The 474663-nt window shown below is 39.7% G+C and overlaps 9 protein-coding genes across 18 annotated transcripts; 4 read left to right on the top strand and 5 right to left on the bottom strand.

The window, feature by feature from the left end:
• Positions 1-15071: 15071 nt before the first annotated feature.
• On the bottom strand, positions 15072-38060 carry LOC124870358 (histamine H3 receptor-like). The gene is made up of 3 exons (XM_047369003.1): positions 37508-38060; positions 36870-37036; positions 15072-16155 (listed from the first exon to the last, which is right to left on the bottom strand). Exons 1-3 carry the CDS (start codon positions 37998-38000, stop codon positions 15397-15399), a joined length of 1419 nt encoding a protein of 472 aa, XP_047224959.1. The 5' UTR covers positions 38001-38060; the 3' UTR covers positions 15072-15396.
• Positions 38061-59870: 21810 nt separating this feature from the next.
• Positions 59871-98133, top strand: LOC124870118 (oxysterol-binding protein-related protein 1-like). 3 transcript variants are annotated; one of them, XM_047368636.1, is made up of 28 exons: positions 59871-60207; positions 60301-60386; positions 60468-60542; positions 60641-60752; positions 60863-60948; positions 61325-61469; positions 61590-61657; positions 64256-64300; positions 68076-68149; positions 68262-68325; positions 68463-68564; positions 68668-68793; positions 70762-70840; positions 71927-72033; positions 83271-83439; positions 85338-85527; positions 88445-88520; positions 91638-91772; positions 91896-91993; positions 92070-92252; positions 92333-92440; positions 92718-92807; positions 92974-93100; positions 95684-95806; positions 95884-96007; positions 96103-96193; positions 97337-97441; positions 97764-98133. In XM_047368636.1, exons 1-27 carry the CDS (start codon positions 60084-60086, stop codon positions 97437-97439), a joined length of 2910 nt encoding a protein of 969 aa, XP_047224592.1. In that variant the 5' UTR covers positions 59871-60083; the 3' UTR covers positions 97440-97441; positions 97764-98133. The 3 variants fall into 3 exon arrangements, with proteins under 3 accessions (XP_047224592.1, XP_047224591.1, XP_047224593.1); XM_047368635.1 differs by having other exon boundaries at positions 59872-60207; positions 97337-98133; XM_047368637.1 differs by having other exon boundaries at positions 60191-60207; positions 60305-60386; positions 97337-98133.
• Positions 98134-99114: 981 nt separating this feature from the next.
• Positions 99115-111168, bottom strand: LOC124870653 (tetratricopeptide repeat protein 39C-like). Of its 2 annotated transcripts, none has more exons than XM_047369475.1 (14): positions 110690-111168; positions 109697-109745; positions 107474-107602; positions 107254-107371; positions 106781-107180; positions 103646-103814; positions 103441-103534; positions 103245-103352; positions 102094-102203; positions 101869-101992; positions 101662-101759; positions 101373-101477; positions 101235-101273; positions 99115-99835 (listed from the first exon to the last, which is right to left on the bottom strand). In XM_047369475.1, exons 1-14 carry the CDS (start codon positions 110833-110835, stop codon positions 99746-99748), a joined length of 1779 nt encoding a protein of 592 aa, XP_047225431.1. In that variant the 5' UTR covers positions 110836-111168; the 3' UTR covers positions 99115-99745. The 2 variants fall into 2 exon arrangements, with proteins under 2 accessions (XP_047225431.1, XP_047225432.1); XM_047369476.1 differs by having other exon boundaries at positions 107254-107368.
• A 1366-nt stretch (positions 111169-112534) lies between these two features.
• LOC124869873 (laminin subunit alpha-3-like) lies at positions 112535-211028 on the bottom strand. The gene is made up of 77 exons (XM_047368073.1): positions 210503-211028; positions 209974-210126; positions 189789-189906; positions 186227-186345; positions 185976-186146; positions 185276-185376; positions 181867-181982; positions 178810-178928; positions 177448-177538; positions 173685-173816; positions 172190-172240; positions 172056-172103; positions 170985-171119; positions 170662-170796; positions 166805-166939; positions 166542-166594; positions 165981-166080; positions 163734-163786; positions 163508-163613; positions 161653-161752; positions 160372-160528; positions 159715-159853; positions 159385-159527; positions 158028-158131; positions 157781-157940; positions 157422-157585; positions 156283-156391; positions 156077-156174; positions 152238-152436; positions 152014-152140; positions 151632-151780; positions 151093-151208; positions 149822-150033; positions 149515-149719; positions 148619-148763; positions 148377-148517; positions 147843-148004; positions 146486-146587; positions 146296-146379; positions 145746-145976; positions 141401-141514; positions 140509-140627; positions 140339-140419; positions 140155-140255; positions 140007-140060; positions 139769-139920; positions 138868-138978; positions 138672-138783; positions 138395-138559; positions 138076-138272; positions 137777-137893; positions 137226-137380; positions 136917-137058; positions 136685-136784; positions 136491-136607; positions 135748-135918; positions 135453-135604; positions 134534-134722; positions 134311-134459; positions 133778-133940; positions 133551-133678; positions 133297-133435; positions 133097-133192; positions 132833-132987; positions 132622-132739; positions 130617-130757; positions 130406-130536; positions 130048-130182; positions 129809-129929; positions 125482-125615; positions 125188-125368; positions 123614-123772; positions 123344-123509; positions 122917-123071; positions 122479-122572; positions 115411-115530; positions 112535-113717 (listed from the first exon to the last, which is right to left on the bottom strand). The coding sequence occupies exons 1-77, from the start codon at positions 210776-210778 to the stop codon at positions 113575-113577; spliced, it is 10236 nt and encodes a 3411-aa protein (XP_047224029.1). The 5' UTR covers positions 210779-211028; the 3' UTR covers positions 112535-113574.
• A 2469-nt stretch (positions 211029-213497) lies between these two features.
• vps4b (vacuolar protein sorting 4 homolog B) lies at positions 213498-230132 on the top strand. Of its 3 annotated transcripts, none has more exons than XM_047369318.1 (13): positions 213498-213869; positions 216142-216253; positions 218181-218278; positions 220444-220555; positions 221665-221815; positions 221936-221994; positions 222061-222180; positions 222281-222437; positions 222589-222737; positions 225550-225631; positions 225712-225931; positions 226030-226170; positions 228685-230132. In XM_047369318.1, exons 1-13 carry the CDS (start codon positions 213849-213851, stop codon positions 228784-228786), a joined length of 1524 nt encoding a protein of 507 aa, XP_047225274.1. In that variant the 5' UTR covers positions 213498-213848; the 3' UTR covers positions 228787-230132. The 3 variants fall into 3 exon arrangements, with proteins under 3 accessions (XP_047225274.1, XP_047225273.1, XP_047225276.1); XM_047369317.1 differs by having other exon boundaries at positions 218178-218278; XM_047369320.1 differs by lacking the exons at positions 213498-213869; positions 216142-216253; positions 218181-218278 and adding an exon at positions 219389-219636.
• A 3024-nt stretch (positions 230133-233156) lies between these two features.
• Positions 233157-250054, top strand: kdsr (3-ketodihydrosphingosine reductase). The gene is made up of 10 exons (XM_047368725.1): positions 233157-233633; positions 237628-237717; positions 237988-238044; positions 238151-238216; positions 241276-241371; positions 244055-244246; positions 244426-244509; positions 244659-244742; positions 244837-244938; positions 247774-250054. Exons 1-10 carry the CDS (start codon positions 233445-233447, stop codon positions 247891-247893), a joined length of 1080 nt encoding a protein of 359 aa, XP_047224681.1. The 5' UTR covers positions 233157-233444; the 3' UTR covers positions 247894-250054.
• A 1417-nt stretch (positions 250055-251471) lies between these two features.
• On the top strand, positions 251472-294033 carry bcl2b (BCL2 apoptosis regulator b). Its single transcript, XM_047368726.1, has 2 exons — positions 251472-252847; positions 290155-294033. The coding sequence occupies exons 1-2, from the start codon at positions 252302-252304 to the stop codon at positions 290290-290292; spliced, it is 684 nt and encodes a 227-aa protein (XP_047224682.1). The 5' UTR covers positions 251472-252301; the 3' UTR covers positions 290293-294033.
• Positions 294034-299682: 5649 nt separating this feature from the next.
• LOC124869932 (5'-AMP-activated protein kinase subunit gamma-2-like) lies at positions 299683-334732 on the bottom strand. Of its 5 annotated transcripts, XM_047368182.1 has the most exons (17): positions 334590-334732; positions 334398-334488; positions 332563-332628; positions 327678-327927; positions 311469-311698; positions 308681-308732; positions 306878-306984; positions 305526-305607; positions 304797-304855; positions 304662-304707; positions 304510-304564; positions 304274-304400; positions 303160-303325; positions 303040-303077; positions 302803-302949; positions 302622-302715; positions 299683-300782 (listed from the first exon to the last, which is right to left on the bottom strand). In XM_047368182.1, the coding sequence occupies exons 2-17, from the start codon at positions 334479-334481 to the stop codon at positions 300751-300753; spliced, it is 1635 nt and encodes a 544-aa protein (XP_047224138.1). In that variant the 5' UTR covers positions 334482-334488; positions 334590-334732; the 3' UTR covers positions 299683-300750. The 5 variants fall into 5 exon arrangements, 4 of the variants coding, with proteins under 4 accessions (XP_047224138.1, XP_047224137.1, XP_047224139.1 ...); XR_007038689.1 differs by having other exon boundaries at positions 302527-302715; positions 334398-334732; XM_047368181.1 differs by having other exon boundaries at positions 334398-334728.
• Positions 334733-339488: 4756 nt separating this feature from the next.
• kmt2cb (lysine (K)-specific methyltransferase 2Cb) lies at positions 339489-437976 on the bottom strand. The gene is made up of 61 exons (XM_047367750.1): positions 437250-437976; positions 428090-428281; positions 416391-416479; positions 414157-414304; positions 413487-413690; positions 407589-407698; positions 407351-407460; positions 406666-406828; positions 406407-406578; positions 404929-405043; positions 402991-403166; positions 402539-402891; positions 396865-396945; positions 395690-396411; positions 394300-394419; positions 390583-390699; positions 390231-390335; positions 389873-389977; positions 389127-389308; positions 388713-388877; positions 388514-388620; positions 388303-388395; positions 387999-388211; positions 386897-387016; positions 386511-386624; positions 386292-386422; positions 383307-383496; positions 380989-381081; positions 380680-380727; positions 379813-379953; positions 378648-378680; positions 378285-378431; positions 378045-378186; positions 377723-377952; positions 377468-377541; positions 375761-375958; positions 373536-375524; positions 371664-371977; positions 370000-371567; positions 369795-369906; positions 368771-368837; positions 368631-368691; positions 368269-368501; positions 364906-366546; positions 364551-364742; positions 363750-363914; positions 363525-363654; positions 362374-362521; positions 362101-362279; positions 361807-361943; positions 361313-361586; positions 357636-357775; positions 356887-357000; positions 355683-356802; positions 355467-355603; positions 355228-355370; positions 350245-350419; positions 343073-343189; positions 342917-342990; positions 341341-341449; positions 339489-341254 (listed from the first exon to the last, which is right to left on the bottom strand). The coding sequence occupies exons 2-61, from the start codon at positions 428278-428280 to the stop codon at positions 341162-341164; spliced, it is 14934 nt and encodes a 4977-aa protein (XP_047223706.1). The 5' UTR covers position 428281; positions 437250-437976; the 3' UTR covers positions 339489-341161.
• Between the last annotated feature and the right edge of the window lie 36687 nt (positions 437977-474663).

Below are 474663 nucleotides of genomic sequence, written 5' to 3'. Positions count from 1 at the left end.
CATCAGAAAGCAGTAGAATGGATGGCTTGTTCAGAGATAACTCAGCTGAGCTGATCCTCTACAGTGCAGTCGCACTGCACATAACCTTAATGCAAGTGGCACTTAATGTTGCTAAGAGCTTGGCCAATCCTTAATGAAACTGGCCAGTGGGGCCAAATGTTTGCGAGTAACTGAAATGGTGTTGTTTTTATCTAAGATGTGTTCAAAATAGCATTTTTTGGTTTGTTTTTCATGGGGGTTTTTTTTAGACTTAAGAGCCATATACCTACAGTCCTCTGGAGGAAAAGCAGCCGTCTGTGTTAAGACTTTATTAAAGAAATATGAGCTCCTACTGAAACGTTGCAGCATGCTGCTGTCCAGAAAGGTAAAAATGTGGCCTTTCATCCCGTTTGAACAAATATACATTCAGTGCTTTTCCCTTGTGTTCCACTGTCCTTGCTATTGCTCTTCTTTGGTGCAAAATTTAGTTTGGTGAAAACTCCACATTGTTAGGCTGTGCATTCCTCTGGCTGAAGGAGACCTCAGAGATCTCTTATGGCATTCAATATGTGCGCCCAAGCATGAGATCCAGCTCCATTTGGCTGGGAGATCCGCTGGGACCGTCTGAGGTAACCTAATCTCTCACACCGGCACTTCACATCCGCAGAGCCATCTTTTCACTTCAGAACTATGTCAGCAAAATGGACGCCACAGCCCGACTACGTAGCCCCACTAGGATGTTGTTGATTTTTGCTGTTGCCCTGTGGGTTTTCCACATGTAATTTTGGGCTTTGTATCTTTAAAATGTGACAATGGCAATAGGTTTTACACAATCGAAAATGGGCCCTTCTTTTTCAAGTGAATGAAGGTACAAACATTTAATGATCATAGCAGCTGGAGATGCTTTACTAGATCATGCCTCAGATTTCATGCTTTTAGGTAAAAAAACAAAAAATCTGTCATTTTGAAAAGAATTGGACCATATATAAAGTATTTAGAATACATTTGTTTTACAGGGCAATCTGAATAAAATCAAAACAGACTGTGTCAGCTGTGTTACCCTAAAAGCTGACTGAACAAACAACCCTTCATCAATCAGTAAGCTTACTATTCAACACATTGTGAAATCAAGTTGTAACAAAAAGGTAACAAATATATAAGTTAAAAAATAACAAATACACAAGTTAAATGAAAACTTTATCAAAAATATGAAAAAAAAGTTAAAAAAAATATAGCTAAAGAACAGCTGGGAATGGAGCTTTATTTGACATTGTGAAATGAAGTTAGAGCAAAAAGATGGGAAAAAATTAGTCAAAGAAAAAAAACCAGACATAAAAAGAAAGAAGAAACAAAACTAAATGAATTAAAATAATGCCTGAAAAAAGCTAAAGAGCAGCTGGAGATCCAATTTCTCTCACATCTCATATTTCCACAACGACACCATACAAAAATGGTAGTTCACTTCCAGTCCTATTGGTCCGAAACCAGTTAACAAAATAAAATTCATTTGTGCAAAAACAAGCCTCTAAATAATCTATTTCAGTTAAACAAGTCTTTTCACGTTGGTAACCAGTAAAGCTTCACAACATGTGGTGGACATTGTTCCTGTTGGAGGAAATTTGAACCAGTTGTCATAGCAACATACAAAATATAAACAGAAACATTTTTTAAAGGGTTTTCTTTTTCTTTTAAATTGACATAATATGATTCTTCTTTTATATCAGCAAGCTGTGACAAAGTTTTTTTTTCTTCATTGCATCTGAGCTGAATGGGATATAAAGTATTAATATATAGGCTCTGATTTTCAATTTCTCAACTAAAAAATGTATATCTTTGTATCGATTATTTTGTCTCCTTAGAAAATTTGCTTCTTTCTTTTTTTTTTACTTTCATCCATCAGTGCTTCAGATGCAGCAGGGGGTCCCCTAAACAGTTTTTGTTTCTTAAACCCAACCAAGTAGTTGTGACAAATAAACATAACAAAGTATCTTTCAAAGCCAAAACACCAAATAATAAATCAGAGAGGTAAAATCAAAGTAAAGCCTCCAAGCAAAGAAAAAGAAAAGCAAGATAGGAACTAAACCCACATTTTCTGTATGGAAAGTCATCGCTCCAGCCTGTTTCTGTGTTGATTCTTAAAACTGGAAACACTGCAGCAGCACCCTCCATGTTTGTTACTGTTTGTTGCACCTGCATAATCGCACACTGAACATTTGCTTCAGTTCTGTGAGATTTGGGGACTTTTTCACATCCCTTTGCATCCTCCTCACTGTGCTGCACACTTTCACGGGTGACAACATAAAATTGGGTACTTGTCCTGCTATGTTTGTGTACAGTTCCAGTTGTTCTAAACTTTTTAATTATTTAGGTTAGAGTAGGAATATTTGGATATCTAATGACTATATAAATACAAGTAAAATTTTGTAAAGAAGAATAACTGTAAAATTAGTTTTTCTTAGAATATTCAAAATGATTTTTAATGTAAATAAATGCAAAGTCTGCATTTACATTTATTACATTAGTTGTCTAAACTTTGCACAAAATTGAAGGAAATTCATGTTTGAGACATTATTTCTTTGATGCACAATGTGTCTTAGCAATGAATTTTATACAGCTGAAAAGCCAGTTTATTTCCCTTTAAATGCTGCCACTTGTAAGGAAAATGCATTGGTTGGAGAGTTGCCTCCTTTTTGCCAATCAGAAACAGGTTATTCTGTTTTTGACTCTTGTTTGGTGTTTACTGAATTGGATAATTTAAGTTTGATTAGATATTTGCTATTTAACTACAGTATCTACTTATTTACTAAAGTAGCAGTAGCAGCAACAACCACAACAGCCTGGCACCTCATGCTGGTCATTATCTTGGTTATGTTGGTCACTGTGTCACAGAAAGCACACCCAAGCTGATTCTGCAGGTGTTTAATATAGTTAACGTCAGGACTGCAGGCAGGCCATTCCATCGTCTTTGATGATCCCCACTTTTTGGAGTTCAGCATTGTCATCTTGGAGACTGGAGATATGAGATCCCCACAAGTTGAGCAATTTCATATCTATACAGGTCCTTCTCAAAATATTAGCATATTGTGATAAAGTTCATTATTTTCGATAATGTCATGATGAAAATTTTACATTCATATATTTTAGATTCATTGCACACTAACTGAAATATTTCAGGTCTTTCATTGTCTTAATATGGATGATTTTGGCATACAGCTCATGAAAACCCAAAATTCCTATCTCACAAAATTAGCATATCATTAAAAGGGTCTCTAAACGAGCTATGAACCTAATCATCTGAATCAAGGAGTTAACTCTAAACACCTGCAAAAGATTCCTGGGTCCTTTAAAACTCCCAGCCTGGTTCATCACTCAAAACCCCAATCATGGGTAAGACTGCCGACCTGACTGCTGTCCAGAAGGCCACTACTGACACCCTCAAGCAAGAGGGTAAGACACAGAAAGAAATTTCTGAATGAATAGGCTGTTCCCAGAGTGCTGTATCAAGGCACCTCAGTGGGAAGTCTGCGGGAAGGAAAAAGTGTGGCAGAAAACGCTGCACAACGAGAAGAGGTGACCGGACCCTGAGGAAGATTGTGGAGAAGGGCCGATTCCAGACCTTGGGGGACCTGCGGAAGCAGTGGACTGAGTCTGGAGTAGAAACATCCAGAGCCACCGTGCACAGGCGTGTGCAGGAAATGGGCTACAGGTGCTGCATTCCCCAGGTCAAGCCACTTTTGAACCAGAAACAGCGGCAGAAGCGCCTGACCTGGGCTACAGAGAAGCAGCACTGGACTGTTGCTCAGTGGTCCAAAGTACTTTTTTCGGATGAAAGCAAATTCTGCATGTCATTCGGAAAAGAGGTGCCAGAGTCTGGAGGAAGACTGGGGAGAAGGAAATGCCTAAATGCCAGAAGTCCAGTGTCAAGTACCCACAGTCAGTGATGGTCTGGGGTGCCGTGTCAGCTGCTGGTGTTGGTCCACTGTGTTTTATCAAGGGCAGGGTCAATGCAGCTAGCTATCAGGAGATTTTGGAGCACTTCATGCTTCCATCTGCTGAAAAGCTTTATGGAGATGAAGATTTCATTTTTCAGCACGACCTGGCACCTGCTTGCAGTGCCAAAACCACTGGTAAATGGTTTACTGACCATGGTATCACTGTGCTCAATTGGCCTGCCAACTCTCCTGACCTGAACCCCATAGAGAATCTGTGGGATATTGTGAAGAGAACGTTGAGAGACTCAAGACCCAACACTCTGGATGAGCTAAAGGCCGCTATCGAAGCATCCTGGGCCTCCATAAGACCTCAGCAGTGCCACAGGCTGATTGCCTCCATGCCACGCCGCATGGAAGCAATCATTTCTGCCAAAGGATTCCCGACCAAGTATTGAGTGCATAACTGTACATGATTATTTGAAGGTTGACGTTTTTTGTATTAAAAACACTTTTCTTTTATTGGTCGGATGAAATATGCTAATTTTGTGAGATAGGAATTTTGGGTTTTCATGAGCTGTATGCCAAAATCATCCGTATTAAGACAATAAAAGACCTGAAATATTTCAGTTAGTGTGCAATGAATCTAAAATATATGAATGTTAAATTTTCATTATGACATTATGGAAAATAATGAACTTTATCACAATATGCTAATATTTTGAGAAGGACCTGTATGTCTCTGCATTATAATTGCCTTCAGTAATGCCAAGTCTTTTTTGCAGTGAGAGGTATTATGCCCCACACCATCACATTTCCTCCACTTAAAGCTGGTAGGCATTGGTAGAGAGGATTTGGGAAGTTTTCCATGAGTACAATCTATATATTTAACTCTGCTACTCAACACACAATTGCATTTTCCTTAGCCCCTCATTCACACTGACTGTCATCTGTGGGTTTTGCTCTCCATCGCAAATAGAAGCCATCCTTGTCAATGCAATAATCCACAGGAGCTCTGTGGCGCTGGGGCACAATGGAGAGCCCTCCTCCATCGTCCACCAGAGATACGGATCAAGTCTATTTTTAACGGATGAAGGAACAGAAATGCATATTTAATATGTGTAAAATTCACAGATGATGGAGCTGTTGTCGGATGCGTGAACAGATGCTAGAATGCATTTAGTTTGAATTACCGCATGGCACAATTTTGCGACGGATGACGGTAATAGACACAGAGCGTTGTCAGTGTAAATGAAAAAAGAAAATGAAAAAACTAATGTAAATAAAAGATGTATAAAAGTATTTTTTTGCATTTCATCGACTACGCTTTTTTGGAGGCTGTTCCGTTTTTGGAACTGTTGCTTTTAAGAGCTTATTTTTGGCAATGTCCTTTTGGTGTCCACAGTCCTATACTGTTATTGTCTGTTAACCCAATCTTATTCTTCAGGAAAGACTCTTAAATTATCAGATTTTAAACTTGCAACTGAATGGTAATGATTAACAATATAACAACAATTACTTTCTTATACACATTCTAATTATTGTGAATCTAATCTAATCTAATCATGTGATATCATTCACATCTAATCTGGGTTGTAACCCATAACAACTCAGTCCTCTTCGCAGACAAACAAAAACTCTCTCCTCCACTCTACCTGCCTTTAATGATCCCCATGTCTCCTGCACTGGGAGAACTGAAGGTGAGTACCCCCCTCCAGTCATCTCCCTCTGCCTCACTAAGACAGACACCTGAAATAGACAAGCCACTATCTTTTTTTCCATTTTATTTCCAGCATGTGAGTGTGACTGGATGGGGAGGATTTTCAAAAATGTATTAAACTCCAAGCAATGAAAAATAGACCAGGTGGGGTCAAATTCACAGCAACTCTCTTGGCTTCATGTAGCCAGCTCAGTTTGGTGTGAGTGAGGAGGACAAGGGAAGAGTCTAACAAGAGGAGAGAAAAGTGAAAGCTACTATCAATAATGCAGAGTATGCTTTACAGAGCTGAAGGTAAAAATGGAAAACACACCGACTGATAGAGAGTAGGGCTCACTGAATTCTAGGCTTTATTTAAAAGTTTTTAACCATGGTAGAAGTTTGTATAGGATGAACATGTTAATGCATATTTACCTTTATACATGAGTCAACAGTTATTAACTATATATATTATTTTGTTTCAGTTTCACTTGTTCCATCCTAGCATGATAACTACCTTAATGGTAAAATCCAGTAATCACCAAAATAGGACCTGCGTAGCAGCTTGAAGTAAGCTGAAAGATCATAAAAATAGATTAGAAAAGAGATAGAATATAAATATATATATATATATATATATATATATTTAAGAAACTGCACAGTAAGGGCAAATTTACAACATAAGGAAAAAATACCGTATATTTATTAAAAATAATATACTCATGTTCAAAGAAATGTACAACTGGGTAGGATGATGGCATAAATGCCCCCAGTCTAAAGAGGTTTAAGAACAAATGAGTAACAAAGTCACTGACATCTATCAGTCTGGAAAATGAACCTAGGACAGCAGCTGAAGGACTACAGGACACATTTTCATCAGTTTCCCTTAATAGATTAAATCATAATTTGAAAATGCTTTGTGAAAAGGTCTGAAGCGTTTAAGTGTGACAAAAAAGCAAAAAGAATAAGGTGTCCTGCAAGTCCTCCTCATGTTGTTGTAGCTCATATTATGCAGGTTTCTTCAAAGAGCCGTTGTAGATGCGGATGGCTGTGGGCAGGAAGGGTCTCCTGTAGTGGTCTGTCATACAGCAGATTTGAGGAAGCCTCTAACTGAAGACAGTCTGTTGTTGTACAACAGTCTCATGAAACATTCTTCTTTTCACTATGATCTCCAGAGGTAATAGAGGAGTCCCTGAACAGAACCAGCCTTGTTTATCAGCTTGTTGAGCTTTTTTAAGTCAGTGGGTCCGATGACGCTACCCCAGCAGATGATGGCAGGACACATTACACTCTCAGCATCTTGCTGCAAGCACAGAAGGACTTAAGCTTCCTTAAGAAGATCAGTCTGCACTGTCTTTTCTTGCAGATGGCTTTACAGTTGCATCGCTACCCCAATCTGTTGCCCAGGTGAACACAAAGGTAATAATTTAATTATGTCATTCAGGTGTTTTGACAAACATTTAAGAGTTGTAGGACACTGGTTCCCAGGGACTGTGGTTTGACACCTGTGTCTGAACCATTTATTTGTAAGATTTTCTTGTGCTGTAATTTGTCCCATCCATCTTGCCATCAACTCCAAGCAAGGGTCCTGGCTAAGCTTAGGAAAAGCATGCATGCATTATGTTGCTACCGCCATGTTTTATATAGTGGAATATAGTGTTCAGGGCAATGTGCAGTTCAGTTTTTTTGTTTTTTATTCCTTTTATTCCATTTAGACTGAAACATTCAACGTTGGTCTCATCTGAGCAGAGCACCTTCATTCACGTAGTTGTAGTGTCCCCTACATGGCTTTTTAAAAATGTAGACAGAATGTCTCCTGGTTTTCTTCTTGTCACTCTTCCATAAATGCCAGGTTTACGCAGTACACTGCTATTCCTGTTTACTCTTTTCACATCATTCTCACCCCTTCACCCATGCCAGTCTCCTTTCCCACAGTTCCTCCATGTCTCCTCCTCTCTCTTTGCATCTTTTGTATCGTAAACAGCTCACAAAAGCATGACAAGGTCTCGGCAAAATGTTCCCCTCTGCCTCCCTTTCTGCTCTCCCAACTATTTGTTATTGTCTTCTTGCAATCGCGCATGAGTTTGTCTCCATCGCATGTTCTTTCTTCTGTTTTTTCTCTGCGTCAGAAAAGCAAAAGTTAATTAAATATGGAACGAGATGAAGCAGCATCTCTTTAAACCATCATGTCATTAAAATGGCATCCCTGGGAGATCAGCTTAAAAGGAGCTGGAGAACAATGTCTGCTCAGTCGGATATTTATGGGTCTGGTTATGTAAACATGCTCCCTTTATTCGCTATGTATATTTCATGTAATTATCACTTTTTGTAGCTCTCCCCCCTTGAGATTCGTGGAGGCAAGAAGTTACTCGGGGAATGTCATTAGAAGAGACTATTATTACAGAGCTGCTGCGATGCCGCACAAGGAAAAAAAGCAACGTCTTCATCCTGGTAAAATCTTTTATCTATATTTGACTTCATCATATAAAAATCATCAATGTCTTCTTACAATGCATCTGCAGCAAAAAAAAAAAAAAACACCAGGCCTTCCATTGCATTCTTTGCAGTTGCCCATCTTTAATAAAAAGTACAGCACACTACAGTATTTTGTCCTCCTCCCAGCATGCATTTGATCTAGACACCAGGAAATTCACTGATGATTTATCAGTTTGCCAAGAAAATGATGATGCCTCTTTCTCAGCCTGCCCGTGCATCCGTCTATTAGAGGCTCTGAAAACATGGAGTGAACTACATTCCTTCTGCAGCAAAAGCCAGCCACTGGTGCTCAAAGGCCTGGGTGCCAGCTGATGGGAAGCCACTAATTAAGAGGGCTGGAGAGCCAGTGGGGCGCCTTACGAAACACGGGCACCTGGGTTTCGCATGAGGGGGGCTGGGTGTCCATCACACTTTGCCTGTGTTGCACAGAGAACTCTGAAGTCAGCTCCGTGCTGTGCCATGTAGCTCTGTTGTCAGGCATGCATTTTCAAAGCTCACAGCTCACATAAGTGCCCCACTCTTCTTCTTGTGCTTCCTCAGTCTGCTAGGTTCATCAAAGAGGGAGATGTCATTGTGTTGCATGATGAAAATAAACATGTCAAGGTGCATTTCCTTCGAGTCAAATGCTCTTAAATACATTTACAGCAAAGTGAATACGTACAATAAACCTATTTGCCCACAGGATTCAGACTCCCACATGCTCCTCCTTTCCTCCTTTCGCTTTTGTTCACAGAGTCTTCTTTGCTGTAGGGTCAAAATGTCTTTAACTAATCTAAGTGGCTCCGACTTAGGGGACGGTATGAGGTCTGCCATGAGTTCTGTCATTACACTTTCGCGCACCAGAGGCAGATACAGCTCCCGACCACCACTGAACCTACCCGTATTGCCATCCAATCCGACACCACAGACGCAATAAACCTAAGTGAACCGCAGTTTCGAAAGTCGACAGCAATAACCACTGCAGAATTGCTTTTAATCAACGTCTGAAATGAGGGTGACTTGAAGCGTCGCCCCATGCTGATTAAATGTAATTGTTTAATTGCCAAGTGCTGGGAACCCATCCTAAGAGGATTCCAATGGAATTATTTAATCTCTAGTCAGGAGGTGCACTGCAGGAAAAAAAGAGTAGGAAAAACGAAAGAAGTGAAAAGGCCAAAATCAAGCAGAAATTGTATCTTTTTTCTTTTTAAGTGTGTCCCTGCTGAAATATTAACTGTGGTTTACATTTAGTTTGCTAAAAGACTGAACAGCCTGTGCAGTTCTTCCAGCACAGGGGCTAACTTTTAAAGGGTTCAGGGTTCTGACCTCTTTCTGTTTTTCTGTTTGATCTTGTCTGCAGGTTCTTTGCTATGTTTCAGCATTATTCTGAAGTAGTGCAAGTGTAGAATATTGTTCAGTTCTTAGTGGAAGAGAGTCCAAGCAATGCCTCTAAAGTTTAGCAGTAAAACACATTGGCTTCATACTACATCTGATACCTTTTATTGCATATAAGGTACTATCCAGGGGCTGCATGGTGGTGCAGTTGGTAGCACAGTTGCCTTGCAGCAAGAAGGTCCTGGGTTTGGTTCCCGGCCTGGGGTCTTTCTGCATGGAGTTTGCATGTTCTCACCGGGTACTCCGGCTTCCTCCCACAGTCCAAAGACTAACCTGTTAGGTTAATTGGAAGCTCTAAATTGCCCTTAGGTCTGTGTGTGGTTGTTTTTGTGTTGCCCTGCGATGGACTGGCGACCTGTCCAGGGTGTACCCTGCCTTTCGCCCATAGACTGCTGGAGATAGGCACCAGCTCCCCTGTGACCCACTATGGAATAAGCTGTAGAAAATGACTGACTGACTGACTAAGGTACTATCCAATTAGAAGTCAGCTGATTTCTAGATTAAATGGATAGTCTGAGGTTTTTGAACTCTTAAACAGCTACTGTTAATATCTTACCTGCAGTAGATAACTCCTTTTGCATTTTCATTTAGTATTAATCCAGTTTAGTTGGTTGTGGAGGCTGAAACTAACAGCTAGTCCGAGAGGGGCTGAGACCAAAGCAGAAGTTTACCATCATAAAACAACTTAAATCTCAAAAACATCACTGCAGTTATGCTAATGCTTATTATGCTAATGCTGAATTGATTTTTGAATTTAATTTATTTTGGTGATGGTACAGATGGGAACAATAGCAGTTCATGACAACAGTCAAGTATCATGACTGAAGATAAAAACACAAGAAAGCCAGGAGCCTATTTTCATTCTGGTCCTATATCATGAACCTTTAAACCAACATCATGTTTGCATTAGATGGTCGTTTACACAGCTGGTGAATATCTATATGGAAATGGAGGCAGGAACCGGTGATCTTCCTGTGAGAAAAATTTTCAAAGAAGAGAACAATTAGAGTGTTTCCATTTAAAGGTGTCAAAAACATTCCTTCAAATCATGTACAGTATCGCCTATCTTTGAACGTCAGTAAGTTGTATTCACCATGTCTACATGCCTCAATGCAACCAGTTGCTGCCGTGTGATTGGCTGTTTTAGCAATTAAAAAAGAGTATCTAATCAAAATATTTGGTTGTTGTATATCACAGCATTATTCTGTCTGGGAACTCGTTCCATGTACCGCCCTCAAAACATGTTTCATACAGGAGGATCACTTGAGGTGAACTGCCTTCTTTCTCCAATCCCTCAATGTGAATAACTGCCCCGTGCAAATGTGACAACAGTATAAAACCTCATAACATAGCAAGTGTGTGTTCTGCTGTGACATTTTTGTTTGTTAGAGAGTTATCTACTACTTATAAGATATTAACTCCAACAAAGAGCCAAGGAAACAAATGCAGATTCATGCAGAGGCTTCAAAGTCCTTCTGTCCAATCATGAACCCTGTCTTTGTTTACTGGGCTCTTTAAACTTGACTTTAGCAGTTGTCTTCTGTTTGAGGTCTCTGACCTTAGAATCATTACTTTTAGTCACAAGCTTCTGCCAACAGGAGCAAGATGAAGAAACAGCCAAAAACACTTCTTCACAAGTGTTAATTATTATCTTCCATTGGTATTTCTCTTGCTTAGACCAATTTAAGCTGGCATGATCCTCGACACTCCCTCAGTCAGTGGCCAACAAGATTGGCACACATGCCATGACATTTCAATCTATCACCAAAATCAATAACAGTATCCCCCACTAATATCACTACACACAGTGCACAGAGAAAGTGCTCTTGGTGTCACATTTGAGAGTAAACCTAGGCTTGCCATTCTGCTGATGACTGCAGTATTGTCAACCGCAGGGAAATCGGCCTGCATCCCTCTGGTCAGAGCTGCACTGCTGTCCCCCCTAACCAGTGGGCAGAGAGAGAGCGGGTGAGGGGGGGAGCAGAGGCCTTGTTCTCTGCAGCTGTGCCCTTATTCCCAGCACCTGACCAGGGGGCCAGATGTGCACACAGACAACAGCAACAATTTGAACAATGTTAGTCCCCTGTGGGACCCAGGCACCTGCAAATGCAGCCTCAGTATGTGACACAATGGCGTAATTACAGGTCTAACAAGTACGCATCTGGAGAGAAGAATGTTGAATCTTACCAAATCAAGCTCACATAGACAGAGGTATTGGAAAACAGTTCTGCACTCTTAGGCTTTCATGCACACATCAAACAAAAGTAGTCTGCATTTGGCACAGACCCAGAAACTGTAGGGCACAATGTGGTCATTCACAGTGGAGCACAGAAATCTATTTTATTTCTTTCATTCCAGGCTTTCCACAAAAACTACCAGCTACTGTTAATAATAAATATATTTGTAAAAATCTTCACTAGCATTCCCTTTAAACAAAATATACAGATAGATGTTTTTCAATTGAAGATCCTTCTTTAGCCAAATAGACAACTAATACTGTGTATTGAAACTGAAGGACAAATACCAAGCAGTCAGTTGCAAAATAGCTATCTCAGGCAGTTTATAACATTAGCTGACAGCTAAGGACATGCCACAACAATATATTTGTTGCTAAAGACCATAAGGGCTAATGTTGCAGGAAGACAGCCAGATTTTATATACAGGTACATCTAAAAAATTACAATATCATGAAAAAGTTAAGTAATTTTTGTCACTCATTTCAGAAAGTCAGTCAGTCAGTCATTTTCTACCGCTTATTCCATAGTGGGTCACGGGGGAGCTGGTGCCTATCTCCAGCAGTCTAGGGGCGAGAGGCGGGGTACACCCTGGACAGGTCGCCAGTCCATCGCAGGGCAACACACAAACAACCATGTACACACCTTAGGGTAATTTAGAGTGACCAATTAACCTAACAGGCATGTTTTTGGACTGTGGGAGGAAGCCGGAGTACCCACGCATGCATGGGGAGAACATGCAAACTCCATGCAGAAAGACCCCCGGCCAGGAATCAAACCCAGGACCTTCTTGCTGCAAGGCAACAGTGCTACCAACTGCGCCACCGTGCAGCCCCATTTCAGAAAGTGAAAATCAAAAATGAATTCCAAAGGGAAATTAAATGCTGTTGTAGTTATTATACAGCTGATTATAGAATCATATATTATATACAATAAAATTATTACAAATATGTCAAGCCTTTCATTTCTAGTAATTTTGATGATTATAGCTCATAGATAGGGAAAACCTACAATTCTGTCTCAGAAATTAGAATATTGTATAAGATCAATTAAAAAGGATATTTCAAACAAACATGTCAGCCTTCTGGAAAATGTGTTAATTTCTATGCACTTGATTGGGACTCCTTTTGCATAAATTACTGCATCAACGCAGCGTGGCATTGAGGTGATTAGCCTGTGGCACCGCTAAGTGTAATTGAAAACCAGGTTGTTTCGATGGTGGCCTTCAGATCATCTGTATTGTTTAGTCTGGTGTTCAGGTTAGGCCACTTTGCTGACCGATCAATTACAGAAACACAATTGTCATTGAAGCAGCTTTTGGGACATTTTTCAGTGTGGACATTGTGCCAAAGAATGCTGAAGATGAAATCAGCATCTTCATAAAGCTTGTCTGCAGAAAGAAGCATGAAGTGCTCAAAAATGACCAGGTAGATGACTGCGTTGACTGTTTTCCACAGTCAGCGCAGAAGGAATTTGTGTCTGCGTAGCAGCTCTTGATGCGCTGATTCCAAACTCAGTCCATTCATTGTGTAGATCCCCCAAATTCTTTAATGGACTTTGCTTGACAATCCTCTGAAGGCTGGAGTTATGCCTGTTGATGGTGTACTTTTTCCCATCACACTTTGGAGGCTCAGGAAACCTTTGCAGGTGATTTGAGTTAATTCGCGGATTAGGGTGTGACGCCATGGGTTTGCCAAAATAACCTTTTCACAATATTTCAATTTTCTGAGACACTGGGTCTTCCTTACCTGTAAGCCATAATCAAAATTGCAAGAGATATAGGAATTAGATATTACAATTTATATGTAATGAATTTGAATACTAAATGTTTTCCTTCCTGAAATAAGTAACAAAAAATATTGAACTTTTTGTATTTATACACTACCGGTCAAAAGTTTTAGATACACTTTCTCACTTAATAGGTCTCTTTATTTTTATAATTATTTAAATTGTAGATTCTCACCAAAGGCTACAAAACTGTTTTTTGAGAAGTACCTGTATAGTTGATTATTACATTAAACTCTATTATAAACTGAGTTCATATTGGGAAAAATAAAGCTTTTTAAACAACAAATTTACACAATAACTTCAAAGTAGCACCAATAAAGTTGATGACAACCATTAACATTTTAGGAGCTTACTTCAATACATGCAATATTGGACAGTAAAGGTTAATGATGACATCTAGTGGTACAAGAGGATACACACACTTTTTTCCATACTGTAAACTGTGTTGTATTGTTTGCTAACAGAGCACTTTCCGTGTTTTCAAAGCAAATTTCGCCCGCAGTTAAAGATTTTTGATGAATTTTAGAAAAACAAAAAATATATTAATGCTTAACATAAAACTTTATGGGGTTCATAAACGTTTAAGGTTAATGGTTATGAGCAAACTGTTCTAAAAGTATACAGAAACATAACAGCAGGAAAAAAGAAGACTGGTTTGACCGCACATCTCTTTCTAAACTTAGATATAGCCTTGGTTGTAGGTTATAGTGATAGGATTGCTAAAGCTTTTTCATATTTTTTTTCATGTTACAACCACAAACGTCTTCATACTTCGATGGGAAATAATGAGGCCAACAGAAAGGAGCACATAATTGTGAAGTAGGAAAAAAAAATTAGACATGATACTGTCTGTCTACAGGACAACTAAAATGTTGTCCACTCATTACATTCATCTTTTATGGAAGAATGGCAGGAATTTTAAAAAGCAAGGCATAAGAAGTACAATTACATACATTCAAAATACTATTTTAGGGGGTAAACTGACAGTGTACATCCTCCTGAACACACCATCCCTATGGTGAAACATGATAGCAACGTGGTAGTACGAGGATACTTTTCTTCAGCAGGGACAAAGAATCTATTCAGGGTTGATGAGAAGATGGATAAATACCCTGGCAACCCTGAAAGAAAACTTGTTATTTGCTGTGAAGGATTTGAGACCACTTTTCAGAGGGACATAAACCCTAAACATACAGCAAGAGCTTCAGTGGAATGTTTTAGATGAAAGCATATTTTTGTGTTTGAATGGCCCAGTCAAAGTTCCTTTAAAAAGACATTATGATGTGCTTCCTTGTGTTGGTCTATCACATTAAATCTCAATAAAATACACTGAAGCTTGTAGATGCAGATGGACAAATGTGAAAAAATGGACAATATTGTTTCCATCATTCTTTGACAGTAGAGGGTGATATTGGCCTGCTATCATCCAGTTTAGGCCAAGATTTAATGGAAAGGGAAAATATTTGAACATATTTTTTGAAGGAAATATAGAGCACATTCTAGTGATACAGACACTGACACAAAAAGCTAATAAATTAACATGTCTTATAACTCCATTATACTTTCCCCAGCATATCTAAGGAAAGTTCCATCTTTTACTATTAAGATGTCCTTTATTTTATACAACTGACAAAGAGCTACCTAAAATGTCCACTTCCTTATGGTAAATAAACAATGATATTACTTTTGTGAATATCCACATGACAAATTATTTCATTCCTGTTGTATACATAAAACTGACAGGCAAGATATCACATGCTGTGGTACAGAATTCAACCATACACTAAAAATGCAATTGGAGACTATCCATTACGAACCTTATGACAAACTGTTGGACACAGATTAGTTTAATCTGCTTTTAATCAACTGTTTTAGCACATTGTTCATTGGTGTCTTCCTATCACTGGCCAGGGCGCAGGACAGACGAAGGCGGAGTTGTGTATCGCTTTGGGCAGAGAATCTTGCTGAAGGCCCTGCGGAAGCTACTGTGGCACAAAGGGTACAGGAATGGGTTAATAGCCGAGTTAAGCCACAGGAGCCAGAAGGTGACCTCATACCAGTGATGCTGGATGCATCGTCCTCTGCAGGCAGCACGGATGATCATCAGTAGGGTGTATGGTGCCCAGCAGATGGCAAACACACATACAATGATGGCCAAGGACTTAGCAATTTTCTTATCCCTGGACAGACGGCTCGGCTGAGCAGCCCTGCTGGTTGAGGGATCCAGTTTACCCAAACAGGGGGAGGAGGTCTGAGAGTGGATGGAGCCTCTACCAGGCAGTTTTATCCCAAATCCCCAGTTGTGGGACAGAGGGATGCCTTCCCCTTGGGCAGAGGCAGGTTCACTTGCCTGAAGCTGATGCTGAAGCTGGGCTTCCCTGTGGTGGTTCCTCCTCCTGCGTATACTGAGGTAAATGCTGAGGTTGAAGAAAGCCACCGAGATGAAAGGAGAGAAAAACTCCAACATAGAGGCACTTAGCAGAAAGTACCAAGAGTAATAGAACTCTGCAAAGCACTCATCTTTTGGCACGCGGCTTCTGCCGACCACCAGCTCCCAGAATATGATAGCTGGCCCATACAGGACAAAGGCCAGCACCCAGACGGCAATCATCTTGATTATAGCTTGATGAGTCATGCTCTGTCTGGCTCGATAACTTACCTGCAGGAAAAATAAGCATAAATCAGAAAAACTTGGATGAAACTGCAATTAGTGCCACTGTCTCCTGAAAATGCAAAAATATTCAGATATTCAGTTCTTGTTCAGATAACGTAGAGACAAGAGGTTATCTTTTATTGCGGACAAAAATAGTTTACATAGTTTAAATGGTTTAAAAATAAATTTTTAAACCTTTTTTCAAATTCAGATGTTTACCTTCACCATGATCACTATCTTTGAGTCACTGGTGTCATTATCTAAAGTAAAAGTCCTGTGCCAATGTAACCTAAAAGGTCATTTAGAAGGAAGACGCAATTACTCCATAAGCATCATAAAAAGCCAGATTACAGTTTGGGACAAATATCTTAATTTTTGGAAAAATATCCTGTGGGTTAATGAAACTAAAACTGAGTGGCTGGACCATAATGACCACTGACATATTTGGGAGAAAAAGGTGGATGCTTACAAGCCTGAGAACATCATTCCAACAGTGAAGTATGGAGGTGGTAGCATCATGTTGTTCAAGTGTTTTACTGCAGGAGGGACTGGCTCGCTTCAAACAATTTATGACATTTTGATGGGGAAATATTGATCCAACATCTAAATGGTAAATGGCCTGCATTTGTATAATGCTTTATCAAGTCCATGGACCCAAAGCGCGTTGCACTACAATCAGTCATCCACCCAGTTATACACACATTCACACATTGACAGTGGTAAGCTACATTGTAGCCACAGCTGCCCTGGGTCAGACTGACAGAAGTGAGGCTGCCATACAATTGGTGCCAACGAGCCCTCTGACCACCATCAGCAGGCAAGGCAGGTGAAGTGCCTTGCCCAATGACACAACAACTAAGATATAGAGAGCAGGGGTTTGAACCAGCAACCCACCAGTCTACAAAGTTGTTTTAGTTACACCAGTCCTCTTAGGACGAATGGGCCAAAATTCCAGCAAACTGTTGTGAGAAGCTTCTAGGAGGACAATAAAAATGTTCGACCCAAGTCATGCAGTTTAAAAGGTAATCCTATCAAATACCTTTTGAGCTTTTACTGTGACTAACTCTATGTGCTTTCTTTCAGACTCTAACCTTGAAAACTGGCTCAGAGTTTATCTGTTTTTTCTTTCTAGGTGAAACGACTAAAGGAGCTACATCCATTAACATTTACTTTTCCTTCCCATAGAAAGGACTCCAGGATCAGTGCTTCTTTGTTCTCTTTGTGTCTCTGTTCTGTTCTCTCAAACCACCAGTTGGTCGTGGCAGATGGCCTCTCACACTGAGCCTGGTTCTGCTGGAGGTTTCTTCCTGTTAAAAGGGAGTTTTTCTTCTCCACTGTCGCTACATGCATGCTCAGTATGAGGGATTGCTGCAAAGTCAACGCCAGTGACTGTCCACTGTCTCTACATGCTCATCCAGGAGGAGTGAATGCTGCAAGTCACTGACTGGATGCAATCTGCTGGGTTTCCTTAGATAGAAAAACTTTTTATCCAATTTGAATAAATAACTGAATCTGCCTGCACTGTTCGATAGTTAGGATTAATTGGAATGTATGTACCTGACTGTTGTGAAGTGCCTTGAGACGACATTTGTTGTGAATTGGCGCTATATAAATAAACTGAATTGAATTGAATAGAATAGAATAGAATAGAATAGAATAGAATTACTAAACAAATGTTAACTACTGTATTTAATAGGTGTAACAGAAAATGATCAAGAGCTTTTCTCAATAAATCTGGCATTTAGTAAACGAATAATTTTGGTAACTTTGGAATTCTCTGACTTATGGACTGACAGAAAAAAGGGTTCTGTGTTTTTTATACAGTGTTTGAAAATATCCAGTTCATTTGATTGCATTCATTCAGTGGTGAAAAAAAAATCACCAGTGCCACAGTTGTTGCAACCAAAATCCTTTTAAAATACATGCGGCTGATTTTTATTTTTTCTTTATTATTATACTTTACTAGTAAAGTTGATCAGAGTTTCTTGAAACTTTTGGTTAGTAATCTGTGACTTATAGTTTCTCTGGGGTAGAGATATGATATGACACAGATGCCTATGTTTCTAGCTGCAAAGAGGATAAAGGAAGGTAAAAAAAATCTCGAAAGCTCACTGTTAAAGAACTGCAGCAAACAGGGGTACCTTGGGGTCACTAAATATCAATTACAGATGCTATCTGTATGCTCACTGAATGTTTGGGAGCATTTCCAGGATAAGCCTTTTTCTGTCCTACCATCAGAGGCAAGTTTGGAAAGTTCTACAGGAACCTTAACTGGAAGCTTAAATTTTTGGTCTTTTAAGACCAAGATTAAGCATTTTGGCAACAAAGCTGAATTTGGCATGAAACAAAGGATTTGGAAAAATGCCCAAATGGCCACAGTTAAAAATGGTTTAGGATCTGTGATGTTTAGGGCTTGTTTATGACACAAAGGGCCTTGGAACGTTGTTAGAGTGTAAGGCATCATAAACTCTTTGAAATTGGAAGACATTTTAAAAGAAGTTTGAAGAACTCATGTTCAATAATGCAGAATATTATTGAAAATATCTTTTATTTCAGTAACTCAATTCACTAAGCAAAACACTGCAGTCTTGTAAAATGCTGCAGAAAAACACCAAATGCTGCCCTGTTGACAAAGGGGAATGTATTAACTATTAACAACAGTGGTGCCAACAATGATTTTCTGTAAGGAAATAATTTCTTAACATAGAAGATTTATTCAGTCATAATTAATAAATTATAATATGTGTTCTAGGGAGGCTTGTTGGTCAAATTAAAAGTACCTTTAAGCAGATAATAAACATAGTTTTCATTAAACCCATTTTTCTGTATTAATTTTTACCTTTTATTGCTCTGATTTAATATTCTAATCATACACAGCATGTTTTCATTAGCATTAAGTGGAAGATCATCATAATTAACAAAAATAAAGCTTTAAAAAATAGTCTATTTGTAATTAATCTATATAAATGTGTTTCATATAGTGATTTACTAAATAAATGGATTTTGCAGTGATATTCTACTTTATATATCCTACTGAATATGACTGAATATGCCTGTACATCTACATTAAAACACTCTTATTTTAAATATAACATTGAAATAACTGCAGAACAGTGGCATACAATCATGAATGTTGTAACATCAAAAACAGATAAGAGAAAATAAAAGTAAAAGTCAGACCTTTAAGCCAGTTAGTTCATAAATTATGCAGGTAAACTGTGGGATCATTTTACAGAACGTATGAGCTAAAGAGATCTCCATCCACCCATTTTCTATACCTGCTTCTTCTGTACAGGGTCTCAGGGAGCTGGTGCCTATCTCCAACAGTCTACGGGCTAGAGGCGGGGTACACCCTGGACAGGTCGCTAGTCCATTGCAGGGCAACACAGAGACACACAACCATGCACACACCCATTCACACCTAAGGGCAATTTATAGAGACCAATTAACCTAACAGTCATGTTTCTGGGAGGAAGCCAGAGTACCCGCAGAGAACCCATGTATGCAAGAGGAGGGCATGCAAACTCCATCCATAAAGACCCCTGCTGAGAGTCGAACCCAGGACCTTCTTGCTGCAAGGCAATGGTGCCACCAACTGCACCACAGTGCACCCTGAAGAGATCTCAATAATGAAAAAATAAAAGACATTAAAAACCTAATGTTAGGATTTGCGTAACTACTATTGGCTAAACTATAATAGTTTTTATCAGGACTCCTCAGGACATCTCTGTCTGTCTATGCTCCCAGTTTATTTGACCCTGACATTTATAACACACTGACACAAATAGTTTTCAATATGGGAGATTCAGGTTGTCCTAGGAGTTTAATTTAATGCATACTGGGACAATGACAAAGACCGGACTGGGGGTTCGGAACCAAGGGACCAACATTTGGCATCTCCGTCACTGTGGCTGTGGGCTAGGGATACAGGCATGGTCAATATTTGGAGAACCGTGCATCCTTCTTTTAAGGAGTATTAGTTTTTCTTAGGTACCTGGACACAAATAATTTTTGAGAGTGGATTATATGTTTGCATCCACTTAGCTAGTCTCTGGAGTTTAAGATGCGGTTTATATATTGGTTACATGGCCTCATCTCAAACACAAATTTTCATGATGAATGTTCAGTGTCTGATCCAGGATATTGTAAGAGGCAGTGAAGTGTTTAATTATTTCTAATGCCACCCTTTATTCATCTTCTAGGAATACAGAGCGTGCAATTAAGTTAACTGTGTTAGAACAACAACATGCTTCTCATGATGCATCTGTACAGAAGTACAATAACAAACAACAAAGCCAAAAGGAACTAGTTAAGAAAGAAATCAATGCAATTTCGAGGCATCGTTCAGAATTTAGTATGCATAAGACCAGACAAACACATTGTTTTCATTGACCAGCCACCTGTTGGCTTTAAGACTGAAATCTGATTAACACTTTGCTGATATTTTTTGTGTTAGAAGATGGTACCATTCAGGCTGATCTTAAGGCAGTGCACTCCACTTTTGCTTCCTTTTATCAATCTCTATATAGCTCAGAACAAGTTTTTTTCCCTCAGCTGATTTAGAACAGGCTATTACCTTGCAGGAACGTGAACTGGCCCTAAAAAAGATAAAAAGGGGCGTATTGCCTGATCCAATGTCACGCCAAGAATTTATTATGCCTTTTGGGCCCCTTCTTAACGAATATGATTACTTTTGACAGTTTTAGAATATTTCTTTAGAGACGTAAACTCTGCATTAATATCCCTACTTCGTAAAAAGGCAAGGACCTTTTGGAATGTTCCAGCTACAGGCCCATTTCATCGCTGAATGTGGATGTTAATATTTATGCGAAAGTATTGGCCAAAAGATTGCAGGGATATATCACGCCAGTTTCCATTAATAATACCCATCCTTGGGTTTTGTTGTATGCAGATGAGATTCTACTTTATACTAACATTATTAGCGGTATGCCAGGTATATTGACTTTCTTTGATGAATATGGGAAAATTTCAAGTTTTAGAATAAATTAGCAAAAATCATAATTGTTGCCGTTAAGCCAACTGATAACTGATGCTCAGATCCCTCTAGTCCCGGAGGGTAAACATTTTACATATTTGGGGGTAGACATCTACCCAACAATTCAAAATATAATTAAGCATAACGTTGACAAAACCTTAGCTAGACTTGGAGAGACCACAATAGGCTGTTACTAGATATGTGTGGAATGGCAAATGATCATGGGTCAAATTACGTACAATGCAGCATGAAAGAAAGGACAGTGGTCATAATTCACAGGTATTTTGTTAACAGCAGGTTACAGATAATACGTAAACTAACACTAAAGCTCACTGTTTCAGAGTACAGGGGTGTCTTGGTTCAAAGGGGTATTTTGGGTGGTGGTGGCTTGTTATCCTTCATGGAGTCATGCATAAAATACAATTTGCCTCACATAACTTTTTTTATTTTTCTTTAAAACTACAATCTGTTCATAAGGCACTTGGGGCCCCTTTACAGGAACCATTGTCTCCTCTCCCTATTAATAAGGTACTCTTAGCACCGTCTAGATTTGGTAGTTATGTTTCCTATAAAATGTTACTGCATTGTTCTTACAGACCCGTGGTATTGGACTCTTTATGGAAGGCGGAGTTTGGCAACCTTGGTCCTGATCTGGACTGAAGTAGTTCAATTCAATTCAATTCAATTCAGTTTTATTTATATAGCGCCAATTCACAACACATGTCGTCTCAAGGCACTTCACAACAGTCAGGCACATACATTCCTATTAATCCTAACAATTGAACAGTGCAGTCGGAGTTAGCTTTTTATTCAAATTGGATAAAAAGTTTTTCTATCTAAGGAAACCCAGCAGATTGCATCCAGTCAGTGACTTGCAGCATTCACTCCTCCCGGATGAACATGTAGAGACAGTGGACAGTCACTGGCATTGACTTTGCAGCAATCCCTCATACTGAGCATGCATGTAGTGACAGCGGAGAAGAAAAACTCCCTTTTAACAGGAAGAAACCTCCAGCAGAACCAGGCTCAGTGTGAGCGGCCATCTGCCACGACCGACTGGGGTTTTGAGAGAACAGAGCAGAGACACAAAAAGAACACAGAAGCACTGATCCAGGAGTCCTTTCTATGGGAAGGAAAAGTAAATGTTAATGGATGTAGCTCCTTTAGTCGTTTCACCTAGAAAGAAAGAACAGATAAACTCTGAGTAGTGTATGGGAAGGTACCAACATGTCCTCCAGAAACCTGGACCTTCAGCAAATACATTACAGTTTTATTCACAGGAACTACATAACCCCTAAAAAGTTGCATGCAATGAAAATAATTGCTGATTAAATACAATCGGCACATTTAAACACATGTTCTGTTTAAACCGTTCATGGATTTCTGGAGACAGGTTGCAGGCAAGTTGTCTATGTTCTTGGATGTTCATGTACCTCCTTGGGCATTGCTATTTTGAACAAGTTTTCACAAGTTAAAGTAAAGGTGGTCAAAAGAAGGACCTTATTAGGTAGACTTACAGCAAAAAAGAAACTGGTGGTCACTCGCTGGGAGCCACAGCATCTTCTTTTTATGCTTGGACTTTATTGTTTTCAGACATTGGATTTTGGTACCTAATATGTATGGGGGACCAAAAATGACAAAATGAAAAATAAATATGTAAATAAATAAATACACATATAAATAAATACACATATAAATGTATAAATAAATAAATATAAGAAGAAATAAGTACACATATAAATATATAAATGCATAAATGAATAAATATAAAAATAAATAAATACACATATAAATGTATTTATTTATCTATTTATTCATTTATTTTCTCCTTTTTGTGCATTTATACATTTATGTATTTATTCATTCATTTATTTATACATTTTTTCATTTATACATGTATTTATTCATAAATTCATTTATTTATACTTTTATTTATTTATTCCTACATTTATTTTTGTATTTCTACATTTCCACATTTATTTATTTCTGCTTTTCTATCTCCGTATGTTAATGAGGTGGGTGGTTCTAACATTTGTCTTCAGCACCATTGGTTAGAATTGTGTGTATAATCCTGCTGCTACTGCCTAGACTCCGGTACCGAAGTTCTTTTGGTAGGCACGATGGAGGGTTCATGGAGGATTTCAATCAGCTCCAAGCTGAGATGGATGTGGAGGTTGACTCCACTATATTGGACAGTCTGGAGGAAGTTGGCCGCCAACTTACTCGGTAAAGTTAGAAAGATATTCACAGATTCGTCTTTTCCGGATCAATAACTCATCAGCGGAACATTGCCTCTAGAAAACCAACACCTCTCTGCAACCACAGCAAGGCACACAGTGAGCTACAATCGTATTTTCCTCAAAACGAGCCTAACACCAACCACGCTGGGAGACTTACATTGGCCTCTATGCAGAGCTCGCTGCTCCTCAAATGCGCAGGGACCATCTGCAAATTGCAACACCAGAAAAATATGATGGAGAAATATTCAATAAAGTCGCCAAGGAGAGGAGGTGTATTGTCATTAAAATTATTGTATGTGTATGTGATGTCACGTTTTTCATACTACATTTCTTGGATTGGAAATTAATACTTAAAAAAAATTGGAATTTCCCAAAGACTATAGCCTAAATAGCTAAATATTCTGTACAATTTGCATAAAATGGTCAATAACTTCACTATAGCATGTTGTAGTGCAAACAAACTCATAGCACACATAGATCACCTCATCTTGATCATACTACAACTCTTACTTTAAGAAAATGTCCTTAAATAGTTTTGTTTGTCATTTTTGTACCATTAAAATAAGTATAAAATGGTCAATAACTTCACTATAGCATGTTGTAGTGCCATCAAACTCATAGCACACATAGATCACCTCATCTTGATCATACTACAACTCTTACTTTAAGAAAATGTACTTAAATAGTTTTGTTTGTCATTTTATTACCATTAAAATAAGTATAAAATGGTCAATAACTTCACTATAGCATGTTGTAGTGCCATCAAACTCATAGCACACATATAGCACCTCACCTTGAATCTTTTGAATAAACATAACATTGCCTTTATTGATGCAGACTTGCTTATACTGATAATAACTCTGTATTACAACCAAATAATATAAAACTTTTCCTTTACTGTTTGCAGTGTGTCACAACCTGAGATTGGACACCATTACATGAGCACACAAAAAAGTCTTACATGCAATATGACATAAAATAAAATCACAATGAATAATAAAAATCCCAATATTAAAGAAACCCTTACAGCTGCACACAAAATCCTGTTCACCTGAATACCATTTTCTGTCTTGTTTCTTGCATTATGAGGGAGACTGCAGTGGGAATTGCCTGTGGTTTTCAGTTTTTTATTTGTTAAAAAAGTTTGACACATCCAATAAATTTCATTCCACTTCACGATTGTGTCCCACTTGTTGTTGATTCTTCCATTACATCCATCTCAGCTTGGAGCTGATTGAAATCCTCCATGACCCGTGCAAAACGAAAATGTAGGTAGTCATTTTGGTCAGTATCATTTGCCAATGACCTTAAATCATTGGCAATGGCTGTAAGAGAACCCTCCATTGTGCCTACCAAAAGAACTTCGGTACCAGAGTCTAGGCAGAACTGCAGGATCCATACACACAATTCTAACCAATGGTGCTGAAGACAAATGTTAGAACCACCCACCTCATTAACATACAGACAGAAAAGCAGAAATAAATGTGGAAATGTAGAAATACAGAAATAAATGTAGGAATGAATAAATAAATGAATGAATAAATGTATAAATGCACAAAAAGGAGACAATAAATAAATAAATAAATACATTTATATGTGTATTTATTTCTTCTTATATTTATTTTTTTATACATTTGTATGTGTATTTATATATGGATTTATTTATTTATACATTTATATGTGTATTTATTTATTTATATGTGTATTTATTTATTTACATATTTATTTTTCATTTTGTCATTTGTGGTCCCTCATAAATATGTGCCCCCATTCAAATTAATTGCTTACACGTTTCGAGATGTGTTCTTATGGTAAAAGTCTACTGTAAGTCGTTCATATTTTTTCACTTGTAGGTAAGAAATTAATAAAAAGTTGATCCAAAAAAAACAAAAAACCATGTCCAATACTCTATTACCACTTAGTACATAAAAGTGTGAATGAGTATTAAGTCAATGAAGCACCTCTCATGGCCACTCGTCTCAATTAATGTCACATTCTGCGTCACTGTCTGAATGCCTGCTCAGTGGACATCGTACTTTAGAGCCTCTTCAGCTCCTCTGACAATATGTTACTGTGCTTCTTTCTAATTAAGTTTATTTCAGAGAAGATTAAACCTGGATCCACTTGAGTTTGTACAAATTAGTTTGTACCTGACTTGGAGCCCTGTTGCATGTCAATCATCTGTTCAAAGCAGGAATCTGAATGTCTAGTGACTTGCAAACATATTCACACCATTTGAGTTTTTTCACATTTTTCCCCATTACAACCAGAGATTTCAATGTATTCTATATGGATTATATGGGATAGGCCACCATAAAGTAGTGCAGAGGATAGAAATATTGTTTTTCTGGGGGCTTTTTTTTCTTAAAAAAGAAAATCAAAATCTGAAAAGGTTTCAATAGATCCACCTGCTGAAAGACGTTTGGGGTATGTCTCTACCTGCTTTCAATTTCTAGAGATGTCAGTGTCAAGTTTTGACAGAAATCTTTAATTGGATTTAGTTCTGGACTTTTACTGGGCCATTCTTACATATTAGTATGGCTTTGGTGTCCTGCAAATTTTTAAGATGTGATGCTTTTCCTGTGCACCTGAATGGAATGACTGAATTACCTCCTCAACATGCCACAAAGTCCTGCAAATTAGCACATTTTTAATGCAGAGGAAGATTTTAGGGTGAGGCTTACTGTCCCCCCAAATCATGTGCTAAAAGACATATTTTTATAACTTTTTACTTCAGTCTGTTCACAATGTTTATTTAAGAATGTAGCTTCTGTCTATTGATCTTGTTGTGGAGAATTAATATACGCTTTAATTTATTATTCTAACACAGTTAACACAATGTCCTTACTTTTTTATTCATCTTAAACCCAAAACTATTTACTGAATTAAACATTAGAGTTTAATTGTTCCTTTTGATCACCTTAATGTTCTATTATTTAAATATGTACAAAACATGTTGACAGTCTCTTCGGTGTTAAAAGTTGTCCTTTCAACTGACTTTCTATATGACCTGTGAATGTTTGCAGCCTCAGAGTTACCATGGGCTGCCATCCTCTCTCCATTTTCAATTGATGCTTTGAATAGATGTCCATGAAATGTTCAAAACTTTGAATTGTACAACCTAACCCTGCTTTAAACTTCCCCAGAACTGTATCCCTGACCTGTCTGCTGTGTTCCTTGGTTTTCATGATGCCAATAGTTCACAAATTGTCTCTATAAACATCTGAGGCCTTCACAGAATAGCTGTACTTATATTGAAATTAATGTTCACACATTTGGACTATTTTTACAAATTAGGTGACTTCTGAAGGTAATTTCTTGCATCAGATTTCATTTTGGGGTGTAAAGGAGGTTAAAATGCACAACACCCTCATTAGATTTTTTCATGAATAACAAAACATTTAATCTAGCCCTTCCTCTTGACAATTACACTTGACTTTGTATTGGACCTATCATGAAATCCCCTGAAAATACATCTATGTTTGTGGTTGAAACATTGGAAAATGTGGAAAAGTTAAAGCCGCATACATCCTTTTGGAAAGCCCTATATCTTATAACCCCAATTGCAATGATGTTGGGACGTTTAGTAAAATCGTGTAAAAAGGGATGCATTAATTTGCAAATCCTGTTCTACCTATATGCAATTGAATACTCTATAAAGTAAAGATATCTAATGTTCAAACTGATAAACCTTATTGCTTCTTTGTGCAAATAATGACAAATTTAGAATTTGATGCTTGTAGCACGATCCAAAAAAGCTGGGACAGGGGCATGTTTACTACCTTTCCTTTTAACACTCACTAAGCATTTGGGAACTGAGGACACTAATTGTTGAAGCTTTGTAGGTGAAATTTTGTCCCATTCTTGCCTGCTCAACAGTCCAGGGTCTCCGTTGTTGTATTTTGTAATTGTACTCGTCGTCTTCCGCTTCATCTGGGACCGGGTCGCGGGGTAGCAGACTCAGTAGAGATACCCAGTCCCTCTCCCCAGACACCTCCTCCAGCCCAAGGCGTTCCCAGGCCAGCTGAGAAACACAGTCCCTCAGCTCTCTCTTCACCACAACGGACTGGCACAGTGCCCCCATTCCTGCAGCAGCCACACCAATCCATCTGTCGATCTCCCGCTCCATTCTCCCCTCACTCGTGAACAAGACCCCAAGATACTTGAACTCCTCCACTTGAGGCAGGAACCCCCCTCCAACCTGAAGAGGACAAGCCAACCTTTTCCGATTGAGAACCATGGTCTCCGACTTGTTGGAGCCGATCATCATCCCAGCTGCTTCACACTCGGCTGCAAACTGCACTCTTGCATGCTGTAGGTCTTGGCTAGAAGGGGCCAGCAGGACCACGTCATCTGTCCCCCAAACAAGACCCCCTCTGGCCCTTGGCTGTGCCTGGAAATACTGTCCAGAAAAATTATGAACAGGACCGTTGACAAAGGGCAGCCCTGCCGGAGTCCAACATGCACTGGGAACAGGTCCGACTTAGTGCCAGCAATGTGGACCAAACTCCTGCTCCGCTTGTATAGAAATCAAATGGCCCTTATTAAAGGGCCCCCACACTGTAAACAGTGTTGGCGAAGCACTGCTTCTCCCTCCTGACGTGCCGGAGGGTTTGCCAGAATCGCTTCGAGCCCAACCGGTAGTCCTTCTCCATGGCCTCACCAAACTCCTCCCAGGCCCGAGTTTTTGCCTCTACCACAGCCCAGACCCCAGCACACTTGGCCTCACGGTACCCGTCAGCCGCCTCAGGAGTCCCACAAGCCAACCACAGCCAATAGGACCCCTTCTTCAGTTGGACAGCATCCCTTACCACCGGTGTCCGCCACCGGGTTTGGGGATGGCCGTCGCAATAGCCACAACAGACCTTACGGCCACAGCTACGGGCAGCAGCAATCGACAATAGATGCAAAAAAGATGGTCCACAAACCCATCCTCGCAGGTCAACGACTGAGCTTTTTGAGGATGCTCCTTTAATACCCAATAATGACATTTACCTGTTTCCAATTAACCTGTTTACCTGTGGAATGTTCCAAACAAGTGTTTTTGGAGCATTCCTCAACTTTCCCAATCTTTTGTTGTGCCTGTTCCAGCTTTTTGGAATGTGTTGCAAGCATTAAATTCAAAATGAGTGAATGAGTGTTTGCAAAAAAACTGTTTATCAGTTTGAACATTAAATATCTTGTCTTTATGGTATATTCAACTGTATACAAGTTGAACAGAATTTTCAAACGAGTGTTCTCTGTTTTTATTTTCATTTCACACAACGTCCCAACTCTGTCAGTGACAGATGCTTCTAAACGTCCTCTCAAATTAAATTTAACCCACTCTGATGACTAAATCTAACAACCAAACGATGTTTTCTCTATAAAGCTGTGAGGTTTTGACAGCTCTCTCTCATGCCAGCTGTGTGTCATCTGACTAGACCTTTTTTGTTTCAAAGACAAACTATGTGTCTGACTGTTGACAATCCTTTGTCTCCTGATGTTCAGAGAGAAATGCTTTTAGGAAAATGTTCCTCGGTTGCAGGCAGCCTGTGCCTGCAGCGATTGATCTCTCCAGGTTGGAGGGACCACGACACGGAGGAGGACCTCTATGATCAAAGCTGTCTAATTAAAGAAGACGCTCACTCCCTTTCTGTTGTTATTTTGTATTCATTGCTCTGATGTTAAGTGTTTGCCTCTGAAAGGAGACAGAGCACTCTCTTTGTCTTCTGTGCCAAGCATCATCCCACCTTTTGAGTTATCACAGAGGTATATAGGATACAGTCAGCTAGGTTATGCATTTTCAAGGTGGAGCAAAAAAGCTAAATGAAATGAACAGCTTGTAAATGCATGCAAGTTTTACTATATATGTGGTAGAACAAAACAACAACAAACTGATAAAACATGGGTATAAATGCAAATGTCAAAATCAAAATAATCAAATAATAGAGGCCATTGGCAATGATTTGTTGTGTTGTAATGTTTGTTTGTGAAGGCCAGTCTTTCCTAAAGTCGTAATCTGACTTTTTTCTATTTTCATCACGATGGAATAACTATAATTAGGGCTGGCACCAGGCCTGAAAGGGTCAGAAGTTATTAACCTCCACAGATGGGCACGTTTGGGAGGATGTGGTGGCCGTGCCCCAACTACTGGCCTTTGAGTCTCATCAGAAATGAAACCCCAGAGCACAAGGAATGAATATTCTGATCATAAGATTTAAATTGGGTCTGAACAGGTAATCTGAGTGGACCTCTTTAAGAGGATGGTTAGTTTAAGTGAAGGGAAAGAAAAGTTTTGGTTTGACTTAATCTCTCTGGTAATTTTCTTCCCTATAATACAGTTTATAGAAGTATACACAGCCCAATGAAAATAGCAGGTTTTTGTGATGTAAAAATGAGGCCATAATGAAAATTATTTCAAAGCCTTATCTGAAGTGACCGCTATCCTGTATAATTCAACTGAAAAAAAAAAGTTCTGAGAAAACACGAGACATTCTTGAGAAGCAGAGGGACTGGTCATCCATCCTGTATAGCTAAAAATGTAAATTTGTATTTCCTTAAACTTCTATTGGTTATTCTATTACCAGTTTAAAGAATACAACTGTTAAATTAAACAAACACTCACTTCTTGGTTTGTCTCTTCAGCGAGGCAGGGCAGCAAAAAGAGATAGACATGCTAATGGAGCAAACCAATGAGATTAGGTGGGTAGTGCTTAGAAGAGGTATGCTAAATTTTATTTGTTCTTTTGATTGAACATAGAAATGTTTAGCTATAGAAATTTGTATTTATGTACTTATTTATTGGGGATCATTTATTGTTTTTGGTGTTAGAATGGGGTAAATATTATTTATTTCCTGTTTTCTGATTAGCCCTTTCTATGGTTTCTTCCTGTAAAATACCCATGGTAGACTGGGTATAAAAGGCAGCTAGTTGCGTTCAGCGTGTGGTAGTGATGGTGCTGGTGTTGCCGTTGGTTTTGGTTGTTGGGACCCCAGCCATGGAAAGAACATGAAAGATGTGGTACAAACTTTTCTGGAACTTTCAAAATAAATTGCATTTAACCTACTTCCGACATTTGGAAAAGGGGGGGGGGGGGGGGGGGGGGGGGGGGGGGGGTAGCAGCGCACTTCCCATGATGCCACCCGGACTCCGTGCGAGGCATAAACTCTTCAAACTGGATCCAAGAGTGTCATAAGATCACGCGATCATATGCACAAGTTAAGTATGAAGGAATCACTGTTTGTGTACCCTGTATTCATTCATAAAAAGGGGAAATTAAGGTATAAGCATTGCTTGACTTTCTCTCTCAGGCCTGCAAAAGCAAACTGTGTTCCAGAAAATTCCCTGCAGAGACACGGTCTCTACGAAGCCGAGTGGAACGGTTTTCCCAGTCTGAAAGTAGGACCAGTGGCGCAAAAAGTGGGTATGCACTGTATGCAACGCATAGGGGCGCTGCACTAGAAGGGGCGTCAAAACCCTCAATAGAAAAAAAAAATTTCTAGTTGGCATTTTCTATATTTAACAGCATGAAATGATCAATAACAGAGTAACGGCACTGATTAGGCGCCCCTCTGCTCCTTCACCTCCCCTCCTATCGCTCTCCCTTCCCACACAGGTGGCTTGGGCACACGCCCCTAGGAGAACCTCTCAGGCACGTTTTTTTTTTGTTTTAAATCTTAGACTACCACTCGTAGTGCACTTGACAACAAGATGGAGGGGCAGAAAACAAAGTTATCCGGGGCGCAAAACAAAAAAAGGAAAAGGGAGAAGGATAAAGATGTTGGCGGGATGAAAAGAAGCCTTTCAATGTGGTTGAAAGGTAGTAGGTAAGTACCGTCAGTGTATCGACAACAAGACAAGAGGGTTGTAAATATTCAGGTTAGCTAAAGCTAGCCTAATACGGAATCGTCCCATATTTGGCTGTTAAATGTTGCCTCCCCTATTGAACCAATAAGGGACGTGATTTGTTCGGTATTTCTATGAATATCTGATACATACGCCTGTCACACACACATATCCACACACTAAGTGTAAGAATGACTGAAATAAAACCCAGGAAATATTAGCACAGGAAAGCTAAATTGTCTTGGCGCCAGTGCCCAGCTATAGTCCAACGCTTAGCCCTCTAGGCTGCAATTTATTCACTCATATGTATATTCATTATTATTGATTCTTTAATTAAAGATGAGTTGTACAAGTTTATGTGTGTATCAGACAAATTCGTCCAGTGTCACTATAGCCTTTAGACTCAAAAAGGTTGGTGACCCATGTTACCAACCTTTTTGGCAGGGGGACACTTGAGTTTAAATGTCTTATTCAATATCACTACAGTGGTGTTGTGATGTATCTGATAAGTCAGATCAGATGCAATGTCCAGTCAGTAACTGTTATCCAACAAGGAGATCATTTAAATTTAAAGATTCGTTTCATTGTGTTTTGACTGCTGTATTTTTTAAACCTACTTAACACAAAATTAATGTCATTCAGCAGTGAGGATGGAGAGAAAGAAGAGAAGATGACAGAGGAAGAATCAGGACAGACAGGGGAAGGCAACAGGTTGATCTAATATTAGGTGGAAGTGAAGGAACAGCTACTTAATCCCAAGCAAACATTTTTAAACACTATTTAAAAAAAACTGTAAGATCTGTAATTTTTACAACTAATATAGAATGCTTTTTTGACCATATGACTTAGTGGAGAATGCCACAGACAAGGGGTGAAAGAGGCAGACATGAGGTCAGTGATAGAAGAGACAAGTGATAGCCATCGAAAATGGATGCTTCTCCTGAATTCAAAGAGAAACGACTTAGGAAGTAAAATAAGTTCCCAGATGACAATTCATGCACTGGTCATCATGAAAAGGAACCCACAAGGCACTTCAAGTGCATGGTTTTCAATGTTATTGTTGACACACTCCTGCAAGAGCTGTCTGAGAAGTTTTCCAATTTTCAACTTGTGTCTGAGAAATTTAAATTCATCTCTAAAATGGAGCACATAACTAAAGCTGAGCTGGAGGAATCAGTGACCACATATGCCCTGACCACCTGTGATGTGTCAAAAGATATCATTCAAGAAATATACCCAGCAAGCCGTCTACTGAAGGGTTACAAGGCTCTAGAAAAGTTAGATTTTCTCATTCAAGAGAACCTTGATTTGGTATTTCCAAATTTGACAGTAGCCCTTAGAGTATTTTTTAACTATGCATCTTACAGTTGCATCTGCAGAAAGATCATTTAGCAAGCTCAAGCTCATCAAAACATACCTTCGTTCAAATATGAGCAATGATCGCTTGTCCCAGTTAGCAGTGATCTCTATTGAAAACAGTGTGGCACGGTCTATTTCGTTTGATGCTATATTTGACAAATGGGCAAGTGCAAAGTCACGGAATGTAACAGTTTAAATGTCATAAATGTTAAAACTCTGACATTGGAGTCCAGGCTGTTAAGATTTCATATGTCCGCTACAGAAAATGTTGAGCACTGAGTGCCACTACTATTATATATTTGTACTTTATTAAACTTCTTAGTTGCTTATGATTGAATTGATCACCTGATATAATGTGTAACATAAAACAAATTCCATAATATGACTACTGTATTTTCTTAGTGCATGACTAAGGGAGGCTCTTTGGCTCACTTGTACTTGTACAATTTCCTTAATAATATTTCTTTAAATATTATTTTAATAAATAAAGGCAGCTAATGAGACACCTTTGAGAATTGGTCATCCATAAGGTTGGTTTTATTCAGCAGATCATTCTTTAAAACATTATTTTATTAAAATAACATTTTCTTTGATCTTGCATTGTGAATGGTTGTTTAAAGGTATACCAATTATTGCCTAGTTAGTTCCAAGACTAACTTAACTTCATTTCCAGATTCTTCAAGATAATCCTTGGTTCTCAAACATAAACATTGCATGGTAATGTTGCATCACTCTTTCGGTCATAGTTTTCAACCATCTTTAATCCACTTGTTTATATTGTACATAGCCCATTAGTCTTCCTTATTCTTTAATTCTGCTTGGTAGTTAGTTGGATTGTTTTAGCATAGTAAAGAGTTTGTTGATTGAAATATGTTTGACTTTGAGTTGACTTATTTTTGTTAATAAATTCTTGTATTTTAAGAAATTGTGTGAATTCATTCCATGTGTGTGCAGAGTTTTGCTGTTCAATAATGTCAGAGCTTGGCTCACCCTTTTGATTTTGTCCTATTACCACCGCCTTACTAGGCTGGTATTCACAGGACAACCCTTAACAGGCCGAAATATTATTTGATGAAATATTACATTATTAATATTAAATATTAAATAATATTTTCAGATTCATAGTCACAACATGGTATAGGTGTATACATGATCTGCAGTTCAAAAGTTTTATTTTATTGTCATGCCTTTCCATTAAACATCAAGCACCCGCTGGTAAAAGCTAACATAAACTTCACAAAATTTCTGAAAATGCCTAAAATAGTGAGGACATCTCTTTAGGTGACCCCATCTAGACGTTGGGTAGGCCATGCCGATGGTTTACATTTTATTTACTTGGATGTATACTTAGACACACAGTAAAGTGGAAAAATTTAATCTTTCTTGACCAGCTTTTTATTCACTGACTGATACTTACACATTTTCATAATTTTATTCACCTTGACCAAAAACTGTGTTCTATCTGAAAAAAGGTAACCCAGCAGTATGATGTATGGTAAGTGTTTTTTTTTTTTTTGTTTTTGTGCCAAATATATCTTTTGGAATTGTGGACAAAAGTTTAATTTTGGTTTCACCAGACCATAAAAAAATGTTTTGCAAGGTTTTAAATTTCTGGCAAGCATGGATGTATTCTTTGGAAGAAAAGGCTTCAGTCCCATATCCCCTCTCCATATTCCTGTAGCCCCTTCAATGATGCTGTCTTCCTTGTGGCAGCCTCCCAAAGAATTTTCCATTCAGTCTTTTAAACTTGTCCAATAGTTTTCTGCAGATATTGAGGATTATCTTTACAGTGTCTTAGTATACATATACAGGTCCTTCTCAAAATATTAGCATATTGTGATAAAGTTCATTATTTTCCATAATGTCATGATGAAAATTTAACATTCATATATTTTAGATTCATTGCACACTAACTGAAATATTTCAGGTCTTTTATTGTCTTAATACGGATGATTTTGGCATACAACTCATGAAAACCCAAAATTCCTATCTCACAAAATTAGCATATCATTAAAAGGGTCTCTAAACGAGCTATGAACCTAATCATCTGAATCAACGAGTTAACTCTAAACACCTGCAAAAGATTCCTGAGGCCTTTAAAACTCCCAGCCTGGTTCATCACTCAAAACCCCAATCATGGGTAAGACTGCCGACCTGACTGCTGTCCAGAAGGCCACTATTGACACCCTCAAGCAAGAGGGTAAGACACAGAAAGAAATTTCTGAACAAATAGGCTGTTCCCAAAGTACTGTATCAAGGCACCTCAGTGGGAAGTCTGTGGGAAGGAAAAAGTGTGGCAGAAAACGCTGCACAACGAGAAGAGGTGACCGGACCCTGAGGAAGATTGTGGAGAAGGGCCGATTCCAGACCTTGGGGGACCTGCGGAAGCAGTGGACTGAGTCTGGAGTAGAAACATCCAGAGCCACCGTGCACAGGCGTGTGCAGGAAATGGGCTACAGCTGCCGCATTCCCCAGGTCAAGCCACTTTTGAACCAGAAACAGCGGCAGAAGCGCCTGACCTGGGCTACAGAGAAGCAGCACTGGACTGTTGCTCAGTGGTCCAAAGTACTATTTTCGGATGAAAGCAAATTCTGCATGTCATTCGGAAATCAAGGTGCCAGAGTCTGGAGGAAGACTGGGGAGAAGGAAATGCCAAAATGCCAGAAGTCCAGTGTCAAGTACCCACAGTCAGTGATGGTCTGGGGTGCCGTGTCAGCTGCTGGTGTTGGTCCACTGTGTTTTATCAAGGGCAGGGTCAATGCAGCTAGCTATCAGGGGATTTTGGAGCACTTCATGCTTCCATCTGCTGAAAAGCTTTATGGAGATGAAGATTTCATTTTTCGGCACGACCTGGCACCTGCTCACAGTGCCAAAACCACTGGTAAATGGTTTACTGACCATGGTATCACTGTGCTCAATTGGCCTGCCAACTCTCCTGACCTGAACCCCATAGAGAATCTGTGGGATATTGTGAAGAGAACGTTGAGAGACTCAAGACCCAACACTCTGGATGAGCTAAAGGCCGCTATCGAAGCATCCTGGGCCTCCATAAGACCTCAGCAGTGCCACAGGCTGATTGCCTCCATGCCACGCCGCATTGAAGCAGTCATTTCTGCAAAAGGATTCCCGACCAAGTATTGAGTGCATAACTGTACATGATTATTTGAAGGTTGACGTTTTTTGTATTAAAAACACTTTTCTTTTATTGGTCAGATGAAATATGCTAATTTTGTGAGATAGGAATTTTGGGTTTTCATGAGCTGTATGCCAAAATCATCCATATTAAGACAATAAAAGACCTGAAATATTTCAGTTAGTGTGCAATGAATCTAAAATATATGAATGTTAAATTTTCATCATGACATTATGGAAAATAATTAACTTTATCACAATATGCTAATATTTTGAGAAGGACTTGTATATTGTTATTTTTTTCACTACCTGACAATCATCTAGATCCTATGGGAGCTTTCAGCTAAGTTAAAGAATGCAAACAACCAAATGGCAGAGAACTCCAGTAGGACACCTGAACTTTGTTTCAGGTTAATCAGCTTCACTATAACTGAATCAAAATCAGAACCAACTTTACTGGCCAAGTTTGTGTGCACAAACAAGAAATGTAACTTTAGTTTCCATCACTCACATCAACATCAGTCCAAATAACATCCACACTGTGTGAAAACGACAAGGAGAAGTTTGTACAAGTGTGTTTTTTATGTAAATAAGAAGAGAGAAGGCAGGTTCTGATGAGCAATATGCTAATTTGTTTCCAGCAGAGAAGCGGACCTCTCTGGCTGTAAGGTGTTCATTGTGGTCGACAGAGAGACAGACCAGCAAAAGAAACTGTCTCTGTAGTGGCTCATTTTTGTCATTAGTGCTCTGTAATGCACACCTGAAGGTAAAAGTCTAAAAAACCTATGACCAGGATGTGTGGGTTCAACAGAGATGTTAGCTGTCTTTTTTGACCCTAGATGCCAGGTGTATACACAAAAAGATTCAACGCTAAAACTGAATCTAAAGGAATCTTAAGTGTGCACACTAATGTTCCAGGTGGCTTTAATTGAAATGTTATTTACAAATTCTCCAAATGGATTTCTTTGTTTTGCAGTTTAATTATACAGCACATAAGCCATTATTAAAGGTAAAAAAAAAGTTTGGAAATAACTTCTCAAATAACGTCTCATTTTCTAAGTCAGAAAAAAACCTGGATTGTATAGACATTTTAGATCCACTTTTAGCCATGCTGATGGCCTGCCAGATGCTGAAATTCACCTGGCTGACAGCATGTTCAACTCACCGCTCTGGTGACAGAGAGGAAACGGTCATAGCTGATGAGCACAATGCTGAAGACAGATGCCGAGCACAGTAGATAGTCTGTAACCAGCCACAGCTTGCACAGTCCTCGACCCAACGTCCACCTGCCTGTCAGGATGTAGGGGATATAGACGGGGATGCAGAACGCCCCTACACAAAATTGGTGAGGAAGGGGATCAGAAAACAAGGCCAGCAATTATAATACACTCTTCTTTTATAGCACTTTTTTGCAAATGTCGATACAATTGCATGTGTAATGCACTTTTTAAAATAGATATTGACACATTTATAAAAATATTCACTGAATAAATGTGTCCACACAAAATGTATAAGGCATTGCAGCGGCTCAAATAGTCTTAGTCACCAATTAGTATCCAGGCACATATTTTTTTTATTTCATCCCTTCAATCGATACAGCACTAGACAATGACTGAATAAAACTGGGGCACACAGATTTGACCTATTTAACAATTTGAAAGGATTCCAGAACTTCACCTATAGTTGGTAGGCTAAGTAAAAACAAAAAATACATAAATGTAACCTTCATGCAGAAAAGCATTTTAACGTAAAAGTTTACTATTTCCTTTTTACAGCATTTGTTTTGGAAGATTAGAAACTCACCTACAAGAAAATCTGAGATTGCCAAATTCAGGAAGTAGTAATTGCATTGTCTCCTCAAACTCTTGTCTACCTTAAAAGCCCAAATGACCAGCGCGTTGCCCAAAACTATCACCACGACCAAAGTCACCATCATCACTATCAGAATGACAAAAATGGGTCCTGAGAACACGAAGCTGCTCTGGATCCGTGTTGAGGGATTGTCAAAATTGTAGCCGCTGGAGTTGGAATCAGTGTGTTCCTCCGACATGGTGGAGATGTGTGTCGTTAAAATCTTCAACAGGCAGGTGCCAAAAATACTAATAAACCAGCAACAGGTGCCAAGCGGACGGAAACTGCGCTCCCCATATGTGCCTCGACAGCTCCGGGCTTCCCGATGAAACTCAACACAGTGCTCGGAAAAATCCACAAGAGAGCGCAAGACGAGCTTCCATAACGCATGCCTGGACACCTGATGGATTTTACGCATGTTCGGCACCAATGCCTCTGCACGCATTTTCAGTGACAGGATTGCTCTAATTTGCCACACATGCGGGAATTTGGTTGCATTTTAGCGGAAGCAACAAAAATACAGTTCTGCAGTTCACCGAAAAGTTATTGTTACTATTAAGGACAAATAATCTCTTCTTAAAAATAAGACATTAAAAATTGTGATGTTAAGCATATTTGAATCATACCAAAACAGAGTTTTGTAATCCGTTCAAACTGACATTTGAGCGCAGTGAACACCCCAAAGTGCCTACTCGGTTTTATTCAAATGCCAACCTTATGACGTGAATCAACACAGCGGGATATTCCACTCTGTTTAACAATCCTCAGACATATTTCCCTAGCTGAAAATCTTCATATTATATTTCCAAATACACATCTCCGCTCTACGGCAGACACAAGTGGTATGAGATCGTTGCCACTGTAAAAGAAAGTCCTCATTTTCGATATGGTTTGAAATGAATCAGATTCTCTTTGAGCACAAAGAATGAAAAACTAAACCTCATTAAGGGAAGGAATAGGTTATGAATATATTATATTAAAACGCTGCAGTGATTATTCGTTGCAAGTCATTAAAATATATATTACATATTATATATATATATATATATATATATTATTTATTTATTTATTTATTTATTTTCATGACTATGAATATTGTAGCTTCACACTGAAGGCATCAAAACTATGAATTAACACATGTGGAATTATATACTGAACAAAAAAGTGTGAAACAACTGAAAATATGTCTTATATTCTAGGTTCTTCAAAGTAGCCACCTTTTGCTTTGATTACTGCTCCGCACACTCTTGGCATTCTGTTGATGAGCTTCAAGAGGTAGTCACCTGAAATGGTTTTCACTTCACAGGTGTGCCCTGTCAGGTTTAATAAGTGGGATTTCAAGCCTTATAAATGTTGTTGGGACCATCAGTTGTGTTCTGCAGGAGGTGGATACAGTACACAGCTGATAGTCCTACTGAATAGACTGTTAGAATTTGAATTATGACAAGAAAAAAGCAGCTAAGTAAAGAAAGACGGGTGGCCATCATTACTTTAAGAAATGAAGGTCAGTCCGTCCGAACAATTGGGAAAACTTTGAAAGTGTCCCCAAAAAACCATCAAGCGCTACAAAGAAACAGGCTCACATGAGCACCGCCCCAGGAAAGGAAGACCAAGAGTCACCTCTGCTGCGGACGATAAGTTCATCCGAGTCACCAGCCTCAGAAATCGCAGGTTAACAGCAGCTCAGATTAGAGAACAGGTCAATGCCACACAGAGTTCTAGCAGCAGACACATCTCTAGAACAACTGTTAAGAGGAGACTGTGTGAATCAGGCCTTCATGGTAAAATAGTTGCTAGGAAACCACTGCTGAGGACAGGCAACAAGCAGAAGAGACTTGTTTGGGCTAAAGAGCCCAAGGAATGGACATTAGACCAGTAGAAATCTATGCTTTGGTCTGATGAGTCCAAGTTTGAGATCTTTGGTTCCAACCACCGTGTCTTTGTGCGGCGCAGAAGAGGTGAACGGATGGACTCTACATGCCTGGTTCCCACCGTGAAGCATGGAGGAGGAGGTGTGATGGTGTGGGGGTGCTTTGTCGGTGACACTGTTGGGGATTTATTCAAAACTGAAGGCATACTGAACCAGCATGGCTACCACAGCATCTTGCTGCAGCATGCTATTCCATCCAGTTTGCGTTTAGTTGGACCATCATTTATTTTTCAACAGGACAATGACCCCAAACACACCTCCAGGCTGTGTAAGGGCTATTTGACCAAGAAGGAGAGTGATGGGGTGCTGCGCCAGATGACCTGGCCTCCACAGTCACCGGACCTGAACCCAATCGAGATGGTTTGGGGTGAGCTGGACCGCAGAGTGAAGGCAAAAGTTCCAGCAAGTGCTGAGCATCTCTGGGAACTCCTTCAAGACTGTTGGAAAACCATTTCAGGTGACTACCTCTTGAAGCTCATCAACAGAATACCAAGAGTGTGCGGAGCAATAATCAAAGCAAAAGGTGGCTACTTTGAAGAACCTAGAATATAAGACATATTTTCAGTTGTTTCACACTTTTTTGTTCAGTGTGTAATTCCACATGTGTTAATTCATAGTTTTGATGCCTTCAGTGTGAAGCTACAATATTCATAGTCATGAATATAAAGACAACTCTTTGAATGAGAAAGTGTGTCCAAACGTTTATATATAAGTCATGTAAATCTACCAGCAAGGCGTTAAAGAAAACAGCCGGACTGTCTAGAGGAGAACATTTCAAATGACTGTTATTTTCTCACAATGACAATGACCTACCGCCATCTCTCAGAGTTGCTCCCCTCACTGATGGAACTCAGACCAATGTATTTATGTAACTAGCTGTCTGCAGAATATTTACTTGTTTCACCTTTGGGGAAGCATAAGACATTCAAAAATAAAATATATACAGATAACTTGACAGAATTACGGGGCATTCTTTGCAGTGCAATTTCATCCACACTGGGGCTATCTGTCATTTTTCCTCACTGAAAACATATAAATAATTACCAAAGAGATTACACACAGAGTGGTATAATTTAAGCCTTTACTAGGTACATCTCCATATATTTGAATATTATTGAAAAGCTTATTCCAGTATAATAATTCAAAAAGTAAAACTCATACATTAATTTGATCTACTAGATATAATGATATACATTAAAGTTAAGTGTTAATTTGGCTAATTATAGTTACACCTAATAAAAGCCCCCAAATCAATTTGTCAACAGTCACTGAAATAGTCCACAAGGAGAGAATGCTGGCTATTCATAGGTTGCAGTATCAAAGCATGTTAATGGAAAGTTGGGTGGAAGGAAAAAGTGTAGAAGAAAAATGTGCACACACAACATGGATAACTGCAGACTTGAGAATGGTTAATGGAGCTGGGGAATGGACTGCAGCTAGAGTCAGTCTTTAAAGTGTTACTAAACATAAGCATACCCAGGATATACAACGGTGGCATTTCTTGTGTTAAGTCACTGCTGAACAAGAGACATCAGAAGTGGCGGGCTGTTGCTTAGTGGTCTAAAGTCCTCCTTTCTAATAATAACAATTTACCAAAATAAAATAAAGTAAATACAAAATAAATAAACAAAAAATATTTATTTCATTTGGTAATCAAGTTTCCAGAGTCTGGAGAAAGACTGGATAGGCACATAATCCAAGTGCAATTTAAGGTTTCGACAGTCACTTGTGATTTATTGAGCCATGCTATTGGTGTTGGTCCAACTTGTCTTATCAGGTCTAAACTCAGTGCACCCATCTACCAGTTCGATCACCTCTTACGTCCTGCTGCTGCCAAGCTATATGCAGCTGATGATGAGACTTTGCACCTGCTTACAATACAAAAGGAACTAATTCCTGGCTTAGGGTCCTGGTATCACTGTGCTTGATTGGCTTGCAAACTTACCTGGCCCAAGCTCCATATAGGAATTATGGAGTATTATCAAGAGAAAGCAAAGAAAAGCTTGAGTAAACAATGCAGGCAAGCTGAAGGCCACTATTAGAGCAACTTGGACAACCTGCACTGATGCAGTAATTCAAGCAAAAGGAGCCCCAAACAAATATCAAGAAAATATACTGTGGATTAGATGAAGATGTTTTTCAGCAGGCCACCATTTCTGTTCTAAAAGTCCTTTTTGTTGGTCTTTTTTTCTATTCTAAGAAACTGAATTTTGGGCTTTCATTAGCTAGGAGCCATAATCATCACAATGAACAGAAACAAGCACTAAAAATATATATATATCTATTTGTAAAGACTGTATATAGATGAGTTTTAACTTTTTTATCCTTTCTAAAAATAAATGTATGTTTTATGATATTTCAATTAACTGAGATGCAAAAATAATGCATACTCAGTTAAGTAGTCTGCATATCATCATTATTTGCTTTTTTTTAAATGACTGTAAAGTCAGCCCAAAGGGGTTTTGTTAATTTTGAGCTCAGAATAACATGCGCAAATCTAACAATCATTATGTTAATAATTATGTTTTCAAATGGGAGTGATCATTCTGGCCTTCCTTTGCTGCTGGTTGAATAAAACCTGGGTGGATTGCGACAAAATTAAATCTTTGGAATCTGTGAGCGTTCTGCTTGTGTGTAGTGTGTAGAAGACGTGTGATGAACAGCTGAGACCGAGTTTTGCGGTTACGTCATTTTGTGGAGTTTGTTTATTTTCAGATTCTACTGCCTTTAATTTTAACAGTTTTTTTGGTGTTTGTAGAAATTGTTTATATCAGCTTTTAGACAAGATTCTACTATTTCTGTGGATACCACATATCTTTATTTTTAACTAATGTAACTTACAGTATAGAAAGTAGAAGAAAGCAAAAGCTAAATTCTTCCCCAGTGCTGGGGCTTGGGTTCAAGAGGTACAGAAAAAAAAACGCCAACGCTAAAAGATAAAAATGCTTTTGGGGTCTGTAAAAACTCTTGCTTTCTCTGAACAAATATTTAAAATAGGATTATCAATGTTTAAGACAGAAAGTTAACAAATTAAAAACAAATTGAAAAGTTATTTTTATAGAAAAAAACATGGTTTAGCTGTTCTGCACAACGTCAATCCATCATCTATATTATCCTTGCAGGGTTGCTGGAGGGCTGGTGCCTACCTCCAGTGGTCATTGGGCGAGGGCCGGGGTACACTCTGGACACACTCACGATTAACCTAATGGTCATGTTTTGGTACTGTGGGAGGATGCTGAATACCTGGTGAGAACTAAGGCATTTATGGGGAGAACATGCAAACTCTATGCAGAAAGACCCAAGGCCGGGATTCAAACCCAGCACCTTCTTGCTGTAAGGCAACAGTGCAAACCAACGGCACCACCATGCAGTGAGTTCTGTACAACATTTCACTGTGAAATGTGAATCAAATCGGACTTCGATCCTTTTGCAGATGAATGGTTACTTTTTTTGTAATAAATAAATCTACATCACTGTGTTAAATTAAATCTTCACTTGCTAAATTAAATTGTGACGTCTTTCACTTAGTGGAAATTTTATGTTATTTTCAAAGTTTCTTGAAAGTTGATTCTCTGACAGCTCAGTTTTTTGCCCAAAAGAAGCATATGGAGCTATTTATTTTTGTTGCTACACCTCACAGTGACATTACCTGCAGACCACCTTGAGTTTGTAGGAAGTCCTGTAAATCCACCAGCAAGGGGTCAAAGAGAACAGCAGGACTGTCTGCAGGAGAACATTTCAAATTACTGTTATTTTCCCACAATGACCTATCGCCTTCTCTCAGAGTTACTGCTCTCACTGATGTAACTCAGACTAATGCATTCATGTAACTTAGCTGTTGCAGAATATTTACTTGTTTCACGTTTATGGAATCATAGAACATTCAAAAATATGACCGTTTTAATTTGTGGAATCATGGGGCGTTCTCTTGTTTGCCAATGACATATGACTTTGCAATGCAGTTTGACCTACACTAGGCCAGTGAAAACATGGAAGTTAACAACTAAACTGATAACTTTTTCCAGTCAAACTAAGTGACATTTAAATTCAAAAGTTCCTCTTTTTTAACACAATCTGTTGTTTCAATTGTCAGTTTCTAACTGGCTTTAAAACAGGCTTATATGGGTTAAATCTCCACTGGATTTATATTCAGATACATAATTTGTGTCTGGCGATGTCATGGAAATCAACTGAGCTGTCATGATAACAAATGCAAATTAAGATTTACAAAGTGCTTATCAGGACATTTTTTAGACGTTTCCTTCCCTGTGATGTGCAAACTAAAAATGCAACAGATTCTTAAATGCCATAAATAATAGTTAGGTCATTCCAGCCAAATGTCTATGTCAGATCAAAGGTCATGCAATAAAGTCTAGCTACTGTGCTTTAATAAATAATATTTTTCTGTTGAAATCCATCTTCAGTGGAGAATTTTTATTCATTTTTACAGGATTTATTTCTTGTGTGAAATAGGATAAAGCAGCACATACATATTAAACAGAATTGTTTTTCAGGGAAAAAAACAGTTGAACAGGTGCAACCACTGGATCTCAAAATCCAAAAGCAGAGACTTCGTTAAATGTCGAGGGCACTCAGAAACAAAGCAGTGTCACGGAGGATCCACAAAGGCTCTAGTGGTGCCAATTATACTGAGCCCTGCTGTGGCTCTCTCCCACTCCGCTACTCGAGTGTTTGTGTTTGCTTGCTGGCTTAGAGCACAGATGATATCATACTGCAAGCATGGCTGCCCGTCTACAGTAATCACAGTTAAAATTCACCGATAACACATCCGGCACACGTCTTAAGTTGCCAAGTCAAATAGGCTTTGAAGTGGTTTCTCAAAAAAGATCACATACGTGTTTTGGCAGCTTCTGGGACATGGTTTAAGTCCAGTCCAATTGTAAAAGAAATGTCCAGTGTAGATGTGCTCCTAGAAAATGTTTGGTCCACTTACACTTATTGTAAAAAACAAAACAAGCATCTTCAAATGTTTCTCTAGACTTGCATTAATGTAAAGTAAATGACAAAGATCAGTCAAGCTTATTTTTTAGTTGACCCTGAGAGGTTCTACTTTGAAGTCGAGACATGATATGAATAATTCCTTTGAAAATATATATTTTAAAAAAGGGAACAGTTGTGACAGAAAAATCTGATTTTAGCTTCTCTTCATTCCAATCGTCACTATTTTCCCGCATCCCATTTTCGCCATCCATACATCATTTGAATGGTTTCTTCTAAATAAACTATATAGAATAAATAAATAAATATTGAATGAACACTGTTTTGGAATCCTGTAATGATAAGTCCATTTCACTTTGGGCAGGCTTCATCTGACTTGATTCAGTCACATGGTGAGAAATGCTGAATTAATAACCACCCAGACAACCAATCCCTCTTGAAAACAGAATACACTGTCCTGACTTTTTATGATAGTATTTGTGTTAAGATTTGTTTTACAAAAACAAATTGTCAAGGCTGTTAAGGTTTAGGACAATTATAACAGGCTATAACACACATTAGGCCATTTAATGGGAATTAAAAAGCAATCATAAGACCCATACAGAGGTTACAGTGTCAGAACTTTAAAGGTATGCAACTGAATAGACTATGAACAATTTGATTTACCCCTAATCATGTAAAGTTATATATTTCACAGACTAAGGTAAAACACATGTTCAAAACAGCTAAATACATGAACCCAGATTCACAACCTGGTACATTTGTCTTTCAGAGGAGAGATAAGAAGAGAAACAGGGTGAGAGAGGAGAAATGACTGTCAAACTAAAAGTTATTAAAGGACTTGTTATTATAAGGTAGTAGTTAAGATACCACTTAACTACTATAGCTAACTAACTACTATAAGATACCACTGACAAATCCATAGGATGTTACTGCTGGAAGTTGTACTGTCAGGTGAGTCTCACAGGTGAGTATTCTGGGGAGCAACAAATCTCCATTAACCAGCAGAAGGTTTCTCTGAGGAACTCCAGACTGACAGTAATACTGGAGACACCAAAGGAAAAATTCAGGAGAGGTTCAGAGGACAGTGCTTCACCAAAGTATTTATATCTCTTGATTTTTATTTTATTTTTTTATTGCAGCACAAGTGGCCTTTTATTTTTCCAGTATTTTTTTAAAGTAGTTAGACAGGAAATGGGGTCAGAGTGAGAGGGGAAGACATGCAGCAAATGTTGCCGAAATCATTCAGAAATAGGTTTGGCCAAGTTTCATAAACTATTGACTGACAATCTAGTCTTAAGGGTTTGGTCTACTAGTCCTTTTATGTGTGGAAGGTGACGCGAGTTCATGAACTACAGGTGTTCACAGCAGCAAGAAAGAGCAAACTCCACCCACACAACAGTAGAATCAAATGAGTGAAACAAGGCAGAAACAAAATCTTTAGAGTTGATGACAGGCAGTTCAGAAAACAATACCAAGTCACTGAAAGTAATTCAAACTGCTGCAGTTTTTGCCAGATAAAGCAATGTAAACTTTAGCTTTCTTCCCAATATACAGAAAAATGGATGCTCACACTTATTTTATTTAAACATTTTTTGTGAAAATGTTCAGCTTGTTGAAATAACTGGAGAAGAAAAGTGTGTATGTAAAAAAACACAATTAAACTCATGAAATAGCCAGGAAAAGCCTGCATCAATATGCTAAACCTGGGCTCGTTGACATTTGAGCAAACAAGAGTTCTCGCCCTAGTCTTCACAACACATCAGAACCATCACAGTTAACATAATAAATGCAGATCAATAGCAAGTGTGTGGAACCCATCGTTGGACAGCTCCGCAACCTGTCTGGCAAAGCTGTTTGTGAGAGGAAGAGTGCTGGCATTTACTTCATGTTTCAGATCCACAGAAGCTCATTGACATGCTATGGGTGTGCCTCATCCTCACAGTATTTTTTTAACTTGTTAAATTTTTCATCTCACCCTCAGAAGCTTCTCGCTGGTTAATTACCCCTACAGATGTTGCCCCTCGCACAAATGTTTTCTTTTTTTTCATTTAGTTTCTTTGTTTTGAAAATCGAATCAATTCACGCATCACTTTCCACTACTTATTCACACTGCAACCACAAAATATCCTCATCAAAATCAAACCAAATACGGTATTAACACATTTTTAGCTGTAAATGTACTTTGAAGCTTTCAACTAATTTTAGCATATTGTGATGTAAATATGATGACTGAAGTTACAGTGTTCAGGTTTTACGACAAATGTTAAGAAATAATTGTCCAGTCCTAAAATATTATCTCATCAGTTCTCCATGATTAAAATTGTATTAGAGCTCTTGTTTTTGATTTTTCTTCCTCATACAAATGGAAATGCTAAACAGTCTTTTGACAGCTTTCTTGGCTATTCATATAAAAAAGCATTGAAAACAAAATGAAGTCCCCCAAGATTTTATTTTAAAAAAAAGAGGAAAAAAATGAGAGCATTAATACAATAGATATTTTATGATTCATACTTAAAGTGAAAACTACTTAACTTCACGTTGTAAAGCTGACAAACATTGCTCCATGGGCTGAGAGCTTCATTTTGATATTTCTGACCTGGTGCACTTAATCTAGAAGATAATAAAAAGAAGGTCCTGCCAAAATTTGGCATGAAATTTAGAGAGGTCATTTAGGAAAACTGAATTCATGTCGAGGAGTATCAAATAAGACAACATGACACCTGTACTCTCTTTAAAGCGTATAAAAGCTCACTCGTGATTTTTTTTATCTTGGGTCATGAGTGTGTTAGTCAGCTGCTAGTGGGCTGGCATACATCTCTTCTTTTTCCCTTCTTTTCAGACCTTAACATCAACAAAGCTGGAATTTCATGTTTCATTATTTACTAAAATTTCTGCCACAACATATACAACATATTTCCCTTTGTGACTGTGTTTGTGACTAGTCTGAAACAACTTGGAATCTGGTAAAATGGTCTCTGAAATCAGTGGCAAACAAATTTTACTTTTTCACGACATTCCAATTTTTTTAGATGTACCTGTATATTGGCTCAATGAAATAAAAAAAATCTCTGGTGCAAACATTTGTCTTAGAAAACTACCAAATCTAAAAACCTAGATAGGACAGTTTGTAGGGAGTAAGGTAATTAATGAGGAAAGGCTTCTTTAAACTGAGCAATATATGTTTTTTGTTTTTGTTTTATTGGTCTCAATCTGAAGAGTCAAGACTGTTCATAGAGTTAAGAGATAAGGAGGTGAAGAGATCCATTTGCTTATTTGAACATCTGCACATTAAATGAGACAATGTGGTGGTGTTTTACCTGCATTTAGAAAAAAAAGAGAGCATAAAAAGCCTACAGAACTTTTAATGCTTATGATAAAGAAAACGTTAAATAACTATAAAGGGATAAATGCTTGGAATAAATAAATCTGTGCATCTTCAGCTTACTACAGCAAACGTAATCAGCTTGCTTAAATAATCATCAAAGATGTGGGAGCATACAAACAATCTTGCCTAACCCTCCAGTAATTATTGTCACAACTGTTTTGTCAGTCAGTATCTTTTTTGTCAGTTCAATTTATTACTGCTCCTTCTATCACTGCCATGAAACTAATCTAGATGCTGCTCATGTTTGCAACTGACTGCAATCTAATGTGGTTTGGCTGAGTCGTTCGCTACCTGATCACAAATGTATCTGTCTTCTTGACGGTCATTTAATATCAGGCATTTGTCCACAGTTAGATTGAGATGCAGATCCCCTGTTGATGCAGAGAGGAAACGAGGTCAAGAGTTGCTATACTGGCAGCAAAATTAAACAAAAAGGTCCGCAGAAAGTGTTTCCCTAATGCTTTTGTTGCAATTATCTTTTTATGTGTCTTGACAAGACATCAGCTTCTAATGACTTTGCGATCTGTTCATTTAGTCTGGTGAATTTTAATTAGAAAGGGCTTGCTGTGTATTTGACAGTACAGGTGATAAGGCAGGGCTCTTGGTGAAAAGCTGAAACATCACAGCATACCAGAAATTACAAGCAGTGGCAATTTTCACATGAATGCTGCCTTTGGAGAGGCCCTCTCTCTGCACCAGATGTACAATTCACAATATTATCGACAAAACTGAGACAAGATGACGCAAGATAAGAAGGGATAATAGGATAAGACACTTCATTTGCCATTGCAAAAAGACAAATCCAAATATCTTTGGTAAATATCTATCAACAAAAATGGATAAAATTGCTTTGCAAACAGAAATAGTAAAAATACAACAATAGTAGCAATGAAATTTCAGAGGCCATGTGTTATTTTGGTTATTGATCTTAGAAGGATTTTAATGCTGTGCATTTTTCCTCTGTTGTGCTGCGATAGAAATTCAACATGTGCAGAGTATGTGTTCCCTCTTCAATATCCTCAGGAAGAACAGTTTCTCTCCGGTGCTTTCTTTAACAGATGTGATAGATTCAGGGTCCATGTGAGATCACTGGTAAATTCACACAATCTTTGCTTTTTTACAGTTTATATGAATTGGGGATTTTGTGTTTTTACCTCATATTTCAAAATTCACAAATATCTACTTGGTTTTAATGATATCTAACCCTGGGTTTTTGTTTCCCCAGACACCAGCCTGTGAAATTATGAACATCCTCCTTGAGTCCAATCAGTTTATTTATAGTGGTGTCCTCTCCCAGCTCTACGAATGCACAGACATTATCGGCCGGTGGAAGGAGTACTTCGAGGATCTCCTCAATCCTGCCATCACGCATTCCCTGGTGGAAACAGAGGCTGGGGACTCGGGGTTGGACTCTTTCATCACCCGGGCTGAAGTCACCGAGGTGGTCAAAAAGCTCCGCGGTGGCAAGGCTTCGGGGTTGGATGAGATCCGCCCTGAGTACCTCAAGTCTTTGGATGTTGTGGGGCTGTCATGGTTGACACGCCTCTTCAACATTGTGTGGCGGACGGGGACAGTGCCTTTGGATTGGCAGACTGGGGTGGTGGTCACCCTTCTTATGAGGGTGTGTTCCAACTACAGGGGGATCACACTCCTCAGCCTCCCTGGTAAGGCCTACGCCAGGGTATTGGAGAGGAGAGTCCGGCCGATAGTCGAACCCGGCTTCAGGAGGAGCAGTGTGGTTTTCGTCCCGGCCGTGGGACACTGGACCAGCTCTATACCCTCTATAGGGTACTCGAGGGTTCATGGGAGTTTGCCCAACCGGTCCACATGTGTTTTGTGGACCTGGAGAAAGCATTCAACTGTGTCCCTCGTGATGCCCTGTGGGGGGTGCTCCAGGAGTATGGAATCGGGGGCTCTTTACTAGGGGGCCATCCGGTCTCTGTACAAGCGGAGCAGAAGTTTGGTCCGCATTGCCGGCACTAAGTCTGACCTGTTCCCGGTGCATGTTGGACTCCGGCAAGGCTGTCCTTTGTCACCGGTCCTGTTCATAACTTTTATGGACAGGATTTCTAGGCGCAGCCAAGGGGCGGAGGGGGTCTGGTTTGGGGACCAGAGGATTTCGTCTCTTCTTTTTGCAGATGACGTGGTCCTGCTGGCCCCCTCTAGCCAAGACCTACAGCATGCACTGGGGCGGTTCGCAGCCGAGTGTGAAGCGGCTGGGATGAAGATCAGCTCCTCCAAGTCCGAGGTCATGGTTCTCGACCGGAAAAGGGTGGCTTGCGACCCGGTCCCGGATGAAGCGGAAGACGACGAGTACGAGTACGAGTGCATAAAAACACATAACCATTTTCTATCTCACATATAGGAATTGAAATAATTTCTATTTCAGCTAAATACCAAGATATTTTTTATGTATTTATTTATGTTTGCTTTTTTTCAAATTCGTTAATATACACTTATAAGATTAGTATGTACATAAATTATTTGGGGTAGTATAGATGGTGTCATGGCTTTCTTGGCTTCTGGCCATCTTTTCAAATTCAACTTTTAAACAAACTCAAAAAAAAAAGGTTCTACCATATATTAAGGCACTATATGTGAACTTCTGTGGTTGATCAAAGTGAAAAAAAGAATCTCAAATATTCTCTCCGACAATTGCTCTTCCACCTTCACCAAAACATTATTTTGGTAATCTGAACAGATGCAAAACAGGAAACATCTAGTCTGACTTAATGTCACACTGACAGAAAAATAAAGTTGTGTTTCTTTTTATAATCTATTAAACACTTGTTTTCACATTTGTTTACGTTTAAGGTTGCCATAATGCCAAAACAACATCAAAATTTTCTTTTTGTGGGGGATTTTACAGACATAATGAAAGTTTCATTAACCCTAAAGTGGGTTTTAAAGAATCTTCTTTCACCATTGAATTATTCAATTCTGGTTTAAACAATCACTTGATTTTATTTTAGATTTTGAGGTAGACCTAAACACATATACCTTAAGAATGATTAAATTACTTTTTATTTTAGTTCTGAATAGAAATCTTGAACCAAATGCCTAAACTGCATGACCCAAAAGCAGTGTATGACCATATTTTCTCATAATCTGCAAAACAAGGGGCACCCTCTCCATATTTGATGGAAATCACAATATGCAATAGAAAACTTGTTTGACGTGCAACCGACAGTTACCTTTATTAGGTGTTTCTGCTGCCCTTTGACATAATGGCCCCCTGGGTGCTGAGCCATTATGTCCATATCAAAAACTGATATTAACCACAAGAAACTTGGGATGTTGTTTACCAAAGGAATAATAAACATACACTTTGAGCAAAAGAAGATCTCTTGTAACATAAGTTCTATAGAGCAAATTACTTATCCAGACCAAAGAAAAAAACCTTCCTCACTTTTTCAGACACGCTCAATAAGAAGAGACCACACTCTGACCCTTTTCTCCCACCTTTTTTCCTATTTATTGTAGTTCTGTGTCTGTCTCTAAAACGTCCCTGCTGGGGATTCTATCTCCTGTTTCCCTTTGAAGCATAGGCCTCTCATTGCCTCCATTATCTTGTAATTTGTTGGGGATTATGCTTCGGAGCACACGCAGTCCACCCCTTGCTTAAAAACTGTGACAGCTTACGATAATTGCCATGCTAATTAGGAGAGACTAGCTCAATGTGCTTCCATCCCTCACCAGACCTGATTTCATGACTATGCTTTGATTAATGTCTGTATGTATGATGTAATGTTTCCATTACCAGCTTTGTATATATATATATATATATATATATATATATATATATATATATATATATATATATATATATTTATATATATATTTTGTATAACCTTCAATTTAAGGTGTTTTTTTTTTTTTGGTTTGAGGTTGTTTTTGAACATGAATGTAAATCCAAAAATTATTTGGATTTAAATCCCCCCCACCCCTCCCCCTCCCATCCACCCTTCATAAGAAGGGGGATCGGAGGGTGTGTTCCAACAACAGGGGGATCACACTCCTCAGCCTACCTGGTAAGGCCTACGCCAGGGTATTGGAGAGGTGAGATGTCCCTCGTGATGCCCTGTGGGGGGTGCTCCAGGAGTATGGAATCGGGGGCCTTTTATTAGGGGCCATCCGGTCCCTGTATGAGCGGAGCAGGAGTTTGGTCCGCATTGCCGGCACTAAGTCTGACCTGTTCCCGGTGCATGTTGGACTCCAGCAGGGCTGCCCTTTGTCACCGGTCCTGTTCATAACTTTTATGGACAGGATTTCTAGACACAGCCAAGGGCCAGAGGGGGTCAGGTTTGGGGACCAGTGGATTTCGTCTCTTCTTTTTGCAGTGACATGGTCCTGCTGGCCCCCTCTAGCAAAGACCTTCAGCATGCGCTGTGGTGGTTCACAGCCGAGTGTGAAGCGGCTGGGATAAAGATCCGCTCCTCCAAGTCAGAGGCAATGGTACTCGACCAGAAAAGGGCGGCTTGTCCTCTTCAGGTTGGAGGGGAGTTCCTGCCTCAAGTGGAGGAGTTTAAGTATCTCGGGGTCTTGTTCACGAGTGAGGGAAGAATGGAGCGGGAGATCGACAGACGGATCGGTGCGGCTGCCGCAGTAATGGGGACACTGTGCCGGTCCATTGTGGTGAAGAGAGAGCTGAGCCGAAAAGCGAAGCTCTCGATTTACCGATCGGTCTACGTTCCTACCCTCACCTAAGGCCATGAACTTTGGGTCATGACTGAAAGAACGAGATCGCGGATACAAGCGGCTAAAATGAGCTTCCTCCGTAGGGTGGCCGGGCACTCCCTTAGAGATAGGGTGAGGAGCTCGGCCATCCGGGAGGGGCTCGGAGTAGAGCCACTGCTCCTCCACATCGAGAGGAGCCAGTTGAGGTGGCTTCGGCATCTGTACCGGATGCCTCCTGGACGCCTTCCTCGGGAGGTGTTCCAGGACTATGTCTCTCAGCTGGCCTGGGAACGCCTTGGGCTCCACCCGGAGCTGGAAGAGGTGTCTAGGGAGAGGGACGTCTGGGTGTCTCTGCTGAATCTGCTGCCCCCGCGACCCGGTCCCGGATAAGCGGAAGACGACGAGTACAAGTACGAGTACGAGTAAATCCAAAAATTATTGTGAAAAAAAAAACCTACTGAATTCAGCCTGTCCATTATTCCAACAGAAAAACAAGCTCAAACTAGCTCTTATCAGAATGTTAATAATTATACTTAATTTGTCTGCAATTCAGTTATACACATGATTGATGAAGATACATTTGTCACATATTGTCACAAATTATGCACTGAGAACTGATCAAGGCTATTATTAAAGCACTGCCATCCAGGCACACATGCTTCAGTATTGGGACGTAATTGCACATTATAGTTTTTCATTCAGATATCAGCATTTATTTAATAATTCAGTGACTAATACATAAAATGTAAATAATCACTTATATGTGGAAATTGAATTATGCTTAGATTTGTGGTGCAAACATAAACAAAAAGAACAATGGAACATTTACACAGTAATATGTATTATTTTGTGCACGGAACATGATACAAATATAAGTAGAAAACGTAGGGCAAAGCAAGGTGAATTGAATCTGAGCTGCCGATATTGCAAAAACCTCCAGCACTGTAAACAAACCATATCTTGTGCTTGCACAATACCTCTATATGTACAAAGGTGGCCTCCTTTTTCCCGTTTTCTCTCTATCTGTGGTAATACACATGTACATGCATATTCAGTATAAAAGAGAAATGCTGATGAGCTGCAGGGGCAGATGTGGAAGAGCCCTAACATTAGTTTCTTGTTGATCTCGAGCCAACTAGCAGGTAAAAGTAAAAAACAAATTTATAAAAACTGAAAATAAAGTACATTTTATGTCAACTAAGTAACTTGACCCACTACTAGCCTTTAATTTAATTTAAGTAATTTAAATAATCGCTAAAACTGAAGAAAAGATAATTTGGTATTTCTAATGAGGTGTTGGGATTATGAATCTGAGAATATTATTTAATATTTAATATTAATATTTTAATATTTTATCAAATAATATTTTGGTCTGTTAAGGGTTGTCCTGTGAATACCAGCCTAGTAAGGTGGTGGTATTAGGACAAAATAGAAAGGTGTGAGACGAGCTCTGACATTATTGAACAGCAAAACTCTGCACATATATGGAATGAATTCACACAATTTCTTAAAATACAAGAATTTATTAACAAAAATAAGTCAACTCAAAGTCAAACATATTTCAATCAACAAACTCTTTACTATGCTAAAACAATCCAAGTAAACTACCAAGCAGAATTAAGGAATAACGAAGACTAATGGGCTATGTACAATATAAACAAGTTGATTAAAGATGATTGAAAACCATGACCAAAAAAGTGATGCAACATTACCATGCAATGTAATTTATGTTTGAGAACCAAGGATTATCTTGAAGAATCTGGAAATGAAGTTAAGTTAGTCTTGGAACTAACTTAGGCAGTCATCAGCAAACATTTAGACAACCATTCACAATGCAAGATCAGATAAAATATTATTTTAATAAAATAATGTTTTAAATATTGATCTGCTGAATAAAACCAACCTTCTGGATGACCATTTCTCAACGGTGTCTCATTAGCTGCCTTTATTTATTAAAATAATATTTGAAGAAATATCATTAAGGGAATATTTTGGAAAGAGCCAAATCTTTCTGGAGGAATGGGGTTTAATGGTGTTTACTTAGTTATCAAATTTAGCAAAATGATGTTAGGGACACATTATTTACTGGATTGAAAACTAAACCTTTCTGGGTAAATATTATTTAGCAACAAGCACATGTCCTTAGCTGTTAGCAGTTAAGCTAATAAAGAAGCTGCTAGCTTAGGACCAGATTCAAACACACACCTTTAAAAATACCGTTAATAAAAGGATTAAAATGCAAAAGCGCGGACGGCGCGTTATGATCAATCTTCTGTTTAAAATCACCCTTTAATAAAGTTTGTCTTAACTTTAAAAACACACAAAGAACACAACCTGAACACGTGTGCTGCAGATATTCTACTAGCACCAAGATAGCTGAGTTCAACACAAAAACCAAACTTTATAAAATGAAAAATGTTTAGATCATTTCGATCTAAATCACTTCTATATTATTCTGCTCTGCCCAAACCTAACCTCTGACCATGCTGTGGTGAGGAACGTTGTCCAAGCGACGATGAAGTTTGAAGAGAGCTCTGTGAACAAAGGGTTAGCTTCCAGCTAACCTCCATAGCTCTAAATGAAAGATGGCCCGTTCTGTCCGCTAACCACACTGCACGTTACCGTTACCACGGTGATGGGGTCTCTGCAGTCTTCCTTCCAGACTGGGAGACCGTTCTGCTCGGCTGCGTAGAGACCGCTTCTCTGTAGGGAACTTCTCTGGGACAGTTTGCTTCTGCAGGCCTCAGAGAGAAAGTAAGCAATTCTTACACCTTAATTTCCCCATTCCTGAATGAAAATATCGGATACACAGACAGTATTTCATTCGTACTTAACTTTGCATATAATCGATGATCATATGACATCCTTGGATCCAGTTGAAGAGTTTATGTCTCTTTGCCAGCAAACAGACATCAGCGCGCTTGTCTCCCCTATCTGGTCCCTTTCGAAGGCCGTGTGGAAAAGGTCGGCTTGTTGGAGAGGGGGTGCTCTTATTCAGACAGTGGCATCATGGGAAGTCTGCTGCTACCCCCCTTTCCTCAGTTGCTGGAAGTCATTTAAATGCAATTTATTTTAAAATTTCCAGAAAAGTGTGTACCGGAGTTTTAATGTTGAAATCCATGGCTGGGTCCCAACAGAGGAAATAATTAGGACACCCTAGAATCTATTACCACTTAAATCATACATAAGTAAATCACATCAGGTGAACATAATTCTAATATTGTTACTCAGCAATTTGAAGGGGGTCTGTTTCCTCAGACATTTAGTTTGGTGTGCTTCTGACACTTGAAATGTGTGAATGAACACCATTGCAAGACAGAAATAGCTGTCTGAGGCCTTCAGAAAGATGACTTCTCTCAGATTCCCTCTTTGTTCTCTCCAGGTGGAAGTTTTCTCCCTGCTCCCGGATTGTTTCTGTTACTCCCTGTATGACAGTTTGCCCCTGGAAACCCCTTCATCTACAGCCGTCCACTGCAGCTCCTTAACTCTGCTTCAGCCTTTGCCTGCCCACTCTCTAACTCTCAAGATTCACCAGCCCAGACTTCCATCCATAAATTTGTTACCAGACTCACCATCAGAATCTCCACCCCACCTCACAGCATGCCTTTCGACCCGGAACAGTAAGTCGTGTATTTATCTCAAATCTTTCTATTTAAATCATGCCTCATCCAATCCCCCACTAACTGTCCCTCTCCCTTCCAGAAGCCGCAAGCCTCCCGAGACCTGAACCCAGTCCGTTCCAGTATCAGGTGCTTCTTTGGTGTTGCAATAAATAAATCTTTAACCTTTTCATCTGCCTCCAGCTTGTGTAGTTCTGCATGTGGTTCAGGAAGTTACTTCAGAATATGACGGCGTCCTAATTTTCCACAACTGTAAGAAACTGAATATGTTGCAGTGATTTATTCCAAGCTACTAAAGAACCCTTTAAAATGTTGCAAACTTCTAAGACTTTGGTGTTTCAAAATTATTCAAATATCTGAGAAAAGATTTGCATACCAATATAGAAACCAACTGAGGTTGCACAGTGGGACTTCAATTATGAGGTATAGACAGTGATAGTAAAGTGCTTTGAAAGATAAATATACAGTGGCAGCAGAGATGTGGAGTTTGCATGCATATTTTTCCAGGGTAGGTGAATGCTCCAGTTAGTGACACTCCTGAGGGGGCTTCGGGATCCTGGCTCATCTTCTTAGTTTGTCCATTGGTCTGAAGATGGAGACTGATGGAAGCATAACCTTAGTACTAAGAGATGAAAAGAACTTCCGACGCCTGTGAAATCTCCTAAGGGACGCAGTGAAGCAGGAAGACATGATGGATAAGGTTTGAGGTTTCTGTGGCAGAAAGAACTTCTACATGGGATGCAGATGAAAGATTTGACGACAAACACAATTGTTTAAGGAGGGCCATCACAAATAATGTAGGAGGGTTTGGCTCACCCATAGGTTCCAGGAGAAACTGGTTGTATACCTAATGAATTTCACTGGAGCAAACTGATCCAGAATGGATCTGCTTCTGTATGTAGTGCTTATTAAATTATATCCTGAATCTTCTGGGGGTGAGTTTTCCAGTGGTACATGAAGCAGCGTTTGGATGTTCCTTGTCAGAAGAGACCAAATGAGAAAGGGAATCAGGTGTGGCGATCTGGGAAAGCAAGTTATGTTGTTGCTGAATCTGGAGAAAACTATCACCAAAGAGACCTACATGGATTGAGGTGCTTAGCTGACTTCAGGTAAGAAAGGTTTTAATGATCAACCCCCTGAAACCACTGCCTTAATTTTACTATGAGCAACCAGACAAACAGTAACTAGCTTTCTAAAACATCATAATTTCACTTAGCAGAGGCAAGATGACAAGAGAAGAACCAGCAAGGTGCTTTTCCTCTGGACCTGTCATTTGGGACAAGATGGCACAAAGAATTGCATGCATCAATTTACAACAGAAAGTGAAACAGGGAACAGGTTGCACAAAAAATAAAGGTGTAGAAAGTGTTTCCAGTATGTTTCGGGTGTTTGAAAGTAGCTTCAGCCTTCCCATTACAGATGAATATTTTCTTATAGCCTTGAGACGTTCATAGAACAGCCCTCTGACTGTAATTAATTACTAATGGATCTTCAGTAGAAATTGGCAAAACCCATGAAGGGTTGTAACTGTCACATATGGGCCATTCAGTGGCTGCTGTGATCCTCTCTGGATCTGTCCTAGAGTCTGCCATCAAAAACGTAGTCAAGAAATGTTATAAATGTTTCTTTAAGCACATTCCAATCGTTAAGTACATTTATGGATTCATTGAAACTAGACAATTTGGATGGAGCCAGAGACACCTCAATAATGAACTGGAAGATATAGTCAAAAAAGGCATACCCGAATAATCAAACTTTTAAATCTTTTTATGCAAAATAATAGGCTAAAGGTGAAGGTTTAGGCTGGCAGAAAAGAATCACTTGATATGCTGAAGGTAGGTAAGAAATTTTCAACTCATCCAAATGTAGGTTTCACATAAAACAACACGAGACACAAGGTGAGTCCTAAACAGCATAACTCAAGAAAGCTTGATTACCAACATATAGTTGACCATCAAGCCTAGAGAGTGTGTTCCATGAGTGTTTTTAATGCAAGCAAGCTTGATGAGGATAATTGGTCTCAGGTGAGACTGATGCTCAGCAGGAGCAGCTCCACCCTCGCAGCAAGAGAGCGCAACGGGAACGGAAGAGAACGAAGAGACCAAGAGAAAAAACAAAACACACAACAACCCCAGGATCGTAACAATGTTTTCTTCTCAAATAAATATAAAAATAAGGATGAACTAATATTCACCACAGTGTTGCATATTTCATATAAAGTCAAATTCAATTAGTTTGAATATTATTGAAAAGTTCATTTATTTCCGTAACTTAATTCACTAAGTAAAACAGGTTTCCCAGCCTTTATTTCTGTTAATTATAATGATTATCCACTGACAGCTAATGAAAACATGAAAACTAAGATTAAAATATTACATAAGGTCAAGAAAAAAACTTTTTAAATACAGAAATGTGGGCTTAATGAATAACATGATTAATACCTGCATAAAGTTTATTTTCAAAAAGTACGTTTAATCTGAAAACTATACCCAGCAGACTGCATATTTAAATTTATTAAAAATTACTCTAAAATGATGCAATGCACTAGTTGCAAACATATAAAGGTGGAAGAGAATGTGACTATTTTTCATTTTAAGAATCTTCTACTGCCTTTCTCCTCTTTTTCACAGTACGTTGTGTCTAAAATCAACATTTATGATTATAACCTCTATTTACAGTAAACAGTGGATAAAATACTGCCAAAGAAAACTGTTATATTTTTCGAATAGAAATCTATATTTTGGCAGACTTACTACAAGAGCAAAGCAAATAAAAGTATATACACCAAAGAAAAATTTAGCTCACTGGTTGTAACTCACCAGTCCAACAAATGAAGTTTTATAAGGTGTTTTTATTTTATTTTTTATAAATGACAGCTCGTCTAATCTATTTATGTCTTGTTCATTTCCATTATTTGTCACTTTCTGTAACATGATCAACAGACAGCATTTCAACATGGAGGCTACAACTAGACCTCATTAAAATGTCACTCAACATTAAGTCTACATTTCTCCCTAATGCTTATGTGCCAAAAAGTAACAGAACATATTTTGTTTTTAGGGTGTTTTCAAAAACAGTGGGGGTTTTTTTGGAGATGGTTAGTGTAAAAATATTATTTCAGTTCTAAGCTGACTGTGACACAGAGATGATCAGGAGTCCAGATTCACTTAAAAACTGTGAAATACGACTCTTCACTTCAGATGCCAAATTTAGCAATTTTAGCCTCCAGTGGTGTATGACCTTGTTTTTTTTTTTTTTTTTTACAGTGCTCACAACATATCCAAATAAGTAAGAGAAAACTGATTACAGACAGCTGACAACAAATATGCTTTGTTTTCCCCACAGAGTGCATATTTTACACTGTAGGTTTTTTGAACATAAATTGTCCTCTGACATCATACTCTCTGTTTTCAAACAGTATTTAAAAAGGGAAAATAAACAACTTAATGATAAGTTAATAAATTATGTTTTACCTTATACATAATGATTGAACATATATCTATCTATCTAAAATCTATCAAGTCCTGAATTTTTCATAAATTTCAGAAAAAAAGTGTGTTAGATAAATAAGTCAAAATAACCGAAAAAATTAAGAAGTACTGAAATATTTGCTGCTTTGCGTAGCTGTGCTGTGCTTTGGGGGGGTCCGAGGTGGCCGACCATCATACTTGCCCGTGGTATCAGCTACTGTAGCAGCGCCCCAGTTTAGCAGCTGCGCGGTCACGTGACGGCGGTTTGTCAGCTGATGGAAGCGATCTAATTTCGCCTCGAAAGTTTTGTGCCTCCCAAGAAAGCTTCTTGCTGTAAAAGTCGATTGAGTTAGGTGTTCTTGCGTAAGTTTAAATAACAAGCTGGTAAAAATAATGGCTGAGTGAAACAGCGCCTAGTTTGTTTCGAGTCTCGGCAGTGCGTCAGTGATTAAGTTTGAGTTAACTCTCGCTGTGAAGTCCAGTAATGCAGGAAAACGCGCAAGAAGATCAATTTCTTCTTTATGTTAAAGAGGGGGATTGTCCTCTCATCCAGAAGATGCTTCATTCGAGGATAGAGAAAAACAACTCGTTTGACATTAATTACAGATGTAAGTGGGGGGGGGGGTGTTTTATTACAGCCATGACGTCAGATGTGCCTTGGAAAACCTCAAAGAAAACCTCAATTGTCCTGTTTCCTGCAGCCAGGTCTAACAGCACCTTAGGATGGACAGCCCTTCATCTGGCCTGTAGCTCTGGCCACAGGGATGTTGTGGAAGAGTTACTCAAGGTGATGTTAATGTAGAGTAGTCTGTATGCTGTATGGAGCACACTCAGCCATAGAAATGTACTACAATGGATGCATTTGCAGGCAGGGGTGGATGTGAATTTGCAAGACAACATGGGTGACACCCCTCTGCACAAAGCTGCACATGCAGGAAGGAAGGTATGAATACATTTATTAATCTTCCAATGAGAATACACACTGTTAAAAAGTGATAATCAGACTTTTTTTATTATTTTATTGCTCTCTTCACTCTGAAGGAGATTGTTCTGTTGCTGCTTCGGTATGATGCCCGTGCCAGTATGATCAATGGAACAGCTAGAATCCCCAAAGATGTCACAGAAGATGATGAAATCATTACCATGCTAGAGGGTATGAAATTGTAGTTTTATATATATATATATATATATATATATATGACTTTTCATTACAGAAGCTCAGCTGTTTTTGTTCTCAAGTGCTTCAGTGTTTGGTCTGTGCAGCTGCAGAGAGGAGGGAGACAAGACGTCGAGAGGAGAGGCTTCTGGAGGCTGCTAGGGAGGGGGATCTCTACACTCTGTCTAAATTGGTTAGCATCTGAACTATCTTAGAATTTTAGAAGAATAAATTGCTCATTAATTTGATCTTTCTTGCTTAAAACATTGTTATTTTTCAAACAGGTGTTGTTTTTTCTGATGTGAATTTCTGTTGATTTTATGCTGTTTTCTGGCACATAGTTTTATCTGATTTTGTGTCCATTGGCCGGTGTGCCTAAACCAAGATTATGTCTTCCAGTTAACCTTGCTTGGCTGAGTTATACTTTATCACCTTTATTTCTCCCTTCAGAATTTGTTTAAGACAATTATCCCAGTTCTGAATAGGTTTCCTTTGAAGATGAAATTGTAAAGACATGTCAGTTTTTGTTTTGAATTTTTCACTTTCTTCTTTTATCTTCTAATTTTAAGCTTAGTGCCAAGGAGGCTCCTGATATCCACTGCAGGGATTCAGTTGGAAATACGCCTTTACACTGTTCAGCCTACAGAGGGCAGAAGCACTGCATTGTAAAGCTGCTAAAGTTCGGAGCCAACCCAAATGTCAGGAACAGTAACGGTACTGGGCTAATCTTGTTTTCAGGATTATTGGTGGGAGTAGTTAAGTCTTCTTAAACATTATTTAGTAATTTTTGAAGAAGCTGTTCATAATTTCTTTATATTGCTGGTGATGTTGCAGATCAGACTGCACTGGACTTGGTTCAAACTGATGAACTCAAACAGATGATGGAAACCTATCAGGAAAAGGTGGGATCAAACAGTTTTTGACCTCACGTCAACGCAACTGATCAAAGTTGCTTCTCCAAAATGAATTTCATTTAATTTTATATCCACCCTGGACCATGACCATGAAGTCATGTTTGTAGTACACCACAAGTCATGTACGGAACATGCCAAACATTTGATGGATGTTCTGGTCAGATGAGAGCAAAATTTGAACTTTCTGGCCTATTTGTAAAATGCTTGGCAAAAAAACTAAAAGTGCACATCACCCTGAACACATCATTCCCACAGTAAAACATGGTGAGCCGTTGTTTCTAGAAGATTAGGGCACACCACATTCTTCAGATTTTCTGTTTAAAAAAAACAAATATCCCTTGAGGACCACGGACTGTTTTTCTCCGTTTTGAGACTTATGCACTGTTTTGTGTTGGTCTGTCACAATGATTTGCATGGAAGTTTGTGGTTGCAATGTAGCAAAATGTGCAACAATTCAAGACATCTGAATAATTTTGCATGGCACACTATGCCAGTCTGTTCAACTACAGTTGTATATATGCTGTTTAGTAAAGATTAGTTGACCAATTAATATGTACATTGGTGCTTTTATTATATTGAGTATCCTATTACCTCTCATGTTGCACCATAAGTTGTGTTTCTGGTTGTAACAACTGAAATGTTTTGCGTGCAACTATTTTTCTCTTTTAAAAGCCTAGTTTGTAGCCTTTGTTCTGTTTTCCAAAGAATTCATTTTTTGCCCTGTGATATTTCTTCCCCACATGAGTGCGGATGCACGTTATCTACAGGTCCTTAGCATATTGTGATAAAGTTCATTATTTTCCATAATGTCATGATGAAAATTTAACATTCATATATTTTAGATTCATTGCACACTAACTGAAATATTTCAGGTCTTTTATTGTCTTAATACAAATGATTTTGGCATACAGCTCATGAAAACCCAAAATTCCTATCTCACAAAATTAGCATATTTCATCCGACCAATAAAAGAAAAGTGTTTTTAATACAAAAAACGTCAACCTTCAAATAATCATGTACAGTTATACACTCAATACTTGGTCAGGAATCCTTTTGCAGAAATGACTGCTTCAATGCGGCGTGGCATGGAGGCAATCAGCCTGTGGCACTGAGGTCTTATGGAGGCCCAGGATGCTTCGATAGCGGCCTTTAGCTCATCCAGAGTGTTGGGTCTTGAGTCTCTCAACGTTCTCTTCACAATATCCCACAGATTCTCTATGGGGTTCAGGTCAGGAGAGTTGGCAGGCCAATTGAGCACAGTGATACCATGGTCAGTAAACCATTTACCAGTGGTTTTGGCACTGTGAGCAGGTGCCAGGTCGTGCTGAAAAATGAAATCTTCATCCCCATAAAGCTTTTCAGCAGATGGAAGCATGAAGTGCTCCAAAATCTCCTGATAGCTAGCTGCATTGACCCTGCCCTTGATAAAACACAGTGGACCAACACCAGCAGCTGACACGGCACCCCAGACCATCACTGACTGTGGGTACTTGACACTGGACTTCTGGCATTTTGGCATTTCCTTCTCCTCAGTCTTCCTCCAGACTCTGGCACCTTGATTTCCGAATGACATGCAGAATTTGCTTTCATCCGAAAATAGTACTTTGGACCACTGAGCAACAGTCCAGTGCTGCTTCTCTGTAGCCCAGGTCAGGCACTTCTGCCGCTGTTTCTGGTTCAAAAGTGGCTTGACCTGGGGAATGCTGGCACCTGTAGCCCATTTCCTGCACACGCCTGTGCACGGTGGCTCTGGATGTTTCTACTCCAGACTCAGTCCACTGCTTCCGCAGGTCCCCCAAGGTCTGGAATCGGCCCTTCTCCACAATCTTCCTCAGGGTCCGGTCACCTCTTCTCGTTGTGCAGCGTTTTCTGCCACACGTTTTCCTTCCCACAGACTTCCCACTGAGGTGCCTTGATACAGCACTCTGGGAACAGCCTATTCGTTCAGAAATTTCTTTCTGTGTCTTACCCTCTTGCTTGAGGGTGTCAATAGTGGCCTTCTGGACAGCAGTCAGGTCAGCAGTCTTACCCATGATTGGGGTTTTGAGTGATGAACCAGGCTGGGAGTTTTAAGTGCCTCAGGAAACGTTTGCAGGTGTTTAGAGTTAACTCGTTGATTCAGATGATTAGGTTCATAGCTCGTTTAGAGACCCTTTTAATGATATGCTAATTTTGTGAGATAGGAATTTTGGGTTTTCATGAGCTGTATGCCAAAATCATCCGTATTAAGACAATAAAAGACCTGAAATATTTCAGTTAGTGTGCAATGAATCTAAAATATATGAATGTTAAATTTTCATCATTACATTATGGAAAATAATGAACTTTATCACAATATGCTAATATTTTGAGAAGGACCTGTATTTTTGTTGGTTCTCTTGGGCTCTGACTATGCAGAAAAGTCTTACAACTTGGCAGTCTCTGCTCTGGGCTGGATGTCTGATAAACCTGGCACAGCTTCAGTAATAAGGTTTTGTATAGTAACAGTGCTAAAAGAACAATGCTACACACAGAGCTGTTGAGTTATATAAAAATATGTCAATAATAGCTCCATCTGTTACCCATTTAGAGTATTTTGTTTTTCAGGATGTGGCCAGTGGGGTGCAGAAGGTTGAGGGCCCTCTTTGGAAGGTACACAGATGTCAAAGGGAATTCTCATATGCTCTCCTCATTTAGTCTGTGATGTGCACATATTTGGTGGTATACACTGATCAGCCACAACAAATACATGTAAAAACAGCTGCCTGATATTGTGGTGGTACACCTGAAGTTGTCAAAACAGCCCTTAACCTAGTTGACACTAGGTTAAGGGCTTACAGCTAAGAAAATGTCACATTTAATGGGTTAAATCTAATTTTATCACAAAAACTGTTTTCTTTCATTTATATCTGTTTACTTTTCACAATTTATGTATAAATGTAGGATTAGAATTTAGTATAGCCGTTTGGGTTTTAAATGTAGTATATGTTTGTATTTACATTTGAACCCAGATGTTTACAAACACTGTGCAACAATTTTCTTCTCACAGTCTGACAAATCAGAAAAAAGTTATAGTGTTTTCAGTCATTTAGCATTCCCATGATGTTTTTTACTTTCTTCGAACTGGGAAGTTCACAAACACTAAATTATTGTTCATTTGAACAGTTTGGGAAAATCCAGAGGATGACAATGTCACTTAATAAGCTGTTGGTATTTTAATCCACGACATCTAAGGTAATTACAGGTACAGTGGGGAGAACAAGTATTTGATACACTGCAGATTTTGCAGGTTTTCCCACTTGCAAGGCATGTAGAAGTCTTTCATTTTTATAATTTTTATCATTCTTCATCTGTGAGTGACGAAATCTCAAACAAAAGTCCAGAAAATCACATTGTGTGATTTTTAAGTAATTAATTAGCATTTCATTGCATCACATAAGTATTTGATCACATAACAACCAGTAAGAATCACGGCTCTCACAGGCCTGTTAGTTCTTCTTTAAGAAGCCCTCCTATTCTCCACTCATTACCTGTATTAACTGCACCTGTTTGAAGTCGTTATCTGTATAAAAGACACCTGTTCACACACTCATTCAAACAAACTCCAACCTCTCCACAACTGCCAAGACCAGAGAGCTGTGTAAGAACATCAGGGATAAAATAGTAGACCTGCACAAGCCTGGGATGAGCTACAGGAAAATAGCCAAGCAGCTTGGTGAGAAGGCAACAACTGTTGGCGCAATTATAGGAAAATGAAAGAAGTTCAAGATGACGGTCAATCTCCCTCGGTCTGGGGCTCCATGCAAGATCTCACCTCGTGGAGCATCAATGATCACGAGGAAGGTGAGGGATCAGCCCAGAACTACATGGCAGGACCTAGTCAATGACCTGAAGAGAGCCGGGACCACAGTCTAAAAGAAGACCATTAGTAACACACTACGCCGCCATGGATTAAAATCCTGCAGCGCTCGCAATGTCACCCTGCTCAAGTCAGCGCATGTCCAGGTTTGTCTGAAGTTTGCCAATATTCATAAAAACGATTCAGAGGAGGAATGGGAGAAGTTCCTTTGGTCTGATGAGACGAAAATAAAGCTTTTTGGTCTAAACTCCACTCGATGAGTTTGGAGGAAGAAGAAGGATGAGTACAACCCAAAGAACACCATCTCTTCTGTGAAGCATGGAGGTGGAAACATCATTCTTTGAGGATGGTTTTCTGCAAAGGGGACTGGACGACTGCACTGTATTGAGGGGAGGATGGATGGGGCCACGTATCGGGATATATTGGCCAACAACCTCCTTCCCTCAGTAAGGGCATTGAAGATGGGTCGTGGCTGGGTCCTCCAGCATGACAACGACCTGAAACACACAGCCAGGGCAACTAAGGAGTGGCTCCGTAGGAAGCATCTCAAGGTTCTGGAGTGGCCTAGCCAGTCTCCAGACCTGGACCCAATCGCAAATCTTTGGACGGAGCTGAAAGTCCGTATTGCCCAGCGACAGCCCCGAAACCTGAAGGATCTGGAGAAGGAAGTTCTGTATGGAGGAGTGGTCCAAAATCCCTGCTGCAGTGTGTGCAGACCTCGTCGAGAACTACAGAAAGCATTTGATATCTGTAAGGGCAAACAAATGTTTCTGTACCAAATTTTGAGTTTTGTTTTTCTGATGTATCAAATACTTATGTCATGCAATAACCTGCAAATTCATTACTTAAAAATCACACAATGATTTTTCTGGATTTCTGTTTTAGATTCCGTCACTCACAGTTGAAGATCACCTATGATAAAAATGAAAGACTTCTACATGCTTTGCTAATGGGAAAACCTGCAAAACTGACAGTGTATCCAATACTTGCTCTCCCCACTGCATACTGCTTCCTTGTGTATCACAATGTTAAATTCAAAAGAGATCAGACAAGTTATTAGGAAGGGGTTTTGGACTTCAACAAGGCTCAAAAAGTTAAAATTATTAAATTCAAGTATAAACAGCACAGGAGTGTTCAGCCATCTCACAGTTCATTAAGGAACCGGTTCTATATCCAAAAGATTAATGACTTTTGGTGCAAAAATGTGCACATCAACCCCAGAACAGAATCAGACGACATTGTGACAACGCTGGCTCAGAGAGGTAGAAGTCAATACTCCAAAAGCAATATTGATTACAGTTTGCAAATGCGCTCGGGAACAAAGACCCTAATTTTTGGAAACATGTTCTGTGGTCTGAAAACTAAAAGCAAAGTTTTTGGCCGAAATGACCAACGTTGCATTTAGAGGAAAAAAGGGTGAAACTTTCAAGCCTGAGAACACTGTGCCAACTGTGAGGTGCATCAGTGAAAGCATCAAGCTATGTGGATGTTTTGCTGCAGGAGGACTGGTGCCCACAAACAAAAGGTGTCATCAAGAGGAAAGAACAATATGTGGAAATATTGAATCAACATTTCAAGACATCAGTTAGGAAGTTAAAATTTTGGCACAAATAGGTCTTCTGAATGGACAACTAGTTGGAGCATACCAACAAATTTGTTGTAAAGTGGCTTAAGTTTTGGAGTGGCTATCTGAAAGACCTAATGTCAGTCCTGTTGAATTTGTTGACAGAGCTGAAAAGGTGTGTGTAAGCGAGCAAACCATAGTGAGAAGCTTGTGGAAGGAAACCAAGAAGTTTGACCCAAGCTATACAGTTCAATAGGCAATTCTACCAAATACTAATTCAATGTTTGTAAACTTTGCTTCTCCAAAGTTTTTTTTTTTGTAAATTTAAATAAATGTAAAAAAACAATCAATCCTCCTGTCATTTATTATATAAAAAAAACAAGAGGAAAAACAAAATCATGGTCTTTCTGTACAATGTAAAGATACCGTGTATGTTTCTACAGGAAATGCTCTTTTAACTGGTTCTTAAGTAAGAGGTAGTAAAAAAAATTACATCAATATTTCAGCATAAATAGTTTTATATGAATCATAACAGGAATATTTGACAAAGTTCCCTTTAGAAATTAGGATGGTAGGACCTCAACCTGGACAATGTGTTGAATTGTTAGCCCCCATGACATCCCCTTCCCAAAAATGGGTATTTATATTAGTGCTTTCTGGGCTGTTGATGGCAAACTGACATCTAAATGGATTCAGCTTGTTCATCTCAATGAGACTTCATCAGGTTGAAATTTAGGGATTTCAGACATTTGTTGCCTTCTGCTGGTCATACGTTCTGATGAGTATTTGGATTGTGGTTTGGTGGTCTAAGTCCTTGTCTTTCTAGGTTCTTGTCAGGACTTTCTTTGTCTATGAGGACGAATACAGTTTTATTGAATTGAACTGAAAAAGAACTTTAAATCAGTTAAATTCAATAAACTTTATTTGTCCCTAAGGGGCCATTTAATTAAATTTATGTGCTTGCAATTGAACGCTGGACTTATCTGTTGTTTTGTCTTTTACAGAGTTCATGTTTTCTTGGGTGGCGATCTCACTGGGTGGTAATTGAGAATGGAACAATCTCCTGGTATCCCAGGCAGTAAGGTTGCTTACTTTGAAGCCTATATCTTAAACTGATGAATTAAAGTAATATTTATCTGTAAATCTATAAAGAATGATATAAATCGGTCTTGTATTTCTTCTGATTTTAGAGCTGATGCAAGTGCTGGAGTTAGAAAACAGGGATGTAAATCTCTTTCCCAAGCCTATTACATGGTGAGTAGCAGAGGTTAGATGCTTGTTGTCCTCGTTCATGACCATACAAGCATGCCCATGTAATACATGCTTCACTTGTAATCACACTCTGCCTGCAACATTATGATATTTGACTTTTATGTGTTTTGTTATTCAAGGTAAAACCCTGGGATCACTGCTTCTTCATGCTCAAGTGCTTTGATGACACTGTGCATAATTTCAAGGTGCCTCCAAAGATGGACTCCATGGCAACAAGGAAGGCAAGATAAAACATTGTCTTTATTGCTGCAGTGCTACTGCTTCTGCAAACATAGCTGCATGAACAGACTAATGGTTTAATATTAATGGGATTTGCTTGCGCAGAGATGGCTGGATGCTTTGGAGGAGCACGCGTCCTACAGCACTCGTCACTTCAGCCAAGGCCAGATTACTTCAGATGCAGGTAGTAATGGTGATGTGGAATTGGGGAACCTAACGCAAGCAGTTCAGGTAAGTTAAATGTTTAGCTACAGGTCTGTTTGTCATTTAGGATGCTAAATGTTTTGTATTAAATTTGTTTCATTGTAAATTTGATTATTAGGTATTATTTTTGCACTTTTGAGCATACAGGTCCTTCTCAAAATATTAGCATATTGTGATAAAGTTCATTATTTTCCATAATATCATGATGAAAATTGAACATTCATATATTTTAGATTCATTGCACACTAACTGAAATATTTCAGGTCTTTTATTGTCTTAATACGGATGATTTCGGCATACAGCTCATGAAAACCCAAAATTCCTATCTCACAAAATTAGCATATCATTAAAAGGGTCTCTAAACGAGCTATGAACCTAATCATCTGAATCAACGAGTTAACTCTAAACACCTGCAAAAGATTCCTGAGGCCTTTAAAACTCCCAGCCTGGTTCATCACTCAAAACCCCAATCATGGGTAAGACTGCCGACCTGACTGCTGTCCAGAAGGCCACTATTGACACCCTCAAGCAAGAGGGTAAGACACAGAAAGAAATTTCTGAACGAATAGGCTGTTCCCAGAGTGCTGTATCAAGGCACCTCAGTTGGAAGTCTGTGGGAAGGAAAAAGTGTGGCAGAAAATGCTGCACAACGAGAAGAGGTGACCGGACCCTGAGGAAGATTGTGGAGAAGGGCCGATTCCAGACCTTGGGGGACCTGCGGAAGCAGTGGACTGAGTCTGGAGTAGAAACATCCAGAGCCACCGTGCACGGGCGTGTGCAGGAAATGGGCTACAGGTGCCGCATTCCCCAGGTCAAGCCAGTTTTGAACCAGAAACAGCGGCAGAAGCGCCTGACCTGAGCTACAGAGAAGCAGCACTGGACTGTTGCTCAGTGGTCCAAAGTACTTTTTTCGGATGAAAGCAAATTCTGCATGTCATTCGGAAATCAAGGTGCCAGAGTCTGGAGGGAGACTGGGGAGAAGGAAATGCCAAAATGCCAGAAGTCCAGTGTCAAGTACCCACAGTCAGTGATGGTCTGGGGTGCCGTGTCAGCTGCTGGTGTTGGTCCACTGTGTTTTTATCAAGGGAAGGGTCAATGCAGCTAGCTATCAGGAGATTTTGGAGCACTTCATGCTTCCATCTGCTGAAATGTTTTATGGAGATGAAGATTTCATTTTTCAGCACGACCTGGCACCTGCTCACAGTGCCAAAACCACTGGTAAATGGTTTACTGACCATTGTATCACTGTGCTCAATTGGCCTGCCAACTCTCCTGACCTGAACCCCATAGAGAATCTGTGGGATATTGTGAAGAGAACGTTGAGAGACTCAAGACCCAACACTCTGGATGAGCTAAAGGCCGCTATCGAAGCATCCTGGGCCTCCATAAGACCTCAGCAGTGCCACAGGCTGATTGCCTCCATGCCACGCCGCATTGAAGCAGTCATTTCTGCAAAAGGATTCCCGACCAAGTATTGAGTGCATAACTGTACATGATTATTTGAAGGTTGACGTTTTTTGTATTAAAAACACTTTTCTTTTATTGGTCGGATGAAATATGCTAATTTTGTGAGATAGGAATTTTGAGTTTTCATGAGCTGTATGCCAAAATCATCCATATTAAGACAATAAAAGACCTGAAATATTTCAGTTAGTGTGCAATGAATCTAAAATATATGAATGTTCAATTTTCATCATGATATTATGGAAAATAATGAACTTTATCACAATATGCTAATATTTTGAGAAGGACCTGTATTTTACACTACAATTAACCTTCCTTTAAAGATTCTACGAGCTTTCTGAATCTGAGTTATAGATGTATGACTCAATTTGAACATACAACTGTTATTTCATCGTATTGATTGAACTTTAATGATAAGGTCTTCATAGATTGTTAGTTTTTCTAACTCAAGATTTTACAACATATCTGTTTAGTTGAGAGCTGCAAGTTGTTCAACTGCTCAATTTCATTTCTTGTCCTGTTTTTTCACAGTCAGCCAAGGCCTGCCAGCAGAAACTGGAGAGTGAAGTGTCAATATTTGAATCCATGATAAAGAATGAAGAGCATTTTGGTAGGCAGACAAATCTTTCTAATACATGTAGAGTCTTCCGCAAAAAGGGAAAGAAATGGAAATTAGTTACAGGGTTGTGAAAAAGCATGTGCCTCCTAACGGATATCTTATGTTTTTCCTATTTTGGCACTTCTAATCTTTTTAGATTTTTAAAAACAAAATGATAACAGACAAATATTACACGAGTAAATAAATAATTTATTCAATAGGGAAAAATATGTCTACAAGCAAAACTTTATGCCCTAATCTATAGTAATTCAAGAACGGATGAGAATCAGTTATGGCATTCATCGATCTGGAAATTGTTACAAAGCCATTTGTAAAGCTTTGGGACTTCAGCGAGCTATCAAAAATATTCCAAGAGTGCATCGTCAATTGATCCAGGTGGAGACAAAATCTCAAGCACTGCAGGTCTCGCCTGCCTCAGTTAAGGTCCGCAATTCAGATTCATCAAGAGTTTAAAGTCTCGCTTGGGTTATGCAGCGGGACAAAGATCTAACGCAAACTAGCAATTCCAACTGTAAATGGTTCAAATAAAAAAACATAACATTTTGGACTGGCCTAGTCAAAGTGTGGACTCAGACGTAATGTGAATACTGTGGCATGAAGTTAAACAGGCCATTCATGCGTCAAACCTCCAAAGTGGCTGAACTAAAACAATTCTGCAAAGAAAAGTAGGCCAAAATTCCTCCTCAGCATAAACATGTAAATAATGTTTTAAATTAAACGCTATAAAATATAAGATACATTTATGTTCATATTGCTTTGCCCTACGTCAAACCAGATCATGTTATGTAAATGTTAATTGGGAGATTTAAACATGTATTTTAGATTTTAGGTAACAAAATTTATTTCCTTATCCTTATTACCATCCACCATTAATTATTATATTAACAGCTAAATATCATAAATGATAGATTTTCATTAGGTTTTACTAAAATAATTGACACCAACTAAATGGCCTCTTGGTGCACTCTGTTTCCTCTGGGGACTGGCTTGAAAACAATGGGAAGAATAGCATCTTTATTTCAGATAATTCTCATCATACATTCATAGGTTCTTGAGTTTTAATATCATTTTTTTCAGGCTTGGCTGCACGTCTTCTACTTAAAGCCAAAGAGACCAGCGAGCTTTCAAGTAAAATGTGCAATGCTCTCCAACTTTGGCTTGAGCTGCTGTCAAAACAAGAAGAGGTAAGGATAACAACTTCATTATCTTACAGATTTCTTCTGAAACCAATCCTTGGTTGACTTGGAAAATAGTTTGGGATTATGGTCCTATTTAAAGGTCAAATGATGCAGGGACTTCAGCTTCTATCTTGGTCTGAACATGCTGTAGGTTTAAAATGTAAATGGAAGCAAAGTAGCCCAGTGCATCCCTAAACTGCATGTTTCACTGTAGGCATTGTGTACTTTTCATCATAACTGCTGATCCAAAGGCCCAAAAAAGTTTCAGTTTTGATTTATTGTCCCAAAGAACAGAATCACAAATCCTCATTAACTTATTTATATAGTTATGAGAAAGTTGAAGCTCACTTTTCTGGTGCATTTGGGTCTATAATGGTGTACGTCTTGGAGTTCAGGCATGGAGCCCTTCTGTATTAAGTATGTGCTTTAGAGTGGAAGTTAAAACCTCAGTGCCACCGAGTATTGCTGCAGGACCTTTGCAGTCTGCCGAGGGTTTTCAACCAGATGCCTCCTCAGGAGTCTTGTGGCAGCCATTGATGACTTCCTCTTTCTGCCAGATTTACCTGATGCGGCCAGTCCTTTAAAAATTTGAATCATCTCTAGAAACATTTAAGGTCTTTGCTATCTTTATGTACCTCTTTACTTGTTTGTTCAAGGCAATGGTCTGAATTTTTTGGACCATTCTCTTGACCTTGCCATATTTTAACAAGCAATTTGACCTTACCATCAACAGTCCAGAATTTGAGGTGTTTTATCTCAAGTACATCTGATTAGGGCTGAAACAATTCATCAGATTTATCGTGATCAATCCATTATTGAAATAATTGTCAACTAATTTGTTAATTGAATAATCGTTAACTGGAGTAGACTCTTAAACAAACCATCTGCTAGAAGAACAACCCACTGAAGAGCAGTAAATAAGCCAAAACTGTACAAGAAATATATACATTTAGCATTTAAGATGAAAAACCTTTGTCTGTAAATATGCTCTATCCAGAACTCCTTAAGTGGCATAGTTTTAACTTCACCTGGTTAAAGTTCTGTAAAAAAAAAAAAAAAAAAGCATCTCCTATTAAGGACCTTTTGCTATCCAATTATTAATCAGGTAATTGAAAATAGTCAACAGATTAATCAAGTAGCAAAAATAATCCTTAGTAGCGGTCCAACATCTGATGCAACTCAAAAGGTTTTGTCTGGTTGCACCAGGTGTGCCGGACCACGCCTGATTATACAGGTCCTTCTCAAAAAATTAGCATATTGTGATAAAGTTCATTATTTTCCATAATGTCATGATGAAAATTTAACATTCATATATTTTAGATTCATTGCACACTAACTGAAATATTTCAGGTCTTTTATTGTCTTAATACAGATGATTTTGGCATACAGCTCATGAAAACCCAAAATTCCTATCTCACAAAATTAGCATATCATTAAAAGGGTCTCTAAACGAGCTATGAACCTAATCATCTGAATCAACGAGTTAACTCTAAACACCTGCAAAAGATTCCTGAGGCCTTTAAAACTCCCAGCCTGGTTCATCACTCAAAACCCCAATCATGGGTAAGACTGCTGACCTGACTGCTGTCCAGAAGGCCACTATTGACACCCTCAAGCAAGAGGGTAAGACACAGAAAGAAATTTCTGAACGAATAGGCTGTTCCCAGAGTGCTGTATCAAGGCACCTCAGTGGGAAGTCTGTGGGAAGGAAAAAGTGTGGCAGAAAACGCTGCACAATGAGAAGAGGTGACCGGACCCTGAGGAAGATTGTGGAGAAGGGCCGATTCCAGACCTTGGGGGACCTGCGGAACCAGTGGACTGAGTCTGGAGTAGAAACATCCAGAGCCACCGTGCACAGGCGTGTGCAGGAAATGGGCTACAGGTGCCGTATTCCCCAGTCCTGGGCTACAGAGAAGCAGCACTGGACTGTTGCTCAGTGGTCCAAAGTACTTTTTTCGGATGAAAGCAAATTCTGCATGTCATTCGGAAATCAAGGTGCCAGAGTCTGGAGGAAGACTGGGGAGAAGGAAATGCCAAAATGCCAGAAGTCCAGTGTCAAGTACCCACAGTCAGTGATGGTCTGGGGTGCCGTGTCAGCTGCTGGTGTTGGTCCACTGTGTTTTATCAAGGCCAAGGTCAATGCAGCTAGCTATAAGCAGATTTTGGAGCACTTCATGCTTCCATCTGCTGAAAAGCTTTATGGAGATGAAGATTTCATTTTTCAGCACGACCTGGCACCTGCTCACAGTGCCAAAACCACTGGTAAATGGTTTACTGACCATGGTATCACTGTCCTCAATTGGCCTGCCAACTCCCCTGACCTGAACCCCGTAGAGAATCTGTGGGATATTGTGAAGAGAACGTTGAGAGACTCAAGACCCAACACTCTGGATGAGCTAAAGGCCGCTATCGAAGCATCCTGGGCCTCCATAAGACCTCAGCAGTGCCACAGGCTGATTGCCTCCATGCCACGCCACATTGAAGGAGTCATTTCTGCAAAAGGATTCCCGACCAAGTATTGAGTGCATAACTGTACATGATTATTTGAAGGTTGACGTTTTTTGTATTAAAAACACTTTTCTTTTATTGGTCGGATGAAATATGCTAATTTTGTGAGATAGGAATTTTGGGTTTTCATGAGCTGTATGCCAAAATCATCCGTATTAAGACAATAAAAGACCTGAAATATTTCAGTTAGTGTGCAATGAATCTAAAATATATGAATGTAAAATTTTCATCATGACATTATGGAAAATAATGAACTTTATCACAATATGCTAATTTTTTGAGAAGGACCTGTATGTCCTATTAGATATTCTGTTGAGTGGATATAATCATTTTGACAAAGGAGTGGTCATTGAATGTAGGGTTTAATGTTGAATTTGGATAAAGTCTTTGTAATATTACCTCTTTTAACTAGTTGAGCTCTTCTTGTGTAATATGATTATTGGAAACACCTAAACAATTTTTGATTTTGTCACTAAACCTAATTTGCAGTCAGGGTTTACTCTGATCGGTGTAGGAATACATCCGTGTATTCAATACATTCCGACATCCAAATTGAATCACTGCTGCAGCTGAACCTTTTATGACTCTTCATTTCATTGACTCACCCTCACACCCTGTGTGCTGTTCTCTTATTGGCTGATGATATTAAATGGATTACTTACAAAATCCTCAGACCCCTCCCCTTCCCCCTCTTACTTTAGCTCCCTCGTGCCAATCACATTGGAAATTTGTGTGCTCGCTTCCACCTCACTGTCCACCTGTCTCGTTGTCGCTCTCTGTCCTTGAGGGAGTGGGGGGAGGGAGTGTTGGAACGGTGTGGTAATCACTGGCATGCCTATAGAAAGGATATGAAAGAGATCCTCATTTCTGCTTAGGTCTGCATTTGGCTTACTGATCAGCGCAGCCGTGCTCATAAACACTCTTGCTCCAAGGAAGTGTTATTCTTGTACTGAGGGGAGGAACTCAAGAGGCGTGTTTTCTGTCTCACCCTTTGAAAACAAACACTCGTAGACACGCATGCACATGCTGAAGCATCTAAGCACAAGAGAAAGAAGAGGCGGTGACGGCACTCTCATCCATCGTCTGCACAGGTACAGGACTCGGCTGTTTTTGTATAACGTTCTCAGCTTTGCTCTCAATTGTCATTTTGAAAGCTGCGTTTACTGTGAGGCTGGTCCCTGTAGACCTGGTGTGAGGCGTTTGAAGTTTAGAGTGCATTTCTTATCTATTTTGTGTAGTCTTGAGATTTGGTCTGAAGTGTTGGTACAGCCGAGGGGTATTCATCAGTAAGTAAAGGTCATTTTGGTGGATTTATTCATCCATATTCAATGTGATAAATTGCGTGGTTTAGACGTGATGCTTTGTGATTCTCTGCTCATTTCTTCGTTTTTAATGAGATCACGTCATTAAGTAATTCATTCAGTCCAAGTAAGAGTGCAGGCAGGCATGGATTAAAATTGCATTGAGGACTTCTTAGGTACAGTTCTGCTTATAGATATGCTTTTATCATAAAGATTTTAATTGTTTGAATAAAGAAAGCTTTGCTTTTTAAGTTTTTTAATTCTTCAGTCACACCTTAAAATGATCCCTGCATTAATCCTAGAGCTGATGTAAACGCTTTAATAAGACGGCATCTCTTGGGAAACGCATCTAAAAGCCTTCAGTAGGTGCAATAAATCCAAAAATGGAGCAAAACATACATTAAGAATCACATCAGAATAAAAGCTGATAAAGCTGGCTGCCTACACTGTTCTATCACAAGAAATAATCGGTTATCATCAATAAATGGAAAATCAGCAGTGAAAATCATTGATTAAGATGTTCTAAAAGGACAAGAAAGAACATGTCTTAATAAGCAACATCCTTTCCTCTACTGCAGGCACTAACTGGATTAGATTAAACATGACAATATAACCGGCTTATATTTCCTCCACTGCTGAGATTGCTGGTATTAAGCAGCATTAGGACTAATCCTGAATTTTTATTGTGGCACCACTGACGGGTTTTATTGGTCACACTTACACCTGTTTTTGAGCACAGTGCAGAAAGGGATGCAACACTGGCCATGTGGTGATGCACTTTGACTTCTGGGAATGGATGGGCAGTGGAGAGACACAAATTCATAGTTCAAAGAGTTTCACAACAGTTCCAGTAGTGCCCCTCAGCATTGTGGATGTGACCTATTTCAACAGCTGCTGCAGTGAGCTTCTCTGCACAAGTATATGCAGTGTTTAGGTTTGCCTGTTGGATAATATGTGATATTTAAAGTAGAGATGATCAGCAATCAGTGCCATCAATGAGCCAGAGATTGCCAATACTTCCTCGATTGGTTGAAATCATTGATCTTATGGGTCAAATACTAAAAAAATCAGATTTAAAAAAAACAAAACAATTAAGTCTATTAAAATAACACCACCATTTCTGTTCTATAAACACCTCAACTGACAGCATGTACTTTGATGCATTTTTTTAAAGCCCACTGGACACCAAAAAATTAATTTCCTCTACAGTCTTTTACAAACTGACCTGCAAATTTAAAAGCCCCAGCTAGAAACCTTCCTGTGTGTTTTAATCGTTCTCACTGATTTATAGGGCCGAGTTTTCTGAGTGCTCATGTGGCAGTAGGCCTTTGTAGCTGTCAGGGAAAGGAAATCATTGAGGTTTATAGCTTGACGTCATATAATGGTCTCATGCAAATAAGCAGGCTTGTCAGTATATATTGCTCTAAAGGGACAAGAATGGTAGCAGTGTATCTTTTAGACTTTTAGGATTTTAAATTGTTACTGTAATCGTCGAGAAAGTTGAATGCAGATCAGAGGCCCTGGTTCTGTAATAACACACAGTTTAGTCTTTACTAGAGATGCACTAATGAGGTTTTTTCTGGGTGATGCTAATTTTTAGTATTCTTTAAAGTCTGACCTGCCTATTTTGATTTCAACCATACTGATATTTTTGTTTTTCCTTTTGGTGAAATCTTTGTTCTCACTCAAGTTGGAATTCCGACTGGGAATGTCGGGGTCGCTGAGCAGCCTCAACTTCAGTATCCTGTAGGAATGCAGTGCAAAAAAAAAAAACTTAAGTCAAATTTGTTAATATAAAGTATAAGGTGTTATTTCCAGATTTCAGCTCCAACTTCTCAAACATATCCAATGCAGTACATGATGCATAAAAAGGAAAAGGTGCTGCAAGTTTCGTTAGAGGTAGGAATTTTAAATCCAACAGAAAATGAAGGAAATACAAGATTATCCCTATTTATGCATCATAACATATGTCTCAGTCTCAAAAAAGTGCATCAAAGTACACATTATTTGATCTGTTCTATAGAAGGAACTATTATTGTTTTTAGTTTCCATTAAATAGGAAAAAATGAAATTCCAAATTTTCATCGTTTGACCTTCTGACCAAAGATTCGGATCTTAAGGTGACTAATAAGAGCGTCTCTAGATGTTACAATAATCATTGGCAGGGGTGTAACTAACCCACTTGACTCCATTACTAACCAAGCAGTCTCTAATCCTGAGTAAGGAGCATCTATGCAGAGTTTGTGGGTCACTCAATAGTCATGCATTTATTGTAAAATCTGATCCTTTTGGATTGGGATCCCTTTTCAAACTTATATACTCATAAAGAGCTACTAAATTTGTCTTCTGAGGTACATAATGGACTCAAATGTATTGGCTTCCAGACACCACAGATTTATGATCAGTGGGATGTACTGTTAGTAATACATAGCACCACAGTTGAGTTGTAGCAATGTTACTTTAGAGATTTGCTTTCCCTTCAGAAAAGAGCAAAACAAAATATCTCTCTCTCAGGGTGTTGCCCAGAGAGAAGCATCCCTGTCAGACTCCAGCGACAGCACAGAGCCTCAGCCGGGCTTAAAATAGAACAGTCTGTGCCCAGGCGAGGGGATGGAGTGAGAATAAAGGAGCTGGCTGAAATGGTTGCACAACAATGGATGGGTTCTTGTGTCAAGTGCCTTGGACAAGGAGTGTTAACACAGGCTCCTACACTGAGAGATGATTTGATCCATCCATCAAACTGCACTTCTGTCCACACATTCTTTCATTCTTTGATCAGTTCTTTAAACTGTTCCATCCATCCATCCGTATATTCTGTAATCCGTCCACCTATTCTTTCATCAATTTGTTCTTCTTTCCATCCTTCAGTTTTTTGATTTGTCATTTCTTACATCACTGCATTTTTTGAGTAGTCCATCTGTCCATCCACCTCACCTGTTCAAATGTCCATCCATCTGTCCTTCCATCCAGCCATACATGTATTCTTCAATCAGCCCGTTTTTTTTCAATCCATCCTTTCAGTCATGTTTTGATCCATCTACTCGTACTCGTCGTCTTCCGCTTAGCTGGGACCGGGTCGCAGGGGCAGCAGATTCAGCAGAGACACCCAGACGTCCCTCTCCTCAGACACCTCTTCCAGCTCCTCCGGGGGGGAGCCCAAGGCATTCCCAGGCCAGCCGAGAGACATAGTCCCTCCAGCGTGTCCTGGGCCGTCCCCTGGGCCTCCTCCCGGTGGGACGTGCCTGGAACACCTCCCGAGGAAGGCGTCCAGGAGGCATCCGGTATAGATGCCCGAGCCACCTCAACTGGCTCATCTCGATGTGGAGGAGCAGTGGCTCTACTCCGAGCCCCTCCTGGATGGCCAAGCTCCTCACCCTATCTCTAAGGGAGTGCCCGGTCACCCTACGGAGGAAGCTCATTGCAGCCGCTTGTATCCGGGATCTCGTTCTTTCGGTCATGACCCAAAGTTCATGGCCATAGGTGAGGGTAGGACCGTAGACCGACCGGTAAATTGAGAGCTTTGTTTTTCGGCTCAGCTCTCTCTTCACCACAACGGACCGGCACAGCGCCCCCATTACTGTGGCAGCCGCACCGATCCGTCTGTCGATCTCCCGCTCCATTCTTCCCTCACTCGTGAACAAGACCCCGAGATACTTAAACTCCTCCACTTGAGGAACTCCCCTCCAACCTGAAGAGGACAAGCCACCCTTTTCCGGTCGAGTACCATGGCCTCTGACTTGGAAGAGCTGATCTTCATCCCAGCCGCTTCACACTCGGCTGCAAACCACCACAGCGCATGCTGTAGGTCTTGGCTAGAGGGGGCCAGCAAGGACCACGTCATCTGCAAAAAGAAGAGACGAAATCCACTGGTCCCCAAACCCGACCCCCTCCGGCCCTTGGCTGCGTCTAGAAATCCTTTCCATAAAAGTTATGAACAGGACCGGTGACAAAGGGCAGCCCTGCCGGAGTCCAACATGCACCGGGAACAGATCAGACTTAGTGTCGGCAATGCGGACCAAACTCCTGCTTGTACAGAGACCAGATGGCCCCTAATAAAAGGCCCCCGATTCCATACTCCTGGAGTACCCCCCACAGGGCATCACGAGGGACACAGTCGAATGCTTTCTCCAGGTCCACAAAACACATGTGAACCGGTTGGGCAAACTCCCACGAACCCTCGAGTACCCTGTAGAAGGTATAGAGCTGGTCCAGTGTTCCACGGCCGGGACGAAAACCACACTGCTCCTCCTGAAGCCGAGGTTCGACTATCGGCCGGACTCTCCTCTCCAATACCCTGGCGTAGGCCTTACCAGGGAGGTTGAGGAGTGTGAACCCCCTGTAGTTGGAACACACCCTCCGATCCCCCTTCTTATCAAGGGAGACCACCACCCCAGTCTGTCAGTCCAGAGGCACTGTCCCCGACTGCCACGCAATGTTGAAGAGACGTGTCAACCATGACAGCCCCACAACATCAAGAGACTTGAGGTACTCAGGGCGGAAATCTTCTGACAGTCTGAGTACTGTGAAAATATCTACTGTAAATTCAAACTAACATTTTGTGTTTATACAGGTCCTTCTCAAAAAATTAGCATATTGTGATAAAGTTCATTATTTTCCATAATGTCATGATGAAAATTTAACCATCATATATTTTAGATTCATTGCACACTAACTGAAATATTTAACCATCATATATTTTAGATTCATTGCACACTAACTGAAATATTTCAGGTCTTTTATTGTCTTAATACGGATGATTTTGGCATACAGCTCATGAAAACCCAAAATTCCTATCTCACAAAATTAGCATATCATTAAAAGGGTCTCTAAACGAGCTATGAACCTAATCATCTGAATCCACGAGTTAACTCTAAACACCTGCAAAAGATTCCTGAGGCCTTTAAAACTCCCAGCCTGGTTCATCACTCAAAACCCCAATCATGGGTAAGACTGCCGACCTGACTGCTGTCCAGAAGGCCACTATTGACACCCTCAAGCAAGAGGGTAAGACACAGAAAGAAATTTCTGAACGAATAGGCTGTTCCCAGAGTGCTGTATCAAGGCACCTCAGTGGGAAGTCTGTGGGAAGGAAAAAGTGTGGCAGAAAACGCTGCACAACGAGAAGAGGTGACTGGACCCTGAGGAAGATTGTGGAGAAGGGCCGATTCCAGACCTTGGGGGACCTGCGGAAGCAGTGGACTGAGTCTGGAGTAGAAACATCCAGAGCCACCGTGCACAGGCGTGTGCAGGAAATGGGCTACAGGTGCCGCATTCCCCAGTCCTGGACTACAGAGAAGCAGCACTGGACTGTTGCTCAGTGGTCCAAAGTACTTTTTTCGGATGAAAGCAAATTCTGCATGTCATTCGGAAATCAAGGTGCCAGAGTCTGGAGGAAGACTGGGGAGAAGGAAATGCCAAAATGCCAGAAGTCCAGTGTCAAGTACCCACAGTCATTGATGGTCTGGGGTGCCGTGTCAGCTGCTGGTGTTGGTCCACTGTGTTTTATCAAGGGCAGGGTCAATGCAGCTAGCTATCAGGACATTTTGGAGCACTTCATGCTTCCATCTGCTGAAAAGCTTTATGGAGATGAAGATTTCATTTTTCAGCACGACCTGGCACCTGCTCACAGTGCCAAAACCACTGGTAAATGGTTTACTGACCATGGTATCACTGTGCTCAATTGGCCTGCCAACTCTCCTGACCTGAACCCCATAGAGAATCTGTGGGATATTGTGAAGAGAATGTTGAGAGACTCAAGACCCAACACTCTGGATGAGCTAAAGGCTGCTATCGAAGCATCCTGGGCCTCCATAAGACCTCAGCAGTGCCACAGGCTGATTGCCTCCATGCCACGCCGCATTGAAGCAGTCACTTCTGCAAAAGGATTCCCGATCAAGTATTGAGTGCATAACTGTACATGATTATTTGAAGGTTGACGTTTTTTGTATTAAAAACACTTTTCTTTTATTGGTCGGATGAAATATGCTAATTTTGTGAGATAGGAATTTTGAGTTTTCATGAGCTGTATGCCACAATCATCCGTATTAAGACAATAAAAGACTTGAAATATTTCAGTTAGTGTGCAATGAATCTAAAATATATGAATGTTAAATTTTCATCATTACATTATAGAAAATAATGAACTTTATCACAATATGCTAATTTTTTGAGAAGGACCTGTAGTTTAAAAATAGCTTGAAAACATTAACAAAACAAAGCAAAACAATTCTTATTATTGTTTTCATCACCATGAATGAAATCTTGTTGGAGTGCAAGGCACAGACAATTTTAGTGTGTTGCTCAAACATGAATTTCTATGCTGGTAATAAACTAAACGTCCATTGTCATGCTTCTGCTGCAGCCTAAATGGGCTGAACATTGAGTGTAAAAGAAGGTGCTGGTTGTAGGTGTTGGTGTTAAACCTACAGCATTTGCACCACACAGCTGTTGAAAGCTTGTGTGAATCAGCTTCATCCGCAGCCTAAAAGACAAAGAATCAGCATCGAAAATGCTGCTTGTTTATAGCACAATGCAAAACATTTGATTATTACTGAGTAATTATTGATCATCTGAGTCTTGCATTTTCTAAGACTAGTTTACAAAAATAACATCTAAAATTGCTCTGACTCACCATTTATTGGCTGTGGTCGCTCAATATTCGAGAAATGGCTGGATTAATGGCCTTTAAGATGCAGCTGTATTTAGAGAGGCTAATCAATAGTCCCAGTTGTATAAGTGATGAGGGTGAACTTTTTTTTATTTCAATCAAATGCTCTAGCCTTGGTCTGCAGTTGTTGATTTGCAGTTTGATTTTCAAGCTCCTCTTTCTCTGACTCATTTGTTTTACTGAAGGTTATTTAGGAAGGATTTCTAACTATGGAGATTGCTCCAGTCTTCTTTATACGTGCATTAGCTAAATTAAGACTATAAAAATGTTTGTAAATTTCTAGTGAAAAGAAATATCTTTGATGTTAATTGTATATTTGTTTGTTTTCTTGCTTGGTTTGTTTCTTTGGTTTGAGTAGTACACAGTGCATATCAGCAGCAGACAACAGGAAACACTGATCTCGTGTCCCACTGTTACTCAGCTCAGGTGGCTCTGAAAGGACACTCGATCCTGGATGAAAAAGCTTCCTGAAACTGGGGTGTTTTATTCCTAATAGGAACAAACCAGATCTGTTTGCAGGTTTGAAACGATAACCTACCCTACCTACCCTAAGCATTAGTGAGATGCACAAATGATGCAAAAGACTGATGCAAAAAGACAAATATTGCCTTGTTGATCAAATGGCGGTTAGACATTTGCATTCAGCATTATGTGTACTATCAAATGAATCTACACTTAAAGGGTGGAATAATGTCGGTGAGCAGATTCTTTTTGTTCTCCATGCTGGTTGCCTGCCTTTGATCTCACCGGTGGTCCTTTGTTTACAGGTGTGGAGCCTGAAGGTAGAGCAGGAAGAGGAGAAGAACAAAGCTCTGACAGAAGCCCTCCAGACTTTGGCAACTGAGCACTATGAACTCAAGCAGTCCTTAAGTAGGAGCAGGAGGTCATCCACACGTTGTGTCCTCACTGAAGATGACTTCTGTGATGCTGTGTCAGGTCAGCAACCTCTACACAGGTCTATTAATCAAACAAACCATGACTTTGCTATAATTACATTCTCAACGGGTCATATATTGATCATAACATTGTTACCTGGGAAATTTTATTTCTGCCTCGCTTAAAGTTGATGCATACACAGGCAGATTTAGTCTTTTTTTTACATTTTTCAGTTTATTTAAAATAGACTAACTTCCAGTTTTGTCATCAGCCTACATTGCCAGCTCTTTCTTGTCTTATTTATTTCTCTCAAAGTAATCTTCAAAAAGTCTTTCTCAGTTTAAACTCAATGTGCACAGCATATCAAGTCGCAGTTGGCATTGCAACATAAATGTGTAGAATATTAGGCTGTATTTCAGAGTTATTTTTTTAATTTTCATCTTTAGATATCCTCTCCTGAATTTTGATAATTTCTGCCAGTTTTCCCTAAACTTCTTCACAGGCGCCATGAGACTGGACATAAACTTCACCCCCATAGCATAATGCTACCACAGCCATGCTTTTCTGCATAGAAGACAGTTAAAATTTAATCAGTGGTTTTCTATGTGATCTCATAAGTGGGCTCTTCTTCTCACATCAGTGCTTCCGTTGAGTGTTTTTGAGATAGTTCTCACAGCATTTCATTTCTTCCATTGACCACCTGTGTGTTTGTTGTCATAGCCATTGGGTTCTCCAGAACCCAGCCAAAAGCTAACATGGTGGTTCAAACACTTTAGCTTAACTTTGTTTAACAGTGTCAACTTCAGGAATTGTATTATCCTTTTACTCTGTTTGCATTTTACTGTTTTTTTAGAGGCTTAGAGCAATGTGGTTTGTCTGCAAATATGTGATGCAAACAGATATGCAGATGTGCATCTTTCTAAACATACAGGCTTTCAGAAAAACAGCAGTCCAAGATTACTAACACAAGGTTATTATACTGCCAGAATGTAATTCTGACCCAAGCCTAGTGCGTATGAAATCTTTTCATAGCATATACATTACTGGTCAAATGTTTTAGATACACTTTCTCACTTAACAGGTCTCTTTATTTTCATGACTGCTTACATTGTAGAATCTCACCAAAAAACTATAAATGAACACACATGGAATTATGTAGTAAACAAAAAGTGTAGCCACCCTTTGCTTTGATTACTGCTTTGATCTCTTGTCATTCTCTCCATGAGCTTCATGAGGCGGTCACCTGAAATGGTTTTCCAAAGAGTCTTGAAGGAACTTCCTAGAGGTTCGTTGAGAGACGGCCAAAGCCTAATATTTCAGTCATTACAGCAAAGGGCGGCTACTTTAAGGATTCTAAAATATTAAACATATTTCAAGTTCTTTTACAATTTTTTGTTTGCTGCATAATTCCACATGTGTTCATTCACAGTTTGATTCCTTCAGTGAGACTCTACATGCAATGTAAATAGTCATAAACATAAAGAAAACTATTAAACGAGAAAGGCTGCTAAAACCTTTGACCTGTAGTGTGTCTATTTCTTCTTTTGAATCTGTGTAATAAGCACATTATAAATATAAGTACTCTATCTTAGATTAGCATATTACTCCTGTATAAATACTTGATTGTTCTCCTGACAGTGCTATGTAAGGGAGGAGAAGCATCCAATAGTTGGAGAGCAAACAAAATAAGAGGAAATGAACACTCTCTGTGTCCTCCTATTGAAACATAATCTTCAGGTGGGGTTTGGCTGGTGGCTGGAAGGGAGGAGGGTGGAGAGCAGGTCGGGGATCAGCCCTTTTTATTTTTGGAGCATATACTGTTTAATCAGCCCAAAGCGGGAGCATGTCTAAACCAACTAATAGAACCCGTGTTTGCAAATGTTTGGTTTGAGCTGCCGTTGGCTTCCCACCCTTCTCCCTACTCTTTACCATCATCATCATCATCCTCATCCCCACAGAGTCTGAGTCTGAGCTTTCTGTGAGCGACTTCCTGTCTGTGGCCAGTTACTCCTGGGAAGAGGACGAGGGCAGAGACGCCCCTCTTCAAAACAGCCTCCATCAGCCCAGCGCACACACGGGGGCTGCCGGTATGTCAGGGGAGTGTAACGATGGCAACAAAGCTGCCCAGCACAGTGGAGTAAAGCACAGGTAGGTCATGTTCCAGTTTGGATGTCATGCCCATTTATTGGTTTAAATGTTCTGTAAATTGTTGAGCGACAGAGTTCTGTTTGTACATAGAGTTGATGTCAGTACATTATACGCAGTATATTGCCATCAGTCATAAAATTGCTGACCTGACTCAGCAAGAGTGCAATACAGTCGTCACAGTTGGCATAATGAGATGCCGCCTTTCCACTAGCTCTGTTTATCCAGTCACATGTTTTTTTGCTTCAGGTGATCCACAGAGGATAGTCTGTTTTTTGTTTTTCCTGAGCACTAGCTTTCCATGTGAACAATTGTTTTAACATTGTTTGTCAGAATTTATAATTCCCTTCAGATTCTGGTTTTGTTTTGGTCTGTTTCCTCATTTAACAGAGGATTCCTAAATAATTCAGCTTGTGATGGTTAACAGACTTGAGGAACAAAGGGTCAGGTGGTGTCCTTTCTGAATGTCTGCTTAGCTGTGTGTGTACTAAAGATATATTTGTTTATTTTAAACTACTCATTCAAAGAGAACTGTACTGCTTGTCTATTTGCTTTTTGTTGTTTGTTATTGTACCAGCAGCAAAGTGAAAGGCAAGTGAAAGCATGCAGAGATACACAAAGGTAAAACATATAAAAAAGAAAAGAAAAAGACTGTACAGTTATTGAAATAGTATTCTCATGTTCAAGGAAAAGTGCAACTGAGTACGATAGTTTAAAAAAATGTACAACATGTGCATATATATTTGTGCATAAAAAAAAACAAAGTATTTACTAGAAATGGGAAAAACTGGATATAACAGCAGGGATGTAAACATTTATGGAGTTTGTTGGGATCAGTAATGGTTATAAAGTTTAACAGCTGCTGGGAGGAAGGACCTGAAATAATGCTCCTTTATGCTCCTAGGATGCAGCAGTCTGTCACTAAATGAGCTTTCCATTTCTGCAACAGCTTCATGCACAGGGACATTGTCCAAGAGTGATGCTACTTGTGTCTACTACTACCTTCACTGTGCACAGGAGCCACACTCATCCACCACTGGCCTTCCTGATTAGCTTTTCTAGCCGCTTCCTCTCAGCTGTAGATAAGCTGCTGTATCAACATACCACACCACAGAAGATAGCTGATGCTGATCTGGTCTGACCCATCTTGTAATCGGTGTTGTGGCTACTGTCCAGTTTACTGTTCAAGTTAGCACCCGGTACTTATAAGAGTGCACTATCTCAATGTCAGTTCCATGGATCTCTAAAGGTGTTGGTGTGTCTGTGGAAATCCACTGAACAGCACTGGGAGAGGTGGTGGTCCACTCCTGACCGCTCCAACCTGTCTATCAGAAGTCCCGGCTGGATGCTATTAAAAGCGCTGGAGAAATCAAAGAACATGATCCTCACAGTGCAGCTTTTCCAGGTGGGCCAGAGCTCGGTGCAGGAGGTAAATGATGACCTCATCCACCCCAATGCCAGGCTGTTAGACGAACTGCAGCCTTTTGCAACTTGTTCTTTAGCAGCTCGATCCTCACCTGAAGTGTTGAAAGTGACAGGATGGTGGTGGAGGAGGTAGGGGAGGGGGTGAGGGATGGAGTCTTCTGAAGCGGAGGGGGTGGGTGATGTCTGAGAGGTGGGAAGTTCGGGGAAGAAAAGCAGGCAGTTGTCAAAGATAAGGGAGGCTACATCAGGGGAGACCTGGCTGGGGGGAGGAGGTGTAGCAGTAGGTGACAATGATCAATTGAAAATAAATAAACTCACCCTAACCTTATATTTCAAAGATTATTGGGTAAGTTATTTTTATTCTAAACCAACAATTAATCCCACACACATATAGAAGTACAGATTAGTAAGCAGAAAAGTCCTAATTAATTAAATTAATGACTGAAATCTACTATGCTTAAATGCTTCTTGGAGCCGAAGGAACTGGGAAAAAAGACTGTGCCAGAAGTATATCTACTATGCCTCACTGCCCCTTTTATCGTGCAGATGAAGCGAAGCCCCTCCTCGATTCCTGCATCTCTGTTTATTTAGCTGAAGTAAAGGCTTTGTGTGTGCTTAGCTGCTCCAGTGCACATTTCTAAACGAGGACACCATCTGCCTCCAGCCAGCCTACCTGTAAAACAGTTGATGCTACAGACAGCAGCAAAACGTCAAAAAAAGCAGTAAAGTATAAGATTTTGAATAATGGTAATAAGGGGCTTTGCATTCAGGAAGATTAATGAAAAGGGTTCAGAGCCAGTATTGAAAACTCAGCATACACCCGCTCACAGCTGCACATCCATGCAGGGGCTCTGCCTGAGGCATGGACTGTTCAGCTGCAAGAGCCTTACCTTGCAGGTTTCACATAACCCATTTCCCCAAAATGGCAGCTCAATATATAGTGCAGTGGACTGCTGGTTTCTAACCAGAACAATTACATATGTACAGCTGTCAAAATGTTGGTGCCTTTAACTCTGATAATGCTGCATGGAGAAGTAAACTATACAGATTGATATATTTAAAAGTTTTTGAAGCTGTTTGCTGTCTAGATATTTTACTCCTGAATCACCTGACTGCACATATTTTGTAGTTGGATTTATTTATATTCTCATATGAGTACCTACAGTCATATTCAATAAATTAGAATATGTGTCCCAGTGAGGATCGTTTGTCATTTTAAGAGTATTTGTTGAAAATAACCTTTAAGCATTTATAAAACATATCTTTCAAAAAGTCAACAAGTGTTTTTTTTATTGGTCTGATGTAATATTCTAATCTTAAAGCAGAACATTGTAATTAACACAAATAAAACCTTGAAAACATCAGTTTGTGTATATAATGTGTTTTCCTTAGTGAGCTAAGTTACTGAAATAAATGAACTTTTCAACAATATGTTAATTTATTGAATGCGTCTGTATACTTTCTTATTGTTTTGTTTTCCACCTGCTTTTTACAGAACTTTTCTGCCGGCTCCAATGTTCTCCAGGAATGACGTGAGCGTCTGGAGTATCCTGAAAAAATGCATCGGCATGGTGAGAGAGCGAAAAAACAGCTTTAGTCACTTTATGTACTTTACCTACTTAGAGAAAATTAACGTAGCTTTATGTTGGTTGGAAGTAGCTGTTGAAAAGTGACAGTTTTACGAATGCAGTAATTCAAATGTACAACATGGTTTTAGAGAACATGGGGAAAACATAACAAGCCTGTAGTTCATCGGTCTATTTAACACAGGCGTTTGGTTTAAAGCCTGGTTTAGTTGAAACACTCAACCTTATTATTTTTTTACTGTCATGTTCTTCCCAGGAATCATTAACATGGAGGCTTAGAAGGGCTCCTTTGAGCCTGTGAGCCTTTTGGTTAACAGCACTGAGGCTTTGTTCACATGTATCTGAAATTCATCTTGTAACTACCTTTATTTCTTTGATTTCTCTATCAAATAACATATTAGACAAATTTCTATTTATAAAATGTTAATTGTGTAACTTTGGTTATGTATCTAATTCTGATTTTAGTAACCCCTGGATTGTCTAAAACTTTGGTGACTGAGTCATTTATAGCTTAAAGACCCCAAAATTAAGTTGTCATTTTACTGGGGATTCTGATGATGAATAGAAGTGCTCCCAGCCATTTCTTTATTAAATTATTTGCAACTATAACTTGTGATTCTAAACTTTGCTTTGCTGACAGATGAATTTATAGCACAGACTAGAAGTTGTCTGATTAGGTCAGGGGTGTCCAAAGTGCAGCCCGTGAGCCACAGCTGCGATTCATTAATGGTACAAATTTTGCCCCACCAACGCAGGGCGTTCTCGATGCAGATGGTCACTTATGTATATTGTTAGGGCGAGATTTTCCCTGACAAACTAAAATGTTTTTCAAATGGAAAACAGTAAGTATATCGCAAAGTGTTAATAACAAAATTTTTGGCTTTCATTTTAATTTCATAAATAAATCAGTAAATACAGGTCCTTCTCAAAATATTAGCATATTGAGATAAAGTTCATTATTTTCCATAATGTCATGATGAAAATTTAACATTCATATATTTTAGATTCATTGCACAATAACTGAAATATTTCAGGTCTTTTATTGTCTTAATACGGATGATTTTGGCATACAGCTCATAAAAACCCAAAATTCCTATCTCACAAAATTAGCATATCATTAAAAGGGTCTCTAAACGAGCTATAAACCTAATCATCTGAATCAAGGAGTTAACTCTAAACACCTGCAAAAGATTCCTGAGGCCTTTAAAACTCCCAGCCTGGTTCATCACTCAAAACCCCAATCATGGGTAAGACTGCCGACCTGACTGCTGTCCAGAAGGCCACTATTGACACCCTCAAGCAAGAGGGTAAGACACAGAAAGAAATTTCTGAACGAATAGGCTGTTCCCAGAGTGCTGTATCAAGGCACCTCAGTGGGAAGTCTGTCGGAAGGAAAAAGTGTGGCAGAAAACGCTGCACAACGAGAAGAGGTGACCGGACCCTGAGGAAGATTGTGGAGAAGGGCTGATTCCAGACCTTGGAGGACCTGCGGAAGCAGTGGACTGAGTCTGGAGTAGAAACATCCAGAGCCACCGTGCACAGACGTGTGCAGGAAATGGGCTACAGGTGTCGCATTCCCCAGACCTGGGCTACAGAGAAGCAGTACTGGACTGTTGCTCAGTGGTCCAAAGTACTTTTTTCGGATGAAAGCAAATTCTGCATGTCATTCGGAAATCAAGGTGCCAGAGTCTGGAGGAAGACTGGGGAGAAGGAAATGCCAAAATGCCAGAAGTCCAGTGTCAAGTACCCACAGTCAGTGATGGTCTGGGGTGCCGTGTCAGCTGCTGGTGTTGGTCCACTGTGTTTTATCAAGGGCAGGGTCAATGCAGCTAGCTATCAGGAGATTTTGGAGCACTTCATGCTTCCATCTGCTGAAAAGCTTTATGGAGATGAAGATTTCATTTTTCAGCACGACCTGGCACCTGCTCACAGTGCCAAAACCACTGGTAAATGGTTTACTGACCATGGTATCACTGTGCTCAATTGGCCTGCCAACTCTCCTGACCTGAACCCCATAGAGAATCTGTGGGATATTGTGAAGAGAACGTTGAGAGACTCAAGACCCAACACTCTGGATGAGCTAAAGGCCGCTATCGAAGCATCCTGGGCCTCCATAAGACCTCAGCAGTGCCACAGGCTGATTGCCCCATGCCACGCCGCATTGAAGCAGTCATTTCTGCAAAAGGATTCCCGACCAAGTATTGAGTGCATAACTGTACATGATTATTTGAAGGTTGACGTTTTTTGTATTAAAAACACTTTTCTTTTATTGGTCGGATGAAATATGCTAATTTTGTGAGATAGGAATTTTGGGTTTTCATGAGCTGTATGCCAAAATCATCCGTATTAAGACAATAAAAGACCTGAAATATTTCAGTTAGTGTGCAATGAATCTAAAATATATGAATGTTAAATTTTCATCATTAAATTATGGAAAATAATGAACTTCATCACAATATGCTAATATTTTGAGAAGGACCTGTAGGACCACAAACATACAGTGACTTTTACTTAAAAGCAGACATTGGATCACCTGTTCATTGAATTTCCAGCCCACTTGGCAAAATGTTGAGATATGACTTATGAGAAATCAGTCCAGTTCATTCTGATTCATTTAACTACATTGTTTATTTTCAGTCGCCACTAAATATGTGTTTATTGTTTATACCCATTACAGCTTCTAGATTTTGAATAGAAAGGCAGTAACCCTTAAACTGATTTATCTCTAGGATACGGTTTAATTTCTAACATTGTTATGGGTTGTTGAAAGTTTTCTTAAGCATAAAGTCATCTAATCTTTGTCTGCTTTCAACCACTATGGCTGTGCATGAATAGTGCATTTACAACAGCAACTTGCCCGAAATGCAACGTCAGTGTTTTTTAACCACAGCTGCCACTGTTCTAAATGTCAGGTGGCCATTTTGGATTTTAAAGTTGGGTTTGATGAGACCCTCCATCCCTCACAGGGCCCTCCTGTTTGTTTTTCCAACTTGGAATTTGAGTAATTTTACCCACATTTCTGTGTTGGTACTTGGGAAAACTTGTATGTAGGGAGATGGTAATGTTTAAGAACCACTGCCTTTTCTCAAACTCTTTTGGTAGGAGTTGTCAAAGATTGCCATGCCCGTGATCTTTAATGAGCCGTTGAGCTTCCTCCAGCGGATAACAGAATACATGGAGCACACATACCTCATCCACCAAGCTAATGCTGCAACAGACTCAATTGAGAGGATGAAGGTAATGAAATCACTTTATTTATTCATATAAACATAAAATTCTATACATTTAATTTAATGTGCATCTTACTGTCCCCTTCAAATTGTTAGCTGGGTTCAGTTCTCAGGAAGAAATGTTCTGTAGTGTGTTGCAGCATTTGCCGTGTCAGCTGTAGCATCACAGTGGGAGAGGACAGGAAAGCCCTTCAACCCACTACTGGGGGAGACGTATGAGCTGATCAGGTATAACTGATGAGTAAACATTTTTTGTTGTTGGTAGACGTTTTGTTTTTATGATAATTTCCCTGTCCTCCACTAGAGAGGATCTGGGCTTCAGGTGGGTCTCCGAGCAAGTGAGCCATCATCCTCCAATCAGTGCGTTTCACGCCGAGGGCCTCAGGGAGGATTTTGTCTTTCATGGTTCCATATATCCCAAACTGAAGTTCTGGGGGAAGAGCATAGAAGCCGAACCCAAAGGAACCATCACTCTGGAGCTGCCCAAGTGAGTTCAGTCTGCTTCCCTAAGGAGTTGATATCACTGTGTTAACATTGTGCTCACTGCCTGATGCTTAACCTCTGCAGATACAATGAATCCTACACCTGGACAAACCCCACCTGTTGTGTCCACAACATCATTGTCGGTCAGCTTTGGATTGAGCAATATGGGAACGTGGAAGTGATCAATCACAAGTAAAGCAATCCCTCTGTCTGTGCAGTGTTTTCCATGTGTCTCTGTGCAAAGAGTCTTCCCTGATTCATTTGTATGCAGGATTCTTTTCTCCATTTTCTTCTGTGCTCCTCAGTAGAATGTCAGCCTACTTTTAACTGTCTGATTGATCTTGGGAGCACAACTGGGACAGCGGCCGTTAGAATAGAGCAGTGTAGGCAAGACGATGAATGTTGGAGGAACAGTTGCAGATGAGAAAAGTGAAAGAGAATCCGTAAACAGGCCGTTGGTATGTTTCAGAACTGGAGAGAGATGCAACATGACATTCAAACCCTGTGGCCTCTTTGGAAAAGAGCTTCATAAAGTCGAAGGATACATTCAAGACAAAAGGTGGTAATATTGTCATTAAATACAAATAAATAGTTTGTCATATTGTAAGACGACATGACCGTTTATGTATATGTTGTCAAAACAGTTCTTGTTCAGCACCTCTGTTCTTAGATGACAGATGGTCACAGAATCCGAGGTTTAATAACATCAGTTGTTGTGTTTGCAGCAAAAAGAAACTCTGTGCAATATATGGCAAGTGGACTGAGTGTCTTTACACAGTTGACCCCGCAAATTTTGATGCCCACAAAAAGACAGATAAAAAAACCGCAGAGGAAAAAAAGAGCAACAAAGAGGTAAGAAATGTTTTATATCTGAAACGTATCCTCTAATCGGTTTTAGGTATATGTGAGGTGTTGCATGAGATGGTGACTTTTTACTGTCTGTTCATGTATTTCTTTTGTAAGCAGAAGAGGTGTTTGTATAATCTATTTGGGCTAAATACAATCTAGTTTATCTAATTTGACAGCAAGGTGAATCCAATGTGGTTACAGAGTTAAGAACTCCGTAATGCAGAAAATCCGACTTTGTTTCTCAGTTGTCTCTTTATGCCTTTTTATCGGTCTTTGACCCTCACTGACATCCTAGAGGTAGTTTAAAGTGAGGTTCTGAGAAATTTTGCGTTATAGTTTATTTACCTGTAGCAGTCAAAGGATGCAGTCACTGTTTTTGTTGATTTTAGAATATTAAAACAACTCAAGCGGAAAATGTTTAACAGCTAAAACATTATATTTGCATAAATTAATCATCAACACTTTCACATGAGACTGTCGATAAGTTTTTACCTGTTTTGTCAACCAAGTAACATCGGTATTACCCCCGTGAGGTTTCACTTCATAAAGCTGCAGGCTATGGCAGAGTATGTTACGATAATATTCCAACAAGTGCGAAATTCCCCAAAAAAAAAAAAAAATTGCAACAAACCTAAATTGCCATGGGTGCATTTATTTTCAGCAACTGAATTCAACTCTGACACAAGGTGTATTCCAGTTGCATGTAGTTCAGCCTTGCAAGGGGGTTGCCGAGACTTAAACAAGCGGTTTATGATCCTCTTCAGAACTTCAGCCCTAGATCCATTTGCCACATGTAAATGATGTTTCCTGCTGCTTATGCCTCAATTATGTGACATGTCAACACAGCAGATGATATACATTAAACACCCTACAAAGTCTATAAACTGAAAAGAGGACTTAATTTTGGGGCTTAATAATCCTTACTAACACCTACTCTGACATCTCTGATTCTAGTTCACAGAATGCAGAATTTGGTTTGTAGAAGAGGGAAATGTTATATAATGAAATCTCAATTTACAGTGAAATGGCAAAACAAACTGAAAAAATGACATTTTGTATTATAGTAGGTGAATTTTGTGTTATATGGTTTTAATTCTCAATCTTTTTCTAGCCTGGGTTTTTTTCTTAACAGCAGTCTCTTTTGAAAATATAGAAAATGTATATCTGCTAATGTAGAGTTGCATCCCACATAAATTAGAGTTTTCACTCTGAACTGATTTAAATAACCCTTTTGAATTACTGTCATGACATCTGTCTAATTACAGCTGAGTGAACTGTAAATGATAATATCAGAGATAAATATCCGAAGGAACTTTTCTTTTAAAAGGAGATCCTTGCTCTGCTATGAGTTAGACATCTGATGAATCACTTTTTATTTTATTGAAGACAGTTTCTCCTAATTCTTGCTGAATGTTTTCCTGTAAAATAATGTGGATATTCTCACAATCTCTGACAAAAATCTCCGTTTGATGTTTAAAGTGGCAGAATCTACTTTGACTTCTCTACCATGAGACCTTGCTCTGTTTGCAGGAACATAAGCAGCAAGGAATGGTCTACGTTCTCTGCTCTCTGTCCTTCAGGTGTTAAGGTGTCAGCTTTGTTCTGCTTCTACTAAATTACTTGTAGAAAACATCTGGGAGTGACAGTTCTGCTGCAGCTTGGCGACCTTGTGTCTAGTCGCTAGGCACATTGTTGATACAAGATGTTGAGATCAAACTGTCTGTTCTTTAGCAACCTGCCATTTAAAGTAATGCACACTGCCACCAAGATTTATTGCCTCTACTTAGCTATCACCCTTCAGGGGATGATTTAGGTTTAGTCTTCAAATGGGGTAAATAACTGTTAATCAGATTAAGTGATCTACTATTTTGACTGTTTTAAGTCTACAGCTGAATTCCTTTTGGGGGCGCCCCTACTGTGAGCCCCACCAGTCAATACAGTCAATTTAATTTTCTTGGTGCCTGACCATTGTTAAATTCTCCATTCAGCACAATTTGTTTTACAGTTAATAATTGAACCAACAATTGGTTAAAACCACTATATCGCAGAATATAATTTGCCGGACAATCACATTGGTTATTTCACATTATTTAATAAATTAATAGCACTTTTTATTTTTCAGTATTTAATTTTCATGGTTGGGCTATGAAGCTTTCTATAAAACCCAGAATAACACAGGGTGAAAATGATCAGACAGGATGGTCCACCATTTCTTTCTTTTTATGTAACTGTTTTGGTTCTGGTAATATTTCTTTAAGTTGCTGACACTTCTTTGTAGCTGTTCTTAAATTTTAAACACTTTAGAGGAAAAGGGCTATTACTTGCTGATTTATTTAAAACCAGTTATTGTGAGCAAGAAAGGTATTCCCAGCTCAGATACCGTAGCAGGAAAGTAAATTTGGACACCATTAATTTTTAGACTTTTGGGGTCTTCATCAGTATTTGTACAACTTGTGCATTTGTCAGCCTGTCGTGTGTGAATTCAGGCTCTCTCGGGCGGGGGTAAGTCTATCAAAGGAGGCTCTAAGCAGTCGCATACATCACTTATATCTCAGGCCGATTCTGACGGCATGTCCGCTTCCACAGCCTCAGAGCAATGTTGATGAGGAGTCAGAAGAAAAGCCTCCACCTGATGCCGAGACGGTCCAGGTGATCCCAGGAAGCGAGCTCATCTGGAAGATAGCTCCTCGACCTGAAAACTCGGCCAAGGTGCAGTATAGTCTGAAGTAAATATAATACTGAGATGTTTGAGCTGAACGTTCGGTATTATATACTCTCTGTTGCAGTTCTATGCATTCTCGACCTTCGCCATGCAGCTGAATGAGCTGGACAAGAGCATGAAGGGGGTCCTTCCTCCCACTGACAGCCGCTTAAGGCCTGACATCCATGCCATGGAGAATGGAGAAATAGGTACTGCGTTGTGCCCTGACCTCATTTTCTGTGCTGCTGCAACGGTTTAATTGCATCTCTGGAGGTGCTGAGTTTTCTGCCTTTATGTGTTCTAGATCTGGCGAGCACAGAGAAGAAGAGACTTGAAGAGAAACAGCGGACAGCCCGTAAAAATCGCTCCAAATCCACAGAAGAATGGAAAATTAGGTTGGTTAGAAATATGATCGACACTTTGGTTTTTTGCTCATTTGCCATTTTGTAGTTGGTTTAGCTCACCATCTCTCCCATGTTGTCATAAACTATCCATTTCCATTTGCAATGAGAAGGAGCTCTGCACTTGGCCCAAGGTTTGGTTCAAAGCTTTGCTGTTGTTTCTTGCCATGGTTTGCTCTGGTGTGAAGTGTAACTCTGCACCACCCTCTTCAGGGTAAAATGTAGACTGCGTCTGGTGTTTGTGGATACCTGTTTTCAAACAGGAACATTAAATATTCTCGGCTGCATCTTAAACTAAAATAGTAATTTATTTCAGTAACTCAATTAAAAAAGTAAAGCTTATAGATTGATTACACACAAAGTGATATGTTCTAAGTGCTTTTTGACTGCTTTTACAGCTAATGGATACCCACTGTTTCCAAAAATTGAATAAGACCTACAGCATATTAAATGTATTTTTACTACAAAAATGTGCTGTGAGGGTCATGTTATGGCATATACAATCATGGGGAAAACTGACTTGCTCCACAATTCTCATAGCTATGTAAGCTGGCTGTTCAGAGTTCTCTATCCATGCATATTAATAGAAAGTTAAGTGGAAGGAAAAAATGTGGTAGAAAAAGGATGGATAAAGCTAAGCCCCAGTGACAGTCTATGATGCATCTTCATTAATGCTGTAATTGATGCAAAAGGAGCAACAATCAAGTATGAAGTGCATAAAATGTACAGTACATGGTCAGGTTTTGCAATAGTATTGAAATTTCTATATGAAACCTTTTTTTATTGTCTTATGTAATATTCTAGTTATTTAAAAAACAATTTGGGGCTTTTATTATTAATTAATAGAAATAAACATTTGAGCTACATCAGTCTCCATGTAATGAATCTGTAATAAATGAGTTTCACTATTTAGTGAAAGTGAATTAACTTTTCACTGATATTCTAGTTTATTTATATAGACCTATATTTTTTGCTGTTAAATGAATTTCTTAGCATATTCTATCTTTCTGTGTGTGTGCAGAGGGGAGAAAGTGTTCTTTCCTTGATTTCTGTTTCATCATCAACCAGTTATCCTACAGCGCATTGCTCATTTGAATATCATATATCATTTTTTTTATTATTGTCATCACCCTGTAGGTGGTTTCAGCAAGGATCCAACCCTCACAACAAAGCTCAGGACTGGCTCTGCACAAAAGGCTACTGGGACAGGAATTACACCCACCTGCCCGACATTTACTAAATGTAAAACATGCTCAGATATATTTATGGATTTCCATTTTACTACCTTTGGACATCTGCTGCTGCTCTGGTGATGCATTACCAATGGAGGTAATGCATCACCAGCAATGGAGTCTCTGTAGAAAAGGAGATAATGTTTGTGGCTCAGTTTGGGAGGAAAGTAGATCTGTGTGAACAAAAAAAAGCACACAAAACTCTCTCTTTCACTGATGTAAATGTATTAGCATGTAGTGGAAAGACTAGAACGTATTTTAAAACTATTGTGTGTTAATGGAGTGTTTAATCAGCAACCTTAGTATAACTCAAGCATGTTCATTATTTCTAGGCAGCCGGGACTCGTCAGTGGAGTGACCTGAGAGCAGCTCTTCAAGCAGTTTAGCCTGAGCTAATTTCCCCTGAACAAAGTTTTGGCACCGATTGACACTTGTTTATGCATATTATTATGCTGTGCAGAGCTTTAAGGTAGATAACTGGGATAGATTGCCGTTTTCCCACTTGATGCAGTAAGTGGTGCAGATTTTTGGTGTTAACATGAATGTGTTCCAATTTTTTGCCCCCTACTTATATTAAAAAGTTGCTTTATATAATTGTAATGTTTCTACATATACCCTGATAAACATGTCTGCTTGCAAAATATTGGATTCTAAACAAGATTGATAGTTTGGTTTGAAAATAAAATGATAAAACATCCTAAATGTGTTGTAACCATATGTCATAAGGTTAAAGGACTACCTGACCCAGTGGCAATCCACTCCATTCCAATGACAGAAGGAACCTCCTCTCCAGTCAAGTCTGCTGCAGGTTTTCACCTGGCATTGTCTTGTATTTACCTCCATCCGATTCCAAGTCAAATACATACATCCCCATTGATCCTGGTTATCAAACATTGCAGTCAAATTCAGTTTTATATTTAAATCAGTTAAAACGTTTTAGCATCCCCGCAGTGAGGATGGTGTTTATTCAAATCAGTTTTGTTCTCGTCTTGCTGATTTTTTTATTTAACCAGGTAAGTTATTAAGACCAGATTCTTATTTACATTAACAACCTGGATGCGGATGAATGCTCGACTTGGCCGGCCTGTCAGGTTTAGGTGAGTGTCCATTTCTGGCTGGGTTTGCAGCTGTTCTACTTACCGTTTTCAGATGATGGATCGGACTGTGTTCCATGAGATGTTTACCTCTCCTTGAAATCTCTCCTTGACCTGTCTGATTCGTTCCTTGGTCTTCATGAGGCTGTCCGTTCACCAACCTTCTCTCACAAAGCACTGAGGCCTTCACAGAACAGCTGGATTTATATTCAGATTCAATTAAATACAAGTGGACTGTTTAATATTACGTTATCCACTGGATTCATGTTTAGGAGGCTTATTCAAATGCCCACCACACTTTTGAGATTTCCGTTTACACTTTGAAAACCATCCACCAGTTTCCTTCCACTTCAAAATGTGCTACTAGGTCTGTCAGAAAAAATACTATATATGTTGCAGTCAAGAACTGAATATTTCTCGTAATATTTATGGGTGCTTCATATGCACAGAGCATTTTCTAAAAAAATGTTTTATGATACTGCCATTTCATCTATGGCTTAACACATTAATGGTAAAGTTTATCTTAATTACTCAAGTTTAAAAAATGACTGTTACTAAAAAACCAAAGTGCAATTGCTCTAAAGAGATATTCCATTTACAGTGTTTTTATTAATCTTATAACAAATGTAAAGTAAAACCTGTTCACAATATAGAGCATTATTGTGCATTTACACCACTTAGAAGTGGACCAATCTCTGCACATTTACTAAACGTATTTAAAACATTTACACCCAAAAAAAAAAAAAAAAGAACTCTGCTCCAAGTAGGACAAAAAAGTCACTTATCTTTCAAGTCGATGGATTAGCAAACTCTTTACAACACAGATGACAAGAAACCAAGACTAAGGTCATATCAGCTTGAAGCACAAGAGTTAATCTGTTGATGTGCTAATAATATTTTATATGTGCAGTCTCTCTACCTGACATGACTTGCTATGTGAGGACAAATTTTACAAATCTGCCTGATATGTTAAAGGTGCAGACGTTTTTATTTAACCACCATCTACCTTTTAAAACAAACCACCCGTAACATAAAAAAAACGATATGTGCTAATTTATTGTGCAGTACAGCAACTGGTATGTAAAACTTGGAAGGTTCCTCCCATAAAAAGCTTTTGTATGGCGATGTTTTTACCTCATAACATTGAAATAAAAACACAATAAAACAATAGGGTACTTTGATTTTCTGGGAGCCATTTTGATTAAGGTGCTGATCAAACATCAAGGCTGGTCTTCTCCTCTCATACAGGCGAGCGCTGAGTGGATACGTACATGGAGTCTGTTCTCAAAATCATAGCCAGCGTAGTCCTCCTGCAAGAAGAGATCCAGAAAGAGTGAATTAGAAAATTCTTCCTCCTTTGAAAAAAAAAAACCTCTTTTAGCAAATAAACATCCAGTAGATGTACAGACTTGGCAGGCAGGCTAGGAGAGAACACAGTAGTTTTAGCCCTCTGTCTTTTCTTCAAGGTATTATTAAAAAATGTTCTGAATATATTTACAGTTCTACTTCTACTTGGAACAAACTACAACAGGCCCTGAAGCTGTGCAGCTTAGCTGAACTGAAGGTTTTTCAACATACTTTAAGGACACTGAAGAAAGCATCTCTGGATGGCTGTTTCTGTTCTAAATGTTTAAATGCTACTTTCTTATTTTATTTTGAGTTAATTGTTGTATGAATTGCACTAACGTTTGTCCATTTTAACATATTCTTGTTAATTAAAACAAGTCGCTCTTCAAAATGAGAGCCGAATTAAGACAATTTTACTCTGCAGTGATGACAGGTTTAGTTGACAACGGCACTCTTGGCGCCAAAAGTTTTCACTAAGAGAAAAAGATTCACTTACCTTTTTTTTTATTGTTTTGAGTATGACTGTTACACTAAGGGTCTACTAATCATGCTATATGCTAATACAGAATGCTAAAGGCAATTTAAAATGAAAACTCTAATAATTGTGTCCTCGTTTCAAAATAGTGTGGAATCCTGTCCGTCTGCAGAGCTGTGCAACACCGACTGCTTTCTCACACACAAGATGTGAAGTCACCTTTGATCCTAATGTAAATAATTACTGACCAGTATTACAGTTGGTAAGCTCCTGTAGAAGTGCCAGTTTTGCTCGCTGCTTCATCTGTCTGCTATTTATTAGAAATCTTTATTATATTAGGTCTACAGAAATGTATTCATAAGTGTAATTTTGCGGTCCCATGATTCTGCAATCTGGCCCTGACCTTTCCAGTTTCAGGGACACAATGACTTCAAAGAGCATCAGGTTTAATACACGACCAGACCACTAAACCATACACCAACTTCAGCTTGAGTGGAGCAAAAGCTTTCCTGTTAACAGGGTCATCTGCTCTAGAGAACTGAGTGTCTTTATGTCTCTTATTTCTGAACAGCAAAAAAAAAAAAAGAAAATTAAAGGTCTTTCAAGTCTCTGTCTGTCTGTCATTTTCTACCGCTTATTCCATAGTGGGTCGCGGGGGAGCTGGTGCCTATCTCCAGCAGTCTATGGGCGAGAGGCGGGGTACACCCTGGACAGGTCGCCAGTCCATCGCAGCTTTCAAGTCTCTTTTAAACTAAAATATTTTCATTACAGATTTTTCAAACAGCTTCAGTTATTGGACAATAAGAGTGTGATTGAGGAGTTAACTAGATTACGAATCTTAGAATTCATGTAGCAAAGGAGAAAAAGTAAATGAATCCTTGAAGTACCTTAGCTTGAAGCATTAGCATTCGGCCCTTTGCTGCAGTCTGGGGGGAAAAAAACACAAAATGAAATATTGATATCATGTGACTGTGGGATGAGATGAGAAAGAAGACCTCACTCCACAACATAGACAGAAACTGTACCTCTGGAGAATTTAGCAGGACACAGCCCAGTTCGTAGCAGGAGTAGGGCTGCACGTAAGAATTGCACTGACGTCCAACCTCGTCCCTCGCAGCCAGATGAAAATACTGTTGGGAAAGATTTGTAATTACACGCTGGAAAGAAAACAGGGTTAGCTAATCACCATAGCATCCATTTATAGTGGGCGCTAATAAATGCATAGATTAATGACAACTCGGTAAGAGCAGCTAATAAGTGAAGTGAAGCATGCTGTGAGTCAGGAAAACATTGCATTATTTACTACACGTGTACCTGCACAGCATCTTTAGTATTAAGGAGACATCTGCTTATGGCACCAAGAAGCAGGTTTTTCAGGCCAGTCCATGATGCATCTTCCATCTCCTGCAAAACTGAAACAAAAACAACCACTGTGCTTATGTTCCAAAACGGAACAGCAATCGGGAGATAATTCGAGAGATAGTGGTCTTTTAACCAGATGCCATATTTTACAGTGTTTACCATGAGTCATCGTCTGCAGCTTGGCAGAGGAGCAGTTGGGCAGGGCTTTCCACAGATACAGAATCTCAATCACAGACAAAATGCAGAGCTCTCTGGATAGGCCTTGGCTCCGGAGCTTCTCAGCCTGAGGGAAAATGTTAATAAGTACAAGTCAGTGATTCTTGTTGCATTTTACGATGCAAAAAAAAAAAAAAAAAACAGAAAACAAGCCAGATAATTGCTCACCCTCTGCAAGGAAAACACCTCTATCTGATTATTCTTGCGTTTGAAAAGTGTTTGAACATCTTTGAAGGTTGCAACAGCACCCTCCAGGTCACCTGTGCCCCCCTGGCACACTACAAAAGATGGCAGATACTACAAGTTAAAGACTTCAGACAGAACAAATCACCGTGCCTTAGAAAAATATTCAGATTCCTTCAATGTTTTCCCAGTTGGTCACATTACAAACATATTTTAGCAAGATTTTTTGTGATGGACTAAGAAAGGTACACATAATTGTCAAGTGGAGGGAATATAATACAGTGTGACGTGCATCTGTATTTTGCCCCTCTTTACCTTGGGACCCTTAAATGAAGCACAACCTATTGCGTTCCAAGTTACATAAACATTAAATAGAGTCCACCTATGCAGACATTTTCCTCAGTAATAATACGCCTGCACATCACCCTGACCACAGCATCCAGACAGTGAGTCATGGTGGTGGCAGCATCATGCTGGGGGACTGCTTTTCTTTAAGAAGGACAGAGAATCTGGTCGGAGTTGTTCAGAAGATGGATGGAGCTAAATAAAAGATAATCCTGTGAGAAAATTGAGAATGGTACCGAGCAAGACAACAAGCTAAAACATACAGCCAAGCTACAATGGAATGGTTTACGTCAGAGAATAATAAATTAAAATAGTCCAGACATGAATCGAGTTGAGAATCTGTGTTAAGACTTGAACACTGATTTTCACAGATGTTCTCTATTCCATCTAATTGAGCTGTTTTTCAAAGAAGAAAGGACAATTTCAGTCTCAAGATATGCAAAAGCTGAGGGAAAATGGTTATTGTTAGCCTCATAGCATAATGGTATAAGTCATATTTTGGCAAACATAAGGCTAAAGATATGCCAAAAGACCTAAAGGTTTAACTGCAGCAAAATGTGGTTGTATAAGGTTTTGACCCAAGGGAGGGGTCTGAATGTATGCCACACTTTTCAGATTTTTATTAGGAAAAAATTTTGAAAACCATGCCTCACGTTTATTCCACATCCCAATATTGCCTTACTAAATGTTGGTCTATTAGATGAGATTCCAAGTTTATGACAGTAGTAAAAATCCAGGAGTATAAATAGTTTTGCAAGGCACAATAAGCCTTATTTTAGGCTCAGTATTACCTCCTGTTAAATAGGCGTAGTAGCACTGGGACCAGCGAGACTCTGCCTTCAGTCGCTCAAACGCTCTGAAGGCCTCACCATAGTTCAGTTCGATCATGCTGCACCAACCTGAAACAGCCAAAAATAAAAACTTAAGAATTTACGGCCGACGATCGCCGAGCATTGAGGTTAGAAACCTGTGGAGGAAAAATATTACCTATTTCATATAAACACACATGTTGAATCTCCCTCTGGTCAGAGGCCAGATCTAAGGCTTCATTGAAGGATGTCAGGGCACTACTGATCTGGCACTAGAAAAAAAAAAAGTAATTTCATAGTTTTAGCTACCATGTGCTATCTCAAATCAGGAGACATTGACAAGTAGAAAGCAATATTTTGGTTTTCTTTTTGGATGTCTTTACCTCAAGGCGTTGTACTCTGCCTTTGAAAAAGATGAAGAGAGAGGATTTTGGGTAGGTGGCCTCCCTCTGTTTAAGTATGCATTTAGCTTCCATTAATCCAGCTTGTGTGTCTGAGCCATCCAGAGCAAAGAAAGGCTGCACCACTGTGTGGTACCACAGCAGGGCCAGGCTGTAATGAACATAAGGAAAGATAACTCCTGATTTTAATTAAAAAACCTAAATTAAGAAATGATTCAATAATAATAATAATAAGACATGACTTGGAAAGCGATACAGCAAAGCTCCAGTCCCTTCCCTTGGCAACACATTTAGCTTTTATTTCTTTGTTTAGGAGTTTCTATCAAAATGTACCACTTCAGCTTTTCTGTTACAGCGCCTTCCAAAATATTTTTACCCATCTCTCTTCCCCCCCCAAAATAATATTGGTATAAATATAGTTGTTCTGTGAAGGCCCTGTAACTGACAGGCTAAAGGATAAAGAATGCATTATTCAGAGAAGCATTTAAGAGGCCTGTGGTAACTCTGGAGGAGCTGCAAAGTTCCAAAGCTCAAGTGGGAGAATTTGTTTACAGGAAAACATGTTGTCTATGTGCTCCACAAGAAACATACTGCATAAAGGAAAGAGGTGGAAAACTAACATTCATACACATCACCATGAACATACCATAAACAGGACCCCTTTCAGATCAATGCTTCTTGATCTACACGTGTTCCTCCCAACCCGAGACATGGAACAGGGGCTTAAGTCCACCAATGTTACGCCCCTGATTCATGTTGGGAGTTACTCACAGACCCATAACTACTCTGAACTGTAGCGGGTAATACGGGGAGAACATGTTTGACATTTAAAGCACCGAATGCATTTGAAAACCCTGGAGGAGCATTGCAACATAAACTCACCACTTTGGGGGTTTTCCCCTCAGGAAATCTTCCATACATCTTTTGCATTGCCCAGGTGAATGCTGCCAGTTGTAAACCACACCCCTTGGGTTTTGTAATCCCAGACAACGCTGTGTAAGCACACAAGGCCCATGATCTGGACAGATCAACTGGTATGATGTGAAAGGACAGGACAAAGTTATCCTTAAAGGGATGGTTGTGCTCTTTTTACAGAACTGTGATCTGAAAGAGGCTATTGTGGTGGTGGCAGCATCATGCTGTGGGGTGGATTTTTCATTTGCAGGGGACAGGGATGCTACACATACCAGGTAGTCTGCAAAAGGCTTATATATATATATATATATATATATATATATATATACACGGTGTATATATATATATATATATATATATATATATACACACGGTGTATATATATATATATACACTGCTCAAAAAAATAAAGGGAAAACTCAAATAATACATCCTAGATCTGAATGAATGAAATATTCTCATTGAATACTTTGTTCTGTACAAAGTTGAATCTGCTGACAACAAAATCACACAAAAATCATCACTGGAAATCAAATTTATTAACCAATGGAGGCCTGGATTTGGAGACACACACAAAATTAAAGTGGAAAAACACACTACAGGCTGATCCAACTTTGATGTAATGTCCTTAAAACAAGTCAAAATGAGGCTCAGTATTGTGTGTGGCCTCCACGTGTCTGTATGACCTCCCTACAACGCCTGGAGATGCTCCTGATGAGACGGTGGATGGTCTCCTGAGAGATCTCGTCCCAGACCTGGACTAAAGCATCCGCCAACTCCTGGACAGTCTGTGGTGCAACGTGACGTTGGTGGATGGAGCGAAACATGATGTCCCAGATGTGCTCAATCAGATTCAGGTCTGGGGAACGGGCGGGCCAGTCCATAGCTTAAATATCTTCATCTTGCAGGAACTGCTGACACACTCCAGCCACATGAGGTCTAGCCCTTCTCTGGAGGGCCATGTGCCCCTCCAAAGAAATGCCACCCCACACCATTACTTACCCACTGCCAAACCAGTCATGCTGAAGGCAGCAGGTCGCTCTCCACGGTGTCTCCAGACTCTGTCACGTCTGTCACATGTGCTCAGTGTGAACCTGCTTTCATCTGTGAAGAGCACAGGGCGCCAGTGGACAATTTGCCAATCCTGGTGTTCTCTGGCAAATGTCAAGCGTCCTGTCAACCCCCATTTGTGAATGTTGGACCCTCATACCATCCTCATGGAGTCGGTTTCTAACCGTTTGTGCAGACACATGCACATTTGTGGCCTGCTGGAGGTCATTTTGCATTGCTCTGGCAGTGCTCCTCCTGTTCCTCCTTGCATAAAGGCGGAAGTAGTGGTCCTGCTGCTGGGTTGTTGCCCTCCTGCGGCCTCCTCCACGTCTCCTGGTGTACTGGCCGGTCTCCTGGTATCGCCTCCAGGCTCTGGACACTACGCTGACAGACACAGCAAACCTTCTTGCCACAGCTCGCATTGATGTGCCATCCTGGATGAGTTGCACTACCTGAGCCACTTGTGTGGGTTGTAGAGTCCGTCTCATGCTACCACGAGTGTGAAAGCACCACCAACGTTCAAAAGTGACCAAAACATCAGCCAGAAAGCAAAGGTACTGAGAAGTGGTCTGTGGTCCCCACCTGCAGAACCACTCCTTTATTGAGTGTTTTGCTAATCGCCAAAGATTTCCCCCTGTTGTCTATTCTATTTGGACAACATCATGTGAAATTGATTGTTAATCAGTGTTGCTTCCTAAGTGGACAGTTTGATTTCACAGAAGTTTGATTTACTTGGAGTTATATTGAGTTGTTTAAGTGTTCCCTTTATTTCTTTGAGCAGTGTATATTCCCGTTCCACCAGAACAACGAGCCCATTGAGCCACAGCTACGAAGTGATGGTTTGGATTAGAGGTAGCCAACTCAGAGCCGTTAACCTGGATGTTTTAGATGTGCCTGTGCAACAACAAAACTGAATTAATTAATGGCTGAATTATCTCCTAGTTAATGAGTATTGACTCAGGGGGTTTCACAGGTCTTAACAACAATAGAATTTTTTACTTCCATATCACATCTATGCATTGACCCGTGATGGCGTATCAAATAAAATTCCAATACATACACTGACGTTTGGGCTTGTAACATGACAATATGTTGCAAAGTTAACTGGGTAAGAACACTTCTGCCAGGCGCTGTATTCACAAACATACTCACGTAGCTAATGGAGCCTTCATGTCTTTACTTTCACTGGCATACGTGAGCGCTGAGAGGCCTTGATGGCGATCTCCGGGAAAGCCCAGCAGGTTAACGATCTTCAGCAGGTGGGGCGGCACCATGGAGATACACAGGTGGAAAAGGCCATAACCAAAGCTCACAGATCCTTTCAGCCGGTCAAGAACCTCTGGGCTGATGCCATCCAGTCTCTGAGACTGACTTGGTCTAGTTGAAGAGGATCGGCTGCTATAGGAAAGATCTGAGGTAGATGGCAGTGAGGACACTGCTTGCTGTTCAGACGCCCTCCTGCTGTTGCCTTCTTGTAGATGCGTGATGTCAACGTAACATTTGTTATACATCTTCCAGGCTTTGCGGAGGATCCAGCCTCCTTTGATATATGCTGAAAGGGAGTGAAGGCTGAGCTCAGTGAAACTCACTTTGGTATTTTACTGAATTATTTTACTACTCAATACCTGACAGCTCTTGTTTTATGAAAGACAGAACTGCAAGGTAAACCTGGCAGTCTGCGATGATGATCTGCCGCTGCAGTCGGTCCACAGCAGCCATCCTCGACCTCTGGGAGTCCACCTGCTACAGCACACAACACTTATCTACTCCAACTTTCAGGCAAACTGCAATAATTCTTCAGACATTTATCTACAATTAAACATATAGATTAAGTAGGATACTCACACTCCGCTTTATCTTGTTTTTAATGGTTTCTATAACACTGGCATTTTGGCTCTCACACAACCTCTCTGTGGATTTGAGGTCCTCAAAAGCCATCTGCATTTTCTCCTCTTCAAATGTCAATACAGCATTCTATAAACAAAACACAGCCAGATGATTATTTCTTAAATGTAACTTAAAGCAAAAACATTTGATTCTTACATCTTTGGATGAGCAGCAGAGCCCAGAAAGCAGGAAATAAAACTGAAATCCTATAAGTGCTTTAGACTTTAAATGGTATAAAATATCTTGTATATTCTTTCAGAAAACATCTGCTGACCTTTATGGAGGGCTTCATTACATTAAACAATCGCTCTCTCCAAAATAGATTTGTCCACAATATTTAGCTGGAGCAGCAATTCAGTTTCTTTTTTTAGTGTCGGAGCCAAATGAGTGACAGATTGTTTGTCAGCCTTGTGTAACTTCTCTTCTAACCAACTGTAGGTTTTTCTAGGGCAAGACAACATGTTGTTGTAAGAAAACTAACTTTAAATGGGCTGACAGAGTTTGAGTGATTTTACAGATTGCATATTTAGAATAAAGTTAACACAGCAACTTCATTGTAAACGCAGTTAAACCCTCCAGAGTGAATTCAGCCTGGTTATGTGTAAAACTTTCAGCTCCTTCCAATCACTGTAACTCTTTCACACAACCATGGCATAGTTTGCTAATATAAAGTAGACTATACTGGTGACACAGTTGTTGGAAGGAATAGGACTGACGCCACACCTTTTGTCTTTTGCATTACAATTCACCTCTGTGGTGTATTACAGACAGACTGGGCTTGATACAGAGCGACTTTAAATCCCCCGGGTAGGGTACTGGTCTGTTAGGTCTCTAATAGTGAATAGTTATAACATAGTGCCAGGTTTTAGAAAGACTTTTAGTTTCTATGTGATACTTTACTCCAGTTGATTGATTGGTGATTAGGCTACTGTGTGTGCCATTCTCTTAAAAACAGCTTTTTATTGACATTGTGGGTAACGGTTTTAAAAATGAAACAAGTAATATAACCAGGGTTAATTGCTTAAGTTTTGCTCTAAAAAATTGATTCACCTAAAGAGTTTGTAACTTTTTTTTATTGTTAATGTTTTAAAGTGTATATACACTAAAATGAACTGGTTTGATGAATGGTAACACACTTGATTGGCTCCTGCAAGGTCCAGATTCCAGTTGAAATGGGAAATAATTTAAATCCCTTTTTTTTCCTTGTTAGTGGTTTACTGGTTGGGTATAATGCACCTTGGGTGGAGTTGAGCTTGAAAGGCGCTTTAGAAATGAAAAGTTATTAACACGGCAACTGTGTTATTTTTTTCACCTACATACAGACCCATTCAAAAAATTAGAATATTGTTGAAGAGTTCTTTTATTTCATTAAGTGAAACACATTATATACACAAATGGATGTTTTCAAGCCTTCATTTCTGTTAATTATGAGGATTTTCTCTTTACAGCTACTGAAAATACATTTAAGATTACAATATTACATCAGACCAATAAAAAAACGTTTTTTTTTATTACAGAAATGTGGGCTTTTTGAAAGGTATCTTTTATTTATTTATTATATACAAACCATGGGCTGTAGCCATTTAACTATAACTCCACGGATGCAGCAGGCGCTGCTAAGCTAGCGGCGCTGTACGTCCTAGCCAACACCGATGTTCGGTTGACTATATAACGCGGCGGGTAGAGCTGGCTGAGTTGCTTCGTCAAAGGACCACTCCCCTCGGGGACATCGTCAGCTGAACATCGGAATTGTGAAATGATTCTTTGCTTGCTTCAAGCCCAGCCAATGGCCCGCCCCTGGAAGCCATACACCGTACTGTAATTGGTAGGTTCGTTCAGCTCTGGCTTACACAATAAAAGGGACCTTCCACACGCAATGCGGTAAAGGGCCATTCATAAAATCTTACGCGCCCCACGAACATTAAACTTTCATATCAAGGTGGGACCACAAAATATCTTGCCACGAGCCCCAATTGGCCCACGTGCCGCGAGTTTGACACTCCTGCTGTACATGATCTCTGTATCCTTTGAACCTTCTTTTAATGCTCTTTCACATTAAATTGTCTTGATGCAACTTCTTGGGTACAATTTTTTTTTATTTTAAGATTAAAATGAAAATGTAAAAAAGGAACAGGATGTCAAACTAAACATGCTGACATGACAGTTTGCTTCTCTACTTACCAGAAAACTTACAAAACTTGCCCCAAAACTCATCAAAGGACTGTGGTTCCTAAAAAAAGAAGAAATAAAACATAAGCAGGGGGCTTTGTAAAAATACACTAGATTTAAGCCATTATTGCAACAAGTATGTTTCACAGCCCAAACAAACACTGCTACCAAGGCATAAATGCATCATAATGTTTTTAAAAACAGGCTAACCATATCTGTAAAATGGCTTACTCTGGCATGCATTTGAGTCTTTCACTTCCCTTCATGTTTTTTCTTGCTGATGCTGCCAAAGCAGGATGACACTAGGTGCTCAGAGCAATTAGTGGGAGTTGTGACATTTTGCTTTTCACCAGGGGTCAGGACACATAGGGGCTGCCTTCTGTGGCATCAACATGTAGGCTTAAAGCATACCCTTTGCTTTAAATAATAATAAGCTCTTATCATAACAACACAACATGGCAGCACAATGAATACCAAGTCTGAAACCAATAAAATGGACTATACTTCAGAATGTTGAGTTAGATTGGAGTTTTTATTAGCCTTCTAACTCTGATATAGTTTTATTTATATTAACATCTAACAAAGTGTTTTAGATCAAGTTCAAGTTAGCCAAAAGGAGTGTATGTAAATGTATACGAGCTCATAGAAAAACTTGAGTTGGGACAAGCATTTCAGGAACGACAGCTTGTTAAACAAGCACTTAGAGTAAAGATTGTTGAAACAACTACAACGCCCTGCCATCAAACACAAATAAGCTATTTTATTAACGTGTCATGTACTATTTGACCACAAACAAGTCAGTCTGGCTGCGAGTCTTTTCTGAGGGCATTAAACAACACTAATCCAGCTTGTGACCCAATCATAAGGAGAAACCCACCAAGTAGGACTATGATGCTGGCGCCTATACAAACCAAAAGCAAACATGACAACACAGACTATGCCAGTTAATTTTATGATTTGCAGGCAGTGGTTGATCATGAAAGCTGCCTGGAGACCCACACAGACCTGTGCGTCCTGAAGAGCTCATCACTTTCCTTAAATCCGTTGTTGAGCAGCATATTGATTCCTTTCAGAGCCAGCTCTGCGTCGTTTATAACCTCCGTCTTCTCCTCCTCGGAGCCCCTGGGAGCTGGCTGCGTGGGGTCCGCCATTAGGACACCAGATGCCGCCGCCGCCGCCGCCGCCGCCCCCGCCGGTGATAGGTACCCGAGAGGTTGTGTAAGGACGGTACGGTGATTCTGGATAGTTTACTTACAGTCAAAACAGTCTCAACCCGTGGCGCAGTTCTGGACGGTCACCGTCATGTCTGTGCTGTTTATATTAGCGGGCTAATGACCCAAAGAGACGACATAACTAGCGGCAAACAACTGTGAACGTGTGGGCTGAGCGTCGCTTCTGTCTGAAGGGTTGTGCCGCTGTGTTCCGTATTCTGCCGCCTGCCTGACCGTCGGTTTGTGTTCCTGTGGAGACAGGAAATGTGCTGCCTTCAAGTGCATCCGGAATTATTCAAGTCTTGGTTAGGAAAATAGAAACCCAGCAGAACACTGCTCTGTAAAATTTAACACATTGTTTCAACTTAAAAAACAATAAGTATTTTTATATAGTATTATTATTATTATTATTATTAATGTTATTTCATCTGTGCATGTTTTCTCATCAGGATCCAAAAACTGACTAGCATATGTAAAAATTCGGTTTTCTTTTCAAATTAAAATAGTAAAAACATGAAATCGCCACCAAACGGGCCAATTTCTCCTATATTGATACTACTTATACCTTAGCTTGCACTTTGCAAAGGGTTGATGCTTGCTTCAAGCCGTCATGGTACTGCCCATATATGGTTGGCATACCTGTTTTTTCAAGCTCACAATTCAATAGAAATGGGACATTTTGTTTAAATGAAGTACTTATACCCGTCCTAACTCATCAGAGTTTTAATATGTGTTCCCTTTCTGGATTTGATCATCAATATTTGTTTTGTGGTGAAAAAGTATGTGGGGTGGGAAACCTTTAATTACAGGATAAACAGTGTCTTCTATAAGATAAGTATTACTGTGTAGAGTATGAAAACAATGGGACAATTTATTAACTAACTATTTTTTGGTTATTTTGTTTTGTTATTTTAAATATGAAAAGAAAATCAAACAGAATGTATGTCTACACATAATGTCTTAACACAAAAGACAACTTTGTTTTAATTTAATATTTTTGTATTTTAAAACAAAAATGAAATGACAACTTGTTTTTCTGTCTTTCTGATAACGTACCTGCTGTCAAGTCAAGTTGAGATGTATCACTAATTCAGCTTGTGATGCAGATTGTTTTCTTATGTTTATTTTGTTATATTTTACCTGTTTTAACTTGTAAGTCAATGTTATTTCAACAATACTTTGTCAAACGGACAGAATATTTTGTTAAAATTACAAACTGGCAAAACTCAGTTTTAGAATGTAGAAATATCTATCTATCTATCTATCTATCTATCTATCTATCTATCTATCTATCTATCTATTTATCTATCCATCTCAGTTTTTATTTTATCTTTTATCATCTGAGTCTTCACAGGAAGTTTTATGTTTGTGTTTAAGAAGTTTGATTATTTCATGCTAGTTTTGCCACAGAAACAAAACCAAGACTTAATATCCTTGTCAACAGCATTGTTATTTTAATCATGGGGGGTCAGGGCTTGCTTTGGATCATTTATTTAGATAGTAGTAGTATACAATTTCCTGTTTCACTGTATGACCCAATTCACTACTTTAGCCACATAAACTGTATATGTGTAAAATTTGCATATAGAGGTATAATGTTCTGATTACTATGTTGAAAGAAAAATAATCCAGTGCCACCTTAAGCACAAATCAAATCATCTTTTATTGCCACATCAATTATAAAAACAATGATGGAACGGGTTTAAAAATCGGTCATAAGGCAGGAATGCATGTCCAAATATGTCCAATTATACTGCATTTTATAACACGTTTCTTAATAATTGTGGTATGAATGTAAGAAAACAGAGAAGTAAACACCTGCTGGGAAATTTAAGCAATTATAATACATTTAGTTCTCAGCTGAATTGCTCTCAGCTCTTTATTAATGGTCCCAATTCATGATTAACCACAACTGTGAAACCTATGCTAACTGCATACGTTCAGGCTACTTAACAGAAAAAAAGAATAAATAGAAATTAAAATGAATGCTTTTTTACGGTTTGAACAGAAGGCACAGAAAACATCATTATTTTCATGCAAAAGGAATGCAAAATGGGAAGGTAAATCAGACCAAACGTGAGGATCACATGTGTTTTAAACCAGTTACAAAGCAGAACTCTACATGCAGGGAGGTGGAAATAAATAGATCATAGCTTGAAGGCCCCTGAAACAGCAATGACTTAAGCACCGTAGGTGTAAACACAATCATTCTAGAGTAAAATTTGGAGTCCAACAGAAAAAAAACTGCAATCGAACAACAAAGCAAGTAATCTTCATCGCATATGCTGCGCCATCTTAGAAGGCAACACTTGTTTTCTTAAAGTGCTGGGTTGTTCATAAAGAATTCCCCTGATTAATCAGTCACAAGTCTATTCAGTAGCATTTGGTTGTTGACAATCAATGGAGACACACATCTGGTTGTGTTACAGTTAGAAAATGTGTCCATGAATTGGTGCCATGATATCTGATTTTATCACAAAATAAATACCGAAATGTTATAGAGCAGGGCTAAAATTATAAACCTGTAAGCTGCTGCTTACACCCCTCCATACGCACATTTGTTCAGACACATCCCACACATTCTGACACACAGGCACATTCTTTTAGCAGATTGCACATAGTTGGTGAAGGACATGGTCCCAAGATTTGCTCAGTCATAACGCGCTGAGGTGTAACTGCTCAGCCCGGACACTCCTTGAGGTTGACAGGGCCAAAAACTCCTGACGATCTGTGAAAGGAGACCGATACGTCGTTGATCTTCATGTCCTGGATACATCCCACAAAGGAGGATTTGACAGGAAGCATCTGTTGCATCAATGACTCTGTAAAAACAAATGTGCAAGTAGTAAACAAATCTGTGCGGACATTGCTGACTGTTTTTATACAATACTTTGTTAAAGTGTTTTTTATATAAAATATATAATTTGTGGCATGCTTTAATGTCGTGCATTTATGGAAACAAAATCTTGTTTTGAAACTTTATATTTAAGTACACGTATTCAGTGTAGAAAAAAATGCAGAAAAAGCATAACTTATTTCTTCCTTCCTTTCTTTGTGCAGTTTGCTGATCAAAAAATATGTATAGTGGAAGACAGAGTCGTCCTATTCATTCATTCAAGAATTTGTACTATGCACCACTCTCTACATAATTACGGCTGTAAGAAGGTATATAAAAATGATTTGTTGGACAAGATGTTTATCTATAATGCTGTTAATTTCCTTAGATATGTAATTTCCTAATTTTATGTATGGATAGATACATTTAAATTATTGATTGCAAGGTGCATTTGCTGGGTAGATCACTTTGTGAAATGTGGGAGAATTCAGGAAGAAAACAGTAGTCATATGACCTACATGTGTTATTATATTTACTGGAAATATGTTTGTTACGTTATTGGCTTAAAACCCTATTACATTGCTAAGGTATTACCTTATTGATTTCAATAGATTTAAAACTGCAAACATTAATTAGATTATTGGCAGATTTTACATTATTGTCCATTATTACAATATAGTATGCCGCAACACATAACAGTGGGCTTACAGCACTTTTGCACATATTTATCCTTTGTTCTTAACGGCAGACCAACCTGGTGCTCCTTCACAGCTGGTTGGCTTGTAGATAGCATGTAATGGTTATCATGGAGATTTGGTGACTTCAAGATGTCACTCTTGACTGCAATTTTCTAACAGTGAGTTTCGGAGATTATTTTTTTTACCTCCTTACCATCCTCCTCACTGTGCACGGTGATAAGATAACCCTAGCTTAGTAGTTCTATTTCTTTAATCAGTTTCTGACTGATAAAGATCAGCACAAGCCTGCATAACTTGAATCTCTTTTCTTTCCCATTTTGAGGAGTAATTCGCCCCAATATCACATTAAACATATACTCCAGGGAGGCACGGCGGGTGGCATAGTGGTAGAGTGCGCGACCCGTATGCGGAGGCCTCAGTTCTCGACGCAGCTGTCCTGGGTTTGAGTCCCGACCCTGGAGGCCTGTGCTTCGTGTCCCCCCCACCCACTCTACATTCTACTTCCTGTCTGCCTACTTTTGAAAAGTAACAAAAAATAAAGGCCACTAGTGCCGCAAAAAAAAACGATTTATACCCTATGGAAACAGTAAGTTATTCATAACTAAATGTTCCTAGGCACCATGATTGACTAAAAATAGTAATGCATAAATAACAATAATGCCTTGGAAACGTTTTTATTCATAGGTATTTTAAGGGTGCCAACAATTGTGGCACTTTTTATTTTGTGGTAAGATCACATAAATACATGGAAAAGTTCTTTATATGAAACATTTTTCCCCACTGTATAAATTTTCTCCCCTGTATTTTCAGAAATTTTGCAAATGTAACAGAGGATAACTATTCTAACACTTTTTAAACATCTGTACCTGAGACGTCATATTTCTTTTTTTCTTCATTCATAATTTATTTTGACATTTAATTGTAATATCTGGGAAAGCACAGCTTTAACAAATTAAGAACATTATAAAAACAAATACTCACCAGGAATGCCACCAACATAAAGAGCGTCTTTGGTCGTATGGAAGGTGGAAGATGGTGGCCCTATCTTGTAGTTGTCTATTGTGTCCACCGATAGTTGTACAACATTTTTTCTCTTGATTACTAGGAGAAAAAATGGCAGAGATTTGATACTAAAACTTACATGGAATGAATAAATAGCAAATACTTTTTGACTGGAGTATTTATATTATATATTTACCAATGTAGCAGCAGTTATAATAACTTTTAGCTGAAGACGTTATTAACCCTTTGCAGTAAAACAATGACTCCTCCGTTTTAGAGGACTCAACTTTACTGGCCTTAATTAACCAATCAAATTGAACAAGGAAACTGCTGAAGCTACAAAAATTTCAACACAAAGAGAAAAGCATCAACCCCTGGATGAGCAGACTTTATCTGTGACAATTTATCTTGAGGAAAGAGACTGATTCTGAAAAAACGTTCTAGATTATTCAATGGTTGGTATAAACGTTTGGTGAAACTAGGGTGTGGGACTCACAACCTGATGTCAGAGGAGCAATCTCTCCTCGAACAAAGACAAAACCAAGGTGATGGTTATTGATCGAAGACAGAGTTAGCACAATCCCATCGGATAGGGTAAAAACTTTTCACTATCTGGTGTTTATATCAGCAAGGATCTGAGTTAGTCTTCAAGAGGGGTCTCAAACTCATTTTGTGGCCCCACCTTGATATGAAAGTTTATTGTTAATGCAGCCTGCGAGATTTTATGGATGGCACTTTACTGCATTGTGTGTGGAAGCATCCTTCATTGCGCAAGCTAGAGCTGAATGAACCTACAAATGCCATGATGTCCACATCATCATTATAGCCAAAAACACAGAGTGCAAAAAGAAAGGCAACTGCTGTCACACTGCTCTTTTTCCGCCATACTGTTGTTACAGAAAGAAGCCGAAGAAATGATGCACATTGCTGAAATGATGTTTTCCGTGCGTTGCTGAAGGCTAAACACTTCAAACTTTATTTCGAGAGTGACACTAAGTGACATGAATATATATCTTGTCAAACACGCTAATCATGTCTTTTTCAAAGCCTGAAGGGAAGAGAAAGGTTGGTGATGAGCACAGACAATTTCAGGAAAAGTGGGAGACGCCTCTGTGTACATTGTTGGGGACGGCGCCCCGACGTGTCTGTCCTGTTTTTTGTGGAATACCTGATGCGGCGCAGCTTCACCCAGAGTCTGCCTTCAGTGGCCCCCAGGTAAATGGTGATTGAGACCCCTGGTCTACAACTCATTGTGAGAGCACAAAAAGACTGTAAAATGCAGAAAAAATCTGGCATGTCAACAGAAATCCTAACCCACTTTGTTTAAAACATTCTCGTACTCGTACTAGTCGTCCTCCGCTTTATCCGGGACTGGGTCGCGGGGGCCGCAGACTCAGCAGAGACGCCCAGACGTCCCTCTCCTCAGACACCTCCTCCAGCTCCTCCGGGGTAGCCCAAGGCATTCCCAGGCCAGCCGAGAGACATAGTCCCTCCAGCGTGTCGTGGGTCGTCCCCTGGGCCTCCTCCCGGTAGGACGTGCCTGGAAAACCTCCCGAGGAAGGCGTCCAGGAGGCATCCGGTATAGATGCCGAAGCCACCTCAACTGGCTCCTCTCGATGTGGAGGAGCAGCGGCTCTGCTCCGAACCCCTCCCGGATGGCTGAGCTCCTCACTCTATCTCTAAGGGAGTGCCCGCCCACCCTATGGAGGAAGCTCATTTCAGCCGCTTGTATCCGGGATCTCGTTCTTTCGGTCATGACCCAAAGTTCATGGCCTTAGGTGAGGGTAGGAACGTAGACCGATCGGTAAATCGAGAGCTTCGCTTTTCGGCTCAGCTCTCTCTTCACCACAACGGACCGGCACAGCGCCCCCATTACTGTGGCAGCCGCACCGATCTCCTGCTCCATTCTTCCCTCACTGGTGAACAAGACCCCGAGATACTTAAACTCCTCCACTTGAGGCAGGAACTCCCCTCCAACCTGAAGAGGACAAGCCACCCTTTTCCGGTCGAGAACAACGGCCTCGGACTTGGAGGAGCTGATTTTCATCCCAGCCGCTTCACACTCGGCTGCGAACCGCCCCAGCGCATGCTGTAGGTCTTGGCTAGAGGGGGCCAGCAGGACCATGTCATCTGCAAAAAGAAGAGACGAAATCCTCTGGTCCCCAAACCAGACCCGCTCCGGCCCTTGGCTGCGCCTAGAAATCCTGTCCATAAAAGTTATGAACAGGACCGGTGACAAAGGGCAGCCCTGCCGGAGTCCTACATGTACCGGGAACAGGTCCGACTTAGTGCCGGCAATGCGAACCAAACTCCTGCTCCGCTTGTACAGAGACCGGATGGCCCCTAGTAAAGGGCCACCGATTCCATACTCCTGGAGCACCCCCCACAGGGCATCACGAGGGACACAGTCGAATGCTTTCTCCAGGTCCACAAAACACGTGGACCGGTTGGGCAAACTCCCATGAACCCTCGAGTACCCTGTAGAGGGTATAGAGCTGGTCCAGTATTCCACGGCCAGGACGAAAACCACACTGCTCCTTCTGAAGCCGGGGTTCGACTATCGGCCGGACTCTCCTCTCCAATACCCTGGCGTAGGCCTTACCAGGGAGGCTGAGGAGTGTGATCCCCCTGTAGTTGGAACACACCCTCCGGTCACCCTTCTTATGTAGGGGGACCACCACCCCAGTCTGCCAATCCAAAGACTTGAAGTAGTCAGGGCAGATCTCATCCAACTCCTAAGCCCTGCCACCGCGGAGCTTTTTAACCACCTTGGTGACTTCAGCCCGGGTGATGAAAGAGTCCAACCCCGACTCCCCAGCCTCTGTTTCCACCAGGGAATGCGTGATGGCAGGATTGAGGAGATTCTCAAAGTATTCCTTCCACCGCCCGATAATGTCCTCAGTCCAGGTCAGCAGCTCCCCAGCCCCATTGTAAACAGTGTTGGCGAAGCACTGCTTCCCCCTCCTGAGGCGCCGGACGGTTTGCCAGAATCGCTTCGGGGCCAACCGGTAGTCCTTCTCCATAGCCTCACCGAACTCCTCCCAGGTCCGAGTTTTTGCCTCTGCCACCGGCCTGGCCGCGGCACGCTTGGCCCCACGGTACTCGTCAACCGCCTCAGGAGTCCCACAAGCCAACCACAGCCGATAGGACTTCTTCTTCAGCTTGACAGCGTTCCTTACTGCCGGTGTCCACCACCTGGTTCGGGGATTGCCACCGCGACAGGCACCGCAGACCTTACGGCCGCAGCTACGGGCGGCAGCATTGACAATAGATGCGGAGAACATGGTCCACTCGGACTCTATGTCTCCAACATCCCTCGGAATCTGGTCAAAGCTCTCCCAGAGGTGAGAGTTGAATACATCCCTGGCCAAGGGGTCCGCCAGGCGTTCCCAGCAGACCTTCACTATGCCCTTGGGCCTGCCAAGTCTGTCCGGTTTTCTCCTCCCCCAGCAGATCCAACTCACCACCAGGTGGTGATCAGTGGACAGCTCAGCCCCTCTCTTCACCCGAGGTTCCAAAACATGCGGCCGAAGGTCTGATGATACGACAACAAAGTTGATCATTGACCTCCTGCCAAGGGTATCCTGGTGCCAAGTGCACTGATGGATACCCTTATGTTTGAACATGGTGTTAATTATGGACAATCCGTGACTAGCACAGATGTCCAATAACAAAACACCGCTCGGATTCAGATCAGGGAGGCCATTCCTCCCGATCATGCCTCTCCAGGTGTCACTGTCATTTCCCACGTGGGCGATGAAGTCCCCATGCAGAATAATGGAGTAATATGCCTAATAAATACATTGTACCTGGACTCTGACTCTATGAAGGCACAGTGAAGACTGCAAAGACAGCCAAAAAGTAAGGGAAAATTTAAAAATACTTTACACAGGGCAGTTTACAAATGCAGATGTATGCATTCTAAGGAAAACCTTTATAATTCAATAGTTACATAAACAAAGACAATTTTAATTATTTTTATATTCTGCTGCTTGAGTCTGAGCTGGTTTCTGTAATTGAGTGAAGTTAAACAAATGGGTAATTGTCTTTTTTTACCTGGTTGCTTGTGAACAGGCTGGCATCAGATTCTCGCTGTGTAACCTTAAAAGCCTTCTCCCACCACTATGCACCACTTTTTAATGTTTTGTGTTTTAATGATATAAGAATACAATTTTGACACTAGTTTAGCAGTTAGTCCACTGGTTTTGAAAAAAATGAACAAGAATTTGAGATGGAACTGGAAGTAGCTGAACAATCACCCAGTTGTGAAACACAGAACCTGACCAGCAGCCATCAAAAGGATGCTACTCTTGTTGTCTGAATACCTGAGGGGCTGCAGCAGTGCATGGATGAGCCCACAAAACCTGGAAGACTGAGCTGACCGAGCAGCTGATTCAATAGTCTATGCCTGGGCGACCCAGATTGGTATGTTGTGTTATTTGTAGTAATTTTGTTGAATATGTAAGATGAGATGACTGTTTTGAAGATGTTAAGCAGAAACATTCATTTTATGGAATATCATGTTTTGAGACTTAATCATTATTTTAATTGATAAGTTTTACCATGCTAATGTAAACAAACATCCATTCCCTTAGCTCTCAGTAGTCATGACTTTATGGGATTCTTCTTAATAGAATTGATTCTATTAAAAATAAAATCTTTGACATACTCCCGAAGATGATTACTTCATCCTCTGCAAGTGAGGCAACATTGGAAGTAACTGTAGAACCTGATCTGTGTTTGGACTGTTTTGATCCTGTGGAGCTGGACTATTGTAATTCTTTACTATCAGGATGTCCACGAAATGCAGTTAAAAGCCTTCAGCTGATTCAAAATGCTGCAGCAAGAGTTCTGATGAAAATTAAAAAGAGATCATATTTCTCCTACTTTAGCTTTCCTTAATTGGCTCCCTGTTAAATCCAGAATAGAATTTAAAATTCTCCTCCTCACATATAAAGCCCTTAATGATCTAGCTCCATCATACATCAGAGATTTGATTGTTCCATATGTTCCTAACAGAGCACTTTGTTCTCAGACTGCAGGTTTACTGGTGGTTCCTAGAGTATCTAGAAGTAGAATGGGAGGCAGATCCTTTAGTTATTAGGCTCCTCTCCTGTGGAACCAGCTCCCGGTTTTGGTCTGTGAGGCAGACACCCTGTCTACTTTTAAGGCTAGGCTTAAAACTTTCCTTTTTGATAAAGTTTATAGTTAGAGTGGCTTAGGTTATCCTGAGCTATCTCTGTAGTTATGCTGCTATAGGCTTAGGCTGCTGGGGGCCATAATGACCACTTTCACCCTCTTCGCTACATTCTCACACTACTCTCCAATTTTGCATTATTTACTGTTATTTCAGCTTTTAACTTTGTTCTCTCTCTTTTCTCTTCCTAGAAGCTACACCTGGCCTGACTCTGTGTCTACCTGTGACACCTTTCTGGAGGGGGACATCGTCCAAGCTTCTGCTGGCAACAACTTAATGCTCACCCTCTACCGATGATCCACATGGCCCTGTCTTTCAGTGTTTAACCCTTTCTCTCTCCTAAACCTAGCTACTGACTGAGCTTTTACTGTGACTAACTCTATGTGCTCTCTTTCAGACTCTAACCTTGAAAACTGGCTCAGAGTTTGTCTGTTCTTTCTTTCTAGATGAAACGACTAAAGGAGCTACATCCATTAACATTTACTTTTCCTTCCTATAGAAAGTACTCCTGGATCAGTGCTTCTGTGTTCTTTTTGTGTCTCTGCTCTGTTCTCTCAAACCCCCAGTTGGTCGTGGCAGATGGCCGCTCACACTGAGCCTGGTTCTGCAGGAGGTTTCTTCCTGTTAAAAGGGAGTTTTTCCTCTCCACTGTCGCTACATGCATGCTCTGTATGAAGGATTGCTGCAAAGTCAACGCCAGTGACTGTCCACTGTCGCTACATGCTCATCCATGAGGAGTGAATGCTGCAAGTCACTGACTGGATGCAATCTGCTGGGTTTCCTTAGATAGAAAAACTTTTTATCCAATTTGAATAAATAACTGTATCTGGCTGCACTGTTCAACGGTTAGGATTAATTGGAATGTATGTACCTGACTTGTGAAGTGCCTTGAGACGACATGTGTTGTGAATTGGCGCTATATAAATAAACTGAATTGAAGATTGAATTGAAACAGCAAATGGTGTTCTGGAGCAGCAGTGGTATTTACAACATGCTTTATCCTTTATGATTACAAATCTAACACATATGGGCTGACAATGATTATTGCCCTTCCTCATTTATTATAATGAGAATAAATGAAACGATTGTAATCAATTTTAAAGCATACCATAGCCATTAGCCAAGACAGTTAAGAGCACAAGAAGCACTTTTTCCTGCTAATGCAACTCATCTAGTTGTACCTAATGTAACCGGACTGACTATTAACTTCTGAAGGTTTTGTGGTAGCTTGTTTGTCTGTGTAACATGGATTTATGTTGCATTTCTGAGCTAGAACCAGAATTGACAGTTGAAGTTGAGGGGTCCTGCTTTGGTCAGGAGGCCGGACAGATGCTGATGGGTTTATGTATATTCAAACAAGTTTTTTCCCCAGAAGACTCAGCAACACAACAGTTTGGGGTATTTCCAACAACACAAAGAGGCAAGTCAAAAAATATATTATTTTGCGAATGCTAATAAAAAAAAAATCTTTAATTCATTTCACTGTGCAAGAAATGCAAGCTTTGCTCTCCTGTTACATGATTTTCCATATATGGTTGAGTGTTTTCAAATAAAACTTGTTTCGATTGGATCTCAGGATGTTTTCAGCGTGTGCAGTGGTCCAACACTGTATTCATGTTTACACAGACGTGATAAAAAAATATGGTACCAGGGAAATAAATGTCATATCCCTGCATATTTTGGCAAACATTTTGCTCCATAATTAATCAAATCTGTGTTTTTCTTTGTCTTTTTTTTTTGGCCAGGGGCGTTTGTAATTGATATAAAAAATATAAAACATGTGACTGCATTATTTCACCTTTGGTTGATATGTGTATCAGGCACAAGTACAATCTTATGCTGTGTTTTACCTGAAATTTTATGAAACATTCCATCGCATAAAGACGTTTTTGGCTTCACTGATGTCATGTACTCTCCTCTTCCATTGTTCACCTGTGCCACCACCTGCGAATGAGAACATTCACTGATTCACTCTTGCATCCTATATGGCTCTACATTTACTCTCACTCACTTAAAACTGTGCACATTTATTTATATTATATTGTAGATATGTTTATACTGTTTCATTTGTATTGTATTGCACCGACTACGCCAAAACAAATTCCTTGTATGTCCAAAAACGTACTTGGCAATAAAGCTTTTCTGATTCTGATTCTGATAATGTAGTAGATTCTGTTACAGTGCACTATTTCAAAACTGAACCAACCAACAACATCTGCTGTGAGACATAACATGCCCAAACATTTAAAACAATTCTATGGCAACAGGAAGCACGAATGTGCTCTCACCTCTCCTCTGAGCATATAGATGCTAAGAAAGTGGCCCATTGTGTTTCCATAACTGGTTCTGGTGGAATCACTGACATGAAGCAGGAGTCCGGTCAGACTGCGGGGACGTATGTTAAAAAGCAGCTCCAGGTCGGAACCAAAAATAAAGGAGTCATCTGAAATATAGAAAATAAATGCAGATGGTATGATTTAGATAATAAGTATGGGCAGAGTTTCATGGTTTCTGGAGATGAAATAACAAAAATCCTTATATACTTGAACACGTCCCTTAAAAGAATAAATCATACGTCCAATGAAAAAAAAATCTCTATTATCATCAAATTCACAGATTGCTATAGAACAATACATTTTTGCACCAAGGTTGTTTTGTTTACTACAAATTTAAAAAAAGTGTGGTATTAAAAGATCATAAAAGTGAAGCACTCACTGATAATGACATGTGCTCCATTTCCTGCAAAATACACCCCTCTTTGTGTGTGTCCCTCAAAGCAGGGGCCTGCACCATTGTTAGCAGATGGGTTTGACATCGGTGCTCCATTCATCTTAAAATTACGCACGCAGCCAGAAACACTTTGCTTTGGAAGAGCCTTTGACTGAAAGTAAAAGTAGAATTTATTTTACTACATGAAAGGCATTTATTCAAGCAATGTTATCTTCCAGAAATGTTAACAGCTGTCTTTTTGTTTTGTCTTGCTACCTTTAACTCTTTCTGAAGGGATTCTGGTGGACTGCCCAGGTACACAGGTAGAAGGAAGTGCTGCATAGACTTCAACTCAGTGCTTGTCAGCTGACCGTCCTGAGCTCTGATCCCATCTACAACCAACCGGAATTTCTTCTTTTCCAAACTGAATACGACCTATTGACAAATGCATTCAACCCATAGTTTATTTTGTAAGATGAAATGAGTGAGCAAGGTTAACTGCCATCATACAGTTAAAACCAGATATCTACATACACTACAACTGTAAAAAAAAAAAAAGACACATTACTTGTTTCTCACTGTCTAACATTTAATCAGATAAAACTTTTGCTGTTAGTCAGCTATGATTATGAGTCAAGATAATGATGATATCATGGTTTTTCAAGCTTCTAGTTAATTCTCAACATTTGAGTTAAATGAAGACACATCTCTGAAAGTACTTTGAAGCAGCACCTCAAACACATTGCTTCCTTTTTTGAATTTATGGAAAAATCAAAAAACTAAGCCAAGATATCAGGAAGGAAAAAAGTCAATTTCCTTATCCCTGAAGGTACCACCATTTAAAAAAAAAAAAACTATTTACACAAGAATAAACTCAATGGGAATGTTCAGCAATCCTACCATTCAGGAAGGAGACGTTCTGTGTCCCGGAGATGAACGTGTTTGTTTCCAAAATGAGCATCTCATTATCCACAGTAAAATCAGTCTATTACCTACAAGGGCTGCAAAGCCACTCAGAGATGAAGAAGTCATTTTAATAAATTCTACATAAAAAGACCGATTACAGTATTAAAAGCTTTAGGGGACAAAGATCTTATTTTCTCAAAACATGTCCTGTGGTCTGATGAAACTAAAATTGAATTGTTTGGTCATAATGACCATAATTACATTTGAAGAAAAACAGGGGAAGGTCGCAAACCTGAGAACACCATCCCAACTGCGAAGTACAGGGGTGGAAGCATCATGCTATGGTAGTAACAGGCAAATGATAATCGTAGGAGCAGTGGTGCTGGTGTTGCTGTTGGCGGGGGAAGTTCCAAATAAAGAGGACCCCTTGGAGTAATACATTGGGCTCATGTGTCTCTGTGTTATCCCTCCAGTTATACACACAAATGTTAGTAACGGAACAGCTATGTTGGCTTTTTGATGCAGGAGTTATTGTTGTACTTCACAAATTAGATGGTATCATAGGAAAGAACATTACTTGGAAATATTAAAGCAACATCTAAAAACATCAGCCAGGAAGTTTGGGCAAAAATTAGTCTTCCAAATGGACAATGACCCTAAGCACATCACTAAATAAGTTAGAGTGTAGATAAGGACAACAAAGTCAACGTTTTGGAGTGAGTACCACAACGCCCTGATCTCAGTCTCATAAAAAATGTGTGAGCCGAGCTAAAAAGGTGTGTGTGTGAGCAAGGTGGACCCAAAACAGAATAGGTTGAGTCTGATTGTATTTCAAACAGGTAGCAAAAATAGTTAAGTGTCTTTTTATACAGTGCATGTAAACATCAAGTTTGAGCTGTAAATATGTGGAGGCTTGTATAGGGACATGCATATTTACTACTAACCGAGTGCCACTTTCCATCATTGTACTTCTCTCTGTTGAAGATCTCCTTCTGTTTGCCCACAGACAGTCTGACCCTTCCCTTAGACATGTACAACGCCAGATGAGATTGCCCTCCTCTGGTCGCTGCAAAGAACAGCAGACCTTCAGGAGACCGTGTCCTGACATCCAGAGAGAAGTGGGGCCTGGAATGCATAAAAGAAAAAACACCAATCTTCTTAATTATTGCTCTGGTCTTTGTATGCACATTTTGTATTTACAGATACATAGTATGGTCATAAGGAAACTGGCCTCTCACCTGGGCTGCAAGACCTGTAATGGTAGGCTATAGCTCAGGCTGCTTACAGGCCCTCCCATGCGATAAGCATGTTGAAGCTCGGCTGGGAATTCACAAGTTGAGCCACTTTCATTTGTCATTTGCTTCACACTATCCTGTAAAGCAGCACAAACGCAAAGAGAAGTACAAGCCCCTTAATACAAGTTGGTACTTGAATCCCTCTCAACTCAGGGCTGCTGCAGGTCTCTGGATGGCCCCCACTCTGCTGGAAAATAAGGCGGTACGTTTTATAGTTGCAAAAATAACTATGGGAATGTGTTCTACTAAATATGAAGGTTTTAGGGACTTTTGATTGTTTTATTTTCATAAAAGCCCGATTTGACTGTATTATGTGTATTTTCTTTTTTTTAAATCAAAAATTTTAGAGGAAATTTTTCCAAAACTATATTAACTAACTTTAATTTAAAATTTATATATATATATATATATATATATATATATATATACTTTTTCATGTGTTTTCATGTGTCATATTTCATTTCATATGTGATTTTTAAAACGGAATTGAATCATGAGAGTAGACAAAAATTGTGGCAGATTAAATTAATTTCATTTAAAAAATCCACTCAACTGAATATCTGCATGTGCTTTTATAATTCTTGTAGATCGCTGATACCTGCTATCTATAAAGTTTAATAGAGATGCAACAATCAGGGTTTTCCAAGCAGATTCTTATTTCGGTTTTTCTTTTAAGTCTGACCTGCCAATTCCAGTTTGTTTTATTCCGAGGACAACACCACATACAGGAGCAAAAAAGTGCTGCATATTCTTTGATAGTGGTAGAAATTTTGAATCTGATAAAAAATAAAGGAAGTACAAGAATATCCGTTTTCGCATCAAAGAACAGTTCCTTAATCTTTATCTGATTTTTGCTCAAATCAAAAAATTGCATCGAAGGACCAAATCCAGTTGAACTTCTTTGTTTTTATGCATTTAATGAATATAAAAAGATTTTTATTTTTGTGTATGACCTGCCTATCACCAATCAAGCAAAACATTGTCTGACTGATGACTGCATGTCTATCCAAAATAACTTAAATTTAGATTTGATTATTTATCAATTCACCAAGTAAAGTCATAACTACAGACAGTTGCACATTGGATATCCCAGAATGCATTAGGAATCTTATAGAACTGTGATTGTTTTCATTCATAGTTTAGAATTGGTCATGCACTCAGCACCTTAATTAGCAAGACACTGGTATTGATTGTAAAGTACTTTACCAAAATGGCTCATAATGTTTGGATAAAATAAAGGTTCCACTCCCCCTTATATATTGTTATACCCATTTCTTCACACTTCTAGCTAAAGCATTATATGTCTAAACCTGTTTTCACTTGTTAACTTCCTATTGCCCCACTTCTTATTTTTTCACCATGTGCAGCATGTAGCAGCAGCTCATTGTTAAACTTCAGTGAACCCATGCAGTAGCTGATACTGTATTATTCATGTTATTCATTTACTGTGAATCAAGGTTGCTGGAGAACCAAACCAAAATATCATATTGTTTACAGTGAGGATCAGCATGCAAGGACAAGGGTGATAAGAAGGAATCAGTGCATGTGGATTTGAAGAAAAAAATTATAACAGAAAAGAAAAATCCACACATTTTACCTCAAGGTGAAGCTTATGTGAGAAATCCCCACTTCATCTGAAGGTCTCTTTTTATGTCCTTCAGTGGATAAATAATGTATTCTCGTGTAGTTCAGTCTTTCCAATTATTCATTTATAGGACTATAATGTGAAAGCTGTTGCAATCCTCTCAGTCTTTACACTTCTTCTGTCAGTTTTTTTACATCTAAAAAGATCAGAATTTTTTGTGCTGTTTCAACCATTATAATGTAAGAAGATTTGGGACATGTCATGCTTGACTGCTGCTATCTGCAACTTCTATTTTTCAAATTTCTTTAAACAATTATATCCCACAAAAATGATCAGGACAAGCTTTCAAATCATCCAGACATTAGTGTCTTAAGAAATTAAAACTACATGCTTTAAGAGCAGGAAAATCCCTTATGACTCTCCAATGAACTTAATGCACACAGGTTTTCCAAGAATTACAAAATGAATAGTTGCTTTTAACTCACTGCTGTCTTATTTCTGTCACAGGGTCAATGAAATCTACATGTACTCCTAAAACCCTTATGGAAACAACTGTCTTGAAATCTTTGTGATGGGCACAGTTGAAAAAATAAGCCAAAATCTGAGGTTCTATCTGGTTTTACTGAAAACTAGAGGCCTACTACAAAGGCAAAAATGCTTTTAGAGGCATTTTAAACTCATTTTATTTTGACTATACACAACGTACTCACATTTAACTTCAACCCTAACTGCTACTGCTGTTCAATGCTTTTACCTGATTACTTCAATACATTTAAGAATTTCTTTTCTTCTGACATTTCTGTGATTTTGTTTTTTGCTGGAAATGCATTTTCTGGTTATTATTTACATGATATAGATCCAAGTGTGTTAGAATAATATGTGATTAAAAGGTGGTGGAAAAGGCTGCTAAAAACTGCTGTGGTTAGAAAATAATTTTAGGATTTCATAATCAGGCTTGATTTCATATGTATTAGTGAATTAAAAGCAGGGTGATTGTGAATTACTGTTAAAACGGTTACATGGAAGAAAGAGAAGAGACATGATCCTTTCAAGGTTGTTATTCACAAGATTGTAGATGGTGAATTTAAATAGAATGGACAAAATAGGATGAAATACAATACAATTTGTTATTCGACATGGGTACTGAAGCATTCATACAAGTTTGTTTTTATTGGAGTACACTGTAAATAAATGAGCTTGAGCATAAGCTAGAGATAATCACAAGGTTGCGTCAGTCAGTGTTAGATTCTTGTCGTCATCTGCAGGTTTTGGGCTTCTTCTTCATCTCTGGAAAACGAGGCAGCAAAATTTAATGCAAACAAGATTAAGTCAATAAAGGTGACAATAAAAGGAAAATTAAGTTAGATATGACTTACTTCTTGAGAGAAGAAGCAATTTTACTAGGTTACAAATTAAGAATTAACAACATGAAGTCCTCAAAGGCTTCAATACTGATTTAAGAAAAGAAACATATAGTATGCTTGAGAAAATCTCAAATAATTTTAAGTGTATATTTCAAAATTTGTCCCAGAAAAACGTAAAACACTGAACTCATGAAACATAAATAAATCACATCGGCCATTCTATCAGTTTTCAAAGCAAATAATCCTTTTAAAACATGCTTTTCTGAAATAAAGAGCCTCTTGAGTCATGCCCACTAAAACAGCACAGGCACGACCATATATGGATGATGACTTTACATCGGTAACATCACCATCTTGAAAGCTTTCACTCTGTATGGCTGTAGACATATAATGGATTGTTTTATTAACAAAAAACCCTTTTTAGCTGGAATATGTTAAATGAATGTGTGGCTGTTTCTCATCACCCACCAAAACAGACTCGGTCAGAAACTCTTCTTCTCCAGGATTATGAAACAGTTGGAAACTTGGGTTTAAAAGAATACAACAACCCAAAACCTATGCCCATGTGCTTCAGAGTAACAATGCTGATCAGAACCGAAGAACATACTGCAAGCTCTTACTTGAATACTGATAATTCTAGTGTATTGAATTAACTTTTTGTTGCAAGTGGTCATTTATCACTGTGGTTATTTATAGGCAGACTGGGCTTAGCTACTATTGAGAGCTTTTAAATCCCTCTGAACATTGCCTTTTTACAAGATCTCCAACCTACAGCACTGAGACATTTATCCTGACTTCTTCACCGAGTAAATCATCGTATAAATCTTTTCAAATCAAATTCAAGCTTCAGTAATAGCTCTCACTACTCTTTTCTTGGGTAGCCATTGTGTCATACAATGATGCCCGGGTGCACCATTTTGGGCATAATGTCATCCTTCTGTGGTAAGTTTTGGATACTTTTCCAGCTGCCTTATACTTTGTTTTTATTTTTATTTTATTTTTACATATTTCTCAATTTCAGACATTAAAATGAATATAAATGGTAAATGGCTTGTAATTGTATAGCCCTCTATCAAGTCCCCAGAGACCCCAAAGCGCTTCACACTACATTCAGTCATCCACCCATTCATACACACATTCACACACAATACACACACTATAACTATTGTGACTTACAAGCGTGAATACAGTCAGATAAAGAAAAGTTGTAAAAAACAATTATACTGTATACACCCTTTAGTTTTTATACTAAGAGTTGGGAACATTAGCAAAAACGACTTTCTGATCTGGATATTAGTTGCGCATACATGTGAAACCTCACCTTTTTAGTATAGTGGTCCTTTATCAGTTGAACGGGATTGCTGGCAGTGCACACATCCATCAGGACGTCTCCAGAGGCCTGGAAGTAGGTTAGGTCCTCAGGGTTGTACAGGTTGTCTGGCCTGCAATCACAACCCAATCAAATACAGAACACTGCTAAGACAAAAACACTGTACAGCAACAACCTGAACCACAAAAATCTTTAACTTTTAAAAAGCACAGAAAGTAAAGAAAAATTACCGTCTATTGTAAAAGTTGGAAATGCAGCCTTTGAAATTGTCATTTCCAAGCAACACAGAGCCATCTGTGTTAGGTATGGCTGTGGTGCCACTCTGTTCCTGACCATAGTCTTCATCATCGACCTGCAGCGCAATTCTTAAAAAACATATAAAATGTTACAAAATGCATGTAGCAGAAACTATTTTAAATGTCTATTTTAGTTTCTGATTTGGACTATACTTGATTTTATTTTATACTTTCCATCTATTTCCAGTGATTTCATGAGCTGATGCCAAATTAGAGAGTAAAACTAAATAGTTTCAATAAAATTAGACACATAGCATGATTGGCTGCTGATTAACAAATTTAGATTTTATACCTTCCTTCTCTTTTGGTGACGGTCACATAGTGCCAATTCCCATCGTTGTACTGCTTGTCTGATTTCCACATCTTGTTGTTGAAGTGCAGAATCAAATGGCCATTTTCCATTGCAATTTTCACCTGGTTTGCCTGGAGGATAAAACCATGATAATGATTTTTTTTCTTTGAAAAATATACATGTAAGAAGAGAAATGAGGTGGTAAATTTACCAGTTTTTTGCCCTGCAAGATAATCCCCTGACCCTCTGTGCTCTTGAATCCGAGGGACACAGTTACATCGTTGTCCAGACTGAAGTCATTAAGGTCTGCTTTGAGGGAGCTCCCTAAGCTGAACTGCGCTTGGAACGAACCCTAAACAGAAGGTACACACACACATTAGCTGAAAACGTGTAAAAAGCTTTAAAATAAATGATTCTGTGATTACAATAGCATAATCGCATTATGAAAAGAATAAAACCAGAATTTTAATTTGATTACATACTGTATATTTAAAAGGTAAGAAAAATCCCAACAGAAATAATGGAGTCATCCTTATTCTACCCTCCTTTCTCTCTCTTAGCAACATGCAAAGAGAACTGACACCAGCTATTTTAATGCCATATTTTTCATGCTGTGGTTTTACGTAAATATTTTATTCTAAATGTGCATCGGATGTTAGAGGAAACTGAGAATTAAACTGACTTACTTAATCCTTTTTCATGGCAATAATTTTCCTTTTGAAGCTAATTAGAATGTCTACTTGGTAATTTCTAACTCGCCATTCAGATAAAGTGGGCTTGTGTTATTTATCAGAAGTCAGGGAATTGAAAATGACTCCCCAAATAGCTGCTTGGCTAAACTTGCCCATATCTACAGTGGGAACAATAATTAAAAAGTTGAAAATAATAGACTTAATGAGAACTTAGGTTCATCTTGCCACATCGCACAATGAGCAGGATGGTAAACAAATCTCCAAAGCTCCCTGTTAGAGAATTGTAACAAAGAGTAGCATTAAGTTACCAAGTATCCATGACAGAAATTAAGTGCCATCTTCATGCAAACTGAAAATGTTGCAGCAAGATAATTAGTCAAAACAAAAGGCCAAATTAACACAGAAAAGATTCCCTGGACTCAAAATCAACCTTCCTCTTTAGCCATCTTAGTCCACAGATCTAAATTCAATACAATAATGTGGGGTGACCTGGCGAGACCCCAGGACTCTGAACGACCTAGAGCAGGGTTTTCCAAAATGTGGCGCTTTGAAATGTTTTAGTGAGGCCCCAAACTGCCATTTAAGAATGGTACAAATCTGGCAATCAGCACAGGCAACTGATGCAGATGGACGATTTTTAGAATTTTTTATGAACAAGAGTCACACTGAAAATTGAAAGGCTTCCTAAAATGGAAAGCGTCAGGTACAACAAAAAGTATTTGTTTCTCATCACCCAGCCTTTTACTTTCATTTGTATAGTTTAGTAAATAGAGCCATAAACATCCAGCCACTTTTACTCAATAGGAAACCTGAACACATCCGTTCATTAAACCTGTCTGAAATTAGACTAAACATCTTTTCTTGAAATATAATATAATCAACTTCAAAAACACTTCAAAAACATTAGTAATTATATTCCATTCTTTTAATAAGGTAAGCATGTGAAGCCATTTTGTGATCAAAACATTTAAATGTAAATCTACAATACTTAACAGATCCATTTTCTACAAAAGTCATTACTATTTTTTTATCCCAGTAAAATACTGCATGTTTAGTGTATTGTTAAGCAGGTAAAAATAAAACTTTACACTATAAAATACGTTAGGCCTTTTTAGTTCAAAGCTAACTTGTGAATTTTGGCCCACGTGTTGAAAAGTTTGGACACTATTGATCTAGACAGATGTAGAGAGCTCCAAACGCGTCTTCCTTGTGAAATATTACAGGAGAAGATGAAATGCTGTCCTATCGATAAAAGGAGATTACACAAAGTATTAACAGCAGGGATGTCATTATTTGTCGCACCTTGGAGTTTACTAAACAATTATTTCTTAAAATGGATTGTTTTTCACAGAATTTCTCTCAAAACAAGCGTTTTTTTTTCTCCAAAATTACAAAGCGTGAGATTAAGTTAGTTTCAGGCTTTTTATGCTTCTTTACCACAAGCTCCAATACTAGTAAAAGCAATCTACCTCACTTTAATATGAATATTCCAGCTAGTCTGTGTTGATGAGGTAAAAGTTATACCAGTAAATCCTCTGAGCAGCGTTTGCTGATTCCCACTGGTTCATCAGGTATTTTAAATATGTTGTTTAGCTTAAAATCTTTCAAACATCCCTTGAATGGCGGTGTTGTGATGCCCCATCTTTAATTTGAGAAAAACAACAGATTATTAACAGTTCTTATTGAAACAGGCTGCCAATACACATCAATCATAGAAATGCAATTAAGGACGTACCGTTCCCTCAGCTCTTGTGTTACACCGCCAATATAGAAATCTGTATAGCTGTTCAAATTGTATCCGGTAATGTCGACACGAAGTGTTTCGGAGCTCATAGGTACAACTATTTCATTGTTTCTTAAAAATATGCTAAATCTGAGCCAACTGTCCGTCTGGAAAGAAAAGTGAAGCAACATATAAATAAATGGTTAATTCTGATGGACATAAAACTCAAAGGAAGACCATCGTAGAAGACAAAAACACGAAGAAAAACCTCCTTACTGGGAACACTTTTCTTTTCCCCTTCTCCGGGACTGAGATGAGGTTACCTTGTATAACTATGAAACCCTTCTCTATTGTCACCATTAGGTAATTGTTCTGTGTCAGAGAGAAAAAAAGAAGTGGTGGTAAATATTAATATAATAATTCCATTAGAAATTCAATTAAATGCTAGATTTATCAACAAAAAAACAGTCATTCACCTCATCTCCTGTGTAGAAGAGCAGAGCATTTTCTGAGCGAGCTGAGACAAGCATTTGAACATTGCTCAGTGTCTGGCTTAGCAACACCCTGCCATATCCGGTGCCTTCATAATAGTCTGAGTCTACTGAACTTACATATCTAGAAGGGACCAGGCAGAAGACAGAAAATTATTTTAATCAAATTCTGGAAACAACATGTAAACTCACTGGCGACATATTTGATACCACTGCCTTCAAATTCTTAGTCTCCACACCTCTTGCAGGGAGTGTTGACATTGATCTTTTCTGCCTTTTGGAAATTGTAGAGACTCACAGCCTTGCTGTTAAAGGAGGAGAACTCGATGCAGCCTGTGTATTTTGGTAATGCCATTGAGGCAGGTGGCTGCAGAGAAACAGAGCACAGAGAAGTATTAATCATGATTATTCAGGACACACCACTTTCTGTGAATTGAACGCTAGTATTTCTGCTAAAGCTCCTTACGGTGAAGTTAGAGGGGTAGCCTCCAACATAGAAAACAACGTCATCAGGACTGAGGTCCAGGAGGTCCTTCTTCTCCTTTCCTTGATTGCTGGTCAGAATAGACTCAGCAGGTGTTCCAGAAGTTATGTCTTTGGTCAGCTTCAACTCTGCATCTTGGTAAATTCTATCATAAGAAAGAAGAAAAGGTCCTTTTTTTCATTACAGTTTCACTGCTCCTATAGTGTTGATATGGATACAGCGCCTTAAAATGTTACTAATTCAGTAACTTCTGAAGGTCATTGGTTGCACTGGGTTTTAATTAGGGGTATTAGAGTAAAAGGCAGTGAATACAAATGAACCCCACACTTTTCCTGTTTAAATTTGTAAAACCTTTTGGAAACCATTAATTCCTTGCCCCCCACTTCACAACTATGCACTTTGTTGTGGTCTATTATGTACATTTCCAGTGAAATAAATAAAAATTTGTGGCACAATACCATATAATGTTAAAAAGACACTTTAAGAGCAGAACCGAAATAATACAGTCTGCATACCTGCGCAGGTCCACTTTATCAAATATGGCCGGCTCAGGATCAGAAGTGGAAATGAAACCAGACTTCATCTCATACTCCTGTCCATTCAGCTTGTACAGACCATACAAGCGGTTGTCCCTCAACACCATACCTATGTAATTCTTAGAGGACTGCAGAACATAGTTTTGTTAGACTTGTGAGCAAAATGACAAGCTAAATTCACCTAGGATTTTGATTCACTCACATCTTTGTGGCCAAGGTACAACACAAACATGTTGTCTGCAGCTTGTCTGCGCCTGCGTCTTCCGTCTCCTCTGGTCTTGGGTCTCTGTAGCGACAGAGACAGGGTTGTGTAGGCTTTCAGGTCATCTAGATTCTTTGGTGGGCGCAGCTCTATATGACCCTCCCCGGCAAAATTCATAGGGATCACAATCTGCAGGGGAGACAAGGCAAGATGTTACGCAGATATGTAAAACCTTACCCTTGCAGCTGTAAAGGCATAGATGATACAGCGCTGTGAAAAAGGCCCTTACAGATTTCTTCTGTTTTTGCTTATATTTACACAAAATGATTCAGATTAATTTTAATATCATAGAAAGCTAACTTGAATAAAGACTAAAAGCAGCTCTTTGGAAGGTTCCCCACTGTTCCTTGTTTTCTCCATTTATGGATGATGGCTCTCACCATGGTTCGCTGGAGTCCAAAAGCCTTAGAAAGGGCTTTTCATAGTCAGAGTAAACGATTTCAATAACTTGGGTTCTTGTCTTTCTGAATTCATTTAGGTTAGTGTTTCATGTGTTGTGTTTTAAGATATTTTAGCCTACTTCAAGCTGTTTTGCTTAAGTGATTTCTTTATTCTAATGATCTGGAAGTAATCCGGTGTGGTCAGTGAACTTGACCTCAGCTTTCCAACAAATTTGTTAATCACAGTTATTGATTTAAAAAGGGAGATACATTTTCATTAAGCTCAAGATAGTTTTCAGATGATGATTTAATGTTTTTAAGAGGACAGATCTGTCTAAATCTGTTTTATATTAATTAATTAATTTGATATTAAAATTTAAACGTGATAGTAGAAAACAGAAAGAATCAGGGTGCAAATATTTTTTCATGGCACTCTGTCCGCTTGCAGGAGTGCATTTAGAGAGCTTGGCTGCACCTACCTTGTTAGCTGCATCTCTGGCTTGTTCAATTAGGTCTTTGATCTTCTTTATGTTTTCAGATATGTTATTGACGCTTGAGAACTGCGAGGTCAGGTTTTCAACCTCTGAGATCTTATCATCCAGAGATGGGATTGTTTTCAGCAAATCCTTTACTGGGTTTAAAAGTTGAGAGACAATGTGTAAAAATGTGTTATTTTAATTATTTTGTTTAAGCACACATGTATATCTAATACAATAATTACCAAAGGAAAAGAAAAGCACTGATAAGTATCTTTAAAGGAATTAGAAATCTCACCAGACTGGTCCACATCTTGGAGGACGTTGCTTAGACTGCCATTAACAGGAGTCACACTGATCTTATCAATGTCATTCCTAAGTTTATTGAGTTTATCCATAGTGTTGGCTGCTGAGTTATTGGCCGAAGCTGCTTTCATCTTGGCCTCCTGAATCGTATTCCCAATGTCATCTGGTTGCCAAACAGAATGCAAAGCAGTTAAAGCAGACACAAATGTCTTCCTCAAAACAAATTCGTATGAAACTTAGAGGCATTACGGTATCTCATGACATTAAAAAGCTGCAATATTTCTTGTCAATGTAAGGTCTGTTTCTGGAAGTGCTATACTAGTAGTATGAGCAGACCCTTACTTTGAAGTAAGAAAACTAAAGGGCTATTTCACAGATTGTAATCCTTCGGGAGTGTATTTCATCTTTAGCCAAAAGTCTTACAATCCTTAAGCTGATCAAACGGGAACAGGATCATTCCACACTGGATAGAGGTTCTTTAAAATCCTGGACTGGATTATTCTACATGGATTTAAGGTTCTATAACACTGAGGCTTTCCTCTATCCTTTACTCTATTAGTAAACATAAACAAAAAAAATAATCAAGAGTTATTTATTTATTTAATTATTAGTAAATCTTGTCTAGTCTTTGTGAACCCAATATCTTTTATCAACTTATGATCTGAATGTATTGTTACACCCAATTAAAACTTATACTCTTCTTCTAAATAACTGCTTGAATATTCTCTACTCCACCTCTTTTAGTGTCGTTTAATTTTCTCTGAAAATCAAGGAGGTTTTTCTCAAGATCAGTTTTCTTTTTGTTTGCTTTGGCCAGACGATCCTTCAGGTCACTAAGGTCACCGGCAGTTTCTGTAACGAAAAGAGACATGGCAAATATGTTTTTAGGTTATTTCACAAATTGTGTAAAAGAAGGTTTCTCTAAATACCCTGAAGGTCTTTATCTGAATCCTTGGTCCTCTTCAATAGGTCATTGCTCTTCTTCTTTAGGTCTTTGGCTTTATCTGTGAGTTTCTCTTTGTTTACGTTCTAAAGAGGGAAAAAAATAAAATAAAATTCAAAACTGTAAGCTCTTTTGTTAAACATTTCATTATTATATTGTAATTATTCTTATTTATGATGTCATGTTTGTATATTTATGTACTGAATTTAAAAACTTACATTTAGGGCACTGTCTGCAGCCTCTTTTGCCTCATTAGCTGCTGCTTCTGCAGCACTGATGGCATCTGTAATGTTCTTATAGGCCTCAATAGCATCTTTTGCGTCACGCACCTCAGGACGTCCACTAACATTCTTCACTGCACTATTAAGATAACGTGGTAAGAGCTTTTTACAGAAATTATTTCAAAGATTAGGAATACACTTTTTTGTCTGCGCTATAAAATAATCTATGCCAGAGATGTAGCAGAACCTATGGGTCTGATTACTTTCTCTAATAGGCCTCTATTTTGCAAATAATAAAAAACCTACTCCTCAAGTTCTTTTGCTAGATTGATTAGGTATTTCGCATGCTCCTTTGCAGCCTCCACAGTGTCCTTCTTTGCTGCAGCCTTAGTGATGTCATTCACCTTCTTGGTCAAATCAGTCTTGGCACCGTCCAGATTTGCAGCCAGCATCTCATAGTCCTGCAGAACAAAAATAAGGCAGAGGATTAGGTACATTTAAATGTATAAACACATGGAATTGCCACTGACTTAGGTCCAAGTTGGACCTAAAGTTTGAATAGTTTGTCTGTTAAATGAAATGATGGTTGGAAAACTGCAATTTTTATCTGCTCATCGTACATCTGTCTGACATTACAATTCGTTAGATGATCTGAAACATGTAAGTGTAACAAAATAAATGCAAAAACAGAAGATATCTGTGAAGGGCAAACACTTTTTAATGCAGCTGCCTGTGAGTAGTTGGTATGTTAAGACTCTAAAACTACATGCATGAATGTTAAAGTCTCCAATCACACGTGTTGCATGTTTCTGTTTATGGCTTGATTTATGGATAATAATTCTGAAAAATTATCTTACCGTCTTACTGTCTGAGAGCATTTTCACCAAATCCTCAGTCTTCTTCAGTTCATCCTCAGCCATAGCTATCTGGTTCCTCACAGTTTTCTGGTCCTCTTTTAGGCCCTCAATACGTTTCTGCAGGCAACATATAAATCAACTGAATTTGTGTGCTGACAACTGTGTTCATTGCACAATTTCAGATACCCTCATACGAAATGACGTTACAAATGACAGACTTACTGGTTATGATGGTTTTTATTTACTAACAATTAACCAGCATATATGTCTTGATGTAAGGTGAATTGCTCTTTGATTACCTCCAGGTTTTTCAGTGTCTGAGCATTCAGACCATTTTGGGTATTGGCTTTGTTCACCAGGTTTCTTGCTTCTTCCAAAGCTTTCTCCAGTTCCTTCAGCTTGGCATTGTAATCCTTCAGTTGGTTCCGGATCTCCTCCGCTGCTGCCTCGTTCTGGTCGCACTGCTTACTAACGTTATTCTTGATGTAGTCGAGCACTAGAAGTTAAAGATGGAGTACAGTTTATCATTGGGAATTTAGTTCTAGTGCCTGACTTTTTTCGCCAAACCACAACTGCTCTGATGATGCTCTTTAGGATACTCTGCATTATGTAACTTACATTTAATCGCCTCATCTCTCTCTTTCTCAGCGGCAGTCTGCTGAGATGTGAAGTTTCTGTTCTTCATCTCTGTCACCATTCCCTGTGCCATCTCCAGCATTTTGGTCAAACTATCGGCAGGCCGTGAATCACCTCTACCATCATTTTTCAGCTGATTTAGCAAATCTTCAAAACAAAACAGAGGACACATAATGTGAGCTGGAGGCCATAACACAGGTAATTAAAAAAACTATTTAACACAAGAGTAAGAGAAAAGAAGCTTGGTGTTTCCTTCTACCTTTAATTTTGTTCAGCATTTTCTGAATCTCTGTTTCCAGGTCTTTTGCCCTTTTGTAGCTTTTTTCAACATTGTCCACTGCTTTGTCAGCTTCCCCGGCACTCTTATCAGCCTAAAGGTTACAAACCCACACATTTACAGACCTACTACTTCAATTAGATGCTGAATGATAAAACATCAGGCATTATTTTGAAACCTTGTCCTTCATGGATTTAATGTCATCTGGAAGGCTGTCAATGTCTTCCTCCAGCTGGTCCACCTTGGACTTTTGCACGCTAATGGCAGAGTTGAATTTGTTGACGAGCGTCTGCAAAATCGACACAAGCAAACTTTAAAGTAGGCTGATTAAAGTCAGATTTAATGTGGAAGGGTGATGTGATGTGCTGCTCTGTGAAGTACTATTCTGTGAAGGCCTCAGAAGTTTGTTAGAGAATATTTATAAGGACAGATCATCATGAACATCTCACAGAGCACTGTAGAGTCTATTATAAATGTAAATATAAAAATCTCTTCACAGGATAGCTATTAGTTTTGCACTTCACAAATCTGACCTTTATGGAAGGGTGGGAAGAAGAAAGCTGTGTTGAACAAAAGTCATAAGAAGTAAGAAAACTAAATGCATTGACTTGGAAACCCCAAGCCCACCATGGACCATGGTGGTGGCAGCATCAAGCTGTGGGGCTGAATTGATTGTAAAATGGGTATACAGGGTATAACTGGAAGAAAACCTGTAAGAGGCTGTAAAAGACTTGAGCTTTCATGCCAAGAAAGATGGGCAGAAACTTCAGTCTGCAGATGAGTTGACTCATGGGGCTGAACAGAAATATACAGCACAGTTTTCAGACTTTTCTTTGTTAAAAAAAATTGAAAATGTATCATTTTTTTCCACGTTACAACTGGGTACAATGCTGTTTTGGTCTGTCAAGAAACTTTAAAGTTTGTGGTTGTAATGTGATCAAATTTGAAAAAGATCAAGGGGAGAGAAAATATTTTCAAGGCCTTAAATGTAGTTATTGTGAAACTATAAACATCTTCTGTATATATCTGATACCCCTAAAGCATTGTAGGTGCAGCTTTGTACCACATGAACATGTTACCTTGGTGTCGGACACAGCCTTTTCAAGCTTGTCCAGCCTTTCCTTTAAGGCTCCACTGATGGAAGCATTGTCTAGTTGAGCCTTCAACCTTGCCAGCTCAATGTCGAGCTTTTCCAAGTCATGGAGTAAAGTCTGGGCACAACTATCACATTCTGAAAGATAAAAACACAACCATGCTTGGGTTATTATGAATGGCACAAGATACTATCTAAACTCTGATGTGTTTCTTTTTATTCACCTTTACAGCTATCATCTGTGTTTGTGTCTCCTGGCTCCAGAGAGTTCTTGCACACTACAAGGCAGTGAAAAAAGAGCACAATGTGTTTCAATGGCAAACTGATTAGAAAATATAGTACATTTTAAAGAGAAAGAATGCGGAATATAACCTCCAGTCCTAGGATCACAGCTGTTTCCATTTCCGTTGCATTTACATGGCTGGCAATTTTTTCCTGGTATCAGCGGGTCACCATAATAACCAGGAGCACAACTGAATAAGGGTAAGTGTTAATGAATCAGCAATTGGAAAAAAACAACAGCAGCATTCCAGTCTGCACGTTCTGGGTTACTCACTTCTCACACCTGACTCCGGTGTAGCCTGGTTTGCAAACACACTGGATGTCTCCAGACACGTCTCTGCAGCTCACTGCAAAACTGACCATGAAACAGAGGGATTACGTTGTTATTCCTGAAACAGTTGCATAAGACAACAGCGAAGCAGTAAAGATTTATTTCTCACCCACCTGTTTGAGGAAACAGTAAATGGGCAGGGGCACAGGCTGCATGTCCTCTGTGCCGCGATGCCAAAATAACCTGCTTTGCAGCGCTCACATCGGTCTCCAGCTGTGTTGTACTTGCAGCTCTGAAAATGTGATAATACTTTCATCAATCCACCTCCAGAGTAGATGAATGATCAAATCGGAATAACATTCATAGCACTATTTGATGTCAATCTCTCCTAAATTCACCAAAGAATGCTGTTAATGAACTCTGAGGAGAGTTCAGTCAGCTTTGCCTGTTTGGTTTTGAGCTGTAAATATGCGGCTCAATGTATGCACTGCATGCACAGGCACAGACCTGTACTCAAATGGGACTCTGAAGAGCATAAAAGCTCCATCCAATCTCTCAAGAGAAGAAGAAAGAGACGGCAAGAGAGGAAATTGTTGTGAAAATTTAACACATTGTTTTTAAATGAGGATTAAAAAAATGCTGTGGGGACAACATACTATAGCTGTGTGCACTAAAGTTGAGATGTCCTGACTATGACTTAGCTTTAGAAGAATCATCTAGGATTGAGTAATCAATCAATTTCTGATAACATTTTGTTAACCTTTAACCTTACAGAACAGATTTTAGCTGCTATTATGTTTTAAATATTTCTTTCCAGCCTTTCTGCCAGTGGTGGTGGTTAATTACTTAAAGAGGAAGCAGTAAAACTGGGTTTTAATATTGCTTTAAAACAAAGAAAAACTGACTTTAGTTTTTTATATTAACAATTAGCATGATTGGTTAGATTAGGTGCTGAATGTTTTGTACTTTAACAAATGACAGACGGGTTAAGCTAAAATTGGCCAATTCAGGTCACAAGCCGCTCTCTTGGTGCATCTCTAGTCAAGAGTTCATGAGAGTTCTTACCAGACACCTCCCTGTCCCATCCTCACACTCATCAGCCAAACCGTTGCACTCACAGGGCACACAATTGCCCAAGTACAGCCCGCTGGCCTCTCTGTAGAACCCAGGAGCACATTTCTGAAACAAAATAACAAACAAACACCATAATAAAGACGTTATTACACACCCTGAAAGTATTGTACATTACTAGTTTTACAGCCTCCACTCAGATATACCCCTGGAGTACTGCATTCAATGGGGAGGAAAAATGCATTTTTGGATAAAAACGGCAGCAAAAATCATGAAAGATCAGAGCTGAACATCACAGCTCAGGTAATTTATTTGCATTTTTCTGTGATTGAAATTATCAACAGTAAAACTGTGAAATGATCTCCATACTAGGTCTGATATTTAATTACACACAGAGGCTTTTCACTGCCCATTACAATGAGCTCAGGCTGAATTTAGCTTCAAAAAATATTAACAGAGAAACTTCCCCTTTGCTTTGAGAGATAACAGTCATTTAATAATTAAGGACAAAGCACAGAGCAAGCAACTTCTGAAGTGAAATAAAAATGTTTTACAACAAAATGCAGCATAGATTTTTACCTTTACCTGAAAACCAACATGAAAAACTGAGGGATACTGAATGACCTGTCCTTGGTTATTTAAAGATGGATACACTATCTGCTGAGCTGCCTGGTCGTCAGTCCTGTGAGACAAAATGCCATGATGCCAAGGGTGGAGGAGTCGCTCTGGTCTGCTGTGGGGTCTGTGCCCAGCACAGCACAGTCCAATCAAAGTCCAACATATTAGGATCCACAAAAGAACCCCTTGACACCAGCGCCTATCCATGCACCTATCTGACATTCCCAGTGTTTGTTCTGTTTGAAATAACTCTCTGCTTCCCCTCGTCTCAGACTCTTAAACATCTACCCACTGGGACAGAATGAGGACACACCCCATTTACCTTAGTCAGATCAGCATGAGTCTGTTCGGTGCATTCAAGCACTCACATGCAGGTGTTTACATGCTCTCTCTCTTTCTTGTGCTTGCTGCTCAAAAATTCACTTACACAATAGCATAATCTTCATGGCTGGAGACGCATTTAGACAGTCAAAGAAGAATGAGTCCAATGGTATCCATTGACAGGAAATCAAACTTTCTAAAAGTAAAAACATGAAAGTCACTGAAATGGTGAACTGCTGTCGGGCTATAGTTATAGCTAAAAAGACTGTGGCAACAATGTATTAAGCTCCATGATTATCAAAGTGTGGTATGTGTACCACTGGTCGTACCTCAGCTACCTTTAGTGGTATTCACAATAAATGTATTATATTATTTGCATAATAAACATACGTACTGTGATATAGTAGACAAAAGTGAACAAGTGCTGTTGGCTGCCTTCCAGGCAACATTTCTATATACCTATATAGAGCTATACTCAGGCTGAATGAGCACTAATGGACCTTTTGCATGAGTACCAAATGTACTTGACTCGGCTTGGGTAGGGTCAGCCCTATACGTTTTGGTTCGTTTTCCATTACAATTGAGTACCATCTGCCATCTTATCAGCATGGGTAGCCGACCTATGATTGGAACCGCAAGCAACAAGGTACTCAAAATAGTAATGGTTCCACGTAACTGTACTAATGGAAAAATCTAAAAAGCAAATCCTACCGAATCGAGCTGGAAAGGGGGCATAAGTAGGCCTACGCTCACAATAGGCTTCTTGTATGGAACCCATTTGATGTGACAAAATACAACCCAGATGGGTTGGTCTTAGCTGAGTGTCCAATGAGTAATAAGAAAATAAACTGAATGTGTGCAACCATTTTAGAACTCATGGGTCCCTCTTTTTATCCAGAACTGACCTGCATCAATCCTATATAAGGAATTAACATGGGGCAATTATGTAACCTACAAACAACCACATGTAAGACCCATTTTCCAGCCCATTTCCTCCCTACATGGGCCCTACATGCAACTGGTAGCTGAGTTTGTTAACCTCCAAAGTTTTAACTTAGTAAATGCATTTGCTAATGATATTAAAACTAAATAAATGTGCTACAGTTCCAAGTTTGAAAACAAGTGCAGTTTGCTAAGTGATATGGTCTGAGATGAAGCTAACTGCTAATAAAAATGTATTTCTCAGCAACGTCTTCACTTTAGGAGGTTGTATTATACTGATTGTGGATAGTACTGAGGTAGAATTGGTCAGAAGGTCAAATAAACAGATTTTTCCAACTTTTGTTTTGTCTTGTTTTATTCTTCTTTTATGACGCAACAGTTCCAGACCTATTGTAAGAGTGCGTTTAAAAGTCAGTAAAGCTCCTGCTACCTTAAAAACTTTGTATTTACTTGGGTGGTAATTGTTATACAAAATCAGAACCACTGCTCAACCAAAAATACATGTTTCAGAAATGTAGTGTTATTTAAAAGTTTGTACAAAAATATTTGACTGAAGGCGAAGTCAAACCTCCTCAGACGACACAATCCAAACACTCACTCGTGAATCACTCCCCACAAACACGCAACAGACACAACTGGGTGTGTCAGCTGTACTTACAGACAAAATCCTGGAGGAACACTCAGGTGAGCACACTCAGGTTTATGAGTAATGTTATGTTGCCTAGAGACACACCCTGGATTTCAAGGCAAGGCGACCTGTCATAGCACCTCTGGGCACATATAATCGACTGCCTTTAAACATGCCTGATCTTACAGGTTCAGATACAGACACACACACACACACACACACACACACACACACACACACACACAAACACACACATAAAAGTAGATTTATTGCAAAATACTTAAAAGAAAGAACATAACATTTTTATGTTCCCTTATAATAAAGTCTCTTATAAATCTACAGGAATAGCTCCTCTTTAATTAGTTGTTGCTTAAATTTCTTCTTTAATTTGGTTTTGTGGGCAAAACAGCGGAAATGTTATGAATGCAAACTAGTTTTGAGGAGCTCTTGGAGGAGCTCTCTGAACCAAGTTAGTTCCATATCTAAGATCAATAGAAAAACAAATTAAGCTTTTTTCCATAGCAACTACATCAAACTAATACTCAGGTACCACAATACTGCAAGCCTTCCCTATGCTGGTGATTATAGCTGTAGGATCCCTAATATTATGCCTGCATGATTGTGACACATATCATTGCCCGGAGTGGCACAAACTTGCTGCAGAGTTCTCAGAATGGGTATTTTCCAGCAAATTCCTCGGCTAATAAGTTTTTCCTCCAGAAAAAGGTGTGATACTTTGTGCAGACATGTTAGGGCACTCCAAAAACTATGAGGATGAGATCCAACTCCTTAACAAGACAAGATGCCCTTTCAGCTCCACCCGGTTTCCGACCCTTTCACTTCCAGAAGACAATTTCTTTTCATAACAGCTGAAAAGCTTTTTGTGTGAATTGTATCAAAGGTGACAGTTCAGTGAGGGAACAGGCCAAGACTCTAAAGGAGCTGAATTTGCAACTTTACTGGTTGTGTTCAACAAGCAACAGTAATCGCTTGTGTTCTTCATGATTTTAACATGATATTTTTTACTTCTAAAGAAAAGAACCAGATCGGGTTAACTATGTAACGATCTGATAAAAACAAATATTTGCACCGTTACTAAAAGAGGTGCATTTTCAACATCACTGAAAGAACTCCAAACCCACAGTGGGTTTAGTTTTATAGGATACAACTGATTTTTTTGATAAATTGGATGAAGTTATAAATAGTTCCAAGTGCAAGTTTAGTCTTGGCCCAAAGGCCTCAGTTGTCTGATAGAATACTGAAGATGAAGAGGGATTTTATTGTTCAGCATTATATTGAGTCCAAGTATACATTGAAAACCACAAATAAATGAATTCATTAAATTAAAATTAAAGTTTTGGAATTTAGTCCAGAACTAAATCTGACAGAACATTTGTGGTGTCATCTTTGTTCTCACAATCTGAGAGATTTGGAAAATGTTTGCAAGATACACTCTGCAAACCTAGATGGCATGCTGAAAGTCTCCCACCAAAGAAATGCTGAAAGTCTGATCCAAACGGTGCTTTAACAAAGTATAGGTTTAAGTGTGTGTACACTCATGCAACCAGGATATATGTCACATTATGTGTGAAAAAAGGCATCAAGGACTTTCCTACTTTTGTTTCATTACAAACATCTGCCATTTTAAAATGATGTGTACACTTTGAGAGCCACTATATATACATCAATAGAAATTACTTGAATTAATAAGATATAACTATACTTTTAACCAATCTAACAGCAATAACCTGTATGTATGCAAATTACACACATTCCTATAATTATTTAGTTTCAATATGAAATGCCAGCTGTCTCAGCCTAAATTCTCACCTCACAGGAGTCTCCGGTGTACTCAGGGGGGCAGGAGCAGACTTCCACAGTGTTTGCTGGACCTCCAGTCCCTGAGTCTGTTGCCTCCTCTAGGCCCACCTCCCCCAAGCTGAGTCGTTGGCTCTGAGTAAAATACAGCGCTCGGATCCTCAAGCCCACCAGACCTGCTAAGACCATCATGAACTCCTGTCTGGACACAGGCCTGTTGGTGCCACCATGGCGCCAGTTTCCCTGCAAACAATAAGAATACTGGAAGTAATCCTGAAAAAAACAACACTGTGGAGGCTAGTACATTCAAGAAAAACATTGCAGGTGACATATGAGGGTAGGAAAGCCTACTGCTTTGTATCAAATTGTGGATCTAATTCTTAAGATATCTTTATCATTTTTTGTTAGATTTCCACCACTTTCAGTTCAAAATTCAACCTTTAACATATTCTGTCATTTATGATCCATCTAAGTAACATCAGAGTGCTTAAACATCAGATTGTACTCGAAATCATTCCAACTACTAACATGCATCACATAACAATAATACCATTTATTTTACCTCCAACAGTTGGACTCTGCCCTGGTGTAGTCTGTCAGGAAGGGGAGCCTGTGAAGCCACGTGGATCAGGCTCATACCCTGACCCTAAAGGGGGTAAAATAATGAAGAGGAAAATATGGTTGTTGTTTTTTTTCATAATGGAGAGCAAAAAGCAGCTCAGTAAGGTTGAAATACTTGGTCCTCTACATACAGTCAGGACAACGTCTGGTTGCCTGTCAATAAGAGTCATGCCCTCACTCGGGATCCCAAATGATTTGGACTGGTAGGTGAGAAAACCACCATAGGATGAAACCTGAGAATCAGTCAGGAAGAGTAAAGACCTGTTAGGTTATTTGAATGTGGTTTACTAAAATACAGGCTAAAAGTAAAAAAAAAAAAAATCAAAGCAATGTGCATGAAACAATGTATAACAACATTTGCATGTGAAGTTTAATTTTACCAATTAGTTAAGAAGGGAGAGAACATAGAGATCAATTTATAATATTAATTGTAACAGATATTTACCCCTTTTGATATTTTAAATACAAATATTTTCTATTATGTATTGACTAAACACATATGAGTATTGTTTATATGAGTATAGAGTACTTGAGTATTGTTTACTGTTTTATATATCACCCTCAATTATATAATTATTAGATTTGTGCAAAAGCCTAAAAATAAACAGTTATGGAGAAGTAAATGCCACTTTTAGCTGCAGCGCTCCAACATTGAGCTTTGAGATTTAGAATAACAATCCAGGTTTGTTTGTCTCAGTTCCAGTTGACTGACTGCAAACATGGGCAAGTTAAGCCAAGTAGCTATTTTCTTGCAGCTATTTTCTGATTTATGAAGATAAACACTCATCTGCCTTATTTAAAATTGTAACGCTGGAGACTGTCAGAAATCTGACTTTTGCCTATCTTCAGCAGCTGTTGGGCGAGAAGAAGTGTACACACTGGACAGACACCCTGTCCATCAAAAGGCAACACAGAGACCCCTCTGTACAAAAGATCATGCATGCTCACACTGATTTACCAAGGGGCAATTTAGAGAGACCAATTAACCTAACAGTCAGTTTTTGGACTGTGGGTGGAACAAAGGAACGCAAACTCGATGACCCCAGGCTAGGATTCAAAGGTTCTTTTTGCTGCAAGGCAGAAGAAATGATTTTTTTTAGGAAATGTAAGGGGTACAAAAAACTTAGACACAAGTAATTCTGAATAAATGTAATCATATTAAAGATTAGAGTTTAAAAAATATTTCATTGTAATATTATCCTACTGCAATAACAGCTGAATTTATTTAAAGGTTATAAAAATCATTTATTAGGGTGCAAATAATTGTGGAGGGCAGTGTATATTAGAATGGATGAGTGTGAGACTAATGTCAAATCCCTTTGCTTTACTATATCTGCAAACGTTGTGTTGTATTGTATTGGACAACTTAACAGTTCACTATGTACAATGCATCTTGGACTAAAATACCATCCAGTATCAACTTCTGGTGACAAATATAGAGAGGTCCAGCTTTTCACAGGCATGGTGTTTCAGGCTGAGCCCACTCACCCTGTCTCCCAGGTAGGACTGTGGCGCCACCCAGTGTAGAGTTTGAACCATAGGAGGAAGCTCCTGAATGTCTGCCACTGCTGTGTTACTGGCTGTGTTCAGCACTGAAGAAACCTCTTCTCTGTCGGGGGTTTCCAAACGCCAGCCTCGCATCTCAACAAACTAATGACAGGAAATTTTAAGAGTAGACCTACAGGAGTTATGCGGTAAATATTATGTTCCCAACTGGATTACTGTACTTTGATGTTACAGACAAAAGCTTCTTTGGAGATCAGAGAACCAACCCGGGTTACAATATCAAGAAGAAAGAGAGACTGTGCTTGTGCAGTATCTTCACTTTTGAAAAAGTTAAATAAAAAAGTTAAAGAAAAATACCATGGCAACGATTTGTTTTTATGTTGTTCTGCTTTTTCTACAACAATATTAGGTCTAATTAAACTACTAGTATTTTTTTCACAGTCTTACATTCAAAGAAGTTCTGCAAAGGATGTATTTTATAACAGTAAGACATGCAGCCTCTAAAGGTAATCCCACCTTTCCGCGCCGTTTGTCGGAGCTCTGACACCGATCAGTGGCTCCGAAGCAGAAGCAGCTGGAGCAGCCAAGGAGGTTGAAGGGGTCAAAGTAGAAGGAACCTTCCTGACAAGTATCACACCTGACACCTACGACGTTTCTCTGGAAACACAACAGCATTCATAATGCAGGAGTCAGAACGAGGAAGCACCAAAACAAATCAACAGAGTCTCTAAATCAGCAGTTTGTTGAACCAAACTCACCTTGCAGAGACACCTGCCTGTGTCGGGGTGGCACACATCAGCTGTAACTCCTCCCTGGTTGCAGTCACAGGGCAGACAGTCGGGAAAGCGATAATAGCCCGGAGCGCAGCGATCACACTGCCTGCCTCCGATACGAGGTTTGCAGCTGCCAAAAAATGTATTGTTGTATCATCTATTATATATTGTCTCACACTACTATTTGCTCTTCAAATCCACTGACTAAGATTCAGACCGTAAACCTACAGTATGTGTTTTTGCACTACAAAATCAGGTGTGTATTACCATAAAAAAGGACATTTTAAGTGCCTGCAACTTCCAGTTTTTGACAAGGACATCCCTTTCTACACAGGGCAGTACCTGCTTCTGGCAACCCTCCAATTAAAATGCAGAAAAACATCTGAACTCTGGGGTGGGATAAAATGCAGGACTGTCATGAACAAAGCACATAATATAGCATCCTTATTCTCAGCAGCAAGAAGACGCTGCCAACTCCCTACTGTCACATGCCTTGAAGCAATAAAAAAAACTTGCTCAAGGTGCCACACATATTATGTTTTCTTTATCTAGTGCTTGTTTGCACCCCCTTTCTAATCCCGCTCTGAGCAAATGCCTATATGGCCCATATTAAAAACCAGAACTGGATCAAGGTAGATTAGGAAAGTTCTTGGCAACACACACAAAAGGCTAATCTTTGAGTTTCATAGAAAAAATTGAGAAATCTTATTAGAAACAAAACATACACGGTTGACGTTTTATTAAAAAAGTTCTGTCTAGCATTATTTTACAGTGTTTTATTTATATTCCTATATTTAGAATATAGGAATGCAGATTTTATGAAGTAAAACAGAAATCTTCTTAATACAAATAATTACTCATATAAACCATTTACTGGTTACCTGCACTGTCCAGTAAAAGCGTCACACTGAAGTCCTGCATTTACATTCACCCCGCTTGGAGAGCAACCACAGTTCTCACAGCCCAGCAAAGGGTGGTAGCTGAAAGTCTGATGCTGGCACACATCACAGGTTGGCTTTACTGTCTGAGGAGGACAGATGCAGCGTCCAGTCACTTCATCACACAGTCGCCGTCCGCATTCACATGCTGCAAAATAAAAACAGATTTCTTTAAAGTGTGTATTTGCTATGGTTCATTAAATATTTTGTAGGGTCTCATGCTGTGAGGCAAAAGCTATTAATCATTCACGTTTGCAGTAGGGAAATCCATAGTATCCTGTGGCACATCTGTTGCACTGCCGTCCAATAATGTGCTGCCTACAAGGACACTGTCCTCCAACCGGATCACACACAGTCCCTGTAGAGCCGGACTTATCACAGTCACAAGGCGCTGCTCCGTCGTTGTAAGCTGCTACGAGAGCGCGGGCTGAGGCTCTGCAAAACTGGGATGAGGTTCTGGGTCTGCCAACAGATGACAATATATAGGTTAATAAAACACCCCAGCAGCAGTTAGGGGGCATCATTTTTAGGGCATCATTCCTAAAAATATTTGCAGTTCTAAAGGTTGTTTCTAAAGACATTTCAGCATATAAACATATTTATAACCACAAAACAAGTGGTCATTATACAGTGTTGTTATTATTGGACTGGGTTCAGGTTACAGATACCAGATATATGCATACATTGTATAAAAAGTCATTACATTTTTCTCACTGTCTGATATTAAATCAGGCTAAATGTTTCCCGTTTGACAGTACCAACATTTCTCTATTTGTTACATGCCAGAATACTGAGAGATATGTTTTATAGATTCTTTTTTTACTTTCTTAAAATACAGATTTTTACATATTATAAGATTGCTGTGCCTCAATATGGGAAAGACCAGGCTACTGATATCAAGACCTTGTGACCTTCTGATTATTTAATGAGTTCAAAAAATTAAGTTAAATGGAGACACACCTGTGGATGTATTTTAAGGCAACAGCTCAAACACACTCTTTTTTGTGTGACATCATGGGAAAATCAAAAAAAATCAGGCAGAGAATTGCGGACCCACACAAGTCTTGGACCAAACCTTTGCATACAATTTCCAGATGCCTCCACATTAACCTGTTCAAACAATTATATGCAAATATAAACAGCATGGAAAGGTTCAGCCATCATATATTCAGGAAAGAGACTGGTTCTGTGTCCCAAAGATGAATGTGTGAAAATCAACCCCAGGGCAAAATCAAAAGACCTTGTAAAATAAATAAATAAATAAATGGATAATAAAAACATAAACAAAAGACAAATGTATTATTGTATATGCAAGAATGTCATATTTTTTAAAGCATAAAATAATCCACCGGGGGAACTATCTGGAACGTAGCCACAACCTATAAAATAAGGCTCAGGGGTTTTAATGTGTTGCTCTTTCATTTAGCAAATAGATGGCATAAAACAGGAAACATTTAGCCTGATTAATGACAGTGAGAAAAATGTCTGGTTTCTACTGTACATTCTGCACGGGATACCTACTCTATATAGAAGCCTTTTTTTGTGCATTGTCTTATGAAATCTGCAGCCTTATCAAGTGGCCTTGCTTGCAAGAGCTCTGGAGTGTAACTGCTGTCAGGAACCAGCAAAATGTAATCCTAAAAAAGGCAGAAAGAACATCAAAATGTAAAAGATAGTCAACACGCAATAGGGCAATGAATTTAGGTTTTTTTAGAGTTTGACATATTTTTCATTTCTGAGAATGCAAACAAAGCTTAACCTGTCCCTTGTCTTAAACAGCTAAGAGGTTTAGCTTTTATATAAAGCTTTGTGTGCCTGCCAGGTAGACAACAGTTCCCTCATTGTGGTTGTTGAAGATATGACATAACACTGAGGAGAGAGGACTTGGCATGGAGTAGTCCTCTCTCCTCACTGTTATGCCATATGCCAAACAAAACGACATTATACTCTGAAAACATGCACCCTTTACAAGAGCATGTCTTACAAACTTCTTTGATATGATATATTTTTATTGCATTTACAGGTTGCTTGAGTTACTGTACAAAAAAATATACACTGACCAAAATGAGGGTCTTTCCACGTGGCACAATGACAGAGATGGTGGGTAGCTGCACAGAATTCCTGTAAAAGTCGAGAGAAATGCGGTCGTCGGCAACAACAACCTCCCTGCAACCTGACACTGCCGGGCAAAAGGTGGCATTTATCTCACCTGGAGAGGAAGGTAGTTTCTCAGTTAGACAATATGCTGTTCAGTAATCTATTTCTCTATTTAAGTAAAAAAAGGAAACGTTTCTAAAGCCTTGGATGACCTCATCATGAAGTCAGGTATCTTATCTGATCTTAAGAAGGAATCTGCATCTCACTGCCAGAATAAACTCAAATTTCAAATCCAAACTCCTAAATTTAGGTTAATCAGACTCAAACATCCTCCAAAACACTCACCCTTCCAAATGTGCCCTGCATTTACTTGCACTTCCACTGGGAAGGAGATGTGTTCAGGCTGATGATAATGCACCACAACAACATACCGACCTGGGAGAGGCACCACTGGAGAAAAACTGATCTCAGTCTAGGGAAAAACAAGAATTCTGTGTTTTTATTGTTCAGACAGGATAATATTGTTAAATAAGATGATAAACGACAGACCAAATATATAATACAGATACCTGAGGGAATTTAAGGACTACCCCATCACTCTGAGGCTCATGGACAGAGAACAGGCTGGACTGTCTTCTCTGCCTCCAATCCAGATTCTTGTCCTGTTGGAGAGCAGCCGCAAGTATGGATGACAGCTGTCCATCACGGGCAGCGTACAGAACCCATGCTGAGGATGGCTTGTCAAACTGCCGTAGAACACAGTGCCGACTGTGAACATTAAAACAGCAACAAATGATTGTTAAGGGAAATTCCCAATTGCCAAACAATAATGCAGGTGAATCAGGGCTACAGGATTCCAACTTATATGAAGCAGGGTTTGGTCATCGAGCAAAGGCTGTGATGTAGAGCTCAAATACGTTCTACTTTTGGATTTAAAAAAAAAAATGTTATTTTGTCTCTGCTGTTTTGTGCAGCAGTCAAGTATTTACCTGATAACCCCCTTTTTAATTAGGACTTTTAAACTCACAACGTTAAAAGAATATGTCTTTTTATCAGTGCCGCATGTATTAACAAAAAATAACATTTACCAAGCCTCATACAGTGCCTTGCAAAAGTATTTATTCCCTTAAACATGTGTACATTTGGTCGGATTACCACCCCAAACTCCAATTTATCTTATTGGGATTTTATGTGATAGACCAATATAAAGTAGTGGACAACTGTGAAGGGAAGAAAAGCATACATGCGTTTGAGTTTTTTACAGAGTGTGGCATGACTTTGTAGCTAACCTTTGAATCCCGAATATCCTACTTAAAATACAGTGCAACTAATTGCCCTCAAAATCACTTCATTAACACAAATAGAGTCTAAGTATAACTTAACCCCAGTATTAAACTAAATATTGAATTTCTGTGAAGATCTCAGAGGTTTCTTAGAACACTTAAAGTATTCACACCAGAGCAGTCGTGATAAAGTTGTTGAGATGTTTAAAGCGAGGTTTGGGTTTAAACTGATATCCCAAGATTTGAGCATCTCACAGAATACTGATTAATTTATCATCTGAAAATGAAAAGAGTATGGCACCGCAGCACAGTTACCAAAACATGGCCCTCCCCTTTAACTGACAGGTTAGAAAAATTGCAGAGATCCAAAATACATTTGTGGTTTTTTGTAGACAGAAAAACTAATATTGCACATTACCATGAATACACTATCCCTAAGGTGAAACATGGTGGCACCATTATGCTGTGGGAATGATTCTCAGTAGGACACTGAAGCTGATCAGAGCTGATGGGAAGGTGGATGGAGCTAAATATAGATAAATGCTGGAAGAAAACCTGTTAGAGGCCGCAAAAGACTTCAGAACTTGTGTTAAAGTTCATTTGATAAACACACAGTCAGAGCTATGGTGGAATGGGTTAGATGAACAAATCTTTTGTGTTGCAACAACCTATTCAAAGTCCAGACCTAAAGCTTATTAACAATATGTGGCAAAACGTGAATAATGATGTTTACAGACGCTCTCCATCCAGTCTTTTTGAGCTTGTGCTGTTGCATTCAAATGGCAAAAATGTCATTCTGTTAATATACAAAGCTGATAGGCACATACGCCCAACGACCTGCAGCTGCAACTGCAAGTAGTTTGACTTGGGATGGCTGAATACTGTTGAAATCTTTCAAATACAAATAAAATGAAAACTAGGTATATTTTCCTTAAGCTTCACTAATATAGGCCACCTTGTCTTGGCCTATCTCGTAAAATCCAAATTAAATACAGGTCCTTCTCAAAAAATTAGCATATTGTGATAAAGTTCATTATTTTCCATAATGTCATGATGAAAATTTAACATTCATATATTTTAGATTCATTGCACACTAACTGAAATATTTCAGGTCTTTTATTGTCTTAATACGGATGATTTTGGCATACAGCTCATGAAAACCCAAAATTCCTATCTCACAAAATTAGCATATCATTAAAAGGGTCTCTAAACGAGCTATGAACCTAATCATCTGAATCAACGAGTTAACTCTAAACACCTGCAAAAGATTCCTGAGGCCTTTAAAACTCCCAGCCTGGTTCATCACTCAAAACCCCAATCATGGGTAAGACTGCTGACCTGACTGCTGTCCAGAAGGCCACTATTGACACCCTCAAGCAAGAGGGTAAGACACAGAAAGAAATTTCTGAACGAATAGGCTGTTCCCAGAGTGCTGTATCAAGGCACCTCAGTGGGAAGTCTGTGGGAAGGAAAAAGTGTGGCAGAAAACGCTGCACAATGAGAAGAGGTGACCGGACCCTGAGGAAGATTGTGGAGAAGGGCCGATTCCAGACCTTGGGGGACCTGCGGAACCAGTGGACTGAGTCTGGAGTAGAAACATCCAGAGCCACCGTGCACAGGCGTGTGCAGGAAATGGGCTACAGGTGCCGTATTCCCCAGTCCTGGGCTACAGAGAAGCAGCACTGGACTGTTGCTCAGTGGTCCAAAGTACTTTTTTCGGATGAAAGCAAATTCTGCATGTCATTCGGAAATCAAGGTGCCAGAGTCTGGAGGAAGACTGGGGAGAAGGAAATGCCAAAATGCCAGAAGTCCAGTGTCAAGTACCCACAGTCAGTGATGGTCTGGGGTGCCGTGTCAGCTGCTGGTGTTGGTCCACTGTGTTTTATCAAGGCCAAGGTCAATGCAGCTAGCTATAAGCAGATTTTGGAGCACTTCATGCTTCCATCTGCTGAAAAGCTTTATGGAGATGAAGATTTCATTTTTCAGCACGACCTGGCACCTGCTCACAGTGCCAAAACCACTGGTAAATGGTTTACTGACCATGGTATCACTGTCCTCAATTGGCCTGCCAACTCCCCTGACCTGAACCCCGTAGAGAATCTGTGGGATATTGTGAAGAGAACGTTGAGAGACTCAAGACCCAACACTCTGGATGAGCTAAAGGCCGCTATCGAAGCATCCTGGGCCTCCATAAGACCTCAGCAGTGCCACAGGCTGATTGCCTCCATGCCACGCCACATTGAAGGAGTCATTTCTGCAAAAGGATTCCCGACCAAGTATTGAGTGCATAACTGTACATGATTATTTGAAGGTTGACGTTTTTTGTATTAAAAACACTTTTCTTTTATTGGTCGGATGAAATATGCTAATTTTGTGAGATAGGAATTTTGGGTTTTCATGAGCTGTATGCCAAAATCATTTGTATTAAGACAATAAAAGACCTGAAATATTTCAGTTAGTGTGCAATGAATCTAAAATATATGAATGTAAAATTTTCATCATGACATTATGGAAAATAATGAACTTTATCACAATATGCTAATTTTTTGAGAAGGACCTGTATGTTGAATTTTATGACTGTAATGTGTTGAAATGGGAAAGAGATCAACTGGTGTGAATAATTTGCAAAACACTGGAGTGGTATACTTTATGCTTTCTGGTGAATTCCATCATTTCCATTTGTTTACGTTGTTTTCTACTCTGCCCATTCATGTTGAGTTTTATGACAGCTGCACACTGACAGCTGGAAGATCTGTGACATCCAAGCTGCTTATTAGTTTAAGAGTAAGCAAAAGTTAGATTGACAGATGTTCCAAAGTTCATCTTCAAGTAGGGAACCTTGGCCAGCTTGGAGGCATGCTTGTATTCACAACTGGAAAACAGATGTGCATCTCTGCTGTTAGGGTCTAATGTAGCATCCAGCGTGGTCCAAATTACAATTTACAGTCTTGGATGTGATTTCAAAAGTTTGAATCAGGTTTTTCAGCAACATGCGTGAGGCATTTAATGAAAATTAAATGAAATGCAGGTTTTATGATTGGGTTTAAAAAACATGTCAGTCAAAATTTGGGGGTAATAACTGATAAAAGACAAAAAGCATGTGCAGCATGATCCAAAGTACTTGCCTGTCCTGAGTGAAGCGACCATGAGTGGAGACACACAAGACTTTGGGCTCCACATACTCCAGAGAGAACTCTTCTGCAGGCACTGCATACAACTTGTACTACACAGGAACATGGTAATATTAAAATACCATGCTACTTCTTTAAAAAAAAAAAACAAATGTAGATCGGACGTTTTTCTACATGTTTATGTGAAACACTGTCCTCACCAGAAGGAATGACGTTGTGGAAGTTTGCAGAAGAATCTCCGTCCTGTGAGACAACTCCAGCATGGCCACTTGATTTCTGCTGTCCACCGCCACACTCCGGCACAAAGTGCTGCATGGATTTAGGACAACATTAGCTGCAAACATTGAACTTTTACAGTGCCTTAAAGAAGTATCCATATTCCTCAAACGTTCTTACTTTTTATCACATTGCAACCACAGATTTTTATTTATTTTACTGGGATGCTGTGTCAGACCAACACAAAGTCGAGCATAAATGTGAAGTTGAAGGAAAAGGATACAAGGTGTTTCGATTTGTTTTACAAATGAAAATTTCAAAAAATGGGGCCTCCAACAGATTTTTCGTCCAGGATTGGTCTGCATTTAGCTTTTTCTATATCACCATCACTCTGACCAGTTTACCTTTTCCTTACTGAAGAAAAGCATCCACAATGCATAATACAACCACCGCCATGGTTTACAACCAACTTGGATCGTACGGGAGTAACTTTTTTGCTAAAATAATAATGTTTTGCATGCAGGCCAGAAAATCACATTTCTGTTTCATCAGACATTCATTGTTCACCATCATTCCTGTGTCCCTATTTGGCATGTAGCAAACTGCAAACAGCAGGCTTGTGGTAGAGCCATATTGATTCCTTTTTTGGATGATGAATTAAGAAGTGCTCCATAACCTTGCCCTGATTTTAAACGTCTCCACAACTTTATCCTTGAGCTGCCTGCTGCGTTCCTTGGTCTTCATGATGCTGTTTATGTTCTCTAACAAACCTCTGAGGCCTTCACAGAAAATCTGGATTTATACTGAGTTTTGATTGCATACAAATACAATTTATATACTAATTAGATTACTTCTAAAAGCAATTGGTGGCATTAGATTTCATTTAGTATAAGGGACTGTATGCTACCCTTTTCAGACTTATATTATGCACTACTTTGTGTTGGTTTATCACATAAAATCCCCCCCAAAAATATTGAAGTTTGTTGTTGATGATAAAATGTGGAAAATTACGAGTACATTTGCAAAGCACTTTATTTTAAGCAACAATAATCCGAAATCAATTAATAAACTACCACAATGCTGGTATTAGGGACGCTCTGAAAGAAACAAACACATGACTCACCTGAAAAGACAACTATAAATATTGGCTCGAGCCAAAATCTGTCTCCCTGGCTGATCGCTGAGGAGTATGTTGACATTCTGGACAGTGTCCATCTCACTGGCGTACTCCAGAATGAGGGTATACAGGCCTGAATGAGGTACACGAAGACTGAGCTCCAGGCGAGACTAAAAGACACAGAATATGTACATTATTAAGAGATATTATAAGATTTTAATTCCTCCAAATGTCATTTTATAAACTCACTTTCAACATATGATTTCCAGATTTGTTTTTTAAGAACCTTAGAGAAACTATTGTGACTCTGCTCTATAACTACTTCTTTATTCGCAAACAATTCACAGGTCTATCCAACACTAAACCTGTCTCCCGTTGAGAGCTGCCATGTCCGGGTGATCTGGAGTGGGACGCCGCACACGAGCCTGCCTCCTCTTCCTCCGCCCACTCCGGGTGGACAGCCTGCCCTGTGTTGCGAGCACAAAGCTGAAACCATCCATGGCGATGTGCTTGTACAACAGACAGCTTCAAGAAACAGAAAAAGAGAAGAGAGATTTCATTATGCTGTCGAAGAAAGTGTGAAACAAAGTAAGAAGGAAGGAAGAGGATTACTTTGCATCCTTGCTTGCAGTGTGTAAGTACGTGCATGGCTGGGTGACCTCTTCCTTCAGCAGAGGGGCCTCATAGTAATCTCGAGGCACCAGCACTAAATAATCCTGGGGTGGGAAGATAGTAATGTTTTATGTATTTCATTTGGGTCACATTTAAAGAGCCTTTCAAAAGTATTCCTACCCTTTTTACACACTTTCTCACATTACAACCACAATGTCAATGTAATTAAATTGAGTTTTATGTGATGGACCAACCATAATAGTACATAACTGTGAAGTGGAAGGCAAAGGAGACATGGTTTTAGAAACGTTTTTTTACTAATAAAATTCTAACGAGTGTGGCATACATTTTTATTTAGTCTCCATGAGATAATGCCTTATATAATCTCCTACAAATTACAGCTGCACGTATTTTGGGGTATGTTTCTACCCAATTTGCACATCTAGAGGTTGAGATTTGTTACTGTTCTTTTTCACAAAATGCCTCCAGTTCAGTCCAATTTGCTAGAGAGCGTCTGTGAACAGCAGCCTTAAAGTTTTTCAAAGAATTTCAATTGGATTTTGGTCTGAACTTTAACTAGGTCATTCTGATACATGGGTATACTTTGATCTTAAAGATTCCATTGGAGCTGGGACTATATGTTTAGGATCCTTGTCCTCCATCTTCCAGAAGAGCATCTTCACAGCACCATGCTGTGCTACCACCATGTTTCACAGAAGGAAGTGAGTGCTCCAGGTGACGTGCAATATTCTGCCACAGTTTTGCCTGGCCAAAAATGTAAACCAGAGAACCTTCCACATGTTTGCTGTATCCGCTACATGGCTTGAAGCAAACTACAAACAGGACTTCTTTTCTTCTTGTAACTCTTACATAAAGACCAAATTTGTGAAGTGCACAACTAATAAAACTTATTTCGTGGAAGGTTTGAAGCCATTACCCTTGCTCATTCCATTTTTTGAAGATGAATTAAATGGTGTAAACTTCTGCTTTGGGCTTCTTACTGTAACAACTTTGTCCCTGTGGTGTTCTTTGTCGTACTGTTTGGTAACTATTGTTCTCTAACAAACCTCTGAGGCTAATGAAGTGACATCTGAACAGAAGTAGTTGCACTGGATTTTATGTAGGAATATTGCAGTAAAAGGGTGCTGAACACAATTGCATGTAGCTCATTTCAGCTGTTTATTGATTAAAAAAATTTTTTAAAACCATGTGTCATTTTCTTTTTACTTCACAAGAATCCACTTATTTGTGTTGGTCTATCATATAAACCTCCCACAAAACAGATGTTTTTGGTTGTAAAGCAAGCATAAGGCAAATCCTAGTTGCTTGCCAGGTAAAACTTTACACAGAAACTTACCAGGAGAACCCCCTCAGCCCTTATATGAATGATCCATTTTCCAGGATTTAATGCAAAAGGCTCAGTAAAGCCCTCTCCTGGGATGGTGACAAAGGATGGGGATGAACTCGTAGGAAATATCACTTCCTTACTCTGACTTTCCCCTGCAGAACACCAAGCACAGATGTCATAAACTCCTACAGAGACCACGTCAATACTAAGACAACTCATCCACATATTTGCTCACATAAATGACAGGAAAGACAGGATTTCACTTCTTTAATGATGGGTTAGATTTCACAGTTTGATGGTAAAATGAGGAAACAGATACTATGTCAGAGGCAGTCTTACCTGCAGTGCCTCTGCTATTTGTAGCTTTGATGCTACCAGTCACAAAGACGCTGTTGGGGTTAATGAACCGTAGAACCACGTGGAAAAAATTCTGCTGCCCCTCTTTCAGATCAACATGCACTGTTACCCTGGCTTCACTCTGCAGGGACGACAGTCACACACTGATTCCAACAGCACAGGTTTGAGTAAACGATGAGCAAGTGGTGTTAGAGGGACAGATGAAAGGAAGGCGGGAAGGTTAAGCAAACAGAACGGGTTAATTAACAGAGAGCAAGAGCGGCAAAGAAAGCAAGATGGCCCCCCTTCACTTACAGTCACAGCAATACTCAGATTCAGCTTCTTCCACCACCAAGATCCAGGCTTTCACTCGGACTCTCCACTTTTTTCGGGGAGTGGAGTAGCGCAATATAATGTGGAAGGGCCCAGGAAAGCCAAGGCTAAGCGTTACAATCACCTCCGGCTGAGGACAGAGAGTGTTAGTTCTAAGAGCTGGTGCTCATATTCCCACATCAGCAGTGGAAAACAGGACGCTAAGTGATTATTTGTGCAGAGGCAAAAGCAGAAGATTTATTGTGAGCCCGAAAACCACTATAGTCTACTATAATTCTCACATTTAAATATCCACCAAATCCAAAGTACCGATGAGAATAGGCAAACCTGTGCAGGTGACATTATAGCATAACCTCTCCAGCTGAATTCTGGGAACTCTTGGGAGTTAAAACCAAAGCGGACTGGTCGAGCATTTGGTGTTGTGCCATCCTCCACCTCAAACTTTAGCTGGTGCAGAGATGGGAAGTAGTAACCAGGTACAGGCCTAGTGAGAGAAAAAATACATTTATATGGCTTTGCAAAAGTATTTTCACCCTTGGAACATTTTCACAGTTCATGACTTTACAACCATAAATTTCACTGTAGCTTAGTAAGACATTATCTTGATGACCAAAACAATGTAGCACATAACTGTAAAGTGCAGGGAAAATGATAATTTTTTTATCCTTTACAAATAAAAATTCTTTACAAATAAAAAGTGTGAGCTGTATTTCCATTGAGTTCCGTTTAAAGTGGAGTTATCTTATAAAACAGCTCAATATTTCACCAGGCACTGTATAATCCATCATCTAAAACTGAAAAGAGACCTAGATTGATAGGCCAAGCAAGAAGACTATTAATCAAAGGAGTATCAAAGAGGGCTCACATTAAAGAAAGAGGAACAATAACGGCTTGGATGTTCTCCAGAGTCGCACACTTATCTAGTTGTTTATACTTTGTAGTTGGGTGCACCGACCATTTTCTCTGTGCATCCAAGAGGCCCACTGCATAGTTATTATTGGAAGAAACCCATAGTAAGTCCTATCTGCAGTTTGGCACAAAGAATGTAGGAGAAATAGCAAATATAAATAAGAACACGCTCTGGTCAAATTAGATCAAATACAATGTTTTGAGCTACATGTGATGGAAAACTAATACTGCATATAAGCCTTAAAACACTATGGTAGCGGCAGCCTCATGCTGTGGGGAGGCTTTTCTTCAGCAGGAACATGGAATCTAGTCAAAGTTGATGGTAAGATAGATGACAGGAAAATCCTGGAAGAAAACCTGTCAGAAATTATAAATGACTTGGGACTGGAGTGGAGGTTCACCTTCCAGCAAGGCTACAATCCTAAACATAGTCCACATCTTAATACAAGTGAGAATATTAGGCAATCCAATCTGACAGAGCTTAAGCTTTATTGCAAAGAAGAATCCCCAAAGATATCTCTCCCTAGATGTGCAAATCACATAAAATCCCAATAAAATACACAGAAGTCTGTGGTTTTACCATGACAAAATTTGAACTTGAATTAATATTTTCTCAATGTTAGGTTTTCCAGAATGTAACAAATGCAGTATTTGATTAAAAAAAAAATAATAATGATAATAAATGAAACCATAGCTTACTCTGCGCACGTACGGCCAGTTACATTCTTCCGACACTGACACTGTCCAGACGTCTCGTCACATGCCATGCCGACAGCACCTCCTAAATCACACTGACAAGCTGAATGAGAGTGAAGAAAGAATGAAACTGGTTACTGAGGAAGAGTACTTCAACAACAGACTAAAAAAAAAAAAAAAAAACAGCAACTGGCTGAAATATTGCATTTTCCACCTAAAATACCTTTTTCATTTATTTACCAAGTTCGAATTGAATAATCATATATGAACTAAAACAAAATTCAATTCAATTATTTTTGTTTCCTTTATTTTTACTTTATGCTGTAATGTATATGAAGCTCACTATATTTATATGGATATTAATCCTGCTTTTTTATGTACGATAAACTTCAGATCTCTATTGACTTTGTCTCTGCATGCATCAGAAAAGCTTGTAAGAGATGCAAGTCTAGAGTCACCTGAAAAAAGGACTATGCAAATTATCTTTACATTAAAAATAGCTCACCTTCTTGTCCTTCTCTTTATAGTGTTTGAAGGTTTCACAGTGGTAACATTTCTGAACATAATTTTTAGAGCTGCTGCAAAGAACAATGGAACATTATTGTCCCCTTTTCCTATCAAAAAGTATAGTCCAGTGCATTATTTGGTAAAAGTAGTAAGGAAGTTAGCAATTTCCATATATGTAATTTGATCCACTTTTTTCCAACTACCACTCAGATAATTCGACACCATTTCAGAAAGTGAACTTTATGACAGAGATACAACAATATAGCTGTTTAGACTGGAATCGAACAATTTTCAGCTTGACTGAACCACATGTAAGCGCTACAGTGTTGCGCTGACAACACTCTTCAGTGTGGATATGGGTACTGAGTGAAGAAGACTTGAGACTTTAAAATGAAATGAAAGGAAACACAAAGATGTATAAAGCTATTCAAAAGGAGAGTGTAGTTTCTACGACACGTTTAAACATTTGATGTTGATGCACACTGAGAGAGTGAGAGATTTTCAGCAGATAACAGGAAGGCTGAAAGAAGTACAACAAAATTGCTTTGTTTTTTCATTTTAAGCTTTCATCCTCTGTCTGGTATGGAACACACTGAATTTGGAAATGTTGGCAGGCTTTAGGAAGTCTCAGAGTTAAGGACCTGTATTAGGGTTAGGAAAAAAAAAACTCACATCTTACTAATACTAACTGAGCTAATATAAGATGTTATAGACTGTCTAAAATGCCGACGCTGTAATCATTTCGTCTATGTTTTAAAATGATAAACCCTGGTGTACAGCAATTTCTCTCCTCCACGCAAAAAAACAGTTTTAATTATGTTAATTATAGCTCTGAAGGAGAAATCAGGATGGCCAGGTTGAACCTTTAAGAGATCAAACAATTGAAAATCGATCACAGAACTCTGACTGATGCATCTGTAGAATTTACATTAGTCTTCAACCTACGCTATTTGAAAACAAATGAGCCTCATACTGTTGCAACAAACTGTGGTGAAACAGTGTTCACCACGTTTTATCCTCTTTGGTCCATTGCATCCTTTGATAAAAGTATAAAAACTGTTTTTGTCAAGCCGTTTTACTCACTAAAGTACCTCTATGAGAACAGAAAGGCGAACCTGTTGTACATGTTGTAACTGACCCTTAATATCTCTGCTACCTTGATTCTTAACTCGTCCCTTCTTTATTCAGCTTACCTGACATAGTGTTGTCTTTTGAGATCATCTAGATCTGACATCATCTTTTCCAAAAACATAATTTGTTACTTACGAGTTACAAGTATTTTTCTCACGTCAACATGTGCAACATGTCGGTTAGTGACATCTTATTTTAAATGTCTGACAAAGGATCTTACCTTGACAGCCAAAATAGGTCTTCTTTTGTAGAAGGAAGTATCCCTCTTTGCAGGAGTCGCATGCATGGCCGCACACATCTGGCTTACAGTGACACTGTCCACTTCTCTGTAGAAACACATCAAGGAGAAAGGGTTATTTTTATTAACATAGAAGCAAATGCAATAGAGACAGTGATGAGTCCAAGAAGAGGTGGGGGTGTGTGTGTGTACCTTTGAATGTACCCACCTGCTCACATTCTCCAACACCACTCAGCGTCCCTTTCAGATCACACTGACATTCTGGAATGGAAAAAAATTAGACAAGAGAGGGGAGGGGTTGAGAAAATGTAACAGGGGAAAACCTGTGAATAGACTCTGATTACAGGATTTTGTAACACTCACAGGTGTAACACAACAACCCCAAAACCATTTAAGCTTAAAAGAAATAGAGGTCAAAAGTTCTAAGAGCTTTTTTGCTTTTTTTGTCCACAGATTGCTGCACATAAAAAAAAAAAAAAATCTTTCTCTGAAAGCCTGGCTACTTTCAGCCAGAGGCATTCTTGAGATATTAAAAGTGTGTTTTTCTTGTGTTTTCAAGTAGAGTGGCAGAGATATCAGTCTGGCAAGAGAGCAAAGCTGTAACATGAGAGCAATTTCTGGAGAACGCTTGGAGCCATTTTCAACATAAAGGGAGCAACTTTATTTTCCCCATGTGAGCTACATTTAGCTGATTAATGCACACGTTATAATATGGACAAATCTTGGTAATTATAACAGTGTATAAATCTAAGAATGTTCACAGGAATTCACTTGTGTTATTCTTTCGTTTCCCCCTGAGGAACAGGAATGGCAGTCTGGCCTTGTTGACAGGTGTATGTTGAAATATTGTGAGTAAAAAGGGCTAAGGCTCTGATCACTACCTTGTCAGACTGCTCTGGTTAAAAACTTTGGTTAAAAATGGGGTCAGTTGACAGGAATAATCCTGCTGGAAACATATGTATAACTCGGAAGCTTTTTTTTGCAAACCGTACACAAGATAAGCCCTTGCTCTAGATTTAACTCCAGAAGACCAGCAGAGACCCACAGCTTTGCTGGGAGAATCTGTTGTTAGCTTCATGAAAGGCTGCTAATAAGAAAGCCATTGTTGAAAGAAAGCCAAGTCCTTTTGCCATTTTAGGAGACAGTGCAAACATGTGGAAAAAGTTGCTCTGGGCAGAAAAGACCGATATAAAACATTTTCACCATACAAAATGCTAAGCGTGGAAAAAACCGCTCTACATCACTCTGAACAGACCATTGCCACAGTGACACATAGTGGTGGCAGCACCACGGTGTGGGGATGATTATCTTCAGGAGGGACAGGACAACCGCTCAGAGTTGATAAGAAAGTGGCTGGAACTAAATGCAGGGTAATACTGGAAGAAAATGTGAAATAATTGAATGCATGTTAAATTCTCAGCTCATTATTATGAAATATATTTCATTTTCCATTAAAAATCAGCTGTATACTATAAAAGAATTTTCATATAAAATTTTTACCTAGTGAGCCACGTTTGGTCGTAACGTAATGCACCTTGTATGCGCGAAGCTAATCTTTAACAGAAAGCTAACGTCGACTGGTGTGACTGTCGGTTGACTGGACCGCAGTGAACTGTGCTGGGTGACACAGAAAACATAACAGCAATAACCCCGATGGTTATGCCAGACAGCACTGAAGTCTTGAGTGCTGTGCTCTGCATTTTCCATGCGGACACGGTGCTCAATGGCTCTTAGGGTATCCACAATGGCGTCGTCTATCCTAACATTCTGGAGAGCAATTATCATCCTGATCATTTGAAAGATGTTTGTTTTTTGAGATTCTTTACTGGATTTCTGCAACAGTTTCTGGAAAATCACAACCGTTCTCTGGGACACGTGGTGAGTAGAATATTTAAGTTGAACTCTCCGGTTTCATTTGCAAAAAAACAGTATTGTTCTAGCTTATTTAGTCGCAACTCTACAGGCGTTTAAAAATAGATATGCAAATGGAAGCTATTATTTATTGATGTAAATACTTATTTCATAATGTTTCATTTATTTATTTATTTTTTGAACACTTTGGAGTCCCATACAAAAGACTTAAGACTTAGTTTAAGGAAAACTTGCATTATCTTTATGTTAGAATGGTCCAGTCAAAGTCCAGACCCAGGTTCAATTGATAATCCGCAGCCAAACCCTAAATTTTCATAACAATTTCAGTCTCTAATCTTGTATAGCTTGGAGAGACAAACTGCAGAGACAAGAACAGCAGCTGTCATTGCAGTGTAAGGTGGTTCTACAAAGTATTGATTAAGGAGGACTGAATATAAATGAACTTGAGTTGATCATTGATTGCTGATATTATCAAAATTAAATTTTATACAGTTATATTTGTGGTTGTAATTTGAAAAAATGTTTGAATACCGTTGCAATTTATTGAATAACAATCGTATTATTCAGGTTTCTGGTTACCTACCTGTGCATCCACGAGGGTTGTCTGCAGCTATATTCCAGTACAGAGGTTTACACCTGTCGCACAGCGTTCCTTCTACATTTGTTCGGCAGTGGCAGATACCCTGAAACAGCAGATAAGGAATCTAAAAGTTGTTTGGACTGGTTGCCGTTGCTGAAAGCCAGGTTACATTTGTTCACCATCATGTAGATAAAAACAGTCAGGAGGGCCTGCATATTGTGTTACAAAGCAAGTATTCTGAAATGAAAATTGGCATCTTTCTCCTGAAGGTGGGGTGTGTGTTGCCAACTTTAAAAGCAGAACTACTTGAGTAGCTGAGAGCTGTTTCGTGTGATTGTTGTTTCTTCCGTTTCAAGATGGAAGGAAGTCTCTTTTTCCTTCTCTGATTACATGCACATTTCATGGGAATAGCCTTTCTTTGTTGTGCAGTTTAATATTTGGGCCAAAGTTCAGCTATGTTATCAGGTGTGGGATAGTAAATCCATTTAAATTCACCACCCTGGGTTGGGCAGCAACCATTGGAAACTCTTTAAATACAAATTGAGTTCATAGCAAGAGGCTTACTGTTTGATGATTGGACACTTCTGTTCCATCTGGGTTACAAACACTGATGGAGTCTGAAAAATACAACAGGATTATTAGAAAATGTGTCATAAAATAAGGAAGGCAGACCTTACATGAATACATAAAAAGGATATGTTGAAATTTAGTAGAAATTTGCTATAGCCTACCAAAAATCCCTACAACTTCTGTGCTGATTCAAATTGCACCTGATTCTGCTCAATTGGTAAATGTTCAGTGTGTACAGTGTGCTCAATGGTGTTTACCTGAGCACTGAGGAAAACTGAGTCCAGATGCACAGCGGTCACACTGCTGGCCCACCATGCCTGGCAAACAGAGGCATTGACCTGATAATGGATTACATCCAGTTCCATAGGAACCTTCTGGCGAACACCGACAGGCTGGGGATAGTAAACAAGCAGAGTTTACAACTTATTTTATGCTGTAAATACTTTTAGGATTCTTTTAAAGATGCTTATTTTAATAATTATATTTCCTTAAGTGATTCCCATTTGTTTAATTCTTAAGAAGACCAAATGCAGCAATCCACACATAATTCTGATTAGAAGTTTACATACACTCCTCATCGGCATGATACTAAAATTAATGTGAGGCTTTTAATATATATGTTTTAGGTCAATGATTTTTTTTAAACCAGAATTTGATGCACAAATGATGCACATTTATTTGAGGTTATCTCAAATATATATAACCCCCTTACTAAAATTTGATTAAATGATCCCTTACCTTAACATACTGAGAAACCACACACTTTCAGCCGCCATCAACAAGGTCCTGGCACCATTCAGAATGGATATTTGACAGATAATCTTGGAAAAATTGATAGAGCTAATTTTAACTGGCTGATTTCCTGCCACGAACACAGTCTTTCATATTAGTCCACAGATTTTCAACAGTATAGTGGTGTGGGCCATTTCAGATGCCTAAAATAATCCAGCTTCATTCATTACAAAAAATGGTATGATGAGTAATTTGGGTCATCCTCCTGTTGGAGCATCCAGTTATGTTCACCTTTCAAGCCTCTTTAAGAATAATCTAAAGAACCACACCACCACCATGCTTGACAGTTAGAACGGTGCTCTTATATCGTGCTTGGGGGTTGTTGCGGACCCAAATTGCACCTTGAACAAGGTAGACGCATGATGAAGATATATATATAATATCAGAGATGTGTGGACAGGGATGAAGAAGATCACAGGCTTCAAGCAGAAGGATGATCAGACCGATGGAGGTCTGGACAGAGCCAATGAATTGAACACATTCTTCAATAGGTTCAGTTCAGAAACAAGCTTCGCATTCTCCTCTCCTGCTCACAGCCAAACAGACATTCCACCTTCCTTTGACCCACAGCTGTCCAGTAACACCTCACATTTTTTATCTTCCACCTCAGCCCTAGACCCTTCTGCTTCTACATGTTTGCCTTCAACCATATCAGAAGATGCTGATACTTCCTTTGCTTCCCCCTTCCACCTGTGTGTCTCAAGAAGTCAGGTGAAGAGACAACTGGAGAGACTGAATAGGAATAAGGCTGCAGGTACAGATCATGTCAGCCCTAGAGTCTTGAAGGGCTGTGCAGAGCAGCTCTGTGGGATTCTGCAGCACCTCTTCAACCTTAGCCTGGCCCAGAAGAAGGTTCCGGTGTTGTGGAAGACCTCCTGTCTTGTTCCGGTACCAAAGAAAACTCACCCATCAGTCCTCAATGACTATAGACCTGTTGCCCTGACATCTCACATCATGAAGGTCCTAGAGAGACTCCTGTTGGCCCACCTGAGTAAGCAAACAGTAAACCATCAGGACCCCCTTCAGTTTGCTTATCGCTGTGGAGTTGGAGTTGAAGATGCCATCATACACCTGCTTCAACAAACCCACTGTCATCTGGACAAAGCCAGCAGCACTGTGAGGATCATGTTCTTTGATTTCTCCAGTGCATTTAAGACAATCCAACCTGATTTGCTTTGTCAGAAACTCCAGAAGACTCAGGTGGAGGCCTCAACAATCTCCTGGATCAAAGACTACCTGACATACAGACCACAGTTTGTGAGACTGAAGGGTTGTGAGTCTAACCAGATAGTCAGCAGCACAGGAGCACCACAGGGGACTGTACTCTCACCATTCCTTTTCACTCTGTACACCTCAGACTTCCAGGACAAGACAGACTCCTGTCATCTGCAGAAATACTCGGATGATTCTGCAGTTGTGGGGTGGATCAGAGATGGACAAGAAGCTGAGTACAGGAAGGTGGTGGACCGCTTTGTGGCATGGTGTGGAAACAATCATCTCATTTTGAACGTGACTAAAACAAAGGAGATGATTGTAGATTTTAAGAGAAACAGGAATAAGTCAAAAACTATTTCCATCATGGGAGAAGAGTTGGAGGTGGTGGAGGAGTATAAATACCTCGGTGTTCACCTGGACAACAGACTAGTGGAGATGCAACTGTGAAGCCATCTACAAGAAGGGACAGAGCAGACTGTACATCTTGAGGAAGCTTAGGTCCTTTGGTGTTTGCAGCAAGATGCTGCATATCTTCTATAAGTCTGTTGTGGAGAGAGTGATCTCTTCTGCCATCATCTGCTGGGGAAGCAGCATCAGAGCCAGGGACTCAAAAAAGCTCAACAAGCTGATAAAAAAGGCTGGTTCTGTTCTGGGGACTCCTCTGGAACCTCTGGAGATCATTGTGGAAAGACGGATTCTTCATAAAATGAAGAACATTATTGAGAACCCTGAGCATCCTCTTCATGAGACTGTCCTACAACAACAGAGTGTCTTCAGTCAGAGGCTTCTTCAGATCTGCTGTAAGACGGAGCGCTACAGGAGATTCTTCCTGCCCACAGCCATCAGCATCTACAACGGCTCTTTGAAGAAACCTTCATAATATGAGCTATAACAACATTTAATTTCCCTTTGGGATTAATAAAGTATTTTTGAATTGAATTGAATTGAATATTTTAATGATCAAACTGAAGACTTACAAGACTGGAGGAAACACAGGAACCAGAGAGACAGCAACAGACGAATCCCGTGGAGCGCAAACAGAAACCAGGAACTTAAATACAGCGGAGGTGTAATGAGCTACATGAAAACCAGGTGAGCACAATCAACAGAATGCAGTGCAGCCGAGGGAAAGGTAGACTCGTGGGCACAGAATGGATTTAAACACAAACAGTGAGAACAAAAACACAATCCGCTGCTGAGCATTACATCTTAGGTTTGAATGCCTCAAACTGAGTCCTCCAAACATACAAATAGTGTGTCATTGTGGTAAAATAGTTTAGTCTTTGTCTTGTCTGACAACAAATCCTTCTCCAGAAGACATTAGGCTTGCTCGTGTGAGCAGCTGCGAATTTCACTGTTGCTTAAAGGTATTGCTTTTAGGACAGGGGCTTTTACTTGGCTAAGTTAAACTGGGTCCACCGGGGTCAGTGAGACTGGTGTTCCAGCATCTTCCATTTCATGATAGAGTTTATTCTTGTACGTCCCTGGGTTGTTCTTCCTAAAATCCTAAGAATTTTCCTTTCACTTGAGAGTGACTGTTTGGGTAAGATAGTTGAAACTTTGAAACATTTGGGAGTTCCAACAGGACAATGACCTCAAAAATGCGTGAACATTATTTTTGGAATGGATAAAGCAGGCCGTAAAGCTTTTACAATGACCCTCCAAAAGGGCCGATGTCCGACATGTTAAAAAATAAAAGCTGGGTTACTCGCAGGAAACCATCCAATTTGAATGAGATCTACTATGTCAGACAGGAAAAGCGGTCAAAGGGCCAGCCAGAATAGCACCAGGACTTTATTAATGGCTATAAAATATGTGGTTTGTTAACAACTCACTATGGGACATTAAGTGAAATATAAAGGGTGTGTATTAATTTTTTTGAGCATGTATGTATAATTTTGATCCTGTTTAGATTCCAGTTTCTGACTAGAACTGCATTTCACTTCTTTGAGTGTCATTTATAATTCCCTAAGAAATGACAGATATCAAACAGGATTAGGTAGGTTTTTACAGGATCCTTTGGAAAACTGCAGATTTTATGCTCCTGTTCTGCACTAAAACAAAAAGCTCCATGTTTTCTTTGCACGATCAAACCAGCAGAACTCACCAGCACAGTCTGGATATCCATAGAAACCTGGTGCACACTGGTCACACTCACTGCCCTGGTAGTTAGGGAGGCAGTTACACTGACCATTCGGACTGCACACGTTTTCAGCCACCCCAGCCCCATCACAACGGCATGCTGAAGACAGATATACATCATCATAGACTAAATGGAGATGTATTCAAAATATCTCTACTAATCACATCGCTGGAACAGATCCAGACTTCCTTTTATGGTTTAATATATTTCATAACATCCTTTGGCCATCTCTTTAAAAATAAAAAGTATCACTATCAATATTTTCTTTGGGTTGAGGGTTCTCTCACCCTGACAGCGTGGGAAGGAGTGGTATCCAGGTTCACAACGGTCGCATCGCTCCCCCTCCACTCCCCGACGGCAAAGGCAGCGCCCATAAACATCACATACGACGTGCATTGTCCCTCTGTAGTCACAAATGCACGCTGCAGACAAACACAGAGGAGGTATTTTTTTTCACAATAAGAACAACTCCCTATGCAACTTAGTGGCCCAGCTAAACAATGTTTGCTATTAAATAGTAGTTACACTTCTGTATGACTTGCGGAGCCTTGCTTGGTGTTGTTTGTGCTTAAACCTGGCACTACTGCTGACCCCGCCAGAGACTGCCACTGTTTTACATCCTTAAGAAACTGTGAAATCCAGTTTATAAAAATCTGCTGAGCACAATTTATCTCAGTCGGCTCACAGTGAGAAAGAATATTTATTGAACTGACAGGTTAAAGGATTATTTATTGTTTGTTTATGTTCTTCAAAGAATAAAATAACTGAAATTGATAGGGGTTAGAGGTTTTTCTTAAGATTTTGGTTCCCAGCTCAAACAAAATAAAAAAAGGGAATTTAGAACAGGGGCCGTGACTAATATTAGCCTGGTGAGTTCTCACTAAAGAGTCCCAGAGGACTGCTGCTATAATGAGAGGGCATAGAGCACTTTAACTTAAATCCTCACTGATAGACCAGATCTTTTTGAACCATCCAACTGTTACGCTTTTATTATCTGTTGTTCATTTCTATCTAACATGTCAGTATTCTTACCCTTATTTTTAAATCCAAACAGAAGAGACAGTTTTGAATCAATTCAAGCATGATTGACCTCAAGCCCTTCTTATTAAAGTTTAATTCAAGCGCATACTAAGTCAGACTAAGTGGTACCTAACATTGTCGTCTTCGGTCTTTCTTTAACTATTTTATCTCCGTGTAAGTAAAACATGACTGAGATGACTGAGAAAGTTGTCCAATAAAAAGCTTTTTCAACTGGCATATACTAGCAGAGGTCCTATAAATACAGAAAATGTCCCTGAGAACAAGCAATAAAAGCATGCAACATAGCCCAGCTTCATTTTAGGTCTAACCACACTTACGCTGACATCTAGGAGAGTTGAAATAGCCTGGGGGGCAGGCAGTGGGTCCTACACAGGGAGAGAAAACAAGAATAACAGTTTTAAAGTGCCTGTCAGACTCAGTTGTGTTGTGACAAGCTACAAAATTAACTTACCCACTATTGGGCCTGCAGGCGATTTGGTGGTCGTCAAGTATACAGGGTAAGCTATTTCCAAAAAAGGCATTAAATGAAGACATAATGATAACAATGAAATAATACCATCTTTGTTGACTTTAAGTGTGTGAAAATTAAATTTCCTTAATAAAAGCATAAAACTGCACTTAGAGGAGTTTGATTTTAAAGAAAATTACAAATAGATATACTCAAAACAATACTGATGAGTTGCCTCATTCCTTCTGTAATGTCACTAGAGGCCTGTGTGCATGGAAGCTTGTTTTAGGAATGGTAGATTTTAACTGGATTGACAAATCATAATTAAACCAAATTTGGCTGATTTTACAGAAAAGCCTGGTTAGTAGCTTTAAACTAATCTTCTAAAGAAAATAGATTTTGAATTATGTTAGCTGAGAGATGAACGTGATGACAGGAACAGTGCAGAGATTAGGGCACCATTCAACCAAGCACCAAAACTGTTTGACAAAGAACTTTGCTGTTATTTTGACTGATATCCTGGTGACCATGAAAGGAGAAAAACGTTTATTAAAACCAATGTAACTAAATGGAGTGGGACAGGGCTTTAACCATTGCTGATTAATATATATAATTTTACTTGAAAGAAACATTTTTCAATGTATACACTGGGACTACTTTAAATCTCTGCTTTAAATGTGTGGTAATTATCATGTAATTTCAGAATAAAAATTGCACAACCTTCCCTTCAAATGGTAACACACAGTATGTGTAAATATTGATGCACGCAGAAACAAAAAACAACAAACATCTCAGGGAGCCAAGAGCGCCTGTCAATATGTGGAGCCTGGTTTTGTCAGGGCGAAGAGATTGCGGATAAGAAAACCGCTTAATAAAACTAAAAGAATAAATCTTTCACATATAAACAACAATTAAAAGTGAAGTTAATGATTCAAAGGACCCCGGGCAAACCTGAAGACGGCATGTGCCAGCGACAGAGTAAACAGTCGATGAAACATCAAAAATTACTAAGAGATGAAAGACTGAGTGTCTTATCTCTACAGCTTTGCAGACAGCTGAGTCTTTGCCAGAGAAGACCCACTTGATAATATGGGGAAATTCTCTTTCAGGGTTCAGTATTTTTTGGTGGAATGTGTTATAACATGAGTCCAATCTGCAGTGGGTGAATTTATCTCTCTTTGTTTTCCAACAGGAATAAACTTTTCTCTTGTAGGGAAACTCCAGGAAAATGCTAAAAAAAGACTGCTAGACATAATTTCAGCCGTAAAATAAAGATCTCATTTTCATTTGTTTTGGTTTGAGTCAACATTAAATCCTTATCCAGTTACTGAAGGAAAAGTAAATGTCAGTGCTATTGTTTGGACTACATTTATTTCCATATATAGCCCAAACATTGCAGATTAATGTATATACATTTGTCTTAAAGTCTAATGTATTATTCAACTGACAAATAAAATTAATATCAAAATGTTGAAGGTATATGGAAAGCTAAACTTACGAATGCACTCAGGATAGTAATAACGTCCATCAGAGCAGCGATCGCAGTTTTCTCCTGCAAATTGTGGCTTGCAGATACACCTTCCAGACCCCATCTCACAGCCAGCTGTAATCCTTTCATCACAACTACAAGCTAAAGAGTGTCAGAGATTTTCATTAGAATAGGCAAACATTTCAATAACCACACAAGTAGTGATGTCCCTGGTAAAGATGTGATGATACCACTTGGGCATAATTTCACACAATTAACTCAAACAGCACCACAAACACAATTATTGACACCCCACAAAATCTCTGTAGAGTAAGTCTAAGATTTATTTATGTATATTTTACTTTTGAAATAATTTGAGTATGTTGGAACGTCTATTTAGTAATTCATGACATCTTATTACAATGGGGAATGAATATTATGTGACATAGATATCAATTCCTCTTAGCCACTTTTCAAAATGGGAAAGAGAGTCAACGAAAGCAGATGTGTGTTGAGTTTAAGCTGGGGAATGGCTTGAAAAGAATAACTACTCACCTAAATTTGCCTGTATCTCTGGTCGGCCTAATCTGTCTTACTATAACAATCATACACATAAGGAGTTTATTAAACTCTATTGGGACTTTAACTGGAAATATGTGCTTTGGTTAGATGAGACTAAGATTGAGCTTTTCACAGATGATTTGGACAGGGATGAAGAAGATCACAGGCTTCAAGCAGAAGGATGATCAGACCGATGGAGGTCTGGACAGAGCCAATGAATTGAACACATTCTTCAATAGGTTCAGTTCAGAAACAAGCTTCGCATTCTCCTCTCCTGCTCACAGCCAAACAGACATTCCACCTTCCTTTGACCCACAGCTGTCCAGTAACACCTCAAATGTTTTATCTTCCACCTCAGCCCTAGACCCTTCTGCTTCTACATGTTTGCCTTCAACCATATCAGAAGATGCTGATACTTCCTTTGCTTCCCCCTTCCACCTGTGTGTCTCAAGAAGTCAGGTGAAGAGACAACTGGAGAGACTGAATAGGAATAAGGCTGCAGGTACAGATCATGTCAGCCCTAGAGTCTTGAAGGGCTGTGCAGAGCAGCTCTGTGGGATTCTGCAGCACCTCTTCAACCTTAGCCTGGCCCAGAAGAAGGTTCCGGTGTTGTGGAAGACCTCCTGTCTTGTTCCGGTACCAAAGAAAACTCACCCATCAGTCCTCAATGACTATAGACCTGTTGCCCTGACATCTCACATCATGAAGGTCCTAGAGAGACTCCTGTTGGCCCACCTGAGTAAGAAAACAGTAAACCATCAGGACCCCCTTCAGTTTGCTTATCGCTGTGGAGTTGGAGTTGAAGATGCCATCATACACCTGCTTCAACAAACCCACTGTCATCTGGACAAAACCAGCAGCACTGTGAGGATCATGTTCTTTGTTTTCTCCAGTGCATTTAATACAATCCAACCTGATTTGCTTTGTCAGAAACTCCAGAAGACTCAGGTGGAGGCCTCAACAATCTCCTGGATCAAAGACTACCTGACAAACAGACCACAGTTTGTGAGACTGAAGGGTTGTGGGTCTAACCAGGTGGTCAGCAGCACAGGAGCACCACAGGGGACTGTACTCTCACCATTCCTTTTCACTCTGTACACCTCAGACTTCCAGTACAAGACCGACTCCCGTCATCTGCAGAAATACTCGGATGATTCTGCAGTTGTGGGGTGGATCAGAGATGGACAAGAAGCTGAGTACAGGAAGGTGGTGGACCGCTTTGTGGCATGGTGTGGAAACAATCATCTCATTTTGAACGTGACTAAAACAAAGGAGATGATTGTAGATTTTAAGAGAAACAGGAATAAGTCAAAAACTATTTTCATCATGGGAGAAAAAGTGGAGGTGGTGGAGGAGTATAAATACCTCGGTGTTCACCTGGACAACAGACTAGAGTGGAGATGCAACTGTGAAGCCATCTACAAGAAGGGACAGAGCAGACTGTACTTCTTGAGGAAGCTTAGGTCCTTTGATGTTTGCAGCAAGATGCTGCATATCTTCTATAAGTCTGTTGTGGAGAGTTTGATCTCTTCTGCCATCATCTGCTGGGGAAGCAGCATCAGAACCAGGGACTTAAAAAAGCTCAACAAGCTGATAAAAAAGGCTGGCTCTGTTCTGGGGACTCCTCTGGAACCTCTGGAGATCATTGTGGAAAGAAGGATTCTTCATAAAATGAAGAACATTATGGAGAACCCTGAGCATCCTCTTCATGAGACTGTCCTACAACAACAGTGTCTTCAGTCAGAGGCTTCTTCAGATCTGCTGTAAGACAGAGCGCTACAGGAGATCCTTCCTGCCCACAGCCATCAGCATCTACAACGACTCTTTGAGGAAACCTTCATAATATGAGCTATAACAACATTTAATTTCCCTTTGGGATTAATAAAGTATTTTTGAATTGAATTGAATTTGAATTCACCAACAAACACAGGAGGCTCACCCATATGCCTGCTGTTAAACACGGTGGAGGAGTTGTGATACTCTGGGCTTATTTACATTTATCTGTGAAAGGTCCCGGGAACTGTATCAGAGTTTATGGCCTTGTGACCTCTTTGAAATACCAGGATATTTTAAATGAAAACCAGATAAATATTCAAAACATATAGTCAAATTCCACAGCAGCTAAATAACAATAAAAATGTTTGTAGTTATATAAAAGATTCTTACTAACCCTTCATATGTTCCCCTCATAAACAGACCTGAGCTTGTGGTTGCTCCCCACTTTTTTTAAAGTGTTCAGACCAACCACTTTACATCCCCCACTTGGCAACGTCCAAACAAAATTGTCAGCTGTTCTTACCACAAAGAACAGCTACAAAGCATTCCAGTAAGGTAAACAATTGTAAAGCTCAGTTTAGAGATAGTACAACCAGTGATGCCAGTGTCGCCGCTGCACTGGTGCCATTTGTCTGCAACAACACCCTTAAGCCTTTCGCTCACTAAAACTCTATTTAGGCTTTCCTGGTTACACTGTAGATCAAATGCTATCATGTGTGGATGGTATTTAGATTCGACCAGCAGTAAATTGTAGAAAACCCTACAAAACATGTGCTCATTGTATCGCTTGGAGCTACAGCAAAGAGCTGATGTGAGGAGTTACCTACGGGATCTTATGGAGGCCTCGAGATGTAAGATATGACGGGGTTTGATAAAACACAACAAAAACACCAAACAGAAAGAAAGTGTTGTAGAAAATATATAAGCTTCACCCTACTTCTGTATTAACTTTTTTTATCTTGTATATTGCATGTTGAGAATTGTTGAACAGATTTTCAGTTCATTTTTTTAGTTCACTTTTTTATTCACGTTTCAGTTTTTGATACAGCTGAAGTAAACGTTCCAGCAGGGGAGAAAAAGACCTTACATCTTAGAGCCACTGTAAGATATGGTGCATTGGATGACAAAAATGTATATAGGCAGTAAGTTTTAGACAACAAAAACACCCGTATTAGCATCGCATTTATGCAATTTCTATCTATTAGTTTGTTTGTGAGGATCAAATGTCAGGACACAGGGCTGAATATACTTGGTGGCACATTAGACATTTTCATGTCAAAGTTGAATAGATTAATAGACAAATGAGTCAGCAAACATTGAGTCAACATTTCTTTCCAGCAGTTCCTCAGCAGTGTCACAACACTTTTTAAATGTTATGAAGCAATTTGGCAAAAAGTAAACAAATTGAAAGTTGCCTTACAGTAAGTCAAAAGGATGAAGAGAAAGTTTTATTTACGTATACATCCAGTGGGAGACTCAGGAGGCACTCCGTCAGGTCTGTAGAAACCTTCAATGCATCTGTCACAGTTTATTCCTGCAGTGTTGTGCTAAAGAACAACAGAAACAAGTAATTTGCAAAACACACAACTACACAAGTTTTTGGACAAATGCATACTTCATCAAAATTTTATATTTCTGTAGGTTGTAAAATTTATTTTGAAGACTGGGCCAATTTGTCAATATGAGACATTGATCCGAGCTTTCCTCGGCTGTTGAGGGGAACTTGGTGTCATGTTCCTTAGGACTTTGGTTGTGTATTTTATGTTAATTTTGTGACTATGCTCTGTTAGTCTTTGATGTACTGCTTTGGTTCTATGTAGAGTTTCAGTCTTTAATTACTGTTTCTCTTTGTATAACCCAGTTCATGTTTTATTTTGTCAATCAGTTTTCTCTTGTGCACTGTGTTCTATTTACTTTCTGGGTTCCATTTAACACCTGTTCTTAGGTTGCTTTTCACTTTGGATTACGATTTTGATTAACTCTTTTGTTTGGACAACTCTGTTGAGTCATTGTTTAGCTTTATCCCAGTGTTTCTCTGTATATCCCTAGATTCACGCTTCCCTGCAGCTCTTTCACATTCAGTCAATCAGTATTACCTGCTTCACATTTCATTAATCACTCTCTCAACACTCTAAGTTTGCTTTCTTCCTTTTTTCTTTTTTCCTGGTTATTTTCCCTGGCTCCATGCTGGTTGGTTCCCTGTGCTACCCCTTGTAGTTTCCTTAAAGCTTGAACTTTGGTGTGTAAGTTTTCACTTTCTTTAAAAAGAAGACATTTCTTTGCATCTCTACTTGTCTATCTGCCTTTATGTCCTGTATCACACCAGGACATAATTTGGGCAGCATCAGTTCACGCAATCCACAAAAAATGCTATTAAACATAAGCTGCTGAAATACCGAATGACTGTCAAACGTCTGTGCAAAAAGTGCCAATTGACATGAACTAATAGTCTGCTGTACTGAAAAGAACAGGAAGCTTCAATAGCAAACCTTTAAAGTAAAGCAAAGTGTGAATTTTGCAAAAAATAAAACGGTAAAATACCTTTAGGACAAAAATATTAATTGCTGTGTTCTTGACCTGATATCTACATTAACAGCAGCTATGTGCTCTGGATTGAAACATATGATTTTAGCAAGAAATCTATGTTTATAGACAGAAAACAAGAAAGGTTTCCTAGATTCTGTCTAGAACATCTCTTCTTTGCACAACATATTACGGTCCTTTGCAAATAGTTTTATTTTAGCCTCACAAATTTATTTTACATGATTGAACATTGATTTATAAACAAGAATCAGTTTGAACAAGACACATTTCATACCTGGCAGCCGATGCACACTCCTCCTCCACTGTACCTGCCGAAGGTGTCCAAACTTGCTTCCCTCTTTTCAACCTCTGGGTCGTAATAACAGTCAGAGGCATGGGAGAAGCACTGGCAGGCTTAGGTGGAAAGCCCCGACACAGACATGCAGACAAACACAAAATCAGAACATTTGCATTTGCCTGAATTCCTTCATCTAAATGTCTTCCCACGTGTGTTTAAACAGCTAAAGCTTCTTGTTAAGTTAAAAGAGAAATAGTTAAAATGCTAATTTAACAAGAAAGCATAACCTCGTCTCGTATATCATATCTGGGGTTCTGTAATGTTTATGCATTTTTAGTGAATGACTGCTTCTATTGTTATAAGTCCTGTCAATCCTTGCCTTTTAATTTGTGTCTCCACATTGGTAATACAGTGCCTTGCAAAAGTATTTGTACCCCTTGAACTTTTTGACACTTTGTCCTAAGTATAGGAAAGGGAAAATAAAACAAAATTTAAAAAACAAAATTTTACAGCGTAAAATCTGAACAATGTGGCATTTGTATTTAGTCTCCATGAAGCATTGCTAATAGAATAGAAGTCACAATTTCAATATGTGCCATATCCTCATCACAAAGGACAGTTTGCTTTCCGATATTACATTTGGTCACCTGGATGGACTTTTGCATCCATTACTCACAACTGATTATCACAATATTTACTAGTGGTATCACAGTTTCCTCTTTTCCTAATGAAGTGCATATAAATTCTAGTTGCCCACTGATGTCCCTTAGTTGGTAAATTGACACATATGTTTTTTTGTCTCAGCATAAACACAGTTGTTCTGTGAGAGAATATTAGTGAACAAACGGTAATATGAAAACCAAGTAAGACACCAGACAAGTCAGACAAAAAGTTGTGGATTATTTTAAACCTGTTGTGGAGGAGTGGCAAGAAGAAAGCCATTTTGAAAGAAAACAATAAAACATGTAAAGAGTGGTAGTCTGGACATATAAAAAAAGCAAACACTGCATTTCCTGCTAAACACACTTTTCCCATAGTGAAAAATGGCACTGGCAGGATCATGCTGTGGGAATATTGTTTGGTTTTTTTTTTATGTAGGGGCACGGAAGCTGGTCAGATTTGATGGGAAGACAGATGCAGCAAATTACAGGCATTCATGGAAAAAAATCTGTTTGAGGCCACAAAAGACCTAAGAGCAGGAAACTTAATCCTTAAACCTAAAGCCAAAGATACAGTGGTTTAGATTAAAACATATTCATGCCCAGTCAAAGTCCAGACCTAAATGCAACTGAGAATCTGTGGCAAGACTTGAAAATGTATGTTTGCAGATGCTCTCCATTGTTGGGGCCATCCATTTTGGTCGCATATTTTGACCTGCGCAGCTCAACAGACGTCGCAGCTCTGACGTCACTGGGAGCATAAACCGGCTGACATGGAGAGTTTCGTGGCCATTTCCAGCATGTCTCACAGGACAGCGCATCGGAGGCGCATATCTGGAGAGACAAAAGCTTGCAGGCGAACTTTTGCTCCACAAGGCCATTCCTGGAAGAGCTTAAAAGCTGGAAATCTGTTTGATACGAGAAGATCAGAGGATTTATTCACCGATCGAAGACCACGCCGACACCCGGCGCAGGTGGAGACCTACAGAGGTTCTAATTCCAAGGAGATTCATTTTTCTTCCTTGTGTTTGCAGTCGACTAATCGTTCATCTTTTCCCCTCCTGGACGGATAGGAAATTACCGTTTTTTTTCTTTAATTTGATCACGGATGCGAGGTCCCCCTCCCTTCCTTTTTCTTCAGACCTGATCCATCCTCATCCGGTGAAGAGCAGAAATCAACGTCAAAGTAATTTTGTTCTTTTCATATTAAACCGGATAGGTGCATTTAGAGGTCTGGGCAGGATGAGGTATAGTGAAGGTGATTTAGAATCACCAGTAGTTAGTCGAAGGTATTAACTTGTTGCATGCAATACTGATTGAAGTGTTTTATGCTGAGCTGTGTTTTGATTTGGTGCACAAGCGCTGCTGAATTGTTCGTGGTTAATGTTTTGTCTGGCTGATCTCAAATCAGCCAGGAGTTAGAAGTTGGACTTTTAAAAGTTTTTCATTCAAGGCGAGTCTGGGTCTCGCCTGACCAATTCATTGTTCCAGTTTTATTACTGGAGTTTTTCCACTGAGTTCCCGCCTCTTAGTTTATGACCCTTTGTCAAGATTTGGGGCGATCAGCTGGTTGTGGCTAAAGGGGCGTGGCCCCACCGTTTTATCAGCTGATCGCTGCAATCGAGACATCAGAACACCAGGAGGACTTCTCTGATTTCTATTCGTAAGTAATGATTTTGGTTAAGAAATTATTATTTATTTTTTTATTATGATTTTAAATTATAATTCTTGATAAATATTAATTAATCAATAATCATAATCCTTACACCATCCTAACTGATTGAGGTTGAAAGGTTTTACAAAGTATTGACCTAGGGTGGCAGAATAAATATGCAAACCACCCCTGTCCAATTTTTTGTGAAAAAAATTAAAATTAAAAACCACGTTTTATTTGTATTGCACTTCTAAATTATGTAGTGCTTTCTGCTCATCTGTCTCATAAAACCCCAAAAGTTTTGTTGTCGTGAAAATGATAAATATAAATGGGTATAAATATTTTACAAGGCACTGTATTTGCTGGTGGACAATATCTCGACAATCCACTTCAAATAGATTCCGGTAGATCCAGGCTCTGATGCCTCCCCGGATGGATCACTTCAGGAATTTCACTATCTAGGCTGGTGGAAGCCTGCACGACTGGCAAGCCAGCAAGGTAAGCAGACAAAAAGCAGCTATCCTGAGGTTAGTTGCTCAAACCATAAGTGGAATGTCCTGTCGAATCTTCACCAACACTCACTACATACAATACCATATCAGGGCATCAGCAACTGGGATTTAATATGAGAGACAAGAGGACACTTCAGCCCTCTCTTAGGGCTGTAATTCAAGAGCCAGCAGCATGAGGAGGAGCAGAGTGAGATTTGCTCTGTATGCCGGATTGCACAGGAACACTCACGCTGACATTCGTTGGGGCTGTCAACAGTTGCAGCACGCCACGGCTTCTGCTTAAAGCCTGGGCAGCAGCGGTCACATGACTCGCCGCAGGTGTTGTGTTGGCACTCGCATTGAAGTCTAAAGAAAGAGGACGAGACAGTGGGACATAGTGAGTCTGTGATGTTTGGCACCTTTGAGACAATAGTTTTAGCAGCACATCATTGACACATTATCACTATGAAGTTATGACAAACGTGGTGCCATTCAATAGAGTACAAAACAACAGCATACAGATGTTGCAAATGCACCTTTTTATTATATATGTGTATATTGTACATTGTAAATATGTATATTCTGTAATGCAAAAACAAAACCAAAGAGCAAAGTGTACCGGAGTCAAATTCCTTGTTTGTATGTACGAACTTGGCAATAAAGCTGATTCTGATTCTGATTTAACACAGAGCGACATTTGATTTAATTTTGGTTTGAAATGTTTCACATGATCAGACATCTACATTGTTTTGGCTTTATGGCCGGTTTTGGCACCAGAGTGCTAAAGTATCAGTAATATGGGGAGAGTTAAGATTTCCTAAAGGCGATGAAATATAATACTGCCTTCCACAACAACAGATAAGGATGGCTAAATAATTTTATCGATAAAAAAGTACTTTTTTAATGGGAATATGTTGAATTAATGTATGGCTGCGTACTGGTAAAAGAATAGAGCAGCATTTTAGCTACAAAGAAAATCTCGTACTTGTACTCATACTTGTCGTCTTCCGCTTTATCCGGGACTGGGTTGCGGGGGCAGCAGACTCAGCAGAGACACCCAGACATCCCTCTTCCTAGACACCTCCTCCAGCTCTTCCGGGGGGAGCCCAAGACGTTCCCAGGCCAGCTGAGAGACATAGTCCCTCTAGCGTGTCCTGGGCCGTGTCCTGGGCCTCCTCCCGGTGGGACGTGCCTGGAACACCTGCCGAGGGAGGCGTCCAGGAGGCATCCGGTGTAGATGCCCGAGCCACCTCAACTGGCTCCTCTCAATCTGGAGGAGCAGTGGCTCTACTCCGAGCCCCTCCCGGATGGCCGAGCTCCTCACCCTATCTCTAAGGGAGTGCCTGGCCACCCTACGGAGGAAGCTCATTTCAGCCGCTTATATCTGGGATCTCGTTCTTTCGGTCATGACCCAAAGTTCATGGCCATAGGTGATGGTAGGAATGTAGACCGACCGGTTAATTGAGAGCTTCGCTTTTAGGCTCAGCTCTCTCTTCACCACAACGGACCGGCACAGCGCCTCCATTACTGTGGCAGCCGCACCAATCCGTCTGTTGATCTCCCGCTCCATTCTTCCCTCACTCGTGAACAAGACCCCAAGATACTTAATCTCCTCCACTTGAGGCAAGAACTCACCTCCAACCTGAAGAGAGAGCTGAGCCAAAAAGCGAAGTTCTTGATTTACCGGTTAGTCTACATTCCTACCCTCACCTATGGCCACAAAGAAAATCTATGTAAGTTAATTGGATGAGTTCCATGGAGGTAAAGCCCAAAAACAGTGTTTTTGTTGGAAACCCATTTGCTCCTGGATTGTAAAACCATTAGCATAAATGTTTGGGCCAAAAACATGTTGGAGCGATAAGAGTAACTTTAGATGGACTAATAAAAATTTGAGTGGCATGATAGATGGTGTCCTCAAAGTAGCTGTTCAAAGCTACATTACTGTAGTTCAAGTAAACGCTAATGAGTAAACCTTGAATTAGTTATGTGGATAAAAGTGAGACTTGCACAATACCTGAATTACTCATTCTGCATAATTAATATAATATTCCCTGGTTAGTTGTTTGGGGAAGATAAGTACTGATGCTGACGTACCTCAGATTAACAATGCTGGTGAGAACTGAAGTAGAAATTGGAATATCTTACCTGAATACCACCAGAATTTTAGCGTTTCAAATAACAGTTTTTGTCACATACAAACATTTGCCACCGCGGTGATTTACAGCCACACTGGGCTCACCACAGTACACTTTTTAAAGCCTCTATAGGGTGCCAGTTTGCTAGGTCTCCAAGATACTACATTGAAACAAAATGTCTCAACTTCCTCCTCACTGGATAAATCATCATTTAAATCTTTGCATTATGTACTCCAAAGAAAGCTGCAGATATTGATATAACTACTTTTGTCTTGGGTGGTTGTGGTGTTAGGCATTAATCCCAGACTCCCAAGCATCCCAAATGTAACATCATCTCAAGGTCAGTATGTTCTGGTCATGTGTTGGACTTTGTTTATAATATTTGGGTAGTTAAGTTTCCTACATTTAGAGTTGCATTTGGTTTCTTATTAGGAGCTTCCTGTTTTATTTTGGTTTCTGCTCTGTGTTCTCTTTACTTCCTGTTTTCTTCCTGTTTCTACATTTCCCAGTTTCCTGATGGTTTTGAGTCTTTCTTAAAATTTGTTGTCTTCAAATGTGTATTGCTTTTTATTTTCTATACTGTGTTCAGTTCATGTTCTGCCATTCATTCTCTTTGATTCCCTCTGTCTTTCAGCTGCTTCTACCCAGCTCATTGGGCTCAGCTGTTTCATTTTCCACTCATCAATTCACCTTGGTATATATTCCCCTTTGGTTTCTAAGTCACTGCTTGTTCATCTGCTAAATCTGCTCAATCCTGCTCTAGTCTGCCCCGTGTAATTCAGCGCTCCATCTTCTTCTCTCCATGTTCTTAGTTTGTTTCTGGAGTTATTTAGTTTCATGATTTTCAGTTCACATTTTTTGATTTTTTTAACCTTGAATTTTGATTATGTAAGTTTCTTATTTGAATGATTAAACTGCGCCACCTCCTTTTTGTCTACATTTGGAACCCAATAATATGTATTATCTGATAAGCTGTATGTATCGTTACACCCTATTTATCATATATGTATGTCAAGCATTTCTTTGTAACTTGCCATGTCTTAATACTTTTGCATCAGTCTTTCTTTCTTTTACTCAGTATATTTTGATGGTTGGATCTCTGCATTCCTAGACTCTCTGATTGTGCAACATTTTCTTTTTGAATATTTTGCATCAATAAACATTCCTTCCTAATTATCTCACAGATTCATGTGTTCTGCATGTAGGATCTCCTCCCACACTACTTTATGAAATCAAAAAGCCTCAACACAGAACTTTACTTTAAGAGGAAGAAAATTCCATTTTATTTCTTCAGCAGTTATTCATCTTTCTCGATTGCATCATATATAAATACCTAAAAGATACGGTTTGCCTATATTCCTGTGGTCTTTGCTTCCTTGTTTTCAGCATAAATCTGTTTAACTAGATTGGTTCAAAACCATTGTCCACATATACAACTCAGCTCTGTTAATGATTTAACACAATGTGTGTAATAAGTGGTGATAAAAATTAACAACAAGGCTGAAGTTTCAGAATGTTACTGACCTGTTTGGGTTGTCCGGATTTCGACCTGCACCACAAATTTGGGCATGCCCATGGCAAACACAGCGTCCACCGATGCTGATGTCTTTGATACTATAAAAATACTATCAGCAAACAAAAATGTCACCACCAGCAGAAACTGATAGATGTGTCATCAGAAACATCTACCACACCTTGAGTAAATTGTCTCTGCTTGGCTACAAAGGATTTCACATTTAACAGACTTAAACAGTGACCCATGAGTTTAGAAATGTATGGGATAAATCTGAGAGTTACATAAGATTAATTAGGATTGCATTGAACTATTCTCAATGTATGAAATTGATTAAAAATATTTCCTAAAGATGACATGTCCTTAAAAGAGTGTTCTGTACAAGCCACTTAAAAGTTGTGCACTGCTTCTTTTAATAGCATGTTACCCTGAGCTTTCAGCATAAGTGCTATATCTCACACTTACAGGTTAACAGAGCTTTCCAAATCTGTCCCTATCAAAAAAAAATTCCAATGATGGCTTGTCAGACAGATCAAGCCTTAGTTCTCCACAATCCCCTAATGGCTGAAAATGTATCAGCAGAGCAGTGTGACTGTGTCAGCAAATCAAAAGCTGGCAGGCTGGAGGTATAAAACTAAGCTTAGTCCAAATGGGAAACTAAAGGATGCCAACCTGACACCTTAGTGTCAGGTTGTACAGTTTGGGTCTTACCCTGCGTGTCACAGTGGGGTCTCTCTGAGCCTTGGAGATCAAGTGGCCCAGAAGAGTGTTGGTGCGAAGGAAGCGTAGACGAATGCTTGTGGCCTTCGTAAAGTCACGGAGCACTGGTGAGTAGGTGAAGTTTTTGGAGCCCGGCCGGCCATTAATTAGAGAAATAACAATCTAGAAGGTACAAAGTTTACTTTAAGTGGATTCTTGATCAGACTCCCTGGCATTTGTTACCTGAATACTTCTTATTTCACCTCGCCATTCTCCAAAGGAATGATCCGGGAATACTCTGTGGTGCAGATCTGGTCATCATCATTCAAAATACGACCATTGGGCTGCTTTCCGAAGGTTTCAATACACTCCCGTTTTGAATCTAGCAAAGTAAAAAAAATATATCAAAATGTTGTGGTTGAGTGTTTTCAATATTTCCTAAATCACTATGTTAGCACAATACTAAATATATCACTGGTGTATGGATTTTCAGAAATGGACCCAGTCTGACATGAGCTAAATATTTGATGTTCTCTTTGATGTCCATGAAATCGACATATCTGAAACCAGAATGTCAGAAAGGTGTAGTCCAAAAGACTTTACTGTGTCAACATGTACAAGAATAATATGTGTTTACTACATTTATTGGTGTCACCAAAATGTATGAGGTACAGTTACCACAATGCATTGAGAAAACTGTCTGGATCCTGCTGTCTAAGTCTCTTTGTTTAGCAAGCTTTTTCAAACATTTCAATAAATCCTGCTGTTGTCATCTTATAACTTGTGTCTGGTGTTTTGTGGTGCTATCTACTGTTGTTTACCCTCACAACATGGGCTATCCGATCCTTGTATACGGGTGACAAGAGCTGTGTTCACATTCTCGGTATAATGTCAAGCTCTTTTCCAGTGTGGGTCGGACTCTGCTTGGGCTGCTGCTTGTCACAATCCTGCTTGTGGTGTTCATCTACAAGATCTCAAGGCACGGTTTTGAAGACAAACTTGACCAGAGTCTGACCTTTGCTTTTGCATATAATATGGTTCTGTTGACCTGTTGGCCATGACCTTAAGGATGCACTAGAGCAGTTTGCAGCTGAGTGTAACGCAACCAGGAGAGTCTATTCCTGCAAGTCTAAGGTAATAGTTCTCAGTGGTTGAAGTACAGCTGGTCCTCTTTATCAGAAGGAATCAATTGAGGGGGTTCAGGCATCTCATTAGGATACCTGCTGAATGCATCCATTTTGAGGTTTTCTGGGCACATCTAACTGGGAGGAGACCCTTGGGGAGACTTAAACTCTCCCCATATTACTGAGACTTATATTTTTTCTGGCTAATGAATGCCTTAGTATCCCTCAGGATGAGCTGAGAACATTGCTGTGGAGAGGGATTTAGATCTATGGGTTTCATTCCTGGAAATGATACCCCTGCCACCAGCCCTCTTGAACAGTGAGAAGACAACAGATCACAAGTCTACACTTGTGGCATTCCAAGTGGATTAATTTTAGTAACTATTACCTAAATTAGCCTTAATCTGACATTTTGCCTAGATGTAAGCAACTTTCTAATTCTGCGTGAGAGTAAACTAACAATTGCTTGTGCAAATAAACCACATAATAAGCAAAGGGTAGAGCACAGTTTTCAATTTAATGGGAATTTATTTTTCATTTAAACCTTATATTCTGTCAAACAGTTTGTATTGGCATACATATTTTAACTACTGCTAACTGTGCAAATACAGAAAGTTACGAGAAAGGGATCAGTTCTATCATTTTGCATCATAGGGAAAAATCATTTGAAGTAAATATTTTGCTGAGCTCAGAATAGGTCATAAATCTACCAAAACTTGGATCAAGTGCACTCAAAGTGAATGAAAAACTGTCTTTCTAATTGCTCCAACGCTGAGTTGCAAACTAAGCAGAGCTGTGTGCAACATTTTTGTTAGACTTAAATATACAAATATAAAAGATTATTGCCCATCTCAGTTTTTTATTTCCCTCACTTTATTTTTCCCTTTACAATGACATTAAAGCTTCAAAGTGGAACAGCCTCTAGATCTGTTGCCATGCAGCAAGAATGTCAGAATCTGGGCCAGGTGCTTTCTGTATGTATTCTCTTCCATGCATGTTCTTCCATGTTCTTTGCATATTCATAGGTACTCTGGCTTCATCCAACTATTCAAAAATATGACTGTTAGGATTATTGGTCATTCTAATATTGCCGTTAGGTGTGAAGGTGTACTATGTGTGTGTGTGTGTGTGGGGGGGTACTGAAGATTAACAATTGTTTTTAGACAGTTTATTACCAGCATTTACATTAAAGCCCAACTTGCTAGCTGCGCAGTTACCCTTCTCTATGGTGCTACCATATGATGGTGAGGAAATTACATTTCTTCACAAAATTATTACTTTTTTTTGGTTTGGCCAACATGTGTCCTGGAGGTGTTCTGAAATTTCACAAAATTTGAAATTAAACTTGCTGTATGCTTAAAACAAATCACTGAAGTTACTTTCATAGTTTTTTTCTGAGTTCTTGTGTGAATAAACATGAGTTGTATAACCGGAGATGAAACACCTTCAAAAGAACAAACAGCTAAAGTAGTATTTTTGTTTCATTCAACTTTCAAGAATGTCTTCAAAACTGTGAAAACTGTTGCCACAAGTCAGGATCAATAGTTCTCTCCTTGTTGGGAATCTCATAGGTATACAACTGGTTTAAAAGCCTCATGGCGTCATGGTAACAGGCAGAAGCCTCTCCCATGATAGATACAATTGTTCATCTTGTTTTTGCCTATTTCTTTGCTCTCCCTTTCTGTCATTGTGTCTCTAACTCTGACCACTGCCTTTGCAATTCTTCATAGCGGAGCTGACAGGTAGCGACTACAATCCCAGAATGCATTGCAGTGTGATCTCTATTGACATTCGGCCTATGTTGGGTGATTTGCTCTGCCCACTGTTTTGTCTATGCATGAGTATTTGGAACCACACTAAAATATGTTGAGTCAGGTTAAAACAGAGATGAAACATGCTAGCGTCAGCCTAGTATTTTAGCAACCTGATTCACATGAAAATCTAAAGTTCTTTAAGGCAGTCGCTTAAATAATGCACTAACCAAGGTTCCACATTGGAAACAGGCTTAGGTCCTGAATACTGGTCCTACCAGGGTCAGTAGTCATAGCAGAAAAGGTCTTAGTAAAGGAACAAAAAAACACAAACACAATTGTGTTTGTAGGATTTCTTTTCCTACTTGTTACTTCAACCAAAACTGAACATTTATAACGCTAAAACATAACTGCAGCTTAATATAATTTGATTTATGTTTTATGGACGGGCTTTTTGACACACAACAAAAGGCTCTAAAACTAGACCACACACACACAGAAAGAGAGAGAGACAATGACAAACACTTCCTGTCTTAAATCATATTAAGCAGGTAATCAGTGTGCACAGATTAAGCCTACACCCCTAAATACACATATATCCACCTTCACAATATTTTTTTTCACGGCAGACATTTTAACTTGTCACAGCATGAAAAATCCGGCAGTTATTAAGAATAAAAGCATTCTTATTGTCTTTCACATTTGGATGATTTGAATATCACTTTATAGCTTTACAACACTTGCAACACCTCTGCTTTTGCAGTTGTAACATTTAAGGATAACAGCAGTTAAAACGTTTATTCTACACAAAATCAGTATCTTTAAGGCAAACTTATGATCCGTTTTTCTTTCGTTGATTCAAATAGAAAATCTGTTACAGAAAAGAAGAGAAAATTTATAGATTATTTAGGTTAGTTTTTTTTTTTTTAAACAGAGCAAATAAAACTTACGAGCAAAATACTGCCAGGGGATGAATGTTCTCCCATTGTCCACAGAGCGCTCCAGCACCCACAGATTAGGACGAGGTGAATTAGCAAACTTGATTAGGACATACGCCACATGGAATAGCTGAAAATCAGAACACAAAGAGCCAGCTAAACAAAAGGTACATACTGCTCAGAGCTGATTTTGGCAAAAGTCTCCAGTTTCCTGAGCTCTACTGACTGTACAGCGGAAAGGCTTGGCTTTGGACTCTAACAGTATTCTTGTTTCCTTTCTTGGAATACTCCAGGCGCAAATTCATCAAGGTTCTTGTAACTTCTAAAATAACAAGTGCACAAATAATGGCTTGATCTGAAACAGTTTCCTGTCTTGACAGGGTTGTTTACCTTCAGCCTTCAACCAGAGCTGGGCTTTCACAAAAAGGTGCGCTTGTTAGCATGGAGTGACTGCAACTTCTGCAGGTGCAGCCATGCCAGTGAAAAGACATCAGCTAAGCCCACCTGATTCCTGTTTGTTCTCTGCACTTTTTATCTCAACCCCCATCAGAATACAGAGTCCATACAAGGGCAGAAAATGCAGTCAATGATTGTTTCAATCCGACTCCTGATGCTCACTGGAGTGCATTTCCTTGGCATTTCATCAGTTTCATTATCAAGCATTGAAAGGGATTGGCTTAAGCTTGATTGGCCATTGTAGAGCAGCTCGCTTTGTTTGATCTTCAGGGATTTGGCGTTACTTGAAGTTAAACCCCGCATGTGACACCTGCAGTGTCAACAAAAGCCCTTACCTTGACCTGACCACACCCCTGTTATGTTCTGTAACGCTGAGATGCAGTATGTCGAAATTAGTGCATAGCATAGTCTAGAAACAGGGTGCTGTGAGAATGCATACTCAGTCTTCAGTTAATGAATGGAACGGCAAAAGCTAAAATATGGTGCTCTATCTTAGTAAAAGACATTTCTACAGGCTGTCTCTTTTGAGAGGGATGAAGGCAGGCCCACACTCGTCTAGAATCTCTCAGCGCCAGGATGTAAAGCCCAGCAGGCATTTGAAATATTCAGGTATCTGTCTCTCTTTGAATGAGGTAAGGGGTTTGGTAAAGACATCAAAGAAAAAGGAAAGGAAGGAAAAGCCTTGGCTGAGGAGTCATTTACTGTTTCAAAATTACCCACAATTCTGCATGAATTCCTCTCCCAATCCTGGGAAGTGAAGCCCTCAGACTTAAGCTGCTGTTTCGTTGTGGCATTGTGAGCAGGATCAGGGATAAACGCATAAATCATCCGGTTGCAAATCAGCAGCAGACCTTCATCTTACCATCTTTAATCGGTGCTGATGCCCTCTCCGAATCAAACTTCTGAATGGCATGTGTTTTGAAATTAATCAGGAAACATTTTCAACCACATGAACAGGATGTGCAAATGACTAAAATAAGACAAGACAAGAAGTTGTCTAACAATAGAAGCAAATGACCTACTATTAGTTTGTTCATTTCGTTGTGGACGGAGGGGAAGTTTAGTTCACACGAGCTGTGATGACATGAAGGGAGGGCTTGGTGGTGGTAGGATGGACGGGGTGAAAAGGGGGTAGGGGTGCCAAGAGACATGCTGGCTGGTATGATGACCCATCTCAAAATTCCAAACATAGCAACACATTCCCTCACTAGTCTAATGACCTCAAAACAAAGCTTGGCACTGCTTTCAGAAGCCCATCACTGATAGCAACACAGAGGATTAAAAAACTTCCCCAACACATGTTGCTATACAGGAGATAACAAAAACAGATCCCTTAAGACACTTAAAAATGTACACAGCTTTCGTGAGTTAGGTAGCTGAATCTGTTTACTTCTTTTTGTGTCAGTAACTAAGCTGGGACAGTCATTTCACAACACCTTTTTCTGCACTTTTTAAAAAATAGCTTGTGGAGATCATTCTAGAAAGGCTTTGACAAGCACATTAAACAAGTTATAAAATTTGCAGCAATCCCTCATACTCAGTAGCATGGAGCAACAACAGAAAAAAAAAAAACTACCGCATCATCATAGTTAAGAACCAGAAAAAGTAGAAATTGAAAGTATGAATAAACTAAATTCCATTCAGCCTTCCAATTGTTCTTTAAAAAGGACAAGGAGTTTAAAACTGCACCTATCTGATGTTTTGAGTCAGGCCCTCTAAAACAGGAAGCATATGGATGATGATGATGATACAGTACCTGTTCTGGCACTGTTGTACAGACAGGATAAAATACAATCAAAATAACCGCAATCAAATAAAATATAAAATACAGTAATAAAAACAAAAAACTTAAAACATGGTGAGTTATATTAACTCTGTTTAGTTCACATTCTCCACTTGAAGTAAAAAACAAGAAAAAAAGGTCCTAAAAGAAGATGTAAATGTTTTCACAGTATGTAAAGTCTATTTAAAGGAGGTAAGTTAGCTGCCCCACATTTTGGGGCAGCTACTGCAAAACCTGATCATCTTCTTTTCGTTTTTAATTTCAATCATGGAACTTCCATGACAAACCCGACTGGGTGCTCTTACATGTGTGCGGATGTTCAGATCAGTTAAATATTATGGTGATATATCATTTATAGTTTTAAAAGTTCTAAAAGGTTTGGGATTTTGTTTTATCAATCCGAACTTAATAGCAGAAGCTACACACGTGGACAGAATTGTTGGTATCCCTCGGTTAATGAAAGAAAAACCCACAATGGTCACAGAAATAACTAGAATCTAACAAAGGTAATAATGAATACAAATTCTATGAAAATGAACATATGAAAGTCAGACATTGCTTTTCAAACATGCTTCAACAGAATTATTTAAAAAAATAAACTCATGAAACAGGCCTGGACAGAAATGATGGTACCCCGGAAAATGTGACCAAAGGGACAAGTTAAATCAAGGTGTGTCCATTAATTAGCATCACAGGTGTCTACATTCTTGTAATCAGTCAGTGGGCCTATATATAGGGCTACAGGTAGTCACTGTGCTGTCTGGTGACATGGTGTGTACCACACTCAACATGGACCAGAGGAAGTGAAGGAAAGAGTTGTCTCAGGAGATTAGAAAGACAATTATAGACAAGCATGTTAAAGGTAAAGGTTATAAGACCATCTACAAGCAGCTTCATGTTCCTGTGACTACAGTTGCACATATTCAGAAATTTAAGATCCATGAGACTGTAGCCAACCTCCCTGAATGTAGCCCCAGGAGGAAAATTGATGACAAAACAAAGAGACAGATTATATGAACGGTAATAAAAGAGCCCAGAAAAACATCTAAAGAGATTAAAGATTAACTTCAAGCTCAAGGAACATCAGTGTCAGATTGCAACATCTGATGTTGTTTGAGGCAAAGTGGATTTAATGGGAGATGACCAAAGAGAACACCATTGTTGAAAACAAATCATAAAAAAACCAGACTGGAATTTGCCAAACTACATGTTGACGAGCCACAAAGCTTCTGGGAGAATATCCTATGGACAGATGAGGCAAAAATGTAACTTTTTAGCATATGAAGAAAAGAACACTGTCCCTACTGGGAAACATGGAGGAGGCTCTGTTATGTTCTGGGACTGTTTTGCTGCATCTGGCACAGGGTGTCTTCAATCTGTACAGGGTATAATGAAATCTCAAGACTATCAAGGGATTCTAGAGAGTAATGTGCTGCCCAGTGTCAGAAAGCTTTGTCTCAGGATAATGACCCAAAACACACAGCTAACAACACCCAAGAACGGCTAAGAGGAAAACATTGGACTATTCTGAAGTGGCCTGACCTAAATCCTATTGAGCATCTTTGGAAGGAGCTGAAACATGTTGTCTGGAAAAGGTATCCTTTAAACCTAAGACAACTGGAGCAGTTTGCTCATGAGGAGTGGGCCAGAATACCTGCTGAGTCGTGCAGAAGTCTCATTGACAGTTATAGGAATTGTTTGATTGCAGTGATTGCCACAAAATGTTGTGCAACAAAATATTAAGGGTACCATCATATTTGTCCAGGCCTGTTTCATGAGTTTATTTTTTTTTTATAATTCTGTTGAAGCATGTTTGAAAAGCAATGTCTGACTTTCATTTGTTCATTTTCATAGAATCTTTATTCATTATTACCTTTGTCAGATTCAAGTTATTTCTGTGACCATTGTGGGTTTTCTTTCATTAATCGAGGGATACCAACAATTTTGTCCACATGTGTATATGTATAAGCTATAAGTATATGTATAAGCTAGACAATACATAAAAACATGCATTACTAGTAGATATAACATGATTAAATATAAGAAAAGTTCAAGTGCTATGAATGCTTTTGCAAGACATTGTACAGTTTTATATTAAATTCCTTTTGTGTGTTCCTTTTTATCCCAAAAGTAGAAAATGTATATACTACATAAATGTCATGTCTAATGGTCCAATGTATGGATAGATATATAGTAGGAAGAGTCTTTCTATAATCTTGGAAGAACGATCCCTGGAGCCTGTCCTGGCAAGGCTTTGTTTTCTCTCCAACTGTATCCTGCCAATCTAAACACACACTCCTGAACTATGTCCAACACATTTGTACTGTTTGGAGGGGGGCATGAAATATTGTGATGACATGCCGTGCACCATGAATGGAGGATTCCAGTGTCATACAAGACTTTAAACACACTGACAAGTTTGTAGCTAATAGACTTGGAATAACACTTGAGCTGAACCCCTGTCTGCCCAACAGCCACAGCAGCTTAGATATGAGTACCGCACAAAGAGGGTTGACATGAAAAGGTCAGGGGGTTCCCTTCCTTGCCTTTCTTTACGCTTCTTAAATTCCTGACCTTGACGCGCCTTGTTACTTTATACAAGATATAAAGTGACCGAATCATCTCCAACTTTCATATTAACACATAAGAACAAGAGAGACAATGGTGTCCCACAAGACCAAACACCATTTTTCACAAGTGCACATTAACATTTTTCCTTACTCACTTCATTCATTGCAATATGAAAGTGAATTTTGTTAAACACACCAACACTTTCATTGCTAACTCTGTTGACCCTTAACATAAAGGGGCCCAGAATTTTCCTGAATCATCAATCATCAAATCTAAAGCAGATTACTGACTTCTGGCAGATATTCAGTCAGTCTGACATCTCAAATGTGATACGTCATATGACCTCCAGCTTCACACGTGCTTGCCCCCTCACTTATTAGAGGGTCACAGGAAAACCTTGGACCCAAAGAGAAAACAATGATCTAAAAAAAGAGACCTTGTGTTACCTTTATCTCATTTCTTTGGCCCAGCCATTCCTGCTATGTTAATATGCTTATTAAGAGTGCCTTGCAAAAGTTTTAGAAATGCCATGTATTTGTATTTAGCCCCTTTTACACTGACACCACTAAACTGAATCCAGTGAAATGCAGTGAAACCAGCTGCCCACAGAAGATAGATGGATTTATCTGTGTGTAATTTAATCTCAGTATAAATAACGCTGTGCAACATTAGTGAACAAACAGCATCATGACGACCAAGGAATACACCAAACAGTTTAGGAACACAGTTGTGGGGAAGTTAAAAGGGTCAGGTTATAAAACAATATCTCAAGCTTGGAATATCTCACAGAGCGCTTTTCAATCCGTCGTCCGAAAAGAGTGCGGTAGAACTGCAAAGCTACCAAGACAAGGCAATCCACTAAACTTACAGGCCGGAAAGGGAGAGCATTAATCAGAGAAGCAGCCAACAGGTCCATGGTAACTCTGGAGGACCTGTACTGATCCACAACCCAGGTGGATGACCGGTTAATTGTACACTCCACAAATCTGGCTCTAATTAGAGGAGTGGTGATAGGAATGCCTTGGTTGAAAGAAAGCCATTTCCATTAAATGTTTAACACATGCTATTAAGAGGACATAGCAACATCACTCTGAACACAACATCCTCATGGTAAAAAATGGAGGAGAGAGCATCATGCTACGGGAATGTTTATTGAGCTGGTCAGCTAGAAGCTGATCAGAGTTGTTAAGAAGATGGCTGGAGCTAACAAAAGGGTGGTCCTGGAAGAAAAATAGTTTGAGGCAGCAAAAGACTTGACACTAAGAGGAGATTCACATTTCTGGAGGACGACAACTGGAAACAAACAGCCAGAGCTACACAGAACGGTGTAGATCATAACATATTCACATATTCATCTGTTAGAATGGCCCAGTCAAAGTCCAGAGCTAAATCCAACTGAGAATCAATGACAGGACCTGAAAATGTCTGTTAACAGACTCTTTTTATCAAATCTGAGTGAGCTTAAACTATTTTGCATTGAAGAATGAAAAGCAGTTTCAGCTTCTAAGCACACAAGCTGGTAGAGACATACCCTGAAGATTTGCAGCTGTAATTAGAGCAGCTACGCTTAAAGACTTAGGAGGCTGAATATGTTGACCAGTCACAAAGAAATCACATCAAAATATAGTAAAGTTTGTGGATGTGACATGATAAAATGTAAGAAAAGTGCAAAGGTATGAATGATTTGCAATATCTTCATTTCTAACAAAAAGGTCACCTACAATATAATTTAGTTAGACATTTTTAAAAAGCTTCTTAGTTTTTAAGACAACAGTTTTTGCAGCCACAACTAGTCTTTACTTTAATATGAAAAGGCAGGTATTCAGAAACCATTGCACTAATCTAATAACATGCTTCTATGCTCACAAGTAAAAAATAGAAGTAAAGACACACAATCACCACACAAAGATTTCAGAAAAGTTGGGACATAAAATCTTTAACACAATGATTTGCTCATTATTTAAGCAAAGTGAAGATCTAAAAAATATCAACTGTCATTTAACTTATTTTCTTCTTTTTATTTCAAGAAGAGATCAAACCGGTCTAAATGTGTTGTTTCGAGGTCCTTCTCTTCTATCAGTTTTTAATAATACGTGAAACAACAGGAGCAATAGTTGCAAACTCAAGTTGCCCTTTTCCTTGGTTACAGGTCTAGACTATACGTTACAGCCGTATAACTTTAGCCTGTTTATTCTAGCATGTCCGTTCGCAAAGCCCCAGAGGCGAAATCAACACAAACTGTTTTTAGTGCAGATATGGTTTGTGACAAACATTGTCAGGGTCATAGATAACAAAATAGTCATAACAATTACTGCAGAGTCATCAGTCACTGCCAGGAAGACTGTGACCTAACCTTTGATTGCACTTTGTGAAATATGTACATAAAACAACACATCCATTCATATACTTTCTGTAACTGCTTTGTCTCATTCAGGGTCACTGGGGTGGGGTGGGGGACCTTAATAATGGACAGGTCGCTGGTTGATTATAAAGCCAACACAAAAACACATGAGACAAACAACCCTACACACTCACATTTGATCCCAGGTTAAATTTAGAGTTACCATTTAGCCTAACATATGTGTTGTTGGAGTGTGGGAGGAAACAAGAAAACAGCAGACATGAATCCACACAGAGAGAGGCCTGCACAGGCAAGAGCTTCATGTTCTGAGACACCATGGCATAGCCATTAAACCACTGGGCAGACTTACAAAGCAACATAAGCTGCTTTTTTATTCATCCTCAAAAGGTAAAAAAGTCTGCACCAAATATGCCACTTTATTAGGTATACCTTGCTGTTACCAGGTTAGACCATCGTTGACCCGCTGAACTGCATTAATTCTCTGTGTCATAGATTCAACATTGTGTTAAAATAATTCCCAAGGGATTATGGTTCATACTGGCAAAAAAGTACCAAAACTGATGCAAATATCCTGCTCCAGTACTCCCCAAAGGTGTTTTGCTGGTTTAAGATCTGGTGACTGATTGTTTTTCATATAACTTCAGTGCATTCTAAATAATCTTGGGCCACGACAGGCGAAAAGAATTTCGTTTGAATTTAGTTTGTTTTTGCTGCACAACATTGTTTAAGACTATTGCCTCACAGCAGGAATGTCTCTTTCAAATCTCAGCTGAGGATTTGCAATTCTTCAGTGTCTATGTGAAGTTTTTCAGGGTGTGCTGGGTTCCTTTTACGGACCAAAGTTATTGGAATTACCTTGATTGATGATTCTAAGTGAGTGCGTGAGTGCATGCCTGTTTCTGTTGTGTGTCCGTATGTTGATCCTGTGATGGATGGGTGACCTGTCCAGGGTGCACCACATGTCATGAACCATGACCTTCAGGATAGTCTCCAAGCCCCTTTTAACCCTGAACAGAGTAAAGCTAGTATGGAAAAAATTACTAAGTCACAGAGTTTTCAGACTGTTCATGGGAATGCACCAAGGAATTGTGCCCACTTTCAATGCAGTGGCATCTAAGGAAACAAAGATCATTTTTCTGATTGTCTGGTGATATTGTGAGAAGGAAAAATGATTTTTGGCAACATTCACATTTTTTTCATTTGAACACAATGTAATTTTTTTCATTAAACAATTTAAACATGTTTCAAACATTTTGAACAATATCAGCAATTATCATAACTTACAACTTTTTCTTTTCTTCTTTGTTCAGGCTTGTAGATTACAGGTTATTTTCGATTCCATGACTGAAGTTTAAAAATATGTAAAGAAGTGTGCATGTAAACAAGTAAGCACAAGGCACCTGAGAACCGAAAACTGCTGAAAAGTGATAATCTTCAATTTGGAAAGCCAAACTCTGGTATCAGTGCAAAACAGCAATGACAGCAAAGTCTTGAGTTCAAATTTGAGTTCATAAAGGGAAGATTTATATGGTGATTTAACACCCGGAGAAATGTTGCCGAAAAAGCTGGGCGACCCAACAAACAGGCAACTTAGTTATGTAGTCCAACTTGCCTGTAAATCACCACAATGAAAAAATTACTGCCTGCGAAAAAGCTATAATTCGAAACATTAAAATTGAGACAGCATTAGGATAGATGTTGTAAATCCAGCTCTGGTTCTGGCCAGCAATGTTACTCTGATGCACACAGGCATGCGTCTGCATGTTTTTTTATAACAACTCACTAAAGTAGTCTACTTTATATTAGTGAGCCATGCAGCGGTTCTGCAAGACTCACTTTTCTCCACATAATCAGTCCGTATTGTGCTATGAGGGTTTAATGGAGCTACCAATTGTATCTGTCAAAATATTTTTCAAAGGACACTGTCTCTCACATCACTCAAACAAAGTTTTCTATGTGTGGCCCTAAAAAAACGTCACTTCAAGCTAATGCTACAGGTGTTGGAAGTTAAAATTCTGATATAAAATCAGACAGGAGCTGCAGTCAGACCTCAGTCATTCAACATTAAGTCAACACTAAGAAAAAAACAGTCGCAGATGCTAAAGCTAATCCTCGTGGCTAAACATGCAGGGTCAGTGTTTAGAAAGTTATTTATAACTTTTTATAACCCTTAGGCAAAAAATGTTTCCAATGTGGTTGACTTACTTACTTCACCCATATCTTGATTGCAAAAGTGGTCAATACACCTTTTTCTATGTTGCCAATAAGCGACCACACATCCTTTCGACATATTCTGGGTAAAAAGTAAACAATCCGTTATGTGATTACTGTAAGAGATCTCTATACGTCGCCATTACAGACACTGTCATTATCCATATATAGTTATACCCTTCTTACCTTTCAGCCATGTTTCAAAATACTTCTTTGTTTCAGAAAAGTGGATTTTAAAATTAATAATCCACTTTGAAAAACAATAAAAAGGTTGGGTTTTCTGGCTCTACACTATGTTAATATATGTCATTTAGAGAAGCGTGAGACGTTAGCCTGCAATTCAAAATATACCGGTTTGAATACTGCCTAAAAGAGATGTAGATGCAATTCCCTTAATCATAAACTTCAATTGAACCAAAGAGCCCTACAGATCCAAGAGCTTAAATTACAGTTTGGTAAAAAATCTGAAAACTGGAAAGCATGTGAGAAAGCTCCTGCTAGCTCGATGAGAGATCAGAGAAGGCATTTCAAAGAAGGGGCATCATTTCTGTTGGAGTGGATCAGATGTGCAGACAGAACATTCTGCTGTGGGGTAGAAGTGGTCGCCACCAGCCACCCAATAAACTCCCACCCCGTGCCCCCTGCCCCCAAGTCTGTAACAATACAATGTACAACTGTTTGTCGCTCTACAACAGGTGGGGCAAAGTAGGGGGAAGGGGGTTGTCTGGTGTATTTTTCTCTGTCTCCATGACAGAATTCATGTGGTAAGAACAGAACAGTTGGCTAAAAGTTAAATAAGAATTGCATGTAGGTGTTACAGAGAAATAATGAGCAGGCATGTTTCTACGTGTTAGCACTTTTCTTTTAAAAGCTTGAGGCTACAGCTGCTCTAGAACTTACACTCAGCTGTTTCTCTGGGTTAAATGCTTTGTTTGCAAATTATGTGATGGATCAAAAGCCATGCAAATTTAAAAATAGGATTAGAGTCAGTAACTACATGTCTTATTTGTTTCTTGGTTCGCAAGATTCTCTTTAATTTACTCAAAGTGTGAAATACATTTTTGTTAAGCGACATACATTTACAGCATGAATATGGGTGTGCTATTTCTGATATACCTTTGTCAAATAGGTCTAGGAAAACTGCTGTTCTCCCAACATTTCCCATTGCATCAATGCCTGCGTCAGTAAACCTGTGACCAGTGATTAGCATTACCATGTACCAATTGATGGCAATGGCCTTGAAAAGGTGAAAAGATCCCACAAGCTTTTCCACACCGCAGCTCCAAATTTAGGTGGAGCCACAGCCCAACAGACAAACGTGAAGCGCTCTACACTCCAGGCTGCAAAATGATAACTTGCATACGGTGGTTGTTAAGGGGGAGCAGTAAATATCTATGGGGTTAGCTAGGCCCCCCCTTCAGGCTGCCACACTAAACACAGTCACTTACATCACCTCAATCGTCACTGCAACAATGTTCCTAACAGCCAATTTGGTCTCTGGACTGAGCCAGCTGTACTGTACCTGCAAATACTTCTGACAAAGCACACATCTATGGCAGGACTGACTGGATTTTCAGCAGCAAATCACAAATTTTTTGGCTTATACACACATACATACACAACTGGTCAAACGTTTTAGAACGCCATTCTCATTTAATGGTTTTCTTTATGTTTATGACTATTTACATTGTACGTAGATTCTCAATCAAGGCATCAAATCAGTAAATGAACTCATATCCAATTATGTAGCAAACAAAAAATTGTAAAATAACTTTAAATATGTTATATTTTAGAATCCTTAAAGTAGCCGCACTTTGCTGTAATGACTGAAATATTAACCTTTAGCCATCTCTCAATGAACCTCTGGGAAGTTCTTTCTCTTTGGAAAACCATTTCAGGTGACCACCTCATGAAAACCTTATAGAGAATGCCGAGAGATCAAAGCAGTCATCAAAGAAAGGGTGGCTATTTTGTAAAAATATAAAATATAAAAATGTTTAGATTTATTTTACACTTTTTGTTTACCACATGGGCTGCATGGTGTCGCAGTTGGTAGCACTGTTGCCTTGCAGCAAGAAGGTCCTGGGTTCAATTCCCAGCCTGGGGTCTTTCGGAATGGAGTTAGCATGTTCTCCCTGTGCATGCGTGGGTTCTCACCGGGTACTCTGGCTTCCTCCCACAGTCCAAAGACATAAATGTTAGGTTAATTGGTCAGTCTAAATTGCCCTTAGGTGTATGAATGAGTGTGTGCATGGTTGTTTGTGTGTTGCCCTGCGATGGACTGGCGACCTGTCCAGGGTGTACCCTGCCTCTCGCCCATAGACTGCTGGAGAAAGGCACCAGCTCCCCCATGACCCACTATGGAATAAGCAGGAGAAAATGACTGACTGTTTACCACATTATTCCATGTGTGTTCATTCACAGGTTTGTTGTCTCTGGTGAGAATCTACAATTTAAATAGTCATGAAAATAAAGAGATTGATTATCCATGCGTATACTGCACATTAGCACAGTAAGTAGGCTTTAAGAGGGCGAGAACAAAAACACTCTTTTCAGCCATGACTCACTTTCAAAAGGAAAATAAAAATAGCGAAGTTTCAAAATATTCAAACATTATTAAGGTACCTGGTCTTGAAATTGAACAATTACATGTACATCTTAAACCAGACCTGAACATTTTTGCTTTGTTTGGTAGCTCTATTAGCACCCTGTAGAGTTTTGAACAAAACAAACACACAAGTGAGGGCTGCACAATATCTTACTATCATAATCCCAGTGTGCACATTTATAATATTGCAAAGAGCTGTTGGGACTTCATCTGCACAAGTTCTTTTCAGGATACATCTATGGTAGGTTATATGGCCCCTCTAAATTGCCTTAAGTGTCAGTGTGTCCATGCATGATAGTCTTTCCTGAGTGTCTTTGTGTTGCCATATAGACTAGCAACATGTCCATAGTTTACCGTGCCTGTTGCCAATTGACCACCGGCCGCCTGGAACGCTTTAAGGTTCAGGAAGATGTAGAAAATGGATTGACAAATGTTAAATTCAGCATTGTTTGGTTATTATTTCCACTTGTCCTGAATTTACACATTGATGCCAATAAAATATTGACCCTGTTGGATGGAGCCTCATTGCAATAAACACTCAGACCTGACACAGATCAGAGTGGCCAACATGCTAAAGGTCACAGAGAGTTGGAAGCAATAATATCAAAGTCTAATTTCCTAATTTGATGCAGTCCAGCTTTTAAATTTGTATTTACTGAAGCCAAAAGTAAAGTGGCTCTTTCTGTGGTGAGCAGCTTGTTTTATGCACTGTTTTATGTTTCTGCTAATACTGTTTTGTTTTTTTCTAAATCATAGTTGTTTTCAGTAAGATGACATAAAGTTTCAGTTGTCAGTATGTCATGTTTTATTGTTGGCTGGTCAAAATTATTTTTGGAATAATTGAGACCCGTCAACAATCTGATCCTCAACAACAAACATAGTTACTCATGTAGCCCATTGAAAAAACAAGTTTCAGCATCACAAAATTTTATATTACATGTTGGGGCCATCCATTTTGGTCGCACATTTTGACACACGCAGCTCAACAGACGTCGCAGCTTTGATGTCACCAAGAGTGTAAAACCCAGAGGAGATGAAAGTTTCGGGGCCATTTCCAGCGTGTCTCACAGGACAGCAACGGAGGCGCATATGTGGAGAGACAAAAGCTCGCAGGCGAACCTTTGCTCCACAAGGCCATTCCCGGAAGAGCTTGAAAGCTGAAAATCTGTCTGATACAAGAAGATCAGAGGATTTATTTGCTGATTGAAGACCACGCCACACTCGGCGCAGGTGAAACCCACCGAGGTTCTACGTCCAAGGAGATGAGTTTCCCTCCTTGTTGATTCAGTCGACTAAACGGTAGGTCATCTTTTCACCTCCTGGAAGGATGAGAAATTAAGTTTTTTTTCCCCCTCCTTAATTCGATCACGGACGCGTGATCTCCCTCCCCTCCTTTTCTTCAGACCTGATCCATACTCAACCGGTGGAGAGAAGAAATCAAGCTCAAAGTAATTTCATTCTTTTTATATTAAACCGGATAGGTGCATTAAGATGTCTGGGCAGGATGAGGCAGTAAAGGTTTATAATCACCACTAGTTAATCTAAGGTATTAACTTGTTGCATGCAATACTGATTGAAGTGTTTTATGCTGAGCTGTGTTTTGATTTGCTGCGCAAGCGCTGCTGAATTGTGCGCGGTTAATGTTTTGTCCAGCTGATCCCAAATCAGCCAGGAGTTTGTTGAGAATGAAAATCATGTACTTTCATGCTATTAGTTTATTTTGCATGTGGGAACATTAAACTGAGATTTAACATGAGTGAGCCTTGAGGAGGAATCACAGATCACAGCAGGAGTCAGGATGGAACAAGGGTGAAACAGAGGTTAGGAAGTTCTCAACAGCTGCAAGCAGTAAATGCTGGTTGTATGGACAATAAGCAATAAATGTCGACTTTTGGGCATGGTATAGATACCACAAGGGAACTTGGCTGATTTACAGCACCAGACTGCATAAGGGGGAGGCACAATCAGTGAGCTTTGAAGTTGAGGGTATAAGATGGGCTGGCATTTGTAATGAGGTAGAAGTCTGGGTAGAGACAGTCATGCTTTGCTGAAACCTGCGATCTCTCCGTAAGGCCTCACGTAATTATCTTTCTTTGTGTTATTCTGTATGTATTCATTTTGCACTGGAAATCATTGGATTTATTATCTTCCAAATTAAACTTGTGTTAATCTTAATTTCCTGCTCTTCATCTGTTCTTTCTCACGACATCCGGACTGGGTGAGGTTGAGGCCGCAAGGATATCAGTGATAGCATTATTTTACCTCAACAAGTTAGAAGTTGGACTTTTAAAAGTTTTTCATTCAAGGCAACTGCGGTCTGGGTCTCGCCCGACCACTCTGTTCCAGTTTTATTGCTGGAGATCTTCCACTGAGTTCCCGCCTCAGAGTTTTATGACCCTTTGTCGAGATTTGGGGCGATCAGCTGGTTGTGGCTAAAGGGGCGTGGCCTCACCGTTTTATCAACTGATCGCTGCAATCGAGACATCAACACAACAGGAGGACTTCTCTTTCCATTTAACCCAAATTACACATTTTGTCCATAAAACTACTGGTTTGATCTTCATAGACACTAAATGCGCATATATTTTTCTTTTATTATAATTGTTAGGTAGTCAATTTTATCCCCTTTGTGTAGAATGGTGCTGTTAGTTAGGTGAAGGTTTTTGGACCAGAATAATGGTATATCAGGATTATTTGGCTTCAATAAGTCTTCATATATATATATAATTAAGAGAAGCGTTTGTGATAATTTCGTGCAAGAGTGATTTATCTGTCAAAACAAGGTCGAAGTTCCCCCACCTTCGGTGAAGTGGTTGAATAAACAGTGACAGTTGATGGTTCTGGTTAATGCTTCGTCTCCTTGCTTATTAGCATGAAATTACGTAGAAGACATCTTCAAACAAAATCCCAAAGTCACAGACATATCCGAGAATAAAAAAAAAACAGTGAGCAGAAACTCAAACTACTGAGATCACAGTTAGCACACTGGATGCTCTGAATAATGACAGTATGAATAATACCTCTAAAAACATGCCTGCATACGTATCAGTATAAGCCCCTCATCTGTGAAACACAGAGGTGGAAAGATTTTGGTATGGGCTTCTTTTGTAAAAGCCCCAATGGGGCACTTTGCAAACTTTGATGAAACCGAATAAATCTTTGTGGTAAATCTAGTGTCCAATTATTCAAATAAGTCAAATATGAGCCCATCTCTGAGACACTTAAAACTTGTCTCAAACTAGAATACAGGAGTACAACAGAAATGTTTGGGGGGTGAATAGTATTCAAGGGCCACCTCAAGCCCAAACATCTTTTGTTTAATCGAGACCTTAAGAGAGCAAAGCAGAAGAACGTCATACAAGTGAGAATTACTTCCACAAACTGGTGAGGGGTTAAAAATGTTTTCCATTTTGTTTAAAATATTATTGTTTTCTGATAGAGCTTTGGAAGAGAGGGGGGAAAATGTGTCGCCTTTTTACCCTGCTTATATGTTTTCTGTTCTGCCGCTTTATCCCTACAAAATTACACCACTTCTCTATTTCTCCACATTTATCCAGTGAAAAGAGAGGGTCATGTCATTTTCAATGAGGCTTTAGGAGAACCAAACCTTTGTGAGAGCATGAGAGCACAGAAAGGATGTCAAACAAAACCTGCCTTGGAGGATTCTAAGCACAAAAGGGGGCGACGGCCGCATATCAAAACATTCAAACCAAATTTGGTGGGAGGTGGACCCCTGAGAGAGAGGATTAGGTTCCTAGAGAATGTCTCAAAAATTGAGTTCTTGAAAGCTTTGTAGTTTGGAGATGGTAGAGTTGTGAGAAGAGCCAAGGTTATTTGACTAACCTGGAAGTCAAAGTTCCCCTCAAAGTTTTTACAAAATCAAAGATTTTATAATCATTTACATCCTCTAAAGTTAAACCAGTGTCCTATAACCTTACTATTAAAGTTTTCAATGCAAATAACAAATAAATAAAATGTTTTTAAAAACACATTTTGCAATCTAGCAACAATTTAACATCCCTCAACAGTCCCACTGAACTCTACAAAGATGTTAATCTCTCACAATAAAGCACCAGTACAATCTATTGAGTATCAAGTATCAATACCATATTTTTAATGAGCGTTCTGCATTCATCAAGTGAAAGCAATCAGACTCAGTTTAAACTCATTTGAAATGAGGCATACAGCAGTCAGCCCTGAAATGTTTGCCTCACATGGTATACTCTGGGTTCACTCAGGCAGATAAGCACGTGTGGTCATGGCTCCTAAAATACATTCCCAAGAATAAAAAAAAAATAACTAAGTGAGGGACTGGCAGTCAGGGTGTAAATGTTTAGCAGAACAATGGCGCTCCTACTGTGTCCTGTAAATAGTTTAACAACTGCTAAATTTTCCAGGAAAAGTAGCAGGAAGTTTGATGGTTGTGCAATAGATTTATTAAAGGCTCCACAAAAATTATTTAACCGGTTTTGAATGTGTAACTGGATGTGTAATCAGTCTAACTTCTTTTTCCCAATAGCAAGGGGCTTTTTAAATAAAGATTTTAAAAACTAAACCTTGGATTTCTTTTTAGACCAAATAAAGAAGACATATGATTCTACTCTTTATGTCAGTGCTAGATAAAACACAAAGTCATTTCTAATATCATGTTTTTTTCTATAGACTCAGTAGTAGTAGTAAGAAAAGTAGAAATTTCAGCATTTCAGATGATGCCCACCATACGTCCTTATGAACATTCTTCAAAGAAGTTTGAAAGGTTACTGCAATTTCTTCTACAATATGCAGACTGAGGACCACAGAGGTCATTTCCAGATTGAAGAAGGGATTTGTCATGGGTCATTGGTGAAAGGGCAAGAAGGCACAAACAGGGAGCAGCTTGCATGCTCACATTAGCCTGTCTGAGTCACAGAGTTTATCAAGAACTGTTCAAGCTGAAGGAAGTTTATAGATAGATCCTGTCCATCTCATTGCAGGTGCTCTCTCCTTCAAGGAATGCATTCTGCTGGTGGGGATGAGGGTCTGTGGGAGGGGGTGGGGCGCCATCAACATGGGTGTCTAATGTCTTATGTGTTCTGGGAGTTAGTTCAAATATTGGGATAGATTTTCTTCTGGGGTAGGGTGGGTGGTCAGCCTTGGGTGGGGATAGGCATTGTTTGGGTCTGGGCGGTTCCGGTTTGGATTCTGGTTCCGGTTCCTGATGGTTCTCGGTTCCGATTCTGTCTGGGGGAGTGGTCTGTATGGTTTGGGAGTAGGGAGTTGTTCTCGGGGTGGAGTGGTCTTGGCTTATGGCTGCCTGGCATATAAAACTTTGAAATTAGCCTCTAATTAAATCTTTCACAGTTCTGAAGGACCTCCGACTGTAAAAATATTGCTACAGTGTTTGACTTTAAAAAATGAGGGAGAAATACATTGTTGAAGCTTTTATAGCTGATAGTAGTTAATCTAGTCAGTGATTTGATTTTCAAACTTGTATTTAGCATGCCTAAGTTGTACTTAATGTCAGATCTGGATGATCCCAGATCCAAGTTCTAATGTCAGAGATAAATGGAACACAGCATATGTAGCCATCAGCACTTGTTACTGGTTCACTGCCATCCATTTCAGTTTGTACTGGGAGTTCTTGAAATATTCTTCTCTGTATTTGATCAAAGATCGATGTGTTCAAACAACTCATCTTTATGGCGGTTTGTGTTTATTAATTCTACTTCACGGTCAACTTCATATTTACATACAAATAATTGATAACAAAGTACCAAAAGCAGCAGATTCTTTGTCTAAATTAAATAAAGGACATGCTCCACGGTATGAGAGGAGTCTTAGACCTGCGAGCAACATTACAGGCTACACACATCCGTTAGAGAATTGAAGAAAGAACATTAATATCTGTCAAATTTTATTACAAGGTGACAACTGTCAAGATATTTCCTATGAAACAAGAGCATAAACCTTCTGCTTTTAGCACAGCACGGGTTCTAGGAACAGGATCAGAGATATGGGCACACACCTACCTAGCAATTCATGGTCATCCATACCAGTGCAACTGGGCTATTTAGGGAAGACTCGCCTACTAATATGGTGTACCTGTGTAAACTTATAAAAACCCATTGAGTTCAGTTTTTGATCAGATTATTTCAGCTGTAAATTTGGCAGAATGTTCTTCAAACGATCTACTTTGAAACAAAGAAACCGGAAACAGCATTGTCATTAAAAAAAAACACCTGTCTTTGAACCACTTACATTTTAACATAAACATTGACTCTACCACTATCTTATATATCTGCTTGGAGCTATACAGAGACCAGCTGAACAGCCACCTGCATTTGTCTTGAAAGAAAACCACATCACCGGTTCAGGTCTGTCTGGCCCACACATTTTCATTAAACACATCGTTTATCCTGTGGGTTTCAAACGAATGTACAAAGCTATCAAAGAACCAGAGAGAACAGTCAAACATTTGACAGCTTGAACTGTCTGAGATAACGTGTGGGCCAGTGGAAAGGGTAGTAAAACCTCAAGATAAATAACTAAACATTTACATGTTTTGTCACGTAGCACTGCAAACACCTATGTATTCTAATGGGATTTTATGTGACCAACACTTATGTAATAATGAAGTTGAAGGAAAAGTTATACATAGTTAACCAAACTGTTTACAAAAGAAAATTGGAAAAGTGCATCAGTGTTCCGTGTTTGACAGGACAACTATTAATTGAGTGGTAAAAAAGAAAACCATTGTTATAAGAAAGCCATACGAAGTCTAATTTAAAGTTTTCCCTAAGCCACGTTAGGGGACACAGCAGTCATGTGGAAAAATGAGCTCTGGTGAGATGAGACCAAAATAACCACGTGCTAAACAGTATGTGTGTTAGATAACGAAACACTGCACATCACCCTGAACACACCATCTCCTCTGTGACATGTGGTGGTGGCAGTATCATGCTGTGGGGATGTTTTTTTTTTTTCAGCAGGGACAAGAAAACTGCTCCGAACTGAGGGGAAGATTATTGATGCTAGCCGTAAAAATAGAAAATAAACCTACTAAAATACATAGAGGGCTGTGGTTGTAATATAAGGAAATTGTGGTAAAGTGTGAGGGGTGTGAATATTTTTGTGAGGCACTGAGGCATCTGTCATTAAGACATTGGGAACCTTCCTGCCTATCTAGAATTGAAATTGACATTAGCAAAAATCCTCCAAATTATATGTCTAAACCAATGAACCTCTTTGTCTCCACACGTTTGAGCAATACAACAACAGAACAGGTGAAAATATGAGGCTTGTTGGTTGCGCGTGGCATTTAAAAAGTGACAGTTATATGTTTTTTGGTCATGATGAATGATGAATGCTGAGTGGTATGCAGGTGGTAGTCACATTCACAGATCTAGTCACACGCTTTCTCAGCACACTATAATACAGTAATGTTGCTTTCACTGCTTCCAAAGAAACTGAGCATTACCACGCATTAAAGTCAGACATCTCTAAAGGCCCTGCATTTGTCCATCCTTTTGTTGGGGCACACTATATTTAGCAGCGCAGGATTTTAGAACAGCTCACCCCTGCTAAAAACAGAAGACAGAAAAGCCCACACCCATTGTCAGACAGTGTGCCCACTGGGAGGCCGAAGGTGCAGAAGGGGGGTTTTTTGTTGCTTTTCCAAAACTAGTCAATGCTCCCTTGTCCACCTGCATATCTGAAATCCCACTCTGCATGCTTGTGATTTCTAATCCAGAGACAGGAATTCTTTCTTTCCTCACAGCAAATAGCTTAGGGTGAAGGGGCAGTTTTACAGGCTCCTAGCCAACCTCCTGTCAGAGACACGGGTTGTGATGGAGGCAAATTCTCCAGCCAAAGAGACGTGAATCTAATTCCTGGCAGAAATCCAGCCACAAAGCACATGATTACTGCTTGCTGAGGTGATGAAGCTCACACTGAAAACACAATCATGTAACACCTGATGGAATACCAGCATACACACGGCGTAAGTCAACCTGCATGTCCACAAACACAGAGGCGACTGAGAAACAGGGGCAAAAACACTACAAATATCCACTCTGATGGGTAGATGCAAGTAAAGCTGCTTTGCAACTTTTCATAGATGTTATAGCTCTTTTCTTCTGTCCAAGGAGCATGCAGACGTGTCCTCCCCTGTTATTCACACAGCAGGTAACAGCTAGAAAACATCTGTGTGTGCACATGATAATCTCACCTGCCCGAGGTCCAGGGTAACGTTGACTTCATTGTAGACAATTCCCCTGGAGAGAGGTGGGCTCTGCCACCACCGCTCTGTCCCATCAATTGCATTGGTCACTGGGTGGGCTTTGTTGGGATCCAAAGAGTTGCAGTAGTCACAATACTGACCCTAGAAAGGCATTTTTTTTTATCATTTAGGGGCAGAAAAAGCCAACAACAGAGACAGCTACATTAATCATTAATCAGAGGAATCCTATGAGTGGAATTTCTGTGAGAGCTTCAGAGATCTGTTGAAGGAGATTTCCTTTAGGAAATGTGGGAAACAAAGAGTGTAATATTATTTCTGGCAGTTGTACAAGTTGTTCAAGGCAACCAAAAACCGCGAATGCTCCCTGTAGTGTTATTAACGCTCCTGCTTGCCTTTATAAATTGGATTGAGCAATAGTAATAATAATAATTTCATTACTCAATTAATGTAATAGTAATAATAACAACAACAAACATCACATAGAGAGAAATATGTTGTCTACCTTAAATTTCCTTACCTGTATATTCTGAGTAGGGAGACCCAGAGTAGGTCCTCCGACAAGTTTACAGTACAGATCAGTTCTCGGTGCGCCAGCCTCATCCTGGCCGCAGGTTGCCGTCGCAGATATGCCGGAACCCTCTGCGAGGTTGAAGTACGGCGGATTCAAAGTGAAGCCTGTCAAGTCATTAAAAGTCTCTTGACCGCCCGCGTCCCTGAGAAGCGTGGTCCCAAAGGCCAACAACAGCGCAGTCAGGAGATGAGCTCCTATCCTCCGCCTCGGCGTGTTCTCCATCAGAGATTCTTGTAGATGCCGAGCGCAACCCGCCGCCTGAGTGGAGGAGCTCTTGTCATCTGAAGCTTTCCATGAAATTGATTTTTTTATTTTTTTATGCGAGAGGCTCTTTCAGTAGATCTGCGCCTTCGCAAATGTTAAACTTCAGCCTTTGTCAGCGCCTATGTTCCACCGCTGGAGGTGCGCCCTCTTTTCCGGCGCATATCCGCAAAGAAACAAGGCGAGTTTCCCTTGGTCCAAACTGAACTGTAGCGCTTCAGAGGAGCTCTCAGGTGTCACAGTCGTCTGTGAGCTGCACTCCTCAGTGAGCTGTGAGCGAGCAGGGGCCAAAGGTCTGTTAGCACGATTAGCACTGCCTTCACTCCCCCACCAGACACGTGTATCTGTTTTCCTATCGCCCCTGAATAACAAGCTTACCTCGAAGCCGTCTTATACGCTCTTACTAGGCTGTAGGTTATTAGACTGCAGTTCAGCTCAGAAGTTTAGATAATCGGAATAGTCATTTTTGATTGGATTTATTTATTTATTTAGTCAGCTCAGTGGCGGTTCTTGCATAAATAACGCACGGGCCAAGCGGACCCCGTCTGCCAACCTTTGCAAACGACCAGACTCACACTTCCCCAAGAAACCCCACCAAAAACCTTTAATAGGCAACTTATGTTAAGCATTAGGAATTTAAAAATAATTGTTCTCTTGTGGAAAAGAACCCGATAAACATAGTAATTTATTAAAAGAACTGAAAACTTACAGCACAAGGAAATAGGAGTTCCAGGCCAAAAACTGGGGAGAAAGACAAGAGCAGGCAAACAGGAGAATCCAGCAGAGAACAAAGGAAACCAGTGAGCTAATACACATAGTAGATGACCAATTACCCAGAACAACTAATCAGAGGAAATGAGGAGCAACTGAGGAAGAGTGAGAGCAGAGGAGCTGAGGGACGAAGACTAATTAACACAGAGGAGCTGAATAGAGAAGCAAACTTAAGCTTTTTAAGCTACTTAAATACTGTGCTTTCCGAAATCTGAGTTGATCCCAATACCAAAAAAACATATTTTTGTTTTGTGATTTCACAGTGTAGAGGTTTCATAGTGTTTATTTAAGGACTAAAACTTTAAAGCTAAACATCATCAGATGCTGCCATATCCAGATAATAATCTTAGTGAAGCAAGTTTAATAATAACTTGGCCTGAGATAAGGCAGAGCAAGAAAGAAGCAATTATTAATAGACTAACAGTGATGCTTTCAAACCCTAGTACACTAGAACAACTGTCAAGCATGGTGTTGCTGCCAGTGTAGTTTGTACATCCATAAAGTGGATAATGAGCAAGGAGGACTACCACCCAAATAGGGGTGGGCATGTATTTTATAGTTTATCATTTTTTGTGAAAATATTCTTGTCATGATAAGAATTTTGAATTATTGTGCCTACAATAACTTCCTATTAATGATGTTTAAAAACTCCAAAAACTGACTGTATTGTTGGGATTGTTATTTTTACCATTTTTTCCACTATTTGTTACATGAGTGCATCAATAACTATCCATAAATTCAAAAATATGATTAAATGCAGTTTAGTGATGAAAATCACAATTTGTTATGTAACAGGTGTTACATAAAGAAGCCTAATTCAAAGTATATTTTTCAAGAGCAGTATTTGTGTTTGTGACGTTATGATTGCTGTGCCAGTCACAGCCAAGCAGGTACCTAAAAAAGTTATACATAGTTTATTTCTCAACACTTTTATCGTTATCACAATTCTGCCAGAAAATATCATCATAAAATTTTAAACCCACATCGCCCACACCTACTCCAAATAGTCCACTTCAAATTAATGAACAGCTTGACAGTTGCATTTGGACAATACTGGATGTTTCAAAAGGTGAATGATCCCAAACACACACCGAAACAGGTTTTGGAGTGAATAAATTGGCAGAATAATTATGTTTCTGGTATGCCCCTGAAATCATTGCCATTGAATATGTATGCTTTGTACTAGAAAGCTTGGCCTGTACCAGGAAACCAACCAGTTTAAATATCCAGTAAAATTTCTGATTAAAAGAGCAGTCAAAAACCCAGCCACAGTTTTGCCAAGACATTGCTGTTGGTTGAAAAAGCATGACGTTTCTATGCAACTTGGCATAGAAATGTATATATTTACAATACCAGTGGGAGACAATGTTTAAATTTATTCTGTGTTTATAATTCTGACCCTGTGTGAATTAGAGGAATTAATTCTTCTTCAAAAATCCACCACAGTTGTATGTTGTATTATCAGTCCATTCTGGGGAAAGAACATTTAAAATTTGTCATCAAACACCCCAAACTCATTTGTCGTTCATGCTAGTCATGAGTGTGTGTTAACTTCTGACCAGAACTGTGTGTTTTAATTTAAGAAAAACATCATTTGAAAACCATTGTGCTGGTCACCGCTTTTAGTATGGCATTTAAAGCAGAAGAAGTCTTTATAATACTATTTATTTATTCTTTATCTTGCAGGTAAGAAACAAAAATAAGTAGGAAAGAAACTGATTTAGTATAGATAAAACATGACGTCAAACATGTGACGTGGATCATGCCAGTGATGTTTGACCACCCTCTGGTGGAGGACATTGGCATTACATGGCACAAAGTTCAGATCTTGATTTCAGTTTCCTGAGTGTCGCGATCTTTCAAGTCGCAGCAACAATAGCTTCATTTCACTTAAAAACAAAACAGATGTCAAACGGTTCTTGCTTCTGTTTATGACACCACGTGAAAGCGAAATTAAAAATCGAAAAAAAAATTGGGTACATTTTAGAGATCTGCTTAGCAACTTTTGTTGTGTTTATAACTTGGACATCAACAAATGAGCTGCGCGGTGGTGACTCATTGGCAGGAGTGCTTTCTGGTCCCATTTTTACCATTCTTCTGACGGGCCAGGCAGACTGGCTTTTCGAATCCATTACTATTGCAGCGATGAGGCAGCGATAAGCAAACAGGAACTGTTCGTAGCGACACTGACAGTGTGAACCAAAGAGCACTGGCCAGGATCATCCGTTCAATATTTTCTACTTTTAATAGGCCATTCCGCATGGAGCCAACAAATCTCCAGGTAGGATGTAGAACTTTCCGAAGGACCGGTACTTTCTGGTTTCATTTTGACATCTGATTGTCTTAGAACAGAAGTTGTATTTTATACATGCCATGTTCTGCTTTCCCCACTGCGGTTTTCTGATTCATCTAAAAGTGTTATTGTGGGATCTGATACAGTATAGTTATCTGATGTTTTAGGCAGGGAATATACACTCAGATTGTTATAATGGCAACACTTTTAATCATAACCATGTACCCTACACAGCAAATCTCTGTATCTCTCTTATGTTAGTTGTGAACTACACTTTTCCTTGTGCGTGTTTTTTTCCACAGTTCACACTAAACGATAAACGTGCTAATAAATAGTATTTAAAAATCTAGATAAATAGATTTACTGCTGCCAACAGTGAAAAAAATAGTAACAATCCCGGTGATAATTTTAGTTTTGTGTGAAAAACAGCAGTGAGTGCAGTTTATCTTTGTCAGAATAAACCCCTACTTTTGATCTGAACTATTCGATTAAAGGTCTGGTAAAGCATTTAGCTTCTTCTAACTTCCACTTTACTCTGACCAGCTTCCCTGCACCAGCTGAAGAAAAGCATCCCAGCAGCATTATACTACAACCACCACATGTCACCGTGGGGATGATGTTCTCAGGGATAATGTGCAGTATTAGTTTTCCATATAGGCCAAAAAAAAAAATCAGTTTTTGGTCTCGTTTGACCAGAGCACCCTCTGCCACATGTTTGCTGTGTCCCACACATGGCTTGTGGCAAACTGAAAATGAAACTTCTTATGGCTTTTTTTCAGCAATTCCTGTCTTCATCCCACACTTTCCTTAAAGATCTGATTTCTAGAGTGGATGACTAATAGTTGTCCTGTCAGCAGATTCTTCCACCTATGTTATGAATCTCTGCAGCTCCTCCAGAGTTACCATGGGCCTCATGGCTGCTTCTCTAGTTGGTGCTCTCATTGGGTATAGGAGGTATAAATACTTTTTCAGTGCATTGTAGTTACACCTAAACATGACTTAAAAAAAACAAACAGAACTACAAAACTAAATTTTGGCACTAAGAACTGGCTAATTGAAAGACATTAAGATTTTCATTCCAAGTGATCAAAAAATGATTGGAATAGAATAAGTGCATCAGAGGGACATCTAAGGTTGATGTGTTTGGACAAAAAGTCAAAAAGGTAAGGCCAAGATGGTTTGGGCAAACACATAGGAGGGATAGTGGATATATTGGACTAACAAGTTTGGGTATGAAGCTGCCAGGGAGGAGGAAAGCAGGAAACAGTAGGTGTTACGGAAAGAGGATATACAGAGAGCCAATGTGATGGAAGAGAAGTTTAGTGATAAGGTGAGATGGTGGGATATAATCTATTAGTGTGAATGCCCACAGCATTTACATTTATAGTGTTCCTGTTTCTCTTTATTCTTTATTATTCTTCATATTCTTCTAGTTGTAATTAATTTTTTCCATCCTAGAAGCTATATTTGGCCTGGTGCTGTGGCACCTTCTTGGAGGGGGTATCGGCTGAGCTGCTGCTGCCAACAACTTAATGTTCTCTTTCTACAGATGATACACTTGGCCTTGTCTGTCAGTGTTTAACCCTCTCTCTCCTAGACATAGCTACTGGCTGAGCTTCTACTGCGTCTAACTGTATATGCTCTCTTTCATAATCTAGACTTGAAAGCAGGCTTAGAGTTCATCTGCTTAGCTGTCTTTCTCTCCTAGATGAAGCCACTAAAGGAGCTACTACCACAATGTTTTACTTTTCCTTCCCATAGAAAGTACTCCTGGATCAGTGCTTCTGTTCTGTTCTCTCAAACCACCAGTTGGTCGTGGCAGATGGCAGCTCACACTGAGCCTGGTTCTGCTGGAGGTTTCTTCCTGTTAAAAAGGAGTTTTCCTTTCCACTGTCGCTACGTGCATGCTCAGTATGAGTGAATGCTGGAAGTCACTGACTCGATCCAATCTGCGGGGTTTCCTTAGATATAAAAACTTGTTAACCAATTTGAATAATAAATTAAACTGACTGCACTGTTTGCTAATTAGGATTAATGTACCTTGAAATCTGTGATTTGATTGAATGAACTTTGGAAAGTGCCTTGAGACGACGTGTTGTTAAGTGGCACCATATAAATAACACTTAATTGAATTGTGGCAACCATTAAGGGACAAGCTAACAAATTTAAGAGTGAAAAAGATAGCCTTGACATTAGAAATTAGCCGACTTTACAATTTAATACATATTGCAAAGTGTGATAGAATGTTTTGCTCTTTCAGAAAGCGATTGCTGTAGCACAGAAAGCTTCACAGGAGGACCAGGCTGGGAACTATGAGGAAGCCATTCAATCCTACAAGCATGCTGTCAAGTATTTTCTTCATATTTTGAAAAGTGCGTTTTAAATGTTGGGACACATACTGATGTCAGACGAACATTATCTTCTTCTGTATTACTGGCATGCCATTTTGTACATAGTGGAGAGCAATATTTGATACACTGTCAGTTTTGCAGGTTTTCCCATTAGCAAAGCATGTAGAAGTCTTTCATTTTTATCATGGGTGATCTTCAACTGTGAGTGACAAAATCTTAAACAGAAATCCAGAAAAATCATTGTGTGATTTTTAAGTAATTAATTTGCAGGTTATTGCATGACATAAGTATTTGATACATCAGAAAAACAAAACTCAAAATTTGGTACAGAAACATTTGTTTCCCCTTACAGATATCAGATGCTTTCTGTAGTTCTCGACGAGGTCTGCACACACTGCAGCAGGGATTTTGGACCACTCCTCCATACAGAACTTCTCCAGATCCTTCAGGTTTCGGGGCTGTCGCTGGGCAATACGGACTTTCAGCTCTGTCCAAAGATTTGCGATTGGGTCCAGGTCTGGAGACTGGCTAGGCCACTCCAGAACCTTGAGATGCTTCTTACAGAGCCACTCCTTAGTTGCCCTGGCTGTGTGTTTCAGGTCATTGTCATGCTGGAGGACCCAGCCACGACCCATCTTCAATGCCCTTACTGAGGGAAGGAGGTTGTTGGCTAAGATCTCCTGATACATGGAGACCGTATTGAGGGGAGATACATCCTCCCCTCAATACGGTGCAGTTGTCCTGTCCCCTTTGCAGAAAGCATCCTCAAAGAATGATGTTTTCACCTCCATGCTTCACGGTAGAGATGGTGTTCTTGGGGACTCATCCTTCTTCCTCCAAACTCATCGAGTGGAGTTTAGACCAAAAAACAATTTTTGTCTCATCAGACCACATGACCTTCTCCCATTCCTCCTCTGAATCATCCAGATGGTCATTGACAAACTTCGGACGGGCCTGAACATGCGCTGGCTTGAGCAGGGTGACATTGCGAGCGCTGCAGGATTTTAATCCATGGCGGCGTAGTGTGTTACTAATGGTCTTCTCTGAGACTGTGGTCCCAGCTCTCTTCAGGTCATTGACTAGGTCCTGCCATGTAGTTCTGGGCTGATCCCTCACCTTCCTCGTGATCATTGATGCTCCACGAGGTGAGATCTTGCATGGAGCCCCAGACCGAGGGAGATTGACCGTCATCATGAACTTCTTTCATTTTCCTATAATTGCGCCAACAGTTGTTGCCTTCTCACCAAGCTGCTTGGCTATTTTCCTGTAGCTCATCCCAGGCTTGTGCAGGTCTACTATTTTATCCTTGATGTTCTTACACAGCTCTCTGGTCTTGGCAGTTGTGGAGAGGTTGGAGTTTGTTTGAATGAGTGTGTGAACAGGTGTCTTTTATACAGATAACGAGTTCAAACAGGTGCAGTTAATACAGGTAATGAGTGGCGAACAAGAAGGCTTCTTAAAGAACTAACAGGCCTGTGAGAGCCGTGATTCTTACTGGTTGTTATGTGATCAAATACTTATGTGATGCAATAAAATGCTAATTAATTACATAAAAATCACACAATGTGATTTTCTGGACTTTTGTTTTAGATTCCATCACTCGCAGTTGAAGAGTGATAAAAATGATAAAAATGAAAGACTTCTACATGCTTTGCAAGTGGGAAAACCTGCAAAATCGGCAGTGTATCAAATACTTGTTCTCCCCACATCCTTACAGTTTCAGATTATATGTTAATGCCATTGCTTGATTTATACTTGTATTTGTAAATCTAAATGCTTAATTGTTAAAACTCTTTTGTTTAGATAAACAGTATTAATCTTCTGAGCTGTTTTAATTGGATCGAGGCTTTCAAGTGTCAACATTATGATACAATAAGAGATAGTTCATGACGAGTGTTGGCAAAATGTCTGTTTTAGTAAAATTTGTGTTTTTTGTACATTTCAGAAGAACCTCAAGGGAAAGATGGCAACCAGAAGATTAGAGATACATGTAAACAGTATCTGGACAGAGTGGAAGAACTACAAGAGTACCTAGTGAATAACGAGGTCATTACATTGCATTTTATTTCATGTGGACAGTGTTACTTGTGACAATGGCGCATAAACTATGTTTTATATTGGTAATGGTAGGTCTTCAGAGGTATATCCACACATATCAAATCTAAACAGTTCAAATTACATCGCATGGGCTCATAAAATTTACCACTACGCCTCAGAGGTTTTTTATAGTATGACATGTTTGCTCAAAAAGACAGGCAGGTTATGTTATAGTCGGTCTATGTTCCATACAGGCATCGTATTCCTCACATCACCGGAAATGTGCAGAGTAAACATTAGCATGCATAGGAATTTTAATAAAATCAGTTTGTCTAACTTGTAATTGTTTATTAAAAAAACAAAGCTTTTATATATTTTCAAAAGGATAAAATGTGTTTACAGTATCTAACTGACCAACTATTTATCTATGTGTAAGATAGTCTTACTATTTTTTAACCTGGTCATTCATCTTTTACAGCTCATCGTAGAAAAATAAAGAGCACACAAGATAACTTCAGAAGATGAAAGAGCTAAAATTGAACCAAAACAGGATAATTTGAAATGCGCAACTCACACAACTTAGTAAACAGCATAAGATGAGTTATTAAGGCAAAATAATCATGCATAAACCCTATTGAAGGCTAACTTATGTTCAAATATTTGGTAAGGTATAACCATGAATACATTTTTCAAAATGCAATGTTTAAAGACTTAGGTAAACCATAACACCAAAAACAAGAAAACCTCAAGTTAGATTCTTATTTTTAACAAGGTTTAAAGAAACCATGATATGACAAGTGTAGCAAAAAAAAAAATATGTCATAAAGAGGATGACAGAGCTCAGCTGTAACAAATGTATGGGAAAAATCTCAAAATATTAGAAACCTCAGTGATCAGTCTCAGAACTCTGGGATTTTCTTAGTGTTTCCCTTATGCTGCCTGCTAACAATGAGAAGAAATTAAGAAATGCACTTAATAAATACATCTAGAAAATAACACGTATGTTGTCGAGGGAAATATCCGCCATTTATACTCTTGTCTTCCATCTGCTTTTGTAAATCAGAATGAGATTGTTTTTTCTTCTCGGAAAGGAAAGGGCGTTGTTGGACTGACGTCTTGACGTCATCACATTCCGCGCACGCGAATGTCGACTTTTCAGTGCGGAAGTAGCTTCCCTATTCTTACTTGAGGCGATCTGACAAACGAAAACAAGTCGGCTGAAAACCTCGATTATCCAGCTAGCAGTTTATATGTGCGGCTCAATTTTGACGTTGAGTGTTTAAAAGTATATTTTCCACGGTGGTGTTGCGTTTTCGTGGGGTATTTGAGCCGGTGATTTAGCCGTTATGGCCAACAACAATTTACAGGTAAGTGGACGACCAACCTTTGAGCTTGGCTAAAACGAAAAAAGTTTTTTACGTCTAAACATCACTACCTAAACTGTTATAGGAGTTGTCAACTACAAATGCGGGCCGTTAGTTGTACGTTTTGCAAGATATTGTTCTTTTTAATCATGTTGAAAGAGTGTATCGTCTGTAACGATGGTGGCTAATTAGCATTGCTAGCTAAATTAGCTGACAGCTCGGCAGTTGATTTGTTATGAATAGAGGCCAACAGTTGCTGACATCAATTTTTTAATATATGCTGAGGCTTTTGTGGCACATCTGTTGTATTGTGTTTTTTGAGGTTTTATTTACTCTAAAGGTAACTAATTAGATTACTTTCACTAGCTAACTTGCTTTATGTGGCCTTTGATTGGGGAATAAATACTGCAGTATTTTCATTTATTCAATTAATTTATAGCTAAAGCTATTAAAAAACTAATAGTTGGACATTTTTTTCAATTGACCAGCGAAAAGGAAATGAAACAAATACTTTGAAAATTTGTTTTGGGATCTTGTCATGTGTTTGATCTCAACAGACAGGACAGGTGTAACAGTAAGTGATCTAAGGAGATTATGTCACTGTGTAAAAAGGGGTACGTTCGTACCAAGACAAATGTTTTTCTGTCTAGTGTGAAGTTACCTAATTTCTGCCTAATTTTGTCATGTTGTCATGTTTAATGTGCATACAAACATATGCACCTTGAATTTCATTCAGCTATGTTTTTCTTCTTTTAACATCAGTTAAGCAAACATTTTGTGATTAAGGTGGTTGTTTTTCTCTTATTTCAGAAAGCGATTGATCTTGCTGCCAAGGCAGCTCAGGAGGATAAAGCTCAGAACTATGAGGAGGCGCTGCGTCTGTATCAGGCTGCTGTTCAGTACTTTCTTCACGTCGTAAAATGTAAGAGAACGTGCTACCAACCAAATTTAGCACATCAGGAATTATCGTCTGATAATTTTCAGTTTTAGGTCTTTGTGTATTTTATAGCATTTTTATCAGTAAATGTGGAGGTGCTGAACAGTTTGCCCTTAGACATTTTCAAGCACAAATGGGTGGCATCTGCCATGGGGCGTTTTGTATCCACAATGCGTCAATTCATATACACCACTGCAAGGGGTCACCAATCTCTACAGTCCAAAGAAGCATTTTTATTATTGTTCTCAATAAATACAATTTTTGTGGAGGTGCAAATCCTTTTTGACCCTGAGAAAAAAAAGATAATAGATTTTAAGGAAAATATATGGTTTAAAATTAGTTTTATTGTGAAATTAAATAAAACATAGTTAATTTTATGAAAGACCTTAAAACAAAGGAAAATAAATTACAAGTGAAAAATAATTTGACAAGGATGAGACCAAATTGGTCTTTTTTTAATATTTATGGAAAATTAACTAGTCTTTCATATTGCTTTTATTAGCTCATTGCTCTATAATATTTGGTCAAATAGTATTTGCTATCAGATGCTATTATTAGGAGCCACTGTAGAGAGGCTAAAGAGAAACGTATAGTTTTAGAGCTGCAGGTTGGAGACGTATTGTAACTTCAACAAGTCATTTAGTCATTTTCTAGAATCTACAAATAGTTTTCTGTAAGAAAATGTGGTTAATTGACTTCAATAAATAATATCTACCTTTGATCAGAGGTCATAAAATCTCAGATTTCATAAGGGTTGACAGGCCCAAAAGGGGGTCAGAATACAAAATGGAAATATGTTGTAATTTAAAGTCTCCAGAAAAAAATATTAAATTTTATTATACTTAAATAAAGGTGTTGTTTTTACAGTTATCTCCATAATTCGTTGAAACACATAACTGGAAAGAAAAATTATTTAATTTGCAACGGTTATAGTAAATATGCATAAAATAGAAGTGGTTAAATGCCAATGTGTCAGTATAAAATATTTATTTGAATCAGTGGACAAGACACTAAGAATGATCATTTCTTCTTTTCTCATACCTAACTGAACTTTTTATTTATATATATATATATTTTCTGTGAATCTCTGACAGATGAGACCCAGGGAGACAAAGCAAAACAAAGCATCCGGGCAAAATGTGCTGAATACCTGGACAGAGCAGAGAAGCTGAAGGAACATCTCAAGAAGAAAGAAAAACCTCCTCCCGCTAAACCTGTCAAAGAGTCTCAGTCAGATGACAAAGGGTGTGTTAATGGGTGTGACCGAAGGCTGTGTGTGTCTGTTGTTGAAGTGGTTTCCATTCATCACAATGAAAATGTAATCAAGGCTAGCAGATTCATTAATGTTTATTTTGCTGTGCCCAGGAATGAAAGTGATGAGGGTGATGATCCAGAGAAAAAGAAATTCCAAAATCAACTCTCAGGTTTGTAGTTGGAACATTTTTTTCAAATTAATGATTATGGTAATCTACTATGAAATTCCTTTTTAGGTGCAATTGTTATGGAGAAGCCAAACATCAAATGGAACGATGTTGCTGGTTTAGAGGGAGCCAAGGAGGCTTTAAAAGAGGCTGTCATTCTTCCAATCAGATTCCCCCACCTTTTCACAGGTATACCTTATATGATGGGATGTTTATCTCATTAGTTGTCTGTTAAATGATTATTGATTTTATGGCAGTAATTTGAATGAGTTTTTAATGTACCCGTCAGGAAAGAGAACCCCGTGGAGGGGGATCCTGCTCTTTGGGCCTCCAGGTACAGGAAAGTCCTACCTAGCTAAAGCTGTGGCAACAGAGGCAAACAACTCCACCTTCTTCTCAATCTCCTCATCGGACCTTGTCTCCAAATGGCTGGGAGAGAGTGAAAAGTGGGTTCTAGAAACAGTAGTACCTAATGTAAAAAGGATGTGGATATATTCCCCTGATGAATAATAAAGAATAATGTAATTTATTTTTTAAAAATCATCTTTTTAAAGGAGTTGCTGTTTAAGTGTCTGAAACACTTTTTCCACTTTGCAGATTGGTGAAGAATCTTTTCACCCTTGCGAGGGAGCACAAGCCTTCAATCATCTTCATTGATGAGATTGACTCGTTGTGTGGTTCAAGGAGTGAAAACGAGAGTGAAGCTGCTCGCCGAATTAAAACGGAGTTCCTTGTTCAGATGCAGGGTGAGTGTAAACAGTGACAGCAGTTATCAATGGTCATTTAACGCAGATGGTAAGAAATGTATTCTTTAGGTATTTGTCAGTGTGAGATAACAGTAAAATCCGATGTTACGTTATACCAAATTACATTCTTCTAAAGTTTTACTTTCCGAAGCAAGTTACAAGTGAACAATAGACGAAGGATTAATGTGTGGCTGAGTATCTTTGTAGAGGACACTGCAACATATAGAATGTGAGAAATGGTGGACTTAATCAGCAGTGTTTTGTCTGAAGGTCAGAAGGTCTCTCCCTTGTAAGCTTTAACCTACAGGTCCTTCTCAAAATATTAGCATATTGTGATAAAGTTCATTATTTTCCATAATGTCATGATGAAAATTTAACATTCATATATTTTAGATTCATTGCACACTAACTGAAATATTTCAGGTCTTTTATTGTCTTAATACAGATGATTTTGGCATACAGCTCATGAAAACCCAAAATTCCTATCTCACAAAATTAGCATATCATTAAAAGGGTCTCTAAACGAGCTATGAACCTAATCATCTGAATCAAGGAGTTAACTCTAAACACCTGCAAAAGATTTCTGAGGCCTTTAAGACTCCCAGCCTGGTTCATCACTCAAAACCCCAATCATGGGTAAGACTGCCGACCTGACTGCTGTCCAGAAGGCCACTATTGACACCCTCAAGCAAGAGGGTAAGACACAGAAAGAAATTTCTGAACGAATAGGCTGTTCCCAGAGTGCTGTATCAAGGCACCTCAGTGGGAAGTCTGTGGGAAGAAAAAAGTGTGGCAGAAAACGCTGCACAACGAGAAGAGGTGACCGGACCCTGAGGAAGATTGTGGAGAAGGGCCGATTCCAGACCTTGGGGGACCTGCAGAAGCAGTGGACTGAGTCTGGAGTAGAAACATCCAGAGCCACCGTGCACAGGCGTGTGCAGGAAATGGGCTACAGGTGCCGCATTCCCCAGACCTGGGCTACAGAGAAGCAGCACTGGACTGTTGCTCAGTGGTCCAAAGTACTATTTTCAGATGAAAGCAAATTCTGCATGTCATTCGGAAATCAAGGTGCCAGAGTCTGGAGGAAGACTGGGGAGAAGGAAATGCCAAAATGCCAGAAGTCCAGTGTCAAGTACCCACAGTCAGTGATGGTCTGTGGTGCCGTGTCAGCTGCTGGTGTTGGTCCACTGTGTTTTATCAAGGGCAGGGTCAATGCAGCTAGCTATCAGGAGATTTTGGAGCACTTCATGCTTCCATCTGCTGAAAAGCTTTATGGAGATGAATATTTCATTTTTCAGCACGACCTGGCACCTGCTCACAGTGCCAAAACCACTGGTAAATGGTTTACTGACCATGGTATCACTGTGCTCAATTGGCCTGCCAACTCTCCTGACCTGAACCCCATAGAGAATCTGTGGGATATTGTGAAGAGAACGTTGAGAGACTCAAGACCCAACACTCTGGATGAGCTAAAGGCCGCTATCGAAGCATCCTGGGCCTCCATAAGACCTCAGCAGTGCCACAGGCTGATTGCCTCCATGCCACGCCGCATTGAAGCAGTCATTTCTGCAAAAGGATTCCCGGCCAAGTATTGAGTGCATAACTGTACATGATTATTTGAAGGTTGACGTTTTTTGTAATAAAAACACTTTTCTTTTATTGGTCGGATGAAATATGCTAATTTTGTGAGATAGGAATTTTGGGTTTTCATGAGCTGTATGCCAAAATCATCCGTATTAAGACAATAAAAGACCTGAAATATTTCAGTTAGTGTGCAATGAATCTAAAATATATGATTGTTAAATTTTCATCATTACATTATGGAAAATAATGAACTTTATCACAATATGCTAATATTTTGAGAAGGACCTGTATAGATTTTTGTAAAAATGCAGTAGACCATTCTCATTGACAAAGAGCCTTTAGTATTAATGTCATCACATTTTTAACAGTTTTCTTGCACGTAAACCCCCAAAACATTTTATTCCTCTTTAAAACATCTAAAACATTTGTTTTTACATTTCATCAAAGTTAACATTTTTGAGAAAGTTATGCAAATTGTTCTTGTTTTTTTTTTTTTTTTAAACTCGTGTCTTCGCTAATGCAACAAGCCTGCAGGAAAGTTACAAAAGTAGTGAGAAGGGGAAGTACGCATTTTGCTCTCTCTCTCTGTCTGAATTAATGACGTGTGAAAATCTTTCAGCTATTTTTGCATCACGATTTCAGGTTGGCAACTTTTACTTTAATTCTTAACATGAGTTTACAGATGCATGGTTAAGACAGTTAAAAATAACAGTTAGGATTACCAAACTCATTTAGTTTTTTCTTAATATCAGAATAATTAGAGAGAGAATTATTATACTTGAAGACAACAAAGTCAGTGTTTTAGGTTTTCCATCACAAAGCCCTGATATCTGTCCCCTAGACAATATGGAGGCAAAGCTGAGAAGGTGTGTAAACAAGGCAGCCTACAAACCTGATTCTGTTGCACCAGTTCTGTCAGGAGAAATGGGCCAAAATTCAAGCAAACTGTGATTAGAAGTCCGTTGAAGGAGATCCACAATGTTTGACCCAAGTCATGTAGTTGAAATCTTCTGTATTTAATGCAAGTTAAAAAAAAGATTTTCACAGATTTAGCCAATACAAATTATTTTATTTGAGTAATCCTACCGGACACTAAACAGCAGAGGTTTAGTCTGATTTAATGTTAGATGGTGAGAAAGAAACGTCTTCTAATATAGTCTTTGTAGATATCTGGTTTCAGCTGTATGTGGCTTTGATCAATGTTATTTAAGTCTTGTCGTCTTTACAGGTGTTGGTAATGACAATGAGGGAGTGCTGGTGCTGGGAGCCACAAACATCCCCTGGACTCTAGACTCTGCCATTAGAAGACGGTAAATGTTGAGACGTTTTAAAGCTATGTCATGTCTAGGCATCACCATCCTGTTCTCAGTGCAAACGAATAATGTTTCAGATTTGAGAAGAGGATCTACATACCGCTGCCTGAGGAACATGCTCGCTCCTTCATGTTCAAACTCAATCTGGGCTCGACCCCCAACACCCTCGAAGAATCGGACTTTGCTGCTCTGGGCAGGAAGACAGATGGGTACTCAGGAGCAGATATCAGCATCATTGTCAGAGATGCTCTAATGCAGCCTGTTCGAAAGGTCCAGTCAGCAACCCACTTCAAACGGGTATGTCTTCATAGAGCCCCTGTAAGGTTTATTCTAATTGTATAACACATTACAATTAATCTCACTTTATCTTACTTTTTGTGTTATTAAAAAAAAAGGAACGAGGAGCATCCAGAACTGACCCAAATGTTACTATTGATGACCTTTTGACTCCATGCTCTCCTGGTGATCCCAACGCAATTGAAATGACTTGGATGGAGGTCCCTGGAGAGAAGCTATTGGAACCTCTGGTGTCCATGGTAAGAATATTGAAAAAACTGCAATTTCAACAAATACCTTAATTGGAGATGCTCAAATCAACCATTCCCAGTTAGGAGTTGGTCAAATTTATTATTTATTTTAACAGCTCTGATCGGGAATCGGCACATCCAATATTTATTCATATTTTGTTTGGATTTTTTTTTTCCTGCTTAAAAAATGCATTAAGAATCCCACTGTTTACATCCCTCTAGAAGAGGCATTAGCACGTACTTTGATACACTTTTTTGAGTTTAATTTAAGACATGCTAAGGTTAGCCGAATGCTTTGATGCATAAATGGGGCAATCTTGTCATTCCTTCATTTTCTGTTAGAATCAGACTACAGGTCCTTCTCAAAATATTAGCCTATTGTGATAAAGTTAATTATTTTCCATAATATAATGATGAAAATTTAACATTCATATATTTTAGATTCATTGCACACTAACTGAAATATTTCAGGTCTTTTATTGTCTTAATACGGATGATTTTGGCATACAGCTCATGAAAACCCAAAATTCCTATCTCACAAAATTAGCATATCATTAAAAGGGTCTCTAAACGAGCTATGAACCTAATCATCTGAATCAACGAGTTAACTCTAAACACCTGCAAAAGATTCCTGAGGCCTTTAAAACTCCCAGCCTGGTTCATCACTCAAAACCCCAATCATGGGTAAGACTGCCGACCTGACTGCTGTCCAGAAGGCCACTATTGTCACCCTCAAGCAAGAGGGTAAGACACAGAAAGAAATTTCTGAACGAATAGGCTGTTCCCAGAGTGCTGTATCAAGGCACCTCAATGGGAAGTCTGTGGGAAGGAAAAAGTGTGGCAGAAAACGCTGCACAACGAGAAGAGGTGACCGGACCCTGAGGAAGATTGTGGAGAAGGGCCGATTCCAGACCTTGGGGGACCTGCGGAAGCAGTGGACTGAGTCTGGAGTAGAAACATCCAGAGCCACCGTGCACAGGCGTGTGCAGGAAATGGGCTACAGGTGCCGCATTCCCCAGGTCAAGCCACTTTTGAACCAGAAACAGCGGCAGAAGCGCCTGACCTGAGCTACAGAGAAGCAGCACTGGACTGTTGCTCAGTGGTCCAAAGTACTTTTTTTGGATGAAAGCAAATTCTGCATGTCATTCGGAAATCAAGGTGCCAGAGTCTGGAGGAAGACTGGGGAGAAGGAAATGCCAAAATGCCAGAAGTCCAGTGTCAAGTACCCACAGTCAGTGATGGTCTGGGGTGCCGTGTCAGCTGCTGGTGTTGGTCCACTGTGTTTTATCAAGGGCAGGGTCAATGCAGCTAGCTATCAGGAGATTTTGGAGCACTTCATGCTTCCATCTGCTGAAAAGCTTTATGGAGATGAAGATTTCATTTTTCAGCATGACCTGGCACCTGCTCACAGTGCCAAAGCCACTGGTAAATGGTTTACTGACCATGGTATCACTGTGCTCAATTGGCCTGCCAACTCTCCTGACCTGAACCCCATAGAGAATCTGTGGGATATTGTGAAGGGAACGTTGAGAGACTCAAGACCCAACACTCTGGATGAGCTAAAGGCCGCTATCGAAGCATCCTGGGCCTCCATAAGACCTCAGCAGTGCCACAGGCTGATTGCCTCCATGCCACGCCGCATTGAAGCAGTCATTTCTGCAAAAGGATTCCCGACCAAGTATTGAGTGTATAACTGTACATGATTATTTGAAGGTTGATGTTTTTTGTATTAAAAACACTTTTCTTTTATTGGTCGGATGAAATATGCTAATTTTGTGAGATAGGAATTTTGGGTTTTCATGAGCTGTATGCCAAAATCATCCGTATTAAGACAATAAAAGACCTGAAATATTTCAGTTAGTGTGCAATGAATCTAAAATATATGAATGTTAAATTTTCATCATGACATTATGGAAAATAATGAACTTTATCACAATATGCTAATTTTTTGAGAAGGACCTGTACTTTCAAACAACCTCCAGCACGTCAATTTTTATTTTTTGTTTTATACTCCTCAGAATAAAAAGTTAGTTTTGGCTGGAAACAGTTTGGTCATTGAGTCTTCTAAGTAAGGATGTGTAACTCTCCCTTAAAACACAATCTGATGAGTATCTATATAGACATGGAATTACACATTTCAAGGGAGGCTGCATTTTTTTTTTTTTTTTACTGAGGTTTGGGGGCAATATGTTACCATAATTTTATGGTAGGTTTTCATTTTCCTTTCTGAATTAAAGCAAAAATATTTCTATAAATGTGGAATTACTTTGCTAGTGATCAGAAGATTCCTTTAATAAACACCAGAGTAACTTGGGTACTTTATTGCTTGATTACAGAGGAGGGTTTTTTTGTTTCTTGTTTACTTGAAAGAAAACTGCTGTTGAGTTAATGTTGCAAAGTTGAGCATTCAAAACAATCCACCAACTTGTATGTCAAAGTGATCAAAAATGACGCCTTAATTATAAATCTTTACACTCCTAAAAGGACATATTTGAACAATTTCTTTCTTCTTCCTCCTCTTAGTCTGACATGCTGAGGTCCTTGTCCAACACAAAGCCAACAGTCAACGAACAGGACTTGGAGAAACTGAAAAAATTCACAGAAGACTTTGGACAGGAAGGCTAGATCGGATCCACAGGCGAAACCAAAGCAATGGAAGTGTGATCGTCTCTTTACTGTCTTTGACCCTTTTTCCTCTCTGCCTCGTCCTGATTAGTCTCTAAGCCCCATGGGTTACGGAAGTACACACTTAAAAAGGTGGAAGATGTTTTTGTTTTTTATAGTCACTCCAGCCCAAAGAAAACCAAAAGCCTGCTACATATAGTTGTCTTGCTTAAGAGCCCACATTGGAAACTTTAGGGCTTAATTTGGCCTAAGTACTAGAGACCTAAAGTTTTTACGGTCTGAATACTAAAAGAGGTTTGAGAAACGTACAAAAGACAAACACCTTTATTGCATGTTAGCAACATCCGTGTTCTTCTTTTATGGACTACATCCCTTATGCATTACCCTTCACATAATCCTCATTTGTTTGGAAGATAAAACAAGCGTTTTTTACCTTGTACTATAAATCCAGTAATAGGTAAACTTTGCACAGTGCAAATCAAAGAAGTCAGGATTTAGGATTAGATATGTAGGTAAAATATCCTTGTCTAATAGTGGGGGGGATTATAAAGCTTGGAAACAGACTTGGATATCAAAGTCTGAAAAAATATTTTGGTTCTTTATGCAGTTTTCAAGGACATTTGTTGCAGACCAAAGTGTTTAGCCTTTCATCATTTGAAAAAAAAAAAAAACAAGGGCCTTTAAAAAAAAGTATCACCATAGTGGGTAAACCAGCATTATTTCTGCATTCCTGAAGGACCTAAAAGCTTTGAATTATTCTACATCTTGATAAGGTTTTCTTTCGATAGACAACTGTACATATTCATTTATACTAAAAGGCTTTGCTGATGAAAACTTCAAAAAACTAGGTCTTATGTTGGAATAAAATATATTTGGTTTAAAGCAGGATTGAGAGGTGAAAGGTGGACATTGACAGTTCGGATAAGAGGTCCTCATGTGTACTTAACAGCAAAGACGTGCATTTTTGAGCTTACACTTTAAATAGCCATAAGTGGCCATTTGCACCATGTGCCTTTCAGGAAAATGCATGTTTTTTATTGGTTGATTTCAAAATTAAGTCATTCTTCTAATATATTTCAAGTGCTTTGTCACTACAACTAAGAAATGTACAACATATGTACATTTCAAGTATGCTCTTTTTAGAGATTGTATGCAAATGTACTCTGCTCTTGAGATGTAGAAACTGCCTCCTGTAATGTTTTTAAGGGGACTGTCTTATTTTACAGTGTATATCTGTCTACGCATTTATGTAACCATCTCTTGGGCCTTTTCCTGCGAGAAGAGGTAACTGATGCATCCAGTTTTCTCTTTTTCCTTTCCTCTGTGTAAATAAAAGTTAAAAGCTATGTCAAGTGGTGTTTTATTTAATGCTCTGCTAAGACAATTTGTAAAAGTTGTTTATTTAGAAGCCAAGTTTACGCAATTTACAATATGGAGTATGTTTCAGTCCTAAACAATCATTTTTGAAAAGTTACACTATTGCAATTTAAAAAGTGAAACTCGTATAATATAGATTAATTATACACTCAAAATTTACATACGATAGACACTGCAATAAAAAAAAATACACAAAGAAAGGTAAATATTCAGATGTATTATAGATCACAAAGGGATTGCAGAATGCCTGTGAAAAAATAATCATACAGAGAATTCACTAAGAATAATATAATTTTAAGGACATCTAAACAGGAATATTATAGCAAATTATTAGATAAGACTAAAAGCAAATGGTATTTACTCGATGTTATTGGAAAAGGATCAAAGGAAAACTTATCCATAATATTTTATTACTAATAATGAAAATATTTGACATCCCTGATCCTGGGATAACATGGAGTGATGACTTTACAATCAAAAATCCAAATTTATTGTTTCTCAGCAGTGGAGGAGAGAGAAATATTACCTGTTTAAAAATGTAAAAGCTAAAGGTCAAATGATAATAAAACAGGCAAAATAGTTAATGATGCACTTGTTTACTCACAATTCACAAATTGCAGGCCTGTTTCTCTACCACACTTTCTCACGATCTTTATTGATAGACTGGATACATTCATTTATAAATACAAACTACTTTCTGATAGTCGATATGGATTTATATCACATCATTGATCCACATCATTGGAGGTCTGGGAATTAACAGAGGAAATCACCAGCTTCATAGATAAAAGAAAAAACATTTGCAGTAGGTCTGTTCGTTTACCTCAAAAAAGACAATTGCACGATTAATCACAAAATATTATACATGAAACTAGAGATTTATGATGTGCTGGGTGTGGTTCTGGAGTGGAAGAGGAGGTTTTTAGGTAACAGGCAACAATTTGTGAAAATAGGTAAATATCAGTCATCATTCTTGGACATTGCTTGTGGTGTCCGCCAGGGGTCAGTATTGGGACCAAAACTGTTTATTATTCAAAAGACAAAGTTTTAAAGGTATTACAGTTTGTTTTGTTTGGAGATGATACAAATATTTTCTGTACAGGAGAGAGTTTACAGCACAGAAATAAGTAAACTACAAAAGTGGTTTGGTAAAACAAATTGTCCTTAAATTTAGAAAAAAAACTATGTTCCTGCTATTTAAAATGATAAAAGAAATATAGATTTGTAAGTCATAATTGGTGGTTTAAAGGTGGAAAGAATAAATAACATTTTTGGGTGTGATTATTGATTACAAAATCTGCTGGAAACTTCCCATTAAATGTGTTCAGACTAAAATATGCAGACGCATCTCTGTTCTCAGTAAAGAAAACATTTTCTGAATTATAAAGCACTACACAGTCTCTACTGTTCACTGATTTTACCTACAGCTTTACACCTACAGGTCTTCTCTCCAACTGTTATACACACTCCAGAAAAGAGCCATTAGGATGGTTTATAAGGACGGTCATCTTGATCACACTAATCAATGATTTATTAACCTTTGCCTGCTAAAATTCCCAGATGTGGTAGAATTTCAAAAAGCACAGTTAATGTATATAGCCAGAAACAAGCAGCTACAAAATATCATACAAACACTTTTTGTTGAGAGAGAGTAGGGAAAGGTGGGGTTGCTATTATTACAGGGACACATTTCAAAACCTTGTGTGATGAACAAGCATAAAAAGAATGTGCATTTCATTCAGTGGTGTGAAGGTTTGGAACAAACTAAGCATTGAATTAAAGTAAAGTCCAAGCATGAGAAACTTTAAAACGGTTCAAGCTAATTGTCTTAAAAAGACATGAGATGGAAGAAGGGCGGTAAACACCAATTAGTGCCTTAACCATTGTACATATATACAATGGTCCTGATGTGGTTTGTTACTGCAATTGTTTGGGTTCTGGCTTCTCTCGCTGGTCTTTCCAAGGCGCCTCGTGGTGTAGGGTGGGGGCTGGATTCTGGGGGTACTTATGAACCTATGGGGGAGTTGGGAGTGAGACATGGTGCTGGCGGAGGTAGCCTGGTGCTCTGTATTGATGGTTAGGGTTTGGTTCGGGTGTCTCCCGTCCCTCTTGGCTGTTGCTGGTTCGGCTCTTGAAGCACTAACTTCAACCACGATCCATGCAGGGTGAATCTCCACCAAACCTTTAAAGAGCATTGTTTCACAGTTCTATCAAGGCTTTATAGTTGTGCACCTTTTTCTACTGCACCTTTTCCTTTAAATCACTCAACTTTCGATCACTATGCTTGAATACAGCACCCTGTGAACAGCCAGCTCCTTTACCAGTTTCTTTACTCACCCTCCTTACTGAGAAATCAGCAGTCTTCCCATGGTTGTGCAGGCCATTACACATTTTATTTTGGAAAAATTAAAAATCTTTTTTATTGGTCTTATGTGATATTACTGGGAAACTTAAGTTTTGAAGTGTAGATGCAAGCCATTATCAAAGAAGTATAAAATAAAAGACGTAATTATACCACTCAATATACAGTCATAGTCAATAAATTAGAATATGCATTTCGATGAGGCTTGTTTGTCAGATTAAAAGTACCTTTTGAAAATAACAACATTCAAGCAGGTATTAAACATACCATTAGGCTCACTTTTCTGTATTAAAATGTTTTTGTTTTTTTTGGTGGTCTGATTAAATATTCTGTTTTTAAATGTCATGTTTTCATTTGTTGTAAGAAGTTGAAAGAAACTAAGGTTAGTAATTATCAGTCTGTAATTAGTTTTCCACTTAGTAAATTGAGTTACTGAAATAAATGGACTTTTCACTAATATACCAATTTATGGAATATCACTGTATATATACTGTATATAGAATTTTACTGCTCACCGCTCACTCTGGTTTCAGGCTAAAGTTCAAACAGCCATGATCTTGATGCATTGTGGGAATTGTTGTCAATGCTGCTCATAAAGCAGTGTTTCAGATTGCGTGGAAAGATTCTCTTTAGAACTACAAGTACCAGGTTCGACCCTTGAACGGCCGCTTACTGTACACAGTTCAGTTTGTTTTAGTTTCCACAGACCGCTCTTTGTCACAAGGGACTAAAGTCCACGACGACTCGCTAACCTGACCGTTACACGTCTTTGACTCGCTGCCAATACCGGGAGCGATCCCTCCCCAGAGGTCTGCGCGTCGCCAGCTCCCCCTTTCCTGGGCCGTCGCCTGCCTTGTAGCTCTTATAACGGAGCGGAGAAACTAGCCAGCTAGTTAGCAAGCAAGCTAAAATTTCCCCCATGTCCTCTGAGGAAGCGGTCAGCTCGACGATTACAGATTGGCTGTTTATCCATTCCTGGTGGCTCCTTCTACCGTTCATTATGCTTCTTGTAGTGGCCGCCTTCATTGTTGCTTTTGTGTTGTTGCTGTACATGATATCGCCTCTCATAAGCCCCAAACCTCTGAAACTGAACGGGGCCCACGTCGTGGTGAGTACTTCCACTTCGGTAACGGTAGTTAACGTTCACTCTTGCCTGTGGAGTGCAGCTACCTCCAGGCTGTTTATGTGTAGTTTCACACTACGCATAAACAATATTTTATAAGTGGACCTTGTTAAGTCCAATACAACAGGTCGAAAATCTGCTTTAACTTTTCGACTACAAATCGTTTTTTTCAGATTCCCATTTAATTTAGGAAATGATGGAATGACACGCCCACGTTAAGGTTAGGTTTATGACGTAGAATGGAAAAGTATGGAATTTGATTTAAATATTTTCCAGGTCTGTATACATATGACAAAAACAAAACAAAAAAAAAACGGAACATGGAAATGTTTTGAATTTTTAGACGAAATATAAACTGACTAGACATGGTCTGGTTATGAGACTCTCACCATATTATAACCTTAACCTCTTAAGCCCAATCTGCAGTACTGGGGGCAGAATTTAACTTTTCTTTTCTCCTACTTTCTTTACTGCAAGTTCCGTTAGTTAAACATAAACATATGTGGTATCCACGGAAATAGTAGAATCTTGGCTAAAAGGTGATATAAACCATTTCTACAAACACCAAAAAACAGTTCAAACTAAAGGCAGTTGAATCAGAAAATAAACAAACTCCACAAAATGATGTAACTGCAAAACTCGGTCTCAGCTGTTCACCACACAGCTTCTGCACACACAACCAGCACTTCTGCTGTAAGCAGAGATCACACAGATTCCAAAATAATACATTTTGTCACAATCCACCCAGGTGTTACTCAACCAGCAGCAAAGGAAAGGTAGAATTATCACTCCCATTTGAAAAACATAACTATTAACGTAATGGATTGTTTAGATAGAGTATATCAATTCGCAGAAAGATTCAGTTAGATTTTACATGTTATTTTGAGCTCAACAAAGCCCCTCTGGGCTTAAGAGGTATCACAATACATATCACAGTATTTCCCTCAAAAAAGTAAAAGTAGATGTAGTTAACCTGTTTTTTTTAATTGGCTGATATACATCCATGTTTATGCCGCAGGGTCTTTGATTAAAAAAAATAAGGTTTTAATTTCGATTAAACAACAAAACAAAAACAAAAAAAGGAATTACAAGAATAAACCCACTTTCTGCATTAAATCATATGTCCTTAACTAGAGATGCACTGATCAGGCTTTTCCTTACCGTCAATTTGGATTTGTTTTACAGTATTGACTGAAAAAGTGTAAACAAATATGTTTGATTGATATGCACTGATTAGGCTGATACAATCCCTTTTTTTCCTTTTCTAAGCACAATACGATTTCTGGTTTTCTTTAAGTCTGAACCGCTAAATCTGATTTTAAATGATTCAGTTTGTCTTTTATTGCAAGGACTGTAACAAATAAAAGAGAATAATATGCTTTATGTTTTCAATATATTAAAGATAATTTTATTTCCTGTGTCAGGACATACGTCTCTACCTTTTCACTGACTCTTATTCAACAAAAAGTGCATGAAAGTATAGAATCCTCGTTGATACGTTCATATACTTCAATAGTGACAGTTCTTTGTTTTTATGCATGTTTTGGCATTTGACCTGTTAATCTCTGATTGGAGACAAACTGCAAAATTAGCAGATTCTGATCACTGGCCTCTTGTTTTGGGTGTTTCTAAATTATAATGTGATCTAACAGAAAAGCAATAGTTATGTTACTGCTGCAAAAATAATCTAACATATTGTTTATTGAATTTATAATGTTTGTTTACAATTTTGCGAGAGTATCATACTCTTTTTCTTTATGGCGCTTCATACATTTTTGATGACTGTATTTAATCAGGAAAGACCCATTTACAAGGGTGACCTGGAAAAACAAGGCACTAAAAGATATTACACTTAAAGGTGTAAAAATGATGAAACATCAGTGATCACCAAAATATAAATAAAAAAATAAAACAAATACAGTAACATGTTAAACTGTGTTGTCAAATAATTCATCAATCAAAACATTTCCACTCAGATCTTTGACTATCTGAAATGTAAAACATTTGTTTAAACTCAGAGAAGCATGTTCCTTCAAATGTAGCTCATTCTGGAGCTGATCCATGCATAAGGGGTGAAGTACATGAATGCTTTTTACCCCCACTCAGTGCAACCCCTTGGCCTCATCAATAGGAACAGATTTTGTGAACGGATGTAGTAAGATCGGACACTTTTCTGGATAATGTGAGATGTTAGATAAAAGGGGAGAAGGCCATTGATAGTTTTATTAATGAGGAGATGCCAAAGGTTTCATCTTCACACCAACAATACAGACCATCCGACAGTAGAGTACAACATACAATGATGTGTAAAACTATTGAGGTTTGTGATGAATCTCAAGGCTCTGTGGGAGACTGTCGAGACAAATTGAGCACTTTTGACAAAGCCTTCATAAAAATATATAAAGTTTTTTTTAGGCACTAGAGGCCTTTATTTTTTGACAGTAGGCAGACAGGAAAGAGGGTAGAGAGAGTGGTAGACATTTGGCAATGGTTGCCCGGTCCGGGACTCAAACCCGGGACGGCCGCATTGATGACTATAGCCTGTGCATATGGTTGTGCGCTTAACCTCTACACCACCAGCGCCGTGCTGGCAGAAGTTTGTTAGACTCAAAAGAAAGACATGACTGAATTTGAATGGGTGAAAAAAGAAAACTCTTTACAGAGAAACAAGTTAATATTAGCCGGCTAATAAGTCGAGAAACAAGTTAATATTAGCTTGCTAATAAGTCGAGAAACAAGTTAATATTAGCCGGCTAATAAGTCGAGAAACAAGTTAATATTAGCTTGCTAATAAGTCGAGAAACAAGTTAATATTAGCCGGCTAATAAGTCGAGAAACAAGTTAATATTAGCTGGCTAATAAGTCGAGGTATCTTTTTGGGCTGCCAGCATTTAGTTGTCTGCTTAAAACGGCATTAACTTGAAGTGATGGGTGATTTTTGTTTTTAAATATTTGTTCCGTAACTGGAAACTACATTTTTCTTCATCCTAAGTAAGGAAGAACTTTACTCTCCTTCTTTCAGCCAGCTGACCAGCTATGTGCAGCAACAGGTGGTACTCCATAACTCTAGTAACTCTGGCACTTTAATGGGCATCTCAAGACAGCATGATGGAAAATTGTGATAGTTTTGCAACCGTAACTTTCTTAAACCTTTGCTCACCTTAATACTGGTAACCAGCCCATGCCTACTACTGACTGAGAACCCACTAATACATTAGCACTCATTCAAAAATTAAGAAAGGGCCATTTCACTGGCTTTTTTGCCTCTAGATCACTCTGTGTAGGTTTATATCCCGAACAAGCACTGAAACTGATATTTTTGGGTATATTTTCAAAAGAATACAAGTATCAAAGATGACACATGGTATAATCAGTCCAGAAGGGTCGGTTTCCTGCACACATGTTGCCCTGATTCAGCACATCTGAATCAAAGGAATTGTTCATTAGCAGGTCTTTGCACAGCTAGGCGATGTGCTGACGAGGTAGTTCAGCCGTATAAATTAGATGTCGCAAGGACATATCTAAAACATTCAGGACACCGTCCCTTGAGGACTGATTTTGGACACCGCTGCGTAAAAAAAAAATCTGCATTTAGTGGACAATAATCCAGTCCCAATTTGACGTCTGCGTTACAGATTTTAGGACAGAGCTGATCTAAGTTGGTCAATATACCGAAAAGTGAAACGTGTGTTTTCTCATGATTTGTGGAATATAAAAACAATAAAACTTACCTTGGTAAATGTTTTGTCTAGAATGTCATAACATAGAACAGATCAAGATATTTCTGTCTGGAAAGTATGTAATTTTTGAAGGAATAATACTTTGGCAGTTTGGAATCACCTTCCTGGTCATTTCCCAGTACATGTACCACAGTCTATTTGAATGAAACTCTATAAAGTTGCACCTTTCATCAGTTTCAGGTTTGCTCTGAATACTCTGCTAGTACACTTGCTCGAGTTGTTGCTCGTTTATCGCTCAGGTCACAGGAGGCTCAAGTGGGATTGGGAAAGGCATCGCTATTGAGTGCTACAGGCAAGGAGCATTCATCACTCTGGTGGCACGAGATGAGGTCAGTGTAAACATTTAACCAGTTCTTCCAGTCCTCCACAAGCTGTTGTTACAGTCAACTCCAATGTCAAACCCTGCGCATCTAAGGGTGAATTTGTTCAAAGTCAGGTGAATGATCATGTGACAATTATTGTTTTTAAGATATATCATTTAATCGACTTGGTCAGGTACAAGTTAATACATCTGAAGGCACAATAGTGTTTCACTGTAATGCATAGTTGTTTTTAGTAAGTTTTTATAACAGATTAATTGCATTCTGCATTTCTTCTAGGAGAAATTACTAAGAGCAAAGAAGGAGGTGGAGAAATATGCCATCAATGACAAGCAGGTATTTCCGTCTTTTAAAAATCCACCCTACAGTCAGATTATTTTCATGTTATGTTTATTTAGAACATCACAGCTAATTCAATTTTTTAAACCTCATCTTGATTAAGGTGGTGCTGTGTGTATCGGTGGATGTTTCCAGTGACTACACTCAGGTGGAAAATGTGATCAAACAGGTACCGTTACCCTCTTCACTTTGATACAACATTTCAGATTCTCTTAATAATTTTAGAGGACTGTTATAATAGTTCCCCCAGTGGGACCACCACCTGCAGGGGGAACCATGTCGGACCAGTGCAAAGAGGATTGGGCAGCGGACGAAGGTGAAGACCTCGGCAGCCCTATCTCTGGATGCTTAGGCTGGCTCTAGGGACATGGAATGTCACCTCGCTGAGGAGAAAGAGCCTGAGCTTGTGCGGGAGGTTGAGAGATATCGACTAGAAATAGTTGGGCTCACCTCCAGGCACAGCGTGGTCTCTGTAACCCTTCTCCTCGAGAGGGGCTGGACTCTCTTCTACTCTGGAGTGGCCCACGGGAAAAGGCTGCGGGTTGGGGTGGGTTTGCTTGTTGCCCCCCAGCTCAGCCGTCCCGTGTTGGGGTTTACCCCAGTGAACGAGAAGGTCGTATCCCTGCGCCTTCGGGTTGGGGACAGGTCTCTAACTGTTGTTTCGGCCTACGGGCCGAGCAGTTCTGAATACCCGGCCTGCTTGGCATCCTTGTCGGGGGTGCTGCATAGTGCCCCTCCCGGGAACTCCATTATTCTGCTGGGGGACTTCAACACCCATGTGAGAAACGACAGTGACACCTGGAGAGGTGTGATCGGCAGGAATGGCCTCCCCGATCTGAATCCGAGTGGTGTTTCATTATTGGACTTCTGTGCTAGTCACGGATTGTCCATAATGAACACCATGTTCAAGCATAAGGGTGTTCATCAGTACACTTGGCACCAGGACACCCTAGACAAGAGGTTGACAATCGACTTTGTTGTCGTGTTGTAAGACCTTCGGCTGCATGTTTTGGACACTTGGGTGAAAAGAGGGGCTGAGCTGTCCACTGATCACCACCTGGTGGTGAGTTGTATCCGCTGGAAGAAGAGAAAATGGGGCATACTTAGCAGCCCCACGCGCATAGTGAGGGTCTGCTGGGAACGTGATCCCTCGGCCAGGGATGTATTCAACTCCCACCTCCAGGAGAGCTTTGACCAGATTCTGGGGGATGTTGGAGACATAGAGTCCGAGTAGATCATGTTCTCCACATCTATTGTCTATGCTGCTGCCCGTAGCTGTGGCCGTAAGGTCTGCGGTGCCTGTAGCGGTGGCAATTCCCAAACCCGGTGGTGGACACCGGCAGTAAGGGATGCTGTCAAGCTGAAGAAGGAGTCCTGTTGGCTGTGGTTGGCTTGTGGGACTCCAGAGGTGGCTGACGGGTAATGTGAGGCCAAGCTGTTTAGGCCCGGGCTGTGGCAGAGGCAAAAACACGGGCCTGGCAGGAGTTCGGTGAGGCCATGGATAAGGACTTGGCCTTGAAGCGATTCTGGCAAATCGTCCGGTGCCTCATGAGTGGAAAGCAGTGCTTCACCAACACTGTTTACAGTGGGGGTGGGGAGCTGCTGACCTCGACTGGGGACATTATCGGGCGGTGGAAAGAGTACTTCGAGGATCTCCTCAATCCTGCCGTCACACTTTCCCTGGTGGAAGCAGAGGCTGGAGACTCGGGGTTGGACTCTTTCATCACCCAGGCTCAAGTCACCAAGATGTTTAAAAAGCTCCACGGTGGCAGGGCTTCGGGGGTGGATGAGATCCGCCCTGAGTACTTTAAGTCTCTGGATGTTGTGGGACTGTCATGGTTCAACATTGCGTGGCGGTTGTGGCGTCTGGACTGGCAGACTGGGTCTTCATAATAAGGATGACCGGAGGGATGCGTTCCAACTATAGGGGGATTACACTACTCAGCCTCCATGGTAAGACCTATGCCAGGGTATTGGAGAGGAGAGTCCTGCCGGTAGTCGAACCTCGGCTTCAGGAGGAGCAGTGTGGGTTTTGTACTGGACCAGCTCTACACCCACTGCAGGGTGCTCGAGGGTTCATAGGAGTTTGCCCAACCGGTCCACATGTGTTTTGTGGACCTGGAGACCCTCGTGGTGCCCTGTGGGGGGTACTCCAGGAGCACAGAGACGGGGGCCTTTTATCAGGGGCCATCCGTTCTCTGTAGAAGCGGAGCAGAAGTTTGGTCTGCATTGCCGGTACTAAGTCGGACATGTTCCCGGTGCATATTGGACTCCGGCAGGGCTGCCCTTTGTCACCGGTCCTGTTTATAACCTTTATGGACAGGAATTCTAGGTGCAGTCAAAGGCCGGAGGGGGTCTGGTTTGGGGACCAGTCGATTTAATCTCTTCTTTACGCAGATGACGTGGTCCTGCTGGCCCCCTCTAGCCAAGACCTACAGCATGCGCTTGGGCGGTTTGCAGCCGAGTGTGAAGCGGCCTGGGTGAAAATCAGCTCCGAGGCCATGGTTCTCGACCGGAAAAGGGTGGCTTGTCCTCTTCAGGTTGGAGGGAAGTTCCTGCCGCAAGTGGAGGAGTTCCAGTATCTTGGGGTCTTGCTCACGAGTGAGGAGAGAATGGAGTGGGAAATTGACAGACGGAGTGGTGGGGACTGCCGCAGTAATGGGGACGCTGTGCCGGTCCGTTGTGGTGAAGAGAGAGCTGAGCTGAGAAGCGAAGCTCTCAATTTACCGGTCGGTCTACATTCCTACCCTCACCTATGGCCATGAACTTTGGGTCATGACCGAAAGAACGAGATCCCGGATACAAGCGGCTGAAATGAGCATCCAATCCTCTGTAGAGTGGGCGGGCACTCCCTTAGAGATAGAGTGAGGAGCTCGGCCATCCGGTAGGGGTTCGGAGTAGAGCTGCTGCTCCTCCACATCAAGAAGAGCCAGTTGAGGTGGCTCGGGCATCTATACCGGATGCCTCCTGGACACCTTCCTCGGGAGGTGTTCCAGACACGTCTCACCGGGAGGAGGCCCAGGGGACAGCCCAGGACACGCTGGAGGGATTATGTCTCTCGGCTGGCCTGGGAACGCCTTGGGCTTCCCCCGGAGGAGCTGGAGGAGGTGTCTGGGGAGGGACGTCTGGGTGTCTCTACTAAGTCTGCTGCCCCCGCGACCTGGTCCCGGATGAAGCGGAAGACGGCGAGTACGGGTGTTATAACAGTAGGATATTGTTGCTATGCAGGCTCAGGAGAAGCTTGGACCCGTCGATATGCTTATAAACTGCGCTGGAACTGCCATTTCTGCAAAGTTTGAGGAAATGGAGGTGGAGCGCTTTAAGGTAAGTAATGATAACTGACGTATTCATCCTAAGATGTTTATAGGACCCTGTAAATCCTGCTTTTTCTAAATAATATTTTAAATATTTAAACTGAAAGCAAAGTAAAATGCCAGGTTGGCTCCGTATTTATGAGCAGCAAACCTTTTCTTCAAAAAGCCTGGCTTATAGGAGTAATTCTCAGATCTATTGAATGTCTTTCTACATTTTCTTTGGGCATTGAGCGACATTGCACTTTTTTCTATTATGATCTTATACTTATGATTATTTTAAATCACTTTTACAAGGATTTTTAATGTTGTTAGACCTTTAATTAACACAGATCCATAAATAAGTCCAGCAAAGAAGACACAAACCGAAACAGACTTAGTATTTTAACAAATTAATATTGTATTGGTGTTTTTTGCACAAGTACGGAAAAATAAAAACATGTATTTCCAAACTTTATCTAATTCTCTAAAGGTTTTATCTGTCACTTCTCTGTCCTTCTATCCATCCTTTTCTTCCATCCTCTTCCTTACTGAATACAGATATAGCTACCACAGAATCACAGTGAACTTTTGTACTTATTTTAGAAACGTACTAAAAATGGACTGAAACTCAGGAACTTTTAGTCTGAAAAAAAAATGGAAGTTTGCTATGAAACATTCAGAGAAGCTCTACAGTATTTTAGAGGGATGAACCTCTAATTTAAAAAAGAAGAGGATAACTCAAATAGCTCCACTTTATTTGATGAGGTTTGGAAATACAGTACAGACCAAAAGTTTGGACACACTTTCTCATTCAAAGAGTTTTCTTTATATTCATGACTATGAATATTGTAGCTTCACACTGAAGGCATCAAAACTATGAATTAACACATGTGGAATTATATACTGAACAAAAAAGTGTGAAACAACTGAAAATATGTCTTATATTCTAGGTTCTTCAAAGTAGCCACCTTTTGCTTTGATTACTGCTCCGCACACTCTTGGCATTCTGTTGATGAGCTTCAAGAGGTAGTCACCTGAAATGGTTTTCCAACAGTCTTGAAGGAGTTCCCAGAGATGCTTAGCACTTGTTGGACCTTTTGCCTTCACTCTGTGGTCCAGCTCACCCCAAACCATCTCGATTGGGTTCAGGCCTGGTGACTGTGGAGACCAGGTCATCTGGCGCAGCAACCCATCACTCTCCTTCTTACACAGCCCTTACACAGCCTGGAGGTGTGTTTGGGGTCATTGTCCAGTTGAAAAATAAATGATGGTCCAACTAAATGCAAATCGGATGGAATAGCATGCCACTGCAAGATGCTGTGGTAGCCATGCTGGTTCAGTATGCCTTCAATTTTGAATAAATCCCCAACAGTGTCACCAGCAAAGCACCCCCACACCATCACACCTCCTCCTCCATGCTTCACGGTGGGAACCAGGCATGTAGAGTCCATCCGTTCACCTCTTCTGTGCCGCACAAAGACACGGTGGTTGGAACCAAAGATCTCAAACTTGGACTCATCAGATCAAAGCACAGATTTCTACTGGTCTAATGTCCATTCCTTGTGTTCTTTAGCCCAAACAAGTCTCTTCTGCTTGTTGCCTGTCCTCAGCAGTGGTTTCCTAGCAGCTATTTTACCATGAAGGCCTGATTCACACAGTCTCCTCTTAACAGTTGTTCTAGAGATGTGTCTGCTGCTCGAACTCTGTGTGGCATTGACCTGTTCTCTAATCTGAGCTGCTGTTAACCTGCGATTTCTGAGGCTGGTGACTCGGATGAACTTATCGTCCGCAGCAGAGGTGACTCTTGGTCTTCCTTTCCGGGGCGGTCTTCATGTGAGCCAGTTTCTTTGTAGCGCTTGATGGTTTTTACGACTGCACTTTCAAAGTTTTCCCAATTGTTCGGACTGACTGACCTTCATTTCTTAAAGTAATGATGGCCACTCGTTTTTCTTTACTTAGCTGTTTTTTTCTTGCCATAATACAAATTCTAACAGTCTATTCAGTAGGACTATCAGCTGTGTACTGTATCCACCTATTGCACAACACAACTGATGGTCCCAACCCCATTTATAAGGCTTGAAATCCCACTTATTAAACCTGACAGGGCACACCTGTGAAGTGAAAACCATTTCAGGTGACTACTTCTTGAAGTTCATCAACAGAATGCCAAGAGTGTGCGGAGCAGTAATCAAAGCAAATGGTGGCTACTTTGAAGAACCTAGAATATAAGACATATTTTCAGTTGTTTCACACTTTTTTGTTCAATATTTAATTCCACATGTGTTAATTCATAGTTTTGATGCCTTCAGTGTGAAGCTACAATATTCATAGTTATGAAAATAAAGACAACTCTTTGAATGAGAAGCTGTGTCCAAGCTTTTGGTCTGTAATGTACGTTTGATCAGTTTTCTTTGATGAAATCATCTCTGAACTATTTCTTTTCCAGTGTACAGGTCTAGAACAAAAACACAAAAAGTCTGAAGAATTTCAAAGAGGTGATTCTTGCAAACCCAACCAGGCCCTACTTCTTTCACTGTAGCCAGTCAAGACCATAAACTGCACAGCCAGCAAAGATGCATGGCAGTGACACCTGCTATTTATTTTTCTTTACTTTTGTTAGTGGAGAAATTACAAGAGCATTTAGATTGTGAAGTCCACTTTATTATGGGCTGTTCTCCTGCGTTAGATGTGATGTTTGTCCTTACGTTGTGCAGGAAATGATGGAACTGAACTACCTGGGCAGCGTTTATCCGACACGAGCTGTCATAACCACCATGAAGGAGCGAAGAATGGGCCGCATCATGTTTGTTTCGTCCCAGGCGGGTCAGATCGGCCTGTTCGGATACACTGCCTACTCTCCATCCAAATTTGCTCTGCGTGGCTTGGCAGAGGCACTGCAGATGGAGGTTTGTTTTCAACCACCCTCATTAACTATAAAATATTAATAGAGGAGGGGTTTAAAGATTGACTCAGTACAGGGGATTCTTAGAAAATTATTTTTCTCATCATGAAAGAATGTTACTGTTGTCAAGTTGATATCTGAGTCATTTTACTAAGGGTTCTATTGATTTTTGCATATTTCTAGATAAAGCCATACAACATCTATGTAACTGTTGCATTTCCCCCTGACACGGACACTCCACTACTGGCTGAGGAGAACAAATCAAAGGTACATTGATTTTAAACTGGGTTGAAGATCAGGTTGCGAATGCATAGTTCCACTGAATAGTTTGTGGTTTTTAATTATGGATTAGCGTGTTTTTATTTTACAACTAAAGAGACAATACTTACTTTACGTTTCATTATTTCCCTTCTAAGCCTTTGGAGACCAGATTGATCTCTGAAACTTCTGGAGTTTGGCAGCCAGACCAAGTGGCTAAGATCCTTGTCAAGGATGTGGTGGTAGGAACATCATTTCAAACTACTGTCGACTCGATTTTTAAAATGCATGTTTTAAAGTTTAAGCTTCCCTGCTCTCTCTGTTTTGTCTTTGCAGCAGGGGAACTTTAACAGCTCAGTCGGTCCGGATGGTTACATGCTATCAGCTCTGACCTGTGGAATGTCACCTGTCACCTCCATCACAGAAGGTCTCCAGCAGGTACAAACATATGTGTACAGGTGCATCTCAGTAACTTAGAATGTCATTGAAAAGCAAATGTATTTTTATTATTTCAATTCAAACAGTGATTCTCTATATAAATATTGAATAGATTATATTTAGTGTTTATTTATGTTAGCTTTGATGATTAAGGCTTCCATCTAATTAAAACCCACAATTCAGTATCTCAGAATATTAGACTTAAAGACTAATTTAAAAAAGAGATTGTTAATACAGGTCCTTCTCAAAATATTAGCATATTGTGATAAAGTTCATTATTTTCCATAATGTCATGATGAAAATTTAACATTCATATATTTTAGATTCATTGCACACTAACTGAAATATTTCAAGTCTTTTATTGTCTTAATACGGATGATTTTGGCATACAGCTCATGAAAACCCAAAATTCCTATCTCACAAAATTAGCATATCATTAAAAGGGTCTCTAAACGAGCTATGAACCTAATCATCTGAATGAACGAGTTAACTCTAAACACCTGCAAAAGATTCCTGAGGCCTTTAAAACTCCCAGCCTGGTTCATCACTCAAAACCCCAATCATGGGTAAGACTGCCGACCTGACTGCTGTCCAGAAGGCCACTATTGACACCCTCAAGCAAGAGGGTAAGACACAGAAAGAAATTTCTGAACGAATAGGCTGTTCCCAGAGTGCTGTATCAAGGCACCTCAGTGGGACGTCTGTGGGAAGGAAAAAGTGTGGCAGAAAACGCTGCACAACAAGAAGAGGTGACCGGACCCTGAGGAAGATTGTGGAAAAGGGCCGATTCCAGACCTTGGGGGACCTGCGGAAGCAGTGGACTGAGTCTGGAGTAGAAACATCCAGAGCCACCGTGCACAGGCGTGTGCAGGAAATGGGCTACAGGTGCCGCATTCCCCAGGTCAAGCCACTTTTGAACCAGAAAAAGCGGCAGAAGCGCCTGACCTGTTGCTCAGTGGTCCAAAGTACTTTTGTCGGATGAAAGCAAATTCTGCATGTCATTCGGAAATCAAGATGCCAGAGTCTGGAGGAAGACTGGGGAGAAGGAAATGCCAAAATGCCAGAAGTCCAGTGTCAAGTACCCACAGTCAGTGATGGTCTGGGGTGCCGTGTCAGCTGCTGGTGTTGGTCCACTGTGTTTATCAAGGGCAGGGTCAATGCAGCTAGCTATCAGGAGATTTTGGAGCACTTCATGCTTACATCTGCTGAAAAGCTTTATGGAGATGAAGATTTCATTTTTCAGCACGACCTGGCACCTGCTCACAGTGCCAAAACCACTGGTAAATGGTTTACTGACCATGGTATCACTGTGCTCAATTGGCCTGCCAACTCTCCTGACCTGAACCCCATAGAGAATCTGTGGGATATTGTGAAGAGAACGTTGAGAGACTCAAGACCCAACACTCTGGATGAGCTAAAGGCTGCTATCGAAGCATCCTGGGCCTCCATAAGACCTCAGCAGTGCCACAGGCTGATTGCCTCCATGCCACGCCGCATTGAAGCAGTCATTTCTGCAAAAGGATTCCCGACCAAGTATTGAGTGCATAACTGTACATGATTATTTGAAGGTTGACGTTTTTTGTATTAAAAACACTTTTCTTTTATTGGTCGGATGAAATATGCTAATTTTGTGAGATAGGAATTTTGGGTTTTCATGAGCTGTATGCCAAAATCATCCGTATTAAGACAATAAAAGACCTGAAATATTTCAGTTAGTGTGCAATGAATCTAAAATATATGAATGTTAAATTTTCATCATGGCATTATGGAAAATAATGAACTTTATCACAATATGCTAATATTTTGAGAAGGACCTGTACATAAATGTTGGCCTAGATATGCACTAGATATGGTCAGGGCTCCTTCAGCTTGAACTACTTTATCAAAGCAGTGTGGCATAGAGGCGATCAGCCTGTGGAAGCCCAAGTTTTAATAGCAGCATTTAGCTCATTTACATGGTTGGGTCTGGTGTCTCTCATCTGCCTCTTGATGATATTCCATAGATTCTCTAGGGAGTGATATCATGGTCATTAAACTAGCAGTTGGTATGTTTGTTAATGTGGGCAGGTGCCAAGTCCTGCTGAAAAATGTAATCAGCATCTCCATTGAGCTCCAAGCTTGTCAGCAGAAAGAAACATTAAGTTCTCTTTACTTTCCTGGTAGATGATTTTGCACTAATTAAAACACAGTCAGCGAACACCAGCAAATGACATTGTTCCCCAAATCATCTTTCTCTGAGGAAACTTTGCCTTTTTAGCTCAGATGAGACACTCGTGACGTCTCTAGTTCAGAGATGCCTTACCCCTGTCCTAGATACATCTGTGCACATCTTATTCTTCTCACCCAAACTCTTGAATTGGCTTTGCTTCACAATCTTCTCAAGGTTGCATATATCCCTGTTGCTTTTGCACCTTTTTCCTATCATAATTTTTTCTTCCACTCAATTTCCCATTAATATGCTTGGATACAGCACCCTGTGGACAGCCAGCTTGCCTTATCTGGGTTATCCTCCTTAAGGAGGATGTCAATAGCTGTCAGCACAACAACTGTCAAGTCAGCAGTCTTCCCCATGATAGTGTGGGCCATCGCATGACTATGAACATGGCATTGTTATCTATATTGCATTAAAAAAATGAAACAGAATTTCTAGGTTTCATTAGCTGTAAGCCATAGTTAGCAAAAATAAGCTCTGTGTAATGGATCAAAATAATGTATTTGTGTTTGAATTCAGTTACTGAAACCGTTCAATGATGTTCTCATTTATTGAGATAAACCCGAAAAATGACCTCAAACAAAACAGCTTGCTGTACCTATTGGTTATAATTTTTCACGCAGATTGTCACTATGGGGTTGTTTCGGACCATTGCCCTCTTCTACCTGGGGAGTTTTGACAGCATCGTGCGCCGCTGCATGATTCAAAGGGAGCAATCGAAAGCAGCTGACAAGAGGGAGTAACAGCAGCCTCAAAGTCCTCACCGCCCAGTACTGCTCCTCCACAGCAGATCTGTCCTCCATCTTTACACATGTACACAGCTGGGTGGGAACTGAAATCCAAGTCAGAAGCTTGACTTCAGCTAAGAAGAGATCAGAAACATAGAGCGTATTATGTTTACTTTCCGATGACATCACTTCTCCTTAAAGTTAGTAGAGTTAGTTTTACATTCTCTGCCATCTTAGAACATCAAATAACTTTGTTTAAATGTGAATTCCTAGTTTTGGGGATGAAGAGGAACTAAACATTGCAGTTTTTTGAAGCACTGATTTACACCGACAGGCTAGTATTTTTTCCTCCATGCATAGAAAAGCAGCACACAGCTTAACTAGTTGTACCAAATATGGCTTAAAATTCCTTTCTGGCCAGGACTATGATAGAAAACAGAAGGTAAACTTTGACTTTCAGTCGTCTTATTTCATTATATCACAATCTCCACTTTTTACTGAGAGTTTTACAGTTGTCACTACATAGGTTTCGTACCTCAAGTCTTTGCAGGCAAAGCACCCTCCCTTTTTGACTGACTGACCTTTGACTGACTGTGTGGTTTTATTTTTTGCTGTGGGATGTTTTGTCTTTGTGCTCCGTGTGTTTACCAAGCTGTGATGTGATTTACCCATATTATTCATTGATATCAGAGTGGGCGTTTTTTTACAATATTTCTGATTTTTCAAATGTAAAAAAAAAAAAAAAAATCCATTCCAAATAATATTAATATTTCTACGTCTTAAATGCAGTGATTGTAATTGTGGGTGAACTGTGTGCATGAATGTGTGCGTTTCTACTGTGACTGAGCCAGCCCAGTGAGGGATGGAAAAGCCATTTGATGTAATCGTCTGGATTATTAAGATTGAACGTTTTCTTTGTCATTCTAGCTGGAAAGAGAAGCATTTTCTGTGAGTTGAAGTCATAGGATGGGGGGTAAAAGCCAGCACATGATTTCATTTCTCACCTGCACAAGCTCATACACTGTACCCCAGCTCCAATCGATCTTTTTCTTTTTTTTTTTTTGTGCATGTTGATGCACAAGTGCAGCCCTCCGAGTTAGGACCCGCTGTCTGACGGGTTGTTGTTGAGTCAGGGCGAGGCATATCTCGCTGGTTCGAGTCCTGTCTCTAGGTCCACTGACAGCAGAGATTTGTTTCTACACAAAGTCCAAAATATCACACAAACTGGCAGCGTCCCTGTGATTCTTGGACCAGTTGCTTCACAGTTGATTAGAAACTTCGGTCTGATTTCTGTCAAGCCTTGAATAATCTATCTTTCCTACTCTTTTTGGGTACAGAGACTAAAGTACATTACGGATTTTCACAGTCTTCCATTAGCCCATTTTACAACGAATGTACTTTAATGCCAACATTCAAATCGGGCTTTTGGATCATTATTTTTAGTTCCAACATTTGAATGCCCAAATATGTCAAATCCATTTATCTGGATGTTGCTGCTCAGTTGATCGTCGTAGGAGGAGTAGTTCAGCTTGACCCATTCCAAGCCTTAAGAGGTGACAACAGATAAGTCAGAAGCTATGAGTAGAACAGTTCTAACAGTGTAACTTTATTGCACATTTCAATGTTTTTTGTTTGGCTGTAAAAATTAAATTTTTTCCTCTGTATTTGGTCAGTTTCTTGTCTTGATGAAAGAAGCCTTATTTAATCCAAGATATGAAAGTGGGAATGGATGACTCTTGTTTGACGATGTTCTCATTCGACATTGGTTTTTAGGCACTTGAGATAATTTCATTAATGTGCATTTTATTTGCTTTATAAAATTCTACTTTTACTCCGAGGTAGCAACCCATAGTGGAACATGTAGCTTATGTAAAAGCAGTTTTGTTTGAACACCTTTAAGCTATGCAAATGCCTATGCTTACAGTATGTTTGAACATTTGAAGAAAACCGAAGCTATAGTCTCCCCAGCTCCTCAGTAGTGTTATCTGTGTGTTTCTAATGAGTTTAAGAATACTGAACATGAAAGTCATTTTGCACTTTTTTGCTTTTATTTTTTTTCCGCCAAAACGATTTGACACCTTCGCCTTGTGTGCCATTGGAAGAAGTTTTCAGAAGTGGAATGTTCTTATGTCTTATTTTCTTACATGATAAAATAAAAAAATGTATTGAAAATAAATAATTGTCTCATGTTTTTAGTTTTCCCTCTTATTCTGAATATTGCAATAAAACTTTAGTACATGTTTCAAAATAAGATAGATAAATCGATGGGGGGATTAAGAGATTGTGCATACAGTACAGTGCCTTGCAAAGGTTTTAATACCTCTTGAATCCACATTTTGTCACATTACTACAAACCTTAGTGAAACTAAATGACATTTTTTTGGTCAGACACAAAATAAGGCATAATATTAAAGTGGAAAGAAAATTGTAGATTTTCAAAATATTTGACAAAGCCAAAAAGTGTGGCATAGTTGTGTAAAACAGCCCCAATTATAAAACCGACATTTACTACAAATTTTGGAGTGTACCGGCTTCACTAAAGTTTTGCCCATTCCTCTTGGCACACTAATTTTAGCTGAGTCAAAGTAGATGAGGAGTGTTTATTCAAGTCTTGGTACAAATTCTCAAGCAGAATTGAGTCTGGACTTTGATTAGACCAATCCAAAGATGAACATGCTTTGATCTAAAATGTTCCACAGTAGCACTGGCTGTATGTACAGGTTCACTGTCCTGCTGGGAGGTAAACCTCGGCACCAGCCTCTCCTTTCGTAGCATCACAGGTTTTCTTAACAATTGTCCTGCATTTATAACACCATCCATTTTCTCATTCACTCTGACTAGCTTCCATGTCCATTCTGAAGAAACGCACTGCCACAGAATGATTCACCATGGAGATGATAATGCGCTGTGTTGGTTTTCTACCACACAGCATTTTTTATGTAGGCCAAAAAGTCGATTTGTGAGTGCCTTTTTCCACATGTGTTGTGTACCCTACATGATTTTGGCCAAATTGCAAATAGGACCTTTTATGATTTTATTCCAACAGGAGCTTTCTCTTGTTATCTAGGAAGGTAAGATTCTCCCACGTGGACCGTAGATCTATGCAGCTCCTCCAAAATTACCATGGGCCCATTTGTAAGTTTAGGTGGACTTCCATGTCTTGGTAGGTTTGTAGTTGTGGCAGATTTGTACAATCTGAATGAGACTGATATTGAGATACTCCTGAGAAGTGGGGTTATAACCGTACCCTGCTTTAAACTTCTCATCAGCTTTATCTGTGATCTGTCTGCTGTTTCCTGGTCTTCGTCATCTCTAATGTGCTAAGCGAACAGCTTAGTTTAGATCACGCATAGATGGGCTCCATTTAGTAATTAGCTGACTTCTGAAGGTGATTGGTTGCTCTGGATTTCAGAATAAAATGAACTGTGTACAAATAAATGTTACATTTTCAGACATTTATTTGGAGAAACAGTGGACAAACATCATCTTTTGACTCCACTTTTATTTTTTTCAAATTTTTGTGTTGGTGTATCATGAAATTCCAATAACATACACTAAGGTTTATCTTCATAATCTGACAAAATGTGTAAAAGTTCAAATACTCCTGCACTGAATATGGGCCAAAAGGTTTATTGTAAATTCTTCCGACCACAAGGGGGAGAATGGACTTGACAAAAAGAAACACGGAGGATTTTTTTTTTTTTTTTGTGCATATCTTTAAAAAATGAAAGATGTGTGTTCTTGGGAAACGTTGGCTTTTACACAGCAAACGTTTAAAGTGTAATAGTAACAAAAATATTGAATAGAAGTGTTTTTTCCGCTCATCTCGTAGTCTCTGAGCTGACGTCAGTGAGAGCGCAGCCCACTGGCGGTGGGCTGGAGCTGCTGCTGATATATGGAGCGATCGCTCAGGAGGACCCAGTCCGACCTTGTCTGACTCAGAGCCCCGCGTCTGCTTGGCTTGTAGCGCGGTGAAAAACTGTAGAGCTGCCGAGGAAATCCTCTTCAGGCGCGCACAACTTTGGCTTTCATTCATGTATTTTTTGTCATCGCTTCTCATCTACGCCGTGCACAGGAACAAGCAAACTACTCCAAGCTCTTCCGCATATTGGACTTCTCTCCCCAGCGGTGTCCCTGCAAGGATTCGGGAAATGAAGACTCCTGCTGAGACAGAACCAGGGATTGTTTGAGATCCAAATCGTATTTTTTATTTTATTTTTATTTTTGTCTCCAACAGATTTTTTTTTTAGTTTATTACATTTTTCACTCCCTGTGTGAAATAATTAATTGCTTTCCTTGGGTCGCAACATAAACCTAGAACTGGACGAGCCTTTGTTGTGCGTTGTACAGTACCGCACAATTTTAATCAGAATGTATTTTGTTTAGGACAGGCTCTGATTTATACAAAGTGTCACATTTAGGGATGGCGAACGACTGCAATCGCAATATTGTTGAAAACTACATCTGCCATAAACTCTCCAAACGGGGATTTGTGTGGGGATCTAACGGGGTCCGGGACGACGATGCTGCTAATAACGGAGGTTTAGGCGAACATTCGCCGACTTTGGTCCGGCGATGCCGCGATGCAGGACCGGGGCCCGACAGCGACCCCCACCGCCTCTACAGGCGGCTCTCCCAGTCCGACCAGCACGTAGACATCCACCGGGTCCTGCGCGACGCTGGGGACGAACTCGAGAGACTGTACCAGTTGGACTTCGTGGAGATGTCGCAGCAGCTGTACCTCACCGGGGACACCGCCAGGACGAGGTTCGCAGAGGTCATAGACGAACTGTTCCGGGACGGCGTGAACTGGGGTCGGATTATAGCTTTCTTCGAGTTCGGGAGCACTGTGTGCGTGGAGTGCGCCTCCAAGGAGGAGATGTCATCACAAGTGAACAACATCGCGGAGTGGATGACGGGATATTTAAATGGACCTCTTGACAGCTGGATACAAGATAACGGGGGATGGGTAGGTCTGATTCCGTCTGCTTAAGCGCTTGCTGTGGCAACGGACGCGCAGAAGTCCTCTTTTAGGTCTGAATGATGGGCTTTGAACACGGGTACTGGCTGAGCTCACAGTAGGCGCTCTGTGGCTTAATTACGGCTCAGAACCGAAAGTACACGTGAGATCGGTCATTAATAAAATCATTCTCAAAGACGTGCATGTGACGCACCTCAGCGCAACCGCGGCCTTCCTTTTTGAGCTGTTCATTGGATGGTCAAGTTGGCTGTTAAATTTTTCCCGACCAATCAGGGTTAGGTTTTAGGTCACACCTCCCCACGCTCTGACATAAACCCCTCCCTCTGATCCCAGCAGCCAGTTGTAGACAGACAGCTGTCAGGAAGAGCAAGGGGCCATTTTTGTAAATGAAAATATGGGGAAGTAAAAGTTGGTTTAAAAAAGATATAAAAGAGTTCGCCTATCTTCTGTGATTAGCATTTAATTGTATCTGCAAGAAGAGTATCACTGCAGCTACTTTAGTAAGAACAAGGCTTAACAAAGTACTGTACAATAAAACCGAACATAAGAGACGACCATAGGCCAGTTGATTAAAGTTACACAAGACAAAGGTTAATGAGAAAGCAGTATACAACATAAAATTGGGGTCACATTCAACAAATTACACTGAGCTCAAAGTCAAAGAGGAAAAGTTATTTTAAAACGAGATGTGCATTAGAAACGATTTTGCATCCGACAATGTTATGCAATAACCTGATCTGCAAAAATACAAAATGGCGAAGAAGTAAAAAAACTAGCAACTCTTTGGAATATGTAAAAGCATCTGGTCTGATACATAAGGGTGCATAAGACATATGAAATGAGTCTCACCCATTCAGAGACTTAAAAAACATATTTATAGATATATACACTAGCGATCAAAAGTTTTAGATACATTTTCTCACTTAATGGGTCTCTTTATTTTCAGTCCTATATACACTGTAGATTCCCATCAAAGGCATCAAAACTGAGAATAAACACATGGAATTATATAGCAAACAAAAAGTGTGAAATAGCTCTAAACATTTTTATATTTTAACTCTTCAGAGTAGCCACCCTTTGCTTTGATTACTGCTTTGTTCTCTTAGCATTTTCTCCATGAGCTTCATGAGGTGGTCACCTGAAATGGTTTTCCGAAGAGTCTTGAAAGAACTTCCCAGAGGTTCATTGAGAGACGACCAAAGTTTAATATTTCAGTCATCACAGCAAAGGGCGGCTCCTTTAAGGAATCTAAAATATGAAACATATTTAAAGTTCTTTTACAATTTTTCGTTTGCTGCATAATTCCATATGTGTTCATTCACTGCTTTGATGTCTTCAGTGAGAATCATCATACAATGTAAATAGTCAAAATAGCATCATGTGGCAACTGGTACAAAGAAAAAATAAATGGTCTAAGAATGGAGCCTTGTGGTGCCCCTCAGATGAGGGCAGTTTGGACCACTTGTGAGCAGGAAATTTATGACTGAGTTATTGATTTCCAAAAAGAAGCGGAGTACAGAAGTTAATGAATCAGGTAAAAAAATCAAATCATGAATTACTGTTCAAGGTTTCTTTTAGATAGGATATGCTTTATCTTTGACAACCGCCTCAACTGGAAAAGGTTTATTGGGAAGGGAGGAAAATGTAATGCAGTTTCCTGCAGCACCGGGGACCTAAACAACAGGACTTTTGTGCATGATTACTTAAGAATATAGTTTAAAGATGAGAAGATATTGTTTGTTTGTTTATTTATCTCTTCTAATGTCATGCGTTTGATCCTTCATGGCTTCCCAATTTTGAATCCCCATCCCCCACCACCCCACATACATCAAAAGGGTAGTATAACTCAGTTTTATGGCAAATAAAAATAGCAGAAAACACATCGTTTTTTAAAGGGAACACTTTGGCCATCAGGAGCAGGTGATCCAATACCTGTAACACTCCCTTTCTGCACATGCATGCTGCCTTGTAATGCATTATATGTGTTTCCAGCTGGGTGAAGGGCGCCAGACACATGTCAGCACACTGCAAGGTGCTGGTAAATGTGTCAAAGCCTGTGGGCATAACTGACAGTGTTTGGTTGTCAAAGCACTACTAAAGAAGTTAAAGGGCACAGAAACCCTTTAAGTGTTTACCTGCCTGTAGGAGCACACATTCAGATAGACATCTGTTGGAAGCGTGCCTTATCATTTATGCAGCAACTGCTTTGCAAATTCTCCTGCAGTTTTTGTGTGAAAAGTGCAGAATATGCCATTTCTAGACAGCCATTAAAACAAACTGTAATGAATTAGCATTTAATTAGCGGAGGTACTCATAAGAACACAACGTTTGTGCTGCATGGTCATATTAGCTGGAAGCTATGATGAATATGTGTGTGTGAGAGAGAGAAAGAGAGAGTTTGAAGATGAGAGGCATTAATGATTCATATCGAACGTTTCATCTCAAAGGATAGGACCGTTTAACATTCCCCTTGTGTCTGTCTTGCCCCTGGAGGTGACAGGTTTTGCCAAATATCAAAGGCAGGCTGCAGAGGGAGGGCCCTGCAGGAACAGAGAGCTAATCTGGAGCCACTGTGTTTAACATGCAGTCTTCGGTTGTGCATCGAGGTGTTTTTTTTTCCCATTGTTTTAGACCTGTGTCTTAAAGCCTAGAGCTGACCGAGCTGCATAGACGCCTGCCTACAATCCCTGGAGTCTGTGCCCACTGTACAATAATGTAGGTCATCATAGTCTATGTTTTACAGCTTGGTGGAGATGACTGTATCTCTGCATTTGCTGGAGTGGGAAAGAAAGTAGCATCCTTTAATCCACAGATTATTTAGGGATTGTTATGAAGGCATATGGTTGCAGATTGGGTCAGTTTGGAAGACTTTATCCTACTTTTAGTAAATAAAAAACCTGACCCTAAGTATTTTCAACTGAAGCTAGATTTTACTTCCTTGATATACAAAGGCTGATATGGATTTATTTTCAATTTGAATGCCTGTGATGATGGGAATTCCCTGAGGTGTTTGTTTTGGTAAAAACATGACCTGAAATAACTGAGACATCCTTTGTGCTCTTGATAAGGTTTGTGAAATCTGGCTCCATCTTTTTTTTTTACTTGTTTGTTATATTTTTGAATGTAAGAAGTCCCTGTTATTTTGCACGTGACATATTTTTATTTCAAGGCTTCTTTGTTGCACTAAAGACTGGGATTTGGCAGAGACTTGGTAGAGAACTAGTCTTAAATTACTTTGAGACCAAAAATCATTACTGGGACATCCCTTGTCTAATCTAACGTGGTCCTAATGCTAGAAAAAACATTGAAATGATATTAATGTTCTCTTTTTTACAAACAGAATGAGAGTTTCAGCTCTGTTCTACACCGACCAATCCAATTCAGGTTGGATCAATTTAATTATAGTAGATTTGAACTAGAGAGGATGAAATGCATGTGTAATAGTCCTTTACCTAACACTAATAGAAAGTTACAAAGAAGATGCCAACTTCAGTATTGTAAGGCTGCAGCATATTGTCACTGTACTTGCGAATCATTTGTATCTTTCCTGTAAATCTGTCAACATTTCTTTTTTAACTGACAGTTTTTTGCCAGCCTGGCAACTACGTTTTGCAACTTGTTTATAGTAAAGACCGCAGACATTAGATGTAAACTTAAACTTGCAGAACTATTTTTTAGTCACTGGTCAGCTTGCCTTGTAGGACCATGTATTTAGTCAAAGCAATCTTTTATCTATGCAAGTTTCAGAATTTATGCACATTGATATAATTTAGTGTAGGGTTTAACTGTCAACACAGCAGAACAATAAAGAACTACTTTGTGTCTTACTTCAAAATAAGAGTCTCAAACAGATACTGGTGTCAAGCTTAAAGCGCTCACCTTTATTTCTGTTGCTCATAATAATAAAAGCTTGTTCTTGTTTTAAGAAAGTCACGCAACCAGTTTGCACTAAATGAGAGATTTTACTTTGGTGAGAAATTTTAAGGCGATTTAATATTACAAGATCTAGTGCCCTCAGATGTTCCCCACAAGATATCTCAAGCCCAAACACCTAATTTGTGAGATATCACAAAATGAAATTCATTAATGGCTTATTTCTATTTCTTTCTCTTCAGCAGAAACTCAAAACATGCTTTTTTTTTTTCTTTCTTTGGTGTGTTGAGTTAGAACATCAGTTGTTTGAATAGGCAACTTGATTATGTGTTTTGATGTAGGATATGCTTTAACATCCCTGAGGACAAAGGATGTGACTCAAGTCTCCTCAAGATGTGGGCAGAACAATGGCTTCCACTGTTAGAAAATAATCTGACATCCAGTCGGTTTTAATGTGAAAGCTTTGAGAGGTATATGTTGAAGCCAATGTGCTTATGTTTAATCTGATGTTGGACTTTGTATTGAGGAGGTGACCTAATTGTGAGGGGTGTCACTCCGTGCTGAGGTACATACAGGTCAGTTTTATCCACCATCTGCTTGTGGTCCTTATGTGTTTTTGCTCTGAATAAAGAGTTTACACATCTTTCAAACAATGAAGACATTCAGTATACATGGTTAAATGCCTGTTTAGACAGGTTGTACTTATGGTCGCATACCCTGTCTGGTGTGTTACTATGTAGAAAATGTAAGTGTTTTGTTTTTCACCTCACACAAATAAAGGTGTGGGACTAATCAACACATTATGACATTTTAAAATAAAAAAGGGTTGTTGAATCAGCTTTCCAGCAGCTTTCAGCATCTTGTCCTTGTTGTTTTTTGGAACATTTGCATCAAAAATGAGACTGCCCACTAATTGTTGTTGAGTCTGCAAACAAAGGCGAGTCAAATGCACCTTTCGTTGAACCAAAATGTGTCCATTAGAAGCGACAAAGCACTCACTGTATTTGTTGACCCTGTTGAGGATGAAATTGCTCCCATTCTGCCCTGATTACTTCCCACAGCCAGGATGTGAAACAAGGTTCCTTTTTAGTCCCAAATATTCAGTTGCAAAATTGACTTTTGGTTTGAGGGAAATTGCACGTTCCAATTTGAGCTCAGGCTGCACACCTGTGTTTATTTACAGGCGGTAAATACTGAGTGATTTAACAAAGCAGCCGAAGACAGCGTCAGAGTCCTGAAATTATATGCTTGACCTGAGACGTTTGACTGGTTGCAAGGCCACGTACAGACACACACACATACACACACAGTACAGACCAAAAGTTTGGACACACCTTCTCATTCAAAGAGTTGTCTTTATTTTCATGACTATGAATATTGTAGCTTCACACTGAAGGCATCAAAACTATGAATTAACACATGTGGAATTACATACTGAACAAAAAAGTGTGAAACAATTGAAAATATGTCTTATGTTCTAGGTTCTTCAAAGTAGCCACCTTTTGCTTTGATTACTGCTCTGCACACTCTTGGCATTCTGTTGATGAGCTTCAAGAGGTAGTCATCTGAAATGGGTTTCACTTCACAGGTGTGCCCTGTCAGTTTTAATAAGTGGGATTTTAAGCCTTATAAATGAGGTTGGGACCATCAGTTGTGTTGTGCAGGAGGTGGATACAGTACACAGCTGATAGTCCTACTGAATAGACTCTTAGAATTTGTATTATGGCAAGAAAAAAAGCAGCTAAGTAAAGAAAAACGAGTGGCCATCATTACTTTAAGAAATGAAGGTCAGTCAGTCCGAACAATTGGAAAAACTTTGAAAGTGTCCCCAAGTGCAGTCGCAAAAACCATCAAGCGCTACAAAGAAACTGGCTCACATGAAGACCGCCCCGGAAAGGAAGACCAAGAGTCACCTCTGCTGCGGACGATAAGTTCATCCGAGTCACCAGCCTCAGAAATCACAGGTTAACAGCAGCTCAGATTAGAGAACAGGTCAATGCCACACAGAGTTCGAGCAGCAGACACATCTCTAGAACAACTGTTAAGAGGAGACTGTGTGAATCAGGCCTTCATGGTAAAATAGCTGCTAGGAAACCACTGCTGAGGACAGGCAACAAGGAGAAGAGACTTGTTTGGTCTAAAGAACACAAGGAATGGACATTAGACCAGTGGAAATCTGTGCTTTGGTCTGATGAGTCCAAGTTTGAGATTTTTGGTTCCAACCACCGTGTCTTTGTGCGGCACAGAAGAGGTGAACGGATGGACTCTACATGCCTGGTTCCCACCGTGAAGCATGGAGGAGGTGTGATGGTGTGGGAGTGCTTTGCTGGTGACACTGTTGGGGATTTATTCAAAATTGAAGGCATACTGAACCAGCATGGCTACCACAGCATCTTGCTGCAGCATGCTATTCCATCCGGTTTGCGTTTAGTTGGACCATCATTTATTTTTCAACAGGACAATGACCCCAAACACACCTCCAGGCTGTGTAAGGGCTATTTGACCAAGAAGGAGAGTGATGGGGTGCTGCACCAGATGACCTGGTTTCCATAGTCACCGGACCTGAACCCAATCGAGATGGTTTATGGTGAGCTGGACCACAGAGTGAAGGCAAAAGGGCCAACAAGTGCTAAGCATCTCTGGGAACTCCTTCAAGACTGTTGGAAAACCATTTCAGGTGACTACCTCTTGAAGCTCATCAACAGAATGCCAAGAGTGTGCGGAGCAGCAATCAAAGCAAAAGGTGGATACTTTGAAGAACCTAGAATATAAGACATATTTTCAGTTGTTTCACACTTTTTTGTTCAGTATATAATTCCACGTGTTAATTCATAGTTTTGATGCCTTCAGTGTAAAGCTACAATATTCATAATCATGAAAATAAAGGAAACTCTTTGAATGAGAAGGTGTGTCCAAACTTTTGGTCTGTACTGTACATACATGCATGCACACACCAACAGCTAGGTGCCAAAATGGGGCTTAAGAGGAAAACAGCAGTTTCACAACAGTTAACAGTAAACAGCTCAGATTAAGTAAACGTATTTAGTTTCCAATGGGAAATTGCTCAATGCTGATGTTAAGACATAAATTTGTTTCTCATCTGTTATTTTTTGCTATGCGCTCAAATGCCAGTGCTTTTATGTCCACTGTATGAAAAAACAACTGTAAATGGACAGTGATAGACACTGATGATAGACAATGACAATGATTCTGCATTTGTCCCACATTAAAGTCATGCAATGAAATTTAGTTGATAAATTATTCTAAAGATTGTGGTGAAAAGAATACATGGTATTACATTTGTTTTACAAATACAAAGCTGTAAAGAGTGGCATGCATCTGAATTCACCCACCTTAGTCATCAATATGTAGAACCACCTTTTGCTGTAGTTACAGTTGCAATTCTTTCTGGGGTATGTCTCTGCCAGGTTTGCCAAAAAGTATCATCTTGACCAGACAACCTTCTTCCAAATGCTTGCTGCATTCCATGCTTGGGTTTGGGCAGACTGCAAACAGGACATTTTCTTTCAAATATGGCTTCCTTCTTTCCAATCTTCCCTAAAGGGAAGATTTGTGGAGTGAACCTCAAATAGTATGCCTCTCAACATATTCTTCCACCTGGTCTGTGATTCGATGGTGCTCCTCCAGAGTTACCAGGGGCTTATTAGCGGCCTCTGTAAATAATACTCTCTATTTCTGCCCTATCATCTTTGGTGGACAGCAATGTCTTGGTGGGTTTGTAGTTGTCCTATACTCTTTCTATTTCAGAATGAAGGCTTGAACAGTGCTCTGTGAAGTGATCAGTTTCACATCTTGTTTTACAACCTGACCCTGCTTTAAACGTTTGCATGTTATCTCTGACTTGTCTGTCGTGTTCCTTGTTCTTCAGACTGTTTTCCTTTCTTTAATGTTCTCAGACATTTGAGGGCTTTACAGAGCAGCTAGATTTATATTGAGAATAAATGTCACACAGGTGGACTCTTTTTACCAATTAGGTGACTTCTAAAGACATTTGTTTGCCCTGGATCTAAGTAAACGGTATGAGAGTAAATGTATGCAACACGTTTTAGATTTTTATTTGTAACAAATTTAAGAACCATTTAAGACTTTCCTTCCAGTTCAATCTTCTTTGAGTTGGTCTATCTTATAAAGTCCCAACCAAATACATTGAAGTTTATGGTTATAATCTAACAAACTCAGGAAAAATGTAATGGGTATGAATACATTTGTAAAGTTCTTTATGTGCGATTAGACGTTCCTTTCTATTTTATCATAAACATCAAGATCATGTGTCTGTTTCTTACCAGGTGGCCTATTTTTCCCTTTAAATTCCCTGTTGCAGGTATGTGTTTATATGTTAAGGGTAGACAATATAAGTCTGGGTTGGGTCCATCCTGTGGGGGATTCCCTGAGCAACAATCTCTTCACTGGTGGGTGGGACTTGCATGTTGCTATGGTATAGTGGGCCTCTAGCTGCACCCCATTGTTGAGGCTATATGGGACAAAGAGGAAGTCATTAATCTCTATATAGGTGATGTCCTGGCAGAGGGGAGACAAAACCCAAACAAAATAAATCATAAACGAAACATGCAAGGAAGGGTAGAAATATAAAAATCCATGCTCGGATCTTACTTCTTCCCAGAGCTGCAGAGGCAGTCTGTTTAATTCGAGTCAATAGTAATAAAGGCAGCAGCCATAAATTGTTCTAGGAGATACCTAGCTGGGCTTTTTCTTTCCTAAAAATGGAGTGTGTACAGACAATGAAAGGCATGTTACATCTGAAGACCTGTGTTTTCCAGTGTAATGAGCTCTCTAAGTCATGATTGATCTATCTGTTCTAAGCTACAAATCTTCTTTTTTCCCCATGCGTGCTGTCACAGTCAATTTATCAGTCTGGTCCAGCTTATTAGTGGGATGCACACAGTTTTCTTGTTTTTACCAATCTGAGCTCAGAACTAAATGATACCTTGTGATGATAGCATTGTTGGGGGCTTTTCCCCATCCAACCATTAAGTTAGCTTCAGTGTATATGTTGCCAATGCTGTGCTTGGAGATTCTGACAAGTTTTGTTTTTCCAGAACCATCTTATTTGTACTCTCAGCTTCTCTAATAGAGACTATACACCACAAGAGAGCTCAACGTGGCAAGAGGGAGCCAAGATTTCCCCCTGTGCAGTACCCCTCTAGCTGCGCAAGCCTTGGTCGCTCACCATCTGCCACTGTGTTTACACCCATCAACTCAGCAACTGTAACCTCAGAAACGTTTCCTACAGAGGCAGGCTGCTCTGGGGTCTAACTGTTCCAATCGGCCTGACAAGAATACTTTCTTCCAGTAGCAAGCGTCTAGAAATTTCTCAGAGATCTAATAGGTGCACAAAGACCTTTTATGCCAGCCTTCAGCTCTGTGTGTGGAATGCATAAAAAAGCAGGGTTAACCCTTTACTGTAAGCCCTGAGAGCACCGAACAGATTGCTTGACTTTCAACAAGGATTAAGTCCAAAGTTATTTTACTGGTTTGGAATAAAAAAATCATATTCAAGCTCATAAACGTTTTTGTTGCAGCAAAGCGTTTCACTTTATTTTGAAGGATTTTCCACCTACAGTGCCTTGCAAGTTTATTTATAGCACATGAACCTTTGCATATTTGTCATGTCGCAAACTGCAATGCATTCATTGAGATTTTATTTCATAGACTAACACAAAGTAATTCATAATTGTGCAGTAAAAGGACTATATCTTTTGCATTTGAAAAGCGTAGCGAGCCGTTCTATTCAGTCACTTTTAGTCTGACACCCTTAAACAAAATCCATTGCAACCAGTTGCCTTCAGAGGTCACCTGTTGTATAAAGGCTTTGAAGGTTTGTTAGAGAACATTAGTGAACAACCAGCATTATGGAAATCAAGGAACATGGCAGACAGGTCAGGGAGAACGTTGAGGAGCAGTTTAAAGCAGAGTTGTGTTATATAACAATACCGCAAGCTTTGAACCTCCCACAGACCATTTTTTAATTCAAATCTGGCTTTCATGGAACAGTGGCATAAAAAAGCAACTGTTGAAAGAAAACAATAAGAAGACTCATTTGTAGTTTGCTACAAGCCACAATTTGCAAGAAGGCGTTCTGGTCGGACAAGACCAAAATTCAGCTTTTCTACCTTCATGTAAAGCTCTATATGTGGCAGGGTGATGTAATAACACTGTACATCACCATGAACACCCCATTCCCAGCATGAAACACGGTGATGGCAGCATCATGCTATGAGGGGCTTTTCTTCAGGAGCGGCAGGGAAGCTGGTCAAAGTTTGTGGGAATATGCTTGAAACAAAATACTTGCAAATCCTAGAAGAAAACATGTTAGAGGCTGCAAAAGACTTGAGACTGGGTGATGGGTTCATGTTTCAGAACATCAACTCTTAGAATGATTTGGATCAAAGCATCTTTATGTGTTAGAATGGCCCAGTCAAAGTCCAGACCTACACCCATTTAAGAATCTTTGATAGAAATTTGATATCATATCACTCAGATGCCCCTCATCCAGCCTAAGTGAGTTTCAGTTATTTTGCAAGGATATATTAAACAATAAGTCAAATTGGTAGTTTGCCACAAGCCACATTGTGCAAGAAGGGGCTCTGGTTGGGCTAGACAAAAATGTAGCTCTTTCACAAAAGCCACATACATTCTTGATAGATATAACAGGACAGGATGTTTCACAAAAACATGTTGTATTCTTCAAGTTTAGAGCCATGTAAGATGTATTTCTGGGTATGTCAACATCTGTGGCAAGATAAGAAACAGTGTGGCTGCAGCTTTTGCAATTTCAACAGAATTGGTCTTTTTTTGGCGCCATGATACAGTACTGGTTAACACTATCGCATATAGCAGCAGGAATGTCTGGGGTTTAAATCTTGTATGGTTCAATTCTTTGCTGAATTTCCATATTCCACCCACACAAATGTGGGTTTTTTCTGGATCCTCAGACTTCGTTTTACAGTTTAAAACAAACGTTAGCTTAACTAGTGATTCTGAAGTGAATCTGCCTGTTTTTTGTGTGTGTATGCTGATTCCATGATTCCCCCGCGGCCAGTCCGGGGTTTAGGTCGCCTCTTACCGACTAAATGCTTGGATAGGCTCCAGCCCTCACACAACCCCTGCAAAGGACAATGCGACTACAGAAAACAAATTAATAGAATATTTTTTAAGACCAAAATATTGTTAGTCACACTTTATTATTGTGAAAAATTGATAAAAAAAAGATTCTCCAACATACAATCATGCTGTCTCTCGAACACATGACTCATTGTTTGATCATGCTGCTGAGTGGAACAAAGGGTCAAACAGGCAGCCTGATTTCTTCAAATCATCCTCATATGAAGCTCGTGTTTCTGCCTCATGTTTGCTTCATCTTTCTCATTCCACACATGCCGAGCGTTTCATGAACATTCCAAAAGTGCAGAAATCACTGCTGAGCAGAAAAAACACACCCAAGCAACTCGATTATCTCCAAAACCTTGCGCTGTCACGGTTCTAGTGAGAAAGTGATGTTGTGCTTTTTTATTTCCATGACCTCGCCTTTCCCCTGAGAAACCTCCACCCCATCCTGTTGTGTGATTATTTCTGGGCCTCCTCTGGAGAATTGGAGGAATGTCTGTTGGGAAACAGGGACTGTGAATAAATAATGGAGATGTAATGAAGGTTTTCTTTTCTGAGTGCCCTGTGAAGAGATTAGGCAGCTTTTAGTTTTTTTTACTGGATATTCCTGGCAGTAGTGCATACTCTCAGGAATGCTTGATTATGCAAGGAGTTTTTGAATATTTGAAGTAAAGCAGAATTCCCTTTATTATTAATTACTGGTCTCATATAGATTGTTGTAGTATGTAAATTAACCTTTATAATTCTGTTTCTTTCAAAATATTTTGAAATAGCCTGAAATAATCAAGTAGCCTGTTTTACATTTTTATAAGGAACACATGACCGAGCTATTTAAAAGCCCCTCTGTACCACTCAAAGCACACACTTATGAATAATATATGGAAAAGAGAAACCCAGACACTAAATGTATGTTCCACAAGTGGAACTATAAAGTCTGTCTGCACCTCAGAGGATGTATTATGTTATCTTTTTTTTAGTCCCTTTACCTGTGATTGTCTCACCCAGCAACTTTGAGCATTTATTAATTTACACACATCCTCCATCCCTTAACAAACAATATACTAATACCCCAGACGTGACTCTCAGTGTCAGGTGACACTCCAGATCCTTGAAAAATGCAGGGACATGTGAGAGGCCTCTAAATATAGATGTATTACCATCACTTCTCCTGTGTGGTCCTGTAATTGTCATGTTGCACACAAACCCCTGACCTGTTTGCGTCCATGCTATCTGTCTAGCTCACATCACAAACTTGCCACTGATGTGCATGGAAAAAAATGTCCCACTGAGCAATTTGAGATGCCAGATAAAAGAGTTTTTTCACCTTTCCTGTCAGGGTTGGAGCTAGATAATGAGCTGCCTATTGAGACACTAGCTGACTTTGCCACAAGGCACACCCTTGTATTGTGCAGCATATCAATATAGGGCAAGGTTAAACTGTTCCTCCCATTGTCTAACTATTGTGGGACAAAGCACCAAAAGTTATTATTTTAAGCAATTTTATGTTCTTAAAGAAGCAAAAAACGTGTAGCTTTTGGAGTCTTTTAGAAGTATTTTTCGCTTTGCATTTTGTTTTGCTTAGTATAGCAAAGGGCTGTTAAAAAGTCACATCATAAAAAGAGTTTAGTTGACAATTATCAGTGTGAACTGTTTTATTATTGTGTTAAGACAGTATTATCTTATGCTGATGATATGACTGTTGAATCCTATTTTCTTTCCATTATAATTAAAAGACTGTGTGGCATCTATTTCCTGCAAATCAAATGAAACTGATTAACTGGTCATCAGCAAGTTTGATCACTTCTATAAAAACAGACGTTTGGGCTGTTTGCTGTCCTGAATACGTGAGGTTTTAGTTCAACTCCAAAAAAGAAAGGCTTAACCTCCACCATGCCTAACAGTTAGCATATTTTGATTTAGAATGATTTTAATTGAATCAAGTCAATTCAAGTCAAGTTTATTTATACAGCGCTTTTCAGCAACAAGGCACTCAAGGCGCTGTACATAAGTACAAGAAACAATGACAATCAAGAAACATGTTTCTAATAGGAACTGAAACAGGCATCTCTCAAAATAAAATAAAACCATGTAAAGAAGTGTTAATTCTGAAAAAAGGTATATGTTTTTATTTACACTTCATTTAAAAATAGAATGTTGAAAACTCTTTATGATCTTCTCGGACATCAATGGAAAACTCTTTATTGGCATTACAGGAATCAAACCATTCTAATAATCTCTGACCAGCTTCTTGCATGTATCCACTGGTGTTTAACTGATTTACTTTGGGTGATGAGCTCCAAGTCTTTGAGGTTGGAAAGACTTCTTGCCATCACCTTAATCTTTAGCTCCTTCCAAAGATTTTCTAACAGATTCTTGGGACTGTCTGGGCCAATCCAAAATATTAATAACACTTCCAGTCAGAAGAAACATGTTGGTAAAATTACGTTTAGGTTACTTTGAACCTAAACCTGCCAGGGGTTTGGATAATTTTGGGCTTAACTTCACATTATTTGCTTTATTCAAGACCCACCTGGAGTGTTTGTTCCTGTGGAGCGTAGCAAATTGCACATATTTACACCTATGATAATGGGACAGAAAAGGCTTCTTTATGGAATGCCTTTATGTTTGCATGTAGATTTACATCTAGTTCTTCACATGGTGTCTTTAATTAATGTCTTTGATAAAAATAAATGTTTGTACTCAGGTACTGAAGGTACTGAGGTCCTTTTGTCTAAGAAAGATGGAGTGGAAGAACCAGCAGTCCTAAAAAGCCCCAATCACTTGTATCCATAGCAACAATTAGAAGAAGGGGCTTTTGCAGCACATGGTGATCGATGGTGATTTCTTCGGCGTAAAGTTTCTCAGAACTCATAGTGTGTATCTCTGCAGCAAATCTTTCTACTCAAGAGGGATTTGTAACACTAAACCAGTGTTCAATGAATAAGCATTTTGAACAGACACAGCCTATTTTAGGTGTTTTGTTGAAAAGCTCCATAACTGAAAGTGAAATCCAAACAAACATAAGGGAATCTAATAAGATTTCTCAGTCCTTCAATTTGAGAAACACTGATTAACTCGTTCTGGTCTGCATAACCTTAGACAAATTTCCATTAGAAAACAACCATCTGAGAAAATGAAAATGTTGATAAGAAGGCGCTTCTTGCGTTGAACCTCCTGACTGCTAAGATAACCTTCAACCAGTTGCATGAGACAAACACTAAGCACGAAGATACCTCTACACTACCAGGACAGAATGATCCAAAATGATAATTAATGACAAGTACAAAACCTTCCTTGTTGACCCCACCATTGAAAGAAAACCTTTGAGGAGGTTGACAAAGAAAACAACCACCTGCATCATTATGCTGATAACCTGAGGGTAAAATGACCAAGCTTCTGGTAGAGAGGAAAATTCTCTTCAAGGCAAGAGCCTGCCACGTCAACTCTTCTCTAAGCGTAATGAAGAATGAGCTAGAGAAAGACATGAAGGAGATTAAGGTGGCAGAGAACAAAGTGGAGAAGGAAAAAAGAGAGAGAAAGCTGGTTGAAGGTGAAAACAGAAAGAGTGGAACGAAAGAATGCACGGTGCACGGCGGCGCAGTTGGTAGCTCTGTTGCCTTGCAGCAAGAAGGTTCTGGGTTTGACTCCCGGCTGGGGGTCTTTCTGCATAGTTAGCATGTTCTCCCTGTGCATAGGTGGGTTTGTTTCTGGGAACTCTGGCTTCCTCCTACAGTTCAAAAACGTAACCGTTAGGTAAATTGGTCTCTCTAAACTGTGTGTGCATGGCTGTTTGTCCTGTGATGGACTGGCAACCTGTCCTGGGCGTACCCTGCCTCCCACCCATAGACTGCTGGAGATAGTCACCAGCTTCCCTGTGACCCACTATGGAAGATGTGGTATAGAAAATGACTGACTGATGATCTGGAGCATCCAAACACCAACATTTATGAAGATTGAAAAGGATATAAAGAGAGAATGACATAAAGGGAGGGATGTTTTGGAGGAAGAAAGCAAGAAAAGACCACAAACACAATCAAGTGGACCAAAAGATACAACTGATAGAGGAGGAGTCAATAGCTAAGAACATGCAGGTTATGAATTGCAGAGGATAAAGTAAAAAACCCTGATTTTCTCAGGAGGAGGATGACAATTAAAAGAAGCTGAAAGCAAAACAGAAAAAAAAGATTCATCAGTCTTTTTCTCCTACCTTCTTGTACTGAAAGCCCTACCCCTCACCCCTTCATCACTCACCTTCTCCTTATCTGTTTTCCAACTCTGCATAACTTCTATCTGTTTCTCCCATTCCATTATTATCAGCTGTTGTTAATATAAAGCAATAAAACACATTTAATCTGTTGCTTGGTGTTTAACTTGGGACTATTAGGACTGATCTTTACGAGCGTTGTGTGCTAACATGCTATCAACATGCTTTTCATCCAGTATATATCCAGCATGTGACAGAGTTTGACAAAGACAAATAGAAAGGTTCATTTATGACACATATTTATGTAACATTTGAATAATCACATTTCTATTTCTGGAAGAAACTGAAGAAAGTTGTTTTTTTTTTATTTCAATTTTATTCCAGTAGGTTTGCACTAATGTAAAAAGGATGGTTTAGACAAAGACAGTTATTAACAATTCGTTCTGTAAAGAAAATGTTATTTTCATTTATATTTACATGATTATTTTTGTATAAATAAAGAATGGAAACCATGGTCAATATATTAAAGAAATGAAATATATTTTTTCACCATGTTATTAATAATGGAAAACCCAAAAACTCCTTGAACATTAATTATTTTTACTGTACGGGGTACAGTGCCACTATGCATATACACTGTCTCAATGTTTAATGTCCATAAGATTTGCAACTTGCATAAGAGTTTGTAACTTTCTGCTTTAGGAAAATGCATCAAGTATTAGAATAAAAGGTTGTGATGAGAGATACTCAAGGTCAAATTACCCTGATCAGTATGGATGTCAAATAATGCCGAATTAGTCATTTTTGTCAGTTTTCTGAGAAGTGAATGTCGTGGCAGGTTCAGTCAGAGGTGAGACGCAATCGGATTCTTTGGGCCTTAGTTTTGCAGAAGTGCTTGACTGGGCAGTTGGAAAATGACTAAGCAAGTATGAATCATTACAGAGGGTTACCAGAGTAGACTGTTCTATCTTAAAATAATATGGTTTGGGTTTGGAACTGTGCATCTGAACACAACACAAAACATCTGGAGGAGGGTCAGAAGATCCAAATTAAGGATAATGTACAGAAACAGCTTTGGTGAAATCCAAACACAGCAGTGAAAACCATACATGATTTAAGGCAACATTTTAAAGAACACTAGTTTTGTCTTTGTGTAGATCAGGACTATGGATAAAGTCAAAGAAAATACAGCTACTTACAGTTATTGTTCCGAAAAGAGGGAAAAACAGAAGATCTATGTTATCTAAAGTACACACTCATCCTTCATGTTGCTTTACTTTTTAATATATAATTAATGAGATTGTGAATTTTAAATTAGCTATATTTTGTGTAGTAAGAACCTGTTGTTTTCTTCTAAATAATATTATAGACATTACTGACCTGCATTTAACACATCCCATAGGGAAGAGTGGCAGGGAGCATTCAGGGGCTAAGGGTCTTGCTCCAAAGTGGCAGGCTGTGAGATTTGAACCAGGGCACTTGTGTCCTCTCTGAGATGCAAATGCCTTGCTCTCTAACCTCTGGGCCACCGCTCCCACTCAGTCGATGTTTGATTAAAAAAAAAAACAAGATGTTTCTTGAAATTCTTAAAAAATTAAATTCTCTGCATGGATAGCTGCTAATCTGTTGTGGAAATATATTTTTGTGATTTGATTAGAATCACAAAAATCAAATTTGATTAAAGTTTATAAGGTGCACACACACATATGCAGGCAGACAAACATAGAAGCGGATGCTGTAGTGCAAATCAATTATTTGCTGTTCAGAGAATAGCTATGTACACACACACACACACACACACAGTGTGTGAACACAGAAGCGGATGTGGTGGTGTGAATCAATAATGCTCTGTTGTCACAGGTTGACATGTGAGCCATGGCAGGCAGCAGATGGCCCCAGGGTGCCTAGCTTCCTGTTAGCCTTGCCATTCGGCCTCAGCACAAACACACACACTCACTCATGCACCAACACACTCTCACACACACACACACACACACACACACACACACACACACACACACACACACACACATCCTCTGGGATTTCCCAGTGCAACTAACCACAGCACTGGCCATTAACAAACAGAATGCCATTATTGACTACTCTCTGCACATATCCTACTGCCCCCCCATTATCCCCACCACCTATCCTAAAAAATGACAAGAGCCAGATGATGGTAAATAGGTTTCTCTTCCTCACTGCTGGAGGTCTGGAGTTAATAATTCTCCGCTCCCCCTTCCCAATGTGATTTTTTTGCCAACAGAGCAAATACCCCACAATGTATCGGATTTGTGTCACTCCGCACTGAGTGAGGTCAGCCACTGCTCAGATATCACCTTGTCCATGTTGTATTGATTGAGTGCTTTCGAGATTTGGTGTCAGGGCCTTTGAGCAAAGACTCAATTAACAGCCAACCAGTGGCCGTGCTGATCATTTATGCAAATTCATTCCGGAGTCAAAATCGACGTCACGGAAAGGCCATGATTAGATGAGATCAGATTCAAGCTGATGCTGCACCACCGTACTGACAGTCACCTTTGGATGGTAACTTATTTTAGCTGATATTTGGAGAATAACAAGCTCCATTATTTGGAGGATTGTTTCTCATCATATAGCAACAGAAGGGTTTTATATTGTTGTTACGGAGAAGCGTCCGCATGTCTCCTTCCCACCCGGATCTCTTGGCATCAACTCAGAACCTAAAGCCTTGCTGTTTCACCATGCCGCAGCAGGGACACCAACAGACAGAAATGTCTGTTATTATTTGCAAAGTAGCTCTAACCCAATCAGACTGAATGGAGAACATCTCAGAACTGCAATTTTTAAGTCTTGCTGTGATTTTGAATAGGATTTATGTTTGGCTCTAGCTCTGGCTCTGTCTGGCTGACAGCTTCCCTGTCCCTGCTGACGAATATCATCCCCAAAGCATGATGCTGCCACACCCATGTTTCACAGTTGAAATGCTGTGTTCAGTGTGCACTAGTGTTCTACCTCACATAGCGTTTTGCACGTCGCCCACAACGTTCAGTGTGTTTGTGTGGCAAACTGCCAATAAGACTACTCATGGCTTTCTTTCACCAGCAATTTTCTTCTTGCCACTCTTCCATAAAGTCCAGATTTGTGTGGTACACGACTAGAGGTTTTCCTGTGGACAGAATCTCCCACCTGAGCTATGAATCTCTGCAGCTCCATAAGAGTTTCTGAAATCCTCTTGACTGCATCTCTCCTTGCCAGGCCTGTCAGTGCAGGTGGACAACCTTGCCTTGATAGTTTTGCAGCAGTACCATTCTCTTTCTGTTTTTTAGATGAAGGATGGAACAGTGCTTCATGAGATGTTCAAAGCCTGGGATATTGTTTCAAAGGCACACCCACACATTTATCTCTGACCTGTCTGGTGTGTGCTTTGATCTTCATCATCACTAATGTTCCTCAAAAAAACTTTGAGGTCTTCATAGAACAACAGTATTCATACAGAACATAAAAAACACAAAGGTGGAATCTGATTACTGATTAGATAACTTCTTATGACAATGGGTCGCATTAGATTTTATTTAGGGGTATCAGAGGTACAAGATGGCTTGATACAAAAGCACATGCCACACTTTACAGATTTATTTTTTTAAAGTTTGAAAACCATGTATAGTTTTCCTTCAACTTTTCTTTTATGTTCTGTTTGGGTTAGTCTGTCACGTAGATATACAAAATACAGTGAAGTTCATGTTTTTAACATGACAAAATGTGTAAAAGTTTAAGGGATATGAATGATGCCTTCCCGGTGGGGGTGAAATTCGATTTTACCAGGGTTTTTTGTTTTTTGTTTTATCCCAACAGACACACACACTCTACCCTAAAGGAGAGACCTTTAATTGGTTGTTTGGCTGTCGTTACATGAAAATAATGGCAGATACTTCAAAGAACAAGTGGATTTCTCAGAAGGATTGACAGTGAATCTTTTTCTACTGAGAGCTTGTCATTTTTTTTATTTAGGCTTGTGTATCATCTAAATCAGTCATTTTATGTCAGATCTGATTTTTTATAATGTTAGTGTTTGTTATGTCAGGCGCCATTTTGCTTTATTGGGGGATTTTTTTTAACTCTTGTCTAGACAAGGCTCATGTCTGCAAATTTAACCACCAGAATGTTAATCAACTCTGCAAATTAATAGGTCCTTTTTTTATCTTTCGTATTTTAGGAGGCTATGTGGTGAAAAGACTTCAAAGAGAGACACCAATAAATGTATTTCTGTAGTCTCAAATCTACAGCTTTTTAATATACTGATGTTAGAAAAAGTTTGGTACCGTATCGTATTTTTCAGTCGTTTATACAAACCCATTTTCTGATACCGGGCAGTCTATCACGGCAAGGACTCCTGCCAACTTAACCTTCAAGGAATTCAGATTTAAATTAAAATCAGTCCACATTCCTGCATTCCAGAGAGGAAAGGAGGCAGAAACATATTCCTGCCTGAAATGGATGGACTTTAGAAGGGGCCTTTGATCACGAGGTGCAGCGAACAGGGCTGTGGAGGAGGATTAGAGACGGAAGGGCAGGCAATAACAAAAGGCATATGAAGGTATAAACAGGCAATCTCTTCATTCTTACAGCCTGTGTGCTGCCAGCCAGGTCATGACTGACAGGTATTTTTGTAGAGAAAAAGTTGGATGGTTGACCGTAAGGATCAAATCAAAAATGGGTTTAACTGGGTAAATGATTATGATTTAATGTGAGTTAATGTTGAAACGACAGTCAAAAATTAATACAAGAAACTTTGGAATAAAGTTGCTTGTTAAAGTCATCTGACTCAAGAATCATCTGATCCTCAGCTGATCCATCTGCTGACTAAAAAGCAGATTGACGTACTCGTGAAACATCCACATGGGCATTGCACAGCACAAAGTAAAAATAAACAGGTACACGTAAAGTTGAAACCAAATGTTTACATAAACTACATAAAAAGACAAGCTTTTCACTGTCCAATATTTTAGGTCAGGCAGGATAATCACCATTATTTCTGTTTGGCAAATGCCAGAATCACGAGAGGTCATTTTGGGCGACGTTTTTCTTTCTTTGAATTTACGTAAATGTTCTTAGCATTTTGTAGGATTGTCTTTCAAACTGTATGACTTTGGTCTTTTGGGTGTCCTTCCACTCGCTTCTCACGATAAGAGCTGGTGTAGGTTAGATTTGAGGAGTTGATGACCCAATCCACACACCTTTTCAGCACTGCCCACAAATGTTTCTATGGGACGTGGATCAGGCCTTTGTGATGGGGACTCTAAAATATTAATTTTATTGAGCTTAAGCCACTTTGTTAGAATTTGGCGGTATGCTTAGGGTTGTTGTCCATTTGGAAGAGCCATTTTTGCCCAAGCTGTGACTTCCTATCTGATATCCTAAGATATTTCTTCAATATTTCCATACATAATTCTTTTCTCATGATGCCATCCAATTTGTGAAGTGCACCTGTCCATCCTTCAGCTAGTCCACCCTACAATGCTGCCATCACTGTACTTCATTGTTTGTTTCTCTTTTCCTTTAAATGTAATCATGGTCATTATGGCCAAACACTTATAAAGAATGAATATTTGTTTTATCAGACAAAAGGACATGTCTACAAAAAAGTTTGGAACTGTCCCTGAATGCATTTGCAAGCTTCTAGCTTTTTTTGTGCTTCTGGAGTAATGTCTTCTTTCCCTTTGAATGACCATTCAGCCCATGTGGGTACAGGAGTCCTTTCACTTTGTGAAATGATGCTCTCCAAACAACTTGAGAATGCATCTTCAAGGTCTTTTCCTTTTCTTCCAGAGGTTGATGCACACATATTGCACCAAACCAAGTTTCACCTCTAGAACACAGAACCTGTATCTTTTCTGAACAAGATAATGGCAGGACAAGTCTGGTTTAACAGCATATTCGAGTACATTTTTCCGTTAAAAGTAGAGTCTGGATTTCTTATCGGATTACAACCAGGCAACTCAGCAGTCTCTTTAGACCACTAATAACATTTTTCATGGCTAATGCTAGATAGAAATGCTCTTTTTCAAAATAATGCATGTGTTTTCTCTACATTTTCCCTCTGGACGTTCACTGTCACAACAGACAGGCTAATTATAATTCATCAGGTAGGATGTACTTGTTTCCCTTTGGTCTTTGCACGCAGACAAGGAAGGTCACACAGCTTTGAGTGAACCTGCCTGTTCAAACAATCCGCCTGTTTTTCAAAGCCTGCCATACAACATACATAGCTCTCCGCTAGGTCTCAGAGTCACATTGAACTTCAGCCAAAGAATAAAAATAGAGGGTAGGAAAAAGACAATCTGTCTCTGCACCAAACTGTTGCATTGACCCCTGATTGCTTCAGTTAAGAGAAATAAACCAGAACTGTACTTATTTTATTGCATAATCTAAAGGTCTGGCATATAGCTGACTTTTTGCTGGTTTTCTTGGTTCGGGTGACTAAACCACACTGAGCAGTTGTTTGTCTCCACACATCAATACATTCCTGAGATTCCTCACCACCAGCCTAGATGAAAATCAGCTGGTTGCCTAAGAGAGGTCAATGAACTTTTACCCAGTATTCCCAGCTTTAAAAAAAAAAAGAGGGGGAAATCTGAGACCTTCTCTCAGAAGAGGCAACGGTCAAACCCAGAGCAGGTTGTAGGGAAATGCTTGGATTGCTCATTCGGAACAAGGACTCACTGAGAATATCCTTCCCCGCCCCCTTTTTTTGTTTCAAAATGACCTCATTCCTATGGAAGTTAGAGAAGTTTTGTCATTCATTTAATAACCACGGTCCGCCTGAGAGACGGGTGCTTTCCATTCTGTATTAAACTTTTTTGGCTTCCTGCGCCATGTCAGTTTTTATTCCTTTAATGGAAACAGTAACGGGCACCAATGGAAGAGTCCAGAACTTACTCTGAAGTAAACCTACACTGTAAGATTCTTTATAGCAAGATGATTTTGTTCTGTATTTATGTTGCATTGCCTCAACTGTTGGTTAGATATGTCATATACTTTAGGATATTTATGTGTTTATTTATGTCCCTAGTTCACTGTCAAAGGCTGCCTTATTCATATCCTGTGGTCAGTTAAACATCACGTCACATTTCACATTGTGACTTTTTATAGATGGGAAAAAAAACACAAATAGAAAAAGACTGTTACACCCTTACTACTTTCATTGAAACATCATGTTTTTCTAATTAAATCACTTCATTAACTGACTATCCTCAAATGTAAGCACCTCTTTTAAAGCCAAACCTTCGGCGGTTTCATGGTTGGGTGTGTGTGCCGGAAATATATCAACTCTGGTCTTAGAAAAGCAATTGGTAATATAGCATTAATAAAAAGGAGAGTTCTTCAGTCATTAGGAAACTACAGTTCTTCAGTCAAATGATTATGTACTTAAGAAAAACAATTGAGATATTGGTCAGTTTTCCCAAACATAGGCACCCCAGAAAGTTCAATCTAAGGTCAGATTATGTGATTCTCCAAGTTAGAAAAACTAAGAGCTACATCTCAGATGCAAAAGACTTCAATTAGCATTTTGTGTTAAACCAAAAAATAAGTAAATAAATATACTGAGCGTGTAAGGCTTGTTTCCAAGGTTTGTCAAGAGGAACACAGATTATAACCAAAATCTGATCTGAACAAATCTCAACACTTTTGGACATCATCATACACTTTGTTTTAGGCACAATTTAATCATTTGTAATAATGTTTGTTTAACTTAGTTGTAGTTATAGATGACTAGATCTTGAAGGTGAAGTATGAATTGATGGAGGGAGGCAGGGCTACAAGGCGTCGCAGTTTTTAGCTCTCCTGTTTTGCAGCAAAAAATGTACTGGGTTTGAACCTGACTGGGACCTTTTTGTATGAAGTCAGCATGTTCTCTCTCTGTGCATATGTGCATTCTCACTGGGTACTCTGGCTTTCTTCCACAGTCCAAATAAAATAGGATTTTAGTTTACTTGGTTAGGGCTATGCAGGTATAAAAAGGAATGGATAGAAGAAGTCCTTTTTTATGCTCTTTTTTCATGTTGTAAGACATTCATTTCTTGTTGATCCCAGGATAGAACTGAATTAAAGTCAGATTTTGCTATAGACAATGACACAAAGGGACTGTTGTTATTTTAAACAACTTTATTTGGATTTGTTTTAGCAATGAAATAATAAATAAATATATATAAATGTTCTAAATGGGATGTGCATTGTATACAAATCCATCGATCCAAGTATCCATTAAATCCATAATTAGTAATCAGTAATTACGTCTGAAACTCCCAGTTAGCACTTGCCAAAAATTTAAAACCAAAAAAGATCAGCTATGCAAAACTTTATGCACTTGTACCTTCAGTCCCTTTTCTACCTGAACAAGAAATGTAAATGTAGAATATTAACATTTTTCCACAAACACCTTTTTACTGCTAAATATTATAGCTTAAATATATCAATAGGCTGAATTTAAAAAGCATCATTGGAGATTTAAACTGACAAATGAGTGATAAATTCTCTAAATACCATGGCTCAAACCTGTGGAAAACAGGAAGAGTAAAGATTTTTATGACACTCAAACAATCTCGCCCTTGTTTTCATCATGGTTCTAGTTGTATTGTATGAGGCCTTGTTTACTTGTCACCACATTTTAGACTGGAAAAAACGATTAATGATGAAGACTAAGATGAATACTTTGTTTTTGGAGCAATGTCCTTAAGGTGAGACCAGAGCAACAGTATTTGGCTTCAGTGTACAGTTTCATTTTTATTGAAAGCCAGAGCATAAAAGTATAATCAAATAACAACAATTGTCAAGCATGGTGGTGAAAGGTTTATGGTCTGGCTCAGTTCGTAGTTGCAGGACCTGGATGCCTTGCAGCCATTGCGTTGGTAAGTAACTCCTCTGCCATCAGCAGGCTTGGCTAAAACAGGACAACAATGTCATGTGCAGCAACAAATCTACAACAGAACAATATAAAAAGCAAAGAATCAAGATGTTGCAAAGCTTTAGCTAAATTCTACCATACCTGCCTGCAATAACTGACACAAAAGACCTAAGAACTGAAAGACTCACCTTTAACAACTTTACTTCTGTAGCTTGCAGCAGAATGTAGCTTTGTCTGTGACTTTGTGGAAAATTTTCAGTGACCTCCGTCTTCTCCTCTCCCCACTTCAAAGGTGTTCCTGTGGGAGTCGTACTTCTAACGCACTATTGTTTTCATTGACATTATCAGATATCTGAGATCCTCTGTCTGCTGTTTCCTCGCAGCTTGCCCCTGTCCTGTCCCAGAGTGTGGTCTCGCTCATTTACATGGGTGCACAGAAAACACAGACGAACCTGAAACCTGGCCCCTGTGTATTCGAGTCAAATAAACCGCTCAAGCATCTTGTTGCTAAAGCTTTCATTTGGCAGATGACTTTCCAAGACCTCTCCTGTATGAAAGAGGAGACTAAGGGAGGTGAGCTTTGATGTTAGGGTACTTTCTCCTCTGCTGACATGATTAATCCTCCCCTGGATGATGTTACATTTACCTTTGTAGGGGAAATTACCGGAGTAACTCAGGAAAAAAACAAAAAAGTCACATTTTTATTCTAGTGAATCTTGCTGGCTGTTCTGAAGATGCCTTTTATTCATGCCCCTTGATTTTTTCAGCTGCAAACTTTAATGTATTTAAGGAAGGAAGGAAGGAAACAAAACCTGACAAATAGTGACATAACATTTCTATACTTTTCCATGTTTTTCCAGATTGTGTTGGAAGCCTGACTTTAATGTGAAGTGGAGGGGAAAGGATACGTGTTGTTTTTAAAAAAAAAACATTTTACAAATAACATCTAAAACATCTTTCATGCATATGCAAGGAACCTCATTTCCTGTGATTCCTCTAAATAAAATCCAGTGCAACCAATTGCCTTCAAAATGTCACCTCTGCGGGAGCTGCAGAGATCCACAGCTCAGGTTGGATTGTCTTTATGGATGAGTGGCAAGAAGAAAGCCACTGTTAAAGGAAGCTCAGATAGGTCCCATTTCAATTTTGCCACAAGTTATGTAGTAAATCTAACATCCCAAATACACCATCTCTATAGTGAAACATGTTGGGGACAGTATCATGCTGCAGGGATGCTTTTCTTCAACAGACATAAGGAAGCTGTGACAAATGTAAAACTTGTTTTTTACAAACACTGTCACTATCCATCTGAGTTTTTGCTATTTTGCAAAGAACATTTGGAAAAATTGCCGTCTCTTTCTACAAGCTGTGGCAAGCAAACTCAAAGGATCTGCAGCTGACACCAATAAAAGGTACTTCTTGAGAGTACTAACTTCCACTTCACAAATATAAGCTACTTTGTGTTGTTTTCCACAAAAAGTCCCAGTGAAACACATAAGTCTGTGATTGTAATATGACAAAGTGTTAAAAAGCTCAGTATATAATACTTTTGCAAGGCACTTGTTGTAAGTCTAGGATTTACTTGATGATTAGATTACTTGATGACTCAAAACAAATAAAAAGTATCTTAGTTACAGTGTCCAAAAACTGTACCTCTGCTTTGCTGCTCCCCCTCTATTTTTCGTGGAATTAGTCTGACTACATGCTTGGCTTGCCTCAATTCTTTCCCTGGTTACGCAGACAGACTGTGATCTAACCGTACTTGGCTTTACCACAGAGAGGCCATAGTTTTAAACCAGACAATGATGTCATTCCTGCAGCGTCTGGTACAGGAAGTGACTTCACACCAGCTCAACTGTTGAGGTTCGTTCAACAAAGAGTTTGCTGCCTGACTGAAAAACCTCTTAAGGCTGAGTAATACAGTTACATCAGGACTGCTGAACATGTCATTTCTATCAAAAGACTTGGTCTTTGTTTTATGTTGTGGAGAACATTCACCAGGCCTTTCTCTGTAACTGGTGTGCTCCCACACATCCCAGTCATGACTCGATGTACAGTAGTTGTTCTTGGCTCACACTCGTATGTCTATTTCTGGAGTTGACGGTGAGATGTGGTTGTGTGGTCTTTAAGGGTCAGTGGATCTGACCGTTAAGGTTTGAGGCAGCATGCCACTTTATGAAAGGAAACTAGCCCCTCCTCTGGTTTGTGTTTGTTACTGGAGAAGCAATAGGCCACCTGGGAAATCTGCTGGTTCCCACGGTCTCCATCTAAGGTTCCTATCAGGCAGAGCAGCTCAGCCGAAGGGGCTCCCATGCTCTCTTCATGTGCCAAAATAAGATGGGATCTGTTTTTTTGTAGGCAGCAATCCAAAGCTGATAAAGCAGCTTCAATGTGGAAAGGTTTTAACTAGGAATGTAATCATTAACTTCCACTGTTTCGGCACAAAGCGGCTCTTTATACAAGTGTTTCTTTACATTCCCAGTTGCGAAATGTTAACAAAACTGCTCAGTTTGAGAGTTTTCTCCCATTATTCCCTGGAAAATTACCAGTTTTTTGGCTTTCACTCATGTTACACTGAGATTACAGGCCACAAACTCACAGGAGGTCCTCATGAGGCCTTCAAGTGGCAGACATCCTGTCTGTACTGAAAAGCCACTCAGGCCAGGTTTAATGCACTTTAGAGCACACCAGCATCCACACAAGCAGGTTATGACTCAGCTGCCCTTTTCCATCTCCCTCTGCTCTTGGACGTCATCTGTGGCCTTTTAAATGGGCTGAACATGGAGGGATGAGAGGTGTTTTATTAGATTGGGAAGCCCTGAACTCAGACCTCCAAAGAAGCTTCTCGATATTTATAGCAATGCAGCATTTGTTCTGCTGATGTGTTGCTTCCTGGTGGACTTCCACAGAGGAGGAGACATCCTCTTTAGCTGTGATGTGTATTTTTGGGGCTTTGTACTACCTCCTGTTGGTGAGGAAGAGTTGTGAAGGATTTGGGAAAGATTGGAAAGAGACAGAGTTGTAGAGATTTAACGTGGAGGGAAAAAAATGATTGTCTAGTTGTACTTTACCCTCTGCTTTACCCTCTACTTTGAGATCTCGGCCATCTGGAAGGGACTGATAATAATCCAAAACTTCAAGGAATTTCACAGACAAACCAGGAGACCAGATTAAACAAAAAAAAAAATAGAATTTCTCTCCTTGCATGCAAGGCTTATACCCAGGCCTTCATTTCATTTTAGCACAGAGCTGTTCAGTAACAATCAATACACTTAACAAGAACTGATTATCTCATAACTATGAGACTGAGGTTTATGCATTAAAGATAGCTATCAATCATCTGGTAGTACTTCAAAAAGCGGAGTATTTAACTCTATTTTTAACAGTATAAATAAAACAAATGCATTACAATACCCTGAAAAACATTTGTATAGCACACTAACAAGTGTACCATGCATTTATGTTCACATTTATTTATAGAACTACCTTCCTTTTTTTGCCTGTGCGCTGTCCTTAAAACGCTGGAAAACAGCATGGTGGGTCAGGTTGCCTGTACTGTGTCAGGGCAAATTTGCTCTATACCAGAAAAAATAATGGAAGATTCCCTCTGTTGCAAAACAGACTTTATTCAATTAAAGGGACAATGACTCTGTTTTGGTTAAAGCATCAAAGAGCCAATTATAGAGACAGAAATTACATGAAAAGAAGCAGAGGAAGAGAAGCGACAATTAAAATATGTCCTGACATTCCAACTTGTTTACATGCACCAATGCACAAAGACATGCTCACAACAACAATTAAAGCAGCAAAGAAACTCAGAATTACAACAGCTTTTTCTATTGTTGTGGGTATAGCAACAAATGAGCATGAAGGAATATTTGTAAAACCACCTTCACTGCAATTACAGATGCATATCTTTTTGAGGTATGTCTTTACCAGATTTGTACATTCAAAGATTAAATTTCACAGATGTGCACTTCTATATGTTTATCTATGAAAGGTCAAGGGTTGTGAATACCTCTACAAGACGCTCTATCTATAGTCTCATGTGTAAAGTTACTGCCCTTGTTTATCTGGCAGCTACAGACAATGAATAATGGAGACAATAAAAGCATGCAGTGTCATAAGGAGTGTGGATAATTTACTGGCGATCGTGTTTCATGTTCCAGCGGTGGAGACTCACTCCCACGGGAGAGCGAGCTGTTTTGTAAACGCACAAATGCTGCTGCCACTGATGCTGACGCACATTTGAATATTTATGAGCCTTTAGGGTTCCATCCAAATGTCAAAATAGCTTCTCCTTTTACATCTAAATGTAACGACTGTTGGGAGTGTGAAACCTGAGTTTGCAGAGAAACTCAAGAAGCTAGAAAAGCAACAAGGTTTTCCATTCCTCGTGGTTAACGTCATGGTCTCTCTATTTTTTAAACAGTCTATTCTTACTTTTATTCATTCATGTGAAGAGATGTTGATGCCTTTGTTGGGTATTAGCAGCCATTGGCATTTCTGAAGGATGTAGAGCAGCTGAGATGTTCTTTAACATCACTGATTTGTGACCCGTAGGTATTTGTGAAAGAGGCACAAATACAAATATTTTTATGTCAGCTTTCTAGGAAATCCAAATATTAAGGGAATCAGTGCACACTGCTCAGTAACTTTAAAATACACACAATTATATATGGGGAAACAAGGGAAAGAAACACAAGCACTCACTGTAAAGCTCTTTTTGTTTATTGTGCCCAGAAGACAAGACAGAAAGCCTACTAAAAGGGTGAAAACAAAATGCAAAGTGTAAAAAAAAAAGAACAGAAGTCCTGGTCAAAAAGGGAAATACATTTATTAATATTCTATTCACTCATGAGGTGCAGAGTTAAAGCCAGACAATCCTCTCACCAACTCAATTTGTGAGATCCTAGGGTGTCTTTAGTTTAGAACGAATATATAGTCCCTCTAGAAATTTCTGGGTCTGACCTGGGGTCTCCTCTTGTGTGCACTGGGAAAACCTCCAAAGGATGGCATCAAGCCATTCTGATGAGATACACGAACCACGTCAGTGCACTTCTGTTCAGGCAGAAGAGCAGCAGCTCTACTCCTCACCCTATCTCTAAGGCAGAGCCCAGCCACACCACTGGAGGACGCTTATTTGAACCCCTTGTGTTTGGTATCTCGTTCTTTCAGTGATGATCCAAATTTCTCATGACAATGGGCGAGGGTTGCAGCACAGATGGAGATTTGTGTTTCAGCTAAGCTTCTTTATCTCACAGCGACAGATCAGAGCTGCACCCACATTACTGCAGACATATCTAAAATCCATCTATCCATCTCTTGCTCCTTCTTACCTGACTTGTAAGCAAGACTCACAGATACCTGGCTTAATGGGAGCTGTCAACCTGACTCCAGTTGAGAACCATGCCCTCAGACTTTGAGGAGCTGTTGCCTTTTTTCTTGACCTCTACCTTCTTCACTGTGAACTACTCCAGTGATCACTGAGGGCCATGGCTTTAAAGCACCAACAGAATCTCATCATCTGCAAAAAGCAAAGATGTCGCACTAATAAAATATGTCCATGACCACTTCAAAGAGAATCAATGACAAGGACTCCAACGGGCATTGGAGGAAAAAAAAGCTCAGCTATGTGCAGAGAATGTCCACACAGCTCTTATAGGAACCGGAAAGCTTGTAAAATGGATCCTAGCACCCCTTAATCCAGCAGCAACTCCAACAAAACACACCAGGACACTCTCCTAAGCCCTCTCAAGATCCATAAAATGTTTGCACTGGATCATCAGATTCCCGTGACCCCCTTTAGAACCCTCTGGGTCAATTTGCCGTTCACCAGTTTGTAGCCCTTTTTTCATTTCATACCCATGTACTTAAGCGATGGTGTATCCGTTTACGTTTCCTTGTGGTAAAATATTCTTGATGAATTGTGAAGATAAAGAGTTATAAAATGTCTCACTCTTATTTTCTGAAAACTTTGTATATACACCCTATTTCCATTTACTTGGGTACTGATTCCACTTTGGTCCTGTTTACTCCTACAAACCTCCTGCAGGTAAGTTATATTTAGTGGAGTCGTGAAACATCACACTGCAGATTAATTTATTTCATAAAATTTTTTTAAACAAACTACAAAAAAACTACTATGGCAGTGGGGCGAAATGACCAGCAACCCCTCAAAATCTAATTATTACTAAAGATTTATGTTGTCATTTTTCTGAAAATGGCCGAGGTGTCACAGTCAGTGTTGCATAAACAATTGTAAAATATTTGGTGAAAAGCTCAACTATTTTTAATGAAAAAATAAATATCTAAGATTAAATTCTTGATTTTTTTTTTGTCTTACAGAACCAAGATAAATTCAAATTAAACCATATTATGACAGAATGAAATGAAAAGCAGGTCCTATCTAAAAAATAATCTTCCATCAAGGAATTAATTAACAGTCATATCTTGCTAAATTGATCCATTAGTTTTTGATCCATTAAGTTCAGTGTACAGATGCTGTGTTTAGCTCCCCGGTGCACTTTGTCACCTTTTGACTGTGCAACTATTGTTTCCCTGGATTGCAGTATTGTCAGAGGTCAGCAAAGGGCTGCCGCAAGCTGTTTGTGCCTGCTGACGCAAGCGGATTCATCGGGTAATGAGCGTTGGTACAAACTCCACCATCATCTCAAATCTTTTGCCTGAGCCAGTCTATGAAGGGCTTACTGGGGAGTTGATTTTATTTGACCTTTTTTAGACAAGCACCTGCTGTCAAGTCACTTCTTATGTTCAGGGAGGAATGTTTTTCTGTTTTTTAAAAGATGGGTACACTAACGAGATGAAACTGAAAATATTAATATACATATCTTGATCTGAACGAATCAATTCTGAGGAAATTAATGCTTTCCTGGCAATCTCCCCCTTTTATACCCTTCTTTGGCTCTTCAAAAGGGAGATTTGTTTTGACTTTAATTAGGTGAGGATACGTCTGCAAGAAGCTCATTAAAAAAAAATCAAAGAGGTGCCATGGGAGGCAGCGTGTGCAACATTGGCCTATAAGTGTCCTGCTATGTGAATTGTTTGGAAATACACAGAAGATGTGGGGAAGCTTGGTACTGTGGTGGATATAGGAGCAAAGCCACAACAGGCTCCTTAATTACCAACTGAACTTTAACCCACATCCCTTTCTCTCCATCTCCTTCTGCCCACAGAAACATTCTAAAACAGAGATGGCCACCTAATCACTTTTACAGCTTGGGCAAATTACTGCCTGGGGTTTTTAACAGAGCTGGCCAAGCTCGCAAGGAGAGTCATTATTATCTGAACAGGTTTTGGGATTACTTTCAAAAAGCACGGTGAATACCTACAGGAACAGGCAAATGTTTGGTATTCCTGTCGCCCGTGAGACGGCATTTGACCAATCCGAGGAAGACGGCAGAAGAAAATCCCTTTGTGTCCACGGGGAAGACACCAAACAAACCCCAGAGGTGTTGAGCCTGTGAAAAACAAATCAGAGGTTAAGGACGGGATCTGTCCCGCTGGTGGGAAAAGCAAATTGTTTGTGGAGCTTCTAGTTAGGGTAACTATGACACAGTAACGGCCTTTTTCCAGCCCATGGAGAGGTGTGGGACCCCATCAAGTTTGCCCGTTTGGGTGTCTCTGAGGGTTTCATTGTGTGTGATTAAAGGGAAGGGATATAAACCTGGAAAGGCATTTTTCTTCTTGGCTTCTTGCTCTCTGTTGGCTGGCTGTGACCTTTTAAAAGCCACTGATCCAAAAAACGAAGACTATGAGAACCTACTGTCTGGACTCTTTATCCCAGATGCACACCTGCTGCTGACAGTAGCTGGCTTTGCTGCAGGAGCTTTTGTTTTAATGCAGATGTATTGTCCTATTCATGCCCCTGTCAGATTTCTGTGTGCTGTTCTCCAGCTGCTTATCGCTTGCAGGAGGAGCAGGGACGTAGGAAAAAAGGAAAGTGTCACGGTTAGTTTTGTTCCATTCTCACATAGTTGCAGGAAACATTCCCTTTGCTAACGTGTGGGTGAAAAAATTTCCAGGAGCTGAAGCACAGCATGTCTCGGTCTCATGATACCCACCTGACATCCCCCCCCACCCCTTTCTCCTCTGTCTCAGCTTCCCTCCTCTCCCCTGAGTTAGTTTGGAGTCATTACCATCCACACCCTTCTGGGATTTTATTCACACTCCCATCACATCTCTCACGAACCCCTTTCTATAATTGGCCATCTTTTGTTTTAGACTTAAATAGACTGTAATCTATGGCGACTGTCTGGGGCAAATCAAGGACATTCATCATGAGCTTTCTATTTTGTTGAGCAGTGCTGGTGGTCAGTCACATGCACACAGGCTGAATATGGGTTGTAGCCACAGTGAAGTGTTATTTTAGAGAAGTAGGTGGGAAAAAGTGTTTCTCAGCTGGAAGTTGAAATTTAAGATTGTATTCCTATGCCTGATTCCTTGAAGGAAGATGAGTGAAAATGTTTTTAGATGGAGCTTTTTCAAACTGTTTCAAAATAAAAATGAATTCGATTCGAATTACCTTTCATCCCAAATTATGTAAACTAGTTCCTGGTGCACTTATATGGGTCAGGTCTACAACACACACATCACTTCTGCCATCAAGACGCTGCTGATAACAAATCAAACCTTTTTTGTAAACATTTTTAAACCATTTGTATATTGGCAGACTTTTGCTCATTTTTAAGCGGACATGTACTGGTCGTTTCTTTCTGCTTAAAGGGAATTGCTACTTTCGACCATTACCAAGTGCTTGATCAGGATAAGAGATTGCTTTTAATGAAACTAGCATGGCTTCTTTAGAAATACAATTTTTATCAATTTGCATTTCAACACTGCCTGAATTTAAATGTATTGTATTAGAATTTGTATTACATTGGACTGTAGGTGTCTTATTTGAATGAATTTGAATGATTTGATTTGAGGTTGCATGGTGGAGCAGTTGGTAGCACTGTTGCCTTGCAGCAAGAAGGTCCTGGGTTTGAGTCCCGGCTGGGGGTCTTTCTGCATGGAGTTTGCATGTTCTCTCCGTACATGCGTGGGTTCTCTCTGGGTACTAAGGCTTCCTCCCACAGTCCAAAAACATGACTGTTAGCTTAATTGGACTCTCTAAATTGCCCTTAGCTATGAATAGATGTGTTTCATGGTTGTGTGTCTCTGTGTTGCCCTGTGATGGACTGGAGACCTGTCCAGAGTGTACATCGCCTCTCACCCATCGACTGCTGGAGATAGGCACCAGTTCCCCAGCAACCTTGTATGGAAGATGTGGGTATCGAAAAGGGATGGATGATTTGATTTGAATTTGGACTAAAGTTGATTCTATATAATGGAATATAAATTAGACCTGTCTGTCTTGTGCAGTGACTTTGTGAATTGCCACTGTCCATGGATGCATCCATCCATCCATCCTTCATGGAACCACTCATCTTTGCAAGGTATTGGATTGAATTTAACAAGATTAAAAATATATATAAAACCTACATGTTTTGAAGAGAAAAAATTATGATGGACCATAACAGGCTAATTTTCCTATTTGCTAATTTGTAAATTATTTGAGTTCCTTTTGCATTTTTTCATGATTCTACAACAAAGCATACCTGGAGTTGACTATATTCGTTTTAAAGACATATAATTCAATAGTCCCATTTCAGGATATGCTGCATCAGCAGCGACACAAACCGTGTGCAGGCCCTCCCTGTTTGGCAAATTGCTGAAATTTTTACCTCAAAAGTACATCAACATGTGCTGGATGGACAGGCTTTGCCACTTTTTGCTCATTTGAATAAAACATTTATGAGCAAAAACCTAAGAAAACCTGCTGCAAAAACCTAAAATCTAAGTGGTATCCCAATAGTTACAACTTGTGTTTAATTCGGAATGGTTAGCAGGTTGAACTAAAGTGACCCAACATGTATTGATGACTGCAGGACATTCCTGTTCCCTCTGTGGGAGTTAACATGCTGACATTGGTATTTTGGTTGGATAGTGAAAAAGGCCCTGCTGCAGTTAGAGATACCAGAGGGCCTAGACTCGCAGGATTCTGCTGGTCCTTCCTCCCTTGTGCCACTGGCCCCCAGCCTCAGGAATGCCACAGAACGGAAAGGAAACAGGAAATGCTTTTGTCTCCCCACAGCAGTCTCCTTTTTTAGTGCAAAGTGTTTTTTTTTTTATTATGCTATAAGAAATTCTGTCATAAAGCTGTAATGGATTCACATTCTTACTGGAATAGGGTCAAGGGAAAATATTTCTCTAGCAACATAAAACATAATTACTGTGAGTAAACTGACATAAATGTAATGAGAATCAATTATCACGGGAACTGACAGTAATGTAATGAATGACAATTAACAATTCACCATTGTTCACAGACAGGACAAAATTCAGCTGAAAACAGAGACATCAGAGTGGCTGAGATGTACAGCTTTGCCACATACCAATTCATGTGGTCAACCCAGTAATAATTGAATGGGTGCTGCTGGTATTTCCTCCCTTAAACCTCTGAAATGTACCCTATTGTACTTTGGTTAAAGATAATCTGCCTTGGACTGTGTGTGGTAGAGCTTAGCTCCATTACTTCCTGTCCAGCTGTTACTACTGTCGCTGCTTATGAGCAGACGTCTGTATTTCCTCATGTGAGACATGCTGCCAAGGCATTTGCCCTGCACACTCGCTCACAAGTTCCTAATTTGCAGCCTGCCTCTTTAAATCCAACAGAGTAACAATATATATTTATGCAGGGGGTGTTACATTGTGGTGACTCTCATGTTTGGCTTGGTTGGAGCCTGTTTTTTTTTGGGGTATCTGTCTTTGAGTCTGCGTGTAGGCAGGCGTAATGCATCTCTTTTTGGCATGCTGCACCCTTGTCTGGTTGCAGCAGGGGATTTACATTTTAAAGGATAATTTCACAAAATTCAGAAAAAAACTCTATCTCACGGGCCTTTTGGAGGTTCCTAGCTACTAAGATGTCTGTTGTGTACAAAGGATTTGGATGAAGTGCCAAAAAAGGGCAACAAAATGCTAGATAAGTGACAATATTCTTCTTTAAGAGTGAATGTGCAGAACTTAAGAGCATTCACAATCTCCTTAACTAAAATTCAAAACTCAAAATTCCATCTAAATTGCCTTGTTGTATTTTACTCCTGGAGCTGAATGACATCATCATAAACTACTTTTTTATGATTATTGCTGAAAAACTAGTTTGGCATACCTGAAAACTAAAAAAAGCTTCTTCACAAATGCACCGTAGCTGACTTTTAGGGACAATTTTTTTAATCTTCTAAACTGTCCCAATACCCGCACTACACCCTACACCCCTCTGTGAAATGTTTACTTTGTACAAGTGCATGTAGGGGTTGAAGTGCGCAGGTTATAAGCGTGCAAAATTGGAGAATTGGGACAGTAGGGGTTACGTTATCGACTTGCACCTCTGCAACATCAAAAAGGTCGGGAACTGGCGCTGTTTTCACAGTCCTGCTGCTAAAAAAACTATTTAAAACTGCAGTTTTGAGAAGAAAGTGCAGGAAGCGAAGGAGGTTTATACACCAGACTCTCGCCACGCCAGTGTTTGTTTGAAAGGTAACTTCAGTGTTATGACCTACTGACTGCCCAGACTCACTCTGAACCCACTGGTATCTTACAATGTTGAGCCTGGAAAACCAGTAAAAAAATATATATTTGTCGGCTTGCTGTCTAAAGTTTACGCAGTTCTTATTATTCTGATTTGATGGCTGGTTACGTTGGCGGTTGTGATTGGTTTTTGCTCAGAACGTCATCTGCAGCAGTGAATTGTGGGTAATGTACTTCGGTGAAGTCCGCCTAGATGCGAACTTCGCCGAAGTGTGGATTGAGGGCACAAAGGGGGTGGGGCTAAGGACCACTCTGGAGAATTGGGACACACTGATGGAACCCATGAACAGGAACCCGCAATTCAGGGACACAAGGGTGGAAGTGAGAGTATTGGGGCAGGGCCTTGGAAATTTCAACCACTAACTAAAAATGAAATGTATATTTAAACCACATCTGGGAACCACTCAGGCATTGCTAATGGATAAGAGTGTTGTTGTTTTGTTTTTGTTTGAGGCTTGTTATCATACAACAACCTGAAACAACTGTTTTAAATGTTTGTCAAGATGGCCATACTTGGAAAACTCCACATTTAAAGAGGTGATACTTCATAAGAAAAGTTTGAGAATGGCTGGTGCAGATCAGTAAAGACAGCAGATGAGAAGTTGCCTTACATGAATATTTTATATTGCCTCATTCAGCAGGGTTTTGTCTCAATACGCTGTCAAAGGCAGGGTGCAACAATATCCACCAAACCAAAAAACAAAATTGTATTGTGATTTTGTTTTTTTACCTCCTTAACAAAAAACAAAGCATGCAATATTTCAGTTAAATAAAGTTGTCTTATGTCTTTGTAGAAAATGGTATGTGTACGTAAATGCAGACCTAAAACATGAAAAGGGTTTCGCCACTTTGGAAAAAAGACAACCAGTTGGCAAATTTAGTCTATTCTCAGTAATAAGAACAGAATTTTGGTCATTGTTTCTTTTAAAATGCTTGCTCTATTTAGCCAAGTTTAATACATTAATTAAAAGCAGGTTTGGGTGCACCAAAGTCTGCTTTTGAGTCAAATCCACTGGATAGGTTTTACTATAAAATTAAAAAGAACTCAAAAAGTGCAGTTATTCAAAGACGAATACTTTGTGTTGTACCTAACACTTTCAACCAAAATTTCACTCTTTATTAAGGCAACATCGTCTTTTCTGCACCTATTCAGTGAAAACTTGCTCAGGGTCTATACACTTATAGTACAAAGCCTCATCTTCTTCTTTCATCTTGTAAGCATTGCATTTAAAGCCAGCCCCCATAAACTGTGGTCATTTTTGCTCTTGAATGAAAGTGGATGAGTTGTCACCTTTGGCTGGGAAGTTCTTCTGCATTAAACATGAAATTTGTTCCTTATTGGGAGTCATTCCTTTTGCAGTTTTGTACCAGCTAAAACAGTTCTATTTTGTTCTGATTGAGTTTTAGTTGCATTTTAATATATTTGGAATTAAGTGTATAATTAGAAGAAAGAGGATGACAGTATGGACTCCCTCATGCATTGGTCAAAGTATATTCTTTGTATCCAGACTAACCGTGGTCCTCTGTCTGTTTTTCTTTCAGGATGCGTTTGTGGATCTGTACGACAGACAAAAGGAGTCTATCTTCAGCTGCTACTGGCCGTCCATTAAGACTGTCTTTGGCCTGGCTGCGCTTGGGGCGGCCAGCATCACCATCGGGGCATACCTTGCACAAAAGTGAACCTTCTCTTTCTCTCTCGACTCCATCGGCTCAACTTTATTTCTCAGCACCGTCCTCCTCCTTTTTTTTCCTTGTGCCCCTGTTTTCCAGATGCCCCTGACCCCCTCAGAGACAACCTTCAGACTGAATCTGGCTCTCTTCAAAGCCTCTCTGTGAACGCTTCTTTTCCTCTTGCCTCCTTCTGTCAAAAACAGAGACAAATCAAAAAAACTGCAGAGGGAACCAGAGGCACGCCCCAAAGATGCAAGAGGTGTAAGCACACTAAACTGAGTGAAGTTGAGGAGGATCAAGAAATGCATGCATTTTTCTTTAATTTCCTGCCTGCTTCTGTACTAGTTTACGGCATGAACCTTTGAATGGTAGAGTATAGACATAATGTGCAAGTGTGAGACCTGTTTTATGAGGGCTTGGTGATGATGAAGCAGTAGCAGCAGACCCCACCCCCCACGTATTATAGGATGAAGGACCCTGTTTGAGATGTGGACTCCAGATACCTCCTTACAACCGTCCTTCAAAGCACTTCTTCTGCAGAAAAGCTGCTCAGAACGTGTAATGGAAACAGCTCACTGCAGCCAGCACAGCATGTGTCTACTGTTTTCACTCCTCACACAGCTCAGGTGAACACATTGCACCATTATACTCTCTCTCTCTCTCTAGGTCTGTAATGGAGGTAAAGGAAGCCTGAGTTTGGCTCAGCTAAAAGCTCCTTGATTTTTGTGTTGGGTTTTATTTTTCTTGCATGCCAAACCAAATAAGGAGTTGTGTGTGTTTATGTGTGCATCTTCAAGGAGTATAAAATGTTGCGTGAAGGTATGTTGCCAAGTGAGAGAAACGTGGAGCCGTGTGCACAGAGAGAATGAGTTAGAGGTACAATAAATGTTGCTTTCTGCAGCCTCCGTCGTCTAACGGGACAATTTTAAGAACGCATTTCTCAAGCAGCGTAATGTGAAAAAGTTCACCCCTTTTGCTAAATGTATAGCTTTACTATTAGCACAAACAACTCAAGAGTTTTGTGACAGCATCAGTCCTCCTTCAATTTGTGGTCTGATTGCCTGGTCTCGCCCAGGTTTCAGTGTGTCCTCCGGTTGCTGCTGCCCTGCAGTAACTCAATAATGAATCCGTTCTGACAGAAATCTGTTGACATGGACTGAGAAATTTTCTCCTGTGGCCACATGTGACTGGGTGGAAATCAAGTCAGCAGCATTTCAGTCCTGGACTCCATCTTGCTGGAACCTGAGATGTCCCCCCCCTTCTGTCTGGCCACTGAAAGCATCCGGGGAATTGATTTTTTTATTCCTTTCAGCCTGTTTTATTGATGTTCGTATTGTGTTGCAGTCTGATGGATAATTCTTTAAAAATATTTTGGTTGTGCCCAACCTCCCAGCCTTTTTAATGGAGAGGTGATTTTAATTTTCTGTCTCAGAAAATCTCCAACGTCTGTGTTTCGTGGATGACGATTGATCACGACGTGTAACCGTTTTTTACAACGCGACAGGCTATAGAGAAGAAATAATGAATAAAGCTACATTTCTTTAATTTATTTTAAGGTACAAGATAACAGACTTTCAGAATAAAACTAGTCACTTTTATTTTCCTTTTTCTATGGAATCACACTGTAAACTACATCGTTTCCTGGCTGCTAATATAATAATGTGTAGAAATGAATCTTTGTGTTGCATTGATGTCAGCTTCGAGGCTGCTATACTGTCAAGTCTAAAACTTTTCCTCACAGCTTAAACTGCCACAAGTTCACAGTATAAGTGTAGAGAGCTGGAAACCAAAGTAAACGTGTTCTGATCTTTCATTTAAAACGTATCTTACAGAGAATACCGCGCCATGCAAGAAGTTTTTTCACATTTTGTCACATTACACAAAATAAAGTCTTTGTTTTTTATTGGGATTTTACAGGACACACCCAACACAAAGTCTTGCAGAATTCTGAGGTGAAGAGAACAGGATACATGACTTTTTAACAAAAGAAAAAATATATATCTAAACTGTGGTGTGCATTATATTCAGCCCCCTTAACAATGATGACCCTAAATAAAATCAAAGTGCAACCCGGCGAATGTCAGTATAAAAGCAGCTATTCTGTGGACATTAGTGAACAAAACGCATCACAAAGGCCAAGAAACACACCAGACAGGTCAGGGGTTAAATTGTGAAGAACTTTAAAACAGTTTTAGACTATAAGACAGTGTCCCAAGATTTGACCATCTCATAAAGCACTCCTCAATCCATCATGAAAACGGAAGGAGTATGACTTAACCCACACCTACAAAGATACGGCCGTCCATCTAAACTGGAAGGCCTGGTGGGAAGAACATTAAGCAGAGAAGCCACCAAGAAAGTCATGGTAACTCTGGAGAAGGTGCAGAGGTCCACAGCTCGTTTTGGGAGAATCTGTCAGCAGGACAAATCTTAGTTATGCACTCTATGAATCTTGCCTTTTAAGAGGAAAGTGGCAGTAAGAAAGACACTGTTGAAAGTAAAGCGTGAGAAGTCATGTGTAAAGTTTGCCGTGAACTGTGTAGGGGATACAGTAAATGTGGAAGAAGGTGTTCGGGTCAGATGAGGCCAAAACTGAACATTTTGGCCTATGCAAAAATTGCTGCATGTTCCAGATATCTAACACTGCAAATCTTCCTGATCCAATCATCCCTTTAGTAAAAGATGGTGGCGACTGCATCATGCTGTAGGAATGCTTTTCTTCATCAGGGACAGAGAAGCTAGTTGGAGCTGATGTTAAGATGGATGGAGCTGAAGCACGGCAATCCTGAAAGAAAACCTGCTGAGACTGAGGTGGATGTTCACTTTCCAGCAGGACAGCCATACTGACAATATAGCCAGAGCTGGGATGGAATAGTTTAGGTCATACAAAACGCTGTGTGGTGTCAAAAGAATAACTTTAAACATCACAGTAAAAATACCATCTCCATTGTAAAACATGGTGGTGGCAGCATCGTGCTGTGGGCATTGCATTCAATTGAGGATCTGTATCAAGGCCCTCTTCTTCCAGGTTGACTGAGCTTGAGCTGCTGCGAAAAGCAGGTGTAGACATACCTTTAAAGACCTGCAGATATAACTGCAGCAAAAGGTGATTCTACAAAGTATTGACTTAGAGGGCTGAATACAAATGCACAGAACACTTTAGATACCATGCATCTTTTTCCTCGCTCTTTCCAATTATGCATGATTTTGTGTTGGCCTAATCACATCAAGTCCCAATAAAACACCTAGAGGTTAGTGGCTGTAACTTTAAACTGTGCAAAATGTGGAGAAATTCAATGCGTAGGAATACTTTTGCAAGGCACTGTGGTTTCAGATCACTGAGAGGTTTCTGTGTAGTGTAACTGTACTATAACCACTTCATTTTCATCAGCTTTGTGCTCACACAATAACTAATGTGTAAAATGTCAAATACCAGATCTAAAACTCCTCTTTTTACTACCACAGCTCAGAGTGACGCGCGTGTTTGTATGAAACAGAGGGCGATTCCTGCACAGGAGTAAGAAGAACTTAACAGCAATATACTGTAATTTTTACATCCTCTGTGCATATATGAATGTAGCACTCTTGTTGCTGTACTGTTTCATTGTCTATACTCTATTCAAAAACTTGTAGCACTTATTAAAAAAGAAAGTGAGTTGTGTTCCTGTTGTTTACTGCTATATCCACAATAAGCTAGTGGGATCATATTGTTCCTAATAAATCAGATTTCTCTGGCAGATGCAGTCTTGAGCTCTGTGTTGTTTCTGTCGTTCTTGATTCTCCGCCGCCTCTCAGAGCGCGTCAACAAGACAGAGAGAGAATAAGAGAAGCTCAAAGGTGAGGAGCAGCTTATCAGCTACACTCTTTTGATTATCTGTTACATCTATCACAGCCCTGCGTGAGCCTGATCGTGTCAAGGCGACAGTCTCCTTGTGAAGGACTGTACAGCAGCAGCAAACATCAAAGCTGTCCCCAAATGCTGCTGTACTTGTCAGCCTTCTCCTCTTCGGCTGCTAAACACCAGAGTGCAGAGAAACACCCCCCACTGCCTCCTCTCCACAAATGCCCCCAGGCCAGGTTTTTGTACACCCTCTTGCCTCTGCTCTGATCACACTTGTCTTCAAAGGCTGCGGCCCTCTCGCTGGAATCTGTACAGATCGTGATGCAGTAAAACTAATGTTAATAGAGTCGAGTGGGCGCAAGAAAATGAGGGCCAAGCAGAGATTGGAAAAGCAGTGATGGGTGTGTGTGTGCAGAAATATCCCCGAGGAGACCAACAGCAGAGGAAAGTTCATTTGGCGTGAGGACGCCCCTCTCCTGCCTTCCATCCCTCCTCCACCACCTCCTCCTCCTCCTCCTCTCTAGGTTTCACCATGCATATAAAATGCATGACTCGCTCTGAAGAGGAATTTTAAATCAGGTTTTGGACTTTCAAAAGCGAGTCCAGTGTGGGTGTGGATGGTGAATTTGTGGGTATAGAAAGTGTAAAAGACGGGCAGTGAAGAGGAGGAGGATGGGGTTGTGGCGGAAAAGCCCCCTCTTCTCTCTGCCTCTTCTGCTTTAGGGCTACAAGGTGTGAAGGAGGCTTTCCCAGAGCTGGATATCACAGGGGAGATTGGGAGATCAAAGCAGATTGTCAGATGGAAGCCTGGTCCAGTTTTACTCCTCATTTGGTAGTCCATCAGATCCTTGTTCCCTCTTCACTTAGAGGCTAAATTAACAGCCTTAAAAACTTCCTGTGCAAATTTCTTTAAAATATGTTCAAACCACACAATTTAGAAATCATTGAAATAATGCTGAAATGCAAATACTGGAAGAGAAAGATCTTTCCTTATTTCACCAGGATGGGATCAGCTCCAGAGGCAGATTTAGCTGCTGGAGGTGTGTACTACAGTGTCACCTTGTGGCTGCTGCTACACACGCACACACATTTGTATTTCTCCCCGTATTGATTCATATTTGTATTGAATTCCATGCATTTAGGCAAATGCATTTATGCCTCACTCAACCACCACCCCATACCATTACCAGTATATCCTTAACCTTAACCAAAACCACTAAACTGGGCCTGTTGCATTAGGACTGGGTTTTGGTCCCCATAAGGTCACTCTTCAGGAGGTTAGTGAATATACCACCAGAGGGGAGAGTCTCAAGAGTCTGTGACCGGGGTGGGAGGGATCAGCCAGAATCTTCCCTGCCCGCTTCAGGGTCCTGGAGGTGTACAGTTCCTGGAGCGACAGTAGACTGCAGCCAATCACCTTCTCAGCAGACCGAATGACACGCTGCAGCCTGCCCTTATCCTTGGCTGTAGCAGCGGCGTACCAGATGGTGATGGAGGAGGTGAGGATGGACTCAATGATGGCTGTGTAGAAGTGCACCATCATAGTCTTTGGCAGGTTGAATTTCTTCAGCTGCCGCAGGAAAACATCCTCTGCTGGGCTTTCTTGATGAGGGAGCTGATGTTTGGCTCCCACTTGAGATCCTGGGAGATGATGGTTCCCAGGAAGCGGAAAGATTCCACAGTGTCAATTGTGGAGTCACAGAGGGTGATGGGGGCAGTGGGGCTGGGTTCTGCCTGAAGTTCACAACCATCTCCACTGTCTTTAGAGCGTTGAGCTCAAGGCTGTTCTGGCTGCACCAGTCCAACGATGTCCACTTCCCATCTGTACGCGGACTCGTCACCATCAGAGATGAGTCCGATCAGGGTGGTGTCGTCCGCAAACTTCAGAAGCTTGACAGACTGGTGACTGGAGGTGCAGCTGTTGGTGTACAGGGAGAAGAGCAGAGGAGAGAGAACACAGCTTGGGGGGAACCGGTGCTGATGGTCAGGGAGTCAGAGACATGCCTCCCAGCCTCACGCGCTGCTTCCTGTCAGACAGGAAGTCAGTGATCCACCTGCAGGTGGAGTCGGGCACACTCAGCTGGGAGAGCTTCTCCTGGAGCAGAGCTGGGACGATGGTGTTGAAGGCAGAGCTGAAATCCACAAACAGGATCCTGGCGTAGGTTCCTGTGGAGTCCAGGTGCCGGAGGATGAAGTGAAGGGCTAGGTTGACTGCATCATCTACAGACCTGTTGGCTCTGTAGGCAAACTGCAGGGGTCCAGGAGGGGTCGGTGATGTCTTTTAGGTGTGAGAGCACAAGGCGCTCAAAGGACTTCATCACCACAGAGGTCAGGGCGACGGGTCTGAAGTCATAAGCCCTGTGGTCCTTGGCTTCTTGGGAACAGGGACGATGGTGGAGGACTTGAAGCAGGCTGGCACATGACATGTCTCCAGTGAGGTGTTAAAAATGTCTGTGAAGACTGGAGACAGCTGATCAGCGCAGTGCTTCAGGCTGGCTGGTGAGACAGAATCCGACCAGCAGCTTTCGGGGGTTCTGTCTCCTGAAGAGTTTGTTGACGTCCTCTCCTGGATGGAAAGAGCCGTCCTCGGCGTGGGTCGGGGGCTGGTGGGGGTTGGAGGTGCCAAGGCCCCTCTTGAGGTTGGGGAGGTGGGGGTGGTGGATTGTGGCTGCAGCTGTTGGGGGCGTCGTGGGAGATGGTTGCAGGACTGTCCCTTTGTCTTTCAAAGCGGCAGTAGAACTCGTTCAGGTCGTTGGCGAGGCGTCGGTCGTTGATGGAGTGGGGGCTTTCGGCTTGTAGTTGGTGATTTGCTTGAGCCCTTTCCAGACAGACGCAGAGTCGTTGGCTGAGAACGGATTTGGAGCTTCTCAGAGTACAGTCGTTTGGCCTCTTTCACTGCCTTGCCAAACTTGTACTTAGCCTCTCTGTATATGTCTTTGTCCCCACTCCTGAAGGCCTCTTCCTTATCCAGTCTTAACCTTCTGAGTTTAGCTGTGAACCAGGGTTTGTCGTTGTTGTAACTCACCCTGGTGCATGATGGTACACAGCTGTCCTCACAGAAGCTGATGTAGGAAGTCACAGCCTCTGTGTACTCGTCCAGGACTGTTGGTAGTAGTCCTGAACACATCCCAGTCTGTACAGCCTAAACACGCCTGGAGATTCTCCACAGCCTCACTGCTCCACTTCCTTGACGTCCTCACAACAGGTTTGCAGAGCTTTAGTTTCTGCCTGTATGCAGGAATCAGGTGGACCATGATGTGGTCGGATTGGCCCAGTGCAGCACGTGGGACGGCGTGATAAGCGTCTCTGATGGTGGTGTAACAGATGCAATAACAAACATGTTTACCAGGTTTCCCAAAAATAACCAAAAAAGCCAGAGCAGACAAGAGGCTCTACGACACTGCTTCACCTGCTAAAGGTATTCAGTAAAGCACAGCAATAACAAAACTGAAACATTAGAAAGCCATTTTAGAAAGCCAAGGGTCAACCTGTGTCTTTAGAACTGACTCTGAAACAGAACAATGATGAACAAAAGAATTGTTAAAGAAAATCACCATTGCATACTTCTGCTAAATGCCTTACTTTCATGATATCATCACTGTGATGTGAACTCCATACATTTTCAAATAATTTCCTCCAAAAGTCCCAAATATCCAAAACTTCTTGAGAGTGCATATACAAAGGTGCTGATCATAAAATTAGAATATCATAAAAGAAGGATTTATTTCAGTAATTCCATTCAATAAATGAAACTTGTATATTATATTCATTCATTACACACAGACTGATATATTTCAAACGTTAATTATTTTAATTTAGATAATTCTAACTGAAAACTAATGAAATCCTCAAATTCAGTATCTCAGAAAGATAGAATATTACTTAAGACCAACACAAAAGAAAGGATTTTTACAAATGTTGGCCAAGTGAAAAGTTTGTAGATGAAAAACACGAGCATGAAAAGTATGAGCATGTACAGCTCTCCATATTTAGCTGGGGCTCCTTTTGTCTGGATTACTGCAGCAATGCGGCATGGCATGGAGTCAATCAGTGCTCAGGTGTTATGAGAGCCCAGGTTGTTCTGATAGTGGCCTTCAGCTTATCTGAATTGTTGGGTCTTGCGTATTGCATCTTCCTCTTCACAATACACCATAGATTTTCTAAGGTGTTAAGGTCAGGCGAGTTTGCTAGCTAATTAAGAACAGGGATACCATGGTCCTTCAACCAGGTACTGGTAGCTTTGGCACTGTGTGCAGGTACCAAGTCCTGTTGGAAAATGAAATCTGCATATCCATAAAGTTGGTCAGCAGCAGGAAGCATGAAGTGCTCTAAAACTTCCTGGTAGACGGCTGCGTTGACCTTGAACCTCAGAAAACACAGTGGACCAACACCAGCAGATGACATGGCACCCTAAACCATCACTGACTGTGGAAACTTTACACTGGACCTCAAGCCTCTAAGCCTCTCCTCTCTTCCTTCAGATTCCAGGATCTTGATTTCCAAAGGAAAAATTACTTACATCAGAGAACGTAACTTTGGACCACTCAGCAGCAGCCCAGTCCTTTTTGTCTTTGACCCAAGCAAGACGCTTCTGACGCCGTCTCTTGTTCAAGAGTGGCTTGACACAAGAAATGCAACAGCTGAAACCCATGTCTTGCATACGTCTGTGCGTGGTGGTTCTGGAAGCACTGACTCCAGCTGCAGTCCACTCTTTGTGAATCTCCCCCACATTTTTGAATGGGTTTTGTTTCACAATCCTCTCCACGGTGCGGTTATCCCTATTGCTTGTACACTTTTTTTTGACCAAATCTTTTCTTTCCCTTCAGCCAGCCTCTTTAGCAATTACCTTTTGTGTCTTGCCCTCCTTGTGCAAGGTGTCAATGGTCGTCTTTTGGACAACTGTCAAGTCAGCAGTCTTCCCCATGATTGTGTAGCCTACAGAACGAGAGACCATTTAAAGGCCTTTGCCGATGTTTTGAGTTAGAGTGCGGCCACAGGTGTCTTCAATATTGAACCTTTTCACAATATTAAAATTTTCTGAGACACTGAATTTGGGGTTTTCATTAGTTGTCAGTTATAATCATGTTAAATGGACTGAACTTATATAGTGCTTTTCCAGTCATACAGACCGCTCAAAGCGCTTTACACACTAGAGCCACATTCACCCAATCGCACTCACTAACGCTCACACATTCATACACCGATACGCAGATCGGTAGGCAACTTGAGGTTAAGTGCCTTGCCCAGGGGCACATCGACATACAGCAGGAGGAAGCTGGAATAAAACACACAACCTTCCGATTGCAAGACGACTACTCTTCCTACTGAGCCACAGTCGCCAATCATGAAAATTACAAGAAATAACATTTGAAATATATCAGTCTGTTTGTGATGAATGAATATAATATACAAGTTTCTCTTTTTGAATGGAATTAAATAAATAAATAAATTTTTTCATGATATTCTAATTTTATGACCAGTACCTGTATATATAAATTTCTGCTTCCAGGAATAACACTGAAATCGGTTATGAGGGACAAATGACTCAGCCTCTAGAGTACATTCAGTGTCTGTTTTATTTTTCTGCAGCCAGAAAAATAGAAAAAGTAAAACAAAGAACATTCATTCTGCTGAAGTGTATTTTGTCATGCTTTGTACATTTACAGTACATGTTGATTCGATACAAAGTTTCTCTGAATTAGGCATATTGCCACAACATATTTACAAAAATAACATTAAAGCTGAAATATCTTTAGATATATTAACACATTCATAAAAATAAAGCCTTCTGTGGCATGGTTTCTGAGAACAATCTCATTTACAGAAGATGGAGATGAATCTTGTTGAGATCCAGCTGAAACACATGAGCAGCTCCGCATGTTTGTGTGAAACCTCTAAACTGGATACAAAATCTCTGTAAACCCCTAAAAATACATTTTTCAATCTTAAATTTCCATTACAAAAAAATGCACTCTGAAGTCACACCACCTGAGAAACCAACACAAAATGATCCAAAAACATTTCTCCTCTTTCCTGTGCATGTCTGACCTTCCAGAAATCCTTTATTTCATACGTGTTTTTCAATAACCCAACAGTTTTCACTTGAAACCGTAAACTCAAAGGAGCACAGTGAAATGGGGACAGGGGCTGCAAAAAGGCACAAATAACTAGGCAATGAGAGATTTTATGTTGGCACTGGCAATTATTCTCCTTAATGACAGCAGTCATCCAATCTCTGTGGTTAAGAGGGTAGTTGTGCTGCTAAAACAAGTTGTTTTAATGGATGTTAAAATGTAATTAAATCATCTGATGACAGCTGTATCATTGTAACCACTTGAAGCACATAAGGGTGCCAAAATGCATTCATCTGCATGTGTTTGCATATAGTTTATAATATATCTGTAACGTGTGTGTGTCTGATCAGTGTTTAAACAAACTGGAAGAAAAAAAAATAAAATCATTCCTCAGTGCAAAAAACTCCACTTCACTCAGCTGTTCTAGGCCTTTCCAAACCACTCCAGCCCAATGATGGCGGCGGCCTCCAGGACTTTCACACCAGCTTCACACCATCGACATTAAACTGTAAATTCATTCACGTCCACTACAAAAGCTGATGCACCGCAAACTCATTCAGTCAGGTTCTCCTCCTTACAGGCATCTGCAAAGACAACAGAGGGATACAGTCATGAATCATCAGGACAGACATCTGTCAACAAGAGTTAAAAAGGAAAAATGCTGTGCCATTTTCTTTACCAGGAGTTTGTGTTGGAATCTTGCAACGGGATCTCAAAAAGACTAATTATTCATTCAAATGTTAGACACAGCAAAAGATGAAAAAGATTAACATTGTTTAATTCTACTTGTTCAGCTCCACAACAAAACAGCTTAAAAAATGGAGCACAGCAGAGAGTCCTGTGTTGTCTCCCAGCAACATTACTGTGGTTCTTTGCGGAGAGAAGGCATGCATGTTTTCGTTAAGTCACTCTGATTCTCCATACGCTGGAACTTCATTACCCAGAACCCTTAACCTTCCCTGGGCTTTTTGCATTTTGACTGGGGTTGTCATTTATGTAAATGATGTTCTCCCTACGAGGGTTTCTCCTTTGCAGCCTACGTCGTGCTAGAAAATAAAAACCTGCGATTTTCAGCAATAAAACTACAACATTCGGTAACTTATGTGAAGTCCCTACTAACGGACTAGATTTTAAGTATTGCACTGATGTAGAGTTTCCCGTTCCTTCAGATTTGTGGTAGAGGAGGGGGGAATTGGAGCTCAGACTGGGATAAAAACCTACAGCCAAACCGTCTGATTCTTTCACTGAGGTTTACACTGTAAAACTACATCTCATTAAATTTATATTCATTCTGCACATTTCTGGATGGCTTTGCTTTTCTTTCATTTGTGTTTTTGGAAGATAAATGTGACAAAATATTCTAACAATGGCTTAAAACCATATATTATTACTTTAACAAGAGGATTTACTCCCTCGAAGCAAAGGTCTCAATTAAAATCTGTTGCAGATGAAAGTCAACAGAAAATACGAACTGTAGAGGGGGGTTAAAGTGGGATGACTGAAAAATTATGCAGACAAAATGCAACAAATCAGAAATGTTAGAACCCTCCTCCACAAAACTTCAACCTAGGTCCATTTTTAGCAAACTAATCAGTCTTTAACTGCGGCACATACAGTTAAGGAGTGGGATTTAAAAATGGACCCTGAAAACTACCTTGGTTTCTAAAAAAGGAGCCAGGAAGGGAAACACAGCGGTTGCCCCCACAGTTCTTGCTGGTTTTGGTAATGGTGTACGGAAAACAAAAGTCCAAATCATAATAATAGTGTTAATAATAGTGTTTATATAACACAGTGCTTTGTGTCCGTCTAAACTGAACCTGGTTTTTAATCTATAAGGAGCCCCTAACACTGCAGCAGGGCTTTGTTAGCACAGTTGATCCTGTGTTGAATTTATGAATTAATGAGTGCCTGTGTGCACGCATAACTCTGATCTGATGTAGTTTAAGGCCCAACACACACAGCTGCCCTGTAGAGCTGGTTAGAACTCAGCTAGCTTGTTATTCTCTTCTCGAGCACATCAATACCAAACATACTTCGCAGCAGAAAGCGGGCTGCGATAAAAACAGAACGCAGCCATGCACAGTACAAGCCAAAACCTCCAGGAGCAGAATCCTAAACACGGGAATGATTATTTAACATGGGAGGAACTACAAGCGCTCCCAGTCTGGACTTTTTAGAATATATTTCAGTTAAGTGCAGAGAGGTAAATTCTGTTTAAACAAGCACTGCTGCACAAAGGATGATCCAGCAGAACAAGCAGAAAGTGGACGCACATCATGCCTTCAACAGGTGATGATCAGCCATGAGTCAAACAGGTGCTATTCCTACCTGGGGCAGGGTTAGAGGATTCATGGGTAGGGTAAAGCTCGGGGTCCGGGACAATGAGAGGGGGGATTATGGCTACCAATGCTGAGCATCTATACCTGCTGGGCTGAGCACCAGTGCCTGGAGGATGTCTGAAAGGGAAACAATGCCCTCGATACTGGAGCGCTCATCCACCACCACCAGCCGATGAACCTGGGGCAAACAAAAGGGGTAAAGCTGAAATCAGTCCTCAGGGTGTTTCTGAGTAGCTAAATGCATAAACAGCTCTTTATATCTCACTTCTGCTTTGACTATCCTGTCCACAATGGTCTCCATCGTTTCCATTTTGTGGCACTTAACAACTCCTTCAAAGTACTGCGAGCGATGTTTCAGAGCCTTCGTCACTGTGATGTCCAAGTTATTGTATGTCTTCTCCGCAGCCAAGTTCTGCACGCAGACAGAGTAACAGTGTTGAAACGAGAGCAGGTCAGCATGGACAACTTTCCAAGTCTTTAAAAATAAAAGGCGTAAACTTACAATCACATCAAACTTGGAATAAATATCCACAACTTTGCCTATAAGAAAAAGAATTGTTAAGTCAAAAATCTTAAATTACTATCGACAGAAAAGCCTTGTGATGGTTGGTTGTGATTTCACCTGAGTCATCCACCACAGGCAGAGCAGACACTCGTCTCTCCACGAAGATGTTGAGTGCTTTAATGATGGGCGTGTCTGGGTGGATGAAAGCGATTTCATGGTACGTCCCAATGCCGAGCTCACCTAGGGTCTGCTTCATGAAAGCTGGCTTTGGCATTTCACACATCTGGGAATTACAAAACACACCTAAAATAAAGAAGGGGGCTTCCCAATGAACAAAGGTCAAAACATACAGCTGCATCTTAATAAATTTAAATATCTCCAGAAAGGTAATCTGTTTTTAGTAATTCAGCTCACAATGTTATACGCTTGAAATAAATCACCCTTTGTGTAAATAGTCTATTTATTTCTATTCATTTTGATGATTATGGGTAAAAGCTAATGAAAACCAAAACGTCAATTTCTTCAAAGAATGCATCCAAATACATTAATGGTAAGTTGAGTGGAAGGAAACAAATGTGTTCAAAAATGCAACAGGGATGACCACAGCCTTGAGATGATTGTGAAGTTAAGGAGCAGAGACAGAGTTGAAGTTTCTACAGGTTCAGAGAGAAGTTTCTAACATCGGGGATGATTTGAGGAGCCATGTCATCTGCATGTGTTGGTCCACTGTGTTTAATCAAGTCCAAAGTCAGTGATGACATCTACTAAAAAGGTTTAGAGCTTCATGCTTCCCGCTGCTGACAAGCTTTATGGAGATGCTGATGTCTTTTCTAACAACACTTACCACCTGCCCACACTGTCAAAACTACTGATACCTGGTTTAATAATCATGGTGTCACTGCAAATGATTGTCCAGTAAACTCATCTGTGCTAAACGCCATGGAATACTGGAAAATAAATCTTAAAATATATCCCTCTGTTTAATAAAGCAAAATAAGTTTCACTTTTTGAGGTGAATTTCTGAAATAAATTAACTTCTTGATGATATTCCGAGTTACCAAGTAGCACCTGCAGACTTTTTACTCAATTTCCACATTGACCACAAGAGGGAGCCAAGCATATGAAAAAGGCACCCACCATGAGTCCAACTAATTAAACTTTTCAGGATAATTTTTATTTTATAAAAAACATCCAGACAGACGGTGATGTACAAGAACATTTCTGGACTCACAAACAGCTGGAGGAACTTTAGGATCCTCTTGTGTGTGAGAATATAAAGTGCATTTCCAGTAACAGGATCGATGACAGGCAGGCGGTGAATTTTATTTTTGATGAGGGTGTACACTGCATCAAACAGACTGGAAAGACAGGGAAATAAAGAAATGTGTCACAAGTGAAAAATCACGGGGTACACATTTAATACAATGCATGAAAACAGCAATGTTTAAATGAATGATTTTAGAAAACCTTGCATCTGGTGATATGTTCACAAGAGGTTTAAACGTTGCTTGAAGATAAACCTCTGAGAGCAAAGAATGAGACAAATAATAGATTATCAGACTCTACAAAGATTAGAAGAATATTACTGGAAGTGTGCACCAACAATTAGAGGTACTTGCCTCTCCACGTCTCAAGCTTGTGTTCCTCCAATTCATAAATTTGCACCTAAAACAAAAAAACAGATATTACTTTTTTTTAAAAACACGCACACACCTGACAGGATCGTTTAAATGCAATCTGTTGATTAAACCCACCATTGGTGACTTATAGTATCTGTGCAGTATGATGATGAAATCTGTGATTGTTAGCATTCCTGTAGAGAAAATGGATCAAGTTAATAAACACCTCAGAGCTAAGCCTGCAGGCATGGTGCAGCTGGAAAGAGGGCATGGTTCATTCAGCACAGCATTGGTTCCCCCTTTGCTTTATTCTCACATTGACTTGACATTCATTATTCATCATAGGTCGACTTGCAGCAAAGCTCAAACAAACTCAATTCTCAACCGGCTTCCCTTTTTGACTTCAGACAACAGACAGAGAGATGTTTAACATGTCTACAATCTATATGAATGAGTCATCTCTGTGCTTTAACAGCTCAGGATGGCTTTAATGTTTTCAACTCAATAAGGCTTCCTGCTCTGCCAGCCATGACCATTAAAGCGTAGCCTCGTTGTTTATTTATGGCAAACAAGAACAGCAATGACATTTTCCATCGCAGTAAAATGAAATAATTAAGAGAACACCACAAGGCTTAAATAATATATTGACCTAAAGGCCAAGAAACATCTTTCCTTTAAAGTTAAATGCTTCATCAAACAAATAAAGAAAAAGGCCTTCAAACTACAAAACACATTGATATCCCTTTCAAAAGGGTTGCAAAAACAGAACAATAATTATTTTCACCTAAAGCAGGCTAACTCAATCCCTGAAATCATTTAAAGATGACTTAATGCATGTCTGCTGACACATTTTATTGTTCTTACCCACAAAGCTTTGCTTCTCTGAGTCCCATAGAGGAGCAGCTCGTACACCGTTGGCCACCAAGGCAAAGAACGCCTTCTTAACCTGCCAAGAAATTATAAAGATTAATTATCTAAATAAATAAGCTTTTTTTTTTTTTGCTCCACATGTGCAAAGCTGATGCACATACCGGTCATTTCCCCGTTTTGTACTTTTGCAGCTTTGATAGTTTCGGATAAAAAGGAGCGACCTTTCACTATGCCTTAATCTGAGCCCAACCAGGGGCAAAGATGTAAAGTAATTTTCTTTAATCTCCTTATAGTTTCCTCCTTATGGTTATGTGACTAAATAATACCCCTCAGCAGGTGTTTTTTTTTTTTTTTTATAGTTATTTTGGTTTGTGAGGAATCATAATGTTTTATTTTCATATAAACGAACTGGTTATCCAAACCCACCAAGCCCTATGTAAAAAAGTAATTGCTCAGTAAAAATAATTGGTACCTCCAACCCTAGCACCAACAACTTCCATCAAGTGTTTGGGATAGCTGGTGTCGAGTCCGTTACGTTGCTCTGGAGGAATTCTGGTACGTTCTTTTCTCAATTGTTTTAACTGATCCACATTGAACATGAATGAGCCGTTTTATTCCAGACTTTGACTAGGCCACTCCAAAACCTTAACTTGAGCCATTCAGGAGTGGACTTGCTGGTGTGCTCTGGATCACTGTTCTGCTGCATGACCTAAGTGCCCTTGAGCTAAAGGTCACAGACTTATGGCCAGATATTGTCCTTCAGAGCAGAATTCACTATTCCATAAGTTACGACAAAATGAAATAGTTTGAATATGAAATGAAGGTAAGGATTGGCAAAGAGGCAAACTGACCTGAAACTCATCCATTCTGAATCAAATCAGCCTGTTATAAAAGCAAACACGAGCAACTATTCACTGGTCTGAAGCCGTTTAAAATAAGACGTGTTTCAGTCATCTGTGCAATATGAAAGCTAATACATAAACATGAAAATGAAAACAGAAATACACAAATTCCTTGGGTTGAAACCTGGTTTCTGGTCTAATAAAGGACAAAAATGACACTTTAATGACTTTGGGGTTGGTCTTCAATCACCTTCAGATTAGTGGTTAAAGATTAACAAATCAAAGAGGTCCTTTTCTCCTTGGATTACTGTTTAGCAGCCTGATAGCGATGTACTAAACCCCTTAACAGAAATTGCTCTGAGGTAAACGCCTTCCATCTGCTTGTTGCACATTAACTAAAGATGGAAGTCGGTTTGGTCCTCGAGACAAGAACTTCAAAAATACAGGGCTGGTATTTACAGGGCTTAAAGTACACGTTTCGAGCTGGGGATAAAATGTACTAACTTGGAGCGCCGTGTCAAACACAACCAACTTGGAGCTTGTGGGAACGATGTCGTAGCACTTGTGGGATTTCATGAAGCGCATGTAAATATCACTCTCGGGCTCAGCAGCTGAAAGAAAAATACTTTGTAAGGAAGGCAAAATCTCATGAGGAATGCGTAATGACAGCCTGGAAACAGCGCATGCACAAACACACACAGCCCAAACGACCATTACAGCAAACGGACCACTTAGAACCACTTCCCCTACTTCAGCTTACAGATAATTACCCTCTGCTTTAAACGTCAACAACAAATAAACAGTGGAAAATTTTGGGAAGAAAACGCACTTTGTGAGGGGGCTTAATGCCTCAACAGTGAGAGAGGGCAACATTAAATTGTTGTTTTACATCATTTGGGGACCTCACATAAAGCTGCTTACTGACTAATTGACAGAAGCTTAAATGGACTTCATTTTAAATGAGGTTTGTCCGTTTACTAAACAGTAATGCTTTTTGTCAAATTAAGATTAAGACACCTCATTTTATGGAAAATTTCAAATGTGAGCGTCCCTAAAATATGCTCTTCTTAACATTTCAGGTGACAGTGCATTCTTCTTACCTCCTTTTTTCCATTATTTTCCTGTGCATAAAATCTACCAGCTATACGTTTCTGTAAAACCAAACTTTAGATATAGTTTGTTGCTAATGGAGAACGTGTTATGGCCAGTTTCTCCTGGTTTTGTTATTTTTGCAGTAAATCGTTAAAATGCATCCTTCCAAAAAAAAAAAAAAAAAAAAAAGCTTACCCACACAGGTCACTATGGTGACATCAAATGAGGCATAAGGCAACTGATCAGCCTTATATTGAGTATGTGTTGTATTTTTCTTGTTTCTTCCTCTTTATTCAGGTTTTTAATCAAATACATTCCTCCTTCTAACGATGTTTACTTGAATTCTGGAAGGATCTAGCAAAAGGTGTGAACTGTATGTAATAAACCCTGCAGGATTTTAGGAAAACCTGGCATTACCAAACATTTAAAAGCGGTTTGTAAAGAGGACCAGGGTTTCATTACCAAGGTTCTTCAGCATTCTTGTCGAGTGGTTATTCAAACCATCTGATCTGCCTGATGCGTTCCTTTGAGATCCGTTTCTAGTCATAACAATGTTTTCTGAAGGACTGCTGCATCACCTACACCTTCTGTCGAAAAGAATCAACAGGCAGAGAGACTTATAATGATCCTGAATCCCCTTTTTGGTCTCACAAAGCATGTACCTGCAGTACATGATTGCTTCTGCTTCACCGTTCGCAGTGGTGTCCATCACGGCTTGGGGTCGTTGGAGACAAGCTGTGGCTCATACTTGCAAAGCTGAACAATTTACAACTTAAATGCTTCAGAATCTAAGTTGAAATAGGTCATAAGTCATTCATATGCCTTAATGTTTACCAGCTGACCACCTGGATTCTGCCTCTTGTGATGTCATTGAAACACAAAGTAAAATAAACAGAGCCATTTTTCATTCCGTGGGTTTTAAGAACTTTGATATTTTGTGAAATCCCACAGTAAAAACCTCATACTTTTTTAGCCAGATGTGTTTTTATTGTAGTCCACATTTGTTAATGAACTAAAATGCATCACTGGTTAGCATCTTTAAAATATTATTTAAATGAACTACAGTTTAAATCCTTTGCTTACGGGCTGGACCAACATATCGAACTGGAAACAACTGCAATACCTGTTAGATCCCATCACTTTCGCACCGTATTAAAGCAAAGATTTACCGCGTCGTTAAAGTGGTAAAGAGCGCAGGCTCAGTGGGACACTTACCATCATCATCTAGTTCAAGTTTCTCCAGCATACCTTCGAATAAGCCGTAGACCTGTGGGGCGAAAACAAGGCAGAAGTTGGAAGTGAGGAGCGTCAACAGCGGTCCAACACACAGCCAGAAAAAAAACAACAACTTTGCAGTATATTGTGAGTGAGCAGCAGGCTGACGCCGACTCTCCCTCCCTGCAGGTCACAGCAGATCAAACCGACCGAGGAGCGCTGGAAAAAAATAATAAAATCCCAACCAGAGAACTGAGCAGCGTCGGTTGACACAAAGATAGTCCAAGTCTGCTAAAAATAAGCAGGCAACGCGATAAAACGCTGCATCTTTAGCGGCGCGTAATAATCAGAGCAAACAAACTCCCTCTTAAAAACGAGCAGTGGATCAGTCGTGATCTGTGTGGAGGGGAAGGGGGTCTACTGCTCACAGAGCCGTGTGTAAATTAAACTCCAACACAGTAATTCAGCTTTAGACGTCTGCTCAACGCGTAAAAAGTCAAAGGAAGCTCGCTAAAAGGAAAAGATTGAAGCACGAAGCGTGTGGGGGGGTTGGGGGGTGAAGCAGGAAGCTCCGCGCTCTGAGGACACGCCTCACCATATTAGGAAATCCTTTCCGTTGCCTAGCAACAAGAAGCTGGGGATCCCTCGTCAGGTTCTAAGCGTTTATTACTTGAACCAAACACGACCCAGATCTATGAAACATCCTTTAGCTGTGACATCAAGTCACGCAAAGTGGGTTAATTAGATCTCCTGTGCCAAATCTTTCAGGGTCCCAGCAGAAAATACGCTGCGTCATGCTGCGAAATTACAATACGCAAAGTCTGCTGGTTAATACATGTTTTCCCCTCTGTGTGCTGCCAAGCACTTTCAGAACAATCCTCTGCAGTAGCAGGGGGGGAAAAGGCCTCAACACCTGCTTTGGAAAGCTCCACAGTCTCCCCAGCGTTGCTCTGTAATGATGACACAGCTCTTCTCCAGCCAAAAACTAGCCCTGCACTCTCATAAATCAGATCCTGCAGCACCACGCCAGGCATTCGGCCCGCTTTACAGCAAACCTCTGGGGGGCACACACCCATTCAATGGATTACACTTAGAATTGAACACGGCAAAGGGTGAATTATAACATAGCATTATTATTTGTTGAGGTGATAAGTAAGCGGAGAGAAACCACAAGTCTTCAGGCGTTAATATCAATTCTGGTGATGAAATATTGATTCACCTTCACTGGCTGGAATCCACCATTACTCAAGGCTGATGGATTGAGATAATTACTTATTCTAAAGCCACAAGAGTCATCTAGTAATTCCTCTTTAGCCAAAAGAAATCAGATAGGAAGTACTGACTCATAGACTTTAACATTTCATTCATACCTCTTGTAAAAGTTTGTCTGAGACAAGCCTACAGTGCATTGCAAGTGTATCCAAAAGCCTTGGACTTTTTCACATCGTCACTCTACAACATCAAACTTCTATGTATGTTATTGCGGTTTCATGAGATAGAAAAACACAAAGAAGTACAAACATGTATTCAGCACCCTAAATGGAACCCCCTTGAGCTAGAATTACAGCAGCAAAACCTTTGGGGTATGTTTATAAAATTCTTTGCAATATAGCTTAAAACCGAGTCAGATGTGATGTAGAGTGTCTCTGGACATCTGTTTTCAGGTCTTGTCATGGATTCACAATTGGATTAGTCTGGACTTTGACTGAGCCATTGTAAAACAGTAATAATCTGTGATTTAAACTGTTCCACTGTAGTGCTGGCTGCATGTAACAGTTTTTATCCCTATATTACTCTGTATTTAACTCCATCCATGACTTCCTTCCTTACCCCAGCTGAAGATAGGCATGCCTACAGCTTGAAGCTGCCACCACCATATGCCACCTTGGGGTGATGTGTTCAAGGTGATGTGCAGTGTTAGTTTTTTCTGCCACACACACACAATGCTTTGAAAGGAGACTAAAACATTTAATCTTGGTCTTAAATGGGCAGGGCACCTTCTTCCACAGGTAGACTGTGTACCCTTCACAGCTTGTGGTAAACTGTAACCATGACACCTCGTGACTATGTGTCATGCCATGACACATAGTCAATAAGAAGTCCCGTTTGTCAATAGATGTCTTTCACTTGAACTGCAGCTCCTCCAGAGCTACCACGGAGGTCTTGGCTGCTTCTCTCAATAATATTCTAAGGTTTGTGGTTTGAGTACCTATTGAACTCAGACGTACGAATACTTTTGCAAGGTACTGTATCATGACATTTGTGCACTCCGTTCTGGAACAAGTTGAAACAGTACTAGTACGACCTGGAGATCTGCATTGATGGGTTTCACCACCACCACCACTGTCCAAATAAACTTTTATGACTCTGAGAAAAGAAGCGCATGAGTCATAGAAAGGAAGCATTTAAGGCCGCTGTTGTGTATCCAAAAACGAAAACAGTTATCTCAGTAAACATCCCATGAACCTTGCAGGATAATTGCTGCATTTAACTCACGCTGCTTTCTCAAAAACTTACAAACGAGTTGTCATCTGATTTAGTTTTGAACCTTGTGTGTCACAGATTATTACTAAATCACTCTGCTTCATTACAAAATATAAAGAACTCACTTTGTGAAGTCCTAAAGGCGGCATATTATGAAAAACATTTTGTTTTTGGCTCGATTTGCTGATATGTCCCTTTAAATTTGTAGGGGGATGCATAACTATGTAACTATATATATATTTTTTTTTTTTAACAGATATTTTCCTTTAGCTTTATTAAAAAACAACATTCTAGAATCACTCACATGTTGTGAGGTAGAGAAGGATAGCAAAGGACTGGTTGATGGGATCGGGGGTTTAGTGTAAGGAAGGCTGAGGCGCTGTCCTGTGTCCGGGGGCGTGGACACGGAGTGGCTTCGAGAACCGGGCTCCAGGCATTCTGGGCTGGGGCCACTCTGCTGCTGGGCCTCCTGGCTGAACACAGGTTGGCTGGATGCCTGGGTCGGAGTGGAGGGATTCGTGGAAAGTCCAGAAGCTGCAAAGAGAGATAAGGTTCATAAAAGATAAGTCATCTTATCTTTTGTTTCTTTAGCAAAGCTGACTGACAACTTAGACATCCATTGCAGAGGTGCTGGTATTGTGACCATCAATTAAATAAATGTTATACATAAGATTGAAAAAATACTTAATAATATCAGCCTAAACAGAAAGAACAGAAATAATCAGCATAGGCCAAAAGTACCACATAAACCAATGTTAACAGAGTCAGACATCTTGTTTTACAAAACTTTGAAAGGATGTGATAATGAATCTGCACCTGATAGACAGCAGACATGGAAACTTGATTTTTAAGAGAACAAATTGACGCTGACGGGGTTATAAGGTTGTCTATTTTAAATTGTTTTAATTTCCACTTTATTTAAACAGGTAAATCTCACTTTCAAGAGTGACCTGTTTCATTGGTTTTTACTTAAAGCTCCAAAACACTTAATAAATACAATAAGAATTCTGCAGTAGAAATTGTTGGCAAGAACCCATATTACACCAGTCTGGCTGAACCTCTGGACCACTGACATTATGTTCATGTAAACTAGATGTTTAAAAGAAAGGGACACCCTGTCTCTCTGTGAATGGTATTGTCCGAAGTTCCAGAATATCAGAAGACAGTTCTAAGACAATGTACAGTACAGACCAAAGGTTTGGACACACCTTCTCATTCAAAGAGTTGTCTTTATTTTCATGACTATGAATATTGTAGCTTCACACTGAAGGCATCAAAACTATAAATTAACACATGTGGAATTATATACTGAACAAAAAAGTGTGAAACAACTGAAAATATGTCTTATATTCTAGGTTCTTCAAAGTAGCCACCTTTTGCTTTGATTGCTGCTCCGCACACTCTTGGTATTCTGTTGATGAGGTTCAAGAGGTAGTCACCTGAAATGGTTTTCCAACAGTCTTGAAGGAGTTCCCAGAGATGCTTAGCACTTGTTGGACCTTTTGCCTTCACTCTGCGGTCCAGCTCACCCCAAACCATCTCGATTGGGTTCAGGTCCGGTGACTGTGGAGGCCAGGTCATCTGGCGCAGCAACCCATCACTCTCCTTCTTGGTCAAATAGCCCTTACACAGCTTGGAGGTGTGTTTGGGGTCATTGTCCTGTTGAAAAATAAATGATGGTCCAACTAAACACAAACCGGATGGAATAGGATGCCGCTGCAAGATGCTGTGGTAGCCATGCTGGTTCAGTATGCCTTCAATTTTAAATAAATCCCCAACAGTGTCACCAGCAAAGCACCCCCACACCATCACACCTCCTCCTCCATGCTTCACGGTGGGAACCAGGCATGTAGAGTCCATCCGTTCACCTCTTCTGTGCCGCACAAAGACAGACACGGTGGTTGGAACCAAAGATCTCAAACTTCTTGCCCAAACAAGTCTCTTCTGCTTGTTGCCTGTCCTCAGCAGTGGTTTCCTAGCAGCTATTTTACCATGAAGGCCTGATTCACACAGTCTCCTCTTAACAGTTGTTCTAGAGATGTGTCTGCTGCTAGACCTCTGTGTGGCATTGACCTGTTCTCTAATCTGAGCTGCTGTTAACCTGCGATTTCTGAGGCTGGTGACTCGGATGAACTTATCGTCCGCAGCAGAGGTGACTCTTGGTCTTCCTTTCCGGGGGCGGTCCTCATGTGAGCCGGTTTCTTTGTAGCGCTTGATGGTTTTTGCGACTGCACTCGGGGACACTTTCAAAGTTTTCCCAATTGTTCGAACTGACTGACCTTCATTTCTTAAAGTAATGATGGCCACTCGTTTTTCTTTACTTAGCTGCTTTTTTCTTGCCATAATACAAATTCTAACAGTCTATTCAGTAGGACTCTCAGCTGTGTACTGTATCCACCTCCTGCACAACACAACTGATGGTCCCAACAACATTTATAAGGCTTGAAATCCCACTTATTAAACCTGACAGGGCACACCTGTTAAGTGAAAACCATTTCAGGTGGCTACCCCTTGAAGCTCATCAACAGAATGCTAAGAGTGTGCGGAGCAGTAATCAAAGCAAAAGGTGGCTACTTTGAAGAACCTAGAATATAAGACATATTTTCAGTTGTTTCACACTTTTTTGTTCAGTATATAATTCCACATGTGTTAATTCATAGTTTTGATGCCTTCAGTGGGAAGCTACAATATTCATAGTCATGAGAATAAAGAAAACTCTTTGAATGAGAAGGTGTGTTCAAACTTTTGGTCTGTACTGTATGTTGAATATTGTTGAAATGTGATTGCCTTTTTCAATCAAAGTTATATATATATATATATTAGACATGCATGCATGCATCCTGAGATATCTATGCACAAAAACAAAACAGTCTGTTTTAATTCCTCCTTAAATGGATGTACCTGTAGTAAGAACAGGTGGATCTCAATAAATTAGAGCATCATCATGAAGTGCATTTACTTTCGTAATTTAATTCAGAAAGTAACATTATGGATTCATTACAAATAAAAGCATTAATTTTGGTTAATTATGGTTTAGGGCTGATAAAACCAGAAACATTTAGCTTACCTTAAAATGGAGAACCTATTGAAAACTATATCTTAGCACTGTACACTGTATGCACTCTATTTGCATGAATTACTGCATCAATGCGACGTGACACAGAGGTGATCGGCGTGTGGCCCTCTTGAGGTGTTCAGGAAGCCAATCAACTTTCCGTCATCAAAGAAAGGTAGCACTCTGTGAATGGCCACTTTCTTTAGCAATGACCTTCATGGCTTACAGTCTTTGTGGACGGTGTCAATATGTTTTGGAGATATGTCAGGACAGCAGTTTTCTCCATGATTGTGTAGGCCACAACATGGCCATAACAACATAATTCTATCTAAATATAATAATGTTTAATAGTCATGTTATCTAAGAAACAATGATGTGGGTTTTAATTGGCTTAAACCAAAAAATAAACAAAATACAAGAAATAAATGTTTGAATATATCAATTTGCGTATAATGAATACATAATGAGATTTTTGAAGTGAATTACTGACACAAATTAACTAACTAATGGTACTTTAACTTTAACTGAAGTTGTACATGGGTAGGAGTACATGAAAGGAAAATGATCTAAATAGAGGACAGGCAGAAGGGGGAATTAAATTTAAGGGGGATTTGCAGTAGGTAAATCCTGACCAACTAGAGTGATTGACCAGGAACACAGAACCACTGTGTCACAGTAAACTGCTATTTTTTTCTCTGTTGTGTTTTTTTAACCAGTGTTGTTTTTTTGGGATTTTGTACTAACTTTGTAAAAATAATCTCAAGTTAAGAAAAAATAGTTTGAATAAAATAGACACTCATGCAGGACTTTATTCATTAATCAATGTTTCTTGACATGATCAACGTTTATCAAGGTTCAGTGAATATTGAACCAAAAAAAAAAAAGGACAATTGTATAGAGAGTTAATTATACTGAACAAGGGGGAACATTGTTTCTTTAGCACCTTAGTAACAAATTATTGTACTTTAAATGTACTTGGGTAAAACAAAAAAGCTCTTTCACAATCTTCTGGAAGGGTCAGGCCCTTCCAGAAGATTGTGAATGTCAAGGTCACCACTAGTTGGCGCAGCTGAGCCATTGACGTGTTTTCCTTCTCTGCAGTAATCGACAGCTGGTCTAACCATGTATGTTCAGTTTTTTCTTACAGAACCAACAAATATGACAGTATCATAAACCTTAACAGAGTCTGAAAATTATGTATCTTCTTTACCTTGGTCAATCTGCTAAAAACAAATATGGAAAATGTTTTCTTTATTTAATTTTGAGTTAAAACCTTTTTTTTTTTCATGAAAAAACTTTACATACTTTGCTTTAAGAAACAATGGTGATTCATTGTTTCCATGAATCACCATTTATCCTCAGCTGATTTGTCACACCTCAATCAGAGTTAACAAAAATCAGGCATGATTGAATAAAAAGATTTATTTAAATATTTTTGTAGCTGTAGATGACAGATCTGGGTCAAAATTAAAATTCTATTTTAAACTTCTAATTTTATCTAAATTAAAATACAATATTGTATTACAACTGTGAGTGTCTGTGTGATTTTACCATTAATCAAAAGTTTCAAATGTGCATTAGGTTCCTGATCACCTGCAGTAATCAAGCTGCAGTTTTTTGAGCATCAATGCTGCAGTGAACCTACAGCTGTTCAAACCTGCATCCTCCTGACTGTTTCCATGAAAAATCTGCAGTCCAAAGGTCAGCTCATTAATAAACGCAAACGAGTGCTGTAAAATGCGATCGATAATGGATCAATTGAGCATCAATCAGTGCAGTGGGAGATCCTGCCTCTGGTTGCTTAGAAATCTGCTTTAAATCCCAGTGTTATGGCCAGCTGTCTGTGACGCAGCTGCTCCGTCTGCAGCGTCAGATCAGGGACGTTTATCACATGACAGCCTGGATGTTCCTCTTACGTCAGGCATCGCAAGCTTGCGTGGGAGCACATGCGACCCTCACGTTGCTACGGGTGCTCTCCTGTGAAATATTTCTGAGGCCTGACTATAAGCGACTCTTTACCACTAGACGGTGAATTTAAATATGACAGAAAGCTTTAAACACCTAAATGTTAGAGTTAGGCCCCTCACTGAGCAAGATCTCAAGCTTATGTACCGCAAAAGTGTGGCTTTAAATATTATTTACACACAAACATAAACATATAATAATATTAAGTCATGAGGCAGTTTTCCTCAAAGCGGACCCTGATTTTTTTCCCCTTGAACACTATCTCCTGACATTTAGTTGGCGCTCAGCGGGCCTCTTTGGTGTGCCCAGCTTCCGCTGAGCGGCCGTCTTTTTTTAGCCGCGCTGCTGAGGCACATTCCACAGGAGCAGATAACAGCAGGCCTGGGAGCCCTCTCATCTGTCTGGGTAATAGAGGACAGTTAGGCACCAGCCAGGAAATGGGACATGCATGCATTGCTGCAAAGAATTCATTCTGATCCAGAGCAAACAAATTTCTGATTTAACAGTAAAGCTCCCAAAGACAAGATAAATTCTGACACAACTAACTAAGCAGAAAGACTAAATATTTTCCTTGTGAAGCAATTATAAGAAAAATAAGTTTTGAAAATCACCCTCTATCAGAATAAGATTCATGGGCTATTTTTATAATAAACAGCAAAAAATTATAATTTTGTTATTTAAAAATCCAGATAATGTCTAGATAAAAGAATTAACCTATTTAAAAGTTTAAATATTCTTTATGAGTTTGGTTCAAAACACAAACTATAACTCGGTTGTAGTTTTGCACTGGTCTGTACCCAGGCTGCATTAACACGTTTTAAAGCAACGATGTGTTAGTGTAACACCTATAAAAGTGGATCCTCTGAGCCTGGTTCCCCCATGAACAGTCCTGACTCCTGGTGCAACATGAAACTCATAAGCTGACTTCAGTCCAGTACTGAGGCAACTACAGCTTCCATCATTTATTTGTCAGTCACTGAACAAACCTCTGCAGCAATGTCACTATAAATCTCAGCACTGCCCGAGTGGTTAATAGTGGTGCAAAGATTGTTACACCTGCTAGAAAGTTGTGGCTCATTTATTTCGAATTTAAAACCATTTGTTACCTACCCTAAACCACAACTAAAATCAACATGTACACAATCTGCATCATAACCACATATTTTTAATGATCACTGAAAAAGCCAAAACAGTGTTCCTAAGAAGCACAAAGACACCTTCTGATAGGTCAAAACAATATTCCACCTGCAGATGTTTAATTCCTAAAGGATGCTGCAAACGACATGAGCAACGTGGGTTCGGATTCTGCAGTGCCGAGGCTCTGGATCAAAGTACTGAGGTGGCATTAAGTCATTGAGCTCTACATCATAAATCATTACAGAAGAAATGTGCTTCATTTATCTGCTCCACCAAGGCCACATAGGCTCTGAATCAGCAGCTCTGAGGTCTGTGATGGGCTCTGCATCAACCAGAATCAGCTTTGTTGGCCAAGATTGAGCGCACAAACAATGTGAATTTGACTTCGGTTTCAAGCTCTCACAGCGAACAGACCTTACATTACATATGGGGTTGAAAACCTGCAGCATGAATCAACCTTTACTTCTCAGCTTCAAAGATTTGCTGCTCTCCTGACCAGCTGAGTTTTATGACATTAGAAAACAAAAATAGATCAGGAGGATTAGACATTTTGTTTTATTTTAATTAAAGTAATCCATAATGAATCCTTGTAAGGTCCAAGGATTGGACAGAATTCACGACGTGAAGTCGCTTTTGTCCTGTTTTGCGGATTTATGAAGACGGCATTCATCATGACAATAGATTGAGGTGAAATAATCTTTTATTCCACAGATTATGTTTCTGTGACTGTAAAACCATGCAATGTTTATGACTTCCAAGCCCTTGTGATCTGTTTATTTAGGTGCTTGTCAACACAGGCTAGTATTTCCTAAAGGGAACAATTTTACTCTGCAAGGTTGGAACACAGTGAGCTTTTGAGATGAACACATTCTTAGGTATTTCTGCTTAGAATATTTCTGTGTCTTAGACCTTGAATTATATGGAAGACAGATACTCTTATCTATTGACTTGGACGAGTCTCTCCTCTCAAAAGTAAACAATAGGATTTGAAAAAAATAGACTGTATTTTTGGCATTGACTGCGTAATATTCTATGAAAACATGTTTAAAAAACTGCTCAGAGATTATTGCCTGATGACATCTTGATGAGGTGGCTTCTGTGAGATTGTTAATTAATGACTCAGAAGAGTTGGGCACAGACTGAAACACCAAGAAACAACATTCGAAGAATCTAATCTTTATCGACCTTCTTCAAGAGCATTTCTTTCCCCTTGGTCTAATTTGGCTTTGGAGTGTTTCAAGGTAGGAAGTCATCAAACGGCCCGAGGGAAAAGCAAATTATTTTCCAAAAAATGACCATGAGATCGGTTCAAACAGCTGTTGTGCAGAGATTTCTCTGTCAGCAGAGCTGGAAAAAAGGGACAGTGAGAACCAGTTGTCAAGAGACCATTAAACTGTTCTGTGTTTATTCTTTCAATAAATATGAAGCTTAAGAAATTCTAAGAAATCGCTTCTTCTTTCTTCATAACTGCAGGTTTAAACTCCCAGGAAATGTCAAGAAAAAACAAATCTTGAAATGAAGGAACGTCACTGATGAGACGGATTTGATTTTGAAAACTAGTGAGATTGGGAAGCCAATTTCTTTTTCATCTTTGCAAAAGAAAGCTTTAATCACACCCAAACAACAAAAATTATTTAGCAAAAGAAAACAAAAATGTGTTTGAGGAAAATGTTACGACACCCTGTTAAGACATTCCAGTATCTAGTGTTACGCGCTTTGACAGTTAAAAGCTAAGTGAGACGCATGTAGCCATCTACAGTCTCTGACACTGGTCTGAATAAAGTTTGCCCTGCTCCTCGCTTTCATCTGTGACATATTTGACGGGTTCTTTGAATGTATAGCACCTTTTAAGTCACCTCAGAACATTGCAGTGAGATCGAGATCTGGGCTTTGATCATGCTAATTCGTGATTTTTCATTTCTTAATTCTCAGCCAGTCCTTGGTGGATTAACTAGTATGTTTTGAGTCATTGTCATGTTGCACAGATGGGCAATTGTTTTGGACGTTTTCCCTCAAGGAACCTCTGATAATCTCCTATGAAAGTTAAACTTGCCAGATCTCTTTCTGGTTCATGCGTGTTCATGTCAGCGGTAGCAAGAGCCAGCTGTAGCCCCAGTGATGACATGTTAGGTTTTTTGGAGAATTCATTGAGCATCCTGTGATGCGATCTTTGGGTAAACCTGCTTAGATGGGCAGAGCTGGGCATGCTGGCAGTTGTTTTGGGTGTCCTCTCCTTGTGGACTATTTCCTAACATGCAGTCAACAATGCGATGAAATGCTTAGGATAAGAAGAACCGTTCAAATCACGCTAAAAACAAAAACACTAATGGCGTACAAAAAAAAAAAGTACGCATCATGCAGCAGTAATAAGCAAACAAAGTGTCACAGATGTGGTTTTGTGCAGTATTATTGTCCAGAGTTCAGTAGTTTAACAGCTTGTGGATAAAAACTGTCTTTTAGTCTGATTGAAGATCATTTTATTTAAGGCAGATTTCAAAATAAAACTCAATAAATCTCAAAACGGGTGTAGTGTTGGTTTCATTTTTGCAGTTATCTGGTTTGGAAACTATCCCACAAAGTATTTTGCCCGATAACGCAAAGACTATTGCGTGGGAACGCAAAAGAGAAAAAATTCCCCCATGTCCCCTCGCGGACTCCGTAGAAAGGCTTCATCAAGGGAAGATATTAAATAAATATGTTGTGAAATAGAAAAAAATTGAATGTACCATTAAATGTTCAATTTATTTAATACATCATTAAATATTAAGTGTACCACTAATTATGTCATGTCGTCTTTAAAATTATACTTAATTATTCAGTGGCACATTTAATTGCATAATATTCCATTTCATGATATAATGGTACATTTATTGTTTCTAATGATGTATTAAATAAATAAATGGTACCTTTAATTTAATGGCACATTTAATGTTACATTTCTTTCATGTTACATTTACTTCACTTATGGAACATTAACATTTATTTATTTAATGATGATTTTATTGTTTTAATTTTGTCCAGTTTGACCTTCCATTCTTGATGCCTGTATAGGAGGTCATGTCAGAATATGAATCAGGTGTTCTAGAGCAGACACACATCTAAAACTTGCAGGGAAGGGGTCCCTGAGGACCAGGGCTGTGAACCATTGAGGTACAGTTTCTAAATTATGAAGGTAATGCCTTTTTGCACTTTTGTTCAACAAGTACAGTTCTCTTGCTAGGTGCATTTTTTTTTCGTTTCAGCAACTTGAAACATAAAAGTAATGTCATTGTTCAAAGGAAACAATCACTTAATAAATGAGTAAAATACAACTATGTACATTTTGTTTATTCAGCTAAGATAGGCATGGTCTGTTTCCTTGTTTGATATTTTATTATTTCTTCATTGTTATTCTTTTTACTTTAACTGGCCTTTACTACAACTAAAAACAGGGGCCTAACTGGTCCTTCAAACAAAGAAATTCCCAAAAGACTAAATGAAGAAAACAAAAATGGGAGTGGCACAGGAGTGGGAGTCGTTCTGAATGGGAGCGGGATGGGAGTGGGAGTCAATTTACCAGGAGTGGGCTGGGACAGGATTTCTTTCGTTATGCTGGCCTGGGATTGGGATGGGACAAGACATTTTTCTGTGGGAGCGGGATGGGACAGGAGAGAAAATCCACTCCCGTGTCACCCTCTACTGTACACTGGAATTGCTGATTTCACAACCTTTTGATACTTTTCTAAATCTCTTTTCTAAAGCAGATTAATACAAAGCAAGCATCAGACTCCTATTAATCTTCGCACTCATTCATGTGCACCTGATGTGATAAGCCTGTGAGCGAGTTTAGCCATTTAAAGCAGGTATAAACGTCAGGGTTCCCTAACTTTTGCCCCAACAGAAACAGCATTTTTTTTTTTTGTAATTTTATAGAAAAATTTAAAAGATAATTTATTAATTTTTGTGTTGGTCTTTATCACTTCTATTTTCAAGTATTGTTTAAATTAATGTTAAATATCCATATAAACAAATATGTGAGAAAAACACACAGGCTTCCTTGGCCAAAAACATCTACTTCATCTTGATGTGAAAGCTCTATTTTAGTGACGTGCTCCAAGTGGAGCAGCTATTCTGAACTCCCTTTGGATAACGAAAGAGAAGAGAAAAAAAAAAATGACACTGAAGGGACATAAAGCAGAACAGCTATATCTGGTACTAGATAATTAAATAGCCAATTACAGTTTCCATATTTTTATTAAAATACCACATAGCTTGCTACGTCATTTAATAAAAAAGCTACTGAAGATGTTTGTATTGTGAACTCGGATGCAAAATAACTGCCGACTGCTTGGCCCGAGCACACAGCCTCAACTCCTGCGGCACGGTGTCCCAGCACCTGTATGACCCCTTCTCTTTTCCTATGGTTATGGTCCATCTGACAGAGAGAGGTATCCCAATCATTGTAATTTTTAGTATAACAATGGCCATCATTGGGCTCTAGATGGACAAACTGTCTACTTTTAAGGCTAGGCTTAAAACTTTCCTTTTTGATAAAGCTTATAGTTAGAGTGGCTTAGGTTATCCTGAGCTATCTCTGTAGTTATGCTGCTATAGGCTTAGGCTGCTGGAGGACATAATGACCACTTTCACCCTCTTCGCTACATTCTCACACTACTATCCAATTTTGCATTATTTGCTGTTATTTCAGCTTTTAACCTTGTTCTCTCTTTTCTCTTCCTAGAAGCTACACCTGGCCTGACTCTGTGTCTCCTGTGACACCTTTCTGGAGAGAGGCATCGTCCAAGCTTCTGCTGGTAACAACTTAATGCTCACCCTCTACCGATGACATGGCCCTGTCTTTTAGTGTTTAACCATTTCTCTCTCCTAGACATAGCTACTGACTGAGCTTCTACTGTGACTAACTCTATGTGCTCTCTTTCAGACTCTAACCTTGAAAACTGGCTCAGAGTTGATCTGTTCTTTCTTTCTAGGTGAAACGACTAAAGAAGCTACATCCATTAACATTTACTTTTCCTTCCCATAGAAAGTACTCCTGGATCAGTGCTTCTTTGTTCTCTATGTGTCTCTGCTCTGTTCTCTCAAACCCCCAGTCGGTCGTGGCAGATGGCTGCTCACACTGAGCCTGGTTCTGCTGGAGGTTTCTTCCTGTTAAAAGGGAGTTTTTCCTCTCCACTGTCGCTACATGCATGCTCAGTATGAGGGATTGCTGCAAAGTCAATGCCAGTGACTGTCCACTGTCTCTACATGCTCATCCAGGAGGAGTGAATGCTGCAAGTCACTGACTGGATGCAATCTGCTGGGTTTCCTTAAGACAGAAAAACTTTTTATCCAATTTGAATAAATAACTCAATCTGACTGTACTGTTCAATTGTTAGGATTAATTGGAATGTATGAACCTGACTGTTGTGAAGTGCCTTGAGACAACATGTGTTGTGAATTGGTGCTATATAAATAAACTGAACCGAATTGAATTATGCTGATGCAGATGCATGGCGGCATGTGTGCAACTACAGATCAGTTGCACTAGTGGTGCCTCAGTTCTGTGTGGAGCTATAATAGTAATAAGGAACAACATTTGTCACCTGTACATATCTGCATTTAGTTGCTGTAATCTTGTGGCGCTCGTGTTTTTTCCTTCCATACATCCATTATAGGCTAGAGAAATTGAGTCAGGATCGAGTGATTATAAAAACTATGGGTGAGTCACCATGTTTGTAGATATGATCTTTTCATCAGAAAAACTAAAAAACTAAACATCAGAAATAAAAGTTCATGCATGATGCATCCTGAGGCAAACTGGAGTTTCTGCAGGAAACTGTCTATCAAATCAAAACAAATCAAGCAGCTTTAAATTTGCATTCATTTGCATTCCTCAAGGATAAAAGATTTCACTTTCAAATGTTGCAACAATGAACAACAACTTTCTATCTGTTCTTTTTGAGCACCCAAGCATACCTGCAGAAAATGAGTCAGAACTGCTTCCATAGAGAAATCAATGTTACTGGTCAGTGGGATCATGTTGTAGGCTGTAGTTTAAAGCTCTTGGCTGCAGTCATTTATGCAAATAGAGGTCGTAGTCCCAGTAATTTCAATTAATAAGGCATGGGACATAACAGAAACCTAGTTTGATGGCAACAGAAAGCAGAAATTTACAAAACAATATTCAGATACATCAGTGGCTCTTTAAAGCCGATTTAACACATAACTCACTGCCGAGTAAGACTGCAGCAGTTTTAGTTGCAGATGCCAAATAAAACAGCAGAAGGCCAGATTTAGTTAGAGCTGAACAATAGTTTATAAAACTTCAATGGTGTGTAACAAATGAACGACAACAATGTTAAAAATACTTGATGCAAAATTTACTCTGATGACCGTAGAAGCTCATCAGAACAAGAAAAAAAATGTTTAATAAAGCTGGAAATCAACTTATAGCTGAGACAAATGACCAGTATGGCACATTACCGGCCAGACACGAAGCCTCTGATTGATGCCTCCCTTCTAGCCCATCCTGCTCTTTCCGTTTCTTGCTCCTCCTCAGGCTGCCAAACCTCTTCATGGAAAGCAGTGGGTGGTTGGCTCAAAACTCAATTTGACCATGACCATCTGCATCACGATGGGAATGAACTCTCAAAAATGCCCCAAGCTAGAGTTACTCCATATATTTTATTTTTCTTCTGTGTTTTTCTTGAAAAAATATCCAGTTTAGGAAAATTAGATCACGAATTGATTGTCCTCAAGAAAGCAACTGACTTGAATAAATTAAAGCAACTCGCCAATGTATACGATGGCATGAACAGACAAATAAACAGGGGGGGGGGGGAAAGTATGTGCTGCGCCAGCAGGAGGCGGTGTGAAGCTCATAAATTTACAATAAAAAGACAAGAATGTGAAAGCTGTAAATTCCAGAGGGCTTTGGTGTCAGTGATGCTCCGACTAGAGTTCCTTGCCTTCTCTCTCAGAGGTGTTGGCGCTGTAAATTGTCAGGTGCAGCTGTGGATGGCATCTCTCTAATATAGCAAGCCCGTCTGCTGCTGTAAAAGGAGGCGAGTCCACACAAAAATCCCTGCCGATTGGCTGAGGCGACCGCTCTCCCTCTTTCTCACAGAGTAAATTCAGCACAGGAACATCTGCTTCACTCGGTCATCACGTGCAGTCACTTCATCAGGCTGCTTCTGTGAGTGAAAGCCTCTATTGGCAACTTGCAGTTTAACACAATTCAGTTGCCCACCTTAGTGACAGTTGTGTGGTGTCGGTAACTTGACCTTTAAGACTGCTGAGACCAGCCCCCCCGTCAGATGACAGCGGGGGACATCCCATGCTGTCAGCTGATCAGAAAGCTTCAGTTCAATATTAGTGCCCTTTCCTACCCTCTGCTAATGCCAGTTGCTCATAATAGTTCACGCGGGGCCAGCATAGATTTCAATTAACATGCAAGGGCTGAACAGCCAACATGACTTAGGAGCTCGGATATAATATATATAATATAAATCATCCTCGCTTCAAATCCACAAGAAAAGTAACATTTCATTTATGGATAGATCCCTTCTTAACTAAAAAAAAAAGAATAATACCTTGTAAGGACTGGCTTGCAAGAATGTAGAAGGTCAAAGCTACCCAGTTCCTTTATTTACTGACAACAAATGGCACAATGGCAACCAAACGTGATAGAGAAGGAGGGGAAAACAACTGTGCATGGCTGAGAGTCTGGTCACTTCCAGATAAGGCGATGGAAGTGGAACAGCAGTAAGAGGCTGACAATGTCCAGGCAATGGGAAAACGTATTTAGAAACAGACCAGAATGGAGCAAACATTCTGGTCATATTTGCATAAATACACAGACCTGAGACAAAGCTTTTGTCTGCTGAATGGTATGTGAAAAAGATGCACACTCTGAAACTCGAAGAAAAAAAAAAAAAAGACACTCTTTGGTGTTAAGAGGAGGCTCTACAGCCATGGCTTTGTTAATAGTTTGGAGAGAGAAATCAGGAAAGAGACTTTAGCACCCCCTTGTGGTGAAAGCAAGGCATCAACAAAAAGTTACACTTAATATTCAGCAACTTGGAAAAGCATTCCCTGACTCCTTCCACATTTTGTCCTGTCCTGACCAAAAACTTCAGTGTATGTTATTATATAAGTAGTATATATCTATCAAATGGAAGGGAGAGGAAACATGTTGTTTTTTTTGCCTTGTGTTGTAGTCTGCCCCACTTTACTTTAATATGTCTAAATGAAATCAGGTGAAACCATCTGTAAACAAAACCCACCTAATTAATAACTAGAGTCCACCTGTGTATATATCCAGCTGTTCTGTGAAGGCCTCAGAGGTTTGTTAGAGAAAATTAATGAACAAACAGCATCACGAAGACCAAAGGAGCACAGTGGACAGTTCAGGGAGAAAGTTTAAGACAGGGTGTAAAAGATTACCTCAAACTGAACATCCTACAGATGTTTTACATTGTTCAGTCATTTGAGAATAGAAAGGGTTTAGCAGAGTGCAAAACCATCCAATATAGGTGGCAAACCACCTATACTGACCGGGAAGCCAGTGAAGTCAGCCAAGAGGCCCATGGTAACTTGAGGAGCTGCAGAAAGTCACAGCTCAGGTGGGAGAATCCCCATTACTCACCTAAAAAAACTGGCCTTTATGGAACCGTAGCAACAAAAAATGCCATTGTTGAAGATGTTGAACAAAATGCATTGAGAATTATTTGCAGTTTGCAATAAGCTATGCAAGGGACAAAGCTGCAGGTTGGATCAAAACAAAGCCAAACCTTTTAGCCAACAAGCACAAATGCTGTGGTAAAAAGAAAAGAAAAAAATCCAAAATTCTTTCTTAACATATCATCTCTCGGGTGACACAAGGTGGTGGCAGCATCATGCTGTGGGGATGCTCATCTTTACAAGAGACAGAGAAACTGGTTAGGAAGCTGGGATGGATGGACCGCAATTCTGGAAGAAATCCCCATTGAGGCTGCAGAAGACTTGGATGCTCCATCTAAGTCTTCTTGGAGCTACAAAAGAATGGTATATATATCTAAGCATACACATGTGTATACATGTGTTTGAATGGCAAAATAACTGTAATTGCATTGAACACCTGTTCTATAATTATTGACTCGGGGAGGCTGAGTACAAATGGACACCAGACCTTTTAGATTTGTATTTATAAAATGATTTCAATTATGCACTATTTTATTTTGGTCTATCAATTCCAGTGAAATACACTGAAGTTTGTGGCTGTAACCTAACAAAGTGTGGAGGAATTATCTTCCAAAGCACCATAGATAGAAATTTTGCCATGAGCAGTAAATCAATCTTTGACATTCAGTTTAAATTTTCACATTCCACTGATCATTCAGAGATAAAGCTGTGTCTCAAAGCAGATCACACTAATAAACCAAAGCTGCTCCCTTTGGAGAAGTGAATCAGCTGGTATGTGTTCTTGTAGTGTTTTTTAGTTCGCTTACGATCAATACCATTCTCCAGAGGAAGCCGAGCATGATAAGATTTGGCTCGAGCTGAACTGTTCCACCAGCTTTTGCCAAACTGACCCTCTGCGAGGAAACACAGAAGAATGGGTTCACGTACCCGCCAAAGAAATGCATGACTCATTCGTGTATCTGTTTGATGCAGCTTCCAGCAGGGCTGTTTCCATGAAGACAAGGCTGTTTTTTGTTATGTAACGATATAAACCCACAAATGCATGGAGACACAAAAGCTCAGAGTTTGCCAGTTAGGCCTGCACTTCATAAAACACGGCCTTGTTCTACCTACTCCATCTCATTTCTCCCTGTTTTTGGATTATGTTCTAATGAGCTTCAAAAGTGGCTGGTGAATGCTCCTTGGCAGGCCTCCCATGCGTGACATGCCAAACGTGTAACTTCATATAATGAACAGGCCTTCAAACATGGAAGACGACCAATCCCTTTTCCGTACAGCAATAACACGGAAAATCTCTGCAGAGGTTACAAGTCAGAATCTCAAATCGTGTGACCATGGTAGCTGCAGAGCACCACAATGAGAAGAAGTGGTTTCATCTTCTTCGAGGGGGAAGCGTCCGCCTTCTACTTTGCACCACAATCTTCAGCAGTGCAGAGTGAAAAAAGGCAGATATGCTCTGTATAACCTCAATCACAAGCAGCACAGAGACCCGAATGTGGCTTTAACATGTGCAGGAAATCCAAATAATGTGCGATACGTTTCACCACAAGAGTCTAACTTCCTTTACAACACTCTTCTTCCTTTATCTTTATTCATACACGAAATCAGTGTTCTGTTTTGAGAAGAAAAAGGATAGGAATGCATCACTTAATAAATAAGCGGAGTCTTCATTACGATGGTGGCTCATCCACTTACCTCTCTTGGTTCTGGAGAAGATTTTCATGCTTGTAGATGTGGAATTGGACCGGAAGATACCACTGAAGCTGAGGCGACGGGGGGACTTGGGTGAGGCATTCTGATGGGAGGGATAAGGGAAGATGGTTTTGGGTGAAGCTGAAATGGCCTTTGATGGCACCGGAGCAGAGTGGGGCGTTGAGGGCCTGCTGGCCGGGTTCTTTGCAGCATCTCCTTTGGTGGGGCTGGCTGAACGAATGAGACGCTCCCCCTGAGAGACAGTACAAAAAAGAGACAGTTTTATTCCCCTGCACTTAAGAAAATGCACGGTACATTATGAGTGAGAGGCTGAAGAGCTGTTCTGTGAAAGCTCTGTACACAAACAGCAAAGTAAAGGGAAAAAGTGAAGAAAGTTTAAAAAAAATAAAAAAAAGTTCTGATGATTGCACATTTTGTTCCGAGTCACTTCTCCTTTTTACACAGTGGTTTGTTTAGTTAGCTACACTGTAACAGCTAATGGTACCTCATAAAAAGCTGCGTACGAAGCGGAGTCCCACGAGAAACCTGTGATAAAGCTCATATTCTCAGACTCTGAAAAAGGTCGTTTTAAACTCTTTAGATATTGGATAGAAGGCTGCACATAATTCAGTATTATTGCAGTAACCTAAAAGTTACTAATGACATATACATGGATGCGTGCACATACAGTGCTTTGCAAAAAGTAATCATACCCCTTGAACATTGTCACATTACTAGCTCTAACTGCAGCAAAAGGTGGTTCTAGTGTTGACTTAGGGGGGGTGAACACAAACACAATGCACACTTCTCTGATTTTCACTTGTAAAAAAACTTGTATCCTTTTCCTATCACTGCACAATTGTCCGCTACTTTGTGTTGCTCTCACATAGAACAAACTAAGGTTTGTGGCGGATAGGTGACAAGAATGTAAAAACGTTCAGGGATATACATTGTGAACTGTGATATTGTGTCTATGAAAATAATGTGGCCAGGTGGTTTAGAAACACCTCACTGTTTTGGTTTGTCAGACCACAGAGCAGTTTTAGAGTTAATTTAGCTATCTCAAGCCCAAATAAACTGTCAGTTTTAGCAGACTTTGCTTACTGTTTACCTTTATGTGATAAAAAATAGTTCTGTTTCGCTATATAGTCAGAAACTGTGTGAGGTGAAACCGAGCTTCAGTGTGCTTGAGACTTTGTATTCAGCACAAAATTATAATCATGTCTGTCTTTATTGTAGTGCTGTTTGATGACCTGTGGGTAACAGGTACAGAGGTTTGTTGGCATTTCTGGAAGCGCTGGATCTGTGACATTCTTGTAGTAATAACCCTGAAGCCAGTCATTGTAGTCATATTACGTTTTCCAGGAATATTGCCCACTTGTTGTTGGTAAAAAAGGAAAGATTAATGAAAGACTTGCAGCACCCGCAAGGCTGACTTGTGTTATTTCCCTTTATACACAGACCTATTTACTAGCAAGCTAAAGTTATCTCTCCTACAGCTGAGGACAGACAGAGTAAACTAAAATCTACTCTCTAATCTGTAAACAGCCACTGTTTTTCTTGGAGGAACCAGACATAACATCCAAGTAAGGCTACTTCAGGCTGTCTCCTGTAGATACAACTTTGAAACAGCCATGGGACACTCAGCCAGCTGGAGTCAGGTCACATTGGCAGCGAGACTCAAACCGCGATGACACATTAACATTTATCAGGCATTAATAATCAAAATGCATTCATCTGATCGGACTTTGAACTGATCTAGGTTGTTAATGTCATTGACTTTATCAAAGAAACAATAAAATATGTCCTTTGGGGAGAACTCTCAGTGAAATTTCCATCTTCTTTATTTGTAGCCTTCTTGATACATTTTTATTGATCAGTGATTTGTGTTTATTGTCTGTGTTGCTGTGAAAATTTGCATGCATGTCAACAAAGGTGTTTCTTATAATATGGCAACTATCTCATAAAACGCAATGCATCATGAAGCAAGTGTATATTGTCTGGAGTTGTTTTTTTGGCTTTATTCCTGTTGTATATAGATTTCTTTTGATTGTCTTAATTTCTTATTGACATTTTTCTCTGCAGATTTAGACAAATTAATGCTACTAAAAATGAACAAAGCTTTTCTCAAGAGTTCAAAACCCCTCCCCATCTTCACCTTTAAAAGACTAATTCTTCCTTTGACTCTGGTTTTGCAAGTGATCAGTTTATCTACAAATCAAGAGACATTCCACTTGGTTAGGGTTTAAAATGATGTTACAATTTCAACTCTCAATAATGAATAAGAGGTGTTTGCCTCAAAGGGTGTCCTTTCACAACACCGAATGAATTGTTTTATACTACTTTTCCTAATTTTTGGAAACAGGTTTGTAAATGTGATACTAAGTGAGGAAAGAGATTCTACTGGCGATTAGATCGTAGCTGTACAGGCTTGTCTGCAGGGGTCTCTCATGCTCCAAGAAAAGCAGTATTATTTTAGGCTTCTTTGGGTGGGTTCACATACTGCATTTACACCTGCAACAAAAATACTGTGTTTTTGTTTTTGATCGTCTTTCTTGCAACAACTCTGAATCAGCTGGATGTACTGAAGAGCTAGCAGCAAACATACTTCCAGCCACATGATACAGTGGTGGGCCAGCTGCTAAATCGATATCCTGATGCTGTGGTGCATATCTGAATTTAAAACCAACGCAGTAATGATGGTAATTGAAACTACTGATGTCCATCTGCCAGTACAATAAGTTGGTTGCCATGGAGGCTTTTGTACCCACTCTTTTGGATAAAGATGCTGCCGTCTACTGAAGGACTTTTCATACTGACCCTGTGCTCATTTGTACCACCTCTACCTGCTGTCACAACTGATGACCATGAGAAATCTTCTATAATCAACTCAGTTTACTGTAAGGAAATGTCGTTATATGACTTCGATAAGTTGAATCTACCAGCATGAGGTCACTTAGGTTTTTTTGGTTTAATTAGGTGATATAATCTATCATATTTCATAAGAGTCAACTGGGTCAAATAGGTATCAGAACCGAAATAAATGATACGGACATGGTCAGCCACAATGATCAGGTAGGCTCTGCAATTTAAATTGCCAAGAAAATACCTCTAGCACCATTTTACCACCACTGTCAGAACTAACCCTTGAGGGTTAGTTAGAAAGATGGATCCATGCCGTTATCTTGCTTACGCCATCTTCTTTCTCTACCATCTTAATGTTGCAGCTAAAATCGAGACTCGACAGACTGGGCAACGTTTCTCAAAATCGGTTACTGTAACATTTTTCTAAGCCTGTCTGAACTGTATGATCCGGTTCCTGTTCTAGGCTGACAGGAGCGGCACATGGTATGGTCTTCTATTGCTTTAGCCCATCTGCATAAAGGTTCAACTTGTTGTGCATTCAGAGATGGTATTCTGCATATCCTGAATATAATCAAGTGATTACTTGAGCTACTTTTTCTTTTGTATCATCTTGACCAACAGAACTGTATTTTATCTTTTTCGGACCACTATCTGCACACTTTAGAGATGTTTATGTTTAAAATAATTCCAGTAGTTTCTGAAAAACTCAGATCTGCCCATCTGGCACCAACGACCGTGACACATTCGGGGTCACTTAGATCCCCTTTCTTCAACATTTTCGAGCTCTGGTTGAACCTTAAATAGTCTTTACATCATCTGGATGCCTAAATGTTGTCACATTATTGGCCGATTTACTGTCTGGGTTAACAAGCAATTAAACAGGCATACACAGGTTAGTGTATACATTTAAACAAAAATGTGCACTCTACTTAGTTAAACTGTATCAACATTACTATTCAGTGTAGCGCTCCGTTTAGACGTTTGCCTTCATGAGGTCAATAACATGTAAACAGATGGAGAAACCCTTCACTATTTGCTTTGTAGAGACCAAAACAAAACATGAGAAGTGGAAGCTAGTCTACCAAGAGACAGACAGCCTCCTCCTCCCACCGCTGCCTCCTGCCTGCTCTCCGTGAACCAACAACAACTCATTTAACCATTTGTGGGCCCTGATACACTGAAGCATTAAAAGACACAAGGATCTCAAGCTGAGAGGGGAGTGTTTTTACTGCAAACAGTAAAATGCAACATTGACGTTTTGACAACACATGAAATACATGAAAAAAAAAAACTTATATGACTGTTAATGAACTAAATACTATGAAGAAGAATGCTTCTGTTGTGCAGAATAAACAATCAAGTGGTCAAACTATATTTTTTGACAATGTAAATTAAAGAAAGAAGGACTGTTTTGTTTGGTTTCTTGATTCTCGGGCACATTTGAGCCTGAACCAATCATTTGACAATCTGGAGAAATGAGAGAGCACACACCCATCTTTTCTATTTGCCAACAAATCTCAATCTCATATTGTGCAAGAGCTTGTTAAGGCAAGCAAAGCAGCTATCAGGGTTTTGTCTGGATAAAACTCAGCATTCATAACTCAAATCTGCACAAATTATGTACAGATTCGTCCCAGATAAAACCCAAACATGTATCTTCGTCTACAGTGGATAATTATTTAAATGAATAAGAGCGGATAGCAAGGATGGGGCCGCTGTCTTCTACCAAAAAAAAAATCAATGTGCTGTATGCGCTCGAACTGCGCCTGGACACTGTGGGCGTAATGTTACTGTAAGCCAAAGTGAGATGGCAGAAAAAGAAGGTCTAGTGTGATATCCTGCTCTTCCAGGCCCACGATAATTTATTCAAAGCCAAACTGACACGTCAAAACAGACGTCATAAATCAAGTGTGTATGTGTTTGTGTGTGTTTTTGGGGGAGGGGGCATGAAAAGGACAAGCTTGAGCAAACAAACAGTTGGAGAGTGATTTATGATGTATGACAGAAAAATTATTAAATATACCGTCTGAGTGCCACTTTTGGTTGAGCCGCTGGTCTCCACTTTAGGGGCAGTAAAATCACCAAAGTCCTGCACATAGTAGAGATTTGTGTGTCAACTTCCTGAAAATACAGCAGAATAAATAAAGTGCATGTCTGTGCAGGTAGAATGATGTGCTCTTTGGCCACACAGTCTTTTTTATCTACATAATAGATTTGGACTTGAGGGCTGTGATTGTTTGCAATCCCTGTGAAAACCTTTGCAAAATAATGCAAATGATAAGCATTCTTCTTCCCTACATACCAAAGGTTAGGCGTTACTCTCTTGTGCAGCAAGTTATAAAGTTATAACTGGCAGACAATTACAAGTTGTTTTCTTTTACTCCTTATCCAACTTGAGGGTGAAAAGGTTCAACACTGCACAGCATAGTTCCAATAGGTCACACTTAACTGTCACATTCAAAACATTACATCAGATAGGAAGGTTTCCCCTTCAAATGGTTACAAGTATGAATACTAAAAAAAACACTATAACAATAATAGCATCTGCTTATCCACACAATCTGTGATAGCAACAGTAAAAACTCAAATTATAGCTGTGTATCAGCACTGGCTAATAAAATGAAAATAAAGAACGTCAGCAGGTATAACGCAGTGCATTTCGATAGTTTTTTTTATTGGTTATATATACACTTTAAGCACAAAACGTAAGCAGTAGTTATAAAAAAACAAAACTGCAAATAAAGTATCCTTTGGTGTCTGAATTTTTTTCTCATCAGAAATTAGTTAGTTGATTTTGGGTTTAATTCAATAATTCAATTTCTTTTTTGTTGTCAAAAACAAATGAGAGGAAATTATCACCAGGGCCCTGCACCCCTCAACTTAAAAAGTATATGCTTCATCCCATGACGTCACTGCCCATATATGGTAGCGGAAAGCGTTTTTAACATGGATCATATACCATGAAAAAAAAAAAAAAAAAAAAAAACAAGACTTTTTAGAAAAAGTATTATTGTCTGAATTCATAAACATTTTAATTATGGGTTTATATATGTTCTGTTCTCCTATATTAGTTTTGTGGTGAAACAAATTGAATAACATGAAAAAACGGCACCGTGTACGACATTCACAGAATTTGGTGCCTGTCGTGAAGTATCAAAACTTTTTTCCTCATTTTACTTTGATTTTATTTTTGGTTTATTATTATTATTATTATATTATTATTGTGACTTGACACGTGAAAAGAAAACCAAACAAATATTTGATTTCTACTCATTCTACCGTTTTCCACCGCAAAAAGAAAATCAAAAGGCTAGTATTTCAATTTAATGTATTGTAATTTAAAAAGAAAATGATTTAGCTACTAGTTTGCTTTGGTTTTCTTTTTTTTTTTTTTTAGGCACTGGTTTCTGATGAGAGCATTCAAAACACTAAAACGTGTCCTGGAAAATTCCACATGCATCTTTTGGACAAAGCAAAAACATTTGACAAAACAACCTGCATTGTATCACTGCACATGTAAACAAATGAAGCTCCATAATGGGAGTTGCCTGCCGTGACATCACAATAAATAGTTACTTTTCAACCTGCTGATTAAAAAAAAAATGCTCAAATGAAATACATTCCAAGCCATGCAATGTTGTTTCTGCATGAACCGAGGCCACTTTTCACACAGACTAGGAAAGTACATGACATATTTAGTGATAGCAAACAAACTGATGAACTTGAAGTTGTTACTCAAAGACGGAATGCAGCTGAAAACGTGCAAAACAACCTAAAGTTAATTTAAAAGGTTAATTGTAAAGTTATTTTATCTACATTAGTAATAAAAACAAACGAGCTGATACTTCACCGACTTACTGGCATGTTAATCCGCAGACCTCTTCTCTTTTTTGGTATTTTCTTTGAACTCCCCTTGCTGGATTCCATCAACGTGCTTCCCATTTTTCTTCTTGTTTTTTAAAAGAGCGAGACAAAAACCGGTGATAAACTTCCTAACTTAGTAACTGACTGGTTGTTGTCGACTGCAGAGCCACAGACAGCCGTGCCTACCTTGTCTTCAGCTGCCCCCTCTGCTCTTTACTACGACAGCACCAAGCAAGGAGCAGGCTCGTCCACCAGGAAGTAGGCTGTAAAAAAGAGGCAGGGCGCACCTCACACGCGCATTGTTTACAGGTGTTCCGCTGAAATTTGTCACCCTGAAGAAATGAGCTCCCTGCTGTGTGTTTCCGTGCCCGAGTCCAAAATAAACACAAGCCTCGCCTCCTCGCCTTTTTTTTTTTACGGAGCCCGCGAGGGGACATGGGGGAATTATTTTTCTTTTGCGTTCGCTCGCAAAACTTGTTAATCACCTTGAGAAAGCTGTGCATTTTGGAACAGCAGCACATTTGACAAACTGCTCACAAAACAAACCGCACTGATATGTTATTGATATGGTTTATTTGTCATATTTATGCAGATTTAATGCTTAGGATAAGAAGAACCGTTCAAATCACTATAAAAACAAAAGTGGCGTGCAAAAATGAGTTTGACTGCATGTGGATAATAACTGTCTTTGAGTCTGATTGAAGATCCTTTTATTTAAGGCCGATTTCAAAATAAAATTCAATAAATCTCAAAAACGGGTCTCCCACAAAGTATTGCGAGATAACGCAAAGACTATTGCGTGAGAACGCAAAAGTATAGCGTGGGAACGCAAAAGTATAGCGTGGGAACGCAAAAGTATAGCGTGCGGACGCAAAATAAAAAAACAAAAAAATCCCCCATGTCCCCTCGCGGGCTCCGTATTTTTTCAATAGACCGAAGGTAGAAATCATGTTTTTATAACGACGCTCAGTCACCGGTGTGTGAATGAAATTGACAATTTTGTGGTTTTTACACTTTTAAACAAATGTGCTTCTTGAAGGTGTAAGACTTTGAAGTAGCCGGCAATATTTAAGCGCCTTTTAAAAAATATATTTATTATTTCAACAATCAGTTTTTGCAAAACCGAGGGCACACCCCCAGGAAAAAACGGTTTAGACGGAAACTAATTTTGACATAACACCACCCAGGTCTAATGTAATTCCCCACCAACAGATGTCAGTGTGACTCAGATATTTATTAGATAATGTGGCCACGCATGAAACATCAGGGCCTGATTACAAAAACATTTAATAAAATACTTTGAATGTAGAAAGCACAATTTACAAAGGGGCAATTCATTCCACTTGTATATTTTAGGATATATAATATGTTTTTCCTTTTTATTTCGTAACGGTGTGTTTGCACTTGGGTTTTTTTTTAACGTTGGGTGGTTATAACTTTTTTATGTGTGTATTTCTTGTGCTTTATGGTTCTAGCAGGTTTTTCACGTCAAAACCCTGTATTTTCCCAGTCTGAAAGAGTGCTTAGTCCTTTTTTAAAGTATAAAGACAAAAGTTCTCAATGGATTTTTGGACGGTTTTTCTGCAGATACTAGGCTTTTTAAAATGAAACGTGCAAACAGCAAAGGATGGTTGCATGCAAAGAGAGATGCACGGATAATAGACACATCTTTATATGGATGGATGGATAGACATAAGAGACAGGAATATGTCTCAAAACATAAATATTTTTTTTCTTTTTCCAGATTAAACCAACCTAATTTTTTAATGACACTGTTTGAACCCCGGTTTTCTGTCACTTTGCTGCTGGTGTTTTCCCAAAAGAGCAACAAATAAAGTAATATTCTATTGTAGATTCCTGTGTAAGTATTTAAGTCCATGGTAGACTGAATGTTTGATGGAATGAAGGGATCATCATATCAGATGTTTCAGAAGGGTTTGCATTAAAATCATATCTACTTGCACAGTTGTGCAGCCTGAGGCTCAGAAAATCATTCAATAAAGCATTGCTATCAAATTTTAAAATTGTGTATTTAAAAAAAAAAGTTTTATCTGAAAATTGCTCTTTCTGCTGTAACTAAACACTTACCTCTGTCCCATGAATGTTTGGACTCCAAACATTGTTTCCCATTCCCTGAGAACAGTTGCTGTATGTGTCTGACTGTCTTGTGGAAGGTCCATCTCTGCCTGGTTTCCAAGTTTAGAACGTTAATGAAGTCTCCTGCTTTTCAGTTTCCTTGATTAGGAAACACAACCAGGAATTGGTCTTTTTTCATCTCCTAATATTAAGACTTATTGGTGTTTAAAACCCATGTCTCTAATCTAATTGAAGATCTGAAGAAGTTTTTGTCTTCTGATCTGTGAAGACCGTACAGTAATCTGCCTGAGATGGTGGTGGTCCTTCCTTCCGTCATGGGCATTACTCTAAGGCTCAAGTTGAAATATATATATATATATCTACATGTCTCAACCATATTCCCCCCATTACAGTTCAAATTACAGTTGCATCCAAAATTTGTTCAACGTTCACCGTAAATTAGGTGTAACAACCTCAAAAGTAGTTTTCTAAATTAAACACAAAACACCACTTTTACTGAGTACTTCAGTCTTAAGATTATTGAACCCCTTCATGACAAGTATGTTAAGTATTTAGTAGAACTCCCTTTTGCAGATATGATTCATAGTCAGACACCAGCTTCTGGCAGGGTTCCTGGAGAATCTTAGCCCACTCCTTGTGGACAAATGCCTCTAGTTTATTAATACTCTTGGGTTATTGTACTGCAACCCCCTTGCTGAATCCCACCCGAGATTTTCAACAAACATCTAGTAGGGCAAATTAGATTGCTTCTTCAGTATCTTCCAGAACCTTCTCTGAAAACCAAGCCTCGGTGGACTCTGAGACATGCTTGGGATCATTATCCCGTTTGAAACCTCAAATTCCATCTTTCCCACTGACAGCATGAGATACTTGGTAGAATTGGTCTTGGCTTCCACGCTGCAAGTTTCCAGTCCCAGAGGATCACTGACCACCACGATGCTTCACTGTAGGCAGTGTGTTCATTTCAGCATGCGCTTTATTCTCCCTCCCACAGAAATATCACAGATCCATTGATGCAGAGGTTTCGGTATTGAACGCCTCTGGCTTATTTAAAAGCTCTGAGCAAATTGAATCTGGATTTTCTGGTGTTTTTGGACCAGTAATGATGCACTGATTGGAGTTCATGCATAGAGCCCTTTGGTGTTTAATATGTGCCTTAATGTGGAATCTCAAAACCTGAGTGGCTGCTGCCACAAAGTCCAACTGGAAGACCTTTGTGGTCAGTCGATTGTTTTGTGTATCTGTAATTCTAAGAAAATTTGGGTTCAACTAATGTATCCCTGGACTGTGCGTGAGACCATACCTGGTTTGCAGATATCTCCCCTTATGACACTATCAACTGGGTTGACGAATTTTTAAAACTGAAGTAGTAAAAGAAAACAGGATTTAGAGTTGAATTTTTCTAAAAATTATTGCATATTAATTTTAACTAAACTGTTCTCAGTAATGTATTCTAATGAATAACACTGAATTTAAATGACAAACCTTTTTGTATGGAAAAGGTTTAAAAAACCCCTTATTCCAAATGGTATCAAATAAATCTCTTTCATCAAAATTCTACACACAAAACAATACCCTATTATGACAATGTGAACAAAGTTTACCATTGTTGCAAATTTATTACAAATAGAAAAGTAATAAAACACATTTACATAAGTATTCACAACTGTTGCCTAATATTTTGTTGATCCACCTTAGGCAGCAATTACAGCCTCAGGTCTTCTTGAATATGATGCCACAAGCTTAGCTCAACAATCTTCAGGCAGGTTTTTTTTTTTTTTTTTTACAAATGGTTTGGAAGCCACCCTGAAATCTTGGCTGTGTGCTCTGGGTCGCTATACCACTGAAAAATGAACCATCATTCCAGTATGAGGGCCAACATGGCTCTGGAGGTTTCCATCTATGATGTCTCTGTACATAGCTGCATTCATCTTTCCCTCTATTCTCACTAGTCTTCCAGTTATTGCCACTGAACAACATCCACATAGCATGATGCTACCATCACCATGCGGATGGTATTGGCCTGGTAATGAGTTTCCTCTCAACATAACACCTGGCATTCACACCAGAGTTGAATTTTTGTCTCATCAGACCAGAGACTCATGGTCTGAGAGTCCTTGAGCTGCCATTTGGCAAACTCCAGACAGGCTGCCATGTGCATTTTATTAGGGAGTGGCTTTTACTGGCCACTCTACAATACAGGCCTGATTGGGGGATTGCTGCAGAGATGGTTGTCCTTCTGTAAGGTTCTCCTCTTTCCACAGAAAAAAGCTGAAGCTCTGACACAGTGACCATAGGGTTTTTTGGTCACCTCCCTAACTAAGGCCCTTCTCCAGTAGCTCAGTTTAGATGGCCGTCCAGCTCTAGTTAGAATCCTGGTGGTTCTAAACTTCTTCCAGTTACAAATGACGGAGGCTGCTGTGGTCAATGGGACTTTCAGAGCAGCAGAAACGTGTTTGTATCCTTTTCCAGATTTGTGCCTCAAGACAATCCTGTCTCAAAGTTCTACAGACAATTCCTTTGACTTCATGCTTGGTGTTTGTGCTGACTGTCAACCATGGGACCTTAAATAGACAGGTGTTCCTTTCCTCCATTTAAGCTGAAGAAACATCTCAAGGATGACCAGTGGAAACAGTATGCAGCTCAGCTCAATTTTGTTTCCAATTTGTTTTAAATTTGCAAAAACCTCAAACTTTTTATCGCATTATAATAATGGGGTTCTTTGTGTAGAACTTTGAGGAAAGACATTCCTTTGAAACCATTTAGAATAAGGCTATAATATAGCTGTGTAAAAAGTGCAACAATGTGAATACTTTCCAGATGCAATGTATATCTTCTTAAATATTTTCCAATTATTTTAATTTTAATGGGGCATGAAAATGATTGAAGATTCTGTTATAATGTATCCTGAAAGCCAATGATTTATGATGAAACAAGAGGAACAGAGAGGTCTTTATAATAACTCCCTAAAAACAAATACACAGCTTGTAACATGTAAAATAGTTTATTTTTGTAAATGTTTCTAAATTCAATTCCACAAAATCCAAACCTCATACTCTGTACACTTCAGAAGGCATTTTCAAAAACAAAAAATAAAAGGAGAAAAAAAAATCTCGACTACTTTACACGACCAAGAAAATGTAGCACAAACACGCTGGCAGGATAATGTAATATCATACAAGAGAAGAAAAATATCCAAGAAACAATTTTGTTACAACCATTCATTGAGAAAATATATACAATTGAGTTTTCAGAAAGTTAAAAAAATACATGCCATATACATTACAAGTTCTAAGACTGTCTGCAAAATTTTACAGTCGACTTGAAATTGTGCACGCAAAAACTCGTCTGTTTCTAAGCATGTGACTTGTGAAGTGTCAGTATAAGAAATATTTTTGATTAAGCAGAACGTCGTGTCTGTCCGGGAAAAGGTAGAACAACCTTCGGTTCCACATACAATTCTCTCTGTCGCACACTGGTTCATGTACGTTACAACATGATTAGATATTTGCACCTTTCCCCCCAAAAAAAGTAAAGTAAAAACACTTTGCTGCTTTTATTTAAGATAAAAAGTTAAAAAGTTGTTTCTTGGGGTTTTATCTCCTAATTCACAGTTCTTAAAAATCAGACCTGATTTCCAGCAAACGGATCACAACGATCTTACTGTCCTTTTTCTATTTTTTGATTCTGTAACTGAACATTTGTCAACAAAAATATTTCTTTTGAGTGGTCAAAGTATGTGTAAGTCACAAAAACACTACGCTACAATACCTTACTTTTAATACAACAAAAATACTTTGTGAATTATTGTGGTTATGTTACAAATTCTGTACAGAATAGTCATAATATATACTCTCAAACTGAAATAACGTCCATCTTAAATAAATTTCAATGACAAATAAAACAAAAACAATTTTTAAAAACACCCAAACATCGAGAAGGTTAAGGTAGTATTTGGTCGGTTATTCCTATAGTTTTCTTTATATACATTTGTACAAAAGTAACAGCATGTCTTCTTCAATCTCCAAAAACAATAGCCTTCTTTAACTCGTCATTTTTGAGAATAAAATTCACTCACTCAGTAATAAATACAAAACCTCTCAAATTCCACACAAATCACATGACGGAGACCTATGATACAACTGACTCATGGAATCAAGTATTTAAAAGTTTTTCTGTGTCTGTTTTTTGTTTCTTTTCTTTTTTTTAGTGCAAGTTAATATTCCCTTCATGGTATTCATTGCTGTACATTCCTCATTCAGTGATGTCTACATTTAGTCTAACGGCATACATTATTATATAACAAAAGGGCCTGCCCTTAGTTAGCAGTAAGGCCGCACCCTGCACAGTGCTTTCTCATTCGCTGGTGGATTCTGCACCCCATGTACACCACAAATAAACAAGCAGATACATACAGACAGATGGAGGCGTTGTGTACGACAAACGCCTCTTTTACATATGGCACGAGTCACATCCTGCTACTGTGTTGGATTTCTCTTCCTCCAGAAATTGTCCCCCCACCCCATGATCCTGATTAACCTTTAACCCTTCTGGATTTGTTTTTTTCTTGTTAAAACGACTTCAGTGTGGAGTTTTTTTCCTCTCTGTGCAGAGATCATGACACTCACTTGGCCGAGCAAGGAATGGTTTTGATGTTTAGCTCAGTTAATCCACTTCCTGCACTCAGGCGCTCGGCAATGGCAAGCAATCTTGTGCTGGCCTTCAATGGCGTCGAGCTGATAGTCAAAACACAGCTGAAAAACAAGGGAAGGAAATTTGTCTCTGAATGACCCCAAAAACAGCCACATGAATATTGGTGTTAAGGCTCAAAGATACCCACCTCTTCTCCCTTTTCAACTCTGCAAATGCAACTGATGATGATTTTGTAGCCTCTCTCAAATGTAACCACTTCAGCAACACAGTTGGGGGCACATGAGTGATTGATGTATCTAAAGAACGAAAAGAAAAAAATACACATATTTACACAGAGTTCCCAAACGTCAGTTCAGAGTAATTTGCTTCTGCGTTTCCGTCACCTCGCTTTCTGATTGGCTACGCGTCAGATTTAAAAGTGCTGCGTGCTCGTTTGTCCTTGGGGAACCCCCCACACGGTAGGATATCGGGCCAAGACAATCTAACATGTTGAATATGCCCAATTTGAGGTCGGAGCGGTCCTGACATCCTTCTGAGCAGACTAGATCACTCTTAACACACCACACACTGCAGGAATATCTAATAAGATTATCTTAAGAGCGATCACAATGATCGAGGCATGTCGGAAGAGGAAGATCGCGTTAAAAACCGGTATTAAAATCCTGCCTGTAAACCAGGCATAAGGAACTGAAGAGAGACGGTCGCTGCAGAGATTAAAAGCAATTATGGGATTTTTTCCCTCAGCGGTTACACTCTGAAACAGAATTTAGATCATGTCAAACATCTACAGATTTGTAATAATTGAAGATTACGCTATGTAACCCAAAGAAGGCATTACACACATACACAAGGCAGAAACATCGTGCCTCATTTTAAAAAAACTTAAAATCTGTTAATGATACAGACACCTGGAGGTGTGGGGCTGTTTCTAATTGCATCTCAGAACATAATCACTGGAAAATATTTGGACCTTACCAAAAGTGGCTTAAAAGAACGTGTTTACACCCTCTCTGCCTCTACAGTCAACTGGGGGGGCAACGGTGGCGACAATGGTAGGGTTTGTCCTATAACAGGTGGGTTGCCGGTTCGAAACCCGCTCTGTCTGTTGTGTCCTTGGGCAAGACACTTCACCCTCCTTGCCTGCTGATGGTGGTCAGAGCTACATTCACAGACTGTCAGTGTGTGAATGTGTGGATGACTGATTGTAGTGTAAAGAGCTTTGGGGTCTCTGGGGACTTGATAAAGCGCTGTACAAGTGCACCCCATTTTCCACTCACTATTGAAAGTGGAAACCCACAATTCATATAATCATCTTTCAAATGTAGTCAACTAATTTTCCTTACCGTGTTGAATGAAGACATTTGTAAAACACTGATATTCAGAATGAGAAAATGGGTTTGACTGTTGTGTTTGCAAGGTAACTCCTGATCAGGGCTGTTTTCTGGGTTACCATGGTAACCTGATTTGGACCTGGTTCCTGCAGCCGAGACAACCAGGTTAAAATAACGGCCCTGTAAGCTACCTTATTTCCTGGAAAAGGTGTCCGCGCTGTTAAGACACCCCTGCTGTAATAGCTACATCCATATTTAACTTCGACAACACCAACTTTAATAGGCTCTAATTTTACAATTGTAATTCGGGCACAAATACAAATTTTAAAGTGACTAATCTAAAAATTAAATGAACAAAAATACAGGTGTAAAAGTGACAGGGTGTTGATTTACATTTTCTGACACATTGATATAATTTGATGAATTTCTGACCTTGCAAGTCCTCCACTTTGAGTGGCATCCACAACATGTTCGCTGTCGATGCGGAACATGAACACTGCTCGGTTCTGTGAGGGAAAATATATTAAACTGTTAGTTTCAGTTAAAGATCAAGACAAAAAGCTGCTTAATGATGTTTTCTTTTCTTACCTGAGATCTGTAAACCTTCGCTTTCCTGATGGCAACCTCATTTCGGAGGACAGTTCCATTGTACTCAATCACCATGGTTTGCTTTTCAATGTCTCTAGCAGCAAACAGCCCCAGGCCCTGTGTATACATCATTTTAGCATCATTTCGTTGGTTTGAATGAGAATCCACAATCTAAAAGAGGGTTAATTTCTTTAACGCATTTATTATACTTTTGTCTATTCTTACATTACAAACAAGCTTTATAAATGATATTGAACGTACTTTATATGTAAAGTAAATTACATATAACTATGTCAGCCTAACATGGTGTGCTATTGTAAAAACAGAAATGATCTTTACTGTTTAATCAAGCATTGAAATCCCCGTTTTCAAGCCAGCCTTGTTAAATAAGAAGGTTCTTATGAGATAGTAATGTAATTATGTAAGGTCTTCATTGTAACAGCCTAAACGTACAAAAAAAATGGCTGATTGTTAATGGATAAAGCATTAAATGAATGAAAACACACATTTTAGGTCCAATTTAAGCCCTGTTTACATGAAAACAATGCAATAAAAACGGGATTTTTTCCCGTTTCTGTTAACACATCTACACGACAATGTTTTATTTACAATCTCTGTTCACACGGCAACAGTACAGATGTGAAAATGGGGTAATTCCCCAGCACAGCTGTAAGTGTTTAACTAGTAGCAAACACTTCCTCCTAACAAAACGGGGGAAAGATTTGCATTTTATTGGAGAATGGTTGTTAGATTTAAAAGAGTCAGCAGCACAAGTAAGAACTATGCAATCCACAATTGTTATTGTCGATATCTTCGTCTTCTGTGGGTTTTAAACTGTGAAGACATTATGTTGTTTCTACTGATATCAGTCATTATGCGCATGCGCCAGGGCTTCCTCATAGAAAGATTATACTTTTACAGTCTACACGACAATGGAGGCAGCGATGTTTTTGAACCATTACACTCTGGAACCCCTTTTCATTTTCAGAGAAAACGTACACCGTTGTTGTGTAATCAAACAGTAGAAATGCAACAAAACTTTTTCGTTTTTTAATCAGAAAATGTCATGTAAACGCGGCTTTAATGTAACTAAAGAACTTTTTAGAAACTCTTGAGTATTTAAAACACGTTAAGGCTCAAAACTGAGATAAAAATTCAGGGTTCCATACTTTAAAATCTAAACATTTCCAGACTCAGATTTCAAAAAGATCAGAATTTCAATTAAAAGACTTAATTTCAGTATTTTTATTACCTAGTTGGGTTTTATGTTTTGTATATTTGTATAAATGAAACAAAACTAAGCTAAGGGTTGGGTTCCAATGTAGCAGTTTGCTAAAAGGAACTGGTTTATTAATGTTTTATTTGCCACTCATCTCTACTTTAAATCTTGAACACCTAGATTGGTCAAATCTAGGCTGCATTATCCTTCACCTAAACACAGATTCTTTAAATCACAGTTTGGACTTATCTAGATCAGGAAAATGATATAAGCACATAAAAACTTTAGGTTAAGGATTTAACCCCGGTTCTCTGAAACATGAGTGAGGTATTTCACTATGGGGACACGCCTCCAGCGCCTGTCCCCCAGAAGCTCTATTACATTACGCCAGTCTTGACTGGCAGGCGGAAGTGACGTCCGCTCCCATGGGAGGACTTCCTCCCAGTATAAAAGTCGACGTCACGTAGGTGATCTTCAGTTTAATAAGCACACCTCTTCCTCGCTCCCTGCAAGGAGGGTGATCTGGTGAGATACCTCACTCATGTTTCAGAGAACCGGGGTTAAATCCTTAACCTAAAGTTCTCTTTCAACATTCGTTTCGGTATCTCACTATGGGATATTTCTGCTCCCGTATTGCCAGATAAGCTCACTCGAAGACCAACAGATTGCATCTTGCATTTATGGCAATGTGGAACCCACACCCAGAACCGTGTGAGCCAGTGTGGGCCTGGTGACATCCAGTTTATAGAACCTAGTGAAGGTGTGAGGGGTCGTCCAGCTGGCAGCCTCACATATTTCCTCCACAAGTATACCCTGGAAAAATGCCCAGGATGAGGCCACACCACGAGTGGAATGAGCCCGCAGACCTGCAGGGGGTGCAAGGCCTCTGCTCTCATAAGCCATAATAATAGCCCCCACTACCCAATGCGAAAGACGTTGCTTTGTGAGAGGCTTTCCTTTATGTGGTTAAGCCCATGACACAAACAGCTGCTCTGATTTACGAAAATCTGCTGTTTTTTTCACATATAACCGCAGAGCTCGTACTGGGCAGAGTGTATGCAGTCGTTCATGCTCCTGAGAGGAGAATGGTGGTGGGTAGAAAGCCATTAATTCAAGGGCATGGCATGGCAGAGCCATAGCAACCTTAGGTATAAAGGCAGGATTAGGTTTCACTAAAACCTTTGACTCACCCAGAAACTGCATGCAGGACGGGTTAACTGAAAGCGCTTGAATGTCACTCATACGCTTAGCAGAAACCAGAGCAATCAATAAGACCGTTTTAAAGGAAAGCACTTTGAGCTCAACCTGCTGCAACGGTTCGAACGGTGCACGTGACAACGCATCGAGTACCATAGGTAAATCCCGTGAAGGAGTGAGGCTCCTCGACACTGGACGGAGCTGTCGTGCACCTTTCATGAATTGACACACCAGGGGTTGCTGCCCCACTGTTTTGTCACCAAAGCCAGTGACAGGCTGAAATAGCAGCCAGGTACACCTTCACAGTGGAAAAAGCCAAGCCTTTATCCAACAGTGCCTGCAGAAAAGTTAAAACGTCCGACACAGGGCTTTGCATTACGCTCACCATAGGTTTTGCGCACCAACCCACGAATGCCTGCCATTTACCCTCATACACGTTACGCGTGGAAACGGCCCTTGCATTTTGAATTGTGTCAATAACGTTCTGGGGAAGCCCACTGGCAGCCAGATTTAACCCCTCACAGGCCAGGCCCATAGGGCCATGCGCTCTGGATGCGGATGAAATATTTCTCCGCGTGCTTGCGTCAGGAGATCTCTGCGGAGGGGAAGCCGCCATGGCTCGCCGTGTAGCATCTGAAAAATCTCCGCTAGTCAATGTTTCCTTGGCCAGCGGGGAGCTATCAGAATGAGTGAGTGTTTTCCCTCTCGCACCCTGGCGAGAGTAGGAATGATCAGTTCCAGCGGGGGAAAGGTGTACAGTAGGGCCGGCGGCCATTTGTGCGCTAGCGCATCCAGCCCAAGCGGAGCTTGTAACTCTGTCAGTGAGAAAAACATCGGACACTGAGCATTTTCCCCTGATGCGAAGAGGTCGACCTCCGCTCGGCCATACCTCTTCCATATCTGGGTCATCACCTCGCTGTGGAGTTTCCACTCTTTGTAGCGGGGATTGTGCCTTGACAGCAGATCCGCACCTCTGTTCATTACCCCTGGCACGTGAGTCGCTCTTAGCAACAGCAAGTGTGAGCTGGTCCAGATTATCAGTCTGTATGCCAGCTCGTGTAAATGACGTGAGCGCAGACCCCCCTGTCTGTTGATGTAAGCAACCACTGTTGTGTTGTCCGTTCTGACCAAAACATGGTGCCCTTTGATAAAGGGCAGAAAGTGTCTCAGTGCCAGCATCACGGCCAGGAGTTCCAGACAATTTATGTGAGCTGTCTGTGTTTGTGGACTCCAAACGCCGTTTACCATCATCCCCTCGTGAGTGGCTCCCCAGCCTGTCAGCGAGACATCTGTGGTAATTACCTTCCTCGTCAGGATGGTTCCCATGGTAACGCCGGTGTTGAGAAAACCGGGACGCTTCCACGGGCTCAGCGCGCGTGCACATATGAGAGAAACCAGGACGCTGCGGTGAGCATGGCGTGTGGGGCTCAAGCTGAGTGACGCCACCCACCTTTGAAACGGGCGCATGTGTAAACGGCCGAGTGTGATGACCCCCAGCGCAGACGCCATCAGACCGAGCAGTCTGAGGCATAACCTGAATTTCACCTGTGTGCCTCTGCGAAAAAGTGCCAGACAAGCCTGAAAGGCTTTTACTCGTTCCGCTGAGAGGCGCGCTCTGAACTCGACTGAATTCAGGTACTCGTATATCTCTCCCTGAAATGCAAACCTGAGGTATTTTCTGTGAGGGGGGTATATAGGGATATGGAAATATGCGTCTTTCAAGTCTATAGAGACAAACCAGTCTCCTTGACGCGCAAACTTTATCAGAGCTGCGTGTGTTAGCATCCTGAACGAATACCGTCTCAGATATGTGTTCAGAGCCCGCAGATCCAATATTGGTCGCAGACCCCCGCCCCTTTTCGGCACGAGAAAGTATCTGGAGTAAAACCCGTCTCTGCTTTGCTCCTGCGGTACCAGCCGGACAGCTCTTTTGTGCTGCAGGGAAATTATTTCCTCTTGCAGGACGCGAGCTGACTCTCCCCGGGCGTATGACTGTACTATGCCCTTGAAACGGGGTGGGGCTGTCACAAATTGGAGCCTGTATCCAAGGGATACAGGCTCCAATTTGCTCGCCACAGCTAAGTGTTGTTTGCCAGTGGACCTAAAGGTGCTTCCGTGTAAACACTGCGCAACACCGGCTGAGGGATCTGCTGTTCTGCTACAACTGCCAGCTGCGCTCGTCCCAGGTCTGCTTCTTCCACAGAAAAAACAGCCTGCTGTGTTAGAGGTAGGGTGAGAGCTCCTCCTTGAGGCCTCATGTGCAGCTGTGGCAAGTGTGGAGCGGGAGCTCCAGCCTGCCGCTGTGCCAAAGCTGGAGCGAGAGCTCCCCCTCGTGGCCTCATGTGCAGCTGCACGGCCATGTCCTGTCCTTGTGTTATTTTTAACATATTTTTCATGTTTTTTTGTTGTGGCTGCGCCCTCGGCTCCAGGACTGGATGCGTGCCAGAAAACAACTTTATTGGACATGTTGTGAAGGGGGAAGGTCGTGTTTTTAGACACTGGCATGTGTTTGTGCACTGGTGTGTGCTTTCTGGCCACAGCTGCGGCTCCACTGAGCTTTCGGTGGCTTTGATCCTCCTCCGCTTCGATCGGCTCTGAACGATGAGCTCCAACGTCGGCTCTGCAGGCCGTTTGAGTTGCCTTGAACGTGGCGTTCTGAACTCGAACTGGGACAGGACGTGTCCTGGTAGGGGGGGTGCAGGTGTCTGGCAGATCCTGCTCTCCCACCCCGAAGACGGCTCCCTAGGTAGCGCGCCTCTTTTTCTTTGCGCTCACAGTAGCGGAAGGGGTCGCTTGGTTCCCCGGCGTTGTCGGGGGAGCGAATGGCTTCCTTCCCCAAGCACCTTTGAGCTCGGTTTGTTTCCCACGGTCCGCTGACTGCGGCTGGCGTTTGGGGATGCGGTAGGCCGGTCGAGCCGCCGCTTGAGCAAACGGCACACGGGGTGCTGGAGGGGGAGGAGGCTGCGCTTTCCTGGGCAGACACAGCTTTAGCGCTTCACCTTCCCTCTTCTTTTCCTCACAGCGTTTTTGCATGGCTGCCACAGTGGGTCCGAATAAGCTCTTCGGGTCCACGGGGGTGTCGAGGAGCTGGTTCTTTTCCCTCTGAGACAGGCTAGAGAGGTTCAGCCATCTAGCTCTCTCCTGAGTGACCATCAGGGCCATGGCTCTCCCGGATGCTTGGACAGCACTTCTGTGGAGACGCAGGCATAGGTCTGTCACCACGCACAACTCGTCCCACAAATCGGCCATCGGTGTGCCAGTCATCTGCTCCTGTAATTCCGCTTGTTAAGCGAGGAGAAGAGACGAAGCGTTTAAGGCTTTAACAGATGCAGCCACCGCCTTGTAGCTTTTCTCATTCAGAGTGGACTGAAAAGAGTCAGCTTTGAATGGAAGGGTGGGTCCTGCTGCTGTCATGGCTGACTTCTGCGATGGGTGCAGGTGAGATGCCAGAAGAGGTTCTACGGGAGGCAGATGTGAAAAGCCGCCGGCCTCCATGCCCGTCCAGTCCAGCGCCGACCCTCCCAGGGCGGGGTTCTTGGCGGTGAGAGGATTGCTCCAAGACCGGGTCGCTTCCTCGAGGCACTCGGGAAAGACCGGCAACAGCTGTCTGCCGGAGGATTTGGCTCTCGGAAGCCGCTTCCCCTCATACCGAGATGTGGTAGTTTCGGTGAGGGTTTCCGGCCACTCGATGCCCAGCTTCTTTGCTGCCCTTCTGCAGACATCATGCAGGTCCGTTGCCGTCGGGTTTGGGGAACCGCAGCGGCTGGTGTCATCCGTCACCGAGGGTTTTGCAACCGACTGGATGGCATAAGGCCCGCAGTCCAGCTCGTCGTCGTCAGACCCAAGACTGATGGACTCCATTTCAGATTCAGACTCGGCATTAGCAAGAGTACTGAAACCTGGAAGTGCGGCCTCGTCTTCCTCTGGGTCAGTCAATGGCGCGACAGCGTCGAGCTGATCACCCCAACTGGCTCCAGCCAAAGTGGGCTCTCTCTCATCCGTACCAGGAAGCTCCGGTGGCGGGGGATTGGCTACCCCCATCATAGGATCAACCTCCGACAGGCTAGCTTGGCGTGCTAGCCTGCGCCGACGAGACTTAAGGGAGAGCCGTGCACAGTGCTCGCAGCTCGCCGGTGATGCCAACGCGTCCTGGGCATGTTGCAGCCCCAGACACGAAGCGCAGACAGAGTGGGTATCTGCCCCAGCTATGAGATTGCCACATGTGCAGGTTCTAGATGGTGGCTTGACTCTGTTCATGGTGAGAACGAGTGCAAGTTACACAACTTCGTAAGCTCCGTTAAGGTTGCAGCTAGTTTGATGACCAGTTGCAGCGCTGCTGTTTGGCGACAGACCAGCGTTGAAAGGGACTCAGAACAGTCGAGCACAGTTATTGAGAAGCGCTCGGCGACCGAGTTGTTAGCTCGCTCTGTGAACAGTTAAGCTAGCTCAAGTTACTGTAATGACCGTCTAAGAGGTGCTTCTGGGAGCGAGAAGAGGTGTTAGACTGAAGATCACCTACGTGACGTCGACTTTTATACTGGGAGGAAGTCCTCCCATGGGAGCGGACGTCACTTCCGCCTGCCAGTCAAGACTGGCGTAATGTAATAGAGCTTCTGGGGGACAGGCGCTGGAGGCGTGTCCCCATAGTGAGATACCGAAACGAATGTTGAAAGAGAACTGTAGGAACAATGTAAATCTGTAGACCTTGCAGAAGTACAGTAAAAGCAAGAGCTTCAATAAACTGTAGTTCACTCACCTGGATGCGGGAGCGAGCCAAGTAGACATTACTTCTCCACTCGCTCTTCATCCAGCGGTACTGGGAGGATCTGGGGTGCACAACCGGAGTCTTGCTATGAGGAACACCACCTTCTCCTTGCGCCACGTTTTGATTCGACCTGGCACTGCTGCTGGACACAACCTGTGGTTGAGGCCTACAATTTGAAGCAAAAAAATGGGACATCTTAACTGCATTGCTCTAATTGTGCCTTGTTAAATGCATCCTGTAAAGTATTCACACTATTGTGATTTAGTTTCCATTGATCAATATTTGATATTTTCATGTGTTTATCTGACATTCAAGTACTTCTGCACACTTTCTATTTCAGAATCAGAATCAGCTTTATTGCCAGTTCGTACATACATACAAGGAATTTGACTCCGGTACACTTTGCTCTTTGGTTTTGTTTTTGTATTACAGAATATACAAATTTACAATGTACAATATACACATATATAATAAAAAGGTGCATTTGCAACATCTGTATGCTGTTGTTTTGTACTTTATTAAATGTTCATCAGAGAAACAGCCTGGGCGAAGAAACTGTCTCTGTGGCGGCTGGTTTTAGTGAACAGTGCTCTGTAGCGGCGGCCTGAAGGTAAAACTCTGAACAGTTTATGTGCAGGGTGTGTGGGGTCTGCAGAGATTTTCAATTCAATTCAATTCAATTCAATAATACTTTATTAATCCCAAAGGGAAATTAAATGTTGTTATAGCTCATATTATGAAGGATTCCTCGAAGAGCCGTTGTAGATGCTGATGGCTGTGGGCAGGAAGGATCTCCTGTAGCGCTCCGTCTTACAGCAGATCTGAAGAAGCCTCTGACTGAAGATATTCTGTTGTTGTAGGACAGTCTCATGAAGAGGATGCTCAGGGTTCTCTATAATGTTCTTTATTTTATGAAGAATCCTTCTTTCCACAATGATCTCCAGAGGTTCCAGAGGAGTCCCCAGAACAGAGCCAGCCTTCTTTATCAGCTTGTTGAGCTTTTTTAAGTCCCTGGCTCTGATGCTGCTTCCCCAGCAAATGATGGTAGAAGAGATCACACTTTCCACAACAGACTTATAGAAGATATGCAGCATCTTGCTGCAAACACCAAAGGACCTAAGCTTCCTCAAGAAGTACAGTCTGCTCTGTCCCTTCTTGTAGATGGCTTCACAGTTGCATCTCCACTCCAGTCTGTTGTCCAGGTGAACACCGAGGACAACCACCTCCTCCACCACCTCCACTTCTTCTCCCATGATAGAAATAGTTTTTGACTTATTCCTGTTTCTCTTAAAATCTACAATCATCTCCTTTGTTTTAGTCACGTTCAAGATGAGATGATTGTTTCCACACCATGCCACAAAGCGGTCCACCACCTTCCTGTACTCAGCTTCTTGTCCATCTCTAAACCACCCCATGACTGCAGAATCATCTGAGTATTTCTGCAGATGACAGGAGTCTGTCTTGTACTGGAAGTCTGAGGTGTACAGAGTAAAAAGGAATGGTGAGAGTACAGTCCCCTGTGGTGCTCCTGTGCTGCTGACTACCTGGTTAGATTCACAACCCTTCAGTCTCACAAACTGTGGTCTGTATGTCAGGTAGTCTTTGATCCAGGAGATTGTTGAGGCCTCCACCTGAGTCTTCTGGAGTTTCTGACAAAGCAAAACTGCAGGGGGTCCTGATGGTTTACTGTTTTCTTACTCAGGTGGGCCAACAGGAGTCTCTCTAGGACCTTCATGATGTGAGATGTCAGGGAAACAGGTCTACAGTCATTGAGAACTGATGGGTGAGTTTTCTTCGGTACCGGAACAAGACAGGAGGTCTTCCACAACACCGGAACCTTCGTCTGGGCCAGGCTAAGGTTGAAGAGGTGCTGCAGAATCCCACACAGCTGCTCTGCACAGCCCTTCAGGACTCTAGGGCTGACATGATCTGGACCTGCAGCCTTATTCCTATTCAGTCTCTCCAGTTGTCTCTTCACCTGACTTCTTGAGACACACAGGTGGAAGAGGGAAGCAAAGGAAGCATCAGCATCTTCTGATATTGTTGATGACAAACATGTAGAAGGGTCTAGGGCTGAGGTGGAAGATAAAAAATGTGAGGTGTTACTGGACAGCTGTGGGTCCTGTGGGTCAAAGGAGGGTGGGATGTCTGTTTGGCTGTGAGCAGGAGAGGAGGATGCGAAGCTTGTTTCTGAACTGAACCTATTGAAGAATGTGTTCAGTTCATTGGCTCTGTCCAGACCTCCATCGGTCTGATCATCCTTCTGCTTGAAGCCTGTGATCTTCTTCATCCCTGTCCACACATCTCTGATATTGTTTTGCTGGAGCTTGATCTCCAGCTTTTTCTTGTACACCTCCTTGCTGTCTCTTATTTTGACTTTAAGTTGCTTCTGTAAACTCCTCAATAATTCTCTGTCTCCCTCTCTGAAGGCTCTTTTTTTCTTGTTAAGCAGGTCCTTCAGGTCACTGGTGATCCAAGGTTTGTTATTGGGGAAGCATCTCACAGTTCTGGTGGGGATGATGTTATCCACACAGAAGTTTATATAGTTGGTTACACACTCAGTCATGGCATTGATGTCCTCTCCATATGGCTGGCACAGTGCGTCCCAGTCTGTAGCCTCAAAGCAACCTTGCAGAGCTTCTTCCTGTGACCATTTTCTCACAGTCCTCTTTATTACAGGTTGCCTCTGAACAAGGGGCTTATATTTCGAGCAGAGAAAAGAGATGTATGAGTCCTTGACATTTGCATAAAACAAATCCAATGTTTTGTTTTTTCTGGTAGAGCAGCTGACAAACTGTTGAAACGTTGAAAGTGTAGCAGAGAGTGAAGCGTGGTTAAAATCACCAGAAATTGCCACAAAAGCATTGGGGTTTTGTGTCTGTAGCTTAGCAACAACTGAGCTGATGGCATCACATGCAGTGTCGGCAACAGCGGAAGGTGGAACGTAAATTGTTGCCAAAATAACACTGGTGAACTCTCTGGGTAAATAATATGGACGAAAACTTACTGCCAACAGTTCAATATCTGGACTGCAGAGATGACACCTCACAGTAACATGTCCTGGATGACACCATCTGTTGTTCACAAGTACTGCTAGTCCACCTCCTTTACATTTGCCGCTCCTCCTTAAATCTCTGTCTGCTCGTATGGTTAAAAAGCCCGGCAGAGAGATGCTGGAGTCGGGGATATGATCCTGCAGCCATGTCTCAGTAAAACACATGATACTGCATGCCCGGTACTCTGGCTGGGTCCTTTGTAGGGCTTGGAGTTCATCCAACTTGTTTCCCAACTATCTCACATTGCCCATCAAAATCGACGGAAGAGATGGTTTGAACTTCCTCCTTCTCTCTCTTCTCTTAGCTCATGCTCTGCATCCACGGCGTCTCCTTTTCAACTCATCAGGGATTTGGGGTTGTAGCTGAAGTATTATTTGAGCTTTTGAGATACTAATCAGCTGCTCCCGGTTGTAAGAAACAACCCCGTTGCCATGGCAATGCATCATAACAAATGTCCAAAATAGAAAGTATTAAGAAAAATCCTCCAAGCTGCACAGCATCTGACACTGGAGTGGACAGTCATCCAAAATAAATCAACTGTATCCACCACAAGAGGAATAGTTCCCAAAAAAGAATAAATCATAATCAAAAGTAACAGAGCTACTCCAACCTGTTGCCACCTTGAGCGGCGCAATTCTAGAAATTTAGCAGCTCTTTTCCTGACCCTAGATCTGTATAAGTCCTGGATGGAGGGAAGGTCAGCCCTGATTATTCTTCGATGAAAGATGGTGAAAAAATCCCAAGAGACGACTCTGATGTTGAGAAGTTCCTCTCTACTGAATGAGACCACAGGATTGTGGCACGACACCACAGAACTGTGACTCGAAAAACATAAAAACACACAAAATACAAAAACAAAGAGAGAGCGAAGCTCCGAGGCTGCCATCGTTGGCGCCATCTTGGTTGGAACTCCAATTTACTTTTAAATGTTCTGCTAACAGTCCAATTTTAACATATTAGTCAGTGCTGGCATTTCAGCTAATGCTAGCATATACACTGTTACCATAGCAACTAATAGGAATGAGGAGTGTCGACTGATAATCTCATCCAGATATTTTGTAGCATTTATCTTGATAATAATAAAAGTGACATTTGTTAGTCTTTTTGCAATTAATTCATGCCTCTATACAGTTGGCGGTTTATAAACACTAATACTGCTTTAAAAATAAAACATTCATTTTCAAAAAAGCTACTTTAGTACACTAGTAAGAATAAATAGTGCAATTCTACCACAAAACAGCTCTCAAATGCATTTACTCATTTTTAAAATATATTTATAATAATAATATATTTAATATGATAGTTCTAATGGAACCAATGGTGGGAAAAAAATGTTTAAACAACAAAAGTTAGAATCTCAATCAGTTTCTGATCATTTTTGAGCGTTAGCAAACAAGCATCCAGTATGCCACTATCACCGGCATACTGGATGCTTGAAACTGAAACTGACAGCCTGACCTACTTTTTGATTAATTTGGTTAATGGTTATTCCTACATTTCCCACACTTTCTGCCATGGCGTCATCGGACGGGGACGCAGAACTAATTTGCAGTGTAGCTTTGGAAAAACAAAAATAAAAGAAGGTGGTGTTAAAGGCCATTAAACCAGACTAGGGATGAAGAGGAGGAATACACCTGTCAGTGCAAGGCAGATTGGCCATGACGCTGTGCGTACTCGCGACCGGCTGCTTGGAGCAGTGTGTCGCATTTGAAACAGTTTGATGTTGAGACTTTTTCTCGTCAAGCAGTTTATTGTGTGGCACTGCGTACGTTGTCGTAAAAATAGAGCTTTGCGCGGACATGTCTGGCGGAAGTACACTTTGAGTCAAGAATGCGCAACTATGTTTTGCCCTTTAATGTTCAACATTTCATTTCCTCAGGTTTAGACAACAAAGTAAAAGCTAACTTCACTTCGTTACCTTATCACCAGCAAAGTGTGGGAGGAACTTGTTCTTGGCTCTGCACGTGCACACCCGGCTGGATTGAGCATGAGAGGTAACTCCACAAGAGGGTTGCGTCCGTAACGGAATGAGTATCTGCCACACGCTTCCACTCCAGGGAGCTGGAGAGAAGTCGTGCCAGGATGAAGAATATAGTTTAGACATTTACCAACATGTTTAGCTCTTATAGAATCAAGAACCCAAATTTAGTTACAAACCGATTCAGTAATTCTGGTGACTGCGGGGACTGTGAGTCCAAACAGATCTTCTCCTTTCAGATATACAGGGAAGAGTCTCAGCGTGCCCGACTCTGCTCTTTTCTCAGCAACAGGACCAAGCACTTTATCCCAAACTCCTAATTTAAATGATACATAAACACAAGCTGCTTAGGAATTACACTCAGAAAAAAGACCATCAAATCACACTGTCTTTACCTTTAGGAGAGGTGTCTGTCAGGATCAAGTCTTGGTAGCCTTGTTCAATGACTCTGATCATAAACTCTGGAAGCCCGTCGTTGTTTTCAACTGAACAGACATAGCGGCAGCGGCGATTGCCATGGCGCATGCTCCAGTAGATGCGGCAAGCCTCGTAGCCAATGGGAAAGATGGTGGTAGGTGAATGGAAGGCAGACATCTGTAACGGGGTGAGTTGTCCTATTGCGTGCAACACCAGGCTTCCTACCCGAAATGTGTAACCCAACTCTGGTTGTTGCACAGCCGTGGCAATCTGTCGCACTTCGTCTCTTTGAACATAGACACGTCGGAACACAGCGAAGCAGCGCAGCTCATGCTCCAAGGCTTGCCCTGCTGTTCCCCGTGGCCTGTGGGCATGACAAAGCATGGTCTTGTCTTTAAAGAACGTGCACTGGGCTTGCAGAGCACAGGTGAAATGGTAGACATTGGTACAGCGCAGGCGGTGGCATCCGCTGGTGGCTCCAGTTTGCTGGCAGTAGGCACAGCGTATTGTCTGACCACGACGCAGCGCAAGCTCCACGTTGATGAGAGCACCAGCTTGCGTCTCATACACCTCAGTTGACCACAGTGCACAGTTTAGGTGAACCCATACGTCAAGGTCTAGATTTAGCAGCCTGGCTGGCCCATCAGTGATCCCATCTCCAAACTGGTGACAGAAACAGCACCGTCTCTTATCTTTGAGTAAAGATGGAGGGCGCAGGGATGCTCCTAGTTTCTTCAGAAGTTCATCAATCTTATCTTCCTCTGGGAGTTGTGAATTCATTCTTGGTGGCAAAACCACCTGAACAGTCCACTTTCTCCAGCGAAGTCCTTTCTGTCTCTTTCCCTGATGCCAGCCATCGTGGGACCTCGGCCGGGCCTTAAGCTTCACCGTCACTTTAAGAGCATCGGATTTGGTGTCAGTCTTGGGAGTTTCTCCGGCTGTAGGGAAGGGAATAGGAGGAGTGGATGGGGGAGACTGTTTGGGCTGGAGCTGGGCAAGGCAGTGAACATCCAGCGAGGACATGTTGTTACTGTACTGATGCTGAGTTTTGCAAAAGCTCTCGCTTTGCTCAGAGGCAGGGAGGAGGGACATAGACCCCTGAGAATATTAGACAAAATATAGTTAATGGTTTGTCATTTGGCCCATGTAGGTTTAAACTGCATGGGTTAGACCACTGCAAACCTTTGTTTCCATGTTGGGTCTGGACTGAGGTGATGATGAAGAACAGTAGAGAAGGAAACAGCTTTGACTACAGAAGACCAGGTTTTCGTTGGATCTTAAACGGCCTTCGTATTCCTAAAATAAAGAAATAAGACGTTTATACATGCTTGAAAGAAAGGATAATAAAAAAAAAAACACAATTTCAATCACCTTCAGAGATGTAGGACTGAAATTACATGCTTTACCCTGCCAAAAGATCTGATACTGATTTAAATCCAGTAGGCAGGATTTATAAAAAAAAAATCATGTTCGGTATTACTGCAGTGATGTTGGCCTTCAGCATGAAAGCAGCTAATCTTCACATGCGGTCAATAAACGTGGCCTTGTACCATCTCCATTCAACCGTAAAAAAAGGCTAATAAATCAATATGAAGCAGCTTCTTATTAAGGATTTTTTTCATGACCAAGAGCTGAGATCTCAATTAAGTGTCTGATTGCCAGCAGTATGCATTATTAACCCATTGCTGTGTTTTTAAAAGCAAGCATGACATGTGTATTAAACTTGTCATTAGGAAAGGGAGAAAAAAAATATTTTCTATATTTTCATTCCAACAAACAACCATCAGCACCAAACGTTAGTTACATACCACCACATAACACAAGTCTGATGGTTTATTTTTGATAGACGTTATCTATTTGGTAGACGATAGCTAGAGATGCTTTTTCGTGTGAGATGAGTACAAACATTTTCTGCCCAGTTTGTTTGGTACCTTCATGTGAGCAGGGAAATCTTTGATGGCTTTCTGCACTCCATTTCCCAGAACCACCACTTTACAGTGGCAGCACCAGTGGGGTTTACATCCAGGGCTGGCTGGAGTCTTATGTTCAGGTCCTCGAGCTAAAGCAGCACCTGAGGAAACAAATATATAGACTTTTTTAAAACGTATTCCGACATCAATATTAATCAGTAGGTGAGCTGGTATGTATATTTATTGATTCGTTCTGCATACATTACATACATTCATCATCTGTGTGAGTATTGAAACTTTAGGCTTTTAATAATGCATTTGAACAGCTCTGATTCTTAGGTTGCCATGATGGTAGAACAAACAGTTCTAATGGTTTCTTCAAACTAGAACTGGGTGCACAAGGTTGAACTTGTTGTGAATCATCTTTAATCCACGCAGAACCAAAAATGTACATACAAGTTTAAATATATGCATACACCTCTAATGTTTGAATAAATATACGTTAGTAAGTTACAGAGAAACAACAACTTTGAACAGGCTTCTGGCATGAATATTTGATCTCTCTATTTATGACAGTCGGTTAGAATAATAGAATAGAATAGAATAACTTTATTTTGTCCCCGTAGGAAAATTGTGCTCATTTAGACCAGCTGGCATTATGTTACGGACCCAGCTGTTTTTTTGGTTCTTTATTGTTTTGTCACGGCACCAGTGGCCTTTATTTGTTGTTATTTTTTTCCAAAGTTGGCAGACAGGAAGTGAGGTGGAGAGAGGGGGAAGACGTGCAGCACATGTCTCAGAGGTTGGGACTCGTACCTGGGACGGCTGTGCCTCCCTGGCTCAACCGTTACATGCCGTGCCTCCAGACGCAGCTTTCAGGCAGGTTTTCAATCGAGTTGGAGCCATTTTAGAAGCGTAATGTTAGCCTGCTAAATCCAACCCAACGGAAACAGCAGGCTATATCATGACAATAATGTTTGGTATAATTGTCATGTTAAAACTCTGAGCCCAATGGTTACCATTGGAAACCGAAACTGGTTAGGTTGTGAGGAAAGAAATGGACCAAACTCATATAGATGTCCTAATCAGACTGACAACTTGAAGAGGTTTTACACTGAAGACATATTCACACAGCTGCACCCACAAATGTGCACATATTCATACAGCCACATGCAGAATGGTAGGAAACTTCCCCAAGTGCACATCGACATTTAGTAGAGAGGAAGATGGAATCAAACTTTCTGACTGGAAACATGAATGCTCTTCTCACCGAGCCACAAACTGGAAGACGCTGGAATACCAAAGTCATAGTCCATAGTGAACATGGACTGAGATGTTGTGAACCAAAAGTGAGAAGTACATTGACCTTCGAGCTTGACAGACATTTGCAGCTGCATGCATAGACAAGCCAAATGCTGTCTGGAGAAATGTTTTATAATCAGAGGAGAAAAATATTGACCTATTCTGCTACATTGACAAGAACAACATTTGAAGGTGTCAAACCTAAGAACAATCAACCAACCTTCAAGCATCGTGCTGAAGGTCTGTTTTCCTACCGGCAGAACTAATGTACTGAACAAAGTATAATGATCAGTAGCTGGGTCATAACCGGGTTCTCCAACAGAACAATAATTACAAACACATAACAGAATGTGTTTTAGTATGGTCAAAGGAGGCCAACATAAAGCTTCTGGAATGGCCCCAACTTAAAACCTTCTAAAAATATATTGACAACAGTTTCTTGTACAGGCCTGATTTTTATGCAATTTAAATGAACTCTATCATTGTAATCCAGCCAACATTACACCAGGACCTTGCTGATTACTACAAAATATGAGAAGGTTTCTCTCCAAGGTGGTAAAAGCCCTATTATACTATTATACAGGGGTTGGACAATGAAACTGAAACACCTGGTTTTAGACCACAATAATTTATTAGTATGGTGTAAGACCTCCTTTTGCGGCCAATACAGCGTCAATTCGTCTTGGGAATGACATATACAAGTCCTGCACAGTGGTCAGAGGGATTTTAAGCCATTCTTCTTGCAGGATAGTGGCCAGGTCACTACGTGATACTGGTGGAGGAAAACGTTTCCTGACTCGCTCCTCCAAAACACCCCAAAGTGGCTCAATAATATTTAGATCTGGTGACTGTGCAGGCCATGGGAGATGTTCAACTTCACTTTCATGTTCATCAAACCAATCTTTCACCAGTCTTGCTGTGTGTATTGGTGCATTGTCATCCTGATACACAGCATTGCCTTCAAGATACAACGTTTGAACCATTGGATGCACATGATCCTCAAGAATGGTTCGGTAGTCCTTGGCAGTGACGTGCCCATCTAGCACAAGTATTGGGCCAAGGGAATGCCATGATATGGCAGCCCAAACCATCACTGATCCACCCCCATGCTTCACTCTGGGCATGCAACAGTCTGGGTGGTATGCTTCTTTGGGGCTTCTCCACACCGTAACTCTCCCGGATGTGGGGAAAACAGTAAAGGTGGACTCATCAGACAACAATACATGGTTCACATTGTCCACAGCCCAAGATTTGCGCTCCTTTCACCATTGAAACCGACGTTTGGCATTGGCATGAGTGACCAAAGGTTTGGCTATAGCAGCCTAGCCGTGTATATTGACCCTGTGGAGCTCCCGACGGACAGTTCTGGTGGAAACAGGAGAGTTGAGGTGCACATTTAATTCTGCCGTGATTTGGGCAACCGTGGTTTTATGTTTTTTGGATACAATCCGGGTTAGCACCCGATCCCTTTCAGACAGCTTCCTCTTGCGTCCACAGTTAATCCTGTTGGATGTGGTTTGTCCTTCTTGGTGGTATGCTGACATTACCCTGGATACCGTGGCTCTTGATACATCACAAAAACTTGCTGTCTTGGTCACAGATGCGCCAGCAAGACGTGCACCAACAATTTGTCCTCTTTTGAACTCTGGTATGTCACCCATAATGTTGTGTGCATTTCAATATTTTGAGCAAAACTGTGCTCTTACCCTGCTAATTGAACCTTCACACTCTGCTCTTACTGGTGCAATGTGCAATCAATGAAGACTGGCTACCAGGCTGGTCCAATTTAGCCATGAAACCTCCCACACTAAAATGACAGGTGTTTCAGTTTCATTGTCCAAACCCCTGTAAGTTGGGAAATGTATATATCTGAGCCTGTAGGTTCAGAATGAGTTAAACTTTGCTCATCCTACTATTGTTGTTTAAATTCATTAAACTGTTTGTCTTAATAATCATGCCATTTAAAAATGATTCAAATGCATCAAAAGAATAAAATTAAGTGAAAAGCAAGCCCATGATGAGTGTCTGGCTCTGTCTATCTTACCAATGAAAGACTTATTTAGGATGAACCTATCTGGGGAAAAAAAAACAAAAAAAACTGAAAACCCCTCCAGGGCAAGAAAGTAATTGGTACAAATTAACACGGTTGCAGATGCACTTCACTCAAACCGTATATAATTGAAATTTTTCCAACTTGTTTAACTGCTCTGTGTATAACAAGCCCCGCTTAGAAATGAACCAAATTGAATTATCTTTGAGTAGGAAAGAAAAATCTGCACACAGAGGAGCAACAGCTGCATTCTTCTACACTCATTATGTGGAGCTAAATCAGAGATGACATTTCAATTACAGCACTCCCAGCAACGCTCCTGCTTAATTTCCTTTTACTCCCTTACCTGGGCTGTTGGGATGGAAATGGAAAGGATGTGCCTGCTGCTGCATCATTCCCTGCGGTCCAGTGGGCCGCATCATCTGCCCTGGCCGGCCGTGGAGCATTGCGTGGTCTCCCTGTCCGTGGAAGAACATAGGAGGCCGCGGCTCCATGCCATGGGGACCCATCCTTGGACCCATAGATATAGAAGGCCTGTCAGGGGTGCTGCTGACCTCATAGCTGCTGGGGATCTTCACACACAGAAGGTCTGAAATGGCAGCTACTACACCGGTGATGTTCTAAGAGAGAGGGATGCACACATACAATCTAAAGTAAATCATTTTGTTTTTGTAAGAATCATAAAATTATGTTTTCTGTCTCTCAACTCCAAAACGCTGGGACTGTTTTATGAACTATGAGTTTGTAACCATCTCCTAAGAAGATAATGACTAGATCCGACAGGAAAGGTGTGGTAGTCTATTATATATTTTAGTGGAAGCAGACATAGAGTCAGCTTACCTCAGCTGCAGCTGGTCTCAGTGTGATAGCAACAGAAACCAGCCCTTGTTTGGAGTCATTAGACATGGGGCCAAAGGGGGAGCCGAAGTACATCGAAGTAGGTTCAGTCTTGATATCCTGCAGTTTGATCTCTGACCCTGAATAGTTTAGAAAAACAACAGAGCAGAAAATGAAACTGTGTTCAGATGAGCAACAATGGCATGAATTGGCCTTAAAGCTTCTGTGTTAAAACTACCTCATAAATTCTAATTAATTATGACTGATTGAATTATGTAGGAGGTTGTGGGTGTTCACCTTTCCCATCAGGGGCAGGCAGCATGGGGAGTACAGGAGACAAGCATGGAGACATTGGCTCCTCCTTCACCAGAGACAGGTCTGGGTAACGACTGATCTCCATGCCAACCATGCTCTCAGGAGATGAGGAGGGAACAAAGCTGTCAGGTGAATCCCTGTCTTTGCAAGGCTCCTGTCCTCTGTTACAGTCATCACCAAATAAGGTAACACAGTCAAAACCCACACAGCCAAAATGAATTATCAACATATAAATTATTGTCAATTATCCATTACCTGAGCTCCTCCTGGTTGTTATGAGGAGGGGTGGGAAGAGAAGCTGGAACATCCACAGTTTTGGCTCCTTGAGCGATGGCCCGGGCTAGCAGGTCTTCCTCAGCTCTAAATGGGACATGTAGCGGCTTCGGCACCAGGCCTTTAGAAACTAATTAACGGGAAAATAACTTCAATATATTATCAATACTTACTGAATTTCTTTGTTATTTTTCTAAAGTATTAGTATCATTTTTGGAGGAAAATACATATTCATTGCCTTGCAAAATATTTCAGGTGTTCCACTTGAACCTCTCCATATTTTGTTATGTTACAAACACAAAGTGCAATTAAATCTCATAAATCCAGCTGTTAAGTGAAGGCCACAGGGGTTTGTTAGAGGACATTAGTGAACCAACAGCATCATGAAGACCAAGGAGCATACCAGACAGATGCGGGTGTAGAAAAAAAAAAAACTATATCAAGCTCAAACCACCTTACTGAGAACTACTCAAGCTGTCATCCAAAAATACATAAGAGTATGGCACACCTAGTAACTTACCAAGACAACACCATCCACTGCCAAACAGGCAGGACAAAGAGAGAATTAATCAAAGAAGCAGCCAAGAGGCCCATGATTACTCTGGAGAAGCTGTAGAGATCCACAGCTCTGATTGGAGAAACTGCTGACAGGACAACCATTAGTTGTGTACTCTACTAATCTGGTCTTTTTTGAAGGTCATCGATGAAAGAAAGGCAGGATGACTCCTATTTTTTAGTTTGCCAAAGCTATTTAGGCAAACACCACGAACATGTGTAAAAAGGTGCTCATATCAGATGAGACCAAATCTGAGGTTCTTTGGCTGACATGGAAACCGTCATGAGTGGTGCAAACCTAACACTGTACATAAACTTGTATAAAATAAATCCACTATGAAACACAGTGATGCATCAGGCTAGAAGGCCACTATTTGCTTTGATTATTGCTTTGCATGAGCTTTATGTGGGGGTCACCTGAAATGGTTTTCCAACAATCTTCAAGGAATTCCCAGAGGTAGGAGTAAAAATAATGACAAACCAATGAATGAGAAGGTGTGTCTAAACTTTTGACTGGTAGTGTATACAAACTGCGATGTAGTCTTCAGAAAGGCGGTTACATCCTGCTAAATGCTTACCCATGGCAGCAGCTTTGCTGGCCAGCTCTTCAGTTGTGGCAAAGCCGTTGATCATTTTCTGTCGATTCACGGGTGGTGGGGTTGGAGGGAGAGATGCCGGTGGTGTTGGTGGATTGCTCAAGTTATTCTGCTGTAGATTCAGAACCGATCAGCACACATTATAATGCACTAAACACAGGCTCTTGTAATTAAACATTTTACTTGAGTAACAAATGAATATCTCACCTTATAGACCAACTGGGAATAATAATCTGAGACTCCATCCAGTGAGGCACTACCAAAGGTACCAGACAAAAGGTTTTCTCCGTTCAGCTGGCCGCTGCCGTAGGGAGCAAAATGGGCAAATTTCACTCCAATCAATGGCTCCATGAGGGGTAGCAGGGAAAGCTGCTGCATGAGGACAGAGAAACAGAACAATTGTGAGGCTAAGGCTAAGGATAGGAATGGTATATTTAGTCAGAGAAAAGTACATCACAGGAATGTGGGAGTAAAATACCAATGCTTCACTAAGATAACAACCCTCATGTAGCTAGTCAGAAAAAAGACATGAGTAAAATTAGCATCTTTCCCCACTCAACTTTCCATTGCTATGCTCAATAACAACAGTCTGAACAGCCGGCTGCTTTAGCAATGACCTTTTGTTTACACTCCTTGTTTAGGATGTCAGTGACACTCTGCTGGACAAAGGTCAAGTCAGCATTCATCCCTGTGATTCTTTAGGCTATGACATGGTTGTAACATCTCAGTATAAAACAATCATTTTTTTGGTCTTATGTTATAATAAAATGTCTTTATAGTTGTGCGCCATAATCATCAAAATGAGCAGAAATTCTGGCTAAAGCAGAGTCAATTAAATGTCTACAAGTTTTACTTTTTAAATTCCAACACTGAAAGCAATTCACCTGTCAATGATTTTCTGATACTACTTTAACACCTACGCCTATTGTGCATTTATATTCTTTTTCTTACATTTTCAGCTGTTGCAGAAGCAGCTGTAAAGGAGAAAAAACAGCAAAACAATCTTACTTGTTTGATTTGAGTCATAACGGTGTCAGGACCCGAATGCATCAGCTGCCGGTCATCTCCTTCCTTCTTTCTCTTCTTGTAGCGAGAGGCAGGTTTCTCCCCTCCCTTTGGTGGCCTCTTGTTCCTCCCTTTCTTCTTGTCTTGTTCAGGCAGCAGAGAGCCAGGAAACTCAGAGGTTCCATCAGAGTAGGCCTGAAGGCAAAAAACAGAACTTGTTACATTAAAAGTAGTGGTAAAATCTAAAACTGATCTAAAAAATGAGCTTCTAAGTTAGAATTCCTTTGCCTGTCTATGCCTTACTGTGTTGATAAGCTTATTAGTGCTCTATAACTGTATTATAAACACAAATACTGACCCCGTTGCTGTCTATGGAGCTTTGCCTCAGCAGCGCTTTGTAGTCCGTGGGATCTTCCTCCTCAGAGCGCAGGCCATCTTCTGACCTCTGCTGTGACAGTCCAGGTGGAGTTGTGCTCTTGTTCTTCAGCAGGTGTTTCAGCAGTTCATTGCCAGCCTCTCCCTTGTTGGGACTTTGTCCGGCAGGAAATGGAGACATGTTCCCTTTGTTCCGTTCTTCCTTCACAGAGTTCATCTCTGAGCTGATGGGCCCTTCATTTGGCCCGTGGCATTCTGTGGCATCAGTCTGCTCCAGCTTTATGTTGCTAAGGATTCTCTCATGCTCCTGGGCCTGGGTCCTTGATGTGTCTGATGCAGGTTGTCCAGACTGCCCACCAGAAAGTTGCCTCTCAAGCTCTGAATGACTGGGCGTGGATGATCCCAGTAAGGGAGACCTTGACAGGTCCTGATCCCCAAAGAGATGGGTGTTTCTGGTAGGTGTCGAGGAGGTGTCAGAGACGCATGGCGTTAGAGGGGCTGTGAGGTCTGAATGTGGAGTTGAAGGTGTCTTGACTGAATCTGCGTCGTCATCTTTCTTCTTTTTGCGGCTTCTTTTCTTTTTTCCTTTCTCATCTGGAATGATGTTGGAATACAGCTGTATAAGAGACTGACCCGAGCCTGGAAAGTTGGATGGTAGAGGTGTGGAAGAATCGCCCCCAAATGGAGGACCATCCCCTGGTATCTGAGGCATCATTCCTGGTCCACTGAACTGACGAGGCCGTGGCTGAGCATGTGGAAAGTTAGGTCCTTGTACGGCGACACTGTCTGGCCCTAAACCTGGCCCCAGATCAGGTGGCATCATCCCATTACCCATCATGGGTCTCCTGTCACCCTGAATGAACGTTCCAGGCGGTGAGCCCATGCCGCGCTGCATGGCCTGCTGCTGGGGGAACATTGGCCCAAGTTGCTGTGGTTGCTGTAGAGGGGCCCTCTGAGGTTGCATGAAGTCTTGTGGTAGTTCGGAATTAAAAAACGGCATCTGAGCGAGAGGCGCAATGCCCACATCTGGTGCAATCATGCCTTGCTGCTCCATTTCCATACGATGTTTCAGAGCTCTCTGACGCTCTACTTCTTGCATGAGCTGCACTCGCTGCCTTTCTTGCTGCTCCCTAAGCCTCTCCCGCCTCTCGCGCTCCTGGAAACCTTCACTAAAGGGGTTGTTGTCATCAAACTTTACACCACCTGCCTGCATGGGTTTAACTGCGCCTGGCGGGGCAGGTGGTGCTTGGGGGTCAACAGGCATCTGTGAATGCTGAGAGATGTTACCCACTGGCATTTGAAGGGGCTGAGCTGAACCCGCAGCAGGAACCTGAGGGGGCATCATAGGAGGCATTCCTGGTCCACCCATTGGCATAGAAGCAACAGGATGCCAGCCAGGTGGAGGGTTGGGCATACGTGGAGGTGCATTTGGTTGGCCAGGGTGAAGCGGTATCTGTATCATTGGGTTCATGGGAGGCTGCACCATTGGTGGACCACCTGGAACCATGCCATGATTGCCCATTGTTGGGTGAGCAGCAGGCATGATGGGTGTCATGTTGTTCTGCTGCTGTTTCACTCTGTATTCCTCAATAAGTTCAGCATGCTCTTTTTGCTGCTTGCGAATCTGATGAGAGATAACAATGGTTGTATCAAAATGACCAAGGATTCAGGTTTCCTACACATTTCTTTTAAAAAAAATACCACACTTTTCCCAAACTCTAATATTTTGATAACTGTCAATTATTAAGAACAAATCTATAAACATTTAAGAATATTTTAAGTATAAATATACTATAAAGTATAATAGTATAATATACATTAAGTAGAAATGAAGACGTTTACATGTTTTACAGAGGCCAGGCTTTAAATATTGAATGAACAGATTAAACCTGCAGAAACCACAGACTGTAAGAAAGGACGGATGAACGATGAATAGAAAGATAAAGAGGTGGACAGACCAACGACTGGAGGGGCAGAAAAGAATGGACATGTGGACAGATGGAATAAGAAGACCACGGACAGAGCAAATAAAATATGGATGCAGAATGCAGACTGTGGAAGAACCACAGTGCTGGTATTATTGGACATGATATATTACTGGGGCGACTGGAGAACTGGGTCGGGCTTTCTGGTACAGCACTTGGCTGGTTTGAGTCTTACTTGAAGGACATTTGAGGGACATTTTTGCGTCAACAGGTAACTTTGCATAGTTGACAAAAATCACGTGCTGGGTTCCCCAAGTTTCCATCCTGGAAACTCCACTGTTCTGTTTCTGTTAGTTTATAAATCTGAACATCTTAGTACCAAAGGTCCTCTGGTTTAAGTCTACTCTGCATTCGCAGGACCAAACACCCAGAAAACTGCAAAAATGCTGAAACCCTGAGTTCTTTTAAATCAATGTTAAAAAATCATTGCCTTTGACTGCTCTATTTAAACTATTACCTAAAATATCATTCGTTTCAGTCCGTAGTCCACCTTTCCTTTATTAAGACACTGCAATGTACTTTTCTATGTATTTTTTTTTGTTTTTATCCTGTAAAGCACATTAAATTGTCTTGTTGCAATACAAATAATAAATAAATAAAAGTATTGGATTAATGGACAGTTGGACTGAATGGATGAGTGAACAGATGAGAAGACAGTTGGGCAGATAAAAGGATGGAGGCATGGATGAATAGGCAATAAATATCTGGACAGATTGATAGACGGGTAAATTGTTTGATAGAAGGATGGGTTAACTGGAAGGAAGCATGGAGGAACTGATGGATGAATGGCTGGATGGATGTAAAGTCAAATGGACCAGGACAGATAGATGAACAGACAGATTGATGGATAGATGAATGTATGTCAAACTAAAATAAAAGACAAAAAAAGTGGTTGGAACAGAGACTCAGGAGCTGGGAAAGTAGAAGAAGATGATTGATGGTAACTGATTGCTGTAACCTCTAAACTCATCAATGTACATCTGGAAAACAAATTCAATACTTTCAATACTTTCTGATATTTAAAGATTGTGCAGAAATTATGGAGATTAACAATGCATGTTATTCATGCTTTAAATTGTTACTGTTGCATAAGAGTATTTTAGGAATCCTTACACTTTTAAACCACTGACATTTCCAGCAGACATACTGTGTGTTTTTGTGTTTTGAATTATTCTGCGTGGATAGTTTATGGGTTTGACAGGAAAGGCCATAGCTATAATAGATAAATACTATTTTAACTCACAATCCTTCCTTTAACAATTAAATGTTTGGTTAAGGATAAAGATACTTATACTTAGGGTTGCCGGCATGCAAAGGTGACACAGACGTCACTGGTGGAGCTCAACAAGCCTTGCATTTACCTGCTCCAGTTGCTTCTGTACTACACCCTGCTGCTCTGTGACATGTTTGAGCTGCTCAGCATCCTCCTCTGGGAACTCTCTGCCTGCTTTCTTAGCAGTTCTCTGCTTGGCAGACAGGGCTTTCTTAGACTTTCTGTGAGCTCCAATCTTTTCTTCTAGAAACTTTTGCTGCATTTGAAGTAGTTGCTGAGTCTCCTGAAGCCACTCCTCATACTGAGCCCTCTGAGGATTGTCTGAGGGAAGAAAGATGGCTGTTTTCTTAGCAAACATGACAGCATTAAAAACAAGAATCTTTAAATGCAAAGATCTTCAGAAAAAAAAAATCATACTTCACGAAAGGAAAAAGTCTTTGGAAAACTTACTGACAAATCCTGGTCCAAAGTTTGGAGGATTTGGCCTTGGTACTTGTGTCAATTTGCCATCCTGAGACAAATATTGACAAAAATATTATTAAACTCATAACTCAAATATTTGACATCATCTTCAAAAGGTTGTTAATTACCGGTCCAACAACTTGTGGAGGGACTGGTGTGCTTTCAGGACAAGGTGCTGGAGGACTGGGAGGAAATCTGTGAAACAATAACAATACCATGAAATGTTCTCATTTATTTTGATGGAGAATGTAGTGTTATTGAGCAGCTAGTACTCATCATTTAATGTATATCTCACAAGTATTATATTTTATTCACAAGTGTGAAGTACATAAGGAGTACAGATGCATCTCAAATTAGGGCATCATTGAAAATCATCGTAAATAATAGTAAAAATTGTATTACATGGACTAGATTACACAGAGAATTTATTTCTGCTAATTTATATGTTTATGGTTCACAATGAATTAACACCCAGAATTTTTTTTCATAGATAATTTGAGTATTACAATAGACTAAAAAAAGAGGTCTTTTAATAAAGAAATGTTATGGCCGACACAATTATAGGGTAGACTGCTGACCAGACAGCTGTCCAGGTCTTGAACAGCTGTCTCAAGGCTGTTCAGGGCGCTTCATCTAAGCCAGTGGTGTCCAAAGTCAGTCCTCAAGTGCTGGTATGCTACATGTTTTAGTTCTTTCCCTGGTCCAACACTTAAATCAAATGATGGTTCATTAGTAGGACACAACTTTGTGACACTCTGGGAAGGTAGTTGGGTCATTTGAATGAGCTGTGCCGGAGAAGAGACACACTAAAACTGGTAAGAAACCGGCCTTTGAGGACTGGCGCTGGACATCCATGATCTGGGCACATAAATAGAGAGTAAACTGAGAGGAAAAACTGTGGTGGAAAAAGGTGCACAATCAGAAGGTATAGCTAGATCCTTCACGGGAGTTTGGGAAATACAGAAAATATGTATTGCATCTGGAGTCAGTGCTTCAAGAGCCATGTTTCATAAAATACACGGGTTTAAATGTTTGAACTGAATTACAGAAATGAAATGACTCTTTAAAGACATTGTAATTTATTGAGAATCATCTGTAATTGTTTTGATTTCAGTATGAATATTACTGCTGGGTAAAAATGGCAGTTGTTACCTGTTCATCACCATTGGAGCCATCCCCATGTTGTTCTGAACCATGACTTTATTAATACCTTTTAAGGCAACCATCTTGGCTTTCATAATGGGGTCAGTGATTGCATCAAAATCTGTCAAATACAAACAATGCACAGTCAGATATATTCACTTTGCATTGTGTCTAATATAGAATTGTTACAGAAGGGCTGGCCCAGAGACCATACCAATGTTGGGGAAGAAGGTGTCACTGGAACGCTGTCGAATCATGGCTTGCATCTGACGCTGCTGCTGTTGCTCTTGTCTTTCCTGGTCAAGGAGGTCCTGCAACAGGAGTGGCTGCTCCTCCAGCAGAAGAGGACGCTGTAGCTGGCTATGCGGACCCAACGCAGCCTGCTGGGCCTGGCTTAGACCAGTCTGGTCTACTCCCGCAGTAAGTCCATCCTGTTGGTCTGCTCCAAAGCCAGAAGCAGATAGTTTTCCTGCAGTGGTCGTGTCAGCTATTGTTTGACTTACTGCAGGTACGAAGGTATGCTGATTATCATTGACTGGGTTCTGCTGGGCCATGAGGTTACCGCCCTGACTGACGGACTCAATGATTGGATTTAATGACTGCTCCTCAGGCTGCTGTTTAATGAGTAAACTAGAAAGGACTGGGGTGGAGTCAGAGAGCACTCCCTGCTGGTTTGAGGGGTTTTCAGGTTGTTGCTGGTCTACCACTTCAGGTGGCCCCTGACAGTCTTTGACCTCCGTTTTAATTTCCTGGTCTGGCGCCAAGGACTCAGAGCTGTAATTCCCAGGGACATCCGGCTTGGGTTCAGATGTGGACTGCTCCCCTGAAGACTCTGACTTTGACAGAGCAGATGCTGAGCTAGATGAAGGCTCGGTTTCAGGGCTTGCACTTTTAGAAATGTCTGTTGCTTCAGCATGATCATCCATGGGATCACTGAGATCCAGTTCTTCACTGAACATGTCTTTCTTGATATCATCCAGGTCAGGGTCTGTGTATGCAATTATGTCAAATTTGCCAGATGTTAGAAAGTCATCAAGATGTAGGTCATTAGTCTCCAGATCCAGGTCTTTGCCATCCTCTGAATCCAAATTTAGATTTTCTAAGTCAGCATCAACCAGATCTTTCACCTCCACATCCTCTAGATCTTTGACCGCAGAGTCTTCGGCATCTAGTTTCTCCTCCACAGCTTCACTGTTAGTGACTGCCTCAGGCTGCCCAGCAGGGGGTGCAGAGAGGATGATGGATGATGTCATGTTCTGGGTCTCATTCGAAGCGGGTTGGCTCATTGATCTCATTAGAGGAGCTTGTTTGATGGGACTTATTCCTGGCATCTGGGTTTGCTGATGAAGATTGTCCAAACTGGCAGACAGGTGTAAGTGGCCAGTCTGACTGGAAAGAGGGTCCACCATTTTAGGCCCCTGATTCAAAGAGAACCTGGAGTCAGGTGGTCCAGGAAAGCTCGGCAGCCTTGGACCCTGCAGGCTAGGATCAATGTTGCCTCCCTGCATGACGCCAGGTGGAAATGGCATGCGCGGCCTGTTTTCTGATGCTCTGTGCCGCAGCTCAATGAAATGCTGACCCATTATGTTGTGTTGCTGCACAGGCATACTGCGTGGTGGGCAGTGATGAGGCATACCCATGGGGTTTATTCCCATGCCTTTTGCCATCTCAGCAGGCATGGACATTCTCATCTGTGGAGGGACATCCTGCATTGGGTGCTCCCCTCTGAGGAAGAGCTCTTGAGGGCCATGAGGTCCTAAAGCTCCAGGTGGAAATCCAAACCTAAAAAGGTTTAAACAAAGACAATTGTAAGCTCTGCATTATATGCTGAATTAGAAAAAAAAACTAAGCAAACTAATTTACTAAAAAATAGTAAACCTTGGTCCCTGATGTCTCAAATTAGGATCTCCAGGATGTGGTGCCCGCTGGATTTGCCCATCATTAGGAAAACAGACTCGCTGATCCCCTGGAAAATTTCCAGGAAACCTCATCGGCCCTTTCATGGGTCCCTGTCCAGGATAGGGTGGAGGAGGCCGGTTGAACATTTCACCTTGTTGACCAGGAACCTCGTGGGGCCAGGGTTGTGGCATTCCTTGGGTTAAGTTGCCGGTAGGATCCTGAGGGCCCCTATCCTGCCTGTTGGCAGTCCTCTGTTGTTGTTGCTTGAGGAGCAGCTCTCTAATTCTTTGTCGCTACAGAACAAATAAATATAAAAGGGCATATTAAGACATCTAATGTACAAAGGATTTGCTTAATGCTTAATTCTTGGCATTCACGATACAGTACTATGACTGCATATTGTGCATATTTTCTCCATTAAAATGCCCTATTGCTAAGGTCAAGGAGAATAGCCAAGTATGCATGTAAAGGACAAAACTTGCATTCAGAAAAGAAAAATAAGAAAAAAAGAACGACTTTTAATAGATAATTTTTTTGCAAGGAATTATAAAAAGCCGTAAAGTAAATTCATTCGTTATTACAGTAGCATAATCTCACACTGAATATTTTTGAGGAAAATACAATATTTAATCAGTGCAGAAACAAAATACATTACAGACAATTGTTGGTACCCCAAATGCGTGCTTTAAAATTATATATATATATTTATTTATTTTTTATCAGAAGAAGGCATTTCCTGTTCTACCATAACAAATATAAAAATATGGAGCTTGCTACACTCTACTGAGATTCACCTTTAAAGAAGAGCCCAAGATGGAGCTTTTCTGCAACATACACTCTAGCTAAGTTAGGCGTGAAACAGAAGAGGAACTACAGAAGCATCTCATGCCCACTGTTAAGTATGGTGGAAGTTCAGTGATCCTGTGGGCCTTTTTCTCTTCCAAAAGCCCAGGAAACGTTTTAGAATTCATGGCAAAAATTATGGTGCTCTGTGTCAGAAAATCTGAAAATGAGTTACTAGGTCTTTAAATAGAACACAGGCCCAAAACATATGGCCAAAACAACACCAAAATGATTGAGCAGACACCCAACAAACCTTCTTAGAGTCAAAGATTTTTCTTTGCATTCCCCTACTTGTGAAATGTTACAGAAGAAAAACTACAGTCTTTTTACCAAAAGGTGGTTGTACAAAGTAGTAAGAGCATAAGTAACAACTAGTAAAAACTATTATTAATCATTGAACTTTCCTTCTACAGAATAGAGGGATTGAACATTTTTTCCTAAATTTTTCAATATGAGATTATGCAACCGCAATGAAACATTTTATATTAATGCTGTACATGTTTACCAAATAAGCTGCAATCCATAATAAACCACAACAATCTTAATGCAACTATTTATTATTAAATTGACTCGGCTGCATGGTCAAAAAAATAATCAAAAACAACCACCACCCCATGATACATTTTATGCCTCGTAACAGAAACGAAAGTCCAAAAGGTCCCATAAAACTATGAGTAAAGTCAACTTTCAGGATTTGCATGTTCTCAACTCTGACAAGCATATGAACAGTCAGGACAATTTACAACTATAAGTTAAACATTTTAAAAACACAAACAAACATTCTGTGTAAATATAAATACACAGAAATTAAACAAGTGGAGTTTAAGAGATAAAATATGTGCCTTTAACCTAAGAGGGCTGTCAGATTTTACAGTGTGGTCACTGTTGTAGAGTCATCTGATCAATCCTAACGATAAATTAGATAACTCTACACCAGTAAGAGCTTGTGTTCTGTATGTGTGATACAGGAAAAAATTACTTTTCTGCAGGGTTTCAGCTTTGGGGTACCTGTTTTAGTCTCTCCTCCGTCTCAGCAAGAGCAACACCTTGTGCTTCAGCAGATGAAAGAGGCAATTGTAAGTTGTTTGACATTTGTGTGGGATCTTGAGGGCCTGCTCCGTTGTTCCCCATAGTTGTCTGCTCTTTTATTTCCATTTTCACTGTTGCCAGCGGACAAGGCGCCATCGGTGCTTGGTCAAATAGATCATGACCAGGAGTTTGACTGGGTCTTGTAGAAGGTGATTGGCTAAATCGCTCTTCTGAAACTCCGAGGTGTTTTGGTGCGAGTGAGTCTGGATGAGGGAACTGCTCTTGAGGCCTGGTTTGAGGTGGCGAGAAGGGGTCTTGACCTACTCCTGGTCCTTGCCTTACCATAGGTCTGTTATGCACATCAGAAACAGGTCTAGGGGTCCCTGGAGGTTGGGCATACGGGTCATTAACCATTGTTCTATGTGTTCCTGGGTGTGAAAACATGTCATTACTCCCCGTCCTAGACGGCCCAGGTGTACTAGCAAATGGTTCTATTGGGCCCCTCTGGCTACCTGGCGACTTAGAGAATCTTTCTCCCACAGAGGGTCGTGGAGTACCTGGTGTATGACCAAAGGGATCCATTGAGTGGGAAGGGGACATCCGTTGTCCAAGGTGGGACTTATGAGCGAACTGGTTCATCCCACCAGGGCGAGGAGTAGAAGGAGCTTGTGAGTAAGGGTCTGAAGATGGACTAGGTGAGTTAGATGACTGACCATAGTTGTCATGTGGACGTGGGGTGCCTGGTGGTCGAGCATAGGGTTCAAAAAATGGTCGGGGTTGAATGTTGTGTTCATTCATGGATCGCTGGTTTCCTGCAGGCTGGGAAAAAGGATCGGGACCTGGTTTGTTGGGACCAGGGGGCTGGGTAAAGGGGTCGTACGTAAAACGATCTGGCCTTGGAGTGGATGGTGCATGCGCATAAGGATTTCTAGACATTTGAGGAACTGGTCCTGACTGAGAAAATGCGTGCCCCTGGGGGTGATGCTGACCCATTCTAGGTGGACTGGTGAAACTGTCAGTTGCTGATGGTCTCGGTGTGTGTGGAGGATGTGCATAGGGGTCATTTGGCGAATTTTGGGAGAATCTATCAGTGGGATGTTGTCCTGGCCGGTTGAAGGCATCCTGAGCCTGAGGAGGGGGCATTGGTGTTTTAAACAGAGGAACAGAACCAGACTCATTACTTCCAGGTATGGGTGCTATTAGAGGCCTCGAGTAAGGGTCAGACAAAATCATCCTGTTCTGGGCAATGCGCTGATAGGCATCATTTCTAATCATGGGCCTTGAGTATGGGTCTCTGCTAGGAGAACCCATAGGGGATCTTCCTTGAGCTGCTTGACTGCCCCTGGGTGGTCCTATGGGCTTAAGGAAAGGATCCATTTCTCCTGTTGGTCTTGGTGTGTCAGGAGGTTTAGCATAAGGATCGTTGCACACGGATGTGGGAGAACCAAATGATTCATGTGCTGGAGAGGGTCTTCCTCGGTCTTGTGGCTCCGTTAAGGAGTTGGGCGATTTACCTGACTCCACAGACATTCTACGACATGTATTTGGTCCAAGAGGCGGTGGTCTTGGGGTCCCAACCATTTTGGCATATGGGTCCCATGGAGAAGATGGTCCAGAGCCAGAGGAACCTGGTGAGAACACTTGCGGAGATTGAGGCTGGGACGATGGACCAGATGGAGGGGGAGGGGGTGGTCGTACAAAGACATCCTCTGAAGGGCAAGATGTTGGAGTTGCTTGTAGCTGCGGCCGTGCAAAGATTTCTTTTGAGTTTGACTGCTGCATCGGGGAGGAGCTGCCATTACTGGGCTGAGAGGCTGGACTCTGGTTACCACTGTTGGTACCATCTCCCTCTGACTGACTGGTTGTCTGCTGTTGATGCTGCTGTTGCTGTAGTTGCTCGTTTTTAACTTGCTCCAATTTCTGAGTGGCTTCAATTTTGGCCTGTTGTTTGCTTTTCTGCCTCATTTGCTGTCAAGACAGAACACACAAAGACAGAGAGAGGAAGAGATTAGATGTCAACAAAGATGCAGAATTTATTCTCATGCCAAGAATGAACTGGACCTACTAACCACCAATGTCATCACGGTTAATGCGAAGGATAGTGCAGTTGTTTAGGAAGCGTTAATAAACGACCACTTCTTAGCTGTCTTTATATAAAGTGGACCTGGCGCTGCATTCTCTGACTTCATTGCATACACTCTTACCTGTCTAAACTTCCACTCTTGTTCATGCTCTGACTCTTTTGGTTTCAAAGGGTCTTTAAAGAGGAGATCTGTGTCTAGTGGTATGTTGGGATCAAACACCTCAGGGGGATGTTGCTGTGGAAGTTGCCTCTTCACCGTCTCATTCGACATCTGGACTTTGTTGATGCGCAGGGCTGCTCGGTTATCTCTTGCCTTTTGCTAAACAGCAAAATCAATCACAAGGACAAATACAGAAGTCATAAGTATTTCAGAACTATGAGTCTGTAACAAAACAATTCTCTGTAGAGGAAGAGTATAAGTGGTATCTCAATTAAAGCACGATGGATATGCTTCAGTTACAAAGATGTTTCCAGGGTCATACTGAAGTAATTTTAGTGTGTTTAAATTAGCAGTCAGTCTTTTTGAACACTTCACTATGCGGATATGCATTTCTGCAATCAGATGGGTGCTTCATGCAAAAGTTACACATGCCGTTACATATGAGCGTTCCAGGTCTACTCATATCTGCCTACTTTCATTATGCACCAAGAACCTGACCACTGCACATCAGTTAATTTATCTGGGTGGTCCTAACTTTGTTGACTAATTGATATAATCACAAAAATGCTTTACATCTCAAATTCAATTGTATAGTATTTTTCTTCAGTTTTCATATAAACACCACATTACCAGTGATTCTGATTGCCCTCATCAGCTGGCTTTAATAAAACAGGAAGGATTATGACCCTTGATTAAACAACAGAACTAAGTGACATCCTTCTGGCAGACAGGATTTATTAGACTTGTGTATCACATCCTCTTCTGGTAAACCAGACCAAGGGATTTAACAGCCATATTCTGATCCATAGATATCCTGGACTGGTTCATGGAAGTCAAAAGAATAAAACGCTCATGAAGTGTGAATTTCTGACACAGATCTTAACACCCTACTTTTATTGGGCAAAAACGCTTTTATTTTAAAGCCGAGTGGTGCAGTTTCTCTGTTCGGGTAGCTACATTAAAACCCTAGTGAATGCACCCCTGGTTCAACACACCTGGCTCAGACTAAAAGTTCACTAGCAAACCTCTGCAGAATCTGATGAATTCAGCCATTTACACCGGCTGTGTTAGAGCATGGATACATCTAAAGCATACAGGACACTGGCTCTTGAGGACTGGAGCTGAACACCCTTGGACTATGTGTAAGATTTTACAAATTTACTTTAAATCCTGAGTAGTAGGTACGAAACGCATTCAAGGCCGGTACAAACACACAGTCGCTATGGGATGTTTATGGCGGTTTCTCAACCCAAACTTCAATAGTCTGTAACAACTAAGGTAATAGCACTATATAAAGTGCAATCTTAAAACAAACTGCAGGATTATGTTAAACAATCAGGTTAAACTATTGAAAATGTTTTTATTTTATTTTTGCTGAAGTGGTTTTACTGTCTTCCCATAAAGTAAGCAGTCTAAAAGGTTTATGAGGCTTGAAGGTTTACACCTAGGTACCTGATAAAAGCTGTTCTTTTTTTCTAGTCAAACAAAGTTGATGCTTAAGAACTGAATGCTTCGGATTTGGAAACTGAACCGGTGCTAGTTAGTGTCATCACTGGGAATATCTAGTATTTGTGCTATTTGCAGTAGAGTCTCTGTTCAGATGTTAGCCTGGATTATACACTAAACTGGCAAAAAGCAGGAGGCCAGACAGAGTCTGAGGGGCCTTACCACATATGGGGCCCTGTCTTGTGAGCTAGCTTTCCTCCAAAGTTTAGCAATTTGCTTAACTCTTGTAGACCAATCTGTTGGAAGAGCAGAGAACATCGTTATCTCAGTGGGTATTTTTATAATGCGCAACTTTAATGATGCAGCAGCAACAAAATATCAGCTCAAGCAAAAGAAAGAAATTATATGACGAAAACAAAACAAAAATCTGGACAAAAATAGGAAAGGAAAATTAAAGCTTTTGAACAAACTACCAACCTGGATATTCTTCTTTGAGGTTGGGGAAATTGATATTTGTATACAGGACAGGTGCAACAGTGGCGAGCTCCCCAAGCGTCTCCTCCTTCTCCCATTTGAGAGTGCTCCTTTGGGCGTTTGACATGGCTTCAGTTTCCCCGTCAGGCAAAGAGCCAGGAGGTGCAGGGCCGTGGGTAGAAGGTTGCCAAGGACCAACTGTCTCGCTGGCCATCTGATTAAAGTTTTGATCCCTGTAATAAAAACAAATTATTAAGGTCTATAATTTTTCAGAGAGAACAAAATAAGTCTTTAAGAATTTTGTAGACAGTAAGCAGTGTGTTACCTTGGATTGTCAGTGAAAGGCATACGGTTCAGTGGGGAGAAATTTTCTGGGATGCAAGGTCCTGTTGAGGGATTTGCAGGAAAGCGTGGGTTTGTTCCCCTTATACCATTGATCATTGGCATCCTTGGAAACATGGGGTTTCCTACAAGGACGACATAAAACAAAATAATAATGAATGCTTTTTGAAAACTTTGTGTTATGCTTATTATGCGAGTAGTACAAGGTGACTGACTAATGTACCTGCATTAGGATGAGGCATACCAGTGCCAGGTGCGGCAGGGAGGGGCCCTGGGACCTGGAGGTGAGGCACCTGTGGTGGAGGTGGTTGGCTGGTGCTCGGGCTAAGGACTGCAGTGAAGAGATCTTCCACATCCTTGCCCTCCAGCTCTGTAACAGGGTGGCAAACACAATGTTGTGCACATAAGTAATATATCTAATATATAAAAATTGCAAATTCTAGCCTACTACACACTCATTTGTGCCAGACATAATCTATTAGAAAAATATTGTTAATAATGTAACATTGATTTTGATGTGTTTGCTTTCCTAAATGCTGAATTGCACAGGTAGTTGGGCTAAAACGTAAAAAAAAAAAATACTAACCTGGAATTTTGTAAAATTTGCTGAGAATTGATTCTGAAAAGGACACAAAATCACAAAACATTATTTGATTTTATTCTGAAAATGTAGATAAGTGTATCTTCATAAAAAAGCCACCTCTCAACAAAAAAAACAGCACAAGCATTGATGATGAAAGAAATGACGCTTGAGGAACTGGGGAGTTTTCCACATAGCTCTAAGTTCCTTCAAACCTTCATCATCCATGCTCCACCACATGTTTTTGTGCCTAGTTCCCACGGCAAGATTGTTCTGCCAATTTTTGACCCGATCTTCCCCTTCCTACATGCCCCGCTCATGATGACTAAAGATGATCTTATGAGATATACCTGCTGTGTGTGGTGTGTTAAAAGTGATCTCGGAAGGATGCCGGGACCGCTCTGACCTCAAATCGGAGATATTCAACATGTTGGATTGTCTTGGCCCGATATCCTACCGTGTGGGGAGTTCCCCGAGGACAAACAAGCACGCAGCCTGTTGAATGGGACGTGTAGCCAATCAGAAAGCAAGGTGACAGAAACACGGAGGGGAATTACTCTTAACTCATGTTTGATATCGAGCGGGTTCGCAAGGTTCCCTTTCTGACATTTGAATGTTCGTGAGTGAAATTTGTTCATGTGTGGTTGCCATGTGGCTGGACACCACACACTGTAGAACCAAACCGTTATATCTAAGATTTTTTTATTGTCATGTGTGGGCTCTATCAGGGATTGAAAATCAATTGACAGTTTTAAAATCTTGCCATGTGAACCAGGCATTACAGGCCAAATAAGTCAGCTGACAACTGGAAAAACCACCCCCTGCTCCAGGACTAAGTGAAATCCTGTTCCTTGAATTCATTCTACCTGGACATCACCTCCATATTTCATTTTCTCATTCCAGATTCAGCAACAGGGAAAAAAACCCAAAAAAAACATCGAGGCTTTTTTTCATGGAGTTCCACAGCTCTAAAAGAGCTTTTCCAACAATTAGCTTAGAAAGCATCTTAAGGAAGCTCTGCCCATGTCACCCAAGAGCTACTGATTTTATTTTTAGTGCTACAAAATTGTCTGACAGGAAAATCCTTGATTAAATGCCTGAATTGGTCATCAGTTTCATGTGGAAGGTTTCTGTTTAATGATCAGTTGTGTTTTTTTCCCCCCACACTGACCATCAGTGACCATCTTGTCTAGCTCTGGGCTAAGAATGCCGTCCAGGGGTTCCTCCGGTATTGTCCGAGGCGTCCTTCGGCCAGTCTGAGACTGGGGCGCTACTGGGGAGCCGTCTGGAAGCGGCCCGATGCCCAGTCCAGCTGTGGAAAGACAGACAGACAAACAAAGAAAGAAAGTCGTAACAAAAAGTAAAAAAAAAAAAAAAACCCTAACAAACAAAAAACAAAAAAAACGCTGACCACAAATATAGCCTTTAAATGAGTGAATGCATGAGACCCTGTTTGTCCTAACAGCCGAAATGCAATTAAAACTGAATTTAAAACTCCAGGTCAATATTTTTTAAACATCTCCATACTTTTCAATACAGCTTTAAGAAGAAAAATAAAGAAACTATTTAATAGAACTCTCAGGAGATAAAACCCCCACCACCAAATGTGCTGCAGAGCTTTCTGTCATGAAGCCAGAGGCATGAAGACAGAGGCCCTTTAAGGCATTCAGAAACTCTAAGGACATCTGCCAGGGCCCTTCACTCTCTAAACTGCTCATTTTTGAATGCTAGGATGCCCTTGTCAGTTTCTTTTCCATCTTGAAGAAACCTTCTTTGAGTCAGATATGAATTCATTAGAGGATATTTGAAGGCTCACAATCACAAAGACTGACACGCCAAATAGATTTGGGCAAATACCGAAGGTGTGTTAGACAGATACTAAGCAGGATGTGTTATTGCAACCTGAAATGGCTGAGAGAGAGAAAAAAAAGCTAGCTATGAAGCAGCTGTAGTGCTTAAACATGCACACCCAAAACAGAGACACGCGCTGCAGGAGGAACACACTGAAGCAGGGAACTGGAGGCCAAAGCACCCTTACCAAAAGAAGGAGGTGAGCTGTCAACCTTGAAGGGGCAAAAATCAAGACCTACAAGAACCCAAAATCAGGTGAAATAAAATGGTGAAGACAGAACAAGCAAAACAAAAGATAAAAACCAAAAGTGAACAATTAAAAAAAAGCATTCTTAAAAATGAGGCATTAAGAAAATTACTAAGGTAGAGAAGCAAAATAAACATGTTCTCTGGGGATATATCTGTATCAAGAGTAGTAGAGGATCACATAAACCCATAGTTAGGTGACTATGAATACAGTCTCTCATTGTCGCTGCTTGTGAGATATTTGACGCACCGGAGTCACTGCTTGGCTTTCCGAGCACTCCCAAGATGTCTGCACCAGTGTTCAGAACATCAGCTAGATCAACTAATGGTTCCTCTGTTGTCTCTGCAGATGAAGGAAAAAAATAAAAGAAAAAAAGGAGGGGAAAAAATGAAAACCAAAGAGTCACAAATAATAAATGACGATGAACTGACATGAAGGATCTTGAGCCACTTATTTGGATGTCACATGTAAAACTTGTTGACTAAAACCTTGAATGAACTCAAATTTTTCCAGCAGCCGTTTTTCCACCAAAAGTGGCAATCGTTATATTTGACTGACTTGGAGTGTGATTCGATATAAAAATGCAAAACAGGATGAAGATGGATAACTGAACTCTCCTGAAACCGCGAGTAACAAATGTTCAGTTAAAATAATCAAAATAAAATCCGACGGTTTGAAAATGATATCTGAGGGTCAGGCTATATTTCCTCTGAAGGCCAGAAGATGGTGAGGTCTATCTGACACACTTTGAGATAAAAAATAAGGAATTAAAGCTTCAGAAACTTATGATAAAATCCATTTTAATCACAAAAGTTGAAACATGATAATCTGAATTAGTTTGTTTTTCTGTGCAAAAGTTGCTCTTTGAATACTATTATGAAATAGTCATTTTGGCTATTTTATAAAAAACAAAATATATATATAAAGCCTTTATTCTTGACACAATTAAATCTAAGGAAAAACATCAGCAAATGAAGAACCAAAACACGACTGGATAAAAGAGAAGCAGTCTCTTCTCTTTGTAAAGAGACAGGTTCTACTGTCCTAGAAGCGGTTTGGTTTCAGGTGTTGTACAAAATGCATATATCTTCCATTAAAGTTGCTATTAAAGGTTGTCTGTAATGAGTGCTGGTTAATAGCAAAATTACCTTCTATATAAATCTTTAGTGTTCTTGCTTCCTCCTTCTCAATACATGGGGAAAAAAAACATTTTCCTGCATGGAAACTTGTTACAGTGCCTTAAAAAAAAGCAGCTAAACCTTTTGACACATTACAAGTCATGTAATGTGTTACATGACTTGTAACACATTACATGTAAAAACTCAAATATATTTTATTTGTATTTTAAGTTGTAGACCAAAAAAGGTAGAGCATAATTCTGAAAAAATGGGAAACATGTTTTTTACTTTTTCTTAAACAAATAAAAAATTGAAAGGTGATGTGTGCATTGAAATTGAACTGCAGTAAAACCAATTGTCTTCTACAGTCACTTTTTTGGTAGATAGAGTCCACCTGTGTGTAACATAATCTTAGTATAAATCCAGCTGTTCTGTGAAGGCTTCAGATATCTATGAGGAAACATTAGAGATCAAACAACATCATAAAGACCAGGGAACAGAGCAAGCAGGTCAGCGATCAAGTGGACAAATTTAAAGCAGGGTTAGGTTATAAAACCTTTAAGATCCCATAGAGCAACATTGCATTCATCATTCGAAAACAGAGACAATTTAGCAAAACTGCAAACCAACAAGAAGCCACCTAAACTCACAGATCGTTAACTACGTGCTCTGATCAGAAGGGATCAAATTTAAACTGTTTGCAAGACTGCATATCATTCTAAACCCGTCCCCATAGTGAAACAAGGTGGTGGCAGAATCATGCTGTGGGGGTGCTTTTCTCCACAATGGGCATGGAAGACGGTCACAGTTGATGGGAACATGGATGGAGCTAAATACAGGGAAATCCTGGAAGATAATCTATTAAGAGGCTTCAAAAGACTGAAAACTGGGACGGAGCTTCATGTTCTAGCAGGACAACATATGTAAACATACAGACAGAGCTATGGGTGACAACAGCCCAGTGAAAGTCCAGATGGACACCTGAACCTAGCACAAGGTTTGAATCTGATTGAGCTTTCTTGCAAAGAACAAAAGGCAAACATTTCCTTCTGCACGTTTGCAAAGCTGGCATAGACATATCAAAATAAAAGACTTGCAGCTGTAATTGCAGCGAAAGGTGCTCCTACAGTCTTGTAAAAAATGCTATTTTATTTCCACTTCAAATTATGCATTAGTTTATATTAGCCGATCCCATAAAGAAAGGTGAAAAGGTTCAAGCATAGGAGCTTTGCAAAGCCCTGCATGTTACTAGGAGCAGAGGAGAGAAATTTGTCAGAGAAAACAAATTGCTAAAAGAAATTTCTGTTGAATAAATTTAGGTCCTGATTTATTTTCAGATGTAATTTAATTTCTTTCTCGTAATATTAAATATTTAGCCTGGAACATTGCTTTCGCTGCATGAATTATAACAGCGTTAATCACTGGGAGCAAATTATTGTTTATACATACGTGGCGCTGCGGGTCTGGAAGGAATGGACGCTGCCGATGAACTTAACGGGCCGGGTGATGCGTCCAGGAAGCCTGCAGTGGGCTGCCTCCTCTCTACGTAGCTCTGCCCGTCCTCCAGTAAGCCTGATTCAACCCCCTGCTGCCTACTCTGCTTGCTTTTGTCCAGTAGGTCCTTACCAAAGAAAGCCTCCTGAGAAAGACAACACACCCCGCCAGTTAACTCCATGTCAACAATGATAAAACAGCTAGGAGGCAATGATCAGATATAAGGACTAGACTGAAAATACGTGAGGAAAAACAAGAAAAATGTCCTGGAAACAAATTTAATAAAACAAGCCTGGCACCTTGCAAGCAAAACTAAGAAAATAAAATTCAAGACTGTTTCTTCTAGTGAGTATAGGAAGAAAATATGTAACTTAAAACGTTGTTGCACAGTGCTGCAAAACACAATGACAACCCAGGACAACTGAACCGAAACACTGAACCAGCTGTGTCCAACGTTTTCGGCAAGAAGGCTAAAAATTGTAAAGTTGAAGGTGTTTTATATGCCATAAAAATTTAATTATGCAACTGTATGTTTTTTTAGTTATTTTTTAATAAAAAATTAATGTTTTGCGTTGGACATTTATATTATAATTAGATTTAAATTTGTATCTTCTTTGAAAGGCCTCGCATCAGAGAAAATTTCAACCGTAAAACTATTTGTATCCATCCGCAAGAACCGCCCGTGCTAGCAGCCAAACTTTTATCATTTTTTAATTGTGGTCGAACCACATCATACCGAGGAGCAGATTTGCTCCCTGGCCGCACTTTAGAGAGCCCTGCTCCAAAAGAACAGTCGCATGGTTCTGACCCCCTCCTCAACTAATCAGCTACATCCCAAACACCATCAACCATCCTCAGCAACATGGAACAGCACTGCTCACTGCGACATTAAAGCCCAACGCGTAACCTCAATAATTAATGAAATCTGCTTCTCCGTGTAAGACCTTTAGGTTTTCTCCTTAATGTGGTGGGATAAGGAGCTGCGTTGACAGCCGCCACCGGCTTAATGCACATCACCAATCTATGTTTTAGGCAACACAAAGTGACACTAAGATACTGGCTGGGGACAAGGAGTCATTTCTAGTTCAGCCTTTGTACGTCAATTCACAAGAAAGACGGGGGCCATTAAAAAAGTTATAATAGTAGACAAGTATCCTCTACCGAGAGATACTTTAGGATGTTCCTTCTTTTCCAAAAAGCTCACAAAGGGGGCGCAGAGCCACTCATTCGGCAAGTTGTTTCATACAGTTGTTTTCCTGCCTTCCCAAGGGTGAGAGAAAACATTTTATGAAGTCTTTGATAAACATCTACATTTGAACAGCAAAACAAAAGACCCACTATCACAATAAAATAGAATTGAAAAGTACTTAAAAATAAAGCCACATATTCTATGGTTTATGCAATAAAATCCAACACCAGCAATGCAGCGATATAAGCAGAAGCCAGAGATTCTCGCACAGTGATAACTTTAAGTTTAAATATGACAGTTTCAGTGTATGTACAAAAAACCTCCCAAAAAAACGGCTTTCAAACATAAAAAACGCAGAAACTGATTTAGTTGATTTAGTTAAAATCATAAAAGCAGCCTCATTTCCGCCACTAAAATAATCTATTTATTATTACAGTTTTAATAATGTCATCAAAACATTTAACTGTCTTTTTTATTTTGACAAAAATATAAAACATCTCATTTTAAAAAGGTCATCATTTTCCTGCCTTACACTTCTGGATTTTTCTTCGGCAGCTTTAATAGCATTCTGGACATTTGAGCGCCAAATGCTCACCATGAATGGCTTAAGAAGTCATCTCATTTTTTGGGTTCCACAAATCACGAAACAGCACAGTGCTGATACTGGCTTCTGATTTTCAGATCCTCCTCTCGGGTAGAAATAGTTTTTACATTTCAGAGTGTGGTATACCACAGCTTATTTGGCATCTGGATGAACTTAAACCAGCTCAATTTCAAAATCTGTAACTCCTGTTTTAGCAAAACAAGGATTTCAGTGTCTAACAACACATATAAATTCTTTAAAAAGGCATAGTTTTTGCTTTACGAACTTTAGTAACTTTATTTTGCTTGTAAAAAAATTTTAAAATGCACTTTTAGGGAATTTTCACCAGAGCCAGTTTTTAGGACCACAGGTTCAGTTCAACCTGAACTTGAAGTTGGGTGAAGTAGAAGAAGTAGTGAAACTACCTTTTTTTTTTTTTTGGAGCCAAAAACCTGCTGAACTTAGTCGTTTCAAAATAAATGTTGTACTTATTTGCCATTTTGCTCTTAATATCGTATATTGACCAGTATTAATCCTGTTTTATTCTGAACCAAAACTAGAATAAACCTAAACAAAAACTTAGACAGCCAGTCAGCCAGAGAAATGGAAAGAAAGAACTTGGAAAACTAGCTAGTGAGACAAAGGTGAATTTGTACCGCAAAATATTCCACTCTATCCAACATCAAGATTTCAGAAAAGGTATATAGCAATGCTTTTCCTTACAGATTTAAAAGGCCTTATTAGATGCATTACTCTATGACTTTTTATTTCAGTCAACAACAATTTAGTGAGATTTAATTGAGAAGAACTACACCAACAACTGTGCCTTCTAAATTAGTCAGTCTGGTGTTTAAAAGACATGATGGTCGGCACATCTTTGCCAAAAATATCTCTAAACAGCCAAGCTTTTATTTTTTCTTGTGAGCAGGGAAAAGACTTAGAATCCATATTTCATCCAGCCGACCAGCAGTGCACAGTGACACTTTGGGAGGAGAAAGTGTGAGACTTCAGTGTGCCTTATACAGCTGGAAAATGTTAGCATGATCGGAAAACGTAATTATTTTGAAACTGTTTTAAAAGGTTTAAATGAGATACTCAGGTACATAAACAGTAGATATAATTATTTAGATTTTTTGAAATCAAGCATTAGATAGTCCAGATAAGTAACCTGTAGATAAGCTGGAAAAGCTTCTTCCAGTTTGGTCTTCTTCTTTCTGTAGCGTTTCTTTATCTTTTCTGGGACCTCTTGTCCAGAGGGCGTCTCATCCACAGGAGTATCTGGCTGGGCTTCTGTCCAACCTGAAAACAAAACAATATTTAAGTAACCTCTGAGTACCCCAAAATAAAATGATGTGCATAATTTTGGTGCATTGACCTTCATCTTTACCGATGGGATTCTCTGACACAGAGCCAGAGGAATCTTTTCTGCAGAGGGATCTTTTCGCTTTGCTTGGACCTTGGCCTGGCCGGCTTCTCTGACGGACCATGAACCCACCAATTCCTGATAACAAGCAAAAACGGATCATCTTGCAAACACACATTTAAGTGCAATCTTTCAATTCAAAACTCAGGGTAGCTAGTTTAAAAAAAATGGACTTTTGCCTTTGTTGTTTCTGTTAACTGGCCAATGAATGCAGGCTTAAACCACGAGACAGAGCCCTGTGTGCATCTGAGGCCGTGAGATGGCAGCACATCTCTGCAGCTACGATGCTGAGCCTGTACTGCACCATTTTATGCTTCAGGAGAGCTGTCTCCTTGGATCAGGTGCCCTACCCGGTCGGTACGGTTTCCTCTTCCTCTTCTTGACGCCGTCGGCCCCTTTGGAGTCTTCCTCCGCTGGCTCACGCTCCAGGCTCGAGTCAGACTTTGTCTCACAATCAAGGAGCTCTGCCTCTGTGAGAGGTAAAGAGAAGAGATGATAAGTGACAGTCCAGCAGCTGAGAACACCCCAGTTAGGCCCCTCAAAACAGTAACAGGGTCAGTTTCATCCAAACATCACTCTATAGCAAGATATTGACCTGATTAAACTTAAATTTACAAGTACTGTGAGTAAAGACCCTTTGATTAATTGAGGAAATGTACACTGATCAAAATGGGTCAAAGGTTACAATAGTAAACAAATCAGTTTAATTACACAGGCGACTGTGGCTTAGTAGGAAGAGTAGTCGTCTTGCAATCAGAAGATTGTGTGTTCGATTCCAGCTTCCTCCTGCCATATGTCGATGTGCCCCTGGGCAAGGCACTTAACCTCAAGTTGCCTACCGATCTGCGTATCGGTGTATGAATGTGTGAACGTTAGTGAGTGCAATTGGGTGAATGTGGCTCTAGTGTGTAAAGCGCTTTGAGTGGTCTGTATGACTTGAAAGGCGCTATATAAGTTCAGTTCAGTTCATTTACCATTTTTACAATCAAACATGAGAACATACATAATGCCCTTGGATACCATTATATAAACTTATAATATATACAATTTAGAAAAGCAAAAACAGCAAAATAAATGCAGATGCATCCTAATGAATTAGAATATCAGTAAAAAGTTTATTTATTTCAATGATTTGGTTAAACAAGTGGCATTTATATTATAGATACATTATACACATACCGATATATCAGTTGCTTATTTCTTATTTCTGCATTGATGCAGTACATTGACATATTGTTCAGTAGGGCAACATTTTAGTATTAAAAATCCAATTTTATTGGTTATATGTAATATCTTATTTTTTTGAGACATTGAGTATTGAGTCTTTATTATCTGTAAGCCATGACTGAAAGGGAAATAAAAAGCTGGAATATATTCCTCCCGGTGTAAGAAACCTATATATAATGTATAAAATGTTTGTGAAAAAAATGAATTTCTTTGAAGATATTTTACCTCTGTTGTCCTCCATATCTTCATCTCGACACAGTTCTGACAGAGGGTCCACAGGGGCCTGAAGCACCGCCACACTGTTCTGGTTAATGATCTTCAGCTTTAGCTTAGGTTTGGGTTTCCGTCGTCGTGATGCCGCAGCAGACAAGCTCTGGAGCTGACAAAGTCCTGACTCCGTCAAACAAACACCATCCTGGGTGTAGGTCCGGGATAGGTCTGAAAAGGGAAAGATCAAAACAGGTTAAGTCCTGCGAAAATAAGTATGCAACTAAAGAAAAATCTTAGTGCTCCATTTAGCATCCATCACCTGTGATTGCTTTGAACGTACCAAACTCTTTCGTTTTAGAAAAAGTCTGTGTGACAAGTAGTGGCTCAGTGATCTCCCTGGTCTTAGTTATAACTGCAGCAGAACCAAATTCATGATTCAGTGAATTAACAAAACAACCATTAAATCTATGGCAGTAACAAAAGAACATTTGATTTGATAAAGACATTGCAGTAAATCACTGCGCGCCCACCTTTCGATGTCTTGAACGTTCGGCACATTGTGCAGTCGAAACTGCTCTCTGCAGCCTTTTCTACATCATCTTCTGAATGAAGATTCTGACAAGTGGCATGAAACCATCTGTGGAGAGGAGAATAAATTCAGATAGTTTCCAGAGAATTAGTTAAGGCTCGACTTCCCCTCCATGACAGTTCAGCAGGAACACTACAGACCTGTCACACTGGCGGCACTGCACAATAATGGTGCCCTCACTGTAGTCCACCAGGCAGACTGGGCATGCTGTAAGGCTGGCACACGGAGCACACTGGGTGTAATTATTTTGCCAGTCACACCTCAGTCCTGGAGTGGTTGCACCACACTGAGTGCAGGACACACACCTGCAGGGGATGTGGGGGGGAGAGCAATGCTTATTTAACCCAAATTCTTTCAAAGAGGATAAAGAGACGATTGTGCTGCAAAACACAGTATTAAACTGCATTAAAGAAAGCATTACAAAAAAGGTTGTAAATCAGGAAGTGGTGAAGTCAGGTTAAACTGAAATGTGATTCTGCAAGGAACAGCACCAGTGATTTAAAAGACTTACTGCATGAAGCCCATTTGAACGAGATGATCAAAGAGTTACTCACCACTTGCACTTCCAGCTGTCCTTAGGAACATTCTGCAGAGGAGGGTCCAGGCAGTATGTGTGATAGCTGATGTCGCAGTCATCACACAGCAACAAGCGGCCAGGATCTGTAGCTTGTCCACAAGCTTCGCACACAGTACACTCAAGACATCGCCAGCCTTTACTGAGCACCACCTTGGTGATCTGTGGAAAGTAAAACAGCAATAGTGAGGAGAGTAACACAAGCTTTTCTTTAAGATCATTTTAAATGGATGGATGGACAGATGGTTACAAGGGAGACACAGTGGGAAGAAGGACAAGGGCGTAAATGAGAAAGAAAGGAAAAAGAAAAGACTGAAGGAAAGACATGAAGGAAGGAGAGTGGGAAGAAGGACACAAGAAGGTATGAGAGGAAAAAATGAAAGAAAGGAAGACAGAAGGGCAGAAGGAAAAAAGGAAGGACACAAGGGGAGAAAGAAAAGACAGATGGAAGGACAAATGGATGAGAGGTAGGACACAAGGATGAAAGGACAGAAACAAGCAAGGCTAGACAGTGAGGGAAAGTCGTAAAGACAAAAGGGAGCAAGGAAGGATGCAAAAAAATGAAAAAGGCAGAAAGAAGCAAAATAAGGGAGAAAGAAAGGAAATAAAGAAGGGACGGGTTGAAGGAGAGGAACAAAGGATACAAGGGCATACAGGAAGAAGAGGAAAAACTGTGAAGATAGGAGGAAAAGAAGGATACAACATTTAGACAATGAGATACTGTACCTTTATGCCGACACAGAAGGGATGGTAGCACTGGCCACACTGTACACAGGCCAAAAGACGTCCTTCTGCACCAAGGCCGAAACTCCCACACACCACGCACATGTCCTAAAAGGAAGACAGATATGAGTAAACTGATTTCAGAGCATCAGAAGTTACAGTAAAACAAGGCTTTGTTTTTCCTATTTTACCATAAGGTGAAAACTCCCTGACAGCATCTGATGGTGCTGTCAGGCAACAATAAACTCCTGAGGCCAAAGTTTTAAGCGAGCATTTTATCATAAAGCCATCTAATGAGTATACTGTTTGGAATTGAAAATTAAAATACAATGAGCCCAAACACACGGGCACACATACAAACCTGTTTTAGCGTGAAACTGTCATTGGTGGAGAAAATGACAACAGTGTTGTGCATCGCATTTTCCTCCTCCTCTTTGAGTGGGTATTGCATTTCTAATGTAGTGATCTGCAAAGGAAAAAATGCACACAAAAACTGAAATTCACATAAAATTGGGCTGACAAATATTTTACCACAAGGAGATCATCTGTCAAGTAATACTGTCTAATTTTTCTTTGCTGCAGAACTTAAAATGCACAACCTTTGATGTGAACATCAATGCTTATGAAATAATATTACTGTCTGCCGTTAGCTAGAAAAATAAAAACAATCATTTGCTAAAAGATGTATATAAGCCACCCAGCTAAGACCATACCCCAGGGTTGATGCCGGGACTCACTCCATTCTTCCCTCTGGCCCTGCCCCGTCCAGCTCTGCCTGACAGACCCGCACCTCTCGGCCTCCTCCTACCAGGGAAGCCTGAACCTCGACCCTGCAAAGGAAAAAACAAAAAACAAAATGGTTCAGTCGAACCACACAACGAAAGTTCATCATCATACAAACTCAAATGTACAGGCCCAAGCTCAGAATGATTGCAAAGGATAGGTACTGTTCTCACAGCTAATGATGCAACTTTTAACCAAGACATATCTTCTGCAGAAGACGTGTTCAACAAAAATATATATGTTAACTCCACAGCGCCGTTTCTAGTTCGACCAAAGGACAATGTATTAGAACACATATTGTCAACAAGTTCAGTCTCAGGCATCACAAAGGACCGACTGGACCCTAGTTCCATTGGTGCTCTACATGCGACTGGGACAATGATGCCTGAGATGCTAAACACACATGAGTGATGTGAATGTCATGGTGATGGATTAAAAACTAACAACTGTTTATTTATAATGGCTGATACTGTTAACGCAATATTTAATACAGATATTACATATTGCTTGTCTCTAAGTATGGAGAGGTCATTTTTACTTGACCCCACTGCATCCAATTAGAATACTTCCAATTACATCCAATTAGAAATAAGGCAGCAACTTCTCTCGACATTTGAGCTGCAAGATATTTACTGGAGGAGCACAATATATACAAATCCAGGGTTCATTTCCCTTTTTCAGTCATGTAAAAATTCAACACTTTTCCAGGCTCACGTTTGGTGTAAATAATTTATTCGCAATTAAACACACTGCATGCAGGTAATATTTGGTCGGCTATTACATTTCAAGTGACAATCATTTCATTTGCACATGCCAAAAATATTTGGCTAGTTGGATGGACTGTCACTGTTGTTACTTCCCACACCTAATATAGGTTGAAATAGATTTCAGTGGCAGAGATGCCAACGTTCACACGGAGCAGAGGGGACACTGTTGTGATGGAAAACACAGAGAAGCGGTCGGAGCCGCCATATTATTGAGCCATCTTAGCAACCTAAGCTGCTCCAGCTACCGCATCCTTTGATGGAAAAGCTGATATGGACCAACAATAAAATACAAAGCAATAGTAACCCCCCTGCCTCTGACAAAACAGAATTTCTAATCTATACCATTTACTGATACAATTAAAAACATGTAAACAAAACCATTTTGCCGCAGTTTCAAGGAAATACTAATTAGTAATTCATGAAAACGAAATGACAAAGAGGCCCCCCTTCTCCTAGACGAGGACCCATATCCATCTTGCCAACACACACAAAGAGCGAAATGTTAAAGGAGATAAAAAAAAAAAAAAAAATCTATCTCCAAAGCTCTCTGATAATGAACAGAAGCAAAGGGTCGTATCTAGGGGTCAGCGGGTCTCCATAAAAAACTATTGGATGCCCCTACAAGTGTAATCATCTACAGTTCCCTGAACTCTGCTTGGATTATAACTGCAACTGAGTACTTTAGTCAGACGGGACAAAGATTGACCTTAAGTGAAATGTTGTTGATGCAGTGGGCCTCTTCCTCTTGAAAAACGTCCTGGGAACCTAAAGCAGCTTGTGTGGTAAGCAGGAGACTATAGGCTAGCTAACCAGCTAATAGCCTCAGTCTAGCTAATAAACCAGCCTATTCTACCTGAAAATATTTTGTACAATAACCATATTTGTTTACAAATGTCAACTGAATTTAGCAGGTGTTAATTCCATATTTATCTTTCCAACACTGTGTTCAAAAGCTGACATCGACTTGAGATTCATTTGTTGATTTGTTGAAATATATTTGGTTTAAAAAAAATGTAAACCAGTTATGAGCACATAAAACAGCCGATTCTCATTTTAATTATATTAATCGTCTAGTAGGTGTAGTAGAGTCATAGAAAACCAACAGAAGCCACTTTTATTGTATGCATGCTCCTGAGTCTGTGTAATTGAATAATTGATTAAAAGATGTGTGTTCAAAATATTAGCAGTGTGGAGTTCAATTACTGAGGTCATTATGTGACGAAAAAAAGTGTCAGTCAGAAGGCCCTTATTTAAGGATGACTCCAGCACATGTTGTATATGCGCTTCTCTCTGAAAACCTTTTAGATTTTTTAAAATGGAAAGCAAAACTAGAGAGATGTGGAAAAAAACCAAAACACTATCATTCGAATGGATCGAAAAATAGCCAGAATGGCAAAGGCAGCCAATGGTCAGCTGCAGGGTGATCAAAGAAAGTCTGAAGTTAATGGTGAGCACTGTGACTATAAGACGTTTGTAAAGAAAAATGCAGAAACTGCTATTTTGTTGAACAGCCCAATGTTCATTTTTCTTTATTTTCTGGAACATGATGAAAACATAGAAACGTTATGTGCAGCGTTCCCAATGCATGGAAACAAACTATTTTAAAGATTTTAAGCTTTACTCACAATTTTAAAACACATTGATATTATTTTAACACAACTGTAAGAGAGGGCCCAGGCCATTGGAGAAGAGATCGTACAAGGAAGCACGCTGAAAGATCTCTCTCTGTGCGCTCCAACCTTGTGAAATATTACAGGAGAAGACTAAGTGTGCCACATGTGATTTTACAAACTAAGATTGTCTTTCCCACTGAATACAAGGGCTCAAATTAAAAGCAGGATTTTTTAGTCAGGGTTTATGTTACAACAAAGAATTCATTTTAAGACTTTTTAGGAGTCTTTACTAAGGGTGACAACAGGTTTGTCTGTACCTGTATCTCAGTTAGGCAGGTTTTGATACTTTTAGACCTAAAACCCAACATTTCAATCTAACAAAACAATTAAGCCAAGCGTGAGGTACCCATAAGAGAAGGTTACTACTACTAAGAGAGTACATGTTTACTGAAAGTTTCTGGTTCAAACTGTATATATTAAAATTGTGCAATGAATAAAACAATACAGGCGTTTGTTTTTGGCTGTAATGTAAACCAACACTCAGTGCACCTTGGACTCCCACTGATTCAACACGGGGAAAAAATAATAATAATAATAAAAACTGAAATAATCAATGGTTTTCTGACACCGCTCTATTTTTTACTTAAGGTTATGAGTTACTTCCTCACGAGTATCTCAAGATCATGAATGGGGATGCACCGAGGTAAAACATTTGAGCCGATATTGATGTCGATATATCGTGCATCTCTGGTTGAGTTACTCAAGTTTGACTTATTATCATATTGTGGGAATGTCAAACCAGCACATGCTCGACTATAAGCAATCCTAACTGAGAGCTGTTACCTCGCTAGCCAGCTAATAAAGTGTTTCTGTTGATTCAAAATCAGGTCAGGACAGGTTTATTTTCTTTATATTTACTGCTCTTTACGCTTGTGTAAATAAGTTTAAATAAGAGCAACACAACTGTGCGTAGTTGACAAAGGACAGCTTGAATTCATTCAGTGCTAAAGTGGTTAGATAATATTTTGTGTGCTCTGATTGTGGAAGAACTTCTTTGTTCACTGAATTCAACTCCAAAATCCAAAATATTTTAGTTCCTCTTCTTCACATTTTTAGCAAACACGTAAAGCGTAGGTCATCACTTACTACATTAGCTACGTAATAGACCAGTGAAGCTCAGGAATACCCAGAGAGTAAACATTATAGTACGAAAGCAGCGGAGAGGGCGGCTGCTGCCCTGCCATCTTTCATGAGCCGCTGTATTTACCACTCTGATGCTCCAACCGGGGCTGCCATAATACTGCCTGGTCCTTGGGTCCCAACCCTCTGGCTGGTCTGGTGACCAGGAAAAGGGTGAGCACACACTGCTATGGGGGCTCCATGCACCCTAAGGTAAGGAGGGATGGGTGAGAGAGAGTGAGAGAGAGAGAGGGAGGAGGGCGACAAAATGCAGCAACTTAAAAACAAAGCCGGCAAAGAAACCAAAACATACAAAGAAGGATGTTAAAGAAATGTGGTGAGGTTGTCATGTAATAAATAACTCGTTACACATCCTTGCATATCCATCTAAGAAAGGGTCTGAAAAGCCAGAACATGTCCAAGTTATTAAGCAACATCATGTGTCAAAAGCAAATCCTTGTTTTTCATGCACGTCATTTAAAGAGCAAAACTTGGGAAAGCAAATGTGTTAGTGGCAGTTTGAACAGAAGAATTTACTGGCATTAGCAGCAGGACATCATAAAGTAGAGAAGGAGAAAGACATCTTGTTACAGCAATCATATGTCTGACATGCTGACAAACAAGTAGCTGCATTCGCACAGCAAACCATCGGCGCATTAGCCATGCTCGACTAAAGAGGCTGATTTATGCATTTTGGAAAAGATTTTCCCAGACTGGGTGCAGTAAATTAATTTGAGCCCTGTGATGCTTATTTAACAGTCAAGATATACTACTTCTAGAAAAAAAAAAAAACCAAACATTTATTCATCTGAAGCAGCCAAAAGCGCAAATCAATTCCAAATATTTTTCTGGGAAACTCTACATTCGGCATGAGGCAGACTCAGCAGACCAATATCAAAATCAGAAGACTCCATGTTTAATCTCCCTCAGCCATTAATAGCAAATTATGTAATATCAGTATGCCACAACAGTAATTATTACTGCTACTGGCGACTTAACGAAAGTTCATCTTCAATCGGATAAAGAAATAATGCGTTTATGATATGATCATGAGATGAACTGAAAGACAGATGATGATAATGGTTGAGGTGGATACCAGCAGAGAATGTTGGCAAAATATTTTTATCCCCAAAACCTGCATCTTCTACATGATTAACTCAAATAAGATCGTTACACTGTGTTCCAAAGCGTGCAAGAAGGGCACAAGAAGTAGAAAATCAGCAGCTTCCCTGCTTTGCTGGTGTAGGGAACTGCAAAATGTAATGTAATGTTACGGACAAACCAAAAACAGCTGAAGATCCCAAGTCTGAAAGCTACATCGACCATCTAAGTGTTGCAGAAAAATAAAATCTGACAGTTTCAAAGAGAATGGCCCACAGGTAACACAAAGAGGTAGTACACGCACCAATTATCAAACTATGCTTGAACTTTTTATCGAAACTGCAACAGGGACTCAGGCCCACAGTGCCAATGAATACCTGTTTCACTCGAGGCCTCCCGGGAGAAAACTTCCTCTTTGTGATGGCCGGTTTTCCCATGCCGATCTTCGGCGTGAACGGTATGAGGTTTGTTGTTGGTATTATACTACTGTGGTCACTCAGTGTGGCTAGCATCTGGGTCTGTGATGGGTCTCTGAGAGGTATCCCTTTGGCCAGAGAAGAAGAGTGCGAAGGAGAGGAGACCATTTCTGCCAGACTTTCCACAGCTGTTTTAACGGGTTTCTCGTCTAAAGACAAACCAGGAAATAACACATTGGGCTTGCTGTCCTGCGTAGAGTTCATCTCCTCTGATCTACTAGAAGTTGAAGGCTTAACAGTCTCTGCCAAGTTCATGTGAAATACACCCTCATTCATCTCTTTGTTAGGTTGTTTAGGAGCAGTTTCCAAGAAAGAAGCCTTGACTACATCCATACTTGAAGTCTGGTGTAGTGTGACTTCCATTGGTTGTTCCATGAAAGTTACTGATGTAGTACTTGGTTCTTTGGTGGTTGAGATGATGGCCTTAAAATCCTTTGTGCTAGGGTTGACCGTGCCCTCCTCAGGGCAGGCCTCTGTATTTGCTGGCTTGATTAGCAATGTGATGTCCTGCGTCTGTAGCGCCTCATTGGGCTCCTGGGCCGGAAATGGTTCCTGGCTCGGAGATGACAAAGACACAGAACTTTCTGTAGATGTGAGCTGGGGTGTAGCTGCTGGTTTGGTTTCTGTAAAACAGTAGACAAAAGTTGGTGTTAAGAACACAAGTTCATTTAGCGCAGTATTTAAGGCTACAAAAAAAGGGGCATAACTAACAATACTTATGGTTTTACATGACCATTATGATATAAGGATTAGCAAATGACCTCAGTTTGCAAAATAACTGTTTTTTACTTTTAAATCAATCAACTGGGCATGCACAATTTTAGGAAAACATGACACTGATGTTCTGTGGGCAAAAAAGACAGCAAAGGTCCATTACAGTGACCAAATTCTACCAACTACTAACCCCCAACCCTATTTCAATGAATGCCATCAGATATTGCATCCACGCAGTCCTTTGCAGTTGCAATATTGCACACAGATATCGCTATGACGATTGTGATTTGATACATTGCGCTGCCCTAAAATCAATCATGTTCCAGAGATGAAGATAAAATAATACATGAACATGTACAAACCTGGGTTGAATTCTGCTGGAATTCTGTTGACAGAAGGTTCAGTACTCTGCATCTCAACGGCATCTGCTCCTCCTTGGGCTTCTAAACAGAGGAACCGGAACATAGTTATTAGTTTACAAACACACTACTTGACTAATGAAATTAATTGTTTTAAAATTTCACTGATTTGGTGAGGGACTAGCCCTGATCAATCACCTGCAGGTTGGAAACTAAAAATCCAACCATTTTCTTAGCAGTGAATGCGCCACACACAAGAGCTACCGAGTCGCACTGACAGCACTCTTCAATGTAGAAGTTGCTGCTGTGGGTAAAAGACTTGATATTTTCACTCCTAGTGAAGCGTTAAAGGCAGTCATTTGATGCAAGTTGCTAAGAAACTTTTAAAATGTCGAATCCTGCTCAACTGCAGAGCTATGTAACACACTGTATAAAATCACTGTTCTCTATATAAATAAATGATTGATTACAACAGAACTTCTGATTCAGGGTGATGTACTGTAACGATAAATGACTGAATAATTTAATAATCTAACACATAACAGCAAACTTCAGCTTTTTCCTCTCAAATATTAAGTTGGGTATAGTTGTTATTTTGAAATGATCTTGTAAACATGAAATTTATGTGATATGGTGTGCTTCTACATGCTAAAGTGTGCAGAAAAATAAACCGTGAGCTTTAATCAGTCTTGTGAAGGAGTGCATGAGATATACTGCTATTCTTTTCAGCTGGTTGTTGTTTGAACAGGTAGCGTTGTGATGTAATGCAGGATTTAATGTATTTGAAGTGATGCAAAAAGAGACAGCTCCTTTACTTTGGGTCATTTCTGAAAAATATCTTTTTACTATGAACATTTTATTAGCAAGTAAAATCTTTAATTTATCCCTATAGTAAAAAAAAAGCTCTTTACTGTCTTCTATAGCTCTTTAAGAGAGACCAGAATTGGCTAAAATGAATTGCAGTCCATTAGAGGATTATAAAAACGATCAGATATCTACGTGGAAACCACTTATTGATGTATCTCTAATTATTACTGACAAGAATTTCAAATTTGAAAAGATAAAGGCGAAAGTAAATACAGAAGACCCACAACAATCTATAGAAAAATAGAAATAAATAAATAGAAACTATCATTGATAGAAGCAACTATAGTGCTACTGGTTACTTCTGGGTGGCAATCAGTCAAAATGCACTTTAAATAATCAGTTGTGCTTTTAAGCCACTTTCTTTTTTTAAAAATACAAAACCAGTGCCTACGATGCGCTTACTCCACTTTTATAGTGCCCCATTTCTGTTTTTGTTTAAGAGCAACCAATTCGTTTAACTTGCGCTGTATGAATAGAACCAGTCATCCCTGGCTACCAGGAATCCACACATCGAGCCAATATTCTGCCACACAGCATCTGACAGTACAGACAGCCTAGTCTTAAGGAGGCACCCACTATTTCAATCCACAAGTTCCCATGTCACACTGGTCCTGACACACGCATGCACCTGCTACGCATCAATGCCAGGGAAGAGGGTAACCATGACAACCAACATCCCAGGGTCTGTGTGCTCTGGGCTCATGACTGTGCAGCTTGCAGGTGCTCATCCGGCGCTCATGCCGGAAAGTAAATTAGGAAGATGGGCCTACAACCACCTCTTGCTATCAGCTATTGACCAAGCTGAACACATACACACGTTCATTGTAATGGACTGTCTTGAATTTTTCCTACTCACTGATTAGGCAAATTAAATAGTTTAGATGATGACAAAACTTAAGCTCTCATAAAAGGCCTAAGGTCAGAACTAGCTTGCGCAAAGAGGACAGATTCAAGAGCATCTATTAATTTATTGTTTAACCCTGAGCGGTGCTTAAACCTGACAGTCGAAGAGCTCGAGAAAAAAACAAATTCATCAAGGCACCTGTTTGGGTGAGTTATCATTTTAGCTATAATTTCAAAATAATGTCACCTTATAATCAACCTTTGCGTGAGCAAGAATCAGATCATGCATAATAGCACATCTCTACATTAATCAAACTTCAGCATTAAACTGCCTGTTGATTGAATTTTAAAACTAGTCGTTTAGTCCTGCTAAAAATAATGATTCAGCAACCCAAATGTTAACGATCAGAGCGAGAGAAAACAAATAGCTGCCGACGACTTCCGCGTTTAAACAGTACTTATAACAGTTAGAAGACCAGAAATCCAGCAGGCCAGTCAACTACAGAATATACATATGATATTGGTAAACAGCGAAGATAAAAAAGAAAATCTAAATACGCTACTCTGTGCTCTGTGATGTCAGGGCTGGAGTCTTATGAGCTGATATTCACCAGGTGTGTTTTTTCCAACAATAATCAACCTTCTGGAAGCTGATTGAGACACATTAACATTTAGAGTTTATAGAAAGTGTTACCTAAAAGTAGAGTTGCAAAACACATCAAATAGCCGAGATGCTGAAGCTTAGGAGAAAGTGGTGGTGACATTGTTATGACAAAACATTTAGAAACATCACAGCATTTGGCAACAATACCACAAAGAAATTCCACCCTTCTTAGACTGATTTAGATGTGGACTCCTTTATGTTTTGCTGCTCAGGTCCTGAAAAGATCCTCGTACTTTCCACCTTTGCCCCAAAAAGCAGCTGTTATGACATAAAAACGTTTTGCTGTTTTGAATCACACTCCTTTTAACTGTGCTGTACCATGAAACTCACAGGTAGGTTTACTAACACTAAAAAGAACTACAAATAAATGATATTACGGCTGCACAATATTAGACATGGTGGAATTATTGCAAAATATTATAATGGCATCGGTTGCAGAAAATCCACATTTTCCACACTACTGTTTGTCTTCTATCATTGTGATGTTTTCAACTCTCAATAACCTTTAGTATCTTGTGCCCAGTCATGTGTGTCAGATGTGAATCCATCCTAAAAGGTATAAACCAGATGTTTACATAATATAAAAAAGGCATTGCCATTTCTTCCCCCCTCATCATCTGAAATTAAAATAAGAATAAAAGTCTGACTCCTGTTTAGGTCAGATAGGATTACAAAAATTATTTATATTTGCTAAATGTCAAAATAGTAGACATTTATAGAATAGAAGACATTTTTCAGAGAATCTGTATTCTTTGAAATCAGGAGTTTATGTACATCAAGACGATAATGCCTTTAAACAATCTAAGAAAGCTTAGGTGATTATACCAGGACTTTGTGAGCTTCTGTTGAGGCTAATTTATAACTACAACAGTTATTTGGTTGCAAACTTGGGTGTGTACTTTAAAGCAACAGCTCAGCCACACTGCTTCCCTGAGTGACATCATGAAAAAATTCAACGCAATCAGCCACGATATTGGGGAGTGAATTGTAGACCTCTATAAGTCTGATTCAGCCTTGGGTACAAATATCTAGATACCTGAGGGTGCAATGTTTACCTCTTCAAACATTTATCCAAGCATAAACACTAGGGGTGCACTGATTGCAGTTTTCCGACCAATCACCTATCTTCAAAAAGCCTGATCTGCCGGTTACTGATTTTGGCTCATACTGATTTTTTTTTATTCTTATAACTGACACTGCCAGCTGTTATAAAGGTCACAAGAGACCTTCAATGTTCCAATCAATGTCTCCAATCTGTTGGCAACAGTAGGATGACTACTGTCAACTGTGTGCGTGCAGACGTGACCTGGTGGGCAGGTCTGCCAGTCAGCCCTCGCGCATGGCGGAGCAAAAGGGGACAGTGTCTGATTGTGAGACCTTTGCGAAGGGAGATGAGATCGGTGGATAAGATCGGTTTCACATGTAAGTATCAGCCGTTCAACCACCCTACAGTTTAAGGAGATGAACGTGTTTTGAACCCACCAGAACACAAGAAAAAGACCTTGGGAAGATGTTTGCTGTATCTCGTAACTCATATCTGGTCATTGTTCACATTGTTATTCCTGTATCTAAATAGGCTGAAAGGCCACATAGCGAGAAGGAAGCCATTATTCCAGAAGCAAAATAAAAAGCTGTATTACTTTTACAAATGCATACAGGGACAAATACCTCAACTTTGAAGACAGTTCCTGATGATACTAAAACGGAAGAAATTGGCAATAAGAAAAATCTTTACATTTGGAGGGAAAAGGGTGAAGCTTGAAAGTGTGAAAACACCATCCCAACTGTGAACTGTGGGAAGTGTAGCGTCATATTGTATGGGGGTTTTTCAGGAGGAGATTATATGAATGAACAAGATTCATACACACACAAGTATGATGAATACTTAATACTTAATACTCAAAAAATAAACCCTCCTCAATTAAAATTGCTCCAAAATACCCAATATATCTTGAAAAGAAAAAGCAGAGAAAGCAGCGCTTTTCCAGCCAAATCTAGTAAGGAGATTGTTAATGACCAGAAGAAGAAAAAGAGTGAGCATCTGTGCCTAGTGTGCAAAACAAGCAGACAGGCTGTGTGAGCAGCAATGAATGAGCCAGAATTGCTTCAAGGCAGGTTAGCAGACAGGGGATCCATGATATAATCATGATACTCTCATCTATTCTCTACAGTCAGTGGGGTGGGCTACCTCAGCAAGAGTGGGCAGCATAGCTGCCACTGGCATCCCTCGCCTGCTGTACATATTTTGGGGTGAATTTTGCACTGTAGTGCTGGCTGACCTCATTTGGACCAGGTTTTAATGCAATGTATTCTCAAACTCCAAATGTTAATCTAATTAATGGTAATTTCAGTTACACTCATTTCACAATTAAGACTATGAGGCAGTTTTTCGAAGCAAAAAGTAAACAACATTCAAACACATTGATGACTTCTTAGTTGGAATTTTAGAGTCACCTGATGGGTCCAGATAAAATGACACAAATAGCTGAAATTGGGGTTTGAAATGTGGGTTTCTTACAAATATTACTCGTCCTAATGTCCTTCTGCTGTGAGCCACAACTAAAAAAAAGAAAAAAGAAAAGATCGAACCTGCTGGGTCAGTAACAAAAAATAAACGAAGTTAGTCAGATCTCCATTTCTATGAAAATATAGGTAAGTTTTAGCTTAAATAAAAGCTACTTAGTGATTTAATTGAAATATACACTTTAGAGATTTATTACCTATATATTTTTCTTAAATTAAAACAGAATCTTCCATTCTTGAAAAAAGGAAGTCCATCCCAACATCCTTATACACGACGTAATTTAAAATGGAAGAATTACAAAGAGCAGCGCTGCTGTTTGAATCTGCAATTAGTGGGACACCATCTGGTTGTATGCAAACCCTCAGAAGTTTCTTTGAAAATAAGGGAGTGCTTCTTTTCTGTTGGTACACACAATTCTCCTTTTAGTTCTTTGCTCTGCATGAGCAGTAACTTTCACAACTTCATTTACACTGATATTACAGCACCTGTTGGTGTAGCGGGCCAGAACTTTGAACTCTGTCTCTGTGGCCAGCTGTTCTTTCAATGACTTCTCAATCACAAATGCTGAGTTTCATTTCCAATACTACAACCTGGTGCTTGGTGTACGATGCAGGCATTATTTAGCCTGTTTAAAAAAGCAACAATATTTGGGTTTATCAAAAGTAATATGTTGGAAAAATGAAAACTCAAGATTCTCTGATTGGTAAAAAGAAAAAGGAGAAAAAGAATTGGGAGGATCAGAGCATAAAGTGTCTATAATCTTATGAACAAAGACCCACCAGGCTTCTGGTCTGGCGTGGCCAACTTCTCCTCCTGGACGGCAGCCTGAGCAGGCTCTGGATCAGAGTGCAATGGAACAGCAAGCAATTCCGGTTTGGGGTCATTGTGCATTTCAGAGGACAGCTGAACGCCAGGTTCGAGGTCTTTGTGCTTTTGAGCCGGCTGTAGGCCAGTCTCAGAGTCTATGTGCATTGGGGCTGGTTGAGGACTGAGCTCTGGGCCAGTGTCCATATCCTCTGCCTCTACCGCCTGCTCTGTAGCAGGAGACCTGCAGTTGGAGCAAACATAGTCCTCCCTGGGGTGGATTTCTCCTTGGCCTGAGTTCTGACGCTCACATTCCAGGTGTAGCCATCTGACAGGAGTGCAAAGGAATTCACGAGATTGTTCAACAAATATTTTCATTAAATAAATGGTAAGCAAAAGGATAAGCACCATGTTTTCTTTTTTTTACCTTTTACAAGTCTGGCAGAGTAGTAAGTCTTTGTGATGCTCAGAGTCCACGATGCAGGAGCACACTGGACAACACAGAGCAGGGTCCTGGTTTTGGACACAGTTCTCACACAACAGACTGGTGTGGTACCATTGTCCACTGGTTCGTGTTCCACACTGGATACAAACCCTGCAGTTCTTTGGAGAAAGTGACATAATATGCAAAAGTCATTTAGACCCAGTGTAGTACAAAAAACACAGAGGGGGCTTTTAATTAATAACTATTCATCCAAAGATTATTTCATCCTAATTTCACCTTAAAATAATTAAATCTGTAGTTTCATTAAGCTTTTATTTTGGCTTTACATTAAATGAATAGCATTTACTCCACTTATTTTGTTTTACAAATACGTGTAATAAAAATATACCAGCTGTTCAAATTAAATGTAGATTTTACTTCTATGTTTTTATTTATTGATGTACAACCTTTTATTTAATCTTCTTCTTATTTTTTATTCATCGATTAGATATTTTCATGTTTAATATTTTTTTAATTCTATATTATTTGTTGGTTTTAACATTCTTATCTGGATGTTAGAATCTATGCTTGTTTTTATGCCTACTTCGGTGTTTCCTCTTCACCATAATTAACACCAACATCACCACTGTTAAACACGCTTCTGTACATTTTTTCCTGTGTAACACTTCTTGTTGACTTTGTTTTTCATCGCTTTCTGTTTTTATCCTACATAGCCAGCTTGTGTTGCCCTCGTTGAGCTTAAAAAGAACTACATAAATAAATACTGACCGACTGACTGAAAGACTGAAAATAGGAAACGGCAACAAACTACAGTTTTAAACCTGAAATAAACATTTATAATAAAACCTATTAGCAAAATGGGAGTTAAAGCTGGGGAAAAAAAGACAACATGTTTTGTTACAGTGCAAGAGATTTATGAATCTGAACAGGAATATGTAGATAACATGGCACTCAAATTTATCCAACAGATTATGCATCTCAAGTATTTATGATAAATGTGATATAACAAGCAGCTAATGAATACTGAAAATTTCTGAAAACTCAGAAAATCTGATTACAAACTCTTAAAAAAAAAAAAAGATCTAATTTCTCTTTAATATTCTCATAAAGCTCCCTTATGAAAAACCCAACACTTACCGCAACTAATGAGTTTGCAGTTTATGAGACCAACTAGTACCCACACGACTCGACCAAGTTCTTGCTTTCTAAAGAAAAGATTGGCTCAGCTCGACAAAGACGCCGTCAGAGGAACATTGCGCAGCATTGAAACTGGAACTACGACTAATTTTTATTGATCTGCATGTCAAACAGACCACACAACTCAGAACAAAACTGACACACATATGGGGATAGTCACTCGGGGGTGAGCGTACAGGAGCATCAGCGAGTTGTGTGGGCTGCATTGTTCTAAGCAGAGTCAAGCAAAGAAGCCAAAATGTGGGGAACTCTCTTCGCCCGCTTCCTTCTCTGTGACCTAGCCCAACCAACTGCTAGATGAAAAAAATGATGCAGCTGAGTGACGCGACAACACTTATGCATGTACACACAAGTACACTTTGTATTATCTGCTGGCGCTGAGGCTGAAATGAAACCTTGAAAAAATCAGCTGCTCTGAGTCATTTCTTTTACACACAATGTGCATATTCCTCTGGGTCTAATGCACTTTTACCCAGTGACAGAGCCTAGTTGTATGTACTTTTTCCCAACACACCGAACACTACATGACTCTGCAAAAAAAAAAAGAAGAGGAAAATAGAGCGCTACTGTATAAAAACAATGATGAAATAAACCACGATAAGATGCCAGTTTGACGTAGGGTCTCAAGTTTCACTATTTCCATTACTATTGTTTCACAAATAAAAAGAAAACGTTTTTAGTTCCTATCAGTTAAAGCGTCAAGAAGTGTAAGATGTTTCCTACCTTACATCTCCACCCATTGGTGGGCAAAGAGTCAATAGCAGGTTGCAAGCAAAAAGTGTGGTAGCCTTTGTCGCACATGTCACACACCAGCATTTTAGTGTCCTCTCCTGGGTTCCTACAGGCAAAACAGAAAGAAGTGTGAAATACTATTGTGTAAAACTTGGGCTGTCCTGATCCGACGCTTTTGTCACCCCAATTCAGATCCGAGGTATTCCTCTGCACTGAGTCTTAATTCGAATCTTCACCCAAACATCAATGCCATTCCAACTTGTGCAGTTATACAGGGTCTACATTCACATAGTGATTGTGTGCCCCTTTACTTCAATTTTTATGGGAAACCCAAGGACAGTTTGTTTTTAACCTGCAATAAACATTTATAAAATGTACTGGCTAATAGTTTAATGATCTATTCTGCAGCTGTATTTCTAAGGATCATGATCTAATTCAAAACGGTTACAGTAGTTATATGAGTCATAGCAACAGTTATGTAAGCATATATTTGGGAAATTATTTAAAACAAAAGTAAGCGTCATTGAGAGAGGTGCCAATAGAGATTTTCATAGTACAATACAAACTTAGAAAACCAAATAAAGCAAGACAACACCTTTTAAAGTTTTTTTAATAACTGATTTGAACTAAAAATATTAGAAAATGATCAATCTTGTGCAATAGACATTGTTCCTCTCAGGGAGGATTCTCTTAACTCTGATATTGCAATGTTTTGTTCTTGTAGCTACTTCTCTTAAGCAAACTTACAAAAACGAAAGCAATTCAATTAAAGCAAAGATAACTTTTTGGTTTTGGAACTTGCGAAGCAATGCAATCACCAACCCAAAAAAAAAAAGAAAAAAAAAAAAAAGTTTTTTGACATTATTTAAACATGTTTAAAGGTTGCCAACGCTAAAACACAATCAAGAAAAGAAAACATTGGCAGATTATAAACCTGGTACAACTCCGTGGGACTGAATGTGCCAAAGAGGGTAATTTACACTCACAAGTGACTGAACCTGTTTTGCTTGGTTAAAATGGAAAAACAATGACTAATATAAAGGGTGCCTGTAATCGAAAACAAACAATTCCAAGCAGCTGATCATTGAGACTAATGTTTATTTGTACCTTATTTACAGTAATATGCACAAACTCATGCTTAACACTTAAAACACCATGAAGGATTTCTATGCAAATATAAGAGTTATCCCTCAATGGGCAGTTTCAACAAGCAGGACTGCTTGCCCTAGGTGTACCAGAGGTCCTGAGTTTTTTTTTTTTTTTTTAAAGGTCAGAGGTTACATGAATTAAGCTTCAGGGTCAAACTCTCAGTTAGAGCTTCACAAGCCACAGAGATAAACAAAAACATCAATGTGCATGGTGCTTGGGAGTGATGCAGAAATTAAGAAGGACAAACAGTGAAAGAAACATCTGCGCAAGGAAAGATTCAGTCTAAGACTTCATTTAGGTGGGCGGCAAAAGTGACTCACTTGCATGTCTGGCAGACTTTGCACTCTGGGCACTGCCAACCTGCCCTTTTTAGAGGGGTCACAGCAATATCCAGGCACATCCCGTGGTAATGCAGACCACAACTGGTGCAGAAGAGCTGGTCTAGCAGGTCCCCTGGGCTATCGCACAGCACGCAATTCACATCATCTACAACTATTGAAGCAAACAAAACAGGAAAATCAGAAAATCTCTAGGATTTTAGCACATATTTTTCTGTAATTATCTAATTTCTCAACATACATTTCTGAACTGCCAATTCAATATGTTCTGGGCAGAGAAGTGAAAGACTTCTAATATCTTGAAAGGTCCCAGTCGCTCCGGCGCATGGGTAATGGTAGAATTGAGCACATCCTTCTGCACAGCACTTAATGGATGCTCCAAGGCGCTTACAATATGCACAGTGCTGAGGAAACAAAGAAAAATGACACAGATTATCTTAAACATTCTTCGTCTGCAACAGTGCTATAATTATACTAGCCTAACAATTAGAGATTATGACTAATGCTGAAAATAAAAAAATGGTTTAGATCCTTTAACATTTCTGAAAAAAATATATTAATCTGGATTTTAGTTTCAGGATCACAGCAGTAGAACATCGTACACTCCCCATTGTCCTCATCTCTATGAATATGTGCTAATAGCCACAGTAGAGATCAAGTGGCAGAATTGCTATTCGGAACAAGAGAACTTTGAGCAGGCCACTGCTACCAAACAGAACCAACCAGCTACAAGAGCTGTGTGCTGCTGAGTGGCATGACCTTTTCCAGTTTACAGCTGAGAGATCTACGCTGCCTCTCTGACCTTTACCCGTCAGCCTGATCCATCGGCTTTTCTATGCCTCAATGAAGCGGTTCCTCCCTCCTGCTTTGGCGCATTAAGATGGTGTTAACACCCATTAGTGTGCAGATGTTCTCCCTCCACTTACCTTTGTGCTCCCTGAGTCAATGGCTCTGTCCACGTTAAGAAGAGATTGTCCCTCGCCTTCACAAACACCATCAGACCACAAGGCACAACTCTGATGTGCCCAACATTGCCCTAGAAATTTGAAGTGATAAAATATTAAGAGTGAAAACCTCTAAGGCAAACTAAATAGCAAACATTAAGTTGCATTAACAGAGCAAAAAATGCTTAGTTTAAAAACATGCAGTTACCACCAATCCTACCTGACTCAAAGAGAGACCGGACATTAAGACCTTTTGGAAGGCCAACATGAGAAAGCTCATCCCAAAATCGAATGGCAGAGTCTGGTTCTTCATGGCAGGTTTCAGACTCACTGGGAAAGAAAAAGGAACAATTTGACAGACAAAAGAAAATAAAAAATTAAAAAATAAAATAATTATGTGCGGACTTTAAAAAAAGCTCCAAAAGGAGACAAGAAAAATGAGATGTGGGGAAAAGAGTCCAAATAATGCCTATGGGGCATGTGGTAAAAGGCTGTCTTGCATGGTGTATGTAAAAGACTAGTTGTCCTGACTCACAAAATGATTAAAAATTATTGTTAATGTTTCTTTAAGCCACATAACATAGAAAGTAAATAGGAAAGAGCATTAGCATACCAAGGACACCTACATTTCAATAAACATACAAAAAATAAATAAATCAAGACTGTTTTTGAAACATGATAGAACACTCATGATAAGGTGCCTAATTGTTTACAGCCTAATTATGTAATGACATTCCCCTTCCTCCTTACAACTCCACTGTGTCTGTCCATCATGCTAATTAAAATAAAAAAACAGAAAAAGTACCTACTGCCAGGCATACTGCCAGACCAAACCGCGACTATCTATACTTTTTAAAAAATACACTAGGCTGTTGTCCAGAAAAGTCAGAGAGAGCAGTGAACAAGCTGATTCAACATTAGAGGCTTCTGCTCCAACGTGGCATGCCTTGGTTAAATAACAATGACAGTGTTCCAATTTAATCAAGTTTCACATTTCCTTCCGGGTGTTTGTCATCCATCTCCCATCTATCCCTACTCAATCAGTGATCCGACAGTCTGACGTTGGCTTTTCAGCACGACATGGCACAGCTGGAACCACAAGCAAGCAGCTACTAAAACACATAACCATTACTAAGAGAAAAGCCTAAAATGGGAGTAAGGGACAAAACTGAAGGGCATTGGACTGCCACACTCCGGTTGCAAGTGGATCCACTACTTCCACAGAGGGTCATACTGGGCCAGCATACATCTTCGGCTCTTAGCCTCAGAACTGGCTCTCCACAGGGTTGTGTGTTGAGCCCCCTGCTCTACATTGTCTACACCTACATCTGCTCCCCCGCTCACCACATCATCGTCAAGTTTGCAGATGACACCAGGGGCTCATCTCGGGCGGGATGAGCCCGCCTGTAGGGAACGAGGTGGAGCAGCTGACAGGGTTGTGCACAGAGAACAGCATTATGCTCAACATCTCCAAGATCAATGAGATAACAGTGGACTATAGAAAAATGAGAATGGACATTTCATCACTGACGATCAGCGGGGACTGTGTGGAGAGGGCGGCTGACTTCCACTTCCTGGGATGTTTACATCGAGGAGGACCTGACCTGGAGCGTGAACACCTCTGAGCTGCTGAAAAAGGCCCAGTGGAGACTGTACTTCCTGAGGGTGCTTAGGAGAAATATCACTCAGAGACTGATGGTGTTCTTTTATCGGTGCTCTATTGAGAGCATAATGACCTACTGCATCTTTGTGTGGTAAACCAGCTGTAGAGTGGCTCAGAGGACAGAGCTTCGGAAGGTCTTTAAGGCAGCCCAAAAGATCGCTGGCTGTCCTCTACAGAGACTAAGAAAGTCACAGTTCCCGTTGTCTCCAAAGATTCCAAAAACATCTTAAAAAGGACACTTCTGACCCGGGTCACACACTGAACAGACGCTACAGATCAATTAAAGCAACGACAGACAGATTAACAACAGTTTCTATCCAACAGCAACAGCTAAACTCAACACAGCCAGAATGTAAAGGAAGATGCAATAATGGGAATGTGTAATCAGTATGAATGTATGTATATGGACTATCATTTTATCTTTTCAATAACTGCTTCATTTTTTTAATTTTACATAAATGATTTCTCATGCAAAGACCAGCTCTTTAAGTACACACCTGACACAGATTTTAGTGACCAATATCCTGAAACTCATGGAAAATGGTAGGAACGTTTGGATGATCACAATATGATGTTCTCCTTATTGTACAGGCCTACTTTTAACAGTGAAAAGCTCCACCTGTTTAGTTTTAGAAAACGTTTACAGCAGGTTGTTGACCAGAATCACTCATCCTTATGCTTGAGCAGCCCCTGATCAGTGATCGCCCATTTGAAAAATAAAAATCCAATCTTTCTTTCCCCGATCAATAAACACATCATAACCAGGGGGTGCCAGCCTGACAACAGTATTTAGTAGGGATGCTCCGATTAGGTTTTATGCTGTCAATCACCGATGCTGATAACATGGATTGGCTGTAAAGTTTTCAATGTTGTTAAAAGTGCTACTGGCTACGGGATCTGGAAAAAAGGAACCATAAAATCACCTGAATTTAGACAAAAATGTGTTTTATTTACTTTTTTAAAAGAAAAACTACACAAAAAATGTGCAGGCACAATGCAACAACTATTTAGTCAAAAGGACAACCGAAAAACCTGCTATCAGTAAAACAATCTTCAACAGATTGAAAACGTTAGGGCTCTTAACAGGCTAAATTATGGAAAATTTTTCGGGTTATTTGCTTAGCCTTCTGACCATCACGTTCATACGGCGAGTGTTGGCTGACTGCTCCGGGTGTCTCCTTTTAATTCTCTGCAGTAAGCCTTGAAAACTCACCATAGTCAGCTCATTCATCATTTCGTATTAAATTCCTTGTGTTGAAGCATTTTGACGTGCTTCCCCAGTGAGGTATTTTTCCATTGCGTGTCGCAGGACACAAACTTTACATGACTCTCACAGGCAAAAGTTGGTTGCACACGGCAGATTTGTTTGTTTAGGATTTGCTGCCGCGTGCTTGAGCAGCGTGAAGGAAAGGGGGAGATACACTACACTGCATTGTGATCGGCAAAAAAAGACATCGGCGGGAATTGGCAGATAATGATCGCTGGCCGATCGATCAGAACACCACTAGTATCCAGTGAGAGGGATGTCACTGAGGGAGGACGACTCAGATACTTTGAGTGAAGTCACAGGAAGCACAGAAGGTGTAGGGGGGCTTCTGAAAAGGAATCTCCATTTTTCCTTTCAGGGATGAAAGGCATGTCAGCTGATCCTTCAGACTGCTACAGCGCCTTGCGAAAGTACTCGGCCACCTTGAACTGGTCAACCTCTTGCCACATTTCAGGCTTCAAACATAAAGATATAAAATTCAAATTTTTTGTGAAGAATCAACAACAAGTGGGACACAGTCATGAAGTGGAATGAAATTTATTGGATGTGTCAAACTTGTTTAACAAATAAAAAACTGAAAAGTGGGGCGTGCAATATTATTCGGCTCCTTTACTTTCAGTGCAGCAAACTCACTCCAGAAGTTCAGTGAGGATCTCTGAATGATCCAATGTTGTCCCAAATGACTGATGATGATAGATAGAATCCACCTGTGTGTAATCAAGTCTCCGTATAAATGCATCTGCTCTGTGATAGTCTCAGGGTTCTTTTCAAAGCGCAGAGAGCATCATGAAGACCAAGGAACACACCAGGCAGGTCCGAGATACTGTTGTGGAGACGTTTAAAGCCGGATTTGGATACAAAAAGATTTCCCAAGCTTTAAACATCCCAAGGAGCACTGTGCAAGCAATCATATTGAAATGGAAGGAGGATCAGACCACTACAAATCTACCAAGACCCGGCCGTCCCTCTAAACTTTCATCTCGAACAAGGAGAAGACTGATCAGAGATGCAGCCAAGAGGCCCATGATCACTCTGGATGAACTGCAGAGATCTTCAGCTGAGGTGGGAGAGTCATAGGACAACAATCTGTCGTACACTGCACAAATCAGGCCTTTATGGAAGAGTGGCAAGAAGAAATCCATTTCTCAAAGATATCCATAAAAAGTCTCATTTAAAGTTTGCCACAAGCCACCTGGGAGACACACCAAACATGTGGAAGAAGGTGCTCTGGTCAGATGAAACCAAAATCGAACTGTTTGGCCACAATGCAAAACGATATGTTTGGCGTAAAAGCAACACAGCTCATCACCCTGAACACACCATCCCCACTGTCAAACATGGTGGTGGCAGCATCATGGTCTGGGCCTGCTTTTCGTCAGCAGGGACAGGGAAGATGGTCAAAATTGATGGGAAGATGGATGGGTCCAAATACAGGACTATTCTGGAAGAACACCTGCTGGAGTCTGCAAGAGACCTGAGACTGGGACGGAAATTTATCTTCCAACAAGACAATGATCCAAAACACAAAACCAAACCTACAATGGAATGGTTCACAAATAAACGTATCCAGGTGTTGGAATGGCCAAGTCAAAGTCCAGACCTGAATCCAATCGAGAATCTGTGGAAAGAGCTGAAGACAGCTGTTCACGAACGCTCTCCATCCGACCTCACTGAGCTCCAGCTGTTTTGCAAGGAAGAATGGGCAAGAATTTCAGTCTCTCGATGTGCAAAACTGATAGAGAAAAACCCCAAGTGACTTGCAGCTGTAATTGCAGCAAAGGGTGGCGCTACAAAATATTAACGCAAGGGGGCCGAATAATATTGCATACCCCACTTTTCAGTTTTTTATTTGTTAAACACGTTTGACACATCCAATAAATTTCATTCCACTTCACGATTGTGTCCCACTTGTTGTTGTTCATAATAAAGGAATCAATGATTTAACAATCTAACACTTAACAGTAAATCAGAGCTTAATCACCTCAAATACTAAGTTGGACATGGTAATTTAAATCAATATTGTTGGAAAAAAACAATTGTGAAAAAAAAAATCTTGTTACATGGAACAATTCTACATCAAACGTCTGATCTATGATCTGCCTTGTAAATAAATATAGGAGATATGTTAGAGTTCGGCTTTTTGGGTTTATTTAAAGATAGCTTTGTTTTAAAACTGGAAGGATTTTACTGCATATGTAGATTATCTGTGATACAGAGAGGTACAGGTCTGGAACTTTAGACTATTTAGAAAAAATCATCCGGGTTTTATATTACTCTAATCATTTTAATATTTAAACACTAACATTTTTAATTTATCCAAAAGCAGAATAAACTTTTCATCTTTAGCTCAAATTGAGAAATTAAAATTTGTATCAGCAGGTATGCAATTTACAAAAATCAGTGACTGGAAATCAAACTATGATTGGTGCATCTCTAGAAGATGTCTTAACAACCAATCACAAAGTAAAACAGTCAAACTAAGCATCAAAAGAGAGAGCCTGAAAGGTTAAAGAGATTTGTGTTTAAACACAATTAATTTTCTTAATATAGCTTGACAAAAAAACACTTCGAATAATAAGACATTTAATAAAAGTTAATTGGTTGCAAAATAAAATCTGCAGTACCACAATGGGCTGCCCTGAATAGTGATGTACCAGTGTGCTTTAAATAAATAAATAAATGGCTACTCTCAGAAGGGAAAATAAGATGAATCTTTAGACTGGTTGGATAATCAGTTTTCTTTATGCAAATGCCCTCCAGACACCCCATCATTAAGTCCACTGGGGGAAAAAAACTATTATAATGATGCAGAACCAACAGTGTGATGCCATGATGGCATTGTTGACTAAAATGCAGGAAATAAATTAAGGATATTGTAATTAAATAAGGTTTTTCAGTTCCAAAAGGCAAAGATATACTTTGACTCATCTACAAAGGAAAGTCACTCTTCAGCTTTATTTTATAAAAATAAAGTCAGAATTTAATCTGCTATTTAGCAAACAGTGAACCACTAAAATCCTAGTTTTGTGCTTACTTTTCAGAATTTGTTTAAAAACAGGAGATAAAGCTTTTAGCTATTACAATTTGAAATCTCAACTGTGTGTAGATGCTTAGAAAAAAATAGAAAACTCCAGCGAGTTCTTCAAAACCTTTGAATTTGGAGTTAACATTTTCCAAGAAGGGCTTACTTGGTTTCCTTCTCTCCTGAGGTGCCGTCTTCAGCCGTTTTTGGCTGAGCAGTTTTGTCACCATCACTGCCGTCGCTTGTTGAGCTTTCCTCATCATTATGGCTGATGGGTGTTTCATGCTGCGATGTGGTGCTGAATACTTGTAGATCCCCCTGACCCAGAAGGCTACGACCACCACAGTAACAGAAGGCACAGAGACGCTCCCTGGAATCAAGTAAATCAGATGCTTAATTATATATGCCTACTCTGAATAAATACAAAACAGTGCATGTCAGCATGAATTTAGTCCAGTTCACTTCTGGAAAAAAGCATTTAAATGTCCATTTTTCCCTCCATATAACCTTAAACAGATATATGAACATTAAACTGTTGCAGATTACATATGAGAAAGCCATCATTCAAAAGGTAAGACTGTGTTGGTAATAGGATCCCAGGAGATGCTGCTGATCTGCCCTCAATCACTAACATCAATGGTCCAGACACGCCGCGAGATTGATTACAGCCTTTAACAAAGTGACACCTGGGAAGAGAGGGCTGCATCCACCACCTGATGACTTCCACACGTACAAAAGCAAGGCAAAAACCAATACTCTATACTGGACAAATTATCAGTTTCTTTTATACATAACCAATATTAACTACGGGGCAGGCCACGTTTAGTGTTACTGACCTGCTTTTGATTTCTCCACTTGCTGGAACAGATGGTCCTGTTGAACTCTCTGCTGGGGGGCTCTGGGCCAGAGGGGAAAGGCGGTTCTCCTCCTCTGGAGCCTCAGTGGTCTCCATTTCCACAGTCTCCACTGGCTGGATTTGTGTTTCTGCCGAAATAAATAATAAACCTAGCCAAATTAGTCTGTTGAAAAGGACAAAAACACACAGGTTTGGCTTGCATTCAAGTATCGATTGACCTCATTATGGCATAAAATTATCACATACACATTAAGGCATATAAATACTATTTCAGGTTATTTGCATTGAAGTCAGATTTGAGGTCAAGAGCTCAAGCACTGAGAAATGCTCATTCGTTACAAGGAATATCAAGTCTGACAATATCCCATGTTTGTTGCAATTACATAATGGCTCAATTCAATATGCTAATCGTATAAAGTATTTCCCCGAAGTTTATCAGAAAGGCTTTGGAAAAAGCAGACTTGTATTATTATTATTTAGGACCAACATTTAAATAGGTCAATTCAGCAAACATTCAGTGACATCATGTGAAATTTCCCCCTGATCATAACAATCGAATAGCCAACTGCTGAAGACACATCCCTGTTGTGGTGCAGGAAGCTAGACAACAGTTTTTTTGAATAAAAATAAAATATCTTGTACAGTACAGGTACATCTAAATAAATGACAATATTAACAAAAAGTTATTTCAGCAATTTAATTCATAACGTAAAATTATGTTCATTTACTGTACAGTGTGCGCATCAGGGCACCTCCTGCTTGAATTACTGCATTAATAGAGGTGATCACCCTGTGACACTGTTGAGGTGTTAAGGAAGTCCAGGTTACTTTAATAACCTTTAGTTCATCTGCATTATTGGGTCTGGTTTCTATCATGGACAATCAGACACTGAGACGTTTGGGGTTATGTCGAGCACTGCCAGAGAATGAACTGAGCAGATACATAGAGCTGGTCTGCAGAAGGAAGCATAATTGCTCTAAATCTACCCGGTATGTAACTGCACTGATTTTAGACTTGGTGAAAGACAGAGGACCAACACCAGAGATTACATGGCACCCCAAATCACTGGTTCAGTCCTTTTTCTCCTTAGCACAGGTAAGACATTCCTGATTCTGTCTGTGGATCAGGAGTGGCTCAACACAAGGTATGTGAGAACTGTGTCATGGCTACGTCTGTGCGGTTGCTCCTGAAGCTCTGACTCAAGCCACAGGTTCTACTTAAACATCTTCTCAAGCATGTAGTCATCCCTGTTGCTTATGCACATTTCCCCACCAGTTTTTTCTTCTTCTCGACTTTCCATTACTATGCTTGGATACAGCACTCTGAACAGCCAGCCTCCTTAGCAGAAACCTTTTGTGGCTTACTGTGGAGGGTGTCAATGACTGTCAGTGAGACAACCATTAAGTTGGCAGTCTTCCCGATTAATGTGCAGGTCATAACATGGTCATAATAATCCCACATAAAAAAAAATATAAACTCATTTTATTGTTTGGAGTATTCATGAACAGTAATAAAACTTAACAGAAATAAATGCAAGAAATATATCACTGTGTATAAAAAACTAGTTTCACTTTCTGAATTGGAGAAATAAATTCATTATCAGTGACATTCTAATTTATTGCACCATAACAGTTCTTGATTTTTATTATTTTATTCACTAAATAAAAAAAATTACTGGGGCATGAGGTAAAACACAATAAAGGAAATGCAAACCCACTCACACATTCAAAATTTCACAATATCTCAGTCACAGCGCGGCACCGAGATCCAGTTCTAAGATGTATGAGAATGAAAGGCCTGGTCATGTGATGCGATGTGATGTACACATAAAAAAGCACATAAATGGGTCTGAGGAGACTGATGGGATTTTAAAAAGCTTTTAGAGGGCATTAGCCTTGGGCTCTTCCCCACTGCACCTCAATGCCAATCTTGGAGCAAGAGGAATGATGGAAGTGGTGAGGGAAGAAAAGGAAAAAAACACCCTATGCAGCATCGCAGTTCCATTTAAACCCTTTCAATTATAGCCCTAAAGACGAAGCACAGGGTCCTAAGAAAAAGCGTTCACCCATAGTTCTCCTGGAGAGGGGACTCTGCTACCTTTACTGACACACTTTTTGAAACACTCTTAGCAAAGGGCTGCCTGGATGGAGCAGCTCACTAAAACCAATGTGTGTATAATAGATCAGGAAGGGGGGTGGACTACAAATTCTTACCTGCATACTGAGAGTCTGTGGTCTCTGTTATCTCAGTACCATCCATGCTGTCCTCCTCATCCACAACAACCCTCCCTTTGGTGCGACCCCTACAGGAAGGAAGAGACACAAATAAACAAAGGAAATCAAAACGGGAAAGGAAAAAAAACCTGAGGGGTTGCCTAATGAGCTGAGGTTGATGGTGTGGTTATGAATTAGTTAAATATAGTCACAGCATCCAAGATGGTTTAATGGAGATAATGGAGCCCAAGGCAGGGCAGAAGCTGGGTAGTGGTAGGGGATGCAATCCCAGAGTCACTATTAAGTTTACATGAAATGGAATAAAAACACCAGAAATCACCACTAAAAGTAGTGCACATAAATGTTTTCAGCAGTACGGTGGGAAAAAACATTTTCATGCATAATCAACAGCTAGTTATAAACAACAAGCAGCTAAGGTGAATTTACCTATTCATTTATAAAATGTCGTTCTCTAAAGATAAACTACTAACTAAGCTACTACTAAAAAAAGGAAAGCTGCGTAGGCAAAAAGGTAGTAGGGGGTATGTGTTTGATTTAAACCTGCAAAAGGTTCATGCCTGACTTAAATATGCACTGGTGTATAGTCACGACTGTCTCAAAAATATTTTTTAGAAAAATAATTTTCAATTATAAATATTGAAGTGAAAATTTAAAGCAAACTAATTCTGGAAAGACTATTTTGCAAAGGTTTTTGCTCAACTACAGACCCATTCAGTAAATCTGAATATTGTTGAGAAGTGAAACACATTATATAGATTAACTGCACACAAACTGATTTTTCAAGCCTTTATTTCTGTTAATGATTTTCTGCTTAGAACTAATGAAAACACAACATTTAATATTAGAATATTACAGACCAATAAAAAAAAAACATATTTAATACAGAAATGTGGGTTTTTTGAAAGGTATGTTTTATACCTGCTTAAAGATTGTTATTTTCAAAAAATACTCTTCATCTGACAAACAATCCTCATTGGAACATATATTCTAATTTATTGAATATGACTGTATTTTAGAACAGCTCCAACTCAGTCATCTGGTTTAGGCTCTTGTTTTAAGCCCCATTAAGTTTTTCACATCTGACCAACAGTCTTACATTTTCAATTCAAAGCAAAAAGAAGTACTGTACAAGTTATCCCAAAAAATGACCCAACTGGCCTTCTTTTTCAACCACTTGACTAATTGATCTAACGTAAAAGTTAACCATTTCTGTCATTCTGTCTATAAAAACAAATACAACATTTTCCATAGTTTGTCACATAACAACTACAGGGGTTGGACAATGAAACTGAAACACCTGTCATTTTAGTGTGGGAGGTTTTATGGCTAAATTGAACCAGCCTGGTAGCCAATCTTCACTGATTGCACATTGCACCAGTAAGAGCAGAGTGTGAAGGTTCAATTAGCAGGGTAAGAGCACAGTTTTGCTCAAAATATTGAAATGCACACAACATTATGGGTGACATACCAGAGTTCAAAAGAGGACAAATTGTTGGTGCACATCTTGCTGGCGCATCTGTGACCAAGACAGCAAGTCTTTGTGATGTATCAAGAGCCACGGTATCCAGGGTAATGTCAGCATACCACCAAGAAGGACGAACCACATCCAACAGGATTAACTGTGGACGCAAGAGGAAGCTGTCTGAAAGGGATGTTCAGGTGTTAACCCGGATTGTATCCAAAAAATATAAAACCACGGCTGCCCAAATCACGGCAGAATTAAATGTGCACCACAACTCTCCTGTTTCCACCAGAACTGTCCGTCAGGAGCTCCACAGGGTCAATATACACGGCCGGGCTGCTATAGCCAAACCTTTGGTCACTCATGCCAATGCCGAACGTCGGTTTTAATGGTGCAAGGAGCGCAAATCTTGGGCTGTGGACAATGTGAAACATGTATTGTTGTCTGATGAGTCCACCTTTACTGTTTTCCCCACATCCGGGAGAGTTACGGTGTGGAGAAGCCCCAAAGAAGCGTAAAACCCAGACTGTTGCATGCCCAGAGTGAAGCATGGGGGTGGATCAGTGATGGTTTGGGCTGCCATATCATGGCATTCCCTTGGCCCAATACTTGTGCTAGATGGGCGCGTCACTTTCAAGGACTACCGAACCATTCTTGAGGACCAGATTCATCCAATGGTTCAAACGTTGTATCCTGAAGGCGGTGCCGTGTATCAGGATGACAATGCACCAATACACACAGCAAGACTGGTGAAAGATTGGTTTGATAAACATGAAAGTGAAGTTGAACATCTCCCATGGCCTGCACAGTCACCAGATCTAAATATTATTGAGCCACTTTGGGGTGTTTTGGAGGAGCGAGTCAGGAAACGTTTTCCTCCACCAGTATCACGTAGTGACCTGGCCACTATCCTGCAAGAAGAATGGCTTAAAATCCCTCTGACCACTGTGCAGGACTTGTATATGTCATTCCCAAGACGAATTGACGCTGTATTGACCGCAAAAGGAGGCCCTACACTACACTAATAAATTATTGTGGTCTAAAACCAGGTGTTTCAGTTTCATTGTCCAACCCCTGTAACTTCAGTGTATGTTAATGAGATTGTGTGGGATAGACCATGACACAGTAGTGTGTGTGTTCGTGTATGTGTGTATATCTATCCTTACAAAGTGTGGTAAGCAATTGTATTCATGCTGCTTAAAGCAACTTCCCCTGCAATTATAACTGCTTTTTTTAGGGTGTGATTAAAAAAACAAATCTACAGATGGTTCTTCTTCTTTGTAAGAGAGGTCAAGCTAGGCCAGCCTGGACAGAAAGCATCAAGAGGATTCATTTCCAAGTTTGTCCAAAGACTTTTAACTAAATTTACGTCTGGACTTTGACTGTTCCATAATTAGGGACGGGTAGCGAATTTGGTACTTTTATAGGTACCGACCAAATTCCGTCGGTACTACAGAGTACCGATTCATGTCAAATCAAAAGGAACCAATGTTTCGGTACCTAAATGCATCATTATGTCACTGAGGGAGTGGAAGAGTGGGTGATTTTCCATGCCAGACATGAACACAGCATTGCACACACAAGAGTATTGATGTCAGTAGCCGCTGGTACCGTAAAAAAAAAAGCATGGCTGAAACGTAGAAAGCTCTCCAAAGTATGGCTCCACTTTTCAAAGTGCGATGCAGATTACACTTGCTGCAATATTTGTGATGCGAAATGCAAGGCCAACAGCGGGAATACTTCTAATCTGGGGAAGCATCTGGCTAAGAACAAGATTTAAAGAATGCACAATAATCGCCAGCCTCAGATCTACAGCTACAACTCCTGCGTTGGCACCATTAGCATGCCTACATCTGTTAGCAACTCGTCTCATCTGCAGCCAGCAACATGGCTGGGTTTTAATTCCCAGGTACCAGGTATCGGTACTGTATCAGTTCAAATGTGAAAGGTACCCATCCCTACCCATAATATATAAATATGGTTTTATTGAAACTATATCATTGTAGCTCTGGTTGTATGTTTAAGGTCATCCTGTTGTCTTTCGCAACCTCTAACAAAATGTCACAATTGCCATGTGTTTAGTTCCATCAACTGACCAATTTCCATTCCCCACTTAAAATAAAAGCACCATCTCAGCATGATGCTCCCATTACCATCCACCATCTTGGAGATGGTGTGTTCTGGGTGATGTGCAGAGTTATTAGTTTTCCACCACGAATGTTTTGCACGTAGGCCAAAAAGTTCAAATTTGGTCTCATTAGATCAGATAATCTTCCGCATGTTAAAGGTGACCCTTACATTGCTTGTGGGAAACTGCAAATGGTACTTGGTTTGGATTTCTTTTAACAAGACATTTCTGCTTGGCACTCTTCTATTATTATAGGATTCTCCAACTTGAACTGTGAATCACTAAAACTCCTCCAGAGCTACCTTGGGTCAGTTGGCCACTTCTATGATTAAGAGGCCTATAAGTTAAGTGGATGGACATATTTTGGGAGGTTTGAAGTGTTGGGACCCCAGCCATGGGTTAAAACATTAAAGGCCAGTAAGAACTTTTCTAGAACTTTCAAAATAAATAGCATTAACATACTTTCAGCATAGCCAGGAGAAGAAGGAGACGGGACTTCCTGTAACGTCACTGTTTGAATAAAAACCCCACGTTCCAACAAACGGATCTCTTTCCATGCAGATTCCAGACAGAAACCGGACAGAGAGGCATCAAACTCGTGTATGTCTCCTTGCTTGCAAGCAGACATGACTCTTCAACTCGGATCCAAAAGTAACTACGATCACATGCAACAAAGTTAAGTAATGATTTGCTGTTTGAGTATTCATTCATATAAATGTGTAATGAGGCAAGCGTGACATGACTTTTCTTCTGAGGCCTCCAGAAGCAGACCTAATCGAAGCGGATTATGCCCACGTCCTGGAAAAGGCCGGGACCACATCACACGCCTTCCTGTGTGCACGTCCAAGTAGCGAGAGCTACCCCGCCGCATTGTGGCCATGCAAGGAGCCCAACGTGCCTTTCTCGCACAATTCGGCCGGGACAGCTAAAAGCCCTTCAACACAGCTACAGAGGTTAGCTGAAAGCTAACCCTTTGTTTACCCACACGTGGATGTTTCCTTCAATGCCCAGGACATCATCTTCTCAGCATGGTTCACGTAAGAGATAGTGTTTGGGCAGAGATTAGATTAGAGTTAAATAATCTAAATAATGTTTGTTTAATTACATTTGTTTTTGTTTGTGTTGAGAAACTCAGCTACAGTAAATGCTAGCAGACTAGCACACAGCTAAGGATGTGTTTGGTGTTGTCTTTTTAAAGTTAAGACAAACTTTATTTAAAGGGTGAGTTTTAAACACAGAAGGCCATAACGCGCCGTCCACGCTTATGCATTTCAGTCCTTTATTAGTGGTATTTTAAAAGGTATGTGTTTGATTCTGATGACAAGCTGTAAGCTTCTGTTGTTAGCTCAAACCGCTAACGGCAAAGAACACATGCTCACCCACTTTATGAGTCAGCTGAAAATCATTTACCCAGAAAGGTTGTTAGTTTCCAATCTAGGAAATAATATTTCCCTAAACATAATTTTACTAAACGTGATAAATAATTAAACACCATTAAGACTCATTTATCCAAAAGGTTTGGTTCTTATTCAAAATAATATTTCCTTAAATATTATTTTACTACATAAAAGGCAGCTATTTAAACACCACTGATAATTAGTCAGCCAGAAGGTTGGTTTTATTCAGCAAATCACTCTTTAAAATGTTAAGTCATTAAAATAATGTTTTATTTGATCTTGCATTGTGAATGGCTGTCTAAAGGTATACCAATTATTGCCTAAGTAGTTCCAAGACTAAAAACTTCATTTCCAGATAACATAACATTGCATGGTATTGTTGCATCACTCTTTCAGTCATGGTTTTCAACCATCTTTGATCAACTTGTTTAAATTGTACATAGCCTGTTAGTCTTCCTTATTCCTTCATTCTGCTTGGTAGTTTAGTTGGATTGTTTTAGCATAGTAAAGAGTTTGTTGATTGAAATATGTTTGACTTGAGTTTACTTATTTTGGTTAATAAATTCTTGTATTTTAAGAAATTGTGTGAATTCATTCCATGTGTGTGCCGAGTTTTGCTGTTCAATAATGTCAGAGCTTGGCTCATCCCTTTCAATTTTGTCCTAATACCACCCTTAACAGACCAAAATATAATTTAATAAAATATTAAAGTATTAATGGTGGACTATATTTACCAACTTGTGCCTTCTCAAAGCAATTGCTTGAACTTAAATGTATTCATTGGTATCAGAGTACAAGGGGCGGAGGAGTAAATACAACTACGCAGAACACTTTCAGAGGTTTATTATTCAAAATGATTTGAAAACCATGCATCAACTTTCCATTTTACAATTGTACACTACTGTGTGTTGGTCTATCAAATAAAATACCAACATATTAAGCTGATGATTCTCATTGTAATATCACAAAATGTGGAAAAATAGATAGAGATAATAATACTATTGCAGGTCACTGGGTACAATACCACGACAACATAACACATATCAGACATAAAGACACATATTAACACATATCCTTAGTTTTAAACAGTATAGAAAGCATGAGAGACCACCAATAGAAAATCAGCTAACCCTTATTCTGGAAAAACCATTAATGCTATTAAAAGGAGATAACTATGGGGTAAGATCGCTGTCAAAAACAATGTGTATGTAAAGATGGAAATGTGTGCATATTAGTCAATAGTTGTGCATAAGTAAAATCCAAAAGAGGTATTCTATATTTTCTCTATAAGAATATAAAATAAAATGTTACAGCTTCAAGAAATTACAAACACAAAGTTCAAGTTTACAGTTGTGGTTTATTCTTTATGAATACAATATGCTATAACAGTTTGTGAATATGATTTCCTTTCTATGAGAATACGAATTTACATCAGTGACTTGGTGTCACGTGATCTCAGGCTGGTTAGTGGAGCACAGAGTTAGTCGATTCGCGTTGCGCATGCCCTGTCACACTCCTCACCGCCAGTAAACGTAGCGCCGGGATTGGATGAGGGAAAACGGTAATGAGAGATAATTCAGTCTACAAGGAATATTAGGAACAGAGGGGAGATAGGGGGGGAAATCAAGAGTATTCTAAATAAAGCATTGTTCTTATTTTTATGAAATACAAAACTAAAACATAGAATATAGTGGGTGGAGTTATACAATGATGTATGACTCGGTATGCACCTCTGAATTTGTTGCGCACCGCCAGCAGAAGAAGAAGCAGCAGCATTAGTACCAAGATGATGGACCAAGAAAATACGATACAAAGCCAGGTAATGTTAAAAAGTTTATATATGTCTTAATGTTGTTAATATATGCTCTTGGCCAGCAGAAGAAGAAGCAGCAGCAGCACTAGTGCCAAGATGATGGACTGCCATAGATAACATTGAGATGGCAGTTATTTTAAAAACAAACTAAAAATAATCAACTGTTAGCATGATCTATGGCGAGAGCAAAACCAGCCTAAATGAGAGCAACGTGTCTTATGTGCTCAGGAAGCTACACAGAATTGGGAATGAGAGAGGAGATTGGGGGCGGCGGGGTAATCTTTAGTGCCACTGGAGAGAAAAATCACAAATGGCAGCATGCCAAATCAACCCCTCCCTCTAAATGACTTCCATGGGAAGTAAACCTTAATCACAAGAATGACAGAGGGAGCCTCTAGCAAACTTTGTCTAAAACATAATTACCAAAAAGCTTGAGTCATACCCTGAAAATGAATATCTTGGTTAGGCTGGAACCCTGATTGGTCCGAAAAAACAAAACAAAAACAAAAACCCACACAAAGATATTGTAGCGGTGTACAGTTTTATACAGAGACAAATCAATCCATTTAGCCCCTGTTCAGAGGTTCTTTTAGCTCTCTGTGACCTTTAAAGTATAATGCTTTCCCCCCATCACACACACACATCCATCCAGTCATTTTTCTGCCAACTTTATTTCACTAAACTTTACTCAGACATTGACGTTTCTTGTCAATTCACAAATAATAGAAAATCTAATCTAACAACAATATTAATAGTAAGTGATGAAAATGGTGTCCCCTTGGGGACATCATTAACTGTTCAAAGATGAAGGTGGCTACAGAGTAAGAAGCCTGATTAAAGACTCCGGTTGGCTAAAATCATTTCAAACTTTCACCGTCTGACCATTAAAAAGTAAATATGGTAAATAGGAATTTAAGATCCAATAATGCTTTACTATTGTTTTAATGACGATATAGGGACCTCAAGTGCATCCGTTTAAGCCACTGCTAGAACAGTTTTGATCAGATGCAATTCTAGATTCCACAGTCTTTATATGTTTTCATTGGTATAAACATTATGTCTATTAGAGGTGTCACAGAGTGTTCTGGCTTATTTGTGAGACAAATATTGCATTATGTGTTATTACTTCGTTAACCGAGTTACAAAAGAGTAAAGAAATTATGAGACAAGGTCAGTTTAGAAGAAATCAAGTTTTGTGAACTAAATAATTAGTCTATTTCAAAAGAACGCCTCAGTATTTTGTGGAGGACATCTTGTATGTGTCCTTGATGGATAAAGCAAGTCTTCCACCATTTGTTGTTAGATTGACATCATGAATTCCATGATAAATTAAAGGCTGTGAATCTTTTGGTCTCGACAGAGATCCTTGCAGCCCGTCAAGAAATTTTACGGACCCTTTGTTTGGATTTCCTGGTGTTAATACACATGTTTTTTCACTGGGAACATAAATAAGATAGTGTTTTAAAACACCTGAATACCTAGTTAGACTTCCTTGCATACATTTTGAGTTAAACTGCAATGACATATTAGCCTTTACTATCTGCACCCAGTTTAAGTACAAATATTTTGAGGGCAGTGAGAGGTAGGGGTGGGCGATAAACAGAATATTTACTGACACTAAAATTTACGACAATAACCAACGTCATTTTCCCCACGTCGGTCATTTCGGTATTTAAAAAAATTTAAAGAAAAGTCGTTTTTGTCGGCTATGCTAATGTCCCTTTAAGACCCTGCGCAATGTGTACAGTTTGTAGTCACGTGACTCCACCCCACTGAGTCTGCAACAAGAAGTGAAACAGACTGTGACGTTGAGAAAATTGAGGAAATTTCAAATATTGAAGCGGTCGTAGAGCGGGTCGTGTAGCAACTCATTCCCAAAGAAAGTGGGTTCAGCAAGGAAGATGTCGACCAAAAGACTGCAACGACAAGGTTCGGCTCGGGGAGCGGGGTGGGGGGATTTGCGGTGGCGGGTTCAAACTGGTAGTGGTTACGTTAGTGTTACCATTCATTTATCGTTACCAAGATGAACTGCTCAATATTTCATGATATTCGTTTTAGGCCAAATTGCCCAGCCCTAGTGAGCGGTATTAAAAAGAAAAGGGTACAAGTTCCTAATCAGATTTAAATCAGAATATGCGTGTAAGTTTTTCTTAAAGGTGTTCATAGTCAGCCTTTGTGAATAACACAAAAGAAATATTTGGCAATTACACTGGCTATAAATGAGAATATGTAATGTGTACATTTGATAATAAACTATAAATACACGTTTTATCATGTTCTGGCAATGGCGCACAGCTGGAGGAACTGTACGAGGTGCTTATGAAAGAATGACGTTCCCTTTAAGACAAAAGCCTTTTTTTTTTTTTTTCAAAACAGAATAGAAAAATCCTTAATTGTCCTATAGTGGGGAAATTTAGGTGTACCAGCACCAAAATGTAAAGCAAATGGAAGCATGTAGATACCTACAAAGGTAAAAATATAAAAATAAACAAAAAGTAAAAATAGAACATCATTCCGCTTTATGTCAAGAATTAATACTCTATGCATGTTTTATTTAACATTTTCATGCAGGTCAGTTGAGGGCATCTAAAAGCCTTATGTGGCCGTTTAGGCCGTCTATAGTAAGCTGAAATATTGTTAAAAAAATCCAAACAAATTTTATCTCAAAAACTAACCAGGTGTCCACTTAAATTCACGTTTCTGTATTCCAGTTGTCTGAATGTAGAGCCACAGCAAGATGTAAACGACGTCATCTTCCCTTGCTTATCTTTCAAGTATGACACGGCATATCATTACAGTGCATTATCTGGGATTGAAATACACTAAATCACACTAAGTAAAGGTCAATGGCCAATCAAACAATACATTACTTGATGTTGACTAATACTTTTTCTTTGGACTTTTGTTCAAGTTTCTAGTAATACCTGTAGTAAAATCTAATTTTAATTATGAAATGGCTAAATATTAAATACTGAAAACTAGGCTTTGTGCAGCCATTAGCCTTGAGCACTAAGGGTGTATTAAAAAATGTAATGGTGCAAATAAACAATGCATAAACCCTGATATAGTTACAACCTGACAAAAGGTTCACAGAAGAAAAATTATCAAGATCTTCTCTTGACAAATGGTGCTGTACAAACATTTATAGACTAAATGGCCAGCTTTTTAATGTAAACTTAGTTTATCAAGTTTTGTACAATGCTAACAAATCCTCAGTATTTACCTGATGTAATTTATATGGATTTTAATTCCAAATTAACTCAATACATATTTTGCTATATAGGTAATAACAGTATACAATGTTGCCACAACATAGTAAGCTGTGTTACTATCTTTACATAGACTCCCATGAAACGTTCAGCTGTAATTACATATAACTGTACTGGAAGCATCAAATTTCAGTGTTCAACTGCCAGTTATTTCACTGAAAAACACTCAGGACTAGGGTTCAATCATGTATCGTGCACAAATTCACCCCCCCCTCCACACAGTCCCACCACAGGGAGAGGAAAAAAGGTGAAAATAATGCTGTGGTAAGTAGTCCCAGCCAGCTAAGTGCTGCCTGGAAAACCAGACCAGGATTATGCTGTTCTGAAACGGACCGGTCAGCAGATGAAGCGTGGGCAAATCTAGTAATTTCCAACAACCAGGTTTACGAGAACAATATCCAACATCCTTCTTTGTCACATGTTCTAAATTTTAAAATGTGAAGTCAGTTTCTTCACTGCCAGAGAAATAGCTTGAAGACAGACTGATTTCTCTATTGCTCCACAGTTATAATGACCACTGGTTCCAGATAATGGCTGGTTGAACAGATGTTAACATTGAGCAGAATCTGCCTCCCACCAAAACGGCAACAGTGATCTTTAAAAGTTAAAGTAAAGCAAGTACATATTTGCTGAATGTCAATTAATTTTCAGATCATCAAGATCAAGCAACTTAACTCTGTTTAAAGGCATCCTTCCACTGGGGCATTAACACATCATCTGCATGCTTGCAGATTAAGCAATCCAGTGGGAACAGAGTATTAAGATTGATTGAGAGGACAGACTTAGGAGTTAAGAAGCAAGCCAGCCTTATTTTACAGATTGGTCCTACTCCACACTGTGTACTATAATAGTATGTGAGGCATTACACTGTGCCTTGTGTAAAGCATTTGAACTGGAATTACTGGAAATCAAGGAGCTGAAATTCCTCACATAAAATAGAATTCAAACAACAACTAGAAATACAGATTCACATATTCTTGCTACAATGTAAATGATCAAATCACTGCGAAGGTTTCAAATTCCCAATGATTTTTGAAAATGTTAACACAAATATACCCAGAATCTCTGAAAATGGCATGCTATGCATGACATCCGTATGCATTTTAGAAAGCTTGTTCAAAGGTTCCTCGCATTTTATAACTAACACAGTACTGAAAGCCAGAAATCTTGATTACTTTATAGATACCCAGTTATCCCATTACAAACTTATGGAACCTATAAGTGTATCTGTCCCAAAGGGTTCATTAAGATTTAAGGACTAGAATTTTCTTCTGGACTATGTTCTTCATTATTACTACCAAGAACTAGTATTCCAACAGGAAAACAAAAACAATGCTCAATGTTCCAACTACAGTAACTCCGTGGCCGTATAAAAAAAAATAGGCAAATGTGCACCACGGTCTATCCCAACACTACCTTATTGACACTACTGGGTCTTCCAGGCATGCAACACAATCTGCACTCAACCACCAATTGAACAAAACGTTCACCTTTCACCGTTTTTAATTTGAAACAGTGGGCCTGCCAGTTTGGTGAAACAAAACATTTTTAATGAGGAACTAAATGCAGAATTACATCTTTGAACACTAACCGTATAATAAAAACCTACTTTTTCTTGCTTTTAGAAGTGGACAGGGGTGGTGGTTGGGGTAGGACGGCAGAAGCAGCATCCTTGCGCGGCCTGCCACGTGGTCGCTTGTCTGCATTGGCAGGACTTCCTGTGGACGTGGCCCCTACACTGCTGGATGACGGCGAGGGTCCTTGGTCAGAGGTCTCCACAGTCTTATCCTCTGATGACATTCTGAAACAACAAGAGGTGATGATATTAGCTTTAAATATCAAATACAAAAACATACTATAGACCTAATTTTATTTTATATAACCAGATTCTCAAGTAGTATGTACGAAAATAGAAGAAAGGCAAATGGTGGATAAAATACATAGTCTCCATATATTAAAAGCGAATCACAGTCTTTGCAGTCCCTTTAGAGTGGTCTGGTCTATTTCTCCAAATTCCCAATTTGCAAAAGCTGAGAAACTTCTCCAAGATTTGAACATTTTGGAAAAGTTTCAGGTTTTGGAATGTCTCTTTTAGGTCCCTGCTATTTTCTCCTCTTCTTAAATTCTTTACGACTGCCTTCACTGTGTCGTGGTATTTATATAATGCAATGGACATTTTTTACCATCCTTCAATGATTGATACCTTTGTACAATTAAATCATGTTGATGCTTTGTAATCTCTCTGCCAAACTCAGCTTTAACTAAAGGATGCAACTGAGCAAATAGATAGAAAAGATAGTAGAATCAAAAGGTGCTTCAACAATTGTTAGATTATGGGTGTCCGCATGTATGCACCAAGGTTATTCCGTCTTTATTTTTCGTTGCTTTTCCCTCTGAAATTTTTTTTTTTTTTTCAAATGATCAAAAACTTTAATTGTCATTTCAAATATGGTTTGAGAAAGTATACTACAGAAAAATGCACTTTTCAATATAATTTACTCAATATTTGTGATGATTAACGGAGATGTTTATATAGTTCTGTGACTAACTTAGACCTACAAAAATGTCACATTAGGATATAGGTTCAGAATATTTCATCACTTATTCTGTAGCAAATTTGTAATGTTTGTTCCTTCAAACATCCAACCACATAGACAGCCATGGTGACCATGTAGGTCTTTGTAACCTTTAAAAATGTATCGACCAAACACAAAAAAGACATTTCTTAAACATACTTTTCATTTTGATCATGCTCAAAATGTTCCTGTGTGTGTATTCATCTGCATGCAGTCTGCAGATGTCCACTTCTGTCCTGAAATATGAATGAGGCTAAAATCTTGAAGGTTGGTTATGCCACAAAGAGAATTGTTGGGTTTGTAAACAAACTGTTGTTGGTAAGTTTGGTGCTGTGCTGTTCAGCCAGGGGGCTCCAGCTACGGCAAGAATGGAATCAACTTTTAGATTTTGCATCAGATGTGTAGCAGCATCAAATATTTTATGTCCCTGTCTTTTCCAGATCTGAAATTAACTACAGCCTGAGGTAGTCAAAAAAATTTAAATTACTACAAAATTAAATAACACTACACACCTAACAAAGCATCTTAAGGACAGAAACTTTGATGTTTGAGGTGGATGTTTAGAAAAGTCAGTTAACATCATGGATGGCATAGGCTATCCATGACCAGACCTTTGTTTATACTGTACAAAATGCTAGCCATTTACATTTGAGCAACTTCCTGGTAGCCTGATTACAGTGTTACGTCCATCTGAGTTTTCCTGCCAAGATGCCTTTCCTATTCAACTACACACTGATCATCCCCACCATCCTACTGGGCAGAGAAAACTTACCAAGAAAACCTTCAGCAACACACGGCTACATCTGGTGCGACATGGCGAAGTGGTGAAATGAACGACGCATTCCCCTCCATTGCTTCTCTGTTAGGTTGTCAGTGGATTAGTGGATAATGTTGCCAATAATACAATGCATAAACATTACACAGTAGAGACCAGACCTTTGTTTATACTGTAAAAAACACTATGCTTTCAAAAAAGGTTGCCATGGTATCGAATATTTTTCTAAGTATTGGTCTTAAAGTTAAAAAGTTGAGTGAATTGACAAACCCACAAAGGACCCATGATCAGCAGATCACCAACTAAGCTGATGAAGTGAATTAATGAAGCATATGACTGCTCAGCTTCAGGTTCCACCACTATGAAGTAATAAAAACAATTAAAATCGATCAACGCAATCCAGACCTTATTACAATGGTAAGACATTAAACTTGTTTCCAAATGCAAAATATGAATCTCAAAACAATCATCATAACGTACAAAGACACTAGTGGCCGAGCTTCAACTTAAAGATGTCGTTTGACCCTTTTTTTCCCCCCTTTGTCTACTTGTCATTCCCTACAACTTCCAGAAAATGAATACCACAGCTTTGGGCTTTCGGGTCCTATTTTTATTAAAACCAACTTGCTGTTTAGGTATGTTCCCGACCACTTTAACAATTAAACGTATACCTCCTCAAAAAAAAGAATCAGAAGAATCAGAATTGTCTTTATTTGCCGAGATTATGTGCACACACAAGAAATTTGACTTCAGTTTCACTCAGAGTACAGAGATTAATTATAAGGTTTGGAGAAAAATAAAATAAAGGATAAAATGAACAGTATGTTCATGTATGTGTATGTACAACCATTTTTATATGAAGAAAAAAAAAGAAAGAAAAATAGCTTTAAGTCCTTTAAGTTCTTTTTCAAATATATTATTATTATTCTATACAAAATGTAACTTCATTTTATATTTTTTGGCTGGTTTTGATCCAATTTTACTTTTTACTACTGCAAATGAGCTTTAGCAAAAAGTATCTTTATATTACACCTTTGTGAAAATAGCCATTTTCTCAAAAAATATCTTTCAAACTAGACCAAATGTATGATGCATCCTGGCTTTGGCTGTGAGCGTTTAGAGACAAAATAGGTCAGACAATGTTGATTGACCGCTTGCCTTAAAGAGGGCAACACAAGTGGTCAGGGCCACAGTTCTAAACAGTAGGCTCAGGCAGCTGAAGGAGACACTCACCAATTGTCAACCCTATTTTCTGATGATATTCTTTATGAATTATTAAACTATTGCTGCCTATAGGTTTGAGCTCTCTGGGGAATTTTCGTTCCTAAAAAGCATCCCTGGCCCAGTGTTTTCTTTGTTTAACCATGTCACTTTAATTGAAGGAGCCACTAACTGAGCTATTGCTTCCAATAACTTCATGTTATGTTTTTTTCCCTTTCCATAGGATATGAAATGGCCTAGTCATTCTCTGTTTAACTGTGTGTTTTTTATTGACAATGAAACTGAAGATGTCATCACTGCTTTTCTTTTCAATAAAAATACTCCAGGGCAAGTGCTTCAGGGTTTCTTTCACATGTTCCTCTTCTCAAAACCCTGGTTGGTTGGTTCTGGTTCTGCTGGAGGGCTCTTCCTGATAAAAGGAAGTCACTAATTGAACTAATGCCAAATGCTTGCTCCAGACAAATGACTGTTTTAAAGTCAACAACTCTATGCAATCAACTCAGCTTCTATAGATGGATAACTTTGTACCAAGTGACACTGAATGATCAATTGACTTTAAGGTTTACCGTAACAGTCAGGATCAAATTGCACTGTAAATAACTGGATCAGAATGTAAACTATATGGACTGTTAGAATTAATTGGATTAGTTCAAATTTAATTTTAGCTAAACTAAATTTCATATGACTGAATATGAACAGGATCCGTTTTTAAAAAAGGACCTTAAGATGACATTTGTGGGCATATGGTGCTATACGGGTTAATTATACATTTCAGTTTTTTAGCATGTTTAACTCATCTTAATAAACAAACGATGTAATCTTGCAAAATTCCCTAAATGGAATATTATTTTAGAACAATTATGTAAATCTTTTTTAAAGAATAAACACTACAAAAGTAAACTTTAGCTAGGGCGGAATATATCACAAATATAATACAAGTGTGTACAGCAAAGGCTCTCTGGAATGGATTTTTCAGCAATTCATGTTTGCTTTGTCATTCAGACTCTTGGAGTGTCACCGCAGTGGATCCCCACAACTGATAGTTCATTTATGCTCAAGAAACAAAATGTCACATTGAAAGTTCAAAGCATTATGACAGCATAATGTCTGCAACAGGAGGGACTTCACAAAATGATGGCACCACAATGCGAGGACAATATTGAAGCATTATCTCTGTTATATGACTGATAAGTCACTGTCTTTCCACTTCCCTTTTAGAAATGAATTAGTGAACATAAATTAAGTTTTTGATAATAATGCAAATGTAATTTACTTTTTGTACTGCTGTTATGACACTCAGAGTGTGGAGTAGGCATGGATCCAACCGCTTTGCTAAATAAAGTAAAACAATACAATAACAGTCACATTGTAAAACTTTAGAGGGAACTTGCAATGACTGGGGGGGAAGAGAGAGAACTGAACTGCCACAGACATGATTTGGACAAAAGGGTGTAGCTTCATTACTACTTTGCTAAAACAGTAGTCTAACTAGATCTAATATCTTGCTAAAATATACAGTCAGCGTAAAAAAGGACAAAAAAAAAAGTTGCAAGCATTGAAATGAAGGTTGTGATAAAAAAATATACAAAAATCTGATTATAAGACCGACCTTCTGAGCGCACACAGAATCACTGCAGGGTAACGGGTTCCCTAGGACACCCAACACCAAATGTTCTTTAAGTAAAAGTGACTGTTTCTCAGAAGGCATAAACCCTACCATTGACCCATGACCATGCAAATCTGTCATTTAGCTATATTTGCTAAGATCTTAATATAATGTACTCTAAAAAAAACAAAATACACCTTTAGCAATCACAAATGATGCTGAGTGATATTACAAAACAAATTGCTGTAAAATTTCTCCCAAATGTCTGTTTTGAAAATATTTATTCAGTTTTCTGATCATGACAGAACATAGTCCAGCTTGGTACAAAATTGCTTTATTAACTGTTGCCCAAGGACAAGGGTGACTTGGTTTGAATATTTTGACTTTTTTGTTTACTGTGATCAAGGTTTAATCCAAGTTTTTAGAAATATTTAAATAAGAAACATTGTTGTTCTTTTGCTGTTATTCCAGCCAGTAATTACAGTCTGACCTTTCCAGGGTTAACCAAAAGCAAAACTAAAAGGACAGCATCTCATCGTCCTTTTTAATACAACAATGGGCTTCAAATTTCTGACAGACCACATTTTCTATAAAATTTGTATTGTTTTCAGAAAAGTTGATTCAATAACTAGCACATGTCAAACAGGACTGTTTGTATCAAAGTGCTATTACACGCAAAAGAATGATAAAGTTTTAGAATAAGTCATGAAGCAATATTCAACTTCAATGCTTTACTTTCCAATGCATCAGCTGTGATGCATTCTCTGCTATCTGTGTTGCAGACAGATGGTAAATGCAGAAGAAATATTCACACTGCTAAAAAAAAAAAAAAAAAAATATGCAATTGCAATATTTCCAAATTACTACATCCTGATTCTATGCACTGTGTATAACAAAAGAATAATAAGTAACCAAAGCACATAAACCAAACATGAGAAAGGTGAGTAAATTTGACTACTACTGTCCGACAGATAATTTGGTGAAAAACTAGGTGTTACAAAACATCACTTACAACTGAACAATGAAGTCTATCGTCATAATAAACTGATTTTTCACAATCGTGGGACCAAAACAACTTCAATCCTTGCCAAAGGAACCCAGAGTTTAAATTTTTTTTTATCTATCCCAATGAGGACCTAAAGCTACATTTTTAATCACTGTCATTTATGATGACCAAATTATGCTATAGTCTGACAAGATGGCCACTTTTAACTTTCAGTCACCTAAGCATGATGAGCTGCAACAAGCAGTGTTGTAATTAGATGTTTTACAAGTATAAAAGGTATACCACGGTTTTGAGGGTGTTTTAATTCCTTAAATATTTTAATGATACAATTGATATGGTTTAAAGTCATTTTAACAAGATGCAAGGGACCACAGGTGTGGTTTACGTGGATAATGGAGTTATCACAGCGCTATCCCTACCTCACTTGTTGCTGCGCACTGGGGGTCTGCTGGCAGACCCTCACTGAGAAGACAAATTCAATTGTAAATTCCCCCAGCTATGAACGACAAACAGTGAAGTTGTGGAAACAGAGCACCACCCATCACCCGTCTTAATGTTATGCTGTATTCAAACTACAAGCCTAATGTCTGTTAAGACGTTTGGCTCGCTGGCTACCTGAGCAGATAGCCCTATTAATTATGTAACTAGTTACAGTTCTGCAACTCTACAAAGAAACAAACTGCAAAAATGGTATATGATTCAACACAATAATCATTTGGCAAGTGCTACTAAATTTAGTGGGTGTTTATTGCAAATTACAGCTCAAGCTCATATTAAAATAAAAAATAAAATTATTATAACTGTAAAAGTCAATATGTTTTATTCTTGCAGCAGTAGCAACACATTTTGTTTTTTCTCTTTATGAAAACCAATCGGATGACGTGATAACATTTGTTTTAAGTTTTGTGTAAATAATGTGTTATTATAAAACTGGTATATTAACCAAACCAGTCATATAATGAGAATCTCATATCTGCACATGCCAAGTTATAAACGATTTATGACATTACTGGTCATTTTGCCCCTTAGCTATATCATACCCACTTCGACAACCATGGATTATAAGTAGTTTTCTACAGCCTACATTGTGGAAATGTGATTATTAACAAATATTGTCTACTAGCCTGAACCCACTCAGAGCTGGTTTAGTTGGATCACGGGTTGCAATCAGTCATATTTCATAGGTGTCAAATGGCCCTACGGGAATCAGAACCAAAATAAATAGAAATGGCATATCATAAAAAGCCTTAAGGAAGTAATGTACAGTTAAGCTAAATGATACATGGAATTTGAGTATTTTTATGATTCACTGAGAGTAATATATGAACTCAATACTCATTCATTACTTACTGAAGCAATGCTGCACAGCATGGAGGTGTTCCATCTATAGCACCGCTAAGGTTCTAAGAGGCCCAGGTTGCTTTGATTGCAGCCTTCAACACATCTGCAACAGCAGCATATGGCATGGCTCCCCAAATCATCACTGACTATGGAAACTTCACACTGGACTTTAAGCAACGTGGATTCTGAGCCTCTCTTCCTCCAGATTCTGGGATTGTGAATTCCAACAGAAACCGAAAATTTCCTTCTTACCTTCATCTGAAAAAGAGGACTTTGGACCACTGAGTAATAGCTTTGATCTTTTTCTCCTAAGTCCAGATAAGACACTTCTGGCATTGAATGCGACAGTTGCTAGTTTGGAAGGTAGCCCATCTCCCCCCACATAAAAAAACAAAAAAAAACAACCAACAGTTCAGTGGGTTTAAGTTTTATAATCAACACAATGCTGCAGATGTCCTTGTTTTTCTACCACACTTTTTCCCTCCACTCAATTCTTCAATAATATGCTGGAATACGGCACTCTGAACGGGCAATTCCTTTGGCAATTATCTTTTGTGGTCTACCACCTATGTGGATGCTGTCAATGAATGTGCAGTGGACAACTGTCAGGTCAGCAGTCCTCCACATGATAATGTAGGCTACAACATAAAATGTGTGTATAAAATAAATCTCTTTAAATTGATCTTAATATTATAATTTACTGAAGAACTGTATTATGGGTCTTCATTAGCTTTAAGCCACAATCAAAATTAAAAGAAATAAAATATCAGTCTGGGTGTAATGATTTTGTAATATACAAGTTTGACTTTTTAACAGAATTATTGGAATAAATTAACCTTTTAATTATATTCTAATTTACAGAGATGCACTAGTAGGCATGTAATGGTATGTTTACAAGTAAGAAACAGACGAAGAAAGAGATGAAATAGCAGTGTGTGGGAACTGACCCAGAGGTATTTACTAAACCTGAGAAAACAAGAGCATCATCAGAAAATATCATTGTCTCCAAGTTAATGAGAAGGGCTGAAAAAGCAATTATTACACAGCTAACTACAGCCTTTTACAGCTGGATTGGTCTCCAACATCTCACAAGACCAGTGGCCAAATTCTACAAAACATTTTACTTTGTATGGATTATATTACAATCATATGTAGTAACTTAAAAATTATTCATATTGAAATCTTTAGCTAAGAAACAGGTGGTTTACTATTCTGCAATGAACTGCAAGCAGACAGTTCACAAAAATGGTTGAATTACCGACATTGTTTAGTAGAATTCAAGACAAAACGACACTGGAGGTGAATATATCGACACTGACTGGTGGGACATGCAATGCCTACATTGTTTAAACAGTTATGAGTGGCAGGAGTGTAAATTAAAACATGCTAACGTTAGCTTTTGTTAACCCACATCTTGGGCACAAAGCAGCTGCACAGGAGCTAACTACAGCTAGGGCTAGCCTGTTGTGTTGGAACTATGTCGCCTTTAATCGGTCACACCGAGTAAAGCGACACCAACATCGACCAAATGTAACTAAAATTGCAAACAAACAAAAAAAAAAAGAAAGAAAGAAACGGATCCACAGTGTGACAGCCACCTACATACAACAGATTGGATTCAGTTTTAGGAAGCCAACTCTGAAAAGAGGCTCACAGAGCAAACAGGTTACCCAGTGGATGCAGATAGTTCACCAACTCATCCTAACTGCAATCCACATCAAAACATTTCACATTTTCTTTATGCCTGAAGAAGACGGAAAACATAACATGTAACTTTCAATATAACCTGTATAATCAACCTATAATCGAGAAGGCGGCGATGATCATGGATTTGTGTCCAACACACAAAGGCTCGGTCTATTCAATGAAACGGAACTGTTCCAAAGAACTACAATGCCCCACTAAAAGTGAAAATGCTAGATTACACAACGACGCTTATTCTGAATTCTACTTCTCCTTGTCAACTTTGGATCGTCGTGTATGGCCGTTCATATATTACACTGTGTAAAACAGAATAAACCCCCATTTTCGGTTTATATGGTACCAATGAACCTTTCGATTTAACGTTCCGTTCAATAGTCTGAGTCATGAAAAGCCGAGGCGGCGACAAATCCCTCCCTCCTCCCCTTATCAGACTAGAGGATGATGATGATGATGTTGGCTTAGACTCACTACAAAAAGGTTAAAATCAAGACAGAAATCTAGCTAACAATGATAGGAATGAAAGTTTAGATTACATCTTACCTTCCAGCCCTATGGACAGAGAATTATCCTCTTCATGTCCCAAAATACTGGGGGGAGATGAAACGTCGTACTTTTACCTGCCAGCAAGCTAGCGAGCTAATGGAGCTAGCTAGCCTCTCTCCAATGAAACAAGACTGCAGTTCTCAAAAATGCAGAGCGCATATCATTATATCCCAACGTTGCAATGGTATTCCCAACTTTGCCCATTTGATGGAAAAGCAGCTGATGTAAATCCAAAGGAAAAGCACTTCATTGGCTCGCTCATTTGCGGGGGATCACTTTCCTTTCTCCAATGACAGCTGTCGAGTTCGGGTTATAATACAGCTAGTTGGTGTTAGCCACCCAAGTCTACGACCAGCAGAAATTTCACCACCAACACATAAAACGCCCTCAAATCCGAAAATCAGGCTGCCCGGCGAGGCACCTTCTCGTAAACTTCAAATGCGAATCCTCGAGGAAAGTATGGCTGCGGCTGAACCAAATGTTGGGTACGGACCGCTGGCTTGGCAACTGGTTCTATTTTCTTCAGCTGCGACAAGCTGCGGGACCGAGCGGCCAGTTAGGAGACTCTCGTAACCAGCCTGCCACGCAGCAAGAACCGGCTCCAAAAAGGTGCAAAAACAAACATTGGCTTCGCTAAAAATGACACTCCGTCTGCCACACGGACCGAGCAGAAATATCAGCAAGAAATATGACAAAACCAAGTTGAAGATGAAGCTTCGGTGTACTCTATAACGGTGGCCATATCTAATGATAAGTGGCACCGAAGCACAGCCCCCCTAGGCTCCCAACAAAATAGACCCACCTCCTCCATGCAGAACTACAGCGGACGACTATTTTCGGATCGTTTTAAAAGGTCGAAAAACACGCATTTGAAATGTTTAGCAAACGTTTTCACCTATCGATGAGACAAGACAGTAAATTATAGAAGTCAAACCGTTTCACAATTTCTTCAAAATACTCTCTGACCCTGCGGAGGGATATGGGCATTTAGTAAATAAAATAATGGCATGGGAAAATGTGAAACGACGGAGTATGGATTCCACTCTTACTGGAACTGGACTGCGAATAGTTAACGCTCCAGCTCATGCAAAAATATTCCAGCAGCAGCTGCCACAAGTGAATCCAACTGTCGGCCTTGGTAACTGCAATAAAACACGCAAGGATTGATTTTTGCGCAACAGACATGGTCGTTTAAACCACTAACAAATCGGGTTCAGCCTGCTCCCTTGTGCCTTTTCTTCTTCTCTGTCCCCACTACACACCCAACCCCCATTCACACACTTCCACATACAAGCACACACACAGCAGGCATTACATTGCAAGTAAAGGTAGCCTGCAAGCGGGCAGACATATATAAGCGGTATACTCTGTACATGCAGGGGTTAACTTTCGTAAAAGTCCCCAGGGGTTGGCTTTCAACTGCACATAATATGAGATAAAGCGGAGGGTGTTGCTTATTTACATTTATTTAACTCTTTTTATGGGCTCCTCACAGCCTCTTAATACCTATTTTTTGAGTTACGACAAAACAGGAAAAGAGAATATAATGCAAAAATGTTCAATTTGTTTTAGGAGGCAGCTTAGGCACCTCTTTCCCAAACTAAGAGCTCCACCTACTGGGCGGACAGTCGAGTAACATCTTTCCTTAAGGAGCTACTTATACCCTCAACTTTTCCTAGTTTTGGCATTTCAATGTACTTCATTGGGATTTTATATACACAATGTAGCACACAATTGTTAGGTGGAAGGAAAAGGATAAATGTTTTTCTTTTTTTTTACTTTTACTGACAGTACAGACCAAATGTTTGGACACACCTTCTCATTCAGAGTGTCTTTATTTTCATGACTATGAATATTGTAGCTTCACACTGAAGGCATCAAAACTATGAATTAACACATGTGGAATTATATACTGAACAAAAAAGTGTGAAACAACTGAAAATATGTCTTATATTCTAGGTTCTTCAAAGTAGCCACCTTTTGCTTTGATTATTGCTCCGCACACTCTTGGTATTCTGTTGATGAGGTTCAAGAGGTAGTCACCTGAAATGGTTTTCCAACAGTCTTGAAGGAGTTCCCAGAGATGCTTAGCACTTGTTGGACCTTTTGCCTTCACTCTGCGGTCCAGCTCACCCCAAACCATCTCGATTGGGTTCAGGTCCGGTGACTGTGGAGGCCAGGTCATCTGGCGCAGCACCCCATCACTCTCCTTCTTGGTCAAATAGCTCTTACACAGCCTGGAGGTGTGTTTGGGGTCATTGTCCTGTTGAAAAATAAATGATGGTCCAACTAAATGCAAACCGGATGGAATAGCATGCCACTGCAAGATGCTGTGGTAGCCATGCTGGTTCAGTATGCCTTCAATTTTGAATAAATCCCCAACAGTGTCACCAACAAAGCACCCCCACACCATCACACCTCCTCCTCCATGCTTCACGGTGGGAACCAGGCATGTAGAGTCCATCCGTTCACCTCTTCTGCGCCGCACAAAGACACGGTGGTTGGAACCAAAGATCTCAAACCTGAACTCATCAGACCAAAGCACAGATTTCCACTGGTCTAATGTCCATTCCTTGTGTTCTTTAGACCAAACAAGTCTCTTCTGCTTGTTGCCTGTCCTCAGCAGTGGTTTCCTAGCAGCTATTTTACCATGAAGGCCTGATTCACACAGTCTCCTCTTAACAGTTGTTCTAGAGATGTGTCTGCTGCTAGAACTCTGTGTGGCATTGACCTGTTCTCTAATCTGAGCTGCTGTTAACCTGTGATTTCTGAGGCTGGTGACTCGGATTAACTTATTGTCTGCAGCAGAGGTGACTCTTGGTCTTCCTTTCCTGGGGCGGTCCTCATGTGAGCCGGTTTCTTTGTAGCGCTTGATGGTTTTTGCGACTGCACTTGGGGACACTTTCAAAGTTTTCCCAATTGTTCGGACTATCAGCTGTGTACTGTATCCACGTCCTGCACAACACAACTGATGGTCCCAACCCAATTTATAAGGCTTAAAATCCCACTTATTAAACCTGACAGGGCACACCTGTGAAGTGAAAACCATTTCAGGTGACTACCTCTTGAAGCTCATCAACAGATTGCCAAGAGTGTGCGGAGCAGTTATCAAAGCAAAAGGTGGCTACTTTAAAGAACCCAGAATATAAGACATATTTTCAGTTGTTTCACACTTTTTTGTTCAGTATATAATTCCACATGTGTTCATTCATAGTTTTGATGCCTTCAGTGTGAAGCTACAATATTCATAGTCATGAAAATAAAGACAACTCTTTGAATGAGAAGGTGTGTCCAAACGTTTGGTCTGTACTGTATAAACGTCTGAAAATAGTGGTGTCCATTTCTTTACTGCCACATTTACTCTAAAACCCCTAAAAAAATCCAATACCAATTGCCTTCAGACGTCACCTATTTAGTAAACAGAGTCCACCTTTGTGTAATTTAAATTGCAGTATAAATCCAGCTGTTCTGTGAAGGCCTCAGAGGTTTGTTAGAGAACATTCGTGAACAAACAGCATCATGAAGACCAAGGAAACAACAGGCAGGTCAGGTATAAAGTTATGGAGACATTTAAAGTAGATATGAGTTATAAAGCAACATCCCAAGCTTTTAACAAAGTAAAGTGCAACTACAAACCTCTAAAGTCATGGTCATCCATGGTCATTTTACTTTGAACATATCTGATCTGAGGTTTCCATTTCAGTTTCTCAACAAAATTCACAGCAAGAAATTTGACTTTGTGTATCCTTTTTATATTCACTTCAGTTATCTGTCTCTTCAGTTTTGTCCATGCTACAGTTCCCAAACAACATTATTTTGGTTTTGCTCACATGTAAACATAGTTTGTTACAATCAAACCATATTTGAGGCTTTTTCATTTAATTTCTTCAGTGAACTGTTTCAGAGTATCTCCAACACAGAAAATGCTTTTGTCGTCAGCAAATAACACAAACAACTTCATATATTCTGCATATGAATATAGGTATGAATTAAATAGAACCTGTCTGACAAGATGAAGCAGGCTAACATTTTTAAAAACAAAACATCATGCCCTGAACAAAAGAAACTCAAGAACAGATTCGAAACTACGTCACTGACATTTATCAGTCTGGAAAATGTTTTAGAACCTCTTCTAAGGATTTGGGACTCCAGCAAACCACAGAGAGAGTCATTATGCATAAATAGAGAAATCATAAAACTCTGGCCTACCATAATTATTCCAAGAACACACTGACAGCTCATCTTGGCAGTAGCACTGCAGACATCACTTGCCTTAGTTAAGTTCAGTGTTCATGGCTTAACAATAAGAAAGAGACTGAGCAACAACTGCATCCATGGGAGAATTCCAAGGCCAAAACCACTGTCAACAATAACACAATCCCATCCCAAATTTCCTGTCTTGATGACCTTTGTGAAAACATTCTGTGAACTTAAGTGACAAAGGTATAACTTTTTGTTTGTGTGTGTCCTGTTTTATGTGGTGTGGAATTAACACAACATTTCAGAAAAATACATCATACCAACAGTCACGTTGGTGGAAGTGTAGTGGTTTGGGGCTGCTGTACTTCTTCAGGAGCTGGAGCCATAACTGCTGGAACCATAAATTCTGGTCTTTGCCAGAAAATCCTGAAGGAGAAAGTCCAACTATAAGTTATTGATCTTAAACTTAAGTGCTCTTTGAATTAAGTCTAACTGAAATGGTGTGGGATGACTTAAAACGGGGAATTCATCCTCAAAAATCCTCCAATGTGGGAAAAATATAATATTACATAATTAAGAGTGGGCCATAATTCCTCCACAGTGATCTAAAAGAGACATTGCTAGTTATGCCTCTTCTATTATGTTTGTGTACAGTTATTTGGGTTTGGGTGCAATTGCACTTTCACATAGAGCCAAGTTGTTGTGGATAGTTTTTCCCCCTATTAAATAAAATCATCATTCAAAAACAGCTTTTTGTATTTATCTTTGACTAATATGTTTTGTATATACACTGCTCAAAAAAATAAAGGGAACACTTAAACAACACAATTTAACTCCTGTCCACTTAGGAAGCAACACTGATTGACAATCAATTTCACAGCTGTTGTGTAAATGGAATAGACAACAGGGGGAAATCTTTGGCGATTAGCAAGACACACTCAATAAAGGAGTGGTTCTGCAGGTGGGGACCACAGACCACTTCTCAGTACTTATGCTTTCTGGCTGATGTTTTGGTCATTTTTGAATGTTGGTGGTGCTTTCACACTCGTGGTAGCATGAGATTCTACAACCCACACAAGTGGCTCAGGTAGTGCAGCTCATCCAGGATGGCACATCAATGCGAGCTGTGGCAAGAAGGTTTGCGTGTCTGTCAGCATAGTGTCCAGAGCCTGGAGGCGCTACCAGGAGACAGGCCAGTACACCAGGAGACATGGAGGAGGCCGTAGGAGGGCAACAACCCAGCAGCAGGACCGCTACCTCCGCCTTTGTGCAAGGAGGAACAAGAGGAGCACTGCCAGAGCCCTACAAAATGACTTCCAGCAGGCCACAAATGTGCATGTGTCTGCACAAACGGTTAGAAACCGACTCCATGAGGATGGTATGAGGGCCCAACATCCACAAATGGGGGTTGTGCTCACAGCCCAACACCGTGCAGGACGCTTGGCATTTGCCAGAGAACAACAGGATTGGCAAATTGGCCACTGGCGCCCTGTGCTCTTCACAGATGAAAGCAGGTTCACACTGAGCACATGTGACAGACGTGACAGAGTCTGGAGACACCGTGGAGAGCGATCTGCTGCCTGCAACATCCTTCAGCATGACCGGTCTGGTAATGGGTCAGTAATGGTGTGGGGTGGCATTTCTTTGGAGGGCCGCATGGCCCTCCATGTGCCCGCCAGAGGTAGCCTGACTGCCATTAGGTACAGAGATGAGATCCTCAGACCCCTTGTGAGACCATATGCTGGTGCTGCTGGCCCTGGGTTCCTCCTAATGCAGGACAATGCTAGACCTCATGTGGCTGGAGTGTGTCAGCAGTTCCTGCAAGATGAAGACATTGAAGCTATGGACTGGCCCGCCCGTTCCCCAGACCTGAATCTGATTGAGCACATCTGGGACATCATGTCTCGGTTCATCCACCAACGTCACGTTGCACCACAGACTGTCCAGGAGTTGGCGGATGCTTTAGTCCAGGTCTGGTAGGAAATCCCTCAGGACACCATCCACCGTCTCATCAGGAGCATGCCCAGGTGTTGTAGGGAGGTCATACAGACACGTGGAGGCCACACAATACTGAGCCTCATTTTGACTTGTTTTAAGGACATTACATCAAAGTTGGATCAGCCTCTAGTGTGTTTTTCCACTTTAATTTTGTGTGTGACTCCAAATCAAGGCCTCCATTGGTTAATAAATTTGATTTCTATTGATGATTTTTGTGTGATTTTGTTGTCAGCACATTCAACTTTGTACAGAACAAAGTATTCAATGAGAATATTTCATTCATTCAGATCTAGGATGAGTTATTTTTGAGTGTTCCCTTTATTTTTCTGAGCAGTGTATTTCTCTCTGGGTATATACAGGGGTTGGACAATGAAACTGAAACACCTGGTTTTAGACCACAATAATTTATTAGTATGGTGTAGGGCCTCCTTTTGCGGTCAATATAGCGTCAATTCGTCTTGGGAATGACATATACAAGTCCTGCACAGTGGTCAGAGGGATTTTAAGCCATTCTTCTTGCAGGATAGTGGCCAGGTCACTACGTGATACTGGTAGAGGAAAACGTTTCCTGACTCGCTCCTCCAAAACACCCCAAAGTGGCTCAATAATATTTAGATCTGGTGACTGTGCAGGCCATGGGAGATGTTCAACTTCACTTTCATGTTCATCAAACCAATATTTCACCAGTCTTGCTATGTGTATTGGTGCATTGTCATCCTGATACACAGCACCGCCTTCAGGATACAATGTTTGAACCATTGGATGCACATGGTCCTCAAGAATGGTTCGGTAGTCCTTGGCAGTGACGTGCCCATCTAGCACAAGTATTGGACCAAGGGAATGCCCCCCATGCTTCACTCTGGGCATGCAACAGTCTGGGTGGTATGCTTCTTTGGGGCTTCTCCACACCGTAACTCTCCCGGATGTGGGGAAAACAGGAAAGGTGGACTCATCAGAGAACAATACATGTTTCACATTGTCCACCGCCCAAGATTTGCGCTCCTTGCACCATTGAAACCGACGTTTGGCATTGGCATGAGTGACCAAAGGTTTGGCTATAGCAGCCCGGCCATGTATATTGACCCTGTGGAGCTCCCGACGGACAGTTCTGGTGGAAACAGGAGAGTTGAGGTGCACATTTAATTCTGCCGTGATTTGGGCAGCCGTGGTTTTATGTTTTTTGGATACAATCCGGGTTAGCGCCCGAACATCCCTTTCAGACAGCTTCCTCTTGTGTCCAAAGTTAATCCTGTTGGATGTGGTTCGTCCTTCTTGGTGGTATGCTGACATTACCCTGGATACCGTGGCTCTTGATACATCACAAAGACTTGCTGTCTTGGTCATAGATGCGCCAGCAAGACGTGCACCAACAATTTGTCCTTTTTTGAACTCTGGTATGTCACCCATAATGTTGTGTGCATTTCAATATTTTGATCAAAACTGTGCTCTTACCCTGCTAATTGAACCTTCACACTCTGCTCTTACTGGTGCAATGTGCAATCAATGAAGACTGGCTACCAGGCTGGTCCAATTTAGCCATGAAATCTCCCACACTAAAATGACAGGTGTTTCCATTTCATTGTCTAACCCCTGTATATATATGAAACATTTAAGCGTGACAAAAAAGCAGGAAGACAAATACTTTTTCCCTACACTGTACCTTAATAAATTGAATAAGCGACTAATTGATTATACTGTTTGGTATTGCAGGGAAGCTGAAGAAGCTAAAAAAAACTGAAAGAAGAACCGAGCATTTTCCCAAGAGGGACGGGACAGCTAACCAACAGCTGGAAAGTTGTAAATAAATCCATGCAATCAATATAAGAACATTTTAAAGAGATGTTTTACTATTTATAAAGCCATTGTTTTCACCTGATGAAATATGTAAATTTGATATTGAGCTTGTTTAAAAAAGGAGAAGAAAAAAAGTAATTCTCAATCAACGTTTGAAGGAAAGAGGATACAGCTATAAAAGTAACAAGATTCCTAAATAATCCCACATGGAATGTATAAAGGGCAATGTTAGATTTGATTGTTTAGAAATATAGCTTCAAACATGTGTAAATTTGCAAACCAACACACAACATTTTAATTTTTTCATAATTGGAGTGCAGTTTGGGTACACACTGACAGAGGGCAGTATGGCTTTACTTTGTAGTACTGTAAATAAAGAAGATCACATTAATCTTCACTGTGTAATATGAAATATTAAACCAGGCAGTTTCTTCTGCAGGTCTAATATCCTTTTATGCCCTGCTTTCTATATGAATAAAGGAACAAGCTGTGCATAGTTTGTGTAGGTTATTTGTTTTTTGTTTTTTTTTTATTTGAGAGGCATGTGGCCAATTATATGTGACATTTTTATAGACTTCAAATGTGCATTCTTAATTAGAAGTTAGTAAAGGCCAGTGATGCTAAAACTAATATGCCTTTACTGAGCTGTACTTAAAAAAAACTTTTTTCTGCAATTGCTGGCTGACATTCAGGTACTTATAGGAGTTTGAAATCTTTTGGATACTTTTTGCAAATTTAAGGCATTGTTCATGTTTGATATAAAATAACAGGTAGACACATTTGCTTTCAAAAACAAGTGAATTCAGCATGCTTAAGCATAATAATTTCATCCAGCTAGGAGTTGAACCTATCTGTCTCCAGCAGTCAATGGGCGAGCGGCAGGGTACACCCTGAACAGGTCATTGGTCCTTCACAGGACAACAGAGACAAACAAGTATGCATACACACAATATACAGAAATGGAGTACCCAAAGAGAACTCTTGCAGGCCTGGATTCCAATCCAGGACCTTCTTGTTGCAAGGCAACAAAGCTAACCACTACTCTCCACTCCCCCCAGTACCATACAGTTTTAATGATTTCTCAAAACAATAAATGGATGAAAATGGACAAGTTTAATTTTTTTTCTGATATCCACTTGCAGTCAGAAATATACAAGATGTATATAGATAAATGTTGTTGACGTAGCCATCAACAGGGTCCTGAAGTAATTTGGACCGCATACTTGATCACTATTTTCTATATCAGAGTTGGAAACAGATTTTTACAAAATAATGTCAATGAATTAAACATGTAATAAGTAAAGTAATTCATTGCTATTCACCCCCTTCAGGTCAATATTTAGTAGAGGCACCTTTGGCTGGATTAACACAGCACTGAGTCTGTGGATGTCTAAATTAGGCTGGTGCAATTTTTCTCCATTCTTCCTTATAAAATAGCTTATATTTGGACAGGTTGCTTCAGTTTCAGACATGATAAGCTTATTTTAAGTCCAGACGCAAGTTCTGAATAGAATTGAGATCTGGCCTTTGATTTGGCTATTTCAGAGCCTTCTCCCTGTTGTCTATGTAAACTTTATTTTTCACTGTTTGCCTGAGCTGTTGTTTTGCTGAAAAATATATCTCACAAGATGTAGCTCCCTGATAGACTGATTTAGATTATTCTCCAGTATTTAGCAATATTTTTCAGCATTCATGTTCCCTTCTACCTTTAGAATCCGTTCAGAGCCTGCAGCTGAGAAGCATCCCCGGTCATAATGCTGGCACCACCAGTCTTCATGGTGGAGATAGGTCTGGTGATGATGGTCCCGCCAAACAAAGTGCGCAATCTGATGACCAAAAGATCAATTTCTGTTTCAGACAAAATAATCTTCTTCTATAAATCTCCAACTGTCATGATTCGGTGTTAGGAAGGACCCAAAAGCAGGCAGGATCAGAGGCAGAACAGTGAAGTGATGAAACTTTGAGAAAATAAACATAACCTACAATGTCAAAAGCAGGCCATTAAATCAGCTTATGAAGAACAGGCAGGGCAACACAGCAATGGAGAACACGAAGTCAACGAAAGACACCAGCGAACAACTAGGAAAACCTGTGGGCTTTTATAAAGAGGGAGTTGTGGAAAATGACTTAAATGCAGGTGTAAGTAATCAGGGGAAAACATGGAATAGATGAGGCAGAGTGAAAGCAGGGAGCTGAGGGAGGGAGACTAATTGGATCTCAACAGAGATATAACAGGAAATAGGCCTGACTCAAAATATACAAAGAACAGAACACAAAAATAAACTAAGAAATTAAACACGATATGAAGTGTTTAGGCAACACTGTTCTAACATTAATGAGCAAAGGGAATTAACTTGAATAAGGCCTAAAGAACAGAAAGGAAAACCAAACCAAAAAAAAAAAAAAAGAAAAAATCCCAAAAAAAAAAACAAACCCAGAGAGCAAAGTGTACCGGAGTCAAATTCCTTGTTTGTATGTACGAACTTGGCAATAAAGCTGATTCTGATTCTGATTCTGAAAAAAACATTTTTCCCCTGTTACAGACGTCTAAAAGCAACATTCAGTGCTGGAGTTTACTCCCTATCTCATTGATTGGGAGGGTGAACTCAATAAGGATGGGTTTTCTCCCACATTTCTTTCTGCTCCAAAATGTACCTTTTATCTTTTTTTCAAAATCCATTTTCAAAAACTAGATGCCACTATTACACCATACTGTTTATAGTGTAATAATGGCATCTAGGTTTTTTTTACATGGAATACAAAGCACACAGAAAAAAGGACATATCTGTAAACATATTTCTCTCGGAGGCTTGACACTACTGATTTTTATGCAATATTAATGGACTACAATTTTAAGAACAGTCTTTCTGCTGTTGGATGAAACACTGTTGCTCCCTAAGGGGCTGCAGATGGAGTGGGAGGACTGCCTTCCTCAGTTGGTGCAGGATTACTCTCATCTCTGTATACCTAGTTCAACTAACCCCTCGTTCCCTCCATCATGTGTTGATGGAGCTTTCAACTGGAGGAGATAATTATGAATTTTTAAATTGAAAGACTTGTAATAAAACAACATCTTTAAGTTGTTCCAACAATTACAAGACAAATGTGGAGTACCAAACAACCATTTCTTTAGATATCTTTAGCTGCAAAGCTATGTTAGCTTAATGTTGCTGCACTTTGAGAGGACCAAGCAACTTAGACAAATGGTTAAGTGAATGTTCAGGACCTGAACAAATATAGTAAAACCTGTATGTATTATTTTGACCCTGCGTGTATTAGAGAACATCTATCACACAGCTGTAGATAGCATCATAATTCTACCCTGAAAAAAGCACGGATGTAAGTCATCATTAAAAGCACAGAATTGATACAACATTCACGTCCACGATGAGTGTATGAAAACGTCTGACTGAAACTGCACAAAAAAGTAAAAACGGAAAGAGCAGCATCTTTAGAAGGTATCTTTGTGCTTAAACAAGAAACAAAATTCTGGTAACATTAGATTTAATAAATCACAGATTGTTTTTCATGTTCCTGTCTATTTCTAATGGGAGTGTTTTAGAGAAGTAACACTAATGGTACTCATGTAGGGTAAAAGGCAGGAGCAGAATGAAAGAGCAGCTGCCAGCTGAACAAATGATAATATAATAAAAGAGTTGAGAAACAGGAAACCAGATGCTGGGTGAGCTCTTTGTGAGCAGAAGAACAGGTATTGTTAAAATCTGCCTATACGGTCATATTCAATAAATTAGAATATGCTTTCTGATGAGGTTTGTTTGTCAGTTTAAAAGTTGATTTTGAAAATAATAACCTTTAAGCAAGTATTTAACATACTTTACATTAAGCCCACATTTCGGTATAATTTATTTATTGGTGTGATGTAATATTCTTATCTTAAATATCATGTTTTTATTAGCTACAAGGAGAAAGTCATCACAGTTAACAGAAATACATGCTCGTAAACATCATTTTGTGGTTAATAAATCTATCGAATGTATTTCACGTAGTGAATTAAGTTCCTGAAATAAATGAACTTTTCAATTATATTCTAATTTATTGAATGGATCAGTAGTTTCCTGCATAATTCAGCACAGTGTTACAAGGTAAAGGTGATAACAAAGTGATTTAAATGTCAGAAGATCCTAATCCCATTGAGAGCTCGTAAACATTATGCAGAAAGCAGACAGAAGAGTAGATGGCAACAAATAGTAATTAGTAGGTTCCAAGAGTTTTCCAGAATCAAGTTTTCAAAGTATTTTATGTTTTTTAAATGAAACAAGTTTACTTTTCCTATGCATTTATGTCAGATATTTCTACAGTAGTCAGAGAAAGAAAGAAAGAAAGAAAGAAAGAAAGAAAGAAAGAAAGAAAGAAAGAAAGAAAGAAAGAAAGAAAGAAAGAAAGAAAGAAAGAAAGAAAGAAAGAAAATTGACATAAGGAGTAAATGAGGTTGAAAAAGAGGGACATAAATAACAAGAGAATTAAGGATGCAGGAAGGAAAGGAAAACCAGGAGGGAGGAGTAAGAAAGGACACAAGGAAGCAAGGAAGAACACAAGGATGAAGGGAGGAAGAAAGGAAGTACGCAAAGTGCTAACTGTGCGAACAATGCGTCTGTTTAAATATTTTATATAATGTTTTCACTTACTGAAATGAGTTACTGAAATAAATGAACTTGTCAATAATATTCTAATTTATTGTGTATAACTGTAAGAGTTTCCAGCACCATCATTATTTGCCATTGTTAAGCACAGAACACAATTCAAAATGTTATCTTGAGTGAGTGATGTAAACTGCAGAGAGCACACAAAATAAAGAAAAATGCTCCAGGAAAGTGGGTCTACTTTACTTTTCCAAAAGATGTAGCTTTTTTAATGCCAGTACCCATATCAAAAGCATAATTCTTGTGATAACTAGGACAATGTCCTGACTATTTATTTCAGTCTGAGAAGCTAAAAGTGGACTTTTAAGAGCTTAAGGTGGGAAGAGTATGTTTAAAAGGCAAAACTGGTTAAAGCTGGTACTTGAAACAGAACAACAGACAGTAATATTGAATGAGTCTGTCTCTTTCATTTCTTAGCAAATTATTCTTTGATTGCTGAAAGTTTTCAACAAAGTGAGGCTGTGTAATTTAAAAGCTGCATGTTTCAGAGTTTGTAATACTGTCGGTGGGATCAGGTTTTTGCAGAAATGTTGTTTAAGGTAATCTCTGACAGAAATAAAGATTTAAACCGTTTAACTGCTCGAATAACACTTTAGTTAAGACTGGAAAACCATTTTAATAAATCTATGAATTAAATATTGGGCAAAAACTCTGTGGAATGAGACATTCCCAATGCCCAGAGAAGAAAATACCTCCTCATAGTCACAATCACTTATAAAGTCAGTAATCAGGATAGCTCTATTTTCAAAGTTCTGGATAACCTTTTCAGTAGGGCTGGTAAAACGTTTTCACATACCTTAAAGTTAACATTTTTTCACACTACAACCAAAAATCTTCATGTAATCTATTTCAATTTTATGTTATAGAGGAGCAAAAAGTAGAGCATAAAGTCTGTCGTGGATAATACAAAGTTTTACCTGAGCAAATGGGTCTCTCCAGCTGCTCCAGAGCTCTTGACTGTTTCTTTGAATAGTGCTCTTCTTTGCCAGGTTTGTTTGTTTACATGGTGCCATGTTTTTTTATTTATTTATTTTTTATTTTATTTATTTATTTCAGACAATGATTTCGGTAAATAAATCAATTTCAGAAATGCTTATAACAAACAAACAAATATCCAAATACCATACAAAAAAGTGTTTGGTAAACATTAAATTAAATTTCCAGTTCCAAATAAATTAAATTAACTTAAACACAAATAGCAACCAGTAAAATAAACATTTTCCAACAAGCAAACTTGTCAGTATGTTTAACCTGAGATCTGACATTGATTATTAATTAATATAAATTGTCTGAAAAGGGGTATGAAGAAGTAAAACTTATTTTTAATACCCCTTCTCCCTCTAATTGCACTTAAATTAACTGAGTAACCTTCCTAATTAACATCTATGTTTTTGATCCAGAATTCACAAACCAAAAACTAATAAATAAATATATATACACAATTATCTATATATATACGTATACACACATATACACATATATATATCTACACATATATACATACATACACATACACATACATACATGCATATATACACATGCATAAGTACCCACACGCATACATACACATACACACATACATACATACATATACATATGTACACATACAGACAAACATGTACCTCCACATATGTACATGTAACTGCACACATGCATACCTACACTCACAGAAACACACCACACATTAGGCCTAAATCCACATTCACATTCTTGTATATCGGCACTTAGAGACCCCCCCCAAATCATCAGAGCCACAATCCAACACCACAGCTCCACCACCACCAGCTCCCCCCACCAATCCCAACCCCACACCCCATAGCGCAAGGTGGCAGACAAGATCCCCAGGACCCCCCTGAACTATCAAGCCGTCCACAAGAGTCCCCTGAACCCCGACCTGCCCCCCACCACCACGAGGCACAGAGCGAGGAGCAGCGAGAGAAGCCAGGCTGCAACAACTGCAGCGTCAGGCTGCAGCTACAGAGGACCAGAAGCAAAGAAGAGGGCCCCGCACCCCCATGCACCCCATGCAAACACACAGCAGAAACACAGACACGCACACACACACACACACACACACACATACATACATACTGTGCTCAGATGAGATACCATTCACCTCGCCTCTTCATCCCAATACATGTTGAAAAACATCAGTTTTAGTCTTTTTTCAAACAGACTCATGCTTGGACATTGCTTCAGCTCTTTTTGGAGTTTATTCCAGACCTTCACACCACTGACTGAAATGCACATTCTCTTCATGGTGGTTCGAACCCTCAAGGTTCTGAAATTGAGATTTTCCCTATAGTCATAACCCCCCACTCTATCAGTGAACAGCTTTTGAATATTTTCTGGTAGTTGTTTATTTCTAGCTTTATACATCAGCTGAGCTGTTTGAAATTCTACCAGATCTGGGAGTTTGAGGAGGCAGGACTCTATAAATAGTATGTTAGTATGGTCGTGGAATCCTGCCTTATGAACCATTCTGATGGCCCTTTTTTGTAATGTGCATAACGGTCGCAGTGAGGTTTTATAGGTGTTGCCCCTTATTTCCACACAATAGCTCAAGTAAGGTAATATAAGTGAACAATACATAATATGAAGAGCATCATGATTTAGAAAATATTTAGCTTTGCTGAGAACAGCAATACTTCTGGATATTTTTGTTTGAATGTATTTTATATGAGGTCTCCAGCAAATCTTATTGTCTATCATTACTCCCAAAAACTTAATTTCCTTAACTCTCTCTACTGCTATATTATCTATTAGGATCTGAACATCTGTTCTTCTTCCGCAGTTTCCAAACAACATAAACTTGGTTTTATCCAAATTTAATGATAATTTGTTCATATCAAACCATATCTTAAGTTGACATAACTCTAAGTTGATTTCAGCCATAAGCTGATCCAAATTATCACCTGTACAAAAAATATTAGTATCATCTGCAAACAAAACAAATTTAAGTACTTTAGAAACTTTACAGATGTCATTAATGTAAATAATAAACAATCTTGGCCCCAGTACTGACCCCTGGGGAACACCACAAACAATGTCCAAGCATGGTGACCGGCAGTCACCCATTTGCACAAATTGTTGCCTGTTGCTTAGATAACTTTCCATCCAGTGCAGAACTACTCCCCGGATGCCATAGCGCTCCAATTTCTTAATTAATATTTCATGATTTATTGTGTCAAATGCTTTTTTGAGATCAATAAATACACCAACTGCTGATTTCTTATTATCTAAGGCGCCAGTGACTTCCTCTATCAATTCCATGACTGCCATTGCTGTAGATCTTTGTGATCTGAATCCATACTGACTTTCAGAAAGCAGATTATGTTTATTAATGAATGTATCTAGTCTACTCACAAATAATTTCTCCAAAATTTCGGAAAACTGTGGAAGTAGAGAAACAGGCCTATAATTTGTGAAATGGTGTCTGTCCCCATTTTTATAGAGTGGAATAACTTTGGCAATTTTCATCTTTTCTGGAAATTTACCCAATTGAAGTGACAGATTACAGATATAAGTCAGAGGCTGGATAATTTCCTCAATTACCTTCTTGATTATTGTCATATCAATACCATCACAGTCAGTTGAACTTTTGCTTTTACATTTATTGACAATATCTATAATTTATTTTCCTCCCACTGCAGTGAGAAACATAGAAAAAGGATTTCTACTGATTAATGTTTCATTCAGAGCTCCAGTTGTTGTAGGATCAGGGATTTTTTCTGCCAGTTTGGGTCCCACAGTCACAAAAAATTTGTTGAAATTATGAACAACGTCATTACTCTCCTCCAATTTGCCATCATTATCTATAAAAAACTGCGGAAAATTAATTTTTCCCGAGTTTTTCTTGATAATATTATTTAATACATTCCAAATCCCTTTGATGTTTATCTTATTTCTATCTAATATTTTACTGTAGTAATCCTGTTTAGCTAATCGTAGAATGTCTTGGTAGGTTTTCATTTGTGCCATTCTGCTCCTTGATTTCTTGACACTTCTTATATTTTCATTTCCAAAAATGTTGAAAATTATGTATCCTATTCCTTCCGCTTCACATTTGTAAGGTACTTTATGTAGGTCTGGTTGCAATGTAAAAAAAGCAAACAAGACATTTCAGGAAGGAGGGTCATCAGCTAGACAGCAGAGAGTTTTTGCTTTAAATTTGTGGAGCAGCACATTCAGACTGCGTTATTTAGGTAGGGCACTGAAGGACCCAATCCTGACTGAGACTTTGTGCCGAATTTTGATGTGTAATGAACTGAGAGAATGAGATACTGATGCATAGTGCTCACAGAAGTCAACACAGGCTAGATGAGGAAAAAAGCAGATTTTTAGAGAAAAGTCTTAACCTACTATTATATATATTCTTCCTCCTCTTGAGAATTGCTCAGAGTTTCAAGTATTTAAAGTAGAATCCAAAACAAAACCATAAAAAAGATATTAGAAAAAATTAGCATCAAGAAGATGTTATGGCAACTGTCCTCCAGTGTAATGTGGAGATGTGAGCGTGATCATATTGGAACAGTCGAGGATTGTTGTTAACAAGAACATGAGTCAAGCCTCAGCAATTTTACATCCTGTTTTGTTTCTTCCAGGTTTATTTCAGGAACATCATTGAAAAAATGCATCTACTTGGATCAGATTATTGAATTCTTTGTTTAAACAACTCCTGAATAAATAAGACATAAAAAAATGTGCTTCATTGACTAGATAAGTAATTCACAGATATGAACTGAACTAAAAACTGGTTTTCATGTTAAGTGAAGCTTCTGATTTTGTGTGACTTTTTCCACTTGATCTGGTTGACCCTACAGTTCTCTCTAACTACAAGGAAGACAGAGAATCTTTGTTATACTGATGAAACACAGAAAAATTCATCACTGCTCTACAGAACACAAAAACAATGAAATTGAAGCTAAAGGGGTTTGCTACTCTTCTGGCTTATACACAAACTTTAAAGTATGGTGTCTTTTGAGTGTAACTCCACACTTGATGAACAATTTTATTGCCCATGGCTGAAATGGCTAATTAGAATCTATTTATAATCATAAGGGGACATATCCAAAGAGCTAGTAGAGAGTGGGGAACATAGAAAGAAAAAGGGGTCAAAAATGGGGATTGCTCCAAGAAAATCTGTGCAAATGCTGGCATAGTAAGAAGTCTCAACACACACTGTATTAGTTAAAGCATGGCTAAACTTTTTCCTTCTGGAGGAATAAAACAGCTGTTTACTAGACAGTCAAGTGCAGCTGTGGATAGAAAAAAGGCTGTTTAGCTCATTTTAAAGGTGCATTTTTCTGAAATATTTTATGACATCTGGAGCTGGGTGTTATACAATGATCTCATTAGACAGCGGACAAAGAAAGTGCAAGTTGCGTAGAAGAAGTTAAAGAAAGAAAGTGAGGAAGCAAAGAAAGCTGTTATCTGCTTCATAATTTAAGTACCAAGACTTTAATTTAATATCAGAATACAGCATATATGCATATAAAACAAGATAGGCAAGAAAGACTGTTTTTTTCTTTTTTCTGTAAGTCTCTCTGGCTTCATTTTCCCTCTGTAGTTTCATCATCAAAGATTCCAGTGAAGAACTGGCTCTTCTTTAGGACGGCAAAATACGACCATGCAGCACCTTATTGTTTATGACCTGATGCAGCTGAACGCAGAAGCAAAGTTCAATGCGGACCACCCATCGTATGCTTACTGTGCCTTGCAAAAGTATTCCTGAACACATTTGATTGTATTACAGTCACACATTCCAAATTATTTTATGTGATAGACCAACATGAAGTAGGGATCGTAGTAATTCTGAAAAACACTAAAAGGTATCAATACATTTGCAAGTCTAAGTTATTTGGACAGTATTGTATTTGAATTAAGACTGAGTTGGACTGTATATGAATGAATTGACATAACTTAAGTATATATTTCTATATCATCTGCCTTTTGATGATATTTGTCGTAAACTGGTGCTTTCCAAACAAGCTGAATTGCAAATGAATTGAATTTACCCTGCTTTTGCAGAAGATTTATGAAATACTATGCATGAGCCTAGAGGAAACACTGATTTTGGTTAATTATGACCAAATAACTTTTACACTTTGGTCTTTTTTCAGATGATATAAGAAGTCATGTTTTATTTCAAGTTGCCCCTAAAAAGGACCCATGTCCAGTTTGGGGTCAAGGTTTTTATAGGCAAGGATAACAATAGAATTGACTACGATAGTACAGTACTTCTTTTGGATGCGACAAGAAGAAACATCTAGTCAGCCTTTTAAATAGTCTATTAAACATGCTGCTGACCTATAATGCCTTTTCATCTGTTGCAGTGCAGAGCCACTGTGGCCCACTCCCCCTTTTTTATGTAAAACAAAAATGTAACAAAAGCAGTGAGCTCCCACACATGCATTCCCAAGAGGCCCTATTAAAGTCAAGGCGTCAAGGTTAAATCCCACTCAGCGATGTTTTACACTTCACAAGAACACCTTCTCTCAAAGTTCTCTAATATCAGTTCCCTGCTGCACTTGAACTCCTCGGGGACACACAGACAACAGCACTCCTGGTAGTGCTACTGTAATTCAGGTTGAACTGGTTAGCTGTTTTTGTCTGAACCCCCCCCCCCCCCAACCAAAAGAAAAAAAAAACAGGGCATTGCACACTGTTTTAGCTTCAATCAGAATATTTAATCTTTAAAAATCTTTTTTTTTTCATTTTACATTGATGTTTTTTGATAGCAAAAGGCATTAAAGTTTGTAGCACTCTTGTGAGGGAGCTCAGCATAGTCATTATTTTGTTTGTATACGGTACATTTGTTTGCTCATAAAAAACAGCTTCAAAAACTTTGTTTGTGAAAAAGGTTATGTGGAATTGTCTTATGTTTTTCAGAAAATTTCATTTGTGACATATAGTCTCTTTGCAGATATATATCCGTTGTTGCAGTCAAATAATGTCTGTAATTCCTCAAACCTGATACAGCAATATAACCGAGATGAATTTATGGAACGCATGCTTTGCATATAATCCCAGCAGAGCAAGGAACTGGGCCGTGACAGAGCTGAACTGATGCAGATTCACCTGAGCTATATAGGAAAATGAAGTGAATGTGGGAGAGGAGATTGAGATGTGCTTTGTGATCTTGCCAAGGTCTATAAATAGCAGAAACTCAACATAACTCAAGGGAATAGAAGCAAGAATCTCGAAAAATTCCCTGTTGGGTTCATATGTTTTGAGCCTTATATCTTCAGGAGAATGCTGTTAATAAAAATGATTAAGCTATAATCAGTCCCACAACACTTAAGTATACTTAAATCAGATATGACCGTTTTGTGTATGGTAAATCTGCAGATTCAAATGTCGTTCAACATTTAATTGTAAAAACAAATAGCAAACAAAAGATTTTAGTAGGTAAATAAAAAGATTTTCAGCTCTAAAACAGTGTGAAATAAAAAGCCTCTTCATGTACTGTTGTCCCATGCAAAGCCATTGGCAACTCTTTGCTTTGCAAAAGTATTCCTAGGTTACAACCACAAAATGTAACATATTGTACAGGGGTTGGACAATGAAACTGAAACACCTGTCATGTCATTTTAGTGTGGGAGGTTTCATGGCTAAATTGGACCAGCCTGGTAGCCAGTCTTCATTGATTGCACATTGCACCAGTAAGAGCAGAGTGTGAAGGTTCAATTAGCAGGGTAAGAGCACAGTTTTGCTCAAAATATTGAAATGCACACAACATTATGGGTGACATACCAGAGTTCAAAAGAGGACAAATTGTTGGTGCACGTCTTGCTGGTGCATCTGTGACCAAGACAGCAAGTCTTTGTGATGTATCAAGAGCCACAGTATCCAGGGTAATGTCAGCATACCACCAAGAAGGACGAACCACATCCAACAGGATTAACTGTGGACTCAAGAGGAAGCTGTCTGAAAGGGATGTTTGGGTGCTAACCCGGATTGTATCCAAAAAACATAAAACCACGGCTGCCCAAATCATGGCAGAATTAAATGTGCACCTCAACTCTCCTGTTTCCACCAGAACTGTCTGTCGGGAGCTCCACAGGGTCAATATACACGGCCGGGCTGCTATAGCCAAACCTTTGGTCACTCATGCTAATGCCAAACGTCGGTTTCAATGGTGCAAGGAGCGCAAATCTTGGGCTGTGGACAATGTGAAACATGTATTGTTCTCTGATGCGTCCACCTTTACTGTTTTCCCCACACCCGGGAGAGTTACAGTGTGGAGAAGCCCCAAAGAAGCGCACCATCCAGACTGTTGCATGCCCAGAGTGAAGCATGGGGGTGGATCAGTGATGGTTTGGGCTGCCATATCATGGCATTCCCTTGGCCCAATACTTGTGCTAGATGGGCGCATCACTGCCAAGGACTACCGAACCATTCTTGAGGACCATGTGCATCCAATATTTCAAACAATGTATCCTGAAGGCAGTGCCGTGTATCAGGATGACAATGCACCAATACACACAGCAGGACTAGTAAAAGATTGGTTTGATGAACATGAAAGTGAAGTTGAACATCTCCCATGGCCTGCACAGTCACCAGATCTAAATATTATTGAGCCACTTTGGGGTGTTTTGGAGGAGCGAGTCAGGAAACATTTTCCTCCACCAGTATCACGTAGTGACCTGGCCACTATCCTGCAAGAAGAATGGCTTAAAATCCCTCTGACCACTGTGCAGGACTTATATGTATATGCCATTCCCAAGACGAATTGACGCTGTATTGGCCGCAAAAGGAGGCCCTACACCATACTAATAAATTATTGTGGTCTAAAACCAGGTGTTTCAGTTTCATTGTCCAACCCCTGTATGTGAATCACAGTGATAGTCTGACATAGTTGGGAAGTGGAAGGAAAATTATTCACTGGTCAGATGAGACCAACACTGAACTTCTTTCGAGTTCATGTGACATGATATGTGTGTCGGAAAGCTAACATTAACTCTGAACCCTGCATGGTGGTGGCAGCATCATGCTATGGTAATGTTTACTTCAGCAGAGACAGGGAATCTGGTCAGATGCAATCCTGGGAGAAAACTGGTTAGAAGTGGTAAAGGAGTTATAACTGGGGGAAAGTTTTTCTTCCAGTTTTGCAATAATGTAAAACAATCAACCAGAGCTGCAGTGAAATGGTTTAAATCCAAATATATTAACCTGTTAGAATGAACAAATCAAAGCTCAAATTTAAATTCAGTTGAGAATCAATGACAATATTTTAAAATCGATGTTTATGGACGTGGTCTGTCCATGGTTTTACAGAGTATAAACCCAGGAGGTTGGATAAAACGTACACTTTTCATATTTGTATATATTTCTTTTTAATTTAAAAACATTTTCAATGTTCCTACCATTTCTCAATTATTCTTTACTATGGTGCTCTGTAAAATAGGTTTGTGGTATTAAATTGCTAAAATGTGAAAAGCTTACTTTTGCTGAAAAATCACTTGAAAAAATTCCTTATGACTTTTTTTTTATTTAAACCTTTTTTATACAATAAGCCTGGCACTGAAAGGAAGTTGTTACACACCCTGTTTCCATAGTGAACACTGAACTCGCTAACCTTCATGTTAATATTCTATTGATTTTTTTCAGACTGCTAATTAGAACCAATTACTGTAAATTGTTGAGATTATTTTCCTGTTTTGCTTTGCATGACAGCAGAAGGAAACTTTTTAATGAATAATCTCACGTCACAGGAAAAAAAAAGAAGGAGGATTTATATGTGCTACGCAGCCTGTTCATGAAAATGAGACTGCAGAATCACTGAATATTCACCGGGCGAACTGCAAGTGTGACACTGAATACTAGACACGAAAAATAGTTTGCTCATACTTCACCTTTTAAACTGGCATGTTGCATTCCTGCAAAGCAATGAGTTAAAGTGCAGTCTTGTTTTTCTAAGAGATTTGCAAGCAGTCATATTTCTCTCATTACTGCTCTGAACTGGGCAATATTTCAGAAATAATATTGCAGATTAATAACTGTTGTGTTAGTTTTGTTCAGAGTAAAACTTGCCTGAGTTCCTCTGCATCACTCCGTGATTATTGTTATGCATGTTGTTTGAACACAACAAGCAGTTAATGGAAATTATGCCTTGTGGATTTATTTGTTGGCAAGAGAATAGTGAAATACTGCCGCCAGGCACTTAGACGATTGGATGGTTCAGGCTGAAAGAACAATTTCAGTGATGATTCATTCATTTGCTTATAAAGCACACACTGTGTGAGAGATGAACAAGTTATCCTACTAATAAATGTGAAATACTGATTCATTCATAGATAAAAGGTGTGGTGTCTTACATGGGTGACCGATTAAGAGCTGTGATTCCTCACTTTCTGGCGGTCAGCGGGTGAGAGGCAGGGGACACCTTGGACAGGTCGCCAGCCACTAAATTACAAAGGAATAGAGCTTTTTGCATACATATTACCACAAAAACTATTTATTAAAGGGGTATGTCATAAACCAACACAAAGTAGTGCATAATGTAAAGGAGAAGGAAAAGAACACAAGGATTTCAAAAGTACTTGGGGCTGATTTGTGACTTGGAATCTCTGCAGCTCATGCAGAGGTACTATGGATGGATTATATTTAGAGGTATTATAGTAATGGCATCTAAAAAACATACACTTTTCAGAGCTATGGCAATTGCTCTTTGAAAAGGAGTCATATTTGCAACAGTAAATACTCCTTTTGTTTTTCAGCATTCTAACAATGCACTTGATTCAAAAAGTCTCAGTCTATAGCAGACATTTGCTGGCAAAAAGTTGTTAATATTGGCTAACTGAACTATGTGTTACAAAAGCAAATAACTATTTATGAGTAAAAACTTTAATGCAATTAAAGTCATAATGATCTTTCCTCTATTTGATGCATGCTCTATGTTTGGTAAGATTAACAACATATTAAAATCAAAGACAATACATCTTCATTTGTTCCTGATTTTTTTTTATGTTAATCACACAGCTCTTTTGAAAATGCTAACAGACTGGAAGGTAACACCAAGATGTCAGTCAGTCTCTGCTTTTGCACAACAAAACTCACATATTAGGAGCTCTTTGAACAATTTTAATCCTACACTATATAGCTAATCCAAGACCAACCAAAATCATCAAGGCAAGTTTTAGCCTATATCATTCAATATGACTTTCTAGGATTTTAAAGTTCTGCTTTGCTGTAAAGTAACTCTAAATTAATAGTTTTAATATAAAAACAGTTTAGAAAACCCAGGTAAACAGTCTATTAAAAATTGTGTTTAGAGTATATTAGTAAACTAACAGTAACACTGATCTTGAAAACACCCCAGTGTTTGTCACGTTACGCCTCTGCAGAGGCTCTTGCGTGTTGTGGACACATTAAACAAGGTATCAAGGTTATCAATCTAATATAAAGTCATAGAAAGATTTTGTTTGCCCACAGATGTTGTGGGATATTCTGAATGTTGTTTGTGCAGTGTGATGATCTGATGTCAGCAAGGCCTAAAAACAAAATAATTAACAAATTATGAGGTTGTTTTGCTCAGATCCAACCTGTTGCTCTTTCAAGCTCAGTGTCTGGTTACAGACAGCCCTGACATTAATGTGGGTCAAAGTACATTAATTACCTCAACCTTTCTCCAACAAGATGAAAGCTGCACTGGCATCAGGATGTTGGGAGGTGAATTTCATTATCATCCATTTCTGCCTTTGTAAATGTCACAGGCTAATTAAGTGCTTTTAAATATTATTTTAAGGGAAATAAAGCCACTTTGAAACAGGGATGCTGCCTGAAAATCATCAGTTTATTTGTGTCTTACATGGATTGACTGTACATCTGTCAGTTATCAATTATTTACTCTAAGAAACGGTCAGTAACTCAGTTCACAGTTCAATTTTAATATCTACTTAACAATGATAATTTAAGTCATGATGTAATAATTAATGCAAATATTCATGTCTAAATTAATGACCCAATGTACTTTTATCAAGAAAGCCTAAAGATTAAAATACCAACTATCTACAGCCATATGTAATTACAGTAGTTTGGATGTTTTTCTAACATATGTGGACATGTGGACATTAAATATGAATTTTAGCAATACTGAAAAATTCAAGAAATATAAATAAACAGTAAACGTAAAAGAAAAGACCATTCAAAAATGTTCTGAGAAATGTCATAACATTGCAGTTTCTAGCAGTAATAAATTAGGACACTCCCCTACATTTATTTACATTTAAGAAGGGCTTAAATTATACAAAGGCGTATCACATAAGGAGTACGTGTTTAGAACAGTGTTGCTCAACACTTTGAAGGAGGTTTGCCTTTTTTGAAGTCTCACACATTTAGTTTAGTTTGCTGCTGACAGTTTAAGTGAGAGGGAATACCAAAATGAAATGGAAATATCTGTCATGCTCAGATTGTAGCAGTTTGTATGTCTGGTAAGGGATTCAAAGGGCTCTCATAATAATCTGAAATCTGTTTTTTCACTGTGTAGAAAATATTCCAACAGGACTAAAGTTTGCCAGAGAGAATGTAGATAAGGACCAGGACTCCTGGAATAATGTTCTTTAGACAGATGAGTCTGATATTGAATTATCTGGACATCAGAATAAAGAACATGTTTGATGTTAACTCAAATTCAGCATCCCATCATTCCAAGGAAATAACCTCATACTTGGGGATGCTTTGATGCAGCGGGACTATGGAGTTAAATTTGTCTCAATATTATTCAATCAAACAAAAAACTAATCTCAATCCAAAAAAAAAAAAAATCTTTTTTTTGATTGAGATTAGTTTTTTTTTTGATTGAGATTAGTTTTTTTTTGATTGTGATTAGTTTTTTGTTTGATTGAATAATATTGACACAAATTTAACTCCATACGGGACCTGTCCAGTTCAATTTCATAAAGTCCACTATGAACTCTATTGTGTATCAGAGGGTCCTTGAGGAAGATGTCAGGCCATCTGTATAAAACTTAACCAAGGGGTGCAGCGATGGCGCAGGGATAAAACGTGCGAGCCATATTCAGAGGCTTCAGTCCTCGACGCAGCCAGTTGCAGGTTCTCCCCCCGGCCCAAGCGACCTTTGTTGCATCTCTTCCCCCTATCTTCAACCCTTCCTTGTCAGTGTACTGTTGAAAAAAATAGAAAACAGATGCCACTAGTGCCAAAAAAAACCCATAAAAAATTAAAATAAAAATTTAAACTTAAGGACAACTAAACTGTGCAACCTGTCGTTGCTCTAAAACCATACAAGTAAATAAACCGAGGAATGACTGAGAATTATGAAAGTCTACTGCAGAGTCGAGATCTCAGATCTTTATCTTACTATGATGATGTAAGCGAGTTGAAAAAGGCTGTACATGCAGAAACCCCCCAAACATCTCAGCTGAAATTAGAAGTAGGAAAAACTCTCCTCAGACCACTGATACAGACAGGCAGATGGCTTCAAGAAGTGTCTCACATAAGTTATTCCAAAAGGGAGTAAAGCCAGCTAATTGGGAGCTGGATGTCCTAACCATTTTCTTAGCTAGCAAATACATTTTTGTTTACATACTTGCTAATGAGTAAAACAAAGTTTATTTTTGTTAAGTGCAAATAATTCACGTTCTTTTCCAGAGATAAATAAAAACAAGCTTAGACAATGATAACTGCACATTTCTTCATAAAGAACAAATATTTAAAGTGGTGTCCTAATTTAGTTTTTCTTACCACCCTAGAATTTGGGTTTGAACAATCCAAGGAACTAAACGGAGAATAAATAAGTGGGTAAAAAACTATTCCAAATTCAGGTGTGGAGCTGAATGTGAGGCTGCTGAATTAGTCATGCCCCCCGAGTCCATTAGGGAATTGCCAGACTTCTGTTTGCTGGTTTGCAAGGGATCACTTCAAAATTTGATGAGGCAGGTGATGAGATTGAGGCAACACAGCAGGTCAAGAACTATGGGAAATGAGAATATTTTTATTTGGAGAAAAATATAGGATATAGTTCATATGAAAAAGAAGACACAAAGACAAGTTTTCTGCTATGTAGCCTCTCCTCTGTTTTGCCAATAAATTTTAGGTTGGAACCTCTTTTTATTTTGCTGTACAGGTATCATGCAAATTTACATTGTGAGGCTCTACTTGCTTAAAGTTTTGTTTCAAAATGCACCAGAAATTTTCTGGAGGTCACCTGTTTGACCTGGACTTCTCAAATATATAACAGTATTTAATCTGTGCGTCATGAATTACACCTGTTTGTGTTTCTGTTGATTACACCTGTTTTCCATGTAGCTCGTCACTTCTCGTTTGTATTTAAGTTCTGCCTCATGCTCCAGCTCCCGAGTTCTCCGACGAGGGTGTCCAGGTGGACTGGCCTCTTGTTCCTGTACACAAGCTCCTTTGTGGTTTCCTGTCTCCAGCTCTCTTCTGTGGTCCCAGTCTCCAAAGTTCCTCTGTGGGTACCAGTCTCCAGAACCCCTTGGCTGACCTCCTGGCAATGTTCTCCTTGGGTTCCCCATGCATCTTCGCTGCCGGCCTCTTAGGTTCTTGCATCGCTACGGCCGGCCTTCAGAGCTCAAAATACAATTGGTCAAATAACTACAATTTTCTGTGTCCTGGTGAACATTTCGCAATCTCCCATATTTGCCCTTTTCATACTACTTCACAGAACCCAATATTATCTTTTTTTTCAATAAAATATTTATAAACACAAGACCAGTTTGTTTCCTAAAGCCCAAGTATAATCATAAACTACAAATCATCCCCATCTCAAAGCTAAATATCTAGTTGCTCAGAGTGTTGTTATGGTTGCTAAAGTAAAGCAGCAAAGAATCCACAGTGTCTCCCCACATTCATAATGATGAATGGCTCACCCTCACTTCGTCAAAACAACAAAGCGCCCAGGAACAAAAGGCGTTGCTGGTGAATAATAGTTTTTTAGCTGGAAGATGTAGACCTTTGTGTGTGTAGAGCATTTCTGTCATCTTGAGTTATTTCGTTCACTTTACCCTTTATAATTCTACCTCATAAAATGCACTCAATGCACCAGCAAGGTGATGCAAGAAGGTGGGTGTCCACAGAGTAATGAGATGGAGCAATGGTGTCAGAGTCCTACTTTGCTCTGTGTGTTGACCTGATTGGAGTGTAGATGACATCTTGCCCTTCTGATGCCTGTAATAGGAGTGTTTAGTGGTGTCATTTAGTGCCGTGTGAAGTTTTGATCTCAAAAAACAACACATCATGTCCTGAACTAAATTTAAGAAACATTTGGAAACAAAGTCATAACATCCATCAGTCTGGGCCCGTATTCTCATAGATTCTCAGAGTCCTCTCAGAGAGCTCCTATCTTAACCTAAAAATTCATGCCAAGAACTCCTAGCTTAAGATTGATTCAGTTTGCTGCTGAGAGCGACTCTTAGCAAGGAGACGAAAGAAATTCCTATCTTAATGAGGAGGCGTGGCTGACCCCGTAGCTAGGTGTGATGCTGTCTTCTAAGAGCTGTGATTGGTTGTTGAAAGAAACAACAACAAAAATAAAACAAATGCACTCCTAGTAATCAACAGAGAGAAATTAACCAATCATAGAATTTAGAATGGATTAAGAAATGTGTAAATCGTGATGATGAAACCTAGCAAAATTAATTTAATTGTCACACAGCATTAAAATGTTTAAACCCTATTTACATGCTCATCATTATTTTGATTTGCTTATTATTATGTTTACTTGCCATGCTGGTCATTTTCCTGCTATTTAATATTATTGTGGACACTCACCTGTCAACATGTTACTGTGATTACCTTCTTGTATAAAGAGGTTTGATTATGCAAAATGACCAAAACAAAGTGGAGAAAAAAAGGTAGAAAACCAAACTGGACAGATGAGCAAAACCTGCTGTTGGCACAGATGGTGGAGGAGAAGAGGAGTGTTGAAAGATAAGTTTGGTCTGTCTATATTTTTTTCACTTTTTATTCAATGTTAGTCATTGTAGTTTCTTATATTTAATTATCCTCCTAATATTACCTTACCAAAGGTGGACCTTTAATCTGTCCTGCTGCTGAAACTATTTTATTTCCCGCTAGGCAGATGATAAGGTTAATCTTATCTCTATATTAAAAATTGTATGATTGTTATAGAAGTTCATGTGCTCCATTACTCATCTGTTGTTGTTCAGTGCAAGGAGAATATCTCTCCTTTCTCCGTCCTTCCGCCATCTTGGCTGCAAAAGACCCCCTCAGGCTCACTAAAAGTTCTCCTCACTACTTGTAACATTTCCTCACGTTAAGAGCTCTCTTTAGGCGCAAGATGCTTGGTGAATCACTTTTATCTTGCTGAGAAAATTCTAAGAAAAATCTTCGAATTCAAGAAATTTGAAGATTTTTCTTAGAATTGTGTCACTAGGAGACACTTTTAGTCTTAGGATTCTTTGTGAATGCGAGTCCTGAAAAGGTAACAAAGCACTTTGTGTAGCTTTGGGAGTCCAGTAACCACAGTGACAGTTATTATCTACAATTGGAGAAAAACATGGAAAAGTTGTAAACCTGAGGAGTGTTCGCCCTTCCAATATTACTCCTAGAGCACATGGATGACTCATTCAAGAGGTCCCAGAAGCACCCAGAACAACATCTAAAGCACTGTAGGCCTCACTTGCCATCACTTACTCATGACTCAACAGTAAGAAACAGACTGAGCAAAAATGGCATTCATAGGAGAGTTCCAACGCAGACCAAGCCCCATTTCTGGTGCAAACTAACTCTGCTTTTTAGTATAAGAACATTCTACCGACAGTCAAACATGGTGGTGGTAGTGTAATGGTCAGGGGCACTATCAACATTTTAGGAATAAGGCAACATGCCCCAATTAATCGAAAAATAGATTCTGATCTCTCCCAGAAAATGCCAAAGGAAAATGTCCAGTCTTTAATTTATAGCCTTAAGCTCATTTTCACTTGTGATGTACAACAGGACAATGGTTTAAAGTATACCAACAAGTCCACATCTGAATGACTCAAAAGAGAAAAAAAGAAAGAAAAGTTTGGAGTGACCTATTTAAAGTCTGGACTTTTGATTCAGATGCTGTGCTGCGACCTTGTTGATGTTCAAGGAAACCTCTAAAGTGTTCATGCCAAAAACACAACATTATTGAAAACTGCATTTTTCTATTTACTTAAGTTAGTTGTTTGCTTGATATTAAAATTTGTTTGATGATCAGGGGCATTTAGGTGTCACAAAAAAGCAAAAACCAAAGACGTCTGTAAAGGAGCAAAGACTTTTTTTTTCACAGCAATTTAGCAAAGCTGACAGGAATGCAGCTCAGATGAGAGAACTGAGAGATTTAGCCTTGACACATGTAGCTTTTAAAGACAGCCACTCCCTTTATGTGTGTGCTTTGGTAATGTTTGCTTTGCATTTCAGCTCTAAACATAATGATTTGAGCCCACACAAATCACACCTCATGTAGGCCTATTTTGGGTTTATTTGTCTCCTTTCATCGACGAGTGGATCAATTCCATAACAGAATATGACAGCTTCTACATTATTGAATTGCTGGCTCATTTTGAAGATTAATCCAGGCCAATGTGTACCTTGTGGCAATGTTTAGCAACACAACCACAGATGACATGATTTATTCCATGAACACAGTCACATTAACTGTGCTTTGAAAATTCCTGACTCTGAATTAAAATTGTTAGACCTTCATGAGGTTATTGCACCTGTGAAAGCCTTGACAAATGCCTTATGAAGGCATTTAAAGCACATGCAGTGACAACTAAAGTACGTGCAAATGAGCATCTTTATAAAACCCCAGGGGCACATAAGCATTTCCACAGTATGAAACAGATATATTTCCTTCCCGGTCTGCTCCTGATGAGTAAAATCTCGCAACACCCGTGTCCATTTCCATTATGCAATAAATAGCTTAGCAGAAGAGGTTTCCTTACCTGCAGAGAGCATAATTCAGTTCTTATTACACGTATGCACTACTGTATCTTGAAAGGCTCCTATAAAAATAGCCACATTATTTCCTTAGAAAGGTATAGTCTCAAGGTAGTCTGTAATTACTGATTGGATGTAATTTGTAAACAGGAGCTCTCTGGAGCTGTGCAACTGAAAGACGATAGGAGAGGAAATCTATACGTTACCTTTGACCACAGCCTGGGATTAAATTGCCAGAAGATCTGGGACCTGGCCCAAGTCATAGGGCGTAGGTCAGTGTAAGATAATTTGTTTGTGTTGGCTTTGCATCCTTAAAGATGCAAAACAAACAAAACAAAAAACAATCTGTAGAACTGTCCACGACCTGGAAATCAATGTCAAGTTTGTGGTTGCTTTTACTGCAATTTAAATGAAAATAAAAGGCAACTATTAATTCATAAATGACTGAATGAAGCTGAAAAACCCAAATCAAATCTAAAGACAGCAATTCCAGAGCTGTTTGTACTTTAGACACAATTTATTACAAGTTAGAATGGAAGGTTTTTGAACACGAAATTCAATTTACCAGATTGAGTACTAGGGCCAGCCTGAGGTAAAACTGATTGGGCACGCCTGCTTGCCTAGGGACGACACAATATATTCTTTTTAAAGTTTGATTGTGCCAGTGGCCTTAATTCAGTGTTTAGACAGGAAAGAGGACATGCAGGTATGCAGAAATGGTCTGAGGTTTAGAGTCAAACCCCAGACAGTTCAGTTGAAGACAAATAGCTTTGTTCTGTGTCGTCCCTGCTCTACCATTATGCTATGCTGTACCCCGTCCCAGAGTAAATCAAATTCATACACAACATGTTGACAAATGCATCACTTACAGGAAAGCCCTTGTAGTTTGATAGTCTTTATACTGAATGCTTTATCAAGAACCTTTACTTCATTGTCTAATTTAGTTTTTATGAACTCAAATAAGTAATTTAATTGCACCTACTTGAAAAAAATATGTCTTACTCATTAATAAAATATATAAACAAAAATGTGTTTTTTAGTGCAGAAAATGGTTAGGACACCCTATCCCCTAATAGCTAGTGTTACTTCCTTGGGCTGAAATAACATCTGTGAGACTCTTCTTGAAGCCATCGACCAGTCTCTACCAGTGGTCTGATGACTGTTTGTCCCCCTTCTAACTTCAGCTGAGTGTCATGTTTTGTATGTTGAGAGTAAAACCAAAATGCAGACAGGAACTTGAGATGAGCATGGTGGGGGTTTAATAACCAAAACAGAAACCTTATGGAACAGGTAAAGCAATGGGTGAAGCCAGCAAAAAAAAAAAGAAAAAAAAAACAAAAGCAGTGAGCTTATATAATGAGGGAAGAGAGGAGAATGACATTGAATGCAGGTGAGTTAATCAAAGGAGTTAAGAACAGCTGTGGAAGAGAGCAAACAGACAGACTGGGTGAATGTATGGAATAATTAGCACAAACTAAGTTAAACTAGGCACAATAAACTACAACTCACAGGGGTAAAGACCAACACTGATCCCAGAGAAATAAATCCAAATGCAAAAAGAACAGAACACAAGAATATACCAAGAAACTAAACACAATGAAATTATCTAATATGGCAACACCTTTATAGCAATAACTAACACAGAGAAATTAACTGAATACTGAAAGAACTCAGAAGTGTTCAAAATACAAACACAAATGAAAACCCAAACACCCAAGGATCTTAACACTGATATGTTTGAGGAGTGTCTTGCATGTACAGCACTTTTAAGTCACACACTGCATCTAAATGAGATCAAGATCTGGCCTTTTGACTCACTACAGGCTTTTCCCTGTCTTAATACTCAGCAGTCCTTGGTTGATATACTGACATGTTATCAGTCATTGTCATGTTTGCAGAGTGCAGTTCCATACATTTTCTTCAAGCACTGTCTGAATACCTGTGGATTTTATTATGGTGATCCTGCCAGATCCTGCTGCAGCAAAGAATCCCTAAAACATGACATTTCCACTTGCAAGCTTCATAGGTGGTATGATGTTCTTTTCCTGGGATAGTTTATTTGGTTTGTGTCCTCTCTTCTGGGGTTCGCATGAATAAATTTTGGACTCATCTGTCCAAAAAACATTATAACAGAAGGCCAGGCTGGCTGACAGGTTTGCAGCTTTCTGTCCGGGAGAGTAAGCGGGGGTTGTGCCAGGGCAGTTAAATTAATCTCTAAGTCTGACTGTGTCTCTCCCCTCTGAAGCGGGCAGAAGCTCCCGCATTGCTGGGCCCCCTCCCCTATTCTGGGCCAGGGACAACAGACCTGTTTGTCCCCACTCTGTCATTCTTTTCTTTATGTTCATATGTTTATTAGAAAGCAAATGTTTATTCCTTTTAATACTGTCATGAAAGTTAAACTTCTGCAGCCTTCTGCTGTTTGTATATGCATGCACTTTCATATCAATGGTAACAAGAGCCTGCTGTAGGTCCCAGATGACATTTTAGGGTTTTTTAGAGACTTCTTTTAGCATTTCTAACATTCAGGACAAACATGCTTGGACAGCCACAGGTATGCATTTTGGCAGTTGTTTATAACGCCCTCCACTTACGGTGGAATGACTTATTTAAAATCCCTTTGAGATCTCCCGAAATCCCTGAACAGACTTATAAGTGCAACAATTTTCTTTCTGAAAGCCTCAGTTAGCTATTTCAACCTCACAATATTGCACTCTCACTTCAACAGCAACAGAATATTAGATCAGATTAAAAACAAATTAAAAAACATTTTAAAAGAGAGTAGTGGGCTAAATGAGAAGTATGTTTAACACTTGCTTAAAGGTTGTTATTTTCAAAAAGGTACTTTTAATCTAGCAAACGAGTTTGATTGCATTCAAATTTTATTAAGCACAGCACAGACATTCTAAAGAAATTAAATATCTTTAATATGACTACATTGTCAGGCATTCACACCAACTTGTTTTGAGCATAACGTTGAAAAGATTGAAATTTTACAGATTATGGGACATGACTTACTTGGGATAAGAGATTGTGATTTGATCTATGGTCCTTCAACAACATTTTGAACGGACTTGGATCAAAGTATTTCTTGCGGATGTGAAATGTTGCCGAGACAACTTCCTTCAGTGAGGTCAAACGAAACATTTAAATCATGACACGTTTAATGGTGGAGACTGTGAATCGAATAACATGTTGGTTAATTATTGATTGTCTTGGTAACTAACTGAAATTAATTCATTTAACTCACTTTCCAGAAATGAAGTATTTTTGTCATCTTCACCGGAAGCAGTTACTTCCTGAAATCTAAAATGGCTGCCCGTGAGCATAAACCTTTAGCTTTACAATGAACAGCAGTTGTTCCAGTTTTTATTAAATCTTTGCCATCAGTATAAAAAATGTTTTAATAATTGAATTAAAAAAAGTATTGAATTAACGGATGAAAAAAAACCAACATTTACTCGACCTTTAAAGATAATGTGTATTGAATGTACTGAAGCTGTTCTAAGAATGGATCTGAGAAAAGTGACTCATTTTCTAAAGTGCTTTTCTCCAAATCACCTATTCACAGATGTATTCTACAGGCGTCACATGGCCCATGCTTCAGCAGTCAGCAAGGCTAAGGACTTCCAGGTAAGGTGTGGGAGTGAAAATGAAAGTTAAGAGAACTGGCATGCTAATGGGTCATTCATGTGAGCCCTTCATCAGCCAATAAATTAAGATGCTTTTTTTTTTTTTTTATAATGCCACTGCTTCTTCTGTTTGTAAAATGTCTTTTTCATGATAAGGGTCGGTGTTTCAGATGTGGCCTGTGTTCCCCAAATGTTAACTTTGAGGTATTATGCTAATTAAATCAGCTATTTTCAGAGCAAAATGTTCTCTGCTGGTCCCACTGCTCATGTGGTCAGCTTTGCTGGGATTTTAATGAGAAAAGGGGAAGGCCAACAGGGAGAGAAATTGGATTTTCAGCAAGGGCTCAATTATTTATTCCCTGTTGCCATTTTAAATTTGAAGATGGAATATATAAGTCACAAGAAATGCATTGTGATCTAAAACACAATGTTGGTTGATATTTGATTTTTGTTTTGTTAGTGTTAAAACTGCAGAAATTGTAAAACTTTTCCTTCAAACATTTTGAGCTAGCAGATGAAATAGTATGTGTCCATGTTCACTTTATAAATGCAAGTATCATATTTAGTCTCAGCTAAATAAGGGTCTTTTGCAGGCACTGAAACAAGATCTAAAGTGTGCAGCTGAAGCTTCACAGTGTTCTCTTATCTGAGAGGAGAGGTTTTATTGATAGCAAGGTTGTGAGAGCTCAGTGATGATTTTAATCAAAACTTGGTGGATACCATCTGTTGTCAGTGGCACTTCCCAGAAAAGCAAATTACTGATCAGCATATGTAGCTTAAAAGCTGTTTTCTGGGAGTAATTCAAAACGCTTATTCACTGAGGTGATGATAAAACAGCAAAAACTGAGTGATAAACAAGAGCAGGAGGATAAGGCAACACATTTGTTATGCAGATGTGCCTCCTTCTGCCTCTTCCATTCGACTTCATCCATCCGCTCTCCAATTTATTTATCTTTTGTGTAATTCAGTTCCTGGTTTGAAACCTCTACTCCACTTGAGCATTTCCAATACAGTATAACAACTATAATTGGTCTCCAGTGGCTTCAGAATCCCTTCCCAGTTCTTCCATTAACACCGCAACAGTACTCCCTGGCTGCTGTCCATGTTGCTGATCTGTAACTGATTTAGGATCGGGAAGGAATGCCTTTATGTTAGCAGGCTCACTCTCTCACATCACACATTTTGATATGTCTTATGGTCCTGTGATTATTGCTCTTAAAAAAGTTTAATTTTAAAGATCTTTATATATTTAAATGTAAATTAAAGTGAGTCAAAAGATGACTTTTTGTTTGCTCACAAGTAACTAGAGTTATGTCTTCTTTACAATCCAATCTAAAAGTGTTAAGAGGCATCAGTGCACTTTATGTTGCAGCAATAATATAATTTCACCAGAGGGTATGTCTTATCTAAAGCATGTGTTTTATGTTTTCTATTTAGGTACTGTTCTATTACCTATGGCGCACTGCACAATAAAGAAATTGCAGGGAGTTATACGTTGTTGTGGACATTTGTAATATAACGTTTTAGGTCTTAATATCCTTCATATTTCTATAGCACTAATAAAGGTCTGTGCATTGTTTCATGCAATCATCTGCCTGATGAATCTTGCCTCCTGAATCTCCCAGCGTCATTAGTATTTGGGGAAAGGACAACCTTTCTTCCTTCAGCTTAACTAAATCCACTCACTTTGCTTTCAGCAAATAACTTTTCTGTATCCCCTATCTCATTAAGCCTATGGAAAAATTGTAACTGCTGTTGGGCTGAAAGGTGACAGTTTCGTCTTTACTTGCACTGCCATACTTGCACAATGATCACCTGCACTGTTGTATTGCTCTTGCATCTTATACTGCTCTATATTTACTCTCACTCACTTAAAACTGTGCACATATATTTATATTATATTGTAGATATGTTTGTACTGTTTAATTTGTATTGTATTGCACTGACTACGCCAAAACAAATTCCTTGTATGTCCAAAAACGTACTTGGCAATAAAGCTTTTCTGATTCTGATTCTGATTCTGATTTAATCACCAGCTTCTAAAAGCTTCTAATTACCGGCTGAGCACTTGAGTCACTGTAAAATAAAGGCAGAGTGTTATGATTTGGGGGTGTTTGGTTTTTGGTTTGGGGTTTTTCTCATTTTGTTCTCACAGTTGAGTTTTGAAACCTGCTTCTGTTTATTGTTTTAGAGGTGGTGCTGTAGTTGTTTGTTTGTTTTCTTGTGGATGTTTTCTATTCATAGTGCTTTCTGGTTTATGCTCTGTTACAGTTATGTTTCTTAGGTTTGATTATGTTCTTGAATTTCTATTTTCTTCGGGCCATGTTTTGTTTTGACTCCCTGCCTCATTCAGCCAGTAATCAGCTTCATGAGGTCCACCTGCACCATGCAATCAGTCTCTCTGTTTCACCTGCACCGTGCTCTACATATACACTGCCTTTCTGTTCATTCCTCACAGAAACATCACAGTTAATCTGTTTATGTCAAGTCTATTCTGCCAAATCTGTTTTGCCTAAGTTTATCCATGCCTGCATCTGCAACTACCTGCCTGCCTGTAAGTTTCTTTTTGTTGATAAAATCTTTTTTTCAACTCATCACACCACGTTGCTTCCTTCCTGCCTGCATTTTGGGGTCCACCACCACACCACGGCCTGACACAGAGGGTAAAAGATGGACAGAGATAGTTTTTATCCAGCTCTGAATGGTATCAGAGATATTTTTCCAACAAAGGAATTGTAAAACATGGGTTTATTTACTTCCAATCTAGATATTTGTTTAACTAAGTATGTTAGATTACCTAAATGGTATCAAAGAACCCATCCTGACAAAATGTTGACATGTGATTGAGCATTTTACCTTTCTGTAAAATGTTCCTTTCTCCTATCAAAACTAAAACAAATTGCAATAATGTAAAGTTAATAAGCCCAAACTACACTGATCGTTGCTTCATGCAGATGCTCCTCAGAGGTTATGTGCAAATTTCAACCACTCTAGAAAGAGAACCTTGTTATGATGCATCTAACTTACTTCTAAAGTCAGATATTGGGTCCAGGAAAATGAATCAGCCCAAGTTATTCATGTTCTGTGAATTAACAATGGGTGTGGGGCACCATGCCATCCCACCTGGCTGGCCAGCCCCAGCGATGTCAAGGGACCCTCACCAGGGACCCAGCTTACTCCTTGCAGCCCACCTCCTGTCCAGGTCATCCCTTAGAA

Source organism: Girardinichthys multiradiatus, chromosome 6 (genome assembly GCF_021462225.1).
Source record: "Girardinichthys multiradiatus isolate DD_20200921_A chromosome 6, DD_fGirMul_XY1, whole genome shotgun sequence".
In the NCBI taxonomy this organism is placed as follows: Eukaryota; Metazoa; Chordata; class Actinopteri; order Cyprinodontiformes; family Goodeidae; genus Girardinichthys; species Girardinichthys multiradiatus.
The sequence above is the reverse complement of the archived record's forward strand: the minus strand, read 5'-3'. Positions and strand labels throughout refer to the sequence as shown.

Bases quoted from the DNA above. Each gene is read 5' to 3' on its own strand.
- LOC124870118 (XM_047368636.1), top strand. From the start codon at position 60,084: ATGCAGGAAAACGCGCAAGAAGATCAATTTCTTCTTTATGTTAAAGAG. The intron at 68,794-70,761 runs GTAAGTTAAATG...GTTTTTTCACAG, and splicing joins ACCTAACGCAAGCAGTTCAG to TCAGCCAAGGCCTGCCAGCA. The intron at 91,773-91,895 runs GTAATGAAATCA...AATGTTCTGTAG, and splicing joins ACTCAATTGAGAGGATGAAG to TGTGTTGCAGCATTTGCCGT.
- vps4b (XM_047369317.1), top strand. From the start codon at position 213,849: ATGGAGCCAACAAATCTCCAG. The intron at 221,816-221,935 runs GTGTGTTAATGG...TGCTGTGCCCAG, and splicing joins TCTCAGTCAGATGACAAAGG to GAATGAAAGTGATGAGGGTG. The intron at 226,171-228,684 runs GTAAGAATATTG...TCCTCCTCTTAG, and splicing joins TGGAACCTCTGGTGTCCATG to TCTGACATGCTGAGGTCCTT.
- bcl2b (XM_047368726.1), top strand. From the start codon at position 252,302: ATGGCGAACGACTGCAATCGCAATATTGTTGAAAACTACATCTGCCAT. The intron at 252,848-290,154 runs GTAGGTCTGATT...TTTTTCTTTCAG, and splicing joins TACAAGATAACGGGGGATGG to GATGCGTTTGTGGATCTGTA.
- kdsr (XM_047368725.1), top strand. From the start codon at position 233,445: ATGTCCTCTGAGGAAGCGGTCAGCTCGACGATTACAGATTGGCTGTTT. The intron at 233,634-237,627 runs GTGAGTACTTCC...TTTATCGCTCAG, and splicing joins TGAACGGGGCCCACGTCGTG to GTCACAGGAGGCTCAAGTGG. The intron at 244,247-244,425 runs GTTTGTTTTCAA...GCATATTTCTAG, and splicing joins CAGAGGCACTGCAGATGGAG to ATAAAGCCATACAACATCTA.
- LOC124869873 (XM_047368073.1), bottom strand. From the start codon at position 210,778: ATGGAGAACACGCCGAGGCGGAGGATAGGAGCTCATCTCCTGACTGCG. The intron at 186,346-189,788 runs GTAAGTTTTATT...TTACTTTGCTAG, and splicing joins CCCCTGGCAGTATTTTGCTC to ATTCAAAACGGGAGTGTATT. The intron at 132,988-133,096 runs GTAAGGAGGTTT...TTTTCTTTCCAG, and splicing joins GGAAAAGAAAAGTGTTCCCA to ACGGACAGTTGGCTCAGATT.
- LOC124870358 (XM_047369003.1), bottom strand. From the start codon at position 38,000: ATGCGTGCAGAGGCATTGGTGCCGAACATGCGTAAAATCCATCAGGTG. The intron at 37,037-37,507 runs GTGAGTTTCTAA...AATTTTGTGTAG, and splicing joins AATCTCAGATTTTCTTGTAG to GGGCGTTCTGCATCCCCGTC. The intron at 16,156-36,869 runs GTGAGTTGAACA...TTTTTCCTGCAG, and splicing joins TCCTCTCTGTCACCAGAGCG to GTAAGTTATCGAGCCAGACA.
- LOC124869932 (XM_047368182.1), bottom strand. From the start codon at position 334,481: ATGGGAAGCACGTTGATGGAATCCAGCAAGGGGAGTTCAAAGAAAATA. The intron at 311,699-327,677 runs GTAAGTGGATGA...CTCTCTTTGCAG, and splicing joins CTTCTCCAGAACCAAGAGAG to CTTCTGGACTTTCCACGAAT. The intron at 305,608-306,877 runs GTTAGTACATTT...ATTTCTTGGCAG, and splicing joins TGTTTGACACGGCGCTCCAA to GTTAAGAAGGCGTTCTTTGC.
- kmt2cb (XM_047367750.1), bottom strand. From the start codon at position 428,280: ATGTCATCAGAGGATAAGACTGTGGAGACCTCTGACCAAGGACCCTCG. The intron at 389,309-389,872 runs GTACAGTATCTC...TACTTTCCACAG, and splicing joins CCTTCTGTGTCGGCATAAAG to ATCACCAAGGTGGTGCTCAG. The intron at 361,587-361,806 runs GTAAGCTGACTC...CCTCTCTCTTAG, and splicing joins TGAGACCAGCTGCAGCTGAG to AACATCACCGGTGTAGTAGC.
- LOC124870653 (XM_047369475.1), bottom strand. From the start codon at position 110,835: ATGGCGGACCCCACGCAGCCAGCTCCCAGGGGCTCCGAGGAGGAGAAG. The intron at 103,535-103,645 runs GTAAAGACATCC...TTTTTTTTCTAG, and splicing joins GCAGAGTACAACGCCTTGAG to TGCCAGATCAGTAGTGCCCT. The intron at 102,204-103,244 runs GTAATACTGAGC...CATCTTTTGTAG, and splicing joins CTACGCCTATTTAACAGGAG to TGTGCCAGGGGGGCACAGGT.